General features: G+C 38.9%; 4 protein-coding genes across 7 annotated transcripts; 1 reads left to right on the forward strand and 3 right to left on the reverse strand.

Moving 5' to 3' along the window:
- Positions 1-8,947: 8,947 nt before the first annotated feature.
- On the forward strand, positions 8,948-77,694 carry pcbp4 (poly(rC) binding protein 4). 4 transcript variants are annotated; one of them, XM_066698293.1, is made up of 14 exons: positions 8,948-9,173; positions 41,605-41,774; positions 43,510-43,533; positions 46,087-46,119; positions 48,152-48,268; positions 51,074-51,205; positions 51,967-52,095; positions 54,385-54,459; positions 56,043-56,114; positions 59,220-59,261; positions 59,677-59,755; positions 60,714-60,766; positions 65,089-65,258; positions 66,919-67,155. In XM_066698293.1, exons 2-14 carry the CDS (start codon positions 41,667-41,669, stop codon positions 66,941-66,943), a joined length of 1,059 nt encoding a protein of 352 aa, XP_066554390.1. In that variant the 5' UTR covers positions 8,948-9,173; positions 41,605-41,666; the 3' UTR covers positions 66,944-67,155. The 4 variants fall into 4 exon arrangements, with proteins under 4 accessions (XP_066554390.1, XP_066554391.1, XP_066554384.1 ...); XM_066698294.1 differs by lacking the exon at positions 66,919-67,155 and adding an exon at positions 75,916-77,694 and having other exon boundaries at positions 8,949-9,173; XM_066698287.1 differs by lacking the exon at positions 66,919-67,155 and adding an exon at positions 67,163-69,363 and having other exon boundaries at positions 8,952-9,173.
- Positions 77,695-95,845: 18,151 nt separating this feature from the next.
- Positions 95,846-100,620, reverse strand: rbm15b (RNA binding motif protein 15B). The gene has a single exon (XM_066698295.1). It carries the CDS (start codon positions 100,226-100,228, stop codon positions 97,712-97,714), a length of 2,517 nt encoding a protein of 838 aa, XP_066554392.1. The 5' UTR covers positions 100,229-100,620; the 3' UTR covers positions 95,846-97,711.
- A 1,199-nt stretch (positions 100,621-101,819) lies between these two features.
- Positions 101,820-106,798, reverse strand: manf (mesencephalic astrocyte-derived neurotrophic factor). Its single transcript, XM_066698296.1, has 4 exons — positions 106,600-106,798; positions 104,923-105,050; positions 104,172-104,313; positions 101,820-103,387 (listed from the first exon to the last, which is right to left on the reverse strand). Exons 1-4 carry the CDS (start codon positions 106,685-106,687, stop codon positions 103,203-103,205), a joined length of 543 nt encoding a protein of 180 aa, XP_066554393.1. The 5' UTR covers positions 106,688-106,798; the 3' UTR covers positions 101,820-103,202.
- A 2,129-nt stretch (positions 106,799-108,927) lies between these two features.
- Positions 108,928-435,174, reverse strand: dock3 (dedicator of cytokinesis 3). Its single transcript, XM_066698297.1, has 55 exons — positions 434,716-435,174; positions 358,695-358,778; positions 341,408-341,448; positions 310,227-310,282; positions 293,697-293,793; positions 227,791-227,939; positions 218,106-218,190; positions 204,988-205,029; positions 204,268-204,422; positions 189,223-189,304; positions 188,907-188,967; positions 187,164-187,311; positions 176,159-176,247; positions 169,848-169,973; positions 162,349-162,473; positions 161,623-161,785; positions 160,948-161,054; positions 160,655-160,826; positions 160,200-160,297; positions 159,840-159,923; positions 157,504-157,604; positions 155,486-155,567; positions 153,577-153,747; positions 150,289-150,378; positions 149,125-149,317; positions 147,745-147,872; positions 145,916-146,062; positions 141,735-141,833; positions 141,150-141,244; positions 139,277-139,352; positions 137,542-137,642; positions 134,618-134,676; positions 133,714-133,865; positions 132,978-133,063; positions 131,867-131,893; positions 131,620-131,715; positions 131,064-131,124; positions 130,307-130,400; positions 129,541-129,689; positions 128,248-128,334; positions 128,052-128,156; positions 127,418-127,559; positions 126,824-126,990; positions 126,052-126,138; positions 124,709-124,888; positions 124,031-124,114; positions 123,656-123,772; positions 122,757-122,896; positions 122,121-122,256; positions 121,501-121,582; positions 120,579-120,694; positions 119,359-119,446; positions 118,421-118,543; positions 117,406-117,488; positions 108,928-115,319 (listed from the first exon to the last, which is right to left on the reverse strand). Exons 1-55 carry the CDS (start codon positions 434,750-434,752, stop codon positions 114,777-114,779), a joined length of 6,288 nt encoding a protein of 2,095 aa, XP_066554394.1. The 5' UTR covers positions 434,753-435,174; the 3' UTR covers positions 108,928-114,776.
- Between the last annotated feature and the right edge of the window lie 27,469 nt (positions 435,175-462,643).

A 462,643-nucleotide genomic window follows, 5' to 3' on the forward strand; every position in this document is an offset into this window, starting at 1 on the left:
CAAAGATGTTAGTAAATAATTACATAAATAAAACTCAACCATGTGAATTTAAGCTTGAATATCTCGTCATTCAAGGGAAATACCATAAGGACTGCTGAGAAGAGTTCAGCAGTTGACAGATATTGGCAGTGGCTTCACATTCAATAAAGGCAGCATTTGACATGTGATTGTGGCGAGTGCACACTGAGAACCAAAGGTTTCTGTTTTGTTACACAAGAACAAAATCTATTCTCAAACACAGTGCTATGCTCTATCCGTACTCCATGTATATCTGAATAAGCAGATTGAATACAACAAGTCTGCAGATGCATTAACCCCAGTCCTTCATACATACTATGAAACAACACAAATGAAGTATACTTTAAGTGTTTTAATTAAATGTTTTTATTTTTTCATCAATTGGTGTGACATTGCAAACCGAGCCAGAGCAAGTTGGGTGGCCATTGAGTTCTATAGTGCTTCTTAAATTAGTTTAGTGGGCAATCAGTCTTATGTGCCACCTTCTGTAGCACTGCCTCTGTAATGGGACATCTGCTACCCTAGATTGGAATTGGGGGCTATGTTCAGACCACAGATGTGACCGGTCCCTAACCCAAACCAAATCACTGAATTAAATCTGCCAGGATCCATTAGGGGGCAGTATTATGCTACTAGTAATCAAAGCTTTTTCACAGAATACATTGTTTATTAGTTTATTTTACATATTGTTTTTACTTTTTCGCCATGCTATATTTTACAACAGTTAATTTAACTTGAATTATTATTAGTATTATTAAAAACAGTCAAAATCTCCCTTTGAATTTGTCATGTAAGAGAATATGACTCAATTTAATTTTCTTAACACAGAAAATCCTGCATTAGCCAGGTGCTTTGGGCAAAGATACAGCCTGGTTCTATGAATAAATACAGGTTCTGAAATCCATACTCCAGCCTCACTCAACAACAGGTGGGCCAAACCTCAACAAAGATCTCGTAAAAGACCGGAACGCCGCCCTGACAATTAATGTGTGAGAATTGAACACAGAGCTCTTAACACGTTCTGTAGTTCATTACAAGACTGGAAAAGTAAAACAGCGAAGATCTGGCAATATCCCATGTGATTATCCATTTCAAAACACGGCTAAGGAGGAGTTCAGTAACAAGTAATGTGTGATACAAAATATATATATATATACAATTCTTGAAATGGATTTCACTAAAAACATTTATTTGAACGAAGACTCTTCAGAGAGGAGAGAATTAAACTTGTGGAAGAGGTCACTAAACCTAATATATGAGGTAATTCTAAATCTTAAAAAAATCTGAATATTATTTGCATTATATAAGAAAGGTGATTTTAAAATTAAGGATTTGTAAATTATATTTAAATCTAACTCATTTGAAAGATTAATTTGGTTTATTTATTTTTAACTAGAAAACAGGAAAACTGTTACTTGATGGTTATTGGTTGTGTATAGTTATTCTGTTTAAATGCTGCTCATGTCATGTAAATGTCTGCTAAATAGAGGGTTCCCGGTAACAGAAGAAACAGTGAGAATTCAGAACCTCCAGCTCTTTTTAATGAACATTGGCAACATGAGATTAGGCTTCTGAAATCAGCAATGGCTATTTTAAGGCAATTCATTAGATGACATTTGATTTAAAAAAGAAAAAGAAAAAAAATCACAATACTCAGCAAGTTTCAACAGAGCCAAAACATTGTTTGTGATGAGTTTAGTAACTTTTTTCAATTTTGAATTTTATGAACTGCCCCCTCATCGTAAATCACTGTGGGTTTGCAGGACCAGGACGCCTCTTCTTTAATAGAGACCATTTCAGTGGGTGATATTGGGTCAGTCAGAATCATTTCACACACTCAGTCATAATTGAAACACAAGAACTTCACAGAGCCTAATAGTATCTATGTCATAATTTCAGTTTGCTTGGCAACTTTTGGTCACCAGATTTCTCGCTCTCTGTTTTAAAGTGTTCTGTTCAAAAGACATTTACATTGGTAATATGTACCCCTTCTTCTGTAAGTGGCTGTTTTTCTTTGTGTGGAAAGGAGGTCTATGCAGACCCCAGTTCCTGTGCATGGTCCTGATTGATAATCCCTCTCCAGGGCTGAAACATTAGCTGTCTGCTGCCCATGGCTATCTTCACTGGAACAGCTGTCACCCAGGCTGTCACTGCTACCACTTTAGGCTATGGGGCAGTCTAGTGTTAGAGGATCTGATGTAAATGGCACCCAACGCCACTTGAGAGACCATGTTCTCCAGACCCCAGGATGTTCTCATTCCTTTCACTAACCTCCCACCGAAGGTCAGAACCGGTCAGAAGCACCATCCACCATTCACCATCAGAACCACCATTACTCACAGTTGCACAAACTTCATCACCTTTTGTAGCTTCCATACTTCATAACGTTCTCACAGTCAAAAATACTTTTTGTCTCTTTCACCTATACACATGCATACATCCATCTCTGCTTATATTTAGGCATCGCCTAAATTTCAGTATTTCGATAAAGGGTCTATACAAGAAAGAATAATGGAGCCAATATCCACACTTTCACAGCAGTCACAGTATCTCCCTGAACATATGCTTTGAAGCTCTGTACTCCTGTTTTTTTGCGTGTAGAAATCCCTACATTTAGATGAAGAAAGAACTCTTGCTTGCGGAAATAGCAACTGAACTCCCAGCCGAAGTATATTTACGATCTGTACTGTCACTTCATGCTTGAATAACAACTGATGCTCGTCCTTCCTGGCAACTTCCATCCCAACTTGCAGCCTTTTCGACCCTATTCAATTTCATGTCCATCAGCACGAGTTTATGCGGAGAGGAATTCAATCTATTGTGATATTTCAGCTGGAGTGTGCCCCCTACCATATCTAGGTGAACAGCTATTTAGATACTATATGGTTTGAAAACAAACAAAACAAGCATATCAATTAATACAAATATAGGCGACGCAATAGCTATAACCAAGTGTGATGCTAAACCTATGTGAAAGCCAAAAGATGCATTGAAAAATATAATAAGACCTTCCAAATATTCACTTGTGGCTTCTGGTGAGCTATTCTTCATTGTTTTTATTTGGTTGTGCCCTGTCCTCTATGGATATTCAGACTACCTTATTTTTATACTGACACAGATGCTGAAGTCACGGTTCAAGTGTTGGAGTCATTCATCCACATAGGATTTTAAATTGATACCCAGTGCTAGAGCAGGCAGCTATGACATTTTCAAGCCACATGTTACTCATATATTTGAAAAGCAGTGCCGCCAGCCCCTCCTTCACAAGATAACAATGCTTTACTGCCAAGGCTTCTACAGATACCTTGGATCTTAGATTAAAGTAGCAGACAATTAATTTCCCTTTCAAGCCCACCAGATTTGCATATGAATTAAGCATGGCCTGATTCTGTTTCAGGAGAGTGGAACTATTAGGAGGCAGCAGGATGTTGTCTAACAGCCACCCAGCTGTGAGGGTTATTACTGGGCAGTGGGAAGCTGATATTCCTCGTTGTTAATCTATTACTGGCTATAGGGGTTGAGAGCCCAATGTAAAACAGCCACTTGCCTTGTTAAAAGGTTTGGACAATTGGATTTAACAGTGATGACAGCCCTGCTCACCCAACCTACCACCTGCTTGCCTTTTCTTTCAGCTTTGGGTCAAAGAAGCTCAAAAGCACGAATGCAACACTTTCACGAATTAAGGTGCGTAGATAACAGCAGAAAAATACCAAAACCCTGTCAGGTAGTAAAAGAGCACAGATTTGTAAATCTAAAGTCTAAAGTGAACTGAGGGATGATGTTAGTCCTTTACAAACAGGACCTGATTTATCAAAAGGGCACATCTGTTAGTATTTTACACTTTGAGAGCAATAGCATCTATGAGCATCAGGGAAATTAAAGCCCAGAAAGGTCACCAGTCGTCTATGTGAAAAGCTACTCACTGTAAAACCTCACTAATAATGAAGGACATCCAGTCATTTCATTTAAATGAAAAGTGTAATTCTAACAACAGATATGAAATCTTAAACATGGGTTTGGGTATAATCGCTGCTTGCTGAGCTAACACAGCTCTGTTCCTGAAGAGCTGCAAAGCCTTGGAAAATAAATTGACTAAATTACTGGGCTTAATTACCATTTGTTCCAGATTCATGAATGGTCATTAGAGGTGTATGAAACCAGCAGGATTGTGGCTGTGCAGGAACAGGGAAGGAACAGGGCCCCCCACCCTCACCCCCTTGAGCCTGTTACTTGGCTTAGTAGTTAATGATCATCCTCTGAGGACAGGAAAGATGCTACCACAATCCCCTCCTGGCCCCTGGTTTTTCCTTCTTGAAAGGATGGACATTTGGTGGAGAATGTACTGTGTTTCCTTCACTGACGCCACATGCTTAATGATGTACGACTATATTAAACATCTGAAAATGTCAGCCAAAGAGGTCGAAAAGTAAGATTTATTTTGAATGGATTTGCCGAGGAGGATTTGTATTGACTGAATTAAGCTCTTTAGCTCTTTGGACTACCACTATTGAATTTTACAAAAAGTAATAAACAAATACATAACAATATAATGCTATATACAATGTGCTTGAATGCCTGCAAAATCTTTCTGTGCTTTTAAACTGTGTGTTTTATGACACGTGACATCACCCTTTCTGTTATGCAGCAATGAATAACATTTTGTGTTCTCTTGACATTCAGAATGAATTAACATGAAGCCACACACTACTCAAATATACATAGCAATAGCATTTACACAAAAGATCATAAACTGTGCTTCTTAAACTGCTCTTACATATTGTTAACAAAGGTCACAACAAAAATGTAACGACTGCACAGAATGAAAACGAAGCTTGCATGTTTAATGAAGCAGACTAGCAAGTCACAAACATTTAAGACATTAAGTAGCCTATAGCGTATTGTTCATAATGCTAAGGCGGTGCAACCATTTTGTCCATAGCTGTAGAATAACAGAACACTACACCATTTTCAGATGAATCAAAGCTAATTAAATTAAATACTGCTCTAGTTTATTTTTTTACATCTTACGGTTGGGCTGTGATAATATTGCATCCTTTGTACTCTTAACTTGCACAGTCACATGTGCTCCATTAGTCACAGTACTATGGACAATCCTTTGAAGTTACAGTGATGATCATTCTAAAAATAAAAGGATTAGCCAATGGGAGCAAAACATGACAATACAGTAGGCAGGACCTGAAAAGCCTTGTACGCTGATAGGGCTTAAAATATAAGCAGCAAGGGGAAGAAATTCAGTTCTTATATGCAATTTAAGCAATTTATTCTGATATAGTATCTTTAGAAGTTTATAATACTGATGATATTTATGTACTTAAGTAAATTCACCCTGGTAGAGAAGATTATTTGAGAATGCGACCACATTTGCTTTCATAATCAACAACTAATCATTCCGCTAGGTGGCTCCAAAGAGCACCCAATGTCTCAGTGAAGCTCAGTGCAGCTCAGTGCATGGACGCTGGGGCTTGGAAACTCAGTGTGCTATTCACGGTGCATGAGGCACTGGCTCTGAGAGTCAACAATGGCAGCTCTAATCCAGGACCTGAGCAAAGCCCGGCTGGGCTGTAAACCTCAGGCACAGACTCGCCGTGTCATCCCAGGGGCAAAGTGTAAGAAAAAAAGAAAAAATAACTGCCTTTGAAACATGAGCCAGAACGGCAGCTTTATGTGACAAGATAAAAGAGCCTGTCATTTCAAAACCAGAACTAACAACAAGGCGCCTCCTGTGATTGGTAGTGTGAGGGCCAATGTCAGGCACGCCAGTTTCCCCTTGGACAAAGCAGAGAACCAGCTTGAGGATCATTTCAAAGAAGCTACTATGTCCCAAATGTGGTGGATACTGTTCTGCTGCTTAGCCTGAGTGGATGGTGGATAGACCCCTTTGAAGAAACAACAGGTGGTGACTTTAATTTATTTCCTGGTCTTTAGTCATGGAGTGCCATCGCAACAGTACAGAGTGGAGCTTTCACCACAAACCATCACAAGGCTTCCTATATAAATATATATTTTTTAAATACTACTACTACTAATAATACTAATAATACATCTTTATCATCATCATCCCTGACTCCCAGTGTATCACAAATTGCCCCACTGTTGCCCACTGAGTTCACTGCAGCTCTCTGGCACAAATAGATTTCAAAGGCAAATAAGAGATTAGGCAGTGAGGTAACTTCCTGTAGGTATCACAATACATGGTTATATAACCACAGTCTAATTTAATGCTGTTTAAGGTTGTCTCTGCTTTCACAACCTGACATACAACCTCATATTTAGCATCGCATATTCCCACCTCCACCCTTCTGGGTTTGCACTGCTGTGGTGAATCTGCTGTCTCCCATCATACATCCTAAGCTTCGGTCTGCCTTGCGTCTTCCCCGGAGTGCCTTTCTCCTGCGTTATGGGCTTTCTGAACAAAATATAAAAAATCCCTGTTTTTTATGATGATTATTATGTTCACTGTACAAATGACATCATATAGACAGCAGCCTCAAGGACACTCTGCATGAATGCATGCTGAGATTGTGAAAGTGATTTAATAAGACATAACTCATAAAGCTGAAAATCTTATCAGGAAGTGAATAACGAAGAAACTCCACGTTGACATCTTATTTAAACAGTTGTATAACAGTATATTTTTCACAATTCCACTGCCTACTCTATACATAAACTTATGAAACTGATATCCTTCAGATTTGTTCTGTTCTTGCTTCTAATATAGGTTAAACATCCCATGTACTGTCACTGTTCTAGGAATAATGCTTTCACCACCCTAGATCAACAGGGAGGAAGTATTTGCACTGTTGTGTATACAAGCGAATGGAAGAAGACTTATCACATTTCCAGAAAGGTTGAAAAAGTAGAGGAAGATCACTTTGGAGATAAGTGCTATAGCTGAGGCAAGACTTCTGCTGTATTAATGCAAGTAATAAAAGTGCTGAAAATCTCATATTTCTGCTGTGAGTCACCTTCACTTGGCTAGTTTACAATATATCCTCTGTAATTATCCCCATCAATTGCTGCTTTAGTCAAACAGTTCTTGTATACCAATACCACAGAGTATCAGAGGAGTTAACCCATTCATTGTGAGTGAATGGCTGAAACAAACACTTGCATCAACAGAAATAAAACGTATCAACTCTTTTGATTTTGTGAGTTAAAAAGGGGTAAAATTATATACAAACCTAAAGCTGTCAAAGGGCGAAGACAACAGATTTTTTTTACTATGTTCCAATACCCAGTCTCCAGAAAGAGACTCATCTTCAGCCCATCCCTTATATGGGACACTAGGCACAAACGAGGTTAATGCATTCAAGAACTCATTAAACCCCTTCTTAACTTAAGCACTACAACTTTGCCAGATTGCACCAGGTCCTACAGCAGTGCGTGTGGAATTTAAATTTTAATGCACAATGAAAACACAATTCAGCTTGAGAAATGTGAAGAGGATTTGACCTCATAATATAATCTCCCCCCACACAGACAAAGCACTCATCTGTCTGCCACCATGCCCCAATTACTTTGTTTAAAACTGAAGAGAGAATATCCCACCCCACACGATGGGTGCTTCTCAATTATAACTTGGTGTGCCACTGCATACTGTGCTTATTATATTGGCAGCTTACACTGCAGGGAGAAAATGCAATACAGGGTTTGAAGAAGTTTAAATAAGCAAAAGGCTTGAGAGTCTAATAACTGATTTCTAAGAGCCATTTTACCATAGAAATGGGCTGTGGAAACTCTACTGAATGTATAATGTGTGTAAAATCAAGATATTCAATGAAAACTGAAAACAAAAACTGTGCTTTGTAATTTGACTCGGAATGGTTAAAAAAAATAACCAGACTGTGTAGATGCAATATTAATAGCATGGACCATTCATTCAAGTTTTATGTTATACCTTCATGTTTTTATTCTAGTAGATGAGACATCTTCAGGGGCAGAAAATATTGTGGGCTGGGTACTGTTTTCCAGATAAAATGCAACAATATAAGATTTGAAGTCCAAACGGTAAGGTGAAGTATGTATTGCAGTGCTTTTTTTTTATGTGGTAGAAATATCTACCATCAGCACACTCAAATTGTATTTTTGTAGAAGTGACTTTAATCTCAGTAGTGCAACTTGGAAACAAGATTAGGGTGAAGAAGGTGCTAATGTATTTGAGAAAAGAAAAGAGTTGTGTGTGTGGCACTAAGGGCTTGATTTTAAATGCTGTATAGTGGCGTAAATCAATTAAGAATCTACAGGGGTTTCCAAACCTGCCTTATCCAGACATCACCAGGTCCTTCATCAATAGACTAGTGATGGCAAGAAAGGCATCTTCTTTTATATATCCCTTCACATGTTGTTATTTTTAGGATCTTAAAGCACACTGGAGTATATCATCACGTATGCTGTACGTTTGATGCAGTAGAGACGGTAATCTATACAATCACAGAAAAACAAACTCGTTACTTCTCGGAACTTGTCGGAGAAAAAAAAAAGAGAAAACGTTCAAGCACGTTGTGGAAGTCTTCCTAAACTCTTCTGCACATTGCATACATTTAACGAGGAATATGCACTATTATCATGTATTATTCTAAATATTCAAAAGAGTATTGCATTAGTATGGTGTGTTGTAAAATGTGCAAACCAATGTATGGTGCATAGTATCCTAATAATGGAGATACCAGAATGATACCGTTGCTGGATTTTCGTTTTGGACGCTCCACGTGAATCGTGGCTGCACAGCGATAACGTTAAACGACATTCAGACAGACAGACAGACAGACAGACAGACAGAAAAAGACAAGAGCGAACGGCACGGAATTGCCTCTGGAAATGGAATCATTTCCCCTTAGCCCTAGGAATAGGAGAGAGAAGTGGGGGGGGGTTGCATGGGACCTTGGCAGATGGTGTTACCCAGAGTGCATTGTTTTCATTTAGCCTCTCATTTGTCTGCTGTAATTGGATCCCGGTAGGGTAGTCCCAGAGCCGCTGCCTGCCGCCTCCCGCCCTGCTCTTATCTCTCCCTCTCCGGTTTATTGTTACATCAGGATTATTTGTTACAGTAAAGCGTCTTACTGACAATGTGGACATCGGACGGGGATTTATAGATCTAGCAGGATTTGTCTTGGGTTTTTTCCGTAATAAAAAAGGTAAGAACATACTTTTTGTTGTTGTCCTGTGTGCAGAATATTACTCCAAAGATGTATAATTGTAACGTGGATGGTAGGTAGCGCTAGCCTGCCCTGCGGTACCCTTTACAGCGCACTTTGTGTCAGTGCTGCACAGAGCAAGTACCCGCACATGCACACTTAAGTTTTGTATGAACTATACAGACGTGCATCGCTTAGGCTTGTTAGCGAATGAGTCCTACTTTCTGATTTTGTGTTGGTGTGTGTTTTCTTTCTTTTTTTTTTCATTGTAGTTATTTATTGGGGGGGATTTTAGTGCAGATTCGCACCCACACGTACACAGGTCATGTCTGTAAAGTTCAGTCTGTGCCGGTAATAATTCAGCATGAGTGACACAGAGGGCACAGCAATATTAAAACTCTCGCACTTTGCATTTTCTGTCCGGGGCACAGCAGACTGGGGAGGCTGCTCCAGGTTTTCTCCTCTTGTGTTCCAACGACTTTTCAGTTTGACACATGATTGTACAACGTCTGGTTCTTTACTGCAATGTAGACTTGCTTAAAGCTGACAGGGCTGTAATTGCTATGACAGACTCATCCTTCACCAGACTTTAATTGTATTACAGAGAGCGACATAGCATGCGTAAGGCAGCATGTGCAGATCAATAAATAAAATACAGAATACGAATTGGTCAGGCATAATACTACTTCATTGTGGGGGCGTTATTAAGTAACGTGCTTATTGGTTATTTTCTGTTTCTTCAAAATGTTTTAAGTTTCCCCGTTATGCAGCGCTAAAAGCGAATGTGTCTGCATTACATCACAACTAACAATATGACGTTGCTGCAACGTAATTTCTACCAAAGCCTTAATACAACTTTCCAGCAACGTTGTACAAACGTTTTGTGTTTGCTGGGATCTAATTGCAAATGCCATTAAATCTATGTTGACAGTGCAGGTGAATGTCCTGGCCTTCCTTGCATGCCAGTATTTACCTGGCGCTGTAATGTGCAGCACTGTGTTCTCTGTGGTGACCTCATGTCAAACTACACCACACCAGCTCTGTGAGGAAACTGCGGATAGACAGTGACTGTGCGATGACGCGGCTGTACATGGTTTTCACCCCCAATCCTTCCATCCTTTAAGTGGATTTCTGCAAAGGATAGAACACGATTGAAAAGATTTTAAAACAAGACAGATGCACAAAAGGTGGCGCATATTACCCCCCATTAGTAAAGAATTGTCCATGGACACAGAGACAAGACGGTCCAGCTATCATTGACAATGTAGTCTACAACTGTCCTGGGGGCATATGTGACCATTGCTCAATATTGGCACTGTGTAATTGCAGTAGCAATCACAAGGGTACATCTCTATAGTTTGTTCCACTGAAGGTTTCATAAATCCTGAGTAATGGTCTCTGGTCCTGGACCTGGGGCAGAAGTGGAATGACAGCAGTCGTGTGCGCTACAAAGACATGACTGTACCCTGTGCTTTGTTTAGCAGTGTTTAGAAAGTGGTGGTCAGACCTCATAGTATTTAATCTGGAACCAAGGCAGAAATTCAAAATGAGTGACTCTGTTTGTAGTTTCAGTTCTGAGCAGTTTACATGCACCGCCCTGTAAAGTGTAATCAGGTGTATTTTAGCAAACCTTCAAACTGAATTGAAATATGATCACTGGAAAAATGTTGAGACACAATAAGGCTTCACATACAGTACAAAGGGCCAAGGGGTCTGGAAACAAGGAAACATATGCCATAGGAAAGTTTATTCAACACTTAATTCATTTAGGAAGCAGAAGTAGGTGCTGCTTCACTGAGGATCGAGAATAAGCTAAGCTTTGTTTGTGTATGGAACCATTAGATTAAACAACGTAATTTGTAGTTTTAATCCTTTTTTATTATTAGTTTTGCTCATTAACAGGATTCTGTGTTGCTATGGTGATCCTATACGTGGGGACTGTCAACTGTTACCTGGGGGTTAAAAGTGAAGTAATTTTGCCAGTCTCAGGCCTACCATCTGCTTCTCACATTAGCCACTTTAGTTCTGAAAACTACTGTACAATTCCCAGCAGCCTTTTCTCAATGAGTTTTACAACCCAATGGTCTAATTCCCTTATCGAATCCCTGGCTTTACTGAAACCAGCAATTCCCAGATTCCACCTGGTAAGAATACGACCAGCACTGTTAAAAATAAAGGCTTATGATAATGCCTCTGAGGGAGCTGCCCATGCGCAGCCTGCTCTCATTCTCCCCACTCTGTTTGCTTCCAAATGGCTACTGGTAACTTTATTAAAAAAGTATAAAATTACAATGCACTGCTTGAACTAAAAACATAAATTGTTCCTTACAGGATACCACTGTAGAGATATGTATAACCATATTAAGCTCAGACGACACAGGAAGGCTGATGAGGGCATTTCACCCAGCATGTAGCATCTCAGAAATATCAGTTTCTCCGCCTCTCCTCTTTAGGTTCTTCCGGGCAACCAGCAAATACAATGCAAATACAAATACATCTGAGATGGTCAATAGAAAGAAATTAATCCTGATTTATTGGTTACTGTGTTCCATGCAGAATGGGTGTTGTGTTGGAGGGGGTGGATATTCCTTTGTGCAGCTGATGTTATCTTTGTTTGTTTTAATTATTAGCAAAACCTTTCACAGAAAGCAGGAATCTCTTTATTTTTCTATAGCAGAACAGTGGGCCTGACATAAATGGTAAGCCAGAAAGGTAACATTTATACCATGGGTACTCTTATTGCTGTGGAATCGGCTACACCATCACACCAGGCTGGGGAATGTTCCCATTAAGTACATTGTGTTACACATTCCCTATAGCACATGCTCTTTTCAGGGCACATTTTTCAGATTCTTTGAAGGCAAGATTAACTGACAGATTTTGTGAGCCTTATCTTTGAAGAAGTTGCGCTTGAGATATACAGTGTGTAGCTGTGGCAAACCGAGGGGGTGTTAGTTAATGACATGCCAGGCTAAATGGCATCTAATAATATGAAGACTTCTGCTGCTTTGCCAGTAAGAAGCCCACAGATTTGAATACCACGCTGCACCCACTGTTCATTCTGAGGGATTTTTTCAACTGAAAGCATCAGGCAAAGAGCCCACATACATGATGCCTGGACAGGGTTACTGGATGCAATTGAAAGCTGAAATCTCTTCTTTACATACACATACCATATTACTATTTCAAGCAGAGCAAATGCACCTCTACAGTACAGAGAATGCTCCTGTAATTTTTCTGCTCATTCTTGGAATACATGATCAGGATTTTGTCTTTACTTGTTGTTGAACAGCACACTGCTGTACCGTGTTTTGTTTTAGTTTTTTATCTGTTGCATCTTTACAGGTTCAATTAATAAAACAAGCAATATACAATAGGTACTGTATGTGTGGAATAAACCTTTTCCTGTTGCAACAATATACAGGCTGTTTTTCAATTAGCATTTGTCCCCCCCACCAATGATATCAGGAAGTTCAAAACCAAATGTTATGCCCTAAAGCAGTACTTGTTATGGTGACAGTACTGATACGGAATAGCCTCTTTATAATCAATGAGTTTTAAAGAGTTATTGAACCTTTCTGTGTTCAGTGTCATCCGTAATTACAGCTTGAGGTTAACCATAATGTTTAAGATTCAAAGTAATTTTGAACACAAAACACTCTATAACACCATGTAGTGTTAAAATCTATTTGAAGTTGTTTTAAATGTTTCCTTGCTATAAACAAAGAAAATTGAAATTATTTAAAATTCTAGTATCCAGTATGTACTTGCATTCTAACCATTAAAACTAGAACACCAAGTTAACTCAAACAGGTTTAAAATGTCAAATTTTGATGTATGGAATTCTAAAATGTAATTAAGTGCATATTGTAAAATTAAGTCAAATCCACGTAAAGCAAACTTTTAAATATTATTTAACATTTACAACTCTAATTCAGACATTGGGATCAACATTGGGGAAAAAATATGAATTTGTAATGCTTTGATACAATTGTATTGCAGTCTAGTCTGAAAGGCCTACATATCTGGTAAGTTACTAAGTAAATAGTTTTATGTTTCATGTTTTATACTTTGTTTCCAAAGTACAGTGTGTACAAAGTGTGTGAAGTTCAGATCAGGATTTTGCCATGCCTGCATTTCAGTAACTGCATTTCTTTAGATGTAAAGCCATCTGGGAGATCAATGACAGTCACTATCATTTCAAAAGCAGTGAACAACAGAAACACACATTTTCCAACTATAAACATACATCCAATAAATGCTGTTGCTAAATTTAAGAAATTAAACGTTTAATAATCATCATGTGCAGAGTAATTTCCGAGATTACTCCACAACCTTAATTCTGCACACCAAGCCACCACTTTAGCCACATGAGTTAGTTTATTTATCTAACGTTCAGATATTTGGCGGGTGGATATCAGCAGAGACATGGAGAGACATGTATTTCTTTATTCAAGCATGGCTTTCAGTTACACTACACAAACTTGTAATGAAGAAGTTATTATAATAACTCCACACAGACTTTCTTGTGCAATTTCCATGTTTAAAGAGTATGACAAAAAAATCCCCTTTTCTCTCGCTTAGCAGTAAACATTGTCATTCTTTTTCTAATGACTCGGCAGAGTTGTTGAATGCAGAGTACTACTCGACTGTCACTCTGTTGTGTTCCAAAACAATTTGTATATCCCCAGATAGCTCCAGCCTCAAGTCTCAACACTGGAGTCTGTATTTAAATCAGACGAGAAACAGAAATACAAATGATAACCATGTGAGAGGGCCTCTATCTACCATCCTTAAAGCATGTTTTCTCTCCTGTCTGGTTATCAGCATGGTATCATATAATAGACTGGTTGTTTTTATCTAAGTCTAAAGATAGAGCTGATGTCAGTTTGGCAGATTTTTGCCACTCAGCTCCACTCATGTGAAATTCTTTCCCCATTAATGTCACAGCTTCCAACCCTTTTGTACTTGAATATGAAAAGCTCTTTGATATATCTTTGGTCCTGTTATGAAATGTTAAGCTTTCTCATTTTGTTACTCTTTCATGTTTTATATATTGTTTTCTAAAGTGTATTTCTCCTGTGGTGGGGATCGTTTTCCAAATTTAAAAAAACAGCAGGCCTAGCCTAAGGACAAAACACATTTTTAATTGTTTTTGTTTGTTGTTTGTTTGCTGGTTTTTACTTCAGTGAAAGATCTTTCACAAAGTTGTTTGACTGGCAAAAGAGAGTTTTTTATCATTGCCAAGGCAAAGAATGTGACTGAAAGTGTGCTTCTTCTGCACTAAATCTTGAGAAATTCAAATTCCATGTTTGTGGGTTTTAAACCCACCCAGTTCCATCCCATGGTGTCATCCATTATGCTGTTTAGCTTTAACTGACAGCCAAGCACAACAGTAAGCTCCGTCTCCCCTGGTACCCCTGTCAGGGTTTGGAGGTCATTATGTAAGTCTGTTCAGTGTTATGGGAGAAAAGAAAAGAAAAGGAAAAGGAAAAATAAATAACTGGAAATGACAAGAGCTCCCTCTCAAACATTTGGCCTTAAGAGATCCAAATGAATCTTCATTAAAACCCAGATACCTTTTAATTGGAAAACAGATGGAACTATTTTAATTGAATATCTTTAATCAGTTAATTGCTGCCCTTTTCAATTATGACGTTTCCTTCAATCCATTAATATGTTGTTACTTGGTCATAGTTAAACCACACAGCCATCGATTGACCATTAGATCCAGTATTTTGAGGATTTAAACATTAATGTTAATGACTGGACTCTTTCTAACAACATAGTGCTTCTGTATAAGCTGAAGGTTTACGCATGAATGAGCGAGTTCAAGTGGTCTATATTCCGTGTTGTTCCTGCCACTTCCACATGCCATAATGTTGGTAAATGCAATATGACCAGGTTTCTCCCTGAAGTAAGTTATTAACCTGTAACCTTCTGATCTAATGCCCGATTTCTACTAACACATACTTTGCCTCAGTATTCCTTGGAGAATCTTGAGTGCTTTGAAATTGCCCCCAGTCCCCATCCCCGCCCCCACCCCCACCGAATTGCTGTTTCTCTAATGCTTCAGCACAACACCCTGCAGCCCTATCTCCAATCCTCTTTCACAAATATCAAAACAGACACAGCCAGGAAGGTGTTAAAAGGAGGCAACCTTTATCAGAAACAACTAAATGGGGGGTTACTTAATTAACTCTGTCCAGAATACAAAAATAACATAAATATGGCAACAAAGTGTAATCTCACTGTTATGGTAAATACAATAAAATAGAAATCTGTGATTCTTTTTTGATTTCATGCCACCCGAATCTGAATTTGGCCATTGCTATTAAACCTTACTCATCAGTACCACCCTTGTTTTAACACGGAGGAGATGGAGACAGACAGAAAGACAAGCACTGTCAAAGCATCCACCAGGCATTGACACCACAAAGCCCACATCTCAGCAGAGCTAATGCTTGTTGGGAGGAATAATGAAACTCTCCGTTGAAAACACAAGTGTCCAGTGAGCCACATGGGCCATTGTTGTGTGGGATGCCAACGAAGTCCTGACCAACTTTGAGCCCAGCGATATATGTTGTGTTCTCATGGGCATTCATGATTACAGTCCGTTATTCCATACTCCAAATTCAACAATACACAGAAGCCTGTTATATGTAGATTGTGTGGTTACATGTGATGTTGAAATAGCCAATAACTTTTATATTGAATGTCTTGTCGTCAAACTGTAACCTTGATGACCCAGAACTCATAGGCCAACGTTCTGCCACTATGGTATGTATGACATAACCACTAGTCTAGGATAATTCTGACTGGGGCTCATGGAGGTACACTAGGAAATGGATAGATCATAGCAAAATGTATATAATAGATTACAGTCTGAAATATAAGTTAAATAGAAAAAAATGTGTTTATTGTACACTTGCAAGAATGTTTTTTTTTAATAGTAACAAAGAACATATGTGGTTTATTGTTTTCCCTTTGCTGAAAAATCTTTCTTCTTATCCTGTCTATGGATGATATTGAATCTGCTGGCATTTAAATCTGTATCAAACAGAAATGTTTTATTTTTCATGTTGTAGAACCAAGTAATTTAAAATAAAGTCTTATTAGTAACATGCCAGTGAATTTATATTTTAAAGACCATTGCAAACTGAATAGGTCTTATTTCTGATCATGCAGAGTATGCGTAATATTTCAAAATAGAAAATGACTGCAGCCCGTTGCATTTAAAAAATTGGAAGCGACAGGCAATCTATTAGTAAAACAGGTGTTTGATATACATGTCAGTACAATTAAATCTAGAAGCCATATAAACAGGTAATTCAGTTACAAAAAGAAGATTTTTCCATTACTTAATTATTGCCATTTTTCTTGTTCAAGGTACATTTGACAGTGAAAGGGTTTTGGAAAAAATTGTATTTTTTATCTTTTTATATAACAAACAAGGTTCACATAACAATGATGTGCCATTTGATTAAGATATTGCATTTCCTATTTTAATGTAATTAGATCCCACTAGAATGCAAATCGGTATTCTCCATAGCTTTAAAACTATTCTGCAGTTATTAATATAAAGTAAAACTTAATTACTTAAACTGCCCGAGGGCTTACATAAGGCTAACATTTTAACAATGACAATTTCACTGTGAACACTGCCACATCATAAAATGTGTATTTGTTTCTTTTTGTAGAACACGGAATGATCGAATGAATAATAAATGCTTATTTCTTTCAATAACTACTGTGGAATTGATCTTAACCTCTTTAATTTGACTTATTTGGCTACAGTCATGCATGGTGGTAAAACTTAGAAGCTGATTGGTTCAAATCTAGTCTTTGACATATTGATTCCCACCCAATTCACTAGAAATATGCTACTGCAAAAAACACATTTCATTACATATAATATGAACAAGTGAACAAGTAATTCTCCATGAAACTGGAGTTATACATATGTTATATATACTATTAATATAACAATGCTAGATTTTGTCCCAGGTTTAGTGCCACAAAAAGGGGCCACAGCCATTGATAAAACCAATGCAGAACATTACCTTTCAAGCCCGATACAGCTGAAGGCCATGTACATTAAACTTTAAGCTCCCTTTTTAATAACTTAATATCAAATAACTTATCAGACGTGTGCATATATTTGATTAAACTTTGGAAGACGGGAAAACAGGGAAACATAAAAGCAGTTTACTGCGATTGTAGTATGGAATTAAGATTGAAGTACATTACAAAAACCTGTGATTTGTCCTGAATAATTAGAAAATCACACCATTTAATTCATTTTATATATCTCTCCCTGCAAGATAACACCAGCACAGAACCATCTCCTGGGCTTATAGATATGTGTGAGGTTTTCATGCTTCCCTTAAAAAATAAAATATTATTTTTCCGTATTGTTTCTATGGAACACTTCATAGAAGGATGGATTTATATCTTGGGCTAAAAAAGATCAATTAAAATTATCTCTGCAGTCCACTTATCGTGGCACTATTTAATCATTATATAAGAAGAATCACTTGCAAAACCCCAAGAAAATATTGTATTTTTGTTAAAAAAAAAAACCTTCCTCTGGCAAATCAGGCTATGTTGCAGCCTGTCTTAAAAGCAAAACCAAAGGTCACTGGAAACGGGCATTGCTGCCTACAAACCAGATGACTTCAAATCATGCGCATAACTGAATTTAACATGAGCGGGCTACCTTTAGCTCTAAATACAACTTACTTTGGAAGGAACTAGGTCAAATGGCTTGTCTTGTTAAGTGAAGAAGCACCAGGCGTTCCCACTGAAACTGGGTTAGGTGCTGAAGAAAACAAAGCACGCGATTGGCCTGCTCTGTTTTCTTTTCAGGCAAGACCGCACAATTATTTAACACATAGGGGGCTGCTTTCCAATCACTGTAACCAAAAACTAGCTTTATGTGACAGTGCCCTGGAGAGCGGCAAAGCAGTCTGAAATACCATCCTTAATCCCTGATGGCATATCCCGCCTCACCACATAGGGGAAAAAGGGAACGGAATCCTCCCTTGTTAGGAAGTAGATTTCCTAATGTATTGTAAGCCAAAACCCTAATCACATAACACAAATACAATACACAATACAGAAGTCGCAAATTTCCTTTAGAACATAGGACATGTCGCAGACAAAGGGAGGCCTTTCAGGCCACTGTCCTTGCTGTGATTGTTAGAACCTTACTGATACTAGCACACCATCACACCTTTTCTAGCAGTATATTTCAGTAGTTTTTTTCCTGAACATCCACAACTCTTTGAGTAAATTTCAGTCTTAAAAACAGCCATTTTCAATTTCCACTAGTATTCTCAAGTCATTACTTGTTTTTTGAGCGGATATCAACACCTTATAGGATTTTGTAAACTTGGATCATGTTCTTCCCTGACCCATACCCCGCATGGGCATTACACTTCAGGGGTAGCTAGACAACACAGACCATGTTTACACTTTGTCCCTGGCTCATTGCCAGTGAGTAAAGTCAGTTCTTTGTTGGGTATTATTGAGTTGCCCAACAGTAGAACAGAGCAAAAAGGTCATTTGGGCGGGGAGGACTTTGTTATGACTTTGTTGGTTCACAGTGAAATGTACAACAATAGGAACAGATATCCAGGTGAAAAAATAAGGTATGACATAACAAAAAGGGGTGGGGGATTTATTATAAATAATCACTGTCCAATATTTGAACCATAGACTTTTCCTTATCAGAAACTGGGTGATTATAAAATGTTTATTTTGGGTCACTTCAGGAATTTAGGATGTGAACCTTGATGTATGTCATTGGTATCTTTCATTATCTCCCTGTCTGTCATGTGAGCAGCTGACATGGATTAATGTCCTCTATCTAATGGTGACACTCCAGCAGACAGGGGCATGACTCTACACACACACACAAAAAGTCATTGATTCTTTCCTTAATTAAAGGCACACTATCAAGGGGCACAGGGATCCAATAACCAAGACAAGCTGTGGGAAGATTTACAGCAACAGATCTTGGTACCAGAACATTGCCCATGACATTTTAGAGACCTCTGGGATAAACTAATTGGTATGATTTTCTAGTTTCAGTTGCCTTGAATTTTGTTTTGCTAATGCAGCTGGAAAAACTGGGGGGTTACAGCGTGTAGAGGAAAGTTATTATACAACAACTACACTCTGTGATACATTCTCATTTGAAAGGCTTCATCTTTTAACAATCAGAAAGATTATTATATCACTTGGAGATGAGGGCTAGGAAGGCTGTAGTACCAAGAGCTAATCAAATGGAGTAAACAAGTCAACAATAAAGCCCACATGAGCGACTCTGACCCCAGAAATGCTGCTGCAGCTCAGCTATGTGGAAAAAAAAAATGTCTGTGTGTGGGTGCAAGGACATGTTTATTCATTGATGCACTGTAGAAGTTTCTTGCGTGTATTTTGCATTTTTCCATTTCCACGGATAAGGCCCTCTTTGTCATGCAGCTGAACGGGAGTGGAAGAGACAGCCTGGCCTAAAGCAAGACACAGAGTTTGAATGTGTAGCTGCCATGACGCCATGCTCCTCCCAATCTGAGAAGGGAAAGCTACAGCAGCAGCAGTGACTCATGTCCCGGATTTAATTTGCTAATGCACTCCCGGAATCACAGATTTAATAAGAGAGCCATGAAAAAAGGCCAAAGGATGAGGACCGATTCAATAATGAAAACGAGTACGGTTCCAGGAAGCACAGAGAAAACGGGGGGGGGGTTCCAATAAATTTCAGACTGAAAAAAAAACTGACACCTGCTTCTCCAAAGTCTCAGGGAGCTGCCAATAAACCCCCTTAATTTACAGAGTAAAGATGTGATTGCAGCAGTTTGTGGTAACCGATTCAGCAGGGATAAAAATCTCCAGGATGACTGATTGCTGAGTAGGTAGTGCTGTCTGGAAGAGCCATATCCCTGATCATCTAAATGTGCTTCTCTAGCCAGATTTCTTTAAAGCCTCAATTTGCATCCACCACTGCTTACTGGTAGGGCTGCCAAGCTGATATCCTATAGTAAATGCTTGAACATGATGTCAAGCTTAATTACGAAAAAGGGCTATCCTTGGAGCCTGCCAGAGCCCCTAAAGTACTCTGGCTTTCCACTCATGAAGACGCTGGCACGATGCCCATTTCTTAGAACTTCACTCAACGTTTTCAGAATCCCTCTTCACATCCCGCCGCCTCCTTACAAATTTGAAATCAAAGCTGTAGCATTTCCTTCACAAGCAGAATTGGCAGAATTGGTAAGACCTCCAGAATTTACTTCACAGTAAATACTGCCAGACAAAATCTAATTTTGACTAATTATCTTAGGTAAAATACTGCAGCATGGTGTATTTTACTACACTACCAGCACTGACAATCCCCTGGCAAATGAACAATAGCTACTCATCGTCCAAAGTCTAGTGTAACATAGCTTTCTCAGGGATCCCCAATCGTGTCCATCCCTGAGTGCGGCACAACTGAATCAGTTGCTCTTGAAATAGATAAAAACCGTACTGCGATGCCTATCAGAGATCTGCTGCTTTAGCCGAACATAGTGTTTCACTGAAGTGTTTGGTCCCTTTTCACGACAACGTAAATCGTGTTCAAAAAGTCTTAACTTGCACTTCTACATCCGTTATTTGGAATGACAAGATAGCAGGTAGGAGGGGGGTGAATCAGCAGCACAGTTCACTGACCGCAACACACCCCAAGGCTCCTTGAAGTCTAAGCTGGTATGTTTAAATCTGGACATGGGGCACAAGACCACAGCATGATGATTAGTCTCCCCCCCATGGGGAGTCAGCCTGCCCTCACGTGTGCAGTTGTTGAGCACCAAGTTGCCCCCTGTTGAGTCGGTGCAGACACCAGCCATCAGTGCGCTGACTTTCATGCTTTTTCTTCCGTAGTGCATGGTGTGCATTGTGCTCTCTCTCTCTCTCTCTCTCTCTCTAAAACAATGTGTCTGTGCCTATCACATTACCCACCCCTTAGCACTCGGTGACTGTAATAGCCTGGGGAGAGTGAGTCAAGCAATTTTACCTTGCTTCTCTGTAGGGCGTCTTCGAATTTTGAGCAGGGGCTTTATTTGCCTTTAGTCTTCTGTAATCCTCGGTTTGCAACAAAGCATACCTGACATGACATAACGGAGTCCCGCCATTACACAACAGCACCGTTACTTGGTTTGGATTATATACATTTTTATTTTTTTCTGGCCTGTTACAATTTAATGACCTTGGATGTTTTATTCCTGAGCTGGACCAATGAAAAAGCACAGCTGGGGGCATATAGACAGCTTTTCTGCTAGCTAACCTCAACCATAAAAAGATACATCTTACCTCACAAAGATAATAAGTATATTTGTCTTCTAAGTATAGGTTTGCCTAGCTATTAAGCACCAGTTTTTGTTTTGTGGTTTGGTCTATTTCACATCACTTTTTTTTGCTTTTGAACACCAAAAATAGGTAACGCTGCCTGGGCTATTCTTGGACTAGTGTTCACATTTGTTTTGGTATGGTTTTGTTTGCCCTTATGAAGTGACTGTGCTCTGTGTAACAGCCGATGACATTTTAGTATCCCTCATCTAAATGGACAGCGAGCACTGGATCATGCAAGGGCAGAATTCTCCTCATCGGATTGTGGTTCGTCACTGTGTTCAGTGTAAATGAGGAGGGGGAGGGGGAGCTGAATACAAATATCAAGGCTTTGTAAATCAAGTTCAGAGACATCCTCTGGCGGATGGCATGCATGTTAATCAGTTTCCTTGCATCACGGATCATATTAATTTTTATATTTTTTTCCCCCTTCTATGCCGCTGTCCATCATCAAGATGGACAGCTGACTTATGGACTGAAATGCAGAGTTGAAATCTGTCTGTTATTTTAGAGTAGTACTTGCCTTAGAAGTTGATGTTTACAGCGAGTTGCAGCACAAGCACTGTTCTTAATTAAATTAAGTAAATAAATCAGCCTCCAATCAGCAGAACAAAATAAAATTGGTTTGGAACCTTGCAAGTACACGGTTTCTGGAGAGCGCACAAAATTAAAGGGGTTCTCTATAATTTTATTACCTATGGCCTATGCAAAAATGATAAACAAGCAAGCAGCATAACTAGACACAGATGGGAAGCAACTGTAAAAGGTGTGCACTAGGAGGCTGATCTGAACCTCTCTGTAAAGGCTCCTGAGAACCAACTAATCAAGTCTTGCTTTGTATGGTCTTTGGTGCAAATTGTCAAATTTTAGTTGCAAATTGTAATATTTTAGCTGTAGAACTGCAAAGTTTGGCACCAACGTGACATCAAAAAGACAAATCGAGGAAGAAGCTGTGCTAGCTAACAAGGATCCGTTTGAGTCGGAAATCCCACTGTATACGCTGTACTGCCCAGAGAGACAAGTCTGTGTGTGTGTGTGTGTGCACAGTATATGGTGCTATTACATTCGAATGAGTCATTTTGAACCAGGGGCTACTCTACAGGCAAAAATACAACCACTCAAATACACAAGCAAATACAAGTCACAAAATACATCACGGAAGGACATGTCGCCTAGAGTAGTGGCGAGCAGAAATCTGCCCCTATTGACCGAACAATGCAGCTTCCTGCACAAGCTGGTTTTATTAGCCTGGTCAGTCATCAGAAAGCTACCTGGTCCATTATTGATTAACATCTCTGATCTGATGAGAAAAGGCAGTGTGGTTATAAGTTTCATTCCCATTGCCTAATATCTCTTAGGAACAGTCGAGTCTATGGGTCATGACTCTGTATTCTGTTTTTAGAGGCAGCTGCAATAAATTTTCTCCTGAAACTTCCTATAGTGGTTAATCTAAGGAAGGGAATGGATGTGCTGGGGATGCTTGTGTAGGTGCTGTTGCAACATTAGTTAGACTAAGGAAGGGAAAGCAGAGTTTTATTTCCACATTATCAATTTTTGCTGTGGCTCAAAGTGTGGGGTCATCATTTGTCTTTGAGGGTTATAGCTGATGTTGAAAATTTCTACATTATCATGTATACCACTGCATTACAAAGACCCACTGAGAACAGCAATGTTATACAAAAAAATAACTTCAAAGGAACTTTTGTATTATTATTATTATTTGCCTTACACAACAAAGGCATTTTTGATTCTACACTTTAACCATCCTTTCCAAGAGGGTACAGCTTAAACTATTATTATTATTACATTATTATTGTCCCTATTATTTGTCATTAACTTTCTTTATTTAAATTTCTTTATACTGCCTTCAAGGCAGTTACATAATAGTAATAGTGTAATATCAGTTTGAATCAATTCTCTAGTTTCCAATCTGTAGTTCTCATGAGGCTGCCCTGATTTAATGATCATTTGTTAAATGCTATTTCAAATTCCTTGTCAGCTTGCCATGTTCATCCCAAAATATTACATTTTCATAATAACCATTTTTGTCTTATGTGTTAACAATCAGTCGGCTACAGATTGTCTGTTAAAGGACAAATCAGTCATGGCGTACAGTGACTTGAGTTTTCCAAACCTAGTAGTGGTAATCTCCCCAGAGGATGCACACCAGACACCACCAGCTTGATCACAAGATGTCAATGAAGGGAACATCGTGATTAATCACTTTACCTTTCTTGGCAATAAAAGAATCTCTTTTCTGAAGGTGAAAGACACGATTTTCACATTATAGGTCTGCATTTTTCATCTGGGTGCAAGCGGCACCCAGACTGTTACTTTTGAGATCAGTCAAACTTGCAAAGATTCCTTTTAGCTAAAAGTGAAACTGTAGGCTTTCCAATTTAGCAAAATGCCTGAGACTTGTTCACTGTATAAATTTCCCCTTTTTTCGTGTTGCAATGACAAGCCTGCATAACAGATGACGAAAAAAGATCAGGCGGTTTTCAGGGTTCTAAAGGAAAGTGGCATTTACATCTAAATTCTGCAATGAATTAACTTTTAATGCACCTTGGCACTTAACACAGTAGGCCACAGTTTACAAGAAGAAGGAAGTTTGCTAAATATGTGCATGTGACGAACAAACTAAGCAACTGAACTGTAACGCCAATTAAACTTTCAAAGGGTTAAGAAAAATTATCTTCAATGGAGATTACTAACTCTCGATTCCAAATAATATAGTGACTTTACAAAAGCAATCCAATTCCATTATCCATTAACCAACAAAACAGAACTCTTAGCCATACAGTAATGGCATGATGGTTGTTTTACAGCAATTAAAAGCATTTCAGTTGCATACCATTGAAAAAAAAAAAAAAAAAAGCACATTACATCATACTTAATCAGTTAACCACTGAATCTGACTCCAGCGTTGTTAGTTTACATTGTCGGAACAATTACGGGAGAAAGCAATTTGAAAGGCATCACTAAAAAGATGATTGAGTTGCTCAGCTTTACTTTTGCTCATAGAAAATAGAATTGAGAATGTAGTCTAATTTGCCCTTGACCTTTAAAACAATGCTTATTAACCTGTGTGCAGTCTGCTTCAGGGGCCACAAACTTAAAATCTATGCCAGGTATGCACACTGAATTTAAGAAGAAGTTCAAAACATTAATCTGGCGGAGCCATTTTGATTCTAATCTTAAAGCAAGCCACACTGCCGGGAAGAGGTTTGCTTCTAAAAGTACAAGTGAGATTCCTTTTGGTCTTCTTTCAAAATGTTATTATGCCTCAATTGGACATTAGCCAGGTTTAGTAGCTGTATTTCATTTATTGCAACAAAACAGGAGACAATACTTGAAAGGAAGCCGTACAACTCATCTTGTTCCTGATATTGCTTGCTGAAAGGACCCTATCGATCCAAAGGTCTGAGCAAGTCATCTTTTGAAGGATGCCGCAGAATCAGTGCAGCCGAGATTCGGATTCAACTCACATGAAGTCAGTGCTGGTCACCCGAGCCTAATGGAATATCAGTTCACATGACCAACTGCATTCAGTAAACCCTGTTCTACATAGGCAGGGGCTGTAAGTGGGTAGATTGGACTCATCATTTTACCTGTCCAGGGTTGTCTGTAGCACAAAGAACCGGATGGACTCTGTAAGAAAGCTTTCTCAAGACTGTCTCCGCTGCACCTTCTCTGATGATAGATAGTGGACTTAGGTTTCCATTACTTCCTGTAAAGCCTAAGCACTCAGTAAAGGAAAAGGCCACATCAGACATAAATCTAACCTTAATCCTACCACTTACACAGTGCCTGAACCATTTATTTCCACTGAGGATGATCACTTAGGCAGATATCAGAAGGGGTTTTTAGCCTAAATGTAGCCCTATAAAATATAAAGCGTGTGTGTGTTTATCCCCAAGTCCCTAAAGAAGCAACTGCTTTAAGATAGTGTATACCTGAAATCCACGTGGTGTTGCTATGGGAATTTGTGATCTGAATCACAGCTGAGGAAGAGCAAGGAGTCAGATCTTGGACTGCCAACTGAAGCAGGAGTACAATTCTAAGGGCACTGTTCAAATTGATTTTATAGAATTTATGCTACTGTGTAACCTCTCGATTTCAGCCATCTCTTGGTATATGCAAATCTTACACAACACAATACCATTTAGTTCTTGTTTTCCCCTTCTATTAATACCAAACAGGCTCTTAAGAGTATCTATCCCAGGCCAGAGATTAAGAGGAATTTTTTTCCAGCTTGATGACCCGTTTAACTAAGCTCATGATAAGGATTTTGAATTTCCGTTGGTATATATATATACACATTTTATGGTACAAATGTGCATACTCTTAAAGCTTTTTGGCATTCAAAGCGATCTAAAAAGAAACGCAGACCATCTTTAAAGAAAGAGAGAGATCATGCAATGGTTCTTTTATTCAGCAAACTACTGCCCTAGTATTATGCACATCAATAATTTTATATACATTAAGTGATTTTGTCTCTTTGTACTTGATTGATGACTAGAATTATCCAGTGTATTTACACATTATACACTGTAAGTAAAAGCCTGGCCACAATGCAAGCTCACAGACAGAAAACGTTTGTTATGGGCCAGTAAATGGGATACTAGAACCTAAATGAACTACTTCAAACAATTACGGGATAATTTATTTGCCTGCCACATTACGCCCCCTTTTGTTATGGGGCGTAAATGTATTCAATCAGAAACGAGGGAACTGGACAGCTTAAAAAAGGGGCATTTTGTTGGGAGGAAGAAGGCGACAGTGTGTTAAATTTTGGAGATCTATTAATTCACAAATTAAATCCTCTTTGCTGTACTTGAGCCAAGGACAATAGATTGGTTGACCCCAGTGAAAGATTTTGACAAGCTCACATAGAAATGACGTCACGAATGGGTGAAAATAGCTGCTCTGAAGGATAATGGAAAAAATGAAATATTTCACTGCACTCATTTCAAAGAGCATTTTAAGGGTTCCCCCCTCTTTTTTGTCAGCTTCTGAATCGGATGTCATCCTTGGTCTGTTATGCCTTGAAATTCTTTATCCTCGGCTCTCCCTACTTAACCTGCACTTAACCCGTAGCCTCTGACAAGCTGCTTCAAACCATAAAATATCTGTTTAGCTAACTGGTGCTTGGAATCACTATAAAACAAGCAGTATAAAATATTAGTTCACACACTAACATATAGTGTTAGATCTCTGAAAATCGATTCTTTTTAGCTCCCAGTTTTAAAATCATATGGGGGGGGGCAAGAAAAGGTTAAACAGAAAAATATGGTTTGGTTTATTATTCTGCTGTTGTTTATCAATGGGAAAAGATTCCCATAAGTGTACTAAGAACACAAGACAAATACACAGCTTCCTCAGTCTGGGCTGGTGTGCTAATAAGAGGTATTGATCAGGCCCTTGCCTCCCATGTGGGGTTTCAGATTCTCTGGCTAATGCAGCAGGCGAGGGGAGGGGGAGGTGTGGAGGAGGGATGAGTCAATTTAACAGTGTCGAATCTGACCTTAGCCCAGTGAGGGAGGTCAAAGAAGCCAGCCCGGCAGCTGGACACCCGACAAACAAGCCTCGGATTTGTAATTTAGCCGCTCCTGTTGTTGCAAGCGTATCTGTAAACATCTGTTGAAGGTAAACTGCTTTTATTAAACAGAACCCACTGCTCCATTGTCCACACAAAGATATTAGCCATCTTCCTCTGGCAATCAGAGGATGGCATAAGAAGTTATTATCCTAAAATAGATGTGGTTGCATCTCAGTATAACCCTTGTGCTTACTGGAACAGCAGGAATGTTATCATAGACACCTTGATACGAGGGAACACTTTCAACATGTCATCATAAATCTCCTTTGGTTTACAGATTGATTAATCTTTTATTTGCGTTCTTTCTGGTTTACATGCAGCACACAATGAAACATAATGAACAAAGTCGCCAAGAAAATGGACGTGGCTGTTTCAAAATATATACTCACCTTGGCCTATACTTCGGTAAAATGGTTATATTAGCTTCAGAACCAATCTTATATATAATGCTGTGATGTTAACTATTTTGTGTAAGGCTCAGGAGAAATCATTGTCATCCTTCGCCACCAAAGAGGAAGCTAGGAAAAGTCTGAAGTAAAAGTTAATAGGGTTGCAAAAGATGTTGCAATCATTCAGTCTGATCAAGTTCCTTATCATAGCACGATGCACCACAAGGGATACATTCTTCTCCCACTTGTTTCTGAGAACAAGCTAAAGACCCCTATAAATTACAACAGTTTGATTATATTCAGCCCCAGTGGCACCAGAAAGCATTTCTGTAGCCTGTAGTCTGGAATGTTCCAATATCAAATTAGGGATTGTGCTGCTTCTGCAGTCCTTGGGGATAAAGCTGTACAACAAAAAATGGTCTCGTTTGAATGTGATATGTAAAATTCGTTTAGTTCTGTGAATGTAGTATAGAAGCACATGGGAATGAGGCCAGGAGGGTACAGTAGCATTTTACCATTACGACAACATTTTAGAATACTGCTGGCTAGACAGTCCATCCCTTTGTTGTAAACATTCATAGCAGACAAGCTGACCGTCTTTGAGAATCACAGACAAAAAACAACAAAAAAAGATAGGAGAGAGAGTATGGCAACTTGCCAAGATTAACTAAACTGCTCCTCTTTATCTGTGTTGTAGATGGCAACAGTATCCAATTGTTCCTTTAATACTTGAATGCTATTCCTCCAAATCCAGACTTTTAGCCCTCTCACGTTTGTGTGCATATCTTGAGAGAAAGGTTACCAATAAATCCAGACTCGTTTGGTAAAGATGACGATGACTGAAACCAAAGCTTTAACCTTCTGCATATATACTTCATCTAAAACTGAAACCCATTTGGAATACAGGCTTTTGTTTATTCAGCGATACAGCTCTAATGTCACGCGGCATGGGATTATGTTTCACGAAGTTGGTACTATGAAAATCGATGTGGCTATCAGTTCTGACGTGATAAGTAATGTAAAACCTTGTTCACTGGCGTTTTGGGTGCTTACAAAATAATCAAATAGAACAAACGAAGGATGAAAAGAGTGGTGCATTAACATACATTACAGGTTCGAATTAATGCAACGTTAGCCATAGAAGTTCCAAGTTAAGTATAAACTGACCATTGGATGTATTCAGATCTACATTTCTCCAAATCCTTTTCTGGTAATGGCAGTATTTTTTTGTAATGAGCAAGATAACTCCAGTCATGTTGTACTCCTGTCCTGATTCACCCCCACCCCACTTTCCCTAGAAATGAAATCTGTTCTGACCCTGACCTGTGCACCCAGCATATCCATTCTCCTCTTCCTCCTTTTATACTCATTCTTTAAATTTTTCTTATTCATCTTATTTTTATATTCTTCTTAATCTTACCTCCATTGTTTTTTTAACAGAGGCACTTGATTAGATATTGTTTAACTGTTCAACAAAATAACTCCACTAGTCTACCATTGTGTGTGCAACAATGAGTGTTGTACTGTATCAGCCCAAATCAAACCTCTTCAAAATTAACAGATTTTTAATTTATTCCTTAAGTAGAGATTATTGTTTTGCGGCTTAGAACAGCTTGATTGAAAAACAATTATGGTTTTACATCTATAATTAAGAACGTAAATCTGCGCAAGTGTGAAGAATAAGAAAAATGTAAGTTATGTATGCAGGCCTGCGTTGACTGGAATGAATGTGTTTTTTTTTTTCTACTGTATTTCCTTCATTCAGCTGCATATTTAATGGATCGTGCTGTCCAGATGCATTTGTGTGAGCTGGAAGGGTAGGGTGCAGGGCTGCATTAACATGGAATTTACTGAGCTAATATATAACACATAAGGTGCTTAAGGTAGCCAAGAAATCAATAAGGGCTGAGATGGTTAATGATGAGTGGAGTGGGGCTGGGTAGCTCGACAGCTAGACCAAGAGGATTTACTGCAGCAGTAAGCAGGTTTGAACAGCTCAGTATGTGGGGCTGGAAGGTGTCAACAAGGATAGATGTGGGGCTCAAGAAAGTACGTAGCACCGCAGTCGCCAGTGTATAATTGAATATGGTCGGAATACCTCCACCATCGTGTAGGATGCATCAAGGCAGTCCTCTCAGTGCCTCAAGATCGCCACACCATTCTGATAAAACGGCATCCTGATCCATAATGATAAGTCAGCTCTGTTGTGTGCCAGACGCTGTCAATAGACCTTGGCGTCCACAAGTTCTCTACCAGGGCAATGACCAAAAATGTAAAAACCCCTGTGCATCACTATGTTTTTTTTTTTTTAATCTTTTCTGTATAGGGGGCAAAGCGAGCTGGCCCCACCCCACCCCATCCTCCCCCTGTGGTGGCGCCACTACATCAGTGTACACAATGCTGTGTTCTCACGCAAGGAAACATGCCAAATTTGTGGCTTCGGCCTGCCTCTTGGTTGACAATAATGCAAATCACAAACCCACAGTATAATTGGGCACATCGTTACAGATAACAGTACACACACAGTGTTGCAACCCCCCCAACCCCATCGCCCCCCTCCTAAGCTGAGCTGACAACTCTCATAATACTTAAGAGCAAGAATTCAGTTTCCACCCCAGTTCTTTCTTGGCCTCTCATCTCCAGGCAACACAGAAAGCAAATAATATGGTTGTGCTTAAAACGGTGACGTATGAGGTAAGAGAGGGAGAGGATAAAAAAAAAAAACAGCATGGAGTGTTTTGCACACAACATAATTTAGATGAGTGATACAGCATCCTTCAAAGGATTACCTGAATTACCAGGCAAGATTGATTAGCGAATTTTGTAAGGCTGCTAATTTTATAATGTATATAAATCAGCAGGTCACCTTCAGTTAATTACTTCCATCTCATCCAGCACACGTGTCCAATCACACACATGCACTAACATATACAAACAAGCACATCCTTCTGGCAGAAACCTTCCCTCTGCAAGGGATGCTGAAGGACTTAAGGGGGTGTCAATCTTCAACTAGTTCAAGGGTTCATATCCAGGAACTGTAAATAAAGAAGGTGGTGATGGGTTAAGGCAATACTCTCATTGCTATGAGTGGTTTTACAGTGTTGACACCCTGTGAGCTCTGCAAAATAGGATGCCTTGACACCTTCACACAAGGGAGACCACAGATTGTGTTGTTTTGTTTTCCATATTTTGAACCTTTTTTAAAGAAATCTAAATGTGGTTGACACAAATTATCCATAAACAGACTACTATTAAATGTATATCAACAAATAAAAAAGGGGAGGGTGGGGTTATGCACAATGACCTATCTCTATGTACTGTGTTCCTGTTAGGTATGTGGACCTGTGGATGTGGGAAATGGATACCCCAATCCTTTTAATACTTAATTTTTATGTTAATTGCTATTTTTAGTGCACTCCAGATCAGCCTTCGAGTTTATTGGGAAACTACAATCCATAGAACAGAGGTCAGATCCATACAGAATGCAGGTCCGTGCTGAGAACCACAGATTTCCCTGCAGACCTCATTAGAGAATGAAGTAGAAGTGATGCACCCATTAAAATCCAGGTGCCCTGATGACTTCCTTTTGGGTGAAATAGTGCCCACAAGCAGGCTGAATATTACTTACACCTATACAGTGTACACATGAACCCAGTATTAATGAAATAAGCAATGAAAAACAAGTACTAAATATTTATTATTTTTTTCTCTCCAATAAGCCCCAGAGATGTAAAATCTTGTTAACGCAAGGGAAAGCAGGCAGTGCACAAATAAACAAACTAGCATGCATCACGGGCACTGATGTTTTTATTTAGTTTTTCCACAAATCTTGATACCTGATACCTGGGGTTTTGTTTTGTTTGACATGGTCTTACTCAACATTGACTTAGTGGCAAATTATATTTTATGTAACTATTTAGAGACCTAGCTAACATTGGCACATAACTGGTATAAGTGCTGTTTTATCCACATGGAAAATAAAATGGAGTGCCACGTTCTGTAGTTTCCGTGGTATGAGGATGCAAGCGGAGATGGATGCACACCCATGGCCACAGTAGCAGACAGGGATTGAACTCCAGACCCTGATATTATTGTCAATATGCTCAGACTCCCCAGCCTGGAAACTAAACACTTTTTACCCAACCAGAACTCAAATGTAAGGATCCTGCCACTGGCGCACTGAAGTTCAGAGATGGGGACATGGAAAGCTCGGTCATCCTCTCCATAGTGTGCTGCCAGGGATGTCCCCAGATTCAGGATTGGAGTGGTGGCCACAGCTGTCCCCCAGCCCGACAGCTGAGAGCTCCAGGGACATCACAGGCACACGGCCGCCCCACTGCGTTTGTGCAGCTGACCCCTCACTCTCCCTCCGCTCAAAAACTTAACAAGACCTTTCCCTGTTTTGCTTGGGCTCAGGCAGAGGAATCTGCTCGTGTGGTGTGTGTTGTTTTAGCACCATGGCAGGCTGGACACAGGCGTCAGGCCCCAGTCGTGCATGGCCAGGCCAGAGAACACCCATCAGGATCTGAGCAGGCTGCCCAAGAGCCAGGAATAGAGCGGCTGGTAACACGATCTTCAGCCCTCTCTTCTGGGAATTTTAAACACAATAGAAACAAAATCCCTGCTTTTCCCCAGCCAAGTCGAGGTTTTCATTCCAAATTCAAATAACTGAAGCCCCCTGGTACAACTGTTAGTTGGATCTGTTGTATGTATATATATCTGAAAAAAGCATAACCTTATATAATATGGGGAATGGGTGAAAACTGAAGCAATTCCATTTCCTTCCAATGTGCAAGAAGAACAAACAGTTTGTACAGGTTACTATAATAAAATCCTGCCATTTAGTGAACCACAAATATTGATGCACATTAAGTAAGCCAAGTCTCCATACAGCCCTGTCATTTTATAAATACAGAGGATGACAGGCAGATATGATAACAAGGTAGGATGTTTCAACCAGTAGGACCATCTAAAAAGCTCAGCAAAGACTTAAGAGTCCAGTGGCCGCAGGGCAAACCAACTCAGTGCTGGGTAGTTGAAGCACAGTCCTTTAAAAAATATATTTCCCACTGAATACAATGCATTGGTCATCAGGACATGGAAATATAATAACTGCACTCGTTTTGCAGAGCATCTGATTAAATAAAGGGTTCAGTACCAGGTTATTGCTTCCACTTATTTAATATATGGTCAACCCATTGTATTTTGATTCCATAGCTAGGAAATTAAATCTAGAGAATCCCGGACTCGGATCATACCAACCTCTGTACTAAAGAGGGACTGTAGACCCTAGATCTGTAAGGTAAAAAAAAAATTAATAAATACATAAACTGCAATATCACGTCTTCAATAACAGGGATGTTAGAGCCAGGAAAATTTAAATTGAGAGATCAGAAATGGGATTTCACCCATAGCAAAATTAAAGAAGTTATCTCAGCATTTGGACCACAACTGGTGTTGCCTACTGGAAGTTGACACACAGACTGTCCCTTTACCTTATTTTCACTCTGCAGCTAATCCCAATTCAAGCTGATTGAGCCTCCACACTAAACCAGGTCACTAGTATCCAAGTAATTCCTAAGCCTTCAGCCTGCATGCTAATTTAAGCAGGCACACTACAAAGAGGGTTTTGTATCTTTGGGATTCTCATGTTTGAGATTCAGCGCAGGAAGTTCACAAAAAGACATGACCTCCGATGATTCATCAACTCAATAATACAGACTTCAAATAATCCAAATGGGTGCCTGTTTCTGAAAAATGACTTCAGTTTTGAGAAGTTATTTTATATTTTTCAGTAGTATTGTTTATCTTATTTTCATGCTAGGAACATTGCAAAAACATTAGTTTCAGTTTAGATGGTTTTCTTTAGATTATTAGGGGTTTTATTTTTTTCAGCAGAGAACACTAATTTATGACTATTTCCTAAGGGACAAGCAGAAAAGGGAACATTTCCTTTATATTATGTGAAGGAAAAAAAAACTACTCCTTTGAAGGGTTCCTGAGCACTAAATCTCACAAATGGAAATATTAATACTAATCACTTCATTTCCTTAGTATTATTAAGATTCTCTGCTGTTTGTTCACTTTCTCATGCTCTGGAGCTCAATTATTAGTGATTAAATCATATAACAATGTCCCACTCTCGGGGAGGACTAATTTAAAGGTTATGTGCTCTTCTCGAGAGACATCATGGTCAGGAAGCTATTCACGTTTCCATAGGTTTTCAGTCCGAGACTTCCAGTGTCATTTGGGAAGGGAGGGAGGGCTTAAACCAGCTTTCAGATTTTTGCACGTATCACTCTTATGCAATCAACTGCTTAGTTAATTTGTAGGTTAGTCCTATATGCTATTTTAATGTAAAAATGTGCATCACAAAGCATTGAAAGCAGGTTTTAGGATTGTTTTTATTCTTTCAAGCACCCCTTGTGTTTCTCTTACTTGATGATGCTCAGGCGGAAGACCTATTCATATGTGTTCAGCTTGAATGGGTCTCCAGGAGCAGTACATTTTTTTTTTTTAAATCCTTACATGTTGAGCTCCCAAACAAGAGAATGTAAACAAACAGAACAGGATCTCAAATACTACTAAGGAAATTAATTGACTAGTATAAACATTTATATTATTGTCTAAGATTTCTTGCTTGCCATGCCTTAAATTTGATCTATAAATCAGTATTTACTCATTTATTTTTAAGGTAGCTTTGAAGTTGCTTTACAGTTTGTCCCAGTAGTGCATGTTGTGTTATTTTGGTAGCACACAATGTTGACCAGGCAATTGTTTTGCCACAAATGTTTTCCATTGCCCACGTACCTACCCCAGTTAAACAGACGCCTTCCTTAAATCTACAGTAATGACACAAGAGGCTCTGACTGTCCTCTGGATGATCCTCTGGCCAGGGAATAAATCTCTGCTGCACCTGACACCTTCCCATAACAAAGGTCATTTTGGTTATTTATCTCCATAAGTCCAAGCTGTCAGTCACAGCGCAACCTCCAGAACAACACTTTTATCATGATCCGTCAGCAACATTTGATGGCCTTTCTGTTAATATTAGACACATGCTCATTGGTATTTCAGCCCACATATGCTCTAGGTCTAAGGGGTGGGCCTTTTCAGTCTAACAGTCTTGACTTGAGCATCAAAGCATTGTGGTTATTGGTTTGCCACTGTGCCATGTGAAACCTCACCGGACTTTAAGATGGATTTTCTGAAGAGGACTCCAGAATACAAGGCCAGCATCATCCTCTGTCCTGTCCACGGCATCAGCCAGATCAGCAGCACATTGTCACAATGCAGCTCAGCTTTAAATAGAAGCTGAAGTCACCTTAGGTCAGACATGTGCCCGAGCAGCTCCTGGGCTTTCCACCACTGTTGATCCAGACTATAATGACATCAGCACATGTGAGAATTGGATTTGCATGGAGGTTGAGATGTTCGGTCATGAAATACAGGCCAGTTAAACAGAGATGTGCTATATTTGACTTTATTTGACTGTATTTGACAGATTACTTCAGGTTCGCAGTTTAATCACAAAGCCATAACATTATGAAATATTGTGTAAAGAGAAGCCTCATATACAATGTCACTGTATAAGAACCTTTAGTGTGGCCTCTATAATTAGTGGGGGACATACTTTTCTTATACCTGCATTACATGTCCAAGTAATCACTGACATTACTAATGAAATACAGATTAACAAAGAACCAGAAGCTGACATATATTCCTTAGTAAAATAGTAAGAATTGGAAAATTGCCATAAACCCTTTTTTCTTTCAGAGTTTAGAAGACGTGTCTCTCACCGCTCACAAGAGATGATGCCATTAGGCAATGGAAATTAAGACTATGCAGCCATAGCTTCTTAGAGATGGATCTCCTGAGACTTTAGTCATTAATCAATCATGTGCTAGGTCAGCACAGAGTGGTAATAAAATTCCTTTTTTAAACCCAGCTGGTACAGCCTTCGAAAGCATGTACACAATCATTTCCACAAGAACAACATAGTAGCTTTTAAAAGTACCCTGTTAAATCATCATACAGTGATTATATTCTTTGCACCTCTTTAACTACTACCTTCTACTTGAATAGAATCAGCCTGATAAACACTAATGTATAGAACTTAAATGTTGTACTGTACTTCACTAGTTGTTAGAAAACCCCCTTTCTGAATTACATAAGAATGTCCTGTTTTTTAAGATTTAATATTTTCTCTCCATTGAGGTATTAGAGACATGGTGACTGAATGAAATCCAAACAAGAGCTTTGCTGATATTCCTTACCACAAAGTATCAAGTAGATTAGATAATGTACCAAATTTTGAATTTAAGCTCTGTTTGGGTGAAGTATTGAGCAATTCATATTCATATAAAGTATTTTCTTGTCCAATAATACACCATACCCCTCAGCACAGACTATTAGTCACAATGCATGACATGGAATCTAGTACACACACACTATCAATCTCTCTTTATGTACATTTAATAACTCAATACTCTACACACGAACAAGCCTTTTTTCTTAAAATATAGAAAGTAATCTCATCCTGGAAAGAAATAAAAAAAAATCCCTGCAGGAACTGCCCCAAGAGCAACATCTCATTCCCAGCATCTCATCAACATTCCCTTTCCGGTGCATTTTATTAGCTTCTCTACTGAACATTACATATATACATGCAAGGACTTTCTGCCTTGGATATCCATTTCCTTCCCTCATTTACATACTGGATATGACAGTGTTGCATGATTTGAATTGGCTGTTAAGACAATATACAAATAAATATATACAAATACCAATCCATCAGCTTTTATCAGTCCAATGCAGAATGATGCCTCCCCATGGAGGAGTGTTAGCCATAACTTACCAGCCTGGGCAGACAGGTGGATGAGAATGTATGTGTGTGTGTATGTGTATATATTATATACAGTCACCTCCTAAATGATTGTCAACCTTGATAAAGATGAGTAAAAAAGGCTGTATACAATAAACACAGGTAATGACCTATACTGTAATTTTCCATCATGTACAATATATTGAACTTTATTTGTGATTCAAGGGAAACAACCAAAATGACACATCTAAATGTATACATTTATATCCCAAAACATTTGAGTCTCTTCATTATTGGCACCCTTGAATTCAGTACTTTGTGCACCCTCCCCTTGCAAGAATAGCGGCACTGAGCCTTTTTCTATACAACTTTGAGAAAGGAGAACACATTGGAAGGGATCTTAGACACAGTCTTTCCAGACCCTGGCTATCCTTTGGTCTGCACTTATGTACTGCACATGCATCCTACACAAAGCAGGTATACCCCTGTTCAACTGGTTTTGAACTGCTTAATTATTGCCTTAATAGAGTTATATTTAGGTCTTTAAAAAAAAAAAAATGTATCCATTGCCCGATTTATGAAGGTCAACAACCATCTGTCTTATTCATGTACGAGTTCTTTGCCTTTCCCCATGGCAATGATTGACAAATGGATTTTACATGTGTGTCACCATTTTTATAACCCAGTGAAACAGAAAGCCATGGAAGGCCAACATACAATTCCTTGAGACTCAGATGTACTTAAAAAAGTATAATGTTAATAGATATTTGATTTTGTTTGATTTTATTTTTAAGAATCTTTAGGGGTGCTAATAATTTTGATACCTATTTTTTGAGAAAACAAAAATATTACTTGTTAAATATTTTCTCTGATTAATTGTATTTGTATACAATAATATAGTTTTCCCATATATTTGAGCATAGAATATAGCTCATTACCTGTGTTGTTCATTTTATATTGCCTTTTTTGCTCAAGTAAGTTATCAAGGGTGCCAATATATATACTATATACATATAAAGTAGTGAACCAAGAAATGAATGAGTCACACACAAACTCATATTTGGATTAGATGGGGTTTATGATTAACTCCCACTTGCCTCGTGGAGCACGTCCTACAGCACCACACACACACATATTCGCTCCATTCCTATCTGGGTGCCATCTCCCTGTGAAGCCCTCCGCTGCTCCTTACAACACCCTGCCTACATGTGACTAGTGTGCAGGGCCCCACTGCTGGCAGCCATCTATCCCTGCACATTCACCCTGTGTTAAACGTAACACAACCCAATCAAATACCAAACATAAGTGCATGATAGGGACATCTATTAGCAGGGACCCTGCCACAATTATAACACTATGTGCCCTAGCGCTCTCGCTGCATTTGGTATTCCTACGCCGATATCATCACTTACGGATTGCCCTTCACACACATATATATACACGGTATTGTAAGGCAAACACAGAACACACAAATGTATAGCTAATTCTACCATGACTTGTGCTGCAAAGCAGCTGAATGACTGTAACTAACAGCAGACAGGGTCCAGGCCTGCACTTCTGTAAATATGGGGGAAAATTCTCATATGGACCACAGAGTTTCAGTGAAGTACAGTCATCCATTACATTGAGTCTGACGGCATGTGGTTCCTGTCACAGAAGAAAAAAGTAATTTATGGATGTGCAATTCTTCATCATTAACTGGGCTATTTCATCACTTAGAGGCAGAGGAGGGACATTTTAATCTATTAATCCGAGCTGAGTGTTCTAGGGCACAGATACTCCATTTTAATTGAATCTTTACCTGTTGAGCAAAAGCTATTAGGTGTCCATTCAGAGTCTTTTTTTTTTACAGTGCACTACAAAAAGCCATTACATACTACTAGGAGTGAAACTAAAGCCTGGCCATGGAAGCCAATTCCTTCATGAGGATCAACAAATAAAAATGTCAAAAGCAATTACGATGGTAGTTTGAAACATCTTTTGGGTTGCGTTCTAGCAGCGGGTTTCCCAGTCCAAGACTAGTGCTAATCTGGCTCTGTGAAACCAGACCTTTATCTAGTGCATATGTAGATTTGCTTCTTTTTCTTTCTGCAGTCGCTAGATGCCTTTTAAACTGTAATTAGTGCTGTTGATCCATGTCTGTTTCTCAATTAAATCACAGAGATTAAATGATTAATCAAGAATATATGAACTTTCCTTTGCATTACAATTAAACTTGTTAAAGTAATTAACTAGTGAGCTGGTGCAGTTTGAACTCTTTGAGTGAAAAGAAAGATTAATTGGGAGCCAATCTCATAAACTGAGTTACTTTAAAAAAAAAAAGATGTATACATTTAAATCTAAATGTATTCTGCATTTTTTAAGAATGTTGCATTTTCAAAAAAGAAACATCAAAATGTAGCATGCCATGTTAGAATTTATATTGCATGTTGTTTTTATTTTTTGTTTACCTTTTGTGTTCCTCCTGTGTGCTTTCTACACAGACTTATTTTTTGTTGTACTAACCATTTCATCTAACATTGTGGAGATGGATTGAAAGTTAACAGTTTTGGAAGGAGGCCCCCATGTCAGAGGTACACAGGGCTCTGTACAAATGGACTTCCGTGCAGTGGGTAATATGTATTGAAAAATCTGTTGTATTAAGCTTTGAAAATATTGTATATTGGTCCAGGAATAGATGGCATGACTAAGCATTAATAACAACGAATCAAGCAGGAACATGAATATATGTAGCTCCAATGTGACTAAAAAATAGCAGGCTGCTTAGGTTAACTAGAAGTTTGTAAAATGGGGAAAGATGGAAAAATGAAGGTGAAATCCCAGGGTTTTGCATATATTTATAATATATAACAAGTATAGACCAATATGTCATCTTCATTTCTTTCTTTTCCATTGTCAGGAACAATACAATATACCAGGTACAATATACCAGAATGTTTATCTATTAGCAAAACCGTTTTGAATAGAAGAAGTACAAATCAGATCTGCTTGCCGAGTATGTCATCAAGACCACTCTCTATCTTGATGAACTTAATGAGGAAGCAATATACAATTATCCCATCTCATACTTTGGAAGCACAGCAGAGTGCCTTGTGATTTCACTGGCAACTATCTTTTGTTACAGGAATTGAAACAGGCTGCTTCTCAGAGAACATGACAAGCAAGTCATTTTTTTGGTCCTTAAACAACCTGAAGGAAGACTTTCAATAACACTCAGAGAAATGTTTTCAGCATCTGTTCATTGTCAGAACATAGCAGATGTTCAAACGGACGAAGCGTCTTGTTGTTTGCTGTGGGTCGAATGCATGGGTATTTGAAATTAGAGATGTTATTTTACTTTCTTCCCAAGGCGTATGATAAACTTTCCTTCAGAATTCTGCATGGGTGGCAGATTAGGTCCTGCAGCTTGCCTGAATCAGCCTTAAGCATTTTACAAGTTTGCCAATTAGCTATTAAATAATTACCCAGATTTGTTTTGCAAGTCTTACACTAGCCAATTATCCTCATCAGCACAATCTTGCGTATTTTACTTTTTATTTCAGTATTATAAAATACAGCAAGTAATCTAATTGCACTTTCCATTAAGATAAGACAAATATTTCAGTCATAAGTATATTTTTAGAGGGAAAAAAAAAAATCTTGCACAAGAAAACCGCTTAAACTCCTAAATCACAAAACCATAGACAGTTGGTGCCAAGATCATTCTTTTTCCAGAGTGGCAAAGAGCAGTTTGCCCACTGTAATGATGTGACCCGCGGTCTTGACGTCTTTGCTTTCACTGTTCTTAAATTAATTCCAGTTTAGAAATTAAGAAGTAATGAGGATTCATGTATAAAAACAAACAACAACATTGACCATATACACTCACCTAAAGGATTATTAGGAACACCTATTCAATTTCTCATTAATGCAATTATCTAACCAACCAATCACATGGCAGTTGCTTCAATGCATTTAGGGGTGTGGTCCTGGTCAAGACAATCTCCTGAACTCCAAACTGAATGTCTGAATGGGAAAGAAAGGTGATTTAAGCAATTTTGAGTGTGGCATGGTTGTTGGTGCCAGACGGGCCGGTCTGAGTATTTCACAATCTGCTCAGTTACTGGGATTTTCACGCACAACCATTTCTAGGGTTTACAAAGAATGGTGTGAAAAGGGAAAAACATCCAGTATGCTGCAGTCCTGTGGGCGAAAATGCCTTGTTGATGCTAGAGGTCAGAGGAGAATGGGCCGACTGATTCAAGCTGATAGAAGAGCAACTTTGACTGAAATAACCACTCGTTACAACCGAGGTATTCAGCAAAGCATTTGTGAAGCCACAACACGTACAACGTTGAGGCGGATGGGCTACAACAGCAGAAGACCCCACCGGGTACCACTCATCTCCACTACAAATAGGAAAAAGAGGCTACAATTTGCACAAGCTCACCAAAATTGGACAGTTGAAGACTGGAAAAATGTTGCCTGGTCTGATGAGTCTCGATTTCTGTTGAGACATTCAGATGGTAGAGTCAGAATTTGGCGTAAACAGAATGAGAACATGGATCCATCATGCCTTGTTACCACTGTGCAGGCTGGTGGTGGTGGTGTAATGGTGTGGGGGATGTTTTCTTGGCACACTTTAGGCCCCTTAGTGCCAATTGGGCATCCTTTAAATGCCACGGCCTACCTGAGTATTGTTTCTGACCATGTCCATCCCTTTATGACCACCATGTACCCATCCTCTGATGGCTACTTCCAGCAGGATAATGCACCATGTCACAAAGGTGGAATCATTTCAAATTGGTTTCTTGAACATGACAATGAGTTCACTGTACTAAACTGGCCCCCACAGTCACCAGATCTCAACCCAATAGAGCATCTTTGGGATGTGGTGGAACGGGAGCTTCGTGCCCTGGATGTGCATCCCACAAATCTCCATCAACTGCAAGATGCTATCCTATCAATATGGGCCAACATTTCTAAAGAATGCTTTCAGCACCTTGTTGAATCAATGCCACGTAGAATTAAGGCAGTTCTGAAGGCGAAAGGGGGTCAAACACAGTATTAGTGTGGTGTTCCTAATAATCCTTTAGGTGAGTGTGTGTATATATATATATATATATACATAAAATAAAGTAACATCCAACAATTATGTCCGCATTAAAATTACCGTTATACTTCCAACAAAATCAAAAAAAGACTTATTTGCAATTTTTATTAATTGAATCTCTTTGTCTTGTTTCACAGGCCTGTGAACACTGAACACCAACACTTGCGTCAGGAGTTTGACTTTTGTATGAGCCACTTTCATGCGTCTCCCTGCGTCAGACTCCCAATCCAGAATGAACTGTGAGCAGGACCTTGTAGATGGGGGGATGAACGTCACCCTTACTCTCCGGCTACTCATGCATGGAAAGGTATGCTCTCTGGGGAAGCTGGGTTGAGATTAATGTGAATTACCTCTGTCTTAATAGTGCAGGAGCCAATATCTGGGAAACAACTGCTCGAACTGCAGAACAGTCTGATCCACAAGCTTGTATGACCTGGCAGAACCGTAGGCACATATGTACAGATAAAATCATCTTCTCCTTTCTTCTTATTTTGTAATATGCCTACACCTATATCCATGGGATCTCACATTCTCCAGCACAATACATTTACAGAGAATATGAAAGAAAGAAATGACAGGGGGGAAATTGTTAGTTGAGGTTTAATAAAAAATGATGGACACGGCATTACTAATTGTATTGCTAAGAAGCACAAAATACGTACAGCTCTGGAAGAAATTAAGAGACCACTGCATTGTTTTCTTAAATCAGCATCTCTACATGTATGGCAGCCATTCCATTGCATTCATATTTTTATTTGGAATTTGGGAGTAATGCTGTCAGTAGTTTATAGAATAAAACAAAAATGTAAATTTTACCCAAACACATACCTATAAATAGTAAAACCAGAGAAACTGATAATTTTGCAGTGTTCTCTTAATTTTTCCACAGCTGTATCTAGTAGCACACATAGTTCAACAAAAGGTGCTTTTTGATCTGATCTTCTGTAGCTGAAGTTACCCAGAAGCATAGTGCAGGTTTTCCCAGCTCATTTGATCTAGAAGTACCATTGCTTAGAAGTGTTGTGGATCTGATGTTTGTGGTTGCTAGTGGCACCACAAGTGGGGGGCAAAGATCAAGAACGGGAAGTAGGAGAGTGAGAGAAGGTTCCAACTATGCTAGAGTAGTAGACAGGAAGTGGTGGGATATCATAAGAGACTGGTTTGGATTGGAAGTAAGAGGTGGTGCATGGGTATTACAGCCAAGGATGGACAAGGACAGGAATCTTAAATTGGATAAAAGCAGATTTAGCTAGCCAGTGAAGTGGAGGATTTGCATGGGGGAAAAGAGGCAAATAAAATACAAGTAAACTTTGGGATATGTTGGAGATGCAAGTTTCCAGAGAGAACAAGGGCCTGGACCAAGCTCAATATGGAAGATTGTTATAAGGCAGGTGTTGTGTATATTATTAAGATGTAAATGGTAGAGGCATGTCAAAACAGGAGATGTGTTCTGTGCAGGATAGGGAGGGATTCTGGATAACACTAAGTTTCTTGGCAGAAGAGAAGGAAGATTAAGGATAGGATCAAGGTTAAAAAGAGTTAAAGAGATTGCGATACCTCTGCCAATAAAAGAACTTGTTTGAAACCTACAAGACCTGGTTAAGATAAAACCCACAGCTCTTCAAACATCCAATGAATCACACAGCTATGCTTATTTGCTTCTCACTCTTGTAAAGTAAACATCTGACGTAGAAAAGAATCTCATCGTATGACCATGCAAATTACATGTACAAAAGCTTGCAGGATCATGCAATCTGTTATTGACTTTTTGTTCTGTCTAAATACATGTCTGTCAAAAACACATTCACAGAAATCTACACTGCACTGGATGGCAATATTATACATACTACAGTAAAGGGGGAATTTGACCAGATTTCTAAGCGATAAGTAGAATTGTGGATTAGTATAAACCACTGGTTTTGCCTAGCTTGGCTTAAAAATAATGTTTAAGGTAAAGCTTCTTTAAGGTATATTTTTATTTTCTTGAAAAGTCATAGGAAATATCTTACGTGTGTATTTATCTATTTATTTTTGTTTTGCAGGAAGTTGGCAGTATTATAGGAAAGGTGAGTTTTAGTGTTCTGTAATCACATTCAAAATATTTTTATCCCTAACACTGTACTAGTTAATGTCTCTCAACACCTTTCATGTAGATGGAAATTAAAAGTGAACCATTATACTTAAGGGCTGTTATGGTTGTCTTCTCGATATTGTTTTACATTAACAGGTCAATTTGTTATGCGTTTCTGAAGTACTTATCATACATGGAGCTGAAGCCTATCCACTTTGCAGGGATTTCTGTTTCCAAGTCAAACTGACAGACCAATTCAAAATCCCACTATGATGTCTAGAGTATAATGGAGATGGTTACTTCAAATGAATGAATGAATTATTCAATCAATCAATCAAACCCATATCAGTCATTATGGTCATATTAACTTTGTACTCAGAAACAGGCATTTTCATTTCCATGTGCTGTTTGGAATATATGTCATTTAGCTGGTATTGTAGAGTGTAAATTATTGGTTTCAGACATTTTTTTTCTGAGGAAATTTAAGTAGGCACACAGCCATTTCATTAAAATGTGCGTCTCCTCATTTTGGAAAACAAATGACAATACCGGTGTACGGTAGGCCCCATTGTTACAGTTCTGATTCAGTGTGAGATAGCACAGCATGTAGACCCCCTCTGATGTGAAGATTATTAAATCTGTGATTGTTAACAGTCCTCCTATAAATAGAATATATATATATTTTTTTAAATACTTTTACTTCTCTGTAAGACTTCCTGAGATCACCCTACTCCTCCCAGCCAGCACAGTGCACTTTCCATCAGCTATAGGCAATTTGGTTTAATGTCTGATGTCAACACACTGTCTGGCTGCACACTCCCACTATTTTGGGTCAAATTCTGGTTGAGTTACTTGCTTGTTTAGTTACAGATTACTTGCAATGTTTAAGACATGGATTTTACTCAACTCTTCAGACTGTCCAGTGACAGACATAATATGCGTTTCACTACAGTGAGAACCCTAATCCCAGTCCGCCATTATACATTTTCTAATTGTCTTTTTTTTTTTTTTACTTAAATGCATTTACTTTAAATTACCTTTGAACCCCTAGCATTTCAATTCTGAAACAAAATCAAATACATTCCCAGAGAAGGTGGTTTAAAAAAAAAAAAAAAAAAGTTAATCTTAACATTCCTAGACCCGTAAAACAGGGCTGTTTAGTATGTTCAAAAGCTTCACTGTGCTACACTGTAACGTGCCATGGCTGTGGCATTTTACAAACAAGTGTCATAAGATTGGAGCAGCAAAATTAGTAGAAAGGATGGCTTGTCACCAGTGTCCCATCCAAAAACACCCACCCCCACCCCCCGTGACGTGCCGTCTCATTGCCACCTTTTCAGACCACCCTGCCTGCAGGACTGAAAGTGAATTGAATACAGTAGCACAACACTGAATTGGCCCTGACAGCAGGCGCTTCCAGGAGACGGTTGCCTCCCTTCAGGGCTATCCCACTAATAACTTTCTGGAGCCGGGCCAATCCTTTAACAGTGTGTTCTTGGGAAAGCTTCCAGACACACCAACACAACTCCAGCACAAAAGGTTTCGGATAACTGCAGAACAATGCTGGCTGGAGCCTTGCAGTATAAATAAAGAATGACTTTTAGAGTTCGCAAAAAAAATAAAAAATAAGGTTTAAGTCATTAATTCCCCCTCCCCTCTCATCTTGCTTTTTATAATGGTTGTCCAAACCTTAGGATAATAGAAGCAACTGTGATTTTTATGGATTCACTGTCGGTCGGTTTCAGTACACTTGGGCCCCAACCTCCCTCCCCTTCCTGAAAACTGCAGACTAGGAAAGTTAATTGGTAAAGAGCGTGGGCATAACATTACAGATGCTCAAGTGCAGTGGATATAGTACATGTCAGTTGAAAGATGAAAGAGAGAGAGAGAGAAGATATTGCTAATGTAATGATGCATCTCAACAAGTCTGGCATTTTAATAAGACCATTGTCCAGTTGTATGGGTTTGCTTTGAAGAGTTTCCTGTAACCCTCCCCAAGATGCAGATAGAATACACTCCCTGCAGAACAGTCTGGAAACTGGCAGTCTCTCCTCAGTGTCGGTTTATCACTAATAGGCATTACCGGACAGCACCGACACTACCTCTGTAGAGTCTCTTCCCATTTGGTTTCAGTGCATCTGAGGGTCATTGTCTGTCTGAATCCTGTATTACAGTATTGTGATGTTGACTGACATCAACTAGAGATCTAATCAAACCCATTGAATTAATCATTTGAATTGGGAGGATCAAATGTTGTGCTTTAACTGCAGTCAAAGACATAAAGAAGTCTTCTGTGTTGATACATAAAGCATTTTGCTGTACGTTTTCTATTCTACAAAAGGGATTAGGTGGTAAACAAATTCCTGCCACACCTTGCAATTACTGACAGATCTTTATTATAGATAAAAGAAAGCTTTTACAACAAATTAATACTGTTTTGATTGTTTTCCCAATTGGCTCAAAAAAGCTGTTTTGTAGATAACTGAGTAGAACAATAAATATCTCTGGTCTGCTTTATTTTACTTTTTCCTTATGCTTTCTTCCTCAGAAAGGAGAAACCGTGAAAAGAATAAGAGAAGAGGTAAGCTATCATAATAATTTTACTGCCTGAACACAAAAACAATATGAAATATACATTCTGATTTATAGTTAATTAGCTGGTGTCTACCTTTACAGGACTCTGTCAAGAAACGTTTTGAGTTTATACTCCTAGCTTAGAATAAATTAAATGCAAATTCAATAAATACTTTTGTTACTACTTAACAACTGACAGGGGAGCCATTACAATATTAAACCTGTGATTTTATTGAATCCTGCAACATAGGTCTTCTAATTATTTATCCCCTAGACTCTGCCAGATCATATCAATGTTGTAATGTAGAGCTCATCTTCACTCACAGATACATTGGATGTATGGAATTGGCTTGGATCTACAATGGGAAACTGCACTTATCTGAATAATGTAGTTAACAAGCACATACATACATATATAAAATTATCCTGGTAAGAGTCACAGGGAAGCCAGAGCTGATCCCGTCAGGCATAGGGTGCAAGGCAGGAATACACCCAGGACCCAGGAAAAAAAAAAAAAAAAATGTAGTACTAAATTAATTGGACAGTGAAAAATGTTTTGGTAATGTGGTGAAACACCTTTTTTTGATTATGGTGGCATTATCTACCTTCGATACGCATTAAAAAACACAAAGTGATCAATCCACATAGCATTACTCAACACTCCCACCCCCACCCCCACCCCCTCCACTAACTTCTGTGGTTGATTAGTGGAGAACAGAAATACTGAACTGAACTGAAAAAAAATATCTGCGTGCTGCAAATCACACAGAGAATGGGATCCTGTCTCTCAAGGCCATTCCATTAGCAACTGTATCAACAGATTAAGGTTCCAAGGCTTGCCAATGTAATGGCACAGTCTAAGCTGGAATCTGTGGCACACAAGAAACAGATTTTATTTAGTCTATAAATGTGTGGAACTAACGCTGTAGCTCTTGGTCATTGTTCATTCAAAGTCACACAGATAGTGGCTGCACATTCTACATTTTCACTGGAGTACCTGCCAGCATTGCAATTCCTTTGACAGATTCATGTCTTCAGCAAAATTAAGAATAACGTATTTTTGAGGGTAGACATTTAAGCAGCCATTTTATAATTAAGATCAGTAGCTGAATGACTCAGGCATAGCATGGAGTTCGGTCAAACCATTCATTGGTAGTTTATTTGAGGGCAATAGTAGGGTAACATAAAAGCTCTACTCGATTAGTAGATGCATTCAGCAGACCAAAGCAAAACATTACTGTCATGCATTTTGTTTTCTTTTTTTTTCTTCTGAAGTTAAAAAAAAGTTTTGCAATACTCCCCCCCCCCCCCTCTTTTAACCACTTAAGTAAAAATAAGCCGTCCTCTGGCAACACAATTCAAACTATTTCACTGGAATAATACAAATTTAAAAATTGTCTGGAAATGTGATTTAAGAGTAGCCCAAATTCCTCCCAGAAATCCAAATTTGCATCACCCATTGTAAATTGAGTGAAGTTCTCATCCTGACAGCAGGTGTAGCATTTGGTAGCATTCCAAAGACAAAGACACCAAGAAACTTGTTTACATCTTTTCTGGTTTCAACGACTTCAAGGCCAAATCCTGAGATGACTTGTAAATTCTTTAATCTGCTTCAAAGTAAGATCAAATATACCTGTTGGCAATTTGGCTCAAAGATCCAGAGAGATTCATTTACTACAATGCTACGGTGCAGCAGACTTAACCAGATATTAGAATATTCAGCCCTCGATGACTATGAATCATTCTATTGGCAAACAGTTTTAGCTTCTTTTTTTATTTTTGCGCAAGTTTACTCATGTTTACAGCCAGTTTTGTTAGAAGTGGCTACAAGTTTCATGACTCAGTATGACACACACAAATGTTTGAATCATTCTTTTTCTGCTCATATGTGCATTACAAAAATACATACACAACATATCCTGTTCAGAAGGAAGGAAAAAAAGTCATCCCTACAAAAAAAAGCTGAAGTAATTTTTCTGATTTTTGAAGAAGCTGAATGGAGTTCATATCTTCCTTCCCCCTGTCTCAATGTATTACAGAGCAGCGCACGTATCAACATTTCTGAAGGGTCGTGTCCGGAAAGGATCATCACGATCACCGGCTCAACTGAGTGTGTGTTCAGAGCCTTCACCATGATCACGATAAAACTCGAAGAGGTAACTACTTCCTACTCAGCCCATACATGCCCTGTCCTGGTAAAAGCTAATTAATTGGGGTCATTATGCCTATATTTGAAATACATTGTTTATCACAGTTTCATTATATTTATCTTCATGAAAAAAAGGTAACGTGTTCTTATCGATTTACATTTCTTTAGGGATTTTTTAAGCAGGCAAAGTTGTGTTCATTATACATCTGCTGTCATAGGGAAATCCCCCAACCTTGTCTTCTGAGATGTCATCGTAACCCTCAGGGTAGCTCCAAGCTACTGCCTCACCCCAGGACATGTACTGGGTGTATACTGGTCAAACAGGAGTTAACCTAATGAAACACAATTCAGCCATTTGCTATGTGTTTCTATTAAATAGTTCTCTATTATGATGGACATGTGGACAACTCAAGGCACATACACAAGTCTGTACAGGGACGAGAACATTATGCTCTCAGTTTATGAGCACATCTTATTGGCAATATGAAAGGCATGTTTATCCCATATGTATATCCTTTAGCATTAATTTACATACTAATATCATATATACCCCTAATCCACATCTGTGGTGGTCCTATTACTTGAAGCCTGTTTTTAATATATAAAAATTCCACAATGACTTGTATCATCCTGCACCATCAGAAGGTAATATCCTCTGTATGTATTACTATCAATGTTCTATCATCCGCAGCTAACAAAATCTACATTACTGCTGCATTTCAATGCGTTTCATTGACATTTCATTGGCCCATTGATTACAAGAGAGGGGAAAAATGAATGAAACCAGGTCTGAATGTGAGACATGATTCAGGATTCTGATGACTTCCGCTACTATTAAGATGAAAAGCCAAACTGAGCCTAATGTGTATTAAAGCATTTAAAGGTCTTACGGCAACCCCTCTCAGCAGTAATTAAATATCATTACTTACATCTCCATTTTATTCATTCCTCTCCAACCATCTCTTATAACCGGAGGCGGCCCTTCATTTCTGCCTCTCTCTACATCAGGATAATGAGCTGTCAGAGGCCAGAAATGAAGCAGAATAACTAGGGCTCTCGGTGTGCTCGGCAAAATATCATCCCGAGAGATGCTCAGGGAAAATCTAATTTGCATACTTGTAAATCATTTGAATTGTTGCTTCCGAACCAACAACGCCACGCACAAGGAAAACGCGCCTAGTAGAAAACCATAAAACTAAGATACAAATAATGGTACTTAAGTGAAAACTAAGCAATGCCTTTTACATTTAGGCAGTTTTTGGACCATAACACAAATTCGCTTTTAAGCACTAAAATGTGGAGAAGCAGTCCCCAAGCGTTCTTCTACAAAGTCTTGTCGTAACCTCACTCTCTCCATGTACCAAGTGGTGTACTGACGGGCAGCGAGACACCACATGCTATTTACATTTCAAAGTCTGTGAGAGTCCAGCAGGCGCTAATGAATTCCACAGATCATCAGTCACTTTGGAAACGGATATTTATTACCTAGCTTAATTACAGAAAAAGCCTCTCTGAAAATCTTGCTTACCCCTTCCTAACGCATAGACAAACCCCTTACAGATACTGCCGCAGATTCAGCTGCCACTTTAATCTGACTTGAGCAGGATTTACAGAGTTTTATTTGATGTATATGGGTAGGCTAATGATGACTCAGCAACACATGACAATATGACCAAACATGTAAATCCAAAGTAAATTATTCACATTTTCTTGTGCAAAAAATCCCACGGAAATTTAAAAAATGTTATATTAGTAAAAACATTTGAAAATCTAATCTTGTTCACTTTCTATTATTGTATTTAAAATTTTCTAGGGTATATACTGTACCATAAAAATCACAATTTGGGGGAAAAAGCAATCATAACATGGTGAAACACGAAAATATATCGACATGCACTTGCAATACCATCAAATAGTCTCATCATATGTGCAAATCTAATACAGATCAAATATATTGGTTAAGCTCAATGCTAGCTCTGACTTAAATGCAAAATAATACTTATTTTTATTATCGAATATAATATAATCCCTCACAGCTATACATTCATAAGTTCCAACTAATACTGACCATGTGGTCATCCTAAGATGTACAGCCAAGTAAACTGGCATGTGGTTAATTTTAAAATCTGTTAGATATATTTGAGTGGTTCAGCACCTCTGAGTCTTGAACTTTGGGAAATCTAATTAGGTTTCCAAGTCAATCAATCACTTTACAACCTGCTCCCTAGTACAGGAGTAACGGGACAGTACAATGTGAATATGGAATATACTGATTCAGATGGGTACCATAAGACAGGAGTGCAAAAACAAAAGTGTACACACCCACACACACACCCACACTTGAGTGCACCGTCTGGATAGGATACACATTTAAACCAAAATATAAATGTTAGCTTTGATCATTTTCTGGAGTCATGGAGTACTAAAATCAACTTTTTTTTTTTAATCCAAAGGAAGTTAAAAATCAGCACCTCTGGTCTGATATACAGCTCTATAGAAAATAAGAGACCACTCAAAGTTCAGAAATCTTATTTTTTCCCAGAGCTGTATCAAGCCTGGGGTTAGCAACTTGCAGTGCATCAGTACAGTCTGAAATCCACTACAGTTTAACAGGTGCACCAGTCCCTAGCCATGGATTCCTCTCAACCCTTCATCCCTTAAACAGCAGCACACAACACGCATCTTTCGGAGAGTTCAGTTCGTTCTTGATTTTGTCAACTCCGAACGCATGAGACATTTTCTCATATGGTTTATTTTTAGCCTAGTGGTTTTTGATTCAGCCTCATTGTCACTGGTCCCTCCTCTTCCTCAGGACCTCAGTACACTGGTTGCCAACGGAACAGTCACCAGCAAGCCCCCTGTCACTCTGCGTCTCGTCATCCCTGCCAGCCAGTGCGGCTCGCTCATAGGCAAGGGAGGCTCCAAGATCAAGGAGATCAGAGAGGTCAGTGCGGTTGGTTGTCTCTTGTGCTTTCAGACAACCATTCGCTCTTGCAGATTTCCTACCCTGGCATTCTTTACATAGACACTACACAATGGCACTGGAATGTTAAAACTGTGTACTTGGTAATACAGGGCTTCAAGTAACAGGGAGGGGGAGTGGCCCAAGGCAAGAGCAGGTTATTTGAATAAAAACCTAATTACCTAATTGAAACCCAGTTGTTTATTTTAAGGCCTTACAGAACCCTGCAGTTTTAATAATATGAAAAGGGACTAGTTCACCAGGGAAAGCATTTTGAAAGCTCTTTATCTCTTTTAGTCATTTGCTATGTGTCACTGTCAGTCACAGTTCTATATATAGTTATCCAGCGGAATACATTTAAGTATCCCAACCCTAGCCCTGACCTTACAACTAAGCATATATATCTATTTAAATGTGTATAATATAGTAGTGGTTCCTATGCTGAAGACGACCATGCCAATTGAACTAGCTTGCCAGTCTAGCATTTTAATTTAAGCAATCTCAGACAGGAGGAATACCACAGAAATAACAATCCCCTCATGAAATCGTATTTGGATTGGCAATCAACAGTAGTTAAATTAATTTGCTTCTAATTTGGCTACCCTGTGTTGAACAACTGTACAGAAGGGATTTTATTTGCAGACAATAAAAACAGAGATTCTGGGTCGTGTTCAGAAGACCTCACATGAATGATGGCGTCTAACAGAAGGTTTCTCTCCCCACCCCACCCTCACTGGCAACAGAGCACAGGAGCGCAAGTCCAGGTAGCCGGAGACTTACTGCCCAATTCCACAGAGCGAGGCGTGACGATATCTGGGGCCCAGGAGGCCATCATACAGTGTGTCAAGCTAATCTGCACGGTCATCTTGGAGGTATGGACCCTCACCTTCTGTTTTCAGTGGAATCTCAAAACAAGATGATGGACTGCTGTGGTTTAAATCCCGAGAAGAAAAACAAAACCTAGAAATGATATTCCAAGCTTCATAGTAACGTCCAAAAAGCATAAAAAGATTCATGCTTTTTCAGGTCTAGTCTTCCTGTGAGGATATTGCACTGTGATATCATTATTAAAATACAAAACAATAACTCTTCCATACATCTAAATCCTAACCTTAACTAGTGTATAGAAAACTGACAAGAGTAGCAGTCAAATGTTGATATGCCCCCCATATCAACTGAGGTCTTTAGTCTTCAACATCCTCTGAAAATATAGCATTGATAAATAAGTATAATTTAAACAACAATATTTGTTTAACAAAATAAACCACTGAAAAACTGTTTCAAATGAAGGGTGCGCATTAATTTAGCTACAGCTGTATATAGTTATGAACCCTTCCATTCCCGTTTATTGAAGATATGAAAAAGCATTTGGCATAGTATGAAAATACAAATTATTGAGATCCAACATGTTATGGGCTATAATACAAATTCAACTCTATCAGTTTGAAATATTTAGCAGTTCATGTCATTACAAGTAATGTTGCCACAGATACAGAATTCCAGACTTTAATACAACTTTAAATACCATGCTGAACTCTTATCCAGCCTGCGAAGTTTAATTTGAATTCATCTCCACTGGTGCTAGCCACCTGTTTAAAGATGTGAATTATGCAATGTAATACAATGAAGCCACTTTAATTGAACACACAAAAGATGCATTTTATTTGCAGACACTAAAGCCCCATGAACTTGATAAATAAACCAGTTCAGTTCAGTTCAATAGTGTTCTGGCTTCTCGCTACCATTTGGCTCTAAGAATGTTTTATTTGAGGTTTTATACTGAGCTATTTTTAGATGTGTGCGCCTGCAACAGACCTATTCTTTCTAAACCAATTTCAGTTTGTTTTACAATATTTGCCTTAATACAGTAATTTAACTGACCCATTGCGGCATTTTGTTTCTTTTTAATTTTCAATAAAGCAAAGAACATAAGAAAAAACAATATATTATTAGAAGTCCACTTCATTATCCCTTCTACTGATTGATATACCAGTTCATGTAATTCTGTCAATATTTAGTCATAAAGTGAATATGAAGAGAAAAGATCGGGGCATCATTTTAAATAAATACACTGTTTTTCGAATTACAGCATCAGGATTCAGATTATTAAACTAATATTCAGAATAGTATTCACATTTTCATAGTTTAAATATTTATGCTACTGTCTGATGGGGTTTATTTCTCTACTCAGTATTTCATGTTTACTGTCTGTTCTTTATTACTTCTGATGCAAGATAATTAAAGAAAGATGTTATTCCTGTATGTTCAGAGTCAATCCCCCACCTGTAGTTCTGTTTTAGATCAAATAAAATGCTTTGTTTTGAAGAAATAATGAGGCTTTCTTCAAAAGGTCTGGCTTCCATAGCAACATTTTCTCACCATTTTCTAGATGGGAACCATGGAGGTTTAAAAGGTGCAAATCCAAGAAAAGAGGAGATCAATACAATTAAGACCTTTTTTTGTAAACAATTTAGGAAGATTAGCTGGAGTTTATTTGGAATCGAAAATGAGGAGGAATTTTGGCGCTGGAGAAAAAAAGTTACAGGGAGAATTAAGTTTCTGTGTCATATTGTATTGGCTTTTGAGAAAACATTAAAATATAGCCCGTAGATTAGACTTTGGGATGAGAGGCTAATGTTACTGGAAATGTAGGCATCTCACTTAGGTTTGGCAAATGCCAATTCACCCAACATAAGAGTCATTGACATCCTACCCTGACAGAATGTTTCTGTAGTGTATTACAATATAGATCCTTTCTGAAATGTGTTAATATCCAGTTTTAATATGTTCTTACTCTATTTTTGTAATATGGTCTAAAAAATAATTACAACATTAGGGCTCTGGATTCCTGTGTGGAGGGTTGTGGGTTAAATCCCAGGTGGGGGACACTGTGGTACCCTCGAGCAAGGTACTGCACCTAGATTGCTCCAGTAAAAACCCAGCTGTATAAATGGGTAATTGTATGTTAAAATAATGTGATGTATTGTAACAATTGTCGACCTGGATAAGGGCATCTGCTAAGAAATGTGATAATAATAATTGTTTAGACTCGTATATATCCTGTGTAAGCTACTAGGTAAGAACAATCAGAACCATAATGCTGTCCACTGTGCCATTTTCTATTGTCTTTTTGATCCCCCTGTGTTTTTGGCTTTCTACAGTCTCCTCCAAAGGGCGCCACTATTCCATACCGCCCCAGTCCTGCCCCAGGAGCAGTTCTCCTCTCTGGAAATCAGGTAAGACAGCAGGACTACCAGCCCTGAGGAGCTCCCATGGCCCCCATTATTTAAACAGAGAGAGAACAAAGTGGAGCATTTCCTCTTTCCTAACAGGCTCTCCTGGCTTTGTAGAAAAGCAAGCCAAATATTGTCTGGGAGGGCAGAGGATACTGTCTGATCATGTATATTCATTGTAGTTTAATATTCATTAGACATGGGGGTTAAGCACATGCGTACAATGCTTTTAGGGTTGTGATCAAATCACATTAATATTCAGTATTCAGAATCTCAGTAAATTGCTGTGCACAGTCCTGGGAAAACTCTTTGGATTGGGGAACATTAACGTGAAGAGATACCTAACATTGTGCTGTCAGTCAAAAAACTTAAACAAAGCAACCAAGGCTTGTACAATATGAAAGGAATCAGCGAATCACAGTTCAATTCTGTAGATGGTCGCTCTGTGACTTTGTACAGTATTAGTAATATAACTTTAAATCTATTAAAATGCTTTTCGAAAGATAGGATAACAAGAGACATACATGCCTTCTGAAACCCAATTCAGAGTTACCGCAAACACCACATGCATTTTAACATTACATGCCTCAGGTTATTCATGTTTTTCTCAAGATCAAATCTTACAAATTATATACATTCCTACTCCATTCATTTTCCATTATGCATGTTGTTTCTGCTTAAATTTCTGTTTATGATATTAAGATGACATTCCAAGTGAACAGACGTTTTTAAATAGAACTCCGAACAAATTAGGTGAAAGTGGGGAACAATATCGCGGCACACGATAACTTAAGGAGCCGCAGTCCTACAATTTCTGTAGGTCTCTTTGCATCCCCACTTTATCACAGCCTAGAACCAAAGTTTAGCTGTTCAGTTTGGTCGTCACAATGGTTCAGCTAAGTACCTGAGAGTTGAGAACAGAAGAAAAGACACCATGAACACTAGCACACTAAGGTTCTGTACCACTACTTAAGGTGTCCTCCCAATACTCCATAGGGTGCCTCCAATAACCTCAGTGCACCCTACGGCTCTCACTACAGGCTGTAAACAGCGTTAGCCTCCCAGACACAGATTAGCCCAGTGTCTCAGTTGTGACTGTTCTCCATGGCGATGGAATTCAATACAAATGGCAAAGTGTGTCTGACAGCAGTAATCCAGCTCTCTCCCCTTCACGTAGGGCGGAATGGAAAGAGAAGATTGTGTTGGGAATAAAGCACAGGGTTTGATTAGGGCTCGATTGTGACATAAATCCTGTTCAAGACTGATCTTAATCCCAAAATCCTGGCAGAAACAACAGCAGAGACTCATATAAAACCCATTGAGGCACCAGAGTCTTACATCAACAAATAAGAAACATTGTTCCATTTCCACTGAAGAGCAGAAATAGATGCAAATGTTTAAATGTCATTGTATACCTATATGTAGCGGTTTTCAGTAATAATTAGTATATTTTTAAAATGGATTAAGGAAAAGGGTATGAAAAATGAAAGCAACTGTTTTGTGACTTAATTGGAATCTCTGCTCTCTGAAATGCTTGGATTAGCTGAAAGCTCTTGTCTGTCTGTTCTGTCTGTGTGTATTTTAAGGTTTTCGAAGCTTCTGATTTTGGGTCACACCCACTTTTCTCAATGGCTCAGGGCGGTCTGGAGCTGCAACAAGTGAGTATGATCTTTGAACTGAAGGGAAAGCCACCTCACAGGTGGTTTAAAATGGCCTCCCTCTACTGCACAGACACGGGTGGGAAGGGTAGGCCAGGGAGCTTCTGTATGAATTCTGGCATGTTGCAGCTACATACAACCTTGAGCCAGGGAGGAACAGGGTTTCTACATAAAATACTGCAGGGTTAGAAATAACTTGGGGAAGTCTTAATCTCAGATCAGAGCATCACTACAGAGCTATTTTTCTTTAAATCATACTCAAACTTCTTTCAGTAACCATTTCAAATGTTTTATTATAATTAAGTACCTTGTTCACCTGCTTCAATGTCAAATGCTTGATAAAATAAAATAACCTTTTTCTACTAAAACCAAACAGTCTCCTTTAAGGATTTGAAGCTTCAGATTCGCTTTAGAACTCCAAAAGATAATAAATTCTCACAATTATAATTCAAGTGTCTCTTCTGAGAAACAACAGTGTCACAACAGCATTACTACCATCCTGAGTAAGTCCTAATCAGATAGCTAGCTAACAGGCACACAACATACCAAACAAAAGCAAGGCAATACTCTATGACACACATCCTGAAGTGTACAAGTGTAAGTGTATCCCAAAATGAACTGAAGATAAGTACGATCTGGCGAAAGCATGGACTCTTGTCAGCGGGAAAGCAGAGCCTGCTAATGAAGATACTGAACTGGAGAGAGATGAAAAGATTACATAGTGTTAAGTGGTTCTGTGAAGGGGGTGATTAATGCTTTTATACATTATTAAAGAGAGCAGAGCTGAGAGGAAGAGATGGGGGCGGGGGGTATCATTTATGCTGAAGCTCCCTTACAGCAGCAGATGATGTAGAGAAAAGTAACTCTGTTGGGAATTGGGCAAGCGCTGGAATCAGAGGTAACTCAGTAGACATCATGAGCTCCACACTGGGGAAAAACACTTTTTCTCCTGCTGTAAGGGAAAAGGTATTTATCTCAGTTAGACCACTCAAACTGTCTTTTGTCTTTACACCTTCCACTCACCCTACACTCAAACCTCCATATTCCACATGTCCTACTCCTTCTTCCTCTTAAATGTCACCCAGATGTAGACTGAAGCTTTGGTACCTGTTAATTTACCCAAACAGATTAATTGAACACTGCATTATCCAGTTGCACAGGAAGGAAGTGTGTGATTAAAATCTCCACCACTGCTGAGGAGGATATTAGGTGACCTCAGACAGAAATCAGTTCAGCCAAACCACATCATTGTATGTTCCCTAGCAGGGCAACAGCTGCTGGTTATGTTCATCAGGAATGAAGGAGATCTAGGTAGATAATGAGAGCAATAAAAGACTCACAGGACATTCTCTTTGTGCATCCATTAATTCTTCTTGATTTGATGCCTAATTGGTCAGGTATTGTGTGAAAATTAACAACCAAATAAATGCTTTTATAAACCTCCTGTTACATGGCCCATGTGGAACTAAATGGGATATATTCTTTACAAGCAGGTTTACAAGCAGCTGTTATCAAAGAATTCTATATTCCTGGAAACCAGTTACATCTGACCAGTTTAGTTCTGCCACGGTTTAGGAATTTTAAGAGAATAATCTTCAAAGACAACTGGGAGCACACAACATACAAATACAGATTGCAGATCTGGTCAACACAAACTTTTCAAGAGTGAAGAAGTTGTAGACTTAACATATTTCTATATAAAACATCATGAGAAACACACATTTTGCTTAATAACATAATACCAATTTGCAGTTTGTATAAGGGGAATTATAAGGAAATGGACATGGAGTCAGTGGTTTTGCAGGAACCTTTGAAGTACGTCAGGTTCATGAAACTATTATAAATCACATATGAGATATCCTATACCTCTTTTCTTATGTATGAATGTCATCCTCTGAATAGAGTTATCAGGATTTTATTTTGTTTCAGTTACAATGATGTTTCAATATACTTAAATGCTAGTGGTGCAAATTTCACAGGATGTACGTTTGATTTTAAATAAATAATTTTGTTACATTTAACTAGCATGAAAACACAACACAGATCATCAACTACAAGTCCATGACAAAAAAAAATGGAAGGAGAGAAGGGGTTGTGTGAAACGGTGTGTCTTATTGTATAAGAGAGGTCATTTCATGAAGTTGGCACGAGATTACAACTCGTATACAATAACAGACTTTTCACACAATCTATTAGCGTGTAAAATATACATCAAGCAGTAACTGCATGCAATAAGTGAAATGCTGGTCTCTTTTATAAGCATTCTCGTTACATTACATTATTTGTTTTAAATCACTCATTTCGAGATCCAAGCTGGTCCTGTCATTTATACTGTAGATATTTGCTTGGCCATAAGGAAACTTGTGGATTCTACAACAGCACAATGTTGAAATACTGAAGTGTGTATGACAAAGTAGTAAATCACTAACTTCAACATTAAAAATATATATATAGGACAATTACTTGATAAATTAAAGATATCAGTTTTGCAACACAAACCACAGTCCTGCAACACTGCAGAACAGATTGAGCAAAAACAGTTTAGTATTTTGCAGATTAAAGACTTTTTGTTGAAAAATAAAATAAATAAAAAACTGGCATTGGCTTGTTTACATGTTTTTCAGGTAACCAAATATCAAACTGTATACAATATACATTTTAAATATCAAAAGATTGTACACACACTGTACACACTTCAAGCAAAAAATTCTTAAAATAAGTGAAAAAATCTGCCAATGGAACAAGACAAAATACAACATATTCAAGGCATATTTTCTTAGAAACAAGTGTTATTATCTTGCTTGTTAAGGAAATGTATCTTATTTTAAGGATGGTTAGATTTTTTTTAGCCTGGAAACAAGATAAATATACTTGATAAGACTTGTATTTTTCGCAGTGCAGTATTGTAGATACACATTAGGGCTACAAAAATTAACAATGCATTTCACTATGATCCCATTTTATGTCAAACAGACTGAATATTTAGTTCATACAGCACTTGCTAATAACCTGTGCTTGCATGAGAGAATGCTTGTAGCCTTTTTTTATTATTATTTAGGGGGAAATGTATTGTTTTGTACTTATTTTTGTGTCATTCCCTACCAGGCCTACTCCGTTCAGAACCAGTATGCCATTCCACATTCAGAGGTAAGAGAACCTTTCTTGGGGAGACTGCAAATTATGCTTTCATAACATACAACATACTATAATAATACATGTTTTACTCTTATTAAAAGGAAGTTGGGTGGTTAATTCAACTGTGTTTTTCAATTGTCTCAAGATATTTACCCGTCCCTGTAAAGTTACATTAACCACTATATGTAGGTATTTAGATTTGTTTGTCGGATTTACAGTATGGTACAGGGGGATTTACTATATGATTGTTTTTACAAATGCAGCCTCCTGATTTATGCATAGTGTCCATCTCCAGAGAGTCCACACTTGGACACATCTTAATCTTTTGAGTCTCCTGCCATACAGATCATGTATTTTATTTTGTTGTGGTGCTGTGTAGAGGAGTGATGGGTGTATCTTGTTCTCTCTGTCTGTGTCTGTGTTGTAGTTGGCCAAGCTCCACCAGCTGTCGATGCAGCAGGGCGCTATGGGTCCCATGGGCCAGACAGCCGCCCAAGTCCTGCCTGGTATGTATCTGCCTGGCACCCGGCCTAGAGCCACAAGGGAGAACCAGATTCCTGGGGAGATTCCCCTGGAGAGATGCACCAAAATGACAGGCTGACAGTCAGCAAGACCAGAGCTCCATCAGTCAAGCACAAAACACATACAAAATGTTTGTTCTCCTCAAAAATAGTCAAAACTTCTGCACACATCAACACATGTTTTCAAATGTTCTTTGAAATTTAAGTTCCATGAGGAAGAGTGGAACTAAATACATTATTAGATGAAATAAGAGGTTTTTGCATACAAGCATCCCATACAACTTCTCCTAACAAGTAAAACTAACCTTACAAATACAGCCGATGTTTTCAATACATTTCAGGACATAACTAAGTTTACTAATCTAATTCTCAGCCTCAGGAAGTGAATTCCTCGACCTCATTTTAACAACAGAAGAGAGAAACAAGCTTATGCATGAAGCCAATGAACTATTAACAGCCCAGTCCTAGGCTAGCACATATGGAATAAGGATTAGTTTGGTAAGATGGGGGCAGCCCATGTAAGGATTTAAATGCATGCAGTAGGTTAAATTCAATTCACATCTGAACAGGAAGACAACAGAGGGAATTTAATACAGTTGTAATATGATCTGGTCACGTAAGCAACCAATTCCATCATACAAAATTATTTATTATAAGTCAACTGATCTGGCAAAGGAAGATAAAGTTGAAGGTGAAATAAGGGCAGAAATAAGAAATGATTTCTATGGTTTTCAATGCAGAGAGGATAACAATGCACAGATATTTTTTTTAGTCTTTATAAATGTTACCATTTATACATTTTTGTATTCCTATAGTAAGTACATAGATGCATATGGAAATTTAGTTCATTAGTAGTAGACATAGAACTCTTCCACGAATTCAGAATGCAAGGAATAAAATATTCCTCCAAACATTTAATAATTGATCTCACTTCTCTCTTTAGGAATGGAATCCAGTTCTCAGACAACATCCCAGGAGCTCCTCATTCCAAATGATGTAAGTTTCAAGGTCTACAATACAAAAGGTTCAAGTTACCATTGATAAGGAATGTTTAAATTAACATTACAAGCAAATTTCACACAGATTCTTATAATCAATTAGACATGCTCCAGGTCAATGTGCTGTATTGATTTTCAGAATTGCAAAATGAAAAGTGAAAAAAAAATATAGGTGATTCAGCCAATCCAGCTCAACTAATTCCCAGGTTTAACCACGTCACCTTTTTGAGGGATCCAATTTAACCAGAGAATATTTCCTGGCAATCAATTGTATTCATAAAAGACAAAATCCCCCTTTAAACAGTTCTGAATCTGAATAGGACTAAATAGTGTGTGATTTTGCATGTCCCTTTACAGAAATCTGAAGATAATCACCCCCAACCCCTTATCTAATATGGAAATAGTTAAGTTACTCAGCAGCAATTTATTGCTGAATGTGGTAACCAAAAATAAATAATTAAAAAAAGAAAATAAATAGCAAGTCAGTCTGAGGTAGCCTGTATTTTAATTGACAAACTTGGTTTCTGCCTGTATAAAATCTGGAAAGTGGTTCAGTTTGCTGTAACAGTTTTGTATATTTCGGTCACACATTCACAAAATGTGAAAGGCAGTGAACTGAGGGCTATGACATTTAAAAACAACAGAAATTGGAAGGAGTAAAATAATTTAAATATCCAATATCAAAATATGCAGGTTTACAAATACAGATGCCAGATTAGACTGAGTTGTAAAATCACCAGAGTCTGTACCAATAACAGCATCAGACTTCAGATTCAGATTAGTCATCAATTGCTGTCATCCTCTGTTCACTACATAAACATGAATTGTTAGATTTGGGTATGACTTCAGTCACTGGCCTGCATATTCCGCTCACATCTTTCCACTACAGTTCTACAAATATTTTAAAATATTGACATTTAAAAAAATATATATAATTTCCGTGTTTTAAAAAGTAGGGAATAACTTCAGATCTGTACCCAATTTTCAAATCTAAAGTCTGACTCCTTCACCAAGGACATCTGGCACTACAGACCAGCGTTCCACTCCCCGCCCGCCTCACTGCCCTGTCTTCTCATCATACTGCTCTGTCTCTCACTGATCCCATGGGGCTTGCTTGGATGCCTCGGTGATGTCTGACATACTCGGTACCGCATGCTGTCAAAAGAGCCACGTAAATAAATATGCAGAGAGACTTTCAACAGCCCTCTTCAAACACTATGCTCTGCTGCTTTAAGAATGGTCTGGAATGCTTTGGATATTTTCAAAATGTGGCTACCCAGATTCCCCAGGTGGCCGAGATCACTGACGCTCTTCTAGAACAGATTCATCTGCCTGGCTATGTCCCTAGCTTCTGGTTATGGTCAGCCTCCATTTACCCAGTTACTCCTGTCAGGTTTTCTAGGTTGTTTTTTTTTCCACCATCTGCAAATATCCAATTTATACAATCACAAACAGTCATAATTGTTTTCTGATCCCTGGAGAGAGAGACCCTCAACCTTTATCAAGCACTGCATGTGCATTCCTGTTTGAGGGGATCTAAACACCGAAAGGTAGGAAAGACATACAGTACACCACTGTCTCCGGTGGCAGTTTAGAGAAAGAAGTGGGAATTCTTTGCACTCAGTAACTAAGGTTTTTAACACTTTCTGATTTTGCAACTTTGCAGAATTAGTATCAAGCTGTAACAGAAATGTCTCCAAAAATATCAAAATACCATTAGAAAATTGCTTTCTATGTAGGGAAGCTGCTGGGTTCGGTTCGGTAATTGACAGAATGAAATACAAACAGTAAGATTCCATCAGAGCTGTGCTGATGTGACCATCCAGCATGCAAGGCTGATGACGGCTGGGTGGCAACTAGGAAACAAAACTAAAAATAAATAAAAATCACAGACTTAAGTCATAGAAAGCCTTTAGCAGAACAATCAGTGGTGGAGGGGCCAGTAGACATTTTCACATAACAACTAAAGTAGGGAATCACAGCAAATAGAGTAGAAATAGCCTTTCAAAATAAGAGAGAGAGAGAGAAGAAAAGAAAATCCCTGTGAGTGTCCTTTATTGTTTAATTACTAAAGGGGAAGTGAGATTAAAAAAAAAGTATATTAAAAAAGATCACTGGAGAGACCCCATAAAATTAAAGTGGAAAATGTGATCTGTAGAACAATGCTTCATTCGGGCCTCCTCTTCTGCCCCGTTTTGCTTGCATGGCTGCCAGTTCCTAACAGGCGCAATTCCATTAATAGCCCCCCACGCCACTGCCAGTGTGACGAATCAGGCGCTGTGCAGCGTGTGACTCCTGTGGAAAGGAATGCTCTCCCCAGCCCCCGGGTACAACGCAGCGCAGGGCAGCGATGGGGAGGACAACAAAAGGGATCTGTCCTTCACAGGCATGCCGAGCTGCCAACACGTCTGTAGATGTGGCCGATCACCACTACCCTGTGCCGACTCCAGGCTCATGCGGTGTCGGGAGTTCAGGCTTTCTGCCGAGCTCTAGATTGGTCTACGACAGACATTAACTTCCCTTTGGATCACAGAGCAAAAGAGTTGGGGGCTAAAACAAGAGCCAGGGGGAGACAGTGGCATGTTAGCCACCTGTCTAGGGTTTAGACAAATCCTGCGGGGTTAGTAATACAAGCAAACACCCATTACCACTGATGGACTGTGCTATTAAGATACACCGCAGTCTAGTTCCTACATGCAGTTGTTGGCCTGTGTGTTATAATATGCCTTTGCAGTAATATAAAACAATAAGATTCACAGCCAACATGGACACCCATGCTGCCACACTTTATAATAACGATGATGTTATCGGTGTTTTACATACTTTGCTTTATCAGTGTATGTTTTCGGTTTGTAATCTGTAACAGATCTTGTGGCTGTGCAATAGGACGCTCATTTCTAGCTCTGTTCATTTTAAATGTATTTAATTGTACTTAAACTTCCAGAAAAGCTGTGATTTAGTACATAGAGTTATGGTTATACACTGTCAGCTAAAACTAAATATATAAATGTAAATATGACAATAGTATAAAAATGTCTTCTGGAAAACCAATTAATGCAATTCATGTTATGTTATTTCCATACATTGGGTTCCATTTCATTTGGTATTAAATAAGAAGTATAATTCAAAGTTATATATGAAACAAAATATTACATTTAGTCTCAATATATGGTAGAGGTAAATACCAAGTACTTTTTTATATATATTTAATTCAGTTTACTGACTAAGGGATGAGATTTTAATAAAAGGATAACATAAGTTCATTATATCATGACGTGCACAGCCCTAATCACCCAGTGCACAAATCCAACTGGAAAAAGAAAAAAAAGAAAAAACTAAATTGACAGCCATTACCAAATCAATTTAAGCGATCATATTCACCATGATGTTCTTCATTAACCAGTAGAGAATAATTTTCCAAGCCCTCTTCAGGAAATGATACTTTGCAAAGGTTGTCCAGCTTTGAAAATCAATAGCCACTTAGCCACATAGATAGATGAGAAGCAAATGGGCACTTTCTTGGCTCATTTACTGAACATAGAGGAATTGAAAATGACCAGGGATTGGAAATGGAGTATTAGCAGGCCCTGAAAGAGAACTGAATCGGGTTACAGAGTATTGAGGCAAATCACGTGATGATTGTTCATCTTGTGAACAAGTCTCTCAAAACAGAAACACACCCTACACTCTAGAATATAATGTCTTTATTAGCACGGAACAAAGGGTTTCCTATTCCGTGAGGTACCCTAATGCACAGCAGTCAGCTGAAAGTTAGCAATGAATCAGTTGGAAGTACCATAAATGTCTGGCATTCCCACAAAATACCATATTATTTATTATATATCATGGGGGTGGTAACATCTTGGGGAGGCCTTGATGCAGCAGTGGGTCGATATGAGCTGATGGTGATGGTGATTTTAATCATGATTATTTGTAAATAGAAAATGCTAAGAGAAATACAAAGGGATGCTGCCAGTTTATATTTGACTAAAGAGAAGATGAGGCACTCGCTTATCATAACAGGAGAAGAGTTCCACAGTGGAGCTGTCGTAAAAGTGCCAGCTCAGCAGATCAGAGAGGAAGCCAGAGCCAGTGTTGGTGGAGGGCACAGAGTCTTGAATTAGATTTGAAATGGATGGCTTGGACGGAATGGATGTAAGACGCTTAAGAAATCAGGCCTCTACATGTTGCACCAACTTGAGCTTACCAATAGAATGTGAATATCAAACAAGAAATCTCAAGTTATTTTTCATTTACATTTTGCACAGATTTATGTTAGCGTTACAGTCAGAGATCTTCATTTTTCCGCTTTCTTTCCAGCTGATCGGCTCGATCATCGGACGGCAAGGCACCAAGATTAACGAGATCAGGCAGGTGTCAGGGGCGCAGATTAAGATCGGCAGCCAGCTGGACGGGACGAGCGATCGGCACGTCACCATCACCGGCTCGCCCATCAGCATCAATCTGGCACAGTACCTCATCACCTCATGGTAAGCCACGGCACCACACCTGCACTCAGAGCTCCCTCCCTCCACATGATGAAAAGTGTCCCTTAAGCACAGCTTAACACATTTTAATTAGCAATGAGTTAAGCAAATATTAGTCTTTCAACATAGGAATATATGCATAAAAGGTGTTAGTACCCAGGGATCCAAAAACCTTGATACAACAGATGTTTGGTAATCATAATCATTTTCATGCCAAACATTACTTTCAAAATTAAGAAATTAATATTTTTAAAAAACAAAGCATTTATATGATTCAAAAACACTTAACGCATCACACATCCCTCAAAGTACAGGTCGTGCTTTCCATTATGCTTTTTAGATTTTCGAACAATCCAATTAGTCATTCTACCTTCGAACAGGTGGCCTCAAATGTGAGCTCCAGTAAATTCTCCTTAAAGACAACCTAGCAGAGTCATGCCTTTAATGCACTTTATTAAAAACATATGTTATCAGAAGACATATACAAATAACATTTCTAAAGACTACCTATTATTAATGGTTAATTTGAGTCCACTTTGTAACAATGAAAGTTTTCCCCCTATTGTCGAGAATCCATTGTTTTTCTACCTTTGTAGCAAGCCCTTTAAGAATGATTAAATTATTTGAATGGAATCACTAAACTGCATAAACCGCTTGATATAAAACATTTGACTTTCCATTGAAGCCACACTCGTGCTTGTCAAATGGTCAAATACAAACCAGAAGGTTTTAAAAGGTTTTTAGTTCATCCACACAACAGACGTCAGGCAACAACACAAAACCAGCATACAGCTTTGAAGCTTTGATTGGCAGAGAAACCATCTCTGACTAGCAAAGAGCACAGAGGTCAGGAATGAGGTGCACTTGTTACCAGATCTATAATAGGAATCTGGTAGCATCTGTTTGCAATATTGTAAGAGATGTAACCATCTCTCAGCTCTGAGGAATACTGAATTTAACTCCTGCCTAAATGAGAAAAGGTTAAAAAGAGATTTGATTCCCCTGTTGCATGTCTACCCTTTCAGAGCAATAACTACAATGCAACACAAAAACAGGTCAGTTTTACTAAGTCAGTTAATTATCTAAATTATGATTATAACCTCACCAGTCAGTCAGTCAATTAATAATCTATTGTTTTCAAACGGACAGTATTTAAGATTAATCATGTTCCAAGACTGCAGAGCACTCATCATCTCCTGCTAGATGTATCCCCCCAGAAGTTTATATCAACACGCCTTGTGAATTCTGCTGAAAGACAAATAGAGCAGATAGTGTTCTGAGAGACTGGTTTGTGTTGTAGGTATACAACAATTCACACAGAGCCCTGAATGCTATATTTATGAAAGTCTGCCACCAGATGTGATGAACTGAAAGAGGAAAATTGTAACACTTTAAAAAAATAAAAAAAGGAAAGGAAAAAGGCTCCCCAGACAGACACTGAATGCCATTTTATCTTGCCAGTGAAAGAATGCATTGGAAAACACTGTGCCAAGACTTCCACACTGAATTCACAATAAAGCAGTTTAAGACAGAGATTAAAAGCACTGGACTGTAAATCAAGATGTTACATTTTGCACCATCCTGTTTAATTGAATACACAGAAATGCACACGCACAAAACAATCCTAATTAATTTAAAATCATTTTGTTTCCTCTCCCCCAAGCTCCCCCCCGAGCCATCTCCCTTAATTAAACAGCACCTCCCCCATGAGAACTGAGGCCCCCTGAAATAATCTGTTGCAACCTCCAGCAAACACCTGTTATGATTTCTTTTTTTATTATTATTTAATTTCTCTCGATTTCTTTCTTTAACATGTCTTTTATTTAACCTTCTAACCCTTTTCCATCCAAACCTCCCCTTCCCTCCCTTTCCTCCCTGTATCCCCACCCCCCTCCCCTGCCTTGCAGTTTAGAGACCGCAAAATCCACCGCCCAGTCCTCTTCCATCACGAGTCCCGTTGACCTCAACATGACCTTCACCCAGCCTGCCTCCCCTGCCTCGTCCTCGGCCGCAGCCCTGGCAGCGATGGGTGCCATGCCCCACGCTCCCATGCTGGGTGCCCCCTACGCCCTCCCCCTCTCCAGCATCCTGGGAATGAAATCCGTCCCCTTCCTGGCACTCTCCGGCCCTGCTGCTGCCTCCCCCGGTGCCGCCCATGGAACCCTAGCCTCTTACACGGCCAAAATCTCCTCTGCCAATGGGATCAAGAAGCCCGAGAGACAGAAGTTCGCCCCCTATTGACCTCCCCTACCCTGGAAGCAGAAGGCCACCATTCTCTTTATTTTCCTCTGCCTGGATTTAGCTGGATAGAAAAAAATTAAAATTAACAAAAAAATTAAAATAAAAAACGCCCAGAGACTGGATAGCTTTTGTTTTGTAGCCTAGAAGATTAAGAGGTGTCCCTCTTTCAGCAGAGAAGATACCAAGAGGAAATAGGCAAATATTTGCCCACTCGGCGGCCTCAAAGCCATAGACTTATCCTCCTCCCCATCCACCAAACCCCACCCACCCCTCCCATCCCCTGCTTATTTATTTAAAAAAAAGAAAAAAAGAAGAAACAAAAAAATTAAGATTATTCCCTCAAAGAGTTTGTAAATGATACACTGGTCACTGCAGCTAACTGTATGTATCTGCTTTTATACAATGATGTCCTTGTATGCTCCTGTATATGACTCTCTGAAGGTTTCTTTTTTAAAAATATATATATGAACTGTGTAAATCAAAAGTTTTTAAAAAGACTACAGCTTGAAACCTCTCTTTGCAGTATGGGTTTCACCGCATTTATTTGAAACGTGCCGTTTTGTTCATTTTATTTATTTTTACTATGGTTACGATGATGATTATATCGATTGCAGAAATGTCGGCAGGTGTATATACAATGGTTTCTGGCAACCTGCGATGAGGATATAAACCAAGCAGTAGTCTGCTGTGTTGAAAATGATGATGGTCAACATAGGGGATTATTTGTCGTAGCTGCAGTAGTTGCTGACAAGAGGTGAGGTAAAAAAAAAAAAAACAGGGAAAAAACAAACCATTTTAAATGTTTTTATAGGAAGAGTGTACTGCCACTTCTGAAATGTATCCATGCATTAAAATATTAACATTAAATAAATTGTAACCCCCATGTCTCAAAATGAAATTGGCAGTGTGGAAGGATACTTTTCACCAGGAAAAGATCCATATACAATAACACTGCAGCAATGCAAAACAATGTCCCTCTTGTGTTGGAAAGTAGTATTGCTTTGTGACATTGCCCACACACAGAAAGTGTCTGACACACTGGTTTATGCGCCATCCTGACAGAGACTCTCGAATGACCCTGTACGTGACTGAAGAGGCTCATAATATGTTGAGAGTTAATTCCTGTACAATGACATAACATTAAAGTGTGAAAGAGGGCTGAGTGACACCCTGGTAGGTAAATGATGCTGGCCAATGGGATCTAGAATAGGATGTGTTGGTATTAGTTTTCCTTTTGAAATGAACTCTCAATTTACTTAGAAGTGTAAGAGTGTCTTTCAGATGAAGTGATGCAATTTCATTTATTCTTCAAAAAAAACTGGTAAAGGTGTGGACACCTCTAGACATTTTTGTTTTGTCTTCAACTCACACTCCATTTGCATGAAAAAAAACGACTGGCCTTTTTGTCTATGCAAAACATCAGCTCCTGGTTCACACAGTAAATCTAGGACGTGTTCACCTATATCATTGACAGCACTGCAGAACTGCTAACGGGAAAGGGCTACTCAAATCAGTATTACAGGAAGAGGTACTGGCACAGTTTTTCTTGTGCTTAACTTGCTTTGTGAACCAATGGAGATTTGAAAATGTCAATGCTTTCAGTCCAGCATCTTTTACACACACACAAACACAAACCTAAACAAGCAAAACCAATAAAATAAAAGACTACTACAACTAAATGTTTGCACTTGAACATGGTATTTTCCAACGAAGGCCAAAAATGTTTTCCTAATAGCATTGTTTTCGTACAAAGGCTTATCATTTGTGTCTACCTGAAATACTTTGTAATGTTTTGTGATTATTTTTTATTTATTTTTATTCTGTTTGATCAATGCCAGAAAAATAAAACAATACTGTATTAACCTGATTCTGCTTCATGTATGTGTCTCCTTAACAAGCATGCAGTAACATAAATATATAATGTCCTTGAAGGACAGATAAAAAAACAACCACATCAAATGTCATACTGTTGGTAACGTCAGTGTTTGATTAATTCTTAATTACATTGCAAGTCTGTAATTTGGCAGTTAGCAGTTACATGTGATTAAAATGTTAACTTAGAAAATGTGGAAGGATTCAACCTATCTTTTCTGCCTTGTTCAGGAAAAAAGTAAAAAATAAATTCAGAACGAGTCATGTAGCAAAGCCAGGATTAAAGTTCTGAATTAAGCTTTTAAAGCTGTTAAATGGCTTCAGGTTTTTGCAAACAGGATCATGAGAGCACCCCCTTCACGGGTACAGAAAGAGTAATAGTGTAGTTGGTAGTCAGGACTTTAAGTGCAGTCAGTATTATTAGTCAAGTGCATTCTCACCAATACTATTCCCATTGGCAACGCAGAGCAGACACTGCTGGAGGCGGCTGAAATTGTTCTTTATTTTAAATCCTCTGTGGTAGTGGGCTTATAAAAGCTTCAAAGATTCTGTTTGCATTGTTGGTATGACAGGCAAATCACCAAATCCAGATTACTACAAACCTATGATCCTTATGTATTCATTCATTTAAACAAACTCTATACATTTATGATGTCTGATCATTCTTCTTGCCAAGTTCGACTTGAATGGCCCTGCATGAGAAGACCACAAGAAACACAAAGTGTATTTGAAACACAAACGGTGTGTGTCTGTTAAAGCCGGGCTCACGGAGTTCACTAAAAAGAAAAAAATGACAAACGGAAGCCACTGATTTGCCGAGCTAGGCAGGTGAGAGAGTTTTAAATATACCCACCTGCTGCTTTGCTTGACAGATCCCTTCAGCACTAAAAGTCCCCCAGTTTAGCTGTGTAACAAGCGCAAACTGCTGGCTACCTTCCACCCGCCCTGAACACAGAGACTACAACCGCAGATCAAAGCAAGTTCCAAATAGCTTTTTACAGCTGATACAACAGAAACAAATTCTTCAGGATATATTACTGGCAACTATAGCGCCTTTCCTTAGCTTAATACACAAACAATAACACAAATGCTGCAATATAACATCACACAGGCAGCCAAAACCACCTGTGGGGGAGACATTCTGTGTTTGATGCCCAGTCCATCTGATTCACATTATTTTCCAGTTCTAATTAAAAACAATCTGGAAGAAGACTAAAAGCTTTCTTTGGTTTTATTTTTCAATTTTAAACGTTGAAGCCAGCCTTGAAGTGATGGAAAAATCAGAGAAGTTGTGAAACACCAGTGACTTATTTTGTTTGGTTATAATAAAATGCATGTTGCGAGATGTGGCAGACACACAGGCATGCCCGGCACTGTTTAAAAATATACATTGTTTTGATAAAATGATTACACAGTACAGATCTATAATTCTCTTAGGAATACACTGGGGATGTGGCTTGTCAGTAAACACCAGTAAAGCATCTTTTAACATTGCGAAAGCGTTAAGTGACTCTACAATGTATACTCACTCACTAAAAGGTTTTCATTTTTATTGCCCTATTACCATGTCTATCATTACCACCTGCCCCAAACCCTCAAAACAATGTTCATGCAAGATAATAATTGGTCTGTCTGAGCCGTGCGCTTGCCTGTGTTCTTTAGTTAGCATCATCCTTTATCTCTGGAACATCACATTAAAACCGATCTTTGAAGCAGCAGCACCCAAACAATTACTAAGTGGCATAGGGCGAAGCATATTTTCGTAGCTGTTCTGAAGATTAATATCCAAAATCATAGGTCCAAAACAACAAACAAACACCAGGCAAACTCCTAATATTAAAAGAATAGCATTTAAAGTGTCTTAACATTGTGAAACAGTCATGTGACTCTACATTGTCATGTTGTCTCTGCAGTGACTAGTAAAAGCTACATAGATATGATCCAAAGCCTTTCCTTCTCAGATTTCTAATTCTTTTACATACACGGAGGAGGTGAAGAACCAATAAATAATAACGTATGTCATTGAAAGCCAATTGAGACCAAAACACTGATCTGATTCAGTCACCCAGGTAGAGTACAATAGCCATTGTAAGACAACTGCCAAATACTGGGAAGTTCCTATTTGTTTAAGTATACAGAAACAAAACAGGAGCATGTGAGTTGAAACAGCATCCCAGGGCAAGAAAATCTATTTTAGTTTAGTTTGCTAAGCACAGCAGTAATGCTATGACACCTCACACAATATTCTTTGCCATCTTGTCCTATGCCGCCATTTGGAATTTTCATACCTACTATATGTGCTTCTGGTATTTTTTGCAACTTCATAGTGTAACAATATGTTGCAGGAGTGAAAATGTTGAAAGGGTGAAGAAAAAATGCTACATTTCTATAGCTATCAGTCTCAAATAATGTGTGAAACATTTTTGGCCCAGAAGAATACATTGCAACAGATCACACATCAAAGTAGTGTACTGCAGTTTAAACATATGGGATAGGGTATTTAAATTTTAAATTTGAAGTAATTTTAACCACATTTCCCTTTGGGCAAAACTGTATTTACACTTCATACAGTTATATCATCCTATATTCTACAGACAGCAAAAAGTGAATTCCGTATCATATGCATTAGCCATCAGCACTCATTAGCTAATAGCAGCATTTCGATCGCTGGCTTTGTCTAGACCATGAAAACTAAAAATCATTCCTAAGCATTCTACAGGGCATTTATACAACTGGAAAGATTCTTTATCTTAAGATTAATGGTGCAGACAGCTTAAACGTCTGGGGTAAAGAAACATGTTTTTCAAAAGACAGGAACCACAATTTGGGGATAAACACTTCTTCAGAATTTGCATAATAATAATAATCTACATTGTTACTACACTGTTGTTGGGTAAAATTAACCAATTAAGTTATTATGATTGCAATATGTAATTTTCCAATCTTTTGTTAGATATATATATATATATATATATATATATATATATATATATATATATAATTATTATTATTATTATTATTATTATTATTATTTCTTGGCAGACACCCTTATCCAGGGCGACTTACAACATAAGATAGATATAGATATATATAATTTTGTTATCTATCCACATCAGAGAGAAGAGGATTAGGGTGGGTGTATAGTTACACATTTCTTAATTATTAAAAATAAATAAAAAATAAATTCTTCCTCCTAAGAATACTAAATCCCAGAAGATGCTTACACCTGTAGCTTTATCAGCTTCATATTCTCAACAAATTGTACTTACTATATGAAAAATAGCCAAGCCCAAACACAACTCTTATTCAATTGTCGGTCATGTGTCAATACAACTGAAAGCATAATGGGCTGTTAAAACATGTCAGCACCCTATACTGAACTGGACAAAAGTTTACACACTCTGCCAATCACCAAATTCATTTTACTGGTAATAAATTAAAGCTCAAAATAGAAATCTAGAGAGATCCTCACAAATGAAGGTATGGGGCATTTTAAACTGATACACAGTTTCAACAGATGGCTTCATATCTGAGGAAGATACATATATATATATATATATATATATATATATATATATATATATATATATATATATATATATATATATAATTGTATATAGGATATTGTATAATGTTATATTTGTGGAGTACAATGCTTATATGTTTGATCATAATTCATTTCAGTTTAACATTACATTCCTATTTATGGTTTTAAATACTTGATGTAAGTGTTAACGTGCAACGCACAGTGTCAAGCAGCCCTCTGACAAGGGTTTCCAACACTGCTTTCACACTCTCCAATAAAGTGCTAGACAATATGGAGAGCAATATGGAAACTGTGTCATATTAAGTGTAACTAATAAAAGGGAGCTGTGAAAAAATGAATATCTTGCCGAGATATAGCTATGCTTCTATATATTTGTTTATGTCTAGGTGGGTTAATACTATTTAGTGCTGAAATTACCAGATGTTTAGCTGTCTCTATCTTAATGAAAGCCTCCATATTTGTTTTGTTTGTCTTTCCATTTTTTGCACTAGCTAGTAGCTGGACAAACAGCAGGTGAACGCGATCTTCATGGAGTTTATTTGTATGAAAAAGAGAAATGACATTGTAAAACACAAAGATCAGGAGGGGAAAAACATTTTTTTCCAAACTGGAAATGCATTCCTGTCAATTACGTAAATCTTGATACGACCACAAAAATATGTTGTGCTTGGAAGCCACTAATGACAATGTATAAGCTAAATAGAACAAGTATGCCTTGTTTGTGATTTAAAGAGATTCAAGTCTGTTTCCCTCCAAGACCAGGGCTGCCCAGCACTGCCCTAATCTTTAGATATCAAGATTCAAAGCAAGGCCTGGGTTGGTAATCACAATTTATGCTAATACTACTAATATGAAGAAAAATGCACACAACTATGGCAAAGATTTAGACCAGGCTGTAATTCAAAAACCATGCTGAACCAGACCCAGTCAGCTGCTCTCTGATTATCACCATAAAGCCTGTCTCCACTACACAGTGCAGAATATAGTGTTTGATACAGCACAGAAGGGAAAGTATTAAACAGTTTGCCATCCCAATTTGTATCCATAATTTGTGCTCATCGTCACTATTTGTCATCCCTCTGAGACTGTGGCAGTGTTTAGTCATGACAGGCAGGCTCAAGGGATGCCAGCCTCACGCTTTATTCCCTTATGGGAAAAGCTAACGTTATTTAAAAAAAAAAACATGTTTTTCACTCTGGCATCCACAAATTGGTAAGAGTCAGGCTGTAGGGAAAATCAACAACTCTTGTGGAAGAGTTTTATTTTTACATAGACACATACACACACACACAAATCCCACTATCTTGTCTCATCACTTTCTGGGGAAATAAAAGGCATGGGTAAAACCAACTGCTAACATACTTATAAATATATCTATTTTTAATGTCCACTAGTTTTGGTAAACTGACAGACAAAAACACTGGATTTTAAGTTTTGTTATGGCACAGCATTTACAAGTCCCACATCAGCAATGTGCAAGTTGCTTTACATGGGCAATGAGCAGGGATCTGGAAAACATGCTAACGTCTACTAATTACAACAATAATTGGTGTAATTAAGCCATTCAGAGCCCACATTCAGCAAAAAGACAGAAGTTTCTATGGCTCTCCAGGACTAGAGATACACTCACTGAGAGTATAGATTGGATAATGTCCTCTAAATAACAGCAGGCCATACATCAGTACTCCAAAAAGAACTGAGATTTTAAGCAGTATTTCCAGGTCCTACCGGTCAGTACTAATGAAAAATTATTTTCACACTGGAATACCATTACATTTTAGCCTAGGGTAGGGACCCTTTTCAACGCGTGGGATGGAAAGCAGTGTCACTAATGTCTGTGTTGTTACTTTGTTTTATACATTTGTTTGTTTTTAACTTAACAAGGTGACGGATAATCCATGGCTCTTTCTCTGACACTGTGGTGTCAAAGCTCCCTATGGTAATCACCATTATTGAATGACACAGAAAGCGTTAGAGGAGAGATGTAGGTGCAACCCATTTTTGAACGTGAACTAATACAGAGAATCAGGCAAGCAATAAGATACTTTACTAATACTCCCATAAGGAGAACCTTGTACTAACACTGTTGTGGGATATAAAGATATCTACTATCTTGAATCACTAGACAAAGAGAGGACACAGATGCATATTCCTAAATGAGTATCTTATTTTTCATGTAACCAGATTTTAAGTTAACACACTTCTGTCCTGTTTGAGATCAAACCTTTTTTTGTCTGGTTTCCTTTATCCATTTCCTTATGCAACATGTTTAATCCATAGCAATCGATTATCTAGCTTTTCTTATGTTTCCGCAAAAGGGATTGATTTCAAAGCCATTCCATTTTTAATTCCTTGGATTTATGGGAGTTCTTAATCATCACAGAGACAAAATGTTTGAGCCAGTAAGCAAAATACAAACCACACCTGGCAGAGATACCAGCCAGAAATCAAATATTTATACACAGATACACTGAACTACTCAGTTATTTTTACCATTACATTGTGTGATAAAAACAACAAGAACCCAACTGTAACTATTTCAATGGAAGGACCGTTAATTATCCCTAAAAAAAAAAAAAAGCAAATGTTATTAGGTAGCTTCACCATTACCATCTTGGACAGTCATTTCAATTAGCCTCAACCCAGTCTGTACTCATAAATCACCATCCTATTAAAAAAAAAAAACAAGAGGATTAACCAGAATATATGCATTTTCAGTAAGCTAATGTGGTTCAGACTAAGGGGCTGTTAGAGAGAAACATTGCCGCAAGTCTGTGTGCATTCATCCAGAGCTCGTCTCATTCAATCAGCCAAGTTCCACTCAAATAATATCATGCATTCCACAGGTCAGACGCACTAATGGAAATGAGGAGAGACCAAGTGTGTAATCATTTTCAGAAATTTTCTGGGCTTATCTTGTCATGGATTGTATTCAGGGTGGCAACAGTTGTCTTGTTATACTGCTGTCACCAATTCATCATTCTTTTTTTTTCCTTGCAGAGATCATCCCAAGATGAGGCATTCATCTGAACTCCTGGGCAAAACATGTGAAAACTATTTTTACATCTCTTGTTAAGCCATGCATACTCTTAGAGCAGTGCACAGTGCAGCAGTGGGGAATTTAATGGCAAGTTATCTGAAAAACTGATCAAATTATCCAACCCCTTTATCCTTTTCATACCCTTATATAGTTTGACCAACTAAAAAGGGACAATGGATAGCAAGAGCCAAGCAAAGTGTAGTTACAGAGCAGGCCTGTACCATTCTGAGATTAGGTAAAGGTAGTTCTTTAGGTAGGTTTTTATGATCACTTTGTACAGTGCAATCCATGGAAATCATTTAGCTACAGGTGAAATCATCAGTGTTGGGCTTAGTGAGAGAAGAATATCTTGCATTTATAAAGCACATTTCCTCCTAAAGGACCCTAAAGTGCTTAACAATTTAGAACCATTGTAATGTGTAATGCAAGGCAGCCATTTTGTACCAGCAGCTCTCTAAACTACACTGCAGATAAGAAGGAGAAATTAGGAGGTATTTTGGGGCCAATTGTACAACTGGGGATGTTTTTAAGGAAAGTCACAATGAGAAAACCTGTTTTTAGAGTTTAGTCAGGACACTGGGTTAGCCATTCCCCTTTTAGAATAGTGCCACGTCATCTGCATCGAGTCAGGACCTCAGTTTCAAGTCTCACCCCGAAAGATGCAATGACTTCACGCTTAGCCCCTACCATGGCACTAACCAGCTCCCCTCACTGCAGGCTCAGATGCTGCAAATGTTTGTTATCTGAGCACCAGTCAACATATGGGTATTTTATGATGTGAAGAGTCTGAAAATCCCACATTAAGCAGTTATCATTTGGATTATAATTCATAACACCTTTTGGAGAACAAAAGTAGGCTGAGGTGATGAACATGGTGCATTATATATTGCACTGCATTGTTGTGGTTTTCTTGGGAGTTGAATGAAGAGATATGACGAAACACATCATTGGGAATGTCATAAACCTGCAGATGGAACTGCGTGTCCTACTATGCAAATGCAGCTTTATTGGCACTCATCCACAGGCTCTGGTTTATATTGCACTATTAAACTTGTGGCCCGCGAAGGAATTATCACCTACCCACCCCGCCCCCAATTGGAGAAAAGGAAATATCGGGGAAGGAAAGAATGAGCTCACTTGCCTGGTCATGGGGTCATCTTCTGCTGTAATGACTCTCAACGACATCTGTCTGTTAGTAGGGTCACGTTCTGGTACTGAGCTGCTGCAATGGATGGAGGGGGGGAGGGGAGCACACTGTCCTGCAGCAATAAACAAAACAAGGCAGAAGTCAAGTGAAGCCTCCTATATAGTCCAACCCTCCTGTTTTCTAAATTGATTTGCTGTTGTGCCCATGTTCCCCTGCTACTGTTATTTGCCCTTTCCCCTATATATTAAAAAACAAATGACCATTCTTCTTCCAACATCATGTATCATGCCGTACATTTAAATGGTTTATGCTGGCCTCTTAGTACTTGGTTTAGAAACACACACTGAGCTACAGTCTCCTCTCCACACCAACAAGGAAGACCCCTGATAGAAAGTGGTGATCTTCAAATTAGACAGGAGATTGTATTCCTACTTTCCAGGTTACATGGTATGTCAACCATTAAACTAACCACTGTGATGGACCTTTTGCACTGTATTTTGTAAATTTGAATTTGTAATGTTTTATGCCTTGTACTGAACTGTATTTTTGCACTTTGTATTGCGCTTATATTTTGTAAGTCGCCCTGGATAAGGGTGTCTGCCAAGAAATAAATAATAATATAAATTCACAGATTGCCTCCAATTTATTATTTGCAAGGCGGGGGGGCATTAGTGAATTTTTTTCCTCTGCTCACATTTAGGGAAAACAAATTTGTGTACTATATCAGAAACTGATTTGACAGAACTGGTCATTGGGCATGAATAAATAAACAAAAAAGAAGCCAATATAATCATAATGTCAAAATAAAATAGTAAAAAATACATGACATGCATTTAAGATTAGTTGGTGGGAGAACTGGTGATCAGTATTGTTCCACCTCCAGTTTTTAAGTACTTAATTGATCATCAACATTTTGTACATTGGTCACAACTCCCACCTTTTCCAAATCTTTACTGGGTGATGCAGTGATTCACAAAACCTGCAGGATCCAGTACTCCTGCAGACTTACTTTCAGGCATTGCTTTAAAACATTGTTTGTTGGTAGACTTCAGAATTCTGTTTGTTTTACACATTTTACTCTCTGCAATTTAAATTCAGTTACTATTCCACTATACACTAAGAAGCTGTGCTCCAGAGGGACCTTTTAAAATAGACATTACAAATATCAAGAAAAGTACTGGAGAAAAAGCTACATACCACTCAACAAACCGTAATGACCGTAATTGTTTCTATATTAAAGGCATACATTAAAATTAAAATATAAAATAAGGAAATTATATCAACAAAAAGCACGTATTAATATCATGTATTAGTAGTTATAATGTTGTTGAAGGTCCAATATATCAGTCTATTTTAAAACATCTGCCTTCCAAGACTGTTTGCAGTCCAAGTGACTCATTCACACTTTATAAATACACCCCCTGTCTCCCTCTGAAAAAGCTCCTATTGTTTTCGGGATGTCGGTTGAGGCTGAAAGACTGCCTTTATATACCATGGAATGCGAGGGAAAATGTATATTATGAAGCTGATATATGTCGGTGTGTGTGTGCAGTGTGTAGAGAATGCACATTATACGCAGAGTCTCAGCTGTCAGGCTGAAACACAAAGCTGAAGCTTTAAGCCTTCACTGACTACATCTTCCCTACTTTCATGTCGGAGCCATTTCACCAATGCCATTCTGCCGGCCTTAGGAGTCTATGAGCTTTCCCCCGGGACATTCCGTCTCCCTCTCATGTCTGTGTATTTATTGCGCTGTGTGTGCCCCTCATTAAAGCACTGTGAGGCTGAGAGAGAAACAGTGCAATCCCCACCCCACTGAGCTGCCCAGCTTCCTCGGGGGCTGGGGAAACTCCATTGATTGTCCACTAATGGATTTGATTGGGGGTCTTGATGAGGTGGCATGAATATTTCATTACTTTTCCATTTCCTGGGCTCTAAGAGCTCACACTGGTACTGTAGAGGCTGTGGCGGTCGATGCACATTCATACAGATTCCCGGAACCACGTCAGATAGTCCCAATAACCCACAGAGTCCCCACCTGGGAGAACAGCCCCCCCGCATGTCATTAATCATTCGAGTAGGTAGTGGAGCAAAAAGCCATTCCAGGCGTGAGGTGAGAAATGCTCAGAATTAATAAAAACAATTAGCTGTCTCTTGAAAGAAGGGAGGGAAAGAGACAAAATAACCATTAGTGAAAACAACAACCTCACTTCCCACAACAAAACAAACAATATTTTCATGAGTTTCATACTCCATTTCTCTTTTACGTTAAAATGTGGAGCTATAATTAAGAAGTGTCTTTCCTTCCGGTCTTTGTGACAAGCAGCAATTTATAATTTGTAAGAGCTTATTTATTGCCTTTTAAGTACTACATCAGAACAAACAGGACACTTAAGGCCACAGTCCAGGCTCACCCTGCTAATATAAGCCTTAAACCCTCTTCCTCTGAACTAACTGCTGTTTAAAATGGTGTCTGAGTATATCTACCTGGACAACCAGTATGATATTCTTTGGATATATGCAAGATATGCATATCTTTCAAGATACACAAGAGAAGGAACAAACCGACAACATATAACAGCAGAACATATTTTGCATAGAAATAATATAATATTATTGAGGTCAATAAATAAATGCAAACTGAGATAATGAAAGCTCAACTAATATTATTATTTTTGTCATTTAGTTGACACTCTTATCCAGGGCGACTTACAGCACTGTCCCACCCCAGATTTGAATCCACAACCTTCCAGTCATAAGTCCAGAGCCCTAACCACTACTCAACAGTGCTGCCTGTGTACAAATGCCATACAAATATTTAAAGTGTTAGGTAAATCTCTGTGTGAATGGGTGATCCCAGTTCATTATCTAAGTCCAGAAGGAACAGCCCATCATGTGTAATTGACACCAATTCAAACTGCCAGCTCCACAGAAATTAATAATATGCAGACAAGTCTATTAGGTAAATGGCTGTTTATTATTGATTTTATGCAATGATCATAATGAAGACATAAACTTGGATGCTTGTGAGAAGACATTATTTCATAGCTCACCAGATCATCTGCTGTGACAGCTAGAATGAATATGTAGCAGGGTATACACCGATCAGCCATAACATTATGACCACCTGCCTAATATTGTGTAGGTCCCCCTTTTGCTGCCAAAACAGCCCTGACCCGTCGAGGCATGGACTCCACTAGACCTCTGAAGGTGTGCTGTGGTATCTGGCATCAAGATGTTAGCAGAAGATCCTTTAAGTCCTGTAAGTTGCGAAGTGGGGCCTCCATGGATCGGACTTGTTTGTCCAGCACATCCCACAGATGCTCGATTGGATTGAGATCTGGGGAATTTGGAGGCCAAGTCAACACCTTGAACACCTTGAACATCTGACCAGGCCACCTTCTTTCATTGCTCCGTGGTCCAGTTCTGATGCTCACATGCCCATTGTAGGCACTTTCGGCAGTGGACAGGAGTCAGCATGGGCACCCTGACTGGTCTGCGGCTACGCAGCCCCATACGCAACAAACTGAGATGCACTGTGTGTACTGACACCTTTCTATCAGAACCAGCATTCACTTTTTCAGCAATCTGAGCTACAGTAGCTCGTCTGTTGGATCGGACCACACGGGCCAGCCTTCGCTCCCACGTGCATCAATGAGCCTTGGCCGCCCATGACCCTGTCGCCGGTTCACCGGTTTTCCTTCCTTGGACCAATTTTGATAGGTACTGACCACTGCAGACTGGGAACACCCCACAAGAGCTGCAGTTTTGGAGATGCTCTGACCCAGTCGTCTAGCCATCACAATTTGGCCCTTGTCAAAGTCGATCAGATCCTTACGCTTGTCCATTTTTCCTGCTTCTAACACATCAACTTTGAGGACAAAATGTTCACTTGCTGCCTAATATATCCCACCCACTGACAGGTGCCATGATAACGAGATTATCAGTGTTATTCACTTCACCTGTCAGTGGTCATAATGTTATGGCTGATGTGTGTACCTTCAAGCATTACTATGTGTTTGCCTCCACTGTTAAATACAATTACCACATTGTCAACGTTACTTTGTCACCAGCTCCAATAAATAAATACATGTATATGACGTTATATGTTACTGTGTCGCGAATTAAATACCATCTGAACGTTTTAGGGCTGTATGTCTATTACCCCTAAACGTCTATGGAGAGTCGTCCAGTTATTCAATTTTTCATTAACCAAAAAAAATTAAATAAAAATGTATCCAAGTGTATCCAAATGTATTCAAGACCACAAATCTGCATCTGCACCTGCACCTGCATATCATTATAAATACATACATACATACATACATACATACATACATAAATAAATAAATAAATAAATAAATAAATAAATAAATAAATAAATGTCTTTACTTGACACCGGGATCTGTTAATTAACTTCTAAAGTTGATATTGTTATAAAATTGTTTCTTATCACTCTTGGAATTTCAATGTGTTCGGTTAATATTTAACGAACTGCATAAGGCACATAACATACTAACTTCTTTATATATAAATGCTTGCGTCGCAATTGAATCTATCATTACCATGTACAGCTGTGTTCACACTGGATTTCAGAAGTGTTAAATGGTGGTCTTTTCACCAGGTGCAAGAAGCATCACTTACCGTGTTCACATCCAAGCGCGCCAACGACGACGCACACAAACCAAGCTCTTCACAATACAAAGGAGAAATGATATGCACACTTTTCAGAAGCTATATAGATTTAAAAACTATCAAGTGCAAATATGGAAAAACTAGTCCCACGTAACATCCCGTTTCTTGCTTCATCAAAGAACTGTGGGTGGAAACAAAGTCGTGGCCTCGTTTGGAGAAATAATTAATTGGCGTCATGATCTGTGTTTGATATAAACTCCAATAGAATATCAAAGTGCATTATTGTGAGGGGATTTTTTTTTTTTTTTTTTTTTAACCCATTAGTAAGAACTACAATGCCGAAACAAGGGTTTTCTGTATTTATCCATTTATCCAAGTGGTAAATGATACAAATAAGAAGAACATAAGAAAGTTTACAAACGAGAGGAGGCCATTCGACCCATCGTGCTCGTTTGGTGTGCATTAATAACCGAGTGATCCAAGGATCCTATCCAGTCTATTTTTAAATAATGTATTTGTAAATACGTGGTGTTCGTAAATATATACAGGATTTAGTAGGTTAGGCTTTGGTTTTATTGTATTATTGGTTTTATTACACATTAAACTGTTTTTCTTCCTTACATTTTTGCCTTATTCAAACCTATTTAGTAGTAGCAGTATACTTTGATAACTTTTTTGGACAAGTTATATCAAGCTGTGCCACATTCACAGTCTTTTGTTACTGCAAATAAACAGAGTGAAAACGGTCCAAACACAACAAAAGCCCAGAGAAGAGCATTGCCAAATTTGTATTTCTAATTGTATCATTCACTTGCCACTTTAGTTTAAGCTTCAGTCATTTTGAGGCTTTAATATCAAACTATTTTAGAAGTATGCATAGATTTAAAAAAAAAAAAAAAACTTTTTTCGACACCTCACAAGATGAAAGGTGTGTGCATATTCACAGCATGGTGAAAGATGTCAGGCCTTTGTTGTGAAACCAAGGGTCCTGCCAATCTTCACTGTAGGCATGAAAGAAGAACACATTGAGAAATGCCAACCTCTTTGTAAGATCATAACAGTAGATTATAGTGCAGTTTTTTGTAAAACATTTACATTTGTATTTGTATTGTCTGGGTGTACTGTTGTATAGTACCAGTAGTTAGAGAAGGCACTCTAAAAACATTAACTAGAAAATCTTTATTATTTAATTAAGTAACACATTGCAGATCCTTTACAGTAATTTAAGACTGAGCACAACTGTCTCTGCTGGACAGTATCCCACTCTGTCATCATTATACCAAAGAATGAATTAGCCCTTCTACAAATAGCAAACAAAGTGTATGAGATACAAAGCAAATCTTCATATGTTTCCCTCAATCCATGGGCTGAGTGTATAAACTGTAATGATGTGCAACAATGTCCTCCTCCCACAAACTCAATAAATAACAAATTAGAGTTGTACTGCAATGATCAGGTCAGGAAATTACTAAAATACTTTGCATTAAATTAAGTATTTTTAGAGCAGATTGCTAAGAATATATCTGCTTATGTGTGAGATGCGCTACATTTAATATCTCCCCAGATTCTCCTGTTTAAAATTCAGAAGAGACTAGGGAGGTTCTGTAAGCTTATGGAGCCACCAGTGTATAGGCAGCGCTCAGGACTATTAATAAACAGAGGTCTGTAATTATTCCCTGTTTGGTACATCCAAGGAGGTTCTTATACAGTTGTGGACACTACACACACTGTCTTCAATGAGTGTGTGCATTATTTATTACCAAAATAGATTTACCTTAGAATACATCTGAGTTTGGCCATTGGTTCAAGGTTATTTTCAATTCTCATCTCTTTCCCACCTTTCTCTTGTGTACTGGTCCCATCTTTCAGAAATGTGCACTGTTAAATAAACACTTAAGGTGACTTTAACATTCATTTGATGGAAGTTTTGATTAATTCTCAGGCATGGAGCAAGTGAGGTCATGTTTTCATTCTATACCACCTCAGAAAAGTAAATAGATATGCATTCCATAACATAATAGCATCTTGAAGAAATACAAACCCCATTAATAGAAAATATATGACCACGAAGAATGGCAATCTTGATATAAATAATGTATATATTGCATACACTAGGGAACTGGCTGCTTGAGGAAAAACTGAAGTTTAGTGAGGCAACAGTAAAGCAGGGTGGTACACATCACATTTCAGCTTCTCCTTTTTTAATATATATAAGTCAAATCCATGTGTTAAATTTCATCACACCCTTCAAAACTGTTCTAGGGAGTGGTAATAACACAATATAAACTATAACTCTTTGACAAAAATAAGATATCCATCATAGTACTTGCAGTTTAAACAAGTGTCCTTGATATTCAATCGCTCAACTCACACAACCAAACTGCAGGATACTATGCATCTAAAAGTGTTGCTAATACGTTATGACTAATAACCCCACCAATTAAAAAACAATGACAGGCAAATAGTAAAGCTCACTCTTTTGACATGGTGTCAGTTAAGAGCAATTCATCACAGTGATTCTCTCGATCCTGTTGCAGGTTTTTTTCCCCTCCAAAGAACAAACACCTCTACTGCTACCAGGGCAACCTGTGACAGAGTGACTCTGGGTTAGATGAAGATTTGAGGCAAGTCCAAATGATATGTGGCTGAAATATTGATGCAAACAAATCATACTGAAAGCTATCATTCGAAACTGGGATTGACTTATCTGTGGTCCAACAGTACCTAACCTGACACTAGTTTCTATGAAGTTAAAATCAGTAATCCACCAGTATTATAACATTTTAACATAAGAAAGGAGAAAGGAAAATAAGCCTTATTTGTTTGCATGCTAATAACCAATTGATGCAGGGATTTAATTGGGCTGATTCTTAAAAGAACCTAGACACTCTGCTTCAACAAACAAACACAGGCTGAAAAGAAAAAAAGATTATGTTGGAAAGCAGATCATTTCACCGAAGCATTAATATAAGAACATAAGAAACTTTACAAACGAGAGGAGGCCATTCGACCCATCGTGCTCCATTAATAACTAAGTGATCCAAGGATCCTATCCAGTCTATTTTTAAATGTTCCCAAATTGTCGGCTTCAATCACATCACTGTGGAGTTTGTTCAGATTGTGACTACTCTCTGTGTGAAGAAGTATCTCCTGTTTTCTGTCTTGAATGCCTTGAAGCCCAATTTCCATTTGTATCCCCGGGTCCGTGTGTCCCTGCTGATCTGGAAAAGCTCCTCTGGTTTGATGTGGTCGATGCCTTTCATGATTTTGAAGACTTGGATCAAGTCCCCACATAGTCTCCTCTGTTCCAGGGTGAAAAGGTTCAGTTCCTCAGTCTCTCAGTAGGACATTCCCTTCAGACCTGGAATAAGTCTGGTTGCTCTCCTCTGAACTGCCTCTAGAGCAGCGATATCTTTCTTGAAGTGTGGAGCCCAGAACTGTCCACAGTATCCAGATGAGCTCTAACTAGTGCATTGTACAGTCTGAACATTACTGCCCTTGTTCTCAATTCTACACTTTTGACAATATACCCTAACATCCTGTTTGCCTTTTTAATTGCTTCCCCACATTGTTATGCTGAAGAAAGTGAGGAGTCCACATAGACTCCTAGGTCTTTCTCATGTGTTACTTAATCTAATTCTATTCCTCCCATAGTGTAATTATTTTGGATATTTTTGTTACCTGCATGTAATACCTTGCACTTGTCCACATTGAATTTCATCTGCCAGGTGTCGGCCCACAACTGAATATTATCCAAATCCCTTTGAATAATCTTTGATTGTATCTGCTGAGCCACCTTTTTTAGTATCATCTGCAAAGTTTGCTAACTATCCCAGAGTCCAGATCATTAATATAGATTAGAAAAAGCAAAGGCCCTAGTACTGATCCCTGTGGAACTCCACTAACAACCTCACTCCAGTTAGAAGCAACTCCTCTAATTCACACCCTCTGTTTCCTATACATCAACCAGTTCGTAATCTACTTACATTACCCTGAATGCCTACAGCTTCCAATTTGAGGATCAGTCTTTGGTGTGGGACCTTATTAAAAGCTTTTTGAAAATCTAAGTATATCATATCATATGCTTTCACGTGATCTACAGCTGGAGTTCCATGTTAAAAAAAAATGAATAAATTAGTAAGACATGATCTGCCTCGTCTAAACCCATGTTGACTATCTCCAAGAATATGGTTTTCATTAAGATGCTCCTCTCTTTTCTGTCAAATCATTTTTTCCAACATTTTACAAGTGATGCAGGTGAGACTGATTGGTCTGTAATTTCCTGGCTCAGTTTTGTCCTCTTTCTTGTGGATTGGTTTGACATTTGCTGTCTTCCAGTCAGTTGGCACATCCCCTGTTCTAAGTGTCATTTGCAATATTTGAGTTAGCAGCCTATAAATAATTTCCCTCATTTCTTTAAATACTGTTGAAAATATACCATCAGGCCCAGGTGATTTATTGGTTTTTAATTCTGCTAGTCCCTTTAGTACCTCCTCCTCATTTATCCTGATCTCTCTTAGGGTTTGACTGGACTGATGGTTAACCTGTGGCATGTCATCTGTTTTTTTCTTTTGTAAAACCCTCTGTGAAATACTAATTTAGAACATTTGCCACTTCTTGTTTGTTTTCCAAGATACTTCAATTTTTGCCCTTTATCTGTTTCACTTTCTCCTTTATTGACCTCTTGCTATTGTAGAAATGAAAACAAACCTGTTTGCATTAGTTTTAGCTCCAAGAGCTATGTTTCTTTTTATTTCCCTCTTTGCTTTCCTGATCCCTTTCTTGATACCTCTTTGCAGTAGACCTATAACATTTAAGATGAACACATCCACTAATATGAACCCCATTAATACCTAGGCCAAAAAGGTTGACCAGAAACAATATGCTGCTCACAGACTCCAGTGCATTTGCACTCTCTTAGCATATTTAAATGTTTCTTAATTTTATAATGAAGATCTACATCTTATGTTTTATGGGGCGATCTTGCATTTTAATCTGCCATGGTCAGGTTTTAAAAGAACACAAACAAACTGTGACAGCTCAGGTACAATTAAGAATTAAGAAATTAAAAGTCAACAGGAACAATGAATTATATATTACTTTTTTTAATGTTGCCACCACAGAACAGATGAATAGACTCTGTAGCTACAACTCTTCATGTCAGAGAGGAATATTTCAATTAGTGCTTTGATGCCAGACACCCAAAAGCAAAGTGCATTACTTTCTTGATGTTTTGATGCATTCAGAAAACATAGAACAATATCCCCCTAGGAGTAATGCACAGAAGCCTTATAAAAACTACAAGACAAGCTATTGCAGTCTTCACAGGCTCCCTACAAGCAAACAGCCAAATCAATTAAGTATTGTGCCACTCAGAGCAAGGCAAAGAAAGACTGCCAACAGAGAGGAAATGTTTTAATCCTGAACTGAAATGAGGAAGCTACAGATGGTTAGGACAACTTGTTAAAACAGCTTGACAAAATGAGATATAATTACACAGGGCACGGCACACTTAGCACAAACTAGAGTTCTGCAAGTGTATGCGCAACTAATCCATGTCAAAGTGTCAAAGGGGTTTTGGGATTAACTATTTAAAATTTAACTAATTTATAAATGGCTCTTCTAAAAAGTAACATTTAAATATTCAGTGGCATTAACCTTTTCAAAAACATGACGACAAACTCAATGTATGCTGTGTTTACATACATCATGACAGCAGATGTGGTTATGGCTGGTTACAGTTTTAAATAAATTTGGTTTGTGTTCGATTACATATTAAACCAAATTTAACACACATAAAAGGTCCTAATAGGAATGTTAAAATGACAGTATTAACCAGAAAGGTCTCAAATTTGTATCTATCCATACCACTTTAAAAGCTGTTACCTCTAACATAGCCAGATAACACTAATAGCATACTAAGTAAAGAGAGTAATTGTCTGTAATTCAAGTGTAAGCCTGTTTTTGGAGCAGTGTACAATACCAGATGTCCATATGTGCTATTTCCGTTTATACAGTATAACATTTGACAGAAAATCTGTTACATTTCTTCAGATGGCATTCTTCTATTTCTGCTTTCAAGCTAAGGTGCATGTTCTACACGGACATATTAAAACAATTCACTAACCCGGAACACTGATGACTTTGGGTCAGATATGATTGAGGTATTCAGTCATAAAGGGGCTGATAAAACCAAACTACTTCAAATCCTGCTGAGAGACTATGCCCAGGAGGCATAAATGGAAAACACATATGAGCACATTCATGATCTACAGGAGGCCATTCATTACGATGTTGGGGGCACATGCAATAGACTCCCTAACCATTTTATGAATGTTGATTTTGTAAGTTCACTCCACGAATGCTTTGACAGTGATCCTCCAATGAACACTTAGACAAGTCATGCCTCAGTAGGCCCACTACAATGGCAAAGATGGTAGTAGTACTGGTTTGTGTTATACTGACATCTAGCGATGGCACAGAGGAGTAACAACAAAGCTTTCTGCTTTCACTCAAAAAATAAATCACACAAGATTAAAGCAGAGGAATTCTTCCTTCTAAGCCTTATTTCTGTATCTTTCCAGCACCTTGACTCACACATATTGTAGAGGAGTAGTGGCATTTTCCCTGGTCACATACATCCATCCCTCAATAATAGTAAATCTGTCTTTATGTTTTGTATTTTGTCTGTGGTAAAATAGTTAAGATGGATCAATACCTAGATAATAACGGAGGCTCATGATAACACATTGTTAGACTATCTCCACCAACTGGAACAAACTCTTCCTTTTAAGTCCCATTTATGTCAGAACTTAGTAACAAACTTAGCTGTAACAAGCTGATAAAGAGTTATGTCCATTAAACAAATTTAAAAAGATACTTCTAACACTGCACCTCTATATTTTTGACAATCGTCAACCAAGCAAATGGAACAGAAAAGTGCATTGGTGCTTTCTCATTGCACATATTCATAATTGATGAGTCTCCAGTTCCGCACTGAAACATGTATGACAGTTATACAAAGGAAGGGGATCTGCTCCAGTTTCTGAATGGAAACAAAGTAAACAGTGTCTGAATAAATAGTTACTGTAGTTCCATGTTTTCCTGCATTTGTCTTACCAGGAGTTTACTGTGGAGGTGCAAACCACAGTTTCCAATAATGTTTAGAAGAGCTGCATACAAACATGATTGAGTTATGTGGACTGTGTATTCTAGAGGGACATTAGAAGCACACCGACTGAGGTTAAAACACTTATAATTCAAGAACAGCTGCAAGCATTTGTAATGATTTATCAGCACTGAAATGAAAGTGAGAGGGAGATAGACTTCTTCACAAAAATCAGGCTGTTTTAATGGCCCCAATTAAGTAGCTAAAGATTTCCAATTAAAATAGTCATTTGCTTGCCTAATTGGAATTATGTGACAACTAAAGCACAGAGAAATGAAGGCATGATGTCACCTTAATCAAATCCTCCTAGTAAAATGAATCCAAATAATCACATAAACATTCCATGCAGCTCTAACATAAAGGAAGAGATTGCACGTGAGACTTGGCTATTCCACTGCTACTTAAACTTTGGTTTGTAGTAGCGTATTGAGCCTAGGGTGTCATACAACCAATCCTGGAAATAAAAAGGAATCAGCTGCATTAACCAAGGATGACCAATTGTTCCAGACTCCCACAACTCTTTTTGTAAGGCATTACTTCCTATTGCCATTCAATTTTTTTGTTACGCTTTGAACAGAAACCAAAACTGAACACAATCTATAATATGCAGTCTTATCACTGCCTTGATTTATTTAAATATTTATTCTCTTGAATACAATTCTCCATTTCACTACAGCTCTGCTTATTGTCTGATACACGAGGACAATGCAGGATCAGCATACATTCAACAAGGACATTTGTACTTTGTATTTTTCATTGGTTTGCTTATTTCATTTATTCTTCCATATAATTAAATTCTCAATACAAAATTCTCCCCTGAATATTTATTTCAGCAATGTTCTTTTCCCCAATTTGCATTCTTATGGCCGACAAAGCCAACCCAGTAAATTTTAATCTTTCCCATTTGTCAGTGAACAGAATGCTTTAGGAGGAGACAGCAGCAGGGGGCCATTAGACCAATCTAATATTATCAGGAAAGTGAAATGGAGAACGAAAAGGTACATTAAAATTAAAGTACCAAGGACAATTAAGCTAGTTCCCCTTTGAATTTAGAAAGATTTAAGAGCCTCCTGGGTCAGCACAGCAGACAAAGTAAAATATATACACTCACCTAAAGGATTATTAGGAACACCTGTTCAATTTCTCATTAATGCAATTATCTAACCAACCAATCACATGGCAGTTGCTTCAATGCATTTAGGGGTGTGGTCCTGGTCAAGACAATCTCCTGAACTCCAAACTGAATGTCTGAATGGGAAAGAAAGGTGAGTTAAGCAATTTTGAGCGTGGCATGGTTGTTGGTGCCAGACGGGCCAGTCTGAGTATTTCACAATCTGCTCAGTTACTGGGATTTTCACGCACAACCATTTCTAGGGTTTACAAAGAATGGTGTGAAAAGGGAAAAACATCCAGTATGCGGCAGTCCTGTGGGCGAAAATGCCTTGTTGATGCTAGAGGTCAGAGGAGAATGGGCCGACTGATTCAAGCTGATAGAAGAGCAACTTTGACTGAAATAACCACTCGTTACAACCGAGGTATGCAGCAAAGCATTTGTGAAGCCACAACACGTACAACCTTGAGGCGGATGGGCTACAACAGCAGAAGACCCCACCGGGTACCACTCATCTCCACTACAAATAGGAAAAAGAGGCTACAATTTGCACAAGCTCACCAAAATTGGACAGTTGAAGACTGGAAAAATGTTGCCTGGTCTGATGAGTCTCCATTTCTGTTGAGACATTCAGATGGTAGAGTCAGAATTTGGCGTAAACAGAATGAGAACATGGATCCATCATGCCTTGTTACCACTGTGCAGGCTGGTGGTGGTGGTGGTGTAATGGTGTGGGGGATGTTTTCTTGGCACACTTTAGGCCCCTTAGTGCCAATTGGGCATCGTTTAAATGCCACGGCCTACCTGAGCATTGTTTCTGACCATGTCCATCCCTTTATGACCACCATGTACCCATCCTCTGATGGCTACTTCCAGCAGGATAATGCACCATGTCACAAAGGTTGAATCATTTCAAATTGGTTTCTTGAACATGACAATGAGTTCACTGTACTAAACTGGCCCCCACAGTCACCAGATCTCAACCCAATAGAGCATCTTTGGGATGTGGTGGAACGGGAGCTTCGTGCCCTGGATGTGCATCCCACAAATCTCCATCAACTGCAAGATGCTATCCTATCAATATGGGCCAACATTTCTAAAGAATGCTTTCAGCATCTTGTTGAATCAATGCCACGTAGAATTAAGGCAATTCTGAAGGCGAAAGGGGGTCAAACACAGTATTAGTATGGTGTTCCTAATAATCCTTTAGGTGAGTGTATACTGTACATGCATGTCTATATATAAATGATGGTAGGATACTCCACATTTTTTTGGATTGTCAACTGTGTTGGGAGGTGTTATGAAATACTATTACGAATACAGACACGCAGAACTCAAGAACGCCTTGCAAAATGTCCCATACCAAATGTAACTGTGCATTTGGGTTTAGAAAAAAATAGTTTTCCTTTACACAAAATAATGTATTACACTAGCCACAGAACAGCATTAGATCATGAATAACAATTTAAAATATTATAATCACATAAATGTTTGAGACATTCATGTAGGGTTTATAAAACTTCAAGAAAAACAATCTGGTGATCCAAATCAACATATTGTTGGTTACCATTTGCAGGCGTACATCCATTTGAAATGTGACAGGAGTCAGGTTGTTTTCAGAGGAGTTAGAATGAAACAGACTGAGGGGATTCACATATAAAGTACAGCGAGAAGAGTTGGTATTGATTAATCAGCACTCTAACGAAACCAGAGAAATTGAATCCCCTGGTGACAGAGGGAAGAAGATGTCACATACTCTGTAATTGTGCTTTACTGGACCTGAACAAACGCAAATGTTTTTTTAATTTAAATGGTAATTGTCCCACATATTCATACTTGGAAAAAAATAAATAAAAAAAAAATAACACACAAAACTCGATGATTTTAATGCAAGTGCTTGTGGCTTCACAGTATAAAATAACTGGAGTGTTTGGTTTCCATTTTATTCCCAAAATGTGTTTTATGGCAACAAGATGCAGCTATTAAGTCATATAACTTAATTGTTGCGGATGGCAGGTATTAGCCTACTATTAATGGTAAATAACAATCCAAATCATACCGTAATTTGAAACTGAAAAACACAAATTAAGTATCAATACTTTAGACTAGGGCTGTGCGATATGACGATATACACTCACCTAAAGGATTATTAGGAACACCATACTAATACTGTGTTTGACCCCCTTTCGCCTTCAGAATTGCCTTAATTCTACGTGGCATTGATTCAACAAGATGCTGAAAGCATTCTTTAGAAATGTTGGCCCATATTGATAGGATAGCATCTTGCAGTTGATGGAGATTTGTGGGATGCACATCCAGGGCACGAAGCTCCCGTTCCACCACATCCCAAAGATGCTCTATTGGGTTGAGATCTGGTGACTGTGGGGGCCAGTTTAGTACAGTGAACTCATTGTCATGTTCAAGAAACCAATTTGAAATGATTCAACCTTTGTGACATGGTGCATTATCCTGCTGGAAGTAGCCATCAGAGGATGGGTACATGGTGGTCATAAAGGGATGGACATGGTCAGAAACAATGCTCAGGTAGGCCGTGGCATTTAAACGATGCCCAATTGGCACTAAGGGGCCTAAAGTGTGCCAAGAAAACATCCCCCACACCATTACACCACCACCACCAGCCTGCACAGTGGTAACAAGGCATGATGGATCCATGTTCTCATTCTGTTTACGCCAAATTCTGACTCTACCATCTGAATGTCTCAACAGAAATCGAGACTCATCAGACCAGGCAACATTTTTCCAGTCTTCAACTGTCCAATTTTGGTGAGCTTGTGCAAATTGTAGCCTCTTTTTCCTATTTGTAGTGGAGATGAGTGGTACCCGGTGGGGTCTTCTGCTGTTGTAGCCCATCCGCCTCAAGGTTGTACGTGTTGTGGCTTCACAAATGCTTTGCTGCATACCTCGGTTGTAACGAGTGGTTATTTCAGTCAAAGTTGCTCTTCTATCAGCTTGAATCAGTCGGCCCATTCTCCTCTGACCTCTAGCATCAACAAGGCATTTTCGCCCACAGGACTGCCGCATACTGGATGTTTTTCCCTTTTCACACCATTCTTTGTAAACCCTAGAAATGGTTGTGCGTGAAAATCCCAGTAACTGAGCAGATTGTGAAATACTCAGACTGGCCCGTCTGGCACCAACAACCATGCCACGCTCAAAATTGCTTAACTCACCTTTCTTTCCCATTCAGACATTCAGTTTGGAGTTCAGGAGATTGTCTTGACCAGGACCACACCCCTAAATGCATTGAAGCAACTGCCATGTGATTGGTTGGTTAGATAATTGCATTAATGAGAAATTGAACAGGTGTTCCTAATAATCCTTTAGGTGAGTGTATATCGTATAATATATTATGCTATATCGTTTACATCGTGGTGTCGCAAATTGGAATCTTTACGGCAGTATTTTTCGTCATTAGGACGCTTTGCGTTCTTCCCGGTTCTTCCAAATGTGTCGGATGTGGCAAGAAATGAGCATCAGAAACACAGACAGACATGAGGAGAGAGAAGTGACACAATAACCAGCACAACCAAGAGATACTTTAATGCGCAAGCGCACACGGTCCGCCCCGCTCTCGTCGCCGGGCTGAAATCGATCTGCAAGCACCCCCACCCCCGCTAATTTAGACTGATATCATTTGTATAAAATTAATAATAACGTTTGTTTGCATTTTAATAAATTGGAAAGCAATGCAAACTCATGCAGAAAGTATCGTTTTCTTTTTATTAAGATGGTGAAGTGGTTCGACAGTTGTATTATTATTATTATTATTATTATTATTATTATTATTATTATTATAACTATTTAGTATTAACACGTGCTGTACTTGTAAGTAGAATCGAGACGCGAAGTCACAGGAGAAATGTCTGTCCAGCAGATGTTAATGCGCCGCTATAAACCCGGCTGTGGTAAATTACTATCACTTGTGTTATTGTTATGCGACAGTAAATCATACTGTGTATATTTGTGCTCTGAGGAAGATAAATCGAAACGCGTAAGCATTATGATGTTCACTTTTTCTCTAATTAATAATTTTTGAGACATCGGTGAATATGGACTGTTTTTAGACGGGAGCTGCTGTCCTTCCTTGACCGGATAATTGTTCTATATAAAATCCCTGGGATAAGGCACCCGCATTTAAGATGCATTAAAACTATTGTAACGCCAGCTATATATATATATATATATATATATATATATATATATATATATATATATATATATATATCCCATAACATCATAACACACCTAATAGTAATCACACAACACAATGTGTTGCATTCTGTATATATTTACCATGACAGCCTGCATGTAGTAATTGTTAGTTTTGTTTATTGGAGGATTAACTAAATACTTGTAGTTTGAATGTCTTTGGTCTTATTTTGTGGCTTGATTGGATAAAACCAAGAAATATCGAGATATATACCGTGTATCGCCCAAACCTCTAAAATATCGAGATATTATTTTTATTATATTTAATATCGTCATATCGTCCAGCCCTACTTTAGACTAAACTACAACTGTAGACTTTTCCAACTTATTATTATTATTAATGGATCAATGAAACATTTTAATATTTTATCACTCAGCTTTCTAAAAACAAGGCAAGACCATGGTTTGTGACTTTTTACATAAGAATTATTTCCAATATCAGTTATTACATTGTATTTGGTGTACGTGTGGGGTCTGCATAGGGTTATTAGCCTACCAAAGTCTTGATGTAACTTCATAAAATGTAACAATGTAAAATGGCAAAACTTCTTGGGAACAATTGTTTCCATTACTCCAATTCTAACTCAGAAGGCAGAAATGTTATGTACTGTAATGCTTACATTTCTATAGTGATTGTGCCCATATTTCAAAAGAAAGGCTCCTTGCAGTTAGAACAAAGCTGGCATTATTTAGAATACATTTTCCAATGCCTTACAAGTTACCGTTTTAATTATATTTGTCGCTATAAACTGTGATACCAGGTAACCAGTTTCATTTGCAATTTTTTTTTTTTTTAACTTTAACAGTCAATATTAATGCATGTTAGTTCAATCAGTACAGTCTTTCGGTTATGCACTTTTGCATAAGTTCAAAAAGGAGACCTAAATTTGACCTTAATGTTGTCTCCATTTAATTTGCAGAAGACTCACCCCATCACAGCTGTGCCATTAACTTCCAGGAGGCACAAAACAAATTGTAAACTATTAAGCACTGGGATGTGTTATCAGATTCAAACAGACACATTAATCGAAAGTGTTTCCGTAACAAACATTTTAGAACCATACTGGGTGCCTGAAGCCGAGGAAATATTGATAAGGAGCAAGTTCACCTACCTTTTACAATCCCAAATACCAGCTAAAGAGTACAAATGTGAGAAGTCATCACTGCCCCCCCCCCTTCAACACACCAATGTTATATTGATAGATGTCGTAATAAGGCAATCATTGTTTTCTGTTTACATTGCTGTCCTCTGTAAGAAAGGCTTGGTTCTGTGTGTCAGGCAATGTTTATGTATTTCTTGTGTTTTAAACTCATTACCCTCACATATAAGCAATATCAATTTACTCTGAATTTGCATTTCTTTAGTCCAGCCTCGTGGACAAGATCTCTGGTCTTAGGTCTGATTAGGCATTTTCTTTGGTTCGGTTACTAGGATCATACAATTAAGTACACTGCTAGATAACGCTAACAAATTGTGGACTTGAGTGTCTGACTACATAAATACTAGAGGAAAGACATATCCCTTATTAATTCAGTGCACAGCTAATAGTGGGCTGAAGAACATATCAACACCAATCATCACAGACAGAAGGACAGAAATAAGAGGATAACTCGTTTAAAAATGAGAACAGGGAATGCTTTTTACTGACATTTTGATACATTTCATACATCATAAAGTTTAAAAACAGGACAAGAAAAATCAAAGTCTTTACTCAGTCTACAAAGGATTTCAACAGCTTTTTGTTTTAAAAAAGGATAAGGGAAAAAGACTCCACAATAGCACAGTGGAATCGACACAGAACAAGGGTCACATTTGTGCAAGTAAATAAAACGGAAAACGGTTTCTAATCAAAATTGGCAATTCCTTACCTAGCCAGATTTACTCCTGCTACTTCTGGCTTACGTGTTTCTCTCATAAAGCTGTAGTGAACATAGGCAGTCGGCACGCAATACCTCTGAATAAAGTTTTGCTTCTGGAGGTCAATTTAACCTTTTCTTCAGTCAAGTCAAGGCAGAAGTTAATTCAAATAATATCTGGCAACTTATAAAATTGGGGTTATATATCATCACCCAACCTCCTTCCCTCCCTAAGGAAACATCATAAGGCAATAAAAAACATCCAAAACAATGAAGGCCCCACTTTCTGATGAGAGCAGCTGGTCTGCAAAAAAGCACAGATGTACACTGAACATCCAGATCAGCCTTATTACACAAATAAGGACTATACAGAATATGGTTTGTAAGCTTCGTCCTCATTAGGGTGCAGCAGGTAAGGGCACATATTAGCAAAACATTTGTTTTAGTAGTAATACAAGGAGAAGAAATTTAGTGTCTTATGTGGAAAAGGCTAATATCTGTTGTTCAGCCAAAGCAAAGACCAAACAATGTGGTCAAATGTAGTGATTCTCAACTGCAGTCATGGAGAACCGTTAACAGTCCAAATTCAGTCAGCACCTTAATTTCAAATGAGCTATTCCTTTCATTGCATATAAAACACTGACATATTCTGGGAGTTAATCCAAATATAAATAGTATTCATTGTACACAACCAGACCACAAGGCAATACAAAAAAAAACATTAAAAAAAGAAAACAAACGGAAAAAACACCTGGGTGGCCAGTAACTCTCAAGGACTGGATTTGAGGGAATGTTGTAGCTCAAGGATTTAAAGATAGGGAATATTTCACAGTCAATGTCCTCTTGTTGTAAAATTGCCAATATAGACAACAGTGATGAGTTAGCAGTTAATTAACAGGCACAAAAGAATCAAGCATGCTTACAGCTGGTCTAAGTGCATCTTCCAGGTGTAGGTTTAAAAATGTCATTTGAAACTGCTTCCCAGATCTGGGCAGAATTCTGTTCATAACTGTAGTGAAGTGTGCCCTACCCTTTACCATTCACTGTGTTTTGAATTACAGTCCTGATGTTGCTCCTAAATCAGCAGTTGATAGAATACCCTAAAATAAAGTTAGGTAAAAGGCAAAGTGATGTCTTCAGGGAACGAGGGGGGGGGAAATAAGAAGACAATCAGTACAACAATCTTCCTGCGTAAACTCCTTTAAAGATATCCATTAAACTGGATAATTGAAAACCTGCTAAGATCTTGCATGCAATATTTGAATTCTTTTCTTTTTTTTTAACATTGTAAAAATACAAATAGCATGACTTCCTGCAATATTTTTAATATTAAAAAAAAATATTAGAAACTGTAAAGTTTTAAAACGTAATTACTAAATGTAAGGTTAACTAAAAAATTTCAAAATTCTACTTGGTCTGTTTATTTTTGCCATCTAAATTTTATTCCCTTCCCTCTCCTTTCCTTTGTGTTTCACCAAAAAAGTAGCAGCACTCCCATCCCTCTCCTCTCCCCATCAAACCAGCTGTACAATTGAGCTCATTGTACATTGGGAGGGAATCCATTCAGTTCTTTCAAATGGAAAGCATCTTTTTTTTTTTTTTTTTTTTTTAAACGGAGTCTCTGACAATAACAACAACTAGGTGCTCTTCCTCCAGCTTGCCCAAAGTTCGGAGGGCTGCTTGGAGATACTGCTGGGAGAAGTCGCAAGGAGGAAAGGCATACAGCATCCCAGAGAAATCTCTGTCCTTGGGCCCTCCTAAGGGCAGTCCTATCACTCCAGCTGCCTGCTTGTTTCTGAGGTAGGTGACCAAGTTGCGAAGCAAGCGTCTCTGCAGGCCAGGCTCGGGGGGCGGTGCGTCCCTGTCCAGGGGGCCCTGAATGGCAAGCAGCACTGCATAACCATCTGGTACCCCCTGCTTAATCCGCCGCGTCACTTCATCCAGTTTGGGCTGATCCAGTCGCAAGCGCTGGGCAATTTTCAGCTGGCTGATTTTCCCCCCGGTAGTGTTGTCCTTCAGCAGGACGTTGAGTATCCCAGAGCCGCCCTCTAACAGGTGCATGTTGGTGGGGAAGCAGCTGTTCTTCAGCACCAGGGCACCGTGCCACACTTTTGAAAGGGTCTGAGCATATTCAGAAAGGTTGCCTGGCTTTTTGGCATCAGTTTTGGGCTCGTCAGCTGTGGGCTCCTGGTCGCTGTCGCTAGTTTGGTGATTGTGCTCTGGTGGCTCCCCCTCTTTCTTCCTGTTGTGGGGGGGCTCATGGCTGTCCTGGGCCGGTCGGTCTTCAGCCGAGGAGTGGCGGCTGCCATCTGGAGTGTCACTGCCGCGGTCACGGGGCTCCGTCCCCACCTCCAAGGCTCTGCGGCTGCTCCTGTCAGGGCTGCGGTCAGGGGATGCCCCTGTTGCTCGCACTTTGGGCCTCCCTCTGTCCTCAAAGAGACGCTCACTGGAAAGACTCCTTCTTTTGCGCCGCTCCTCCCAGGCCTTGCTCAAGGCCCGGTCCATATCCCGTTCACCCACCCATCTTTCCCGGCTGCGGCTCCGTGCACGGCCCCTGCCAAACCCATCCACGTTGTTGCGGCGATCCAGGCTTTTAGAGGGGCTTGTCCAGTCTCTGTCTGGGAAAGCCCTATCTCTCTCTCTCTCCGTAAACAGAGCATGGGGGGGAGTCCTGTCCCGGGCCCTGAGCTCACGCTCCAGGCTGCGGTGCCTGCCATAGCCGTCCGTTAGCAGGTCGTAGTGGACTGGCAGTGGCACAGGAGGCTGGTACTGCTGTGGATAGCTGCGGTTCTCTTCTGCTTTAGCAAAATCAACACGGAGCCTCCTTTCAGGTCCCCCCAGGGGGAAGCCACGCATCTGGCCGCAAGCAGCTTGTGCAGCATCCAAACTTTCATACTGAATATAGGCAAAGCTGTCCCCCTTCACATAGTCAATGGTCCGGATGCTGCCAAAGCGGTCAAACTCCCTAGCCAGGGCTGCCAAGGATGTGCTGGGGCCTAGACCGCCCACCCAAAGCCTGGTGGTGGGGTTGGCTTTCCCATACCCTATTTTCACAGGGTTCCGGCCGATGACCCGGCCTGACATAGCCACCTTGGCTCGGTGGGCCATGTCCAAGTTCTGGAATTTAAGGAAAGCATAGGCGCCCCCCTGCCCCCGGGCTGGCCGCTTAATCACCACCTCCTCAATGATCCCATACTTATCAAAGCCCCTCCTCAGCTCGCCCTCTGACACATTGTGGTCCAGGTTGCCAATAAACAAGTTCCTTGTTGCCCTCTGATCATCCTCAGGCATTAAATCCTCCTCAGGCACTTGGTATGTGTAAGAACGACCCCGTTCATCTAACATGCTATAGTAATCAAGAGCTCTTTCCCGTTCCCTGCTCAGCCCAAGTCCATCGACGGCATAATGCCTAGGCCTGGCCTCTCTGATGTTGCTAGCCCCCGGTGACAAGGACCTCTGTCTGAACTGGTAGCTCCCATGCACAGGCACGTATCCCACATCTGGAGGAGTGCAGCTCCGCCTTCTTGGGTAAACGGGCTCGACTTTAAGCGGGCGATCGTACAGCACTAACCTGCCTTTAGCATGCCTGGCTTCCTTAGCGTCGTCCGGGTGCCTGAAGTTCACGTAAGCGACCCGTCCGAGCTCGGGCGTGTGGGACAGCTTGACGCTGACGTCCCCGAACTTTTTAAACTCGTGGAAAAGCCCGTCCTCGACATGCTCATCCGAGAGCTGCGAGCCCAGGTTGCTGATGAGCAGCGTCTTGTAATCCAGGCTGCCGGCGCTGCGAGCCCCGCTCAGAATGTCCGCCGCCGCCGCCGCTTTGCTCTTGGGGAGGGCAGCGGTGGTCCGGAGCGGGGGGCGGCTGTTGAGCCCCAGGTCGTGGTGATGCAGACGGTGGTGCAGATCACCCACCGCACGCTCCTCTCTCACCCGGGGTTTCTCCCTCTCTCTGCTCCGGCTGCGGGCCTGATGCTTGTGATAATTTCTGCTCTCGGAGATCAGAGCCGAAAGCGGGGTAGCTGGGCCATCCTCCCTCCGACTCCCCTCTCGGTTCCGATCTCTCTCCCGTATCCGCTTTGCTATTGCTCTCGCAGGACTCGAGTCCCGCTCGGCCTGCCTCTTCATTTCGTTTAATATTTATTGTTTTAATGATGTTCAAACTTTTTTGCGCCCTCGCAAAAAAAAAAAACTATCCAGCTCGCGCTGCTTTTTCAATGCAATGTGCAAACGGAGAACAGGTATACAAAACTGAATTTGCTAAAAGACACTTACTTGCATTTAGATGATTTTTCTAAAATTAATTTAAAACAAATCAGCATCAGTGAGCCTGCACCTAAGCCGCCATCTTGGACAAAAGGAATGTGCGCGCTCCGCTGGTGGGAGGAGCCGGCGTCGACGTTACCCTGGAAAATTGATGTGACGTCGCTATACGCCCTCATCATGTGACACTGGAATCTCCAAATACTACAACTAGTGTGCAAAATAGCAGGACGCGTCCTTGCAGCGCAGAACTGCGAAGTTGTGCACCGCTCCCATTGGCGGATCAGCGCAGAACTGCGGACATCTGCGCTACACGAACGCGAATAATTACATTACAAGAAAAGTGCAGATCTGTGGAAATATGCACTACAAGAACGCAACCGAACTTTCCAGAATGAAAAATTATTTTATTTGTAATGTAAAATTAAACAGTGCCGTTGTATCTGCATTCGTTTTATTCATATTTAATTGTATTTGCCGTATATGCATGAAATACTTGTTCATTGGTTTGGTTTGGTTTGGATTGGTTTATTTAAAGTGAATTATTTGTGCAATAATGCATTGATGCATTCATGATTATTATTACGATGTTTAATTTTGTCCGACACTAAATGTCCTTTCTAATGAATCGCATGAGCAACATCTAGTCAGTTATTACGTTGTCAAATAATTGATATTGCATAAGCACCACCTACATAGCCGACCACATTTATTTTACACATAAAAAACGTTTAATAAAGGGGATTATACTTTTACTATTTAGATGTCCTACGGTTACTTTAACACTATTTAATTGTATTCGTTCCCCGTTGTATTTTGAATTAATGCAGCTGAACTCTCCAAGAGTTTTTGTGCAAATACAGATACTCTGCAAACATATAAGAAAAACATCGGATATACACAGCGCTGGAAAAACAGCAAAACATATATACAAATCAAAATTAGAATCGAGTTAGTATATTTCCTTTAATTGCACCTCATTGAGATGTATCATTTGGAAACCCATGATGTCAAAGCTGCTGGAGAAAACGTGATATCCATGGCAACCATAACATTCAGTGCATGATAGATTATAACTATTTTAATTAGCAGGTTCTATACAATACATGGAAAGTTGATTAAAATATGGTGCATTCCAATACTAGTACTCAACTTGAACACCTGTCGGACAGCAAGGTTGTTGAATCTATGAAGTATGAGAATTTGTGAATGACAAACATTTCATGAACTGCAAACTCTTCAAGAACTCAAAACCTCTCTCATACCGATTTCCTTTCAATTCGATTTTAAATTAGTTTTCTTAAATAGCGTTTAGATCACACCATTTCAGTCATGGAAGATTTTAACAATCCTCTCTATAACCAACTTCTAAAACACATTGGACTGGACATCATTCAACCCCTAACCACAGTAGATTGAACCATGTGTTTGAAATGAGGCTATATCACCAGCAAAATACTTTTGTGACCCTGTTGAAGTCTATAAATCCATTTATTTTTGATAAACTACACAGTAAAAAAAGCAGTGGGGAAAATACATTGAGACCCTGTGTTTTAAGGACTTGACCACAAAGGACAAAAGTTCCCGATTATAATACATCCAAGTTGTGCATAGATCACTTGAAACCAACTCTTGCCATATCATAGGAAAGATGGTTTGTATTGCCAATGAAGTGGTGATGATTATATGGCTAGATTTTTGTTTTTGGAAAGAAATTGAAATTCATGGACCAGATACATTGTTCATCTCATTAAATAAACCAAAAAAGGGATTTTATATACTTTGATTAAGGCAAAACCAAAAATCAATGCACAGGAATAACAAATACATTAGCCAACAGGCCAAAGCGAGAACTGACTTTACTATGAAATATTAAGACTCCTCTTCCCAATCTGGATGTCTGTAAACTGAGATCACACACTTGCCTTCTCCACATGAGAGCTTGCAGGATATGTCAGTTATAATTCTTACAAGATTACCAAAGGGCCAGCAAAGAACATTTTTATATGCATCTGTGCACAAAAGGTTTAAATATTGAAACACCTAAAAATGCATTTTAATTTTACTGCACAACTGTGCAAAACAAATTTACTTCAAACTTTGATACCACAGGATCAGACCAAACATATGTATACAATGCCCTACACCAGGCTTTCCTTGTGTTCATGCAGTGTGCTTTTTGTTGGGTTTCATTGCCTTCTAATTTGCTGGTACATAAGAGCTTAATTCCATCATGCTATGCTCTCCATTCAGTACATACTCCAAACCAGCATCAAAACACTTCCCCTCATGATGACAGATCGACTGCTTATTCTGGGTAAGATACATATGCTGTGCACTATAGGGCTGGCATTACAGTAGCACTGCAAACATGTTCACAAAGCACTGGTGAAACCTTGACTGTTGAAACTGAACAAAAAGAATGACAGGAGTATTCAGCATTTCATCTTAAAATACTCTTAAAATAGACTGACTACTGCTATACATATACACAAAAGGAACCTTGGCTTTTCAGTTATAATCCATCTCAAAGACAGCTTTGGACATCACTTAAATTTTCCTTTTTTTTTTTTTTTTTTTAATTTAAAAAAAAAAAAAAAAAAAAAAAAAAAATCTGTACATGAGTAACAAGTCTTACAATAAAGAGGTGTGGCTGAGGAACCAGTTCTTTGATATTTTTGTCTTTCCCCTCCTGGTTTCAAATAGAAGATACCCTTGTCATAATAAATTATAAAAAAGCCTATCCCTTTAATGAGAAACTACAGCAATGTACAGTCTGTGATAGGTGGTCCCGGTGCCCCAATCATCCCTCCTGCACCCTCTTCTAGAGGCATGGCCATCAGAGATCTGTCCGTGCGTGGGCAGCTTGGGGGGCATACTTGGGCATGAGCTCAGTGATTTTGCGGATAAAATCAGACTTCTCAGCACAGCCTTTACACGTCTCGCCCCACTCCTCCAGGATCTTCTTCAGGTCCTTCACCTTCAGCTTCTTCAGGTCCACCGTGCTCAGGTCCACTTGTTTATCTGGAAGGAGCAGGAACGCAAGATCAACAAGTGGATGCAGAGGGGAAATATATCTATCTATCCATCCAGGAAGACCACTGCATGGGAACATGTTGCTACTAATGAAAACTACCAATGTATTTTTTCCCCAGATGAAATTTAAATACCCATTGCATTAACTTTCAAGACATCCAGATTACCCTTTTGGGTGGTTGCAGTCTGCTTAACATAAGCTTATTACTTATTCAGAGGAGTTGAAGTCTTGTATTCCTAACTACTCTTTACATTACTCATTTATAAAATTATTTGGACAAATTTAAGGTTAAAAAAATAAATAAATAGCAAACTGGGTTGTAATTTTTAACCTAAGCTGCCTTTTTCTTGAATGTCCTCTACTTCCTTCATTGTCACTCGTATAGCAGGTTCACTACATCTGAAACTATCAGCGCAGGAAGAATGTACTTTCCAGCCATTAAATGAATCATAGGATTAGAAAGTGATCAACTAGAGGTGCACTGCTATTACAGCTCTGATGTTACACATCACTGGAAAGTCAGGGGTAAAGGCATGTTGCCAGGGGAAAAAAAAAAAAGAACCAAAACACTCAAACCAGGCCCACAATTTCTCTTCATTTCAAGAAGTGTTCAGATGCTAAATCTACATGAAGCATTTCATATCAATGCATGTTGAAACACAGGGTTGATTACACTTGTAAAATGTATCACTAACTCAGACATTCCCCATTTTGTGGTTTTAGTTGTCATTCAAAGTAATATTTAAATGTACATTCAAAAATAAGTCTTACCATATTTTAAGTCACAAATCTGGCTGTCCTTTTTCTTCAGTTTCTCACAGATTTTCTCCACAGGCACGTGGTGACTCAAAGGCTTGGAGACCTCATTTATGATTTTTGTGGCTGCATCACTTGTTGCACCAATGTAGTAACACTAGAATGAGTGAAACAAATCTTAATATCGAGGATGAATGTGGCTGTCTATTAAGGTCTCATATTTCCTGCCCTTTGATTAGGTTATACAAACCACTGTAAAAACCTTTCAAGATCAGGAGCAACATCAACAGAAATTTGGTGTAACAGTAACGTCAACTATGGGAAAGCTAAAACAGTTTAATCAAAAGACCCCCCCCCCCCCAAAAAAAACAGCCTAGAACATTTTCAAGATTAAGCTAGAAATCAGTCTCTTTGCCACACGCTAAGTTTAAAACACTTCAAACTTAAACAAATCTCCAATACTGGCAAACAAAGGTCTTAAACATGACATGATGGTAATGTATGTATATATAGGCCCTACACCAATACATGCATTTCCTCTGCCATTCTGATGAGCTTCCAGTTAGAGCAGATTGAAGTGATCAGAACATTTCCACTCCTTTACCAAACCTCTCATCCTGCCCAGCTGGTCAGTTTGCTACTTTATCACCTACTTGGCCAGAGTGGCACCATAGCCTGCTGAGATCAAGCGCCACTGCAGATACAAGCGGTCGTACCTGCCTTCAAAACCGCTCTGGTTGCTCATTAAACAAGGTGTGAAACTTACCAGTCTGTTCTCTTTGCCCTTTACGTCTTTGCAGGTTCGAACCAGTGCCTTTTCTATAGCTGCACTTGTGAAATCCACTTTATCATCTTTCAGAGATTGGTAAAACCTCTCAAAAAAGCTAAGGCACACTGTGGGAGGTAAAAAAAAAAAATGAATTAAAGGACTGTCATAGGCTGTTTTGCATCCCTTAAGCTTCAGTATTTATTTGCATGTGGCAGACATTTATGCTTGTGATGTAACTGCCTGGTAAAAGTTGAAGTGAAGGTGTGGTCTATATGGAAATAACTTGAACACCAGCATTCTGATAAAGCAGTCATTCAACTTTAGTTCACTGTAATTAGAAAACTGTGAAATCAGACATTTCCAATCCTTATACAGTACAGACTCACAAGAAGTCTCAACAGCTGATCACTGGAAACTGCAGGTGGAAGATTAAAACATTTCACCATAGCACAGAACTAGAAGAGTACTGGACAGAAGTTACATAATGTTTTATTACGATTATAAAGGGCCAATCACAAATAAATGACTTTACACAAAAAGGGTTATTTTTTAGATCTTTCAACATAGTAAGAGCAGGAACTCAACCAAGAAAAATGAAAGTTGTGAACTAGTCATCATTACGCTACACTGGACCACACTGTGCGATAGTAATTCACATGGTACATGGATCACAGTACATCTCAAGGCGAACTTACTACATAATAAAGTTTACAAACGAGGGGAGGCCATTCCACCCAACATGCTCGTTTGGAGTCCATTAATAACCAAGTGATCCAAGGACCCTATCCAGTCTATTTTTAAATGTTCCCAAATTGTCACTTCAACCACATCGCTGGGGAGTTTGTTCCAGATTGTCATAACTCTGTGTGAAGAAGTGTCTCCTGTTTTCTGTCTTGAATGCCTTGAAGCCCAATTTCCATTTGTGTCCCCGGGTCCGTGTGTCCCTGCTCATCTGGAAAAGCTGCTCTGATTTGATGTGGTCGATGCCTTTCATGATTTTGAAGACTTGGATCAAGTCCCCATGTAGTCTCCTCTGTTCCAGGGTGAAAAGGTTCAGGTCCTCAGTCTCTCAGTAGGACATTCCCTTCAGACCTGGAATAAGTCTGGTTGCTCTCCTCTGAACTGCCTCTAGAGCAGCAATATCTTTCTTGAAATGTGGAGCCCAGAACTGTACACAGTATCCAGATGAGCTCTAACTAGTGCATTGTACAGTCTGAACATTACTGCCCTTGTTCTCAATTCTACACTTTTGACAATATACCCTAACATCCTGTTTGCCTTTTTAATTGCTTCCCCACATTGTTTGGATGGAGAAAGTGAGGAGTCCATGTAGACTCCTAGGTCTTTCTCACCTAGCAGTCTACGTATAGTGGGTTTGAATGTACAGGAATGTACATAATTGTGGACGACCAGACCAACGTGTGTGTTAAATCTGGTTTACAGGATCCTACCCTGCCGACATGCCGCAACCAGTCTCCAGAAATCAAGACTGTTTTCTATACCTTTGTGTAAAGAGAGGTGCTGAAGAATACATTAAGAAGTGTCTGATCATGCAGATAACCGGAGTGTCAATGGGAACAACACGACATAACGCAACTCACAGTAGGCCCAACATCACTTAAAATGGACAAACACATTGTCAATTGCTCAACTGGATCATTAAAATACACTCACCTTCACAATCCCCCTCCTTCAAAGCCTCGCTACTGCTCGGTATTAGTGCCAGCGCAAGGGCCACCGAAAGACCACTTAAGCCTAACATTGTCCGCGTAGGGAAATGCTTACTCTCTAGTTTCACAAAAACTTAAATCCTGTCTCTTTTCACTTCGCTCTACACCGCAGTTCGCAGCCGGTTTTCATCTGACACGCACTGTTCTCATTCAACAAGGCTTCCTAGTGGATTCCCCGCCCCAGGAGCATTGCCATTGGATGTTTGGTAGCCTAGCGTTCCACATTGTGCGCTTTGATTGGTTGCAAAGGGAGCCGTTCCACGAACTCATCCGTGATTGGCTATCCAAGATGGATTACGGGGACAGAGTCCAGTTGGCGCCCTACGATTGGTTAAAACCGTGTTCTCAAGAAGAGCGCGATGACGTGTTCGAATGTAGCGGAAGTTTGCGTTCCATGCTGTCATCGAGTTGTACAGAGACTGAAGTCCTGTTATTTTAGAGATGTATGTATACATGTTGAAAAGTAGCCGCACTTATCACATCCTAAGACTTGTCAGATATGTCAGGCTGGTATTCTGAAATACACCGATCAGCCATAACATTATGACCACCTGCCTAATATTGTGTAGGTCCCCCTTTTGCCGCCAAAACAGCCCTGACCCGTCGAGGCATGGACTCCACTAGACCTCTGAAGGTGTGCTGTGGTATCTGGCACCAAGACATTAGCAGTTGCGAGGTGGGGCCTCCATGGATCGGACTTGTTCGTCCAGCACATCCCACAGATGCTCGATTGGATTGAGATCTGGGGAATTTGGAGGCCAAATCAACACCTTGAACTTGTGATTCATCATTTTTAATGCCCATTGTAGGCACTTTCGGCAGTGGACAGGGGTCAGCATGGGCACCCTGACTGGTCTGTGGCTACGCAGCCCCATACGCAACAAACTGCGATGCACTGTGTGTTCTGACACCTTTCTATCAGAACCAGCATTCACTTTTTCAGCAATTTGAGCTACAGTAGCTCGTCTGTTGGATCGGACCACACGGGCCAGCCTTCGCTCCCCATGATAACCAGATTATCAGTGTTATTCACTTCACCTGTCAGTGGTCATAATGTTATGGCTGATTGGTGTATAGCTATAACAGAAATACTGCTTGGCTGCTAAAAAATGAGCATGATATTTGTATCAACAAATTAAATCATGTTATAATGACGGTAACCTACTTGAAAAATTGTGCTGCAGCATCCCATTACACCAAGTATGTTACATCATCTTCAACTAATGGTCACTGACTGAGCTGAAGAACACTGGACAACCTTGGTACCTGGTTAGGAAAGGATAACCATTAGCCCTATTACTATATATATCAAATCTTGCATTTATTTTTAATTGTATTTCTTTCTTTTTGGACATTATTTTAATATATGGGATTATATATTTATGCTATGCCACCTTCTTCTGCATTCATACTGTTCTTTATTCTGTATCTTGACAAAAAGATACTGTCTATATCAATGCAATTCCTACAATGTCCTGTGCAGCTATGGCTGAAAATATTAACAGCCTTCATTTGAAATGTTAAATCCAATGATTTGTTAGTTTAATGGAGGTTGTAAATTAAATTATACTTATTTATAATTTCTATCTTTCCGGAGTTGGTTACAGTTTGATACTGATCCATCCTAGAGAAAACAGAAAACTGTGCATATTCTAGTTGAAATAAATTGATGTATTATTATAGACAGGGGATGTACACATTTGACTTGAATTTAACTGTGCAGTGTGTAATGGAAAATTCCCTGTAATGTAATAGTTGTATTCTAGTACTGAATGTGATTTGACTTGGTTAAATGAGAAAAAAAAAATAAAAAAAAATAAACCCAAACTCATCTCATTGAAGTACCGTAGTTTTCAATCAGTAAATACTGTCAATTACACAAAGCCTTATTTGAAATAAATACTGTGGCTGAACCTTCTGAAAGGTTTGTAGTGTCACCTACCAGGGCCAGTTCATGTTCTGTACAATCTTTGTACAGAAACCAGCTTTAAATTAGTCCCACCTCAAGCAGTGGATTGTGTGGCTTTCTAAAATAGCATATTCCCTCATATATTAGGGACCATTTTATGTTTGGTATTGTGTCCCAGATCTATTATCTCTTTGTCATGGCAGCTTAATTTAAATGAGTTAAGTAGCTGTATCTCGCATATATCAAACTATTGTTTGTAAGTGGGCCTGCTTTTGGACTCTCTTCAAATTTAGGTTTTAACCTCAGTTGTTCTCTGTGTCATAAGATAATACAAAAGCTTCCAATAACAAATTGAGGCAGAACTGAGTCGATAAAACAAATCTTTAATGTTAGGCATTATTAATGAATTCCACATCACAGCAGTTAAGTGAGTAGGAAAAAAAAAAACACTGTGTATTTACATCTAAAATTCCACATCACAGTTTATTCATGCTAGCACGATATATACAAGAAAGTACCTTTTAGAACACTTGTACAAAGTTTTCCTTTATTTTCCAAACTTAGCTTGTCCTCCTGTTAAGATTTGTCTTAAATGCAAAATACACAAAAGAAACAAAAAAAAAACAAATAAAAAAAAAAAACAGTAGTGATTAGGCCTTTCAAATAGTCACAGAAATTGCGGAGTTAATTTTTTTTTTTTTTTTTTAGTTTTAAAAACACATTTACATCATAAAGTACAAGGCAGACAATTAATCACAATCTATACATGGTTTGCCCTTTTTAAACCTTTATAAATACACAGCATTCATTAGGAATATTTACACAAAGAAAAGCCACACAGGTAGGGTTATCAGGACTGCAATGATTTTGAAAGGGTTTTCACAATAACTGGTATTCAATATTTACAATGCATTTGGAAATGTCTCGTCTCTCTGGGGGTGAAACCACACTAAGCTCTCCTCTCGTATTTTAAAGATGCGCCAAAATAAAACAATATAAAATCAAATCTAGTTCAACACTCCTAGAAAAAAAGAATTCTCCCTTATCACTCCCTTTTATTTACTGGTACGTTTGACACTAAAAAATATATATTTCACTGCACATAATCCAGATGCCGTCTGAATGACAAGATTACTGTACAGCTGCCCTACTCCCACTCAGCAGTACATAATAACAGTACCTTAGAAAAGTACTAAGCATAATAACCCCCCCCCCCACACACCTAATTTTGAAAAGCAAACCTGGAAGCCATTGATCTGCAACACAATTATTTTTCATCTTTAAACCAGGTATTTAACACTACCTGACATTAACTAATTAGTAAATTAGTGCATCATTTGAATGTTTGTGTCTTTCATTAAAGAAATGATTATAGACAGGGAGAAACAAATAAAATCACACCTACTGACCTACTATATATTGTGGCGTTTGAAACAGCACAGATTTCTGTATTAAGAGAGTATATACTGTGTACAGCTATTTTCGATCTAAGAGTATATTGCACAATGATAACCTGCAAGACGTCTGGACTTCATGGAGAGCTATTCAAAACTAGCTTGCTCAATATGTAAAGCAGACTTCAGATTTCCTCAGTCTCTGTAAGCAGTTGTGGAACCATGTCTTGTGGTTTAATATCAATTCCTTAACTCTTGAGATAAAGGGTTCACTGTTATCAATTAAGGGTGATATCTGACTGTACACTTTCCTGTGTTTACTCTTTCCCTTTCTGTATACTCAATGGCCCTCAAGCAGAGCTGTAAACATATTTAGAATAGTTGAATAAACTTAAAGGTATTAGTAGAAAAAGTTGTAGTTTGAATATATCTTGAAGAAAAAAAGAATTATTTAATGTAATACTGAATGCCCCAATGGTAACATCCTACAATATTTGTTAGGGAGTGACATTTAAAAAACTATGACTTAAGAGCCTGTTAAATAGGACTGGGTTAAAGTAAAAAGCACTGCGTTAATTTCAGAACTAGCATCTAACTAAATAGTCTTCACTCTGTTAAACATAATTAGTCATTTGATTCAAAATTAAATTGATAAAAGGGTTACTTTTGCATAGCTTTCCTACATTTATATTGGTATCATTTAATATCTTACAAACATATTTTCACTGAAAACGTGGGGAAACGGAAAAGACGCTATAAGAAGCTGATGGACTTCAATGATAAAGTGGCCTTTGTCTTTAGACATGACCGAATACAAATCTTATATGTTATAATGTTAAAAATTGAATATTATTTAGCCCCTTTGCTAGCACATGCTGTTTCAAGTATTGTGTCAGGTGTGCAATTGTGTTCACTTGAAAGGAATACTTTCAGGTAATGCTGATTATGCAGAAGGGATTTATACGCCTTGTCCAGTTCTAGCTTGTAGCACAAATGAACAACACAGCTTGACTCGCACTAGCCTAATGCACGTCTAAAACTGCATGGGCTCTCTTCACTGCCTTTTCTCACAATCACCATTGTGTGCAATTACCAACAGAAAACAGATCTGAAAACTTAGGATGGGGGTAAAACTATACTCATTCCAATGCAATTCATTCTTAAAGGAAATAAATAATAATCTTTAAACCAAAAAAAGATCAAAGCCTTTTGCTCCCATGTGAATTTTAGCTCCAACCTTTTAAAATTCAGATGAAATTCACGACTGAAAAAAAGGAACAGAAAAATATTAGTAATAATAATAAAATAAATAAATAAAAGCTTAGAGAACTGCCCCAAGACCCAGCTGCAGAATTTAATTTAAGATCTCAAGATACCATAAACATAACATAAAGGGATTACCTGCCTTTTTAATGCTAATCCATCACTTTTTATTATTTCTCTACCCCTAGTATAGCCATTCAAAATTTCTACTCATGTGACCTTCTCTCCAGCAGGGGTACAGAGATCTGCACTTCAGACTGGATCCCTTCTGTTGCAATGTCATCTTTGGACATCTATATATAGTGGCATTTGGAATGGTATTATATTGGTGTTATGATTGAGTCTGCTCCATTTTGTGCTTAGTGTTTTGTCAACATTGTATTAACTCTACGTAATGGATGCTTAGGCTTTGTATATGTTCCATATAAGATGATTTTGTATATATGCCTGTGTGACATAGGGGGACAAATGAGTGTTTTGGCACAGCTCAGAAATCACACCTGCAATTATAAAGCTGTCTAGAAGTGACTAGCAAGAAATGGGCCATGAAATAGTTCACAATATTGAACTATAGCAAGAGATCAGTGGCAGTCCTCCGGTGATTTAGGCAAGTAATCCATTTGAAACTGAAATCGCTGTGGCTTTTCACTGCTGTGTGTTCAAATAATGCCCCAAAAAGGTCTTAAGATCCATCGCCCACTCAAGGCTGACATTTTATCTTTGCAGAATAAATAATCACTCTTCATCTGAAAAATTCTAAGTAAGGTTTTGTTATAGTAATATATAATACTGTATATACCATGAAAAGAAAATATTTACACAGACAACAGGCCTGTAACCCCTTCCACCCCCTCCAAAAAATAATAATAATAATAATTTCTTTCATACAGTGCCTGCAAATGTGGCCTTGTCCCATTTCGGTGGAGTACCCTTACCCCTCTTTGATCTCTGAATGAGTATGCATAGCCACTTGTACAACACGCCACCTTGACGAACGCTGAAGGAAGCATGATGGGTAATTAGGATTCAAATGTCCATTTAAGCAGCTTAATGGCATCAAGCATCAGTTTAACAGCGTTAGCAGATCCATGAAGGGGAGGCGCTCTTCCTCCATGGAATAAAACAGATGGTATGGTGTCACTGTATGGGATTCAGAAAAATCCAGTGTCCCTTATCAATATTCAACAGGTAGAACTGTATAATTAACACAGAGAGATTATCAAAAACTGTATTTTCCATAGAATGCGCTCCCTAAAACCCCAGCTGGGTCACACTAGACACCCAGGAGGGCAGTAGTCAGTAGTTTTCTTTCCCTTTGTTTTTTTATTTGCACAAACAGGAAAAAAAAGCATGCTCACAGAATCATTGTACAAAAAGAAAAAAAAAAGTTAGGAAAAAATATATTTACGGCAGTACGGTTTTTTTTTTTGTCATCGTTCTTTAAAACAATTCCCTTCACAAAATATCTCTCCCCTTCAACCAGTGTACCTCGTCGAGCAGCTAAAAAAGGCGTTAAATGCCTCAAGTCTTGCATACGTTTCACATATAGACCCATCTGTCCTCAGTCCCGTCAGTAGGGATATTTTTTTGCGTCTTGTGGAGGCCTAGATTTATATTTTCTTTTAAAAATATATAATTTCCTTTATATACCACCATCTGAGTGAGACTCCATTGTCGCACCCCAAAAATACAAGAAACCTGCTAATACAGAGAGCAGCTCAAGAACAATTGATTTTGCATGACATATTTCTTAAGATTTGTGTTATTATATTAGATTATTATTTCCTATGTTTGGTGGCTAGATCATCTCCTGTTTTGAAGCATGGCAATTAAAGAGGTGAGATTCATGTTAGGAGCATCCTGAAAGTGGCTTAGAGTTGAGTGGGAGATATCAGTTCCAAAGAGAAGTCCCCTGTTTCAGGAAACAAACCTAAAACAACGTAGACGGTCTATGTAAGCACTACACTCTGTGCACATCAAAGGTTCTGTTACACTTTATTTACAGTCAAGTTAGAATATAAATGGGATGAAAACATTTTATGACATTTGGTAATAAAATGAAATTGCCTGCTCCCTTTGAATACATGTATATGTAAGAGAGAGGCAATTTCTTTAGCATTTCTAACTGAATGCCATTTATACTCCAGGGCAACTTCCACTGATGCTTGCTTCTGAAAAATAATGACTTAAGACTTTGTAAACTAAAACTGCTGCTGAGTTTAAGACATCAGCTGTTGACATTATTCCTTTAAAATGTATAAGAGCACACAGTAGGATATATATGCATTTCAGAGCTAATGCAACACTTGCCTTGAATTTCATTTCAGCAGTTTTCCTCAAAGACTATTGAAACTTATTTCAGAGGAACTCTCTTCAGAAAAGTATCTTCAGACCCGACCGTTTAAAGTCATGCTTTTTTTGAAGTGTCTTTACAGAAATATACAACATGGGGTTCATTCACATTCATCTCCTTTTTCAAATATTCTGATTAAAAAAATATCTGTCAATAAGAAATTTTTTGGTGTTCCAGAAGGAAGTGCTAAAGTGCGGCTTTCCAGAACAGAAAAGTAACGAAAGAAAATCACAGCAAACATTTTAACTTGGTCTTCTGTCTTCTTCAGTCTTCAGTTACAATGTACACCGAGTAAACAAAGAGGACCTAGGAAAAGGATGCCATCATCTGGCTTCCTCTTGAGTTTTTATTCACTAAAAGAAGCACTCTATGGTGCGATCTGCACAAGCAAGTATTATTTACTTCACAATCTGCACCTCATTATTTTGCTTGGACAGTATGACACCAATCTAAACAAACAATCTTGTGTTTGTTTGGCCCTTTTACACAGAAGATAGGAGGTGGTTGTGCAATTCTGTAATTCATATCAAATCCCTGACCTCATTTAGCTTATTCAGTTGGTGTCAGCTTTCATCTCCACAAGAGCAAATAAAAACTATGCTGTGGCCAGGCCTGCTGGGTAGAATCGTAGCTTCAAATAAGCATGCTACTGAAGCCCTTCAGGGCTGAGTGATTTCCGGTGTTTCTGCAAGTCTTTCCCCATTTGGATTGGGAGTACGATGTCAAGTCAGAACACTGAAGAAAACAGATACTGGTTTCTTACCAAACAACAAGTCAAATTCACAAAGCCATTTCATCCAAAGAACCACAAAGAGAATTTTGATTTGAGATATTATGGAATCCAACATCAAAGACAGAAATCTTTGAAGCAATGCCTGAGGAAAATCATTTGAAAGATCTTTAACTGCTCCCTTTTATTGTTAAGAGACAGCTTCTCCTTAAAAAGAAATTGCTGCTCGTTGTCATTTTTGGAGTAAAAAGGCTTCATGAATTTCTTCTCCCTTGTTTCTTGAAGACTCTATAGAGATCTTTGTGCTGGAGCGCTCAGGAAAAAAAATGCAAGTTAAACCTTAAGGATGACCTCTCCAGAACATCAAGCTTAGGACTGAGGAAGCCCACCTCCCTATCGCTCCGATCATCCTCCCTCCCCCCAAATACACAACACAGACCCACACACTCACACACAGGCCTCCTCCTACACCCTACTCCTCACTGATGCCATGCTCCCAGGCTACCTTGGCCTGCTCTTCCTTGTTGGTGAGCAGGGGCTGGGAGATCTTGCGGGGCATGGGCATGGGCCTGGGCCGGATGTCCTCCTCGGGGATGCAGCCCTCTCTCAGGTAGGGCTTAGGGGGCAGGGCAGGGGGGGGGTCATGGTGTTGATGTTGGTGTTGGTGTTGATGTTGGTGGTGGTGATGGTGGTGGTGGCCCTCCTGGGGGTTGACGCCCCCAGGTGCCGAGTGGCTGCGGCAGGGGGGGGGCTTGATGGAGTCGAGGACCTCGGGCTCGGAGATGCTGTAGCGGACAGGCAAGTAGGGCGACTCCACATCCTCGTCGGTGGTCCAAGCCTGACTGGGCACCGAGTCCAGGGTGTCGGTGCGGGCGGGCGGCTCCGAGGACTGGCCGAAGTTGCTCTCGCTCAGGGAGGACACACCACTGCTGGCACTGCCCGACAGTGTCGAGTTACTGCCATCCAGGCCGGACTGTGGGCTGGTGGGCGAGGCAGGTATGGGGTGCAGAGGAGACTGCAGGACACACAGAAGGAGAACAGAAAAAGTTTTTTTCAACAGAAATCCTGGGAGAGACACTGGGACTGGTTAAAGTCTCATCACTAATCCCCTATGCAAGAAACTCATTATCACTAGACAGATCTTTATGATTAAAAATCATTCCAATCTGCAACTACAGAAGGCTATGTTTTGCCAAACTGAGAAACTGAGAAGGAAGTAAGAGCATTTCAAACTTTGCTATCAGCCGTCCGTAACATCGGCCATAAGCTTCTCCACTTGTAGGCCTTTCAACACATGACTCCTGAGACTGGGGTCAGGTGTGTTTGAAGGGAAATGGGGAACAATTTAAAAAATCCCTCTGGAAATTCCCACCGTATAGTTGAAGCATCCTCATTCAGTGCTGATCTTGTAGTGTTTCTGGTGCATCTCATTCAGCTGGCTTAGTCGGGAGGCAATTGGTTTTGGAAAAAAATCAATCAACAGGGGGAATAATTTTGAAAGGGTGTAGCTAGTTTGCCAGGAGGTGATTTATTATGCCCAGAGACTTGAGAGTGAAAACACAGCACTGGAAAGGGGAACCCTGGGATAAAAGAGGTTGCTGTATATTGCACACTTCACACGTCGGTCAATACAAGCTCCATCGTCCAGTGCGAGGAATTGTTTTAATAAGCTGACAGACAGCACTGAGCAACACACTCGGGGGGGTGAGGGGGGGGGGCAAAACACACATGGCTGACACATAACACATTTGGAAAGCTGTGAGGAAGACCAGGCACAAAGACAGCAACTACACACTGAATGGATGATTGTAGGATTTAATATATTATATATTAGTTGATTCATGTTACCAGTATGCTTGTACCGTTTAACTCTGATTATGTTTTTAGCTTGAAATTCTGCAACAAAACACTCAACTTTTAAAGAGAATTTGTTAGATCAACTGTGTTTTCAGCCTTTACCAGGGAGCAGTTAATGTGATATCTCTCAGTTAATTTGCTTTAATTTTCCCCTTGAAAAGTAAACATTGACCTCCTCTAGTCAATGCTATTATCTAGAGATGAAAAAACTGTCTGAGCTTCAATGGCAGGTGTCACATAAGGATAACAGATGCATATCTATAAAATGGACCCTGAAAACCTAGTTATTAGTACATTCTCTGTTGTGCACTCTGCCACTGGTTAATGGATCATAGGCCTTGCAAATTTGGTTTTCATTAAGTTTTCCCTTCATCTTCCCACTGTCTGCAAAGAGTGTTCTGGTTTCTGCCCGTCTTCCAGTGCAGTTCAGTACAGATCCGCCTTTCACTCATGAGCGATTTCTCCTGCCTGACAACCTCATCTCTCAGGCTACATTTCCTTCAGCTTGGTATGGATGTCTTATGTTTCACAGATCGTTGGTCCTTGTTCTGTGAAGTCAAGCTTGCTCTAACCCTCTCTTCCAATCTGCATCTCCTCTCTGTGTTCAGTGAAGGCAATCTAAGGAAACCTGTTATCACATAGCTTTCAGGTGTTTGAGGCATCCACTTCCTCCTGGCTCAAAATGGGATTCATTATGAATACAACTGCCTCAGCATGGGCAAGTATTTATAATGCAACAGCTACAGGGAATCAGTCCCTCTTAACTTCCAGTTAATATACCAACGAATGCATCTACCAACATTGTAGATTGACTTTCTTAAAATCCATTTACGAATGATTGATTGATCAGTTCCTACAAATGTATCTATATATTGAAACTAAACAAAAATGAGAATGGATGACATAAAATGTTATCCTTTCATAGCACTATAGGTCTTCCATATTCTTGAAATCAATGTGCCTTTAATAGTTTCTTCCACACGGTTGGCACACGAATACAAGCTATTTACTTGCCAAGATTGAAATGCCAAAAACACAAATAAAAAAAGAAAGCAAGCAAACAAATATGACAAAAAAAACATTCTGCGTCTCCAAAGTCATAGGGGACATTAATGCAAGTGGGAAATTACTGAAATGCAGTCATCTGTCAAACACTGGAACGAGTGGGAAAGCGGGTCGGTGACGTACAGGACACTGTGGGTGTGCACAGGGGCGTCACGGCACGAGAGAGAGAGAGAGGGTACCTTTCTTAAAGAGCGCGCAGGGAGAGCTGGAGGGAGGTCGCTGATCTGGTGGTGGAAAGCATCAAAGTGCATCGAGAAGTGTCCTAAAGGGAAAACACAGCGGGACAAAACAAGGATTGGAAAAAAAAAAAAAGACACAAACTAACAGAAATCTGGAGGAGGAACTGTACTGGTTTGCTGGTAAAGAGCTCATTCAGTTTGGGGAGGAATGGGGTGGGGTGGGGGGGGCTGGGGAGCCAGAGGCGGCAGGACGAGACTCCTCCCATACTGCCATTCCGAGAGAAGAGTGGACACAACATGGGCATCTACAACACAAACGACAGGAGGCCACGCTGGGAAGGGCAGGGAGGGGTACCTACTCACACCCGCAGACAAGTCCATTCGTATCGGACACAGTTTTAAACACACAGATAAAACACAACTGCGCTTTCTGGCAGTGGGCTGTACTCTTTGGGTTTCAGCTCATGTTCAGAAGTCTATTTCACCTTCACTTTGCACCTCTGCCATCATGGGAAGGGATCTGTATTTCCTGTGAAAGTGCTTAGCCTATGGATTGTGCCAATTTATGTGTTACTGCATTTCTATTATATTGTTGTCTTTTGTTGTCCTTTCTAAATAAAGAAATAATCAAATATCGCTTCCATTCTTGAACTGATTAGTGCAGAAATGTATTTCACTTCAGAACAAATCATCCATCTTGCTGCAAAGTTAAGGTGAAACAATTTATACTGAGACCATTTAGTTCAGAACTGAGAGTTTGTAAACTAATGGACACGTTGACACACACAGTCCCGCTGGCTGTCGTTGGGCTCAAATCTTTGTTTTTTTCCGATTCACGTCCTGAGCAGGAGTCATGTAACATGGTGGCAGAGACAGAGACAGTAACAGAGCACTCCTGGGTGCCAGTACTGAAGGATGGATGGAAAACGACTGGGTGAGTGAGGGCTGAAATGAAGAAGGGGCAGCGGATCGGTAAGCTGCCCCTCTCCTGAGCCGCCAGAGCGGGGGGTCTTACCAGGGGGCAGGCTGCGTGGGGGGACTGGGGGCACCATCATGCTCCCCACGTGGGCCGACAGGAAGGGGAGGGCCTCCCGGGTCCCACTGTCCAGACTCCAGCTGCTGGGAGCTGTGGGGACCGCTGTGAAACACAACGGGAGATCATCATCGTTACTCTGACCGTTATTATTGGAATTGGTGTTGTCATGATGTTTAGTAATTTGGCAGAGGCCTGCGTCCATGGTAAGCCTAAAACGTTCAAATAAAAGGTGATACTTAGTGGACAAAGAACCCATTACTTTTGTATTTTCGAATAGTTACACAAATTCAATAAAACACCAGTGACCGAAACTTGGAGGACTCTTAAATTGATGATATCATTTATTTATTTATTTTTACATCAAATTGGTAATTTGGAAATGGACCAAAATCCAGGTGCATTACACAGCACCAGCAGATCACAAGATTATATGTTGGGGGGGCGGAGGGGAGTGCTGGGAGGGGTCTTTTGTTTTGTTGACGAATGAAATAGAAGACGAAAATGCTACATTAATATAAGGGATTTGATGGTATGAACACAGATGCAGCGAGACAAAACAATCTGTTACTGTTCTAAGCTCCTTTGAGTAGTAATGAAAAGAGAGAACTAGCAGGGGTTTGGATATTACGTCTTACTGCTTAACCTTAACACATTTACAGCATCAGCAGGACAGAAGCAAAAAAACACAAATGTAAGCAGATTCCCAGTAATTCTGGAGGACACAGCAGGGGGTTAATCCAGCTCCCCCACTGAAGACAAAGCTCTTCACTTAGCTGCATTTACCGGCCGGAGTACAAAACTCATGCTAACCAGCAAATGCAGAAGCAGAAGAGAAGAGAGGAGAGGAGAAGAGAGGAGAGGTGGGGAGAGGAGGAGAAGAGGAAAGGAGAGCCTTGGTAATAAAGAGAGGACGTTACCCTTCTCTGCCACGGAGAGGTTGGGGTCGCTGCAGGGTTTGCAAGGGCCAATCACCTGATGGAGGAGGGCACGCTGGAAATTGGTTGGCTGGGGAAAAAATACAGAAAAAAATAAAACATTGGCTCAGAGGCAAGGGTAAGAGTGTAAAATCCCAAAGTGAGTATGCATACTCAATAATCAAAGTGGTGAGTTGTAAAGCAAGAACTGAAAGCAGAAAAGGCAATAATATAAGCTTTACCCTGTGGCACAATTCTGATATTTGCCCTTTGATTACATTGAACTTTATAGCTATTTGATCAATGGAATGGATTCAGATTGTGTGAATCAACCCTACATGCTGTCATCTGAGCAACAGAGAGGACATACAACATTATATTATCCATGTGGATTGATCTTAAACTGCACTGATCAACAAATCCACACTTCTTGTCCAACAAAAACAATATGGGTCAGTCATCCAGCCCAGCCCAGAAGGCACCATTGCCTCTGTGTGTGAATGGAGCCTTTGTGCACACGCTTTTCTAATTAGTGAGCATGATTTCTAATCTTTGCCAGTGGTTTAATAAATCAAGCTCCTGAGTTAAAAAAAAAAAAAAAGCTGAGCATAAAGTATTAAACCAAGCACATTAATTATAAACTGCTCACAAATTCATCTCTACCAGTTATGTCATCGCTGCTGTGCTGTATATACATAACCTAATGTTAAGGCTGGTTGTAATTCATAACGCTTAGGAGTTACCTCTGGGATATATCATGTACATGTAGATGCACACTGGCAATTTTTCTTCAAAGGTTGTGTTTCCACTTAAAGGAAAGGCCACCTTTCATATATAGGAATCTCAATGGACAGTAATTAAGAACACAATGCAGTATGTCCAGATCCATTCAGCATCAGCATTCAATGGAAATTTTCATGTAGGTTACCATATTTTGCATTATTGTGATGTCATTAAAACTGCCTTTCAGTGTAATATTATATGCATGCAAAGTTAGGCCAACAAATTAAGCAAGCAAGGCAAGCCAGTGCCCTCTAACAACAATGTATTCGCCCCAGGTCCTGCTGGCCTTCTTGTAATGCTTTTTTAATAAAATAAAATCAAACACATTTTCATGTATTAGAATCTGTTTAAATTCAAAGCTTTGATGTTGTCAGATTACAAGGCCTAGCCCTGCCTTCATGGGTTACAATGGCACTGTAGCTTTTCCCTTTCGATCCTACCTGTCCGTTCTCAGTCATTGTGGGGTACATGGCGCTGCTGGGCCTCTCGCGGTGAGGGGGTAGCAGCATCAGCAACTCGCGGTTGTGTCTGTATTTATCTGGCAGGGAAGGGGAGCCTGGGTCAAGGGAGAGCAGATCAAGCTGTTATGTGATCCCCACATGAATTTCACGTCTGATTCAAATCGCATTCACAGGCAGATCCGTGAAATAACCATGAGACTTGGGAACACATTCAATTCCCAGGGACCCTTCGAGAAACGTCTTAAAATTAGATTTTCGGATCAATAAGCTATTAGCAACACAGGCTTACATCTAACCTCTCATTTTGTTGCGTTCTTATTAAAACCCAAGTTAAAGCCTCGTTTGAAATGATATTCTCAGTCCCTGAATGATTATAGTAAAGCAAAGCTGATTTTCTTAGGTGAAGAAACTAAAAATTATAAACCCAAAGGAGATCAATATTGTTTATTAATTTGTGCTTTTTTGCCTTCCATGTTTTTAAATCTCTGTAAAGGACTTTGGATGAATTTTTCTAGATATGTTTATTTTACAACAACGTATTTTATATAGTGCTTTCCATTCCCAAATATCTCAATCAGCTTTTTTATGGAAATCATATGCAATTATAATAAATACATGTGTGCGTGTGTTCAAAGGGATCTCTCTCAATACTGAACTACATAAAATAATCTACACAAAAGTTCATGCGTTTCTGAACACAAAAACAAACAATCTGCAAGAATTCCAGGCACTCATGTTCATCATGTTCAAGAGTTAGAGTGGCCCTGGGATAAAGACATCTTTATCTTGAATTCATTAAAAACTAAGAATTGTAATTGTGTGTCACACTGCAATGCAGGTGCTGAGGTGTGGTGATGTACTGTGTGCCAACGGAAATGGACACTGCAGGACAGGGTGGTACCTCGGGCGCTGGAAGGGGCGGAGTTGATCATCTGTGATGGTGCGGAGTGGGTGGAGCTCAGACTGGAGGAGGAGGGACTTGGCTAAGAGACAAAATAAAGAACGGACTCAATTTATTGAGATGCGTCTGCTGGTTTTGGTCATCTAAGTTAATCTCACTTGTACTGAACATAAAATATCATGTTAACTTCAGCCATTTGTAAAATAAATAGTTTCTATATTGAGAGGTCGAATTGAAAACCATTTAGACAGCTGTAAATGGTCATATCATTTTTCAGTTCCAACCATTCATTGATGGGGATGTATTGATTCAGAAACAAGCACAATAATCTCTTGACTGAGTTAACAGTGCAAGGCATAGTGTGCTTTGTCCAACTAATTGGTAGATTGAATGTAAAGGACTTCAGTGCTTCAGTGCACTTCTGGAGCATTGTGTGGTCCCAGAAAATTGGGATAATTAAGGAGTCACTAAGAAACACAACAGCTCAAAATAAATGCAGTGCATTACATACATTTGCATAAGGCGCATAATAATGTTTCCATTTGAAACCAGCTACTTTAGTGACATTGTGTGGTGAATATTATTTGTAAAGGTGGGCTCAGTCTTCCTTCAGACCCTACCTGCATGCGGTACAGATCCTCAGGGGTCTCTCCCACCATCCCATCAGTTAGAATGACCAGGTTACCTGTCTCACTGGAGGCGTGGGAGGACAGGGAGGAGGAGGAGTGGCGGATAGACCCCATGAGGTTCAGGGGGCTTCAGAAAGAGAGGAAGAGGGGGATAAAGATAGAGGGAGGGTGCATGAGAGAGGAAGAGAAAATTAAAAAAGGAGGAGGGAGAGAGGATTAGGGGAAGAGAGAGGAGGTCAGGAGAATTAAAGGGAGGGTGAGAGAAAGATAAGGAGGGAGAGAATGAAAGAAAGAAAATGAGTAAGAGAGGAAGGGGAAACAGGAGAGAGAGAGGGGGAGGAGAGGACAGAGTAAAGTGAGCAAAAGTTTTTGTATTTTTTAAATATTCCTCGCAACTTATTTTCAAAAATAAGTTGAACTGCCAAAAATATAAAACCACTAATATGCATTGTTTTTCATACTATACTAGATTGCTACTTTTTCGACTTTTGATAAATTCAGACAAATGAGATCATATATGTTGTGCTGTCAGTACATCTCTGAATTGAGAGCCAACTCCAAATCGGGCCTGTCGCCCCTGTACTAGTGGCTCAGGTAGTCTGGGCTGTGGCACGTGTGCGGACCCACCTGTGTCTGTGCACCAGTTTGATGCTCTCGGGACTCATGGGGCTGTGAGAAGCCAGGATGCCTCTGGGAGTGCTGGCTCCAGAGCAGGCTGGGCTCAGCTTGTCCAGGCCAGGCAGGCCCTGCAGGGCAACATAGAAACACTGCTCTGAATATTCACATTGTCCTACCCAGAGGTTGCTCCACTGGCTGCACGTACAAACTTTTATTGTGTTGTCCTTTGGTAAAAGCATAGCAGCATCTCGGGAAGCACATTGTAATTGTAGTAAAGCATGTAGATGTTAAACTATAAATCAAACTAAATGTAAAGCAGAATGCAATAAACACAGGACAAACTAAATTACCAAGTACATTTACTGTGGTGAACTATTAGAAGATAAAGTAAATACTGCTTAATTACATTCTAGTCTATATCAGTTATTTAATTTAAGTGTCATTCATTATTATTGTTCTTCTTGAGATGTTGAATAGTACAGTCCTTTCTGAGTTGCGACACAACAATATTAACACAAGAAGCCTATCAAAACCTGTGGAAGTCACAGATGGATCGGTAAGGATTTGAGGTAAAATGCTTTACTGCATGCTAAAGAGATAGCTGCAACACAATTCTTTAGGAAAGATCTTGAAATGCATGGTGGCTTAATTGGGATTTTTGAAAGGCTTTAAAAGGCCTACCCTCCAGCCAAACTGTTTTCCTGCTAGTTTAAATGTCCAGGATCTAGGCTGAATCCAAAAAGGCACTGGGAACTGGAAACTACTTCCCTTTTTTAGTGACTTGGATTTAAGTAGAACATATTGAAGGAAATAAAATATAACCTCCACCAGGAACCCAATTAAGCACCTACACGTTCAAAAGCTCCCATACTGAAGTGCGGCGCAGCTATCTCTCCAACACAACTTACATGGCAGAGGCTGCTCCTCATCATCTGGAACTGATCGATCAGCTTCTTGTGGAGAGGACGCATTTCTGGGTGCACCAGCTTCTCATGGACTGCCAGCCCTACTCCAAGAATATGGACCTAAAGACAGAGCCAGTTAGCCAGTTCTGGAATAGACCTACAATTCAGATTCTTCTGAAGAAAAAACTTTATGTATTAACTCTTACTGATCACCAATTCATATAGAAGGCACCATTTAAAATAATATTGTTAAATGTGACCAGAAGGAAGATATGGTATTGAACTATAAAGGAGAATTACTGCATTGCTTTAACAATATATTAAATTCTGCGATAAATGTGCATTGAGTTGCATAATGGATGTGAATGGCAGAATCACCTGATCCTGCATGAGATCCTTGAGCTGGGTGATTTTCTCAGTGTCCTCAGGGTGGCTGGTGATGTACTCCTTATCAAAAAATGCCTGGAACAAAAACAAACAACCAAAAAAAGGGACAAGTGAATCCATTACTTTTTCAACTGCTAGATCTAAGGCACTTGAAGACAGGGGAAGCTTTCCTTGCAATACTTCAAAATGGACATAGCTGTACCAATTACTATGTTGCCACAATAGAAATGTTCAGAAGATAACATTAATAATTTCAGATGATTTATAGTATGGAATATAGGCAATGCATTAATCAATAGTCACTGCCATTATGCGGGTGCACCGCCCTGTTATCAATCAAAGGCTGAGCTATGCCGTTTAATATACTTTACACAGCAGTACAAGTCTATGAACTTTATAACCATAAAAATAGAAATAAAACTTATTTCTAAAAGTGCCCACTGCTGGGGATCTTCCTAACAGACATGCCATACTCTCTTTACCAGATGACTTGTTTTCTGCCCTGATGTCATGATGCCATTTCTATACTGATGTTCAAACAAACACACACACACAAACTGCCAATAGAATTCTTCAAAACGTGTTTGACGGTTTACAACTTCACGGTGCTGTGCTGGTTTTCAAATAAAATTGAAGCAACCGCTGCTCAGGAGATGCAGTCGATCTCACCTCTTGGTAGCGGGCGATGCCCCCATTGACAGCAGCGTCGATCACTCCGTTGAGGCACATACTGAGCAGGTTGATGTTGCCATGGAGCTGCTTGTGCTGGTACTGGCTGATCAGGGTGCGCAGTTCATGGTTCTTGTTCTCCACCACGTAGATGGCATTCTCCAGAGGACTGACCTCCACCTGCAACACACAGCGAGTCAGCACCCGCACGCGGCCCTCACACACACCATTGGCTCACATGCAAGTACATCTACCCTGTATTCTCCATCTTCAAATCAGTTTTATTGTCACTACAAAGAGTTGTGCTGCCAACGCACTCACATATCAAATGCTTAAGATAAAACCCAAAACAATACACAAAAACAAATAAACACATAAGACTATAACATCATCTCTTAATTTCTCTCTAAACACTCAAACATGTTTTGGCTTTCTATTTGAGGGTTTTCTCAATAACTTTTTAGAAATGCAGTATACCTGGGTAGGAGAATTGCAGCACAACTGGTGATTTTTGCCAATGTCAGTTTACAAACCAAGTACTTGATGAAGGATCTCCAGGTTTCCAGCTAAGAGACACTTACCATCAAGTGTCAAATTTGAGTGTTGCAAGTGGGTAGGAGGGTCAAATTTGTGATTTAATGTAACTCACTTCACCAACCTTTGATCTCCTAAGCCAGGAGCCACAAACAAATACAAAAATAAAAGGGCACCTAGATATAGCCTACTAGTTTATATACATAAGTGTATCATAAACATGTGACCTTTGATAAGATACAATCCGTACCTTCACAACAGGCATATATACTCTACTTTCAGCACTCATAAACCAAAGTCTAACTGTGAGTGATGACAGCCTGAGGTGAATTAAAATCTACTGTGTGAAGCACATGCTGCTGTAGGTGCCACACAAGCTGCTTATCCTATCAGACGAGTCTAGATATTCCTGGGAAAGCTGTTGAACTAAAGAGATGATATGGTGAGTGTCTGGAAGTTTGAATTAAAACAAAGAAATAGGCTTTATTTAGGACATCACAGCAAATCCTGCTCTCTCTTGAAGCAACCCTTCCAGTTTTAGTCGTGAGACTCATAAGATTGATGCATACATGTTCTTCACTTGCTGGCAAGCCTTTTTGAGAAAGCATGGACCACTATGATCACCCTGTCGGGGACTAAATCTGCACCTTGCCCTTTTACTCAGTTTATCTCTCCTCCTCCTCAGTACCAGCAAGATGCATTTAGAATACATCCAGACCTGTTTCGTTACTGTGAAAGATGTACTGAGCTGATGGAAACTAGAAGTGTGTTGTAGGCAGGTAGTATGATCCGTGGTCTGTTCCACTCACCAGCTCTCTCTTCTCAACCTCGAACCAGCGGGAGATGCCTGGCAGGGGGTGGGTGAGGATCAGGGTGGTCCTCTCAATCCACAGGCTCTGCAGGCAAAAAGGGGCAGAACAGTCACACAATGCTTCTCCACAGACACCAGTCACCTCAACTAACCCTCTTGCCATCACTGCCACGACACATGGCTTCACTACAAATGCCGTGGTGAAACTATGGCTATGCGTTGTAAACAAGATGGCACAAGATTCAAGTCTGCTGCTGTTAAAATGTTTTAGCCCATACGGTTTCTTTATTTAAGCAGAAAGGGAAAGCTGTTAATAATTCAGGTGGGTTCAGTGTTTTTTGCCTCCTAAATTTACATGATTAGCAAAGATGATGCACAGCAGAAAACATTTTTCGTTATTTGTGAAACTGCCAATGTTTTCTCAGAACTATCTATGTCAATTAATTAATTTAAGTTTGGCTGACAAGTGGGAATCTCCATAATAACGATTAGGGTTTATCAAAGAGACGCTACAGAAAGAGTAAATCAGATCTACTTTAAGCCACTTCAGCCACTTTAACTTTATCATACATAATTATGCTACATTAGCAAAGCCTAATAATGGTTGATAAAGGCAAGCAGACAAGCAGAAACAAAACAGAACAGAGGGATCACTCCGTTCCACAATGATGCAAGCATCTTCAGATCTGTGAACCACCATTACCAGATTGGGGGGGACTGCCAACTCTGTTGAAACAGTACAGATACAGCAATGTTTTTGGGGTACGTACCTTAAACTCGTTCTCTCGGTCCTTGGGTCCCTTATGGAAGGGCCTGTCATAGCGGAAGCGGCGAACGTTGTTGACTCGGTAGAAGCTCTTGATGCGGTCAGGTACTCTGTCCATTTGTAGCACGTCCACGCTCTCTGGGATCGGGGTCACAGCGTAGATCTGCAGGTCTGAGGGTGGCCATGAAGGAACCACCAACCATCCACAAATACCCATACCAAGCCTAATGGCACAATCTATTCAATGCAATCCTGTTAATCTCTCAGGTATGGCTTTGATCTGATATTTATTATGAATTTAAAGTGATTTTGTAGTTGGAGATTTGAATTACCTTAATAGCCTATCTGTGTTAGTTCTCTGTAAATCTGTTGGTTCTCTGCAATTAAAACAGGCTTGGTTGGACTTTCTGCTTAAATAAATGTCGTTTTTTCAATTACTTAAAACATGAATGAAGTGTAAAGAGTGTCTTCTACAGAATTATGTCTCTTTACATGTGTGTGACTCTAATTTTGTGTACACAAGCATATCTCCCAACTCAAGGGATGATTTGTCCCACAATTTGGTCTATTTCAACTGTACACGGGCAATAATGGATACACTGGGCATCACACTGAAGAATGGCTTCATCTGGTTGGTTGGGGTGTTGCATGGCAATTGCTTGTGGGAATTCTCCCAGCATCCTTTGCTGGAATGCTTCAAGCCTCTCGTAGTCATGTCCCCGGCAGACAAACTCCTTGTTCTGCAGGGAGAATGTACAGTGGGTCAATACAGAGAAGACTGTAATATGAGGAACACCTCTGATGAAAAACAAATGTATTTTTAAGCAGTCAAGATCATTACTGTACCACATTTATGTTTATGAATTAATTTAATTATCTTTATAACCTCTCCATTTAAACACATTAGTTTCTTGCACTTTCATTCCCCTGCAAAAGTTACCAAAGTAATTCATAATTGATGCCAAATTTAGAAACAAGCATAGTTACATAATTGAAGCCTGAGCTGATCCTAGAATAGCACAGACTGGGTTAACTCAAACTTGTCTACCGCTAAGATTCTATCCAAGTCTATTCATTTACTTGAAATTGGACACTCTCATTCTGATACTGTACCAAATGATAAGTCTTTGAAGTCTTTCATAGCCAGGTGTTTAATATTGATGTTCTTTGATCTGATACTAATTCTCTATTAATCTGCAATGTGATGCTGAGAAGGGAGTGCGTATACTCACCCGGAGGAAGAAGGGGAATTTCCTGCCGTAAAAGCCGACCCTGAAGAACTCTGGTTCCAGACGCTGTTGTTCCATGATGTTGTCGTAGTAAGCAGCCTCCATTTTCTGTGATTTACAAAAGAAGAAAACGTCACCACTTAGCTCTAGCTAAACATTTACAACATATATTCTAGAAACACTGGTGCCAGTCACTCACCCGGATCCAGCTGAGGCTCTGGTAGTCATACAGGGCTTCATATTGGAAGGCCAACTCTCGACACAGGGGGATCCCATACTCCCAGCACTGCACAGAGGCACAGAGACACAGGCAGGTTACTTGATCTCTTGATCATCAGATAAGAAGAAAATGGAAGACAAACGTGTTTGGATTGTTATACTATATGGCAGCGTAATCCCAAGAAAACTATAATTCTGACGATGTCTTTGGTGAAGATATCCTGAGAAATAGGTTTTGCTTTAAGGTACGGCATCGACATGCTTTAAATTACAACTTTTTCAGTCAATGTACTCCTGGTGTAGTCTATGCTACAAAGCTGTGTTAGAATCCTATGGTTAGAATTATGGTGAGATTGGATGATTACTCTGACAATTCTTGGATTTGCGGTTTGGTTCGAATAAAGAACACTTTTTTGCAGCTCTGCACACTGCTGGTTCATACTTCTGCTGTTAAAGTGAAAGGAAGAAAAAGGTGGATGTAATTGCAGCAGCTTGACAGTTACTGGAAAACAGCAAATGCGAGTCACATTGTACAGGTTGATGTTGTTCTCGTTGTCTCAGATGAATCACGTTGATGAAACTGCCGCTCCACTATTCATTAGATGAGTTCCATCGGTGTTTAGTGTCTTCCTGTGTTTCACTTATACCACACAACCCCCACAATCTGCAATTCATGCTGCGATTATGCTTTTCTAAGCCTGATAGAAGAGCTGATGAAAAAGAAACCTACATTTCCGGTCTCTCTAACAGCTTTTGACATCAAAGGCTTCTATCTGAGCAGGAAATACACAATTTCTTTTAATTTTCTCATTGCAAAGCTCTGGTTATCTGAACTACATATAAAATGCTATTTATTATATCCTGTTACAGAAACGATGAGTGCTATCCAATGCATGAACTGGAGGTCAAGCAGAGCATTGAGATATTAATCAAGCACAGGCAAAATGATAAACTAGATTGGTTTTAGCTCTATAATTAGCTTACACATATAATAAAGATGATAGAACTAACAAAAAATAAGGGTTTTTAATAAGGGTTGTTCAAGGAATACCAGACAAAGGTAAAGTTAACCTCAGTACATTTAACATGCATAATGTGAGGTTAAATTCAGAATAAAATCACTGCAGTGACGAATACAAACACCCCCTGCCAAAAAACAAACAACTCCCCCCAACAGAAATTCAATGCAGGAGCAGAGTGAATGCCCCCTTTAGAAGGTGTGTTAACAGTTCAGGTGCTGATGCTGAGGGAGAGGCGATATAGGCAGAGGTACCTTGCCCTTGTTGAAGTAGTGGATGACCTTACGGCAGAGGCCCTCCTTGCGCTGCCATTCGCTCTGGGCCGGGTAGTGCAGGAACTCACGCAGGGGCCGGTCCTCCCAGTGCAGTAACTCCCAGTACAGCAGCAGTGTGAAGGCAGCCTCTGTATCGCACAATGCACAGGGGGAGAGAGAGTGAGGGCCAAAGTGACAGAGGCAGGAAGAGAGGAGGTGGACGGAGAGCAACAACGATTCCGGGGGGGGTGAGATTAGGAAAGTGAGAGACAGAGGGAAAGTGGGGGGTAGGCAGAGCAGGGAGAGAGGAGGAGGGTGAGGGAGATGGGTGAAAGACAGAGGTGGGAAGAGAAAAGAGGGTGATAGAGGGGAGCAGGAAAGAGTAAGAGAGTGCAGAGAGAAAAAAGCAGAAGGACAGGATGAGAGGGGGTGAGGGAGAGTTAGAGGGAAGGAGATGGAGTGAAAGAATGAAAGATTGAGGGAGAGGGGGAGAATAAAGATGGTGGAGAAAAAGAGGGCAAGGGAGAGAGATTAAGGAGGGAAATGGAAAGAATGAGTGCAAGACAGTGAGAGAGGGAGAAAATGGGATAGAGGAACAGAGATTTGTTTGTATTTTCGACAAGACCATGCTGAGTATCAAATGCAGCAATGCAGCTTTAGGGCAACTAGCTAACTTTGTGCCCCGCTGCACTGTGATTACTTCTATATCCTAAGAAATGCTACATGTCACAGATCCCCTCCTGCCCTCCTCCCTGCCCTCTCTTACCTGTGTAGTTCTCCGCCTGCAGGTGCATGTCACACAGTTTGTGGATGTAGCGAATGTACATTTCCTCCTTATTGATCTCTGACTTGTAAAAGTTCTGAAAGGCAGAAACAGGAGCTCAAATCACCACTAATCCTCCAATGGGTCTATTATCCAATTCCAAAAGGTTTGCTGATATTGTGATTGCCAATGACAGGTAAACAGGCGCTACTAGCATAGTTTAAAATGCAAACCTTTTCTCCTTTCTGCTATCCATAGGTGTAAATACAAAATCTATCCAATCTATCTTACTTTTAGACATCATACCAGTCTGAGGAAGGGTCTCACAGTAGGACAAAATATTGTGTTTGACCACTCACGTAAACATCTAAATATGGGCACATTCAGCAAATGTTTTCCAACTAAAATGATCAGATTGTAAACTGTCATAATAAAATAACTTTTTTTTCTATCAATCAACTAAATTCAGCAATTTGGGAAAGAGTCATTTCAACTACTGCACAGATGAAGATATCCTGCAAAATGGATATTGGCAAGGTTTTATTTTTGACAATCAAGATTTACAGTGATAGTGATGAATCTATAAACTTGATCACCAGAGTCTTTATTTTTTATAGTGAGTTATCAGGACTATGGATCTGCATCCTCCCACTACTATGGGATCTTTGCGTTCAGCTGTACTGCAGCTATGTGGAAAAAACAACAGCTATCTAACTGTAGAAAGTGTAAATAACATAAAGTGGACTGCAGGAGTCATTACCAACAGGTTGACTGTACATCCAATCTTCTTGTTCTCTGTCTCGTCTCCTTTCATGCAGTCCCTGCAGAGTTCAGACATATTGGGATTGGTGCTCTGTTTTCATACTTCACTCAACCTGTGCTGACAACTAAGGATATTATATTTATTCGGTAGTCTTTTTTTTAATTATTTTAGTTTTTAACTACAGATGTGTTACTGCATATACCCACGTGGCAAATGGTTCTGGCATTTTTTAAGTGGTCAGTTTTCATATGTTCTTATTATCTTTATCTTCAAAGTGATTTCAATAGAAAGCATATACACAAACAGGCATGGTAGCAAATACTTTTGCACTTTCACCCTTTCCAGAAGAGAGATTAAAATAAAAATGTAGTCCAAAGTCAATAAATGTAATTCTTCAGAAGCATTTCATTTTACCAAAAGGTATGCTGCAGTCTAGACTTCTTTCAACAGAATACAAAGCACCTGAACACAATTTAAAAAAATACAGTACATAAAAATAAGCATATTTTTAGCACTGAGAGCTCTGCTGCCACTGAAAGGCAGTTTGACCCACCTGTAGTCAAGGAGACGTTCCATTAGACGAGTTACCGAGGTTACAAAAGAAATGCCAGTTTCCCTCCAAGTTTCCTGTTCGATTTTCTCCAGGAGGCTGGTACATAGGAAGCAAGAATGTTAATAATGAAAAGAAGAGATGAAAAGAGGCAAGTGCAATAACTGGAAAAGAATGAGGCTCTCTGCTCAAACTACAACCCTGTGGAGACGTATTGAAACAAAGCACTGATTGAAAGCCATTATCTTACCTAGGGTAAGGCCCAAAGAGCTGGGTTCTATATCCACGCAGCAGAAAGTAAAGCAAAAACAAGGACGTTAGGAAAGCAGAAGCAGAAGGTTAATACTCTAATAGTCTAGAATACTGAAAACAAGCAAAAGCTTATTCATGGCGTCACCAAACATGTGAAATTGAGCATAATTATATCAGTGAAGATGGCCAGCTGTCAGATCATTTATTACAAGAATACACACATACTTAGAACCTATAATTTGGTTGATTAACGAAGTGGCGCAGTGTGACCTGCACTGATGTGAAGAGTCCTCACACACACAACTACCTCCTGAAGTTTGGAGATGATTGCCCAGTAAACACAAGGCACTGGGGACACATCATTGTTGCCTGATTCACCTTTAAAATGGGCTGATGTTGCATAAGCAATTAAAGTAGTGTGATACATAAGTATAGTTTAAGACAAACTTCACCCCACTTAGCTTAACAAGCTGACAGATATATTTTCGAAGAAAGGAGGAAAACATTGTCAGATACGATACAACTGCACTGGCAGTATAAACTTAATAATCACAGTAACTCCTTCTTTTTCAATTATATTACAGTTATAATCAATTAATGAGGCCCTATGTATTTAAAGCTTAAAAGTGTGGATGCATTGTTTCATGTACAAATTCCCCCAAGGTCCAGCAATCTGTGTGCAAAAACCAACAAGGAAATAAAATCCATTCTAATGGGGAGTTCTGAAAACCTACACAGACGCATGTCAGCAGTTATAAAAGTGCAGGATCAGACCAGGGGTCTCCAACCCTTGATGCTGAAGTGCTTGAAGATCTTCTGTCTTTCTTTGTAATAAAAGTTCTAAATGACTAAACCAACCAACAATTACAATTTAGTCAAGAAGAATGTGTTTCACACCTCTGGCCACCTCTATACAACCAAAGGTTATAGGACTCTCCAAGATCAGGGTATGTAGCCTTCTGGTCTTGATCATGTGATCCTGTTTCTCTCGCACCCAGCAGTAACTGAACTGAACTACTGCTTTCATTGAAGAAGAAGAAGAAGAAGAAGAAGAAGAAGAAGAAGAAGAAGAAGAAGAAGAAGATAAACAGTGACTCTGCCAAGCTTACAGCAGACTGAAGAGCTCGCGGTAGTTCTCGTCCCCCTTCCCTTCAGACACCAGACTGTCCAGTTTATCAATCAGCTCGGCCTCCACCTGTGGACACAGCGAAGGGAAGACCTGTTCACCACCCTCAACAGTGAAACCCTGGAGAACACTCAGGGCAACAACTGACAGCCAGCCAGCTTTAGGGAAACTCACTTTTCAAAGCTACTCTGTTTTTCAAAAAGGAGGCAACTCCAGTGGGGCTTCTGTCATTCAACTCCAAAATGGAAAAAACATAATATAAGGAGTGCTTTTAAGCACAATAACATGAAAGGTCCCAGCCATCCTTACAACCAAGTTGAAACGAACCTTGGGCTTTATTTTTCAAGACCTTTGCAGCAACAGTATAGCCTGGAGATTATTTTTGATCTAAAATATCAATGTCATCTGGCTTTACTTTCCATAAAACTAAAACGACAGTTCAAATATTAGCAGGGATTACAATCAAAGAGAGGAATCTATCTGGCCTTCCATGCTCGTTTGTGTTCTTTAAACGATTCCAGACATAAGCACTAGAGAGCCAGTTTAAACTTTAAATAAGGCTGGCTAGTTTGTTCTAAGTCCCTCACAACTCTCTGTGTACAGGAGCCAATCCTATCATTACTCCTTGAAAGTCAAGCTGAAAATATCTCCTCAAAGTATTTTTTTTCCCCTCAGTTTTGGTTGTGCTTCTCACAGATGGAACATGACTGGGGGCTCACCTGTTTGAAGTTGCCGTTCTTCCTCTGCTCCCAGTCCATCATGTCATGAAAGATGGGAATCATGATGTTTCGCACTTCGTTCTGCGGCACCAGTGTGACCCCTAAGAAGGGCCCGATCATCCCCGGGATGAAGTGGATTTTGTTTTCACCTGCTTGGACAGACCAGTGGCTGTTTAATTATTTGAATCTACAATTGCACATACAAAAACACCCTAGTACTAAACACGTTATTGTTTTACTTATACAATACAGAAAACACATTGTACGGTACATTTTACAAATACTGCAATAACCTCAAAAAGGGTACGATCTGTTCTACTTTAATATGTTAACATCTCATTAAACAAAAACTTGAAAAAAATACTATCTTCCACTTAATATATAGAAAATCTTTATGATGATCCTGCTTTTGAGGTTTTTTTTTTAATAAAATGATTTTATGTCCAGAATTATACGAGGAAAAAAAAAAAAAAAAAGCTGGATTTGAGCAGGTTGAGGAATGAATCATTTTTTCTGTTTGTGCTACTCCTAAAAAGCCTTAGGTGGCACTGTTACATCATCAATGTTTTGGTATGTCGTATTCACATCCTACTCTATCTGATTCACACTGTTTGGTACATGACACATATCCTTAAATTTATTATAGACTCTCCTACAAGTAAGTGCATCCTCACATCTAAATGCTACATATGAGTTATAAATGCTCAAATGTTACCATGAAGTCAAATTCCCAATGTAGAGCAAGAAGGTATCTATATATACTAAATTTATGGAGTTGTAAAGCTTAATCAGGATCAGTGGTAGCAGTAATATTAGCAGAACTAGTAATGTTTAGCAACTGTAAAACGTTAGCTGTTGTATTGCACTGATATGAATTAGCATGTTTTCTTAAACTGTGTCTCACCCAAGTTCTGCCACATGCTGAACAGCTCATAGGCCATCATCACTCTCATGTCTCCATACCTGTCAGAGAAAACGAGATACAGATCAGTAAAATATACCCTACACAAGAAACGCAATTCCCATCTGAAGTTGAATGAAAATCACTTGAGTGTATCACTTCGGAATCCAGTGTGATGTATATGTCCCAAACATTTAACAGGCATTTCAACACGTAACAGATTCTCCTTAAAAATATTAATTTCAAATCAGAATCACATACAGTGCCTTGCAAAAGTATTCACCCCCCTTGGTATTTTTACTATTTTGTTGATGTCCGGGCTTTGACTAGGCCATTCCAAGACATTTAAATGTTTCCCCTTAAACCACTCAAGTGTTGCTTTAGCAGTATGCTTAGTGTCACTGTCCTGCTGGAAGGAGAACCTCCGTCCCACTCTCAAATCTCTGGAAGACTGAAACAGGTTTCCCTCAAGAATTTCCCTGTATTTAGCGCCATCCACCATTCTTTAAATTCTGACCAGTTTCCCAGTCCCTCCTGATGAAAAACATCCCCACAGCATGATGCTGCCACCACCATGCTTCACTGTGGGGATGGTGTTCTCGGGGTGATGAGAGGTGTTGGGTTTGCAACAGACATAGCGTTTTCATTGATGGCCAAAAAGCTCAATTTTAGTCTTATCTGACCAGAGTACCTTCTTCCATATGTTTGGGGAGTCTCCCACATGCCTTTTGGAGAACAGCAAACATGTTTGCTTATTTTTTTCTTTAAGCAATGGCTTTTTTCTGGCCACTCTTCCGTAAAGCCCAGCTCTGTGGAGTGTACGGCTTAAAGTGGTCCTATGGACAGATACTCCAATCTCTGCTGTGGAGTTTTGCAGCTCCTTCAGGGTTATCTTCGGTCTCTTTGTTGCCTCTCTGATTAATGCCCTCCTTGCCTGGTCCATGAGTTTTGGTGGGCGGCCCTTTCTTGGCAGGTTTTGTTGTGGTGCCATATTCTTTCCATTTTTTAATAATGGAATTAATGGTGCTCCGTGGGATGTTCAAAGTTTCAGATATTTTTTTATAACCCAACTTTGTCCCTGACCTGTTCAGAGAGCTCCTTGGTCTTCATGGTGCCCCTTGCTCAGTGGTGTTGCAGACTCTAGGGCCTTTCATAACAGGTGTATATATACTGAGATCATGTGACACTTAGATTGCACAAAGGTGGACTTTATTTAACTAATTATGTGACTTATGTGAATTATGTGCACGCACCACTTTTCTGTTTTTTATTTTTTAGAATTAAAAAATAAAAAAGAAACTAATTTCACTTCACCAATTTGGACTATTTTGTGTATGTCCATTAAATGATATCGAAATAAAAATCCATTTAAATTACAGGTTGTAATGCTACAAAATAGGAAAAACGCCAAGGGGGATGGATACTTTTGCAAGGCACTGTATTTTATCCATTTGTGGAGTAAGTTTCAGAAAAACTGAATTTGAAAAAGTTGATATGTAAAAATGCAAGAACAAATAACTGTGTATATGTACAGAAACAAAATGAAATATTTCCAGCTGTAAAAATATATATTTTTGTTCCCCCCAAGGCCATGCAGGGACATGGCAGATTAATCTGAAATCCTGTCTGTGTACACATATGTGTGCTTGGGGAGGTTCACCTCATCCGGAGAAGGACACATGGCCAGGTTTATGGATGACATTGTGAGCATAACTGTACATGTGCCTTGAAGATGATAAATAGCTGAAGCCACACTGTCAGGGTGGCCGGGCCTGCGTGCAGACATTGCTTTCACTCGGGCTGTAATGAGGGGAGTGTGAGTGCCCCGTGCCCTGCTTGACATGGAGGCTGCTCTTGATGTGAAGCCGGTGTGTGCAGAAGGGAGATGCAAGCACGCGAGTCCAACTGCTCTGGGGCCTGGTTCTGTGATACAGTTGCTCTCACAGCCTTGATTAGCCAGCCACAGGCCCAGCAGGGACTCTCGTCAACCTCTGTCACCCATTAAGCCCACACCGGCATTAGCTTTTGAGCAGAATGTGAGAACAGGTGCACTATTGTGGCTGTCGTGGTCAACGATGAATCAAAATTGGAACCCGTGCTTTGGCTACCTATCAACAGCCCACAACAGAGCTGGGCCTGAAGCCCCCAAAACAGCCACAGGCTTTCACACCTACTTGTTTTTATCCATGTCAAAAGCCTTTCAATAAAATCAATACCTCTCCCCTCCCTGAGAGCTGCTGCTCGCAGGGGGTCATCTTTCTTTTGTAGGTGTGCCTGCCTGTACTGGCTTCTTTTTTCCCTACTCTCGTGTGTGCAAAACAGGAAGGGCAGCGGGGGCCCAGGTTAGATGCTGTCACGGATGCAGTGTGGCAACCGCAGGAAACAGGTGCACTAGAGATGAGCATCTAAAATGGCAGCGATGAAGGAACAAAAAATCACCAGGGAAAATGCCTGGAAAACAATGACTGGTGATGTGAGATTGGAAGTGAAAACTCCTAAGCCCCGCGAAGCAATCCAGTTCATTTACAGTGAAATCACACAGGCAGCAATGATGACAGCATGATATTTGAAATCAGTGTGCCCAAACTGCTGACTCATCTGTGCCTTTTGTAAAAAGGTAAAAGTATGGGGATTACAATTAAGTTCACAGCACTTATCACAGAACTGTGAAGGTTCCTGCAGTTCAGAATTTCATTTTAGTTTTAAACAAGAATGTCCGCAGGTGCTACTGAATGCAGAAATCACAGAAGGAGTCATTAAACAAGGTTCTATTACTTCCTTGGGCTTAACATGCAGGGATCTGGTGGCAGCAGTGGGGTTTGAACCTTATGAAAAACCTTTCAGGCCTAGCACTCAATTGACACCCCGGAACAGACCCTATACTGAGTAGGACTGATAGGACTGAATTAAATTTTGACTCGTCTTACTTGTCCAGGACTTTCTTCCTTTTGGCTGGAGTCAGGGTCTCGAGCTGCAGACTGGGTTGGTTGATGTACAGGACAGCCAGACTGAAATAGGAGTTCCACACCTAAAAAAGCAATCAGCGGGATTGTGAATTCAACAGGTAAAGTACTGGTTGCAGCATTTCCCAAGTCTGTTGTAGACAACAATTGTCTACAGATCCCAGTGTCAGTCTCAGATGTTCTTTGACATTATCAAAAAGGGCTTTAATTGCATTTCATTTTAATTGTTTAAAAAATGTATAATATAGAGCCTTATCTTATTTTTCTATATGTAAATGACATTAGTTATTGGTCTGTAAAGATAGAGCCATAGAGAAAATAATACCTCCTCCTTCTTAATAATTCCCAAATATATTATGTATTGAAATGTTCTTCATTTATATCTAAATATATTATTGAATTCTCATTGAAATCTGCAAGATTTAAAACAGATTTTAATTAAACTTTTAAATAAGATAAACTGAACAACAATAATATTATATATAAAGGATATTAAGTATATTATAGATAGATAGATAGATAGTGATATTGAAGCAGATATACCTATAAATATGATTACGAACCCTTTGAACCCTTTAAGGTTATGTCTCTGGCAACTGTCCATCCATCTGTCACTAATTAGATGCATCATAATTATATCTGGCATTACAGTCTGTTGCTCAAAGCCACTGTTTAATCCTCCCTTGGACAAAATGGTTCTAGTCATCACCAGAGTTTAAATAATTACATTAGACTGGTTTAAGTCACTGATGTATTAGATCTGCTTAGCCATAGCTCGGATTATCTCTAATTGTACCTTGAAAGGTTTCAATATTCAGGATGACATGACACAGAATGATGTGGTGAAAGAAAAACAGCTATGGTTCAAAAAAGCCTTATAAAACACCAATGTTTTGGATGTACAGGGAGCTTTAGATAAATAAATGGCAAAAAGGACCAGAACTCTCCTTGCACAGCCAGCTGAATGTGCTGGCGCAAGCCCAATGACAACAGGATTAGTAGTACTTGTGCCACAGCAGTCTTTCCCGGCTTCATAGCTGGTTGATTACCACATCTATGTAATGGTGTAGCATTTTTTATATTACCACAAAAGTAGAAAACAAACACGATAATGATAAAAGCTATTTTACATTAATGCCCAAACTATATGATGCCAAAAGAGCCGGATTACTGATTTTTGTGTAGCCCTATATAGTTTATCCCTGCATTCCCTTTCATCAGGACAAAATAATTGTTGCATAATACAGTTTATCTGCATTTCAGAAAGACTGTAGGATTGATCTTATTAATGATGCTGAATAAAGTATCCTACTACTTTTACATAACTTTTGTCAAGAAAATGTAATGGTTGAAAAAGTTTGTACTAGTTTTTGAAAGAGATCTTTACCAGGACCAAGAAACTAAGGTCATCACTGCAACAGGGTCAACAATTTAGGGAAACAGAAAGAAAACCAAGTCTTTAGAGGATGCACAAAGTCTTTTGATCAACAAGTCATGAAAAAGGATGGTTTCATAGGATCTTAAATCCACAAATTAAAAGTGTTATATAGTCTGGAAAGTTAAAAAAAGGAATTGGATATTTAAAAAAATAAAAAACAAATAATTTGTAAACAATTATGAGGCGTGGGGCTTCTTCACCCTGCCTTCAACCCCTACATGTGAAAACTCTCCGGATTCCCAAAAGCAGCTGATCACCTACCTTGAAATCGAAGTCGGCTTCAGTGAAGTTCTTGTGCAGGGCCGGGGAGAGGTACTGAGCGGTCGTGACAATGATACTGTGGGGAGAGAATGAGAGGAAATTAGAAAAGGAAGGGTCGGGCGTCTTTGAGAAATGGGCCGAATCACGGAAGAGAACTGTAGATAAGAAATATATTATCAGTCTTCGCAAACTAAGACAGCAGCAGAGGACCAACAGACCCAACCAAGTATCCAAACAGACCCTCCGTAACAACACCCAGAAACCCTAATTAAAATTAAGTGACATGAGTTTCAAAAGCAGCAAATGTTTGATTCATAACTAGGACTTTAAAGAGTTTCACAGCAAGACAAGTTTTATCACACTGTGCGCTTTTATTTTCCATTTAACCTGGTAAAATGTCATTCAGACTAACCAATTTATTACTGTACTTCTAGATTACCTAATTTGTTTCTGACTCCTGCACAATTTTATTATCAGGAACTTCACTAAATAAGCCACTTTACCCACAGGCTCGAAAGCAGTTTCTTTCCTAGAATAAATATCTTGCTATAGATTGAAAGTGAAATCTGTAATTAAGCAAGCCCCCTGGGGATGCAACGTATAAGGGAAGTGCAGTCTGTGCTCAGGTTTAAGGTTGACTGAACACCAATGAGGCATTGCAGAGAAAAGTTCTCTCTGCCCCTGTAGCGAAAATCTGACGCAACATTCCAGAACATATTGAAGAGATCCGAAGGGACAGTGTGATTATACATAGCCCTACTAACAAAGTCTTATTAGGAAGTGGGTTATCAGGGACACGAGGATTGATTGGTTTAACTACTTGGGTAAACATTGCTCCTAGTTACAAATTTAAGATTCCAAAAAGAAAGAGAGGTTTTTGATATCTTTTTGCCATTTGTCCTGCTTATTAAGTTTAAGCAAATGCATGTCAGGTTCTTATAATGTGTAATTTGGGACTTTGAGAGGAATTGAGATAACACAATAAAAGTTATCTTACCGTCAAATATCTACATTTTCCGGCTTATACTCATTCTATAAAATTAGCTTTGTTTAAGTCCTCAAGCAGGAGATACACAGCTGCACCAAAATGGACTGGCGTAAAACACTGAAAGTGATCATTATATTTTTAAGGAAATCGCAGAAACCATCAGTAAGGTTGGCTATGAGTATTAAGCTGCCAGTCAGGTCTCTCTATATCATCAATGCCTGAATACCCTGGACACGTAGTCATTTTGATTGATAAAGCCTAGTTAACAAATCAGTGAAGTGGTTAAAGATTTTGATAAAACAAAAACCAGAAGACATTGTGGATCACTCGGACCAGGACTGCGCAGCCATTAACGCCCTTTTTTGTTTGCTTAGAGGTAGATGGGTTTTGTAAAAAGTTAAGGATTCCTAAAACATCTTTCCCCATCTTTTCCTGCATTTAAGCACCAGTTATTAATGAATTATGAATTCTTGTAACATAACTACTTGCCTTTAACTCTGGTAATGGCAGACCTACTTTAGTGGGCCTTCCCTTTGTATGCCCACAAAAAGGTGCACTTAATTAGAAGTCATTACTCTAATAGGGTTTACCGCTGTGTTATACTTAACTGCAAATCATTTTCAATGCAAAATAACAGTCTTTTTCGAATAGCTTTTTCTGCATGTGTTGGGTAGGCATTCACTTTTCCCTAATGGACAGATGGGTTAGAGAAATATTTGAGCATGTCGGGATGTCATAAGTAAATCCTGTATCAATGCTGGATGCCATTTGGAAATGCTGGTTCCAGCTTTAAAGCAGGAATGTCTAATGTCTGTAGAGAGGACAGACAGATAGGCTAATGTTTGGCAGGCCTGTATAAAAGCTGCCCAGAGCAACCTGACATACTTGCTGGTAAGGAGACGCATCACCATCCAGTCTCGTGGGAAGATGCTGAGCTTCATTAAATTACGGAACACACAGAATATCTTGAGCAGGAACTCCTGAAAGAGAATGACCATGCTTTGAATCCACACAAAGACAACTACATAAAAAAACATACACAGAAACTAAGAACTGCTGCCTTGACAGGTATTTACCCAGCATCTCAAAATCCATGTTACCTTCAGTGCTCTGGTCGTCTATGAACCTTACTGAGAGGAATGGTTTCTTAACATATGTTGGTTGGTATGAAGTATCATGCAAATCACTCTGCTGACAGTGGAATGCTTTCCCGACTTCCTGATTAGATTTTCAACCAATCCAGTTTTTGTGGACATAAACAGGCCTGTGGCACTTTTCACAAATGCAGGACATTAAATGTGAATCTCTGGCTTGTTTATAATCCAGCTATCTTATGTTAGAGTCTATATCTTTGACAGCCCCCTGTACTTCAGTGTGGGAGTGCAGGCTCAGCTGGGGCTTCTAATGGGCTTTGTGACCCAGGCTGTGGTGAAAGGTGTCTGATAGGTGTCATCTGCAGTTCCTTCTCACCTTGAGCTCCTCTTTGCTCTGGAAGTTGTCCAGGAGGTGCTGGAAATGAATGTCTGACATCTGACGTAGTAAGGATAACAGGCAGGACACATACTCTCCCTGCCAATTAGAATCAATGCAGAAATGTATCAGCCAATCACAGTGCAATCCTCAGTAATCAATTATTATAGCTGGGGGTAGGAAGGAGAGATGGGGAGGAAAGAGGGTTCTGAAATGGTTAAATGTTGCTAGCAGCTTTAATTAAAGAACAACTCCAGTTTGAATTCAATTCTATATTAAAAGTCAGGTCTCAACTTGGTGTTACATTTCCTGGTGCTGAATTTGATTGCCTTTTCATTTTTCTGTCTAGCTAAAAAAAAAAAAAAAAAAAACCCATCTGTTTAATATAGAGTGAATAACTACATGTAGCATAACATAATTGGAATTTGTAAAATGTATTATTTTGAATTGCTATGTTTTAGCTAAGTTGAATCTGTAATGATTGATGCCTTGTACTTCTCTGTATTTTTGCACTTATGTTGTAAGTCGCCCTGGATAAGGGCGTCTGCCAAGAAATAAAAATAATAATAATAATAATAACAAGATACTTAATAAGGTAGTGAAATTCTTTAGACTGAAAAATACATTCTGAACACCAGGAGATTACATCAATGTCCTAGATTCTATTCCTTGGATATCATTCTGCTGTCTCATGATATCTATATAAATATCTACATCTATTTTGGCACCACCGTGTACAAATACTTGAAATGTATGATGTATCAGAATTCAGAGAAAAAGGTAATTATTATTTTGGATGCTCTTTACAGTAATACAATTACTTAAAATTAACAAAATAATAAATAAATAATAACTTCCTTTAAATGTTTGTGAGCCGACTGTACTGCACTGCTGCAATGTGCTATTTACTATAACTCATAAATATTTATTTTGAGATACATTCTCTCAGTTGTAGATCACTGAGGACTTGTGCATTGTAAAAAATATACAAATGATCCCTTGTATTCACGTTTTACTTGTATTTCTCCCTCTTAATGCTTGTAGGTAAGGTTGCTATGCAACTAATAGAAACTAAACTAATTGTTACTTTATAAGACATTGATTGTAGATAAAAGGCACGTAGAAGCTATGAGACGATTAAGACGTTATTTTGGGATATGAATTCCACAAAACCATTCCCTCTTTAACAATGAGCTACTGAAGCACTTAAAAAGTCAATGAAACCAGTTTATTTGTCACAGCTGAAACAGTGGCCTAAGTATTCCACAAAAATAGCAATTGTTTCTTTATGATTAGAATCCTGAGTAAAACGTATTTAAAGTATAAGTATTTAGGTAAAAAGATTAATAAATCTTAACAGAAACATATTGATCACAATACAAAAATTAGTCAAACAAGCTTGCAAAGAACACCACACGCATTAGTTTAGACAAAACAATTACGCAAAATTATAAAAGCCATCCAACCATTTTCGCAACTGCTTATCCATGTGGGTCGCAAGGGACACTGGAACCGATCCTACCAAGCATAGGGCGCAAGGCAGGAATACACCCAGGATGGGATGCCGGTCCATCGCTGGGCACACACACACACACACAGGACAATTTAGTGTGGCCAATTAACCTAACCAGAATGTCTTTGGATGGTGGGGGAAACCGGAGTACCCAGAGGAAACCCACGCGGACACGGGGAGAACATGCAAACTCCACACAGACAGACACTGCTGTGAGGCAGCAGCGCTAACCACCGTGCCACCGTGCCGCCCTAAAAGCCATATATGTTTAATTGATTTGACCAACCTGGCTCCTGTAAACATTAAAATACATAGAAAATAGATTTTTTTTTTTCAAAACCTAATGAGAGCTAGATAGGATAACCTATCTATCTCTCATTAGGTTTAGAATTAAAAAAATCTATTTTCGGAATCCTCAGGTTTGCCTTAACACTCCTTATTACACGGCAACCACTTAATACTAATTTCAATTGCACAGTCAGACTAAATTTTAAACTGACAAAGGAAAGTGCTCGGTAGTGATTTCAGTTCTGAGTATTACATGAATGAATACATCTACACTACAACAATGGATGCAAACATTTTCTAAGTGAATGAAACAACAGACCTAACATTGTTGGCCAATATAAACAATCTTGCTGTTTAACAATGAACAAGCCTGACCATAAAATAACTAACAACAATTATTGTTGTTTTATTATCAGGCCTTATTGTGATAAAGACAAACTAGACAGAGATACAGTGAGGGAAAAAAGTATTTGATCTCCTGCTGATTTTGTACGTTTGCCCACTGACAAAGAAATGATCAGTCTGTTAAAATACACCTACCATTAAAATTATAGTGAGAGACAGAATAACAGCAAAAAAATCCAGAAAAACGCATTTCAAAAAAGTTATACATTGATTTGCATGTTAATGAGGGAAATAAGTATTTGATCCCCTATCAATCAGCATGATTTCTGGCTCCCAGGTGTCTTTTATACAGGTAACGAGCTGATCTACTGTCAGCTCGTTACCTGTATAAAAGACACCTGGGAGCCAGAAGCAATCAATCAATCAGATTCCAAACTCTCCACCATGGCCATGACCAAAGAGCTGTCCAAGGATGTCAGGGACAAGATTGTAGACCTACACAAGGCTGGAATGGGCTACAAGACCATCGCCAAGCAGCTTGGTGAGAAGGTGACAACAGTTGGTGCGATTATTCGCAAATGGAAGAAACACAATATAACTATCAGTCTCCCTAGATCTGGGGCTCCATGCAAGATCTCACCTCATGGAGTTTCAATGATCATAAGAACGGTGAAGAATCAGCCCAGAACTACACGGGAGGATCTTGTTAATGATCTCAAGGCAGCTGGGACCATAGTCACCAAGAAAACAATTGGTAACACACTATGCTGTGAAGGACTGAAATCCTGCAGTGCTCACAAGGCCCCCCTGCTCAAGAAAGCACATGTACAGGCCCGTCTGAAGTTGCCAATGAACATCTGAATGATTCAGAGGAGAACTGGGTGAAAGTGTTGTGGTCAGATGATACCAAAATCGAGCTCTTTGGCATCAACTCAACTCGCCGTGTTTGGAGGAGGAGGAATGACCCCAAGAACACCATCCCCACCGTGGAGGTGGAAACATTATGCTTTGGGGGTGTTTTTCTGCTAAGGGGACAGGACAACTGCACCGCATCAAAGGGACGATGGACGGGGCCATGTACCGTCAAATCTTGGGTGAGAACCTCCTTCCCTCAGCCAGGGCATTGAAAATGGGTCGTGGATGGGTATTCCAGCATGACAATGACCCAAAACACACAGCCAAGGCAACAAAGGAGTGGCTCAAGAAGAAGCACATTAAGGTCCTGGAGTGGCCTAGCCAGTCTCCAGACCTTAATCCCATAGAAAATCTGTGGAGGCAGCTGAAGGTTCGAGTTGACAAACGTCAGCCTCGAAACCTTAATGACTTGGAGAGGATCTGCAAAGAGGAGTGGGACAAAATCCCTCCTGAGATGTGTGCAAACCTGGTGGCCAACTACAAGAAACGTCTGACCTCTGTGATTGCCAACAAGGGTTTTGCCACCAAGTACTAAGTCGAAGGGGTCAAATACTTATTTCCCTCATTAACATGCAAATCAATTTATAACTTTTTTGAAATGCGTTTTTCTGGATTTTTTTGTTGTTATTCTGTCTCTCACTGTTAAAATACACCTACCATTACAATTATAGACTGATCATTTCTTTGTCAGTGGGCAAACATACAAAATCAGCAGGGGATCAAATACTTTTTTCCCTCACTGTATAGTCATGTTTATGTGCTTATCCTTATCTCACTTAAGGATGTGCATGTTAAGGATTTGTTCTTCTTGTTTATCAAATTGCAATACTGTTAAAGGTTTAAAACAAAATAAATAAATTAATCCTTTTGGAATTCCCGGGGGTTGGAAATGGAAATAGGAAACGAAAATTCCCCTTTGGATCCCATGTTAAGGTGACCTGAGGACTACAGTTAAGAGGCTATGGCCTTGGCAATGAGAGCACAGGGGGAGAGCGGCGGGGGGGCGGGCATGCAGGGGGCTGTAGCGGTGGTTGTGAGGTGGTGGGGAGGGGAGGAGTAGGAAGGCATTACAGGAAAGGCAAGAAGAAGAAGAAGTAGAACCGGATTGTTAGTTACTAACAGTGATCTCAGCCGTGCACTGCGGGCAGCGCTGGCCTCTTACCGCCTCCTGAGACTGCGATTTACTCATGATGGTGAGCAGAGTCTGAAGGAGAACATCCAGGAGGCTTTCCACCATCATCTCCACCTCCTCCTGCACTGATGTCTCCTGCAACAAACACACACACGCGCACACACACAAACACACGCAGAGAAACTGTGACATTGGCTGGGCTTTCAGTCACATTAAATTCTGGTGTTTTTTTTTAAAGGCAGTACCTCATTTCCATGAGTTTATTGCAGTTGAGATCCTGTTTAGTTGGGGTAATCTCAAATGATTCCACAGTATGATTAAAATACTTACACACACACACAAGAACCACCTGCAAATGTAGAAATCTTTATACTTAGGTGGAATCTGTACTCACAACATTAACAGACCATTAAAAAATAGAAAATAAAGATAAATAAATAAATACATTCAGAAATAAATAAGGACATTCAGAAGGTCCCAGCATATCACAAATACCAGAAACACTATAAAAACATCAGAGAGACCCGCTCATCTGGTTGTCAGTAGCTCATTGATTCCTGCACCTCATTCAGACATTTCCTAAAGGTCCCCATCTTCAACAGCATGGCTGGATGGTCTAATCCAGATCTCAATTACTTTGTGTAAAGAAGTCTTCAGTTTGCATTCCTAAATGCATCTTTATCCTTTGAACATTTGGGATTTGTGATCCCAGGTCCTCACATTAAAATGCTACCCTGTTATTTTCCACATAAAAACAAAACTAAAAGCTGGCGTTCGTAGATCAGTGCCATCCTCTATAAGAGAAAGGAGACTGATTTAAAGTCACTCCTTTATAAGCCAGAACAAAAATGAAAGGCTTGGAAAAAAAAATCCTTTCAAGAGTGGGTTCACAAATGGATTTCAAATCAGTTATTAACTGTCATTAAAATGCCTTTCAGTCAAATACAGGTGGAACTTTATCTCTTGGAACAGAGTAAAAGCTTTTTCCATATCCTATATTGCCTGAGTGCACTGCATTGTAGACATTCGAAAGCAAATTACAACTGATAGAAAGATACAGTCAAGCCTGTACTGAGTATCTGACACCTATTAAACAAATTCCTTTTCTCAAAGTATGCCAAAAGGGAACCATGATAAATTAAGTTACAGCAGTAATAGTCCATTAACAGTGTTTCAGCATAACTGGCTCATGTGATCTTTGTCCTTATAATTGCACTCTGCCAAGCACACAATTGTCACAGCTGTATTCATTTTAGACTTGGAAGTTGTAGTTTGATACAGTGAAACACAAATTGTGTCAGTAGTGGAATTGTTACTGTCCCACTACCTATTCTTAAAAGGTATTTGTTTTGCGAAAACCAGGTTACCCAGTTCAACTAAAACTGGTAGACAAACCACTGGTGATATTTGTAAAACCAAATGCTTCTAAAACTAATCTAAATCTAAAACTAAAACTAACCAGTTCTTTTGGACTGAAAAGAACCAGTCTTGTGATCTAGGGCGGTCACAGACAGGTGTGAGGATCAGCTGTCATATTGTGGTGTGTGTTACTATAAATAACAAAATGATTAATTCTCAGACAGCAATTTGAGAAATTGTTGGAAAGTAATACTGCAAATACACATCTGTATAATCAGTTTAAAATGATAACAAATGGTCCTTATTTAAAGAATTAAAAAAAGTAATGTTCGTACTTTAGGGGATGCCCAAAAACTATTGCCATAGCTAGCATGCAATATTCGCTCCATGTTTGTGTGGCTCTACGGTGTCTGGCAGAGTGGGAATGTGAGTGTGGGAGTGTGGACAGTGCTGTTTACCAGTGAGCTGGTCTTGATTATGGAGAAGATGCTGCTGAGGATCCCAGAGCAGATGAGCAGCTCCTTCTGCTGGCGGAGGTGCAGGTGAATGTGGTGCAGTACCACGGGGAGCAGGATCCGCCGCGACTCTGAGACAGAGAGAGGGAGAGGACGACGGTCACATCAGCCCACACACTCTCATTACAGCGGACTTCAGAGCTATGCTGACCTGGATTACTAAAACACTCCAGCGGTACCCGACTCTGACTTATACATGACAGGTGACTTATGTATGAAAAATAAGTGGAGTCCATGGGTTGCATTTTCAATTGTCGCCAAGGTGCTGACATGCACAAGATGCACGTGACTGAGGCACATCGGAGAGAGTCAGCCTAAGATACAGACACTGTGTAAACGAAGCACAATTTTACATATTCCTCTTCACTATCAATTAAAACATTTTACAAGGGAATGCTATGGCACCTTTATGAATTTTTCACATAGTTATTTCAGAAAGCAAAGCCCATATGATTAAAAGCTGTAAACCTAACCAATTTCAAGGTTTTGCAATTACCTATTTGCATTAGTTTTATATTGTTGTACAGAGGATCAAATGCAGGATCTGGGCACAATAAATTGATATAAAAATGCATTTGGATATATTTCAGTCATAACATTTTTAAGATTCAGCACATTCATTTTGTGTAAATGGTGAACGATTTACGATAACGGACAATAAAAAAGGCTTCACATGAACTTAGCAAATACTCTGGCTGTTGTAAATGTCCTGATGAACGTGCTGTTCCTTATCAATTCACATGAAGTTATTGATGTGCAGTCTGTGTGACCACAACAGTTCCTGCGTTTGATTGCAAAATAACCCATCACACTTTTACGGATTTAAAAGATAATGAAACTAGTTCAATGGTAGAGCTAACTTCTAGGTATTTGTTCTTGGTCTTTGACTTTTTAAATTTAGAATTTTCAGCCATTCATACCCCTAATTTGAAACTGCCAATTTCTAAACTTGGCTCTTCACTGCAATATTCATGCTTCTACAGGAGGGATGAGACAAAGCACACAGTCTTGGACACACACGTCACCAAAGTCGTCCACTGATTGGTGCCCTGTGAGCTCAGAATGCCCACTGCCTATCTATAACACTAATGGAAGGATCTGATGTAGATAGAACAGATAACGTCTCAAACCAGAGGAGTTGTATGTGTATAGAGTTTTTCCCAGCCCGTATTCATCCACCCTTCCCTGCTCTGCTGCATCTAATCCACAAAAAACCCAATCCAAAGCACATGAAACATGGGATGTGCAATTCTTCTTCTACTGTTGTATATCATCCTCACAAGGAGGAAAAAAAAGGAAAAAGGCCATGTGCTGCTCTGATACCTGGAAAGGAGAAGAGTCGACTGTCCACAGTTCGAGCGATTGACTGCAACTTCACCACATCCATGGACTGGCCGATGTGGACCGTACTGGGCATGCTCCCTAAAGTCCCCCGCACAAACTCGGCCACCTCCTGCACAGTGAACATCTGCAGCAGCTCATCGAAGATGGCGGGGAACGAGTTAAGCAGCGCTGCCTGGATGGGAGACAGCAGAGAAAAGAGAGCACTTTTGTGATGGTTGAAACCTTGCATCTTGAACACCCTGCACACCTCAGGGTGTCCTGAGACTAGTGGGCCATTAGGCTTGTTTCATAATTAACGGAACAAGAAGATATTTCTGCCATGAAGACTCAATGCCTTAATGCACTACTGAATAAATGATTGTGATTTATAATAAATCAGGACCCTTATTGGTTTTGGCATACAAGCAAATGGAGAGTGTCACCTAATTATTAAGCACAAGTCAAGAGGGATATTTAATATTTTGTCACCAATATTAAAACCATCAAAAACTTTTTTTATATAACTTCTACTGGTTTTTCACATGGGGGAAGAAAGAACCAAACTGCTTCTCACAGAAACCACATTAACAGATGTGATTTCCAACTGTGGTCTTCAGTATTGGACTGTCAGACCCAACAAAAGGCCCAATAGAGTAGATAGGGGTTTAAAATATCAGATCCTAAACTTGATTCTAAATTCACTCCATTGCTTCTATAGATTTAACACTGAAAGTGTTAATCGCCAAAATAAGAAATTATTGGTATTGATTGTATGTTCTAACAGAGGTGGCTGAACAAAAGCTGAGATTTGTCCTAGAGTACTGGCTTTGATGAATTATCTTCTTGCATCCAATGACTCTCTCCTCAATAGCCCACAGTCGAATGAAACAATCCATTCCTGTTACGGGTATGCTGTTCTCCACCACTACATCTCGCAGGATGCAGTGACACGTTTTGGAATGGTGCGTGGACAGACATGAAAAGTGGGAGAAGATTTTGAAGGTTAAAAAACGTAACCAAAACGAAACAAAAAAAGTGTAGTTTTTGCATTTTTGAAAATAGGGTTGGGTGGTTTAGGGAAGTGCTGAATGGTGGTAATTAAAACTGGCATAGAGGACGCCCTTGCGTTACTGGAGTGCAACACAAAGGGGCGCTGTTACTTACTGAGAGAGGCGACGGCCTAGGAGCGCTGCCGCTCCAGGGCTGCATACAGCTCACCGCTCCACTGGGCTGTCCGGGAGGAGGCTGGGGGCCCTGAGACAGGTCGTGGGAGGACAGCGGGGTGGAGTCAAAAATAAATAAGGGGTCACATAAAAAGGTCAAGGGGCAAAATAAAATAAACATATTAAGCAACTGAAAAGAATACTACTACTACAAAAAAAAAAACAGCTTCATAGAAATAGAAAACGTTTAGGCATGAAAAATAAAAAGCAAATGAGTGAAAAACAAGGGTGAAAGTCAGAAGACATCCACTAACTGCCCCCTCCCAATGCTGGTCATGAATATTGTCCTCATATTGTATTCTGGTAAGGAAGCCTGTGAATGAGTTTCAGGAAAACACAAGGCAGGCTGGCTATGGATTCACTCTTCTCCATTTTGTTGATTTTTTTTTTTTTTAAACATTGCTAGTCTAGAATTCCCTGTGGAGGTTGATATTGGAGTAGAAGAGACCAGACCAAAACGACAGTAGGTAACAAAATACACGTAATGAGAATACAAAATAAGGGCCAAAATGCACTAGGATATGAAAGCAGAAATTCTCCCTTAAAAAGCCATCAAAACAACTGCATGGCAACTGCAAACGACAATTTTATTACCAATTTGCTGAAACTCCTGTACGACAAATGGGCAACATTGGAATACATTTGATTCTGGACTGTTTTATGCATTTGGAATTACACCGTGTTACTGATGATTGCATAGCATCGTTCATTCCTCAGGGAGAGCAATGCTATTGCGGAAATGGGTAGGACTGCCAGCAACATTATACCTCACGCCTCCACAGCTGCTGCCTGTGTGATGCTGTGTGTACTGTATCTCATAGCGGTGTACAGTAGCATGGCCCTTCAGAAAGAGAATAAATGGAAACCTGCTGTATGTCATAATTCAAATGAAAAGGTAGTGAAGTATTCCATTTTAGACAGATGACCCCAGGGATGCAACTGTGTGTGCTGAAAAAAGGAATCCATCAAATCTTGCAGTCAGTCAGCTTGTGTGTTGCAATGGTCCATTCCAGATACCTTGTTAAATATGCCACAAAGGATAATGCTTTCAATGGGGTTAATCAAAACAGCAATGCCTCAGAAGTCATATAAACATTTCCAAATGCACTGAAAACACATGCTGCAAACATATTCTCAGAGGTATCACACACATGGTTTGTTCACTCATGCTGTTCTCGTAGAATGAGTGGGTGACGCTTTGGTTTTATATTTTACCCCCACCACCCAAAGCTGTGCACCTTGAACAGTGACCCCCAACACAAAATCAAGGAACACAGGAAAACCTATATTCTGAAAATAGGCGAAGATGGTGGGCAGGTTTTCTCAGAAGGAACACCATACTCAGTCATTCTGTAGGGACAGTCTGTGTATTACATTGGGGCAAGAGCCGCAGGTAACACTCAGATATTTGCAAAAGAGGAGACTATTATTTAGAGGTGACAAACACAGAACTCAGAGTGAGGAAAAAAGCATGAACAGTACAGAATGCAGCCTCTCTTCTTGACTGTTTCTCTGCTGTCTGTCGTAGTCTCGCTGAGCTATGGGACTTGGTGATCGTGTACTAGCTTGGACAAAAACTGTCTTGAGGGGAAACCTGGAGAACAAGCTTTTTCTCGCTGGAGTGTCACACACACACACACACACCTTCAAGGGAATACTAGAAGTCACTTGAGCTTTTGTCATATTCTGACACTGCACCTAAATGGGACGCCTAGAGCCATAGTCAGGGGCAAACAAATAATGTGAGCATTTTTATTCTCACACCAAGGTTTTGATACATCAAGTTGAACCTTGCAAAGAGAGTCTGCTTTGGTCATTTTAAGCTGAAGCACTGGATAATAAAGGCAGTAGATGATGTAAATCCTGGCTAACCTGTCCTCTTGAATTGGTATATCAAAACGCTGCATTGGATATTCACACTGAAGTAGGAGAAACTAGTTCACTGATCACTTAAGACCCACACAAAATAATAAAAAAGCCAGGTTTCGAGTTTATTTGCTGAATGGATGGCTCAGATCAGAAGATGTTAGTTTTTGATGAGAGTAGAGTAGTGTAGATCAGTTTGCTATGGCCCTGCACATACGCTTGGGGAAACGAACACTGCATGCGTTTAGTGAAACCCAGCCTCTCTCTAAAGTCTGCAGCCCTGTTTAGCTGCTGGGGTACTGACCACAGTATGGATCCAGCCTCCCATCTATTTTGATTGCTGTTATTTAATAAGAAGTGACAACGCTGTCATAACTCCCCTATACATCTGTGCCAAACGCCTGAGGCTTTTCAGTAGATGCAAAGACAGTTCCACATTTTTCATATGAGGCATGATGACAAATGTTACATTTATCATTGCTATTATTATTATTAAGTAGTAGTTTTGTAGTATTAGTAGCAATGGTAGTAGTAGCAGAAAAATAACTAATCACTAATCACTGATATTTGAAATCTTGTAGAAACTGGACATCACCCAAGAGTGAGTTTCTGAACATTATATTTGGAATCATGGAAAAGCACAGTACCTCCCCATGATTCAAATATGGAAACTTACGAGGCTGAAGTGAAAGTTATTGGCCAATTGGCAGTCATTATGCCCTAAACAGAGCATGACATTTTGTCTTTTCTATATTAAGTAACCCATTTTCATTTTCTTTAACCAGCCACATAAAAAAATAGTAATTCTTTTTGTATGCAAACTGGAATCAGGATTTCCAATCTACTGTACATTCCTAAAGCCTTAATACTAACACAGGACAGTTGCTGGCAGTGTACGGGTGCCCTCCAAAATGTGTCCTTCCAGGCCAATGCCTTCCCATCACTCTACAAGTCCACAGCACAAACAGCAGAGCTTCAGCATTCTAGGAAGGACTAATACACCACCGAGTTTCAACCTTGTAAGTCAACGAATCAAACCAACCTTCTCTCTGCCATTGACCGGAACTCTCTGGAGCCTAATTTGAAACATATCTATCTCCCTGCCTGCTGTCTTACACAGTAGGCTGCTGTATTAATTCTGAACACATGGGCCATGGTCATACACGTTGCTATGCTGTTCGTTACTTTATTAATGAGTGCTCCAGCACAGGTATTTGTCGCAGTTGTTCCATGGCTCTTGCCGGCACAGGAGATTTTGTTTGCCGTGAGAGCCCCCGGCCGGTGCTAACTGAGCGAGGGAAGAGTGGAGGGCGGTGGAGAAGTGACTGAGGCAGGGGGGAGGGCTGTGGAGATCCACACTGACCTGTGTGAAGATGAGTGTCTCAGAGCTGCGGCTGTCCAGGCTCAGTACGAAGCGGATGGACTGGAAGAGCTCCTGGATGCTGGCTCGGAACTGATCCTCCTCCATGCCGCAGGTGGCCCGCGAGTACAGGATACGCGACTGCACGATGAACTTGAACAGGTACTCCAGAGCCTGGGGGATGGGGGATGGAGGGGACAGGGAGAAAAGGATATAAGCAAAAACACACCCTTCACAAATGCACGTCTCCTTTCTAGTCTGAGCCCATGAAAGGTCTTTGCTGGGCATCTAATCGCTGCTTGGGAACGCCAAAATAATGAGCGTTTCATTCTGATTCTCATGTTCAGCAACATGAGTTTGATTCCTATCTGAAATATATATATCACTTCAAATTATTATATATTATTTGTATATATTCCAAACAATATGGACTGATACTAGTTGTCATGTTTTCATATAGAATGCTGTGATTATGAAAGTTTAATTCCTCATCATTACCTTGGGGACAAGGAACGTTCAGAGCTTCAGTGTACAATGGTCCCATTGTGTTTAATTATATCCTACCAATCTAATTCAGAAGTACCCGACAGAATGTAATGAAGTTACAGATATAAGTGCTTCCACCTGGACATCTACGAAGACCTTTTTTACAATGCTTCCTATTGAAAAAAAAAAGCTAATATTAATTTCTCTGCTCTCAAAAGATGGAGGCAGTGGCTGAGGTTGTATAACAGGCAGTACGAGCGATCTGTCTGAGGGATTGCTGTTGCTTTCACCAACTTTAATAATACAGAGACCTTCAGAGATGACTCTCAGCCAAGCTAAACACACTACACGATAAAAAGGAAGGAAACAGCAATCAAATTATGCAGCCGATTTTAAAATATAGAGAAAAAGCCTGTTCCTTGTTTTTTTTTTTTGTTTTTTTTTAACAAATGTAAGCAGTATCATTTATTGATGAGAGCATATTTAATAATACATTAAAGCATCTGCCACAATGCACAGCGCTGGTAAATATTTTATTCATTCTACCAGCTAAGCAGTTCTTGCATTTTCAATATATTATTCAACTTAATTGGCGAACCTATATTGCAGTCACTTTATCATGTTTATTGTTATGCAATGATCAAAGTTAACAAAGCTTCTTATTGCTGACTTTTACCGTTAGCTTATTCAGAATTTACAGTTAGTGTTTAAATACACAAACAAAAAAAAGATGAGTGATGAAAATAAATGATTTGGAAAGATGTCAGAACGAAAATAAATTAAGAATTCATACTGGCATATTTATTTTCATTTATTTATAATACTATGAATAGGGATGAAAATCACTTACTGAAGCAGAGTCCCCTACATACATACATGCAAACCTCTTAATGTATAAAGTCAAACTGTATCCACATTAAGGATATTTTTAGACAATATGGTGAGTATATATCTTGCCCTTGAGGTAGTCATCTGCCCTGCTTCTTTCTAACAGCATACTGTCATCCTGCATAGAAGATCATGCTATTCTGTTGGTGGGTGTAAATCATTATTATTTAAACTCTTAACATGTGCAGCACATCTTAAGCAATTTATGGGACCCAAATATGAATTGACAATAAAATCAGTTTCATTCATTTTTAATACCTGTTGCAAGGGTTTAATATTATTTATTTTTCACTGAAGTCATTTGTTACAAGAAAGCTGCACACTCTAAAAATAGATCAATCACAAAGACACCTTCAGGTCACATGATTCATCAAATGCATTAATCTGAGGGTGCAGTTCTGCATCACTCAGTTCATGGTGATGCTCTTGGTTTTGTGAATTGCGAGGCAGCTTTTGGGGAACAGACACCAACACTGTTGGATGGAGGGTCCATGTTAAGAGCAGCTATTGCAGGAGGCACTACCCTCACAATACCTACCCTCATGGCCTCCTGGATGTGGTCCTGACGGATGACCTCGGCTGAGCGATCCATGTACCACTTCAGACAGCGAATCAGCTCCCTGTGCCAAACACAGACAGCATCACAACAGAGCAGGGGACCTGGACTCATTACAGGTTCACAATCACCAGTTACTCAGTTTCTGAAGGTTCATCAGTTTCTACACCCATCTTAGACAGACAACTGGAAGGCAATTAGGACCTGAATTGACGGTGCTCCTCACAACACAATGCTCTTGTGTTTTGTATTATTGTTTACTGTGTAGTTGATTTTAGGTTTTTTAGACCTACCTGCAAACCAATTGTACTCTCGGTTTATATTAAAATGAACTGAGCAGGAAAAACTCACCACCTTACAGGTTACTGGAACCAGCAATTCTTGGGGGAAACAACAACCATGCTAACAGGTATAAGAGCTCCCCCATTTATTTGCTTCACTGGAATATTACCTCCATGATTCCTAACTCAGTAACTGATCCGCAGTTTATTTCTCCAAGGTCATATTATTTTCCATATGGACACTGCTGCTTTCTAGATTGTAATCTTTAAATATTTATGGTGACTTTTGAGGCACAAAAACATTGAAAACTACATCATATGATTTAATGCTGGTAAGGTGTTTTAGAGTAACAACTTCAGAAGAGATCAATATCCCTTTGAAGTAATGTACAAAGCATAACAAAGTCTAGAATATTTTTTTGTGGTAGATCTCTTGGGATTTCATTCCCATTGAGTTTTGACTCTATAGCTTTGGACTGAGCTATTGAAGGAGTTGATAGACAGATGTAACAGCTTGGAATCAGTAATACACAAGGAAAACATGATGGTGCCTTTTTTCCATTTGTATGCATATCAGGAAACACTCACCCTGATACTATGAGTTAAAGCATACTGACACACAATGTACCAAACTCACATTTGCTTGGGGGAAATTATGTAAAATGTATAAAGAAAGAAACGCTTTTCTCATTTGCTGATGACATTTTATTTATTTCATTGATTGCCCTTTGCCCCTTGACTAAGTTATCAAATTTAGATGTTTAAATACATTTTAAATGTCCAACCAATCTTGCATTTTCTATAAAGGAACAAACATCTAATGCTGTTGACAAATAAATTAGATATTCCTTATTAGTTCCCAAACACAGTGCAGCTGGGAATCACTGAACAAAAAGAACAAAAAGTTAAAAGTTAACTCTAGCAGAGTATTTTATACTTTTTGGGGACTTTGCAATATTAATCATGCCATACCTGTACAAAACTAAAAATACAATTAACTTAGAATTTGGTAACCTGGCTACATGGGTATTCTGGACATAGACTGTAAATAGCTGCAACAGTAATTGCCCATGGTTTTTCATTCCACATTAGGTTCAGAACATTTCAAACCATTATTTTACAGCTAAAAAGTTTAAGTTTAATTTAGTCCATGACATCACACCACACACAGACAAAAAAAAAAAAAAAAAAGCCCAGACTCTTTGATATGCACTTTCTGGCAGGTGCTGAAGGTAAATGTATAATGCAAAATCATTCATGACAAATGGGAGAGGCACTGATCCTTCTTACTGTACAAAATCTGCTTCAGCTTTTTTGTCATATAAACCTCTTTTTTCAATGATGAATAAATTATTTCATGTATCTGCTATTCAGGGCTAAAGGATAACATTACCTGTCAGTATTCTGATAGTTTTTCTAGGAGCAGATTTACCGACATCCTTAAAATTAGTTATGCCACTTTATCACCTTACTTATACAATGCCTGCAAATTGGCCCTTTTGCATTACTATGGGGTATGCCTTCAAATAAAATTTGGCACAAAAGTGTATTACAAAGAGGGGACAAAAGCTTCTTTAATACTTTAAAAAGCACCTAGCCACAATCATATACAGTTCTTAAGGGAGCCATAATGTATAATGTATCACAGCCTCTCTGTAAATGGACCTTTGTCATGAAAAAATGCCACCTTCTCATTCTTATCTTGACACTAGTACCTACTTGTAAGCCAGGGCTCCAGCAAAGTGCTTCTGGATGTAAGTGTCCATGACGGGACGGAAATGGTAGTATTTACTGTCCCGTAGCAGATTGATGATGAACACCTGGGACACCGGAAGAGACAAGGAATGTCAGTTCAGATTACTGTCACTGTACATTTAACCACGGACAAGAGCATTTGAGGTCTGTAAAGTCTTGACAGTGAAGGAAACAATGGCAAAACTAACACTGCATCAACAGTGCTGAAGAGACCGTTCACTCTGTGCATCCTGGTACAGAATACCTTTACAATCAATGCCTGGGTTGAAGGGAGATGGATATGCTTTTTTTTTTTTTTTTTTTTTTTTTTTAAACAACTAAATAAAATAAAAATTCTGTGTCAGGATTTATAAAATCAGATATTGTGCACATGCCACGGCCTTTTCCTTCATCCCCGGTAGAGTATTCACAGTGGGGTATTTTCTTGTGTACTTGGCTAAGCATGTAACCACCCAGTCTTAAATGAACGACACTTGATACATAATAAATAAGTGCAAATATATAAAAAATGAATAAAAGCTGAATGGCTTGTTCTCAACTCCTTCTAGTCTCAGAGACACAGAAGGTCAAACTTACACTAATATAAAGCTAATAACTTACTAACTATAAATCTATATTTTAACAGTATGATGATTTTTTTAAAATTTGTTTTCAAGTGTAAGTCCCTGTAAATATGCTTTTACTTTATTTTTGGTTCTGTACTGAATGCTGCTATCCCACTTACACAGTAAACAGAAAGATATCAACATTTAACGAGTGATTTTTTAAGTTTTTTAATCCATCTCAAGAGATGAAGTCCTCGTCCAGATATATTGTGGAATCTGGGGCAGTTTCCCAGGAAGCTTGTCCTGCTGTAATTTATGGTGGGTTGAAAGCTTCTGGATTTGGATAAAATAGAATAAAATACTAGAAACCAAAGTGCTGTGTGTGACAGGAGACGTGATTAGAAGAGTCGTTCTTTTAGGAGCATGTTTGGTTGGGCACAGTGCTAACCTCTTGCCTCATAATTCCCTGGACACTTTTGAAAAAACAGAGGTTTTCAATGTTGCTTTTACATTAACTCAATCTGTGTCTTAAACCTCTTCCTGTTTTGGCACTGATAATTACAGTACCAGCAAGTATGTTTATTCATCCATCCATTTTCATTAATCTCTTCATCCAGTACAGGGTCACGGGTAGCTGGAGCCAAACCTGGCAATGTTATTTTCTCAGTTTATTATATCTAACTAACTTTAGCTCATCTTAGTTTCATATATTCAAAGGGTTTTCCTCATCAAATATTTCTGGTTGGCTTTTCACACAGTTTAATGTGTAGAATTAATCTTAATAGATTTTTGTTGGCGAAAAAAGAACGTCAAACTACTTAATCAGGTAATTGTCTGAAACTGACACACTTTGGTACCTTGATTGCACAAGGGTCAGTGGTTAAGATGTAAGCAATAATACATTTCATGCATCTAGAATTAGTAGTCGGAAAATATTGAAGACGTTATATCATATTGTAGCATTCTAAGGGGGGGCAGCAGGGGGGACAGCATTAGTGTGCGGGCAAGGGACGGGAGAGAGAGAGAGGGAAGGAAGGAAGGGGAAGGAGTTTTCAGCGCGGAAAGAGAGAGTGCGCTAGGAGAAGTGTGTTGAATAGAGGAAAGGAGAGAAACTTTTTTTCATTTTACTGTGTACTTTTTCAATGCCTGAGTTCGGCTATAGCTGTTTGTTTGTTTTGACTGTGTAAGGCTGTGTGCTCCAGCCAAAAACAGGGACACAAATAAACCGGTTATTTGTGACTTTATTTGATGTGCAGAACTCCTTTTGTCTTTATTATTTAGTTTACTTTTCTGCAACTGTGATCGACCGCAAGTCATCACAATATTAATGGTAGACTGTATACAGAATTCAGAGGCACTGTACAGCACCCAAATCTCTAATGATATGTACAGACAGACAGGATGGTACCAGAAAGGAAAGTAGTGCAACCTTGATTTTTAATGAGGTCTCTTTAAGCAAAGCCCTCTGAGACTCTGAACCTGTGGTAGACCTGAACTCCTCTCGAATAAGCCTTGGATCACTGCCAGGTCTGCGTTTCAGACAATCCACCTGGATATACACTGCGATGGGAGAGGAGTTGATGAAACCTGTGTTGGTGCATGACTATTCAAGCACAAAGAATGGGATCGATATATTTTCTGAAAGATACAGAGCATTACATATTGATAAGGACTCTGGGTTCAGACAATAAAACTCTCGCCTCTGAATAATAATTCATATCTGTTTGCTTTCTTCCATTTCTTGCTTTTCCTTACCAATGACTGAAAAACCAATGGACCATACTTGTCAGTGTTGTCATCCAGAATGGAAAACAGCGTGTCTAAGATATCTTGCAGAAACTGGAAAAAAGAAAGGAAAAAAAGAGACACTTTAGATTAAAGCAACACAATAGTTCATTTTGTTTTACAAACACAAAAAATGCCTTTGCTTTTGTCAGGTTGATAACTTTAAAGAAAAGTATTTGTTTTTCCTTAGCTGACACCACTTAACACTTTACTTACTTAACTAAAGGTAAAAGTCACTGAAAAAAGTTAGCCCTTGATTCCCCAATGAACACTTCATAAAGAACAATAATTTTAATATATCAGAGAAATGTGTGATCCACATATCCTCACCTTAACGATTTCCTCCCCACTGACGTGTCGCAGGCGCCCCAGGATGTCCATCACACGGTCAGGGTGGGCCTTCCATTTCAGCAAGGCCAGGAGGTCCACTGAGCAGAGACAGACAGCATGAGCACAGGCAGGGGGGAAACACTGCTTCTCAACGGCATTACTTCCTGAACACTGTGGTGAGTTTGCAGTTATTCACACATTTAGGGTCAGTTGGCTATGTAGGAGAGCATTACAAACAATCATATAAAAAAAAGTCTGGCCCTGTATAGACTTCATCAGGACTGATTTCCAGCAGAAGAATCCAATTCATAAAGAAATAAATGTATTCAAATCAAAATAAGTACAATCACAGCAATAGCACTAGATAGAAACAAGGTCCCTACCTCAAACTAACATAAGCATTAGAAAAAGGGAAAACATTTTTATTTAATAAATTAAAGACAGTTTGTGATTACCATTCTGTGTGAGCTTGGTGGAGGACAGTTGAGTTGAGATCCAGAGTGTCTCCTTGGTGCTGCGCTGGAAGATGAGGCTGGACGGGATGTTGGGACAACCGTTAAAGTCCTCTTTGCAGCAGGGCAGGCCCAGGTACAGAGCGTGGTTACTGAAGGTGGTGTTCTCATCGCACTATCAACCACAGAGGAAGTGGTCAGTGCCCGGCTCACTGCATTACTAACATGGGTAAATCTAATGAACAGAGTTGATTTTCTCCTGTGCTCTGAGTTGCATGGTCCCACTTTCCACTCACCTTGTACACGTACAGTTCATGGCTTTCGTCAGACAGCGTTGTGCCATCCTCTCTCATCAGCGGAGTGAAGGCAAAGCCAAACAGTTTCTTCTCCCCTTTATCTTTCGCTGTAAAGAGCAGAGGACACCCAGTTGTTTCAATGGCTTAGTCCCAATGGAAAAAAACTCATGGTAGAAGAATGGGAACACTATCATATACAGTGTATTGGGCCCAACATTGTACACAAGCCTGCTGGAAACTGACAGCTCAAAAGAGGTGAAGTGTATGGGGCCCAGGTTAACATTAGCCTCAGCGCTTTATACACATTAATTATTCAATGGGGTTTACTGGAGTGGCAGCAGACAAAGTGACAATGACAGCCCAAAAACAGCAAGATACCAGAAACCCAAATGACAAAACCATTACATTGTGAAGGTTGGGACACTGCCTGTGGAAAGTCTTGTTTGGATTCCTACGGTTCACACTCTTCCAAGGCTCACAATAATAAATCACATGTATTGTTTTGCATCTAAAGTGTTACACCAAGGTGTAGTCTGTGACACTTTATGCTAACCGGACATCCAAATCTTTTGCACAAATATCAGTTCAAATGAGCTTTCTCTGATTTGAACACAGTAATTTGATGGCTGCCATTGCTATCCTATGGGAAGGTAACGGAGGGGTGGAGGGCCTCACTGGAGCAGTGTCTGAACTCGAAGCGCAGGTGGGAGCCTCGGAAGCGGTCCACAGGGATGGGCAGCTTGATGACCTCGCTCCAGCGCGGGCTGTTGTTGTGGTAGAGGACGAAGGAGCGGTGGTCGCTCACGTTGGGCTCCCCGGACCCCAGGCTTATGCAGTCCTGAGAGAGAGGCACAGACACAAAACACAGTGTTACCCACATTGCTGCTCAGGGACACCCACACCACACACTCCCCAACTCAACAGGATTCTGTTTTTTCCCCATTTTATTTTCATTGGAGTATCCAATGTACGCCAAAATTTGGTTTGAAGTCAATATTTAATCATAAAACAAATCAATAGGTAATATAAATAGATGGAAAGGTACAGAAAACTGGTTGGTGTTCAGAAATATGATTGCAAGTGCCTCACAGACGAAAGAAAATTGAGTATAAAGCTCTGGAATATTTGTAGCACAAGCATTTCATAATGTTCTGAATGTCAGGAACACTTCCTACCCACGCCATTCAAGTTTCAGGTGGTTTGCAAAATGTGATATTACTAGTTGTGAAAACTCATACATGTCCTGACCCTGGGGATAGAGGACAAGCATTCATTCTTAGTCCTCCTCACTCTCAAGTGGCTATAATGGAGCTGCAAATGACACACAGAAGGTAGGACAAAAACTATTGGATTCTAGTTATCTGATAAATCTGATAAAATGTTAAGTGCGGTGCATCTTACTTTGAGTATTTCTCCATCTGCATAGAGGACGTAAACTGTGATCTCGATGTTCTTCTGCACGCTCTTGCCTCCCCTCTCAAAGTCACCTCGCTCCAGGGTCAAATAGAGGTCATTTCGGATGTCACCTAGGCAACAATGAGAGATTTTGTGAAATAGGTCAGACCTTAGCCTAGTGCGCTACTGTTAAGTAGAATGAAACAGCGTACATCCTACTGGCACATTTTGATTACTCACCAGCACAACCCAAAACTGTTTTGTGGACTAATGGCCTATTTCCATATAGTCTTGACTGACTGATAACCAAGGTGTCAACTCCTGGACTCAAAAAGGCTGCCCATAGACAATGCCATTCTCTCATTAGCAACCCTGTGCAATATTACATTTCCAAAGGGAAACCCCTTTTGCCTGTTTAGAAAGTACTCCAGAGTGTTCCACAGGACACAATATTTTTCAAAAGCAAGAAGACAGGAAAACAGAAGTGATTTGATCCACTATATTCATGAAAGTGAAAGCAGGGTGGCAAGAATAACACAATCCTTAGTAACAAAGCACTTATTTAGGTACAGCAATGCTTGTAAAATGAACTAGAACTGTATATTGCATGAATACGTGCTAAGAACTTTTGTATCTGTATTTAATCTGTGTGTTTACAGTGCACTCAGACTGCAGTTAATCATTTTAAAATGACTGCGGGTTAACAAGTTCTCTACCTTTATGACTGCATTAGCTCAGACATGTGGTCCACATAGTATAGGACAAAATAAAATGGTTCACATCAGAAAGGTTGACAGCGTTCAGCTGTTCACACTTAATATGTGATATATCCATTTAATTAGGTTATTTATAGTGCCATTTTAAACCCAACAGCCTTAACACTTACCAGAGAGAATAGAGCTGTGACAAACCACCAAACACAAAATTGAGGAGCATGCCGTATCTGTGACTTACTCGAATGGCCTGGGTGTCATGCAAGGCCTAAGGCAGATGCTCAAACAGAAGGCAAATGATTATACCACGGGAGTCAAAGTGGGGACCTTAGAAAACTCCAGACTATTTAACGCTTATTGTTTCAGTGGGGTGGGGATCTGTATATGGCCATTTAACAACACCACCAAAATAACCGCAGCATTGTACAAAGAGAGGCAGTTTTCGTCAGTGTTAAGTATGAGAATTTCAGCTCTTGTTTATCAAGGCTTCTCCGGGGACTAAGAAGAAACTGACAAGCACTTGCGAAAAGGAATTGGATGAGGTGGTATTTTTAAACGAATTAATTTACACATTAATTATTGACCGCGGACAAACACTCTGGAGCACGTCTAATTAATTGTAAAGGTCAAAGTCAGCCCACTGGTGTGTACACTGCGCCGCGCGCTCGTGCCCTCTGTCAACACACCCTAATTATTATTATCTTTACCACAGCCCACTGAAGAAGCGCTTTTGACATTCATTTGTTTCACTAAGTGTCGCAATTCCTGACTCATTTCCAGACTGCAAATACACTCCTTCCAGAACACGAAAAAAAAAAAAGTTCAGTTACAAATCCTTAAATTGTAAGCTTAAATTGCCCTTAACCCACATGGAAGTAAAGTCACATTCCACACAAAAATAATAATAAGAGGGGCATACTTTACTTTCTGCAGGGTCCTTTCTCAAAGCAGATAATCCTAGTGTAATCTACATAAACTAAAACCAGAAACCCAATTCTTCTATATTAAAATGGCAATAATAAATATCTTGTACTTTTTGGATGTCTTGACCTAAAACCATCACTGAAATACTTTTGTATCTTTCTTTCCATGCAGCAACTACAACAGCAAGATTGTTTAACTTGGGCTGGTAGTAATATACCGTTATATATTTTCCTCCTGAGGGGTGTATATTGGACTGAGGCCTTCAGGCTCAATTGGAGAGTGTTAAATGTTATTTGCTAGAGGACTGGATCAGTAAATATTATGTCAAGTTAAGAGTCGTCTCCTTAAGGAGTAGTGCAATCTCTCTTTAATCCATATTATTTCCCAGTCCAATTATTTAACAAAACAATATTTGTGGTTGAGTACATTGTCTTGGCTGTGCAGTTTCATCCTGCTTTGCATCCCTCAAAGAGTGTGTGTGACCTTTATAGCTGGGAAAACAAAATGCTAATTGAACACAGCTGGAGCTGCTAAACACAGACCTGGATCTGCTGGTGAATGTATTGATTTGAGAAACTCCATCTAAGCTGTTTAATATACCATGGTCACGCTGGGTGGCTCACCGCTGCCGCCCGATTTGTTTTTGCACTTCGGAAAGTCCAACATGACCTCAATTATTGGATGTGGGTTAAGTCTGTTTTTGATTGGCATTGAAAAACAGGATTCTGTGTGGTTTGCAGCCAAGGGTTGAAGCTGTTTTCAGTGTGGAAACCAATTAAAAGCGTAAAAGCAAACTCAAATAGAGTCAGTATAGGGCTAATATTACTAATTAAATCAAATAATTAGCACTGCGGACTGGCAGTTCCTCAGTAAACGAAGTCAAGACATTTAATTCACAAGCACAAAACAGAGATAACTGATATGATTGGCCTGTTTTGGAGTGATATATCACAGGCTTTTAAGAGGGGCTGATTACATAGACTAAGAGTAACCCCCCAATACAGTTTAGGAAAAAAAGGCCTTTGATAAATGTAAGTAGTCTAAATTATTTTCCATTACAATACATTAAAAGGATTTCAATGTGTCATCACTATGATTTCATGGGATGAAAAGTTCATTATTATTCCTCCATTTTTGTGACCTGCTCATTATAGGCTACAGATGACAATCAGATTATGCGTCATGTGTTGCTCTCTTTGCCTACAAATCCCCTTTAGACCTTGCTTTGATAATGAGATAATTTTATCAGCCTCGGTGGTATTTCCCACGTTAAATATCTGAGAAAAACAATTTACTTAATTCAACAGGGATTCGGTTGCACCACAAAAGGACTACTGCACTAATATTACAGACAAGAACAACTGTTGCTCTTCAGTATGGAGGGGAAACAAAAGGCAAAAAAGGACTAATACTGTATTCATTAAGTCACCAGAAAGGAAGGTAAGTTGGAACCTGACTGAATCCTATTTTTTCCCATTTCAAATAGGGGGGGTTATTACTGATATGCAATATAGATGAAGACATAATTATTACATTTTGGATTTTCTTAAACTTACCAAAAATAATTTTACTTAAGCTGGTTGATTAATGTAGAGTGAAAATATACATAAAATACCTTGCTTGCTGTGACAGTATGATAGTCCCCTGCATAGCGAAGGAAAGAACCACTTTCTTCCAGAAGGTGATCCAGGTTATGCTCAGGTCATTCACTGGGAAATTACCTGGGGCAGCAGCTACTGAACATGGAAGCGAAATAGTGCAGTTCTGACAAACAATTGACAAACACCTGAAAACCACTAATTATATATTTTAGATGAAAGCTGAATGAAGGAATTTAAGTGCTGGTCTCTTGCCCTGAGGATTTACACTCACTTATTACGATAGGAGGCTCTGAGGAAGAACTGGTACATATACAGTGTATATGTAAGTTAAATTAGCCTTCCTGTAAGGGTAATTCATTTTTGTATATTTATAAGAACCTCAAACTGAAGCAACTGAGTACCAATTATCTGACATATAATCAAAACAGGGGCTATAATTATAAGATTACATAAGAACAAATAGGTTTGCTTTAAAAATCGACACTTATTTGTTTTATTCCACTACACAGCAACTCACTTTGAAATGCCAAAACATTGTAGTCACACGTTCTTCCATCCAGAGTCTTGACTGATTCGTAGCATTTATTCAAGCTCACTTTGAATAAAACACTCATATTTTGAATTTGCAATCAATTTTGCAATCAAACTATTCATATGCAATAGAGTGCAGAAACCACACAATATGTACCAAATATGTTCTTCCCTCAAATGAACTTGGGGTAGCACTATACTCTTCAAACACCTTCACCTTGTGAGAAGTTGTGAACCACTTAAAACCAAGCACACCTAATTACTTACTGTAAGACAGGGTATCAAAAGACTTCCTAAACCTCAATGTCCTGATACTGCATTAAGGTCCTGTATTCAAAACCCTCACACAAAGGAGCAGTCCATTTCAGGTTCACAGTCTGTATCAATATTTAAATACACTGTATTTTCAGCTACTGAATACATTAGACTTTCACATTCTTAATATATAAATCAATTCTTAATCAGAGACTGGTTTCTAAATTAAGCTGCTGAGGAGTACTGGTTCTGACTACATTTCTATGCTGAGACAGAGTGGCATGATGCATAAATATGGATGAAATAGCAAGGCTGAGTGAGATAAATGTTATGCTGACCTTTTTAATACTGAATGCTATCATTAAATTTGCACACACTGTGACAAATAGAACTTGGTTCACATTTGCACTGCCTATCAAACTCCTTCAAGTATAGGAGATAGCTGTATTTAGCATCCATAGGTCTTATACTTTGCATTTTCATGTTCTACTGCTTAAGAAAAGCCAAAAACAGATGATCGTCTTTCTCGGGCAAACAGCTGCTTCTCTGCTTGGCTTTCAATGGGCTCATTTCATAAGACACAAAACCTTTGGATCATAATACCAGAGTATTCAAAACCAACTCATGTTCACATTTGTCAGGCCAATTAGTATGGGAAGGATTAGACCGTGGAGCTACACAAGATAGCTCTCATGCTGTTCTTCACACTATTAAGAAAATTAGTTTTTCGGTACCACATGAGGTAACATCTTGTGCAACTGTCCAGTTCAGCAGGAATGGAAATTTAATGGGCACTGCTCTTCCTGTATATGAAACATACACATTTTTAAATGACACGTTTCAATGTGATCTCATCCCACAACTTAGAATTCAATGTTACAAGGGGGCTCTGGGAGAAAGAGTTTATATAGATTGCTAAGATGTGAGGAAGTGATACTGAAAATCTCTGAATGTTTCAAACCACAACCAAAACCTGACTGAATCATGCTTTAATATTGTTAATCAATAATACATTGGAATATGTACTGGAGCTTGATAACAATGGCCAAAACTACAGCAGGTGTGTTGATCTTCAATTGTCCTTAAGTCATAATCCCTGAATTGGATCTGTACCCTGAAGAAGGAAAAGTGTCCAGTGCACAATTGTGAGAGGAATCAACAGGTCATATTTTCACTTTCTGCATTTCTGTAGAATGTCTAAGAGGTCTACTCTGTTTTCACCTGTAACTAATCAATATTCTCTCTCATTTAAATCATACTGGAAAGAAACCCTTCTGTCAATATAAACTCAGGGCACTGATTAGCTGCTTAAATAAAGCAATTCAAAAATGGAAAAATCAATTCAAACAAGGTAATCATATGGGGCATTTTGCATGTCATTTTTAAATGCTGAAATTAGTGCTAAACCTGGAGGAGGAAGACTGATAACATTCTGCATAACTTAACGTCACTGGTCTTAACATGGATCTAGCCTCTAATAATGAACAGGGCCGCTCTACATCAAATGCACAAGACAATCGCCGGAGTGGGAAATCACTCTGATCTAGTAGGTGTGGAGTAGCTGTATTGATCCTGCCAGGATCTTACTGGATTAGGGGCTATTAGTAAGCATCACAGTTCCAAGCGTATGATTAAAGGTGTCTAAAAGGGTTATTCAAAGTACATCGCCAGCGCTGGTGTTAATGCACTCCTTCAGGCCGACGGTGCGTGTCGGCCCCGTGGCTGCGTTTCAATCCATGCAGGCAGTGGGATGGACAAGGAGCAAGAGAGAGAGAGAGACGGGCACAGGCACTTACACCCAACTATCTTCGTCTCTGCGCCACGGAGGGGGAGGGGGGGGGTGACAGGGGCACCAGGAGAGTTGAGAGAGAGAGAGAAACAGAATGGTCACCTAGGAGTTGCAGATAGGCCGTCCCTGGCACTTACTTTCTGACAGATTCTATTTGTTTCTAAAATCCTATTAACAAGAGGTTTTTCATTTTGTAATTCATAGTTATCATTATGAGTGAATGTTATTCACCTGATTTTCCACTTGTGGATTTTGTTTCCTTTTGCTTTTTAAAGAAGAAACTGAAACTGTGACATGAGATATACAGTAGACTTTTAGGTTCTGAGATTGGAGACCTTTTTGAAAAAAATAAACCAGTGTTTTCATACAAAGAGAACCCTGGGCTATTGAAAATATTTTTTTAAAAAGTTGAGCAGACTGACCAGAATACTAATGTAGTGAACCCAAAGAAAAATCCAACACCTCTCGAGAATCAACAGGGATATGCATTAGAGAAAGCATGCCAGTGAAGTCTATGTCCTGGATTTAGGGATTAAGTACCTGAACTGTACTGATGAGAACCAGTTTTCTCACAGTCAACCCTTCAATCTAAAAACACTTTGAAAACCAAACAAGGTGAGGCCTTTTCAGAACTCACTCCCTAAATCCTACACTACAGAAATTATGATAGTGATTTAGATATATAAATTACATTACTCACTTACCTTCATAATAATAATTACTTAATTCTAAAGTATGCAGTAGACATACTCACACCTACAATATAGGTATGATCCGACACTGTTGCCTTCAGGACGACAAAGAATAAGGCAAAATGAAAACCTGAATATAGGGAGCTGCCTCTTCATTGGGCCATATCTGGTATTTAAACAAAACTGGTAACATGCTCTGCGTCGATGGTTGCATTGTTAATTCAATTTAATTCTTGTTTTCGAGGACCCTGTAATATCAACTCCAGCAACAGAAGGCCATTGAGACTTTTTCCCTTAAGTTTTCCTATAGTTGAGTCACTGATCTGGTGAAGATCACATGTATTTGATGTGGCTTAATGTTTACATCAAATACATCATATCATTATTGAAGATTTTGGCCTGCAAGTTTGTTAATGCTCTTAGTGGCTTAAAACATCAAGACCCACGAGTTAACCCATGATCATCACACATAGTATCCTTGAGAGTAAGTTAAGCTTTCATAGTAATTACTAACGCACATATCTATCATAAAATTGGATAATGAAGTTTCTTTCCTGAAGCCCAAACAAATTTCTAAGATCAAAAGTTTTGATTTGGTCTAGCCCAAACTGTATCTGTTACAACTGTATTTTAAACCATGAACACTGTTATTGGAATTATATTACAGAATTACATGACCTTTGCTGATTTCCAAAACCTATAAACAAATGTGTGATATGCAAACATTATCGAAATCAGATATCTTAGTTCAGTGCTAACTCAGTATGCCAAAAACAACAATCACCTTTCACTGCACTACTTATGCCAGAGTTCAACTCATATTGTGAAGTACCGCACTGCCTTTACTCAAAGTCTTTCACACTAATACTGGCCGGCACAGTGACGTCAGCGGTCAACCACCCAGTGTAAACCAGTAAGTAAACCACACTCCTGCTGGCAGGCATACAAACACACTGCTGTCCCCCCTTCATCCTAAACCTGAGCCTGGTCATCTCCTCACCAGGCATGATGACATCCGGGAAGCCCAGTTTGCGAGTGATGGCCACTCCCCTGTTGAAGATCATGGGGTTCTCTCTGCGTATCTGCTCCATCTCCCCCCGCAGCAACTGCAGAGAGATTATTAGACCTGAGAGAGAGAGAGAGTGAGTGAAAGGGTTAATGGAAGTTAAGATTGCTGTAAGAGATCATAAGTCTCAAAGGTTTGCAACCAACAATAAACAATTTAAAAATCTCAATATCTCAGTGTCCTTCCATGTTGTAATACCCTGGGTCACTGTGGCAGATGGTGAGACTAGTGACGTTTCCCTACCAAAACTGCTCAATAAGTAGTTCTTGAAACCAAAACATTGACATTGCTTTCATAATCATAGCAGACTTAACCAACATTTGAGAGCTAAGAGTAATCAAACATTTCTAAAGGAATGAAATGTACCAATAAGACCTTACAAACTTTTAAAGCTGTCCAAAAAATAGTGAAGAAATGCTAAACTGCAAGTTGAATCTAATAATGATGTACTCAGCAATACATTGCAAAAGTCAAAACTGTATGTTTGTCATAAATTACAGGATCTACTCTGAAGAGATTACTTATGCGGCATGGGCTATAACTAAATTACAGAGAAATCCTGCAGGTCTCGGGTTTAATCGAAATATTTTTTTACTAACAGCACCGACGCATTTTAACGATAAATGCCTTCCACGTAGACACATGCATTTCAATTAATAAACATTTGAACTTTTCCCTCGAGATTCAATAATTTAAGAGTTAAAACCTTAACATTAATTCATCTTATAATACATTTTGCTAAGCCTCCCTTTCCATAACTACTTCAGTCCATGTCTGATCTGTTCTTCTTGCCGTGTGTCCGGCCCACTGCCATTTTAACCACTTCACCCTTTCAATGATGTTGCATAGACTTGTTTATTTACTGATCATGTTCTTTTCCTCTCTTCTTGCTTGTAAAAATCATGCTTCTTGCCATGCTTATTTTTGTGTTTCAGTTCTGGTATAATTTAAGTATTCAAAGCAATGGGTGAGTTCTGGAAGTATGAATGGATTAAATACTTTTTGTGTTGTTACAAATGAGAAGATTTCCTTTCAAGCTTCTTTTGATTTCCTCTGTAAGAACTCAATCTATGCTGATTTGCTGGCCAAGACAAACAACACAAGATAAACATTGTACATATACGCAGTGTTTCTCTAGCATTTAGAATATTATATTTTGTAATAAGAATATATTAAACACGATAAATACATAAATAAAAAACAATGAAGACACTCTACAGTTTTAGCTATGACAAAGCTGTATTTGAAAGGTCATGCACAGAAACACTGCTCCCAAGTTTATCACTTTGAGTTTAATTGCTGGTTATATTGACACAGCAAATATATCAAGCAAAGTTTTCCATTAAATGTTTTGCTGACTTTTTGTTTTTGTAGCCCTCGTTCCAAACATGAGCCTCAGCATCATCCATTTTATACCCCCTTCCCCGAGAATTCAACACTGAAATTAGACGTCTGGCTGTGATCATCAGACAACAGCTGCTAATGGAAACATGTTGAGGGTTTAAAAAAAATTGTACCGCAGTTATTCTTTCTGATAGCACCGCTAACTGACTGTAAAGGCAAACGGGCGGTGTGCTGCGACAGCTCGGATATCAACAGCCAACAGCATCTTTTTCACTGCAGTGCTTTTCACAGGGGAGAGGATGAGCAGATTAATAGAGGTATTGGATTTCTATTGAGTTCTGCCACCAGCCGAGTAGCTTGAAATTTGTCTCCTGGCAGTTTAACAAGAGGGAAACCAAACGATCCATTGTGTGGTGGTGTATCGGCTTTTCTGACTTCCAGAACCATTCTGCAGGAAGTTCAAGGTCATCTGGAGTCAGACTGCAGACCGGGACCCTTGATAATACTGCAGGCTAGATGCTCTCCTCTTTATACCCAGTTACATACCACCCACCCTCCAATGTCCCCGCCACATGAAACATATTAATGTCTATGCTGGGGCAACATAGGTGTAGGTTTAGGGAGGGACGGGTCCCCTCCAATATTTAGAGAACATTAAATTCCCCCCCCCAATAATGTATTCCCCCGAGGACTCGAAGTGTATGTCCTATCCAATTCTGAAACAAAACCTGTACAGGGAATACAAAATGTAAGGTCATATTCATAAAGCATTTATGCTGAGGTTACAACTGCTAATTCCTCATCAGAAAGCAACACACTGAAGACAGGAATTGTCAGATAAATCTTTCAAGATGCTACCATCATATCTATAGACAGTTTAAAACAGGCTTTTTAGTCAACAGGATTTACGGTGCCAACTAAGCTCTTAACAAGAGAGATTGACTGAATTGAACTGAATTTTCTGAATTCCATTGTCTTGATAATTTTCTTTTGGCCCTTAAGACTCTATGACCATTACAAAAAATGCATCATTATAGCAAACAATGATTTTCACATTTGAAAGCTAAATACATTTGTTGTTCACTTTAGCCATCTTAAATACTTGTAAGAGGTTACTAAGTATTTATGGACACACGTACTTGACTGTATAAAACACTTAAAACAATGAATAGTAACAATATTCCTGGATGGGCCGAGCAGCTTCAATTGCAGATGCTTGGTCACTGAAATGATATACCTGGCCTGATGTGTACCTGTCCAAACTTTGAAAAAGAGACTTTGAAAACAGTCACACAAAAAAAAAGTCCTAAGCATTCAGTTAGCTTGAGAGTGAGTTAGAAAGAAAAGCACAGGTCCCAAGAGGTCCCAAGGACTACATGAACTGTGAGCCCTGGTTGGAATTTAATGTATACGGTTTGTTTTGTTTTGTAACATCAGCTTGTTTTGGTTCCAAATAAGTATTGCATTTCAGGACTTGTTCACACTAGAGGTTTGTTTAGTATTCAGTGCAGTTTGGTTCATTTGGAGAAGTGTGTGAACAACAAATTTCGATTGGCAAACGAACCGAACCGAAATGAACTGAGACCACTGAAAGAGGTGGTCTCGGTCCATTTGGCAAAATAACTGAGTTTGGTTTGCTTGAAAAACTTGAATGTGACACTGGAGGGTTCTTTTGTAATCAGAAAATGAACTCCACATTTCACCCAATAATGTGTAGTTTTGACTGTACAGTACCAGCAAGTTAAGATAGCATGTGCATTTATATGCATCTGTTCATTACGTATTGTTAGTGGTAAAATCAGTAATCTTAACACAATTGGATAGAGGGGTGCAAGGTATTTCTGTATTTTTTTTCTAAATGGTATAAAATACAATTAAAGATTGTTAACGTGCATAGATAGAGCATACAATTTGATCTAAATATACCGTGTGTGAGCGAGTCATTTTTCATAAATCTTGCGGCTTATTTGTACTTTTGTTTGTGCGAAAGTGTCAGAAATAACTAATTGCTGTAAAAAACTTTGATGAATACACCCCATTATTTTTAATATATTATGTAATGTAGCAATATATTTTTTAAGTTATGGCAGGCATGGGAGTAAAATACTCCTAGACGGATATGTAGGGGATGTTGCACTACTGTTGTATATTTTTATAGGCAAAACAATCACAATTCAGCATCACAACACTGATTATAATATTCACAAGTATAGCAGTCTGTTGTTGTATTCAATAACTGCATACAATATGTTTAAATAGACAGCTGGATGTTCATTATTCAGACTGTTGTCATGGATTCTGAAACTGAATTGCTTGCTAGTCAGATTTGTCACAACGTAACGCACCCTTATTTGGTTGGTCAAATGTGTTTGGTGGATTACTGTAGTTACTAAATTACCTTCATATATACTTGTTATTGTATGTGTTACTCTGCCATTTCTTATATGCATCATGTAAAATGTAAATATGTAAAAAAATTTAAATGGTATCAATACAAAACGAACTGAGCTCACTTGATTATTGCAATATGAACACAATTGATCCGAGTCCTGAAAAAACACGGAACCACGAAAACGAACCCAAGTTAGTTTCCAAACAAACTCAGCATGTTTGTACACAAGGCAAGTGTGAACAGTGAGCACACCGTTACATAGTTTCAACACAAAATGAACCAAACTGATTTAGTTTGAAATGAACCCAGTGTGAATAGGGGGTCAGTCAACATGCATTGCGTGCGATGTACAGAGGAAAAAATAAGTAGATTAGGTGTGCTAAAGAAAAGTAAAATATAGTTTTTAATGAGCCATTAAATTACACAAACAACATTAATATTTACTATTTCTTTATAATGTGTGTGTGTGTGTGTGTGTGTGTGTGTGTGTGTGTGTGTGTTCTGCAGAGTGATTTTCATTCAGTGAGATACAGGATTCCTGTGGAGTCTAATGAGAGCTAGGGACTCCTCCTGTCAGCTATCATCCAGGGAAAATTAGAACAGGTGGCTGGCTTACCAGGGGGCGCACATCCTGTAGAGAAAATATAATACCAGCAAGACCTGCTATTACGAAAAAAAGCCAGCATATTTCTTTCTTTCCTTAGAGTTCCATCCTTAAAGGGCAAGTATCCCATTTCAGTACTGGGAGAGAAACTTAAGACGACATATCTGTTCCTGATAAAATCACTGCAAATGTTAAAATCAATCAAATCAATCAATCAAACTCATGAGCAGGAATCATAACAGGCTCAAAACCTTTTACTTTATATAGCTTGAACTTCTGTTTTGACCTATAGGGAAGTACATTTCTCACAATACTCTCTCATACCAATTCAAATTAGTGTGCTTTAATTGACAACTAATATTCTGTAGCCTCCACTGTCAGATCAGTGCAAATCATCTGTTTGAACTCTGCAAAAGATGGATTTTGTGATCTCTACTCATTTAGCCCCGTGGCCTTTCAAATTGCTAGTACAGCCTGCGGATCGCATTCACTTTTAAAGTCAATTAGATGAATATCAGTCTGTACGCTTAACTGATATGGCTGCAGCTAGGTGTCAGTTTTATACACTCTCAGCAGTGAGGATGTGTGACAGACCATCAGGGTTGTGGTCTATTGGGGATAGATGGGTTCTCTCTCTTGTGATTTACCACAGTGCTTGGCGAGGAGCAGGTAGCTCAAGCAGTAGAGACTGGAACAGGCTGACACATGCGATTAGATCAAGGCTGTACCTTCTTTTGGGACGTTACAAAATCATAAGTGAGTGAAAAAAAAGAGAAAAAAACAAACACTTAAAGTAACTTGTATATTTCATTATATTTAATTCTCACAATATAGATAGTGGTGCTGAAAAGAAAAGAAGATATATTAATCTCAGAAAGGCTAAGAGTCAGCAGAACCACTAACACACAGGTGGCTTGGTTTGGATTCAAACCCTGATTTGGCACGTCAGCCTGTCGTTTCTCATTGTCAGCTAACCCCTAGCTATCAAAAATAGATGCACTTGCTCACAAGTTACTGATATATAGCAGGTTGTTGGTTCAGCCTTGAAAATAATAGTTTTAGAGAACACTCCTGAATAATTAATTGCCCTCCCTCTCCTGCACCATTCATTTGTCAAACGGAAATATTCAATGGCGACATCCATCACTGTCCCTTTGCTGTTCCCTGAGGACACGAGCCTCAGACCAGAGCAATTTGTACATTAGAGTCCTCCTGCTCTTATTCAGCAAAGCTTCTTACAGCGTGTTCCTCTTCATGCACATGTGTCTCCAGCAGCTCTATGCACCTTCTCGAGTGCACAGAGAAGGTGAAAACAAGTGTGTACAATGTATCTGTTATTTGCACATAAAGTCAAGCTCCAATCTCCTTTTAGTTGACAGATTGATTTTGTAAAACTGCAAGCCAATCAATAAATGAATACATAAATAAATTAAAGTCCAGAAACAAATTTGTTGCTTGTTGTCTGTGAGTAACTGTAAAGGTTTAGAGGTTTAGATTTAATAAGAGATCATTTGTAGATATATTATATTGGTTTATTCCAAGAGAAAAAAAATGGAGCACCATTTCTACTGGAGAAAACCCCTTTAAGAATCATCTCAATTGTTTACTAAGGATCCCTGCCTTAGATTTGTAACTCAACCTGTACCTATTGCTGATTTTCTGAGTTATCTCTAGCAGGCAGCTTGTATTAATGATACAGCACCCCTGGGGCCCTATGCACTGCTGCGCCCCCCTGTCTGACAATACTATTTTACATTCATACACATAACTCATCAAAATACAAAGAAGGGTATCCACATATTTGTACTCACCAGCACAATCTTTGCATTGCATCCCATGCCCTACAGATCTTATACAACCACTGAGCAGCTTTCAAAGCTTCCCAAAAACAAGTAGAAGTCTTACCATAGTTAGTGCTTGGGGCCGTGTACTTGGTGCTAGACTTGCGAATGATGTTTTCGTGGATCTGGTACCATTCGTTTTCATTATTGCAGCTGAAAAAAACCAACACAAAGTTAACCATAGTTACAAGCAGTCCGAATCGATGTGTAAAGAAGTACCTGGTGATTCAGTTAGCATGTCACTTTATGTCTTATGCATATTCTGAACATTAATGATGAAAAACACAAAGATGATGATGATCATAAAGGTGACAATGATTATTATTAATTATTATACTGATAATATCATATTGATAATATTGTTTTGTTTTGTTGCTAAAGTGTTTTGGGATGTTGAACAACTATTTGAATAATTTCAAATCAAAGGACACTGTAACAGAATCGAATCACTATCTTCTGTTAAAACTACAAATTCATGTCTGCATAGCAGAGTCAACATCAGTGGGAGATACCAGTTTTAGAATACTTGGAGAAACCATATCTGATATACCAAGTCCCACTGAAATTAAGAACAGAAAGGCCTTAGGTGACAGAAGCTGGTAAAGCAGGACTGACTCCAGAATAAGGGCATATTCCCCATTGTTGCAAAGAGATTTAATTTAGCTTTGCCCTCCAAAAATCTCAAGAGAGAGAATGACGGAGCTGCAAAGTGGAGTCTGAGGACTGGTATGGAGTTCACTTTTCAGAACATTATTAGGCAGTACTTTGGTTTTTGGGAGCAGGCATGAAAAGAGTTCCAAACATGCACTCGAGCTATTTTCCACCATTACTAGCGTAGAGGCTATCAAAGCTGAGTGTTGGTAAGTTATTGGGAAAGCAGTACAGTGCAATCCCAAAGATGACAGCAGAACAGAGTGGGCACAATTGCCATTAGCTTTACAGCAGGCCATTACAACACCTTGAACGCAATGGACCGTATATATTAAACTTAATAGAGGATCTTTTCAAAGGATTACAAAACATACCAGCTCAGCCTGCATTTTCGTGTGGGGGGAATGAGCAGAATGCAGACCTGTTCTGAGCATAGCCATTTTGAAGGAACTGCTGTAGTTAGGTTGATGTATATATACATGCATAGCTGTATCGGGGATACATGGAATATAAAATATGAAAATGCATGGTCAGTACAAAGCAGGATACAGATGAAAAATATATTTGCTCGGCAGCCTTTCTTTTTATTACAGCCGATTCCAGACTTTTAACAATACTGTGGTAATGTTTGAATTTCTAATTTAAACAATTTTGTCCCGTAGAATTGAAAACTCAAAACAGGTTTGAGAAAGGCTGCTGTAAATACTGAATTTTTGTTTAGCAGGTGGGTCAAAGTTTCGATTGAGAAATTCTGTGATTATTCAGACAGCACATTTAACAGTCAATATTTGAGTGAAAAAAAAAAAAAAAGAGTTGACCCTTAAGGAAAAATAATTAGTTTTTTCTTTTTCATATTTTTTTTTAAATAATACATCAAGGGTTCCAGACAGACTGAAACCAATTCTAAAATGAACCAATACATTTCTGGTGTCAACAGCAGACTGTGAAGGGGGATTAAGTCATTTGATTATTATTAACAGTGACAAATGTGCGTCAATGCAATTGGGGAGTCTTTTTTTTTTTTTGCTTTGGTCCTCCTCCTGGAAGATTCATACCAAGTTAACTGGCCAAAGAATATTGTTTAGCAAGAGATTATGAATGTCAGGATCCAAAGCATGAACACTGCTGAGCACATTTATGAGAGATTAGGAAAATATTGCGTTGGCCTTTTTTTACTTTTATTTTAATTAGGATAGAAACCCTTCGTAAAATATTCCTGCTTAGGAATGGTACAAATAATTTTAACAATTTTGACTAAAAGCACCAAAACTGAACTGAAATTGACTTGTATCCCTGGTACAATTCAAGGACTGGGGCTATTGACAAATGTGACACATGTTATGTAATGCAGCATAAGGAATGTGCATCAGAGCATTGCAATATGTGAGATAATTTTGAGATGACTTAAGTGTTTCAACATTATTACTTATACTGACTCTGAAATGTAGGCTCAGCTGGGTTAGACTGAAGGCAGACAACATTTTTGAAGACTCTTAATGCCTGTTTGGACAGATAGCCAGGACAGACACTGGGAACAGAAGAGCCGCCAAAAACTTGTGAACTGAGGATGTGGCAAGCTTTATTTTTTCAGAAGCATACATTTGACCATCTGTGTTCATTATCAGATCAAAATAGAGCTCCAGTAAGCCTCGGTTGTCTCTCTGTTCCAAGTGAGAGAGTTCAATCACACTACAAACACAGATCCTTCATGAATTATTACAGAAAACTCTTATATTGTCATCACAATACAGCACCATATAAACATCTTCAGATACTTGTAAGACAACCAGACTGAAACATATGTTGATATAAGTTTCAATATTATTTACATGGCAATCTTTATTCTTTATTATTTATCTTTAGTCTGTTTGGCTGATATAGAAAAAAATAAGTCAAATTGAATAGGTTATACTATTGATTTCATTGTACAGGAGTTTTTAAATTCTAATGATATACTGAAATCAATTAAATTTAAAAAGTAGAAACAGCAATTAGCTGTTATGTAATGGAATCCTCATATCTTGACACCTTAATAAATAAAGAAGTGAACTGAAGAAAGGGAGTGTCACTAACCCAACTGCTAATAAATTGCTACAAAAGAACACAGCATGTGTCTGATTGAGTAACTGAAATCTCTGTAATGTGTGCTGCGATGAAGAGAAAGCCTTTAAGAGTGGTACAATACTCACATCTGGGTCATCATATCTATTGTATATGACCATTTCTCTGAGCATTGCCACTGATGCTGGGGAATTAATTTATCTTCAAATGCCTGCCTTCTGAACTCAGAAAACACACAAAGAAGTGTGTTTTTTGGATATGTTTAGATATCAAGGCTTGCTCCTTTTCAACACTAATTCTTCACAACCTTCCAGAGGATTACCATAAGGAAATGCTCACCTTTTTAAGGATAATTGTTCTGCTCGAGCTGACACCTGTTCATTGTGTTATCAATCTGTCCAGGAGGCAGAGTGCTTATCTATTTGCTACAATAACTTTCAATTAATTACCTCTTTATTTATTTTTCCTGCTGAAATAACTGTTGTCAGTCTTACAACTCTTATCACCTTACTTGGCTTGATTGAGAGGTTATTCATACAAAAGAGAGGTAATTTGACCCTGGCATTTTCGAAATCTTAACCCCGTCACAGCAGTACAATTGACTTACAGCAGGAGCAAACCAATTCATGAAAGGATAAGCGTTTGGGGTTTACTAAAAGACAAACACACAAACAAAACACAATAGACACACATTTAATTACTGTAATTTCTGCGTATCTAATAAAAAACATTTTGAAAAGAAACAAGCCTGATTATATACTGTAGAATATCTAGATAAATGAAAACCTGTAACTATGTGATGCCAGTGATCTGCCAGGAGCAGCAAGCACATAGTAACACTGAAGGTGATTTGCTAGGACTCAAGGAATGCATTAATGCAGACACATTAATCTACCGCAACTAAATGCCCTTAAAGTGTGCTCTTCAACTGGTCTGTTTGAAAAGTTATAGGCATCTGGTAGTTGCTTTCTTTTTAAGAGATGTCCGTTAGAAGGCCTTTGTTGAGCTCTCATGGTCTCAGGTCTAAATGCTTAAATCACTAGCACTATTTCCCTAAAAGCCAATACAGTGGAATCTTCTCAATGACATACCAGCTTTACTTCATATTGTGGGGTAGCCTCTAAGAACTGAAGCTGGATTTATGCGCACTACCTAAACTGAGGCATTCACCTTCAATAATTCAGCAGAAAGGGAGGAGTGGGCATTTTGTGGCTGATCTTTCCTCATTCAGACCCCCGAGGCTTGAAACACCTTGGGAGGAGAGAATTATCACCTCTTTGATTATAAGCAGAACACTCCTTTTTAATCACTATGTAACAGCCTGAAATGGTTCTCCTTCTTCTCAAAGTTCATTACAACTGGGCTTGCAGTTTTTTTGGGGGGTCTTCACTAATCCAACACTTTTTTTTGTATGATGCTTGGGGTGAGTTTAAGGATTAAGAATCTAGAAACTAGCATGTTTCTGGTTCCCATACTCAAGTAACAACATTTTTTAAAACCAAATTCCAAAGTGCTTTATATATGGTTTTCAAGAACCACACGGCACAACCATTTACTGTTTCATTAGTAATGATCGCTTTTCCAATTTGCTATCCTGCCTGCAAAATTAACACCCCTTGCTGACTTGCATTCACTGAACCATAAGTGCCAGGCAATGAAAACAGCAAGACTCAACTGCAAGATCCAAAAGGTACTTTCCATTTTGAAACATTTAGTTTATTGGATTGTGTATGACAGTTCAGTTAATATGGCAGAATCAAATGTAGGTTAAAATAAATTAAAAACAGCCACTGTAAATAGTATTCTGGTGACATGAATATGTTGAAAGCGGCAAGGAGCTTGAGAATAACTGCTTTCACACGCCTCCAGGCTGTATCACATTAGTAGCTGATCATTTATGTCACAAGTGGCGCATAATAAGTACTAAATGTCTCCCAGTGTTAAAAGGAGCAATGTTTGCGCAGGTAATGTGAATAAATTACTAAAGGCATTAATCCATTAAAGCAGGAGTATGCAGAAACCCAAGACCAGCGATGCTTTTATTGTTTTTCATGTTTTCATCACATTCGTTTTTGAAAGCTTCCATCACAACACATGGGCACAGGGAAACACGGCACATGCTGAGTGTATAACTATACAGCCTCTTTACTTTGCTTCTCAACTTGTGGAGGAATCGGATTAACAGTACTCGACTCCTTCTTACAGGATAATGTCCTTTAAGCTTTCATCTGCTAGACACAAAGAGATCCATTTTCTAGGTAGTGGATAACACAGCTGTAGTAAAAGATTTCACTTTGGCTTTGCATTGCAGCAGAAGGACTCGGACAGGATCTCTGTTTGTGACTCACGGCCTCAGTCCACCCTAACCTGAACAATTCCTAAAGTGGCCATTAAAGATCCATTAATCAGCTCAACATACATGGGGGTGAGACATATCATTATGTCACTTCATAATACATACACAGTGGATTGCTACGATAATTATATAATCTACTCAAATTGTTTTCGCACTTAATTTCATGCTATTAATCAAGGCAATTAATCACTGTGGCTTGCTGAGAGTGACTGCTTTTTCCACCCGGAGTGAGTTTATCACCATTGATCGGTTGATTAGGTCTCTTGCACTTTTATTGTACACACTAACATTCCAATGCATAGTTCATGCAAAGACTGTAACAAGGTAGATAGCAGCTGGACTAGGACCGATCGGATAACACAGATGGTGGCCATTTTTGTTTTTTAAGTACAGTGATATTTAAATAATCTCAGGTGTGTGGTGGCTAAAAAAATAAAAAAATAAATAATGCAGCCCTGTTTTCATACACTAGGTGTCCTCCCTCTTCAGTCTAAGTTAATCTATGCTGTGCTGTGATTGCAGAGCAGTGCAGTGCTGTGCTCAGTGCTCAGTGCTCAGCCTCCCTCCTCACTTTCTGTTCGGGGGCCCATGCTGGCTGGGTGGGCTCTGATGCTCTGTCTCCCAGAATGATAAGCAGGAAAATACACCTTCAGTCCTCACTCTGTCTCCGATATTAGAGTATTCGATTAAAGGAGGCTAAACAAAGGCGAATACCTCACAGTGCTCAAAACACTGTCTTTCAGAGGCACACAAAGGCAAAAAAACCTAAAAACAATCATCACTGAAATAATGCACTCTAAGATGGCTGCTAAACCAAGTGTGTTTATTAGCAATTCCACTAGGCAGTATTCCTCAAGAGGCCAATAATCCTTAATGATATAAAACATAATAAGCGCTGTCACCGTGATGAAGGACCCTTCAGCTGAAACGCTGGAAACGAAATTTGGTATGGAAGCTGTCATTCGACATGGTGACATTCAATAAACCTTTATGTTAAGAAATCCAGGCTTTGAGCGCCCAATTCGGAAGTTGTATAATGCTATAAATTAGCTGTACATCAACTCGAAGCTTGTGATAACTGAAGAGAGCGGTGCCTTCCTCATCTCTCACAGGGAAATAGTGACGTATATGCGGAACAATACAAGATCAATGCTTTTCTGTCTTCCTCTGTTTAGGAGGTAAAGCACTTTGCCTGCTGTTTCTCAGTAGGGTATGAACCCACTACCAGCACCATTCACACGTCACATTGTTAGGAGCCACAATCAGATAGTAAGAGTTTATTTAGATTAAAAAAAATCTTCACAACATTTACACCGCCCTCCATATATATATATATATATATATATATATATATATATATATATATATATATATACACTCACCTAAAGGATTATTAGGAACACCATACTAATACTGTGTTTGACCCCCTTTCGCCTTCAGAACTGCCTTAATTCTACGTGGCATTGATTCAACAAGGTGCTGAAAGCATTCTTTAGAAATGTTGGCCCATATTGATAGGATAGCATCTTGCAGTTGATGGAGATTTGTGGGATGCACATCCAGGGCACGAAGCTCCCGTTCCACCACATCCCAAAGATGCTCTATTGGGTTGAGATCTGGTGACTGTGGGGGCCAGTTTAGTACAGTGAACTCATTATCATGTTCAAGAAACCAATTTGAAATGATTCGACCTTTGTGACATGGTGCATTATCCTGCTGGAAGTAGCCATCAGAGGATGGGTACATGGTGGTCATAAAGGGATGGACATGGTCAGAAACAATGCTCAGGTAGGCCGTGGCATTTAAACGATGCCCAATTGGCACTAAGGGGCCTAAAGTGTGCCAAGAAAACATCCCCCACACCATTACACCACCACCACCAGCCTGCACAGTGGTAACAAGGCATGATGGATCCATGTTCTCATTCTGTTTACGCCAAATTCTGACTCTACCATCTGAATGTCTCAACAGAAATCGAGACTCATCAGACCAGGCAACATTTTTACAGTCTTCAACTGTCCAATTTTGGTGAGCTTGTGCAAATTGTAGCCTCTTTTTCCTATTTGTAGTGGAGATGAGTGGTACCCAGTGGGGTCTTCTGCTGTTGTAGCCCATCCGCCTCAAGGTTGTACGTGTTGTGGCTTCACAAATGCTTTGCTGCATACCTCGGTTGTAACGAGTGGTTATTTCAGTCAAAGTTGCTCTTCTATCAGCTTGAATCAGTCGGCCCATTCTCCTCTGACCTCTAGCATCAACAAGGCATTTTCGCCCACAGGACTGCCGCATACTGGATGTTTTTCCCTTTTCACACCATTCTTTGTAAACCCTAGAAATGGTTGTGCGTGGAAATCCCAGTAACTGAGCAGATTGTGAAATACTCAGACCGGCCCGTCTGGCACCAACAACCATGCCACGCTCAAAATTGCTTAAATCACCTTTCTTTCCCATTCAGACATTCAGTTTGGAGTTCAGGAGATTGTCTTGACCAGGACCACACCCCTAAATGCATTGAAGCAACTGCCATGTGATTGGTTTGTTAGATAATTGCATTAATGAGAAATTGAACAGGTGTTCCTAATAATCCTTTAGGTGAGTGTATATATATATATATATATATATATATATATATATATATATATATATATATATATATAAATTATGAATGTATAGAATTGCCATTGAAAGCTGTAGTGTTCCTAACATTACATTTTTCAAATGACAATGGAAGTGAATCAAGTGTGTAAAGAAGTATTTAATTCTGTGGCTGCTGCATTAACGATCAAGTGGAGTAGGCATCTGAAAAGCTGCCCTAGCCGTGCAGTATTTCTGGGTCATGGCCCACCACCATCGGGTTGGGTTTCCCTTCCAGCTGACATCAATGACACAGATCTGTTCTCACTGGCCTTTGTTGTAAGCCTGAAAACACGTCCTGGGTATCGGTTACATTTTATTGGAAACTGGAGGCAAAAGGGTGAAAAAAGTTTGTGTCGGCTGCCTAGGAAATCCAAACCCCAGATTTCAACAGGGTTGTCAGTCACAGGAAAGGGCAGGCAGAACTAGAGCTTGGTGGAGGCTGAAACATACACACATGCACCTACCCACACACACACACATACCTTTACACATATACACATACACCACCTACATATATACAGATATACACCACACATGCACAATACCTACACACATACACACACTCGTATACAAATACACAAACACACACACATGCATAAAAATACCTACACACACATACACAAATACACTTCACACATACACAAACTGGAGATTGTATTCTTACTATCTGGGAGTGGACATATATAAAAATATAACATACACAGCTGTAGTATAGGGTATATCTCATACTCCATGTATATAACTGTCACGATCTCATGTTCATGCTTCTTGACACTGACTAAGCTACAAACCTGGATAACCCTGTATTTATTTATTCTTTCCCAAACCTGACTTTTACTAATTGTATACAGCTAAAAGTAGGTGTTGGACAACTGCATTTCTTAAAAAGAACCACCCTAAAAAACAGGGAAAGTCAGCCAATTAATAGACTGTCTGGCAGTGCAGTAGCAGGTTGGCAAGTGTTGCTTGGCTCTAGTAGCAAAACAAGCAGCACATTCACCTTGGGAGCAGACAAAACCAGCTCCATCTCCACTCACTGCCTTCAATACAAAGCAAATTATCTCTAGAATTAAACAATTTTCTGCTCTTGAATGAATGCCAGTCTCCTGAATTTTATTGAATCAAAACCATGGGCCACTAGTTTTAAATAAATAAAAAAACAATAAACAATAAAATGATAAGGTTACAGTGGACAGGGAAAAACAAACAAATGTCTAGTGTGACTTTGAAGAATGAGGAAATTAGACCCAGCTGACAGACATTAGGCCTTCCAACTGCAGTTTCCAAAACAGATCTGGAAGTTGGCACAAAAAACTGAAAAATTGAATTTCACTATTAAAGCTAGAGAAATATCGGGGCTGTCACAAAGTGAACCACAAGAAATATATTACATTTGTCTGAAATGTAGGTAACTCCCTCATACTTTGATTATATTGTCTTTAAGAATGTTTCTGTTTATAGGCTGAACACTGTTACATGTTACACTATATAAATTGGAAGTTTCTAATTTGAAGTCCTTTAGAAATGTCCAAAATTTCCTTTTAAACCACTGCAAGGTAACATTTTACAGTACACTGTAACTCTATGAAGCAGGTGTGGAGTGGAATGTGTGCAGCCTAAAATCAAGGTATAGATTATGGTGGGGAGAAACAATATGCTAGGAATAAGGAGAACAGAAAAACAAGTGGATGTCATTGGGCCGCAAACATTGCGGTAAGAACAGTACATCAAAATAATTGGAAAGATTTTGGAGAGGCCTTTATCAACAGTAGATCGACTCACGATTGTATTTGACATGAGGTAAATATATGGCGTAGGATAAAAGTGAGTGTGAAATAACAATGCAAATTCACAGGAAAACTCTGATGAAGGAGGCTAATAGAGAGGGTAATGGTACCATTGCCAAGGTTAAAATGTTGCGACTATTTTGGTCAGAAGCCAAAAGGCAGAGCTGTTGGAGCACCTAATGTTACTAATCTCCAAACAATACTCCCCGAGCTCTGTGACCGTTCACTCACAGCACAGTTAGTCAGTCTGATTTGATTTGACTTTATTTTGGCAGAGGGGTCTGTCAATATGAACATCTCTGCTTGAATTCATTTATGGAGCTCTCTCTCTCTCCCTTTTTGTTTTTTTAAACTTAATACTCTTGTTACCAAGACAATGACATGGTCAGCCCTGTTGCAGCCTCCACACTTTTAAAGATCTGTGATAGTGAGACTCAATGTCTGCTACAGACTGCAGTCAACCAGCAGAAGAGCAGCTGAAGGAGAACTGACTCCAATGGATTTGACATGGCTAAATTCCAGTCATACTCAAGGTTGAAGACTGTGTTTGAGGTGCAAGAGGACTGATTCAGCAAGCAGTGTATTATTTAATGCCCCTGAATGGTCACTAAAAGTCACTCCTATTCATCACTTTCACTGTAATATTTTAGCTATAATACAAGAAGAAACTAGGTGTTTATTAGGGGTTCAAAGAAATGAGTCCCTAGTTCTTGTGATAAAAGAGCATGCTACATTTCTCTAAGCAAACAGAAAGACAACTGTTCTCATTCTCTTTTTCTCTTCATAAAATGAGTTACAGGGAAATAATAAATAATCTCAAACATTTTCTGTTGCATTGCTTTTACTGCTACAAGCGGAACAAACATAAAAAAAAGAAAAAAGAAAAGAAAATGGTCTAGTGGGAGGGACTGAAGGAAACTGTACTGTACTTTTACATTTCAAACAATATTGATCTGAAACACCCGTTGTAAATTATTTGTATTTTTTTCTTGAGACAGACTGACAGAGAAAATGGATTCTGGTTGAAAAATGAAAATGGAAAAACAGGCAATAACATATAAACATTTTAATGGCTTCATCTGATGGTGAACAGCACAACATCTTCATCTCTCCCATCTTGCACAAAAGGGCAAATATCCATTAATGGCAGAAACGTTGGGAGTTTAATAGTCATCCACCACATTGAAACAATTGACGACCAGTGTAGTGTTTATTAAGCAGATAGGGTGTTAACCCTTTGTGTAGGGGCCTAAAAGAACAGCAAGCAGTCTGTTCTGGATACAAGTTATCTTAAAAAATGTTGGTTTCTGAGAGCTGCAGAAAACAGTTTTCCGGTCAGCCTCTGAGTTGGAAGTACATGTATTTACACTTCATTCTTAAGAGCTTAAGCTGATCTCGTCAATGATTAATGTCCGTAGAGAAAGATGATTGTCAAACGGACATACTGTCATGAAAGGATGTAAAACAGCGCTACTTAAATGCTGCACAAGATGTACTGCCCCACCTCTCTGTTCAGCGCTGTGAGGTCAATGGTTGTGAGGGTAGCAGGTGGACCTGTATCAGGGGAAATGGTCACTCACGTGTAGACTTTGAGGACGAAGTCTTTCTCCTCCTTGAGCTCGGCGATGGCCTGCAGAACGTCATTCATGCTCAGCACTGCGCAGCCATAGGGGCGGCGGTACTGCACGTGGGGCGGGCCCTTCTTGGAGTCGTTCAGCAGCATCCGCCCTGTGATGAACACAGAACCATTAGCTGATATTTTTTAGAATTATCTTTGTTATAAATACTAGCATCATGATGTCACCATAAAAAAGTCTCTTCAATTTGATTTTAATTGAATTTAAAGATTAATTTCACACACACAAATATATGCTTGCACGCACACGCATATGTACACACACACTCCAGGTCTCATTTACTACATCAGACAAACTGTCTACAGCATCACCTACACCACTCTGTCCTGGTCCTGGAGGGGGCCACAGGGCCACAGATTTTATAATAAACTTCAAATCCGAGTAATTTAAAGCTCAGATGGAATAAAAACAAGACCCTGTGGCTCTGCAGTGCCATGAGTGATGATCACTTATCTGCACAAGCAACTGGGGACAGAAACAACTATGCATAAGAGCCCTAATTTATCAAAGCGTAGATAGGTATTCAAATACAGACTGGAGTTAATCGAGTTACTTTCGCAGTGTACAAAAAAATAATTTTCATTACAAATGTAATTTTTGGTACAATTATACAGTGAGACACAGAGAAAGACAACACACTCATGCAAAACCTTTTAGAAGAGGAAACAAAAAACTGATTCAAACAGTTGTTCACGTTAAAACATGTTCTGCCAATGGTTTTCCTTTCTGAAGTAATAACCATGCAACAGAGAGCAGCTAAATTCAATTACATGTTGTTGGAACACAGATCAATTTATCAAACCAGGCAAGGAACATATACAGTGTCGTCTGGGAGACTTTATGAAACCCCAAGATGCACATATCACAAAAGAAAAACAACACATGAACAAACCTGGATGAGGGGGAAATGCCACAGATGGTCACCCTGAACACTAAACACATATTTATTCTGCAGGATGTCATACAATTACTTCCTCTTGTCACTGCAGACATGTAGACGTGTTGCCTCGTATTGCGATACCTTTAAGGATATTTCTCTGATTAACGTGTACATTGAAAATGGGTATGAAGAAGAATCCCCCAAGTGCAAAGAACTCCTCTACAGCTTTGCAATCATTTTGAGCAATAAAAGGAAGCCCTCTCTCTGTGTGACGCATGCTTTAAAGGAGACGCTTTCCTACAGAGCCCTGATTGCACCATCATTTTCTATGGTGGTTAATTGATTACAAAAAGGGATAAATCAATGCCCTGCCAAAGAGTGGCTACATTAGGCTTCTTATGAAAGTGTGTGGTGTGCATTTTCATGGTTTCTACTGGTGATGGAACATAAAAAGTCTGTTCCATTTTCAGGACATAGGAACACTGTGATGTTGTTTAGTATAAAGTCAAACATACATTCCTGAACCTTCATGTATTCCTTCAGTATTTATTTAAAGTAATAACACAAGACCACTTAAGGGATAAGAATGAATTGCAGTGCAGTGCAATCCAATCCAATTGGAATGGAAGTCATGCAATTGTGGGTAAAAAAAATAAATAATAAATAAATATTTCAGCATTGTTAAAATACAGACAGTTATAGGAATGTCATTTACATTCTATTGTATGTTTGTTAAATATCTATACTATTGGAGGTTTTTCAAGATAATCGATTCAAGATGTCTTTACAAGAGATTGACAGGTTACCTGTTCTGATGACATGAGAAACTATATAGAGGTCCCTTTTCATGTCCTTGTTGCTGAGGTCCTATGACACACAAAAAAAACATTTTTATTCAAATGTTGGACAGCATCACCAATGTCATTCAATTACTGGTTTAAAGTTGTGTTAAGATTAACTTCATTGTCATTTCATGCAGAATAAAATAAAATATGATGCTCACGTCGTAAAAACAAAATCTGATTGTAAATTTGAGGCCAAAGTATTAATAATTAAAATGATATAATTATAATTAGTATTATAATTTATAAAATTATTAGTTGTTATGTTAAGATGAGTTACCGTGAAGAGAGCACACAGACGATCAACCTTCTCAGGATTTTTGGGTCCCCCATTCTTGTTCAGTCTCACCATGAACTTCTCACTGTGGAGCCGAAACACAAATTTAATTATCTCTGTTAGATGTCTCATGACATCAGCAGCAACAGTAAGTATACAACTCACAACACAAAATATAATTAACACTGACATTTACTTTCACATGTACAGTCCCAATATTGTATGTAAATGTACCAAAACATGCAGCTTCAATGGAATTACACTACAGTGCCATAGAGAAAGGGAATACATATAGAAACCACTGAAATAATATACTTTCATATTAATTGTGTTGAAAGCAAAATACAAGAGGAAATATTTTGTTTTAAAACCTATAGCTAATCCATTAGAATACATAGCTGTCAAAACATAAATACACATTAAGTTATGTTTACACAATGTATCATTGAGGACCACCAAAAGTGTTGTACTACAGAAGTATTTGTCACATATAATAGGTAGGCCAAAAGGAAAAGACAGAAAGGAATATCTAGTGGGGAAGTGACCTTCTTTCTTCAGAATATCTCAAGATGGAAAAACCTAAAACTTCAGATCACTTCTGTGCATGGGGGAGAGCAGCAGATGAAGCAAAAATAGCACACCGGGTTTATGTCACACTTCTCAAGGGGGCAATTGCAGAACGGGACTTGCATGTGGAAAGCAATTAAGACTTTTCAGGGGCTCAATTAGGGAGAAGCTGTCTGCCTTGCTAACGGATTAGGTTTGGGGTGTCAGTTATTGGCTACCCTCATCTCTGTGTCACGGAGCAGCTGTCCCATGAAGCGGTTAGGAAGGTGCTGGACTGAGCCGAGTGTCAGTGCGTGTTGGTGCGCTGCCCGTCTTGTCACCATGAGAGTGCGACACCATTCGGGGGTCCCCAGTGGGGAGTGGAGAGAGCATGCCGGCCCTAGTCATTAGAAATCCTGACAGAAGTTCTGCTTAAATAAAGCAAGCTGGATTCCGTTTGGATTAACGAGATCTAATTAGGAAGACACAAAAGGGAGACGGCTGGCAGCGGAGGAGGGGAGGTGGGTGCCAGTTCCTCCCACACAGCAATCAAAGACAATCTGGATGTATTAAGGTAAGCACTGGCACAGTCCCATCCATGAAAACCTTAATCAGGTTTTATAATGTACTGCCAATTACAATCTCACCTTACTGGCGGGAGGCGGGGGCATTGAGAGGAGCGTGAGAAGCCCACCTGTGCGAAGACAATGTTCTTGTCACCTTTGTCTGGCTATCTGTCATGCAGATCTGCACTATTTTACACCAGAGATTTCAGCTTTGCCGGATTTAACCGTGTGTCAGCCTACAAGGTAGTACAGGGCTTTCTTCACAACAGTTCTGTATCAGGCAGCATCAATGGCCTGACGGACCAAAAGGCAAGTCATCTCTCTGCCTCTCATGTCTCTTCACTGCATTTCAAGACTGACTCAGACTATCCTGTCTTTTCCTGCTTCCCCTAACACAATCTAGTTACCGGCTGTGTCATTCACATGGAGGGACTGAATACTAGCATACTCTGCTAGAGCTCAAAGCAACATTATTATTGTACTGGAAGTGTCTGGGAATTAAGACATTATTAGGACAGTCAGGACCATACTTTTGATGATTTAACCACCATGGCAGTTGCAACTCATTTTAATTCTCAGTTATAGTCTAAGATCCACAGTGCCTGGGGATGGTTTCTCGTGAAAGGAAAATGAAAGAAGAAGTCAATAATGTAAATATCCTAGATGTATTAATTGTAGGTTTATGCTTAAAACACCAGATCTACCAGATTAATGTGAGAGGAATTGCTTTTGCCCCAGCTAAGAAGAGTGAAAGCAGTGACTGAAAAAGAGGGGGTAATATCTTTCCTTTTGTATATATTGATCTGTCCTTATAGGAGGAAGAACCAGCAGAGAACAGATGATTATCTGGGCCGGACTGGGAGGAGGAGGGTGCTCAGATCAGATCAGGAGTGGGTCAGTAGCACTGACTTCCACTCTGCTACAATCAGCGCTAATGGAATCGGTCAACAGGAAATCTGAGACAATCAGCAGATTTCAGGAAATGAAGACATATCAAAGTGACCTGTCAAGGAAGTTATGTAATACACCAATGAAAATGCAGTGATGGGTCTAGACTTGAGACTGCCACTACACTTTAGTTTAAGTCTATATACTAAACCAGTGGTTCTGAGACCTGGTCCTGAGAGCCACTGTCCTGCTGGCTTGTGGTCTGACTGAGATCTCGGGTACTTCCTTGAAACCATAATTAAATTAATTATTTGCTTAATTTGTTTAGATAACAAAATGATTGAAAATATAAGTGCCTTACATCATTTTATATTTATCCATCTGTATAGAAATATGAAAAAGCTCTGATTAGCAAGAAATGTGTAGGGGGAAACATATTTTGAAAGAGGACTAGTTTGTAGATCAGTGGTCTCTAACCCTCATCCCCAATTCTGTTAGTTTTATACGTACATTTAAATCACCAAATTCTAAAGAATGGCAACACATTCTATTTATGGAGCAATCTGAAAAAAAGTCAAGTTTAATTAAGGGAAATCATGTCCTCGAAGGCTCCGTTTGTTTCAAATAATCTTTAAATGATTTAATTTACTAGAACACCTGCTAAACAGATTAAAATTAAGTGTTTTAAGGATTGGGTCTGGAGACCCCTACTGAGTACAACCAAACATGGGGGAAATTAGATTTAAAAATTGTGGCATGATACAGTATCCCACAGGAAAACATAGAAAATTATTATAATACACTGTATCATAAAAATATATAATTTCCTACTAAACACACTTAAATTAAATGTAAGAAGTTATTAAAGCTAACTGAAATGAAAATAAAAACAGGCCCTGTAGCAGATTCTTTATTTTACCATTTTGGCTTCCATACACTGTTTCACCTTGCTTGACTATATTTGTCATTTACATGACACTTTTTTATGTCTGTTTAGCTTTACAAACGCAAATGCTATAAAACAGTCAGCTCACTTCCTACTCTACCATGTGACCCAGTCCTGGAGGCGAGCACAAGGGAACACGGCAACATCTAGAAGAGTGACAAATTGGAGGCCTGTAACTTCTGACACTTTAATATTCGCATTATCTATTTATGACTGCATAAACTGTACTGAAACTGCATAAACAAACTGTCCAATAACGTACCCTAGATTGAATATACTGAAAGTAATAAAGTCAAGAGGAAGAAAGATATGTTTCTAATGTATCTTCATGTTTTAACGTACACACGACGGTCTTGGCTGAAGATTTACGGTATTAATTCCATTGTGTTGACAGAAAGAGCCACTGCCCATATTCTAGCCTTCCTCCCCAGCTCTCCTGTGGATCTGTCACTTTGTTTCTGTTAGACAGTGCGGCCCTCCTGCCTGCGTCGGTGTGTGCTGCTGCTGGAGGGCCTGTGGCCGCACTGTCACCCTGAAGAGAGGCTAACTTGTTTGGATGTGGGGCGTGCTGCATCCACGAGACACCAGCTGAGCTGCGGGGGAACAGCACCTGAAGACTCTCTGGCTTCCTGAAATCCAACATTGAGCAGAGCTCGGGCCCTCATAACCAGCGGCCAGACATGCCTGACTGAGAGCTCCTGCTCTGTCTTGGATTGGATGCAACACTTGGTTCAAAAATGTGGTGATGCCCCCGCCCCAGTCTATGTGATAAGCAGTGAGTAGATTATTGATGATAATAATAAGCATCATCATCATTGTAGGGGTAGTAGTAGCCATAATAATAGCAGTAGTATTTTATTAATACATATAAAGTTTTATCATTATTATTACAAGTGCAAAGGCAGTGTCATACCAGTTGTTAAGGTCTGAAGCCACTGCTGAGGTTCGAACTCTATTCCACATTGTTGATCCTTGCAGGGCATTTTCACCACTGGCATGTGGGTTACTGAGAAACAGTGAATTTGGGCTGAGACAGCTCACCACCCCCCAGAATCCCCACTGTGCCTGGCGCTCAGCTCCCGTCTCCTGGACTCAGTTGCTTGCAGCATAGATTAAGATCACAAGCTTAGAAATGCATACTAAAACCAACAGAGCAATTTAACATCAAACGGACGATCAGAAGATTTCCTTCAAGATTGCCAGACAGCAAAAAAGGGGACGCTCTGGCACTTGAGACTGAATCTAAAACAATTACAAGTCAAGAAGCAGAGGAATCGCAAGGAAGGGCCTAGAAAAGCAGCACTGCAATTTGGAAGCATTTTCTGCCTAAGGACCAGGGCAGAACAAAAGAGTAATCTCCATCTCTGTTATGTTACAGTTTTGAAAATTGTGTCAGAGGGTGAAGGCAGAAGAAAGGCTATCCTAGTACACTGCTCTACTGTTGTGAGGCTGCAGGCTGGGAGTCTATCACTCTCTGGTCCCGGGTGCTGTCTTCCCCACTGCTGATTCATGCCTATACCTCAGGGCATCTTAGGAGTGACAGTGAACAGGAGAAATTAGGCCTTTCAAACTAGGAATTGCAGTCACCCCATGTTCTGGCAAATGCATGTCAAGGATTGAATCAAAATAAGGTTTTTGAATTTATCATGGTATATAAAAGCTCAGATTCAGCATAGCAACCACAGCAAATTGCAGAATTTCAAATGGATTGCAAACCAAATATCACTTATGAAAAAGTATGCTAAACAATATGACTGTTTTATATTCCAACCATAGTTAGAAATACTTATTAATGTGCTGTCTCTCGAAGCACTAATGATCTCTTCCACTATCTTTTTCCAACTCACTTCTGACTTCCAGTCACTAAATTGTACCACGTTCATATTCGAATGGTTTATATCGCAAATGGTTTACATATGTCTATGTAAGTGGAATATGTGGAAAAAGTATGTTGTTCACATTGTTAGCATGAAAGCTATTGCATAGCCTTGTGGCATTTGAAGTTCCTTATTCATTCACGAAACCAGACACATTTGCATTCCATTTTTCTGCAGGTGTCTCAATAGAAGAGTAAGTTCATTACATTACTATTGCTTCAGAATTGCTTTTGAAAGGACTGGACTAAACCTTTGATATGCCGAGTTAAATATAACCAGTGTTCTCATGTGATCTGAAGCAACACGTGAGGCTGCATTCAGGGCGAACATGCTTCAATGCAACACAATACTTATCTACATAGCTTGAAAACAGTAACACATATTAACTCTGCTCTCCAACTTTAACTTGAAAAACATCAGATACCCAGCTATCCAACCGCCCCCCCCCCCTATATATTTAATAGACTTTGCTTTTGATTTTGTTTTTCAACATAATACTGTAAATAATAAAACAAATGAAAATGTCATGGACAAAAATGATGGCACCCTCAACCTAATATTTTGTTGCACAACCTTTAGAGGCAATCACTGCAATCAAATGTTTTCTGTAGGTCTCAATGACACTTCTGCACCTGCTCCAGCTGTCTCAGGATTGATGGGTGCCTTCTCCAGACTGCAAATTTCAGCTCTTTCAATTGAATAGATTCAGAGCAGGAGTCATAGAAGGCCATTTCAGAACAGTCCAATGTTTTGTTCTTATCCATTCTTGTGTGCTTTTAGCAGTGTGGTTTGGGTCATTATCTTGTTGGAGGACCCATGACCTGCGTTTGAGACAGAGCTTTCTGACACCAGGTAGTACGTTTCGCTCCAGAATGCCTTGATAGTCTTGAGATTTCATTGTGCCCTGCACAGATTCAAGGCACCCTGTGCCAGGCGCAGCAAAGCAGCCCCAAAACATAACCGAGCCTCCTCCATGTTTCACTGTAGGTATGGTGTTCTTTTCTCTGAAAGCTTCATTTTTTCATCTGCGATCATAGAGCTGATGTGACTTGCCAAAAAGCTCCAGTTTTGACTCATCTGTCCAAAGGACTTTCACCCAGAAGGATTGTGGGTTGTCAATATGCATTTTAGCAAATTCTAGTCTGGCTTTTTTATGTTTTTCTTTTAAAAGTGGAGTCCTCCTGGGTCTTCTTGCATGAAGGCAACTTTCGCTCAAAAAGCAATGGATGGTGCGATCAGAAACTGACGTACCTTCACCTTGGAGTTCAGCTTGCATCTCTTTGGCAGTTATCCTTGGTTCTTTTTCTGCCATTCACACTATCCTCCTGTTCAATCTGGGGTCAATTTTCCTCTTGTGGTCGCGTCCAGGGAGGTTGGCTGCAGTTCCATGGACCTTGAACTTCTTAATAATATTTGCAACTGTTGTCACAGGAACATCAAGCTGCTTGGAGATGGTCTTGTAGCCTTTACCTTTACCATGCTTGTCTATTATTTTCTTTTTGATCTCCTCAGACAACTCTCTCCTTTGCTTTCACTGGTCCATGTTCAGTGTGGTGCACACAATGATACCAAATGGCACAGTGACTACAATCCTCCATTTAAATAGGCTGAATGACTGATTACAAGTTTGGAGACGTGTGATAATAATTCAAGAAACTAATTAGTTTGGAATATCAATATATTCCAATTATTTATTATCTTTTCTAAGGGGTACCAACAAATGTGTCCAGGCCATTTTAGAATATCTTTGTAGAATGAGCCATAATTCATCTCTTTTCACAGCTTCTTTGCTTTATTCTATAACATACCAAAGGTATGTAAGTATACATGATGCAACAGCTTTTAATTTAATCACTTTTCAGGAGGAATGAAGCATTATTTCAATGAGCCGTAAGGGTACCAACACATTTGAGCATGTCTGTGTGTGTGTGTGTATATATATATATATATATATATATACACTGTAAATATATTATCACAAACTATTGATTGTACCATTTAATATCCGAGCAAACGCTATTGCCACATGGCAGTTACTACTTTTTATTTAATCTTGGTTCAGCAGGGATATTGCTTACCAGGACTAAAAGCTCAGAAAATGTCTTGAGGGTAAGAGTTTTAATATTAGCACTGAAAAGTCACTGAACAGATGAAAGAAACCTGAACAGGTAGGGCACCGACCATAGATTTTAACTCAAATAAAAACACACGACAGGACAAACATCCTGTGAAAATGATGAAAGCAGTTTGAGATGTCCAATGCATATCCTTCATCTTGACAAACGCATTTTTCAAAATAAACCACAAATCCTGCCAAACAAAGCAGGTCCAACATTCTGGAGCCGCAAATGTGGAAACATCATGACTCACCCAACTAATTTGAGTCCACCTCCACATTCACTCAGTCGTTCGTGCAACACTAATAAGATTCATCCCCTTCCGTAAGAGAGAAAAGAACTGCATACTTCATGTGTTGAAGCAAATTAGTTTGTGAGCCTGTCAAAGACACCAAGCAGCAGCACTGTTGTGAGTTCAAGGCTGGGCCTCAGCAGTACGGTCTCTGGAGAGCTTTCCTCCAGCAGTGTCTCAGCATCTCAGGTTGTCTTGTGCCAGTTTGAGAAAGGGGACATATGCTTATCTCATTCTCACCAATTGGTAGAAAACTGGATTATTTTTTCTCCCCGTAGCTTTCCCAAGCTTTGTACATTGCAAGTCTCATGGTCTCTTATACACCTGCTAAAAGTATGTAATAGAAGATTAATCTGTGGCAGTTTACATCAAACTGCAGCGGCTTGGATGTTAATGGACATGCAAATGTAAAATGGCCGTCCACTTGGGTTTACACTGCAGGACTGTGTGTGTCTTGGTGGGATGTAAAGCAGTTTGTGAAACAGGGCACGTCTTCTGGAGCGGCAGCCACTTCCCTGCTACCACCTCTTGGCTCAACAACAGTGTTACCTCCCTCTGTGTTATGGTATATAAAAAGACCTGGCAGTACATTTCCACAGTGGTTTTTTAATGAGAGAATAATAGCTTGCAAAGAGCAAAGGTACAAAAAAAACTACTGGACATCCTTAGTGCACACAGAATGAAGCAGGTGTTTTGTTTTAGCATTTGTAATTAAAGAAAGTCTACAGATTAATTACTTTCATAAATCCATTAGCATGGCAGTGTTTTAAAGGAAGTTAATACAAAATGGGACATGCTGATTAATACTCTTTTTATTTTTACTACTATCAACTTTATGGTAATGTAGATTATGTCCATTTAAAAGGATGTTTTTTTCAGTACACCAGCTACACCACCTTTTTCATTCACTTTTAAAAAAGTATTTCTATCATGGGAATTGGTATTGTATGTCTACATGGAACTATTTCATTTTTTCCACATTTAAAAGTTTGCATTCTCCATGAGTACAGACATATGGATAAGCCGGACTAGAAGCAACTGATTGCCTGCAGTTTAGTCTGTGCCAACAGGGAGCGGTGCTTGACAGCAGTGCAGTGAAAGAAGTCTGCCAGCTGGGAAGGAGAAAATAGAAACAGAAGTTGCCTTCACTGAGGCAGTGCTTCATGTGTTTTAAAGGCCTTCACAATACAAAAAATGGCCCTAACCCAGAGAAATCCACAACTGCTTGGTTTTTGATGTTTTGTTTACTGCCACAGTCCTACTACTACAGAGACATTATTTTTCTTTTTGGTGTCCAAAGGGGTTCAAGAAATCAAATACTGGAACTGAACTCATACTGCACTGCCTGCCAGAGTATAGTTAGAAGACTGTGGCATCAGGGAGGTGGAAGCAGTGGGGCAGCTGGCTGATCTGGAAGGATCTAGTTTTCAAAGGATATTTTTGAGGAGCAAACTCTGCGTTCAGAAATATACTGCAAAACGAGGGTGGTGCTGAAGGACAGCTCCCAGCACCACCTCAGCCTTCCTATTCAGCCATTAACTCGGGACTTCAGCCTCATGAATTATGAAGCAGCCCCTCTGGTTAGAAGCCAGAAAGCAGTTAAACAGTGGGTTTACTACAAAGCTTTGTAAGGCTGTGGGGCTTCATGTTACTATAGCAACCCAATTATCTGGAGGGGAAAAAACTAAAATAATAATAAACAAATAAATAAACCAATGAAATCAAACTATGAAAGATACAAAACGATGTTCTCCCACACAAGGAACAGAGAAAAATACTATTAGATGCATTTGGTTAAAGGAATAGTCTCCATTATCTGTGATCTTTGTGATGTTTCATTTCTTAATGGTATCTTATTATGTGCAATCAGCATGTTTTTTTTATTTTGTTTAGTTGTCTGTCTCTGCTAACTATTTTTTTGGGCCATGATATTCACATCTGCAGGAGCTGTTTCTGAGCAGGCTTGTAAAAGTGTTTTTTTTAATAAGCGTGCAGAGGAAGTAAATCAGCAATGTAAAATTCTCTGAAACTCCCCAGAGGAATATTGGGCATTTGCTTGTATGCGTCATTGTTATTCTTCCCCAGGTTTTCACAGTTCCTTGCGTTTCATCTGGAAGATCTTTTTGCATTGGATTTTAGTTAGACTTAGATTAACTGCAAGAACTACAACCTCAACCTACTCCTTTACATAATGAGAATATCCTTAGACATTACATTTTTTTACTTTTTCAATACTGATAACTTAAAATACACAAAACATTTAAGCATCACAGAGAACCAAGCTTAACTGCAAATGACATCAAACACAAACTGAAATATTATGGCTGTCTCATGTACTGGAAAATAGCTTCAAGTAACTTGTACATTATGATTATACACTGGCATTAGCAATTGCAGTGTTGTACATAACATCACCACAAAGCAGGGAGTTATATTGAATCAAAAATCTTTCATTTTACATTTTTATAACCTGAGGGATACTTCGACAAGAAATGGGTTTGTGGCTTTGGTATAATTGCTAATACTGATGGATAGAAAAGGTCAGTCAAATAAAACCAAAACAGAAAAAAATGCCAGCTATGATTCTTTGTACATTTATATTGGTACACATTTTAACTTGAGCAAAGCCCATTAGGGTGACTGTTGCCTACTGAAGGCCATTTTTGTAACAAAAGGGGTTGTTATGGAAACTACTGAGCAACCACAAACACTCACAGGAAGTAAGTATGGAGCGTAGCCCAGAGCTTTGTAAACAGCTGTGACACTGTGTCCAAACTGCACAAGCAGAGGCAGGCTGGGAGAAAAACAAGAGCCAAGAGCAGATACTGGGCTGCAAGATTTTCTCTTATCTTTAAATATCCTATTTTAACCAAATTATTTTTATATTCTCTGGAGGAGTGAGGGTAGATTGCCTTTGAACTTCTTTTGCACCGCAGAACTACAAGCTATTGTTCTCATGACCCAGACAGAAGGATGCAAATGCATCACATTCGAGGGATGTGCACATGGCCCATTATATCAGCACATGGAAGATGCCCTCCAACACAGACAGAGTGGCCAGGAGAAACAGGGGGCTGCGATGAGCACAAACCACTCTGACCTCTGCTGAGAAACTCTCTCTCACATACAGCTTGTGGATTCCTTTAATGGACATACATTCGGTTTGTTATGAAGCATTGGAAGTGAAATTACATCCATTTTAATTTTTGAATCTTTTACAAAACCCACTGCTGGTCTTATTCTAGAACTGGCCAGATCTGGTCTTAGGGAGCAAGGGTGCTGATTATTTAGGTATTTATTCCAAACATTACTACTTAATTTATTTCATTATTAAACTTAGTTAGTAAAAGTTACCATGTTTCAAAGGAATTAAGTGATGGGTGATTTGCAGAGACCTATAAAACATACAGAATGATGGATCTCCATGAACTGGATTATCCACCACTGCTCTACACTACAGTAAGGGCACTTCAGACCTACAGCAACACTGGTAGAAACACACAACATAAACCGATCAGCCATAACATTTTGACCACCTGCCTAATATTGTGTAGGTCCCCCTCTTGCCATCAAAACAGCCCTGACCCGTCGAGGCATGGACTCCACTAGACCTCTGAAGGTGTGCTGTGGTATCTGGCACAAAGATGTTAGCAGCAGATCCTTTAAGTCCTGTAAGTTGTGTGGTGGGGCCTCCATGGATCAGACTTGTTTGTCCAGCACATCCCACAGATGCTCAATTGGATTGAGATCTGGGGAATTTGGAGACCAAGTCAACACCTTGAACTCATGATTCATCAGACCAGGCCACCTTCTTCCATTGCTCCGTGGTCCAGTTCTGATGCTCAGGTGCCCATTGTAGGTGCTTTCGGCAGTGGACAGGAGTCAGCATGGGCACCCTGACTGGTCTGTGGCTACGCAGCCCCATACGCAACAAACTGCGATGCACTGTGTGTTCTAACACCTTTCTATCAGAACCAGCATTAACTTTTTCAGCAATTTGAGCAACAGTAGCTCGTCTGTTGGATCGGACCACACGGGCCAGCCTTCGCTCCCCACGTGCATCAATGAGCCTTGGCCGCCCATGACCCTGTCGCCAGTTCACCACTTTTCCTTGCTTGGACCACTTTTGATAGGTACTGACCACTGCAGACCGGGAACACCCCACAAGAGCTGCAGTTTTGGAGATGCTCTGACCCTGTCTAGCCATCACAATTTGGCCCTTGTCAAAGTCGCTCAGATCCTTACGCTTGTCCATTTTTCCTGCTTGTAACACATCAACTTTGAGGAGAAAATGTTCACTTGCTGCCTAATATATCCCACCCACTGACAGGTGCCATGATAACGAGATTATCAGTGTTATTCACTTCACCTGTCAGTGGTCATAATGTTATGGCTGATCGGTGTATATTTTAATTAAATAGAGGCAAACAATATATATTTGTGGTATTTCATTTCTTGGTATGAGTTCCCATAAGTACCCATTCCCATTGTTAACTCCTGTATATAAATTGTATATGAGAGGGGACAAAATGTCATAAAATGATTAGTTTCCAGAGGGGATAGTAAAAATCAAACCTACACATACACTTTAGCCTCTGTTACAGCTAACCTATTTAAATTTACATGTGGGTATAATGGATCTACAGCTTCTGCTTCTCAGATATGGAAAACTTGCTTCTGTGACGACATGCAGAATGTGCCGTTTTGAAGGGAAGACAGACTGAGGTGGGTTCTTGGGTAGTATAGGTCATCAAGCCACTCACAGAGAGATTAAATCCTCTAATAAGGGAACACAGTCAGCTCAAAACTATATAAATTGAGGAATGCAACCTTTAATCCCAGCTGAATTTGTTTCATTTTTTGCAAACATTTTTTATTTCGTTTTTTGCCAACTGTCTGTAAAAATCCCAATAAATGACAAGGGGTACTTTTCTTCAGGCAGATTACATTTCTGTTTTCCCCATTTCGTCTTTCAACCCCAGACTTCAGTAAACAACTTGTCATTCAGATGCTCAAACCCTACAGACACACAGCAGTCTGATAATGTGCACATTTGCTTGTCTATCAATCTCTCTCTTGGTCTGTCTTGTTTCAGTGTTTGGAGTTGAAAGAAAAGCCAAATAACTACTTTATCGTGCTTTTGAATGATATTCTTTAAAATGGGAGACATAAAAAACAACATTTGACTTCCAAAGGACATGGTAGCAAATGTGAAAAACATTTCTGTCAGTTTCTATTCATACTCACTGCCTGATCCACATCAATTGTTAATTGTGTTCCATCTCCCTGTATGAACTAAGCCTGATAAAAATGTGCATTTATTTTTATTTTTCATGCCTAGTTATTGTAAGAAAACCTTGCACTCACTTCATATTTTTCTCTTGACGTCTGCTAACAAAACTATATGTCACTACAGGCATTCTGATTATCTACCTGCTGACAGGCTTAAAAAGTTTTAAATCAGATACAATTACTTTTAAGATGCCAGCTTGCATTAAGTTAAGGGGATATGTCCTCAAGTTTGCTTTCTCTTTACAGTGCATCAGCTCAAACTGGTGGACAAACAATTACAGATGTTACCATGACATCGTAGTTTGTATTTGTTTCCATTTTGTATTTCTCCAGCAGCTGTAAGTGATGCTATACGAACAGGAGCCTCAAAGACCCTCTGCACTGTATTAATGCAGGCTGGCACAGAATAATTCATGAGATTAACCCCTTAATAGGATGCAAAGAATGAAAACAAGTCTTCTGAACCAAACTACTTCCTGTTAAAGTCCCCACTGAAATCACCAACCACGGAGAATTCATGAAGTCATGAAGTAAATATTAAATGCAGTGTAAAATTTGAAATATGAGTTTGATATTGTTATGGTTTTAATTAATAACATATGGTTACATAAGGACTGGCTAAGAATTTTGGAGCACTCTGGGATTGATTCTTTCACACGCCGGCTGTGGCCCGCTCCTCACACAATGGCAGCCTTCAGGAGTGAGGACAAAGCACCTGGGCTCTAATGACACCTCTGCCTGTGGTCGGTAATTGAATCCCAGGGCTAACAGGTCGCTGGTTGATTACAGACCACCGTCAGCCACGTGCAGGCCTGTGAAGTCTCTGCCCGGAGCCCAGTGGGACAATCCGGCGCTGACAGAGGGACTCCGCGGAGAGCTGGCGTGTTGGAACATGGAGATTGATGAGTGTAATGAAAGAATAATGAGCCCTGTCCCTCTATAGAAGGCAGTTTCCTGTTTTTCACCTCCAGAAAAAGGATGATGCAACAGGTTTTAATTACCAGCTGTGGCTAACTGCCCAGAAATTCCCACCATCTTGGAGCTCCAAAACTCATGGCCCCCTCAGTTTGATCAACCTTGTAACTTGACTTCAGCTCAAAACCCTGTTTTTTCCTTGTTTCAGTCATTTTACAGCAAGTATGAACTTCTTGCTGAAAAACATTTTAGCTTTATACACTGGTTCAAGCTACACTGCGAAATAATTATATTCAACACTATGAGAACCATGCATGAAACTTTATTTCATTTTGAACAATACTGATCACAGTAATACCAGCATATCAAAAAAACATACTGAACAATTGCCATGTTTTCTGTTATACTGTTATGTATCGCAAGATGTCCATGGATTTTAACAGTTATCACTTATATCACTTATAATGTCAACTGACTGAAGTCATACAAATCTGGGCTATGGGGGGGTGGGGGCTGAGATCTGTGGAGGTTTATGTTTCAAGGCAGACTGATTCCAAACAACTTCCCGAGCCAGCCTTGTCTGTCAGCACTAGCTCACACATGGGACCGCACTAACTTAGAGCCAACCCTACATCCTGTGTGTCTTTAGACTGGAACAACAAGTGACAGAGAACAACACAAGCCCAGCACAGACACTCATAAGGGTTAAACGTTTATTTCAGTTGCGTTCCTAGAGCACTTGACAAGAATTGATAATGTGCGGTAATGGAAGCATCAATCGTGACGATGGTATGGTAGGCTGACTGTTTCAAGTGCTTGTTAAAAAATAAAATTATCAAAAGCTTAATGACCCAATGAAGGGCCTAATGTTTTTGGTTGTTGTTATTTTAATATGGCTATGTAAATAGTCATTTAGTTTTAATTTGGAAGGCTTAGGCATATTCTAAAGTATTAATTTACATCATCACTGTGCTATATAATTTCTCTAGCACATAAACGTGGAGTCTGACACAGTACTTAATTCCTTACGTTATCGGAATCCATTTAATTCACATTGTGATTTACTTTTAGACACACTCTCACTCACAACCCACTCCCACTTCACCTTTCTATAGAAGGAACACTATACATCTTGCAAAGATCTCAGAAAGTTACCTTGAAGTATTTTTACCTTTCCTAGTGCTTAAGCTGGCAGCTAATTTCCTTTTTAAAAGCGCACCATCATGAGTGTTTTGTTAACCCAATTACTTTAGGGTTAAGGCAGCAAGCCTGAAACTACATGAGTGGCTGGGACTACATTCTCAGGAGAATACAAATGAGATGACAATTAGTATAACTACAAAGATATGAAAACTAATGAAAAACACAAACAGGAGGACATAACTGACTAGTCTCCCTCCCTCCATGATATCCGGCATGCTGCTGTGGTATCCCTGCTTTTCAGATGCAAGTCCGTCAGTGGGTGAAATAGAAAACGTTTCTGTGTTTCTTTTGTCACCTTCTACTGGGAGTGATCTTTTGATTGTGCTGCTGTTCGCGCCTGTGAAGCAACTCATGGCACCATTCACAGAAGCTCTTGGACACTGGTGTCCCAAGTGAAGGCCCATACCTGATCTGTTTGCCCTCCCTGACGTCGTAGAGGGAGAAGAAGACGTCCGTGTCCTCTCCAATGGTGTTGTAGGTGAAACTCTTCAGGCTGAGGAACAGGTGGTGGGGCACCGGGATCCGGCATGCCTCCCCATGGCGCTGGCGCATGCTGTCACCCTGTACACAAGACAGCACCTCAGCACAGCACAACAGCCAGTACAGTCACTGCATTACCCTCCCAAGACCAACTGGCACGCCTGCCCTGGGTATGGGGTAAAACACTGATGATACAACCTGGTGGAGATAAACTGCCCAGAGCTGCCCTACTCTCTTGTCATTATCTTAGACAAAGTATATGTAAGCACTTGAAAGCATGGCACATTCATAATAGACATGATCACGGCCAGCTTAAGATGGCAACATTGTCATTTGTGTTTTGAATGTGTTCCTCAAAATGCAAAATTCAAAGGCGGTTTGCTGTACATTTCCACCCACTTTGTTCATTGTAAGAAGCACTGTCTATAAATAGTAATTTAAGCAACAGTGTCTGGATGTATTTGCATTTTAATCTAATAACACTTTTAAGGCAGCCATGTAATTTTCTATCAAGGAAGTTCAAAATCCCTTCAGTTTTGATTATATTAAAAAAAAAGATTTAAGGTTTGTCAGTCTTGAGAGTCGGAACATGTGAGAGTGATTCAATTTCACAGCGATTGGAGGCAGATTACAGCGGTGAACTTACTTGTGAAGTGCTCTGCTGGACACTGTGTCGGCTGGACAAATGCTGGGAAACAAACCAAGAGAAGAAGGTGTTAGTGCCTAGAACACAGAAACAACGATTTTATATCAAACAAAAACATGAACAATATAAATATCAGTATTACAATGTTTAGCAACTCATACCGAGTTTTTTTTTTTTTATTTAACATAAGGAAAATTTATATATTTTGTTTTGACATAGAAGTACAAACAAAACTAAACAAAAAATCAAAATTAATACAAGAATATGACAACAAAAATCATTGAATTTGTCTAGGAGTTATATGGCTGTTTATCTGTTTAATAATACAGCCGTAAAATGAATGGAGCTGTGTTTCTTGCTAAGAAGGTTAATTCCCCTGTGTGTTGTGATGAAGGTATAATTGGAGCCACAGACAAACAAGGTCTTAGCCCCTCCCCCTGGACTCACTCCCAGTCTATCTTGGCTCCAGTAAGGACTGGATCAAACAAGCAAACAGAAGACAAGAGGTGGTGATGAAGGACTGCACAGACTACCTTTTTATGCAGGTCAGGGACAGTTTCACTCCACTTTGGAGTTATTAGAGTCTGTAAGCCTCATTACACAAATGTATCTGCCTGCTCACCTGAAAGTCCCACTGACAGAGATTACTGTACAGCTTGAACACTGGGAATATTGGGAAAGGCCACGTTTTATTAGTTTATCTGTCATTATACATTTGTATGAGATAATAATAATAATAATAATAATAATAATAATAATAATAATAATAATAATAATAATAATTAAATGTATAGCATCCCTTTTATTCTGTACCAGCAGGTAAGGACCATGAACAAATATAGTGGCATGCAGGTGAGTTACAGATTCATATTGTCTCAATCCAGGACACAAATCTGTGTGTGAGTGGAAAGGTAGCACAGGATTTTACCCGCACAGGGCCTGTCTGCTCAATATTCATGTCATAAAACTTCTCCCACACAAATTGAGTTGCTTGGCGAATGCATTAGAGGAATTTAAAACAATAACAATTTCAAAGTACTTTCAAGAAATCATGCAGGCCCTCGCCTCAGCTGTATGAATGAATAATCGCCTGATCAGTATTCAAACCGATCATTTTCATACGAGCATGCCCATGGGAAGCGTCACAGGACACACTCCAAGACCGCCTTGCTGTGCATCTCAACAAACCAGAAGAAACAATGGCCTGGATTACCCATGCCTAAACCTGTACAGCCTTCCCGATAAAATAACCAGTGACCCGTGGTGAAGATTAAAAACAAGTAAAGACAACCAGTCAACCTTAATTCCACATGTTTTTTTTCTTCTCAGTAAGAACAGATAACATGGAGCACCTTCACTATTCACTGCTGAAGCAACTGATGGGAATGACATTAGATTACCGTTTTTTTTTAATTATAGATCAGTGCTTCTCCTCCTCCTATTCCTACTACTATTGTTAACAAAGTAAAACACTAAAAACATATGTATTACTCACAATCACTGGTTAATGTATAAACTGAACTTATCTATATAAAGAAGGTAATGCTTAGACAATCTGTTACTTACCATTGTTTTGCTCACAAACAGTAAACTTTTGAAGATACAGTTCATTGATAAATATGTTGTGCTCTTGTCTGTTTCACACTGCTTGTGGTCTATTTTTTACTATTATTTTTACTATTATCTATTATAGGCAACACATGCAATGCAATATGTTAAGTGGTTAAGTGAACATCTTCATTATTCAGAGCAAGTAATATAAACATGCTGTACTACTGAAAGACACAAAAACATTACTTTTTTCTTCTTTATTTGTGTGTATGTCTGTGTGGGTTTTATTTTTTTAAATATAATTGCTTTACAGTCCTTTCAGTAGGAGTTTCTCTTTTAGTTTTGTTAGCTCACAACCAACCCACTTCAGATTTTGAAGTATATTTGCGAAGATTTTAGTCAAGTAAAAATGATGAGCAGTCGTAACTGGTCCAACTGGGCCAATAAAAGACAAATCAAGGAAGAAAATGAAAAATATGTTTTTGGAAATGGTCATGACTTGGACACTTTGTAAGCAGAGATGAAGGACAAAATGAGGTTGGGAGATGGGCAGATGGAACTCAAAGTGTCCCTGGCAAATGCATCGAAACAACCAGCCAGAAACAGCAACATACTGGGCCAGGAGCTACTTTATACTTGGCCAAGAAAGTAATTTTAAAGCTTCAGAGTGCCTGATATGAACCTGGATGTGTTTGAGCTCAGCATCAGTGATTTGCAAACACAAAGACTGAGCTCCTGGCATTTGCATGCATGTTTTATAAACCCATTTTCTAACTTTACCTGGGTGGTAAGGAGAAACAATGTCATTTCAATACTACAATGTGATGCTTTAGGCTGAAAGAATTGTTTGTAAAAAACAAAAAAACAAAAAAACAAACTATAAATGTTTGCAAATGTTTGTTGGCTACAGGGAACACTTCCTTTTTGTTTATTTCTGTATGACTTTGACGTTCAGGTTAGAAGAAAAAATACATGAAGGGGTCAACATTTCCTATGATTGTATGAGGTTTTTCGACAAGAAAGTGCAATACCCGCAGTTAGCTGGAGGACAGAGCATACAGAAAACAAGCATGATTATGTTGGAACAACGGACGCCAGAGGAGGAAACAACAGGCCCTGGTTCAGAGATACAAACTGGGGGCAGGGCTGGGAGGAGTTGGCCAGGGGAGCCTTGATCTTGGGCAGGAGGGCAGCAGGTGATGGCAGACTCCGGGCCTGCGTCCAGCAGTATTGTGAAGCCAGAGGGGCCCCTCATCGGGGGAGACAGGCCGAGAAATAACAGCCTGCCCTTAGCCAGGCGCCACACTGCTGGGGACTGACTGGCAATCTGTTGCAGGAGAGTGGAGAGGGCACACAGGCTCACAAGGATGTGTGAGTGGAGAAAGACGTATTTATATTCACAGTGACTACTTCAGCACAGGAAGCACAGGTGTCAGTATAAATGGACAGTTAGCACTGGGGTGAGGGATTTGGTGTATCCCTTACGGAAGTCGAGCACAGTAAATCTGCTTTGGCAGGTTTCCCATGGTTTTACAGTGGTTTTACTCTGCTTGTACTTGCCATAGTTGGCAGTGCTTGATATCATGGTTTACTATTACCACTCCATTCTCTAGGACGGCTTCCCTTGATGTTTTCAAACTTTGCTGAGGTTTCGACATGGTATACTACCATCAACTTTTATAAGGGATTATATAAATGCGCTCTATTACACCAGGGAAAATATCTAGAACGACTCTACAAGCTTAATTTATCCATAAGTCTGCAACCTAAAAGAGTTAAACAGATAGTTGTAAAGTAGAGCAGTCTAATTCACTTCCAGTTTAACCATCTGCAGCTCCTGTGCAAAATGGAAGTGATGAAGCAGAAAAACAATATATTTAACATTATCTTAACTCTGTCTATGCAAATATCCTTCGTAATAAGGGCAACAGCTCTGAAGTGGTTGGTTCTTGTGTCCATAAGAGCCTGCAGTTTCTTAGCTTTTACCCTATAAAAGGCTACTTTACATCCACTATTTATAAGAAAACATTATTTCCAATTCATATATATTTTTTATATATGTTTTATGTGGGCTGTATGTTTCCTACTAGAAGCTTAGTTACTATCTTTGAACTGTCTGGTTGTAAAATTAAAGTGTCTGGACATTATGGGAAACTTCAGGTAGGAGGTTAGAGGTCACACACAGCTGTTGCGAGAAAATACAGGTGAAACATTCACAAGGGAAATAAAGAGATAAAGGAACTTGAATAGTGTCTGAAGGCAACCACCTTATTTGTGAAGATATATGGGTAACATAGATTTTCTGGACACAGACAACTGCTCTGTGGCTGCTGTTAAATTAATTATGTGAATGGATAGATTAGGTCCAGTTTAGTATACTCAGAATTCCCAGGAACAAGAAGAAAGGTATTTTAAAGGTTGTAACACTACTTTCTCTAGGAATTAAGTACTTTCATTTTTTTTTATCCATGCCATTTCAAATGCAAATATGAAAGAAAGAACAAAAGAATAAACTGGCCTGTAATGATTTTTTTAGTGCAGCTATCAGGAAGTGGTGCGATAAATAGAAGGCTTCTTGTTTGCTTTACTACTTGAGTAGATTTAGTAATTTATTGTGCTATTTTCCCTCCTCTTATTAGTAGGAATCACCCAGACATAAAATTACAGTAGATCACACTTGGATACGACAAGCAAAATATTCCCCTGGAGTGTGTGGCTGTAGCTTAAAAGCCCTGATTGTGATTCCAAAGGGAGTGTTAAAAATTTAATGTGGATATTTCAACTCCATAATTAAGAGACTTAATGTATGTTTAATGGGACATATTGACAGATGTCGTACTTATTGGGTATATTTATTTTCTTTCCGAGGATATCAGTAACATTTTGCCTTCAAACACCTCTCTAGTTTGCTTTATAAGGACTAACAAATACAGGAGTACAGATATGAACATGAATATATAAATAAAATAAACACATTCAAACTGTGGAGGCCATCCAACTGTAAAGCTTTCAACTGTGCTCTGGTGTATCATGTAGCCTGCAGGAGTTTGAGAAGTTTCTTCTTGAAATAAAAGAGAATGTTAAACTGTGTTTTTCAGTGTTTTTTTGCATTTTTTTCAAGATGGTACAGAACATTCTAACTCCTACATACATAACACCTACAGAATCTTTGAAGGCATTCACAGAGAAACATCAGCCATTACGTGGAAACTGATATGTGAGTATTTGAGGGAAGCTTCTCTCAGAACTGATAGGTATAAGATCATGGAGGTATATAAAGGTCTTACAAGTACCCAGTCAGAGAAACCAATCAATTATTGTCAGAGGGAGGTAGACAGGGAGAGAGAGAGAGAGAGAGAGAGAGAGAGAGAGAGAGAGAGAGAATGTTCAGTGCCTCATATCGAAACAGTTAAAGCTGTTTAACTGTGAAGGTTAAGTATGTTAATATGTCACTTACTTCAGACGCAAGTTACAAGTTACAAATTGAAATTACAAAATCAGCAAACAATGACAGGTGGTGCACAGGACCAAGTGTCAAAGGATTGTTATGTAGTCTGAGGAACCGTCGTACATTCTTAGACATCATAAAGCAGCACTGTGGGAATCAGTGATTTTCACATTTCTGAATTATTAAATCAATATTTAAGTAATATATATCTATCTATGTATATGTATATATATTATAATAAAATGGCACTGGATCGTCAATAAATACAAGACAATGAGACATTAGCATTTATTTTGAACTTTCATGCAAGGTGTTATCTGTCCAGATTCAGACACTACAGAATTAAAAGACATTACAGGCCAGTAGGTTAAAAAGGTTGAAGGAACATGTGGGAATGTAGAATTACTCTTTTCTGGTGGTGCCCAATGCTTGCTCAGTGCACAATGATCCCAGGAATGAGCAGTGCTTTAATTCCAAACACTGAGAGACTTTTGACTTCTCCATTCATGATCCCAAGATAAATCTACCTTGTGAGTACACCTGTTACAGCAGGCCAGCTAGCTGTGTCTTCATGTTGAACTGACTGTTTCTGTACTGAGGAGGGGGAGGTGCGTATAGGACACAGAGATGCTCAGAGACAGTATGTCTATGAATGCAATACAAAATAAAAATATCTACGTATCTTCACCAACTCCAAGTGCTTCAAAGCTTTATGGGCAGAGTATGGGTTCTTTCAAACACTATCACATAGCTTGCCATTTGCCTCTAAGCATTCTTGAATTAATTTATTACATCCCCATACTGAGCAGCTCCACCCTACCACCTTATTGTCCATTCCCAACAGAAAGATTAAAAATGGCCTGCTGGAAAACCTGCAAAGAATGGACAATGTCATGAAAGCACATGCAGAGTTCTATATACATGTCAGATGGACAGATTGCTGGATGTGGGTACTAAGCTTCATGTCAGCACATGGTACAAATACACCTATTTAAGCACCAACACATTGCTCAAGGGCTTCTGAAAGGTATTGTGGTCTGACCATCCCTTTTAGATGCAGTAACGTTGGAATTAAGGGACAGCTGCTTCTGTCCCCCCCACCCACACCCACACAGTGCCACTCTTCAGTGTTTTTGTAAGGAAGTGTTAATGAGTGGGTCTCCTTAAAAATGTATCTGACAGGGGGAACAAAAGCACCTATCTTACAGCAGTCTCTCACCTAACAGATACAGATCAACAAACAGCTTCTTTCATTCATTCCTTAGTGTTGGCCAAGACAGGAGAGTACTGCCAAGCTTTCATGAGGAAACTGGTGAAAATGTTGGCTTCAAACCACAATTTATTATGTGTTTGAGTGTGCGTGCATTTGGAAATATTTTTCTGGGACAATCCACTTCAGACACCTTTGCAGTTTGGGAAAAGAATAATAATATAATATAACATAATAAATATAAATCGGAACATAAATTGCACAGACAATGGATCATAAACAATATACATTTTCTTCTAATTTATACTGCATACTTATAATCAGAAAAGTTAATTGATTTGGATTATGTTTTTCTAATGCTGTATCTGATTTAGTAAACAGTTTACTTTAAGTTGGTTTCAGCAGCCTTGGCAACAACACACATCCCAGAAACACCCAAGAGATGCATCTGGTATTAGGAAACAGAACTTTGCATATAACAGAAAAAATATGAAAAATGCAGCTTTACAATGATGGGACTTTTGTAATGAAGGGTTACTGTGGCTGGAGGATTGCATGAGAATAATTTAAGAAAAAAATGTGTTTTGTCTAAGTTAATGTAATTTATCCTGGATGTTTTGCCAGGGGGGATCAAAATAAAATGTAATGATGAAATTAGAGAACGTGTAGAATTGATTATCATACTAATTCCTTACTTAGACATTTTCAACAACTTAATTGTATAACTGCACACATTCTAGACTGTTTGGATTATCTTAATTGGGTTCTGTACCTGGCTTTTGCGACTCCTGTATTTAGGTATTTATATAAATAGTTTGTTTTAAACTATCCATAGTTCTGCCAGTATAATTTCTCCACCTCACATTTATACTTGCCTGGAATTTAACATGGCTTTGTATTATGCAAAGAGATGGTACTCACGATGACAAGATGCTCTGTAAAATAAAAATCAATTGACAGATTTTTCTCTAAGTTGCTCCCACTGATCTGAGCCCATGCCAGCCAGAAGGCTGGGGAGATGAGACAGTGTGGGCTGTAGTGAAACGGTTGCTGTTCTGCATTCTAAGTTTATTTTTGTGAGGGAAGGTTGTTGTGCTCTAATGTAAATTTAGTGACATTTAGTATATTTAGTGACATTGGTGACATCTCATGCTTCTACAATAAGGAAGCCTCAGCAGGTGGTGCCACTCACACCACACTCACTTGATTGTTGCCTTGTCTCTTAATTGCCTTGTTTCATGAGGTGCTGTTTAAGATCCGGATTAAATGTACAGATGCATTTGATCAGGATCAGTAGTGTCGCAACTACACTGCCATTTAATCAGGATCAGCTGTCAGCAGTCCCAAGGTTCTTCGCATGCACACTAGCTCATACGTCCAAACTTAATTATATGTATATATTAAATTGATTGTTTAGAACACACAGGTATAAAACATTGTTTTATCTCGTTATGAAGTAAAACAAAGCACTTGCATATTTTTTCACATACATTTTGAATACAAAATTGTATTTTGTTTTGCTAAGATAAAGCAAGTCATTTACTGTTAACTTTAAGATTTTTTTATTGATAATAAGGGAAGTAGGGAAGTTTTCTCTCATCTGCTATGCTGATGCGAAGGGTGTTTGTCTCCCACCTGCCTTTAAAACGAATGCCTTCACAGTGAATACCAGAACTTGAGCCGGTTGAGTGTCCACACTGCCCGATCTGTACCATCTCCCTGAGAGGTACAATTGAGCCGATCGCTGAGCGTTTACACTGCCATTGCTGAGCAGGATCAAATACTACCAATGTGTTTGAGCCGGGAGACCCTTCAGCATGATCATTTTACACAGTTAAGAGTTAACCCCTATTTTCTACTGTGTGCCCTCATCTGAAGTATAAGGATGCAGAAATCCCAGATTAGACAGATTTCACACTCCTCTCACCGTTATTCCTACAATCTTATCTCTGAATGAACATCATCATCATCAGTTGGGAAACATTTCCATTCAGATTCAAGTCTCTTTGCTTCCTCTGTTTTCCTGAGATGAGCCAGAGATGAATAGGAATGCTGACTTGCCATTCAGTAATATATTCAGTGTAAACATTTTGCATGCCAAGTACATTCATGGTCTTACTCAAATTCGTCCTTTACAATTAAAGTATGATGTCCATTCCATCAGAAACACTAGACGAAGCATTGTAGCTAGGCATCGGGTGGTTACAAGGAGCCTATGGCTTTGCCTTTTCATTCTTGAGCAGGCTAATTCATTGGTTGTGTGTAGTGTTATACATTGTATTAGCCATAAAAAAAAAAAAAAAACAGGACCAGCCTCCCTCCAGCTGTAAAGCACTATAATAGAGGTCATTTGCAGGGGTATGTGGGAGATAAGCCGATATTCACTGTTACAGCCAGTTACCTACATGAGGGTTGTAGGTCAAGGCTGATAGCATTTCATAATGTAAAATGCTAGTCAGTTGCCATATCTGATGTAAAGCTATGGTTCTTGAAATGCAATGTAGGAAAAACTACAAGGGTATCGAAGACTGTAGTACAAACCCTACTCTTCTCATTCTTGCTACTAGCTCTTCAAGCGATTCAGTCTGAGACTCTTAAACTAAATCTTAAACTATGTAATAATCTCTCAGTCCTTTCTTTGGACATCTATTTAAAAGTGAAGCATACTTTACATCTGAACAGGAAGGTTGAAAATATGGCTCCTTTAGCCCCGGGCCTGGGACCACACTCTTTTCTTAAATCACAGCATTCCAGCCAAATGTTTCCCTTATGTCAACAGCAGTTGGTCTTTAAACCCAAGCACACTTCACCTCTTGCTGTACAAAAGTTACCTGGATCACAGAAAGATCAAAACAGTACTTGCTCAACAGTAATATGGTTTGACATTTTCTTTTAAAAATTCAATGTATGATATTAGGAACAACAAACAGCAGCTTTAAGCAATGTAAGACTTTTTAAATTGACTATATTGAATTTTCTTTAAAACCTTTATCCCAAATTCCATCTCTACAAGCAAATGATACACTATTAATCAGCAGGTATGAAGTAAGCTTCCCTGATTGGATAAATGGCTTATTTACAGGTATAAGCTTCACCACCTCATGCTTTTAAAAAGAAAGAAGACCCCCACTTCATATAGTTAGCTACTAAGACATTGAGAAAATTTAGTCTATATGGCTTGAGGTTTGCTCTAAGGGTATAAGGCTTACATTGTGGAAAAATACCATTTATTTCTTTAGGTAATTAGGGCACTAGGTTCATATTTGGTTTTGTCTTTCACTTTCCTTTGAAGGCGAATTTGCTGCACTAATTAAAAAAACACCTGATAAGTGTGAAAACACACTGCAGGAACCAGGGCTTCCTGGATTGTCCAAAGCAGCATCACATGGGGGGGGCATCACAGATAACCACAGTGCCTCCCAATCAGCAGGCCTCACTCACAGACACACAGAGAAAAGTTGGGCTCTAATGAGGGCACATTTCCTGTCTCCCAATTAATTACAAGGCTGCTTTGAAGCATCAGCCAAATTACATCTGAGACCATGAATGCAAATTTGGGGATGTTAAAAGTCATCACTCATAGATTATGACAAAGTTTTCAGGACCCTACAGAGCCCTGCAAACTTCTTTCAATGGAGCAGGCTCAGGGGAACAATCGTACACTACTGAAGGCAGGTGCTCTCTGCATGTGTGCCTTGGACAGTGACAGATTACCCCACTAAACACAGCAAAGACAGCAACATCCTATTCAGAATGCTGAGATCTTAACTCTTCGGGGCTCAAACCTAAAATTGCCGAGATGACTGTCTGTTGTGCATTATAATACTTTCCTGTGAGATGCACAGTAATAACCCTGCAAAACAATGAATATGCTTACAAAGATAATACAGTTGAAGTAGTCAATTAAGATTCAGTCTGAGGGGGAAGAAAAGCATTTCAGTGCAAAGATGATATTCTGTCCTAGTCTGGTATTATACATGGTGCTTCTAACAATGGGTTCTTCCTGGTGACTATTACTGACTTTGCAGTAGTCTGGGTACAATTCAGCTAGGGTTTGAAAGTGTAGTGCATTTCGCAATATGGTCTAGCACAACACAGCTGCTTCTAAACTATCAGAAAACAGATGTCAAGATTACCATAACGTAACTCCCCTGCCAATGAAGGACCCTTGCCTGCATTCAGATCAGCACAGTGCGAAACCTCTCGGGACAGAGCATGCTTTGTCATTAAACTGTTTTCAAAGTCTGCGTTGTTAAACCGGAGAGCCCGGGTGCTGTGTCAGCAAGCCGAGGTAAAAAAAAAAAAAAAAACCTCTACACAGGAAAAGGGAAAAGACAACGTTGACAATTCAAGTGACAGGCCTTCCGGCGAGATGAGAAAGAGCACACATGTGAGCTCATCTCTCTATAATCTCCGGAGGTATAGGGTAATTTTAGGCGCTTCAATTCCCTGACACGTATAAGTGCTGAATTTTTTTTCCGTTTATAGCTGACAACCTTTAAAAGAGACTGATGTGCGAGAAGGGAAAAATAATCTTGCTTTAAGAATGAGCTACACAGCATATTGTATTAAGTACAGCACACAATTTATCACCCTTGTTTTTTTTTTTTTCAGCATCCTACAATGTATGCTGAGGTCTTTAACATGATTAGCACAAGTTAAACAGATATCGCAGACTGTGAGAACAGAATGGCAGGTCCTGACAGTTTAGTTTCTGCAGATGTTTTTTTTTTTTGGCGGGGGGGAGAATTTCAATTTGAAAAGTGGAGAGGTGGGGGAAATTGTATTATAGTCTAGAATTATCCACTTGAATGCTGCTTAAAAACTATAAAATTTCTCATGCTGTGAATAACACTCATAACCTAAGCTATGCAATCCCACTGGATTCCAGGAGGCCGGCTGCATTTCAGCACTTTCATTAAAATTCCATACACTTGACTTCAACAGCAGAGGAGGAAAAAAAATAGAAAAATTGATAACATAATTCGTCAACCTTAATTTTAGAGCTTCAATGAACGCTTCGAACACTCAGCCCCTGGCTTGCATGAGCTGAAACAGACAAAATTCAATCAAGTTCCAGGCTTAATATAGCTGACTGATACAGCCGTTTGAACATAAAGTCCTTGTGACTTGTTTTCACAACTTTAATAATGTTTACATTTAATGGCCTTTTAGAAACATTTGGAATTTGCTCGAAGGCAGAAAATCGAATGTATTTATTTTTTTAGACACTGTAGTTAGGGATGTGCCTTTCAAAGAGAGCTCTGCAGCTCTCATAGTTGCTAAGCAACCTCAGTGCATCACTAGAAAATCCTTAAAGTTGAGCCACTTCATTCCCGTGTCACCATTACCAGTCACAGCATGACCATCTATGCATTTCCGGTTTCTGTCACTTTGCTATATTTACAATGGGGTCTCTTCAGGGACTGAAATAAACTTCCGCTTTATTTACGCCTTAAACACTGTAATCTTCACATCTAATGCCCTATATATAGGCTACATCTAGTCTTTGTCGAGAATGTTTTTCTTCTCTCAGTATACTCAATATATATATCATGTTCTGTTCCTGTACACTGTAGATTGCATCACCCCAGGTCTAGACTGGAATGCATTATCTTTAAAAGGTAGAATTAAATGTATTAATTTTCAAATTTGTGGCATATATCCGTTCTCTCAATTTTGAATAACCAGCTATTAATCAGCTACCAGAGCCTTTCAATTTATACTGTTGCCTTGAAATGCTTATTTAGATGCTTTGTTAATTGTAAATAAAAGTTAATTTAGCATCGGAGATGTGCACTCAATATTATCACTACAAATTAATACAGTACATAACTGTGGTTATCAATGTCAAAAATCAGTATTTTGTGAATCCACTTTGAGTTTGATAACATGGAGTAGGTGTAGCCTACACAGCGGTTCATCACCTTATCAGGAGGATAATCTATTCAATTACCATGTCATGGTCCCATTCAACTTCAGAGTAATTCTGATGCTTTTTGGCAAATTCAAGAGTCTTCTTTGTTTGCATGCAGGACAACGGAATACTTAAAGCAGAAAAAACGAATTATAATTGCTCTAGGGCTGAATTGCATCCTCTGGTCCTAGTGCCCATCTTAGAATTCAGGGATGGATGTGTTTCCAAAACATACCAGGATATTAAATCCAGTGACCCCGCTGCCCTCTGTGAAGAAGCTCAAGCTGTTTCGCCAATGCTCTCTTCAGCACCTTCACAATCTGCAGGGTCTTTTTTTTTATTTTTTATAAGTGACTCTTTTTGAAAGATGCATTGTTTGAGTAGCCATTGGATTCCTTAGTAACTATTGAGGAAAGACTGAGCATCCACATTTTCCTGCTAAATCAGCTTTTATCACACTTGTTCAAGGGTTTGAATAAATGTAAGCAGCTGCTGTATAAATACTAGAAACATAAATGTGTCTGCTTTCACACTGAAAGCCAACAGCGTCAACAACAGATCTAGGTGTCAGGCAAGCCACAGGGTTGCTACAGTCTGTCAAACTGAGGAAATCCTCCTTGTCTTCAGGGCCCCTCGTCCCTGGTGGCATTTGGCCAGTTGTATGCCACTGCCCAGTCCCAGTCAGCTGTAACATACCAAGATCCCAGCAATCTCTTGATTACAGGGCCCAACTTGTCTGTATACCAATAAATAAAGGAGCCACTGTAAGTCTTTTATTATTTAAGCAATAGGGAACAATGCACTAAGCTTCCCCCATTAAACAGTACAAGGCAGAAGGCAAGCTGCACTTCATTTAACTCCCTCGTTGTTCTCACTTGTGGTTTTCGCAGCCTTAAGACTGTCCGTTCATTCAAGCCACAACAGTCACACACACACAGACAAGCACTCTTTAAAAAGGAGACCCTTCTCTGTTCAATCCCAGCTTCACCTACCATTTTGTAGAGGTCTGAGACGCTGATTTGGTCTGCATCCACCATCTCAAACTCCTTCCTGGGAACAAGGTCCAAGCCGAGGTGCCTGTCAGCGAGAGAGAGAGAGAGAGAGAGAGAGAGAGAGAGAGAGAGACAGTGAGAAGGACACAAAGAAAACATTTAGATCAGAGTGTGATGAGATTAAAATAACTGGCATGGCAGTGACCAATACCAAGTGGACACATCTACGTGTGGCCATAAAATTTATTTCTTCCACCTGTTGCTGGAGCTCAGTGTTGAATGTCACGTGTTGCTTTTGTTGTGTATCGGGCCTCGGCTTCTATCATTCTGCCAATTCTGCCATTCTGATCTCCTCACTACCTATAATAGTGGTTGTCTTGCTTTTCCAAAACACATCGACACCTGTCCCTTCTCACTCTAATTTCTGCCAGTCGAAACTTGCTTTACACTGTGTCAGCCTTTTTGCATGATTTCCTTTTCTGCTTTTGCATTTCTTTTGAAATCTGTTTCTGTTCCCTGTCACAATACAGTTCTAGTATGGGTGTGGGTGACACCCCACAGGGAGGACTAAGGGAAGGGCGCTATTTAGTGAAGCAGTGCCTCCCCCTCCTCCATTCTTAGACCCACCCGGTATGGAAAGTCCCAACCTGGCAAGCACACCTGAGGGGCACCAGAGATGCTGTATAAAAGGGACCACCAAAGTGCCCAAGGCTCAGTACCTGGAGGGGGGTGCAGGAAGGAGGGGGGAGTACAGAATAGCAATAGCTACGATGACCCCATTTTGTATGAGAACCTGCCCAAATACGACCCTGGACTGGATAAGGACCGTGTTTACCAATGACGCCCCTGCCTGTATGCACACTGGCGATGAGACTGCCTGCCGGATTCAAGAGCCTGTTCGGTACTTTATGTGGGAAATCGAGAAGTGGGCTGAACATAGAACAAAGACAAGTGTAGTCAGCGCTCCAAACCTGGGCTGAGGATTCATTTTGTCAGAGACAGCCCTGTGCAGGCTTAACTCCATCCCTGCATCACGGCGATGGGAAAAGCAGGGGAGACTGCAATAGACCCAGACTGCAATATTCCCACTTGGATCCGATAACTACACCATTTGTTACAGTGTCACAATGCCCTTAAAACCTGAGCTGTTCTTTTCCATCCTGTTGTCCTCCACTGCCAGACAATGCCATGGTCACAGCAATGATTACACTGCATTCACTGGACAGCCAATTAGCAACTGGTATTAGCAAGAAAGCACAAGCCTGAGCAATGTATATAGTGCTCAAAAGATCTAATGAGCTCTTAAATGACCTATAATAAAATAATAATAATAATGAAAAATCTGTATTTACATGGGATATATTAAACCTCACGAACAGAAGAAGCACTGTTTTAATTGATACCCAAAGGCATGGTTGAAGAACCAAGTTATATTGATTTTCTAACTTCTCAATTAATTCTTCATGTTATAAGGAAAATCTGCAACTAAGCAATGCTAGTGCTTGGTAGGGGCAGGGACATCCGTCCAGAATTCTTATGGTGTCATTTTGTTAAATGACCTCATATTCAATTGGATTGGAGTGGATTATTGCAATAAACCTGAAGCGATTGAACCCTTTCAAATGGAAATTAATACAGCATGAGGGGTTAATATGGGGCATATACTGTAAAATACTAACTGGCGGTTATGCAATTTAAATGCACGGTCTGTTTTAATAAAATAGAAACACAATTAAATCATGTACTTCCTTTGTCTATGGGGAGAAAAACCCAACTACAGTTAGAGAGAACAGTTGCTCAAAATGGCTCCCTCTCAGTATCTCAGTAGAATAACTGTACACAGAGTAGGAACTGGGTCCATATACATCTATTTGTTACGTCTGTATTTACAACAGTAGGATGAATCCCCATTTTCTGCTGGTTTCTTTTAATTTATGGTATGATTTATGTATTTATTTATTTAAAATGTTAAGCATTAAAATGCATCTGCATTTTCCTGCAGGATAAGAAGATCCCTTCAAAAAGTGGTTTCAGTATTTTCCTTCATTCTCCAAAGTGAGTGCTATCAGAGAACCTCAACTGAATTTAAAACATACACATTATTATGCACACAGATCATGCACAATGATTTTCTTTTTCTTTTTTTCCCCCCAAACAGCTCCTGCTGCATTGCGATCTAAATTTATCCATGATACTCTACATAATAATTATGTGCTTTCACCTTTTCTATGCCCAGGATTTGCATCCTTTACCAAGAAATGTTTAAAGAAAGCTACTGTTAATCGGAAAATAACTACATTATTTCTGGAATTAAATTTACAATGGCTTTATTGTAAGGGTTAGTTACAGACACCTGGGGTCATTGGGATAGGTCAGCAGTTTAACTGGGTCTAATGAAGTCACACTCTACTGGCATTTTTCTTTATCCATTGTTGATAAGTGGATAGGCATGATCTATTAGTCTCAGCGAAACAGCTGACCAGCAAAATTTGATAATCCCAGAAAGTAAAAAGAATATTTTCCAAAATGTGGTGGTGGTAAGATGTAATGCCCAAACAAGTGGTAATCACACTAGACTTTGTCATCTGTAAATGTGGGCAAAACACTTCCTTTACTGTTTGTTTACTGCATGTTGAACTGAACCAAATGAACAGCAAAGGAATATAATTACATGATCCTTGTCAATACCTCCCAAAGAAATACATTTCAACAGATTAATATTAAGTTGGAGTGTCTTGTCTTTCTAAAAAAATACACAATATCTTTGTGGTGTCTGGAGGAGTTCAGCATATTAGATTGTGCAAATTGATGGAGCCAGCTCTGATAGACCCATATTCTGTGTGTCTGGGATGTTACACACTGACCGGACGCCAACCCAGCACTCTGATATTTAGATTGCACCTTGAGCTAAAACCTGTCTATTCTTTTCCAGCTCACAAAGCATTAGCCTCTTCTCTAGATTTACCTCAGCTGAAAGGCACCAAAGGCATTCACTATTGTATTCTGATATTCATTCTGTATTGGCATATCTTCACGTCTCCGTAATGTTAACGATGGGAAACAATCCGCTTTAAAGAGTATTACAGCGTTTTTCCACAGCAGGCAAAAGCTTTTTATGGATATCAGCAAAATGGCTTAAAACAACAACAAAAGCACCACTGCACTCAGCCATTCGGGGAGTTTTAAATGAGTTTCAATGATAATTTGGTAATTTTAGAGAAAACGCAAAAGGATTTGAATAAACTGCTGCCAGTTTTGCATAATACCAACTAGAAAACTGTTACGGGTGCAGAGCTGAATGACATGTAAATGCTCCCTGCACTACGTGGGGTCATTGTGGGTTCTTTAGAATTGATTAGACATTTTAGGCTATTAGGAAAGGGATGTGTCAGCAATCAGCCAACATCGATTTAGCCATTGTGAGGCCGATCAATTCCCGTTCTCCCTCAAAACTGCAATAGGGGGGCTGTCCACCCTTGTCCCAAACAAGCCAAAAGAGAGAGAGAGGCAGAGAAACTCAGAGCCGAGATCTTTACATTATCCGTGCTCTAATCAGCTACTCATAAACTAAACGTTTTATTTCAATTGTTTTTGAGCCGTTTATGTTTAAATTGAGTGTAAGTTATAAGAGCACATGGCATTTTTGAAGAAAATAATTATTGAGAGATGCATTATTATGGGATCTACACTTTTGTTTCCATTAAAACTGCTTCACAGATTAGTGCATCACAATTTCAGGAAAACTCAAATAAAATCTACTTTTATACTATTTCAACCACATGCTCAGATTATTATTATTATTTAACATTATTCAATGACTCATGTCAAATTAATCACATGGCTAGAATTGCAGCTTGTAGACTATGTTCTGAGTATAGCCAAGAGTGGATTGATGTCTGTGCTTCCTTTACTCTGGGACCTTTGTCTGAGGTGGATTGGCAGCAGAGATATCTACTGTATAAGCATGGGGCGAGTAGATGTTGCCTTTTTGGGGCTCAATATAATGGCAAAGTGATCATTCCAAAGTGAAAGGCCAAAGGACATGAACTGATTTCATTATTTCTTGCTCATGTGTGACATGTAGCAGGGACTGAGGTAAACTTGAAATGGGGCTTTCTATCTTGGGAAGGCACCATAAAAAAAGAAAATCCATTCAGACACTAAAAATAAATAAAAACACTCTCCCTTGAGGGGATTCATTGTATGCAGGTTAAAAGGTTGTTCTTTATGTGTGTGAGTGTGTGCGTGTGTGTGTGTGTGTGTATATTTTCATCTCAAGTAGATCTCCATACGACAGATTGTCAGGGCTAATTTGGACAATTTGAATGGCCAGAAAATGAGAAGTTAGGGTCAGCATATGCTGGGAGGGTAATGGCAAACTGTGAGCCTTCACATTTCATACACTTCACCCACACACACAGTGGGCATTAAAAGCAGGGACTTAAGTACTGATTTTCCACTAGGTTTCCTCCCAGGAATGTTCAAATTGATTAGCAGCTTTTCAATCAAAGTACAAATTGACTTCTGAGGACCTGCTGTAATTTACTTCAAGACAGGGTTGATTTATTTAGCTATTTATATTCATACGGTTTGGCTGGGATTTGATTCTTGCTTTATTTATTTGTTTATGTCTTTATTTTTTAAATTAGCCCTCCAAGTAAATCACCCAGATCCTCCTTTTGCTGGCACCACAAACACTAGTACAAAATCAACTAACCTTTAACAAAGCTTTACAATAGCTATATGCACAGAATTTGCATTTTAAATTAAAGGATACAGATAGTTTAGTACCAGGATGTTCTCAAGTCCTTTTAACACTTTTGTACTTAACGCTGCCATTAAAAAAAAAAGCTAAATCAGAGTCTATTGTACTGAAACAATAATACATAATTATAAGTGTATGTTAGAAGAGGCACAATCTCTTTAGCAAGTTTTACCCATAACAGACATTGAGAATCTAATTTTTCAAAAGTGTCCATTAGAGGTAAACAGCCCCCAGGTATTGTTGTTAATTTTAGCTGTACTGCTGCCACTTGTTTGAGAATGTTCTGAACAACAACGAAATATGAGCTTCATAATCCTATTAGTGGATAGCATTGGATGCTTTGATTTATTTGATTTATTTTTTTGCAAAAAGCAATCAACTTAAATTATCAGTAAAGCTGCCATACCCTACAGAGAAAGAGAGGGATGTGTACAGGGTAGCTCAAATCTTATAATCTTCCCTATGAGTCTCCTTCTGTAAATACAATTTTAATCATTCTCTACCTACAGTACACAAAGTGTTTCAGGGCCTTAAGAAAATGTTAACTGTGATTATGAAGCTCTCAGATCATCTCTGCCAATCAGGTTTCAAGTAGAACATGCATACTGGCTGCCTGGAGAGTCTAGAAATGTGAGACACTCATTTAAATGTTTAAAATCATTATGGCACCCAGCACATATACAGTAGCTATAATACTGTTAAAAATATGTTTTGGAACACATTGCTTTGTTTTGCATGAGAAAATATGGTGCATTAATCTGAAAGCTGGTGAAAGTTCAACAATGTTGCATCTGGCAAATCGGACAACAACTGTCCTTAAAGGGCAACCCCAGTGTTATTTAAAGTACAACAGACTCGAGATCAAGCTTAATTAAAGCCCTATATATATATATATATATATATATATATATATATATATATATATATTTTTTTTTTTTTTCCTGGTTTGCCAAGTCCTGCGAGATCTCAAGTGCTGCAAGGAATAAGATTTCCCCCTTTCAAACACTGAAATTGTAGAATCTGCAGAAAACTTAAAAAAAGTATTTTAAATCAGGCTATAAACATTTTGACAGCCCCTGCAGGATTTGACAACACCTGTATTTTCCCCTGTTTCAAGAGCTGATATACAGTAGATAAAGGGCCTCTTGCATTCTGATGTGTTTAATGTGAGTCCGGGAGGAGCAGACAGTCTAGGAACTCTCTAATTACCGGAGGAGAAGACGAAATAGGGAAATCGAGCAGCAATTATGCTCCTGACCCTGAGATAAGCTGGGCTTTGATACCGCCTATAAATTGTGATAAAGTGAGGCTCTATGCTGACAGGCAAGCCGATAACTAATAACTGTAACTTATAACTGGGGCTGCTGTGCAATGTCTTATTTCCCCAGATGCCAGGATCCAAATTTGTCGTCTCATCTTCCTGTTTTCGCGAGGAGAGCTAAAGCATAACTAAAGAAGCATCGGGTGCAAAAGGAAGGCTATGGCAGACAACAGGAGCCAGGAGAGAGCACCACCTCGACACTTGCCATCAGATTCAATAGCAAGCGACAGTTGATTCCCTCTGCTTGTACAGTTGCAGGTAACAATTGAATGTGCTGTATTATTGTGAAAATTATCCAATTATTTGGCGGTGTAATTTTACTGGTGGTGTTAACAGGCTTTGTATGCAGTCCACATAAGAAAAGCAAGAGAAAAGAGAAAAGTTGGTCACCTCCCCAGAAGAGATGGAGTCATGCTTATGTCAATCCATTATGCTATTCCATCTGGTAAAATAGCTAGTTAGCTAATTTGCTATTTGGAACAAACTACCATTCCCTGGAGTTTAAGATGACTTGCTGAGTGCCTTAACAAAACATCTGCTTCACATTCTGGGACTGATTATGTACTAGTAACCAAGCAAGTAAGAGTGGAAGAATAAACTCCTCTTATTAAAAATTGATGTTTACAGATCCATAATGGATTTTATGGATCTCTGAGTTAACACAGAGAAACTTTGGGGTCTGTCCTTCTGCATTGGTACAATTAAAAAGTATGACAACTAGTTTTAAATTAATACAAGCTGAAACCAAACCGAACATGAAACTGACCAATGTTGACCAGTGGGAAGAGAAAACTCTGATAGTTATGAAGCAAACATCCAGCTAAAGTTTTGAAACAGCTGCAAAGAATTGGCGACATCAGACGAAGTACAGTATAATCTTTAACAGTCGCTATCTTTGGGACAGTGACGGATGGAGCACATTAAGCTTTTCAAGAGGCTCATCTTCAAAACCCCCTCCGCCAAACTGCCGATGAGTCACCCGCGGAACAAAGAGCGGAACTGACAACTGCAAGGCTGAAAACACAGTAAGTCATATGCTGTGTTTGTCAGTGCCATTTGCCAAACTACCTAACCGATGCATCTAATCTCAGGGCCTGAGGGGCCGGGGGCTCAGTTTCATCTAATGAATTTCTACAGCATGAATCCTGAGGCGAAAGAACAGCAGAACGTATGGGAAGTGTAACAAAAGCATAGCCAAGTAAGATCAATCATGGGGCTGTACGGCACAGAAAGGCATGAGAGAGGGTGCGCCAAACAAATCTTACTAACCTTGCGACATGGTAAAGGGATTGAAAGAAAAGTTGCCCAAACAGACAACACTTGTTCTTCAGCTCCACAAGATCTGAGCTCTGTATTAGCAAGGCCATTTACCTTTGGCCACTCTAATAGATGGATGGTGCTCTGCGATGGCCTGTGACGTCAATAACTCCTATTTCTGACCGTGTGGATAATGAACCGGCCAGGCGTCGGTGGTTAAATTATTTATAGTGAAATCATTTTTCATTCCTGCTCTAGGAGCTCAGGAATCCGTACATGCTGCGTGAGGGCATTTCGGCAGTGAGAGGGGCATTCATTGGAACAATCCTCGTGTACTTACGATTTTCTGTAAGAAGCGGCAGCATAGTGGATATAGACTAGAGGATATAGTGAAGGAATAGTCACTAAGTTGTAGAATTATACAAAAAATAAAAAATAATAATAATTAAACATGATAATTTAGGTATGTATCCTTCTCATTTTGAAAACTGTAAATATAGCACCTAAAATTAGGCAGGTATGTTGGTTCAATTTTAGTTAACCGAAAATTAACAGAATACAAAAAAGTGAAATAAAAAAATGTACATGCGAGGAAAGCATAATGCCAAACTATTTTTATTCATACTGTACGTTGTAATGTACAATTGCAGGTTTAAAAGGTGAACACTGCTCGAGACGGAGGGGGTCAAGAGAGGACAGCACCAGCAGGGCCTGTGTGTCCCACAAAGGAGCAGTCTTATGCCCTATTTCCACTGCCAGATGCTTAAATGGGTGTGTTTCCACTGGCTTAAGCATCTTGACAGACAGGGAAGAGATCATCTACATTATGTTGGAAGATATAATCTCAAGTGCCGTGTGGGATCACAAAGAAATTATAGTTTTATTAGCAGCATGGAGTGAAATCCACGTACAGAGACAATGACTGCTTACAGTTAATATCCGAGTGCGTTAAAAACTTGGATTTCACAGGACCGGTGCAGTGCCGTGATTAGTTAAAAATAAACTGAAGGATAATAATCGGATCGGTAGCTGCCGATTACATGAATATTTTATTAACAACTAGACGGTGTTTCAGGCTGTTGTTTTGTGGATGGTGTGCAGGTCTGTTGTATAACAGCCCCACAGAGACAATCAGTATGAAGGTGAACACGATTCAGATAATGTGTGCCCATTTACAAGTTAAATAAATGAATAAATAAATACAGCAGATCTGGGTTTCCCTCTAAAACATTAAGGAGTGGTTTAATAAATGCATCCATAAGTCCATAAACACCATGACTGAAACTTGCACACTTTAAATTATAACCTGCTGTTGATTAATAGTGAAATGTGTGTATTTTGATTCAACTGTAACTTGCCCTGGTTAAGGATGTCTGCTAAGTAAATTAAAAATAATACGGCAAAAAGTGTTGTTTGCAGTTACAAATCTGTAGTATGAGTAATAAGTTAAGGGAGTCAAGTTGTGCCATTTACTAGCACATATCTTGATGATTACAATAATAACAATTATAATAATAATAATAATAATAATAATAATAATAATAATAATAATAATAATAATAATAATAAAGTGTCTCCAATCATGTAAAGCATAAAGAATAAAATAGACACAGAAGTCCTTTCCACATCAGGTTGTATCGCTCGTAGTGTTGTTTTCTGTCTTTGTTTTTAAAACTAAACACAAACCAAACCCACAATCCCTCTACTCCTCCCACAACAGGGGATGGATTTCCGACAACGGCCTGGTACAAAAAGCTCTGGGAGGAGTCTGAGGTCAGACGTGTCCGGCACGACACGGCATGGCACGGACTCTTAAGCCAGTGGAACCGAGGCACTACTCAATGCAGGTGAGAGCATGAATGTGCACAACACTGGGGATCTCATTCACAAACACAGCAGGCATATAACACCTACTGCAAGAAGGTAATTGAGATGTAAGTAATAGGTATTGCACACTGCCATGTGTCCATTATGTGACTAAAAGGTGGTAAGTGTAGGTGGTAAGTGTAATGAGAAAAACTCAAAGCTTCACATTTCTTGCCCAACTGTGAATAATGAAGCGATAATATCTTGGACAAGGACTTGATCCTGCTTGATTGTAATGCTGCCATTATTCTCTATCCTCATTTTCTAGAGATCTTTCTGATCTTTGTTATATTCTCAGTTGTATTCATGGAGGTCTTGAGGCAGAAGCTACTGCAGAAGTTTGATATTCATACCAGAGGGGATGGAAAGGTGAAACAGGATAAATAGCCTGTTTCTGGTGCTTCGTAAGTGTGGAGAGACAGAGAGACAGAGAGACAGAGAGAGAGAGAGAGAGAGAGAGAGAGAGAGAGACTCACTCGTTGCCCCAGTCCAGACGCACGGTGATGTGCCTCTTCACGTCTCGTATCTGGTCCTGGGTCAGGTGGCCCGAGAGCATCTGCCGGCGGAGGTCAATGAGCTCGTTCATCACGTGGCGCAACTTGTAGAAAAGATCCACCTTGTGCTTCTGTGGGGAAGAAAAAGGAAAGGTTTTACATTGGTATGTGTCTACAGAGACCTAATAATGAATAAGAATGGCAGCTTTCAAAGCGTGACGATATCCATCTTCCAGGAACTCTTTGCCTACTGAGAATCATACGTGAGTTTCAGGACAGTTACAATACAGCACATTACAGTGATCGTGCTCTGATATATCATATGCTGTGCTTATAATTCAGGGCACAGCATTACCATGGGGCCTTCCTTGTCTTGTGTAGAAGTTAACTGAACAGTGTAGCGGCTGTATAGAGAAAAAATGAAATATTGGGAAAGTACTTCATAACAGTAGGTTGAGACATTAAACAAACTGTTAAGATTTATGTTCATACTATAACTGGGCTTGTTAGAATCAATACTATTAATAACCTCACAATTAAAATGATGGAATATTACATGTGTGCAGCTGCCACCCACTTAGTCCCGTCTTAATAACACTTTACTTTTGCATCACACTGCCGTTAGATTGAGTCATGATATTGCCGAGTAAATGAGAAGCAAGTACATTACACACCCGACTCAAAAGGCAGGACTCACACTTTCACATAGCAACGTCCTACATTAAGGGCTTATAGGAAAATACGCAGTGACATGCCTTCAGTGTTCTCTAGATGAAGTTCAAAGTGCAGTGCTCGGGTGCAGTACATAACTCTGTCAGTCAAGTGCCTTGACAGTAACCCATTTGACATCAGGAAAGAGCAGGGGGAAAAACACCCACCAAAAAAACAAACACACATGAACTTAAGATGTCTGATATGACTAAGAAAAGCCCAAATTAGCCCAAACTAGCCCAAATAGAGGCTCATGGATGAGATCAGGTAATAATGTGCCTTTATTAGAAAGCGGTATGTCATCTAGCAGATGAGGACGGGAGGGTATGTGGGAGATGATGAAGTGACCAGGCAGAGAGGGGTGTGAAATCGGGACTGGCAGCTCTCAAGGGAGCTCCATGGCTTAACCGCCATTTTCTTGGCTTACATGCCTCTCATTTAGCATACCAGCTCTCATTTCGCTCAGCCACCAATTCACCAGCTGCAAGTTCCCTACCAGCCTTCTTTGGTTCCAGGTTAAGATTTGCTCTTGTTATTCTTTAAAATTATTGAGAAAGAATAAAGATGCAAGTTTTGTGACAGACAGTGTTAAAATGTATTGGAGAAATGTACCCACTACACCCACACATCTATATTTTATACATCACCAAAGCTTTCCTGAACAAAAGGAGTTCAGTTAAGTACAGTTGGAAATTACTACAGAGTACTAAAATTTAAGCCATGCACTTCATAAAAGCCAAAATAAAGTGATATTAGGATTTTTTATTTTTTTTTAAGTATTCTCTCAAATTGACTGTCACCACAGATATGCTGACATATTCCTCTGAATGTTAAGCAATTGATCAAAAACCTTTTATTCGATAGCTTTTATAGGAGATAAACGTCAGTAAGTTATAACTCAAGAGATTGAACAAATTATTTATTATTGAACAAAGAATCACGATTCGTAGGATATGTCCAGTTAAAATGTGTATTCATTGTTTTACCTGCCTTTCTTTCACCTACAAAAACAAAACTCAACACAAATTCAAAGGGAATTAAGAATAAGTTCAAATTTGAAGAACTGGAGGCAGAATAAAAAGGATATGTGCTCTTATACACTTTTCACCTCTTTCTGATACTTTTGGTTAGACTTTAATTTCACACATTCTTTGACTGTCTGTATATTATAACATGCCTCTTACAAAAAAGTACAAAAGCATCTGAGTTAAGCCAGACAGCTACTAAGCATCTGACCTGCCAAGGATAAAACAACTCCACAAGGCAATTTCATGTTCAGTGAGAATGTCCAGGCTGTTAAGAGCACTGCTCAAATTGGCAAATTCAGCTTCCCTAGGATGGTTTAAGAATGTCATTGAAGTGTGTAACAGGAAGGCACTGCTATATGACCAACATTTTGCTTATTTATTTATTAGTTGGCTTTACGATTCCCCTCTACCTAGAAGTCAGTGAAAAATACTGCCTGGTTATCATATCCTGCATGTGTTTGACATTATTTCTTCTTCCACCTGGGCGATGCACAGACTTCAGGCCTCTTCAAGTTGGCCCTCTATCCCTCGGAAATGGAACAGTATGCATAAGATGATGCTAATTCCTTCTGAAATAAATTAAAGGTGTCAGATCTGTTTCACATTCTCATCTATGTTATCGTTGGTGAATTGAGTAATCTGTAAATTTGTGTGGCTAGAGTTTTTCAATTTGTAACCTTTTGTAACTTATTAAATGATTTGCTTTCTTAAATACTGATTGCTCTGGATATAAAAGAGGTTGTAAGCTACACAGATTTGTAATATTGATATTGTATGAAGCCTCATCAAATGTATGGGGCATATCTTATTTTCCACATTCATTTGATTTTATATAGTTTATCCATCTAGTTTGGCTAGTTCGTTTTTTTATATGTTTTAAAAAAAAGGAATGTCAGAGACCAAAACATAAACTGTAAATACAGGCAGGCTAGGCTGTTTTTTTCAGTTTCTGAAATTCCTCAAAAGCACTGGACAACCCATGCAATTTTGTTTATTCAGATAAAAAATGTATTGTTCCACTTCAATAAGATCAATTGATTCAAACTCCCCTACATCTATATATTTATGACTAATTTGCCAAAATAAGGTCATATGATTCACAGTATGGTTAATGGTGTAAATTGCATGTTCTATATTAAATTAGAAAATAGCCACCAAGCCATGGAGGAACAGGGAGTTTGTGCATGCAAATCTTGAGTATTTTACTTTAATATTAATATTGATTTAAATAAATGTAGAGACTTTTGAGCTTCTTCGGGAAGGATGATACAAAGAATGCAACCCTGTATTTCTGAATGCAAGCACAGAATATCTGCTGTCCATCAATCACACCAATCAGAGGATTTGATGCAGAAAGGACAGCTCACACCTTGGACCTGCAGGCACCTGACAAGCCACAGGAGTCGCTCGTGTGCCAAGAACTTAGTTTTCCCCAGCCAGCATCCACCAACCCTGGCTAAGTGTACACCACCTTCTGGGAACGCCTGTTAAATACAAATTGTATGAACTATTTCTGTGACCAGCTACTGAATTACAATGCATATTTATGAATAGGGCCTAGTGATGCTCCACCATCTCCCCTCAGGGATATGATTCAGATTTATTTTTTAATTTTTTTGGAGGGGGGGGATCATATTAGTATCTTAAATGCTTCATTAGCATCTTAAAAACAATTTGGCATAAAGACAAAACTCAGCTAATGTTTATAAATAGAGACAGTTATCTTTCATTAACTCTAGCTCAACACAAGTATTTTCTTCCAAGGATAGCACTAAAGGAATGCCAACGCTTTAAACAAAACTATTTATAAACCATCTACAAGGACATTTCCATTCAGAGAACTGAGTTTTCCTGTGACTCTCATTTCTGATCCCCACTGAAATGCCAGGTGACATACAGAATAATTTGTTTGTGCTTAATGGTACATTCATGCCCATAATGCATTTTCTTCTTCCTCCTAACTGATGCATTATTATTATTATTATTATTATTATTATTATTATTATGAATGCTGTTGAGCCATCTCAGAAATGTATCTGAATTATTTTCATGACCAAATGCCTGTACAGTTTTCCTTTCCTCGCCTGTGAAAATGCATGGCCAAATTGACTTTGACCGTTTCATTTTCTTACCAATAAAGGTATTCAATTTGAAACCAAGGGATTGCAAGTTGTGGCTGAAATTGCAGATCTGCTAGGATAAGTGAGGAATGCATTGTGGAGGTGGTCTGCTATGGATGGGGGGGCTCAGACATAGTGCACGATTCCATCTGACGTCCCAACACACTTTCTATTGCCTGGGCATTTGTGAGGAACCATTTGTGAGAGATTTTCTCCTGAAGTTTTGATAATGCATTTAAATAGGACATTAGAACTGTGGATAGGAGCATGCAGCTGCCCATGCTGAATCAAGAGTTTAATCTGGGGGGAAAGCAACCAAGCAAAGGTTTTCCCTATACATCGAACCAAGACAAAGAGCTTCACAACCAAAGTAACGGTCGCAGCTTACTACAGAGGAGAGACTGAATTAAGACATTTCTATTTCACTCTTGATTAAGAAGAGTGTGTCACCGTCTCTGAAAAGAAGCCCGACTGAATGAATACAAGACAATACAACTAGAGGCAGACCATCTTGGGAATGAATATCACATTTGTGCCCTCGTTCGGGACTTGGGCTTTCATCAAATTATGAAGCGGGTGACATCGGGAGCCTTGCAGTACTTGGGGGGAGGAAATGTAAGACATTAATAGTGTGCAGCCTGCAGAACCTCTGAAACAGAATTAAGAACCCATTAGAAATGCTGTGATGGACCCAAAGTAATACGAGCAGTTTTATGCATCATTTATCAACCTTCATATAAGGATGATCAAAGCTTTTAGCAGGATAACTCCCTAAAGGGCATTACTAAATTCTGGAAGTTTAATTTCAGATGTGGTTTTTTTTCCCTTTTTAATTTTAATTATGGGGATAATTATTAAAAAATGAAGATTCTCAGGATCAAAGATCTCTACGGAAAAAATCTGACTACAGGCCAATCTTACTGTACAGCAAATGAAACTGTAGGGAATAAATAATTGTACTACAAGGGCACAATGACTAACATAACAAAGCATTTGAGCTGTCTTTAGTTTCTCTGAAAGCAATTCAGTTTTGTTCAAGCAAACTATCAGTGTTTTTCACTGGTTCCAATCAGTGTCATCTCTGACAAATCGTTCTGGGGGGAAAACAAACAAAAACACAATTTGTAACTCTACAAGATCACTTAAGAGAATATTCTCTCTAATAGGGTACAGTTAGTGCACAGTTGGAGCAAAAGGAGTTCTGCTCAGGTGGAAAGATGATAAAGTCTATCACGTGGAAATGAACAATGGTGGTTGTTTGCTGCTAATTTATTTATCTGTTTAGTTGATTGAGTGTCAATTTGGCATTAACACTGCTTAAAGAGTAACTTTCCATTATCTATGGTTTCCCCCAGTCAGAAATGTTAGTGTGAAATAAGTCTACTAATGACAATAAAGGTGTTTACAGATGACAATTTAATTACACACATTACAGAATAGCAATCTAAAGGAAGATAAGTGGCCTGTTGTTGATTAAAAGGTAAAAGGGTATTATGATTGATACCAAGGTTGTGTTCCCTTTCATTAAAATGTGTCCTATGAAATAACTATTGAAGGACAGTTGGCAGCGGTCATATCAAGCGGTGTCCCAATCTAAAGTGAACATAAATGCTCTCTTTGAAGGTGCCTTCAAAGTGGGTGTCAACAGCAGAAGTGGAGATGTGGAATTGGGGTTGTTTACTCCGGAAATTCAACTATAAATTCAACTTTCCTGGTGTTCCAGCACTTATATTGACTCATGGCTTAGACACTTCCTTGTTTGGAAAACACAGAACACCAAGCATCACTATGGAAAACAAGGGTAAAATAAATACATCAAATAAAATGTTTGTTTATTGCTCAAACAAAATCAAAGTCACTTTATCTTCATCATTTATGTAAGTATTTATTTATTGTCTGGTTAAAGTTCAAATCAACCCCAGATATGACTCAGTTGGTTAAACACAAAAGTGAAACTGAATCACGAACACAGGCAATGCTACTGAAGCATGTCTTAATGATGTACTCCAAAACAAAACAAAATATTCCACTTCATTTATTTTGCTTTTCCAAGAACTATAAAGAACTATTATACTTCACCAAGAGCTTTATTTCCTTTGTGGTTTCTGCAACACAGAAACTGTTAATTACCATTTCATTTGTGCTTAGTGTGGAGCATTACTATGCAATACATACTATGAATAAGCTATTTTTCCGGTTTAATTGTATAAGATGTGCCCTGGATTAAGCTGTTTGATGACTTTCACTGCACACAATGACTGAATTGCCTCAGTTTTGTCCAGTTAAGATCTACTGTGAAGGTCTCATTATTTTTTAGTTTTCTTTCCCTGAACACTGCATGAGTCAGGAATACGAGAATTAGGACAGCACACTGCAAGATTATTGGTAATAAAACACTGCAGGCATTGCAACTCATTGTTCATGTGGTTTAAAATGGGACTGAAGCGTTCAGCCTCTTAGCAGTGCATGAGTTTGTGCACGTTTCTGAAAACAGATTTTTTTTTTTTGTACGATGTTATGGAAAGGAAAAATTGGATGAACCTCCAGGCTGTGCCAGGAAAAAAAAAAAAACTCCTCTCTGGGTGTGTGAGACTAGTTCAGTGTCTACAACATTGGGGGCCACAATCTCCAGACTGTAGGGACATAGGGCTTTGAGGATCTGCTCGGGGCCTAAGTACAGCAGCTTTACGTCAGCAATTAATCTAAGCAGCCTTTAAAAGATTTCCTCTTTTTGTAATCAATTAATAAAGCATAATACTTTCAATTTAACATCTGCAATATGTATAACTATTTCAAATTGGTTATTAGCCCTGGTAATAATCATAATTTTCTTTCAAATATATAAAACGTATATTCTTTTGCACGTCTTGCCATTGCCTGAAGCTGGAGAATTTTTGCCCCTGGGAAACTGCAGAGCTTTAACAGAGCCAAGAGGTATTTGAAGGGCTGTGTGGCAGGGCCTGAGGGCCACATGTCAACCCTAGGCCACGCTTTGGGCAATTCTGTTCATATCCTTTTATCGTGGTCTTAGACTCTCTGGAAAGATGTCCAGTGCCAGCCACCATTATTGCACAGGAACATGTGTTTGGGAAAACAAATTCTGGGGCAAGCTGTAACCTATTTAATACATGAGCTTTTAGAAATTAAACTAAACAAACCTGTCACCTCACACAGCAAAACATAGACCCATTTTGGGGAAGACTCACTGCATAATCTTCTCCTGTCACAAAATCTTTGGAAATAAAAGGCATCCAGTCAGGTGTTAAACTCCTCATAATGAATAAAAAGAACAGGAAGACGAAGCACAGCACCTTGTGCCATCTACACAGATGGTTCAGAGTGGATCAATTTCAGCTAGGGCATCGGAGTGTCACACATTTTCTGTGAGATTTCTAAATAAGACAAACCTGACTGTAATAAAGGTAATAGCGTGGTTTTATTAAACTGTTATGAATCCCTCTCCGATTTCTACCCAATCCTCTGAGAAGACAAAGCACTTTATTTCCCCTCATAGGGCCTGGGTATTTAGGACATCTTATTTTTAGATGATTTAAAAAAAAAGCTCAGAGCTCAGTCTTTGATGAGAAAAGGTTTGGTATCTGCCAGAATTCAGACAGGTCCTCTGAGCTGTGCTTTTCATTTCAAGGAATACGCCCTACTTACAGCAAACGTTCAGGGTGGGCACTCGGCCCAGAGAGGAGCATTAGACTTCAACTACCTATAATGCACTGCCACAATGGACAACAGACAATGGATTGAAGTCAGAAGGAATTAGATCGACATGAAATCCAAGGACTCTGGTGCAATTACTCGAGACAAAAAAGTGCCCAGGCAAATCCTGCTCAGTTGCAGATATCCCGTTGCAGACACTGGGCTCAACTGTATACTCTATTTATAGGCACATGTGAGGTGGGATATTAAAGACCTTTTGTTAGATGGTTACATTTCCTTAATTTCTATCACAATTAGATGCCAAGTCGAGGTTCCAAGATGACAGGTTTGACTTTTGATTTAGAAGGATTTGTTACAGTATCTATCAATCAGTCTATGTTAATATCCAGCAGAGAATTGTTAATGATGCCGGAGTTTATGTAAATGCAATCATATGACCATTCAGAATACATGGTTTATTCCTTTTCAATGTGATTTTAAAGAAAGAGAACATATATGCTCAACTTTGAAGGTTTAGTTTTGTTAAAGCGGTTTCTGACACCTGCAAACTGTTTTATGGAAGTTTATCTGTACAGTGGGATGCCTTTCAATTAATTAGCTATGTATTGCTTCTTAAATAAATCAAATAGTGTCAATTGTGTAACTTCAATGGGCTTGCATTGATTTACTGTTACTCAAGATGGGACAGATATGCAGCTTTCTAATATGCTTTTAACATGAGAATAAAAGGGAGACAATGATTAAATCTGACTCCCACATTTTCTAAATATATTCATTTTAAGGAGACTTAACTCACTGCGGCAGTGCTATTAGCCCTCAGCAGGTGGAAAACATTGTCATTTGTTAAGCAGTCAGAGGGCTGGGTAGTTGACAGGTTTACATAACCAACCAAACACTGTATTTTAAAAGGCGGGTGCTATATTACAGTAATATCTGCAGAAAAGAAAGACAAAGAATGAGCAGGCCCTGATGACTAAATAGTTAGAAAAACATTTGGCTGGGGAACAGAAGAGACAGGTATTCCAGTAATATACTTACAGAGGCAGAAATTGGTTATTGCTAGTCTACAGTACAGATGATGAAGGCAGACCTAGAAAATCTTGTCTAGCTAGAGGCAGAGCGATCCTACAGTAGCTTATTTTACATTGCTATTCAAATACAGTGCATAGAGAAGGACTTGTCCATATAGATTCAGACTGCTCAGCAGTGGGAGAAGAGTGGGTTAGGAGTGAAGAGCCAAATGGAAGAGAATTTCACCATTCAGTCAGAGGGAGCTTGTTCTCGGGTGCCAGGGGGTAGGTGGTACCAGCTGCAAGACTGTGACTTCCAAATGGAAAGACGGAGGAGGTGACAGGCCTGTTACAGCCCAACACAGAAATCCACCCCCCCACTCTCAACACTGACTGAAGAGTCTCGGCACACTGCAGAATGTCACTTCAGTCCTGCTGCAACACTACTGAACAAAAATAAGCAGTTAATAACGAAAAGGAAAATCAATAATAAACATCTAACTCCTCCCCTTCCTAGATTTGTTTTTAGTAAACAACTTAAAAGCTATACAGAGAATTACATCCAATACACAAATGTATTTCCAACGTTTGTGTATTTCTTTCCCCAGAGAAAGTCATTTAAACTGCCTTAATTGCTCTGTAAATTAATCATTATCATATGCATCTAATTTGGAATTTAGTAGTACCCTTTCTACACAGTCTATACAAAAGTTGCTATTTTATGCATTTAACATGCACCAATCACATTTCAAAAAAACAGATTTCTAATCCCAGATTTGCTTTAATCATGTTGTAGTTTATGCTCATTTTAATACTGAACAAATATCAAATTGATTTATACCGTGTGTGTGTGTGTGTATATATATATATATATATATATATAGAGAGAGAGAGTTATTTATTAAAGAGTGAGCTGAATCTGAGTTTAAAAACACATTCAAATATAGCAGAAAATTTGGCTTCTTTGGAAAAATCAAGATTATTTTTATATAGAACATGAATCATAGCAGAGGATAAAACCCTGAGAAACACCACTGAGATAATAAATGCCGGTTTTCAAAATTTAAACATTTGTTTTCACTTTACCAACAGAAATGCATAATGTAGAGATAATGTTGACTGAAATGTTTGTTTTACTTTGTTTTAGTTTTTAACCACAAGAGCTGTTGGTACCAGTGCAGATAGTCTTTACAGTAGGTTACAATGACAAAGAAGGGGCCATAAAGTTTTTTTTTTTTTTTAATCTCCAACACCACACGGAGGCACTCAGGAGCTATGGTGAGGAGAACAGGCTTCCCCTCCAGCTCTCATCAGGTACCTCTCTAAGACCTCTGGCCTGTCCTGTGACCAGCCCTGAACCTGCTCTCTTTCAGAGCTCCGAGGGTCTTTAATGTCAATGGTGGCACTGTGGCAGCTGATAAAGTATACACAGGCCTTTCATCTGTAGAGAGGTGTCAGTCAGCCACGGGCCATGAGTGCTGCTTTAGAGATACTGCCTGCCTACACGCAACATAACATAGTCCCCTTGTTAGCAAGTAGGGGAGCTGACATAGACCCTCTGAATTCAACAGAGGCTTTTCAATAGAAGATACAGGTACTGGGGGGTCTTCAGCTAATGTATGTTTGATAACATGCCCAGGCTATCATTATAGGGCCTTTAATACATATATGTTCTTAATTGTTATGGATATATTAACTATAAATATATGAGTGAAAATTGAATGAATGCATTTGGAAGAAACAGCATGCTGTTGAAAGGAAATCTACCCACCCGCAATGGGCCGGACAAACTCATGGAAAAGATCAATGATGGACAAAGTGACATGGGAAGCTATAGATTGAAGCAAGATGAAACATCTTGAGGAGGCCTTCATCCAGCAGTGGATCAATATAACCAAGATAACACAAGACTGAAACTTTGATGGTTTAACACACTGTTATGCCTTTTGTGAATAATTCAAGAAATTTAAGTCAACGAATTGAGTGAGTATCTAATGGAGACCTAACCTTTATGATTTTTGCATCCACCGCTCTTGTTCAGGAACCTTGCCAAGACAGTATACCATGCAAGGGAAGGTAAGGTGTGAAGCTTCCCATAACACCTTACAGCAATAGGCTTGAGGAATTCCACATCTATCATAGCTAAGAGCCTTAAATCAAAACTCTTTACAGCCTTTAAAAGTACTTTTTGCCTTATATAACAGGGATTATTCCTTTTTATGTTTTATGAAGACTACTGGCTAATTATAAATGCAATATGTTTTTCCTGCAATTCATGTCAACTCTAATGTTAACATAACATTCTATAACCCCTTTCCCAATATATAATACAGAGAGCATGACCACCAAAAAAATTGGACAAAATGCATTGCAAGGGCCTTCAAGATCAGAATAAAATGCAAACGTTAGATGAGGCAGAAAAAAAGAGCAACTAATAAACTAGGATGGAAATAATGCTTTTGTCGTTTGCGTTCCACTTTTTTTTTACATTTAATAAGGCAAACAGTGGATGGCGGTTGGAAAGCACTTTCTGATTCACCCACAAAGGGGGCAGTGCGAGCAGATCCACAGCTTCCTGTTTCCTCCACACAAGGCTCATTTAGAGAAGGTGGGAGCCTTGATTCTAGACACGGAGGAAGTTGCCACCTCTACCCTTCTCACACGACTTATAAGTTTGTCATTAGGACAGACTTGGATTTTAAGCCTCTACCCAGAATAATTCCTTAAGCTGTCAGACTCGGGAAAGCTATAGTGCGAGAATGGTGGACCCACAGTGACAGTGTCCGGTGATGGAGCCTGGCACGATGTGAAGCCGGGAAGATGAATATTTCATGAAGGGGCCAAATGGCTTGTGGGATTTCTAGCATGCTCCCCGGCAAGGAGATTAATTGGTGAGGCACAGCCAAGTGACATCTCTTGCTTCAGGAGACAGTTGCCGTAACAACAGCAAGTGAAAGATTTGCTAAGTGCTGTAGGCCAGTGTTTCAGCTGCCTGCCTTCCATTTCCTGGTCAAAGAGCATCAGTCTCTTCAAGAGCATGACTGGGAGACTTGGGCATTACTTAATCCATCCATCCATCCATCTATCTATCCATCTATTATCCTGCACAATTCATTTTAATTACCTCAATCCATTCTTGTCACAGTAAAAGAAACATCATGAAACATTTACTAGACCCGTGAGAGAGACTTTCACTTTTACCCCCACAGGATAGAAAGACATGTTTTTAAAGTTGAAACTGCACACAGATTTTTATCCAACAAAGTAGATACCATTTTAGGATTAAAAACTAAAACAAACAAACAAACATGTGCGAAAGAAGTTTTAGAGCCCCGCAATGCTGAAATTTGCCAACTTTAATTATTGTATTGTGTAACCTTCAGAATACTGCTTTAACTGCTTTAATTGGACCACATGGAAAAAAGTATCTTTGAAACACACACACACCTGAGCAGGTCACAGTCAGAGTTATAATATATCCATAAGGTCTATGGTAAAATCTGAAACTAAAAACGGATTATGGTATATTAGAATTACGGTCAACTTCGTGAACAGAATTATCCGGACTACATTACATCTATGATGACTAATTGGGTTCAAATAAATAATCAGACAACAGTATGTGCCGGATTAGAATATGTCGTGAGCCTGTGCTTTATCTGCACTATTTTACCTGGAGCAAAATCATATCAAAACTGAAGCATCTGAGCATGAAGGAAGTCACAGCAGAACAATCATCAGTCACTAACTCTTCCCTGTCAGAAGAGGTTCTGACTCCTTAAAAACTGGAAAAACAAGGGCACTGAATGCTTTGACAGGCACTCTCACAAATGAGAGTACACAGTAGGAGGTATCCTGTATTAGCAACTGAACAGATGCTAAACCAACACGGTGATGCACTGTGGCCCTGCTCTAGAACTCATGGCCTGGTAATCACAGGGAAATGGAGGTCAGAGAGAAAGAGCTTCCGCAACAGCAAAAAAAAAACCTTTATTAATCTTTGTTAATACACCAAATTGAATGATAATAGAGGCCATTTCTCCAAGATGCGCAGTGTGGTCTGAATGGGACTGCACAATGTTTAATTACAGGGTGATACAGCATAAGTTTCCAATAAAAGAAACATAGAAAAAAGAATGGCTTTTCGTGAGACATATATATTAAATCCGTACTATGGTTCTCTAGCTTTCCCACAAAAGCAACTATACACTGAAATAAACACTTACATTGTATTACAATACAATGCAAGTATATATAAACACACATGTAAGGCATTGAATACTTTGAATTCCAGATTAATTTATTAGGCCTATATATTACAATCATACTTGTACAGTAGGGTTTCCTTAACAAAGCAAGGTTCTCCTATGCAGAGAGCAAAAATATGTAAAGGTTTATGCAAATACTCATTCAAACATACAATGCTAGACTAAGAATTCTCTCACTGACTATATTTGCTTAATTGTTTTGTGATTCCCTGCATGGCTAGGTACTTAATTAAAGGTGACTGTAGTGTATGTAAACAAACATCTTATGATAAAGTAAAAACACTAACAGTAGTCTAATTATTATAAGAATATGCGTTTTTCCCTTGGACATAGCTGTGCAATTCCAAATGCATTTCAAATCACATAGTTGCTTTTGTTAATATAAAACCATTAATTTTAGTCAGTCTATAACCCCCAACTATTAGCTCATGTAAATCATTCACAAAAAAAAACCCACCTATATTGAATGCAAAATCCATCTTACTATCATTTTACCCCTTGACCTCTCAGAGGAATGTACACTCACCTAAAGGATTATTAGGAACACCATACTAATACTGTGTTTGACCCCCTTTCGCCTTCAGAACTGCCTTAATTCTACATGGCATTGATTCAACAAGGTGCTGAAAGCATTCTTTAGAAATGTTGGCCCATATTGATAGGATAGCATCTTGCAGTTGATGGAGATTTGTGGGATGTACATCCAGGGCACGAAGCTCCCGTTCCACCACATCCCAAAGATGCTCTATTGGGTTGAGATCTGGTGACTGTGGGGGCCAGTTTAGTACAGTGAACTCATTGTCATGTTCAAGAAACCAATTTGAAATGATTCGACCTTTGTGACATGGTGCATTATCCTGCTGGAAGTAGCCATCAGAGGATGGGTACATGGTGGTCATAAAGGGATGGACATGGTCAGAAACAATGCTCAGGTAGGCCGTGGCATTTAAACGATGCCCAATTGGCACTAAGGGGTCTAAAGTGTGCCAAGAAAACATCCCCCACACCATTACACCACCACCACCAGCCTGCACAGTGGTAACAAGGCATGATGGATCCATGTTCTCATTCTGTTTATGCCAAATTCTGACTCTACCATCTGAATGTCTCAACAGAAATCGAGACTCATCAGACCAGGCAACATTTTTCCAGTCTTCAACTGTCCAATTTTGGTGAGCTTGTGCAAATTGTAGCCTCTTTTTCCTATTTGTAGTGGAGATGAGTGGTACCCGGTGGGGTCTTCTGCTGTTGTAGCCCATCCGCCTCAAGGTTGTACGTGTTGTGGCTTCACAAATGCTTTGCTGCATACCTCGGTTGTAACGAGTGGTTATTTCAGTCAAAGTTGCTCTTCTATCAGCTTGAATCAGTCGGCCCATTCTCCTCTGACCTCTAGCATCAACAAGGCATTTTCGCCCACAGGACTGCCGCATACTGGAAGTTTTTCCCTTTTCACACCATTCTTTGTAAACCCTAGAAATGGTTGTGCTGAAAATCCCAGTAACTGAGCAGATTGTGAAATACTCAGACCGGCCCGTCTGGCACCAACAACCATGCCACGCTCAAAATTGCTTAAATCACCTTTCTTTCCCATTCAGACATTCAGTTTGGAGTTCAGGAGATTGTCTTGACCAGGACCACACCCCTAAATGCATTGAAGCAACTGCCATGTGATTGGTTGGTTTGATAATTGCATTAATGAGAAATTGAACAGGTGTTCCTAATAATCCTTTAGGTGAGTGTATAACTCTGCTGTCTAAACCAACACATACATAAACAGATTACCTAATTAATTAGAAAGAAAACCGAATAAGGCTGTCAGTTTAGGATTAGTTTACACCTGAGATATTAACTTACCCACTGAATAAGCATCAAACTAAAATGCCATGTGTTAATGAGTACAAGTGCCACATCTGTTGCATAAGGAGATTCAATTACATGAGACTCAACTCTCAAAATTGATTAGGTCTAAAAATGATGCCCTGGGAGCAAGGTCTAATTTACAGTCAACATTTTGGAGAGCCCATCCCAAAGGAAGCCAAGCAGATTGGTATTCTGGCTGCCTTCTCCCTGACTCCTTCCGATGAACTATGAAAGAGAAGCAGGAGTCTTTGCGGCATTCTGTGGGGGGCGGTGATGGTTTTCCTGAGGGGTCATCCAGCTCTGCCTTGATGACAAACACCCAAATACTTTGTTCCTTGACAACTACAGATTACATGACTTTCACCTTAAGAAGACTTGATATCCAGTCTTCACAAGACCTCTGAATGAAGAGTCACAGAGTCATGAGACTCATGTAAAATTTGATTTTTTTTCTTTCATTACATATATACACATCTACTAAGTATGCTGAGAAATTCTCCTTTTTTCTCCTTCTCTCCAGATCATCGTATATTCATAACACATATGATATATCAGATATAAATTATTTGATTGCAAGAATTCTCCTGTACACATGCTCACACTGACAACTATTTTCCTTCTTGGAAATGTACAGTTAAATGCAAGGAAAGGGAGACAAGCGCTGTAAATAGTCAGCCTAAAATCCAAAAGCAGATCTCAAAATGTAGATGTGTTCTGGCTGGATATTAGTTTAAAATGAGTAAGGCTTTGTTTTGAGCTGATTATATTAGTTGTTATGCTTGCAATCTAACATTTCTCAACTTTACTTAATTAATTCTTAAAACAGTATATGATTGATGAAACATATCCAGATATGAGTGTTTTTACTGAATTCAGATTCAGGTCAGATTTACCATACATATTAATCAAGCAGTACAGACATGTATTTGTGTTTGGCTTCCTCTTTTCATGAAACTGTCCATAATTCAAATCAAAATGATTTACAGTCATTTATATTAGAATAGGGACACATGATACAAAGTGGTTGGCAAGAAAATGTCCATGACAAGAATAAGATTAGAATGTATTCTTGGCTTTTATAGCATATTCTTTAAAATATTAATATCCCATATGTTTGCAAAATAAGTAAATAAATAAATAACAATTGAAACGTTCAAAATGATGAAATAGTTCAAAACTTTCTCCCCAAAAATAATAAATGTGAAAGGCTTACTTCGATGACAAGAGCATGTCACAAGATAGACAGACAGCTGACTCAGGAGAAATGCCAAACTGATAGCAAACATGCACAAAACATCCTGTAGCTATTCTATATTAATAACAACATTTTTGCTTTTTCTCCATCCTGCCAGATATTGCATTATGTAGTGAATGTCACATAGTTGGGCAGGGGATAGCAGAATATCTGATTTATTGACAACTTTTTCTTTTCTTTTTTTTAATTCTATAGAATTATTAAGAGTATGTGTTCTGAAAATGTTTTAATTCAAATTGTATTAAATACAACTAATGTCACTATAACAACTTTCTGCTACTGTAATAAATAGGCAAATATTGCATCATTTTAACTGTGGAAGACAGTCTGGAGTTGTCAAATAAACATGTAATGCTGCCACAGACATTGCATGAAAGACTACTAGTGCCTCAGTAGAGTTGAGGGATGACACAGAGGAGTAATGTGTGTGTCTCTCTCACTGGATTGACGCACACTGGCCCCTCTTTCAACCTTTGCTGCTGCTGTGACAGACGTCTTGAGTTCTGAATGCTATTCCCTTTTGGGATATCGCTACCTAAAGAGAAACTCTGCAGACTTTGCAACTTCTGTTATATATATATATATATATATATATATATATATATAAATAAAATAAAAAATAAAAAATAAAAAAACTTCAGTGCACAAGTTCTCGGCCTCCAGGGATTTGTCAAGAAATTCACCGATGTATGTGGGGAATTTTCTTGGAGTTAAGTTTAATATTATCCCATTCTGGAAAATAATATTCTAATTTGTATTTAGCTTTTCTCTATTGAATGTTGGGTTATTTTATGTTGATCTTAATTAGTCACCATATTTTGTTTATTTATTCACATTGATGAAGTGCCAGAGGTGACCATATTTGGTCATGTGGACAAGAATTTGATTTTGGGCTATTAAGCCACCTTTTAATAAGAACATTAGAAAGTTTACAAACGAGAGGAGGCAATTCAACCCATCGTGCTCGTTTGGTGTGCATTAATAACTGAGTGATCCAAGGATCCTATCCAGTCTATTTTCAAATGTTCCCAGACTTTCAGCTTCACCACATCTCTGGGGAGTTTGTTCAGATTGTGACTACTCTCTGTGTGAAGAAGTGTCTCCTGTTTTCCGACTTGAATGCCTTGAAGCCCAATTTCCATTTGTGTCCCCGGGTGCGTGTGTCCCTGCTGATCTGGAAAAGCTCCTCTGGTTTGATGTGGTCGATGCCTTTCATGATTTTGAAGACTTGAATCAAGTCCCCACGTAGTCTCCTCTGTTCCAGGGTGAAAAGGTTCAGTTCCCTCAGTCTCTCAGTAGAACATTCCCTTCAGACCTGGAATAAGTCTGGTTGCTCTCCTCTGAACTGCCTCTATAGCAGTGATATCTTTCTTGAAGTGTGGAGCCCAGAACTGTACACAGTATCCAGATGAGCTCTAACTAGTGCATTGTACAGTCTGAACATTACTGCCCTTGTTCTCAATTCTACACTTTTGACAATATACCCTAATATCCTGTTTGCCCTTTTTAATTGCTTCCCCACATTGTATGGATGGAGAAAGTGAGGAGTCCACATAGACTCCTAGGTCTTTCTCATGTGTTACTTCTTCCAGTTTTATTCCTGGAATAATGTAATTATAGTGGACGTTTTTCTTACCTCCATGTAATACCTTGCACTTGTCCACATTTAATTTAATCTGCCAGGTGTCGGCTCACAACTGAATATTATATAAGTCCCTTAGATAATGCTGACATTTTATCTGCTGAGCCACCTATTTTACTATCATCTGCAAATTTGACAAGTTTGCTAACTATCCCAGGGTCATTAAAAACCATTTACTGTTTACTAATAACATCCAGCAAAGCTTCTTATTTTATTTTAGTGCAAGAGCTCCTTTGCCTGCCAGTCAGTTCTTATCAATCCAATCCTTGATGAGCCTGAAATCACCTAGGTAGCAATACTATACAAACTGACCTTAAATAATAAAACAAAATAAGAGTGAGAGAATGCATTGCACAGTAAACATTACCCCACATTGCTTGTGAAAGAAAAATCAGCACATTGGACAGCTCCCACCGAACAGAGATGTGGATCTGGTTACAGAAGGAATACACACTGCTGCAAAACTGCAGAAGTGATGTGTGAACACAACAAGTATAGCACAGTACAGTAAGAGTACAGTAACACAAAACAGGAGTTCAATTATAAACAAGCCATTTCACTTAATCTCTTTAGAGGCATGTATTATCTACTGTATGGATTTTGGTATCTGCTAAAGTTAAGTTAAGTAAAGTTAAATAATAATAATAATAATAATAATAATAATAATAATAATAATATCAGGATATCCTATTGCGTGGTAAATGTCTAACACTTAGATTTTACTTTGTACACTGTATTTTGTATCCACACATGGGATCCCACCCCCCTCTACTCCAATAAAAAATGTCTCCACTCACTCACTCACTCACTCTATGCTGGCTAAGCCCTGAAATCCATTACAACATGTTCCAGGGTCTCAGGGGGCAGGATGGCAGCTGTCTGCAGGACAGGGGCTGCCCTGTGCCATTCCTACTACATGCTCCTTGCGCGGCAAGCCAGATAAGCCAAGGCCATCACTTCTAGGCACAAATTAATTCTTCATGTCAGTTGCCAAGAGAGATTCCTCCTGTGTTTTGACTGTTCTTTGGTATACTCCTGCCTTTCAGATGTGGGCACACCACCTTTAACCCTTGTATGTGTAAGTAGGGGGATATGTGTTTTTCTTTCTGATGGCTATGTAGGAGAAAGCTAATTAGGCAAGGCCATTTTATTAATCAAAGAATGGCAGTGGGTAAAACTGACACTAGCAGTGTTACAGGGCATTGTTATTAAAGACTGTAATCATAGTGGTAGCTTCTTTACAGTACATCATTCTTTGGATAGCATGTTACATTAGTGGTTTTCATTTGTCAGTTGGGAATAAGAAACCTTGTCCATTATCATAATGTTGTTTACTGATATAGGACACTAGTGACCCAGGTCCTGCTGTCTCCCAGGGAACAACTATCAAAACAACCATTATACCATGTAAACTGAACTGAACTGCATATATCTGGACATCTAACTATATAAACAGTCTACTGTGAAGCAGTGATGATGGATATAAATATTAATAACCACATGCTTTTCTGGGACAGACTTGGTACAACTAACTCAAAAATACAGCAAAGAAAGCTCTGGGAGAAAAGTTGAATATGTTTTACAGATGGCCAAATTATGTGTATAAAACAGATGAAGACCACTTTACTGGGATTACATAAACCAAACCTCATCTCAGAATGTGATTGATTGTGTTCAGAACTATAACTGCCATTTTTGCTGCTCTTTACATCATACAGAAGGCAGAAACCTGTAAAAGATAATAAAAAGTTCCCTATTCCAGCAAAAATCTAATTTATTCTAGAAAACAATAATGAATAGTATAACACAGTATAGATTTTCTGTCAAATTGTTAACAGTGTAAATAAGAGGGTGTGTATATAACTCAACTTCATAAAACCATTGTGTTTTTGTACTAACAATATGGTTAATTTCCTGTGAGAATGTGCTTAAACTTTATACCTTTTAATAAATATTGCCACAAATCCCTCTGTAATGCATCCCTAGAAACGTAATTTCCAGGAAGTAAAGACATTGAAAAGGCAATGCTTTATGCATGATAGTTTCAAACACCTTCCCAACAGGTCAGTAGTGTCTGCTTGGTTAAGCATTAGGTATTCAGCTGGCTTTGTTTGATCTCTCTGCACGACTCCTGGAACCTTTGCACAATCCAAGACCTGAGACATATGGTCCTCTCATTATCAAAACACCAGCACAGTCCCTGCCCTGAGCTCAGTTAAAAGCAGACTAACCTCGAGGTTTCAGTGTAGACAGAAGAGACTTAAATCTCCGGTTTGATCAAAGAATGTATTTGTTTTATTTCCCTGCAGCTTATTCCATTTAGCGGACCACGAGAGGAGAAAACACGAACGGAAGTGGTTTGGTGCAGTACTCGATCACTGGCTTGTAAAAGTACAGGCATCTGGACTTGGTAAGTGGGGTTTGTATTCATGAATTGATCTGAGGAAATCCAATGAGAAAGGTGATTCTCAATACTCGGACAGATACATTTATTTATTTGGCAAATTATTTATTTACGTGGGAAAAGCTCACTGATGCCTTGATGAGAGCACCCAGGGAGTCAGGAGCAGCATACAATACAAATCCAATCAGACCTTATACATATTAACACAAAATGTGTTAAGAATAATCACAGTGCCTACACCATTTACCCTGATTAAAAGTGACATTGCGTCTCTAAAGATAACATTATATGGAGTGAAATGAAACTGTAGGATTGGTGAGCACTGATGGAAATGGACATTGTCCTAAGAAAAGGACCTTTTCCCATGAATGTGTTACTCTGCAGATGAAAACACTTTCACAGCCTTGAATGTTTTTAATAATATGTAGGCTACTCGATTCATACAAAAAACTGTATGAAAAAAAGTGACTTTCACAAGGCACTTAAAAAAAACTAAACATACAGTCAAGTTATCATTCTAAAGATTTCTTCCCCACTGAATTAGGAAGGAGGTAAAGTATTCTATAAAACTAAAACTGTGTAATGAATAAACTTCTTGTTGATGGTGCTGCATTCAATTTGCATTTTAGTTGACGATTAATGTAATGGTCTATCACATGCTATTGAAAACCCCTCTCTCGAAACATGTTCTACCCTCAATGACTGCTGGGAATTGCTTTCAAACTGAAAAAAAAAAACCTTCCACATCGACATTTCCCAAGCATATTAGGCAAAATCCCTCAGTGTCACAACAAGCAAACAGCAATATTAGTCTTCAGCATTAAAGGGGTGAAGGAATTGAGCAAATCTAACAGCATGATGTTTCATTTATGTCAAATGAACATCCACAATGTGCGACAGAGAGGAAGAGAAAAACTAATCTTGAGTTTTAGTGTGGCAGCTGGGCCAGGGCTTCAGAGCTGGGCTGGTTTTGATGAATACTTTAATAAGCCAGGCACAGGGTCAGCCTAGCAAGGAAGGCCTTCTCTCTGAAATGTGTATTCAGGCTTACAATAGAGGGCAAGTAAGGAGCCCTGGTCCTAGAGGAATGGCTATGCTGAAATACACTCCAGACAGATTACACGTATTGCTTTCACTGACAACAGGGAAGTATAACAAAAAAGATATAAAAAGCCCATTAAAAATAAGAATCGGTGCGCTCCAACCTGGGAGACATTTTGATCAAGTAATCTGATATGTGGAACATTTCGAAAATTCAGGTCTAGTTAGCTTTGTGGAAAATGTCCATTGCCATGGAAAACGATCTATGTTGAAGAGTAGAAGCACCATGCCACACAAAGGACGTTATCATTGAGAGTAAGGATTGGAGTGATTGATGCTTTCTTAGTGTACGAAGAGGGATCTTCTCTTGTCGCTCCGGTGCTACTTCAGTATAGAAATATTATTTTCGGAGGCAAGTACAAATTATACATGGTTTCGGTGCTGTGTAATGCCCGCAGAGATTGCAAGCTCCTTAAAACTTTACTGTGCTTCGTGTGCGAGCCAATGTGTGAATTCTATGAGTCATGGATGACATCATATGTACAAAATCAAGAGAAAAACATTTTCTATGAAGTTAAATTAAAACCAATAGTACTGTATCTAATCACGCGGACTGTCTGATGGAAACTGACATCGGTGCAGGATGAAGGCCAGACATTTGTTGGATTAAAAAGAATTACAGGTTTGCACTGAAATCTGTGTTGACTATTGGCCAGATTCATTATGATCATATTGTAGGAGTGTACACAGTGAAGCACACAGAGTCTGTAAGCACAGAGCTAGCTTTAAAACTCTCCCAGAGCACAGTCTACAATCTCTGGTTTTGTTTCTGTGGCTGTGTGGGTGTTTAGCACTAGCCGATTCTACCCACAGGCGTGTGATGTACAATTATAACTGCTGCTATGTTTAAGTAGTGAGCAGTCGAGAATGAAGAGCACCATAATGTAAAGGAGAGAGTTACTCTAGAGTACATGCACACCCTGAGGATCCTATACAACATTTTTGTTCCTGTGATGAAATTATCCATTACAAAAAGAAAAAAGATCTTGTACGTGGATTCATTACATTACTGACGAGCTTTAGAAGGCATTTTCTTGGTGTCAAAGCTGTTTATATGGATGCTTTCAGAGAGCAAAGTACCTTCTCAAATAGACAATTTGAATGCCATCTACAGATGTAATGTAGCTGAGGCAGTCAAGGGGAGATAGAAGTAACAACAGACTGTCTTAACCAAGCTTGTAGTGATTACTGCTTCACTTGTTAAACATAGTCACACAGTACAGCGTAAGTGCTAGGTGAATCCCACAGGGAGTGAGCGATCTGAAGATTAACAGGACATTCATAAGAGGTATTATTATAGGAGTTGTGTTAGGGAAATATCAGCCATATAGAAGTTAGATTAAAAAGATGAAAGTTTCTAAAAAAAAAAAAAAAAAAAAGTCTTAAGCTCTCCCTAATCGTGAATGAGTTGCTGTAAAATGTTTTTGCTGAGTACAGCTCAGAATTAATCCACTGATAACCACCAAAAGCATTTCATTTTACTCTCTTTACAAGGCTAAATAAATCCTTCAGTCTGTACATACACATCCGTAATCCAAACAAAAACTGATCTTACCTTTCCAAGATTGTATCTGATATATAATATAAATACATATTTGCTCAATTTAAATTTTGCTGGACTTGGTCATTTATTTTTTATTTTTTTACCAGTTAGGGAACTGTACACTCTATTTGGAAGCCCTACTGTTTGGGTAATCATGTTGAATGCTCAGTGTTTGTGTAATACGACATTTGCTATGTATTTTACAGATTAACAAACTCCCTTCCATGACTCCTTGCACATTACCTTGAATGATAATCTCCAGAGCATATTTGTAGATTGACTACTACAGCTCAACAATAAAACAGGAACTGAACAGAACTGAAAACGGGAAGCCCGAAGCTAGCATTCCTACAAATAACTGGATAATATTCTTAGATTATTGAGATACTAGCAACCCAAAATGAGCTCCTCTTATCATGTAGCTTTCTAATGTTCTCATCCCAATCAGTTTGGTAGTTGAGGCTAGCTCCTAGTCATGTAACTAAAGCAAGAGGACAGCACCTCACTTATACACTGAACTGCCTCCAGTCTACATGAAAGAAACAACGTCTGTTGTTGAACAATTTATTTCCAGCACACAGCTAATCTTTTTCCTGTAGTGGCTCAGCGAGTTGGAAAATGTCAGGTTTTGATTGACCGTCTGACACAAATGAATCAAGCCAGGTCCCAGCTAAAAACAAGTGGCCCCTGTCAACCAAAAACAAAAAATAAGAAAATAATAATCCTAATAACAGTAATGATAAAGAGGAAAAAGAAACTAAAACCAAAACAAACAAAAAATCTCAATGTTTCACCACCACACAGAGGTTTCCAAAGCCACACTCCTGCCTTCTCATTTCTCTCCTGTCAACTCCCATGGCAGGGCCACTAATCAGAGTGACAGGCAATTTGTGTGATAGCTCACTTCAGCTAGTCATGCAGGTTAATGAGCAGCCAGTTGCTCTAGCCGAATGACTTAAGACTTTCTTAGCAAGTCCGCTTTTCCTCCTGCACTTAGACAACAGAGCGAGCGATGGCGCTTTGTGGTAACTTTTGCAGTCCACACACAGTAATCCACAAGTAAAAGCCCATTTGCAAACAAAACAAACAGACAAGAACAATAAAACAGGTAACCTTTTTAGTAGCTTAACATGATGTGAACACAAGTGAGTGAGTAAACCTTTTCAAGTATCAGTAAAGAGCCTTAAAAAAAAAGGAAAATGGAATATAAGTACGTATTAAATATTCATTGCAAAGGGGGAAGAAGCAAACCTGTTGTGCATAGAGAGCTAGGCTTTTGTTGCACATTTTACTTCTGCATGACACATCACAGCATCTCATTATGTGCATAACTACACTGAAGTCAAACTGGGAGTTGCTACTATTGTGGTTTCTTATTCAACTTATTCTTATTCAAATTCTTCTATTATACCCTATAGCATTTTATTTATTCAAGTTTCATTTTTGAAGCACATCCCAGAAAGGAGGAAAACATCTAGTAAAAACAGTTTCAGTTTCTGTGAGAAGAAACCTCAGCTGTCCCTGGGTACTTCTACAAAGTCAGGTATTCTTTAATAACAGGAGATCTTTTACAAGCCTATATTTACACTTTACACATAGAACAAAGTAAGCATAATTCTGAATGCCACTGGCTTCTCTATACATCTCCACAATTGAGACACCTGTGAGACCAGACCATTCCCAACATAGGCCATCATTTAACCTTGCCTAATTAACTATGAAAAAAAAAAGGAAGTCCTGCTTGTCAGAATAGTTTTCGAGATCACCTTCTTTTCAGCTTAACAAATTGGATGTTCAGTAATGCTCTTTCACCTGAAAACAAAGCGCTAGCATTTGACAGCATATGAGTGATGGTTTTGATAATTCATTTCTGTGTGCACCCAGACAGGGACAGAACATGGAAGAAGATCCTTCATCTGTGCAAACACAATCATGGTGAAGGTCTGAGAAACTGAAGAATCCCCCCTTCCAAATAAAAACACAATACAAAGGTCTTGCATTGAAGAACAATAACCCCAACTGGTCATATTTATGTCCCAGTCCTCTGAATGAAGGTGAGCTCACTTCTATGGGAATGTCAGCCACACCGGCATATTTATATCCATCAGATAAACACAGTCTATTTACAACTTGATCAGGACTGGTTCATGTTGCTTTCGTAAAGTCATTGCAAAGCCTGGGGAATTTGCATAATTATCAGTTTCATAGGCGAAATATCTATTAGAAGAATCCAGAGCTGAAGTTCATGTCAAATTAAAATAGTTTGTTTTCTAATAAGCCAACCTCAAATATTTTAATGTAAGTTCATTTAAAAGAAATCCTCCACTGAGCTATTATCACAGTGAAAAGGAAACATTTAAATTAATTCATAATGTTTTATTAATATCTTGCTCACTTCAAGCAAAAAATTAAAGAAAAAAAGACATTGGTTGAGATTATTATTTTAATTAAACTTCAAGGTTTTCTCTCCAGCAGTGCCACAGACAGTTCAAACTGAAAAAGCGACCTTCGACATCAGCCTCATTTATAAGCATACAAAGTTCTTTATCTGTTCCCTATCAATTGGAGGCGAATCTTAAGCAATTGAGGCAGATACTAATATACTCAAAGGCAATTGCTTGTATATTTAAAAATACACCAATCTACGTATTTTACAGTGCAAAAGAGGATTGTCCTTAATTAATCTGTCATCCATTGTGCATTTTCTTCTATTGTTTTCATTTTATTTTAAAACAGATTCACTTTAAATGTTTTGGACTCTGAAAGGCAATGCCCTTGTCAAGTGTGTAACTTCACCAAGCATTTGCCCTTGATCTGCTCATTCCTCCCGGTTGGAGACCTGCCTTAATTTCTGTGACACCCCTACTGGGCCCATAAACCTGCTCCAATTAAACCCACAGAAAGTGCTAAATAATTCACTTGGTGCTCCCGAGTAGCAATCGAGAGAATCTACAGGATACTTTGCAGCAGACTTCTGGCCAGCAAACACACAAAGCATATAATTTTCATTCTGCTTTCAAACCCCTCCCCCTACATGTGACAGCAACACTTCCACAGGCTCAAATCCTCAAATCCTCGAATGATGCCTTTCGATTTTCAGTAACCCTCTCTTGATAAGTGAACATAATCAGGGCTTTTTCACTGACTAACACTGGTTCAGAACAAATCCCAGTAAGCACTGTGTTTGAGCACCTACTCCCACATAAAAACATTAGGGAAGGTAGCATTCAGTTACTGTAGGTGTTCAATGTCTTGTGACAAAGTGACAACATGACTCGGGTTTCAATAGTTTAACATGACATTTACGGCACGATTCTCATATGCAACCAAAGGATGCTGTTTTGTAACCTCTAATAATTTCTACTCAGTGTATTATACAAATGTTTTGGATAAGCTACATTGTACAGTGCACACCGAGTGTACAGCTAAACTAAATTTTGTCTTCTATCATGGAATACAACCGAACGAGAAAATAAGTACTTTAAAACATTGCTTTGCATTAATAAAAACTGGGATGGGCTGGGATACTGAAAAAGGTATTTTCATTTAATTGTCCATTTGCTAGGAGTGGAGGGAACATTCAAGCAAAACAGCAGGGATGCATCAGTGTCACGGCACAATAAGGGACACCACACTTGAGGTAAAGACAAATGTTTAATTTAACTGAACTTAATATAACATAACATAACATGAAGATAATCAATGAGATATGATCCTGAGTAATCAATAGTGTAGTGAGTGGATGTATTGACAGGATGTATAGGCATATGATGAAATGTAAAAGTATAACACAAAGCAACACAAATCAAAACATGCTCGCGGGGAGAGAGACCTCTCGTGTACTCAAGACAGCCAACTTTTATCCCCTGCCTGAGACACACCGGTGAAAGCTGTCAAGCTGACGAGCCTCTAAACTCCGCCCATTACCGTCCTGAAAGGGGAAAACCCCAAACCAGGCAGACGGAGCGAGAAAGCCGTCACCCCCCCCCCCCATCCCCCATAAAAACAGGGACCCAAAAGGCCCTGGCAAAAACAACAAATACAAATAATTACAGCAAACAAAAGAAAATATCAAGCTTCAAAGACACTTACCGCCACCCCCTCCGACCGGCCACTCTCCAAACCACAACAGTGTGTCTACATGGGGACTTGATTCAAGTCTTCAAAATCATGAAGGGCATCGACTACATCAAACCAGAGGAGCTTTTCCAGATCAGCAGGGACACACGGACCCGGGGACACAAATGGAAATTGGGCTTCAAGTAATTCAATACAGAAAACATCAGACACTTCTTCACACAGAGAGTTGTCACAATCTGGAACAAACTCCCCCGTGATGTGGTAGAAGCTGAAAATTTGGGAACATTTAAAAATAGACTGGATAGGATCCTTGGATCACTCAGTTATTAATGGACACCAAATGAGCATGATGGGTCGAATTGCCTCCTCTTGTTTGGAAACTTACTAATGTTTCTTTCTTTCTTAACCATAGTACCTGGAAGCAATTTAAGAGGAACAGAGAGATAGGACAGAAAAGAGCAAGACAGGATACCTTACACAAGGAAACTGTCAGCAGGCATATTAGCAAGGCACACAAGACAGGGCATCTGCAATGATATTAACAGGACCTCGAATATGCCTGATATCTAAATGGAACGCCTGCAAGAAGAGACACCATCGCATAATGCGCTGGTTAGGCAAACAGCATAGTGCGTAAGGAGGTCAATGGATTGTGGTCTGTGTAGACTACCAAAAGAGTCAAACCAGCCCCCACATACACCTCATAATGTTGGAGCGACCATATTAACACCAACGCCTCTTTATGAATCACCGTATAATTTAACTATTGGTAATTAAACTTGCATAAAAATAACTAATGGGCATATCCACACCCGTATTACCCTCCTGCAGCAGCACAGCACCTGCGCCCACATGACTGGCATCCACCTGTAACTTAAAATATTCAGTTAATTTAGGAGCAGCCAGCACAGGAGCAGAGGTAAGAAGAACTTTGACGTTTTCAAAGGTATTCTGACAACAGGAAGACCAGATAAAACTTGTTCCAGCCTTGAGAAGAGCTGTAAATGGTTCAGCTACAGCAGAAAAGTTTTTACAAAAGCTTCTATAGTAACCAACCATCCCAAGGAAACGTGTCAGTTCCTATTTAGTGGTAGGAGGGCGAAAATGATCAATGGCAAATACTTTAGCGTGTACAGGACGCACCTCCCCCTGCCCAACCACTTTTCCCAAATAGGTCACCGTCGCTTTGCCAGATTCACTGTCAGGTACGCTTCAGCCAAACGATCCAACAGCGCATGCATACGAGTCAAGTGCATATCCCACGTATCACTATAAACAACCAAGTCATCCAAGTATACTGCACAACCATCCAAAACAGCAACAACACGGTTCATGAGACGCTGAAAAGTTGCCTGTGTGTTATGCAACCCACAACTCATGACCTTTTAAGAATAAAGGCCTGATGCAGTAATAAAAGAGGCTATTTCTCTTGATCTCGCAGACAGAGGGACTTGCCAGTACCCTTTAAGCAGATCGAATTTACTTACAAATTGTGCAGAACCAACCTGATCGACACAATCTTCCATTCGCTGAAGGGGAAAAGAAACTGGTTTAGTAACTGCGTTAACCTTCCGGTAATCAGTACAGAATCTAAATCTAATCTTATTAACCAATAAGAAAGGCGACGCCCAACTAGAAAAAGACGGCTCAGCAATATCATTCTCCAACATATACTGTGTCGCTGCCTCCACACAATGGCCTTTATCCACAGACACCCGATAAAAACGCTGCGGAATGGGCTCCGCATCCCCAACCTCAATATCGTGCTCTAGGTGGGTGCGAGTGGGCATATCCATAAACACAGAAGAATAACCATTCAACAACTCTATCAATTCCTTACAACCAAGCACAGACAGATGATCCAATATTGTATCAATATTTAGGAGCAATTCAGAGTTCCTCGGTTTTCCCTCGCAAAACACTGTCATCAGGACCAGACACGTACTCCTTGTGAAGTGCTGTCACTGACGGACAGGGAAAAACACAAACATCCACAGACTCAGCTAACAGCACAGGTTTAACATCTACTGTGGCCATACAAGAATCAGAAACAGACACCCGTGTATAAAATGGCTTCAACAAATTGACATGACAGAGGTGAGTTGCAATTCAATTATATAATTTAAATCAGAGACTCGCGCACCACACGGTGTTGTCCAGTAAACTTGGCCTGGAAAGGAGAATCTACAATAGGCAGTGCAAGAGTGCAAGGACTTGTACACCAGGACTAAACTGATGTTTCTCAGCCCACCGGTCAAATTGTCGCTTCATTCGACCCTGCGAAGATGCAAGTATTTTCTTTGCCAGCTCACCAGCAACATAAAGCTGATGTCGGAAACCATTAATGTAAGATAACAAATTCTGAGGGGGATCTGTCCTCTTCCAATCCTCCAACAGTGCCATTAATGGACCACGGACAGTGTGTCCAAACACAAGGTCATTCAAGCTAAATCCAGTGCTCTCCTGAGACCTCTCTAGCGGTTAAAAGTAACCACTGCAAATCACGGTCCAGCTCAGTGCATAATAATGAGTTTAGAGTCAGATGGAAGCGCTCCAGGGCACCCTGATACATGATAAGCACTAGCCTGGTTGTGCTGAAAGTGAAGCTGATGCATCACCTTTGCAAAAACCTTGGACATTAAATTAGAACCCTGATCACTTTGAATGACCTTAGGAATTCCAAACACAGAAATAAACTGTGATAAAGCCTTCACTACCGACTGCATTATTGTACAGAGGGAATAGGTAGCAGGATATCTTGTCACTTGACACATTACAGTGAACAAATAGTTACTGCCAGACTTAGATCGAGGCAAAGGACCCACACAGTCGATAATCAGATGCTCAAACGGGCAACCAATAGCCGGAATAGGAATCAATGGCACAGGTTTTATTACCTGGTTGGGTTTACCAGTCATTTGGCATGTATGACACGTTTTAATGTATGCAGACACATCCCTTTTCATGCGTGGCCAATAAAAGTGTTGCATAATGCAATCACAAGTTTTTCTGACGCCCATATGCCCAGCTTTATCGCCATGAGACGTCTAAACACCAACACCAACACCAACACCTGGAACCACTATTTGAACAATATCGTCACCAACAAAACAGTCATCGCAAGGCACCCATATTCTCACCAACACTTGATCTTGAATAAAATAACCCTGCACAATGCTGTTCATATCCTCCACTGAAAGAACATTCTCAAACAATTATTTTAATGAGGTTTCAGCACTCTGCTCTCTCACTAAATCACTACAAGACAAAGACAAAGGATAATCGTTCAATTAAGTTTTAGACTGTGTGATGTCCAGTTTGTCAACAGAATCAGATACAGACTCAGCATGACTCACAGCCCACGTCACAGCCAAAGCTGAAAACACCTCAGGAAATCTCTGCGCACTCCCATCAGAAAATCCTATGGGAAAAGGAATAGGGGACACCACCAGAGGCGCAGATGCATCATACCATATGCGCCCCCCAGCTAAGTTATTCCCTAAAATGACATCAACATTTTTGATAGGCAAAAAGGGTCGCACGCCAACTACCACTTCACCATGCATGAGATCTGACCTAAGCACTAGTTTGTGCAGCGGAACAGATATTGTATTAAAGCCTATTCCACTAATTAATACGTTATCTTCGGTGGCTGTCTCAAAGGATAAGTGTAGCACAGACTCCTGGATAAAAGACTCGGAAGCCCCTGTGTCCCGTGAGATTTTAACTGGCACAGACACATCACTCCCTACCAACAATACAGTACCATCAGTGATAAAAGGCGAGTAATCAAGCCCCCTCAAGATTTTGACAGTCAACTGCAGCTGAGATTGGCCGGCAGAAGCAACCAGAGTCCCTTTCCCTGACAGTAATTACAGACCCGACTGAAATCCAGCACACGTTACACACGCTTGTGCTTAGCAGAATTCAACTCATGCCCGACACCCAAACGGTACTTGACTGGGCTAAACCCAGCAGCGTCAGAAGCTGTTCGCACCTTATGTTCATTGATATAAGTAGCAAGACGATCATGAACAGAGTCTTTAAACTGTTCGAGCACAATTAAATTGCATAACTCTTCATAGGTAGTGACAGATGACGCCGAACACCAACGACTAAACTGAGTTACCAGCTGACGCGCAAACTCAACTTGAGCCTTGTTTTCACCTCGTCTCAGAGATCTAAAACATTGACGATAAGCTTCAGGGACTAGATCATATGCTTGTAGCACTGCAGTTTTAACTTTTTTATAACTAGTGCCATCAAGAACACTAAGCGCCTAATAAGCCTCCTGAGCCTTACCTGTCAATACGCATTGCAGCAGCAAAGTGCGCTCAGAATCAGGCCAATCCCTAGACTCAGCCAATTGCTCAAACAGGGAAAAAACATATCTAGATCTCTCTCAGAGAATTTAGGCAATAATCGTAAATTACCAGCCAGATCAAAACCAGTAAGAACACCACCTCTGGGAGGGTCAGGGTATTCACTAAGTTTATCCTCCTTGACTAACTCTAGTCATTGATGTTGTAATTTGAGTTTAGCCATCTCAAATTCAACCCTCCTTTAATTGATCATGCTTCAACTGCAATACAAGCATATCTTTTTGTTGCTCAAACCTCTGATTTTTTTACTCAAATAGTCAAACCTCTGATTCTCCCCTGCACAACAGGATTAGGTGGAGATAAATCCTTACTCTCTCCCCCAATAATACTAGCATCTATCAGACTTGCTAACATAACAGATTTTATGCTTCCTTAAGCTGTTTGTGACTGATCTCAAATTCATAATGCTCAGTCAGTTGTAAGAGCTGTTCCTTAGTAAGATGATCAAATAATTCCTGGGGTGGAACTCGAACAAACTTGTCTACACTAGATGCCATTATCACATCCAACAAAAATATGTATATAACCTTGGTCTCCCCCTTATGTCGCACACCAAACCAGACCAACTAAGGCCGAGCGCAACAGAAGAGATAAGGCACAAATCAGTAGCTTCTCCCAAATCCGACCTAGCTGAAACCCTAGTCTTCGTGCAGATGCGCGGTGGGTATTTATGCTCTAGAACCTGCTGGAACGGAACAAGCAACCAGCAAGCTGGCAACTTAACCGAACCACGGACATGCTCCCGAGACAATGGCTACATCCACGACTTCCACACAAAAATAACAAACAAAAGCAAAAAACACTAAGGAAGACCACACTTGAAGGTAAAGACTTATAACAAATGTTTAATTTAACTGAACTTAATATAACATAACATAACATGAAGATAATCAATGAGATATGATCCTGAGTAATCAATAGTGTAGTGAGTGGATGTATTGACAGGATGTATAGGCATATGATGAAATGTAAAAGTATAACACAAAGCAACACAAATCAAAACATGCTCGCAGGGAGAGAGACCTCTTGTGTACTCAAACCAGCCCACTTTTATCCCCTGCCTGAGACACACCGGTGAAAGCTGTCAAGCTGATGAGCCTCTAAACTCCGCCCACCACCGTCCTGAAAGGGGAAAACCCCAAACCAGGCAGACGGAGCGAGAAAGCCATCACATCAGTAAATGCAATAATGCAATAATACAATGTTCCATCTGAGATTTCAGTACCCTCTTAGTTTCTCATTATATTAACCCCATTGTTCAGCCTCCATGTATTAAAATCCAACCCTGCTTAACAGCCTGTCTTCATCAAATCAAGCATGCAGATCACTAGTCAGGGCCGATCTAACTGTTGGAATGCTTCTGGAACTGGCAAGGAGGGAAAATAAAGCCATTGGGAACAATTTCAGCAAATTGCACTGAATTCACAGGGAGGATTAACATGAATTAATTTACAACAGAAGTCGTCCAATTGCTTCTGCAATCTGTAAGAGTAACACAAAGGAAATGCAGCTTTCTTGCAGTGGGACTTGAGAAAAGTATCTTGATCAGTCACCCTGTGTTAGCTTTCTGGGCTCAGGTGCAAGGGTCAGAATTAAGAAAAAGTCTCGCTTTCCTACAATTCTCATCAGCCGCCAAGAATAAAATATTCCATGCAAAATTAAAATAACTTAAATTCTGTGTTGGCTGCAATAATACTAAAGCTATATATATATATCATCAACAACTATATTGATCTAGATGAAGGCCTCCCCAAGATGTTTCCACTTGCTTCCATCTACAGCTTCTATTTTCCATGTCACGCCTGCAAGGTTTATTGTTTCATCATCCCTTCTTTTATGCAGTCTTCTAGGTCGATTTTCATCTCTTGAGATACATTCAATACCTCCCTTTGTCCATGTTTGATGTTTTCTTCTTGCAATGTGTCCGGCAAATTGCTATTTAAACATTTTCACTATTTCAATTATGTCACATATTTTGGTTTGTTTTCAGATCCATTGATTTATTTCTCTCTCTCTTCTTGTTATTCCTCTTCTTTCCATACAGAAACTGCGGACGACCCAAAGATGTATCATTTTTGCATTAAGTGACCAGATTTCACAGCAATAAGTGAGCACTGGTAGAATGCATTGATCAAATACTTTTCTCATCAGTCAAATGGGTAGATTTCCTTTCAACAGCATGCTGTTTCACCCAAATGCACTCAATCTTATTTGTACTCTTCTTTAGATTGTTTTCAATAATATTGATCTATCTATCTATATATATTAATGTTAATAAGACACACTAATGCCTTTGATTGTTTATCTGCCCATATCACACTTGGGTTAAAATTAAGTAAAAGAATGCAGCAGATAACACTAAAACCCTTTTGTGCAGTGAAACTAAATAGCTTTGAGCTAAACCAGTATACTTAGTGTTAACAATTAACCTCAATAATTAAAATAGTACCAGTATGGAGTGGAGGAAAATTATACCCTTTTGCTTTCTCTTTCCTTCCACTCTGCTGCTGTAATTAAAGTGTAGGGTATTTGTACGTGCACATACTATAATATTATGTAGAAGACTGACGCACATCTTACAGAAGCAGCTGCGAATACAGAATTGAATGTATAGGGTTCTCTGAAGCCACAGGACATTTTCAGGGGAATTATATAAATTACTTTACACCAGGGACACACTGTTAAAACCCCTGATAGTGGTTTAAATCCAAGAACAAACCTGTGTATATACTGTCTATCAGCCAGCAGTTTGCAGCCGACCACGACCTAAGGCCCAGACAAGAACTACCTTCCTAGTGAGATGATTTGCAAAAAAGATCAGGAAATAGTGTGTGAGAGTAAATAAATAAATAAAAGAAGCAGGTTGACATTCAGTCTGAAAAATAATATACTGAAAACTAGTCACCCTTAAAGGACAGGAAGACAACACAAGAAGAAAAAGAAAGAAGAAAAAAGAAAAGGAAAAGGCAAAGACAGAATGTTGTCACCAGCGTCTGCTTTTGTGATTCATAAACACTGGGGACAGAACCTATTTCAGCCCTTAAGGTTCTACCTCTAGAAACATCGGTGCTTTCTTAGTTGGAATAGGAATACAAAGTGAGAAAACTGACTTTAAAGCAACAACAAAGGAATGAGAAATTGGGTAAGGCCAAAGTGGCACAATACATTAGAAGACACTAAGACCATTAGAATACAGTCAAACAAAAGGGTAGGATGTCTTGTAATTTTATATGGAATGACATCATGCTGTAGGCAACAGATACAGAGATGAGCTCCACAAGCTGATATCCTGAGCTGATGCTGGTGTAGTAAGGCCAAACCTCCAATTGGATGATGATATTTCCATCGCACATTGAGTAAGTTCACATCTCTGATGATTTTGAACTGGAAGCAAGAAGCCCAGAAATACACCCTGCTTCCACAACAAAATGAGCAGTACAGGTGTTCACAGAGTCAGTGTATATTCTGTCAGATACACACAGGAAGAATACTTGGGGATTGTGCTTCTTATGTTGTTACCAGAGTTAATTAATCTCTCCATGTTTCCAAGGCACTGTATTTTTCCACACAAAGTCATGGTGAACAATAGGGGGGTGGAGTATGAATCTGATATAAACAATCTTTAAAAGTTTATTTTGAAAGGGAATTTATCATAACAGTATCAATTAACTGCTGTGAAAAATATAACAGCTGAGAAGAGAGAGGGGGAAAAAGGTTTGTGTAATCTACAATTGCCAGATTTGAAATGGAAATCAAATCCTAAGACCATGCCAACTTTCTTATGCAAACTTCTCCAACTTACAGGGCACAGCAAAGGACCCCAAAGCTCATGGAACAGGAGCCAAAGCTAAAATGTATGCCTGCTGACATGCATTGTCTTTTTCAATGGAGAAGACATCAGCCAGTACATTTTGAAAGAGCTCAGTCCAACACAATTAAAATCAAACAGCTGGCACTTGGCTACCTCTACCGTGAAAGTTTTGTTGAAACTTCCGACTCACTTGCAAATATATGTAAATGTGTTGTGGAGTAAAGAATCAAATTTGATTACCAAAGCAACAGCAAATTAACATCCTGTAGGAATCGATCAACTCTTTTAATGGTGCAGGGGAAATGGATATGGTAGCCTATCATCTCTGCTTCAACTCTACAAAGTGATCTCTACTCCAGAAAAAGCTACGAGTGAGAGTCACACAGTATATACGTTGGATGTTTCACAGTTGAAACCGAGTGAAGGCCTCTGCATATTAAGAATCCCCAATGGGATTCTGATGAGCCCAGGCTGTAGCAAAATCACATTTATGGTGATCAGATTTCCACATATTGTTGTGGATGGTACACACAATGTAGTGTGTCTGTGTCACTGTGAATCTTTGTCCATTGTACAGAGATGCCATTCTTTTGGTGGGACCGCCAAAAGAATGTTTGCTGCACACCCATTAATTTATGTAGTTAGCATAATCTGAGTCCACAACAAACACAAGTACCTATTGATTTGGGTTCTTGGTGGCTTAATAATTCTAGTCTATGCAGAATGCAGCCCAATGCAGGTTGCCTGGTTTCAGCAAAGCATTGCATTTGGCAAGAGGCTGAGCTAGTCCTTTAATGTATTTCTGACATAAATAAACATGTTTACATGGCTGACAGAATGCCACTGATGCAATTTTTTTCACATTATTTGCTCTACACTTGGCGAACAAATTCAAATTGCTTACAAAATACAAAACAAATCAGTGAGAGGATATTTCTAAGGTCATCCTCAAGGTTTCACAATAATTTCTGATTAATCTATTCTATGTATCTGTTGATTCTAATGATCATACAGCTAGGTATTAAAAAACAGTATAATATTTTTTAATAATCATGTAACTAAGAGCACTCTTGCTTTAAAGATGTACACCTTCACTATTCACTATATTTTGTAGTCAGAGGGGGATTAGACCTCCTCAAGACCAAGAAGTCACTAAGTTCCTAATGTGAAGTCCTCCAGTCTCTCTCAGAGCAGTGATATTCATATGAGACTTCAATGAAGACACCAGCCAAGCAGCAGCAGTGGGTGGAGAGCAGAACACTTTGCAGGACAATCAATCCCTAATGTTTGGATCCAATCATGTCTAGGACCACGTTCCAGTCATTGTCCTCTGTGGTTGCCCATGGATGACCTTGACTGTACTACACCTCTCCAACACATCTTCAGTCTCCTGGGAACACTCTCACATCACAGAAGATGACAGCCCTCTTCTTGACATGCCAATTGTTCAGTTCATGGCAAAACGACTCAATGCTTCACCGCATGTGTAATGAAGCATAATCAATGAATTTTGCACAGATTAAAATCTTGCAGTTACCCAATGGTTGCACATCCTTTTACCCTCCCATGTTCAGTTTCAGAGTTTGTAGGGATCTGATTTCCTTACTATTTGGTAAAATTAAAATTAGACTCTACAGATAAACAGAGAGAAGAACTGACTATAGTGGGTTGGTAATGTCAGAAACAACATATTAGAAGAGTAATTAAGGAAAATGCCGCTTCCTGTTTTTGCTCTGTTACTTTTAATTATAACATTACATTTTGTCAACAAATATACCTCAGAGAGAAAGTATGGCACACATTTGAACAACTATCACATGTGCACTGCCAAAACAATTAACTGAACAAGCAACCTATAACAGGGTTTCTAAACTAAACTAATCTAAACCTAAATCTTCTAATCCCATATACCTAACAATAACACTAATGATGAAATCAGCTTGAAATCTGTATGGCACAACTATGTCCTACTCATTGGTTTGTAGCACACTGACACACAACTGGCATACATGTATTGATTAAGAGGCCAGAAAGAGCACATCTGAGGTTAACAGATCACACTGCCAATATAGGTCGAGCTTTTGAGAGCATGTGGCAAAGCTACAGAATGGTGTCTGTTAAGATTCAAGCCTCGATCTATTGCATGTACATGAAGAGGATAATTATGAAAACTGTCAACTAATCAATATCTACTGGCCTCACGATGAGTCTGAGACTACACACACTACAGGGCAGTCTCCAGCCACCCGTCACCTGATTCTGCAGTGTGGGTGATTGCAGATATTTCACAGGGGGTGGAGGAGTTGTGTGGATCATTCAAAAGAATCTGCCTTTTATTTTTTAATTCTTTTGATGACATAATAGGTTAATTGTAGCTTGAACTATAGTTTGGACATGAAGGCTCAGCATAAGTTATAACAGAATTATAGCTTTTAGTCAGTGGTGGTGGGGCCTATATTCTTCTTGTGTTGGACAGAAAGGAACAGTACACTGCCTAATTGGATAGAGAGTGTTACAGGATAATACATATTAGTTAAAAAAACAATGCAAGAAAGGTAAATGACAGATTTAATCAAGGCCTCTCCATCTAAGAGAGTAGTTACTAGACTGGTCGGCCATTTTTGATATAAACAGTCCTGATATGCTTTCATAGAATCACGGCTGTGCCATTATACTGAGGAAAAATATGACATTGTTTGACATGAATAAGGCAATGGATTGAGCACTTTGAATATAATTAGGCAGTATAATTGGTCAGTAATACACTGTCAAGGCAAAGCTTAGAAGAGTCTTTTTCTAAATAGACCATCTATGTCAGGGGTAAGAAACTGGCGAACCACCTTCCAGAAACAGCATGCAATGGTGGTAATTATGAGTTACCCACACTGTGAGTCTGTGAGAGCTGCATTTGGACTGCGTGGTGTTGGCCTGCTGCCATTAACACTACGCTGGATACTTGTCTGCTCTGCTCTGAGGCAGTACAGGTGGCAGATCAACCAAAAACTGAACATAATGCTCCCATAGGGGTGTCAACAGTGGGGTGAAGGTTCACAGACAAAACCCTAACAGATACCTTCAAACGTTTTGAACTACATGCACCTGCATCCCTTTTCAGCAAGACAGACATCCAAATCGATATAGCTTCAATTAATAGGAGTTCTTAGGATGACTAAGCGGTGTAGAGGTTGCTTGGCCAGCAACATCGCACCTTGTTTTCACAAGTAGTGCCAGGGGGTCCAAACCTTGACAGCTGGCCCAAATGTGTGTGTACTGCAAGTGCCACCCAATTAATCTTAACTGAAATGTTAAGTGTCTGCTTGAATTTGAAATGTTCTTTTCTTTATCTCTTTTTTAAAACATTTGCTGGAGAGTGTAAATCTTCACATTTAATGGGGCAGGCTGGACACACATTTTACAGCAAAATACAAACTTAAAAAAATATATATATATTGCATGGAAATCTGGATTGAAAACAATAAAAGTAGTGACATTCTTAGGTTGCCTTCCTGGAGCTTCAAGCCACCTCTTTTGATCAAATTTGATTTGAAGAGTTATTTATACGTTTGTACTTCTGTTTTTTTTTTTGAGAAATCTGAAGAAACTGAGGTTGCAGAACCCACATAAGGGCATCTCTCTAGAAAAATCAGATCCCCTTTTGAGCTTATCGATTCTTGTTTACTCTCAATAAAATCAACAATAGCATATTAAAGTAAGGGCACAGTCTAACAGCCAATTCTGGACCATTCGAAAGTTTAAGCCTTGGTGCTAGTGATTAAGGGCAATGTAAAAACAGAAGGTAAAGCTGAAGAAACAGTGATCTAAGTGAGAGATGGCCATCACTAAACATGGTCAACCAAGAATGTAAAATACTTAATATAATTTTAATCTACTCACAGGTATCAAAAGCCAGCTCTTCTTTTATCCCTAACGTGACCTCAGAAGCTCAATCATCTGTTTCAAACACATAGACCTGGACATGAGCTTTGCTGCTTCTGAGGTAATCTACTGACTGGCCACTGCACCGAGACAGATCTTTGAAGAGGCCTTGCCAAGAGAATTTAAAGACATTACTGACTTGTTTTTCTTGATATCTTAAGCATAAAGTCTATCAAAGAGACATCAAATGTGCAAGAGAAGTTAACCCAAGAGGTATTTTTTTCCACAATGCCCTTTATCTTCAAACACAAACGTGTCCATAAAAGAGAAGTCGGTACTTACAGTTCAAGAATGATTTGTTGCCTTTCTTTCTTTCTTTAAGTACCCCAGCTGTCTACCCATAAACACAGGCTTCTACCTGACGTGGAGAATAATAGCTTGTCAAATTGCTCTCGATCCTCTTTAATTCCACTGGTTTCTCTCTCCCAATTCAGCTTTCCTCCAGTTATGTATAGCTTCAAGACCAGTTATGCTGCCCATATTGCAGTCTCTCATTTACATCCCATCTGTTTCGTTTTACACAGGGAACAAAATGCAAGCAGCCTGCCTCAGTTTTTTTTTTCCTTTTTTCCCTCCCTAAACAGTTTTTTTTTTTTTATTCCTATCCACAGTAGTTACCTAACTACCATCGCATGTAGCTTTCACCAGCCCACACACTCTTCCTCCCTCGCTGTGTCAAAAGCAGAGCTGCAGGAGAAGACGGAAGATGCCATTGGTCGGCTGTAGTGCCAGTTATTCCACGTGCTAACCATACCCCTTCCACCGCACACTCTGCTGCCTCTGTGTGTCAAGAGAAGAAGGGTGCCACGGCTCCAGAAGAATTGTGTTTCAAAGCTGCACCACAGATTGTGCTAACATGTTATTATTAAGTGACACGAATATACAGCAGTTAATAAACAGTGTATATACCATCAGTACATGATGAATAACAGACTGATCTTCTAGCCTTATTATAATATGTGTATTTTGTATATATACGTTGAGAAGGATGCCATTGAACACCAATACCTTACCTTTATTGTCTGATGCATTCATTATTTTTCGAAGGTTTATAACTACATTATTAATTATTTTATAGTGTTTTCTAATCTACTAAAAGTATATGGATAGTTTATGTATTCTTAATATGATTGTCCATAATACAATCTTTCAAAAGTGTCAAAGTCTCAAAGTGCTCAAATCTAATCAAAGAGGGACCTTTCAGACACATGGAGAGACAATGCAAGTACCAACACTTGTCTTTTTTACAACATTTAATAGGAACCATTATATAAAAAGAAAGTCCAACTGCCAATGTCCAGTGTTATCAACATTTTGATTCTAGTTCCCCTTTCTGTACACTAGCAGGTTGGAATCTATTGGACAAAGAAGACAGAGCATGGTGGCAGGGAGGGGACCAATTACAAAGGATTATGAGGAAATGAGGGAAACCCAAATTGACAACTGATGAAGCTAATTGTTATTATTATTTACCTGAGCACGCTTATTGATATTCTCATCAGGAGAGCTGTCTAGCCAACAGAGCCATATTGAAATGTGTGTTGACCTCCCTCAAGTCTATGGAGTAATTTGCTTCTATTCACACCTTCCTGGAGAATGCAGTGCACTCACAGCAGGAGTCCAACCCGAGGGAGGGAGAGGCTGTTATCTCTTCAGTGGAGGAAAGACTATCCAATTGTATGTGCAGCCAATACACACACTCCCCACAGATAAGCCTGGGCAGCCAGATCAGACACTGAGCAAGGCCAGGTTCTGCTACTGCTACTACTTCTACTACTACTACTACTACTACTACCACCACAAATAACAATAACTTATAGAATTTCCAAGTAAAGAACAGAACACAAACAGTAAACGTGGGGGGTAAAATGCAGTGCTGACTGCTAATACAACTCAATTCAAGATCTTTTATTTTCAATTTTATTAAATAAAGACACACCACAGGTCTCATTGCTGAGCTGTTGACCATATGTGAAGTGTCCTTATTCAGTTTTTTTTCCATTAAAAGCAAGTGTTTCTTAATTAAATATGAACTTTGGTAAAACAGATGGCTGTGAAGTAATGTTTAGATTCCCTACTAAAATGAACCCAATGTACCATTAACGTTCAAGCATTAATTACAAAACTAAGTAAGAGAGAGAGAGAGAGAGAGAGAGAGAGAGAGAGAGAGAGAGAGAGAGAGAGAGAGAGAGAGAGGAAAAAAAGGAGCATACTCCAAAGCATTCTACATTAAATTAAGTTAAACATAGACAAACTGAATTACAGCAGCAAGAACCGATAATAATGGTGCTTGCAGAAGAAAATAATTTGCAATAAATTATAGCTGATCTGCAAGACTTCATTCTGATGGGATGAAAATCAGATTAGTGAAGAAAATACCTTGTCCTGCATCTCTACCTTTCTTGCCAGAATCAATGTATGTTTATATTTTAACAGATTAGATTTCTGACAGCTATGAACATTCATCCTTGTTGCTTAAGCTTCAGTAACAGAGCCTTTTATTATTATGTAAACGGGGAAAAAACTAATCTGAAAAAAAAAGATATAAAATTGTTACAATTAAAATATAATTGAAACTAACTGCAATCCGAGTTTTGAAGTTTGTTTATAGGATCTCCTGGTTGTGTTTTACAGAAAGCACTACATTTCTCCAGAACATGCCACTACAGGAGACAGAAGAAAACATCTGCATGAAATGAGTCACAATATGATTCATTCTGCACTCGTAGTTTTGCACCAAATGTACAGTGACAACAAAATGCAGATATTCTGGGAGAACAAGTGCATGAAATAAATTGAATTTTGGAGCATTACTTAAATCAGAAATTCTGGGAAATTAGAACAGCTTGATCATGTCTTCACATTACATTGCTTTGGAGTTGCTGAAAAAAGGAGCAATATCAGAGAACAGTTATTAACCATAATCACACAATACAAAGAGCTGCTGTTATCTCACATGGTAGGCATTGACCCGACATGTAATTTAATTACCAATTAATTACCTTCCTGAGGGGAGATATGACTTATGAGAAACTGTTGTCATGAATAAAGCATTTCAAGAGGTGAAGCCCTCAAGCATGATTTGGTCTGATTTGCCAGCAGGATACACTGGGCAAGTCAGATTGCTGTAGTGACTTTTAAAGATTCATCACTTGTTGAGGGCTTTTAAAAAATATGATTATTATTATTTATGGCTACTCTTATTGGAGTCTGATCAGTTGAAACACTCTGCAGGGCTCTGGGCTCACAAATCATGACATGAAAATGTGTTTTAAATAGGAAGGCACTAGGCTTTGGAGGGACAGTGACTCAGAGCTAGGCCTCACCGGCTGCTGCATCTGTGGAAACCAGCGCCTTCTCTGTACAATTCACAACGGCACCAATAGTTGCTTAGCAACCTTAAAAATCAGCACTAAGCATGCAAGTGAAAAAATTCTAATCCCCAGCAGAATGCCAAAAGCTGTTCATATTTTTGTCTTTATCTGCAGTATATATGGATTTGTTCTCTCTTCCTGCCTTATCATACTTTATTTCACTCAGCAGATTCAGTTTAAGCAAACTGCCCCAGACGACTACATTAACGTGCCCAGCATCCTTCCCCCTGTGATCTGCCTTACACTTTGCTTGGCTTAGTAATATTCAAAAGATAGTTATCACAGGAAACACGCAGCATGCACTGAGAAGCAAGTGAATAAAAGAGAGGAAGGCATAATGAGAGAACGATCTGTGTTCTCTGGATTTGGAGGATCAAATCTCTGTTTTGATGTCTTGTTCACGTCTCCCACCAAACTGCCATATTCCAGTCAACTGCACTGCATCATTCGACGCTAGCTCTGCTACAGCCACTGAGGAGCTTTTGTCTGTGACCCAGAGCCTTTCTGAAATCACTGAAAACATAACATAAGACTGCATATTCAAATGTGAAGTTCCTACCAAGCATATGTTGTTAATACTGACTGAATAAAACCACGATCATGGAAGAGGATTATCCTGGTGATGACATTTGAAAGCTGTAAAAAAACAGAAGCAAAAATATCTAAATACAATCCCCCCTAATATAAGCAAATTATCAGACTAATTAAATTAAGATCTGAATAAATAAAAGTGAGATACTGAAAAGATCAATAAATGACCCACCTACTGCTTTATGGTTAGCGTCTGATATTCTAATGAGGAATGATTATAATTGTTAATATAGGCCAGCATTAAAAGGAGATGAAAAACATACACTGTTTAATTTGAAAGAATTAGTGTTGTGTTCAATTTGTAAGCCGCCCAGAGAGATGTTATTTTTATCATTTGGATGACAAAAAAGTGCAGTGGGATAGCAGGCTGTTTGGGAGGGCTGCAGCAGAACACAGTGCTCGAGTGAGTAGGAGGCTCATCCGTACAGCTGAACCAATCTGTGGGAAAAGCATGCCGACTGAGAGTCATCGAGAGCCACTTGCCAGTAAAGCATGGAGAAAGCTCAAGTACAGAACAGTGGGCGAAATTTTCCTCTCTGCCTTCATGTATGAATGTTTTCTGTATGAGAATTTTTTCCTGATGGGTTTATGCCATTTTGTGGTGTTTTTTGTTGTTGTTTTTTAAAGTAATTGTCCCCTCTGAATACATTTCTATATGCTGTTCTCAAAGTCTATACCGAGCTTCTGATTTTTTACCTGTCACATCAGCTCCTTCCGATGTGATTAATGATAAACTTAAAGACAGGATTATAATCATTAGTACGTACGTGACCACAAGTATACAGGCATAAAGAAAAAAAAGAAAAAAAAGACATGCACTGTGGAACAAAACAAGACTGTGCATAATGTACTTGTGTGTGTGTCAATTAGTTGAAATTGCTATATCATACTGCCTGCAAACAAGACACAGGGTGTGTGTATATATTTATATATATACACACATCCACACATATATTTACTGCACTTCTTCAATAGAAAAATATAAATATATTTTCCCACAATAACACCTCACCTTTATACAGCAGATGAGCTACACAAACATGTCACCCCTGACATAGTGTGCAATATACTGATTTAGAGCAGTAAGCCACTGGGGAACCCTTAAACTGAAATATTAAAAATAAAATACGATTGTGTTGAGCTTACAAAAATACGTAATCTAGAAAACCAATCTCCGACTCGCGCTTGTGGTGTTCAAGGCATGCCTGGCATACAAAAGATGCCAGCATACTGTAATAAAGCTGCCATTTAGAAAGGATCATTTAACTGTTCCTGGCTGCAGAGATGCTTTTAAAAAATCTACCATAGTAAGGCTCCCTACTACTAAATTTCCTTAGTCTGTATGTGGAAGAGAGAGAGAGAATAAGAGAGAAGGTAGGAAAAAGACAAAAGAAAGGAGTGATGGGAGAAGGGATTCTCTGTTTCTCTCTGTACTCCTATAGTTATACATTGAAGGTTTTGCTATGCATGTAAATAAACTGAACACTTTTATTGATGAATTCATACAGATAGCTGTACCTAATGTATAATATAAAGGTCTATATAGGTCTAAACTTATTTTATTCCACAACAATGCTTTATAATCTTCATCTTCTTAACAGAAATTGAAGAAATTAATGGAACCAAAGGCAGAACACCTTACTATTGTTGAGATGTGGATGTCTCTTCACTGGAGTGATGGACTGTGACACTATAAATTCTGAAGTGCAGGGGGATCCACGATCTTTCAAAGTTAATTAAATAATCAAACAATATAAGAGTTTACTTTCAGCACAACCTCTCAGAAAGAGTCCCACTGCAATCTGAACCCCACTTTGGTGGAGATGTAAGCTTCTCACAAACCAACTAGATCAGGGAATCATTAGAATGACAGTTCTTCTGTATTCCTCTGTGTCAAATGTGAAGAAACTGATCAAACTGTTATGTGGGAAACTAATGTGGACCTCTACCTTTGAAACAAAAGCATGAAATATGCAAAACATTGAATTCTTAAGACATCCCCCCACATAAAAAAATAATTAATTAAATGTTCTTACTCTTCCAAAGCAAGTAGAAGGTGAGCAGAAATGTATTTTTAACACTTTAAAGCAGACAAGTCTTTTTTGTTACAAAACATGCTAATAATTGACAGTATATGATAATATAAAGTAGACAGGGCTATCAGCATCCCAGTCTATTAGTAAGTTGTAATTAGTTCTGTTAAACCACATGTAATTTCTCCATTTAATCACTGATATCTGAAGCTGAGAAAAACAGCTGTAAAATGTTTATCTGCCACATTATTTTAATTGGAAAGAGGAAACAGTTGATGTATATAGAAAAAAAGGAGGAAAAAAGCTGAGAAAGGTAAATTCTTAAAAGAGATAGACAATCTGAATCTTATCATATAAACAAATAAATAAATGCAGAGCTATAAATAATTGATGGTGAGGCTTGATTAGTCATTGTGTTTAGCTAATTATGTTGTAATCGGCTTTTACACAGCAAAGCACCTGTTGGAGAAAAACCATTAATCAGTCGGCTCACTGCCCATGGTGTATGTCAGGGTTGGGGGTCAATTCCTGTTCTGTTTGTAATTCCTTTTTCAATTCAAATCCAATTCCAGTACAACCTATTATGTCAACGGGAAAAAATTAAATAATTGGAATTGGAATGTGGAACGGGTCTGAAAAAGGGAACCAGAATTGAAAAAGTGGAATTGACCCCGATTGGCCCTGTTGTATGTAATGAGACAAGGTTCAATGCTGCTGTTCATTTACTTTGTCAGCACAAGTAGTGTTGGTAGGAATAAACATCCACAGTTGGCAGCTCTAACTATAAATTAAATCGTAGACATGTTTACCTGGCTGGTCTTAAAAAAGATGTAGCATGACAAACAGGCTGTGATTATATTGCAGCACGAATCACTGAAACACACAGTGAACACAGCCAGAGGGGAAAGAACATACTGTTTCAGTTAAAGTCCTGTTCAAGTCGCCATTCATTTATCCTGGGAGGGTAGAACAGTATTAGCGAGCAAAGTACTTTCATGCACTTTTTCCCGTCAATTAAATTCCGGGGCTTCCAGAACATCTTCACAGATATGGACAAAACTCCTCAGATACCAGTACAGTAATAAAAAGAGCCAGATTATATATTTCCTAGGGTCGTGGAGTAGATGAAGTAAAAGCTGGTAATAAGGTTCCTGCTTCCATTCCTGGCTCAGCTACTGAATCATCGTTTGTGACCGCGAGCATAGAAATTTGCCATCTTTGTGAGATGCAAGACCTCAGTCCTGCTGTAAGTAAATCTGTTGCTGCAGTTGTTGATGGAACGCTGACTACCTTGTCTCTGGAAGGTATTTGGAGGAAGCTAATTAGACGTATTTACAAATGCTGCATTATCTCCATACAATGCCATATAAAATATTGTTGTCAGTAGACCAATTCATTGCAAGTTTACTACTCTGTTGCTACAATCCATGCAGCATGATAACAGCTATTCTGTCCCCAAACCTCAACACAACTGAATGTAAACCACTACTGTAAACCCATATGGGGCGGGGAAGAACAGTATGCCTATGGTTCTCATTCTGCTCAAATCTAACAGAAGATCTGAACAAACTTAGCATCTTCACCCCCACTTGCCACCCTCACAAGATGCAAATCGGTTGTCCTCCACTGTGCCGCAAAGTTGTATGTAGATATGGCTGGAAGTCTGGTGACAGAGACCCAAACTCGTGGGAGTTGGTGGACAACAGGGAACCAGGGCCTGCAGAGCCGTGAGGAAAAGCGACATAACATCAGCAGGAGAAGAGACAGCAGCACAGGAAAGAAGTGCACAGGATCACGTGTAGCGCATGCAGGAGATCCAGGAAGGATCTCTGCAGCCACAATAGACAATGATCCCCATGGCAGCGATCTCTACAAGGAGCACAACCCTTGTCTTTCGAGACGAGGAGGCCAACAGACCCATTCTATTGACATCCAATGGAAAACAGGTATGGGGGCAAACGATCTTCTGCCATGCTACATTACTTGACAAAAACAAACTCCCAGTGCCACAGTGACAAATGAGAAAAGGTTAGAATGCATACTGGGACTCTTAAAGATGTATGCAATGTCTTACAAGTTCAAATGTGTTGTATACACATGTGTTGTAATGTTGTAGTAATGTTTAATGAGTGTACATGGCCCACTGTGTGGATTTTTAATAAAAGCCCACACATTTGTGACTACTCCAAACTTTCATATGCTTGGATTAACAAAAATGAATGTCCTGAAGTGACTTAGAATAAAGGTCTTGGAGGCAGAGTTTAGCAAAGGCCCTGATTCAGTTCAAGGCCATAAAAGTGTTGCCATGGTTATGAAAACAACTCTGACTTGTCACTTTGGTTCCTATTGTAAGAAAGACTCTGATTCAAATTACAGGAGACCTCCATGTCTTTTTAAATGGAGATACAGAACATTAATGGCTACACACATTTCATGTTGATGTCAATGATCTGTTTCCTCAGAAACCTTCTTGCCCTAATAAAGTCAGCACTATAAGGACGGACCATTTTAAAACTGAAAAAAATGCTTTTTCTTCCTTCCCCCTAAAACCAAGAGCAACAGCTCCTACTTGAGCTCCTACAGTAGTCCTACATAACTAACTTTTTTTTGGCAAAGAAATAAACAACCTTGGGGCAAAACAAAACTAGTTACATTAAATTCTCAAATAAATACATATCTGTTAACTACTATGGAAAAATAAAAAGTATATATGTGTGTGTGTTACATAATTGTAACCAACAGAAAATAAACTGCAAGATAATCCATTTTGAAGCAAAGTACTTTATTATTTTATTGACATTACTAGCTAATGGCCATGCTGGTCTGAGCATTGCATACAGCAATAAAATCTCAGCAGTTTGGCAGGATTTCCACCTTAATGGCGATGTTTTACATTACGGGTGAGTGCATGTAACGGGTATGATGTTACCATGGAGAAGGTTTAGAGAGAAAAGATTTTTAATTATTCAATTGTTCATTTCAAGTTCAAGTCTGTATCCATTATGTAATGTCCTTCTACAACAATTTGACTGCCTAGTTTCATGACATAACTGAGGGAGGATAAGTAATTCCCAAGAATTGTTCAGAGGCACATATAATAAATACAAACATCAACTATAGCCCAATGTAATGTATTATGTATTTTCCACATATTTGCAAGAATACTCATTATACTCTGAACACAGGAAACAAACCAGAACCCAGACACCACCACAAACTCAAGTGCCGATAGAAAGCACAGTAAGGAGAGTAATTCCTACATCTGGTAAAGAGCCCTCCAAAGTCACATAATAGTTCTGTACCTTAACAGTATCTGTGCTTCCCAAATACAGAAGAGAGTTCTAGAAATTACCTGCCAAGTCAAAACACTGTGTATTTCATCTGCTCATTTTAAAGGCATTAAATTGTCTCTAACAGACATCTAGCACTCAGATTGTGTAAAAGGGGCCTTTGACTCTTTCACCCTACTACAGCAGACAATAATGACTCCTTCTGAAGAGGAAGGTCCCTGAGCAACATTGAGAAAAGGAAGTGACTAATTACCAGCGACAGAGCACTTTATCGGTGTCGTGAAGACAATGAATCCGACATCCCCCTTCACCCCATCTGCTGTCTCTCTTCTGATTAGAAAGCAATATTAAGCGCAGAGTCTTCACCCTGTTATCCAGATTCAATTTCACTCTTCATAGCAAAGTGGCAGATAGGCCAGTGCAGTTCACAGAGGTCCTCTGAGGTTCTCTGGGTAATGACTGGCTTTCACAGAGAGGTGCTTAGAGAGAAAACAAACGGCCAGGCTCACAGCGAACACATCCCATTACCGCTTATTACAACACGGGGAGGGAATGAAAAAGGTCAGAGAGTGGGGGAGAGTTCACGCCCGGCCTTTATTGTGAGCAGATGGAAATCACTGCGGCTCATCGTCAAAATAACCAGCGTTCTGTTAAAGGCACCTACGCCGGTCTTCTGATTACGGCATTTGGTTTGGTTGGTTTTTGAAAAGCAGGCTTGATTGATTCCTTTGCTGAACTGGCTGTAGGAGGAAATTGTGTTATGTATTTTCCCTGTAGAATGATTTCATGAAATATTGCAAAGGATTAGAGCCATGATGCCATGCAGAATTTCTATAAAGAATATAATTTTAATTAAATTAATATCTTATAATGATGGGCATTAATCTATCTGGGAAGGGTGGGCGCAAAAATTATTGGACATCAAAAATACACTTGTGAAGAGATGTGCACATCCAAGACTAATCTCTGTGTTGGGACACACCACTTCACATATTTGGCAGTAATAATTTGAGCAGCACATCTTCACTGTTCGAAAGCCCCTGTAAGAATGTTATTCCAGTATTTAGAATAATTACTTTCCCTCCTGAAACATCTGTAAGAAGGGATAGGTTATATGCATTATTCATAGAACAGATTAATTCTTGCAGGGAAAAAATGGTGATGGCTGCTCTACAATATGGTTCATATAGGAAAGTCAAGAATCTCATTTAGATGACAGTACAATGCATAATAAATAATAAAATGTCTGTTTAAAACTAAGATCCACACATTTACTGAAGTTTGTGGAAAGTACATAAAGAGCAGTATAGACACTTCCACAGCTGTATTGTGCTCTACCATAATCATCATAAAGCTGTGAAGCTCTGAAATGCTCCGACACGGACACTGACATGTACAGGATCGTGGGTCAAGACTCTTGTGCTCAGCTCAAACATACAACATTGCCTTTGCAGTTCAGTGTGCAGCATGTAGTCTCCAAGGATGATGTTCAGTGCAATGACCATAGTTCAGGTGATGGAACTCTCACAGTCTACATCATACATCACGTCTGTTGATTGGTATAAAATTACACCCCAAGGTATATATTACATTGTATATTAAATGTGACATTTGAGGAAAATATTGAGTATATTGTGTGTTTGCGACTGACACCACAGGGGTGCTCTACAAATGTGTGAACCCTCCTCTCGTGGAGTTTAGAGAAACTGCCAAGATGAATCTCGACATCAGCGCACAGTGAGGGCAGGAGTGACATGAAGAGACGTCTCCAGTGCTGACCAGGTAGACACACCACCTAAGACAGGAACAGCCTTGGGGGGAGGAATTTGTCTTTCCACATTCACACAGCACACAAACCCCCTTCAGGGTCTCCTCTGCTTGGCAGACACTTGACAATGACATGCGCATGCTACAGACATCATTAATCATAGAAGTAAAGAAACAGGACAATCATTTTGTTTTGTGTTTTTGCCCTTTTTTGTTGTTCTTGTGACATTGATTGTGTTTTGCTGCTAGGTTTGCTGAAGTGCTGGGAGGGTCACAACATACCCAGCAGGAATGGCACTGACAAGCCCTAGGGATGAATCAATTTAGGGGAGTACCTGATCCCCACAACTCCCCTGATTGGCCTGACTCCTGCATAGAGACAGGAAGAGCAAGGGAGATGTGCCAGTAGTGTGATGGCTAAGAAGTGAGCAAGCAAAAAGCAGGACAAGAACTGGTAATGAACTTTTGGCTTATGGACTTGACCTTGATTGTGGATTATGGATGTGGGCTGGTTGCTGAGTGTGTTTGTCTTTTATTAGTATATCTGTGAACAGAGGGACCCATTTTACATTTAGATTAGGCTTGAGACGAGCTAGGCTTTTGTTTTTGGTTTGTATATGTCTGTATTGCTCACAGCCGCACTATGCAATAAATCTCACCTGCACCATATTTCCTTGCCTTATTAAGACACCCCAGCGCCATGCCCATCACCACACAGTATGTTGAAGTTGAAGTTGGACTGTTGGGAGTTGAAAAAGGAGTTTCATTTTGAAAGGCATGATAACGAGAGGTTGTAATTGCAACCCCGGTTATCTGAAAAAGGATCACTGCCCAAGGGGGAGGGATTTCTGCGCATTTTCATAGGAACGTGATCGAAAACGTCACTCTATCAAAGCTGCCATTGGCCCCTGTGCTCATCACTCAGAACAGGTCCCTTCCCACTTCCTGTTCTATAAAACATGATATCTGCGCAAGGTTCATCCTCTTTTGCCGGGACAGATGGTGTTTCTCCAATAAGAGCGTGACTGCAGCCAACATCAGGTTCCCAATGGAAGGGACCGGTCCTGTCACATCAAACCTGTATAACCAGACAAATGTAGGTGGCAAAGCCCAACCTGCAGCTGCACAAATGTCTGCCAAGGAGGTGCCTTGAAAAAGGGCCCTACGATGTGGCATCGCCTTGAGTCGAGTGAGCCACCAGCTATTCAGGTGTTCAGGTGTTAGGGCACCGGTGGACATGGTAATAGTGTCCACAATCCAATGCGAGAGGCGCTGCTTTGAAAGCACCTGGCCCTGTGTCTGTGCTCCATAAGACACAGACAATTGGTCTGAGCGCCAAATGCCCTTAGTGTGTTCCAAATAGCACCTGAGGGCCTGCATAGGGCAGAACAGGTTAAACCGACTCTCCTGCTCTGAAGAGAAGAGAGCAGGATGAAAAGCCATCAGATCAGTAGGCCTGTTGACATGACATGGAGACAGCACTTTCAGGAGGAACGCTGGGTTAGGCCGTAGCATGACCCTGGAGCCATCTCCTGCAAAACGGACACACCATGGGTGTACGGACAGGGCATATAACTTGCTCACACGTTTTGGCAAGGGTGCATCTTGAGAGACCTGAACCACCACTGCAGCAGCCTCAATTGGAGGAGGCCGAGGGGGAGGGTCTGTGATGCAGCCGCTAGGAAGCCCAGCAGCCTCTGGCAAAAGGATACCCCGACACAAGCTCTCAGTTGGAAAAGGGAGAGACACGTGTATGGAGGCAACTCTCTCTGGTGCCAGCATGGCGAGCATGGCAATGGAATCGAGACAGAGGAACTGTGCCTGCTGAGTTGGCATTAGGCGGCTCTTCTCTCGATTGACCCGGAGGCCCAATTCAGAAAGATGGCCTAGAATCAGGTTCGTGTGGCTCTGAACCTGCTCCCTTGAGTCAGAACAAACCAGCCAGTCATCTAGGTAATTGTGGACTTCCTGTGCGCCTGGGCAATGGGGATGTGAAAGTACGCATCTTTCAAATCCACCGTGGAGAACCAGTTGCCGGGCTTGATGGTTGGGACATGGTGCGCAGGTTGAGCATCTTGAAGCGCAACACCTTGAGGTGGCAGTTCAGGTGCCTCAGATCCAAGATGGGGCTGATATAATTTGGAGCACACAAGAGTCTTGGGTGCAGAGTTTCAAATTTGCAGAGGGGTGTAAGGTTGGGCCAGGCCTCCTACCACGAGCTGCCGTGGGCTGCTGGGGGCTAGGGCAGCAAGCCTGCCTGCCAGTGAGACGCTGGTGGAGATCGGCAGGAGGGTGAGACTGTTGCCTGGGCTGTGGCCTGGGAGTCGCGATTGGGAGGCCTCCCCGTCGGCGAGCTGCGGCAGGCTGCCTATGCTGCTGGGGCTGGGGTGCAACGGGGTAAACCCAGGCCAGATGCAGGGCGTGCCATAGCGGACCCAGAGGTTGCAGCCAATTCGCGCCTTTATGGACACAGGGGCACTGCAATACCAACCAGACGCATTCTTGTTGTTGCTGGACAGAACACTGTATATTCCAAGCACCAGGTGCCGGATACAAGTGCCACGTAGGCCCGTAGGCTTAACCACACCATGTGTGCCGGGGTTTCCAGAGACACCAGGTGACGCAGGGGCCGGGGTCCGAGGGTAGTAGGCCACCAGCCGAAGTGGGGCCTAAAACAGAGGCCTGCAGACACGGACGAGGAGGCGTAGCTGAGCTCAATCCCAGCAAGCTGAGTGAGCGAGATCTCCTTCAGCCGCAGCTGTGGGCTACAGTGCGGGTGCAAGCTGGCGGAGGAGCCCCTCATGCGGGTGAGATCTTTTATGACACACCGAGGCTCAGGCCGGGCAGCAGGGCCGCAGATTTTACTGCTGCTGCTAGCACTCTCGCTGTGGAGGAAAAAGCCCTGTGGACAAAAAACCAACACAGCACACAGTCAGAATATACATAGACATGACTATTTATTTTTAAATGTCCTATTTGTGTTCTGAAACTGAAACCGAAAGCGCAGCCGGAGCCCCGGAGCTTGGATGGAACAGAAAAAATGTCCCCCCTTCCTTTATTTTTAGTTGGTATTAATATGTAATTAATTTCTGGAGACTGTGTCTTGTTTACAGGGATTGTTGAAGGATTAGCTGGGGGATTACAGTAGTAGAGGTCTGAATGTATTCAGAATAACATGAGCCTTCCAAAGATGGGAGGCAGGGATACTCAAGCCAGGATTCCCACTACTTATTTTGCTTTCTGTGTTTTCCTTTTAAGGTTTTCTGCAAGGTGCACGATATATTTCTCTCAAGAACTGTTCAACACAATGCACGCAGAAGAGAAATTAATTATAAGGGAAGGGGAATGAATTATAATCAAACCCAGCATGATATGCAAACCATGCGCTTCAGAGATGAAGTCCATCAACCTGACAATCTGTGCCTGATTAAGGGCTGGTGTTGCCCACAGGATACATTTTATGAATATATTAGGTAAAAGGAAAACATTTGAAAAGAATATAAAAGGAGAGGAGACACTTGTAATTATGACTAGTTTTCTCTTCAGTCAGCCTCATCACGTCTTGAAGGTTTCCAGTGAATCAGCATTTGTATTGTGGCTTGGTAGTGTTGCCCACACACTAGAGGATAACTTTAGAAAAAGTATAATGAAAAATGTCAAGACACCACATAACAGAACATATCTTATTGTGGTTACATACTGACTGAGCATTTCCTAAATTATGTTTTCTTGTCCTCTTACTATTAAAAATGCGAATGAACTCATAAATGCCTGTTTTGTTCCCTATTCACTTGGTCAAAAAAAAATATATAATAATGATAATAATAATAATAATAATAATAATAATAATAATAATAATAATTAACAATTTTTTTTAACAGTTTGAAATGTGTGGACAATACTTACATTTAAGTATTATTTAAAGCAGTAATATTCCCAAGATGTACGGGATAATGTTGAAATTCACAGTGAAACAATGCAACAGATTCTCTTAAAAGAATATCACTGTAGCTTTATATTATTAGGGGTGTTAGCAGTGGCAAAATCATTTAAACAAAACCCTGACATATAAAAGTGTTTTCTATGAAACTTGAGCTACTGGAAAAAGTGTTTTGCTGGAGCCTTAACATTGCAATGGTGCCATTAGCTCTTAGCAGGTGGGGAAAATAAATACATTCAAACCATTTAAATTGACAGGATTACTTCACACACCTGGTGTTTTATTATACTTATGTCTGCAGATCTTAAAAAATAAAGAAAGGGGAAGACTCAGTATGACAGGTCACTGATTTAGTGTTGTGCTAGACCTTGGCACCATCATTTTATAACCTGCTTGGAAGAATGCTGGTCAGTTTCCTTTTTATATTTGAAGCTTAAAAATGTGTTTTTATGTCCATCCTTCAGATTTCTGCAATACACCGTTTTGATTCACTATCCTTCTCTTGATCTGCCTTTACAGAACAGTAAATATTGCAGTTTGTTTCTGCAGCTTGGCCCTAGAAGAAAGGACCACATTGAAAGACAAAGAAGTGGATTAGTTTGATTTCCACATGGCCGGTGGGCTGGTTTAAGGCAGGGTTTAAATAGAATTAACTGACCTTATGGATCTGCCTGGATGCAGTGCCTGACCAAGAGGAATGATTGTGGGTGAGATATTAAAGAGGTTTCTGTGCAAACATCGTTTGCGCCTGCATGGAGGTCTGCCTCTGAAGCATCAGAGAGCACACTGCTTCACACCAGAAGCCTCCCGCCCCAAGTTACAGTCAGTGGGGGGAAGGGTGGCATAAACTATGCCCCCTATCTCTTCAGTTGCATCAATTTATAGAGTAAGCAAAGGCATACAAATCCATAAGCAGGAAGATTATGCAGTTAGGGGAGACAGTCAGGCAGCGAACACATGTGTGAATCACTGAACAGGCTGTTATCTGCTCTTTTGTGTTCCAATTATATGGTTCTCTCACCATCCATCATTGTATATGTGCATACGTGTGTGTGTGTGTGTGTGTGTCTGAACTTGCAAAATGTGCTCAGAAACAGAAATGGCTATGAAAGGCCAATGTGCAAAAAGAGACGCAATTGAAGGAGAATTCAATGTGAATCTCATGGTTATAAAAATGCAAACTCTGACAAAGTCCTGGTACTATGACCTCCAAGCCTGTGCTCCTCAGCTGAGCATATTCCATCAATTCAAGTCAAATACACAGAGACAGCATGTAGAGAGACACACAGAGAGGGCCTATGCTGTAAAGCGATGAGGTCATCCCGCTGCAGTTATATCAGCACAAGTACATCGATATCTAGCCTGCTGGCCTCTTGAGAGTGTGAAGCCAGGCCGGTGCTGTGCAAAACACCGATCACTGAGGCTGCTGCTGAATTTCACTACGGGAAGAGTGCAAAACTGGCTTTCACAAGTCAAGCAGACAGCTACAGGTGACGTTGCCCATTCTGGAGTGAGGCCTCATTTCCAGTCACAGCTAAGATGAAGCTGAACAGCTGGGTCTCTCCTAGTCAGAGTCGACTTGCTTCTGCTTCTGTTCCATCGGAGTCCATCAGCTACTTTACAATGCACAACGTGTCAGCGTTTGAAATGACTGCACTGGTAACATGTTAGAATTATAGTGGACTCTTTAAAAGGGATACAATTATCTGTTCACAGATATGAAAAGACTTAATGAGACAGAACTGAGATGGCTTTGCCTGTACTGCTGTCCTGGCATGAAAAATACACAATCTCTGTGTGAATTACAAATGGTTATTCATTGGAATCTATCAGGAACATGGTTGGTTTTTATGCTTCTGACAACTGGATGTGTGTGACAAGCCACACTTGCTTCACTGTTATATATCTTCAGATATTTCAAATGCAGTAGATACAAGACAGGATGATAGATAGACAGAGGGAGAAAAAAAGTCTGTGACATTTTATTAGACAAAAGATGATGGAAAAGCACCAATGAAAAGAGCATGGTTTGTTCAATACACAGTTAGAGAGAGGAGGTAAAGGGGAGGGGGAGAGAGAAGAGAGAGAAGTGAAATTACACTAATCTATAGCAAAGTTTCTCTGTATACTGCAGAATAAGATTGGAGGCCTGCCGTGTAATGGTCTTATAAATGCATGACACTGATCCACACCAATCATGTCAGATTTACTGTAGAGAGGGTAAACAAAAGTCCTGTAACAATGTAAAGTTGGGAAGGGGGAGGGCTGAAAATAAAAAACAGATTCAAGAAGCAGAACTTGGCTAACACAAAAGAGATGGTGTCTGCAACCAGAGAAAGCAGGCAGCGCTCCAAGAGGTGCACTGGCATAGCATCAGCAGTCGCCATATCTATCCTATCCTGTCATGAGACCCCTCGGCGATGCCCGAAAATGTCTGATCCTTCCAAAAGTGTGCTAAGCAAGACCCACACAGGAAGACAAGAGGAGGGCCCTCGCGCTGTACACATCGGCCTCCAAGCCATGGCAGCATCTCTGCAGCCCAGGCCCCGTTCAGCCTCGCTGCACCCCCCACCGAGCCCCGCAGGCCCATCACAGCCCGGCCTTCTACCTCGTCTACAAGTTACTCGCACGGAAGTAAGCACAAGTGACAACTTATCACTTCCACTCTCCTCAGCGCTCCCTTGGCGCGGATTTGTTTCTCCGCGAAACCCCCTGAACGAAAGCGTGCTCTGCACCCAAGGCCCAGCACCCCCCGCTGCTCCTCGGTGCTGATGTGTGGGGTTTTGACACATTCTTCGTCCCATTCAAAGACAGGAAGGAGATCTGGATGAGGCCTTTTACAGTACAGCAAGTGAGCGAGAGGGATGTAGATTACCAACTATACGGTTTACTTGCCGTTAAACTGCTATACAGATTAACAGCAGTATACAGGAACAAACCAATCTTTAAGGTTGTGCATTTTCAGTTGTTTCACCCTTTCCAAACTGATTAAACAGTAATCTGATTACCTTGGATACATACACTGCACCCTGGTATTAAGCTGTATGTCATCTACAAAGAGTATGCATGGTCTAAAATCATTCATATGTTTTGGGTTTAGGCAAATATACACAAACTCCATATTCCACATATGCATTCATACCATTATAAAACAATAGATTTTTTTTTTGTGAAGCAATAAAGGTCAAATGCATTTTTATGTATCCAATACAATGTCAGATGTCTTTTTTCTCCCTCTTTTGGTGATTTCGCTAGGGAGACTCATTGTTCATTTTATTACAGTGCTGAATGGGTCCTTATGATCCCCAATTAATAAAATGAAAGAAATGTGCAATTTCCTGTGATTGTTTTCTTATTCAAATTCATCTAGTCTTCAACAACTACAACTGACTACGAATACTAGTACTATTCCTACAAAAAAAAAAAAACATAATAAAATAAAATTAATCTAGCACCAGGAGTATAATAAACTAAAATAAAAAGTAAGGTATTTGATCACATCCTGGAAAATGCCCACTAGTGAGAACCTCTTCAAGGGCCGCCTGTGATATGAAGTCATGTGCTTTCAGACACTCTGATGGCTAGGGCTTCTGAGAGGAAGTTAGGGAGACCTGCTATTGTACAGATGGTATTTTCTCATTTGTCAGCGGCTCTTCAAGACAGAGTGAAGGGGGGGCAGGAATGGTGGTCTTAACATCACTGAGACTGAAACTGTTTAGAGACAGAGGAGATTAATAGCCTGTCTGTCATTCTCCCCAGTCCTGCAGACCACGGTTACCGATGAGGGGAATGTTAATGCTCTTTATGCGACCACGATGCTAGACTGTCCTGGAGCGGGAGCCAGGATTACAGTAAGTCTGCTCTGTAACCAACAGGCACCCAAAACATGTATTTACACAGTGTAGGAGAAGCAATGTTGAGCTCAATGAAGCATTAAATCCTTTTTCAGCGATCATTTTAAGAAATAAAACATCAGATCAGACTAGAAAAGCCATTACACCCCCCCCCCCACCCCGATAGTTTCATTTCTCTTAATGTAAGAACTAATAAAGCAACTCTCAGGAGCGGCAGTATGCAGTCTTAATGGGGTACTTTGTCGGTGCAAAAACCCATTCTGTGTAAAACACTCACTTGCAGATTATGTGACAATAGGGCTAACCAGGACATGAGGATCTTGATTTCTTCTGAATTACTACTGCAATCTACAGCATTTAAAGACACATTTATCCACTACTTATATTCAGACTGACCGCCACCAACGTCTCCAATGTGAGAGCCATCTGTCCAGGTTAGTCTGAACTCATAAAGCTCTTGACAGCTTGTGACCTTAATTTGACACTGACATTCAGCAACTGTAAACAGCAAAATTCAAAACAAATTTCTGGTGTCAAATTTCATATATATACATTTTGTCATCTGTCGACCAAAGTCATGGCTCAGATGTTTCAATATCATGTCACAACAGATACTATAAGGATGCAGGTGCGTACTGATGCTATGATGTTGAATTCCCCCTCTAAAGGACAGATGTCTGGACTGCTTCAAAAGGACACTTGTGCACTTTCTTTTTTCTTTGTTGTTGTTGTTTCTTTATTATTTGGTTTGTGTTTTGTTGTTATTGTTTTATTTGGTGTTATTAATGCCTGAAATCAGTTTAGCCAGTTGAATTGCTAATCTTTGCACATTCCAGGTTTGTAGGTGGTATCAGTAATGGTGTGGCACCCTATGAATATCAGCCCCTCTCCAGAATTTGAAAGATTAACAAGTAATACAATAGCACTCAAACAAAGTGTGTTGCTTTTGTGATTTGGATGTCCAGCAACTTGTTAATAATTACATCAGGAATCCCATTCATGTTTCCTTAAAACCTATCCAGTGAGTTACAGGTCTGATAGTGCATTCGACATTTTAATGGAAAGATGCATTTTGTAAGACTTCAGTTAGCAACTGGGATTCCAGATAGCTTCAAATCCATTTTAGTTTTTTTCGGCTTTTTCATACCACCTACAATAGTGAGTAGATTAACAAAACAGTTTTGTGGATTCAAAGGAGGAAAGTGATTTAACACATTGGCTGTAAATTACAATTAAACTCCCATTTATTGTAAAGGACTTGGATGGAGCTCAAATTTGTAGTTAATTGGCAGGACTGCAAAAAAACACATGGTGTAATTATGTAATGGCTCTAATCAGGCCATGCTAAATCTACTGGCCAGGAGTTTTTAATCTTGTTCAAATGCTATGATTCTATATGCCATAAATAATTTATCAAAATGACAAAGTCCTTCATATCTTGTCTGGTTTCCTAAAAATCCTTTTAGATGAGTCCACAATTGCCATGGTCCCTATATGCTATAGTTTTCGTAAAATTCTATAAATTGTAGATGTTTTATATTACATTGAATGTTTATTTTAATATTTTGGGTTACCCTTTGGCCAAACCTCCACCCAGTGACTGACACAAGACAGGTGTTTTACATTGTCCATGAAGAGACAGATATTGCAATTTTCATCTTTGATTATATTGATACATATATTGATAATTTTACAATATGACATTGAACATACACATATATATTATCATTATTGTATTATATTATTAATTTAAATATACTAAATATATATACATATGATTTAAATCAATGAAAATTGCATTGACATATTCCCTGGCTGTAATTAACCATATTAATTTAGGAAAGGATCAAAACACTCACTGTATGGGAACATTTGTTTAATCTCAGGGAACCTCTAGAAACCCATCATGTGTCAAAATGTCTAGAGCCTTTGGAGCAAAGGGCACACAAACAATAGGAGTAGTTATTTCAAATACAATGTCTCTGTATTGATGGGAAGAAAAAGGACCATGCTGTTAAAAGGATAATGTATATTTTTTCACAAAATATCAACACATGGTGCCCCTTAATTCAATAACATATCAGTTTCAGTCTGTTGGTTTTAGTCTTCTGGTTGCACAAAATGGAGTTAACTTCCATGTTGCGTGCAATTTTAATTCAAAACACAACAATTAGTGTATTTTAACCTCCTCAGTCTTTCTGACTAGTCTACATCACTTTTTTGTTATTTCCCTTTGGAAACTACCTGTGCTACCATGAGGTTGGTATTTGGCTATTTGGATACTGGCGAAGAAGTCAGACAGTTAGCTTTGTATTGGTACTTAACTGCATAGCCTGAATCTCATGCCAGGCTGCCAGCAAGGAGGCGTGCATTAAACCAGCAAAGTCAAAAGCCAAAGACAACCACCAGTTGAATCACACAATCTCACACATGATCAAATTACATGGCCCAAAGACTCATTTCATATTATCTGCAGGAGGTTGGTTTCGGAACTGTGAAAGGGAACTAAACGACAAATTCCAGATTGCTGCCACTCTGTAATCTATAAATATAGATTACAACCCACTTGTTACTGTGAAAGCAGCCCCTTCAAGATGATGTCTTAATTTGAAGTTAAAGTGTCGGTCTGTGTAGTGCCATTCTGTGCAGGGGTACTGTGGCGCTGTTAGTTGGTCAGGTCTGACATATTGGTATACAATACTGACAACATCTCTCTCCAGGAGCCTGTGGCTTTCAGGAGTCCCTCTACTTATTCCACACGATGGCATTTAGTACTGGCGGCTAGCAGTGGAGACCAGGGATTAAAAACAAACCATGGGAAGATAACTGGGGTTTGTTACAGTCTGTTGGTCAGGCTGCTCAAACCTGTATGAATATTTCATTTCCTCTGCTTACAACTACTGGCAGCTCAAGAATCCAAGGATATAGTGCACGCTTGATTGAATCGGCTCCCCCGAGTTGAAATCTATCAATAAACACAACATTTGTATCAGGGAAAACAAACAAGGAGCAACAGCAACAAACACAAAGGCCACAACCACCAAAATAAACCAAAGGAGTTTATCCAAAAGCAGGTAAATCTACTTTGCAAAAACAGCATCTGTAGTTAAATCTGTTTTTCCACTTAGAAGTTTGTTTCAAAAATCAGAATAAAGGGATGGTATTAAAATGTCTCTGTTTGTTAAGCCATTGATATATAGATATAGATATAGATATAGATATATAGATATATAGATATATAGATATATATATATATATTATATACACACATTTTGAGCTGCAGGCATCTGCATGAGAACCTCAATTGAACAGTTTGTTTATGTTTTCTTGGCAAAGACAGAAGTTAAATGGTGAAGGTTGAAAATTATGTCTTGCATCATGTTATGACATGCTCTGAAACATGCTGTACCAGATAATAACAGAGAAGGATCATCTAAAATAGGGGAAAAGTCATTGACACACCTCAGCAAAGCCAGAGCTCATCCTTTTTAAAACAGGATCACTGACCAGAACTTCTCCAAAATGAAAGCCATTTACAGGCTCCAGGCCTTGGCATGATTATATATGTTCTGAAAAGCGAGTGCTCGGATGGGTGAATTCATAGAAGAGCACAGAGTTAAGAAGGGACTATTTGCTTTCTGTATCTCAAACATGCGCCCTAAAAGATCACAGTTTATCCAAAGCCCAGAAATAGATAAGAATGGTTCCCCCACTTCATTAAGACATAGGTGAGTACTGAAGTGTTTTTTGTATGAAGTATATCCAGGATATCTTTCCACAATGTCATACTGTCTGCTTTCATGTACTTTTTCTCATACGCAAACGCTGAGTCCACGCCAGTTTAATACCTTGATTGAATGAGGGAAATCATAAACAAAGGACTACACAAATAACTGAGCCAAATAAACAGGAAGGAGACAAAGTTGTAGAAATGTGCAGTCTATAAACGGCAAAGCAAAATAAATAGTTCTGGTTACTATTAACCATTTTATCAATTATATATATACATATTGTAAGACAGTAACTGATAGCTCTACACTGTATAAACAAAACTACAAGCCCCAGAAGCAACCTCACTCAGGCAGTCAGCTGACCGTACGCAGGTACAGGTGTGTAGCCAACTGCCTGTCAACAAAGAAGGACCAAAAATATCTATCTGTTTCGTACCACTAGCTGAGCATTAACGGGAGGGTGACGTGGAGGAAGCACAAATGAAGAGAGAGAGAAGAGATTAAATGATTTCCTGGCTTTTAAAAATTTGTTAGGACAAAGATCCTATGTTTGGAAAAATCCCTTTCTCTGCATCATGACCACAAACTCTCTCATTGTCTGTTTTCTGTAGGTCTTCCAGTAAACAGCCTAGTTCTGCCCAGAGTGTAGGATGATTGGTTTTACATAAGAAAGCAGCTTTGATGCAAGACAAGGAAAGCTAACATCAAAGTTGAGGCTGAAATCAAAATGGATATTAGGCTGTAATGTTAAAGTTTTTAAGTTTATACCGTTTCAGTATTTCTGAAAAAGACCACTACTGACAAAGGCAGAACTAAAAATTATTTTAGTTATTTTGCTTCCTTGACCTAAGGTAGCTCAGTATCAATCAACTCTGCACCCAAATCCCTTGCCTACCCATGCAATATGCCACCTTCCATTGTGTTACACTAAATCTATGAACAAAGTGGGAAAAATCTTAGTAAGGCCAAAATGCAGAACTACATTGACAAAGGCTGCTGCTGATTATGATATGCACACATGCACACACACAAAAACATATACAAAGTGTGTATTGATGCACTGATATGATGGAAAATCAGTAGAAGCAAATATTTCAATACTGACAATTGTCAATCCTGAAATTCCATGGTTGTTATCATCAACCAATGCCTTGGGCGAGCTAGATCCTTGATGCATGAAATACAGTAATTGGTAGGAGTTACTGGAATATGCATTACCAAAGAAAACAAGAGCATACATAAACTAGGCAACATCCATAAAGTTTTCTTCATCGAAATGCCATATAATTAAGCCTCTAGTATGATTCCAGGATCAAAACTCTAATGGTGGGCCTCCTATAAGAGGGATCTTCTACAAAAATTGGGCATTTAAAAGCATCACCGAATCATCTAAACTTTGTGTCTGCAGTCTACTCGAACCTTTCCATGAATCTGAGGTTATAAATGCATGCTTTTGAACTGAGAACCTGTTTGGTCTACCTCTTGGAATTTTAATTTAAGAATGTGCAGGGTACACTTGTGGTAATTTTAAAACGCAGAGTCTGACCTCTGGGAAATGTCAGCAATTAAGTTCTCTATGAATCGGATTAATTTTCCTGAGAGCCAATTGCATCAACATTCAAAACCAGTGATTTATTGCTTTCTGAACCTGGGCCTGAATGACAGAAGTCATTTTTCAAATCTGTCTTCTTCCTACTATGGACCACTGGTGCTCCAGACACTTTCACTGTTGGAATTTATTGGCATTTTCCATTCTTATTAAATCCAAATGATTCTTTAAAATGTCACAGAATCAATATGGTCTTTCAAATACTGGAAAATTAAGATTTACACAAAAAGTAGGTCTGAAGTAATTTCTTTAGTTTTGTTTATTAAAAAAGGCCTTGCATAATCTTGATTGGCTCTCAAATGAACCAGATATCAAATGCAAAGGATACTGAAAGCAGGCTGACCATGAAAAATAAATGTTTATGCTTCCATGTTTAATTTCTGCACACAAGAATACAGTAGCTTATACTAGGTTAAATCTTCAAGAGTTCACAATAATCTGCAAGTTCAGTAAATACATGAAGACTGGAACTGCCATGAATATGTAAATGCTAAGCAAACTATGTGCCTGACATGAGAACATGTTGCCAGCAGTCATTTGTGCACTCGTAAACTTGTAAAACTGGCTAGTATGTCATCAAACAACAGTTCAAAATGTTTTGAAGAAAATTCAACAACAAACTGAAGAGTTAAAAATGCTAAAATACCACTGAGACAATTACATTTTGTTTGCCCAGACTACAAAGAGAAAAAACAAACCTCAGGTACAGAGAGCAAGCCGTTTTCAAGATGAGAGCTTATTTTGACTAATCATCATTATAATAAGAGCAGAGTGCACACAACAACTGTGGGCTTTGATCCCCAAGACAAAGTAGAGGCCTGTTGAACAGATTTTATGGCAACACTTTTTTGTTTTGTTTTCATTATTCTTCCTTTAAAGGTCTATGAAGTAATACAATCACAGCATGACATGACACTGTAAACAGCTGACTTACCTCTCTGTCTATAAATGCAAATTAACCACATAAAACATTGTGTAGAAATATAACATATACATACATAACAAAACACATTTTTAAAAGACTAAACAATTTTGAGCTTGTGTGCTTTAATTTCCCTGCAAAGACCTTGAATATGATTGTAACACGAACGCATTTCTGAAGTTCTGAAATCTTAAATCTCTCATTTTAATTATTATTTCAATGTGATCCGTTGTTAAACTGTTCTGTTGTTTCACCGATTGGAAAGTTGTTGGCCTCTGAGGTAGCACCAACTACTTACAGAATGCGAAACAGGTTTTAATTAGCACCAACCTTCAATATTGAACTGTACAGCAAATGGAAACACTTAAAGTATAAAAGGGAGTATTTGTGTATGAGTGGGTAAATGCTTTTCTCCAATATGAGGTAAACTGACAATTTCTGATGCAAAAAATAGCACTTTTACCTGGACAAAGTGTCACCTATACAACTGTAGGTTAGTGTTAGGTCACGATAGGTTGGACAGAAATATAACAATCTTGGAAGATGTTTTAAATTCCCCATCTTTTTTCATGCATCACATTTTTTGCTGCTTTGCAAAGTATGCTATATATGTATAAAAAGCATTTTTTTCATTATTTTCTTTCTGTATGAATGGCACTTTAAACTTAATAATAAAACTGATATATACACAACCCTGTTCTTTTGATTGGGATTGTACAGCTCCCACAGACTTCAGTGCAGCAGAAATCCAGCTATTAGGTTGCCTTGCTGTTCTAGACCTCATGTAGCTAAATACAATCTGGGTTCCATGTCTACTAAAGAAGAAAACACCCCCCACACTGGAAGAGATCACACAGATCCGCTGCTACAATAAAACTGCATTTACACTTCAAAACCCGACCTAAAGCAGCTTTGGTTCAACTGCAAGCATGATTCCAATTCATGATTCTGTATAGTCTACTTTCGGTTGCTATAAACTAATTAGAAAATTAAAGCAGCAAAAGAGGAAAAAAAAAAAAGAAGGAAAGACAACAACGGACCAATAATGCATAAACTTTGCATCCAAAACAGTGTTTAATGCAAAAGATCATATCTTCTACACATTGACAATTATAACAATTTTAATCAATACATGGCAAGATCAAAACGTGTGGACACAAATACACAAGCTTCCCTTGTCTAGATACACCTGCTTATAGTGTTTGAAACCTATTAGACCTATTTATTAAATTAATTTGTCACTGAATCGCCCTCCGGTAGACAACTGCAATCGCATTAAAAAAATACATGAAATAAAGGTTTCATCAAATAAGCTTACCTGTAACAATATAAATATTAATAATCAAATAACTTGAAAGCATTGTTAAAGGTTCCCTTTTTGAATTTTAAAGCTGGTTAGACACCATTTTTTCCTCATTCTTTCTTATTTTTATATATTGAAAGCATATACATAACATATTAATTTGGTTGCCTAGGACTTTGTTTCTCACTTACGCAAATTATGTTTTGGGAAAACCAAACCAAAACTATTTCTTATTATTTATTTATAAGTTCTTACCAAATATAAGTTAATGATTAGAGAAATAAGTATAATCTGTGATTTTGTATTCTTCCGTTTGGAGGAGTTGCCTATAGTAATACTCAAGTCATGGGAGGATTTCCTAGTGATGCTCACATTGTGTGTGAGTCTTCCTAAGACTGGCTGCATTTACATTGCAGTTAGGACAGCTCTAAGCCATCACATGGCCAAAGCTTGAGCAGGCCATTTTTAAGTCGGATATTCATTCTGACTGTAGCATTCATACCGTCTTAAATCTGCATAGAGCCCTCCTAAAAGCAGTCAGTGTAATCTCGGTATAAGCAAGTGCATATCTGATGTTTTCTTGGGGCCCTGTCTCCTACTGGCATTCGTGGCCCTGTACACACTTGATAAGGCTTCTGAATCTGTACTCACCACATAGAGCTGCTTCCACAGGACGGCCCATTCCTGTAGAGTCGTAGTCACCTCAGTCACAATGGGGTCTTCAAGTGGGACAACTGTCTCATACTGCCTGCAACAAGATGAAGAAAGACACAATTTGTCACTGCGCAAAAACATCCCAAAACGGTTTATCTCCTGGCGCCTCTCTCCTTTGATTCCTACTGTGCATTTTTTACCACCAATAAAATAAGATCCGAAAAAATGTACATTTAATGGGATTAAGCTAGGATTATCACCCGTTCGCTGTCAGCAGCAGTTTCTTATGGCTTTGGTTATATAATGCTGCAGAAATATGTTACTGTGATTCTCCTTGCATAATGTGTGTAACCAGATAAAATACGTAAATGTGAAAGGTGTTTCAAGAATGGCATTTGTTCCCAACTCATCCACTCTGCCTGTTACCATTGTCTGTCTTTATCTGGAACATGCTTTCTTTTTTGTTCCTGCCCTATCTCTCTCCAGTCTCCCTTGTTCTGCTGTTAACTTATCTTGCTTTTTCTTTAATTCAGTCTCCCCATGTCCTTCCTGTATCCTCTCCAATTCCCTATGTAAATAAATGGATCTTATCGAGTCTCCTTTTATCTTGGCACTCTCCAGGTTGTGCTGCCTAATTGACTTTAATGGGTTTTTGAGATATACCACAAAATAGCTATTCTGCAAATCCATAAAGTAAATTTGACGAAAAAGAAGGAAAGAAATACAATTTGAAATACGGTTATAAAAACTGCCCTGGGCCTAGTATATAAAACATACTTCATATATACATGTAATCACAATTTTGGGACATTTAGAATTAAACAATTAATAGTTGTATTGTGAAAGCTTAAGATTTAAGGAAATTTTGAACTACAAATCTGGGTTTATGACATTTATAAGCAACAAATTAAAGTAGATGAGCCCAATGCAAGCTAGCTTGTCTGACATGTCTGCACAAATAAAATGATAAGTATTATTCTGAAAAGATCCACTGTATAGCCAAGGCTGATTGTATTTATGAATACACATACACACTCACACACATACATACAATTATTCATTAGTGCAGGTACTGTGTAGAGCTAGTACGCAAAGATGTTTATTTTTAATTCATCTTAACGTTCTCAGGTAAATGAGTGTCTCAGACAGCTGTTTGGGATGTACAGACAGTGACCACAGTGAACCTGATGATAAGTGACCGGTAGCCAGGGGTCCGCAACCACAGGACCGGGGGACTGCGAGAGGAAAGGATGAGCAATAAGGCCTGGCAGGGCTGTGACTGAAGTCACGGCTAACAGAGAAGCACAGGTGACTCAGCAGGGAAAACAGTATGGTACTCTGAAACCAAGGATGCCTATAAGATGAAATATCAGCATAAACATGTTTTCTATTCAGTAAATATAGTTTAGTTTTTTCCTATTCTGTAACATAAATGGCAAGACTCCAACACATTTTAATACATTTTAAAACCAGGTTTCTTCTAGTCTGCCTGCATTGAAGGATCAGTTCTCTCTCCCTATGCCTCATAATGACTTAAAAAGAAACTGTGCCTCAAATTGAAACCGATTTTAGATAATAGTATTAGGAAACATAATATGCTCTGAGAGAGTAGTAAAGTATACAACATAATGATGTTACATGAGTAATGGCAAACATGTAAGATAGCACATAAATGCCAAACACAGCTCCTACTCTTACACACAAATTAAATCAAGTGAGAGAAGAAGCCGTCTTTGAAAACTTGACAAAATGTCTCAAAAGGCTGCAGCATCTTAACTGAATCATAATGTTATTGAAGACTGTTCTCCCAGTTCAGCCAAGAACTAAACCATCTACCATTAAACTTAAAATAGCATAACTGGTTAAACTGGGTAATTTTAGAGACACTTGTTTCATTGTTTATGTTAATAGAAGCATAAAATTAGATAAATGTTGGTGTATTTCCTGTCACATGTTCCAGGAGTAACACCTCCATTGCAGCCTTCTGATCCAATTCAGTGAGTGACAAAGACAACAAAGAAAATATAGCAGCCCTGAGGAACCATTTCTGGTGTTTGCACTGCTGTGCTACTGTGCAACCCCTATTTTTAATGTTGAAAGTGTCATTTTGCTTCAAAGATCGTGTGTTTCGCTGCCAGTGCTGTATGGCGAGAGTGACAAGGGCCTCTTAGGAGCAGTCCGAGCACAGCACTGGTATCTGTAGAGAGCAGAGGACAATGGGCACCGAGCCACACAGCTGTCTCCGACATACAGTGATCACTGAGTAGTCGCACACTGCAGCACACAAAAAAATCACAATTAGTGCCAGTGAACATGTAAGCGGTTTTATATATATATATATATATATATATATATATATATATTTCAAATTATCATCTCAAGCAAATTATTAATTTAGATCGTCTAAATATGAGAGTATTTTGAAGTGGCAGCATTCCTGTTTGAAGTCTGAATCCTTTCTGCTACGTATGGGTAAATGTGTATGTGTGCTTCACTCAGTATTATATTAAGGAATTGATCGACGTGAAGCTGCACTTAGCAGTAGCATTAGTATACTTTTTAATTAAACTTTGCTATTGATAAAAAAAAAATGCAATCTGTGGCACGATTTAACAACATATTTTGAAATGCGATCTTTCTTTTTAAATCATTTTTAAAAGTCATAAAGTTGTCTGATCCCCTTGCTAATTAAATAAAATAAAATAAAATAAAATAAAATAAAATAAATCTGAGTTGCAGGGTGATAGTGACAGTGCAGTTGGTCTCAGAAATTTTAGATCTGAAGTTACAGGGTTTGGGGATGTGTCTCATAAATATTGATTCAAGTAAATGAATTAAACTCATGAGAATATTCCCCTAAGGTGTTATACGTATGGATGTTCTTTTGGAAGTCTACGGATTTTTTTTAATGTATAATTTATCTCACTTTGCTCAGGAGTACCATTTTGTGATCTTTTTCAATTCTTTTTTTTTTTGTTGTTGTTTTGTTTGAGGAGTCATTTGTACTCCCTCACTCCCCACTGTACTTTTTACTTGGTTGCACATGGTGCCAAACACTAGGAAGCAGTAAAATGTGTTCCAACGAAAGCAGAAAAGTAATAACACCAAAGGGGCAGGAAATGATGGCAGCTTACAGCTAAAGTAGGATATCATGAAGGGGGAGCAGCCAGGTGATGGCTATGCCATTTGTGCTAGAAATGGTTAAATTGCATGGCCACAGCCAAAGAAAATCACCTAAGACATCTATATCATATAGTTAAAAGAACAGAAAACTATTGTAAAGGCTACTGATTTTTGCAATAAGCATCTCGAGAAACATGTAATTAAAAAAAAAAAAGATTATTCTTGAGCATGTAAACCCACAACATACAACTATACCACGTTACACACATTTACAAACTTTCAGGACACAGTCATGATCTCGGTGGTCTTTAAAAAAAAAAAAAAAAAAAGGACGGCAACGCTTTGCCCGACAGACGTGGTAAAACCCGGCCAAGCTATTACCATAAGCTGACATGAGAAGATGACAAGAGAATGGTGCGTTACAAGCAAGGTGAACGTGGTGAGTATGATCTAAACCTCAGTGCTAAATGTCACACCTGACGCATTGACTTCAGTTACTTCACTATCTAGTATGACAAAGTGGACTGATTTCTGTGTATAAAACCACCTAATTTACTTGATCATACCACAGATACAGGTGGAACAGGTCTCACTAAGAGTATGAGGCTGTCAGTGATGGAAGAGTGCTGAAATATCCCAAAGCAGGTGGATAGTCTCTTAGCAAAGTGTTATTTTTGCTGGATTGTGCCAGTGCCCGAGAAGACACTTCTAATCCAAGCATGGCTTGACCGCACACGGCACATAGTTATATACCACCATTAAAAATGAAAGTTAATACTGGATACTGAGGTTTTATGATGCATGTAATAAACTCGCCTTTCCAATATGAAAATGAATCTGGTCATTTTTTATATTATACTACCAGCTCCCGTTAAAACCCTTCCAATTATCGTCTGTATTTATAGACTCAAACAGACACATGTATACTGTAGCAGTAACTTAAAAGCTGATTCAGAATTGGTTCTGAAGTATAATAAATAAACCAAAAAGCTAAGAGTTGCATACGTTATAATAATTTAAATGAAAAGATAAAAAAAAAAAAAAAAAAAACTTCAATATCTTAGTCGACAATATCAATTTAAAAATGTCCAGAACATAGAACAGTAGCAGGAGATGGAGCATTTATTTAATTATGTATTTTTGTGGACTTTGTCCACCCTAAGAGTCTGTGCTGTCCGTCATAGTGTTTCCAAGGGGTAAATAAGATTTTGAGTGTTTTAATATCACTCTTACTGAGCCAACCCCATAGAGAGCAGAAAAAAGTGGATAATGGCAGGTCACTTTGGTCACAGGTCATATTAATAAAACAGTCCAAATGAAACCAAGAAGTCGAGTAGGAACGTTCAACTGCTCACTGATTAGTCACCTATTGTATTCAATATCTGGCTTCACTACAAACCAATGTGCCTTTTATACTTCTACATTGAGTCATGTTCCCTCATAAGTTTGCAAGCTGCTAATTTTATTAAAACAAACGTCCAATATATCAAAATACATACATAAATATACAGTACTGTGCAAAAATTTTAGGCAGGTGTGAAAAAATGCTGTAAAGTTAGAATGCTTTCAAAAATAGTGTTTGGGGTCATTGTCATGCTGCAGAATAAATTTGGGGCCAATCAGATGCCTCCCTGATGGCATTGCATGATGGATAAGTATCTGCCTGTACTTCTCAGCATTGAGGAGACCATTAATTCTGACCAAATCCCCAACTCCATTTGCAGAAATGCAGCCCCAAACTTGCAAGGAACCTCCACCATGCTTCACTGTTGCCTGCAGACACTCATTCGTGTACCGCTCTCCAGCCCTTCGGCGAACAAACTGCCTTCTGCTTCAGCCAGATATTTCAAATTTTGACTCATCAGTCCAGAGCACCTGCTGCCATTTTTCTGCACCCCAGTTCCTGTGTTTTCATGCATAGTTGAGTCGCTTGGCCTTGTTGCAAAGTCGGAAGTATGGCTTTTTGGCTGCAAGTCTTCCATGAAGGCCAATTCTGACCAGACTTCTCTGGACAGTAGATGGGTGTACCAGGGTCCCACTGTTTTCTGCCAGTTCTGAGCTGATGGCACTGCTGGACATCTTCCGATTGTGAAGGGAAGTAAGCATGATGCGTCTTTCATCTGCTGCAGTAAGTTTCCTTGGCCGACCACTGTGTCTACGGCCCTTCTTCAAGGACTTCTTCAAAAGACCTTGGACAGCACATCTGGAAACCCCTGTCTGCCGTGAAATTCCTGCCTGGGAGAGACCTTGCTGATGCAGTATAACTACCTTGTGTCTTGTTGCTGTGCTCAGTTTTGCCATGGTGTATGACCTTTGACAGTAAACTTCAGTAACCTCACCTTGTTAGCTGAGTTTGGCTGTTCCTCACCCAGTTTTATTCCTCCTACACAGCTGTTTCTGTTTCAGTTAATGATTGTGTTTCAACCTACATATTGAATTGATGATCATTAGCACCTGTTTGGTATAATTGTTTAATCATACACCTGACCATATGCCTACAAAATCCCTGACTTTGTGCAAGTGTACCTAGAAGAATTGATGCAAAGGGTGATCACATCAATTATGAATTTGATTTAGATTTGTTTTCTGTTCACTCACTTTGCATTTAGTTAATTGATAAATATAATCTATTAACATGTCTATTTTTGAAAGCATTCTTACTTTACAGCATTTTTTCACACCTGCCTAAAACTTTTGCACAGTGCTATACATCGTGATATTTGAATGAAGAATGTTCCTCCTTGGTAAAATGAAAATGTATTTTGATTCCTGCAAATATCAGAACTATACTTCTCTGAAGAGCAAACAAAGGCAACTAAGTTAATGTGCATGACATTGTGTCATTCTGTATACATTCGCTGGGAGATGGTGTATTAAATATGCAGCTGACACATAGCAAAGAGAGTGTTTCTCCCATGGGACATTCCAGATTCGCAGTCCCTGGGGAGGAGTCACATTGTGTAGACAGTGAACTCAGTGCTAATGAATGAAGAGGGTTGACATGTTTACACATTGAAGGGCCTGGAATATCTGTGCTTTACATTATGAGTCTTTAATATCTGGACTGATTGCCAAGCACTGTGTTACAGCCATAGTCCTGGCCTGTCTATTATCAAGTAATGAGCACTTACAGCATTGTGCATTAGAGCCTTCAAATATTGCTACAGCTGCATGATGGGAATCTTATTTGTCTGCTTTGCTAGTACATGTGTTCCTTTATTGCTTTGATAACAGTGCTATTAATAATGTGTTCAATGTTTGTATTCATTTTGTTTTTAATATTACACTCCCTCACATTATACTACTGTGTTTTCTGTTACTGAAGAAACGGGTGGAACCATTTAGGACCTGTTGTATAAAATAATTCCATATAAATTCCATATAAATCACTTCAGCAATAATTGTGTTTCTGTGATGCATCATGACAACTTTCAAACATCTCAGTCCACAGTGTCACTTTAAGTCTTTAAGAAAAAGATGATGATGAAGATTTCCCCTATTCTGGGTAGATCATAATTATCTGAGAATGATCAGCAGAAACACATCCTCTTAGAAACCTAACGAGCAACACCTCACATTTCAGAGAGGATGAAGGGTCCCCAGTGCGATCACACACCCTCAGCTGCAATGTTATTACCACCCCCTGGCCCCCACACATTCTTCAGTGAGAACAGCGCTCACTATTGGCTACTGCTCTGTTGGGTCACAAGGAAAAGGCTATAAGAAATGGATGCAGCTGTTAATACAGGGATACAGAGTCCAACTGCATTTTTTGTCATTCCAAATAAAACAGCACACCACTGAATTATCCCACTGTATACTGAAGACCACTGGATTCTTCTAGTTACAGAATAATTCTCCTGAGAACAGCTTTCTCTGACATATAAAACAGAGCATTCATTTAATGCTGCCATAGGCACACATTTTGTTCAGCATCTCACTAAATATAAACTTTCAGATTATCATTGGATTTAATTGTCTTCACATGAATCAGTGTGAACAGGGCTTCATAGTGAAGAAGCAGGATTTTAAAGTCACTTGTAAAATGTCTAATGGAACCCAAGCAAATCCCGAAACAGGACTGAGTGAATTTGAAGAGCTCTTCCTGCATTTTGCATGAGCCTGATCTTATTTAATCTAATACCATGTCATTCACACTGTAATCGCATACAAAGAGGACACACAATGTTCCTCGAATTAATAGTCCATTAAGCCTTTTCAGCTTGAGCCGACGCAAAACTGCCAGAGATGAAAGGATGGTGTATTAGCTCATTGTGTAACCCAGCATGATTTTCAAGTCTTAGTTTTATTTATGACATGGTTGTTAAAGTCCTGTTTGAAACAGGGTGTTTTATGACATGGGCCTAGCTTTCCTGTTTAAACTGCCAATGCAGGATAAATCTGAATCTGGCAGGGTGATGCAAGACTATATTAATGCAGTTAGGAAACACTAATACATTCGGATGGATCTGTTAGTCAACAAAACACAACAGGAATCTGACGAGATATAAAGGGCTTCCTCGATCTGACACAAATGTTCAAAGCATAAAGAATAATATCTTCTGAACAAGATTAAAAACTCCCTGCCAGTATTTTTTAGAAGAGGCTGATTACAGCTTTACATAATGACAGCATGTTTTTTTTTGTTTTTTTTTGCATTCTGCCAATTAACTGCAAATTTGAGCTCCTTCCAAGTCTTGGAAATGGGAGGTCGATTGTAATTTGCAGAATTTGTGTTAAAAAAAACTATTTCGTCTTTGAATCCTCAAAACTATTCTTGAATTTTTGTTGTGGGTGGAAAGAAAATAAAATCCTTTAAAAGAAGAAATTCAAATCGCCCAGCTAAGCCATCTGGCTAAGGTGAAAGCATCTCTCCAAAAAACCTACTTCACTTTGGCAGTTCATAGTAAATAAACCATGTCTTTAAAAAACAAAAAAAAAGAAAACCTGGTACATAAAATCCTCAACATGTTTCCCCTTGACTACCAAGTTCTACTAGGAAACTTTTAATCATCAACCACCATGTGAAACAAACGCCTTCAGTACCTTGACTGTAGTATGGCCACTTTATTGCATGTTGCCAGAGCTGTGAAAAAATTTAATTGGCAGCTGAAAAGGAGATTGTGATCCTTAGTCTCACAGTTTGACTTCCATTTCATTTTTATCTTTCAGGTGCCAGAGAACTGAATCGTAGGAAGGCTCACCATTTTATCCACCACCCACAGCTTTGGAGAGCAAACAATAGTATTCAACTGACTAGACAAACTTCTTGCATAAATAAAATAACAGACAACAGGAGAGGAAGCTGCTTTAATTACATAATTATTATCTAACTATTCCTATGCAGGCCTCATGACTCTCCCAATGCAAAAATAAATAAAATGTATATTAAATTCATGCTGGTATATTATATGGTTTACATGGCAATAGTGACAACTGTACATATTCAATACGTATTGAAACTAAACTGAAGCAAATGGAAGCAAATGTTCTCGCCGCTCCTCTTGTTTTAAACCATTTTGAAGCTGCCTAAAAATAAAATAATTTTGCGGTGAAGCCAAAATGTGAAGAATCCCCCCACCATGGCTCTTTGTGTGTACAGTGAAAATATACAATGCTGTACAATACAATTCTCGCTGCCTGGCCATTTCGGAAGTCATACAGGCAAAGCTGGTCTCCTCCCTGTTAACAGCTCCAGATATTTTAGATTTATTATAGCCAGAAGAGGTGCTGAGATATTCAGAGCTGCAACTCTGAAGCAACTTTTCATGTCAGCAGCATGCAAACGTTATTTTATTTAATTGGGCTTCACATTATAGAAATGAGTTTGTGTCTGTTCAATTGTTTGTACTGGGTGTTTTTCTCAAAGGTGTATTATTCATGTCTGTGTATTTTTAACACTGCTTAAAGTTATATTATAAAGAGCAGTCACACAAAGGTCTGGTCACATGTATGACTTTTGCACCAGAGCTGCAAATGATTGACAGCTGCTTCCATGCCTCACTCTTTGAGTGCAGGTGCTGAAACGGGAGACAATCCCACAGCCAACAAGGCAGAGCACTCTGGCAACTGCTGCCATACTTTTAGAAACATTGGTATGACACTAAATAAGGTGCCTGCTACACTATTTAGTTAATAAGGTTTATTTTAAGTGAAGAACGATTACCATTCAAAACCATGATTTTATTATCAATTAAGTTAACATCTGACTGATTTATAGAACACTACATTACTGATGTAATTGAAATGTCAGTTTGTCCTTAATAAACTTGCACCAAAATATGTTATATGTTATAGTAATTTAAAACGTATACAATTTATTATCATTATCTTATGTCTTAAAGTACAAATGTACAAGAAAAACTGTTCCTGTCTTATATAATAAGTTAAGTGAGTTTGTGAACAATCTTGAATTTCTTGTAGGCTGTGAGAACTTTCCTTTGTGCCAATGAAAAACTGCCAACAATCAGCAAAGGGGAAAAATAAGCAGAAAATTAGGTAAAAATTAATTAAAAGGTATTGAAAGTAAAAGTTATCTTTAAATTTCCCAGAAGGGATTCTTTGAAACAGTGAAAGATTGTAATTTCATTTAATTTGGCACTCAGCAGTTTTAATTAAAAGGCTCTATGCAAATGAATACATCCCTATCATCCATTAATCAGAAGTTTAAAATAAAGCTTTCAAAACAGATGAAGATATGGTAGAGATGAGGAATGATTTGACTATTTAGTACTGGAACATTTATATTCTGGTATAAAACTTTAAATCTACCACAAGTATGTAAAAATGTGCACTTACCATTTTAATCTAATGCAGTACAGGACAGTGCAGTGCAGTAGTTATTTTGTGCAAATCCATTACATTATATATATGATATTGACCCACCCATGAATCACAAATTACGAAGTTGTAATTGTCGCATTTTATTTATAAATACTATAAAGTAGATTCTAACAAAAAAATCTAAACTGCAACAGGGTACAGTTTTGTACTTTGTGATTCGCAGATAGGTCAATGTTTTTATTTGGTCAAGCCCTTAGGTTCCCTTAGGTTCTCTTATTTTGTGAGGTTGTGTATTTATATGAAAATTCTCTTTCTCAGTTACAGCCATACTTTCCACACTTATAAATGCCGTTTGGTTGAAGGGAAGAGACAGATACATGTCCCACTTATGATGGCATTCAGTTTTTTCCAGTGATATCAACAGAAAAATGCTTTATTTTAATTGTATTTTGTATTCATTGAGAGGAATACTAATATATATATATATATATATATATATATATATATATATACACTCACCTAAAGGATTATTAGGAACACCATACTAATACGGTGTTTGACCCCCTTTCGCCTTCAGAACTGCCTTAATTCTACGTGGCATTGATTCAACAAGGTGCTGAAAGCATTCTTTAGAAATGTTGGCCCATATTGATAGGATAGCATCTTGCAGTTGATGGAGATTTGTGGGATGCACATCCAGGGCACGAAGCTCCCGTTCCACCACATCCCAAAGATGCTCTATTGGGTTGAGATCTGGTGACTGTGGGGGCCAGTTTAGTACAGTGAACTCATTGTCATGTTCAAGAAACCAATTTGAAATGATTCGACCTTTGTGACATGGTGCATTATCCTGCTGGAAGTAGCCATCAGAGGATGGGTACATGGTGGTCATAAAGGGATGGACATGGTCAGAAACAATGCTCAGGTAGGCCGTGGCATTTAAACGATGCCCAATTGGCACTAAGGGGCCTAAAGTGTGCCAAGAAAACATCCCCCAGCACCATTACACCACCACCACCAGCCTGCACAGTGGTAACAAGGCATGATGGATCCATGTTCTCATTCTGTTTACGCCAAATTCGGACTCTACCATCTGAATGTCTCAACAGAAATCGAGACTCATCAGACCAGGCAACATTTTTCCAGTCTTCAACTGTCCAATTTTGGTGAGCTTGTGCAAATTGTAGCCTCTTTTTCCTATTTGTAGTGGAGATGAGTGGTACCCGGTGGGGTCTTCTGCTGTTGTAGCCCATCCGCCTCAAGGTTGTACGTGTTGTGGCTTCACAAATGCTTTGCTGCATACCTCGGTTGTAACGAGTGGTTATTTCAGTTAAAGTTGCTCTTCTATCAGCTTGAATCAGTTGGCCCATTCTCCTCTGACCTCTAGCATCAACAAGGCATTTTCGCCCACAGGACTGCCGCATACTGGATGTTTTTCCCTTTTCACACCATTCTTTGTAAACCCTAGAAATGGTTGTGCGTGAAAATCCCAGTAACTGAGCAGATTGTGAAATACTCAGACCGGCCCGTCTGGCACCAACAACCATGCCACGCTCAAAATTGCTTAAATCACCTTTCTTTCCCATTCAGACATTCAGTTTGGAGTTCAGGAGATTGTCTTGACCAGGACCACACCCCTAAATGCATTGAAGCAACTGCCATGTGATTGGTTGGTTAGATAATTGCATTAATGAGAAATTGAACAGGTGTTCCTAATAATCCTTTAGGTGAGTGTATATATATATATGATATAATAGCTTCACAAACATAGAATGGTATCCTGCTACCCTGAATCAGTTGTATAGACTTAAAGAGCTTCAATTCTCCAAAACTGACACCTGATGGAAGCAGGCAGCCAGGAAGGAAGAATGGAGAGCGCCTTATTATGCTAGGGAGCAGAATGGCACTGGCTAACCTTGCAATGACAGCAGGAGAGGGAAGACACTAATGGTCCAATTGAAAAAGCCTTCACACTGTTTGCACAGCAGAGGATTACAGAGCACGAGCCACAACCTTCGAGCAAGACAATACACCGTCGAAAAACAGGGCTACTTAAAAACCCTGGCCCTGATTAGCACAATCTGTCTGTGTGGCAGTGAACAGCAACGTGCCATTCATATGAGAACAAGCAGATTTATTCACAAATGTGACAGATTAAACCCTCGAAAATAGGGGTGGTTACTTACACAGAGACAGCATGTTCTCTGAGGACTTCTGAAGTGCATTGACAAGACAGTGACCACCACACTTATGAACGAAAACATCTAAAAAGCAGGTACATTGGACTTTAAAGTATATATATATATAATCCTTGTGATAAGACATACATGTATGACTTTAACTGATCAAATACATTTAATGTACAACAAAGAATTTTCTGTAACGCTGCAATTGGCTCTCATTTAAGTTCATCCTGCTCTATTTAAGGGTACTGTACTCCTTCACCTAATTTGCTTTATTGCTGTTTCTTGTGCTGTATTGTGTTTCTCTGTATAACTCTCTATATATTTATTTATATATTTATCTCTATATATTTTTAAATGACAATACAATGTGCAACCTTGACACTATGCACTGTGTTATGTAGTTCTTAGTTAAACTAAACCTATTTTACAGTAAACCCATTATAATCTCTTCAAAATAATGCTCAAGGATAATCAATAGTAGGAAGATGTTTGGTTTAAAACCCCTATTGCATTTTAGTTTAAAACAGGCGCTGAAGTCACTTTTCAATGACTGAACATGAAGTGATAGGTTTAAAGGTAATCTAAAAAAAGGTTAAAAAAAATGGTATTTGTAGAAATCATTGAAATTAAAATACTAATGTAATGAAGCTGAAACAATTCAGACCTCTTACTGTTCACTTTTTGTTAACTTTGTATCATGAATAGTCGTTGCAATACTGATTAAATTTAGACTACCGTCAATATCATTGTAAGAAACTAAAAAACACTGCAGACAGTGTTATACAATCATTTGCATTAAGGGGGTGAATGTGTAATTTCATTAGATTAGATTCAGTGGTGGGCAAAGGTATTCTGGACAACATTCAATTATTTCACTTATTTGCTATAATGAGCTGGTTTTAAGAGGAGGGAATTTTTGAGCGATATAAAATATCCACAAACATGCAACCGTTACAACCCATTAAAAAACACAGATTTCAGATGGATCTGTCCATTTTTAGATCACTCTCAGGAGCTTCCACTTTAAAGTAAACACAAAACTATTTACGATTAGATGTATTTTCACAGCTGATCTCACAACCCATTGAAAACAAAGGCGTACTAATTATATGCACAGTCTTGTAAACACAAATGTGCACCTCGGCACATCAAAGACACCTCATCCCTGAATTCAAATAAGTTAGTCAAAAAATATAAAAATATTGAAACCATCTGCTATCAAATAGGATTATAGGCCATAATTAAAGGAAACAAAGTAAAACATCAACAATTTCAGTATATATGTTCTGAAGTATAAGCCTTGGAAGTTAAATGGGTTGTCAGTCACATTTTACAAGATTAAATTACTGAATGTAACAAATAACGAGAATAACAAAAACAAGCATAATAAACAAGAGCAATCAGTGTAAAAAAGATTCTAGTTAAATAGCCTAATACCTGGCGATAGACAGAAGGCACTAGAATTATTATATATATATTTTTTAATAAATTGAAGAGAAACAAACGTTGATTTTACATGCAATTAAATATACATAATTTTTAAAAAGTGTACATGCGATGATGATGATAGTTATTTTAAATTACACTAGTCAAGTGTTCCCGAAGATTGGTGGTTCCTCCATGATACATACATTTTCACATGCATTTCTTGTGGTCCCCCATTGATGGACCTTCTGTACATTTGAGACATCTTCCATTTTAAAGTTTGAGTTTACATGTATAAGGCTTGGTCAGCTAGATGGCACATACATTAAAAATAAAGTTGTAGAACAAGATTGGTGCACTGTTTTGAGGTAGGGGAATGTGATTCAATTACAATGAAGTCGTTGAGCAAGGTTTTCACCATAAAAAAATAAAAAAATCTTCAGTGTTAGTGTATAGGCTACTTAGAGATTTTGTATTGCAACAGTACGCTGTTTATAGAACATATTATTTATTGCAACTCTCTGTGCCTATGTCTGGAAAAAGAGGACCACTATTGGTTATATATTGGTATATAAGGTGAATAAACATTTCAATGCAACTTACGTAGTTAGCATTGACAACTTAGACTTGAGTAATATGTATTAAACACATTTTTTTAATGATTTCTGATTTAACCACATGATTCACATTTGACGTTTGATTTAGTATTGTCCCATGGGTTTAACCAAAACAATCAAAGTTAAAAACAAAGCAAAAAGCAAATCTTGCCGACAGCCCTGCTTCATTAACTTACTGTATTTGCTGCTTTTACATTATAAAATGTAGTAAAATAAGTGACAAAAAATGAAGTTAAGACTTTTAAATATCTATTTCGGTACAATGCTTAAAACCATCAAAACATAAAATCTAGAATAAACTAGAAATGTCACCTCAGGCTCATCCAGACAGTTTTCAGTTGCAAGTACATTACAAAATGTGTTCTTTATAATGGTTATCTGCATTTTAATATAACAAGAATATTGGCACCTTAAGGGATTTTATCTAATATTATCATTGTAATAATTCTACTAAGACATTCTGCACTCTGTCATCTATAAGCAGTGGTATTAGTATCTATATAAGCCCATACCTAAAGTAAGCATCTTTTTATTATGAAGATTCTGTTAATGTATGTTTTGTGTCTGACTATTAGTCCTTGGGTGAAAAGCATTTAAATGTAAATGCAAAGGGCATCCTGCTGCCGAAATAGTGAATTTGAAAATGCAATTTCTTCACAGAAATGTAAATAAATTACTCATAACTCCAAGTTGTCTAGACTGGACTACACCTAACTACCTACAGACTTCTCTCTCCTTAGACTCCCTCTAGACCACTCCGGTCCTCCTGCACCAGAAGACTCGCTGTGAACTTTTCCTTTGATTTGAGAATACTAGAGCTTTGAATTGTAATAATAAATTATTGTTCCCCGATTTATTTATTTATTGATATAATGCAGAAGCTCCTTTAGACAACTTTAATAAGAAAATCAAAGAGTTTTGATTAGTATTCTATTTGTTTTGTAAGTCTTAATGCAACAAATATATATACATATATATATATATTTTTTTTTTTTTTTTTTTTTTAATCATTTCTGAGTACAAATCTCAAAATGTTTGACTGAGACCGAGACTGAGGCTTTAGGTTTCTTCAAAACATTTGACAGCCATACTCCCACATACACAATCTGCTACTGTTAGCATTGAAGATAACAACAGTTTGACTAATTAAACTGAACATATATAATGTCCTGCTAGTACATCGATGTCAATGTTATACTCAGTCTCAGCCTCACTGTGAACAGGTTGCACCTTTAGTAACAGCAAAGATAACTGCACAACTAAACGATACACAGTGGCATAAAATATAAACAACAACAACAACAACACACAACCAGTACAGAGTACAAACAGAATTAGAAAAATAATATACCTTGATTCCTAAATGCCAGTTGGATGACAGAACATCAGAATGACTCAGAGTTAGTGGTCAATCAAGATTTATAAACCATTTGTTCTTAGCACCTTTTTTAAATACTAATGTATTAGTAATCGTTAACAGATGTAACACCAAAAAGCCTTATTCAAATTCACATTTATTTTTTGTTTGTTTATTTTCTATATCTGAGCCGTGATTTTTGGAGTGATTATCTTTCTACACTTCCTTCATTGCCCCTGGCAGAAGCACCCGCACATACACCAACTCTCAGATGAAAACTGTTTTGTACTCATTAGGAAGCACTGCAGGTCTCAGGTGAATATTAATGCTGCAGTTAAAGCAAAATACTGGATTTCTGCTGGTTTTAAAGGATTGAAACTCTGCTGTTTTGCCTTTTGTGCTTTCATGCAGCTTGGGATTTTTTTTAATAGAGAAGACTTTACAGCCCTAAAGTCAGTCTTTAGGAGCTAAAGCCTCATCCTAATCTTTAGTTGACTACAAACTAAACATAGACACAATTACAGCTCAAAGCCACCTTCAGATACACAAACTTAAATTCAGACGAGGGAAAATGCTAATCACAAAACAAATACCTTGTCAGGTTTGACTCCTAAAGCAACGGCTAAAGGTAAATAACATTAGCTATACGCATCTGTCTTCCCTGCTGCTTGACATTGCTTTTTCCTGCTCTTCCTAGACAGCAACTGGACAAGCTTCCCTGCTTTGCCTTATAAACCTCGTCATCCATTTATCTTTACAAACAACTTCTTTGCCCATGCGATCCTCGGCGGCCACATAAATCTTGATCTCGCTGTCAATAAAACCGTTTCTGATGACAGAAGACCCTGCTGGAAAACACTGGAAGGAATAAATCAGCTAAAAGGAGTCGGCACAATGAGGAAGGCGAGAGGGAAGAGAAAAGTGGGAGTAATAATGAAGAGCTAAATGAATAAATCATGCCCCCAATTGTACTTTTATTTTTTCTTAAAGATTGCAGTATAAAATGAGGTTCTTATAATTGAATAGATTTACTTACCCCCTGTTAGTTACAATCGCCTTCTTCAAGTGAACATAGCTGGCAGGAAAGATCCCCTACAAAATAAAAGAGAACATTACATTTATCACGTTGCAAATTACAGCATTAACAGCTCCTTCCCCAAGAATATAAGCATCTCCTTACACCAGCACTGTCATGGCAATCTTTTCAATAAATCAGTCCAAGCAGAAGATGATCATGTTATCTCCACGTCTCCACGGTGACTTAAAGTTGAGCCTAAAGTTCTCCTATTCCGCCTCTGTTGCTTAAGGCATAGTGGACTTCTTTTCTTACTCTTTTTTTTCCCTGAAATGTCCATTCTATTTTCTAAACAAGGATCGGCTTGTTTTTTCTTTGCATGGGATTTTTTCAAACATTTGCGATAGATGTAACTGTTCAGAAGAGGTTCTGAGTAGAAGGTGTTGTACAATGACAGGCTGGTTTGTGACTACAATTGACTACAATCAGGACTTCAGCAACAGGTTAAGCTGCAGTTTTTAATCACAGCAAAACTTGAAAACAAGAATTGTAAGGTAAATAATGAAGTTCAGGTAACATTATTATTATTATTTAAAAAGCCATACCTATGAACCTGCAGACATCATTTCAAATCTCAGATGGAGTTAACACTTAGCCAGCTTTGAAGTCTTTCCATTTGTTCCACAGGCAGTTATTAAAACCACTCAACACCATGCAACTTTTCACTGTTCATTGCAAAGTTTATATCACACTTATATGACACCTTAGATTGAGATATCAGCTAAATAATATAACTAATTAGAAACACTGTAATCTTACGTTATGCAAATATGTAGATTGCAGACAAGTTTCTCCAGAAGTGGTTGTTTCCATTTCTTTTTTTAGATTGATTTTTTTGTGAAATGTTAACATGCATAGTACTAGTAGAAATGCCATTATCTGTTAATGTATGTTCTCCCTTTATAATTCAAGTCAATGACAACAGTGTAACGTGTAATTGCAAGTGCTGTACACCAACTATGCAGCGAGGTGTGCATTTCAGAGATAAGACAGTTTAACACCACAATGGAGACAAGTAGTCTAAGCAAGTGGCAGATGCTGATAAAGAATGTACAATATGTAACAAGCTAGTTTTATATTAATTTTGTTAAGCAGTGTCTCTCTCTCTACTTTCAGCTGTACAGCAGAATCTAGAATTTAGCACCATGTCAATAAAGAAGATCGTCAAGGATGACTGGAAAAAGGTAATTTGCCTTTTGGCTGATGGTTTAAAATAGATCATGCCTTGTGCTTCATATTCCTGTTACTGGAGCCTAATTAATCAAAGCTGTTTGGTAAACAATACAATGCCCATTTGTATAAATACTACAAACACTTGTGAGAAACAGATCATCCCAATCATTAAAATAACATGCTTCGACTGACACATTTCAAAGCAATTTAGAAAATAGATTGGCTGAAATTGAAATGACTCATAGTCTGTAATCTGAATACTGGAATGTTTCTGCACTCCAATTGATGCATTAAAAAAATATATAGTGTCTGTTAAAATATTATTGAGTTTACTAGTATACGTACTAGTATTCCACAGAAAGTAAAAATAAGAACAAAACAGAAGTGGGTCATGTTGATCTACATTTGCTTTCCATGTGTCAATAATTAATAGCAGGCTTTACCTGATGCTGACACAATATATTAAATAACTCCCACTCATCAATTCTGAAAAAGACAATTTCTTATATTTTGCCTTTCTGACCTTCAGTTTGAGACTTGCTATTGAAAGTGTTCAGTTGAAGAGCAATTTGGCAGGAAAATGAAAAACTGTGTGCAGTTCTGACTCACAATTCCTGATACTACAATTCTCCTGAAAACCAAACATGGGATTAGCTCATGCCAGCAATCAGAAGAATAATTCGGAACTACACTGCTCAAAAAAATTAAGGGAACACGTAATTATCACAGTATAACACCAAGTCAATTAAACTTCAGGAATATAAATCTGTCCAGTTAGGAAGCCTAAGCAATTGTGAATCAATGTCACCTGTTTTGGTGCAAATGAAAGTGACAACAGATGCACTGGAGAGGCAACAGCAAGACAACCCCCAAAAGGGAATGGTTTTGCAGGTGGTGGCCACAGACAATTGCTCTCTCCTTATCCTTCCAGATTGATTCTTCTCTAGTTTTGCGTTTTGCTAGTGTCCTTGTAACTACTGGTAGCATGAGGCGGTACCTGCAGCCCATTCAGGTTGCACAGGTAGTCCAGCTCCTCCAGGATGGCACATCCATACGTGCCGCCGCAAGAAGGTGCGTCTCCCAGTACAGTCTCAAGAGCATGGAGGAGATAGCACGAGATGGGCCATTACACGAGGAGAGCTGGACAGGGCTGTAGAAGGGCATCAACCCAGCAGCAGGTATCGGTATCTGCTCCTTTGTGTGAGGAGGAACAGGAGGAGCACTGCCAGAGCCCTACAAAATGACCTCCAGAGGGCTACTGGTGTGCATGTTTCTGACCAAACTGTCTCCATGAAGGTGGCATGAGGGCCCGACATCCTCTAGTGGGACCTGAGCTCACAGCCCACCAGAATTGGCAGATCCGCCATTGGTGCCCCGTTCTCTTCACAAATGAGAGCAGGTTCACACTGAGCATATGTGACAGACGTGAAAGAGTCTGGAGACGCCGTGGTGAATGTTACGCTGCCTGCAACATCATCCAGCATGACCAGTTTGGTGGTGGGTCAGTGATGGTCTGGAGAGGGATATCCTTGGAGGGTCGCACAGACCTCCACGTGCTAGCCAACGGTACCCTGACTGCTGTTAGGTACCGGGATGAAATCCTCAGACCCACTGTCAGACCTTACACTGGTGCAGTGGGCCCTAGGTTCCTCCTGGTGCAGGACAATGCCCGGCCTCATGTGGCCAGAGTGTGTAGGCAGTTGATGCCAATGACTGGCCCTCACGTTCCCAAGACCTGAATCCAATTGAGAACCTTTGGGACGTTATGTATCGGTGCATCCGACGCTGCCAAGTAGCGCCACAGACTTTCCTGGAGCTCAGTAAAGATTTTGATCTTTAATATATTTCGTTTCTCGAGATCCGATGTGTGATTTAAGTGTTCCGTTAATTTGTTTGAGCAGTGTATGGTCCCATCATATAAATTGTTACTTCACTAATATCTAATCATACTAGATACAGAATTCCTGAAAGCCCACTTTTCTGTTGTTTTTGTTAACCAAGTACTTGGAACCATAGCAGCTCAGATAAATCTATAAAAGAAAACCTAATACAGATAAATACAAATCTTTGTGTCCATCACATCCTGGCCCCAGCCTATGATACGTTTGGTATTCACACTGGGAGCAAAATCAGAACTGCGGTGGTAGTGGAAAATAAGCAAGACAGAGCGATATAATTGTTCAGCTGCCACAAGAAAGCAAGTGCCACTGGCCAAAATACAGCACTGGGCAATGTGTCCCCAGGTATTGGCCACCTATGTCTAGTTAATGTTTGTAAAAGGTTCATTATTGCATACCAGCATAATTAAATAGAAACTCTTTTATTTTAAAATATCAATTATTTCAGTTGTTAATTTCACCAAAAAGAAGATACTTTCTTTATCAACTGCTTAGTGATTTAGAGGTGACTTTAATCACCATGTCTGTTCCAGGCTGCTGTCGGGTTCAAAACAGTGCAGCGATTTCCAACTGAAGTAGAGAAAACCGAATGAACTGAGCTATCCTTCAAAACATGCAAATGCAGTTTATGGATAATGTTTCTCATGATGTTTTATCAGTTAAAATCACTCATGCACATTCTGGAAAATGTCATGATTTAATCATGCCTCGCTGAATTAACATTTTTAAATGCATAAGTGCTTGAAGCATTAGCTCAAAGCGTCACGGGAATCAAAATAAGCAACTTCACAGAATCTGTGACAGGGCAAGTAGTTGGGTTACTAAAAATGTCAGCTCATACCTTTGCATATACAACTGTCTCAGCTTCATTCTGACATTTCTTTTGATTTTAATATCCAGACAACTTTTTACACCTAATGTAAACAAAACCCGGGTTCAAGGAACAGTGTTCAAAAGAAAATGACAGCATTAAAACTTGTGCCTCCTGCTATGTCTGAATTTGTTACTGCTGTGTTACCAGTAAGGTTAAGTATGTCTGGCTAAAATAGTGTAACCTTTAAACTTGCTTTATAAAGCATTTTGCTGAATTTCATTATTTTGCTGCAGAATAACCCATTTGCAGTCACCAGGCTAGGAGGAGGCTGTGCCTATATTATTTTTGAATGGAATTTTCAGCAGGACTTAATTTAGGGAGTTAAATGTGTTCACATTTTGGCACAGGAGCCAAGCTGCGCTCTAAAGCTGCCCCCTACACCCTGAAGGCCATATTAAGAAATACATTTTAGTTGGTCAAACTGCATGAGATTTGTTAACATTGATAATCAATTCATTTAATTTACCAGATCAACAATGCCCTTATGCAATGATCACCAAGAGACAAAACAAAATGGGACAACACCCCTTTTCAATAACATAGTCCAAAACAAAAGGGTTTAAATGGGTGGAAAGCTTTCCTCCTCAGTCAAAAAATATATTACATTATTCAATTAATACACTCTGACAGGTTGGAAGCTACAGCAGATGGGGATGCATTAGGGAGCAGATTCATTTGGAGATATGATATGTAAAGTAGTTGAACTACCTGCCCTCCTTTGTGATAGGCCTTCGTGACTGAGCCATGTGTACAGTAAAGCGCCGAGCTGGGAGCAGGCCAGGAAACCAGCATGAGCTCTCATTTCACTGAGCTGAACGGGCTTCATTTAGTTTTTTTAGTTTTTTGGAGGATGCTGCACTACTGATTTAGGGAAAAGTCTTTCACCACATGGAAAGATGTACATTTCCACAAATCTCTTAAATAGGATGTGAGGGTAGTTATTTACTAGTAACGTCACTAAACCTTAAAAATCTGAATTTATATTTCCATATGTATAAGACTAGATAGGATCCTTGGATCACTTAATTATTATTAATGGACACCAAACGAGCAGGATGGGTCAAATGGCCTCCTCTTGTTTGTAAAGTTTCTTATGTGTTTCAATCTATACCGAATGCATTTTCAGGCTACACCTGTGGCGCAGTGAAAGACAACATGAGTGATGAAAGCAATGCCTGTGAACATTTCCTCCACTTCCTACCTTGTACTCATTTCTGCAGCCCTATGGATATTTAATATTTCAGGAAGCACTGCACTCCTGATAAGGACGGGGAGGACACTGCAGCGAAGTTCTCTCTTCTCTGGGTCAGAAGCCTGTACGTACTGTGCACACACTCTCAGCCAAGGTCAACAGCCACTGAGAAAGGCAGTCCTATCTGATGACAGTCTGCAAGGGAATTGTTGAGGTTCCTTGTGCAGCGAGGCATTTGACAAAGCCGTCAAAGCAACTTGCAGTCTTGGGCAAAGTTATAATTCTATAGATTGCTCTGCTAAAGCAAAGAACTGTAAACAGGGAGAGGAATGTTATCATTTTATGTAAGCTTGTGAATGTGCAGTCCAAACGTTCAGCATGTCTTATTGATTGTGAAATAGTTCAAGACATTTAGAAGTAGATTACTTTCAGATTAGACTAATAAAACTATAAATACCAATTGATGCAGTACAAGAAAATTGAGCCAAGAATCTGGCATTTCTGGATGCAATTTAAAGCCTTCAGTACATTTTTGGTTTTAGTACCGTTTCATATACAATATAAAAATGAATTGTATCTTCTCTGAGCAATATACACTAAATGGAATGGTGCCCTAACTGCCAACTTTTAATTTCTTCCTTTGTGAATGAACCTCAAATCTAACTAGCTGAAACATAATGAGTCTTAGCCAATAGAGCAATGCTTAAGTACAAAAATTACCACAAGATAATCTCCCTATATTCATTCTGTTCTGGCTTTGAATTCTACACGTTCTACATGCTCCAGGGGTCCTGGGTTTGAGTCTCAGCTCAGGGTGCTTGTCTGTGTGGAGTTTGCATGTTCTCCCATGTCTGCGTGGGTTTCCTCTGGGCACTCTGGTTTCCTCCCACTGTCCAAAGACATGCAAGTTAGGTTAATTGGCTACACTAAATTGCCTGTAGGGGGGTGTGTGTGTTGCCCAGTGATGGACTGGCATCCCGTCCTGGGTGTGTTCCTGCCTTGCGCCCTGTGCTTGCTGGGATCGGCTCTGTGACCCACAAGGATAAGTGGTTTTGAAGATGGATGGATGGACATTCTATTTAAAGATTTTTGGGGAAATGTGTTCATCCTTACACTACTGTTTTAAGAAATCGGGTTTGAAATCTAGTGTTGAGATAAGTCGTTGCTCTGTTGACTGCTGTAACACAGAATATGAAAAGATACAAAGAAAGTAGGATGGGTGGTTACCTATGTAATGAAATTATGCTTGACAACATATTCTACTTTAGCTTATTGCATAGTTGTTTCCAGTGTAATGGACTGATGAGAGAGAAAAAGCATCTGCAGTTAATTCACACCCTTGATAAAAGGCCACAATGTTTGTTTTATATATAAAGCAGGGGTGATAATAAGATTTTATATGTAAGCATGTATACATAATCTTATTTCCATCCCTGCTTTAAAACACACACGGTAGCTAGCTATGAGAGGCTCATTAAGAAACTGAACTGTGTAGGTGTAGTTAGACTCCAGAGTTGACTGTGCTAAGAAATGTGTGAACCACTGTCCTCAAAGCACCCTGCACCAAGGACACACTCCCTTCAGAGGCTCATACTGCAGTGTGCTTACTAAGAACACTAAAGATGACTCATCCTAAACAATACATAAAAAAGCAAATAGACAACTCTGTGATGGATGGGATTTGGGTCCTGTAATGTTGACTGCTTTCTAAATCAATAATAATCCAAGCTCTGAGGTAAATGGTGCCGGGGTGTGCGATTTATTTACACGTCCAATGCAAACTCTGGAAGCAGCCCATAATGTACAAAGGGACTCGGGAGTGAGGACTGGTCCCTAATTGGTTCTTCTAAATCAAGATCCTAATGTCTGTACTGCTCAGGATAGATAATCATCTCCTCTTTAATACTATACCACAAACATTGATGAGAAAGTTAAAGTAATGCATAATGCTATCATGAAGGAATTCTGCTATTACTAGTAACATTATATAGTGTTAGGGAGGCGAGTGTATTGCCTGCTAAGTAGGGTCTGATTACTTATAAATTAAATAATCTGGGTTCTCTGCATAGGCAATTACTTTATAGATCTACTTATCTATAAGATTGTAAATCTGCATTATCCCCAGATTTTTAAGTAATGGAAATACAACACTTTGATTACCAATAAAGTGTAACCAGGCGATTATCTTTGACAATAAAATACATGTTAAAGATTTGTCACAGTATAAATGGTTAAGTGTATCAAATGTTGGTGTATTATTACATTAATATCTTACATCTGTTTAAATAAATGCTCCCACATTTTTACATCTTCTGGCCCCCACTCAAAAGGAAATCCAGGCTAGTTACTGAAACTCGGATTCTTAAGAAAAAAAAATATTATCTGCATCTCCAAGCTCTATTTAAATGTCAACTAGAAAAGTAGCTGCACCTCTGTGAGCATCTTAAAAATGATGAAAAATGAAACACCAAAAGTTTTTAAAACGTCAAAGGAAATAAAACCACTTGTATTTTGTAACTTCTAAAAAGACACAAGCTAAATACACTGGCTCTTATAGCTATGTGTCAGTGCTACATGATTTAGGAAGCCACTGTTTCAATACTGCAACCCAGTTTGAAGAGAATAGGTATAATGCATTCAAATTAGTTCCCGGAGAATGAGACTACATATTTTATGGTAATAAGTAGGGTTATTTAAAGCGGCTCTTGAAAATATCTTTAAACACAGAGAAAGAATAAGTATCCATAGAGCTTGTAGAAGACGACCAAGGAAAGACAGCATCCACTCGTACAGGTACCTGACATATATAGATGAATGCACACGTCGAACTCTAAAAGTTCTCGATTAAGTTCAGATGATTTAATTGGGGTAAAATAGACATGAGGAATAGACTCTGTTGACAGGGATGAAGCATTGTCTTTGATAAGGGGGTCAATGAAAGTAAGACAGCATCACAATTTATGCTATTGCAGCATAATTTAAAGTTACTGTACATTAGCATACCTATGCTTTAATGTAAGTGTCAGCAAATTTCTGGCTAATTGTTGGTGACAGAGGCATGATAGTTTATTGACTTCCTTCAGGAACTAAGCAGGCTACAGCAGTGAGCCGTAAACAAATCAGGTTAAGTTATGTTTAGTCTATGATGATACATTCCTGCAGGCAAAAACCTTAAAGTAAGGGCATAGTATTTAGTGGAGATTATCAGCCTTTGTCTTTGTTAGTTTGTAGTACTCAGGGTGCACTGAGGCAAAACACCAAAAAGATAGTCGGCCTGTAGAGAGTGATGAATCATATGTCTGAAGACTGACAGCATGTCTGTGCAGATCCAAATCATAATGTTTAGAAGTAAGGTAGTAGTTAAGTTGTTTTTGTAATGACAAGGTCAAACAGATGTAAATAGTTGTACAAATTATCCAAATTATCTGATTTAAGGAACAATATGTTGATGTTAGAAAAAATAACTGTTTCCATAGAGCCACAATACTGTAGGTTTATAGGTCTTAACATCAACTGCTAAGCCAGGGAACTAATGGTAGTGTTGATAAATTAGACCCAGTAAATCAGTCAATTTGGTGATTAAGGCCTTGGGTTCAATGGAATCTAGAAGACTCTGTGGCTCTAGCCAATGAAGGAATGAAGGAATGAAGCTGTCCACACCAATGCCAGGTCTCTTTGAGATAAATAATGTATTTACTTTTGTCAATCACATGGCTTTTTCAGGCCCAATACCCTCCTAGCAAGACATTTCAAGAGAACAGAATGGTTCAGGAAAGACTTGGTGAGAGGACCTGCCTTAACATTGTCCTCTGAAACAACCAAGACATGATCTACCTGGTTCATAAGCCTTATTCTGTGAATTCATTAGTTCCACCACACAAGTGACTCTTGGCGTAACGACTGACAAAGTATGTGACGTCATTTTCACCTGCTCATGAGTGTTTCAAAGGTCTATTCATTGGGAATTCATCTGCTTTGCCAGCTGAATACATCACTTGTGGTTCATATTATCTCCCTAGACCCGCTCCCTTGGATGACACAGCTTGATGACCATCAGAGTAGCTAGAATGCGGGCACAGTGAGTAAATGCTATTGGCAGGGACACTACAATAAGCTTCTCAGGCTTTTGTCTCTTGTTATAAAAAAAAGAGGTGGGCAAAATCTTCACATTAAAAACCCAAGGGTGCTGGCTGTGCAGAAAACAGCATCAATTCTCCCTTTCTGCTGAGCAGCAAAGGAACTGCAAGATAACATTATGGGAAGCATTTAACAATCGCTGTTTTAGACTGCATGAAGCTCAAACACTGTGCAACAAAAAGTGTACCTCAATCGCTGTACACTGCAGAAAATCAAAGCAAATAACCAATTGGAATAGCTGGAGGATAGTTACGACTGGAAGTAACCAGAGGAATTGGGAGAGAAGAAATGATACATATCAACTGGGGATAAGCAGGTTTTCATGGGCCAATTATTTTTATACACAACAGAGAGGCATGATATACATTTACATTTCACTTCAGCAATGGTATGTGAACTGCAGGTATTATTTCAAATTATTTTGCCTCTGTGAGCTAAAGGCACGGGAGAAATGCTCGATCACATGTCAGAGTCAATTTAAAGGCTTCTAAATTCTCAGCGCTGTAACTGCCGTCCAGCGATAAGAAACGGAAATAAGAAAAGGAGAGAGAATGAAACTGCCCCAGGACACAAAGTGACAAAGGTGAAGATAAACAGACAAAAGCCAGTCGATACCAAGGCTCTTGTACTGTTTCAGCTTAAGCTATGTCCGTTGCGTATACTATGGCAAAGACTTCTGCACATTCATGTTGTACAAAAGGGATCTTAATAGAGGGAGCAAACAAGCTGTACACAAACCAGCCGATATAATACTGAACCATTTAACAGAGGAAAAATACACTCACTCAAGTATTAATATAAGTAGCATGGAAACTAATAGCGTAATTAATATGAACCCTTGCTCTTGTTTATAAACTGTATATGCTTGTAAAGGAGCAGATGTTAAATATGTTAGTCCATTAGAATTAAAAGTAGATCCTATCTGTTGTAGTAGCGCTGTAACCACAGTACCAATCTCAGGCACAGAGACTCAGCAGCAGTCAACAAAGGAATCAACACAATCATCACAGTCAGAGTCTCAAGGCTTTTCAGTCATTGCCAGAGTTGTCAAAAACTGTCATTGGCAGCACTTGTTTTATTCTGGGGGCTTTTATCTGTGTTTGGCTTTAATGTAACTCTACTTCACCTTTCAGGTACAACATTGTCAGTTAAAATACATACATAAATAAATAAATAAAAACAAGACAGGGGTCTGGACCAAATCAAATAATTGCCTTACATAAAAATAACTCATTTGTACCCTATCTTAGTATACTGTATTGTCAGAAGCCGACAGGGTACCGGTGTGTACTTTGTAATTAGTGAGTGGGTCAAAGTTTTTATTTGGTCTAGGCCTGGGTACCTTATAATGTAATTAATTATCAAATAACATATCTAAACAGGTCACTGTTTTGGAAGATGGGAATTGAGGTCCTTGCAGTCAAATGAACGTCTCTGGTATAATGATTCCCTGGACTGAAAAGTGTTTCTGTGGACAGCTCAAAGATATTTGTGAATCAGCTTAACAGACACGGACATGAATAATGAGAGTATACTGTGTGTGTAAATGGGAACTGTATTAAAATGGGTCTCTTGTTTGTATCCAGTATCCGGCTATATAATCTGATTTCAGTAGAATATCTGCCATTCTTTCACTCAAAGAAAAATATGTTATGTAAGCATAAAACTGGTACACTTTGATTGCTGGGTACACTACAGACCAAGGTCAGAAAGCCCTGATCCATCACAAATATTGGTGTTTATGTTTCTGCCTGTAACATTTTAACAACCCATTATACAGTATAGACCTTGTTCTGAAATTGTGCTGCAAGCATCAAAGTGCATATTTAGAAGAAAGGTCAGTAATAAAGTAAATAAGGGTACAAAAACATTCACAGGTATTGAATGCAGAGGTTAAAATCACAACCCACTGTGCAAAATGGAAGACACAAAATCTTACATGACAGATATTTATTTTCTTGATTACTATTAATGCATTAGATTAATTATTGCAAAACCCTGGGTTTGGAATCAAACAATAGACAAAGAAGGATAGTACTTTTAAGAAAGTATTGCTCAGTCGAAATAAACCATGTGTTCTTCTATCTAGACAAAATGTCAACTGTATTATTGAGTTCCAGATACCAAAAGTAATCCATATGTGTAACATGGCCCACAGTGCACACGAAATTGTTATAATGACTTCACCCCTCTACACTGCAGAGTGTTCTACCACGCGGTATCAGGGGACCTGTCTATGGCATGGCATGTTTGTCACTCCTTCGGGGCCATGCAAATCAGGCACTCATAGGTGTGCTTAAGAATTAGACCCAGGTCTGACGACACTCGCTAAAATGGCAGCATCACTCGGATCACTGAGAATGCCGCTTTTCAATCACAGAGGCCGAGAGCGGGATTTTAGATGATGAGAAAATAGCAAGGCTCGTAGTGAACATGACACCCTTATGTTAACTTCACTCCCATAGACTAAGAACACTGAAATCCCCTGCTTCTTTTGGCATAGCAGGATGGTCACTCATTTGGGACTGTAAGGATCAGGAGCTCAGAGAATGTGGCTTCAATCTGAGAGGAGTCTGAGGACACATGATACATATGGCCGACATCATCACCACATTCACAAGATCAACATGTCACTTTTGATGGTGGCAGGAGCCCCAGACTACTGACGGCAGCAGAGCCTCCCCTCTGTTTATCCTGACAATTACATATTTAATCTAAATATTGTCTCAGCTTATTCTCTTTCTACAGATGTTATATCTGTGATTCAAAAGATGGAATTGGAGATACAGTCTTTATAAGATATTGTGGGGCCCAGAGATGTATAATTAAGTGTAAGAGCAGTTAAGAAAGTGAAAGCTTGATTGAAGCAGGGAAACAGAAGAGCCTGTGGCACTGCAGGACCTAAGACTGAGAGACCTGCCTTCATAGGCTGAACAGGTAAAGTGTTGTGTTATGGATTGTGTTTGATTGTGTGAAGTTTCAAAATGGTCTGATGCAAACCCTGGCCCTAGGGTGAAAAGTCAAGATTTGACTGACCCAAAGCCCCAATGTAGGCAATTTGTTTCCTGAGAAAATCCAAAGCTTTGGATTTAGTATAAATATAAATATATACCAGTTTCACACATTTTATTTTAAGCATTGTGGTTCAGTACTTCATATATATGGTGGATTAAACAAAAACAAAAATCAATGATATATTTTGAACACTGAGTTAGCTTACAACAAATCAAAACTGATTGAACCCAGTTTAAACAAGTTGTGTCACCTAAAGATGTCGAAATCAATACATACACACAATTATTTGTTCGTGGTAAAACATGAATTTATGTTGTAATACTTGGAAAACGTAATTGCATAACACACAAAAATAGGCAGTGAGAATAATTCAAGTCCAAGTTATGCCAAGTAAGTATAAGCTCTTCCCCACAGAAATAGCAAAAACAGGATTTAAAAATGTAATGGTACAGCAAGCTGGTAATTGCCTGCAGGATCAGATCAGCAAAGTTACACTTGGTCCCTCCTGCTTGGTTTCATATGTGCTGTGTGGCTCTCAGCTCCTCTATGCTCCTCTATGCTCTGTCTGGGTGAGTAGTTGTGTGTGTGATTTGCGATGTGTGGTTTATGATCCTGGCAGGTTGAGACTAAACCATTTCTAAAGTTCCAGAACACACAGTGTTTGAGGTCTGTGCACCAGCTGTCTCTGTAACCATATTTAATTGCTGACTTGAATGTTGGGAACACATGAATGAGAGCTGTTACATCACACTTTTCTGCATAACCTTCTCCCATTCATAAATTGTACATGAAATATATATGATTGACATTAACAAAAAAACATAATAATAATAAACCAATTCCAGTGGAGATTAATAGATCATCATCGCAAACATCTAAATAAATATTTCCTTTTCAAATGTTTTGGGCATCAATAGAATAGGATAGAATATTCGATAATATAAACAGATACAGGGATATCTTGATAACAAACCTAAATTACATGTGGAATAATCTGGAATAAAGGAAAACAAAAGTTCTCTCAAACCACAATTAAAACATTTCCTCAATATGATACAGAATGTTAACAACTAAAGTTTCTATAAAGCATTCATTAAACATTTTATTTATTGGAAGTTTTTATTTTCCAAAGGGAACCATCTTAATAATTAAATAACTTTGAAATATTGAAATGAAGTACCAGGATACCTGGGGCAGATCATTTGATTATTTACACTTTATCATTCTCTGTGTAAGAGGTGCTTATCTGTTTTATGTGGTAACTTTCAGGTCCTTTTTTTTGGTGTCAATCCAAAAGCTGCCAAAGCCACATCACAGTGTAACTGGCAATAATATGCATCTCTCTAGCCCTTCTGTTCTATGAATCTGTGAAGCAATCAGGTGTATTAAAATGTTCATAGGAATAAATGAACTTAAATGAATGATATAGTATCATCTGAAGGTTCTGTGTTTCATAACCAACATTTCTGTACCTTTGAAATATTAATGCATGAATCAGCTAGGAATATGCATGTTGGGCCATCTTCAAATGAAATGAATACTGAATTCAAAATGACTCAAATAGTAAATGGCATGAAGCAATCTTCAATGATAATGGGCCTTCATTTTATCTGCACAGACAGAATATGATCTAAGCAGGTATTTTAAATCGGCATGATCATCATATAAATCCCTTATTTCTTGTGCTTGACAGAATCTGTATTGCCCCTTATTGATGCAGCTCTCATTGAAACAAAAGATCTCCCCATTTTCAGTAAAGTACACATTTAAAGTTCTCTGAATATCAGCTCACTTTACTGGCCCTAAAACCTGTAAACCTACTGTATATGGATTTCAGTTGCTCTGCTTGATCTCTTATGAAAGGCAATCTTGGCAGGTTTAGGATTGAGTGGGCTTGCAAAAAAAGGAAAAGAAAAGCGGATTTGTGAAATAATACAAATATTCTAAATATACTGTTTCTAACACAGAGCCAAGAAAAGAACATGGCAGGAGGCAAACTGAGGACTGATGTAATCAACTTTAAACTTAGTTTTACTAAAGTTGACATTTAATACACGAGATGTTTCAGGAACACATTTGGCTTACACATTTAATTCTAATTTAATCACATTATTTTTCAGTTTTCCTCATGAAAACTCACCAAAACTCTTGAAACAATCTTGGATTTATGGCATTTCAAATCAAGTATTATATATAGGAACAAGGTAGGAGTTCTGGAGTTTAATATGTTTCTGAAGGAGTATGGTCTTATGTTTTTGTATGGGATGAAAATAAGATTATATACAGAATTTATTCAACTAAAATGTAAAAAATATACAAGCACATTGTCATAGGGGTATATATATGTATAGGAGCCTTTTTTAAAGTCCATGAGGCAATATGCATTACTTATTATTACCTTAAGTTATTTTAATCCATTCCTTGTGGTAACTGTATTCAATCAGACACACCACCATGCCTAAGTAGCCGTGAAATGCGGAGGACTCTTCAACTCTTTTAATAAGGTTAAATACTAATCTTGTAAACCACAACCATAAAACATCAGCTGAAAGCACAGTTACTGAACTTTAATACAAGAAAGAGTCTAATGTACAGTGCATTGCAAAAGTATGCCTTGCCATTTTTCCTATTTGCATTACAACCTGTAATTAAAATAGATTTTTATTCTGATTTCATGTAATGTACATACACAAAATAGTCCAAATTGGTGAAGTGAAATTTAAAAAATAACTTGTTTTAAAAAACAAAAAATGGAAAAGTGGTGCATGCATATGTATTCACCCCCCCCATAGACAATACTTTGTTTCTTTCTTATTTCTTGTTTGTTTCACAATAGAAATATTTTGCATCTTCAAAATAGTAGGCATGTTGTGTAAATCAAATGATACAAACCCCCAAAAAATCTATTTTAATTCCAAGTTGTAATGCAACAAAATAGGAAAAATACCAAGTGGGGTGAATACTTTTGCAAGCCACTGTACACCTAACATTTTCAATTACTGAAAAAGGGGTCTGTATAACTAAATTGCATTGCAACTGACCATTACAAGGTTACAGAAAACCCTATGATGATGACAGCAAACTAATGACCATTGTTGCCCATCACACCAGAATAACACCTCCAGCACAATTAGCATTGTGCTGATATGTTTATGTCAGCCCATGAGGAACAGAGATTAAATACAATCCTATTCATATTCTGCTGTTAATCAGCAACTGGTGCTACCACCCTTTAGGATTAATTAATATTTTGTGCATCATGAAAATTTGCTTATGACAACAGTGATTCAGATTTTCTGTTCATACGGTTATAGTTCCCAGCATTTTTACATTCTCTCAGGAAGTATATCAATGTTGATGGTTTGACAGTAATGTGCTCTCCCTGTGCTCTACACTTGGAGAAGTCTTTTAGGTTAGAGAGGTACTCTCCTGCCTAAAAGCTTGGAATCAAGTTCCCCTATGCCAACTTAACTGACAACTTGCACACTGGCTGTACAGCTTTCCCCGAATAAGTAGCACACTTAGGACTGCCATTATATTTATGAGACAAAGTCCCTATTAATATCTTCAGCATAGTTTTGAATGGAGATCGTTTGCTGTTCAAAGATATTAGCAGTCCGTGGCGCAGAATGAACAGTGATCTCCATTTCAACAGTCAGAACATCCAGGATTTCTTCATTTTCATTCAGTTTCCATCATTTTGTGTATTTTTGTTGCGTGCCAGTTAAGGAGAGGAGATCAGTCAAATCACTTTGGACTTCCATAATCAGAGAGGTGAGGAGGGGCACATTAATGAACAGGACAATGCAGGGGACCAAAAACCATCCTGGAGGTTTGCTGGGACTGTTAGCCATACAACGTCATCCTCTCCCTCTCCAATTGGATCTCTCTATCCAGGCCATGCAAATGGCTGTGTGTAGGGCAGGGATTGTTTTGCTCTGCCATGAGGACTAATGATTCGCTCTAATAAGCAGGAATTAATCTCCAGGGACAGCTATGCAGCGGCCGCCTGGCAGAAAAGGGATAATAATAGAAACCCGCTTTCATGAAAATCTAGCGGCTTGGCGGTATTCTTAGATAATATACTGTGTCAACGTTTCTGAGGGGGCCTGTAGGTCAGCTTCCTCTGCAAATGTCTGCAATTGTGCTTTGTTTGTTTATCACTATACAGATATATCAGTACAAATAATTCTACTCAAAGATTTTGTGTACACTACTTACACATCTAACAGTCCTTGACCAACACTAGCTTGCATAAATCTGAGTAAATATAGTTTGGCTTTAAGAAATTTAACTTCTCCAGAAATGTGGATATCCTTGACATGCTCAAATGATGTCCTTTTTCTGTAATAATCATGAGTGTTAAAGGATTACTCAATATGTTATAAAGCTTAAAGTGCTATACATTCTTTTTCCGTGCCTGTTGTAGAGTAGTGAAGGCTTCTAAAACACACAGAAGGTCTGCTGGCTGGCTGGCTCTGGGCTAATCCCTGTGTTAGGCCTCCAGTCTAAACCAATGAAAGCTCATCCAACCTTACAGTGTGTTTGTACTTAGAAACAAATTTCTTCAGCAACCAGGCATCCAATATCCAGAACCAAGACCTGCTCGCTGCTGCAGCAGAATAGATCAGGGTTATTGAGATGACTTGTTCTAGTCAATTTACCTGCAGCTGAGAGGATCATCACATGGTGGGGGTGGTGGGGTATGTCCCTTTACAAATTATCTAGTTTTCTAGTTCTGTATTGACTGTCCCTCTCTATATGATTGGTCTGGGTTAGACTGTGAATTGAAAGTATAGGAAATTGAATGTATGAAGACAAAATTACATACAATCCTTTAGTAAAAGAACTGATACTGACAGCTGAATTAAATTAAATACAGTTTTTAAGTGTATCAATGATGAGCAATTATGAGTCAGTAGTCTATCAAAATATAGGTGGAGATTCACCACAATGATCGGCTGAAGTATGTTGAATTCTTGGGAGTCCATTCTAGTTTGCCATCAGTTTTTTTGTGTGTGTTCAGCACCTCTTTTGTCATTCACTTTTATTGCATTTGATTGCATTGCCTGCTGCGGATTTACTGGGTTATATAAGGTTTTCAATCGACAAACTCTGTTTGAGTGTTACATTCTGATTTACTCTGGGCCTCTGCAGTGCTAGATTCACCCATGAGGTACCTTAGCACGGTTTCCTCAGACACCTGGGATGTCAGCTCATGAACTATGTCAGATTCCCATTAGCCTGACTCATGCCTTCCTACAGGAGAACCGTGGCACAAAGACGATTATTGATTGTGTGGTTCCAGGCTATTATCATGTCACTGCAAACTTGATTTGTGTACCTTGACATCTCTAGCTTGAAGCCAGAGTAATACCACCAGCAACTAAGAGAAGAGTGCAGATTACAGTGGCCACTAATTATATGAAATAACAATTAAGATAATTATCAGTTTTAAGTGATTCTAATGTTTTCATTTACTGTGTTTACTTGACTTTTATTTGTCCCAGGGAACACCAGGGGTCAAGTTATTGAACATAAGAACATAAGAAAGTTTACAAACGAGAGGAGGCCATTCGACCCATCGTGCTCGTTTGGTGTCCATTAATAACGGAGTGATCCAAGGATCCTATCCAGTCTATTTTTAAATGTTCCCAAACTTTCAGCGTCTACCACATCGCTGGGGAGTTTGTTCCAGATTGTGACTATTCTCTGTGTAAAGAAGTGTCTCCTGTTTTCCGTTTTGAATGCCTTGGAGCCCAATTTCCATTTATGTCCCCGGGTCCGTGTGTCCCTGCTGATCTGGAAAAGCTCCTCTGGTTTGATGTGGTCGATACCTTTCATGATTTTGAAGACTTGAATCAAGTCCCCACGTAGTCTCCTCTGTTCCAGGGTGAAAAGGTTCAGTTCCCTCAGTCTCTCAGTAGGACATTCCCTTCAGACCTGGAATAAGTCTGGTTGCTCTCCTCTGAACTGCCTCTAGAGCAGCGATATCTTTCTTGAAGTGTGGAGCCCAGAACTGTACACAGTATCCAGATGAGGTCTAACTAGTGCATTGTACAGTCTGAACATTACTGCCCTTGTTCTCAATTCTACACTTTTGACAATATACCCTAACATCCTGTTTGCCTTTTTTATTGCTTCCCCACATTGCTTGGATGGAGAAAGTGAGGAGTCCACATAGACTCCTAGGTCTTTCTCATGCGTTACTTCATCTAGTTATGTTCCTCCCTTAGTGTAATTATAGTGGACATTTTTGTTACCTGCATGTATTACCTTGCATTTCCACATTGAATTTCATTTGCCAGGTGTCGGCCCACAACTGAATATTATCTAAGTCCCTTTGAATAGCCTGTGCTGCCAAGATTGTATCTGCTGAGCCACCTATTTTAGTATCATCTGCTAATTTGACAAGTTTGCTAACTATCCCAGAGTCCAGATCATTAATATAGATTAGAAAAAGCACAGGCCCTAGTACTGATCCATGTGGAACTCCACTAACAACCTCACTCCAGTTAGAAGCAACTCCTCTAATCGACACCTTCTGCTTCCTATACATCAACCAGTTCATAATCCATCTACTTACATTACCCTGAATGCCTACAGCTTCCAATTTGAGGATCATTCTTTGGTGTGGAACCTTATCAAAAGCTTTTTGGAAATCTAAGTATATCATATCATATGCTTTCACGTGATCTACAGCTGCAGTTGCATGTTCAAAAAATTCTAATAAATTAGTAAGACATGATCTGCCTCATCTAAACCCATGTTGTCTATCTCCAAGAATATGGTTTTCATTACGATGCTCCTCTATTTTCTGTCTAATCATTTTTTCCAACATTTTACAAGTGATGCAGGTGAGACTGATTGGTCTGTAATTTCCTGGCTCAGTTTTGTCCTCTTTCTTGTGGATTGGTATGACATTTGCTGTCTTCCAGTCAGTTGGCACATCCCCTGTTCTAAGTGTCATTTGGAATATTTGAGTTAGCGGCCTATAAATAATTTCCCTCATTTCTTTAAGTACTGTTGGATTCTTTAAGTACTGTTGGATCTAGCCAGCAACTAATCATTAAACAACTAATCTTAATCACTTCCTAAGCCATTCAAATCACTTAAATGTACAGAGACATACATTGACTGTGGGATCTGGCATTGAGCACATCCAAAACAAAGCTCAGAGAACAGTGCAAAAGTAAACCACTGTTATCTTTCGAGTTAGAAGCACTGACAAACGGGGAGGGGTTTCAGCACACATCCACTGGAACGTATCAAAGACATTTGTCTATCAAAGGTGCCTTTGGCTCCTGTGCCCGTCACTCAAACAGGACCCTTCCACTTCCTGTTTGTATAAAACGTGACGTCTGCACAGAAACGTCCTCTTTTTGCCCTTCGCCTTGGTTCGACAAGACAGGTGAGAGCCTCTGTGTTTGTGAATAAAAAACAGAAACTACTTTTTTCGGCTGGCTGGTAGTAAAAATAGTACAATAGTGTTTTGTACAGTCCATGCCACAGAAGTCCGTCGACACCCGGCTCAATTCAGCTTTTTACATATGACTACTAGTCGTTTAATATTATTATTATTATTATTATTATAATTATTATTATTATTATTATTATTATTCAGACTAGTTTGCTGTGTTGTTTTTTCTCCACAGGACTTTTTCCTCCACAGTGAGAGCGTACATAGCGGCAGTAATAGCTGAGGCCGGCCGCCCAGCCTAAGCCTCGGTCTGTTGTAAGAGGGGCTCCTAGCTTGGCTGTGGCTGTAGGAGGTCTCACTCTTCAAGTTTTCTGGATTGAGTTCTGCTGTGCTCACTCATCCGTGGTAGTGGTCCTTGCGTGTTAAGCCCCGTTTCGGCTGGTGGTTTTACTACCGCGAGCCCTCCAGATCACAAACAGCACGGCGCCCAGTGTCCCCGGTACCCCCCCGGCATCCGTGGTGTGGCTACTTCGCGTCAAAAGAGAGAAGAGCTGTCTTGTGCCAACTCAGCAGGCACAGTTCCTTGGACTGCACCTCAATTCCATCGCCATGCTGTCCACACGGGTGCCAAAGAGAGTTGCCTCCATAAACGTGTCTCTTCCATGAACAGGCAGGGAGGTCTCCGGTTGCACACACTATATAGTCTACCGCATTGTCTGCTTCTATGGATGCAGCGTCAGCTGCCCTCCATCAGAGCAGCCCTCATTTCCAACATGGCGGCGGACCTCCTTTCTCCGGGAGGCCCCCCAGTGTGAGAATGGCGCCTCCACCTGCTAGTGATTGAGCAGCTTTGGATCCGCTATGGCAGGGCAGAGGTGGACCTCCTTGCATCGGCGGAGTCCACACATTGTCCACTATGGTTCGCCGTTCAGGACCAGTCAGAGACCCTAGGGATCGACGCGCTATCCCACACATGGCCACGGTGTCTCCTCTATGCATTCTCACCATTCCCTCTTCTTCCAGTAAATCTGGAAAAGATCATGAGTGACAATTCTGCTGGTACCACCTTGTTGGCCCTGCAGACTGTGGTTTGCAGACCTGGTTTCCCTCTTGGACGTAGAGCCTTAGCAGATTCCCCTGCGGGCGCCCTTGTTGTCTCAGGTGCAGGGCACACTTTGGCATCCCAACCCGGGCCTGCTCCAGCTCTGGGCTTGGCCCCTGAGCGGGATCGCCTGATGGCTTGGGGCTTGACGCAATAGTGGCTACTATTCGGTCGGCAAGAGCTCCCTCTATGAGGTCGCAGTACTCCTACCACTGGCAGACTTTTCAAACTTGGTGTCAGCAGAAGTCTCATGACCCAGGTAATTACCATATAGGTGCAATTCCTGCAGGAGCTGTTGGACCAGGGCAAGTCCCCATCCACGCTCAAGGTTTATTTGGCTGCCATCTCCTCATGTCATGTCAGAATTGATGGTGACCCTCCGGTCTCCAGTTTTGGCGGCGCAGATTCTGAAAGGTGCGTGCAGGCTGCGGTCTTCCCGCATCCCTTCCCTGCCCACATGGCGCCTTGATGTAGTGCCCGTTTGAGCCCTTGCAATCAGTTGAACTCAGATTAGCGTCACTGCAGACGGCGTTTTTGTTGGCAATCACGTCTGTTACCCACCCTGTCCCTTCACCCTTCGTGTGTCTGTTTTGCGGGAGATGGTTCCAGGGTTGAAACGCTGAAACCCCTCCCCCTTGGGCAGTGCTTCTTTTCTCAGATAACCACTGTTGCATTCACAACCTATAGTTTTTTCCAGGGCTAGTATAAGGAAATATTGGCCTGTGGAAAACAATAAACAATTATTTAATCAAGACTGAGACATGTCATTCTTCTCATTACTGACAATAAATAGTCATGTGTCAGGTTTCAAAATGGTTTACATTTATTTTTTTATATAAAGATAATGATGATGATTAATTCAAGCAACAATTAATAGATCAGAAGGGTTATTCAGTATAACTCAACCTGTAGCCTGAGGCAATTAACAACCATAAAAACTGAAAACAAGCATCGTGCATTGCATTGTGTGTTGCCTTTAACATCATACTGGGTTAAAACTGGATGAGGGTATGGTTATGCTCTTCAATAATCAACCCCGAAGGAGAGTGCCTTCACTTAAGAAATGGTACCAAGATGATGTAACCTTGTGTAAAGCAGTGTACAAAAGGATCTCAAGTATGAACAGTCATTTACCGGCTGGAAGTAACTTGTCTTGTGATGAGAAAAGACATGAGAGAGATGGGACGGATTACACACCCCAAAGAGAAGATTTTTTCTTTTAACAGTTTTGTGTGTGTGTGTGTGTGTGTGTGTGCGTGCGTGTGTGTGTGTTGTTTTTCAAAACAGTCGGCACAGAGAAGAATGGAATAATTGCACCTTGTCCGCATGAAAGCATATAATTTGAAAAACCTGATTATGCCTTGGATCCCATGCTCTGCAAAAGTAGTCATTATAGCACTGTTGAGGGAATTTTTGTTTTGTTTTGAAGCCAATCAGTTCCCCGTCCCTTCCGCCTGTGAAGCCATGTTGTTCTTGTCAGAAAATGTACACATCACTCATCTGTCATAGAAGAGATGCCTTTGTCAAATTTGCAGTGAAGCTCCTATTATAATCTGCAATGTATTTCCATTCGCCCATGCAGTTGTTTAATTAATGTTAATATTTAATCTTGACATTTCGCTGACAGATGATGTCACTTTTGTACAGACTGGAAGAGGTCGGTTGTTAATCCCAGGTACTTTTTAAAACTATTGAACAGGACCAAGGCAAAGCCCAAGAGGGCCCCATGCAGGAAATGCCAAAGCCTAGCCAGAAGAACAACGGCCATCTTTAATGCAGTTTTTGTTGTAAATTTACAACAAAATGCAGAATGCATGGTTAACATTAAACAGTTTATTTGAAAGTGCAAATCTGTGTAAATAATGTCACATTTTTGTTGTTTATCTGTTCTTAATCACTTTCTAGGAGAATTCTAGCTACATCAGTAGATACCATTCATACCCAGCTCCCCCGTGATAGCTTGCCATATACTTAATTAATTGCTCTGTTGTATAGTTTTTCGTGGTGATAAGCTTTTCCATCAATGCACATCTTCCTCTTTTTCATTGGTCAATGTAATTTGTAAGGCACGTAAACTCGGACTGAATTGAACTTGTTTTGATTCCAAAATTGACGCATCACTGTCATATGACAATTACGGACACAAGGTGGGATAGGGAATGCATCATTGGATCCAGTGTGCAATTTACTTAAAATGGCAGCAAAAAGCACATATAAAATTATCTTAATCTGAAAAACAGCTAAATTTACAATTCTAGTTTCATGCATGTTTCTCAGCTTTGGGAATTCGGGCATTTAATATAAAAATGAAAATAACAGCAATTCTTGCATTTCCGCACGGTAACCTGCTTTTCTAGACACTGTTTATAACCAGAGTGCAGATTACCCTAAAGAAGACGCATGACATTGATGTACCCAGGAATAAATAATGACACCAGAGTTAGCCCTCCCATCTTCTCCAACATGCACTGAAATTCCTGTCATGTGAAGCCGGAATGGGTGAGTCACCTGGGCACCTGAGAGGAAATGGTGACTGCATAAAGTGCAAAAATTAAATGCCAAACTTTAAAGCCTGGGAGAACTTTCCAAAAAGTGCAGTCAGTGTTTTGCAGATTGATTGCAGTTGAGCTGGTACACACATGCTCCAGAGCAGACACACGTGACGTGCAAAGAAACGCACACAACCGGCTCATGCAAATCCTGACAAAGCTGGAGGCTGTGCATTAGAAATCCAGACCTCTTTAAGCAGCTGCCCTCTGCACATCTATCCAGCACAGCAGTGATGATAGAGGACTGTACACTATCCGAACTTGACCCCCCTGCTCCTTCAGCAGGAAAACACTGCGTGTGGGAGGATGAGTGTAGGTGGATTATGCAGGGGGGAAATAAATAAATAATAAAACATAGAAAAAGGATAAAGAGCTCCTGCAAAAATCATATATTTTAATAAGGGCAGTCCACTAGGGAAGACCAGCAGGAATTTTCATCAGCAAATGCTTCCCTTACTAACCTTGGAGAGAGAGAGAGAAATCAGAAAAATCGATACAGCTGAAAAGGAAAGAAAAGCGAAGATCTAAGGCTGGCATTTTCAGCAAAGACAGTAGTGGATTGTGGCATGAAGGATGAATGGACCGCTAATCTTTTTCAAACAGTGACAGGACATCGGCATCATCATTACATTTTGCTTCTCCGCACAAATTGCAAAAAAAAATGTTCCTACCCTCAAACTGTAAACGAATCTGTTGCTCGGATGTGCTGCGGACAGTAAGAACTTTTGCTATCAAAGGCAATCTATTTTCTTCTTCTTAAATAAAGCTAAACAGGACGCTGATAAAGAATACATCATTCCCAAAGGTGGAACTTCACAAATCAATTGTGTTATGTGGGCCATTTTTCTGCATTTAAAAAAGTTACTAGGAATAGTTCAAGTCCCTTGTTTTCTTTGTGCAAGTATACTGATTAGATTATTTTATTATTATTTTATCATTTTTGGGGGTTCAACTTTTGCCTCAGGTGAGATCCGATTGGGACTGCTAAATTCTTATCCAAATTCGCATTGTGCATTTCCAAGCAGAACAAATTGATCTTGCCTTTTGCTTTATTTGAACGGCTGCAGCGATACACAAGAATTGAGACATGGCATCTAGTGTTGAGGAAGCCTATGCGTTATGGCACCAGAAATGCTGACCAGTGTATCCAGATCCTAATTAGAAGGTTAAGCTGACAAACACAGCTTATTTATAAAGTGTCAAATTCATTGCATCCTCCCAGGCAGTGCTGCCCCTGAAGAGAAAACCACAGAACCAGGAGGTCTGGCGAATGAATCCGTAGATGAAAACAACTGATCTGGGGCTCAACTTCAAAGCCCTTTGTGTCATGGGGCAGAGCTATCTTGGACAATATTTCCCATCAACTACAGGATCTACAATGGCCAACTTTAACCTGTTTCTCAGGATGTGGGAGTTTTCCTCCAAAGTTACAGTCTCCCCTCCTTTTCCTTGGCTGGATCCTCACATGATCCAATATAAAAACAAAGACGATTTAATAAGGTTATTGAAATGAGGGTAATGGTATAATTTTGCCCAAAAGTATAATTACAGTAATTCATTCAGTTTGCCTTTAAAACTACTGCATCGTATTCTGTGACACCAGGATTTTAATGGGGACTGAACCTTTGTGGGCAGGGAAACCCGAGGGACTAGCTTAAAGAAGAACTAGCAGGAGCGTATAAGTAAAATTACAGATATAGATAATGTGAAGTAAAACAAGTAAAAAAATTGTGCAGAGTTACATTGATTATGCATTCAATGGGTAGATCATGCATAATTATCAATATTACATTTAGCATTTAAAATTATAATTTATTAATACCTTATGGGATATGAACAGAGACTTTATTGTATTATTAATGGCAAACAAATAAATAAAACAAATAGGAATGCGTTATGAGCCTTTTCGATTAAGTGATTGCAATGCAGCAGGACACAATTTGGCAATGGTGCAAATAATTCCCGATTAAAATGTTAATGTCTTTCTATTTAAAGGCTACTTTAAAATCCCATCCTGTCTCAGCATGGCCCTGTGAACATAGAGCCATACGGTCACACTACCATGCAGCATAATTATAACCCGATCTGCTGTGGGGAAGACAAGTCCTGTGCTCTTTAGATATAGTCTTTTCTGCATCCTGCAATACCAAAGAGCTCTCCTTTGGGGTATTTACAGTAGCCCCCATGATTATAATGAAAGTTACACTTTTAAGTTTTCAAAGTTATTAAAATCATAGAATGGAACAGAAAACTCACAAACACTTTAATTACACCCTCCTAAGTCCTACTAACACATTAATACTTATAAACCAATTATCAGGGGCATGACTAAAATACTTACTTACAATTAAAACCTGGAATAGCTTGGTTGGATAAATGTCCACTCCCATGTTTGCAATCACCTTCAAAATCACGCACCAAGTTAAGTGGCCTCCATCTGTGTTAAATTGGAGTGATTCACATGATTTCAGGATAAATTCAGCAGTTCCTGTAGGTTCCCTCTGCTGGCTAGTGCACTCAAAAGCAAACACTCTACCATGAGCACCACAGAGCTTTCAAAAGAAGTCCGGGACAAAGTTGTTGAAAAGCACAGATCAGGGAATTTGTTTAAAATAAATAAATAGCAAAGGCCTTGAATACAAAAAACAATGGTTTTAATTGAAATTAAAAGGTTAGTAAGTAACTGTATATAGCATTAATTCATAAACCGCTTAAGTGAAGATTCTATGAACTGTCAGATCTCCAGTTTAGATGTATCCTATATGTACATTTCTCACACTGTGTACTACATTTACATGATTCATCTTAAACGTTCATTTAGCTTAATATGTACCCTTAATTAGTAACAAAACTGGTGTGTTGTGTGATCTTTTGTTTTAACATCAGAACATAAGATATACTTACAAGTGTTGTATTTTTAAATGTATTTATGTTTGTAGTTCAATTCCATTATATGATATCATTAACTTTTCACACATTGAGAAATGTCTTAAAAATGTCACTTACAACTTCCCTTATACTAGTTACCATAAAAAGGTGCCTGGAGGCATCCTTATCATTCCCATTATGTTTTTCCGCCTGTACAAATTAACAGAAAGTCAATTTGTTATCTTTGTATTGCTTTATAAAGGTCATTTCAAACAGAAAACTTTCCAGGCAGCATTTGTTACTTGAACTTTATACACACAGGGAAAAGTGTTTTGAAAATGTAATCCACAGAAGGTTTAATCAGAATTGGCTGGGTACAAAAGCAAAACATAAAACAACCAAAGTCTTATTACTTCTTAAACCATTTGAAAAAGTTACCTTTGGCTCCTCAGAATAGCATTTATAATATATATTAAACATGTGGTGTTCACCTAGAAACCTTTTCATATTTGAAGTACATGCATGTGTTAGTACTGTTAGGATAGCACGAACAATCACCAGCAATATATCCTGCAATGACGTTACATGGCAAAGCTGCATTTCATTGTGTCCTTCATCTGCTATGAATCTGACACATAATAGATATAGATAATAGACACAATAGCAAAAAATAGATTGTTGGGTTTACTTGCCCCTTTACCTTGACATCTGTATGCAATACATTATGTATGTGTGTCCATTTTTTATTGGATTCCAACAGGAGACTATACTTTGCAGTTTGAGCAACTTGCTCGAGCATTGTGGTCAGCTCAATAGTATCACAATTCTTGCCTGCTGTTTACAGTAAAACTGGCCTGGATTCACATACATGAGGAAAAGGCAGCTGAGTTGGACATTGGATTCTGAAGATAGAAAAACAACTGTATGGTTCATACCAACAGCCTAACCCAAACAAAACAACTTATTGAAAGCATAACTACAGAGCACTGTTGTGTACATCAGCTTTTATGTAACCTGCTCAGCACATCTCATAACCACAACTATGGTGAAGGTGAACATTTTTTTCATTGGCCTCCCTTGGAAAGAACAAAGCAATCCCTGCTCTTAAGAAATGGGAATCTTTAGCATAACAACACAAATTCACAACTTCAGAGAGAACATTTATGAAGCAAAATTTGTTTTGACACAGGTTTATATTTGATAGATACATAAATAAATACAAATCCCAACTAGGCCATTTTTAAATTATTCACAATCTTATCACAATCTTTTATCCTCAATTGTTTGCCGTTGTGTATGAGAAATAGCTCCTAAAGCCACCAGGTTCTCCATAATTAAATACGAAGAGACCCAGGATTCCTGGAGGCATGGATAAACCTGCTGAAGAATACATTATTTAAAGCGTTATTTAGAAAAGGACTTTGAAGCTTCCGGTTTCCTGAGGGAATGTATTGGACGCAAAGATATTCAGAGGCATCAACCATTTAAGTGGTCTTCCATTGTTCTTTATACGCCACATGGAAAAAGCTATAATGCATTATTTTATAACATTCTATATGTATATATATATATATATATATATATATTATAACATTATTTCAAATATGTTTATCACAGTGTGGGTAGAATTGATAAAGCACGCTCAGCACGTCTTATTAAGGAATTTCTATTATTACTATATAGTGTCAGTCCAAGGTTTATGCACCTTCAAACAAAAAAACTACCTAAAAACTAATATATGTACACTACCGGTCAAAAGTTTTAGAACACCCCCATTCTTCCAGTTTTTATTGAAATTTAAGCAGTTGAAGTCCAATGAATAACCTGAAATGGTACAAAGGTACGTAGTAAAAAAAAAAAAGTTTAGGTTATCAAAAACTGAAAAATAGTGTACATTTCAGAGTTATAAACTGTTACTACACCCTCTTAAGCACTATTTGGCAGTGTTATGCGCAGCTCCTGTGCATAGAAGTTACACTGTATTCCTACAATGCACACAGCATTTGAAAGCTTATTCTCTTGGCTACCAGCGCGATCACTCAGTTTCGATCGGATTTCTAAATAGGCTTGTTTTGTTCAGAACAACCTAACGATTAATCCAGTATATATTATTTGAAGTTCTATCAAACACAGAAAACTTCAGATCCAATTATGTAAAATCATTGTGTATGATGTGGATAGTCTTGTTTTGATCAGTAGGCTGTCTGGTTCCAGAATATGTCATAATTGTCAATATTTACTGAGATTGTGTATTGCTACTCAGACCAAGTACCCCCGCACCTACCAGTAGTGTATGTTGCTTTTAAATGTGTTGATCACCATCTTGATCAACAGTTATCTGATTGCAGCAAGTTATGCCAGTGGGAAGATGTTTTGTCTAATTTTGTTTTAAACAAATTAACAGTCCTAATCTATGTGTTGGTTTTTTTCATTTATTTACATGGGTTGTCGTTGATTCAGTGTACTGATATATACCACTTTCTGTTCTATTCTGTTAATGTGGCTTTACATGTACTTACTGTTCTTACATGGTAAAAGCTATCACTTAATAATACAATACTCCTCCTAGTGTATTACAGTGAGTTACATTTAGTTTTATTGTAATTACTATGATTCACAGTGTAGTTGTATATTCCACTTTCTGTTCTTTTCTGTTAGTGTGGCTTTAAATTTACTTACATGGGATGTCTTGTAATTATATGGTAAAAGCTATCACTTTATAATACGGTACTCTTCCTAATGTATTACACTGAGTTACAATTTGTTTTATTGTAATTACTATGATTCATAATACTTTCACATATATCACTTGTTTATGTTTGTTTGAGTTTATTTGCATGGATTGTGTATTCTTATTGTCACCTTAAGTAATATTACAATTCCAAAACGTGACATTAGATTATTCTTCACAACATTTAGTGTTTAATGTTTGATATGGCAGCATATAAGGTGTATATACAATTATTTGCACACATTACAAAACAGGTTGAATTTTTGACATGTCTAAAGTTAATATTCAGAACATTGTACTGAGAGATGAGCACAAATCTAAACAAACAAGGAGTCTCTTGAGTTTTAACTTCACTGCTGCAACCTACTGGTCTGTATGTAATAGTGTAAGGTAAGATTGACTCAAATTCAAATCAGTAACCTTTGTAAGGACTTAAAATTCACTATCTTTATGTTCATAGATAAAGGGAAATGTATAATGTTGGTTAGCTGTGGGCCCATAAGCAGTAGTTTGTACAATTCTTCCTATCCTTATAGTCAGTGCATTCAGCTTGGATGCTTTGTGGCATGTATGTGCTGTAGCCAGCACAGCGAGATATTCTTCTCTGACACTGAAGTATTATTTTTTAGTCAAAACAGTAAGGATAGAAAAGCACTCATGGTCCTCAGCGATGCATTACCTAAATACATTCAGCTGACAATTTCTCACTGAATGCAAGACAATCCAGTAGTCAAGGGAGCTACAGTATAATTTTAAATGCAAGTCTGGCAAGTATTTTAATTTCTAACTGTCCAGTGGGTGAAAGTAACTCCCATGGACCAAAACGTGTGTGTGTGTGCGTGTGCGTGTGTGTGTGTGTGTGTGTGTGTGTGCGTGTGCGTGTGTGCCTGTGTGTGTGTGTATATGTGCCGTGTGCCTGTGTGAGGGGTGGTTGGATGAGGGGTTCTGTGTCAGTACTCTCTTGACTGTTTAAAAATGCGTACTGTACAGTTAGAAGTACTGGTCTGCACAAGCTGAATGATGCAATTCTAGAATAACAATGCCTGATTTACACAGTACCCGGCCAAACAATAACAGAGCTGCATTTCCATAATTGCACTTTCAAACTACAAAACAGAAAAAGTCAAATTTCACTTGCACAATAAAAGTTCATTAATGAAAATAACAGCTCTCTGCTTCTCAGCATTGTATGTTTATCAGTACAAACTTATTCAGTGGAGAGAATGCAGTGTTTTGCGCTGCTAACAGCACCTCACACAGAGTACATCTGCAGATGCTCGGACAATGGAATCTGCCTTATTTAGCAATGTCTGTTTGCAAGCTTATTACATGCTGTGGTCCTTTTAGCTGAAAAGAACTTATTACATCTTTGTGCTGTTCTTCCACACTGCGGCATATTGATTGACAGGCAAGTCTTCCTGCATTTAAGATGATTCTTTGTTACATGTCAAAGCACTCTAAAGGCAATACATTCAGGCCTATTATTTAGGATTATTTGCAGTTGCAACTGAAAAAGCCAGCATGATTGGAAAGTGGTGGGTGTCTTAGAAAATAATGCATTAAACTGGCTGAGGAGAATGCATCGGATAAAAACAACAATATATATATACACATCTCTGGAAAAAAGAGAACACGCCAAGGTCAGAAATCAATGTTAAGTGGTCTCTTAATTATTTCCAGAGCTGTATATATTTATTTTTTGTATTATTAATTATTATTATTATTTTGGTTGTTCTTGTTTGTTTAGAATCTGATATGTATCATTTCTATAACAACTGCACAATCCATCAATCATAAGAGACAAGGATTATAACAACTGGAAAGACAAATGCTGCTGCGAGACAGAAACAGACATCTTCATTCTTTAGAAAGGGCTTATTTCAACACTCCTGTGGTGAGAACCTATAATATTCTGATTGTTGTTTGAAATGAGTTACTAGTAATGAAAGCTGCATGGAATTAAGATGATTAATTTCTAATCAATTTGTTTTACAAATTCTAAATCTGAATGCTTACGGTGTTCTCTGCAATGACTGTATGCTGGAGCGATTGCTCATTTTGCTGTGTTATCAGTGATAAAATGTCAGCTCCCCCTACTGCCACCCTTTGAAGTAATAATTAAAATGTTTAGACTGAATTTGTGGAGACGCAGTAAGGCACTTTTTATGCTCTGCATGTCTTACCTTGACTGTAGGTTTTTTGATGGAGAATCCTCTGTACCATCCTGAAAAAAATGAATAAATAATACTTTACTGCCAGCAAAACATATGTATATATAACTTTATGAAGCAGAAATAAAACTGTTAGGTGTGCATTAATAACTAAAAATGTTTCCAGTCAATTCACAACCCAGACTTTCGCCTATCACTTAATCTATTTTCTCAACATTTCTTTTATTACCAAATCTCCTGTGTTACAATGTAATACAAATGCCAACATTTTAAATAAAGAAGACCATTGATTATTTCCCATATGCTTCTCAATATATTATACACACACACACAGTGTTAGAACAGTTAAAGACCCAACTGAAATAATTAATTAATTGAAATACAATAGTGCAATTCAGTACTGATCAGCAACTTTGGGGCGTGTGTTAATCAGCGAAACCATAAAACAAACACCTGCAATTTTAGTAGAAGTAAACTGAGAACAGAACACAGAAGGGAAAAGGAACAGAAAGATCTGAGAAATTCAGTGGGAAACTGTACTGACACTGTGTAAGGAAATATACGATTGGGAAGCACTGATAAAGGGATCATTACATTCACAATCTGTCCTAAGGGAAATGTGATTGAGGAGTCAGCTCAGGACTGTCACTTGACACCAGACATCCTGTTGCCGGATCACTCAGGGTGCTTGTAATTGTGAGATCCCACAAAGCATCCTTTGCATATATATTTAGATTAAATTTGGTTGCTTCAAAGATGTGGCTTTCAGCTATAGATAGCTTTTTGGGGAATTTTGGAAGTACAAAAGGCAAAGTAGTAAAAAGTCTTCTTACCCAATTCTATTTTGGGACATACAAAGTTCAGCGCTGCAGAGGCGTGAGTCAACACTGGGCAGAACAGTTGGCATTGCGTAGACCTGGCCATGATCAGCACAGTTTCTTGGAGGTATGTGTCAGATGTAATTATTAAACATCTAAAGGGCAGAGCTGAGAGTGAGTCCAGAAGTATTCGTTCTAACCAAGGCAGCCAGCTGAACCATACAGGCACACTGAAAGTCTAAGAGATTCACAATACTGCATCCAGACCTTATGCTGCCTATTAATACATTTGTATATATAACACACAGCATGTGCATGTAATACATATGTCTACAGTGATGTATGCATTATACAGTGAGCCATATTGGATTGTGACCCTCAGGAAATGGACATACCATATAGAAATTGTATTCGCTCTCTTACTCATCCAGTGAGTTGAAGCAGGAAGCTACAGAGCCCCACACGTTAAGGTGGCAAGCTCTGTAGCTCTTTCTCAGTTTCTGTCTTACTGAGCACTGCTTTTAATCATGAATAATATAACAGAACAGCGATCTTGTGAACATGTATACATCATCAACAAGTGGCTTTGTTGCTTAAGCATTTTGCCCCAGCTTTTAGTTTCACTCAGTCTGAAGCTGCTCACAGTGAGAATCCGCTGCGAATACTTGGCACTGTAGATCACATCATATGACATCTTGCATAAACCCTCTTTGGCTTTTCTGTGGGCAAAGTCACACAGCAGCTTGCATCAGAAGTAGTGCAGCAGAGCAGGACACTTAGATACAGGCGAAAATGTGAAAATTCTGAACACTATATTTCTCATCTTATTATTTATTAGGAAATCACTCCAGAGTGTTAAAGCCCACTGTTCACAACATGCGAATGTACTTCAGGCTAATAAACTGCACTGACATCATATAAAACTTGCAAAATTGTATTTGGTCTTCCCCCGTGGCCACCTCAGATGCAGTTCCAGTAACGAGACATGATACCAGTGTCACTCTGTGGCTATTTTAGAGGAGACAAAATCATTTTAACAACCTCGCCTCCTTGACTCTGTCCCGTGTAGCAGATTATAAAGAGGCTGTTTAGTGAAGAAAAATTCCTTCTATCAGGCTGTTAATGACTTTGAACATCTCACATCACCATCAAAGTGAGAGGGAGGCGAAAAGTGTGACACATCCTTAATTTGTTGCTGAAATAAATAACTAGTTGCACAGTTTCTTCTTGTATGAGCCACAAGGGGGTTATCTGATGGATAAACCTGATGATTATGACAAAGTGAGAGGAACCATCAAATAAACATTATTTTGTTAAAGCCATAATGCAAAAGACTTGCTGCAAGAAGTAATTAGCTATTAGTAGATATTGTTCAGGCAACATTTATATTTATATATTCATATTTAAGGCAACATGGCCAATTTGAGACAACATGTATTTGGTGGACAGTGTCCTGAAGCAAACCTGTGATCCTGACCAGAACGTTTTCCACATTAAGATTAAAGAAAGGATATATAAACTACTTATGTTAAAAGAAGGAGGGGGGCACTACAAGACTAACCGCCATTCTGAAATATGTGCATGATATATAACTTAAATTGATAGGTTTATTAAAACAACATCAACAAAAACTAATAAAAAGAGTCTGTGTTTATGACACTGTAATGAGTTGGTGGTGTAACACTTAGTCAAAAATTTATCAAAAGCCTGTCCCCCAGGCAGAGAGTCTTTAACAGCAGGGTCATTCACTTTCTCACATTTCAAATCTCACACTGAACTTTGAATTGCCTTGTAAATGGAAGCAGAAAGTGCACTTGGATCTCATTACTTGGATCTCAGCAGTTGAGATCCTGTTTACCTGGCATCATTTGTCGTTGCTCCTCAGTACAAAAGACCCACCAAAACACACACACACAGACATACAAAACCCCTGAAAGCCAGAAAGCAACACATGAAGCTCCTATTATTACATAAAGATGTATATCACAAGATGTATTACCCCTCCTGTATATTTAACAATTACCTCATTTGCATTCATATGTCTGGTTTATTCTCTATTTTCCTGAAATGTGCAGTAAACACATCACAAATAAAAAAATGTCCCTGTCAACAGTGCCAATATGTCATGAATATGGCCCACAATATTTTCCCTATGTTGGTCTCTGTTCAGCTAGACCTTTAACCCCAAAAGGATTACAGGTGCAGCCACAGTCACCTAACTGTAAAGGTGACAAATATGTCAAGTGTTCATTTGTAGGTAGCACGTCAGCAATGCCATGACATGGAGATTAACCCCTTTCTTGAGTTCGCCTACATCACATTGCTGCCTTTTAACCGCAGTACATTTTGATGTAAACCCTTTCGGTTATGGTAAAGTAGGATTTGACCATCAAAAGCTTTCCTCCACCACCCCCCTCCCCCTCCCCAGTACTTTTCAAAGGGTGGCTACAGAAAGGACACACACTTCAAAGGCAATAATTCGCAGACTGAACTTTGAAAAGCATGAAGGAAAAAACTGTACTTACAACATTTCATGATAATGTGAAACAAGTTAGGCATGAGTTGAGGCTTTTCTATATTTAATTATTCAGAAGACCTAAAAACGCTAAGAATACAGTCAGTTGTTACTTCATTATTTAATTTCTGCCAACATTAGCAATTGTTTAATATATTGATTACACTACTGTGGCTCCGAAAATGTCACCTATTCAAACTTGATCACATAATCAGTGCCCTACACTCTGTGTTTTAATTTCAAAAGTTCAAGGATGTATTCAAATCATTATTTGCATCTAGAGAAAATATTCAAAGCATTTACATAAAGTATTGTTCTTCATGCTGTGGATCATAAAGTAAAACTTTTGAACTGGTCACAGTAATTAGGGGAATTGTTCGTCACCATTGCATGAAAAAAATAAACTGATATATTACTTAATCACTGGTTCTGACTAAGTCAAGCACATCCTGGACCCTACCTTAAAGATCATCGACTTATATCTTAGGTATCAGGCAGCTGTTTCTTGTTGCTAATCCCACTGTAGAAGTCATTTTGCGACTCCAGAAATAGAGTCTGAGCAAGTTTGTCAAAACCAGCAGCTTTAAGAAAAAAAAAAAACTATAAAAAAACAGAACATTTATTTTTCATTTTGAGTTGTTTATTCAGCTAAATATTGTAAATATTCGATACATCTTTAATCCAGAATCTGTTTCTATTAAATGTCAAGAGTTCCAGAGTTTGTGAAAAAGGTCACACTGAAGGACCAGGATTCAACCCTTTTGTGGGACTGTGCCTTTTCATACCTGCGGGGAAATACAAGATCTTGATGCATGATCTCCATTGCCTACAGTGTTATTCTGAAAGGAGAGGCAATGTGGAATCAATGACCAGGTTAGGGTTTTGGAGTGGAGAACAACTATAGATAAAGCAAGAATAGTGAGACTAAAATGGTAATTGTAGAGTTGAGAGTTATTAATATTGGTCATGGAGGGAGATTGTGGGCCACTTTTTCACCACACCACTGCCTTCATCCAGCAGCACACACACAAGGTACTGTACAAAGGGATGGGTGATAAGTGAACAATACACAGAAGCTGCTTAAAAGGTCAAACCAAACCTCTGGAGTCTAGTGATTTGCTGTCACTCTGGGTACTGGGGATATCGATTAATTTCTCAAGTCTAGCTCAAATGTGAAAAAATCTGAAAATGTCAAATGCAGTGCAAATTCTCCTTTCATATTTTCGTTATTATTTTAAATCATCACGTATTTTAGAATAGCCTTCTTCACTTAGCTTAGTTTTTCACACAACAAATGAACATATGACTACTACAATTTTCTTGCCTGAATTGTTACTTGGTGTCAAGCAGCAGCAGAAGTTGGCAAAATAGAGACAAGCCTCCGTTTCAACAAGTCCCACTTAAAATGGAAATCCACTAACAGGGGCCAACGAAGGGCTACCATTCAGATACAAGCACTGTCTCTTTGAACCTTGCAGGTGCCTATTATACAGTAGAAATATGTTTTATTCCCAATGAAAAGCTCTTAATAGTGGTGCTTTGGAAAATGCTGGGACAAGGATAACATACTAGTATTCATCTTAAGCCTGAGTAAAAATTATGAAGCAGTTGATCTCTTCCATTGTTTGTTTCTCTGTACACCTTGAGCCCTACTAGAACAAATGTACTGGTAACTGAAAAGATTCAGCACCTTTAATGCTGCCTCAATTTCATAAAGGTCTCCCCTTTGACTGGGGGGGAGACAATGTGGATTATAACTTGTGATCATAACATAACCCGATTCAACTACCATCCATCTAATTCAACTTCTGGGATCTACTTGTGTTAACTTGTATAACTCACCTAGTGGTTAATTGTTTTTTTTATTTTATGATTTCAATTGTATAGCAATTATACTACAATTACTGAGCACTGTCATCACCATTTTAACACAAACGAATGGGACTGTTTTGTTTGACTACAAAAAAAACTTCCAGGGTTATGGCGCCACATATGGTGCTACTGCAGTATTAGTGTAGTAAGTCAAACCTCACTAGAAGGTATAGCATGGTCTCAAATGAGAAGCAATACACTGTATGCCCCGTTACCCACATGGAAATGATTTTCATAGTTCTTAATAGCTTGATTACCTATAATCATCTTCATTAAATTTGCCTATATTACCTAGGGGAAATCTTGCTCCACAATATGCCACTTTGTTTTCAACACTGACTACAGACAAATCTCATTATTTTGTGCATTTCATTTAACTATGCTTATCAAATTCACGTATTACCTCAAATTAAACTATTATTTCAATGGATCTTTACAGAGTGGAACAGGTTTTACACAGAAATAAAGCTTTTTCCTCATACAATTTGCAGTGTGGTTCAGTAGCTGTTATATCTCCAGATTTTGCAGAAACCAGCTTTTATGTGTATGTTTCTGATCCTCCATGTAGATTGAGTGTGACTGGCCAGAAGCTACTCTCATACAGGAACTGAAAATGAGAAAAGAACTGTTCTTCACAGAGGTGTATTCTACACCACATGTTCTCCGAAGTCTATACCAAGCACTTTGCACTAGGCAATAATACTGTACAGCCTTGCTGGATTATTAAATAACTAACTGGGGTTTGGGCAGAAATAAAGCATATTCCTTTGGTCATGCAAGGCATTTTTCAAAGGCTTTATTTTGTGCTTGGTCCATCTTTTTTTCGACCTGTACTAAGGCACCTGAAGGCACCTGCAATGATAATTACATTCCAACACAGTAAAGCTGAATTCATTAAATGTACGCAATGTGAAAAAGCATGTTGGAAAATAACCCCAAAGGTTATTAATACACAGGAGTGGTGAGAAATGTTTGGAATAAGTATCAATACCAATTTATAATGCAGGTTCCACTATAATTAAGTCCTTCAGGTTGATCCCACATAGGTCAGCACTACTTCCATTATCTCAGCATGAGATGTATTCAGGCACCAGGGAGGCTAGCAAAGTAATCTGTCAGCGTGTGATTGACAGGAGATTAAATATCCATCACATTTCTCTCGCTGCTCCCACCAGCTGTACTGTACCGGACACCCCCACAAAAAAGTGGTATGGTATAATTTGAGAAGTTCACTATTTAAAGTAACCACTGACATTGTGTAGACTCCCAAGCTTTCCAATATGATGATTATTATTATTATGAGAAAATGGAGGAGGAGGAGGAGGAGGAGGAGGATGGAGATTGCAAATCAGTGCTATTTAAATGGGCCACAAAGAAAAAATAAGGAGCATTTTAATTGTATATTTTAACACGTTTATAAAAGCAGAGGTAGTGCCTTACAAAAGACTGAAAACAAAGTACCTTGGCAATGAAAGGAGAAGGCTTTTTCTGATCTTTGTTAGATTAGAACTTTTGAAAACGTTTCCATGTTAACAGTCATACCTGCGGTATAAACGTATATCTGAACGACTTAAAACACATTTTTAAAAATAGTTTTAATCATACTCGGCACCCAGCATACAGTGGGGATAAAATGTTTTAATTTATTAAGAATGTACTGACAACTACTGAAGAAGGAAGTAGTTTGGGAAAGGAGAACTTTGAATCCAAATATCAGAAGTTTTGGAAACTGGCTGAAATATTTATTATTGTATTACATTATACGACAGGTAAAATGGGGTCGTTCGAATTAAATCAAAAAGATACCAACTGGTACAAATTTGAGACCTGAAATAAAAGTCTGACTGATACGTTCTCTCTCTTGCAGGACAACAACCGTTTCCTGAAAACCACAGTAGGTGGCAGTACCATGAACAAGCATAAAAATTGGAAAACCATATACGCACCTACAATACACATATAATGATATGAACAATCATTTTCGGAGCAAGAAAACCCTGCTTTATGATGAACAAACAGAAAAGAATAAAAATGTATGTCCACAATGTAGACTCGACACTTCTTAGTCTCCCAGCTGTAACCTTATTTGGAGCTCTGAACATAAACCTATAATGTTCTCATTTTGGGTCTTGGGTCTGTACTGGTCTTACAACTCATAAAACAAACCCTGAAATGTGCTGTTTGACTGCATGGATTGTGTCTATCTTCACGAATGACGTGCATGGTGGAGCTGGAGGAGTCAGGAGGTCAGCAGTGCTTTTTCAATTGTTAAATATATATTTTCAGAGATCATTCACAAAATCTGTTTGGATATGAAGTCGTACAGCTGTCATTCAAACAGTAATGACTAGAGTTGATATCAATGTGATAAACAGTAGGCTGATAATAATTATATGTTTCCAGCATTTTGAAGATTACCTGATACAGAATGGAGTGATTATAATTAACAGTATTAATTAAGATACTACAAATAATTTGTTAATTTAATTAAGATACCATAGCTTAAGGGTTCCTAACTGTGGATTTCCACACTGAGTGGCCACTTTATTAGGTACACCTCCCCTTTCCATTAAATAGCCTGTGCAGTCAGTGACGGCATCACATATTCAGGCTATGCTATTTAAAGCAGGTAGGCAGGTATATAGGGATTGCGTGTGTGTGCGATTCAGAGGGAGATTGAGCAAGAAAGAAGATTTAAGCAACTTTGAACAGGCATGGTAGTTTGTGCCAGATATCAGAAACAGTGTATCGAGAATGGTACACAACCCAAAAGACATCCGGCCAACACAGCGGTCCTGTGGTCGGAAACAACTTGTTGATGAAAGAGGCTGACCAGATCTCATTCCAGTTGAGAATCTGTAGGATGAGATGGAATGAGCTATTCGGAGTAGAGATCCACCACCAGACATTTTGCAACAACTATGGGAACCAATGGAGTTGACATGGGCCAGCATCCCTGTGACGCAGCTTCAACACCTTGTTAAGTACCTGCCCCAGGCTGGTCTGAGGGCAAAAGGGGGGAGCAACTCACTATTATGTCAGTTTACCTAATAAAGTGACAACACAGTGTACATTCAAAGTGATAGCTAGCCTACAAATGAATTAACACAATTCTGTCACAAACAATCCTCATTGAAACATGTATTGTTAATTTAATGGAATTTAAAATGCATACTCTGTACAATATATTTATTGTAACAGTTTTGCTTAAACTGTAAGAGTCCTACAGTAGAAGAACACTCTTAACCAGGATCTGCTCTTTTATTCAGTAACTGCTCTTACACATCTCTTACAAGAGCAATAGGCTGTATACGGAGACACCGTATCACAGTACCAGGGAAAAGGGAGGAAGGCTGTGACTGGACACAGCCAGTGTGAACTGACAAGGTGCACACAGAGGGATGGGAACATGCAGGACAGAGAATCTACACACAAAAGTCCTCACTATATATATAGCTGTACACTGGCCAAAGTCCAAGAGGCTGCCCCTCCCACAATGCCTTGCACTCCATGCAGCGTCAAGCTGACCAGCAGAGGGCGTTACAATATACATAAAAAACACACACTAGAACTGACATAATGTTTGCATTTCTATAACTGAACTACAATGTGACCAATCACTTGTCACTGCATTTTGAGGAACACAAGATTTGCAATGCAGTCCTGTCAAAAACAGCACAATGCTGGAGGTGTTTAAAAGTACTACATGATCTAGGTCATTTTTTACATTTTGGAGAGGATTTGACCAACAAAAGGCATGATTTCAACTGTTAAAGTTTTAAGATCATGATGATGTAAAGCATTTCTATATCTGGTATTTTACCACTGTTGTCCTAAGCCTGTCCCATTTCCCTCACCTAAACCTGCTGAGTGTACACTTTCAAAACAAATGGAAAAACTGAAAATCCCTGGCTTCCTGGTTTAGTCCACAAATGTAGCGACATGAAACACCGAGACACGCAAGGATTCAAAGTAGACGACTTCTGAGAGATCTATTACATCAAAAGAGTGAGATGCTGAGGAAAAAATCAATAAGGCATCAAACTGCTAAGCCACCACAAAAACTCAGGCAATCTGAGGCTGAAAGCTACACTGCACTCCTCTGTATGGATGCCTGCCCTGATTACTAATCTTTTTGAGACATAAATTCCATTTCCTGGCATCACAGCTAGGCTCTTGCGGAAAACATTCCCATTGAAGCAGACCGATGTATTGGATTCACGCAGTATTTGTTTTGGGTGTTTTTTATGCTGGTGTTTCATGAATCTCTAAAGGAAAGACAAAGTGAAAATCATCTTAACACCAAATGCATAGCTAGGCTGAGCATACACCAGTGAATTATGTAAGCAACATGTGTAGAACAAATAACTGCCCTGAATGTGGACTTACAGAATCAACTGAAACCCCCTTGCAATAATGACACCTGCTCAGGATTTATACTATTGTATTCACCCTGAGTGTATAAATAACATCAGCGACACACCATTCAATTGGACAAAGGAAGAGGGCACTGACATGAGTGACCTGTACATAAGAGCTGAGGTTACAAAATGTCTGCAAAAGCATCTTTGTTGTCAAGCCATGATCTCTACAATTAATTATCCCCCTTCCGTTTCCCTGCCACCACAGTGGCAGCTATAAATGACAACACCAGTGATAAATTGTAATGCAACTGGATAGGGTTCTCTTCCCACAGACCCCCACCCCCCACACCACACACACACATCCTCTCCAGTAGCATGCTGCTCTGCTTCCGGTTCCATGCATGTGTAACACTAAACTGCTGGAGAGGTAAATTAGTTTGTGTTGCAAGACTAAGTGTGATCAATCTCTTTTCATGCTTGATGTTTGAGTGCAGGATGCAAGATGACAATTTGTAATATACATCTGTATTACTCATATCCATAGCGAAGTTGTTCCTTGCTTTGAATCACTTTTAGAAAATCTAGAGCAAATTGTAATTAGACTGACAAACATCTCAGTGCAAACACCTTCTCCTAAAAACGGCCACAGCAGTTAGGGCTCTTGCACATTGCTAAGTATTCATCCATTTGCTTTGGATTTAATCTTATTAACTGGCTACTGGAACTGAACAAAAAGCATCTCCATAGAAGACCTATTTTGTGGAAGTGATGATACTCACAGCACAGTCAAATGAACTGTACTCCAAGAGCCACCTCGCCCACACAGAGCAATAACATGTTTGTCCGCCTTCCCTCCCGTACCTTCTTCATCAAATAAGATTCCAGCAGGTGAGATGTCAAGCACACCAAACAGAAATTCATTAAAGTGAGCCAGAGCTGCAAGGTTTAATAAGGTGTATATTAGAGCATTTGTAACTTGGACAGTAAAACAATCCCGGTGACTAAAGCAAGGCTATTAATGGCAGGTAAGCTGGTAGAGAAATCAATTCTCCAGGGCAAAAGCTCTCAAACGCACAAGGGAATTCATTTTAATGTAGAACAATCCATTCAAAATAATGAGATAATGATCCGATTGCTTGTAAATGTCATTTTAATTAAAATATGCACGTACAATTGATGATAATACATTAAAATGAACTACCAGATATGACATTCTGCAGAAATGGTTATCAATAACTTCAAAACCTAAATGACAAGACATTTTAAACTGTATAGAATCTGACTGCCTTCTAAGCTATCAAAGTTTGCTTACTAGCAATCTGGATCTGAAGGCAGATATGACAGAAGTTATTTTACCTGTCTATTTGGCCATTGTACAAATGCACTAAGCATTTGCACTAAGCATGCACAAACCACTAAGTAACACTAGTACACCTACCTGTGTGTTTTTAAATTGCCATCAATTCAGAATGGTGATATTATAAACATGGCTGTTTCAAATTACATGGATTAGCTATACAATTCTTATTAAAAAAATTAACTAGCTAGTGCTTACCTGAATTACCTCTGAGATATAACAAAAAATATAACAAAAATATAATCATGCACTGTTGTTTTTTCATCTTGCTCCTAGTCTATTTTATACTTATTGGGTGCTTATTAGAAGTTGTAGATTGTATAGCCTCTTGCTGTACTCTGTTTCTTGAAATGAGAACATGTATGTTGAACACTAGGTCATTGTAGTTAAGGCCATCTGCTAAGAAATATATAATCATGAAAACAATCATGCACATTACTATAAAGGTTTCAAGCCTAGCCTCAGACAAAGTATCTGAACATTTTGAAGATCTCAAACGCCTGAAAAGAATTCCACTTCAAAAGCAGTCCTAGCTTATATTTATTTTTCTATCTCCTATGGATGTGCTGAAGTACAGGAACAAGAAGCATGTATAATACGAAGCAGAGTTTCCTTTTGGTATCTTTTAGAAAAGACTATCCACTCAAAGTGAATAGTTTTAATCTGTCAGCACTAAGCAATCAGCAGAAATTCAAGCAGCTTCTCTTCACTCAAGTGCTGAATTACCCGATTCCAGCACACATAACCCGTTCAGGCGGCTCTTGTTAAACCAAATGATCACATCACACAGCATCATCAGACTCTCAAATCTCTGACAGAGTACCCTCCACGTTTCCTTTGCCTTAGTGCAATGTGACTTTGAATAGTACATCCCTGTTTTGCCACAGAAATGTTCATCCAAAAGGGACTTCCTCATTGGCCTTAAGAAGGGGAGGAAGAAGAAAAAACAAGCTAGTGTTGAACTGAATGTCTCATCAGTGTCACTGGTCAGAATAAATTATAAAAAGACCTAGAGACTGTACAATGAATGGACTGTGAGATCTGTGTACACTCCTTGGTCATAAGTTGTTCAAAACTAACTAATGTTTGCTTTTTAATCACGTTATTCATGATCAATTATAATGAAGAAAAAGAGAGAAAACAAAAATCCTTTGCATATGGATTAACAAATTAACACTGAAATTCTACTATAATAACAAGTCTTTCCCCACATCTGCATAATCTAGCATCATGGATGACTTGGTGCCAAACTGGCACCAAAGGAGGCACATCCCATTTGTCAAGCTGGTCTTGTGACATGGAAGTAGAGCTTCATGCGGAGCGCTTTGCGGCCCAGCTCTGCCACAGTTATCTCAGCTCTGTGCATTTGCTCCTCCACCGCAGCCACACTGGGCAGAATGAAACGGTCACTGTAGCATACCCTCACTAAAGCATCCCAGACATTCTCAAAATAGGCAAATGGGTAAATGCACCACCACACAACACTTTAGCTACTAGTAGTGGGGAGTAGCGATTAGCGGAATTGTATGTAAATAATATGCTATACTGTAACTATTATTTTAAAACAAATAATTAAAACCTATACTGTTACTAAGGTATAGTATTAGAAAAATAAATACAAAATTAAAGAAAACCTTCCTCCCACCATCCAAAGACATGTGGGTTAGGTTGACTGGTCTCTCTAAATTACCCCCTGTGTGTGTTGCCCAGTGATGGATTGGCGTCCCGTCCTGGATGTATTCCTGCCTTGCGCACTATGCCTGCCGGGATTGGCTCTGGCTTCCCTGCGATCCTCGCCAGGATAAGCGGTTTCGAAAATGGATGGATGCATGGTTGGATTAAAGAAAACCACATATTTCACTCCAAATGTGGAATCATGCACACTTTTCATATGCACGAATTGTCAAATATGGGAATCTCACAACACAACCTTCTATATTTAAAGTGGCAGGAATTACTTACTAAATCTGTATTCCAGTTAGGTAGGAATCATGATTGGAGACAAGCTTTCCAGTTTACTGGAGCACTGCTAGGAACCTGATCAATACAGAACATCAATCGATCTTCGAGTAATTCACAAGCAAAAGACCAGTCATTTGTAGGGCAACATTTCCAGGCCAGCAGTTATCACGGTTGTTCCAGGAATTTCAATAGGGCGAATGGAGAATATTTAACACACAGTGGTATTCAGGCTTAAATAAATTATTTATATATTCATGTTTGTTTGGCCAATCACAGTTCATTGCATGTCTTTCAGCAATTGAAAACTCTTTTTCTTCCTCTAGTGTAATTTTTTAAATGTTTAAAAAAAATGAAAGAAATGAAATACAGAAAAGGAGCTTACCGCAACACACTGAGAACAATTACTGCAAACAGATCCACTGCTGCAACTAACAATTATCTTTCAAAAATCAAACTAAGGGGGCTGTAAGTAAATGAGAGAGGGTTACTTCATGGTGTTTTTTAGAAGGTGTTCAATTCATAGTAGAACCAATATTCATAATGTATGCATATCACTTAGAGATAATTTGATTATTTCCATTATTTTATTTGTTTAAGTTTCTGCAACACTCTAGACTTTCCTTATTTCAATCCTATACTTTAAAAATCAACTTTGTAGTATAAGAACATAAGAAAGTTTACAAACGACAGGAGGCCATTCGACCCATCGTGCTCATTTTGTGTCCATTAATAACGAAATGATCCAAGGATCCTATCCAGCCTATTTTTTAATTTTCCAAAATTGTCAGCTTCAACCACATCGCTGTGGAGTTTCAGATTGTGACAACTCTCTGTGTGAAGAAGTGTCTCCCGTTTTCCGTCTTGAATGCCTTGAACCTTAATTTCCATTTGTATCCCCGGGTCCGTGTGTCCCTGCTGATCTGGAAAAGCTCCTCTGGTTTGATGTGGTCAATGCCTTTCATGATTTTGAAGACTTGAATCAAGTCCCCACGTAGTCTCCTCTGTTCCAGGGTGAAAAGGTTCAGTTCCTCAGTCTCTCAGTAGGACGTTCCCTTCAGACCTGGAATAAGTCTGGTTGCTCTCCTCTGAACTGCCTCTAGAGCAGCGATATCTTTCTTGAAGTGTGGAGCCCAGAACTGTACACAGTATCCAGATGAGCTCTAACTAGTGCATTGTACAGTCTGAACATTACTGCCCTTGTTCTCAATTCTACACTTTTGACAATATACCCTAACATCCTGTTTGCCTTTTTTATTACTTCCCCACATTGTTTGGATGGAGAAAGTGAGGAGTCCACATAGACTCCTAGGTCTTTCTCATGTGTTACTTCATCTAGTTCTATTCCTCCCATAGTGTAATTATAGTGGACATTTTTGTTTGCACAAAATGTACAGAAGCTTTTTGGATCTTCTTTTAAATCAAGCCAAGCAAAATCCCATAAATTAAACAAAAACCTTTCAAAAATCATACATCACTTCAATACGATACATTCAACCCTACCTTTCCAGATCATATGAGACTACATCCTTCTTTGTAGTCTATCAGATGGCTTCACAGACCTCAATGACCACCAGTCCTAGACAGCTCTGCCTCAAATCACATTAGGTAGTTCATTATTAATGCTATCCTGGGTCTGTGAAAACAGCACTTTAAGTAAACTATTCCAAGCCTAATTGATTTCCATGTTTAAATCACGCAGACGTTTGTGCTGCAGTCTGATATTCCATCTATCTGATATCCACTTAACAAATATACAATGGGTGCTAATCAAGATAATCCCTTAAATGAATGTTTAATATAATTTTTTGGATACAAGGCCTGCACAGTTATACAGTAAGAGTTCCAATGAAAGACAAAACAGATAAGATTCTAATGTGAAAGAAATTGGTTGAGCTTAATTAGTTTGTGCAACATAAGTAGATGCCACAGATTTTTTTTTTTTTTCTTAGACTTCTAAAACTACAATGCTCCTTCTAAGCCAACAAGACAGACTTGGATTGTTTTATGCTTGAGATTTCCCCTGTTCCTTGGGTGCTCAGAGCCATGATTGACAAAATGTATTGTAAGTATCCAGCAATGAAGAGAGAAACATTAATCCAAAAGAATCTATGTCATGTACTCGGAAACAACAGATTGCTACACCAAGGGGCTGCCATCTGCATTTGAAGGTCAAATCCTGCCAGGGGAATCATTCCATTCAGCTTGGCTGTATAACGATTTATTGCTTTTGAAATATACTCTGAGTTTGATCTGGGGTGTGATGGCTGCAGAGGACAGAGAGAAAGAGTGAAAGAGAGGGAGAGCGGATGCCTAGTGCCCAGTACTCTGGAACAGACAGCTAGAAGTCTAGACTACACATTTCAGGTCTAGAACACCACACGTCCTACTGTATATCACACTATTTAACTGTGTTAAACTACAGAACCTTGGTAAATTGAACTCGGTGCTTGTCTCTATAAATAGATGCTACTGTAACCTAAATAGTCTTAACATCATCTGAGATGTGTGTTGTTGCTGTTGTGAGCATGGATGAGTTAACGAATGACAAATGTCTAGTACTAGATCCCTGCTGCATTAATCATCATAATCATAATCATCATAATTTGTGGACCTGCTGGTTTCAATTTCATTTTGGAACATTGAACAAAGTTACACAACAGAAAAACCAATTGGCTTAGATTGAGCTGTCTGCCTTAACACTTTATAGTGGCGTAGGAGTATCTTACTTTTCCAAAATAAGTGTTATTGTGCTATGCTTATTCAAAGTTAAAATAATTCCATTAATTCCAGTTTAATGCAGCACCTCACAGACCTACTGTACTGGATTTTGGAAGCTGACACTAAAAAGGAACATATTCAAGCATTAATGTGCAATAAGACAATTGATTCCAGAAACAGAAGAGCACTATTTCAAATAGATATATTTGTTTTTTGCTTATACTATTTTTCTTTTGAAATCAAAGCAAATGCGTGGAAAAAAATGGGGGGGAAATAAATACATATCTCTGCCATCTGTTACAGACTGTAATTGTTTTACATTTGTCCTCTGGAGAGTTATGTGCAAAGCCAACTCAAAGCCAACTTTGAGTGGCAGTATTTGTATATTTTGTTTTACTTCTGAGGAAAGTTAACCCCATCAGCAAATCCTAAGAAAATCCAATAAGTCAGCCAGTGTTCATTTCAGTTAGTGAAGACACCAAAAAATATTTTATAAAAATAACTGTTAATGAGATTTGTTCTCACAGATTTTTTTGTGTGACTAGTTTATAACTAGTTTATAAAAGGGGAACATTGCTCTTCATAACTTGACTGTAGTTTGTGTTTCATTATAGAGGTTGAAATGTTCATGAACAGTTGTGTTTCACAGAGTTGAAAGGATGACAGTTGGTAGAAGTCTGATTTGCAGGTCTCATCTTTATAAATAGGAGTTATACACTTGTGAATGCATATTTTACTAATGTTGAACATGCAAATAGTTCAAAGTTTTGCATTTGATTACATTTGCTCCTGGGGTCTGCCTCAAAAGCTATCACAAACAATTTGTAATCAGTGCTGTCAATTCCCCTGGCCAAGGCTACTTCAGGATGAATGCCAGAGGAAAGGTTTGGGGCTTTCAATCACTGGCACTTGACTTTCTGAGGTTTATTACACTGTGGGAATGCAATCTAAAAATAAAATGTACCCATATTCAGACAGTATCTTCATTTGGATGCAATAATAAAACTTTCCCTTCAAGGAACATTTTACTTACTGAACTGTGAATGGCCCCTTGTTGCCTTCAAAAACAAACTGAATGCATTCTGGACACACAAATGTTTATCTAATATGTATTCATTGTTTTCATTTTTTTATTTGCTTGTTTTTCCCCTGTCTGAAATCATTAGTGTTCATTCCAGTCATGTGTGAGGTCTGTATTCCACATTGCAGTCGATGCTTTTTCATCGTTTGCATACCAGCAATCTATTTCACATTATGGGTGCTTTTTTTGACAACATCCCTGGATTATACCATCTTTCCCATCTTTCATTGTCTACAATATACATTTGAACTTCAGGTGGTGATTTGAATGTTTTAAAGTCCCTAATAACTAAATGTAAACACATCAAGAGTTCAATTTAAATTGTTATTGAACATTCTCTGTCTACTCTTTCGGTAAAGAACCGAAAAAGGAATTTTATAAGCATAACACTCCTGAGTAAATACTTTTGGTAATTGGCTGTACTAAACCCATATCTATATACCAAGACATCTCCTAAGATGTAATGCAAAGCTCTTTCAGCTGGTTTCACAGACCTTAATGAGCACTAGTCTTGAAATATCCTTCATAAAATGAAATTAGGTTTGTTGTTCAAGAATCTTGGGTCATGGAAATTAGCATTGAAAGTATGGTCTTTTTGCGACTGAATCTTACCTTCACATTTTTCCAGGATCTGCACAGTCTCTCCGATCTCCAGAGTCAGACCTTGTGACACAGATCCCCGGAAATTGCAGATCACTGAGGAGGTAAACAGAAAACCAGGTCAGAGGAGAGAGGTCAGTCTGAACATCACAGATTACTTTTACTTTACAACATACAGAATCCACTACCCTGCTGCCTAACTCTGACCTGTAATATCTCTGTCGTTATCAAGTACAGTCAGTGCTGATTAGGAAACAGATTACAAATTAGTAAAGATAACTGTTATAAAATGGTCACAAAGACACTGAAATCCAGCAAGCCAAAAAGGTAGTCAATATTTTTGGGCAGTTGACCCTGCCAACAGTTATTCATTGGTCAGGATCTACTGCTATGTGGTGTTGGTCTGTATAGAATAGTGGATGTATTCAAAGGCAATTAAACAAATGTAAATGCAAGCTCATTAATTTCTAACACAACTTGTGAGGACAAACTAATACAAAACACAGGCGTGTACTAAATAGTTTCCGTAAATGCTGAACCTGTTTTTAATATGGAATTAGTTTTAGTTCATATTCATTTTTTTTTAATCTTTAAAAGGACTTTCAACAGTGAACAGGTATTTTATGAGTTACATTGAAATAGTCATTGGAACATTTTGAAAAGGAAAAGAACAACAACCACAACAACAACAACACATGAATAATGCAGTACATAATTAGGTTTGACCGCCGTTTTTACAGCATCCCCAAGACACTATAAATTAAGGTCTAATTCAGTTCAAAATAGGACTCAGAGAAACACATTACTTTCGGCAATGCTTTGGTGTTTAACAAACTGCCAACAGCTGGTAGTTTTGCAGTCTTGCTTTTAATACCAACCAGATGTAAGAGCCACACGGTACTCAATATAAATTATGTATCAAATAATACAAATATATAATAATATTGCTTTCCACAATACACTTGCTAGTTTAAACCTGCAAAAGGCAGAAAAAAGTATATTACAAAGAGCTCCTTGAAACAAGTGACAAGTTGTGATTCTTAGGGGGGTACACTAATTCTCTTTGATTGCTCCAGAGAAAATTATGTCAATCATTCACAAGGGGGGAGAAAAAAAGTCATACATATGTAAAAACTGAGTAACAAAACAGTTCAGCAGCAGAAGCTTAAGGTTAAAAAAAATAATTGAACAGAGCATAAAAGCCCGGAGAAGACGAACTGCAGTGAAATGTGCTTTAACAACCACTCCAGGGACCTTGTGGAACAGGTTGGTTTTTGCTCCACCAGTTTTACACTGAAATATCTCCATTAATTTAATCTCCTGCCCAAATTGAGGATTAGAAACAAATGCAAGTTAGGCTCCCGCAATAGAATATTTTCAGAATGACTTAAGTTTTTTTTGTTTTGTTACAGCTTATATCACATACCTCTTTTAGACAGTACAAAATAATCCAGGGGTCAATTTATTATCATTATGATTATATTTTTTGTATTGGTTTAGAATATATATATATATATATATATATATATATATATATATATATATATTATAGGGAAACAATTATACATTAAATTAAAAGTTCATGCTTTATGCAGCAAACAAAATATTATATTACCATCTCACAGTAAGTGCACATTCTGCTTTATACTGGTGCATTTGGGAATTGGGACACAAAACTATGCCATATGCTCAAAGATGAAACTTCATTCCCTCTCGCTAATGCAGTAGTAGAGAATTTTGAAAACCTCAGTATATAACTGATTGATAGAAAGTGGGTTATATTTTTATAATTAATCAAGGTACTTTAGCAAATAGTAGTTTTGTCATTTGTTTTAGCTGAATAGGTGCAATTCCTATTACATCCATTGTCAATCCCAGGATGAAAAACCTGGTCCCTATCTAGTCAGTATTTAAGCATTTGTTCCAATACATGGCTCAGCAGATACAATCTCGGCCACACAGGTTATTCAAAGGGATATTATTCAGTCGTGGGCTGACACCTGGCAGATTAAATTCAATGTGGACAAGTGCAAGGTAATACATGCAGGTAATAAAAATGTCCACTATAATTACACTATGGGAGGTACAGATCTAGATGAAGTAACATATGAGAAAGACCTAGGAGTCTATGTGGACTCCTCACTTTCTCCATTCAAACAATGTGGGGAAGCAATAAAAAAGGCAAACAGGAAGTCAGGGTATATTGTCAAAAGTGTAAAATTGAGAACAAGGGCAGTAATGTTCAGACTGTACAATGCACTAGTTAGAGCTCATCTGGATACTGTGTACAGTTTTGGGCTCCACACTTCAAGAAAGATATCGCTGCTCTAGAGGCAGTTCAGAGGAGAGCAACCAGACTTATTGCACTTTCAAAGATTTTTGTTTTTTGGTCAGGGCATTTCTAATTTGGCAATCTGTTTCATGACTTCTGAAATGTACAGAACACCTTGAAAACTAAAATAAATAAATAAATAATAATAATGTAATATACACTCACCTAAAGGATTATTAGGAACACCATACTAATACTGTGTTTGACCCCCTTTCGCCTTCAGAACTGCCTTAATTCTACGTGGCATTGATTCAACAAGGTGCTGAAAGCATTCTTTAGAAATTTTGGCCCATATTGATAGGATAGCATCTTGCAGTTGATGGAGATTTGTGGGATGCACATCCAGGGCACGAAGCTCCCGTTCCACCACATCCCAAAGATGCTCTATTGGGTTGAGATCTGGTGACTGTGGGGGCCAGTTTAGTACAGTGAACTCATTGTCATGTTCAAGAAACCAATTTGAAATGATTCGACCTTTGAGACATGGTGCATTATCCTGCTGGAAGTAGCCATCAGAGGATGGGTACATGGTGGTCATAAAGGGATGGACATGGTCAGAAACAATGCTCAGGTAGGCCGTGGCATTTAAACGATGCCCAATTGGCACTAAGGGGCCTAAAGTGTGCCAAGAAAACATCCCCCACACCATTACACCACCACCACCAGCCTGCACAGTGGTAAAAAGGCATAATGGATCCATGTTCTCATTCTGTTTAGGCCAAATTCTGACTCTACCATCTGAATGTCTCAACAGAAATCGAGACTCATCAGACCACGCAACATTTTTCCAGTCTTCAACTGTCCAATTTTGGTGAGCTTGTGCAAATTGTAGCCTCTTTTTCCTATTTGTAGTGGAGATGAGTGGTACCCGGTGGGGTCTTCTGCTGTTGTAGCCCATCCGCCTCAAGGTTGTACGTGTTGTGGCTTCACAAATGCTTTGCTGCATACCTCGGTTGTAACGAGTGGTTATTTCAGTCAAAGTTGCTCTTCTATCAGCTTGAATCAGTTGGCCCATTCTCCTCTGACCTCTAGCATCAACAAGGCATTTTCGCCCACAGGACTGCCGCATACTGGATGTTTTTCCCTTTTCACACCATTCTTTGTAAACCCTAGAAATGGTTGTGCGTGAAAATCCCAGTAACTGAGCAGATTGTGAAATACTCAGACCGGCCCGTCTGGCACCAACAACCATGCCACACTCAAAATTGCTTAAATCACCTTTCTTTCCCATTCAGACATTCAGTTTGGAGTTCAGGAGATTGTCTTGACCAGGACCACACCCCTAAATGCATTGAAGCAACTGCCATGTGATTGGTTGGTTAGATAATTGCATTAATGAGAAATTGAACAGGTGTTCCTAATAATCCTTTAGGTGAGTGTATATATATGCTTTAATCAAAATATTATCAGAAGCTATTTAAAATTAAAAAAGCAATCTATTTTATAAATGAGGATCTCAATTAGCGCTGTAGCAAAGAGATTAAAAAACTGTGAAAGAAAAGGCGAGAGCAAATTTTGATGGTATGAAATTTTAACATAGGTATTAAACCGGCTACATTTAAAACATTCACAATGTTTTTATGACACTTCATTTTCCTTTAAGGTAGAATAGCTTTGATAATTCTAAGACAACTGAGCTCACAAACACTGGGCTAGCAAAATGAGTGCAGTTGAATTTCCATTTTAGAGAAAATTGGTGATTTTTGGATTGATTTATCAGACCCCTCTGTGCTGTTATTATCTGACTATATTATATATTAGTAGACTCCATATTCCTTGTATGATACTGGATATCCAGCTTAAATCTACTTGTGAGGATCCAGTTGTGGATGTTCTCATTAGACTTTCTAGTGCCCTTGACAAAGTGTAGGCGACCCACTACACAGTTTGAGATGCATCCCCACACTTTCTGACATGTATAAATTAGGCTAATACAATCATTTTGGACAGGAGTGTATAATTTAATCTCTGAGTGCCCTGCCATGTTTGTGAAGGGTATTCTACTCTGCACAAAAGTACTCACATGGTACAATTAGCTACTTTAGGTATAAACTGGGGGCTCAGTAACCTACATTAAATCATTTTCCAAAAAAGACAATTGGGTTTTATAGATCATTTCATTAATCAGGTCTCCCAGTGAGCACTGCATTCACAACAACATCAATAACATAATTAAAACATATCATGCAAGGTTATTCAGAATTCTTTGAACAAATATATTGTAAAAGAAAATGTAAAAAAATAAAATGGTTACACATATTTAATAGACAGCAGCCCTGTGACATAGGGACACAGTGTGAAGCTGGAACACAAAGATACAGTGCCTCCAAGAGACATTCCTTATAGTCCATGTGAAGCAAAACTGGACTTGAAATCTTACTGGGAGGGAGTGCAAAGAAGAAATGTGCTCCTTTTGTTCCTTTTTATGTCCAAATTCTGGCAGCAGCAATCTGTTCTATCTTTCGGAGATATAGGGATAGAATGCTTGCTACAAGGAAAGACTAGCACTCACCACAAGAAGCAATAGCTTGCAATGCTTTTACACTGTACTTGCACTCATGCGCAAATAAAAGGGGCGAGAGCAACCAATGTGTCTAAGCCAAACTAGCCCGGGGAAGGCTTTGCATTTGTGATGAGTGCCAGGCTTCACTTGTGATCGGCGAAGGTATTTGGGCTTTGGCACCTCAGACACACAGCCTATTCATTTCAAGTGTGCAGGGTTGTTTTCACATGGATACAGATATTCGGACCGAAAAAGCTGGCAGCTGTCTTCTCTCAATGACATGCAGACAAGAACCAGTTTTGCCTCAAACTAAGGACGGGTCCCAGCAGGGTTGGACCTTAGAGCTTTCCTGAACATTAGAAATGAACCAAACTATTTGGTGTTCATAATGATGTCCCCTGCCTATGAAAGGAACCCCTTCTGACTAAAGACAGTTTATTATTAAACTAGGGAGAAAATAGCTTCATCTGTCTGCTATGGTTTGTATTTCATAAAAAGGGATGTTATCCTCCTTGGGTCCTTTTGCAGCAATGGGTTTTTTCAGTTTCTATGCAAGTTGAATTTGAATGTCCTTTCCAAATCCAAGCTGTTCGTCTGCAGGGTAAATATCTCTATTTGAGGAGCCATAAAACCATACTGAAATTGGTATATAGTGCAAATTTCACACATAAATGACTGCAATATTACAGCAAACCAATCACACTTACACAATAACCCTCTTTGTGGAGGAAAAAGGGCAGATTGTCTACAGAGAGCACAATTTTGCTTCTGGGTGTTTTCAACCAGAAAACTGCTCATCACTTCCACTTTAAAACACATGCAGTGCTAAGCAGCTTTCAATGTAGCTGGGTATTTGTGAAACGCTATTCACAAGCAAAAGGATTGGCATTTACAAACAAAACCCTTGCATTTAAAAATGCATTACTGTCCCAACACATAAATGTACCAAAAAGGACATCAGCAGAAGAATGATAAATTAATAGTACGGATACATAAGTTTAATTTTATCCATTCACAATTTCACATACAAAATAAAAGGGATATTAAGAATTACTATGGAGAACAGAGCTTTTGTTGCAGAAAACTGGAAGAAAACATGTCCACCACTGTGTGTTGAAAGATCAAGATTTGAATGTCTACTTATACCAGACAATAGACAATACAAAGAACACAACAAAAGTTTGTGCAGTAACTAGGCAACCCAGTTGCTGCTGTGAAAAAAATGAAATGCCTTGGTTCAGAGGACCCTGAAACAGCATTCTGTCACCCCGCTGCTGACAAACATTTCTGGCTGAACGTAGTGACGGCCTAAGATGTCGGATCTCTTGGAGGCACTCCTTGTCCGTTTACTACAAGGGCCTAAAGAGACGACTAGACTAGTTTTGCATAGTCCTCAACTTCGCGGCTAAGACACCCGGCTTACTTTTTGCAGCATGCCTCACCAGGGCACCAAGCATTTGGGTTTTAAATCATAAAATAGAGTAATGCATATGTAATACACATGCCATGCAAGATTCTCATTGTATACTAGGTTAGAAGGCATTTGGGCAGCATACATAACCCATCCATTTTGATGTCTATTGTTCCACATTCTTCTAGTATTCTCTTTTTAAGAAATAGGGATATTTTACAGGTATATTCCTCAACATGAGGGCCGAAGATTTGATCTCTTAATTGTAATACAATAGATGCCCACAAGTCCAGGCAGCCGTGTTCTCCACCTGTACAGTATGGCAGTTATAGCTGATGTGGTGATCAGATGAGTTGTATGTCTCGCTCAGTACTGCGGACCCTGTTTAAAGGGAGAAACATTAGGGCCTCTTTTCATAAGGCATGTCAACATTTCTAAGTACAGGAAAAAACAACTGCTAAAGATACACAATCAGAAATGCAGGTTTAAAATGCCAAAGGGAAGTAACATGAGCATTCTGCAAGATTTATGTGATGCTTTATACATTTACAGCATTGTTTTCCTATTAGGAGGGAATGGGAAGAAAGCTAGTGTAGTCGTAGATGTTTTATTAATATTGCCCTAGGTTAAAGGTGGTTTTAGATTATTCAAATTTTTCCCTTGACATCTGGGACCTACATCCTTCTGCTTGTAACTCAGAACAGTTTGTGTTCAAGACCTTATAATGATAGTTTATCAACCATGATTGAAAAAATGGGCAGTAGTCTCTTATCATCTATGCCATGAGTATGGTCAGGCCAGCTCAAGTAAAATTCCTGTACACCTTCACATATGGATCAGATGGTTGTTTGTCCACTGGAGCAGAATTCAATTAAGAATAGACTGATATGATTGCAACTTCACTTCTCCAGTGCAGTAGGAAGTGGAACACAGAACAGGTCTAAAAGGACTCTGCAGGACACGTATGAAATACTCAGGTATTATATTCACCCCCCTACCGCCCATACCTTTAAACCTGTGGAAATATTGACAACTTTAAAGCCACTATATTTTCTAATCAGTATGAACTTGTTCCCTCACATAACAATCCAAATTATTGATAGCTACTGTATTGTTTTTTGTCAGTGGAGTAGAATATAATCCATACTGCATAATGTTTGAATAGCTATCTTGGAAACAAGAAAAACCTGAAGAGCATAATTTTAATAAAACATTGAAACCCAAACACGCATGCTGGGAAATTCAGAGAAGGAAAACGTCTTTTGAAATGTTGAGGTAGAAGACAAAGAAAATAAGCACAAGTGATTGTTAAGAGGCAAACATTATTCTTACCTCATTAGATGTACCTTCAAGCAATGGATTATAACTTTGCAGTGTACACCTGACTTTGCCCTGCTTTTGAAACTTTATGAGACATTGTTGGTTTGGTTATATTACAGTCAAATTGCATGCAGGCTGCTGCTGGAAAAGTTCCTAACAGGTTCCTCTGACACAATAAAATTGCCATTAATAACTCTTAAGTGAATTAAAAGATTTCCTGATTTATAACAGCACATAAAATCAAATGGAAGGAAATACAAATAGCAAGGTGCCTCTTAACAAGACATACATTAAGGTTAACAATGGCATAAAGGGTGCTACTGTCCACAAGGGGATAGTAAAGCAATAACATTTTCTGTACAAACATTACATTTTAATTAAGACAAACAGCTTGTCAAATTAGCATTTGGTTTAAGGCTTGCCAGAGCTCTGCAAACAGCATGTCCATAGCATTATTATGAGACCGAACAAATGTGGCAAAGTATTTGTCAACAGCACAGCAGCAGTAATCTATGGCACAGAAGACAGGAAGAATGGAGGGATGGCTATAGCAATAACAGCGACCACTGGGACTGTGAAATTACAAGGCACTCAGGTGCTTTGACAATGGGTTTATCTGTTTGAATTCAAGGAAAATGTGCTATTACCGACACCAGGCTAAGCTAAATGGATACTAACCTAATAACCATATGAGAAACATGCCTGAAAATCCTGCATAGCCATAAAGGCTCTGTTAAGAAAATAGCAAGTATCGTTAAGGGGTCTACATGTAGTATTTTGCACCATTGTTTTTATTGATATGAAGACTAGCTAACGACTGAATGATTCATCATCACTGTTGTGTAAGCTGACATAAACGTAGGCTGCCACAGACTCCATTATTCATCACATAGAGGTAATAGAGGTACAGACTTCTTTATTTTATTATCAAGAACGAAAGTAACTGTGATGTGTACTTTGTGAATGTCATTTTATTAATGTCAAGACAGGGGACAGTGTTCGGGGTTTTTTATAATATATTTTATTTATGAATCAAAGAATGGGAAAATATTAAAATGCAAGACCTGTCTTTCACAGGATAAACACTTTATAGAGATGCCTACTGCTGTCACATAGAAAGAAAAAAAACTGTCAATAAATAAATAAATAAATACTTGCAGCAACAACAAGATGAAAAGGCTATGCGTGGGGTTTAATGAATTTCATCCTTACATCAGTCAGTAAATTAAAACAAATACAAATATTAATGCTGCTCTGTGGCAGCAAAGCAACACAGGCTTTTGTTGCATTGGTAATGTTATAGTTTTACTTAAGCTTTAGGAACATGATTGTGTTTTTTTCTCCTTTAGTGCCAAAACTGGGTGCATGACAACACATTAATTCCCATTAGCGTAAATCAATGTCAGCTATTGGTAATTCAGGATTTTCCCCAGTTAATGCTTTATTGTGGGGTGGTAGAAATTTGCCAGAAGGCAGGAATTTAGCAGGAAATGATAAACATTTTCCTAAAAACAATTAGTTATCTTTAGGCTTGCTCTACTTCTACCTTTGTTTTAGAAGGACACAGCTACATTACATAATAAAACACCTACAGTAAATTAAGAGTAAGTGACTGAAAGCAGATAGCTGTGTGATTTGTATGCCTGTGGATAGTGAGTTAATATCACCTGTGGAATCGGGAGAGATGGCATTATGGATCAGCTTAGGGATCGGGTTCGGGTTATGTTACCAATTAATTTATAAACAAAATGTCATACTCTGTAACAGATAAATGTATCTGTTGAACTATGAACAGAAAAATATCCCCTTATTAAAATTTGAACATATACACTTTGTGACAACTATCATCTACCATCAAGGCTTAATCATATCACTGGAAAATATTTCTAAAGATAACTGGAAGGCACATCTTATGTATAGACCATTTTTCCCTAAAAAGCATAGCATTCATGTAGTCCTCAACCTCTATTTGAATTACGGTGTACAAGCATGCCCTGAGCAGCGTGTGTCCATATCCCAAGAGAAACGAGATTTGATTTGGTTTTTATCCCATTTGATTTAAGGCCAACAGTAGCACAGGCAGACCTCCAGGTACCACAACCACATCAATAATGTAAGACAGAGGCAGTATTGATAGCAATAGGTGGAATTTTACTTTCACAGCAAATATGCCAAACTTACTTACTCTGCACTCTCAATAACAGGTAAATTATCTCACACCATGGCAAGTACAAATGAACAGAAAGCTGCAATCTACCAAGATCAGACAGACCGGTATATAGATATAGATGGGTTAGATCAATACAGAGATTGAGAGATCAAAACTATTGTCTCCTATGACCTATTACCATATCATTACACATTTCACAAAGGCCAGAAAAAACACTGGAATACACCCAAGAGATTGGACAATAAAAGTCACCAGAAAAACATGGAGCTATTACTACAACAAACATACATGGTGACTCACAAGTGTGTGGGCTTTTCACACATTATTTAACACACACATCATTTCTAACACACAATAACCTTTTCTTTCTTAAAAAAGTAGCTGCCCATCTTGTAGTACAACTGCCAATCTGTAATCTCTAATAATTCCCTCTCCGGCAGAGCCTCCTGTTTAAGCAGTTAACAGTTGTGACTCCAGCCAAGAACACTGAATTGCGCTTTTACTTAAATAAGAAAGAAAAAGCTTGCAATACGACAACCAGGTCATGAACCCGATGGAAAACAGTACAAAGTGGGTGTGCAGTCCAAGTCTTGGAACAAGCAAAATATATACAGAGTATTGTTAGAAGTGAGATATCCTCATCATAGCACTAATCATTTCCCCTGCCCTATTGCTTTGCTATATTACATATATTAAAATAGAAAAATAATGTCCAAAAAACAATGGCAGATGATGCAGAATGCCCACATATAAAAGGGATTCTGGCTGAGCTTAAAATAATAAAACCTTGCGGTATATGCAAGATGTGTCTCTAGTCTCTGTTTAGGCTTATGCAAGTAATGATTATTTTATTTAAACTGTATTGCTGTATTGCTGGATTGCACTCAAGTAACACTAAAGTAAAATTATTCTCACAACCCAACTACTAAAATATTTCACTAGCCACAGCTAAATAAATCCCCTGTTTGACATGTGTATCATTATGGTTAAAATGCAAGCAGATAAGCATTAATTTAAAGACTGATATGTATAAAATAAATTATTCTATAATTTCTGAAATAATTTTAACTAAAAACTCATTACACCACAACTATGCTGTCAGGCTTTATATATATATATATATATATATATATATATATATATATATATATATATATATATATATAGCAGTAAACATCTTACATTTAACACTAGAGGGCAGTATGTCTAATCTCAGAGAAGCAACTGAGTTCATTGAATGTAAAAGCTGGTAGTACAGGACAGGGCTTAAAAAAATTAAGAGAACCCATTTGCCTTTATTGTTACAGTGAGGTGAAATAAGTACACACAGGGATAACAAATATTGAAATTAATTTTAGAGTCTGGGTGTCATTTAAGGTTGAGTGGACTTACTAAACAATCCTATTATATAACCAAGTATCCATTATCTGTGTGATTCCAAATTTGACACGTTATTGAAGATAATGTTTTTTGGGGGAGTTAACAGTAATTTGGTGTAAAAAGCATGTGAGGGTGGTTTGGATAGTTCTGAGCAAGGTGTACAATGAATCAATAGACCATGCTATTCACAATCTATATTAATGATACTCAACAGTCCAGTCACAATGCTCTAATTACTTTGCTTAATTTAATTACTGTGCTCGGCACACGATAATGAGGGCTGCACATCAACATTTTGGTTTTAGAAAACACATGAACCTCGGGAGATTTCTGCAAATCCTGAAAGGGTTCTCCAACATCAAAAAAGTTCACATCCCACTGATGAATCACCTTAAGAAAAAGAGAGGCCAGCCCACAGAATAATGTGCTTTGTGTGACAGACCTCCATGTCTTCCTGTTATGTTCATTCTAACTGTATAGTCATGTACGGTGCCAGTGACTTCTCACCCGAAAGTCTCCAGGAGGATTGACATGTTGAGTGTGAGACATTTTCAGCACTTGCAAGTCACTAAGACAAGTTGAGTCGTTTCAAATGGATAACTCCAGCTTGAGGTCTGATTACTATGAACAAAGCACAGATTCTTTGGTTGCTAAAAGCAAAAAGTTGTTGCTGATCGCTTACTGATACATAGAAAAGAACTATGCTGCTAATCTGCAATGCCAAGAGAAAAATGCACAATACATATTTTGTAAGAGTAAGGTCATTTCTATTTGTGATGGCCTGTGTATCTGGTTTGAAAATTCCATGTTTACATTTGATAAAGCCAACCTCATACCTATATGTAACATGCAGGGAGAAACTATTTAGGAGAGAGAAAGCTAAAAGGAGTGAATCCCCTGATGAATTCCCTCAGATGAATACCCTGATGTGTTGAGCAATCATGGTGCATTCTGAGATCAGATAAGACTTTCATTAGGAGATGAACAAAGTTATCATGCGTGGACCATAATTAGCATTACTGAAACAGATGTGAGCACTGTTTGGGCTTTTTAATTAATTCAGGACCAAGGTTTGCTGGAGGAAACTGCAGCTAGAAGGCCCAAACTAAATGATTTAAAAGAAAACACTAATCTTGCTTGTTGTTGCAGAAAATTATGAAAATGCAGGAAATACTATCGGTTTCCTTCTGTTGTACTCTACTGTCTTAACTCCGATAAGATGGATACACACCCGAGTGTGCTGCCAGCCGCAATTAACAGCCTTCATGCGAGAATGGTTCTTTTCACACCGAAACAGCAAAAGAGAAGGATATTACCTCCCTGGGTTTGAAAAAGGGGAGAGTAGGAATGAGATAACTAGGTGGGCAGGGAAAAAGCACAAATCTGCACACCATCAGGAAGTTATATATTCTTGGGGATGTCACATTTCTTCAAAAGCAGTCACTGCGAGATATTAGGACATCTTTCTCCCTTTCTGGCAGAGTCCAGTCTCTTTCGCTGATCATCAGGCAATAAAGGCTGCTCCAAGTGATGGATGCTTTGCCTTTTGAACAGAACTGTTACTCATGAGTTGTGTACGACTTTTAAATTACAGGCCACACACACAGCTCATCACTTATAAGAATCCTGGAGACTGAAAACCCCACCACAGCTCTCTATCTCTCTCTTTTTTCTTTTTCTTTTTTTAAAGTGCGGTTTAGTTGCATCTTTGTTTTTTCAGAGCAGGACACTGGAAGCCCTATCCACATAAAGAGCATGCTTGCAGACCTAATGTAAAATGGATTTATCAGAGAAATGGAAGCGTAGCCTTGATCACAGCATGGATCCAGCAGGAGCCACAAAAACAATCTTCTGTATATATGGGAAAGGCATCTAAATTAATAATAGAGGTGTGTATAAAGAAAGTCCAATTATACAATAACTTGCATCACACTGTCAAAAAAATCAAGGTGGCAAAGTCTCCCGCGGCTGAAAGATTACTTGTAAGGCTGCATCTTTCCTAGCACTTCAAAAGCCTGACAAAAATAATATGTAAAATAAAACCGCAGTCAATCATGTAGGTAATATCCCATCTGATTTGGTATGCGATTCTTCAAGAGGTTCCACAAACACCAATCTTTCCCTCAGATTAATTCATTGATGTATATGCAACCAAAATGACCACTTACACAGGACATCCACTTCCTCCAACAGGACAGAAAGATAATGTTATGCTTCATTAAAATAACTTCAACATTTTATTTTGTTGATACTGCTGTGTGAATAATGGCACCAGTATTGTCCCTTCACTTCCCCAAAACCAAAGCATCTGCTGCAAAGAGGTGTTGGATCATTAGCTATTTGGAAGCTGAAACGGCAGCTGTCTCTTCACCTGACTTAGGAACCACTGGAGGGCAACTGTTCAGCTACAAACAGATGTGATTGAAGTTGGGTGAAGTTTATACCATTTTGGATTTAATGGGCTGGCAAGTCATTACAGTGGACAGACAAAAAGGGCTTCTTATAAGAGTGCTACAGGGAATAGCACAAGAACTCTGCTTCTGGGAAGGCTGCTATTACATCTAAAATAGAAGGCAGACTGATGGGGGACAGCTGAGAAGTTTAAAGAAGGAAGTGGACAAACATTCTTCCTATATTTACAACAGCCTCCCAAATTAAAAGCACGGGAGCCACAGCTGATTTACAACCACAGACAGCTATTGTTGGCACTAATCTGCTCTTTCTATTGGGTAAATATTGTCTCGTACAGTACTAACTTGACTGCAAGGAACTGTGAAGGATTGTGTGGGCCTTATTTTTGGCTGACTCATACTGCGTGATTGTCTTATTCAAAAATTAAAAATGATCAGTTTTGAAGAAGTGAATGTTCTTCAATCAACAATTCAGGTCTTACAGTTTATGTTCAGACCCAAACCCCCCTATTTAAAAAGTTATGGAAATCATTCTCTTCTGGATGAAACCATATGGTATGAAACAGTTTTATTTTGCTTAGTACACACTGGCACTGCAAGGTCTCAGATAACATACTTTGTTGACATAAGTGCTTCACACAATTCCTACAAACACATACAACATTTTATTATCGGTTTTAATACTTAGTTATTTTAAAAATGACAACTTGCATGTTTCCTGACACAAGATCAGTGGTTGGCTGGAATAGTGCAGTACATGTCTGTGCTTCCGTGCATTTACATAACTGCCTGGTTGACCTCCTGTAAAATGAAGAACTGATCGAACTAGAACCCTTGCCAAGATTGATTTCATTTATTTATGTTCAGGTTTCTTTTCTTTCACCCCTCCTTTCTCCTCTTGTTGTGTTGTGCAAATACTGTGGCTACTTAAGGAGATCTGCTGGGGTTTTGTAAGACAGAAGCCGTAAACGGTCAGAGAATGCCAACCTGATAGCACTTACTGTGTTTTATTGATACCCAGTAAATGGCTATTGAACAAAGTATAACCAAAGCTCCGAATGGACAAATATCCTTAATATGTAGGAAAGAAAAAGACAAAAGCATAACTGCACTTGGCACTGGGCACACCTTCCTTGGCTGCCTGGATGAGCTGAATTAATAGGGACTGAGGAGAAAGGAGATTTATGCCTGAAAAAGCTGAGTGCTGCAGGGAAGAACACGAACTGTTTCAGTGAAAGCATGCAGACAGGCAGAATAAAGAGCAGAGGGCCCCAAAATTGTGTAAAACTGCTGAGTGACACTAGCAAAGGGGATGAGGTAGAAGAAATGCAGAATCTGAAATCGGCAAATACATTCATGTTGATCTGACAAGGCTCCCAAAGTTGTATTTTTAAGGGGGAGCAATGGTGGTTTTGTATTTATGGTGGGGTTTTGGTGGTGCACAATTCAAGTCTCTTACAGACTAGATGAGGCAGCTTTCAAATCTGTTGCAATCAACAGGATAAAAAAAAACTGAACATGAAAAACCTTGCTTGTACAGGAAGCCCAGTAAATGAAAAAGAAGAGACTGAGAGTTCAAATAAAGTGTTTCCCTCAGTGGTGAGAAAAGAATATTCAATGACTGAGGTCTTCTACATGACAACTAATTGAAAGAAATGACACGCGGTAATTAACGGGCATGACAAAGGCTTGAAAGGTATGACAATTAGTAATTATGCTTTTCCATAAGATTATCCCTGCAATAATGGTAGGATGTTACTGGTGCAATGTGTCAGTGGATTGGGTGGGGGGGGGTGGGAGGAAAAAGTGTTTCTTTCTTCAAAAGCCATTTCTCTTTTGGCTTCTGGGTGATACCTTCAGAGTGCGTTACCAGGGATTAAGGATCATGTTTTTTAGCCAATAGGACCACAGGGTTTTTAAGGAAATTGAAATATAAAAGGGCCTTAATCTCCTGAAGTAATAAACCACGTGCACGACGGACTCTAAACCCAGACAACAGCACATCTGCCACTGGCCACAGCTCCTTAAAATGCAAATCATCCCTTAAAACCACTAAAGAAATCACCCTTGTTTATTTATTTATTTTACGGTGAGCATCTGACATTATATATTTATTTTATTATTCTGGATCATATGACTGACTAATTCCATCTGTGATAATCACACAGAACAAACATGCTAAGGATGACATAACAGTGAGCTCTGAAGTTGTATTGTGTAAATTAATCTTTGTATGTTTGGACTTCCTCCGTTCTTCTTATACCCCCCTCACACCAGCTGGGGAAAACCTTGATTTATTAATACTTCCATGTTAGTGTCTGTGGGGAGTTATGCCTTAACATTACTGCCCTTTTAATATCTACACTTGTTTGAGTATTTAAGTATTTATAATCCACCCCCTGTGTGGGCACATATGTATATGTATGTATGCAGTTCTATAGGTTAGTCTCTGAATTTCATATTTCATACAAATCGCAGAGGAGCATGTTATTATTTATTAATTTGGTAGAGCCCTTTAGCCAAGACAACATAAGGTTTACAAGAGTACAATATAATCAATATACACCGTTCCACTGTATTAGATGAGTCGTGTTCCTTGGGAAAGCTTGAGACACATCTGCTCTGACTGTACCTAATCTCCTGGGCAATTCAGCACTCTTGATTTTATACACTCTCTCATTAAACTCTGCTCCCTCATGCTGCTGATTTCGGATGTATTGTTAGCACTTCTATAATTTCACCGTCATGTCTCCTATGCCTGTGCCACCTCTTAGGATGTACCCCAGACTTCGCTGCATTACATCTGCACCAGTTAGCACATTTCTACTAGGATGTGTGCTTATTGTATGTTGAACTGATTATATTAACTGCACTTGCTAATGTTTTGAGAATGTTTCTTGTGAAAACATGGGTAAGGGCATCTGCTAATAAACACATAATAATTATGAATTAAACTTAATTAAACAAATATATTACACATTCTAAAACAGCCTATTTTAACCCAGCTTGAACAACTGTAGGCTTAGGGAATGACAAACCATGACAATGTTATTTAACCTTCCTACTGTAATACATGGGCAGCCATAGCGATGCAATCACTACTTTTCCAAATAACACAAAACGACATTCAGCATGACATAGGGCTATATGACATAGAACATATGTTTCAGCTTTACACAAAATACAAACATATACAAATTAAGGTCAAATGTCATGAGAGCCATTGCATTAGTTAAAGTTTACGGTCATATGTACACTAAATTGGAATGGAGACTGACCCAACCTGAAAGGGTTCAGTTAGTATTAGTATTAGAGAAACAGTTCAGATCCTCCTGCAATGAAACAAGCCTCCTTGAAATGGGTCAAGAATGGGAAAATAAGGTTCCTCATCTCAACGATACTGTGACACATCACAGACAGATGGGATACCAAACCAAAATAAATAATAATAATGATAATAATAATAATCGATATCTGGTGTCCTTGCCAAAGTCTAGCAGTTTGACTGTCTTTGTCTAGTCTTTGGCACTATTCATTATCAGTATTTTGATCAGCCATTCCCACAATCCCACTTTGGATGATTTTTTGTTTAAATCCTACAGGCCACACCACAGAGAAAGGTTTGGCTGGATCTTGTTATTTATTTATTTCAGCGAATATTCTCTGGCAGATGCAGGTGCTTTTCCCTCTTATTTCAGTAACTACTAATGTTTTGGAGGCAGCTGCTTAGCCAATATTTTGAGTGTTTGTTTTTCTCCACCAGAGCAGTGTGGGGTGCTCATTTCCATTAGGGCTTTGATGTGAGATCACTGGTTATTCGCAGCAGACTTAAAAATAACCAAGCACATATCTATACCCTGCACGGGGCATGGGGGAGCGATGCCATTACAGACCCGACACAAAGCTTTAGTCAAGGCAGGGCACTGGCACAATTAATGTGAAAGAAGGGCTGTTTTATTGACATAAAGATCATGATAGAGGGAAGTGAGTTTAAATGATGAATAAGAAATGAGATTGCAGTATTATCTTGGTAGGCCCAATGCACAAAACATTAAATATTTAATTAGTTCCCAAAAGAAATAATACACCAGAACCTCTTGTGATTAATATCTAACAACAACAATAAAACAACTCAGCACTAAGGGAAAAATTATATATAATATAATAGTAGTAGTAGTCCGGTCCTATAAACCTACAGTATACATCAATGTCCTGAGACACTGTAAGAATTGGTGTCCCGTTTCCTTCCTGATGTGGTTTGCTCTGCAGGCCAATAGCAGGTAACCAAACCTCCAATTACAGATGTGAGTGCATGAGTGAGGAGAGAATTAATACTTCAACAGCAACATTGTAAGATAAAATAATCAGTTTTCCTTGGAAGATTGTTCAAAGAGGGGGTCAAGACATTGGACTATAATTTTTGTAGTTGCTTTTGTATGTAATGTAATTAATAATGTTTGTTACTTTTGTTTGTTTGCAATTTTTTGTAAAATTTTCTTGGGGTTTCCAACTCAATTCATGGAGGGCTCCAATGTCTTCTAGCTTTTCTTCCAACCCAGCTCTGAGTTACTTCATTGGTCTGATTCATTGATTAATTGGAGGAATGTCATTCTTCTCTAAAGACTGTAAAGTATATTATATTCAAAATAATATGTTAAGCCAACAGCTGGAAAAAATAACTTTAAAACAATGTTATCTAACAGATACATTTATTAAATTATTTGAGGGGGTGCAGTTGGTATTAATAGCAAAGCTTGTCCTTGTAAAGCTGAGTTGCTCACCTATATTTTGTATCATTGTCCACTCAAATAGCAGTGATGGTTAGACTAGTAGGTAGGTGACTAACTATCATATGGAAAATCTGAAAAATTACACTGGACAGTTTCAATTGTCATAGCAGTGAAGTACCAACTTTAGAAGAGGCTTTGAAGAAAGTTCCTGTGTAGAGCTGTGGATATTAGATACCTGTGTGGTACTGCTTATAATCAACAAGTGATCATAAAATCTGCCCTGCATCTAAAATACATTCACACCCCTGGCACTGCATCTTGATTTATCCTGCTTTACCACCTTCGCTGCTCTTTGTGGGCTACACCCATGCTTGGGCTGTTGAATATTGTTAGAAAATGGCTGCCAAGTTTTACACTAGAGGTGGCTGCATCTCAAGCCAGCAGCATCAAAGGCTCATCTCAGGCAGTATTATGAAGCAGGTCCTCATATGTGGTGATATAAGCCTATTTATTTTCATGAGTTCTCTCAGAAAATGCATAACAGATAAAATAAGTGACTAGCAAAATCTACCTCAGGTGTTTGGCTTTTGTATTAGGCACGTGACAAAATCTGCGGTTGGGACGATGTGATGCCAAAACAGTCTCATATGAGGCATGTGTGTTCCGTAGAAAAAACAAAAGAATAATGTTTTTAAAAATGTATATTAGATCACATAAAATACGCCTTACAACAGTATCGCCTAAAGCACTTTAAATGCAGCACTGTTATGGAAGCACTAAAAAAGGCCAACACAAAAATGTGCTTTGAAATGTGCATCAAGGCATGGACAAGCGCACACTTCCTGACAAATCTGCCCATTTTGAACAGATTGTGAAACAGCACAGTGAGAGGACATACAGTACACTTGGAAAACCTTTACAACTCATGTTTGTTCCATATGCTGCCAAGGTTCACGTGACTTATTTGCTGTGCACGACTCCACTGTTCAGATTAAGTACGCGTAATTCATTTCAGCAAAGTGTCGCCTGATCTGGAATAATAAATTACAGGAGGCAAAAAAAACATACCATGTCAGACACAGAATGTAAAAATGATGACTACTCAGGGTATTAAATTGCTCATTAATAAAATTAAACATGGATATGTCAGCTGCATGAACTGGGATTACATAACACTGACAAAGACAGATGTCAAAGCATTTTGTTGCCAGTATATGTTCACATCTCATTTTCTTTGTTTTATTTTTTTTCCAAGGGACTAAAAGGTACAATTGATTGAGGACTTGAAATTATTAATGATTACATGTATTAAAAATTGTTACTACATGAGGGAAGTTTCAATTAAACGTTGTTGACTACAGATCCATCAATACCAGCACATTGTTACTTTAGGAATCGTAAAGACTTTGATCATTATAATTCATTCATGTAGACGCGCTTCACATAGACTTGAACACAGGATTTATAGAGTACAGTACAAAAAGTTTGGAAATCACAATAATTAAATATAGAACTAAATTAACTCCCCCCCCAAAAAAAAATTTGTTGAGTGCACATTTCAGTGCCAAGAAATAACATTTTATGATGGTAAAAGATTATGAAGAGACAAATTTAACATGGTGAACAAAAGGGAGTATAAAAATAAAATCAAGTTTATCACGTCTGGAATGCAGCTCTGAGTTCTCTAATTGAGCTTTAATTGATTCATTTTGAATTATATTTGGGCTGTTTGATTTTGCTTAAAAATGGCTATTGCTCATTAATGTATCCTGGGATACAAGCAGTATTATAGGGGATAAGGGGGGGATTAAGCAGAGAATTCTGATGGACAGCCTTGGAAAATCCAGCGAGATTATCAGGGTCCAAATCTCTAGGAGTGATTTGTATTCAAGGTATAAATTGTTTTTTTGATTTTTGTTTTGCTGAAATAGTGTTGTTTATTTTTTGGTCTGTTTTTTTTTCTTTTTTGTTAAGCTGGATTTGGAAATCAGCTGCCGTTTTGGAGAGAGAGGAAATTTTGTCGGGTCGTTTTAAGACAGCTTTCAGTGCTTGCTCTGTGGCTACAACTGCATTTTGTTATCAAGTGTGTACTCAGATCACCTTGAGACAGTTTGAAGAAAAAGCCTGGAGCCAGTGTGGGGGGCGAAAAAAATATTTTTTTTAGAGTTTGGTTACTTTGGTAACAAGACATCCACAGTTCATAGATTAGCATAGCTGCAGGATTGAATACATTTTAAAAGGAGCCATCATTATTGAAAAATGTACTATAAAAACACTGTAAAAATAAATAATCCTCTAGTTCACCTCCTGTCCTCTTGTAATGATTCATGATTTAATAAACTGACTAACAGAGAAACTTTTGAGGAAAAAGGTTTGTAAAAGAAGACAAGGATAGAAGTAAACTTGTCGCAAAGATTGAATCAGCGACTGCCATTTTCTAGAAATCCATGGATCACACGAGGTTGCTCAGAGCAACAGAGGGCTCAGAATGTAAAGTATTAGTAATAATGTAGATGTGAAAATTCAGTAAGGTGTATTACAGTGATCGGATAATCTTTTAATTATTTCATTTATTCTTTAATTCCCAAATCTGTTCACCTTGAATTAATTAAAATAACTATATGATGTACATCAGAGATTGGTGAATGCACTGCACTGCATGTCACATATAAAGAATATCTTCAGACAATAAGAACCAATTGAATAAAAATGGCCATTCACACCAGTCAATCCATGTTGCATTTCTGCTGAAGACAAAAGGATTTTCCATTTAATTTTTTAATAAATCGCAAAATCATGAGGATCACTGCAAACTATAATCAAATCACAAAAAGGAATTTGCAATCAACAGGCCATTCACATTTGACAGGTTTTCCACTGAGCAGACCTCCGTCCCTCATTAGCAGAAACTGGGCTTTGAGAGAAATTGCTCCGTATGTTGATTTTCACTAAAGCTATAATCCAACAACAACTGAAAAAAAGACGACAAATTCCCTTTTATGGGTGTAAATTTGCTTGACCCACTGGGCTCTACTATTAATCATATCAACTTAGTGACCTGGATACATTCTGCTAGAGCAAATACAACTGAAACACAAACTAGTTCTACATCGGGCCTCTGATGGGAAGTGTCTGCAACTTACAAATATCAAAGCGCAGAGAAATGAAGGGTGCTTTACAGCCGCAACCCTTGAGATCAGCATGGCTAACAGAAAAACAGACTATTTCCACTGATTCACTGAGAAGCTTTCCAGTTATTTTGCACACAGAAAGCCACGAACAGACACATGGTTTACATCCCAAAACACCAACAGAGATTTCACCACAGAAACCATTTAAAAGGTGTGATCTCTGCAAACCAGCAAAAAAATAAGCCTACGTATCAATCTGCACATATGCCTCAATATATCTTTGTTTGTTTTTAACAACGGTGTTACAAATACGAGACATTTGGAGAGCTTTTAGTGTCACTTCTGCTCTGACACTGGCTAAAGAACAGCAGGCAAGAGCAGAAGTGACACTAAGAGCTCTACAGAGGTCCCTCTCTGGTGATGTTATCCCATACTCATGTTAGTAAATCATTCATAAATGTGCTCCAGAACTCAAGAAATTGAAAAGGAGACAGGTTTTTTTTTTTTTTTTTTAATTAAGACAACTGTCTTTATGTTATTTATGTCTTTATGTTTTTCTTGTCATGGAGGAGCTGGGGGTGTGTTAGCAGTAAGACAAAAAGCAAAAATCTTCCAACTCAGAGGCTTTCAGTGCAATTTGAGAACTGACGGGTTGGTTTCACACAGCTGAGGAACATTGTGAGAGGCCAAGGAAGGACGGTTTAGCAGTACTACCAGAATTGCAAACAAGAAGCACCTGAGTCAGGCCTGACAAAACGACACCTGAGCAGAACATGGAAAAATGTATCTTGGGAAATGAGAGCAAAGGATCTTGAGCAAAATAATATATCTAGTCAATAAGTAAACTTGGAAGAGTTGGGTAATACTGCAGTGAAAGTGAAGGAGAAGCCAATGAGAAAATGAAGACCGTTCTCTCCCTCATCCCACCCTGATGAGTCTCTCCCACTGCTACTGCTGATAGATTTTTAATCAGTTATCTATGGTAGAGGATTGAGGTTTTTCATAATGCGTTTCTTTAATCCAATTAAACGACCCAGATCTTGAGAGCACTCAGTACCGTCTTTTGCTGCTAATAATTTCTGTGATTCTTTTTCATATGTGCTGTGTGTACATTGGGTTTGTAGCAAGGGGAACTGCTACTTCCAATAGTAGCAGGATAAAAAGAGAAATGGAAAACTCAAAAGAATCTGCACGTCTTCTGTGTCGCTTTAAATCGGGGTAGAGAATGCCAGAACTTCAAAGGCACTTCTGGATTTCATAGTGAAAAAACTATTCAAAATGTGGTACTAAACAGGCCATCTCTACACTTGCATGTTAAAAGACTGGCCACTAAGGCAATGGCCTGAGGATTTTTCAAATGGGATTGAGGTCAGGGTCATGGTTAGGCAATACAATATTGAATAAGACTAAGACTACAGACTACAGATACAGCTCTGGAAATTATCAGTTTCTCTGGTTTTACTATTAATAGATATGTGTTTGGGTAAAATGAACATTTTTGTTTTATTCTATAAACTACTGACAACATTTCTCCCAAATTCCAAATAAAAATATGAATGGAATGGAATGGCTGCCATACATGTAGAGATGCTGATTTCAGAAAAATTTGCAGTGGTCTCTTAATTTTTTCCAGAGCTGTATGTATTATTAAACAATTTAATCTGGAAATGTATTTATGTGGAAAAAGGTGTGCTGATACAAGGTACTTAGAGATTATTATTAAGTGATTTCATCTTGATTAAACTGAGGATGGGTTGAAGATTTTGATTTAAACCAGCACTTAACAACATAATGTGTACATAGCAAACTGGAAGCACAGCATAGGTGAAACAATTTGATGAAGCTTATTTTAAGGCAATTTAACAGTTTTTGTTAATTAGGTTTAGGGTACAGTCTGAGACTGAGTCAAGAGGGAACATGGAAGCACAGAAACTCACTCTCAGACCTCAGACCCTTCATGTTCACATGCCTCACAGAACACATGGAAAATATTTTCATATTCATATATTTATGGAAGTCATATACCATACAGCCTTATCCTATTAATAATGTTTTTTAACAAATGTAATTAATCAATTTACTGTCATATTTCAACATTTGACTGTTTGGTTAAATTAATCATGAGCTAAATGAATTACTGAAATGCATTATTTGCAAAATTAAGTGAAATGTAATACTTTCTATAAATAGCTGTTATTACACTTTCTGCTCTCAGCTGATAGATTACCCGACTTGAAAGGTTAACCTGACACTATTTAGCAATATGGTGACATATGTGGTACAAATAGGTTTATCTAGCAGATAGCTGGAACCAAAGCAGCAAGACTGATTGCTTGTAGCCTTTTGGAAGTAGACAAATGAGACATAAACATCAAAATGTTCATCAATAAACAGTAGCCTACATCTCGTATCAGCTATGCTAATGCTTGAGAAGCTAGACCATTCTAATCATGCACTGCTCTGTGTAATACAGACACAGATTTTTATGCAAGCCATGGAGTGTTTACAAACTGTGGAATCGGTGTTAACTGGGATTGGAATTTGCTGTGCCTGCTTTCTAAACAAAATAATGTCACTGTGTTCTTTTTATTAGCATTCCTTTTTAGTACAACCCACCACATGTGTTTGTATAATATTAAAAAGGGTTGTAATATCAAGACAAAAATAATAAACAAGGTATTTTAAACACTTGAACATATATAAGGTACTGATTTGTACAAGCAATTCAGCAATAATGGGCAAATTTGGTTAATCTGAACATTTTTTAAATAATAGTTATTGTTCCTGATGAAGAAAAAGGTTTTTGATCAATTTTGTTAGACACTAATGGAGCTGAAAATTTTGTTATCATTCCATATGTTAAATTGAATGTGATGTGAACTGTGAAAGTGTGCATCTGTCCTGGCTGAATAATGAGAAAGCAGACTTACATCGCAGAAAGTCACAGTTCTGGGGAAAGCTGGTTTAGTTTTTGGGTTTTGTTTTTTGAATTTAGTTTGTGGAGTAAGAAACCCATATTATATATATTGATTAGTTTAATTTGATTTACTTAGACTCAGAGTGTAATTTGTAACATATGTATTGGATAATAGTGACAGCAAAAATTCTGCTCACACACATAGCTTGTACAATAGCACCATTAGATGTAAAAAAAAAAAAACAGTACATTGAAAAGTGTAAAGAACAGTTGAGAATAACCACAACCCCGATGTTGCTGGGGTAAAGAGAATTCCACCAGACTGCATTATTCTGACTGATTATATCTTCCTATTTGTCTGGAGGGTCACCGGACCACAACTCAATCCAGTTCTTTGTGGCTGTGGAACCAACACTGCCAGGAGCCACCAGAGACAAGCACAGACATGGTGTGTCCTCATCTGTCCTGCCAGTCGGTCATTCTGTCACGTGGCACTGCAACTGAAGCACTGGCACACGAGCAGCAGTGTCTGACACTGATTCAATTACAAAAGATAAAGGAAAGGCAAATCCCCCTCCCTCTCCTCCCCCCATAATCAAAAAGAAACATGGCTGACAATTAGAAAAGAAAGGGATTATGTAAATGCATGTGTTTCATTAGCCCTTCAGCTTGAGTTAGCATCCAGATACCGTACAGCTGCCCTTCTGCATCTCCCAGCAGACCCTAGGGCAGGGAGTTTGACTTGGAATTAGAAGTTATGAAGCATTTGACATTAAACCAATTCTCTTTCATTATTCCTACTGGTTGAAAAATTACACCATCTAATTGTAATTATTCATTATGCCTTTTATAATGATGTCTCATTAAGGAATGTTTTAGCGGCTACAGTTGCCTGTTGTAAGATCAACAAGCAATGGAATGAAATAGAAGCATGTCTCACAACTGGTCAAAAGGGTTCAGTTGGACTCTCCCTCATGAAGGTGGGGTATAACAACTGCAAGTGTGTCACAAAAGCGATGCAAAACAGCTAACCTCAGATCTGTGCCCAGGAATAAAAGACTGATCCATTACAGGTTGGAAAAGCTGCAGACTCTCATAAAAATATATAAATAAATATTTGTAGCGATGAATCAGAAAAGCCAACGTACGTTTTAATGTCATTTGAACTGACATGTCCGTCTACGCAGATTTCCTCAACGTAAGGGAAACCAGCATAAAATACCTGTAGACAGCTTATATACAAAAGCCGGCAGCTCTCAGAAAACGATGGCTAAATTAGTGATGCTGTATTTCCACCACTGGAATTTTAACATGGAACATTTGCAATGGATTCCTTAGTATCAGCTCTGGTGTGAGTGTGTTCTTAAGTAAATTGTTCGTGGGGTTAGGTTTAGTCCTTCATAAGGACAGTCACTAGGTGACAGCTTAGTTCAGTTTCTGTAAAGTTTGGCAAAGTTCCTCATATAGGATTGCCAATTAATGGGTGTTACAGTATATTCAGGTCAACCCCACAGCTAAAGTAAGACTTCCCTATTCAATTAGGTTGACTGCATCAATCAGGGAAATTCAAAAACAGGCTCTTCATTGGGGATTTGAACTCATAACCCTCCAATTACACATCCAGAGCGCTACCCAGCATTACCTCAGTGCTCAAGTGATGTATGACATACATGTAACTTTGTGAGGGAAGTACGTTCAGCAAGGTTTTGAAACTAAAGGGTAAAAAAATAAAAAAAATAAAAAATGGAAACGATGATGAAAAAGTAGTGAAATAGTTAAGTGGCCTCTGCCAAAGGCAAATGCAAATTGCAAATGGAAATGCATTTAGAATATAAAAATGGCTAAGTACATTAGAAGTGTGTCTAAAAGACCTCTGTAGAAATCAGACATTTCTAACCTGGAAAGACCTTCACATTTTTAATGAATAGCTGGGGGAAGAACAAATGTATAAAGAAATAAGTGTATGGTGTCCGAGAAATGCTATGTGGTTAAAGTTAGAAAGACAACAATTTGGGTCTCAGACCATTTTGTAAAGTGTCTGTGATTTCAAAATGAAATGGGATGGGGGGATCATCCAGAATGAAGAAAATTCAAATGATGTTTAGTTTATTTTAAATGCCGTTCTGGTCTGCATATCAGATGTATAGTCCATGGTTTCAGTCCTGGAAAACAACTAAAACAATCATTCTTACATATAAAGGAGATCTGGATTATTCAGGATTTAAGCATAAATTGCTGTATGAAAAAAATTTCACTTTTCGTGGACATTACGAATGGGTATGAGGATTTTTCGAAACAAAAGAACAAACAAAACAATTATGAAAAACTGCTGTTGTTTCCACTACATTCCTACTGGATATTGTCTATCCAGGGTCAGTGTGCTTTTTTGTCCTTGTGTTTATTGCTTTATTATATACATCCAAGATAGTTATTCTCAAAAATGCATTTCAAGGTTTGAAGCCTGGAATAATATATAGAAAAAAAACAATGTAACACAAATCTTTGCACTCCTGTATGAGAAAGATACCTCTTTTCTGAAACCTCAGAGAAGTAAGACTTACACAGAACTTATGCTGTAATTAAACTGGTCTAAATTAGTCACATCTGACAATAGACAGAGAAAGACCGCTTTTCAAATATTAAAATAAAAAACATGAAATATTTTAAATTGCTGGAGGACTAAACTGTACTCGGTGATCTGATATGGTTAGCGTTGGCAGGACTGGAGTAGAAAGGGAAGGGACCACTCGTGCAACTCACACAAATTCAAATTTCATTATCAGAAGATGCTCTGTAAATCTTTCGGCTGTAGTTACTAATCCTCGCACTGTCTGATGGTACAAATTTTATTGAGGTCAACAGACGCCTCTTAGTCTCAATGATATGAAATGGTGCCAGGTGGTGATGCTTTATAGATTGGGCTGCACACAAAATAAATTTAGAAAAATGTCAAACGTGTGCTCGAGAGAGACAAAACAAAATGACAAAACAAGAGATGGAGAACCAGAATATCTATCCCTTTCCTTCTCGCTTTCTCTATCTCTGTCTGTCTGTCTCTCTCTCTCCTGGCAATCAAGACCACATCTTGCACACAGAGTTGGGATTTTTTTGGCTGTGCAGGCTTCCAATTAGCTGCAGAATCAAAAGGGGAGATCTTTATGGAACAATTGGAACAAGAGCTCACAAATCTGTCTGACTGATCTCACGAGTGCAGCGCTGCCAAAGGTTTGGTTAATGAGGTCAGTTGCACTTATCTGTAAAAGCAAGCTGAGAGAGGGGGCAGCCATCATCTGCTGGAGAAATTGTCATATAGATTGATGGTATATAGTTTCTTACCCCCATCTTTTTTTATTATTTATTATTGCATGTATGAAAGTGTGATTGCTTTACATGTGTATTGAAGCATGCAGTTCACAAATCTATAATTCATGCATGTTGAATTATATAGTCACTTCCCGTAAAGGGCTGTAAGAGTGATAATTGCAGACCTAGATTTCAGACATATTTTACAGCCATAAATCATTTTTTTAAACCAGACATTACCTATACATGTCTTTTTATTCCTTTTTGGATAGATTTTCCAACTCAAACAAAATATTGGTTTCAGATATAGCCTACCACTTTTAGTTGTTTAGTGATTTTAGTTTATTTTTTAATGTTAAAGAAAAATGCTGAATTGTCACTTTTGTTTTTTATTCTCATAACACGTTATCCCCTGCATGGGGGGATTAAGATTAGCTCAGATGTTTAATCGCTTCTGGTTGGAGAAACAGCCCTCACGTTTAAAGCCAGCCTAATGGGTCCCGTCAGGAAACAGGTCAGAGTGGTCTGGAGATTGCATAGCTGTACCAACTTAGATGTGAAACAGTATCTCAAAGCATGCCCCTAGCACTGTGTGCCATTTCTATTCTGAAAGATTACTACTGACAGGCAATATTAGTGTGCAGATCATTCACAATAAAAAGCCTTTAAGACCATCTTAAATGAGGTGGGAGAAAACTGATTTGAACTGATTTGAAAAACAAAATCCTTCCCATTCATCTTGATTAGAATGTTCATGTTCTGACTGAGATTTTCTCCTGTAAATACCTCACTGGGTTGACCTTCATAGAAACACCATCTTTGGCATGAGAGCTTTCTTCCTCTTCAGCTTGAAATGGTTTCACAATGGTGGGTCACTATTGGTTTCTATCTAGAGGTTTTTCTTTTGCCAAATGTGAAGAAAATCCATTTACGGGTATTATTTAACAGTGATAAAGGTAACATCTGGGTTTTTCTTACTTTCAAACAGCAACACCTTTTCTTATTTTACAATTTAGAGCCACCCTTCTCTTTGTGGGGGAAAAAATGCTTATTTATGGAATTTACTACCACTGGCAAACTTAAGTACAGCAATACAATTTTTTATGGACACCACTACTTTATAGGCTACCAATTCAAAAAAACACTAAATAAAACTAAAACTGACACTTCTTGAACTTAAAAGCAATAAAAGATGAAGGAGAGGGACTTGAAAATGTCACGGAATTGCAAGATCAAATAATTTTTGCCATGAATAAAACTCCATTTAAATATCAGTAACTGTAGTCCTTGATCAGGAAGGGCGTAATATTTTTGTTACAATGTTACAATGAAAAATTCAGCGGCTCGCGGTGAATATGAAAATAATCACTTTCAAACACAAGTCTCGTAGGCCAGAATTCTTCTATGCTTTAGGGGTATGTAATGTTTTGTGTGGCAAATGTAGAAATGCAAGGCAAGTTTTTTGCTTTATCAGTCAGACTTGATTGGTATGGTATGGTATGGTAAGAGGACATGATGGCTTGATTACACAGACCCAGATTCTTAGTATTAGAAAACCTAATGTTATTTTGGGTTGATTAGTACAGGACTAGTCATAACAAAGGTCTGTGAAACCATGTTAACCCTTTAAACTCTAGGTCCCATATCTCACATTTATTTATTTATTTATTTATTTATAAAGATGCCGGCATCTGGGCACATAAGTTTGAATATCTCAGTGTAGGAACATCGTAAATCAACTTGTTTGATGGATGAGACTTTGTGCGATTTATTGAGCTTAGCTGTGTTGAGGTAGCTCATCAAACGTGGAAGCTATAACCTTGTAAAAATCAAGGAACATAGAGTGAATCAGAGGAGAATCTGCACATTTTATAACTTGGATTGTTTTAGAAAGATAAAATGATCTCATTAAAATACACTAAAGAAGTCTGAAGCAGCTCCATTAGCAACATCTTCAGCTAAACAAGTAGAAGAGATGTTATTTCAAGAATCTGACAGTGCAGAGGATATTGTCACCAGGCGAGGAGCTGATCCCCAGTGGGATTCTTCAGTACATTATTCATTTTTTTTATTATAATATTTGTAAATCATGGAAAATCGACAGGATCTCTCTTTTTTGATAAATGAGGCTTTGCATTCAGAGTTTAAAGGTTTAGGGACAATTTAGATGTCCTATTTGAAATGTTAAAATCTTATATATATAAATCAAAAGATAAAACGTAACAGACACATAAGTGGCAAGTGATTGAAGAAACATGATCCTCAAAATCCGACTGTTTATAATCTATTCGTAATAGCTGCTGGAAAGTCAGAAACCGGTACCCCTCTCAGTCTTATAAGCATCAATGTGCGCCTGTCTGTCTTCTCACATACCACAGGTGCCCCCTGACTCGTTCAACTGTACACCCCAATCCTCCAATGCTCCTCTAAGGAAATAAAGTCAAAGAACCGCCAGCTGTCTGCTGCTTCCCTCTCCAGCCAGGGATATTAGAGGCATGGAGCACCGCAGCTTGAGGACACAGATGGTCATCGTGTATCGTAAGTGGACCAGTAGGCTAAGCCACCAATATACAGGCTTAAGTGACTTTAATCTGCATTTTAGACGGGCGATGGGGTGTTAAGGGGCCTGACATACATTTAACAGCAGCCTATATTATGATTTTGTAAGAAAAGAACAAAAAATATAAAAGAAAGGTCGGGATTCTGTGAAGTTATATGTGCTGTAACACTGCCTCCTAACTAGCGCAATGAATGTGTTTGCTTTTTCATGTCAGATGTCCTTAATGACCATCCTCCTTACAGTCAGAGGCTAGATGCTGACCATTGAAAGAGAGGGAATGGTTCATTTCCTAGGGTAATGCATCTCTATACAAAAGCCTCCTGTCCACAGACTGATTAAAAATGCTCTCAGTCATCCTGACCTGCGGCCTTGGGAGGAGGGCTGCTATACAGTGCAAAGAGACTTGGCAGGTTAATGATGGCAACAAATGTCTGAGTCTGCTAGCAGACAGGAAGTGCTCCGATGCCAACATTTGCTGGACCGAATGTCTATTGTGGTTTTGAGCAAAAGTTTAATCTGACCTACAGGATTTTCACGGTGACACACAACCAGTTCTGTTGAATGGCATCTTATAATTATCACAGAAAGGGGGGGCTTTTGAACTCATATCATGACTGCAAGTAACTACTTTAACTGTCAAATGCCTAAACCCCGAAGAGACTGCTTTTGGCATCAGGGTAGTACTGAACATGGTGGCAATGCAACATCCAAAACTGAATTCTATCCATGCATTCAGATTTTGGATGTCTAGCACATGGAATGGATATCCTCTGTTAATCTATGGATAAGGACCAGCAGATAGTCAACTTGCTCTCACTACCGCAAGTGAAAACATGCTGAAACCCTGCTTTAGAGGACGAAAGCACGATCTCATTGCTTCTTGGCTTCTTGCATTCTCACTGCCTACGGAGAGTCAAACACAACTCAGGAAAGGGGAAATATTGCAGACTGACAGCAATAAAAGCACTGAATTTAAAATACTAAAACTTCAACTGAAAAATTAATATTGTATTATACTTTGTATTTCATTTTAACTCATATACTTTCACATCATACACTATATTATGTAATCAACTGCAATATTACCTTGATGGCTTATAGTGCATCTAACTTGTATAAACTATACACTGTATTCTGACCATTTTTAGCTTGTAAATCACCTTTAGTACAGGGATCAGTGAAATGAATGACAAAAAATGTGCTTAAGAAAAATCATAATCCTTAAGTTATTCATTCACTACCGCATGTTGAAGATCATTCACACATCGGATTAAAATGTTGTTAGATTTTAACAAGTGATAAAAAAATCAGTTAATGAATTTGGCCATTATGACTGGAAAATGATGAATCACAAACAGAAACACATGTACAATCTAACTAGGAGCTGAATGGCATTTGGCAAGAACAAATATTCTGCTGAAGTGTTAGACTATACAAGATGGATTAACCTTGATTAAGCATTACTATAGAAACCATACGTTCGAGACAATAGTAATGCTATCACAGTTGTGAATGAATATAAATAAATAAACAAATAAATAAATAAATCCCACACATTAAATTGAAACTTTGCTTTGACAGACTGCCTGCCACACATCCACATCAGCCCTATCCATTAGCATCCGTCATGGACGAAAACAAGAACAGTTTTATGGGCTTATTAAATTTCCAAGAAAGGACTTCAATATTCTCAGCCCACCCCCCTACCTCCACACTCGGCTCTCAGACCTCCACAGCAGTATATGTCGATACAATCCCTTCTTTCTTTTGCAACCCTGCCCCTGAGACACTTCAATTGCTAATAATGCCACCAGTCTGTAGCTTCTCCAACTTCATTAGAAATCCAGACTGTAGTCATACCATCTTACCAGAATGCAGTGGCATTGCAGTGTGGGGGGAGGGCTTGTCTGTCTGGGGGTTGGTTTATTTAATGTGCACATGTGCCAAATGCCAGTTTAGACTGAGGGAACTCCTGGAAGTAGATTGATTAGTTTTGACTTTGTTTCATTCAAGAGAGATTACAGAAGAGATTGTTCCTCAATTTTCTCTTCTCCCTCCTGATACCTCTGTTAGTTTTAGCTGCTGCCAGTGACGAATCTTGGAAAAGCAAACAAAGCACTCCGCAGAGAGAAAGGTATGAAGGCTTCTAAAGATACTCAGTCAATATAGAAGCCTGTTTAATTTAAACACATGGGAATGCAAAATTTTGAAATCTCCCTGAAACCTTTAGGAGAATATCCATTCATGAGAGATTCCAGATTTGAGATTTCGAATACACACAATTTACATCAATATTACATTAAAGATAGCATAGCTTCTCATTATAGAAAACTTTAACAGTTATAAAAAATTATCGTGGAATGATCCACTCATAGCCAAATTGCTTGGTATCTCACTATTGTACTGAAGAAAGAAAGAAAAAAACAATAACTCTTAAAGTGCACCACACTCAAGTTTTATGAGAGAGAGAATATGGTGCTTTCAGTACTGATATAGCTTATGCTGAAAATTCTATTATAGTCAGGAAAATGTTCATGAATAAACATGGTATATTTTAACATGTTTAGCCTTATTTACATATGTTTAAATAATTCTCTGCCCTTCCTATCTTTAATATGCATGCATTAAGTTTTCCTTAAGAGCCCACGTCTGTTTTAAAAACACAACAGGAAAAAATTAATCCGTAAAACAATGAAAAACTATTAGTATAATTCAAGAGGACACATCGTAAGGCCTGTTCCCACCAAGAAGCAGTTTCTGCAGTTTGTCTGGGAGACTGTTGGGTTTATACACCTGGCCAGAACCGACAGCTTATTTACTGAACTTGAGGTGTGATTAGGAAAGTCAAGACTGCTACTAGTGTTCATCTCAAAGCAAACAATCAATTTTGAAAATGTACAAATAAAATAAATTAAGCAGCCGAGGGCAGTTATTTCAATTATAAAACATATGCTCATATACTCCTACACACCAGACATTACATTATTTAAAGGCAGAAAAATGAAGTAAAATTCCACTCCTTTTAGAAATGGAAAGTGGGAAGAAAAGCAGGGTGATTATGCCACTCCAGGCTAGCTTAAATGCCCACAAGGGCTCATGATTATTCCAGGCTAAAGCTTTGCAATGCTTATTTTTCCATAATCCCCTTTTTCTCTGTGTGTGTGTATGTGTGTGATTGAGAAGATTCAAAGTGTTCCTCGCCGACTGGCTTCCTCTACCTATTTATTAATTCATCAATCTGCTATCTTTTGTGGGACCATGGACAGAACAAGACTGTAAATAGGATGTGCCAAGTTTTTCGCTGGATAGAGGAGAAAGATGCCTGCTGTGCTCTCCACACTGGCGGTGAAAGAGCGAATAAACAGGATATATCAGAGAGCAGAAAGCTCCACAGCCAGATGGCATTCACACATTCACAGATTATCAGAGGGGATAAAAGGAGCTCAGCACCCTGCCGATTGGGGTTACCTTGAAATGAGCAGGTAGGACTGGCGCACCTGCTCCTAAACACCGTGCATGAACCACGCCAGCAGAGAAAGCCCTTCTTTTCAATGTCTCCATCCTGACCTCCTTTCCACCAAGACAGATGCTACACCATTGGAAACTCCCATGAAGTAACACTCTTGCCGGTGAATTAGCGCAGACGCCACGTGAGGTTATGACATTGGGAGAGTTACACAATGTAAGAAAAAAAAAAAAAAAAAAAAAAGGAAGATTCCCGCTGAACAGTGGATTGATATTTGATTATTTCAGGTTTTATGACCACAGGTTCTGCTCCGTTTGTTTGTTTTTAATTCACACATCTCTCTGTGAAATTGTATTGCATTTAATCCGTGAAGCTTGAAACATCTAGCTTGTGGGGGAGTCCTCTACCAGAGCATTCAGCTTAAAAAAAAAAAAAAACTGAAATAGATCCAACTGCTAAAGCAACAGGAGTCTTATTTGCCTCCTTGAATTTATGGACACTTTCCGATTTCCAAGCCAGGTTACATATGATGTCAGCCTATCAACATGGAGTACAATTTCACAGTTCCAAATGGTATACTGCTGCATACGAAAACAATCTTTCCCCACGGAGCGAGACTCCTGTGAGCAGAGAAAGAGTGATAACAGTTCAGTATAATGCAGACATTTCAAACCTCCCACAGAATGACTCATTTATTTGTTTTCTTTTCTTAATTCTAGCTGAAGAATGCAGTCCTCACAAAAGGATAGGATGGTGCTGGCTACATTGAGACACATAGCTAGGGGGCACTGTGACAGCTCACAGAGATACAGCAGGTAGTGTAGCTCAGTCCTGACCTGAATCTCCCAGGTCTTGAAGTTAAACTACCAATAGATTCCAAAGTATTTTAGGTCAGCTGTGTCAGTTGAGTTCTAATCGGTAGGCAGAACCTTCCAGAACCTCTTTGATGTTGATCCAAGCCGGCCAATTGCAGCAGCATGTCTAGAGTCTGTCAAAGGGGTCTTAGATTTGGGTCTTAACACTTGGCAGTTTGTATAAAATAGGCCCTATGGTCAGACTTATGACTGTTATGCCAGTTTGAGTAAAAAATAGTCAGAGCCAGTGAATGTGACCCCACCCTACTTTATCAAGTATTACAGTCTGAAACAATGGGTATATGTGAAGGCCTGTAGAAAATTGCTTTGGTCTCCACATGCTTTTTGACTGTTGCAAAAAGATCAAATTAATTCCACGGTTAAGATGTAAACATATGATAGGCCATGAAATTAATAGGGAATTCTGGATAGCATTTCCGAAATTCCCAAATAACTGAAGTTGAATGGGGAGGTGAGATCGCCTCGGTCAGTTCCAATGCAGTCTGCCATCAGAGTCATTGAACTTCACTCTGTACAGTTATACAGGAAGATGAATCAGTGCCTGCAGAATATAAATGTTTATATATAAATATATAAAAATATATATATATATATATATATATATATAAACCTGTAAATCTGTGATATTAGCATTGCCAAAAGGCTATAGCTCATACTTTACGATCGCACAGTTAAGCCGTCTTTACCGTCACTTCACTCATTTCTGTCTCTTGGTGCATTTGATGCGAGTTCAGAGATTAAGGGTATGTAGGAAGAAACCTAGGCTGGTTCACAATGTTGCACTTCTCCTGAATAAGAATACAAACGTCAGTATTTTAAAAGATTGCCGTACGGGAAAAGTGACCCCTTTACTTAAGGTATAGTTCATTGAAAGGGCCTCTGGTAAAGCAACCATTAAGTAAATAAGCAAGTAAATAAGAAGAAATGAACAGCTCCTGGCTAAAGTAAGACTTCAAATCAGTTCCCCTTACTTTCCCCAAATTATATCCTGCAGTGGCTTTGAAACTTATTTCAAAACCCTACTGGAGATACAGAGAAGAGAAGATGAAGATGAAAGACCTGCAAAAGTCAAAATGAGACAGAAGAGAAGTCAAGGACAAGTAGGGCTAGGGGATGTGTGACTCCCCAGAGCCCACTCAGTGACTAAACTTGGCCATTTGCAAGCCTATTGTCCTGGACATTTATCCCAGCAACAGATAAAGAACCCTTGTTGTTTCTGCAAGCTGCCATCTTCAGTTCCTTGTACCATTAGAAGCTATACTTTTTGCAATTGTGAAGACAGAAGAAACAGACTGTCAGGACTCCGTGAGGTTGGCGATTTTTTGTATACATTTTAAGTAAATTGAACAAATATGAACAAGTCCTAAGGTGGTTGGAATCAAGGTGTGTTGTATTGCTGCACAAAATGACAACTGTTGAGATGGTGTTTGAGAATAATAGAATCATAATTACCAAGGGGACTTACACTTGCAATTGAAGAGGCTGTATTGATTAATCAACACAGTGTGAATAAACTGAACAGGAAACACCTTCCAAAAAGTCTATTAACAGTTTTGTCATCCTGACCTGGTAACTGAAAATCCCTCCATATAACAAATAAACTAAGGTCCTGTTTTAATTAACTCTGTGGCAGAAAAAGGGTATGTGTAGGTTACTTTGTATGTGTTAGTGGCTTTGAATAAAGAAGGCTGCTAATTGACTAAATATTATTATCCTTCTTTGGTGCGTGAGTACAAATTGGAAACAATGCATTTTTAAAAAACTATTTTTCTATGCCAGGAGGTTATGCAAATACTACCTTGGTGTAAGGACCTTGATCAGCATTGCAATCTGTTATTGTTTTTCAACTCTTTCAAAAACGTACACAAAAACCTAACACTGTAAAAGATGAAAGATGCGTTGCACATACTAATGAATCACTATAGTGCCAAGACTTTCTCAATGTATGAAACCACCCTCTCACAAAACCTTCACCAAAATGATGCAGCTCTTACTCAACCAATTTTAATTTAGTATTCAACAGCTAAAGGAGGTAATAATGTCATAAGCATACTGCAGACAATGATTTGTTTTATATAGGGTAGCCTGAGGACAACTGTGTCATGAATGAGGCACAAGGACAGTCCAATTTTACAGCACACCAAAACCTGTTGGGAGGAATAAAGACTTTCATATAACTAAATCAACTGCAGCACTTGAATCTACACAGAGAATTGCAGAGAAGGTATAATGCAGCCTATATACAACTCCTAACAAAGCATCGCTGTAACCAAAGCTGGTCCGCTAGATTATATTTTGCCTAAAAGGAGCTCTATATTACTATATAGAAGGAAATGCTTTCCATAGTCAGTTTTTTCAGCAGTCATGTCATAGTAGTGTAAATTAATAATAATGCATGTTGACTTCCTTGCATCTTTCAGGTTATTGACCAAGATACACAAATAAAGGCTTTTTCTTCCATTTTTTAGCTTCCTGCCGTAGGCATCCTAACAGTTCAGATTACGCAAGCTGCAATTTAATGCATAAAAACTGTTTTTTTTTAATTTAAGTTATTTTTGTATCTGTTCTGAATAAACAGTCCACATTTAATATGCTGGAAAAGTCTATTTCTTGGTATACCCAGGGGGCAGGATATGTTCCATTGCAATAAAGCGCGCATCATTTGAAATCCCTTTTCTTCTTCTGCAACCAATGACGTATGTAATAAATTCTTTAAAAGCAAACTCATATGAAGTGTGTCTACTCTGAATCTTTAATGAAATTAATTACAGCAGTGAGACTAGCTTCAGAATAACTAACAATGTACAGATGTACATGTCCTAAACACTCCATTAGACAAGAAAGCTCAGATAAAGCACAGTTCCATCCATGTATTGGGATTTATATTAATTGATCGCTATCAGTTGTCAAGACTGTGTATCCCTTGTTCTTCCATGGAAAAATCTTTCCTCAGTTTCCCTCTCAACTCTTAAATTTGATTCACTAACTTGCTGTGATTTAGCCATATCTCCCTCCCCCAGTCCTGTAAGTTTTTTTTTAACGATCATTAAATTAGTTCATGGGGTTTTTCCGTGAAGTATACATTTTGAATGTTGTTGTTGATTTATGTTTCAGATGGATTTATACATTGGTGCACAGTTCCACACTGATAAAGTTAAGGTTATGTAAGTAATTAATGTAATTAATATAACCACTTTCTCAAAATAAAACATGGACAGTGAAAATTATTGCATTGCCTCAGCCTCAGAGCAGTTTTATGTGAAAACTATGCAACTATAACCACAAGGAAAACACTAGAAAGAAATAATAGGCACAATTCCACTGAAGCAAAATAAATGCTGTCTTCAATTGCAAAGTAGCCTTTTCACAGCACTACAATCTCAAACAAAAGTAAACACAGGACAAAGCAGGAGTCTGCAATTAGGATGAAGCATGTTACATTAAAAGCTTGCTTTGATGTAAATTACACATGTTTCCTTATTACTTTGGAACTGTAGTGAATACTTCTGGGAATTCTGCTAATGGTGTTTGATGTGGGCTAGTTATTACACACCATTCGGGTATCTGAACCTTCATTAGCATAATCTTCCCGAGGAGAATGCTGGCAGCCACTCCCCTGACAAACATTTTTCAGTTGTTTAGGAGGAAATTGATGTTTAATTGAGGGGGGGGGGGGATCAGCTGTAGGTTCTTAACAGTTTCAATAAAGCGGTGGTGTGCTACTGTAATCTGGGAAGATTAAGAGAGCGAAACGGGTTCTTACTTGAGCCAGTGTCGTGTAAAATGAGTTGACCTGAACGATTAGTTGAGCAGCCAATAGCGTAAGGAGCTGTATGATGCAAGGGCCAGTTTAATTAAAGGGAAGGTTTACATTATTTTCTGTCTCCTTAAGATTTTAAAAGGTGTACCATGAGCACCATTTTAGTTTTTTAAAAGGTTAAAATACAAAATTCTAAAACTGCTTTGTTGCAGTTATTTGCTTCTGCAATTTATATGCTGTACTCTGCTGTGTTCTACTATAGACTCTCCCATTTAATTTCAAGGGCAGAATCAACTTTTTTAACAGGTCAACTAATTTTATGTGACACTGGTTTCTCTCCAGGGAGGGTCTCAGAAGCCACTAAAAAGAATGTCATTGTATCACTCTAAAACAGTGGATGTTTATGAACTTTCAATTCAATCTGTGCACGGGAAGAAAAACAAACAAAAATAAAAACAGACCCTCTATGATGGAATTAGTTCCCAGTGCAGAGATTCCGCAAATCAATAATATGTAATAAGTTACTGGCACTGAGAGAGAGACCTGCCCTCTAGGCTTTGGTGAGCCTGCAGTTATACCAACAGGAGCTGGCTTTAGGGAATGCTGCAGTAATCAATATTATAGCTGAAACATCCGGGGGTATGTGGGTAGGCTTGTCAAATTAGAATTTGGCCTTCAGAGAGAGAGATTGTTGAGTGCCATTCAGAATACACATGAAACAAACAATGACCAAACTAATACAAAATAAAGTATGAATTGATTAATAACATTACGGCAATCAAAGTGCAAAAGCCATATTTCTCTGTATCACTACATATTTTCCATGGGACAATGTAGTTTTTGTTAAGGGAATTTGCAGTGCTGAAATGAATTAATACATGTAGGCTGCACCCAGCAAGCCAGGCTCCTTTGTGGCATAACAAATCTGGAATGTATTGTTCAAGTAGAAGAGTCTCTCGGCTCTCAAGCTCTTCAGAAACACTCGGTGAAACCCTGCAGTCCCAGAGCCCGTGGCTCTAGGGCATGCTAGCAGATGTCGCATTGAAATGTGAGGAATAATGAATCGGGTAGAGCACATCCGAGCACCTGTGTGGCTGGCAAGCCCAATTCAAGACAAACAAAACATTTCCCCAGTTCAAAATGTGATCGTCTTGAACGCATGCCAACATGTAGACAGTCTCACAGTGCTTTAATCTCTCAAATCAGGAAACGGGGGAAGGAAGTATTGTTCGTTCAGTTACAATAAATATAACAATGAAAGATTCCCTGGCTTACTGCAAGATCATTCTTTGCAATTTTCAGATTTTACCTTTTATCAGCATGAAAAGTAATGATCCACGTTATTTTCTCCTGAGTGTCTAGAAACAAGCTAATCCTCTTGCTTTCTTATAAGCCTCTCTGCCCAAATTCTAACCTGCATTTCTCACTTTCTGATGTACATTTAAGTGTACTAGAGGGTTGACTAACAGTTAAAGGCTTTATATGAGTTACATTATCTGACAGCAACATAACCTAGGCCTATAGTTCTGCTGTTTGGTATGTTTCCTTAACAGGTTACCTGAGAGAATAGTATGCTGGTATGGTAATGGTAGGCTCTGTCCAAGACTGACAGAAGGGCACAATGAGTGAAAATGTCCCTTTGTGTTTCACATGTCTGGTATGAAGCTGCATATTAATAAAAAAACAGGCATATGGTTAAATGAGAAATGCTGGTCCCACATCAATGTGAAGAATGTCTTCCGCTGTGTTTCAATGAAGGTTGAAATTGTTAATGCTATTGTTATCACCCTGTTTCCAAGAATCCATGAGAAAGAGTCCAGGAGAAACAGCTAGTCAGTTCCTCCGTTTTCTATGTAAATTGCTGCATTCCATATAAAAAGCCGTTCTTTGATACTTCCCTTTTATTAGCTGTCTAATAAGTTAGATTCAATGTGAAAACAGCAAACTGGAAGATTTAGGCTAGTCTCAATTTTAGATGGTATTTTACTCAAAATACAAAAAAACTGAATCAATGTATCATTTAAAAGCCCAAACCAATCAAGACACAGAACAGGTTTGAAATGAAGATCTAATGTATTTTATTGTTTGGAAAATGAGCCAAAATATACAGTATTTGGGCATCAAAATAAAATATAGCTAATGTTTCACAGACAACAAGAAACAGTGAAAGTTGCCTTAGTACAGCTTTAAAAATATAATCTGAAATTATTGTGTGTGTGCGTGTGTGGGGGATAAATTAATATTTTTATTGTAAAGGTATTTTATATTTTATATGGTTTAAAATTCATAAAAATGCAACCGAATTACAGAGGGGATTCAATCAGAGGTTTTGAGTTGGGATGGACTTATGAGTCTTTCTTTAGGATTATCAAAGAAAGAAAAAAAGGATTAGCTTTGAAATTTAGATAGATCAAGGAACCATGTCTGCCAAAAAAAAAAAAAGACTGATTGATTTAGGGGCCTTCCCTGATCTTCCCTTAATTTGATTACAGAGGGAGATTGATCACACATTTCCCTTTACATCACTTGTAATGGAAATCTTTCAACCTGCAAACTGAGTTCTCCTCGAACCAAACCAGCTCTCAACAACAGCAAGGAGACACAGGATTGCAGTACATTGTGGTGCATTGTATTTAAAAGGAAATATAATATATATTACATAAAGGAAGGAACATGAGTCACACGTAAACAGAAAAGCCACAATGTAGGAAATTTTGTATAAGAATTTCAAAGATCAATACATTGAAAATCTCTCTTAGATTTACAGTTGTGATCAGTAATGGACAAAAGCAGATCTAATTCATACAGAGCAAAGCACTGTGAAAGATTGCCAGTTCCTCAGTTTTCTATTTAACTTGTTGTATCTAAGATGGCCTTCTTTGATACTTCAATATTGGTCTGTACACAGAACATGTTAGATTCAATTTGAGAACAGCCTGTTGGTAGGACTTGCTCATTCACAACCACTGTGTCACAGCTGATCCCACTGCTAAAACAACACAAAATTGGCACAGCCGAGTCCCTATTGGGAGGTTGTGCTGAGTCACTGATTGGCACATTCATCCGATGCTACCGAGAACGGTCTCTGAGCCCAACTCACGGCCTGTAGGCATCGCTTCAGCCGCCAACACGGTCAAGTACATTGGAAACCCTAAAACATGCGTCTGGAGAGGGCGGCACCATTATGAAGAGGAGGATGACACTGATGATCACGGTTACTACTATATTCGAAGAGACGAGAGTAGAGAGTTTTCTCAACAAATTAGTAATTATCATTATCTCATCAGATCATTATTATTCGTTTGAGCTTCGGCCAAGGTTTATATTGTTGCACATTAGAACGTTATATGTATACTGAGACTATTTCCGTGACAGTAATGGATGCCGTTATATGATAAATAAAAGTGCTGCAACTCTCATGGTATATAGAAATACAACAAATAGAGTGCAACAGGAAAGTACAGTATAATATATGTGCACAGTAAGAAGGTTCAGCAGCAGTGCAGAAAATCACAATGGCAGTTGCAAGTGAGGAACAGACTAGCAGGTTGAGCAGGGGAATGTTTTGTGTGTAATTCCACTGAACATGTATTTCTCACCATAATTTGTTACAGACAAATCCATCACAAAAATAAAAAGTATTTAGAAAAACGGCTAACGGCAACACAAATTGTACTCAGTATTTAAAATCCTGTTTTTTCATGGTACTGCCGGTCAAAACAGTTATTGCTGACAGTGACTGCTGGGACAGTAGGGTCTTCTCACAGTGAACTGCTCAGTAGGTCAGTAAAACATTCCTAAATATTCACAAATATTCCAGTGTCTGCCCAATGATTATTTCACCAAATATCACTATTAAAAGTTGCTTGGTTATCAGTACTTCAGAGAACAGTTTTTCCCCAGGTCAGGCACCCTGGTGTGTCCTCACCACAATGAGCAACTGTCAAGTCTGTACTGCTTGCCGCAATTGTCTTGCAGGGTGGAGAGGCCATCCCTGTGCTAGTGATAGTCAAACCCTTCCCTCTGGTGCCTTTCTTGTTTGACCAGAAAGTGCATTGAATTGCTATATTTCAGAGTTGCATGATTGGGTTTATTTCGAGTGTAGTCCTTAGACAAGCAGTCCTCCACTTCCATATATAAAGCCATCTCCTACAGTACTTTGACCAGTAGAAGTAGAAGGGCCTTTTAAAAATAAAAATATCTAGGAAACATTTAGAAGATCAATACAAAACTATCAAGAGTCTTTTAGAATGGTTGCACAAACTAGGCTGATGTGGAGACTGAGATGATTGCCATATTATTTAGGAATACTATCCATTTTCTTCAGTCAAATAACCTTTTTAGTCTTCCTTGTGGCTTCTTTTGATGTATACACTGTGGTTATTACACTTAAGATCTCAGACAAAGAATTGATTGGCTGAAACCACCAAAGACTGCAACGGAAAAAGGGCCTACTACAAAGGGTACAGTTTAAATCAAATCTATAGGCTCATAAGAAGAAAAATACATATTTGTTCTGTAGGCAGAAAAGGAAAGGTAAATAAATCCATTGATAGAGCAGAGGGGAAAAAACTAAAATGATTCACATATGTGAAATATTATAATGAAAGTACTTTTCCCACAGCAAGAATTAGTCACTCACAAACCTCATCCTGCACGGGGTTTGGAGCGTGTTGACAAAGCTTGAGTCAGTCTCCTCTAGCTACTATAGACACGGTTTCCAGATTTAGTCCTGGAGGATTTAGACCTTTAAATTTCAACTGTCTTATCTGAATTAAGTGAGAAAGAAATGTGGATACCCCAGCACCCCGATTTCACTTATGTTGTAAGTGCCAAGAAATAAAAATAATAATAATAATTTCTTTTTCCAATTTTCATTTTGCCTTTACAAACAAAATGGCTAAAGCATCATGATTCTTCATTAAAAGGGTCATTAAGGGTCTTAAATATTGATGAGACTTAAGACTTAAAAGACTTCATCGAGATTCTCAGCCAACAGTACAGGAAGATATACTGCCAACTCTCAACAATAAACACTGATGCACAACCGGATGTGGCTACATATAGGTCTACACTCATACAGCATAGTTGCACTCTTTTAAATGTCACTGCATAAATTATTGATCATCTACATAACAAGGATATAATATATACTACAGACAAACTGATTAATGAAGACAAAAAGGCTTTTTTCTAGCAGTTTGCTTTTTGGGGAGAAAAAAATAAAACCATTACCATGACACTTGCCAGGCAGACACTTTTTTCAGGAAACATCTCTCAACTAATAATAGCTAACAAACAGTTTTAGATCAATACAGTGCAAAACAACAGTCTTATTTACCATGATCCTTTGCAGAGCACTAAATAAAAGATGGGGCAGAAATCTCAGCAATTTGACATCTAACCCTTGTTATCATATACAAGTACATAGCTCTAGGTACTGGGTGTCCTGCTTAAGTCCTCGACGGCATGAAAGACAAAATAAATAAATACATTTAAAAAATAGCCTGGAGTAAAACTCATAATGTAGACTGTTAATTCAAAAGGCAAACACTCTGCAGAAAGGTTTTAAAAGTCCCACTAACCAACATCCTAGAGCAAAACCGCTTATTCCAAAGAGACAGACAGTTTCAACACCAAAGCCGTACAGTGTTCATCACTATCCTGGGTTAAAGCTGTGATTAAATGGCTTGCGTGTTAATCTCCTTGCAAAAACCTTATGATAACAATAGACTTAAAACGCACTAAAGCATCCCTTAAATATTTATAGATTTTAATGCCACAACACAATTCCATTAGCCCAGAAATATCAGGTCAATGTAATTGTCCAGCAATGGGAGAAAGAGACTTGGATATGAAAAAGATAAAACAGCAGGGTATTCCATGAATAATTGATTATGATTTAATAGCTTTTATGCAGTGTTTGTGTGTGTGTGTTTTCAACTACGCTGTACATCAGTTAAAGGTGCATTGCACAGGGGTATGACCTTTCTTGTTAATTATTGCCAGCTAAAATCCAGCTTTAACACAAACAGTCCCCTACCGGGAACCTGGCTTCCATGACGACCATAACACATACACATAATTCAGCAGCATGCAGTGTCCTCTGTATTGGATCACCATCTCAGTCTCATGTAACCTTAATTAATTTGTCAGTTTGAAATGAAATGTTCTCCACTCATAGTATTGTGTCATTCATGTAACAGGGGTACATTAGATCTAACTCAAGAAAGGGAATGCAATTGCAAGCAATCCACCTAGTGATCACAGGAATCCAGCTAGCAAAAGCAAGAAGGAAAAAAAATGTTAGAAACAAGTTATATTACAGTAATCTAATTCATGCAATTTAATAACAATCTTCCCATGAATTAAAGTCTTATGAAAGCCTTGAATCTTAGACAATGCGAGGGCCTTCACTTCACTTCAAAGCAGAGCTGAATTAATCTAAATATCAGAACACACATAGCGGTTTCATGTTGTACTAACTTGGTACAGGAATTATTTCAGTGACATTATACAGAATTGTTGGTCTTGTGCATTTATTGTATTCGTTTTCATTAAACTTTTCATCCATTCAGATCTACTCATTTGGAAAATGATCTGGATACTGTGTACAGTTCTGGGCTCCATACTTCAAGAAAGATATCACTGCTCTAGAGGCAGTTCAGAGGAGAGCAACCAGACTTATTCCAGGTCTGAAGGGAATGTCCTACTGAGAGACTGAGGAACTGAACCTTTTCACCCTGGAACAGAGGAGACTACGTGGGGACTTGATTCAAGCCTTCAAAATCATGAAAGGCATCGACCACATCAAACCAGAGGAGCTTTTCCAGATCAGCAGGGACACACGGACCCGGGGACACAAATGGAAATTGGGCTTCAAGGCATTCAAGACGTAAAACAGGAGACACTTCTTCACACAGAGTTGTCACAATCTGAACAAACTCCCCAGTGATGTGGTTGAAGGCGAAACTTTGGGAACATTTAAAAATAGACTGGATAGGATCTTTGGATCACTTAGTTATTAATGGACACCAAACGAGCACGATGGATCGAATGGCCTCCTTTCGTTTGTAAACTTTTTTATGTTCTTATGTTCTTATGATTCTAAAGTACTGGCTGGGGTACCCCCATGGCTAACCAGAAAAAGGATTTGCTTAGAGTTATTGTTGGGCAGAGATTACTGGCTTGAACTGAGGTATGCCATTAACTGATTGTGACTTCTCAAAGGTGTGGCAGACTATTTGCTGGTACCACCAAGGTTAAATGGTTTCCAAAGTCAGATGGGGCTTGCTCGGCTTGCTCAATAGTGATATGCCCTGTGGCTAGACAGAGATTTGAGAGCCTGCGGTGTTGCGAGTGAGAAACGCATCATTGCTGCTCGCAGCATATTCCTTCTGCCATTTGTTCTGTGACTCTCCAGCGTGGAAGGAAATGGGTGGCCTGACAATGCACATTTTAAAAGCACGGGAGTATCTTTTCTCCATTCTGTGGTAATTCAAAGGTGATTATCAATTGCCAATTGTTTGAGGGCTTTAGAAAGAGTAAAATAAGTGCCTATTACAAATCCAAAAGGAAAAGCAAGTTTAGTGGTTTTATCATTCTTGGAATGCAGGCTTTGCTCTTATAAAAAGGAGGCAGGGGAAGACAGCCTGTCAAAGAGAAAAAGACCCTGGTTGGAGCCCAGAGGGAGGCAGGCTGTCACTCCATTGACATCAACTGGCCATTCCAGAGATACTGGCAGAGACCAGCCATCAAGAGCATGAGGTCAGCCCAAGGAATCTCAGAAGTCATGGATTTTGCATTTAGCCTTGGCCTTTTTTATGACAAGTGGAGGGGAGTTGCATTGCTTAGATTTCTTTAGGTCGCAAATCTCATCCACAGCAGTGGGATTTGGAAACTTATAGCATTATATCACCCCATGTGTGTCTGCAGCTGTTTAAGGGCATACTTTTAATTGTTCTTTCTATAGCAAACACGCTGACAGCTTCCCTTACTGCAGTACAAGTTTAAAGTCCCCCAGATTAAATAGCTGTACTACCCCACTGAAAAGGACAACATTATAGCTTTGGGAAGAACCCCACTATTTACTCTCTGGTGTGAACAGCACGCTCTTGGAAACTGAAGCTCTGTCAAAGCACGTAACCGGCAGCTATCGTTTCCTCCATCGATCAGCTGCTGCACTTACACACTAATTAGAGCCCAACAGAAAGTACTTATTTCTGGGTGGAATGACACCTTAATGAGCTGGAATAGTTCCTTTCTGGGCCTCAGCATAAATCACTCAAAACACAGCTAATATGCGGCATGATTCTACTAAAAAAGTAACAAGAAAAGGAGAAGCTGCATGATTGTCTTTCACAATGCAGCCAATGGCTCATTGAACAAAGGCTGCATTAAACCAATATCCACTTTTGTAAAACAAAAACCTTTAAATATATATAGTTAGATACAGATACAAATAGACGCTGGAGTTTGTAAACTTCCAAAAGGAAACCTGGGACAATTGGCGTTTTTCCGCCAGCTAAGCCAGCAGCACAACCAGAGGGCCAAAAGAGAATTTTCCTACACAATTATGCATCCACTACACACAATACTTGTTATTAGAATAATGTAGAAGACCTGACATACATTTTTTTTTTTAAATGTGATGCATTACACAATTCTGACAGATAAATCGAAATAGCTCATTGTGATAAGTAGAGCACTCTTTATATGTTTGTAAGCATCAGAGCCAGGTTATTGGAGGGGATAAAATGTGGCTAACCTGCAAATCTATGTTGGATGTGGTTATATTTTTTTGTGTTGGTTTCATTACTTCTCAGGATAGATGGTTTCTGGTTCCACATCTTTTTACATCTGCACTCTTATGATCAGTGCTGCACAAAACAGTCACTTAATCATTAATCAGTGCCGTGTGAGAAAGAAAAAAGGGAAACTGATTCACCTGGTAAGAGACGATGCCTTTTAGGGTTAATCTCTTTCCTATTCCAGTTTTGTCAGGCCACTTTGAATCCTTGCAAAGCCCAGAGAAAGACATTAGCTGACACCAACAGTTTCTTATTGGGACATTTATTCTTTCATGGAATCGTCAGGTTTAGAAATAGTGAAATTAGCAGCTTATTAGTTTGATCAAGTTGAAGGTTTCTGCAGACACACCTGGAGTGTCTTCAAAGGAAGGTGCTGAGGGGCAGAGTGAGAGTAATGGAAGAAACACCACACTGAAATGTATTGCTTAGGCCACACCTTGCAGAAATTCATTCTGTAATGTTACTGGATTTACAGTCCTCACACAAAGCCAGATAAGTTTCTGCCGATTGTTTTCAAAGCATGCCAACTATGTTTTTTTTCCAGACCCATAGGAGCTTGCAGGAAAGAGATGAAAATAAAGATTACTGACAGAAACCCCATTAACACATCTTGGGAACTCGCCCGCAGAGAGAACTTTCACTGCTGAAACCGAACAATACATACTTCCATTACGACACCTATTTCACCAGGCCGACATCCTCACGAAAGCTAGAAGTCAGGAGAAAACAGCTCTGACTGAAAAGGGAGAATTCTTATTATAAACAAGGCACTCTGTATAGGACTCTTCTACTTGAATCAAATATGAAATGAAGACTGCAGACCCTTCCTATGTGTGTGAGAATGAATACACTGTAGATAAATCCCTTCAGTCTCTCCAAAATCAAGGTTCCTTGGGTTAAATTTCAGTGCCATCTTATTATATACAAATTATGAAATTAAATCAGTTTTGCAGAAGTGGGCCTTCGAAGTCAAGATATTTGTCCACTTAAGCATATGTATTAACTTTATAGAGACCTTGGTTTGCTCAGAGATAGTCCCATTTTCTTCCAAAAAATTTGAAATCAAGGGTTTTGTGGTTTCAAAGCCGGGAAACAGAGAAAAACAGCCTGCCAGCCCCTTGAATCAGATTATATGACCTCTGTAACAAACAGCTGGGTTAAACAGCAGGAGTAATATCCAAGGGCATAATCTGTAGGTTCTGGGAATGGGTTTGGCAAGGCTAATTTCACCTAAATGTTTTTGTCTGGGAGTAATGAAATGCACAAAAGGAACTTTATAGCTATGATATTCAAATAGCCAAACTCTGATTAAATACCTAGAGATTAAAACTATGTATAGCCATAAGGGATATAGCTAATATGGTGCAATGCTAGTCCAGTTTGACTAAGCTGTAACTATTTAAAGGATGAATCTGCCATAAGGTATGGCAATGTAAAACAGATACAAGAACCAATTGCAGGAGATATGACTCCCAATGGATATTTGTTTTTCTTTGTTTACATTAGAATTATGCAAAACTTACATATTGAATTATATGGCGTATCATTTTAGTATTATATATATTTTCACTGTATAATGAAAACAATAAGAGACTTTGGAGCATGATATACAAATCCAAAGACACTAAGGAATGGGAGCTTAGATTAGAAGCATGCATTAACCATACTGAGGGTAAACTCATCCCATGATTCCAAGTTAAAATATGTATGACTACGGTGTATCAAGAGAATGGTAAACTAAGACAAGTTCTTTTCCATGTTCAAGCTATGAGGACATTTAGGCTGAGAAAAGTTACCAGTGTGGATAATGTTGATAAGTGAAGGCAGGGGATATGAAGCCTTGCCCCTATGTAATCAGAACAGTGTTCCCTCTCCATAAGATACTACAGATGTGAAGAAGGAAGAAAGAGGCTGATCTTCTACGCACAGCTGTGAGGCAGCTCTCTTGTGCACAGTTTTATATTCTCTAACACTACTGATGCAATCCTATGTGATGGCTAGGCAACACAACATGCATGGGCTTTGACATGCACTTTCCTCACATGGTTGGCTTTAAAGTGCTGTGATGAACATCGAGCTTCCTGTAGACTGACAGCAGTGCATACAGTGAGGGAAAAAAGTATTTGATCCCCTGCTGATTTTGTATGTTTGTCCACTGACAAAGAAATTATCAGTCTATAATTTTAATGGTCAGTGTATTTTAACAGTGAGAGACAGAATAACAACAAAAAAATCCAGAAAAACGCATTTCAAAAAAGTTATAAATTTATTTGCAATTTAATGAGGGAAATAAGTATTTGATCCCCTATCAATCAGCAAGATTTCTGGCTCCCAGGTGTCTTTTATACAGGTAACGAGCTGAGACTCTCTTAAAGGGAGTGCTCCTAATCTCAGCTCGTTACCTGTATAAAAGACACCTGTCCACAGAAGCCATCAATCAATCAGATTCCAAACTCTCCACCATGGCCAAGACCAAAGAGCTGTCCAAGGATGTCAGGGACAAGATTGTAGACCTACACAAGGCTGGAATGGGCTACAAGACCATCGCCAAGCAGCTTGGTGAGAAGGTGACAACAGCTGGTGCGATTATTCGCAAATGGAAGAAACACAAAATAACTGTCAGTCTCCCTCGGTCTGGGACTCCATGCAAGATCTCACCTCGTGGAGTTTCAGTGATCATGAGAACGGTGAGGAATCAGCCCAGAACTACACGGGAGGATCTTGTTAATGATCTCAAGGCAGCTGGGACCATAGTCACCAAGAAAACAATTGGTAACACACTACGCCGTGAAGGACTGAAATCCTGCAGCGCCCGCAAGGTCCCCCTGCTCAAGAAAGCACATGTACAGGGTCATCTGAAGTTTGCCAATGAACATCTGAATGATTCAGAGGAGAACTGGGTGAAAGTGTTGTGGTCAGATGAGACCAAAATCGAGCTCTTTGGCATCAACTCAACTCGCCGTGTTTGGAGGAGGAGGAATGACCCCAAGAACACCATCCCCACCGTCAAACATGGAGGTGGAAACATTATGCTTTGGGGGTGTTTTTCTGCTAAAGGGACAGGACAACTGCACCGCATCAAAGGGACGATGGACGGGGCCATGTACCGTCAAAAACCTCCTTCCCAGGGCATTGAAAATGGGTCGTGGATGGGTATTCCAGCATGACAATGACCCAAAACACACAGCCAAGGCAACAAAGGAGTGGCTCAAGAAGAAGCACATTAAGGTCCTGGATTGGCCTAGCCAGTCTCCAGACCTTAATCCCATAGAAAATCTGTGGAGGGAGCTGAAGGTTCGAGTTGGCAAACGTCAGCCTCGAAACCTTAATGACTTGGAGAGGATCTGCAAAGAGGAGTGGGACAAAATCCCTCCTGAGATGTGTGCAAACCTGGTGGCCAACTACAAGAAACGTCTGACCTCTGTGATTGCCAACAAGGGTTTTGCCACCAAGTACTAAGTCGAAGGGGTCAAATACTTATTTCCCTCATTAACATGCAAATCAATTTATAACTTTTTTGAAATGCGTTTTTCTGGATTTTTTTGTTGTTATTCTGTCTCTCACTGTTAAAATACACCTACCATTAAAATTATAGACTGATCATTTATTTGTCAGTGAGCAAACATACAAAATCAGCAGGGGATCAAATACTTTTTTCCCTCACTGTAATGGCATTAAAAAAAGTGTAGTTTGAACTATTATCACTTCATTCACAAGTGATACATCACTGATTGCAGTGCAAACACTGGGAAGGAAGGGCTAGTTCCCTACACTTATATCACAGCAGCAGAAATTAAAGTTCATGAGATCTTGGGATTGAAGTTGAATTTCTAAAGTACTAGGTACCTGGGTTAACTAGCCCTGTCTATAGGTAAGGGAATTATAACAATTTATGATAAACAAGAGAAGAAACTTCAACCAGTTCAGCTTTTTTCAATTTGTTTTGGTGATAATCAATAGTGGATTTCCCAGACATTTGTTAGAGAAACCCAAAGATTTACAGGGCTGGACAGTGTGTAAAGAAACGCTTCTAATATTAAGTTGGGTGTATTAAAGGTTGTAAATTAGAAAATAAAACAGTAGCAGTAATTTTCTTTCATTTCATGGCTTACAAGCAAAATGTTTGTTGTGACAACTAAGACAAATGCTAAATTTGGTTTAAACGGTATGTCATAAACCGTAAAAGCTGCCAGTTAATAAAATGGAACATATGCCCAGGCAGACTAGCCATTCTCGATAGCAGCCCTCTGACCTGCTCAATAGCTAGAACAGAACACACATGCACAGAGCAGGGGAGCCGCCATGCCGAAAGCAGCCATTAGCAAAGTCATTTAGTCTAAATCAATACAAAAGGGGAGAGGTTACATTACAGGAAACAATTACGTGTCAATATAATAGCTGACTCCTAAATTCTATTCCAGGCAAGCAGTAAGCAGGTCAGGTATCAATGGGAGGTGACACTGCCTCACATTCAACTAATGGCACAAGTCTGCAGATTTGATTCAATGCAATAGTTTGTTCAAACAATGTCACTTCTTCAAGTGGGATAGTAAGTGAGGGAGGAATAAATACAAAAAATGTTCTGTAGCTTTTCTGGGCGTAATCCAAGACATGAATGGATAAGTGTTCATAAATGACACCTTATAGCTCACCAATCATATGCAAACAGACTTAAATCGCTATTGCCATTTATTCATGTTAATATCTTTAGGTATAATTTACTTGTACATTGCATGATAGTAATATGTAAGGACTAAGGAGTATAATCTTTATCATGGACAAGTGGTAGTTTGATGCATTTTTGCAAAAAAAAAAAAAGGCTAACAATGATACCAAGTACCTGCACCAGAGCAGTGAAATGAAAACACCATCATTAAGGAGCCTCTGTTCAGTCAGTCCTGTGTCTAAGTCTTAATGAAACACAAATAGTTATTTGAAGAAGGAAAACAAATTTTTTCCAAAGTGATAAATTAAAATAGCTTAATGAAAGCCTAAAGCTTTGTTTCAAGACTTGTTGGAATGTAATTTGACTGTTTGTTTTTTCTTCTCCTTTTAAACAACAAATGCCTCCAAACAACAAACAAAACAAACAAAACAAAAAAAAAAGCACATGGCATGCTGAACATTGTGGTTCTTTGCTAAAAGAAAAGCTGGGGCTGCAAAAGGACTCATTCCCTTTCACACTGTCTTTGATTTCATCTTACATCCTGTGATTCCTGCGATACAAAGGAAAATGGCAGTTCAGCCGCAGCCACTGAACACATCCTCTGCAAAGGCCTTGGCTTTGTTTTTGTGTTTTTTGTTGTTATGTTTGTCTTACTGTAGAGTCAGATCCGGTTTACTGAGGGGCAGCTGGGAGGGCTTTTCTGTGTCTGTAGTGTCGTACTATTGATAGTTAATTTTGCTGACAATTTCGTCCTGTGCATTATGAGCAGTGAAAGAAAACACAAGAAGAAAAAGAAGAAAGGGGGGGTATTGAGGTTGCTTGAGCGATGTAAATCCAGAGGGGCATTGTTCACGGTATATTCCAGGGTTGTTATGGCGATGAGGGGCGAAGATGAGGCAGGCTGCATACATGTCAGAAGCATTCTCCGTGCTCTGGAATGCCGCAGCCACCTAAACACCGGGGCCTATGTTTTCAGAGACATCACCATAACAACCATGGAGCTCATTCGCAGAATCCCAGGAACCTCTTTCCATTCAGTAGGGTTTACACTGGGTATAACATTGCCGTACAGACTGCCACCCATTTCAGAGGCAGACAACAAGGAAAATCGAGGCCCTGTGTGCCAAAAATACAAAGTCTCTCACCACAATGTACTGTTCAGGACTATAAGGAGGAGGATATCTTTAAACCTTTGACTACAAGAAAAACATTGCGTCTGATTTGGAGCTGTGCATGAACTGTATGAGTGAAGTTCATTTAAACTGGATTTTCATAGCTTTATAAGACCAAAAACAAAAACATAACAAAAAAGTGTTTGAAAGCAAGTATTTCACCATATCATTCCAGTATGCACTAGTACAACAATTATGCCACCATCAAACCAGAAATAACAACTTAAAAATGTATCATATTTAAACATGACACCCAAACGTGCATCAAAATATTATTATATGATACGAGAATGATAAAGCATCAGAAAGCAAATATTTTGGATTGGAGAAAGAAAGCTTTATACTTGAGGTGTGTTAAGATGTATGTAAGAATGGACAACAGATTAAGTGAAGATGTTAAGTTTAAAAAATGTGGGTTTCAAAATAAAAATAATGAGAATGTCTCTATTCAGGTTAGTCAACGCACTGAAGGATATCAAATACTGAACCTCAACCCATTTCACCACAGGATTTCATGCCGTAGAGATTGACCTAGTAAAGATACGTTATCTGCTTGTGGGGATTAAAGACCTCTGCCGGAAACGTCAGAGTGTCAAATGTATCTACCTTATCTTCTTAATAGAAGAAGGTTATCAGACATCTGAGTCCACAGCAGGGGAAGCAATGATCCTGACTTAACCCCATCCCCTTAAAGGGCAACTAGAACAGTTCCTAAAATGATGGTTCTATGCATCTTAATGTGTTGCTATCAATGATACTATCAATAATTAGATTCTATCATATATGCTTATTTTTCAGCAGCTGGGGACAGAAAAGGGTATTTTGTAAACTTCCATGGACAAACAAAACTACAGACTGAAGTAAGATATATAAATTCATAGAAACACACACACCTGCTTTTATTCCAGGTTAGATATTTTAACATTTGACAAATCGATAAACATGCCACCTTTAACGATGTGCCAAACTTCTAGTGCCTAAAAGCATTTAACAGGCGTGTTTTCTATTAACTATTCAATGTGCCAATGCCTGTGGGTTACCAAAAAAAACTGTGAGCTCCAATTTCAGTCCCTCTAGTTCCATTTGAAAACTCCCATTTATTTACTCTGTAAAATTAGCTATGTTTTGGGTCTATCATGTCACATTTACAGAAAGGAAAATCAAATAAATATGAAGTGAATGAAAGTCATACCTGTATCAATTCTACGTGGACTACTTTCTTTAAGTCAACTTCCACAAAATCTTAGCACATGTATTTTGCTGAATAACCCGGAATATTATAGCGTTCATCACCCCCAGGAGTCATTGGCTTTTCGCCTTCATATAATCTATGAGCACAAGTTGTTTGTGCATCCAGACCTTTGAAACCATAGCGTGAAGATATTTGGTTTGGTGCCTGAAACAACTGGAGGATGAAATACGCGCTAAATACATGTTCTGGACAAACTTGAAACTTCTTGGAAGGGGTGGTCCCAACAAAAAGTAGTGTATGGTATCAATCAACATCTGGTTTTTCTATACTTTAGAATGCCTAATAGAGCAAAAACAAATCACTCTTTTTCATTTAAAATGTAAAAAAATATATGCTATGCTGAGCATGAATTCTAACTTCCCCACAGTTAGTATTGCACTGTTTCACTTCAATGTACATGCCCTTTCCATGATCTTACCCGAGGTTGTTTGATGCAACAAACTCAAATAGCTGAAGAATACTGGATTGAAACACAAGCCTATATATTGTATTTCCAAATGTGGTTCTACAGAGGTGTCTGACCTAAAAACAATAACATAATTTGACATAATATTATCCCTTTCCCTCCTTCATTTCAGTTTGGACAGAACTTGATATTGCAGTGGAAAATGTTTTTGTGAATTGGTTTGCCACAATTTTGGTAGAGGAGTATGCTGTGAAAATAACATGCACAACAATTAATAAACAACACCCACGTACACATGGAATGCACATCCACATATATATATATATACTGTCGACACACAATAATTATGATCATTATGGTCATACAAATCTTTTTAAAATTTTGTAGGTGGCGCAGTGTAGAGAGTTGGGACAGCATTTATATTTAAACGATGCGATCCATCATACAAAAGACAAAAGCAATTACTTGGTGCAGATTGTACTGGAAGAAGAAAGCTACAATTTACCTTGCGAAGATATTTCATTCCAAAAAGCACACACTGTAACACACATTGCTGTGCATTAGCCTGTTCATACAAACCAGTGCAGTTGAGTGGAATGATTCAGGTGATGCATGTGGGATTGTTTACTGGCACAAACCATCTCCTCTGCGCATTAATCTCTGTTGTGGGAAAGGAGAAAAGAAAAACTCCATCTTCGCTGTTTTTCCCGCAGCCGTGGACACAGCAAACCTTCATGTTGTCTTCGAAAACTATAATTATTATCAAGGAGTAAGACTGTAAAACACTAACACTCGGTTGACTTGATAACAATAATGAGCCGATGCGGGGAAGACAAATCCGGTGCTTCTGTAGTTTTTCCACTGTTTGTGGTATCCAGGAAATTATGACATGACAGATCCTGAAACCCTGAATAGCGCATGCCGGGGTTTTGACCTTCAGCACTGTTTAGTCCATATACATTTTAAAGTGTTGATAGTTGCTTATAGGATAGAATCAAAGTGGAAAAATGCCATACATCTCTAACATATTTTTATTTTATTTCTTGGCATATACATTAACATATACATTAATCAAAAAACAAATTTTTTACAAACCACACTAGTTCCCCTTAATACATACTACACTATAAATCACACTGTCCCCTGAAAATCCTCATTCTTCCAATCATAAGTATACTATTCATAAGTGGAAACAACAAAAACATGCACTTAATTAGCATCTTTTCAATTCAATTTTCTTAACCTGAATACCTTTGGTTTCTACCACAGTAAGAACTTAAAGGGTTCACGTCACATTTATGATTACATGGGCCAGGCCCAGCGATCTGGAATAGAGGAATATTGATTTTCCTTATTGTAACCTTCCCCCCACACACAAGTGCAGACACAGGCAGGTCCACTCAGCAAATGCATGCATTATCTTCTTAGCATGTAGTTCCAAGCGCATCAGATATCTGCAATCTGAAACTGCATTTTCACCTAGTCCCAAGGTCTTGAGTAGCCAAGTACCCATCATTCGGAGTCAGGGCTTCACAGCTTGAATACAATAAAGATAACGGAGCTTGATATAATCTTTAATTACCACTACTGACTCAACGATGGGCAGCACAAATGACTTGACAAATGCCTGAAGTAAAGGGGGGGTACTTCTGTTACTCCATTCCCATGTAGCCTATGCACGATGTAGGAAACAGGACCAAAGAAGTGGTTTCTCATTTCTTGTAAGACTTAAAAGGTTCATATCTCAAATAATATTAAACTGTCATCTGAAAATGACCCACGAAGAGTCAGTGCTTTATTTAGAGTACACTACAAACCATAATCTCCACCTGCACTGCAGTCAGGCCCCCACCATAATAAAATAAGCAGGCTTCTCCTTGAAATACTATAATCTGACCGAGTGTGCACTCTAATAGGGATTATATGACCAAGTCAAAACACCAATCATAAAAGGGAATGCAAAAAAGTCACCTAAAACATCTGTATCTGGCTTGGCCATGTATATTAATTAGGCCTGGTGGGGATGGTCAGATTGCACCATTTTGGGAGAGTGCTCTTTTTCACTTGGCCCCGACTACTATCCTCAAAGGCTCCTAACATTGAAGCAGATATGATCAATATAATGAATGGTTAAATGAGACGATAGGCAGAAGGCTCATTTAAAGAACCCAAAATAAATAGTAAAAACATCCCTAATTACCAGAAGAAAAAAAAAATCAACAATTTCAACAATTTTCCATTGATAGTGACAGATTACCACTGCACACCTATGCAGATAAGATTAACTAGTTCTCAGATGAAGGAGGATCACACTGAGGAGGAAATATTTTGATAAAACTCACAGGTGCAACACCACCCTAAACTGAGTTTAACTGAATCCAATGCGGCATCACTGGAGGGTAACAATAATCTAATTGTATGCTAATTAAAAGGCACACAGTATATGTATGACAACACAAAAATGGGGAAAATACTGAATACATTTTTACGTGCCTGAAAAAATATATATAATTTTGTAGATGAAAGGGAAAATAAAGTATCAAATTCCCTGTAGGATTCCAATGATCAAAGCCTTGACTTAATTTTGGTTGCAACTTCCAACATCGGACATTTTTGCACAAAGATGATGCTTCAGGCGTCAACCTTCAGTCGCACCAGTCAGATCAAAAGGAAATGATTGGCTTTTAATATTCCGGAAAATTCATACCATCTTGAAAGAAACTAATTGATTAAGAAGTCATCCGCAAAGTTGGGTCTTCAAAACTACACCAGCTGGTCTGTTTACGAACTTCTTGGGAAGCCTCACACTCACAGTATAGCAACCTAAAATACATCTGCAGCACAAAGCTTTTTAAAAAAGATGAGGGTACTCCCAATAGGGGGCCTGGATTCTATTACAGGTACATGTGACAGTGGGAATATACAAAGAGGGAGATTTAAAGTAATATACACACAGTTAAAAGGATTTCTGAATTAACGAACAATAATATTATTATTATTATTATTAATAATAATAACCAAGGAAAAATTATCTTCTTTTGCATGTTAACATCCATTTTAGAAGTATTAGAATAGACATTTAAATGTATCATTGAATTATTTCTATCATTACTGACTATCCCATAAGAAGGGGATTTATTCCTGGTTCCATTTTTACTTTTATATGTTCATCTTCTTATAGGTTATGAATACGTTTTCTCTACAGAATCTTGCCAATTTACTCAGTGGTTGGTGGTCAAAAGCCTTACCATATTCTTGAATTTTATCCACAAAGCAAGTCTGCACTTGATCAGCTTGCCAGAGGTAGTTTCCAATTCCCATCAGTATGACCATGTAATAGTAATTAATAATGTACTCTTAAAACTTAACTCAAAAGGTTTTGTAGACCATCAGTAAGATCACCAGTTTTCACTATGTTGCATGAGCAATGATGTACAAATTGCCATATTTTCTACCAATTGAAACGATCCATAAACTATTCTCAAAATAGAATCATACACTGTATTTTCTACTCACTCTTAGTTAATTTTACACTTATTAGGACAAAAGTTGGAAATTGTATTTTCTTGCTAATACTGTGCTGAAAAGTGTTTAGTGCGTTTTCACAAATGTAAGTGAACCTGGGCAAGGGCATCTGCAAATAAACAAACAAGCAAATAAATGCATACATACTTAAAGCTATAACAAGTGGAAAAAGGGATCAGTAGAATAATTATCACTAGTGCATATTTAGGAGCACAGAAACACTTTACAGAGCACAGCATTTTATCTCTGCTACAGAACTACAGTGGGGTCTTAAGCCTTTTGTTTTGCTCGCAGACATTTTAATCAATGGTTTTCAGAGATCAGCACATATTCCCAATAAAGCCATCTCGTGGTCTTTGAAGGTGCTGATGGATTGCTCCTGCTGAATAGGATCCGATGTAATGATACTGTAGAGAGGGCCACGGAGACGTGTCCAAGATGCATTCCCAGACGGGCCGTAGTGGGAATGTGCTCTTTTTATTACTGTTACAGGATTCAGCCGCTACACACGATGAAAATGTTAAGATCACAACTGACAGTGCTGAAAGGCCCCATTCAACACAAGCACATCCCTACCGAAGACACCATCACGAACCTACCAGAGTCTCATGAAAGCACATCTTGGAAATGGAGTTGTTATTTCTGTTTACCATTTTGCTGAAGATGACTGCACCCTATGTGTACAAGTGAAAAGACATTTCTTGGCAGTGAACGAAATGTGCAGCTGCGTCTCGGTCTATTATTTTTGACAAATTCAGCTTAGAGTCAGTTTGCTTCGTGTTGCTTTTATGACATTTGACTCAGTCTTATTTCTGTTAAGGGACAGCATAAACATGAAATACTGCTTTCATCGTCACCATTATCAACAGTATCATTATTATTATTGGTCTTGGGCAAAATCAACTATAAAATTAACAAATCACAAAACAATAGGTATAGTTTCCTCTCTCATCAGAGGGATTACATTTGCAGTGAGGGAGGGAGAGGCTGCAGGAAGGCACAGTGCCAGACCGGGGCTTTGCGTTATTCACAGAGTTGTCTTTGTGTCAAGCGGTGTGACAGTGTAGGTATAGCGGTGAACCCTTTAGTTTATACAATGTCATTTCACCTGGATTCCCCCTATGCTACCTACAGCCAACGTCTTCTTGATAGAAACAGGCATACTGAGTTTGTATGGTTTGCAGTCCCATTCTCTCTGTTGAACAAAACTAGGTAGGTGACATGAAACGGATGGACAACCCTTTCATAAAATATTTTTTTCCAGATTACAACTGCTGTATTAAAATATTAACTAAGGAGGAGGAAATGAAAGTTACTAGTAGAGGACTAAGATAAAAACTCACATAGAAATTCACATGAACTCAATGAAATGGTCGTTTATATGGTTATTTGTTTATCTTATTTATCACGGGGCGGAACACTTTGGGACTGGTACACGTCTTGTTACTAGAAAGAAAACAAAATTACAGTGCTAATGAAATGGAGCTAGAAGGCATGAGATAATGCTAAAATGTATCACAAGTGTGTTTCAATGGTGAGAAACAGATTAAGAAAAGCGTGCAGAGGAATATTTTTTGAGAAGCTCACACTACCGACAACACAAATTTATACAGGAGCAAAAGGCAATCTGACATTGGGAATGCAGAGCCAGGGGGGCTTCCCTAAAAAGAATGAGGGGGTGGAAAACTGGCAGTATCTTCCCTGCAGCTTATAAAGACCTAGGGCGCACGAGTCAGAACTACTCTGGAGAAAAAGAAGATGTTCCACTTATTTACTTACTTAATCTCCAAAATTTGCATGGGAAAAATGACCTCCATTGATGGTTTATACCCCTTATGCATACGATTCTGTTCACATCGGAAGGGGAAAGAGGGCGAGACAGCTGCACTGGGGGATTCACAGCTCTGTACTGAATGATTTAATCCACTTCATCACACTGCTGCAGTAACAGCAGGCTTATCTTCCAGGGCCGGCCAGTGCACAGTATATAGATTCCTGCCATGCAGACAACGTTGCCAGCCTCTGTGAGGCGTGCAGGCTGGCCATGCACAGGTCACTTGTTCTGGGGCTGGAAACAAGTGAAGTTTCATAATTCAGCACCATGGACAGCAGCAAGTGCTTAGTCGCAGACATTGTGTATATGTGTGCATGTGCGTGTATGTGTGTGTGTGTGTGTGTGTGTGTGTGTGTGTGTGTGTATGCGTGCGCGTGTGTGTGTGTATGCATCATTACAGTATTAGATTAACCTTCCATTACAAAATATCTTGTAGGAGCTGATTAAAATATACAACATGCTGCACTGGGTGCATTGAAAATTATAGAAAATAACATTTAAAAAAATTGAGAAAACCAAAAGTCATGTAAACGGAGATCTGTAAGCTGTTGAAAACCTCATTTGAAATTAGAGGTTTCCAAGGTGAGGGATACGTGCTTGTGGTCATTATCACCGAGGGCTAGGAGGATTAATTGCTTGCAGACCTCAATGCTGAGTGCAGTGATGGGGGTACAAAATGGTGAGAAAAGCAATCATATAATAAAACTGGTTAGGCTGACAGTTTGTATTCCTGGGTGGTTTCTCAAGTGAAGTGACAGATACACACCTGGAATTAGTTTCTTGGCTTTGCTATTTAATACCAATTTTGAGGTGTACTTGACACACTAGTTCTGGTACTTAATCAAAAAAATATCATTAGGAATTCATCATTCATCAAAAGTAAACATCACTTGATGTTGGTGCCCTTGCACACCTACAGCCTTAGCACAGTCGTCAAAGCAAAGTTTGGCTAAAATTAGCCCAAATATGTCCACCACACTAGTCAATGGAATTCAGAACTAGCAAGATTGGTTAGCCACATTAACTGTGGGATGAAATCAGCTTTTCTTCATGATGATGTATAAAATGGGTGGATATAAAGTGGAATTCAGTTCAGATTTTAGGATATGCCAATTAGCCTTTGTGTGCAGGTAGCTTTAAATTTATGTAAACTCAATGATAGGTCTGAAACGATCAAGAGTCTTACAAAAGAGGTCAGATGTTCCTTACAGAAGGGGACAATTTCTGTAGTCAACCTGTACTGGCAGAGATCCCCAACCTACTGAATAAATAAAGGACTTCAGGTGGAAGCAAACGCTTGCACCCCCACTGATCTTGAGTAGTTTTCTTGCAATCCCAGCTACACACAGTCTCTCAAGGAGGGAAGTGGCTACCGAGAGAATTGATTGTCTAAAACCACTAGAAACATACCAGCTTACTTTTTAATTACTATAATGTTGTGGAATTAAAGAGAACATAAACAGCATAACTGATAGATATGGGGTCAAATGCATTTGAGTTTGTGTTACTGAAATAGTAAATTTGCAAACAAAGATACCTGCAAATACATGATGCATACTAAATCAATTTTAAATACTTTTTCATACACAAGGCATTCATTGATTGATTAGCCTGTGTGTAATTTATGTTTTATCATTATCAATTTGGCACAGCTCTTTATCCAAGGTGACATACATGGAATACAGCTTAAACAATAGCAATATAAACCCAGTAATCATACAGATAGGTTTGTGATACTCTCAAATTTAGTTTGTGCTTTCCGTCTGCAATTAAAGACATAATTAGTATTATGAATTCAATGTGTGCTTCTCAATTAAGAAGATCTGATGATTAATCACCCATTTATCTACAATGTACTGAATCCCCTTTATGCTCATTCAACAATTTTAAAGCAGTAAAGTCCCCCAAAAATATGTTTTTATTTAAAATGAAGAGGCATAGAAATACTTGTTTCTGTTAATAGAAAATTTGAGAAGCTTGAATTATTGCAAAGAAAGCCACCAGTTAAAAAAAATCAGGTAGCACCAACAAAACTGGATCTTTACTGTCCATTTGCTGCTCTCCCTGAAATGTATTCTGCTCAAAAACTTTGCATCATTAATCCAGGTTGATCTAAAATGGTATGTGAACAAAGGAACATTAAATGGTAAAAAACATAAAGGGAAAGAAAAGAAAAGCAGCTGGAAATATGATCTTCAACTATGGAAGAACAATCATTAATTGAATTTAAGCATTTATTTGTATAGCAGGCTGTGTATTTCTCAAGTTTAATAATAATAATAATAATAATAATAATAATAATAATAAGAGTTAAACTAATCCCTGTAGTATGTGGCAGCTATTTCTGAAAGAGCCAAAAGGTAAAGTATAGAGCTAATCACTCCTGTGCCACAATGTACAATTTAATTGCAATCATACTCTAGCTAACATTAACATGAGGGCATTAATCCTACTTAATGGATTTAATGACCTACACTGTGTAGTAATAAGGTATTTATTCAAATACTTTTGTGATATGGGACTCCTGTTGGCCATATTTTTTTCTTTACATATAATCGTACTCGGTCTCTGCTAATTTAGACATGAATACCCAAAGATGCTCAAGATATAACATGTTTAAAAGCTTCTATATCCCTGAAACCATTATGGGTGAAATTACAGAGAGATAATAGTTCTGGCAGAGCTCTGCATTATGTCAAGGTTTTGAGTTAAAAATAAATAAATTAATAAGTCAGACACAAGCAGATAATAGTGTTAAATGATGGCGAACGACTGCAAAAACCATTATGAATGTATTAAAGAGGCAGAAGTGACGAGTCCTAGTTTTATCTAAACCTAATAAAACATCATTCTGCACTAGACCAAATGTCTGCAAAATCAGTCTCTTTTGCATTTAAGAGGTTTCCTTTTCGTGTTCGGCCCCTGTGTATACTGCATAGACTGAAATGTTCCCTCACTGCAGTTCCTTCCTCACGTCAGGGTGCCCGAGATTTAGTATTAGCCTACATATCTTAATGAGATTTACCAATCTATTCTGCTACCGAGTTGTCTTTTCAAGGGTGTCATTCACGTGTTGCGAATTTTATTTAATTCTACTGCTTCAGTGATGCATTTTGTATTAAAAGAAAATAACAATTGCACCCCCTCCCCCCGCCATATTTTGAAAAATACATTTCGAAATACTTTCTCAGACATAGGAGGGGGACTGGTATGCATTGTCATCTGAGGAATACTTTGCCTACATTATGTCAAAGACTAAATACTGAAGAGTTCTACTGAATCCTAAAAAATCTAGCACAAAAGTGGTAAAAGTGCTAAAAGACTGAAACTAAAACTGCCAGTAACCTCCTGCAGAAAAGAACTGAAGGCCCCTTGTCTGTATTCTGAATCAGATTTCCAAGTTTAAATTGAATCCCAGATATGGATATTAGATTAATGATTTTGCAAGAGACTCAGCCTTCAAGAACAAAGCAACCTTTTAGATTACTTACTTTTAGACTCCCTTCCAAATACATTTAAAAAGTAACAATATATATATATATATATAAAGAACTGTGCTCTACCCTGCTCAAATTATGAACACAATACATAAATAGTTGACCTGTTGAAGTAGCAATTATCCATTTTAGTATTTCACAGTGCTGCACTGCAAAGATCATCCATCATTCTGCAGAACACTAGTCTCAATATTCAGCAAGGCGTAAGTTCGATATCGACTAATGAACCCATTAATCAACATGTGCCATGATTTTCTTTCTAACCCTAATACCCAATATTCAGTGACACTTGCAATGTAAATCCTCTTTACATCTGGCATCTTGGTTTGCGCATAATTGCAGGTCTACTTGTACTGACTTAAGCCAACAAAAGCAGTTAACACCCTCCAAAGTAAAACCAAACACTAAAGCACTTTTCGATTGGTGTGAAATGTTTGTAATAACTATATTACAGCACCCAGACTACCAACGTATGGCTAAATTCAAAATGTTTGTTTGAATCAGTGAAATATTCTTCAGAGAGACTGCTGCATCTGAACACATTTCTGCAGATGTTAAAATACTAAAATGGTCTTTAATCAAAATGTAGAAGAGCAAGGAATACAAATGTAGAAACTGAATGTGTAAAACTGTACCATATGTAATTTTCTTCTAGAATTTGTATTGTATCCTCTGGAGGTTTCCCCTCATCTCTCATCCGCTTTGAGAGTTACTGTCTCCAAACACATGGCACTAGTCTTCAAGGGGTATTAGTCACAGATGCTGGTCCTCGCATTGTAACGCCTTCAGAACAGCCCTTAAACTTACACAGTGCTCAGAAAAAAAAGAAAAAAAAGAAAACATTATCAGTAATCCAGCTCGGGATTAACCGTGCCCAAGGATGTATAAACAAGCCCCATTTCTGTGTTGCTTGCCAGGACCAATGTAATCTGCTAAGATTTTGCTCCATAAAGTGGAAATGACAGACAACAGAGAAACTACTTTTATTTGAATTGCATCGACGGAAGAATTCAATTCAATTTTAAACCCCCCCCAAAAACAAGAATCGAGCCTAGACTGAAGCATTGTGTGGACAGCTTTAAATGCAACATCTCTCTTTTAGCTTGTGTACCTCCCCAAAATGTAAAAGTGTACGTAGAAGTATTGTAACAGCAGCTATCATCAGATCATAAAATTCTGTTCCTATACCAGAATCGGTGAAAATGATTTTACACAAATATGTCTTTCACAGGGGTGATTTGTTCAATAAAACGAAGGGTTTCTACATTTTATCCTGATGCATGTGGTGAATATTTGATGTGGGATTAAAAACCTTCTTAGTGTTGTGTATAGACACTGAACCTGCCTGTTTCAGCCCCCTCTCTGGGATGAAGGGATGAATACAGAGATGGTTTGGAGGCCTACAGTCTAGCACTGAATTCTGTCCACCCCATTGCATCACAAAGGTTCATTCATTAAGTGGCAGTGTGAATAGCTGTTTTTGCAACGTGCCAGAAACTTCTGAACGATTTTGGAGAGAGTCCATGAGTTACCTCCCACTTGAGGTTTGGAATGCAAACACTTCTGTCCCAATGAAAAGTGGGTTTGTTTACAGCAAGGCTACTGTTTAAAAAAAAAAAAACACACACATACACAGAGGCAAGAGTGTTTGTGATGGGGAGCAGCTCAAAGTTTCACATGTCATCTGAATCCATTCCAGAGTATGGTACTAAACATCATGGTAGCAGGAGTTGTATAAATTTTTAAAAAATGATAAAATTGCAAAGCTTAAACCCCTTATAAAAGACAGTGAGACAATATTGGTAAAAACGCTTTTCTTCAACGCACTTCTCAAGGGGTGCAAAATTGGTCAGAAATAGATCTATATTGCTTTGCAACATAATTAGCAAAGCTGACAGCAGATACACTTGTTTGTATTTGGTGCAGTATGTTTTTGTAATCAAGGTTAGACATTTCAGTTTTTACAGATACAATTTCCAAGTACTGTTAGTTAATCTCAGTGAATTGGAAGACACCAACATCCTAAAATGACTCCTCTTTGCTTATAAACCTTTCTTGTGGGGTGGGACCAATATCATTTAAAAGGAAGCCTTATCAAGCAAGTTGATCAATGAGCCCCACCGTACCTTGCATAATTAGAGAGCGGATTTATAAACCACAGAAACCTTGCGTCATCTCCCGAGGAAATGACAGCGTTTCCATTTTAATCTGCCCATTGGCCAAACGTGCTCATTAACAGTCCCAGCACGGTCCTGGCCAGCGTAATCACAGGAAGCACTGGGGAAGCATGAATGGAGCACAATATTGATCTATCAGAGAGAGGAAGGGTTACAGTGTTCTGTTTGACTTACTCCACTGTAACACGGTTTGGACAACAGCCCTAAATATTGAACTGCCAACTTACAAAGTAGGGGGATCATTCATAAGTTCCTGTGACTAACTATTTTTTTGGCTTCCCTTCACTCTGTGCGATCTGCAGTTCTTGGAAGCAGGCCTGAAGCATACAAAGCCCTTCCAACAGAAAATGGGGGTAACTTTTCAACAGAGCACTTAACTATTATAGGCCTTATTTGCCAGTATTTCACATCTCAGTTTTGGCATTTTCTATATCTATATCTATATTTCTATTCAATTTAATAATTACCCTGAGGGAGATAACTTCTGGGCTCAGGTCTGTTTAGTTCGATAGCGCTGTGAGAAGAGGTGCTAGCTACAGTAAATTATTATCTAAAGTGGTGTCCTTCAAAGAAGAACTCTACAACTGTAAGGTTAATTACAGGACAACTTTTGAACCATACTGCAACAGCCATATAATATTAAATCTCTACAGTTTTGGAAATGCAAAGCTGAAGACATGAACAGTGATCTGGTGACTGAGGGGTTAAGCCCTGTTATTGAAGCAGAGGGCTACAGGACTATGTTTGCTGGCCTCACTGTCCTGGATATCCACAACTGGCAGGCCTGACTGCTATCCAGGCCGAATCAATGTGGGGAGACACTGTCTGTGCCCGACAGCTGTCTGTGTGCTGTGCTGATATGGCCCCCTTGGTTGGTACTCTATTCCAACAGTGCTGGCTGGCACTCACTGGCAGAGCTGGTTGAATGACCACATCATCACCCTGGGAATAACTTGGAGATAAAATATGTTTTTCTTAAATCAATCTAATGGTTTGTTTGTTTTTGATTGTCCATATTTAAAACACATACAGCCCAGGCACAAGCCAGACTAGTCTTCAAACTAAGGGACGTGACTGCTACAGACATTACAAAGTAGGGGAGATTCGCCATTAACAAAGCAGTGGGTGAAATCACACACTTGATGATAACATTACCAAGAACGCCCCAGCTAGGACACCGATACCAAATGTTAAATCTAGCCTTTAATTCCTTCCTTTTACAATGACCCTCTTAGCTTTAACTGCAACATGTGAGCTTTGTGGAGACCAGGGCTCCATCTCCGGGACCAAAGTTCCCTGCAAATGACTATAACCCTGAAGCTCCATCATAATTTCTCAATGTACCTACATTCCTGCATCTGCTTACCACATCAAAGGACACTGATTTCGATCCAGTATTGTTAGGCAGAAGGCTTGAAACATCTTTATTTTCCAAATATGCAGGGTTACGTAATTTGGCTGCTTTTGATCCATGTTTTTCAATAGCTAAAATGGATAACAAGCCTTAAAGTCAATTTTGTGTGAACTTCACCACTAAACTAAGCCACAGCCCCTCAATAGTGACCTGAAGCAGTTACCCTTGACATTCTGGCTTTTTACACTGGGCGAGAACTAGACATGACCAATTGTACCGATTCTGAGCTAGTAACACTGTCATCTACGGACAAGGTTAAACACTCTTCTACCATGGCAGGAAAAACATGAAAAGCCTAAAGCAGTGTAAGACCTGCAATGGCAGTTAGTTCTGCTCTTCTAATGACAGAAATAACTGCAAAGTAATGCTTGTTTATCATCATTTAAATGTGTAGACCCAGTGCCCTGTCTCTGCAAAAAGAGTCTATACTGCAAGCTGTTAAATACAGGAAGTAAATTACCATCATATTCCTAAATCATATATTAAAACTCTTTCCTTAAAAGTCTTATGCACCCCCACATATCTCAAGAACTACAAGTGAGAAATGTCAGTACTGAGACTATATTATAGACTTACTTTGCTCAAACGCAGTTCTGAAGACAGAAGCCACTGCATTTGTATAAATTTATGTCAATTATGATATTTTTTTTTGCTAAAGCAACACAAGATGAAAGCAAATAAGGAAACTGCCAAGTTAATATATGCTCTTTTTGTTCCCCAATAAGGAAACCATATGACCTCAGGTATATCTTCATAAGGGAAAAAACTACTCTAATAAAAACATTTGAATCTTTTTGTCATTCTCTTGAAATGATCAAGATGATTTCTGAAAGTTACTCTATGCAAATGTGACTGTCTCTTCTATTACAGTATGTTTCTGTATTTCTGTCTGAGCTGCCTCTTAGTGTTTTGATGGCATAATCACTCAGCTGTTTTCCAGCATTTCACTAAACTGAAATAAAAGGCCATTTGCATATAGATTGTCAACCGTTAAAAAAACGTAAAATTTCCCTGGAAAAAGGAAGTGAGAGAGTATCAATTTACTTATGAAACAAATATTGAAAAAATAGATATATAATACATAGGTTTTACAAATTAATATATTTTCCATCAAAACTTTACTTAAATTTTATTCTTTCAAATGTCAAAATCTGTGCTTGTCAATCACAAAGGATTTGGCAGGTGTTTCTTGTTTATCTTGCATCTTTAAAAGTTATAGTTATAGCGTATTGTGCTGTAAGGTTAGTGTTGATCTGTGCTGTATCCTGGACAGTTTGAATAAGAATAGAAAAATCTCAGCAGCACTTCACGATTTCAACCGAATTTTACATAGGCTTGGTGTAATGTCTTTGACCAACTACATTTCAACTTTGGCCTTCATTGTGCACATTGTGTTCTTGATATAAATCCTCTCATTTGGTTTATTTTCTGTATACCTCAGTAACTTTGGTGACAGTCTGACTATTTCTGAATCAATAGTGATTAGGCTATTTCCAAGGACTCCTATAAATAAGGTATTTGTCAAAATTGTTAATTTCCTCAGAAAAGTGCACAGGTTCTTACTCACACACAGACACACACATGTAGACCCACACAAAGATGGTCTTGTGAGGAACAGCCATTTTTAGTTAATACACAGCCAATGTCCTTTTTTGATACCTTAGCCTAAATCACAAATGTGACCCGAACACTTTCTAAGGCTCAGGCTATTAAAAATTAAGTATACGCTGAAGGGTATGTAATTAAACACTATTTAATTGGTTGGCTGCTTCCAATCTGGGCTCTTAAATTAGTTTCCATCTTGCATCTGAATCCAACCATGTAAAATATGACAAAATTAATCAGAATCTGCCACATCTGCAATTATGACCGATTCACAGTGGCCTATTTGTCTCAAACCATTTAGAGGAAAGAAGAGTTTCAAGAATCGAATGGCCAACGGAATACTGTAGATAGCATTTGTTGCATCTTTGCTTTTTAATAAATAAAACCAATCCATCATCATCATCATCATCAAATAAGTACCTTTAATAACATATACAAACACTAACCTTTTTTTCACTGTTTAAAGGTGCAAAGAAAACGTGGGGCCTGTCTACCATATAATATAATAAAACACAAACTTCTAAAGCCCATTACCTAGCTCAATTCCCATATGCTTGGCCCATTTTTTGTTTGTTTTTTGTTTTCAATGAGTCACTGATAACTGGCCAGTCCTTTCAATAGAGGGCTATTCACATTTAGCTGCTCCAACAATTTAGCTGTTCTACTACAGAGCACTGTTGAGCATGAATTAATCTTCCACTGATTAAACAAATTAATTTGCCCATGTATCTCAACAACAGGGTTAGACAAAAACCCTGCAAAGCACCAAGACAAGTCCTAGAAAATAAATGCAGAGTATCCCACTTTAGTATTAATGACTGGTTTCTTTAATTAAATCTTGAAAATGATTCCAAGGGATCAGCTGAGGTAAATTTCTCAATTTCTTAGCAGACACCGTTATCCAGGGTGACTTACAATTGTTACACTGTATCACATTATGTTTATATTTTACCCATTTATAGAGCTGGGAATCTACTGGAGCAATCTAGGTAAAGTATCTTGCTCAAGGGTACAACAGCAGTTGTAGGGATTAAGCCCATGACCCTCCGGATCAGGGTTCAGAGCCCTAACCACTACTTCACACTACTATCAACATGACAGGAATAAAGCTTAATCCATTTCAGATCTACAACCTGGAAGGTCCTGGCAAATTCCATGAATGAAGCAAGAATGTGACTATATGCCTACAAAATCCCTGACTTTGTGCAAGTGTACCTTGAAGAACTGATGCTGTTTTGAAGGCAAAGGGTGGTCACAACAAATATGGATTAGATTTAGATTTTTCTTCTGTTCACTCACTTTGCATTTAGTTAATTGTTAATTATAATCTATTAACATGTCTATTTTTGAAAGTATTCTTACTTTACAAAATTTTTCACACCTGCCTAAAACTTTTGCACAGTACTGTATATAGCAAGGTCTACTATATGAGGTATATTAGTTGTGGTGTCAGAGAAATGTTTTACTAACTTGTATCCAAGCAGCATTTTCTGAAACTGGGAGAAAAAGGAGGAAAAAACTAATTATATAAGATTCAAATTAAGCCTGAACTGACCTTATATGACATTAAGCCAGTAAAACCAAATTCCCTCTTAATGTCTCATCAGCGTAAAAAAAAAAATGTTTAAAAAAATGAGCCATACAGCTCTGGAAAAAATTCCAGACCACTGCATTTTTTTCTTAAATCAGCATCTCTACATGTATGGCAGCCATTCCATTCCATTCATATTTTCATTTGGAATCCGAGAGAAATATTGTCAGTATTTTATAGAATAAAACACAAATGTTAATTTTACCCAAACACATACCTATAAATAGTAAAACCAGAGAAACTGATAATTTTGCAGTGGTCTCTTAATTTTTTCCAGAGCTGTACCTCGCATAGATTTCTAGAAATGAACAGATGTACTGTGACAAATTGGGGAGGGGGATGGTGAGAGAAATCCAAATGGACTCTTTTTACACTATGGAAAAAAGTACTTAATCAGGTATTTTCTTTCCCCCAAAAGCCTACGAGCCTTCAGAATTTCAGGTTTCCTAAATGTGTTGAGAGCAACAGACTGTACACACGTGCCTTTAAAATCTCCTGCTTATTCTGAGCATATTTCTAGAAGTACAAAACACCTGCATTTAACAAATGTCCAGGTGAATTGTAATTCAAATTAATCACAAATGTCATGTTAGAGTACCATGTATTTTTAACAGTCAAATATTTAACCAGCCAAAAGAAAAGAGATCTGGATGAAAAATGACTGGCTATTAAGTAACTATACCTGCTTTAAAATAGGCTAGTTAGTGAATGTGTCCGTGATGCGACACTCAAACACCTATATTTCAAACAACTCCAAACTTTCAGACTGACATTTCAGACTTTAATCAGCCATTGTACTGGCTTCATTTGAAATTGTTCAATACCTTGATCTTTCATTTATGGAACTGTGTTATTATATGTGTTGTAAGGAGACAGTGGCTATGCTTTACACCCGTGGATACCGATGCCGGTAATAATCAACCTCACCTACACAAATGAATGCAATGCACATCCGACGCAGCACAATTCAGCAGCCACAATTAATTTCTCCAAATGTCATGAAGCTCAGACAACGCTTCTCACACAATGTCAAAACATATACAGACATTGCCCGACTTATGTAACGGTTCAGTTTTGCAACTATCTGTGTAAGTCGGTTTTTGCGTGAGTTGGAAACACACTACAAGCACTACTTGGGAGTTATGAATAAAGAGAAGAGAGCGGGGGCAGACACTAATCCCACCCACAACACACTAAAAAGGGGCATTAAACCTGTAACTTCCACCATTCATCACTTTGCATCCCTCCATCCACCTCAAAACACCGCCATTGCAGCAAAACTCCCAGGTTATCCCATACTGTGGGGTGGGGTTCCAATGCCTTGTCCACACAGCCAGACCTTCATTCCCTCAGGCAAGCCAGTTCAAGACAAATCTAAATTGCTGTACAATCCACTCACATTACTGCCCCATTAGGGTACGGCCAAAACTCCTGAATTACTTTTTATGTATATAGCATACAAATCTTGTAACTCGGAAATGTTCACAATGGGGCACATGGGAACCTTTTACTTAAAGTTGAATTTTCGTAGGTCAGACGTTACGTAATCCGGGCAGTGCCTGTATTTAAATCAGAATTTTGTGGCTGTATTCATTAACACTGGGGATCCCAAAGTGCGGCCAAAAGGCCAAATGTGGCCCTTGAGGATGTTTGGTGCAGCCCCCGCAAGGCCAACCCTTAACCACCCGTTTTCTGAACCTTTACTATATTTTCACACTTTCTGAACATTTTCTGTTACAAATTGCACATGTAATTTGGGGGAAAATAATAAAACAACAATCATTAATGTACAGAAAATAAGAAAGGTATGATTTGTGACATATTTAGTTTTCATCATGGTGAGTTTTCTACTGTGGCCCCCCCCATCCCATGCAACTTCTGGAAATTGGCCCTCCATCACCAGAAATTGGGAGCCCATGCATTAACATATATGTTTTGCTACTATATGCCACAAAGAAGCTAACTGTGTTTCTTTGCATTGCAACCGGCCTTTCTTAGTACATCCAGCTCTCAGTATCTTTTCTTTTTCCCCAAAAAGTTTAACAAATGCTCTTTCAAAGTCTTTAGTTGTATTATTTCAGCATGTTTTACCACCATTATAATGAAACAGTTTCCCTGGGGCCTTGTGGGAGAAACCATATACTATTGGAGATTTTCACACACACATCCTTTGGGAGAATCACAACAAACTGAGCTTTCCTGAACTCTGCATAAACGTGAAGGTCTTTAACCGTTTGGCCACTAACTATGATTGTAGGCCTAAGACCCAAGGCTTCAGCAATAAAAGCCATTCAAAAAAATACATAGAGTGAAAAGTATATAATTCCAATCAAGGAAAGTATGCAATACACTGGTATGTCTTATATTCTACTCCATTTTCACCAGGTTGCAAAAGGCAATTTTTAAGAGAATACTTCTTAGCTTCAAAGGAATGTCATACACAGACCCGTCAAGGAAACTAAACATGTCTAGTCTTTGCAATACATGATTCAAATATTGAAAATCCTTAAAGCTACTGATACCCTAAATCTTAAAGTTATAGTTTATCTGATGAGTAAGTCCAGCTCAATGAAATGACCATTGGTGATCCAAGTGGAAATTAAGACATGCCTGGAAATGTTTCTTAACATGAAGTCTCTACCCTCTCATTTGTAACATGTTTTTATTTTCAGTTGCTGGCACTTCACTTATTCATTTCTTAACCAAAATAAGGACCTAAACTGATCGTTGCCAGCCCTGATCTTGGAAGGACAACTGTGTCTGTTGGATTGCATTCCAGTCCCGTTGTCAGCTGACCAATCTCCACCTGTTTAGCAGCTGATAACAAATAACAAGGTTGAAATAAGAACATCATCAGTTCTTATTTAAGAGCTTGTTTAAAAAATAAAGCAGACACAGGAGGGCCCCAGTACCAGGGTTGGGATCCACTCTCAGATATGAACAATGGGTTAAAGGAGGAGGGTGTGGGCAGGGTAAACACACTCCAGTCCATTAATCCCTTTTACACTTTCCCATTCTTCTCTTAAGAAAAAATAGCAGTCATTAAAATGACAGACAGATATCCTTTCCTATTAAGATTCTGATTCATTAAGATTACTTTTTAATCTCATCTAGTTTCTTTTCCTTTAAGTTTTTTTTTTCCCCCTCACTGTTATCTCTTAAGGGCAGTTATGAGATTAAGCTTCCATGAAACACTGGAGTAATTTGATTCGAATGTCCCTCTAAAAACTGCAGCATGACACTCTTCCGTAACCTCCAACTTAATTAAAATGAATATGCCCGCCTCAAGACAAAGTCCGATTCACATCTAAATTGGGCAATGCTGGATCTGTTGTGGCAATGCCGACTCTGCCTTGACAAATATAATGACAACGGCTTTCATTTTACTTTCCCAAACAATGATGGCAGAAAACACTTGATGTTCCAGGGAAACTCAGAATAAAGAGATTAGGCAACGCTGATGTCTGCACCCCAGCTTCCGCTCTGGATTATAACTGCCACACAGACACAAAATAAATACAATTAAAAAATGGCCCCAGTGAAACATGTTTGGTTCCTCCAGAGTTACACAACTCTCAGAAGTCTAGTACTGGTTCCTATTCTCTAATTAGGCATTTCTAAAAAGAAAAGTAAATTTAGAAAATTGTACTTCATCTCCCTGACAAGCAAGAACATTTTATAATCTGCCTTAATAAGGCAATTTGTTTATTTATACCCATATTGCGCACTCAAATATATACCACCTGGCATATTAAATGATATCTGAGGCATAATGGAAAGGCAAAGAAAGAAGGAAGGAAGGAAACCTTGAAACAGCTTAGCCTTTTATGTAAATTGGGTTAGCCTATATATAGGCTATATTTTGATATTAGTTGGTCAATAATGGTAAGAATTCTCCAATGCAGTTTTCTGGCAGGATGAATAATGCAGAAGGATTAGCAGACAGACACAGGCTGGTATGAGTGTCACTCTCTCTTATTTGGTAGTTTGAGATCACCTACTAAATGAGTACATAAGGTGATAACATGAGAGAGAGGGAGCCAACTCCTTAATTTTCACTTCTTCGTTGCTTATGCGTAGGCGGCAGTGATGCAGCTGCAATTACATTGAATGTCCTGCACTGAGGCGTGAGAACATATTTGTTTGCTTTTAGCATGAACTGTCATTTGATCAGTCTATGAAACACATATTTAGAAACTGCACCAATCTGCTACCACCGTGTACGGAAAATGTATGCATTCATGGAACAATCCTAAAGTTTATTATTAGCTATTCGGGGAGTACTAAAACACACTGAGCTTCTAATCGGTTACAGTGCATCAGTCATATATGGATCAGACACCAGAGGGAGCAATGCAATGTGCAATGTGATTGATTTAGTTAGTAACTAAAGCAATAATATTAAAACCACTTTATTTCAAAGATATTGTGAATAAAAATAGTTGTATAGCTAGAACTGCGTTCTACGGTTTTCTTTGTTTCTGTCGTCTACCTTGTTCTAGCATACCAAGCATTTAAAATTAATATTCGTTTTTATGACAAAGTGATGGTAAACATATTTCAGTTCATCAAATATAATGCTCTCGTTTCTAGTAGTAACATAACAACCGTGCAATTGCTACGCGCATCACTGAATTGTAATTGACTGTACGCGCTTCTGAATTTATAATTATTATTTCTATTAAACTTGCCTCGGAAATGTTGTTGATGATGATGATGATGATGATGATGATAGATACAGACAGACAGTCAGATCATCTGTACAGATCAGTACATGCCACACTATAGCCTGATTGGTATATTATCATTGCTGCGCAAAACAAGTCCAATATATGAAATCAAACGTGAAAAAGAACGTAAAGGTGATTTCAATATTTCACAATGTATTTACAAGGTTAAAAATCAGTGTTTTTTCTAGCTGTATTCATATTCCGCTTCAATGTATTTTAATGTCTACATAACAGTTGTTCAATGTGTTTTTTTAATAGATCTGTCTACAAAATATTTAGTCAGGTGCATGCTCACATCCTTGGTTTGAACAATACAGCACCACAGAGATAGACTGATTTTTTTTTTTGTAATAAATACTTAAGTCTTCAAAAATATATTGTTTATGCTATTAATATTATGCTTCGTTTATACTTTTCCCCTTTTTCTTCTTGACTGATGCACCTGTTGGACAGCAGCGCGTTGTCAGTGCCCCCTGACGGCTCAACTCAGCCCTTCCGTCTGCTGTTCAGTAAATCTGATTACTGGATTCAACACCTCCAACCCATTTTCCAGATACCATCCGTCCATACCTCTGTAATTTGTACAAAATCAATCGCATACCTTACAACACACCTGACAATATGTTGGTTGTCGGAAAATGCGCAATTTTTTACACGCAGAGATTGTCATTCAAGTAGCTATCAACGTGATCACGTATTTGTAATACACAGCCATAAATACGACAATACGTCCTGTACAATGCGATGGCAAACCTGGACCTTTAAACACATTGAATCGCCATAGTGTAAATCCGCGCAACAATGTGTGTCACTATCTATATCTTTTCGCAGAAAAGCAAACATTGTACAATTCTTGAAAACACATTGTGAATAATTTATTTAGATTCGCAAGCACATTGAAACCCAGCAATGATTGTGTCTTAGTGCAACAAAGAAGCATTTTTTTTATTAACTCAGTGATACTGGTTTCTTGCAAATGCACCTGTGAATGGAGAGACGGAACAAACACACAAACTAACTAAATAAACTAAAATCGCAGCGTAACAATACACACATAAATAAATACACAGACATCATCAACTTACCGACGCCGATTTTTTCTTCTTCTGTGGGTGTCCACATGATCCTGGTAAAATTCCCAAGAAACCAAAGCGTGATTTACTCGTTTTCATGGAAGAAAATAAAGTGAAAGTTGCATCAATCTCTCGGCTGCTCCCGTTCTCTCTATGTCACCGTCTAAGAATAAATGACTGACAACGGGAAACGACGTGCTGTCTCGGATGATTGTGTTAGTTTGCCTCCCAGTTCGCCCGTGTGTCTTCGCGGCTGCTTTCCCTGATGCATCTACGAGCGCAACGCTGCCGTATCTGCAGATCTCTGCTCCAGCCCGTCACTGCTGCGGCATCTCCGCCTGGATGTGAGCGCAGTTATTTCACCCGCACGCAACGCATCCTTCCCCGCTCCGCCGTCCAAGAGGTCGCGTTGTAGATACTAAATAAATACATTCAGTTTCCCGATGCTTCCAAAATACATACACACACTACGATTTATTATTATTATTATTATTATTATTATTATTATTATTTGTTTAAGTCTGCTGGAAAAATGTCCCAGTGGCAACGGGAGCCGTAGCGAGTGCTGGTTACTCAGAAACCCGCAGCTGCGCCATCTTTCCAGCGCTGTCACATGACGCAGCTTGTCAAACAGCCCATTTGCACCCGGGCCCCCCGGGAGAAACCCATACACTACTGCCCCAGTCACAGCGAGCGCCACCCCGGTGACAGGGCAGGGCTGCTGCGTGTCAGTGTCAACTCATCAAAAGGTTCTGTCAATGCTTCCAAAGTGTTCCTGATAAATTCACAGTTACCATAAAACAAGACAGTGTGCCAATCTCTTTATTAGTAATAGTATTATAATGATGAGTAGTGTTGTTAGAAAATATGATTATTATATTTCTTAGCAGATAATGGCGATTGTTACAATGTATCACATTCTTTTAACATACAATTACCAATTTATACAGCTGGGTTTTTACTGGAGGAATCCAGGTAAAGTATTGCAAATCAAAACACAACAGCATTTAACCTTACTTAAAACAATTAGTCTATTCAAGAGGTAAAGGCAGGTTAATCCAGGAATCAGACTGGGTACAGGGAATTTGAAGGTCAGTGTCACCAAAAGCTAGGGAGCAAAGAATTAAGTTATAATTTGGTATTGGCAAACTGAATTAGTTGAGGCATTCCCCCTCAAAAGAAAAAAAAAAAAAAAAAAAAAAACATCCAAACATTTGATAGGGCATATTTCATTTCTTGCAAAAAATATGTTTCATTTAATATGCCCATCTGCCCCTAAGTTCAAAAAGAAGAAATAAGAAATGAGAGAAAGAAACAAAAACAAAAATGCTGATTGACATCACCACCGTAATCATTACACTACTTTGCCCCCCAGTGGTGGAACCAGTTACCAAGGCACGAGGACTGCACCGTCTCTGACCTCCTTCCAGCACCTCCTGAAATCTCACAAATTATTTTACTTCACCTGTGGTCCAATGTCTGTTTCATGCCCATACTGTTTGCAGAACTAGAGCACTACTTCATACCGCAACTCAACCTATTGTTAGTTCAACTACAATTCTTATAATCCAAGTGTATATGTAATCCTATACCCCTTTACTGTAGATGCTGTCTCTATACTGTGTTTGGCTTTGCTGTGTATAATATTGCATTGCCGTGGTCTACATTTACTTTATTTTTATTTAGTTTATTTTATCAACAATATAATGCAGTGTTTACAATATCTTCTTGGTTATTTCTACGCTTAACTGTATAATTTAGTGGAATGTATTCTGACCTCACTAAAATATATTTCACGTTAAACAGCTGGAAACAACAGATAAATATAGTTTTTTTCTCAACACAGTCTTTAGTTATTAAATCACCTTGAATACAGTTCAACACTATTTATTATTATTATTAATTAGGGGGGAAAATAATGTATACGGGTTGTTCAAGTTCTAACCATAACTCCAAAGATGTGCACTGTCATGTGCTTTACTTGAGATTGCATTACATTTGGACAGAAAATGGGTTGTGTGATGTGCAGTAAAAAATAGCAATTCTTTTCAGAAGGAGCACTCAGTAGCTCCAAGCTAAATTGTATGGTGTATGTGATAAAAGTTAGGGATGATGTCACTGGAAACCTGGGGGTGTAGGGGATTGCAGTCATGAAATAAGCAGCAAATTAAGTGTAATTACTTACTTGCAGGCTTTGGCTCTTTTACAAATGACCCTTGTGCTGCTGGGCTGTAGTGTGATCACCTATCCCTGAAAAGAACATGTAATTTGGGAGATTAATTTTACAGTGGTAAAGAAACGTCCCATGTTTCATTACAGGAGTTGCACTGCTCAGACACCAATTCCCTCCACTTTAGAATAGATACAGCGAACCTTATGGCACAATGTATTTTTGTATTTCACAAAGGTATGGTTGAAGGCACGTACAAGTGTGTGTACACATGCATACGCTTTCAATGCATGCTTAGGCTTTCAACTTCCAGGAGGTGTAGAAATCTACAAAGTACCTTTATGTTCACAAATCTGAATGAAGATGTGCAGTTAGCTTTGTCGTAGTCATGTACTGAAAGGTCAGACAGGGAGCTTTAATACTGGGAGGTTTTTCTCCTCTCTCTTTTTCAGTGGAACTTGATTTCATTTTCAGTCGCTACTGGTTTTGACAAGGCCATATAATTGCTACCCCCACCCCAGGGAGGCACTCCCACTGCAGTACCGTACTCTAATAGATACCCACACAGTGGATTTCATTCTCTGCACCCCACCATTTCTGATAGGCATGCATGCACAAACTGGCACTGCCATTATTAACTTGAATAGTGATTAAGGTTCATTTTTCAGCACGAGTCATTCTCCAGTGTGAACCTCAGAAAAGATTATCATATCACCCATTGGAAACAGGATTCTACTTGAAAAGCAATCCAAAGTCATCATGGCAGTGTCCATCTCCAGACAAAACCTGCAGGACCTCCTCTTCTCATGACTGAACCTTTTGTCCATTGAAATGTTTATCCTGAGTCATCACTTGTGGAGGAGGATGAAACTCCAGCAAAGTTATGATCTGTTCTTGTGTAAACCGAGTGGTCCATTTAAAATAAGGGACTTTATTGAGTGGTAAGTCAAAATACTGGGATGGGATAACAACCATGTATTTTTCCAGGATTCACTTGCAGCTGGAAAAGGAAGAGAGGAAAACAAAGAACAAGTTTCAAATTCTCTCCCATTTTCATAATAACAATGTAAAATAAGTACTGAAAGCATAATTTCCTTTTATTGGTTTTAGGCAATTAAATTCAGAGAACGGTTATGTCAGCATATCTTGCATAAATATCTTACTGGAAAACAGATCTGCCAGTTAATTAAAATAATAGTCATATCAAATGAGAGACTCAGACTGAAGTCTTAAATTAGACCAACCAGGGTTAGCTGGAAAAATTATGAGACTTCTAAGAACTGTGATGGACTCTATAAATGACTTCAAATTAAATTTGTGTCTTTGGTTATCCAACAGATCCTTGTGTAATTTCCTGCCATATATGTAATCACAGGAACTGATTTTATTGCAAAAGGTAAAGACTGGGGGTCAGCTGTGATTCTTACCTGGGCTCCTCCCTACTCTAAGTGATCAGATTTTTATTACAGCTCTATTTATTTGTGCATGTTACTTGATCTCTGTGGATGGACTTATCATAGATCTGACACTGAACTGTATGTTTAAATTGCCAATTAACTTTGTGATCTTATTGGCTGCTATGAAGACAGATTAGATACACTTGTTTTATGTGCATGTGTGGGGGGTTGGGTTCACCCATCCTACACTGAAAACAAGGGTCTCCATCCTTAATTCTGAAGAGCTACAGGGGGTAAGATACTAAGAACTCAATTAGGATGAAAATGCAAACTGAGGACATCAGAAACAAAATTGTAAGCATTGGGGATCTCCAGGACCATGGTTGGACAGAACTGATGTAAAATGTCTGACACAATGTTAAGCTTCAGCTTCAATAAAGCTACCGTATTCCTGTCATTAGATTTGCTTACCGTGTTATGACCGTTATGAAAATCACAGCCCAGTGTTGGTCAAGCCCGTCATTGACAGCTTCCTTGGGTCACATCTCCGCCTTGATTGAGAAGGATGACAGAAAGTGAACCAGGATTCATTAATCCAAAATGACAGAATGTGGCACCAACAAGGAACCTACCAGTTTATTTTTCTCTATATTTTTACCCAACCAGAAAATCCACTTTCTTTGCCACTCATGATGAAATCTTTATTTTGATTTTGTGCCCCACCAAGGACCACAGTAGGAGAGCTACATAACTTGGTTGCATCTTGGGAGACAAAGTCTACAAATCTACCACCAGATGTCACCTCCACATCAATGGGCTTTCAAGAAGAGTTGCCAGGAAAAATACCCTATTGAGGGCATAAAACACCACAGAAGATGACTCAGTAGTGGTATCCTTGAGGGGAGGGGGCACAAAGTCCTGAGAACAGGGGTGTGAATATTTGTAACACTTATGTTTGTGGGAAATTAAAGTTTAGAAAGGTGTTATTTTGGTTGATTCCTTTGAATCATTATTAAACTAGACAATCTCCTGAACTCCAAACTGAATGTCTGAATGGGAAAGAAAGGTGATTTAAACAATTTTGAGCGTGGCAGGGTTGTTGGTGCCAGACGGGCCGGTCTGAGTATTTCACAATCTGCTCAGTTACTGGGATTTTCACGCACAACCATTTCTAGGGTTTACAAAGTATGGTGTGAAAAGGGAAAAACATCCAGTATGCGGCAGTCCTGTGGGCGAAAATGCCTTGTTGATGCTAGAGGTCAGAGGAGAATGGGCCGACTGATTCAAGCTGATAGAAGAGCAACTTTGACTGAAATAACCACTCGTTACAACCGAGGTATGCAGCAAAGCATTTGTGAAGCCACAACACGTACAACCTTGAGGCGGATGGGCTACAACAGCAGAAGACCCCACCGGGTACCACTCATCTCCACTACAAATAGGAAAAAGAGGCTACAATTTGCACAAGCTCACCAAAATTGGACAGTTGAAGACTGGAAAAATGTTGCCTGGTCTGATGAGTCTCGATTTCTGTTGAGACATTCAGATGGTAGAGTCAGAATTTGGCGTAAACAGAATGAGAACATGGATCCATCATGCCTTGTTACCACTGTGCAGGCTGGTGGTGGTGGTGTAATGGTGTGGGGGATGTTTTCTTGGCACACTTTAGGCCCCTTAGTGCCAATTGGGCATCGTTTAAATTCCACGGCCTACCTGAGCATTGTTTCTGACCATGTCCATCCCTTTATGACCACCATGTACCCATCCTCTGTAGGCTACTTCCAGCAGGATAATGCACCATGTCACAAAGGTCGAATCATTTCAAATTGGTTTCTTGAACATGACAATGAGTTCACTGTACTAAACTGGCCCCCACAGTCACCAGATCTCAACCCAATAGAGCATCTTTGGGATGTGGTGGAACGGGAGCTTCGTGCCCTGGATGTGCATCCCACAAATCTCCATCAACTGCAAGATGCTATCCTATCAATATGGGCCAACATTTCTAAAGAATGCTTTCAGCACCTTGTTGAATCAATGCCACGTAGAATTAAGGCAGTTCTGAAGGCGAAAGGGGGTCAAACACAGTATTAGTATGGTGTTCCTAATAATCCTTTAGGTGAGTGTATATAATATGTATATTTTACTCTTTTCACACTACATAAGTAATGCAGTCCTTAAGTACACCCTTTGTCCTTTCATGTCTCTCTTGCTCTTTATTTCTAATCCATTTACAATTGTTGATGAAAATGGATTCTCTTTTTCAGCTCCCAGGCCACCCTGTATGTAAATTCATTGCATCGTGATGGAGAGGAGCAGTCAGTCTACCAGCAGCTTTTAGTTGTAAATGAAAGGCTTGTATAAAGGCACCACAAGCGAGCAAGTCGGCTGCACTGCTAATTTGCTGTTCAGCCCAGATAATATTTATTTTTTCTATTGAATTAACGACGGCTGCTTTCCCCACTATGTGTGATTCTCTGTTGATATTTCCTAAATGACAGAGGGGTGGGATTTAGTTTTGTTTTCATTACTCAAAATATTTACCTTCATAATTTTCATGAGGTACTGCAAGATCTAACGTCAGACTCGGAGATTGTAAGTGTGTAAGGTCTACATATAAGCATTAGATGGTTTGCGAGTTGCCAAAAATGTTTAGTGTTTCAATGCAGGAATTACATCTCTATCACATTATATTCTACAAGTAAAGTACATGTGTTGGCCCCATGAGGTTATAATTCTAGTTTAGCCATTCATCAGAGTATTGATTTTTTTAATTATATGAGAAAAAGGAATTGAAGAGATCTGTGCTTTACTTCTGCTGAAACCCTCAGTTTAAAGCTTTGAGCATCTTCACAGAATGCAAGCAGATTGAAGGCAATTGGAAGACCGATAAAGCAAAGGGTTTTGGCATTGATTTAAAATTAATTCAGAGGTTAAAAATGTGTGTTTTAATCTGTGTGGGTTTCCACTTTTATGTTTTGTTTGTTTGTTTGTCGCCGCCGATGTAAAGCTCGTTAAGAATCACAAAGTGGAACAGGGATATTTAAAGGTTAGGCTTAGGCAGGAAAAAGAAAACACACAACTATATAGCCTACAGGAAGTAGATAGACGTGGGTGTCTCCATCATTGGGTTAGGGAGGGGGTTGCTCAGTATGTTGATCAGACAGGCTGCTGAGTATATAGGAACAGGTGGGGATTGAATCTTTGGGTTCTGGTGTTGTGAGCAGCACAACACCCATGATAGAAAATATCAGCCTTCTCCATAAGCATCTGTGACACATTATTATATATTGATATGTGTTGTGTTGTGTTGAGTCTTGTGCTGTGTTAATATTATCTCTACATTTAAGTTGCTTATTATACTACAGCAGGACCTCTCTCTTGTGACCACACACACACACACACACACACATACACACATACAGCTCTGGAAAAAATTGAGAGACCAGTGCAATTGTTTCTTAAATCAGCATCTCTGCATGTATGGCAGCCATTCCATTCCATTCATATTTTTATTTGGAATTTGGGAGATGTTGTCAGTAGTTTATAGAATAAAACAAAAATGTTAATTTTATCCAAACACATACCTATAAATAGTAAAACCAGAGAAACTGATAATTTTGCAGTGGTCTCTTATTTTTTTGCAGAGCTGTATATGTGATAAATGGAATTCAATGTCTAAAGGGCAAACAGGGGGCACCTCAGAATGTGCCCCCACTATCCTACCCTGCCCTGAAAAGACACCCACTTCCAGGTGGAGAGGATATTTCATTTTCCATGCCACTTAATCCCTGGCCTCTTATCTCAACTCTGCCTACACAGGTGCATTATGGTTCTGAACCAAGTGGTAACATCAACGTGCTGCCAAGGCTGCATACCACGCTCACTTTGTGCAGATTTCAGCATAGAGCTCGAAAAGGTCACAGCCCAGGAACACGAATTCTGATTCATTCCATGAAACCACTGCATAAAGAGTGAAGAGTTACAATTACAAGATTCCTGTTTTAAAAAAAACATGTTGTCTGTTTTTGTCTGACATAAACCAAAATTTCCCTCCCTGTATAATACTGTTTGCCATATTCCAGTATTAGAATGGGCACACCACAGAGTTAATTGCATTTTACGAATACAGATCAACTGTCTTTGCACTACGCCTCCAAGGTGGACATCCTGAGAAATCCTTGTAATCTTTACACCTAATAAACGAGCAGCTATACAGTATTGCAATGTATGATCATAAGAGGAAACCTGGGGATATTGTGGAAACCAAACAAAAAAGCCAAGGATTGCTTCTGGAATCTAAAACGTAGGTTTGCTCCTGAGTCAATTCAATTCCATTATCTCTCCACTCAGCTCTTCAGAAGAGACATTTGTACCAGCACGAAGTTAATCTTGAATAAACAACTGTCTCCGGGCGCGTGCCTGTTTAGTTTAATATCTGGCTTCTGTTTAACTTTGTGGTCAGGATCTGGCTTATGTAGCCAGTATTGTTTTCTGCAAGGGGGAAGCATCTGAATAGTGTCAGGTGGACCTGTGAATGTAATAAACAGATTGTTTGTTAGTTTTCATATGAACCATCACCAGAGTTAAAAACAATCTCCTTGTCCTCTGTAATGCAGAGGGCTTATGCTATTGCCCTGCATATGCTCTTAGAGTGTCTGTCCGTTCTTTTAGTCTTCAAATTCACTTTAATAAACCAAGCAACTCAAGTATAGATACCTTCTTTGTTTGCCCATTTCCCAAAAAAGCAACAGATCTGTTTGTAGCTGTCTAGACATGTTGATTTGAAACTCAATAGATTATTAGAGTGCCCTTAACATCCTTACAAATCTTACAAGAAAATCTGGAGAAATCATGGGAGATTTCTTTGGTTCGACAAAAGTAACTGCAGGACAATGCACTGATCACACATAGTACAAACTCCAATCAGAGTACAGGAGAGTATAAACCACAATACTAGCAAAGACAGGTTTGTAGATGGGATGGGGTGGATGAGGACGATAGCATTCTCAATGTAGGAGTTTTAGTGGATGAGGAAACAAATTGATAAGAACATAAGAAAGCTTACAAATGAGACGAGGCCATTCGACCCATTGTGCTCGTTTGGTGTCCATTAATGACTAATGCCTCGGATCCGCTGGCTTGTCGTGCCGTGTCGTGCGCAGTCGCAGAGCTGTGTGTAAAGCAGGCCGCTGTGATCCGTCCCTCTGTGGGTTTGGTTTGCGTTCGTGTTAAAAACAGACAGAGATCAACAGTACGAGCGACACAGCCTGACGAGAGAGGACTTTGTGTCTGTTTTATTATTTCTGCTTTACATGATTGTAATCAGCGCAATAAATACACGTTTCTGTTCAGACATATTAGGAAGAGCTGAACGTGTAGAGACGACATTATATTCAGACAAGCGTGTTCACATAAGAATACGTTTCCATGTGCAACAGTAACTACATGTTTGCTATGTATTATTATTATCGTCATCATTTGTGCTGGTATATATGTGTTTGAAATGGCACAGCGTGACTCCCTTAACTTATTACTCTTTCTGCAGATTCGTAACTGCAAACGATACTTTTTGCCGTATTATTTATAATGTACTTATCAGACGTCCTTAACCAGGGCAAGTTACAGTTGGAACAAAATACACACGTTTCACATTAATCATCCGGATACAATATAGCAGCTTTAATTGAACTGAAGTGCGCGTCTCAGTCATGGCGTTTATGGACGCATTTATTAAACCAGTCCTTAATGTTTTAGAGGGAAACCCAGATCTGCTGTATTTATTTATTAATTCATTCATTTATCTTGTAAATGGGCGCACGTTAATGAATCGTGTTCCTTCAGGATGACTGTCTCTGGATTGTCCTGCACACACTCAACACACAGCCTGAACACGGCCAGCTGTCATACAATATTAATACCGTCGGCTGCTGATGCGATTATTATCCTTCAGTTTATTGGAACTAGTCAGGCGCTGCACCGGTCTGTGTTAATACACTCGGATATGAACTGTATCAGTCATTGTTTCTGTACGTGGATTTCACTCCATGCTGCTAATAAACTGTAATTTCTTCGTGATCACACACGGCACTTGAGATTATATCTTGCGACACAATGTATCTGATCTCTTCCTTTCTGTCTGCAAGTCCAGTGCACATCTTCCCTTTCAGAAGTGGATATATTTCCTCAGTGGGCGGGACGGGCGCTTACTGCTGTTAGCTACCAGGATGAAATCCTCAGACCCATCATCAGACCTTACGCTGGTGCACTGGGCCCTGGGTTCCTCCTGGTGCAGGACAATGCCTGGCCTCATGTGGCCAGAGTGTGTAGGCAGTTCCTGGATGACGAAGGCGTTGATGCCATTGATTGGCCCTCACGTTCCCCAGACCTGAATCTAATTGTGAACCTTTGGGACGTTGTGTATCGGTGCATCTGACGCAGCCAAGTAGCACCACAGACTGTCCAGGAGCTCACTGATGCACTGATCCAGGTCTGGGAGGAGATCCGCCAGGACACCAACCGCCGTCTCATCAGGAGCATGCCCAGACGTTGTCGGGAGTGCATACAGGCACGTGGAGGCCATACACACTACTGAGTCACGTTATGAGTTGCCGTGATGAAATTCACGCAAGTTGGAACAGCCTGTGATTTCAATTGTTTACTTTGATTTTCGGTATGAGTTTGAATCCAGCCCTCAATCGGTTGGTGATTTTGGTTTCCATTGACCGTTGTTATGTAATTTTGTTCTCAACGAATTACACAATGTACAATAAAGATTTTGATCTTTAATATTTTTCGTTCATCAAGATCCGATGTGTGATTTAAGTGTTCCCTTAATTTTTTTGAGCAGTGTATAATATGTGACTACAATATGTCACATAGTCACCAGGAAGAGATTTACACTGTTTTACTGGTGACACTTTAGAATTGGGTTTGCAACTATAGCTTTATAAATAATTTATAAATTAATCTATTAGTAGAGAATTCAACATTTATAAAGTGTGAACACATGGGAACAGTGTACCATTTGTTAATAAGTCAGTTAGCACCTGGTTAATAGCACTCTTTTCATACGGTTTTAAAATATTCCAAATTATGAAGCATTTATGCATGCAATTTGCAACCCCTGATTTAAAGTGTTATTGTTTTACCTCAGCCATGTGCCTTTGAGATAACACAGCAGGTTTTTTCTGGCAACATGTCAGTAAGTCGCTCCTGTTAAAAGCATTGAATCATTTCTGAGAACAGACTTGTGTTAATAGGAAGAATGCAGAGCAGTGAAATGTTTAATGTAGCAGGAACATTAATAGCAATATGGAAAATTGGTTAGGAAATCTCTCTTGTATATATATACAAAGTTAAAAGACTGCATGCTAGCCACCCTGGAGCAAGGCTTAAGGTGAAATATACAAACTATTGTTGTGGCTGGGTTACATTTAGGTATAAAACATGGCACTGCTAATGCCAAGATTCAGGGGTGGATCCCCATCTGAGGCTTATGTGAGTTGCCCTCCTGTCCAAGAAAGATATCGCTGCTCTTGAGGCAGTTCAGAGGAGAGCAACCAGACTTATTCCAGGTCTGAAGGGAATGTCCTACTGAGAGACTGAGGAACTGAACCTTTTCACCCTGGAACAGAGGAGACTACGTGGGGACTTGATTCAAGTCTTCAAAATCATGAAAGGCATCAACCACATCAAACAAGAGGAGCTTTTCCAGATCAGCAGGGACACATGCACCCGGGGACACAAATGGAAATTGGGCTTCAAGGCATTCAAGACAGAAAACAGGAGACACGTCTTCACACAGAGAGTTGTCACAATCTAGAACCAACTCCCCAGCAATGTGGTTGAAGCTGAAAACTTGGGAACATTTAAAAATAGACTGGATAGGATCCTTGGATCACTTGTGCTCCATTTCCACTGGTGGACGCGTCCGTGTTTTGTGGCCGGTTAGCTATCTGCTGCCAGATGAATCTGTCAGGGTACCGTTGGCTAGCACGTGGAGGTCTTTGCGACCCTCCTGTCCAGCTCTCCTCATGTAACGGCCTGTCTCTTGGTATCTCCTCCATGCTCTTGAGACTGTACTGGGAGACAAAGCAAACCTTCTTGCGATGGCAGGTATGGATGTGCCATCCTGGAGGAGCTGGACTACCTGTGCAACCTGAATGGGCCTCATGGTACCAGTAGTGACAAGGACACTAGCAAAACGCAAAACTAAAGAAGAATCAGTCAGGAAGCATAAGGAGAAAGCAATTGTCTGCCACCACCTGCAAAACCATTGCCTTTTGGGGGGTTGTCTTGTTTTTGCCTCTACAGTGCACCTGTTGTCACCTTCATTTGCACCAAAACAGGTGACATTGATTCAGAATCGCTTAGGCTTCCTAACTGGACAGATTGATATCCCTGAAATTTCATTGACTTGGTGCTATACTGTGATGATTATGTGTTCCCTTAATTTATTTGAGCAGTGTATTATTATTATTATTATTATTATTATTATTATTATTATTATTTAGCATTACAAGGGAAATAGCATTAGCATGAAGAAATACACATTAAAAGGTATAAGAAACGATGAGGATGGTCTACAGTTGTAATCTAAACAGGTGTGTTAATAGACAGACTGTTTATGATATTTCAAAAGGACAGGGAGGAAATATTTCACAGCCTGGGCCATACACACACACACACACACAGAAACACACACAATTCTTGTTTTGGCCTGCTCCTGGCTGACACAAAATGGCTGCATGGCTGCAAAGATTCATGTGTGTTTATAGTCATTCTTCATTAACTTATTCTAAAATAACACGTCAAGTGAAAGCCTGCTCATGCTTGGTCGCTTAATGACGTATTGCGCTAGGGACATTTCAGCTGTACCGTCACCGTATCCTAAGTCTCCCCTCCTGGGTGCCCCAAGGCTAGGACTGTCACGTCACATTGTCCCAGACTGAGTGGTGGTGCGAGCCACCAACGGGAGCCCCATGTCAGGCTGCTCTTGCAGTCTGTCCCCAGGGAGAACAGCACTGGTGCTTTTCTCCACCGTGACCGCTCCTCCAGTGGAGAGACTTGGGGAGCTGCGTTCTCCCTGACACTCGGCACAAGAGAGCAGCAGAAATGGTCATGGTCGGCAGCAACAAGGTATAATCCAGCAGTCAAGTGGATGGGCCTTTTGGTCTTCTCTAATTAGCTTGGGTGATAGTTCTTGGTGTCTAATGAAGGCTGATTTTCTGTCAGGTCCCTTAACTTCTCCTGCAGTGAGTAATTCTCGACAGCACTCAACAATTGCCTGGCTACTGCACAGGCAGGCCTCAGAAAAAATGGACAGGCAGTTAATCACCTGTCCATTAACACAGTGTGGTATAAAACAGCCATTCAGGACTGCATCGTTGCTGGTTTTAAGTACCTGTTTTGGAATGTTTTTGGAGTGTAAGAAAATGTGATTGTCTTTTTGTTTGTTAGTTACATTTTAAAACCATCACAGATCAACATATTGATTCCAGGATACAGTTATGACATGTAGAGTAAAAACTCTTATAAACTATAACCCTTATACTTAAACTCCAACTGGATCTAGGATTAGGATTTGAGGCAGGGTATAATACATGTTAAAATAAGGCTAGGATTTAGATTACATTTTAGGGTAAAGGTGAGAGTTAATCCTAAACATAACTTGTGTCCTCATCTCCTCCCTAGCCTTACCATACTAAGGCTATTTCTGACCCTAACCTTAAGTGTCATCTTAAGTTTAGAGTTAGGATTGGGAGATGATGAGAGTTAATTTACTTTTCCTAAGCATTTGCAAAATGACTTACTGCTGTTATTGATCAGCCAGTTGGTAAGTCTGTGTTTTTATGAACACACAGTGATGTTTATGTAAAAAAAAAAGAAAAAACCCCAAAGGTCATGGGGACAAATTTCCATGAAACTACAAATATACTCTTTCATGTAGCACCAACTTTACTTTTCTTTAAAACACATTTTTTTCATATTCTGAAATATATTTTTGGATGATAAATAAGTATGTGACTTAAGAATGTGATCAACTCAACCTATATCAGTAATGCAGTTTTTAAAGCGCTGCCATCTATTATGTTCTGATTACTATATGTACTTCATTCATCTGTCATAATCAGATTGTATTACTAAAGGAGTAGGTATGGTTTGCATCCCAAACACCAGTCACCTGCAGGAGATCAGTGTGTGAAATCGCCTGGCCATGTTACAAGCTACATGGAGGTCACAATTGAGACACATGCATCTAACTATTGATAAAAATCCTCTAAAAAATAAGTTTAGGTTGTGAAATAAAACATTAGTGATTAAGTTCTCAGGAAATGTAGCCCTAAGTTGTAAGTAAGGGATGCAGTACATCGTTCAGTGCATTTAACCAGCTGTAACTTCGAAATGTTTAGTCAACATTCCTGTACTGCAGCACTTCTCCATAGTAACAGGAAAAGAAAAAAGGACTTGAGTTGCGTAATTAAAGAGATGAATTTTAATTTGATTAAATAATCTAGACACTTTCTCTACAGCAGCACTGCATTGCTACAAAAGGATGCACCACCTAAAATAAATGCTTTTGTTCAGGAGTTTTAAAGAAAGCACTTCAGTTTCATTAGAATATAAATGTCTTTACCATGAAGACTCTTCAGCATCACAACAAAGCAACAAAGATTGTAACCAGTTTGGCATCTATATGACTCATGCTCATTGCTGGCCAACCTTTTGTCCGTAATCTCTTTTGATATAATGGTGTTAATGTTTATGAAAATGAAAGAGCCAGCCAAAGATTGGGAGATACAAGTCTTGTGAACACAGGACAATATCCACAACTATTCAAGGAAGCCTCTATATCCCGGGGGGAACAGTAGGGAGTTTTTGCCTTAACAGTTAAATGAACAATTGGGGAGGGGAGGGGAGGACATAATCTTGTGATTCAGTTAGAGGAGCATTCTGTGTACATATTCAATTCGATTTACAGAGGAATTAATTTTCTGCCACGCTATACAGATTTTTCTCTTCGATGCTTCCCAACGGAAATCTGTCTACTGTCAGCTGCAGTGGAGAAAAAGCAGATATGCACAGTAATTGCAAATGTGCTGCTTGATATTAGTTCTGCTTGAAACATTTCAGGCAAGACAATTCCATTTGAAGAAAGCAATCAGAGGCTTGTATCCATCTATCCACTGTAGCCTACCGGGGGGGAAAACAAAAGTCACTTTAAAACGTGACCACCGGTAGAATCTAATATGGTATGCATCAAGTTTCTATGGAAACTCGGTATGGAAATGAACCTTGTTGACAAATGAGGAGAGGGTAATCTTTTATACAGATCATGTTTCTAGAAACGCCTACAAATAATTCTAAATACATCAAACAAACATTTAGGACATTAGGTAGCCATGGTGATGCAACAGCAAAAGCAACAGTGCTGCACCGAAATGCACCTACCTATTACATGCTACCTGAATGCTACTAAATTAGACTTTTTGTGAGGAAGGTCAGCTGCTATAAAAATACCAAACACCAAGGAAACAAGGAAGCTTAGGACTCAGATGTATAGTTTTGGTTGTTTAACCTTAAGTGCAGAGGTGTAGACTTGAGTCAAGTGACTTAAGTGAGTTAATTCGAGTCAGAATTTATGAGACTTGGGACTTGACTTGAAAAAAGCTGAAATTACTTAGACTTGACTTAGACTTGGCAATCACTAACTTGTGACTTGACTTGACTTGCAGGTGTTTTACTTGGCATGACTTGAAAAGATAAACTCACTTTTCTCATTTTTATGTTGTTTATTATTGTACATTTTGTGTTACATTCATATGGATGTGCGGCAGTCCGCGGATGAATGCGGTGCTAATTGTTTCAGGGCCTGTCATACTATGTGTCCTTGGGCACAGACTCTCACCAAAGACAATAGAGAGCCCAAGTGGTGTCGTCACTTTGTAGGCACTAGCGTATGCAAATTAACTTCTGGTTAATAATGCAAAAATCCCATTCATTTTTCCCCATAGAGATTCAGAAAAAATGCTCAAATAAGGTCTACGTTCAACACAGGCTTAGGCCATCTTATACGTTTTGTTGTGGAAGTTACCCTCTTTCAATACATTCAGCCATTATAGGTCTTGAAGCACAAACTTACCGACAGCAAGGAAAAGCTAACAAAATGCTAACTTTTAGAAGAACATGACTACAGCACAGGCGCATGCCTGTGACGTCTCCTCCACTAGCTAACGCATCCTCATTGTCCGAAGCACAATCACCTAGCTAGCTAAGCGGCAACTTTCTACATTCTAGCACAATCGGGTAGTGTTTATTTCAGTAGTTAGCTATCCAGTTAGCTCTAAACGGAGTCATAAAATGCTAAAGTTGCCTAAAATATGTATTGCCTCTCAGCTCAGCCAGTACCTCACAATGTGTGAAGGACAAAACAGCCTCCTTTTCTGGGCTATGAATAGGAAAACTCTGCCATCACTCTTTAGTGTGGCAGTGAGGGCATTAGCTGTACCAGCAACAAGTCCACCAACTGAGCGGGTTTTCAGCCATTTTCAGCAATGAGTTAATTATTTTTATCTATATAAAATTTCAGTTCAGTTTACAATAAATGCTGCTACAAGCTCCCTGCACTTTATTTTTCAAAATATAATGTTTATATCGGACCCAATTATCAGTTATCGGTCTCCTTGATTACTAATAATCGGTATCAGCCCTGAATAAACCATATCGGGGATCGATACCGATATATATATATACTATCGCACATTATTTCTGTAATATATGGACAATACCAATATTTTTGATAATATAATTATAAAGGAGACTTGAACCTCAAAATTGAAGACTTGAGACTTGACTTGACTTGTAGCTCAATGACTTGGGACTTCCTTGAGACTTGCTTAATTTTGACTTGGGACAAAATAATGACTTGTTGACACCTCTGCTTAGAGTTACCATTCTCATAATATGGTTAAGTTTGTATTTGAGAAAACTAAAATGCAGGAGCACTTTTCCTTGACAGAACCTGTGGGGTGAAGAGTGAAAGAAAGGAGAATGTTCCTATCCAGGGGGGCACAAATGGGATATGCACAATATGCAGTGCATAGGGGCGGGGTGGGGGCGCCATTGTGCCAAAATCATTCTTTGAAAATCTTAGATAAAACGTTATAAATCATCAAAATCTTATTTGTTAAAAAATAATGAAAGGAAACATTTTTATTTAACTTTTGTTTAGCATTTTAAATGAGTTAAAAAATGTATTTTATTATATCAAGTGATTGCATACCAACCGCTCACCCTCCGACGTTACTCGCACTGTGTGTCCGTGTTTTGTGGAGGGTAACTGTCTGTGGCCCGACGAGTCCGTCAGTGCCCATCCGCCCTGTACTGCTCCTTCAGCAGCGAGGTGTGCGCTGCACTGCAGACAGACAGGAAGAGATCAGATTTGGGGGCACCAACATTGATCTTGCATACCCCTCATCAAATGTGCAGTTGCGCCCCTGTTCCTGTCCCAGAGGATTTCAGCTGTGGGAAATACAATTTTGAAGGCCTCATGGGGCTTTAATCAGGCCAAAACTTTTGACTGGTGTCAGGGACCTGGGTTAGTTAAACTGATTGCAGGCGAAAACCTGACAAACGCTAGAGAACACTGGGCACGGTGCCAGGGGACTACAGGAAAACACCATGAGTTGAGTCGCTTTGCATTGAGTCACCTGAAGCAGGGATGAAATTATTTGGTTCAGAAATGCAGTTTTCCATTTTTTTTAAAGTGCAATTAGTCCACTGTCCATATACATTATTTTTATACTGATGCTGATACTCATATAATAGTGTATATATCATAAATAAACAATGTATGTATAATATACTTGTGTTAGAAAAACCATACAAATTGCCTGCTAATAATAATAATAATAATAATAACAATAATAATAATGTACACACACACTATGTGTATAAATACAGTGTGTGGAAGTGTACAATATTATTATTATTAGCAGGCATCTTAATTCACATCAACCTGGTTTTCCTAACATTGTACATGTATATTGTATATTTGAATATATACCGGGGGAAACTAATGTTGGAAATGGTTAAAGGTGACACTTCTGTATTGGCGTGGAAGTCATTTTGAAAATCACACAGCTGCACACTGCACACTGCACACTAACCACCCGTCCACAGGTTCAGCATGGGTGTACATGCAGGTGGCACATAGCAGGAGAGAGATTTCGAGAGAATGTTGCTATATGGACTAGAAGTTTATTGGTGTATGAAAAGCAATAAGGTATTATAATTATCAAACATTAACTATTATTAATAATAATAACGATCTTTGCAATGTATTGCTGAACACCATGACAAGAAATTAACTTGAAAAGACCAGTGCCGCACAGTCAATTGGTATGGAGTGGATGAAAGCAGTTACCGTAACTAGCAAACGTGTGCAGAATGAATTTAAGCTCTTCATTAACAGTGCTCAACATAATAATTGAACAAAACACAGGCTTTGTTTTGGCCTTCTGAAACTCAAATTACATGTGAGAGGGAAAATTAAACCGACCCCCCAAACGTAACAGTTATTATTATTATAACTGATTCATTGTTTGAAATATAGAACCATGTTGATAATAGTAGTCAGAGCTGGCACTATAAAGCATACTAAGCAATTGCTTAGGAGACCGAGACCACCCCCCCGCCTCGCTTTTTCTTGAGATTTTATACTGCACAACACAGCTTTTCAGTTTTTTACTTTTTTATTTATTTTTATATATTTGAGAATATTGTGCGGTACCCGTCTATGGCAGAAATAATAGAAAATAATACTGCTAGAATTCCAAGGAAAACTGTAGACCTGTGTTTTGTCAATTTCTTTTAAATTATGTAATTATTATAGTTGTCAATATGGTTAGGTTGTACTTGTCTTGTCAGGTTTTTTTCTGTTAGCTAATTGCTTTATGGTTGCCACCTTTCCAGATATCAGCTTCTGTGTCCAGGAGCCAATTAGGTAATACCAAAACTAATGTAAATCCCCAAACATGACTGCTTATAAGATTTAGTATCCTGTTACCAATAAATTGTTTATTTATTTATTTTTGTTGTTGTTTCATGTTAAGTATCTGAAAATATATAACTAGTCAGACTTCAAATATCTGGTAAGAAATTGAAGTTAATCAAACCTGGTAAAATCCAAAACTTAAGTTCAGTTTCATATAAGAAATTTCACAACTGGGTATTGAAATGGGCCAACAAAACATCTCCCAACAGCTGCAAAATCAAATGCCAAGTACAACTAGTGAAGTATAGTCGGTAAATGTACTCAAAATTGAGAATTTATTTTAAGTAAATGTGACAAAGAGTAGGTTAAGAATAACATGAGAGAGCAGTTTATAAGCCTGCATCTTTGAGATAATTAGGAGTGAGCCAAATTGAAGAAGATGACTGTAACAATAACATAAAAAAAAGGCTACATCTATTCAAGTTGAGTAGATGTAACCTTTTTTCCAGTAATAATAATATTATGTCTGTGTCTATGAATGGGTAATAAGAGTTCTGGTTATAGCAGCTAAAGAGGCTCCTTACTCAAGGCTGTGTCCCTGGGCAAAATTAAAAAGCTCCACTTCATTCTGCTGGAAAAAACTAATTTGTCAGGACAGTTCAGACCCCCCGCCATTCCAGGATTAAGATTAAAAAGACCGAATGCTGCAGCTATTCCTGCTGCTCAGAGATCGCGGTGCCTGCGTCACTGATCTCGTATAAGGGCACTGGATCAGCCTTTAGTAGCTCTACATCCTGAGTATTGTATCAAAGAACAATGTCTTTCTATACCCCTTCCACAGGAGTTAAAAGAAAATGACAGGCCTAAAGGTAAAAGGCTGAGGTGGCATGGGTACTTAGGTCAATGATATGAGACCAAGCTTGATCAGCCTTAGCCCTCTGCATACAACATAAAGAGGAAATTGTTCAAAACATGCCATAGCATAGACATTCACTTTACCACCCCATTGTAAACCCCACAGTGGATTGTAATCTGTGGTGACAGGTTGGCTTTATAGCAGCACACAATTTGACTGTAAAAGCAGGTTCCACTGCATACATTTACAAAGGAAAAGTCAAAAGAATGCTCTGCTTCTCAGCTCTGGCTTTGCCACAGATTTTTCCCCAAACCAAAGCACATTATATCAGTGAAAAGAAAATGTGTTGCACTGTATTTCTGATCAGCTTGCCTTCCTTGTTATAGCAGTTTAAATAGAACCCAAACTGAATACTTTCAATGTATTTATTCAAATAAATTCCCCAATGTGTGCAACACATACTAAAAACATATATTGAAAGAATTCTATGTATGCATTTGTTTATTTCTACATATATCCCTCTGCCTCAACAAAAATCCTTTTCAAACATTCGGCTACATCCAAAATTCACAAATCTATACCAAAAAGGAAAAAAACATGAACTTCGAAAGTGTAATTTTATAAATAGAACAATCCATTAAAAGTGGTTCAGGGATACACTAAGAAAGAACACCCTAATATTTTGATTCTGCCATACCCCTCCCACTCTTAAATAAATCCAACCTGCATTAGACCAGACCTAGTAGGACTGCAAAGTAGCCATCTTTGACCATTAAAATAGATCAGCAAGACAATGCTATGTACAATCACCTCTCATTTCAAACAACTGCTGACAGAATGGAGCAACCTACCTCTAGGAAGATTAAACTCATGGGACAATAATATAGAAACCAATAACAAAATAACAACAAAGATAAACATTTCAGGATCTGTAGCATCCCAGTCCAGTAGGGCTTGGTTATGGATAGAAGGCATTAAGACACTTCTATTGTTTTACTGCAACTTCCCCTGCTCATAGCAACAACTTAACTGCATTATGTCTGCACTTGTTATCTTATGTAGGCGTACTGTATTTTGTACTGATTGTATTATTGCACATTTGTAATGCTTTAAAATGATTCTGTGGAGAAATAAATAACAAGAATAAATAATAATAATTAAAGACCTTCAACCCAATCGGTGCAGAAGGAAGCTCGGAAGACGGGATGGGATTCTTCAGGAGAAAGCTTGGGTTGCCTTGGATTAAACTGCAAGGAAATGGCTCAATCACATCTCTCCCTGGTGTTCTGGAAGGGATATAAGAGCTAAAAGCTTTGTCAGGCTTCACGTTGATAGAAAAACTGAAATAAGAAGTAAAATACCCAGTCACCATCAGACACATTGGGTGGGTTTCATGCCTTAAGGCACATATGTCTGCTTTTCTTCATCCTATTAAGAGCCTTCTCCAACAGTTTTAATGAAGCTTGTTTGAATGGGCCAAGCGTACATCACAAACAAAGCTGGTCTCCCCCAATATTAATTATTACACTGCAGGACTCCCTTCCCAAACTGCAGAAAAAGAGATGAAGGAAGCCAGCCCAGTTCTTGATTTATACTTCACTCGTGGAAGGAGGGCTTGATCGTGAACACACATCACCCAGGGGTGGCTATTCCATGGCTGATGTCAGTATGCTAAAGATCTTGTTTAACAACAGAGCAGTAACCTTTTCTCACAAGGTTACAGGAGTAGCAGATAATGAAATGCATGTTACCATATTATCAACCTATAACAGCATTTGTAGCAAAACTGAGAGCACTGCAACCTGTTAAATATCTTTAATCCACTGCAATCACAGACAAGATGTTACTGTCAGTCAAATACAGTTAGGTCCATAAATATTTGGACAGTGACACAACTGTCATCATGTTGGCTCTGTACGCCACCACAATGGATTTGTAGACTTTCATCTTTAATTTGAGGGTAGTTACATCCAAATTGGGTGAACGGAATAACACCAATTTTTATATGTGGTCCACCCAATTTTAGGGGCTTCAAATTATTTGGACAAACTAATATAATCATTAATTAAATTGTGAGTTTCAATACTTGGTTGCAAATCCTTTGCAGTCAATGACTGCCTGAAGTCTGGAACCCATAGACATCACCAGATGCTGGGTTTCTTCCCTGGTGAAGCTGTCTTTAGTTCCTGCTTGTTCTTGGCGTGGTTTGTCTTGATGTAACAACATTTCACAGGGTTGTATTTTTATGTCACATAGGGTGAACGATGGGACTGAGTCAGTTACTAAAGCATGGTTTTATAAGTGTAGCAGAGGAAGCATAATAAGATTTTGAGAGTGCATATGAAACAGGCTATGTACAGAGTTATCTAAAAGAAGTAAGCCTAAAAATAGTGCAGTTGCCCAGTATTTTCCACTTAACATGATGTAAAGATCTGCGAAATCAGGACTAAATGCATCAGGGTTCTGCTTATTGCATGAAACTAAGCTATCAGATATGGACACGTTTCTGTCAGCTTCATTGTGTGCTTGGCGTTTTGTCAACGCTATGTTTTAATATGGCAGGGCTTTCATTTGAATTTTTACATTTGGCCTTGCCTGGGGCAAATTAGTTCAAGTAGTGTAGAAGCCTCCTGTCTCTGCATAATTTCCACACTGTGTAAACATTTCACTATTTATTTTTCAGAATAAGCTCTTCATAAGGCAAACAGACACTTGCACAAAACCAGCAAGTGCAGTATATGCAATGAGACATTAAAGAAAAAAGCAGGATATATAATGAACTTGTTTTTTTGTACTGCTCCAATACCGCTTTATATTAAATAATGACTAGGATTTGGTGTTAATGTAGTATAAACAAAGCAAGTCTCACAGCAAGATTGTGTTCCCTTTAGGGTACTTTGGGGCTTTAATAAAATCCCATGGCAGCACTCAACTACACCAAGTGCTTCTAAGATTGAGTGAGATCTTTGTTTTGTAATCCTGTCCACCTTTCACACAAACCCTAAATAATTGTATTTCATACTATCAAAATAGATCTCAAACAGGGGGGCAGAAGATTCCTCTAGGTGAATGTAGGGGAAACAAAGGGAGGAAGTAATACAATACATAGCACAGCAGATTATCAAAAACATTTTTATTGTCCATATATCACCGAAATGTGCGATAGTATAAATATTATATATATATATATATATATATATATATATATATATATATACACTCACCTAAAGGATTATTAGGAACACCTGTTCAATTTCTCATTAATGCAATTATCTAATCAACCAATCACAGGGCAGTTGCTTCAATGCATTTAGGGGTGTGGTCCTGGTCAAGACAATCTCCTGAACTCCAAACTGAATGTCTGAATGGGAAAGAAAGGTGATTTAAGCAATTTTGAGCGTGGCATGCTTGTTGGTGCCAGACGGGCCGGTCTGAGTATTTCACAATCTGCTCAGTTACTGGGATTTTCACGCACAACCATTTCTAGGGTTTACAAAGAATGGTGTGAAAAGGGAAAAACATCCAGTATGCGGCAGTCCTGTGGGCGAAAATGCCTTGTTGATGCTAGAGGTCAGAGGAGAATGGGCCGACTGATTCAAGCTGATAGAAGAGCAACTTTGACTGAAATAACCACTCGTTACAACCGAGGTATGCAGCAAAGCATTTGTGAAGCCACAACACGTACAACCTTGAGGCGGATGGGCTACAACAGCAGAAGACCCCACCGGGTACCACTCATCTCCACTACAAATAGGAGAAAGAGGCTACAATTTGCACAAGCTCACCAAAATTGGACAGTTGAAGACTGGAAAAATGTTGCCTGGTCTGATGAGTCTCGATTTCTGTCAGAATTTGGCGTAAACAGAATGAGAACATGGATCCATCATGCCTTTTTACCACTGTGCAGGCTGGTGGTGGTGGTGTAATGGTGTGGGGGATGTTTTCTTGGCACACTTTAGGCCCCTTAGTGCCAATTGGGCATCGTTTAAATGCCACGGCCTACCTGAGCATTGTTTCTGACCATGTCCATCCCTTTATGACCACCATGTACCCATCCTCTGATGGCTACTTCCAGCAGGATAATGCACCATGTCACAAAGGTCGAATCATTTCAAATTGGTTTCTTGAACATGACAATGAGTTCACTGTACTAAACTGGCCCCCACAGTCACCAGATCTCAACCCAATAGAGCATCTTTGGGATGTGGTGGAACGGGAGCTTCGTGCCCTGGATGTGCATCCCACAAATCTCCATCAACTGCAAGATGCTATCCTATCAATATGGGCCAACATTTCTAAAGAATGCTTTCAGCACCTTGTTGAATCAATGCCACGTAGAATTAAGGCAGTTCTGAAGGCGAAAGGGGGTCAAACACAGTATTAGTATGGTGTTCCTAATAATCCTTTAGGTGAGTGTATATATATATTTAGTAGGTTCCCTATATACATTGGTGAATCATGGGACAAAATCCAAGGAAAGAATATGAATATGGGTTTTCTTTTTGGTCTGAAGCAGAAAATGCGCACTCCTACTACTGAGCCTTACTTCGAATGTAAGTAGAAGAACATCAACCATGTTGCTGGATGTCTTCATGCATCAATGAAATATTGTTACAACAAGTTACAGCGAGGATGCATTAGCTAGTGGAGGAAACGTCACAGGCATGCGCCTGTGCTGTAGTCATGTTCTTCTAAATGTTAGCATTTTGTTAGCTTTTCCTTGCTGTTGGTAAGTTTGTGCTTCAAGACCTATAATGGCTGAATGTATTGAAAGAGGGTAACTTCCACAACAAAACGTATAAGATGGCCTAAGCCTGTATTGAAGGTAGACCTTATTTGAGCATTTTTTCTGAATCTCTAAGGGGAAAAATTAATGGGATTTTTGCATTATTAACCAGAAGTTAATTTCCATACGCTAGTGCCTACAAAGTGACGACACCACTTCGTGAGAGTCTGTGCCCAAAGACACAAAGTGTGACAGGCCCTGAAACAAATAGTGTCGTATTCATCCGCGGGCTGCCGCACATCCATATGAATGTAACATAAAATCTACAATTACATAAAAATGAGAAAAGTGAGTAACCCCTTCTCAAAGTCAAGTCACAAGTCAGTGATTGCCAATTCTAAGTCAAGTATAAGTCATTTCAGCTTTTTTCAAGTCAAGTACCAAGTCTCATAAATAAAAGTCACTTGACTCCAGTCTACACCTCTGGTTCAGCTATCCCAGTAATATTAAAACACCATATGCAGAGGTAATACCTACAATGATATATCATATAGAACATAGTGGGTTACAAGAAATAACACTGACCCCAACATGGGGGATCACAGGATAAGCTAATTTGTACCACACGGCTTTCAAAGTACTACAGCAGGAAAATCATTATATTGAGGGGAGGCTCATTGTAATATAGCAGAAGGCTATACATGAAGGGAATGTTGTGTTGTTTTTCATTCATATCTTTATTTGAGAGACTGCTAATGTTTCTTATCTTATCTGAGTCTGAAGCTCCTGGGAGTCTGGCCTGTACTCGCCATCTCCCCAGAGTCTAGGTCAGTGGAATCAAGCCCTTTCTTTGTGAGACACAACATATTAGCTTTGTTTATAGATTCCATGTCATTGCAGTGCCAGGCTCTGACAGGGAGAGAACGGATGCTTAAAAAGTGAAGACAGAATTGTATTTGGCTCAGGGGTTGGGGGTGGAGGAGTGAGCATCAAGTAGAGGGAAAGCAGGTACTACTTTAGGCACATAATAATATTGAATAGTGGTTTGTGGGGTTTATATACAGTACTGTATAGTCAAAAATTCAAAACACAAACTTTACTGTGTGCTAAGGCTTGTCTGCTAGCATGTACTGTCGTATTATTGTAATGTAACTTTTCCTTTGCATGGTTTTTTGTTTAAACTGTTTCTGTTAAATACTTTTAAGGGATTCATGGCTTTATATCTAAAATTGTGTTGCTTGTTTTTTAGGTTATTTGTTTTGTTTCTTTGTAGTGAAAGGCACTATAAATGGAAGGTGGTTGTTGTGTAGTACTGGAGTTGGGGAAGGGGATAATCCCAGAATCATTCCATTGCCAGTAGGGAATGCCCAATAGGGTTCTTCCCCTTAGTCTTAGTACGGGTACCTACATCTGGAAAGTATTCACAGCGCTTCACTTTTTCCACATTTTGTTATTTTACAGCCTTATTCCAAAATGGATTAAATTCATTATTTTCCTCAAAATTCTACAAACAATACCCCATAACGACAACGTGAAAGAAGTTTGTTTGAAATCTTTGCAAATTTATTAAAAATAAAAAACAACAAAAGCACATGTACATAAGTATTCACAGCCTTTGCCATGACACTCAAAATTGAGCTCAGGTGCATCCTGTTTCCACGGATCATCCTTGAGATGTTTCTACAACTTGATTGCAGTCCACCTGTGGTAAATTCAATTGATTGGACATGATTTGGAAAGGCACACACCTGTCTATATAAGGTCCCACAGTTAACAGTGCATGTCAGAGCACAAACCAAGCCATGAAGTGCAAGGAATTGTCTGTAGACCTCTGAGACAGGATTGTATCGAGGCACAGATCTGGGGAAGGGTATAGAAAAATGTCTGCAGCATTGAAGGTCCCAATGAGCACAGTGGCCTTCATCATCTGTAAATGGAAGAAGTTTGGGACCACCAGGACTCTTCCTAGAGCTGGCCGCCCGGCCAAACTGAGCGATTGGGGGAGAAGGGCCTTAGTCAGGGAGGTGACCAAGAACCCGATGGTCACTCTGACAGAGCTCCACTGTGTCTCTGTGGAGAGAGGAGAACTTTCCAGAAGAACAACCATCTCTGCAGCACTCCACCAATCAGGCCTGTATGGTAGAATGGCCAGACGGAAGCCAATCCTCAATAAAAGGCACATGACAGCACACCTGGAGTTTGCCAAAAGGCACCTGAAGGACTCTCAGACCAGGAGAAACAAAATTCTCTGGTCTGATGAAACAAAGATTGAACTCATGTCTGGAGGAAACCAGGCACCACTCATCACCTGGCCAATACCATCCCTACAGTGAAGCATGGTGGTGGCAGCATCATGCTATGGGGATGTTTTTCAGCGGCAGGAACTGGGAGACTAGTCAGGATCGAGGGAAAGATGAATGCAGCAATGTACAGAGACATCCTTGATGAAAACCTGCTCCAGAGCACTCTGGACCTCAGACTGGGGCGAAGGTTCATCTTGAACCCGATTGAACATCTCTGGAGAGATCTGAAAATGGCTGTGCACCGACGCTCCCCATCCAACCTGATGGAGCTTGAGAGGTCCTGCAAAGAAGAATGGAAGAAACTGCCCAAAAATAGGTGTGCCAAGCTTGTAGCATCATACTCAAAAAGACTTGAGGCTGTAATTGGTGCCAAAGGTGCTTCAAAAAAGTATTGAGCAAAGGCTGTGAATACTTATGTACACATGCGTTTTTTTTTGTTTATTATTTTTAATACATTTGCAAAGATTTCAAACTAACTTCTATCACATTGTCATTATGGGGTATTGTTTGTAGAATTTTGAGGAAAATTATTAATTTAATCCATTTTGAAATAAGGCTGTAACATAACAAAATGTGGAAAAAGTGAAGCGCTGTGAATATTTTCCGGATGCACTGTAAGAGCAGCAGCAAAGAGGTTTGGCAACAGAATCAGCCCTATTGCATTTTTGTCATTTTTGACACAGGGTTCAGCTAGATGAATCATGGGAGCTGGTGTAGAATTAATTCTGAAAGGGCTTGGTTCAACTGCAGGCTGTGCTATCCATTATCTATAGTGTCTTGCTGCCACAGAACAGGTGGTGAAATGAACAACAGTAGCATTAAGGCGTTCAACTCAGTAGTTTTAGATGCACCAAGTCCTTCTTTCCTCTTCTATAAACACCACGGTTTAGCTAGATATAATTACCTATTGAAGTATATCTAGATGCACCACCAAGGTAACCTTTGCTAGTTACGCCCAGTTTTAATTACCAATGGGAAAAACAAACAATTCAAGGACAATAAATGTATTTCCCACTGCTTATTCTTCCCTATTCTTGCTAAAAGACAGCCTTTGAAGACAAGCATAGCATGAGCAGCAAAGATGGAAGCAATCTTCCATCAGAGGCAATTCCCTTCTGAGCTAATGCAAGGGCACCATCTAGGTGACTCTCATGGCTACCGCAGCTTGGATGCAATAAAAACGACAACAGTGCTCTCTTGATTTACAGACACCTTCCTAACAAAAACAGCAGCCATTTAAATAAGCAATTTCATCCAAGGCAATTTGATTCTCCATTTTCCTAAGATGTTTTCAATACCTCTCTCTCTTTCTCACACACATGTCGTACTACTAAGGATTATTTTGGAGCTGTGCAGAGAATAAAGGAGTTGCAAACAAACAAGCTTGTTAGTTTCCCAAAGGACATCTGCTCCCAATACAAAACAAACACCCAAACAGTTCAGCCGCGTGGAGCACAATTCAGTGTTCATTAGTGCTATCCTCGTCTGCA

This window comes from Amia ocellicauda, chromosome 3, assembly GCF_036373705.1.
Source record: "Amia ocellicauda isolate fAmiCal2 chromosome 3, fAmiCal2.hap1, whole genome shotgun sequence".
NCBI lineage: Eukaryota > Metazoa > Chordata > Actinopteri > Amiiformes > Amiidae > Amia > Amia ocellicauda.

Bases quoted from the DNA above. Each gene is read 5' to 3' on its own strand.
- dock3 (XM_066698297.1), bottom strand. From the start codon at position 434,752: ATGTGGACACCCACAGAAGAAGAAAAAATCGGCGTCG. The intron at 227,940-293,696 runs GTGAGTACAGAT...TCTTCCCCACAG, and splicing joins TGTGGAAGCAGCTCTATGTG to AAGCACAAGGTGGATCTTTT. The intron at 188,968-189,222 runs GTAACTCATCTT...TGTGTGTCATAG, and splicing joins GTCTGTGTGCTCTCTTCACG to GACCTCAGCAACAAGGACAT.
- manf (XM_066698296.1), bottom strand. From the start codon at position 106,687: ATGTTAGGCTTAAGTGGTCTTTCGGTGGCCCTTGCGCTGGCACTAATA. The intron at 104,314-104,922 runs GTAAGTTTCACA...CACTCATTCTAG, and splicing joins AGGGCAAAGAGAACAGACTG to TGTTACTACATTGGTGCAAC. The intron at 103,388-104,171 runs GTAAGACTTATT...TGCTCCTTCCAG, and splicing joins GATTTGTGACTTAAAATATG to ATAAACAAGTGGACCTGAGC.
- pcbp4 (XM_066698287.1), top strand. From the start codon at position 41,667: ATGCGTCTCCCTGCGTCAGACTCCCAATCCAGAATGAACTGTGAGCAG. The intron at 41,775-43,509 runs GTATGCTCTCTG...TTTGTTTTGCAG, and splicing joins GGCTACTCATGCATGGAAAG to GAAGTTGGCAGTATTATAGG. The intron at 51,206-51,966 runs GTCAGTGCGGTT...CACTGGCAACAG, and splicing joins AGATCAAGGAGATCAGAGAG to AGCACAGGAGCGCAAGTCCA.
- rbm15b (XM_066698295.1), bottom strand. From the start codon at position 100,228: ATGAAGAGGCAGGCCGAGCGGGACTCGAGTCCTGCGAGAGCAATAGCA.